Source organism: Meleagris gallopavo, chromosome 3 (genome assembly GCF_905368555.1).
Source record: "Meleagris gallopavo chromosome 3, MGAL_WU_HG_1.1, whole genome shotgun sequence".
Lineage (NCBI taxonomy): Eukaryota > Metazoa > Chordata > Aves > Galliformes > Phasianidae > Meleagris > Meleagris gallopavo.
This window is the reverse complement of record NC_139406.1, coordinates 31645558-32222273: the sequence shown is the minus strand read 5'-3', so window position 1 is coordinate 32222273 and position 576716 is coordinate 31645558. Positions and strand designations below refer to the sequence as shown.

General features: G+C 38.6%; 14 protein-coding genes and 2 long non-coding RNA genes across 26 annotated transcripts; 10 read left to right on the top strand and 6 right to left on the bottom strand.

The window, feature by feature from the left end:
- The first annotated feature begins 155552 nt into the window (after nt 1–155552).
- IRX4 (iroquois homeobox 4) lies at nt 155553–162902 on the top strand. 4 transcript variants are annotated; one of them, XM_085220582.1, is made up of 6 exons: nt 155553–155713; nt 159750–159815; nt 160638–160889; nt 160986–161092; nt 161536–161858; nt 162038–162902. In XM_085220582.1, the coding sequence occupies exons 2-6, from the start codon at nt 159771–159773 to the stop codon at nt 162775–162777; spliced, it is 1467 nt and encodes a 488-aa protein (XP_085076708.1). In that variant the 5' UTR covers nt 155553–155713; nt 159750–159770; the 3' UTR covers nt 162778–162902. The 4 variants fall into 4 exon arrangements, with proteins under 4 accessions (XP_085076708.1, XP_085076707.1, XP_085076711.1 ...); XM_085220581.1 differs by having other exon boundaries at nt 155554–155713; nt 159657–159815; XM_085220585.1 differs by lacking the exon at nt 155553–155713 and adding an exon at nt 155852–155992.
- A 14509-nt stretch (nt 162903–177411) lies between these two features.
- On the bottom strand, nt 177412–189080 carry LOC104910190 (uncharacterized). The gene is made up of 3 exons (XR_004159205.2): nt 186704–189080; nt 183473–183671; nt 177412–178494 (listed from the first exon to the last, which is right to left on the bottom strand). It is a non-coding gene; the product is annotated as an uncharacterized LOC104910190 (long non-coding RNA).
- Nucleotides 189081–218120: 29040 nt separating this feature from the next.
- NDUFS6 (NADH:ubiquinone oxidoreductase subunit S6) lies at nt 218121–224555 on the bottom strand. The gene is made up of 4 exons (XM_010708612.4): nt 224346–224555; nt 222222–222275; nt 219326–219448; nt 218121–218270 (listed from the first exon to the last, which is right to left on the bottom strand). Exons 1-4 carry the CDS (start codon nt 224487–224489, stop codon nt 218205–218207), a joined length of 387 nt encoding a protein of 128 aa, XP_010706914.1. The 5' UTR covers nt 224490–224555; the 3' UTR covers nt 218121–218204.
- MRPL36 (mitochondrial ribosomal protein L36) lies at nt 224517–225138 on the top strand. Of its 2 annotated transcripts, none has more exons than XM_085220579.1 (2): nt 224517–224641; nt 224742–225138. In XM_085220579.1, the coding sequence occupies exon 2, from the start codon at nt 224752–224754 to the stop codon at nt 225055–225057; it is 306 nt and encodes a 101-aa protein (XP_085076705.1). In that variant the 5' UTR covers nt 224517–224641; nt 224742–224751; the 3' UTR covers nt 225058–225138. The 2 variants fall into 2 exon arrangements, with proteins under 2 accessions (XP_085076705.1, XP_085076706.1); XM_085220580.1 differs by having other exon boundaries at nt 224530–224647.
- A 95782-nt stretch (nt 225139–320920) lies between these two features.
- Nucleotides 320921–381255, top strand: LPCAT1 (lysophosphatidylcholine acyltransferase 1). 2 transcript variants are annotated; one of them, XM_085220578.1, is made up of 15 exons: nt 320921–321215; nt 327783–327925; nt 329272–329486; nt 336175–336284; nt 337687–337747; nt 340190–340248; nt 346405–346439; nt 349009–349063; nt 352804–352886; nt 357652–357777; nt 364847–365000; nt 366199–366297; nt 368854–368992; nt 372288–372499; nt 381012–381255. In XM_085220578.1, exons 1-14 carry the CDS (start codon nt 321099–321101, stop codon nt 372470–372472), a joined length of 1581 nt encoding a protein of 526 aa, XP_085076704.1. In that variant the 5' UTR covers nt 320921–321098; the 3' UTR covers nt 372473–372499; nt 381012–381255. The 2 variants fall into 2 exon arrangements, with proteins under 2 accessions (XP_085076704.1, XP_085076703.1); XM_085220577.1 differs by having other exon boundaries at nt 372288–381255.
- A 1937-nt stretch (nt 381256–383192) lies between these two features.
- Nucleotides 383193–410240, top strand: CLPTM1L (CLPTM1 like). The gene is made up of 17 exons (XM_085220576.1): nt 383193–383449; nt 383651–383751; nt 385984–386173; nt 387379–387521; nt 389398–389476; nt 392023–392140; nt 393744–393838; nt 395342–395426; nt 397828–397931; nt 399000–399065; nt 400604–400654; nt 401568–401650; nt 403177–403211; nt 403468–403523; nt 403609–403653; nt 407244–407359; nt 408163–410240. The coding sequence occupies exons 1-17, from the start codon at nt 383285–383287 to the stop codon at nt 408245–408247; spliced, it is 1617 nt and encodes a 538-aa protein (XP_085076702.1). The 5' UTR covers nt 383193–383284; the 3' UTR covers nt 408248–410240.
- Nucleotides 410241–414639: 4399 nt separating this feature from the next.
- LOC104910189 (uncharacterized) lies at nt 414640–422116 on the bottom strand. The gene is made up of 3 exons (XR_014882376.1): nt 421943–422116; nt 420523–420727; nt 414640–417119 (listed from the first exon to the last, which is right to left on the bottom strand). It is a non-coding gene; the product is annotated as an uncharacterized LOC104910189 (long non-coding RNA).
- On the top strand, nt 422111–484304 carry TERT (telomerase reverse transcriptase). 2 transcript variants are annotated; one of them, XM_085220555.1, is made up of 24 exons: nt 422111–422471; nt 423285–425199; nt 427202–427397; nt 431089–431278; nt 432599–432679; nt 434637–434819; nt 436164–436325; nt 436668–436763; nt 438517–438602; nt 440374–440487; nt 442213–442284; nt 443696–443881; nt 445148–445274; nt 445635–445696; nt 447287–447411; nt 447578–447715; nt 450398–453434; nt 454102–455745; nt 456187–456254; nt 459956–460019; nt 468553–468718; nt 469808–470043; nt 470638–470822; nt 478020–484304. In XM_085220555.1, the coding sequence occupies exons 1-17, from the start codon at nt 422196–422198 to the stop codon at nt 450499–450501; spliced, it is 4113 nt and encodes a 1370-aa protein (XP_085076681.1). In that variant the 5' UTR covers nt 422111–422195; the 3' UTR covers nt 450502–453434; nt 454102–455745; nt 456187–456254; nt 459956–460019; nt 468553–468718; nt 469808–470043; nt 470638–470822; nt 478020–484304. The 2 variants fall into 2 exon arrangements, with proteins under 2 accessions (XP_085076681.1, XP_085076680.1); XM_085220554.1 differs by lacking the exons at nt 432599–432679; nt 468553–468718.
- Nucleotides 456524–478161, bottom strand: LOC100546642 (sodium-dependent neutral amino acid transporter B(0)AT3). Its single transcript, XM_010708608.4, has 12 exons — nt 477538–478161; nt 470031–470171; nt 468308–468445; nt 467393–467574; nt 466878–466988; nt 463383–463495; nt 462947–463075; nt 461972–462128; nt 460578–460782; nt 459115–459274; nt 457983–458145; nt 456524–456739 (listed from the first exon to the last, which is right to left on the bottom strand). Exons 1-12 carry the CDS (start codon nt 477680–477682, stop codon nt 456524–456526), a joined length of 1860 nt encoding a protein of 619 aa, XP_010706910.2. The 5' UTR covers nt 477683–478161.
- LOC100546492 (sodium-dependent neutral amino acid transporter B(0)AT1) lies at nt 480214–499434 on the bottom strand. Its single transcript, XM_085220558.1, has 12 exons — nt 499212–499434; nt 492562–492702; nt 491801–491938; nt 489890–490071; nt 489310–489420; nt 488462–488574; nt 486587–486715; nt 485276–485432; nt 484159–484363; nt 483360–483519; nt 481241–481403; nt 480214–480438 (listed from the first exon to the last, which is right to left on the bottom strand). The coding sequence occupies exons 1-12, from the start codon at nt 499411–499413 to the stop codon at nt 480229–480231; spliced, it is 1911 nt and encodes a 636-aa protein (XP_085076684.1). The 5' UTR covers nt 499414–499434; the 3' UTR covers nt 480214–480228.
- Nucleotides 499435–505481: 6047 nt separating this feature from the next.
- CCDC127 (coiled-coil domain containing 127) lies at nt 505482–510788 on the bottom strand. 3 transcript variants are annotated; one of them, XM_085220572.1, is made up of 3 exons: nt 510651–510788; nt 510147–510276; nt 505482–508871 (listed from the first exon to the last, which is right to left on the bottom strand). In XM_085220572.1, the coding sequence occupies exons 2-3, from the start codon at nt 510265–510267 to the stop codon at nt 508198–508200; spliced, it is 795 nt and encodes a 264-aa protein (XP_085076698.1). In that variant the 5' UTR covers nt 510268–510276; nt 510651–510788; the 3' UTR covers nt 505482–508197. The 3 variants fall into 3 exon arrangements, with proteins under 3 accessions (XP_085076698.1, XP_019469429.1, XP_003204916.1); XM_019613884.2 differs by having other exon boundaries at nt 510621–510759; XM_003204868.5 differs by lacking the exon at nt 510651–510788 and adding an exon at nt 510430–510613.
- On the top strand, nt 510758–525981 carry SDHA (succinate dehydrogenase complex flavoprotein subunit A). The gene is made up of 15 exons (XM_085220556.1): nt 510758–510917; nt 514692–514778; nt 515003–515164; nt 515654–515797; nt 515928–516092; nt 517253–517401; nt 518551–518675; nt 519896–520064; nt 520568–520763; nt 521477–521648; nt 522996–523114; nt 523469–523580; nt 524631–524761; nt 525083–525196; nt 525552–525981. Exons 1-15 carry the CDS (start codon nt 510852–510854, stop codon nt 525636–525638), a joined length of 1998 nt encoding a protein of 665 aa, XP_085076682.1. The 5' UTR covers nt 510758–510851; the 3' UTR covers nt 525639–525981.
- Nucleotides 525982–526593: 612 nt separating this feature from the next.
- Nucleotides 526594–541403, top strand: FH (fumarate hydratase). Its single transcript, XM_085220571.1, has 10 exons — nt 526594–526769; nt 531865–531999; nt 532750–532860; nt 534102–534278; nt 535249–535431; nt 536214–536379; nt 538166–538369; nt 539105–539232; nt 540481–540634; nt 541169–541403. The coding sequence occupies exons 1-10, from the start codon at nt 526647–526649 to the stop codon at nt 541309–541311; spliced, it is 1524 nt and encodes a 507-aa protein (XP_085076697.1). The 5' UTR covers nt 526594–526646; the 3' UTR covers nt 541312–541403.
- Nucleotides 541404–542417: 1014 nt separating this feature from the next.
- CHMP5 (charged multivesicular body protein 5) lies at nt 542418–551226 on the top strand. Its single transcript, XM_003204867.5, has 8 exons — nt 542418–542600; nt 546433–546537; nt 547348–547394; nt 548356–548449; nt 548530–548601; nt 549655–549763; nt 550090–550202; nt 550642–551226. The coding sequence occupies exons 1-8, from the start codon at nt 542532–542534 to the stop codon at nt 550690–550692; spliced, it is 660 nt and encodes a 219-aa protein (XP_003204915.1). The 5' UTR covers nt 542418–542531; the 3' UTR covers nt 550693–551226.
- Nucleotides 551227–551896: 670 nt separating this feature from the next.
- BAG1 (BAG cochaperone 1) lies at nt 551897–562412 on the top strand. Of its 3 annotated transcripts, none has more exons than XM_003204866.5 (7): nt 551897–552040; nt 554401–554529; nt 554705–554787; nt 555494–555607; nt 556157–556264; nt 561094–561156; nt 561664–562412. In XM_003204866.5, exons 1-7 carry the CDS (start codon nt 551998–552000, stop codon nt 561751–561753), a joined length of 630 nt encoding a protein of 209 aa, XP_003204914.1. In that variant the 5' UTR covers nt 551897–551997; the 3' UTR covers nt 561754–562412. The 3 variants fall into 3 exon arrangements, with proteins under 3 accessions (XP_003204914.1, XP_085076700.1, XP_085076699.1); XM_085220573.1 differs by having other exon boundaries at nt 551934–552058; XM_085220574.1 differs by lacking the exon at nt 555494–555607 and having other exon boundaries at nt 551925–552058.
- A 2179-nt stretch (nt 562413–564591) lies between these two features.
- On the top strand, nt 564592–575697 carry ZNF830 (zinc finger protein 830). The gene is made up of 10 exons (XM_010708593.4): nt 564592–564796; nt 564928–565027; nt 565356–565476; nt 566517–566550; nt 567877–568091; nt 569191–569281; nt 569925–569988; nt 572414–572494; nt 573837–573913; nt 575028–575697. The coding sequence occupies exons 1-10, from the start codon at nt 564675–564677 to the stop codon at nt 575209–575211; spliced, it is 1089 nt and encodes a 362-aa protein (XP_010706895.1). The 5' UTR covers nt 564592–564674; the 3' UTR covers nt 575212–575697.
- The last annotated feature ends 1019 nt before the right edge of the window (nt 575698–576716 follow it).

The following is a 576716-nucleotide window of genomic DNA, read 5'->3' as shown; positions in this document are numbered from 1 at the left end:
TTCAGAAGACCAAAATGCCAGATGTTATAATTCATTTCTCTTGGAGTTCCATTTTACAATAGTGCATGTATTGTCTTGTTAATCTTTAACATTTCAATCCTGAAAACATAATATTCAAAAAATATTAATGCACTGATGCAGCTTCCAGAACTCTAGTAACGTGCACACTAATATATTTTACTGTTAGCAAAAGCTTGGACGAAAGAATCAGAATAAAATGTTCATAAATGCTATGTATTAGACTGCCTGGTTTGTTATAAGGTAATAAACAGAAAAGCATGCATCTAGTCATTCGTGGTTGTTAAATAAGATTCTTTGTGACTTGGAAAAAAACTAGAACACAATGAAGAATTATCAGTGCATTCTCCACAGAAGTCATCTACATGTGTTTATTTAATAAACAGAAGATGGCTTTATTATACACATTTGATTTCCATATGCAATCGTCTCCTTATCTGTCACTTGTATCTAAGCAGGGTGCTTTATACAAATCTGGAAATGAAAAATTCAGAGCAGGACACAGGAAACTCATTTAATGTCGAGTGCAGTCAAAATCAAGATTTCTTTATTTGTAGTAACAACGCTGTTAAATCAGAAAATTACTCTCCTTTTCTGCATGTCCTTCTTCTTTTACAATTCAGTTGTTTGATCATAAATTGTCGAGTGCAATGACTTGTCTCCTCCACTTTCCACACTGGTCGAGACAGATTAAAAACTCCGGCATACCACCAACCAGTCTCAGCATACCATTAGCATATATATGAGATTTGAGACATTTTCTAATATTCTCCAGCAGAACTCATCTGTCAGCCAGGTGATGAATTATAAAAACTCTTAGCTTGTTTAGAAAAGAGGGGGAGAGTAAAAGAGAGAGAGAGAGAAGGGGAGACAGAAGAGGAAAACACGATCCCACCTTTCTTTTCCCTTTTACCCATCCACCTTTGCAGTTAGCCATATGAATAAACACTAGTCTCAAAAAAAACAGACATAATGTGAAAGACTTGAATACACAAGCAGCAGGATACAATTAGAAGCTGATGGATCAAAGCGGACAGAATTATGGAGTGGTCATTGATTTACATAATTTTTAAAAATATATATTTTTATTCACCTGCTTTTAATAGAGATTCGTAAGGTGCATTATCACACCTCCTTAATTATCATGAATTGTTAACCACGTAGAATCTTTATCTGGAATAATGTAAAACAACAGATTCATAGAATTGACAAAGGTGTTTTGGTGTGTTTTTCCTTGTAATCATCTATGATTTCAACAAGTTCTCATGCACATACAGAAAATTTCATAGATTAAGAAAATATATATTCCTTAATTGCACTTCTTTAGCCTGTGATTAGTCTTTTTTCCCTGACAAGAAAGTGGAAAATGAACAGCTATGCCTTCTGACTTAAATGAACAAAAATAAGTACATTATCAGCTGGAAATAACAAATACATTATGTCACCAATAACAGTTATATTCTCATATATATCAGCAGGTAATAAGAGATTACAAGTATATTTGAAAACTATGAAGTGTTTAATGAATGCTACAGAATAAAGAAAATTTTGTATTTATCATAAAAATTTACAGTATCATCAGCTTTCTATAACTTTTGGAGCATTTGATACTAATTAAATATGTCCCGTGGACTCTTGGAATTTAAGATGAAAAATTATTAAAAAGTACACGTAAGTTTTCCAAGGGAAAAAAGTCTCAACAAAGTTATTCATAAGTCTTAGGAAAATTTGGCCAATAGCCGCAGATTAAAAAGGGAGAAAGTAAAATTTTTTATTTAATGCCAACATTTTTAAAAATGTTAATTTCTGAATATGCCAAAAGTATTTGTTCCTATACTTTCAAATAAAAATTCTATTCAAATTTGTTTTCCAGTGAACATTTTTGTTTAAAAATTAGGAAAAGAAAACATTTAAAAGAAATGAAAGCAACTGAAAATGAAATAATTATTTTAGATGTGAATTGTACTAAAAATAGATGCATAAATCAAACTACGATCAATACACATAACAGTGCAAGTAAGACAAATGCTACTTAAAAATCTAGTTAAAAGTTTACTTAACAAATATTCAGGTAAAACAATGGATATACTAACTTGCTTTTTGACTATAGGGACCTGAGCATTATCCACAAAGCTAGTAGCAACTAAGACATAATTAATTTTCAGTATGGACTGTATATAGAAAAAGTGATCGATTTATTTTGATAGACAATTTTATAGAAGGATGAAATATAGTAATATTAAGCCAAGAAGCTTCTGAAAACATAAGACAGCAGTTAGTTCTGCTACTGAAATATTTGCTTTCATTTTTGTGATAACCAGACTAAATTCATATCTGTTTTGTTTTTCATTGAACAGATGTACACAATGCCATTATTAATACTTGCACTTAAAAAGATGAAGTGACTTAAAGAACAGATGTCTAACTAGTCCTTTCTTTACCTGATAGTCACCATCTGGTTGCAATACATCATGTTTGTTCAGGTATTTCATTCTGAAATTGATAATCTGCGGAGAAAAAAAAAAAAAGAAAAAAAAACTAGATCAGCTCAATACATTTCCTCCCTAACGCTCAATACATGCTTCAGTTTATTATCGAAGAAAAGCAAGAGGATGTTACTACACTACTAGACACAATAATAGTGTTCAGTATTTTGCAACTTACAAGCACACCCCTATACACAGGTAACACCCAAATAACAGCACAATGAGAAGTGTAATGCACAAAATTACTACATTGTCAGGTTTCACTGAGGTAATACGAAAGTAACAGTGACATCGACATCCAACTGTTGGTCTGTCAATTTACAAAGAATACATTCACTGAAAATACTAGCACAAAAGATATGACACTGGGATACGTCCTCCTGATCTCCATTTAGTTTTGGAGTTAAAACTAAGGCCCTTTTAGATTCTGAAAAATCTCCTGAACCACTAGTGTTTTAGGACCAGAAGAGATAACATTAAAAGTAAAAACAGATGTTCTTGCAAGACTGCAAAGCCAGCTCTGTAGATTTAAGTGATCCAGCTAAGTTGCAAGCTGAAACTTTCAGAGATTTGCCAGCAAAACTTAGCAGTAAAAATCTGGTTAATATTAAAAGCAGAGATGTTTTTTAACGTAATCCTAAGTGGATTTGTTGTATCTCTTTTCACAAGCAGCTTCAGTGGAGAAGTGGAATGAAAAAAAAAGCAATATGCCTTTACTGTCTTCACTAAAATGCAGTGGGGAAAAAATGTCTAAATTGAGTACTGATTTTTTAACACTAGATTATAATTTGAAATGGAATATTGACTATAGTGAAATCAAACTAGAAAATGGAATCTAAATTGCCTTTTTTAAACTCTAGCTCATCAGCTGATCAAAACTTACATTTATTTTTCGAGGAAGTTTGCAACAAGCTGTATATCAGGAGTTACAGCTGACAAGTTTCTTCTATTAAGACATCAAATAACAGTCATTACAAGAAGCAAACTGCATTTTCCTTCAAAAGGAATAGTATATACTTAGTAGCTTATCCTTTAACAAACAAGTTTAACTCAGAAAATGGTTAATTCTTCAATGATGTCTTGTAGCATTCCCAGCTCTACAATGCTCAGTAAAAAGGAGTTTTATTCCATGATATAATTTTAAGCAAGATTATTGGCTGAAGAATTATTTTCTCAAAGAAAAATTCTGGGAGGGAAAATATCATAGAATCAATTTTATTGGCACATTAACAAATGATATGCCTTCTTAACTGGGATAACTGCCAAGGGACAGATCCAGTTTTATGCAGGGTTTCAGTTCCTCTTAACAGCACCAGCAGATAAAGTGGCAAGCAGTTTATTTTGTGCTGCTTGAAGATTTCTCCTCATGTGGAATGATAGGATAAATGTCTGTCTTTAGGCATGCCATTATTGATCATTCTGGCATTAGTCTTACCAGTTGAATTCATCTTATTATAGGTTTTATGCATGTTGAAATGGTTTTAAGATTTTGTGTATTTACCTGTTTAAAATCACTTAAAAAGTCTCAATGTGATCAAGATTAATGCCATAATCAAGGTATTTATTAAATGAGAATATTTACATTTCAAATGTGTGTATAGCAATGCAAAGACAGCAATACCATACACTTCTATTTCAACCACAACCCTTTTATCCCATGAGACCATCACTGACAGACACAGTGATATTTCAACTGAGCTTTCCACTAAATCCCTGAATCCAAGAGGAGACTTTTTAACCACCCACATGAAACCCTCCAAAAAGTTTGGCTTTCCCCCACATCGCCACAATGTCCCTTCAGGTCACTGTGGAGAGCAATAAGTTCTCTTCCAAGCCTCCTCTTTTCCAGACTGAAAAATCCCAGCTCCCTCAGCTGCTCCCCATAAGATGTGGCCTCACCAGGGCTGACTGGTGAGGGATAATCACTTCTCTGATCCTGCTGGCAACGCTATCTCTGATACAAGCCAGGATGCAATTCACTTTTCTGGCCACCTGCTTTCCTGGGCACACTGCTTGCTTGTGTTCTGCTGAGCATCAACAACTACCTCAAGGTCTGTTTCTTCCACAGTGCTGTCTCTCAGGCAGCTCAGAGCTGAATCAGGCTTACCAATATTGCAAAAAAAAAAAAAGAATTTTGCCTGCCATGGGAGCAGGTAAGGGCAGTGGAGCATCTGAGCCAATAATGGGTTGTTCATGTTTCCTCTCTCATTTGCACTTATGAAAGACATAACAGCAGTGCCTGAGTACGGATCCCTTCCTGAAGCAGCATTTCTCACACTCACTCTTAGCCTCCCTATAGGAGCAGTGACAGCAGCCAAACTAGCTACATCCATGTTCACAGAATCACAGAATCACAGAAACACCAAGGTAACACGAATGTGCAGTAGAGAATGACTGAGGTTAAGATCACATCGAAATGGAGGGTTAGCAACTTCAACTACATGTACTTTGTGGGTTATAAACTTCCCGAACTTACATGCAGATTAAGCGAGCAGTGTGAAACTTTAAAAAAAAAAATAATCCTGTTCTTGTTTGCTCCCTGCATGCATAAGACTGAAACTTTGTGAATCTACTTTAAAAAGTCAAAAATTTTGATGAGGCTGATGCACTTTATACATTCTATTTCACCCTAAACACTGCACATCATCTTTCACTGAAAGACACTGTTGCCAGCAGAAGCAGGGAAGTGCTCCTCCGTCTGTCCTTAGCAATGGTGAAACTGCACCCCAAGTACTTTGTTCAGTTTTGGGCCCCTCACTGCAAGAAAGACATTGAGGCCGTGGAGTGTGTCCAACAAAGCTGTGAGGGATCTGGAGCACAAGTCGTATGAGCACTAACTTAGGGGTCAGGGATTAAGTCTGAAGAAAAGGAGATTCAACTGATCTTATTGCTCTCTACAACTACCTGAAAGGACATTGCAGCGATGTGGGGATCGGCCTCTTCTCCACTGTAACTAGTGACAAGACTAGAAGGACTGGCTCAAGTTGCACAAGGAGTGATTCAGGTTGGAGATCAAGAAAAATTTCTTCTCCAAAAGAGTGGTGGAGTCACCATCCCTGGAGATATTCAAGAAATATTTAGATGTACTAAGGGACGTGGTTTAGTGGTGAAATATTAGTGGTAGGTGGACAGTTAGACTAGATGATCTTGGAGATTTTTTCCAACCATGGAGACTTTATGATTCTGTGATACAGGAGTATCAAGATTTCTGACAGGTGACTAGATTTAATGCTCAGCTGGTCTTAACAGTCAGGATTTTGCTATTTTTGCTACTGAAGCACACTTTCATGCTATAATAATTAAAAAAAAAAAAAAGACAAGGCTAACCATTAATATAACCATAACTGCTGGAGGGGGAGTGGTGCTCAATTAGATACATTAAAATACAATCATAAAAAGTGTCAGATGTATTAATATCCACAATAAAAAATAAATTTTTCATTAAAAGAAAAAACTTTTTGCTTACAGTATGTTTAGCCTCTTAAATTTATATCAACTACTTCAAGCTCTTTCAAAGTATACTAATAACTAGTCATGGAAAAGTAAAAAATATTAAAAACACTGTTTTGATTTCTGGATAGACCTTGAAATAGTCTCCAGGTAGGACACAACCTTCAGATTTAGAAATAGTGTGTCTGTTCTTCCCATGGAACAGAGCTTGGGGGAATCAAGAAATTGCAGGAGAACAAAAACATCAGGCTGAAATCAGTAAATCAAGATCTGGCCCCAGAGAGGAAGGGAGAAACTAAGTGAGATTGAAAACAAGGCAAAAATTCTTGGAATTGGGCAGAGACATATACAGTTTAAAGTACACTGACAGAGTAGAACAGAGGAGCAACTTGAAGAAAAGCTGACTTCTGTATTCCTTGCTTCTGTTAGAGTTTCTTGAGAATCAGGACCACCAAATCCTCTGATTTCTTTTTTTTTTTTTCTTTTTTCTTTCTTTATTTAAACTCATGTGCCTAATGAATTTTATTTTGTTTTGTTGGTGGTGGTGGAGTGGTTTTTCTTCGAAGTTATAGGAAAAGAATGTTTCACTATGAACTGAATAGTTATGGATGATGACTAAAAACAAAAGTCCAAGAAGTCTACATTGCTTATCTCCAATTTAATGACACATTAGAAATTGTACTTTCAAAGGCCAGTTCTGGATTTCCATTTTTAGATTCTTCCATTTGCTATCCTTCCTGGCATCTTTTCCTGTGAAGAAACATGACTGGAAAAGGGCTTAACTATGTAAGTTTAAATTATATATTTGGACAAGTTAAGTATGGAATTCTTACACAGCATTTTTACGGTAACTTAGGGTCAAAAATCAATTTGTGTTTGATCATGGTTGATACTCTAGAAAAAGATCTACTTCTATCTGACTCATAGAATTTGAGACATGCAAATTTTAGGTTAAAACTTGTCTTTTGAAATACAGAATGAATCTGAATTCTACCCAAATTGAGATGAAGGCCCAATGAATCTGACAATAACTGAAACTGCTCTCCAGTGTTATGTCCAAGAGAGCCTATATCTATATTTTTGGATGACAGAGCTTCCTAAATAGTGAAACAGTATTGAACAGTAGTGAACAGTAGTGAAACGCACGTGCCTTTTCTTAGCCAATATATATCTTAGTTTGCAATGGGACTGAGAGATGGTCAAAGGCATATGCAACTTTTTCTGTTCTCATATGCACAAAGATCTCCTAATACACTTGAACAGTGATTAATTCAAACTGGTCCAGTGCTCAAAAGCATGTCTTAGACATGGTAAAATACCATTCTTTTCCAGTAACAGACTGCTAGATATTCCCTCAACCTGCTGTAGTTGAAATCCATAGCATTCACTTTCCTGAAATAGGAAAGATAAGCTGGGCTGAGTAATTCAATATGCAACTTCAGCTCAAGCACCCAAATTATAGAGGCCTTAATATTCCATGTTCCATTCTTCCATATAGCCCAATATTTAACACCCTTCTCTCTTTGGTCTCTTACCCCTTCATCAGCTTGATGAGATGAAGTTTAGATGACTAATTTATATGTTTTTAGATACATTTGTCTAAGCCAGTAGTCTATATTTGCTTAGATGTTGTGTGTTTAACAGAGGTGGTCAAATTCTGACCACTATTCCTAACTACTGGAACAGCACATGAATGCTGGCAAACATCATGAAATCCTACAAAATATGAATTTAAAAAATTAAAAAATATACTTTATGGTTGGGAAAGTGGGAATTAGAATAACTCAGTGATTACATTAGTTGTTAGTTCTTCATTTCATTTCACTTGTATCCTTTTCAGATATCAGAACAAGGTTACCACATACTTGGAGTAATAATGTCATTCTGAATGGCAGAAATCTCTTTCTTGGTAGAAGAGGATGCAAAGCTAACATCTCTTTAAAGACTGTTAAGGCTTTGAAAAACATATGGACTATTTGCTCCCAGCAAATTTAAAAAAAAAAAAAAAAAAAAAAAAACGAGTAGAAGAAGAAATAAATTACATTAGTGAAACAAATGGTGATAAAATCCATTTAAGGAGTTTCATCTCTTTGGTCAACATCTGAAGTTAGCCACTTGACACGATTGTTCACCATCCAATATGGATGGAAGTTATAATTGAATAAAGTATTAAGATACTTATAAGCTTGAATTATATATGTAATTAATCATTAAAATCAATGAAATATTTCTGAGGATACGTTAGTGCTCTACTCTTTATATCTGCTTTCTAATATACCTAAGAATATAAAGTCAATTTAACTATATGTCATTGAAATCAAGTGTACTAGTTCTACTCTGGTAAAATTTAAAAGAATTGTGAGGGACAACCAATTTGGTGATATTTAAAAGTCCTGTTCTAGGTTGTCACAGACAGTCTCACAGGATCAAGGGTATCGCTCAAAGGAAGAATATATTTCTTTGTGCTGTGCAGCTATCAAATCAATATGTATCAATATATCTTTTCTCTGTGATAATAAATTAAGTAAAACCAAATTTCAGCTGGTAAGTGAAACAGTTGGAAGATTGTCACTAAACTATACGTGGTTACAATCTGACTCTCCCTCAAATGCAAAACTTTCTTATAAAAAAGGTTCAGTGACTATGGAAATGTATCTGCATTCTACCCTCTCCTAGCCCATTAAGGTGAATGATAGGCTTTAGATTACAGTGACTTGAAAAAAAAATTACTTTTTTAGTGTATAAAAAAAGACATTCAGAGAAAAGGGAAAAAAAAAAAAAAAAACACCTTTTCAGTAAAAATAGAAGACAACAGCAGCTTTGGAATGAGTGCTTGCCAATAGAAGGATTTCATGCTTTTGTTAATTAAAGGAACAAAGAAAAAACAGTGCAGTAGGCTGTATCCTACATAACAGCTTCTACTAATAAAAAGTAATAGACAATTTCCTGCATTCAATTCTTTTGAATACTATTATACAAGGTAATAGAGTTTTGGAAATGGAAGTCCTAGCAGCCTGTCAGAAAGAGCTTTCTTCCACTTTTTTTATTAAATGACTAAGTGCAGCAGTCTGTGTCCTATCTCTCCCTCTTGCATCTATTGGATTGTATTATTTTACATTTTGATTGAAATGATGTCACCAGCAGATAAAAGCCTGGCCCAGGCATTGTAATTGAATCAGCCTGAGTTGTTTATTCTAGTGATCTACAGTGATGCTTTCCTTGTCCTAACACAGAATACATAAAAGATCCCCTCTTGTTTAACATGCTACTGATTAGATCTATTTTTTTAAAAGAAGGAAGAATCAAACTGGGGGGTTGAAAGAATAAGAACTGGAGTTTGGGGGGGGAACTGAAAAAAATAGATGAGAAGAGACACCATCTGCAAAACTTTCCATGTGTGACCGAAAGTTTAAATAAATAAATTTCACATGGCATCGGTAACAGATGCAAACAGATTTGATTGACAACATCTAAATGATAGTTAATGAGAACATGTATGTTTTTTGAAAGTTTTTTTCGTGTTCATTTCCTAAATCCAAGGCTTATTCAGGTTTTCATTTAAAAATAAATCTTGTACTTGAAGAAGAAATATTTCAAATCATTTTTTACTGCCATTAAAAATATAAAGTGCTGGATAATTAAATTACTTACTGACCCTTCATTTTCACTTATAACAATAGATTTAATAGAATAGAACAAAAGAATATTCAAATTACACATGAAAAGCATAACCTGTATATGGCATTACTGGGAATCATATTTTACAGAACATATAATGACAGAGGCAAAAAAAGAAATATAATAAACTTTCACATGGCATGTTCTAAACAAAAATATATGCCTCCTTTAGTAATTATTTTTTTTAAGTATGTATTTTATTCAAAGTGCTATTTCTTATAAATCCACAGAGAAGCCTTGCTGAAATAAAGAGAAATAGTGCACTAGTTAATGTTATGTGCACATCCAAATGCAAAACTTCTTCAACAGTATTTGGGAAGCAGAAGGTGTTTTTGTTTGATGTTTTTCTGTATGTTTTTTAACATCTGGATCTTTTCTCAAAATAAAACAAAATTATATGAGGATTAGTAGGAGTACTAGTACCAACATGAAATTTGCTGATTGCCTTTTTACTTGAAACCTGTACTTTGCTTTTGCCTCGAATCTAAAGCTTATGTAGTTATTTGACTGAGAAGGGAACACAAGTCTAGTTTGACAAAATATTGAGTGCAAAAATAAATTATGTGAGAAAAAAAAAGAGAGTTATTTAACAAATTGCTATAATTGATACAATATTGTTGAGAAAACTATTAAATACAGTAATGAAAAAAATAGTTTGGGATCTTTTTGACCTAATTTATATTAAATGTATACAATACCTGCAGAAGAATATTTTCCACAAGTGAAACTTAATATTAGCAAACATATTTTTTTAGTACAATAGAAATATATCTACGATCTCTCAATATATACTTTATTTACTTTTATATCCTGATCATTTGCTGAAATGTATGAATAAAAATACATGTCCTTTATAATTTGCAGTCTGTTTAACTCTCCTAATAGCTCAATTACAAAAATCAGTCAGAATAATTGCTGATACCTAACAAATACACCTTCGAGACCTGCAGATTTCTGTAGTTCATGTATTGACCTGAAGGTATCATTATTCAAAATCATATGCAAAACATACTTTTTAATACTTCGAATCAGTGATGAACTCAGAGGTGGGAAGCTAGCACATATACTAACAATATTTACAGATTTGTCTGTCTGAAGTGTATTTTGATTAATATACTTTGAGTTAACACTTCAATATGCAATATTCAAATTAGAATGAGTTGGGTAATGCACATTTCTGTTATTTTATTTTCAGTACTTCTACTGCTATCCACTTTGAAAGTAATAATTTCAGGGGAAAAAAAATGAAGTAAAGAACAAATTGATTCAGATCTGTCATTAAGAATTATAAAGAAAACTCAGTGCTTTATCTGTAAACAATCATGCGTATTACAGTTGGCCACAGTTCTGTGGCCATGTAAAGATAGCCAGGCTTACCAAAGCACCAATCCATATTCAGTCCCCAGAGCTGCTTAAATGTAATTTGCATCATAGAGGTTATGCATTTGGTCTCTGGAAAAGGGAAGAAAAAAAGAAAAAGAAAAAAAAAAAAGGAGGCAATGTTGATTTAGCCTCTCTTCAATACCCTCCAGCAGCTGCCTCAGGGAATAGCACTCAGAGGAACAGCCCAATATGCCATGCTTTTTCTCACCACCACATTAGTTTCTTGTTAAAATGTAAGTGGTAAGTATAGGCAAATTGATTTCAACAAAGGAAAACCATTGTGAACATGAACTCCAATATCCAAGCCCCTTAAACATGAACAGAGATTTATTTATAATTCAAAGAAACCAAATGATTTTTTTTCATAGCAATTTTCATGATTTTGGAGTTTCTACTGTGAATTCCTATGATTCTTGGATGTCTGACATACATCCTAATACCTTCAATGGGATTCTTGATTTTAATGGATTTTAATTTGGCTCCAATGCTCCAATCAGCAAGGTATGAATAAAAAGAAAGAAAAGGCCACATCTCCATTTGGTATTTCTACACAGCCTTTCATGAGAGTATGCTCCTGTGAGATTTGCATCCATAAGTATGTTTGACACACCAAATTTGGACTTTAGTGATCTTGTCAAAAACAAACTAAGCTTTCAAATCTATTAAAGTATGCAAAAAGAAATTTAAGTTAGCAAAATAGAATGCCAACAAGTAAAAGCAATGATTGGAAAGCAGGCTGATGGAAATGGGTAACAATCACCAAATAGAAGCACAGGAAAACAAAGCATTTAAGCATGAAAGGGATGATGCATATATGTTTACTTGATTTAAATGACATTTTAGAAGATATTCAGGTGCCAGTACTAATGATGTTTAAATTGGAAAGGGCACTTTAGACTCTACAACTCGTCTTCCTCCAGTGTTTCAAGAAAGTTATGTAAATGACAAGAAGACAATATAATAGAAAAATTTGTTGGGCTTTTGTGGGTGGGAGTGACAAAACTGGGGCTCTAAAAAACAAAATTTTCAGATTAACTGATGTGCTTGAAAATCCTGAAAGTGTTTTAATTACTTTCTTAAACTAACCCATCCAGGAAACCAAAATGATACGGACATATTATGTATACTTCAGGTTTTTTCTTTCATTACAGCACCAGGCTTAAACACAAACATTAAAAAAGCAGCAAGACGTTAACATTTCAAGCATATTGTATCTAATCAAGGTATGGAAAACAGAAATAAATGGGATTTTGATGAGAAGAAATGGAAATTTCCTCATTCAGTGTTCAAATTTGTTGTATCCTACAACCAATAACTCAAAACTGAAATACAACTCTTTCCAGAGCAACTCAAATAAACACTAGATTTTCAAAAATATTGTGCCCCAGCATACTCCTCTGAAAGGCAATTCTTTAGAAAAAAAATATATAATTGAGGAAACTCTTGAACCATTCCGATTTTGAATACTCCAATCCAGAGAATTTAAATAACCAGCAAGATAGCTAAATACAGATTCTCATGCTTTTCCTCAGAACTGATGCTTCATCTATGTTTTGTCTTTTAAAAATAGTTAGTCCTAGAAACTATGCAGCTATATCAAAAAATCAAAACAAAATGACAACTACAACAAAAACAATCAAAAACAAAAACAAATGAAACTGTTCTACAATAAAGGAATGATAAAAAAAAATAAGTAAATATACAAATGTTTGCATCAGAATTTAGGGAGTTACTACAGATTAAAACAAATGTAAATATATGAATAATTCCTTCTCTATATACGTACATATATCCACCTACATGTACATGTACATCAAAAAAAGCATAGAGTGCAATTTCCTTCTATAATATTTACAAAATGAGCTGGGTATTTATTAATTGTGTAGTATAAAATCTGATTGTTTAATAAAATATATTACAACTGAGAGAAAAGATGTTTTTGTAGCATAATTTTTCATCCAAGGAAGTGTGAATATTAAAAAAAAGTTTACATGTCATCCTGTTCCATCTTTGCATGTACTTGCTCTTTATCTCTAAAGCAGCATACGTTCCATATGAGAGAGGGGGTTGCCATGGTATCTGCACTTTAAAAAATTGAATAGCAGATCTAAAAGAAGCATAAAATCGATTTAACAAGTTGTCATGTAAGTTACCCTGGCCTATAAGGATAAAGTCTATGCACCTTTTTCCATACAGAAATGTTTATTTTGAAGAAAAAAAAAAAGGAATTTTTAAGTCACAGACCTAAACATACTGCTTGTATGTATGAATGGTTTGTTTCCTAATCAACTTACTAAGATTTGGATGTGGACCTAAAAAAATACACATTTTTGAGCAATCTTTTTTATTATTATTTTCTTTAAAAAAAAAAAACTCTGAAAACTCTAAGTAGTGATCCTAATTCAAAAGATAAAACGCTCTCAAAACTAATCTTTACTTAAGAATTGATTGATTTATGAAGTTCTTACTCATCAGAAATGGATGAGGTTACAGGAGTCACCTTGAAAATGGTCTCCTTCTATTTTTGATTGTTCTGAAGAATTTACAGCTATAATCCAGAACTTCCTAGAGTCTCAAGCACAAAACAGGAGTTCACATTGTAAGTACCCAGTCTCCAGGGAAGGTCATAGCATTCTTGCAACTATAGAAATATAGTTTCACAGGCAAATTAAGAGAAACTGTGGCTTTCCTCCCCCCTTTTGTTTCTTCTTAGAAGAAGAAAGAGAAATATGGACGAAAGAGTAGGACAGGTGGAAGATAACAGTTTGTTCCAAAACTATGTCCTCTCAACTTCCCAGTAGGATAGGTTACCACAAACTCATAGAGTAAATCACAGACAGAATCATTACCTCTGCTGAAACATCCTCATTGGCTGAACATAGCCTTTGGGAAAAGGTCAATGTTACCTAGCAACTACTAAGAGCTAGTGCCTTTTTTATAAATTAACCCCTTCATATGAGGCTTCAATGGCAATCTTGCATTCTGAAATTCTTTTTTCTGTTTGGTGTGGAGCATACTAGGAATCAATGGGTTCATCTGTGAAAAGTTGCTCAATGAAATCAAGGTTGAGCCTGAGAATCCTTGCAATGATTTCATTTCATTGGAACATATAATTCTAACTATGCTCAAGCAGAGTTATGCTGATCTCTTGTAAAGTCATGCAAAAAACAAAGACTGTTTCACAGAGAATTTTCAGAATTTGTATGCTAAATTTGCATCTCTGTCACTTGGCCATAGTTAGGCCCAAGACATACAACAGAGACAAGGTGGATGTGCAAAGCAAAATCTTGTCACAGGGAAGCCACAAAACACTAGCCCCTCATCAAGGCAGGGGAATCAGTCTATCAGCTTCTCTTTGCTAATCTGAAGGTACATCTTATATTGAGGATGTCAACATGGCTGGATGTAAATAAAGGTATTTCTTTGACACAAGGATCCCAAACAATCAATGTTCACAGAATAACAGTGCTCAGGGGAAAGAGCACAGCCGTCAAGTAAGTGAAAAGTCTGTCCATGTTGGAGAATGCAAGCAAATACTGTGCTCAGAGCAAGAAGGGAACAACCTCTCTATCTTATATTTTATCACATGCAAGGACTCGGTCATGGCCCATTTTTTGGTCTAAGTTTGCTTTGGCTTAACAAACAATCTCTATTTTAACAAACTAGCAGCCTTAAATATAGACAATTCAGTTGCCAGTTTGAAGTCTTCCAGATATGTCTCTCTATGCCATGATACACTAGAAGGAACATCACAAAGCTCTAGGAGATCTAATATTTGGACCATAGGCATAAAAAAGCATAGATGCAATGATTTTTAGACATAGCCAATATTTGCATGAGTCCTCCGCTATTTTCAAAGAGATTAAGATGAGATAAAAATAGTTTGCTGAAGTTGAGTGAGAAGCTGAGTTAATATTTTTGCTTCTCACAATTCACTGAATAGCAAAGTGCTATTTAGTCATAGTTCTGTAAGACAAGTTTAAGTCTTGAATACTTTGTGTTGAAAATGAACAACAATTAACAACAACCATCTAGAAAATCACGATGTTTATGCAACATCTAAAATATTCTCTTGAATTCAAATCTGATGTTTTAACCCAGACCCTCGCAGGTCTCTGCCTGCAGTCTATAACTTAATTTATGGTGCATAAATACAGTCTTGTACAATTGTTCCCTAGACAGCAGTAAAATTCACTTGACTTTTAATCCTAGTTCTATCTAATTGAAAAAAATGTGGCCTAGCTGATTAAATAGAGTTAAGATCTTTACTAGAGATTTAACTCTACATCTCACAGTGTTTTGCACAAGTATATAAGTAAAAGAACATCTCCAAAAGAAAAGACAGTTACATCAATTTTATACAGCCATTTTGTACTCAATGCCTTTTCCCAGGAAAAGTCAGGTAAACAGCAGAGTCCATATCTATTCTGCAAGACTGCAAATAGCTGATTTGATGCATACTTGCCATCCAGTCAGCAAATGCTTTACTACAGACTAGTCATCAAGCATTCTGTTACTTGCCCCCCCAAACTGGTGTGTCGAGCAGATGAAGGCATATGCAGACAAGGAAGGTTAAAATTTGGAAAGAAATAAAAGCACAGGACTAATCTTTAGGAAGCCACATTCTACCGGAGTTACTGTTCATTGAAAACACTGATAGTATTATATCTGTTGTATTTTTTTTTAATGAAATCTAGAAACATTACAAAAAAGCATAACTTAAGAGTATATATAAGAACAACAACAAAAAAAAAACCCCAAAACCAATCAATCAAACAAAATAGAGTACAGCAAACTTGATGAATTCTGTAAAAGATGTCAATCCTGACTTATATGGCATGAGAGGAACACAATACTTCAGGAGAAGAAATGCCTTTGATTTGAATGAGATTTCATATTTTACTGTCCATATCATCCCTAGCCTAATCTTTTGCTTGTACTTTTGCTTACTTTGTATCTAGCTGTCTATAAAATGCTAATCTTTCCAACTAATTATTTTGCATCCAATAAAGCATTAAGTATTACAAACTACTTCATCCAACATACATTACAAAGAATACTTCTGTCAGCAAATGATTGTCCATTTGACTACTGCATTACATACCTCTTCAAGTCCCTTAGTCATTGCTGTTTCTTAATAACTAATTAATTTTAGGTCATCTGCATTCCTCATCATCATCCTCCTTCTTTTTCAGAGAGAAAATGTATGGAGTACCAGAGGAACCACCATAACTAATATCAGGATTTTCTTCTTAAGAGGTTTGATAAATTGTCTAAATATATATGTGCTTTGAGTTACAGGGCTCATTAAAAAAATAATCCTTTTTTAAGGCTGAAAACCATAGTTAGATCAGGATTCATATCTGTCAAGTTGACTTTTTTTTAAATCACAAGATTAGGAATTTAATATATTATACATGATGGACTCCAAACCTTCTCCAGAGACACTCTGGGTTTGATTCTTGAAGGAGGTAAGGGCAGAATTTATTTCAACTAATGTTTTAGGCTTACAGGGTAGTCATCGGTACCTGAAATGCTACTTCTGAAATGTTACTTTTGTTGGCAGTGGACAAAAATACACTTCTGAGATACAACTCACCTTATCCAAAGGTAGATGTCTCAGGCAGGGTATCTGAACTTGGACGGCAGTCCAGGTGAGCTCACTGGCACTAGGTGACCCATCTAGGTAAAGACAGACAAATCTGAGTTTAGTTGAACAAATCACATCCCAAAGGCTCAGAAGCTGTACTTACATGTTCACTCCCTTGATATTATCCATAATTGCTTTTATCTTGAGACAAAAGCTCAATTCTACATTATATTTAAATCTAGCAGGAATCAAATACGAGGTAAGCATTTCTACGCATCACATACTAGTCAGGTTCAGGTTTGATCAGTCTCCAGAAATAGCAGGTCAAGAGTAAGTGAAACTTATCGGCTGAAGCACAGTGCAAGTCCTAATCCTGCTGCTTTTTCAAAAGGAACAGTGAAAGTATTTCCAGCAGATAACATTCAGTTATCATTTTGAAAATGTTTATCTTAGATAAAGAGTACATATATACAGACATGTATTTTATTATAAATACACAAACATGTATATATTCATACACGTACATACATGCATATACTCTAAGAACGAAGTTAACAAATCTTAGTAACTTTGCAAGTGTTTGATTTGGAAAAATATCCTCTGATCTTCAGTTGAAATCTCTCCGTGACATATTTTATGATAATTTCACTAACTTTAACAAATCCTTAACTTCTCTCCTAAAATAGAGGAACAGAGGCAAAGAGAAAGATTGATCATAGTTTTTGTCTTGGCTCGACCTGGAATCTTTGAGGAAATTTATTTTTATATATCATATTTGCTACCAGCTTGCTATATGTGATGCCTTTTGCCCTGTCCACTCACTTCTCTGCGTGTTGCATTGTGCTACTGTTTATTTTTTCATAGTTTTGGATGAAATATGATTAAATTTCTTCATAAAGGCTAGTATGATGCTGTGTTTTCTATTTTTGATTAAAATAACAGTAATAACACAACAACATTTTTAGTTTGTACAGAGCAGTGTTTACACAGAGCCAAGGATTTTTCTAATTCTCAAATTCTCATGCTGCTCCGCCAGCAAGGAACTGAAGGTGCACAAGAAGTTGGGAGGAAGCACAGACAGAATACCTGACTAAGACTGACCAAAGAGACTTATCATACTGTACAGAGTCATGCTGAACAATAAAAACTGGGAGAAAAAAGGAGGAAGGGGGAAATGTTCAAAGTGATGATGTTTGTCAGCTCAAGGAACCATTATGTGTGATGAGTGTGATGAGCCCTGTTCTTGGAACATCTGCCTGCTGATGGGAAGCACTGAATGAATTCATTGTTTTGCTTTGCTTGTGCACACAGCCTTTGCTTTACCTAGTGAAATGTTTTTATCCCAACTCATGAGATTCACACTTTTACCTTCCTGATTCTCGCCCTTATCCCACCTGGGGAGCATAAGCAAGTGGCTGTGTGGTGCTGAGCCACTTCTGGGGTCAAATCTCCCATCTCAGTGTTGTGACTTTCCCCCTACTCTGCATTATTCCCTTAGGCAAGCTAGACAAACAGAAATAACAAGAAAACTTGAGAACAGAAAGAACAATTAAAATATATATGTACGGAAGTGATTCCTCTAAACTATTTCTTGAGAAAAATGCTGTAATCAGCATTTTGTGCAGAGGTATAACGTCTTATAAATGTCTCTTACACTGGAAAGGAACAAAAGATTACTGAGCTGCTAAAATACTATTGTGAACATTGTGAACCTGCTGTTTTGTTCTGAGGGCTTACATCCTAATTATAGCATTTTTCTTTTTTCTTTCTCTAAGAGCCTTTTTTTATCGCAGTACAGCCTGGACATAAACATTTCCTTGGATCCTATGTGTAAATAATGAAAACATAAAAACTATTGATTTTTCCCCTATCAAGCAGGTTAATAGTTTAATTGTATACGGTTATTCTTACATTAAAAGCTGCATACCTGGCAAGCTTTATCGGGTAACAGGGACTTTTAAATGTGCCAATGTTTCTACAGAAGTAGCGCAGGTCAATTGCAAAAGGGATAACCATAATGATTAAATCATTAAAATTTTGTCTATGCTTCACAGAGCATAGAGAAAATTAACTTCCCACCAACCTCATTTTTCTGCTGAACATGAAATAATGATTTTCTGCCAGTATAATTACAAAGCTAACATCTGATAGAGTCAGCATCCAGGGGGGATTATCACATGCATGAGTATTAGACCTCATTACCAGCTTGACTGCAAAATTATTACATCTTGTAATTGGATGGTGAGATTTATATACAGATTGGCTGGGTTCTCTGTAAGATTGTAATTACAAGCTTCGTTGGTTCGCTACTTATCACACGGTGCAGGAGGAGGCAAAAACAAGCAGAGGAAAGACCATTTCATTAAGCCATAACCCTATCAAGGGAGGAGCACTGTAACATCCCTGTATTTATTAGGCCAAACAGAGCTGTTTGCAGAAGGGGAGGCCATTTATTACCGGCTGACAAATGGGATTTCATTTATTTAACCTCGGTGATCTATTTCAGTAAAATGTACAAACGAGCCATCCATTTTATGATTCCGGAGTCAACGCCTCAATTATCTAAAGGCTAACTGACTGTTAAAGCACCCATCTGCTAGGATGAATTCATTGATTTAATTTGCTTCATGTTACTGAATGATTCTTCCTATCCAGGGAGGGAAGGGAAGGGGGGGCTGCTGGTTTAGGAGAATGCATCAGAGTGATTCAGCACACTGGTGTCTGTCTGCATGCGTGCGCAAGCGTTCGTGTTTTTTTTAATCCTTGAACACAATAGAAGAAGGCGATCAATAGCAGCTTAAATTTTATGAGACAAGGAGTTAAGTTGTTCAGCCCGAGCCAAAACACCTTTGTTCTACCATAACAAGTAATCTCTGTGGCGGAATTAATATTGACAAGCTGGCTTCTTTGTAGCTAATTTTGTGGGTGCCTGAGCCAATCAGAAGCCTTGCAGTAATAGAGTTGTTATTAGAGTTCATTATAAAAGCTGTGGATCAATGGCTACACTGGGAGGGAGAGGACATGCTGCAGTAGAATGCATATGTATGCTCAAGGAAATGAAATCCTTTTAATGTCCTTGTAATAATTTATTCTATAGTTCTCTTTGACTTGAAGAAAAAAATCTTTCAAAAAAACGAAATTAAAAACATTCCCTTGTGAGGCTTTTAATTTTATCACAACACTGAAACCAATAGCAAGAAAAGCAGAATTTCAGGGGTGGGGAAACTCAGGGGGACCTCGTTACCCAGCTCTGAGATTTATCACAACTGGATTTCATTTGGAAAATGCCACCACTCCCATCCTTTCCAAAACATGGGGGCTGGTTTGCTAAAAGCTTAAGCTATGGTGAATGTAGCTTTGATGTCTTTTAAGCCACCCCTTTTCTCTTGCCTCCCTAAACTGTCTTTCTCATTAAATCTGATTTTTAGTTTTTCTTTGACAGGGTGTCATTTTGTAGAAAACATCTTTACATTCAAGGAGAAGAAGTCACAAATAGCATGCTAAAGATTTTCTCCTGTTTCTAGGGAGGAATGACCTGTATACTGTAAGTGAGTTAGCACTTTCAGCAAGCTGACAAGGAGTTCACAGAACACAGCTCTTTGTAAAAGGTTGCCTCTTTCAGCTGTAAAAGGGCCCTCCTTGATGTAAGTGTTCCCAGAGTAATAATCCATTTCTCTTGTGGCAGACTCCAGCTCACGCTATAATCTTTTCCACAAGCTCCGAATCAGTACAAGAAAGCTGTTTACTGGACAATTTTCCCTGCATCTCAATGTCAAATGATACTGCATTAAAATGTGAGAACATCACACTCTAAGAAAGGCAGGAGGATCAAAGAGAACCCTCACAGTGAGTGAGTTGAGACAAATTAGCATGTTTTGGTCATGGTTTCCTAGATATAATAATATGGTATTTCAGGGCCATAAGTTGGTTGTTTGTCTTGCTTCCTCCCCTTTATTTTACTATTTAAAAAATGATAATAATTTATTTTTCCATCTTCCCTTGTTCATCTCTGCCCAAAAAAATTGAATCACTTTCAATTGATGCAATTAATGGACATCATTAAGTCAATATAAGAGACTGTTCTGAAAAAAATAAAACCATCAAATATGAGCACTGTTCTAATTTTTTGTCAATTATCACATTTTTCCAAAGATTGACTAAAATAATCATTTCTGTTTTCTCATTCTGTCATAATACTTAGATTCTTCTTATTTAATACAGTAACAAGAATTATTCTGGTGCAGAAAAGCTGGAAATAAAAAATTAAAAATTGCCATCACTTTTTCATACACTTTTTCTTCCATTGTTCCCCTTCAGATGAAAGATAGTAGCTGTATAATATCTGAAGCCAGAATATCTGAAGCCAGGAGTAGAAAGTGAGGAAAAAAGTATAAATGCAGAAAATGTAGGAACCCAAAAAATTAGAATAATTTTGTATCAGGAAGTTCTGAATTCAACAATTTATTTATTTCTTTGACATAATAAGCATGAATTTCAGAATTTTGATTAAATATCTCTTTTTTTTTTTTAATGTATATATAAAAGACTGAAAGGAGAATTGTAGAATATTCAAATAAATATTTTTTTCCAGACACCCCTTCCTCATTTCCTTTCATAATGATTTATTACTAATACTGAAAGAATTTCAACAGAAAATTATGTTTTTTATGTCTCCTTATACTGTTCTCTGACATTCATGTTCCTCCCAGTATTTTCCAGGATGTACTGAGGTATGAGGTATGATTATGTCATTATTCTTAGGGATTTGTTATTTGTCCATTAGGGAAAACCTGTAATGAACAGGAAAAAAATGGTCAGTGAAAAATGCTGTCAAAATGAGGTCAAAATGGTTTTCCCTACAATGAAATTTACCATCAAAATGATCAAGATCCTGCAAAATTGATGAAAGCAAATAGAAAAATACTTCTTTGCCCACGTAAAGGAAAATAAGATCACAGTTGGGTTGATGATACATAGATTAAGTGCAACCTAAATATATCTCTAAAATTAAATGAATACTACCATCCTTATTGAAAATGGAGATTAAATGCTTACCCAAAATGTTAGGACAAGATAGCTACTGGGAATTGGCACAGCTCGGTGGAAACATAACTGAGCAGCTCCAGCAATACGCATCAGAACCAGTGTTTCTCTGAATCAGATTTGACCAGACAATCTGATCTGAATCTGATAATAAAGATCATGATACGGACTTTTGGAATTACCAATTTAAACTGATGTTTAAATAACTATACAACCTAAAGCCTGTAGGTAAGGATTTGGACTTGGTAACATAGGAAGGATTCTCTAGTCTCAAATGTCTGTATTTTCTTAAGAAATGTTAGCTTTTCTCATCTGCAGCAACAATGAGGAATATCTCACCAAATTATTTCTTATTCAATATATATTATTTCTAGCAAACCACCCTGCAGTTTTTTTCAGGATTCTACCATGAGATTTGAAATATGGAAGACCTAAAGGGCAATTACAAATTTAACATTATGGTTTCTTCCATGTTTCTGCCCTTATCAGCTTATCTATTGGGCCCCTAGCCAGACTTTTTCTTACTGTTTGCTTGAAGTTCTTCAAGACACTAAATTCCTTCTTGCAACACGTTTTGGCCTATTCTATGCCATTGCGATACAAACACTGAAATAATAACAGATCTTCAGTTTTACATTTCCTAGTACCAGATTTCACTTCTTTGAACTGCTATTAGTCACTTCATTTACTTCTACTTCCAGTTTTAAAGTTCTGAAATCATTGTTTCTTTTTGTAAGTACTGAAGCATGCAAGATGACCTTTGATCATTGACTTTTAAAGTTGTCTCTAGACCTCATCACAATCCATTATCAATTCCAATACCTTCAGCACTAAGATTGGTTTCAAATTTCCTTTGATTTTATGGAAAACGTAGTGACATTGCAGATGTGATTCTCCATCATAGTACTTCATTTCACTGACATTACTCCAAGAATTTCACTGAGCCATTCCAGATCTACAGTATCATGGAATCATAAAATGGCCTGGGTTGAAAAGGACCTCAAAGATCATCTAGTTTCAAACCCCCTGCTATGTGCAGGGTCACCAACCACCAGACCAGGCTGCCCAAAGCCACATCCAGCCTGGCCTTGAATGCCTCCAGGAATGGGGCATCCACCACCTCTTTGGGCAACCTGTTCCAGTGCATCACCACGCTCTGTGTGAAAAATTTCCTCCTAATATCTAACCTAAACCTCCCCTGTCTCAGTTTAAAACCATTCCCCTTGTCCTACCACTATCCACCCTTGTAAACAGCTGTTGTCCCTCCTGTTTATATGCTCCCTTCAAGTATTGGAAGGCTGCAATGAGGTCTTCCCAGAGTCCTCTTTTCTCTAAGCTAAACAAGTCCAGTTCCCTCAACCTTTCTTCATAGGAGAGGTGCTCCAGCCCTCTGATCATCTTAGTGGTCCTCCTCTGGAGTCATTCCAAGAGCTCTGCATCTTTCTTGTACTTTGGGCTCCAGGCCTGGACACAGTGCTCCAGATGGGGCCTCACAAGAGCCAAGTAGAGACGGACAATCACCTCCCTCTCCCTGCCGGCCAGACCTCTTTTAATGCAGCCCAAGGTATAGCTGACCTTCTGGGCTGCAAGTACGCACTGCTGGCTCATGTCCAGCTTCTTGTCTACCAGGACCCTCAAGTCTTTCTGTACAGGGCTGCTCTCAAGGTGTTCTTCGCCCAGTCTGTATAAATACCAGGGATTATCCCAGCCCAAATGCGACACCTTGCACTTGGTCTTGTTGAACCTCATTAGGTTCACATGGGCCCACTTGTAATAGAAAAAAACCCAGAACACTGTGTTAAACTGCCCACTCCAAGAAGAGGAGCATCCTTTGTTATACATTTATCTGTAATGGAGATAAAATAGATTGGACAGTTTTATCTGACAGTGAAGAAAAAAAAAACTATTCATAAGGATAAAATTTTTTCAACCCTATTGTTTACAATTAGCACATTCAATAAGCCATTAAATATAGCTGAATGTTATATACACAGCTAGAGTAAAAAGTATCTACTTTCAAAATTTTACAGCTACTTGTCCTTTGGCCTTATAACCCGTAATATGCCTGAGGCAAGAATATATTGCAGTATATGTACATGCCTTAGAGTATGCTATTCTTCAGTAAAATGTGTGTGGTAATGAGATAACACTGTGCCTCTAGTAGTTTACCATATCCTGAAGGTCTACAGTTATCTCATTACAAAGTTCAGTCATGTCTTATTGACTAATTCAGTTATTTTTTTATTTACAAATTTGCAGTATGACTCAACTGCCTATAGAAAAAAAAAAAAAAGAAAGAAAAAAAAAACAGAAGAGATATTCAGTGCCAGTGGGTTGGTGTCAAAAATGCTAGTGTCAACCTTTCCACATTTTTCACGGGAATAGGATATACACCAACATATATTTGAAAGCATTATTTTTGTCTTTCAAAACCTTAAATCCTATCTAATCTACATGTATTAAGAACTGCAATATTTTACAAATTAAATATGTCCACAACTCAGAAATTTGTCAGAAGAAAAAAAGTAGCCATGGTAGACTGTAATTAAAATTAACCCATAATTCAGGAACCTTCTGCTTTTGCCAACATCTACACTTGTGTACATCTATATATATATATATAAATATTTATATATATAATGTTTTCTCCAAATAACAGGGATCTGAAGAGACATTTCCCACTATTTCTCCATTTATTTTCTGTGTACTGCCCCTGACAACTGTGGCCATAAAGAAACCACTGGTCTTCATGACTAGTCAAGAACATTTTGGACTAATAATAATAATAAAAAAAAGATAAAATTAGAGACTGAATGCCAAAAATATAATTTGGAAGTCTTGCATCAGAATCAGTGTTTGGGAAACACCTCCCTCCTCTCACTTTGGAAGTCATAATGAGGTGTCAAAATTCAGTGTATCTACCTGTTTACGTTCTTTGATCTAGCATTCACCAAGTGACAGAATAATTTAAGTAGTTTGTTCCTCTGCTACATGGGATTTCTTAGGTCTCTCATTCAAGTACTGGCCATGAATGGAGCTTATAATCCAAAAGTCAGACAAAACAAGTGCACTCTGATCATCTGGACAGTGTGGTACACCATATCACAGATGAATATCAAGTTGAATTTTCCATCACACTAATACCAAGGCATAAGAAAGCCAAAACATCCAAGTATTAAGTAGGTCATGCTGAAAATAATGCCTCCTATTTATTTCCACGGAAACTACAACAGATACAAAGAGCACAATAACATTACTTGACAGAGCAAACTCTCAGCTAAATTTTTTCAACACAGTCACCATGGTTAGCCTTGCATTTTCACCAGAAATGAACAAGAGCCTTCATGTTGTGCTTGTAAAAATCTGCATCAGCAGATGTGATCCACCATTTCTCAGCTGCTATGACAGTGTCAGTGCTAAGAAAACATTGCCCACACAATCCAGCATTAATTTCTGTATCAATGGAAGTCAGAAGATATCAAATCCAGTCTATGTGGTGGATTTGGTAGAAAATTAAGCCAAGATTGTCAATGTGCTCCATGTTCTTCAAAATAGTATGGGGCCTAGGGTTATCATGTTGCAAGAGTTGTCTTCTTTTCTGGCCTGAATCTGGTAGTTTGAGCCTTCAGCTTAGTCATCATTGCAGTGTAGAAGTCAGAATCTGTTTGTCTGGATTCCAGGAAATCTGGAAGTATCACCCTTTTCCTATCTCAAAAGACAGCACACATCACCTTGCCCACTGACGGCTGCATCTTGAACTTTTTCTTTGATGGGGAATTCACATCACAACTCCATGAACTAACACTTTGACTCCAGCTCATAGTGATGATTCCAGATCTCATCACCAGTAATGATGCATTCCAGGAAACTGTCATCTTCAGCCTTGTATTGTTTTTTTTTAGATCCTGACAAACTTGCAAACTGTGTTCTTTCTGTGTGAGCATTCATGGAATCTACTTGGCACAAACTCTGTGATATTCCAACATTGCCATCAATTTTTCCAATGCATCAGAGCTGATATTCAGTTCTGTACACATTCCTCTGGTCACAATCTGACAATTTGCACAGATGAACTGATCAAGACACTTCATCTCGTGGTTGTGACAGTTGTGCACAGGTATCCAGAACATGCCTTGTATTCCACATCACTGTTGCCACTGCTGAAACACAGCACCCACTGTGCTCACATCCACTGTTTGATTTCCATAAATGTTCAGCAAACATCAATGAATGCCAATGAAGCCATTTTTTCTGCAAGGAGGAATTCAGTGACACACCTTTACTTCATGTGCACTTCCATGTCCATCATTTTGTCAGACTGCCCTTCTGTTGCCATCTGTTGCACAGCAACAAAATATAGCAGAATACTCGTGGGAAGGTGCAATGTCTACTGCCATACCACCAACATCTGCCTCTGACATAATGGTGCAATATAGTAAAAAAAGAAAGCACTGCTTTTGGAGCAGCCCTAATATTTTTATCCCATTTACAAAACCACCAATTTCAACTAAACAGAACAAAATTACAATGTTGGATAAAAACTAGTATTTTTGGATGAATAATACTCTGTAATGATTTTATTATTTTATTATAGTAGTTACCTCGCTGGAAAGGGCATGAGAACTTACTGCTTCTAGCTCTCAGATAAACACTTAATTCAGCATCCTACAATGCTGTGATCCCCCTGTAGGCATAACAGTGTTGAAATCTATTGTGCAGAGCAGCTTCAACTAGAGACCAGGGAGCACTGATGTTGAAATATTCTACACCTCACCTGTGAAGGTGCTTTCCTAGTACATGTACTTTACACCTGTTTTCCTCTTTTTTCCAAATTCCTGTGTAGAAATGGTATACGAATTCAGCTTTGAAGGATCCTTAACACACAGTTTGCAAAGTAAGAAGTTTTTTGCTGCCACTGTCTTGGAAAAAGAATTCTCATTAAAAATATTCGCCAATTATTTTACTTCAGAATTGTTTCTGTCTGTTAAAGCTGTGAGGTATTTCTGTGGTGAATCAAATATTTATGTGCAAAAATTAATAAAGAACAATAAAATAATAAACCTAACAGTCGCTCCCACAGCTACAGTGAATGAGCCAGTCATTTAGTGACAGTAGCTTTGCTTGTTGAAGACTGAGTAGTCCTCCACCAATCCCATGCTAAGGACAATCTTCTCATTCTTATGCTAAGGTTTTGCTTCTTGAGAAAATAATTCTCTATCATGCTAATCTGCTTCATTTTGTGGGAAACTTATACTGAAAAGGGAAGTAACACAGCATGCCAAGTGGATGGCTTGGAAGAAGGGCACTTATAACTCTGAATTTCTGTGAGGCCAAGACAGAGGCCAGCTGAACTTGAGGAATTTCATGATGCTTTTTCCCAATCCTTGGGATGTAAAGTGAGCATCAGCTCCAGCAAAAATCAACTGACAGGTCTGGGGGGGGGGAAGAGGGGGAAGGAAGAAATGCTCATCTGTTCCACCACCCTTTTTGCTTCAGAAGAAGGCTCCCTGTTTTCACTACACTGCATACACTCAGCTTCCCGTGGGGCCAACCAGTGCCTGAAGAGAAAGCATCTCCCCAGAGAGGTTCCACATGGCACTGCTCCTGATGCTGTCCCAGATGCTGCCTAGCTAGGAAGGAGCAGTCCTACCCTACCCCAGGCATCAAAATGTCTCACTACAGCTCAGAAAATAACACTAGATAAATAACACAGATATGGCACGACTGTCCTACTTGTGCTGCAAGAATTCAATCGAATTGTTAGTGGAATTACAGTGGTGTAAAGCCTGCAGAAGTAAGGTAAGAATAAGACCCTTTTCTCTCCTCTACAGACTGATCGTATGAGCATCTGAGCATTTCCCACTAAGTGCTTACTGCCCTCTTCTCGCATCTATTCAATTTCAGTGAAAATTCAGCTATCAGAGTTAATCGCTTACAATCTATGATTCTGATGCAATATGTTGCTCTCATTCAGGAAATCTGAACCGAGTATACAAACTCCCAGGTCCCTTTGGCAGTCAATAACTTGCTATTTTAGTGCAATGAGCACATTAGCCCTGAACAGCTTGAGACTGCATTCTCCACTGATCAGATAAACAATTTGTGAGATATTTTATTACAAAATGATGCACCAACTTAGCCATCTTTTCATCAATGATGTGCTTAAATTGGATGTGAAATGCCAAGAAAGTTCCCTCCCCAGGGTGCCATCAATGAGAAATGTAAAGCAGAGGCTTTCAGTTAATGTGGTTCATGTAGTGGAGTTTTATCTTTCAGTCAAATCAAATTTAAGTCAGCTGGTAATACATGTTTGACCTCCCATTATCTAAAGCTATAGATTGCATTGTAGTGGTTTGTTAATCTGGCCTTAAATCATCCAGAAACATCCATACCTCTTTTATGAATTGTGGGACTTCTTCATTTTCTTATGAGTCCAGACTACAGCTGACTGCATCTCTAGCTTCTTGTCCCCATTCAAAAACTTTTATTTGTCAGATATAAAATGCAGTTTTGTTTCTAAATTCAATTTTATCACAATTTTATCTTCTTTACTCCAGAGGATAGCAAAGATATTCTCAAGAATTCCTCTTAAGCTCTCTAACTCACAAGAGAAGAATTGGAAAATGAACTGCATAGCCTTTGAGATCTTTTATTTAAAAATAAAAATATAATCCCATGCCAGCACATTTAGTGAGACAAATGTAATTAAGAGAGCAGAGGTCCCATTTACTGTCACAGCCACTTTGTGTTGCACTTCCGCAATAGTTTGGCCACAAAATTTTGCATGATATGAACTATCATTAATTGTATATAATGATATATGGCATAAGTAATTTTTTTTCAGTTTTCCTCACCATCACTTCTGGAAAAGAAAGAATGACAGTACAAAAAAAGGGAAAGAAAATTTCTTAGTACTTTATTAAGAAAAAGTTCTGGAGCCGCAAAACATGAGACTATGAGAAATATCTCAAAGCAAAAACATGAAAAGATAACTCAGTTATTTGCAGTCCTCAGCACTTTTAAAAATTTCTTCTGTGATAATGACATTTGATACCTTTTAAAAACCTTTTACAAGTACTTTTGCTTGTAGCCTACAGCAGACAAGTTCCAGGCAGAGGACCCAGAAAAGATGTGATCTGGTGCATTAGTCATTCATAATGGGCCTAAGGAAAGATGCACCACAATATTATAGGACTAAGGGTTCAGCTTCATCCAAAGGCTGAAACAGGACACAAACTACTCGTGTTTTAAAAGTTATGACATGTGAATTTCTGTGAATGTCCTTTCTGACGTCAGTTAACATACTGCCAAGCCCTATTTCAGGACAATCTAATATGCCACTTTCATGCACCCATAAACACCAATATGACACTATTTCTCATTGTATAGATTCCTTACCTTTTGGTAAGGAATACTTGAAAGGTATGGTCCTGGAGAGCTATCCATAACACTATCATTTATTTAAACACTAAAAGCACATTTCTGATAAGTATATAAATAGAATGACTACTTTAATTTTGGCTACTCAGGTAAACCTGTTTTAAAGCATAAGCTTTCTTTTTGGCAATCACAAAAGAAAAAGGAAAGAAGTCAATTGACATATATACCAAAAAGATCCAGTAGCACAAAATGCAGGAGAAAAACAAAAAACAAAAAACAAAAAAAAAATACAGAAACCGTAGCCACTATCATGACTTTGTTTTCATGAATAAGAAAAATAAGAATTTTTCCTCAAAATGACATCTTGTTCTCTTGTTTTTCTTGTAAAATGAACTATGGTCTACATTTCAAAACATGGTATCTATTGCAAATTTATTATGGGTCAGTATTCAAACATTACACGAAGCATTACAATGGTTACAAAGCTATTTCATCTAGGATATTCTCAAAAATCAGAACAGCTGACTTATGGAAATCTTGCAGGGTTTTTCCCCCATTATTAATCTTTGTATTTATTATAATTGAAAGCGATCTTACTTTTACCTAGATACTTTGTTTTTGCTATGTAGTTTCAAATTTCACATTACTGTCCTTCAATTAACTGTTCAAAATCTCTATACACTCAAGACCACAATCACCAGAGCTATTTGAAAAATTATATTACAGGCAAGAACAGACAAGAATTCATTATTTTGTAGGTTATGAGAGAGTCAGACACTTACTGTCGTTCCTGCAGGTGAGGGAGTTTGTGATAATAAAAGGCAAATAATACTCATCGATATCAGTTATGCTGTCAAAACCTGAGGTTGGTTGGTTTTGTTGTTTGTTTTTTTTAATAAAAATGTGAAAATTGACATGCACAAATTTTTACTGCTTTGCAATTGTCACTTACATTTACAGATTCAGTCTGATTTGGAGTTCTTTTATTTGGTCCCAAATTAAATTAGAAATACTGTTATTTACTTGTGAACAAAATAAAGCAAAAATAAAGCAATAAAGCAAAAATACCAATGATCAAATTTACAAATGAAAGAATAAAAATTTACAGAAAAAAAAAACTGCACTTTTCAACAACTTTATTCTAAGTCTATTCTGAATGTTTTCAGTTTATCAAAATAATTTATTAGCTAACTGAAAACACTACCTTCTCTTGAACCATCAGTAACAGTAAATCCTAATTATGAAGACTTTGCATTCCTACTCAAAGATTATAAATGATAAATCAAGTTAATATTTTTAATTTTTTTTTTCATTTCAAGAAGTGCTCAGATATTTTTCTTCTGAAAGTTTGATTGTTTTTATTTTCTCAGATTATTTTCTTTGTGCATTCCAGTTTCAAACTTGTCAAGACTTTTCAGTGTTTTGACACTATGGTACAGAGAATAATGTGTGACTGGAAGCACAACTACGCTGAAGTCAGTCCACAGTTTAAGATAAATAATGTCTTTGAATAATATGGCATAGCATGTGATAAGACTGCCGCACATTACCTACTACAACAAGTAGCCACTTCTTTGGGACTCATAGTGATAAAGCTCATTCCAACCACACATCCATTTGCTCAGAAGCGACCTGTGGTTTGGTTTGCTGTTAGTTCACAAAACCCAGTCCAGACTGCACATCCTGACCTATTCTTAGCCTGACTTGCTCTTCTCCTTTTTTGTAAGCAGATTAGTTTCTTAGCCTCTCACTAAGGGAAGGGAGCTGTAATTTTCCCTTCATAAACTCACTCGGTTGCAGACATCAGACCCTTGCTCAATATTACTGTGTTCTAAACTCTCCTAATATTATTGTGACCTTATATCAGCTGAACAGCTCAGCTACTGCACTAACATGTGACCAAATCCAATGGGAAAATCATTTAAACAGAAATATCAAATAACAACTAGAAACTGTGAGAAAACATTTTACTACCATCCTGGTCCTGGTCCTTGGCAACCCGGCTCAAGGTATCTCTGCTTCATCATGGGCCTGGACCAGATGACCTCCATATGACTCTTCCAAACTCAACCATTCTGTGATTCTGTGAAAAATGTTACCTGAAGTAACCAAAAGATGCATTTAGTGGATAAAAATACAGCAGCAGGTATGATGGTACCTATGGAAGCACTGCTGACAATTAAAGAAATAAAAAGCTGATCAGTAAATACAAATCAGAGTGTAGGAACTGTTGAAAACTGATAAGAGAAGGGAAGCAAAACAGCTCTATCACTGTGCCAGAGCAGAGGACCCATTAAAGGGATATTTTTCCAAAACTAAGATTCTCACAACATTGCAAGCCTCTAGAAAATTATAGCTCAGTATCTGGAGAAAAAATGGATGAAAACATTGTACAGTGGTGAATAAATAGTCTGCATACCAGCATACATGAGCAATATGTTAAAAAAGAGCTGCTAAAACTACACATCTCATTTCAACAAGTCTGTAAATAATTGATCTCAGATGTGTAAAAGAGCTGATTAAGGATCTAAGGATCTATCTAGATCATTGTGTGCATTGAGTTGTATTCATGTTCTAAAGAATAGAGGAAAAGCAAATTAAAAAAAACAGTATAAATTCTGATGGTATCTTCACAGAGTTCACAGAGAGTAGAAAAAGTAAATCTACCCATGGCTTGATTCTTAAGAAAAGAGTTTTATTGTGATAATAAAATTTTGTTGATGAGTATAAATCTTTTGAAAGTAAAATATGTTAATGATTTGACACTTCTCTTTACAAAAATGCATCAATTAATAAAGGTAATAAGATCAATGAAATATACATATGCAAGAGAATGTACTTTGACACTAATGTGATTATATCTGGATTGCTAGGAACTAGCTGTATGTCCAACTGAATAAACTGGTTCTTCTGAGAAGTACCACCAAAATATATGAATTCCAAAAAAACACATCTGGCAAATAAATAAATCCAGTCTCACTGTAGTTCCACAGCAATGTTTAGCTTTGCTTTGAAGTTATGTATGAAACCCTAAGCTCCAGAGGAGCTTGTTCTTTCACCTCCAGATCTAATCCTATTCCAACTTCAAACTCTCTGCAAACCTACTGCTTTCCAAGAACAGCAGAAGATGAGGGAGTTGTTTTTTCTCTGTGTCAAATGGATGAAAACAGGAAAAAAAGATAAAGCCATGAAGTTCTCCCTTCTTTCTCTTGTCCCACCACTGGTCCAAGTGGGGGGGGGGGGGGGGGAGGGGAGGGAAAGCAAAGCTAAAAATGACCTACAGGACTTTTTCCATCCAGAGCTGAAGGAAGCTTGAGTCTTCTGACATTCTTAAGAAAATCTGAATTAGAGCAGCAGCATCAGGGAATAACACTGCTCCTGCATCTCTACTTTCTTCTTCTATTGCAACCTCTATTGTCCCACTGCCAAACTTTTCTGAGTCCCTGCAGGAAAGACAAGAGTAGTGCAAGGTCAGGGTATGGTTTCCAACGCAATATTTCTCACATTTTTAACTTGAAACATTTCCTTTTATGTAGTCTACCCAGAGGCAGGCCTCCAAACCGCACTATCTACTAACTGCTAAAAGAGTCTCCTCCTTCATTTCTCTAATTATACCATCACATTTATTCATATTTTCCACTATCTGAGTTAACAAATTATTTTGTCTTTCTTATTAGATTTCATTCTATTATCCTGTTCTACCTATTAGATAGTAGATTTTACTTCACTGTCAAATTCCATGTTTGGTCTTTCAAACCCTGCAGCCACACGCATACACATTCACATTTCTCTATCAAGCACTTGTCATTTCCTCATTGCTGCTTCTCACCAGTAATAAAACCTTCACAAAATCCTCCTTTGCAATTTTCCTTCAAATATATTTCACTCATGATGTCTATAGATAATGGCAGTTCCCAGTGGCAAAAGGAGGAGTAATCTGAAATTGCTGAGGTGGTTTGCAGGGAAAGAAAGTCAACAAGCAGAAGTCATAACATGAGAATGTTCTTCTCCAAGAATAATGCGGTTCAAATATGCTGTAGCCACATAAGACACAGGTTTAATAAACTTATTCAACTTATTTTCCTTTAGTGCCCCTGTGTAAAATTGGCTTCTGTTTGCATTACTGAGTTCACACTTGTTAACAGACTCAGCACACTTATTGCAACCTTTAGTTGCATCTGTTCTGAAATACTGTCTCCGAACTTTACCTTTTCTTACATGTTCACACAGTGTTTAGGACAACATCGAGCTGATCTTTTACTGCAGTTCTTAAATACAATCTTGATATAATTTGTTAAGAGAAACAATAGTAACGAAGCTGCATTTTTAATGAGCAACAAGCTCACATTTATGCTTGGTTTAAATCCTATGATGATTATTGACCATGTGATTCTTCCAGTATACAGTACATTGCAGGTGAATTAAGTCCATGGAGATTTACTCTCTGTCACTGAGATACTGGACAAGTACAGTTTAAATGTAAATCTAAATTTGGTTCATTGGTTCTAGTTTGTTTTTATTTCAAACATAATAGAGCATAAATCTGATCATACGACTCAGATAATATCACTGCTCACTTTATAGCCATGGCTCACCGTCACACTGGACAAGATCACATAGGGGATAAGGTCACAGAAACTCTCTGTGTGTCTTCTACCCTCTGATGTTATCAGGTACTCAACCCTAAAGCAAGAGAAACACATTGATAAAAAGAGGAGAAAGGGAACTGTGATAATAAATCAACTCAACTGCGAGAAAGTGCCAGGGAAAACAATATTGATTTTTTTTTTTTTTAACAAGTCAGTGGACAGATATGTCAGACAAAAGAATAGAGATGTCAAAACCCACAGAATCAAACAACTCTAATATTAAGAGAAAAACAACTTTACTACCTACAAAATGCTAGAATGTGTACATAGTGGTGTTTATCAGAAAGAAGAATGGTATTTTATCATACTCAGAATATTTAAAAGAAATATACACTCTATATTTAACAGCCACTGTTTGCCCCCCACTCTGTTTTTACAGTAAAACCTCTTAGCAGGGTCAGGCAGAAACACAGTCAGAGTCCACTGCAAAAGGAAGGCACCTCTAGCCCAGTGAACAAAAGATGCTTCACTCCTCACCTAAGGGAGGTGACTCAATGGTCATCACCAGTGACCATGTAGTTACCTCCCCAGGTGGTAGCAAAGTATCTTGTTTCTTTTCTGTGGCTTAGAGCTTTCTTTCCAAATTGGCCATGCTATGCTCCAGTTCAGGGACTGGTCAGCAAAAGTGAAGCAGACAAGACTACACTGAAGAGAAAAGACATTTAAATTCTATTAAACTAAGGAAATGAAGTGTTAAAATCATATAGCCAATTATTATAAAAATGCTAGATGATATCATAAGGTTTAATATGCTCACTGAGGATCATAAGAAAACAATAGTTGTACAAAATGTCAGATATAAGAATAGAAATACCTAGTAGTTCAGAAAAATGCTTTGTCTGCTCTCTAGCACTTGCCTTTAATAAATTAAGATAAACTAAGGTCAGGAAGAACATTACTTCATTTATTGTGTTCTGTGTAACAGAAGCCTTTAGATTTCATTCAGTTCCCTTTACTTGTAGTTCCAAAACCTGTTCGCTAAATCAATCATTTCAGAAAGACATCAGTATTGATTTGAAGACCTCATAAGGTGCAGAAATCATCTATTCCACTGCTAATCTATGTAAATCTTTCAGCACCCTCAATGTTAAAAATCAGGCTTAATTTCTTATTCAAATTCATATGCCTTTAACTTTCTGCCATTAATCTTTTCTCTCTTAAATTACAGAGCACATAATTTTTTCATCTTGAAGGTATTTGGGCATTATAATTGTGTCACGTTTGAGTCTTCTTAGAAAAATTAATAGACTGAGTTCCTTAGAACTCCCGTCATAACTCACTTTTCTTAGCACACAAGCTGTTTTTGTGGCTTCTTACTTCAACGCTTCCAATTCTTTCTAACTTCACAACTGCTGGTACTGTTTCTTATGTGACCTAGGCTGCACCTGAGACTGTCCCCAGTTCATGAGACTTAACTCATTTTGTCTTACTGCCAGCAGGACTAGGATATACCAATTGTTAGAAATCACAGTACACGTGCCAAATCAAGACACTTGAAAAATATTATCCTTCAATAACTGTTGACATACTTCGATATGCCATTTTCATTTTCTTTCTGTTACCTAACAGTTCCCCTACAAGCTTTGAGTGAAGTGAAGCAACTCCCTGTATAGTTTGTTGCTTTTTTTCCACAGAGTTGTGAATTGTTGGTCCTAACACTGAATCAGAACTTTTTTGTGCTGTCCCTACAGAGCAGAGCTCAGCGCTGCCCCTCTGCTCCCTGTGAAGAGTTGCAGACATCATGAGGCCTCCCCTCAGCTCCTCTGCTCTGCACTGAACAAACCAAGGGACCTCAGCTCACCAATCCTTTCTCTGTCTTTTGTTGGTTTTTTTTTTTGTTTGTTTGTTTGTTTTTTGCCATCCTTTGGGCGTACTAATATTTTTTTAAATTCTCATACCACGGGGTCCAAAACTGCACAGAGTACTAGAGGTGAGGTTGCGCTGGTGCTGAGTACAGCAGGACAATCACTTCTTTCACCCAGTTAACTATTCTGTGCTTAGTGTACTCCAGGATATGACTGACCCGTCCAGTCACTAGTTCACACTGACTGCTCACACTGAACTTATCATCAGCCAAAATCCCCAGATCCCTCTCTGCAGGGCTGCGCACAAGTCACTTGTCCCCCATCCTAGGACTACACAGTTACATGTGCAGAATCCAGCATCAGTTCTTGTTGAATTTCATATAGTTGGTAATTGCCCAACAGCCTAACCTATAGAAATCCCTCTGTAAAGCCACTCTGCTCTCAAGGTAGAGGTATCTTCTTCTAACTTAGTATTGTCTGCAAACTCATGTGTTCACTGGTTTGTTTTGCTCATAAGACCTGACAAATACAAAATAAAATGTTTCTATGTATGTATGAGCTGTACAATACACAGAATTTTGAATTTAAACCCATCAGTGTAAGCCTAGGGAATCTTGGACAAATATCACCAAGAGCTCTAGCATTGTATTAATTTTATTTATCTATCTGCTTTTATGAAAACAACCAGGTTTAAAGACATTCCCTTGGAACTATACCCCTTAGCCCAAATAAAAATCCTACCTACTATGTTAGCAAGAGATTGTCTTCCCTATTACTCTTTCCTTAGAAATCTCTTTTCCATCCTGCCATCTGATGATGAAAGTGAGTTCTTTCTTCTACTTTCCCATAAAACATTAGTAGAATTTTTTTTTTGAACAACAACAAAACAAATCCCTGATGATTCTTTAAGAAAAAGAAAAGCCTTAACTGGGTAGGTTTGATGCAAGTCTTTTATCTGACGAGTTCATAATGCTTGTCTTGTTAGAAACAAGTTCAAATTAATTACATATTCAAATTACTTGAAAAAAAAATCACAGTATACTTAATTATTTCAATGCTTTATTTTCCATATTAAATATGTGATTAACAACATGAGCAGCCATACAGAATACCTTGCTACAGACTGAATTTTTATTTTTCTCCTGAACCAGGCTACTCTGTATTCCCTGAACTCAGATTCAGACAGGAATACTGAATGCTTGTTCCTTTACATCTCTACTCCTTCCTTCTGAGTCTCTTACCTTGCCCACTTTTCCCATTGGCTGATATGACATCAATATTCAACACTGCATGGCAGAAGACCAAAATATATATCACAAATTTCTTTTGCTCAGTCCATGCAGCTATTTGTTTAAAGCTAAGTTATTCTTTTGAAAATGTGAGTCAAATACAGCATGCCTGTTGGCATTTTTTCTTCACATCAGCACATCTTACAAGCCTTACAAGGCTCATCCATCATTCTCATTAACCATGAACTGAGGTGAAAAGTCAGGAGTCAGGGTTTGGAGAAAGCCAACTGTAAGGGGACAGAAGGCATGCTGAGAGGGCAAAGACTCTATCTGTCATCTAACGGTAACAGTGACTGACAGTGTTTTTTGATAATATATGACAATTATCCATATATTTAATATTTTCCTTTTGTTCTCCACAGTTGTATGATAAAATAGTTACTACAGAAAGTCTCTGCCATGTGTACAGTGTGTAGCATCTGCTTTTTCTTTGGATCCTGTAGTGAGGAAGGCTCACAATTTTAAATTTCAAGTTCAGCCATTTTGCACTACTGAGATGTTTTTCTCCTCCAGAGAATTCAAAATATGGGTGGAAGAAAGCAGATGGCCTTGACACTGTTAGATATTCCTTAAAACACCACCCTGTAGGAACCTTATAACAAAAACCATCACCACATTAGACAAAGCTTTAAAAAGTAAGGCTCCCTAATCAGAGTTTCTCTTTCATTCCCACCTATCCAAGCTAAAATATTGGCCACAGTATTTCCAATTTCCATGATATTATTCTAAATCTCTTATCTTAAGCTATGGCTCCCTAGCCAATACATCATTCCAGTTTTTCAAGTTGAACTTGAGATTTAAAAAAAAAAAAAAAATTAAGAGCAAAAAAAGCTGTACATATAGGATTACTATAGAAAGAGGAAGATGTCTCAGTAGGGCTGCTAAACAAAAGCAGGTCCTTTTACCTGAAATGCACTGTGTTTTGAAAGCACAACACAGTAATATGAAAAGTCTCTGAAGTGAGATCACATTTCTCCCACTATACAAAGTGCAAGTTAAAGGGACGCTAGTCTCAGACGGCATTTCTAAGGCAAACCTACCAATAAAATATACATAGCATAACCTGGATTCAAAGGTAGCAGTCTCCAATTCTTAAACCTTACCTTGTGACCTAAGGTAAAGGCAGAAATATGGTCTGTGGCTGTCTTTTGGGGATGCAAAGGTGAAGTCTAAAATTTAAAATGGAGAGAGAAAGCATTCTTTACAGGAAAGTAGCCAGGGAGTTTAATGTCTGAAGGGATCTTTCAATCACTCATTTTGACTTAATATAACAAGCATTATGGATTTTTCAACTATCTATGATGCACTGCAAATCCTCCACTTGGCCCAACAATTTTAGAAACATTTGCCCTAGATCTTAAGATCCATCGGGTGCCGTTGAAGCATATTTCAGTGCTTGATCACTCTCCTTGTGTGTCATCATCTCCTAAGGATGTCACTCATTATGCCTATCCAGATCTCTCCAAGAGCCAGTATTTTTTCACCTTAAACATGCTTACATGTAGTAATCAAGTTGCCATAATCTAATGTTTTCCCTTCTTTCATATCATCAGCTGGAGTTTTCTAAGCCTGCCCTTGGAAAGACTTTACATCATTTTTGCAGCTCATTTACACCAATTGATTTACACCATGACCCTGTCTTTAAAGTATGATCATAACTAAACTGTGAGGAATAGAATTCCATTCTGCTTTTCAACATCTGTCTCACTGACTTGGTCTGAAGAAGTAAAAATCACCCTTCTTCCCCTACTCATTGATTCTCTCTGTTCATACCGAAGCATAACATTTTGTCAGCGAATCAGTATTTATGAATGAAAAAATTGCTGTTTTTATTCTGCTGAGCCACAGCATACAGCTAAAAATTGTCACTTATACTGTGAACATCAAAAATTTTACACTTCCTTTGTTATATCCTCGTCCACAATTAATTGGAGTTACAGAGCCCTGGAAGTATAAATGTCTAGAGCAAAAAGTGCCAGTATTTCTTTGAGTGCTTCACTCAGCATTTATATACTTGCCTTTATTTCCATGAGAAGATAAGTATCTAATCTTTCATAATGTTATATCCTGTTTTATTCTATTATTGTTTCAAGTGGGATTTATTATAGTAGCACCAGTAAGTCATTCATCTTGGATACGCACAGTGGGAAAAGAGTATACAAAAAACAAAGAGTAACTTAAGGATTTTAGCCTTTAATGGGATATTCTTCTTCTGTGCCCAGTTCCAGAAGACTTAAACTAATCATCCAGCACATTTAACTCCCAGAAGGCACCAAAAGAAAGGCCCATATGAAAAAGTACTTGACTGCTGAAGGAGCCACTTCGTATAACTATTAATCCCTAAGAAGGATGGCAGAGCTTACACTAAGAGTGAAATATGTGCAATTGAGAGTGCTACCCATTTCATTATTGACTGCTGAATGACCCAACACTGCAACCTGCTGCAAGGAAGCAATGATTCTTTTTTTCTCCTTTGCCTGTTTCTTTACATTGATACTCTGGGTCTTTGATGTTAGCACTGTAGCCAGACTGCCCTTTTATAAGAGTTTCCACTTCCTGTTTTGGAACGCAAGTTAGGTCAAGGCTATTTTAGACTATTTATTTTCGGAACAGGGAACTGGAGTTAAAAAATAAAAATATTCATCTTCTATTTAGAATTTTTTTATTTGCAATTTTATAATACATATGAATATTTTGTATCATCAAAATCAATATCAGTCTCACCTGTCAATTCAAACTCTCCCAGACTGAGAATTACTGAGAATACAGACTTTCTTCTTCTGAGAAAGGCTATTTATTAGGCAGGCATAGCAAAGTTCATGCCTGTTTTTCTAGTGTTAGTCAAGAGAGTGTTGGTTTATTTTTTCCCCTTGTTCTTAAAGTCATTTTAGTTACAGAAGCTGATCAGGCATGCTTAGGGGACATCTGGTCATTTCTGACTCTTCAGGGAGCTTAAAGCTGCCCAGAGAGTAAAACCCTGCACTGACGAGACAAAATGTCTAAAATAAAAGCAGAAATATTAACATAGGAAATAGTTCAAAGCTTCTTCCTTCTTTTATCTGAAAAAGTTGCCATTTTCTTTTGATCATCAAACAGAAATCCTATGTTCATCCGTATCATTTAATGCTAATTCCTTCAAATGAATGGATTTTTTTCAGCTTTCGCATTACGTAAGTACAGTATTCTGTTGAAATATGCTCAGAGTCTTCAGTTTCTCCCTACTCTCAATTACTTATTCACCTCTGTTTATAATATAAAGCTGTTCAGATGAAACAATATGCTTCTAGTACACTCTGTTTTAGCGCTTTTGAAAAAATTACCAGGTACTTATCTATCTAACATGTTCATTGGTATGTTTTTTTAAAGAAGAGTGCAGGTAACAGGTTAATTATGTGCATAGTGAATATAGGTATTTGTGAGGAAAGAATAACTTGAAACAATCTGTTTGGCATTTGAGTTAATAAAATCCATATATAAAAGTGAGTTTATGATGTAATTTTTTCACATAAATAATATAAAGATGCTCTCTTCAACTCAGTTTTAGATTTAAAACATCTTGTTTGGGTAACAGAGATATCATATTTTCCACTTAAGGTACTATCGCAGCTGTACTTCTGTTTCTCTTATTGGACATCACTATGACTCTAGTCAGAGTGTTTACTTCCCAGCAAACACAGAACACATATTTCAGCTCCATAGATTTGCTTAAAGAATTATTGCTCTTCTAAGCCCAGATCACTGACTAGTCTTGTGTTATGCTGGGTTCTGTTAACTCGCTTCAAGCAGAGCCTAAAGAAGTTGGCCCTTCTCTCCCAGAGGCTATGGACTAAGACTCAGCAGTATAAAGCAGAAAGATAGGATATACAGAGGAGGCAGAGACTATATCACACTCAGATATATCAAAGTTAAACCAGTTTCTGGTGGACTGTAGAGTTTAACCATTCTTTCTGATAAGGTATATGGGATTCAAGTAAAAGAAGCACATACTTCTGTAAAAGATCTTCAGTGTCAAATCCACATACAAATGACATACTCTCCACCATTTCAAAGGAGACAGTGAGGTTCCTGGTTTGTCACAAATTTGCTTTTGCTTGATTACAATTTGTTTTTGCATGATTGCTTTTGATTCCTTCTCCAAGAACTTAAAAGTTCACAGATCTTTAGGGGCAAAGATCCAGTGTCAAATGTGTATTACATGACATTATGTCGGAGTTCTTAAAATGCACTGAAATAGCATTTCATGGCTAAATTCTATTTAGCAGCCCGATGCTGAAAAAACTTTCTTTTCCCGTGATGTGTTCCTGTGGCTACTTCACATATCTCCAAGTCCTTTTCCAAGATGCATTCTCTCTTAACAGTTTTCAGTACCACTAAATATCCTTTTTGATTTGGCAAATAATGTCTATGTACCACTCCTGTGCATTCTGTGACATTTCATTACTGCTTTTAGTTGGTAGTTAGCAGTTATGTTTTGCAGTGACAAGTAAAGTCAGCAATGTCCAACTGAATATATCAGTTAAATGAAATTATATAACAACTAAATACACTTTTTATCTCAGCATTTGAACACCCTCTTCAGCTGACAGATACGGTTAGTGGGATCACTTCATATGTGAAGCTGTCTCTATACAGCTGTCAATCATACACTTCATCAGGTTTCAGAGACTGTTCTCTTAACTTTTTGATAAAGCTCAGCCTAGATTTTTTTAATGCTACATTCCATTTATTACATGTAATCCAATGCATCACCTTTTTAACAAAGAAAAAAAGAGAGAGAGAGAGATGGAGACAATTCTGTTAATGATGGTTCTGTTAAAAATTTTGGTTTTATTTACACATTATTTTTTGCCAAGGAAGTTCTTGAAGTTCTGGATCTATTACAGAATGCATTAAATAATAAAATTAAGTATCTTATAGTACCCTAAACATTTTTAGATACTCGTATCTGATAATAAAATCATACATAATAAAACGGTATCAAACTTTACTTTGGTCTACTCTGTATCTCTTTATTATAGAGGATTAAATATTGAACATTTTAAATAAAAGAAAGATGAGAAAGAAGTATTCTTCTTATCATAATTTAACATTAATATTTCATTAAAGTCCAGATGTGACATATTATTAAATAGTGACATTTTTTTCAGAAGCATTACTTCCTATCACTTCATTTTCAAATGACAAAACTAAAAATATTCTTTTTTTGTGTATGAAAAAATTACATTTAGAAACAACAACAACAACAAAAAAATTAAAGGATTCTATATTTCCACGGATTTTTATAAGCTGTATAAAGCTGAAACATGGTCAAATCATATTGTTGACATTTCTGGATTATTCACAGTTTCCAAACTTTTTAGCTATTATCAGACTCATATCAGGCATTGTCAACATCAATTCATTAAAAAAATAAATAAATAAGGGACTGCATTAGTAATTTGATCTCCTTTTATGACAAGATGGATAGAGGGGAGGCAGTAGACATAATCTTTCTGGATATTAGTAAGGCCTTTGATACTGACCCACATAACATCCTTCTGGAAAAATTGTCCAATTTTGAGATTAATAGGTTCATGCTATGCTGGGAGATAAACTGGCTCAAAAATAGAATTCAAAGGGCTGTAATACATGTTTGTCACTGTAGTGTGCTCCCTACACGTCTCGCCTTCAGCACTAGAGTAAGGCTTTCAGTTTGGGCATTTTATTTATTAGCTTCAATTCCGATTTTATTGTATCATACTGTGTTATCTCGCATTCTGCTATCGTATTTTGTAAATTAGTTTTCTCCCTTAGCTCGTTGCTGCTGTTTTGTTTTATGCCCATCTCCCTACCTTTTACCTTTTCTCCTTTCCCCCTCTCCCAGGTGAGGATATACATAAATCCTCTTGTCTCATTAGTCATGGAATCAGGCCAAACCGGCCCATAAACCTTTGACATTTTCTACATCTGGCTGGTGACTGGTCCCTAGTGGTGTTTCCCAGGGCTAGCGTCTAGAGTCAGTTCTGCTCCACATTTTTATGAAAGATCTGGATACAGGAGTGGAATACATCCTCAACAAGTTTTTTTTAAGACAATAAACTGGTAGGCCTTGAAAATAGATGTGGATAAACTGGAGCATTTTGCCATCAACAACAGCATGAAATTCAACAGATATAAATTCTGTGTGCTGCACTTAGGACAGAGTAATGCTGGACACAGACACGGACTAGAAAATGAGTGGCTGGAGAGCAGCTCAGCAGAGAGGAAGCTGGGGTTGCTGGTGCCAGTAATCTCAGCATTAACTAGCAGTGTGTCCTGGCTGGCAAAAGGAAAAAATGTTTTTAGGGTGCATCAAACAGAATAAGTGGGGGATCAAAAGGCAATTCTCCCCCTATATTTAGTTTTGATTCAGCCTCACCTTGAGTACTGTGTGCAATTCTGGGCTTCACAGCATAAAAAGGATGCTAAGATGCGTGAAATTGTCCAGAGGAGAGCAACAAAGCTTGTAAAAGGGCTGGAAGGCATGTCCTATGAGGAGAGGATGAGGCCTCTTTGGTTTTACATTTTGGAGAAGAGGAGGCTGAGAGTCAGCCTCATCGCTCTCTACAACTCCTTGAGGTGGGAAAGTGCAGAGGGAGTTGCCATACTCTTCTCCCTGGTCTCTGATGTCAGAATGCCTAAGAATGGCCAAAAGCTGTGCCAGAAGAAATTCAGATTGATCAAACACAGGAACAAGCTACCTACTGAGGTGGTTGATACCTCATATTCATCAATATTCAAGAGGCATTTGGACAATATTCTTAATAATATATTTAAGTTTTGGTTAGCCCTGCAGTGTCAGGCTGTTGGACTAGATGACCTCCGAAGGTCCCTTCCAAATGAATTATTCTCTCCTCTCCTCTCCTCTCCTCTCCTTTCCTCTCCTCTCCTCTCCTCTCCTCTCCTCTCCTCTCCTCTCCTCTCCTCTCCTCTCCTCTCCTCTCCTCTCCTCTCCTCTCCTCTTCTCTCCTCTCCTCTCCTCTCCTCTTTATTATTTATTTACTTACTGAATGAGAAAAACACAGGAAGTCAATCATTCATTCAACTGTTTGGGTTTGGTTTTGGTTTTTTTTTTTCAAATACATAAAAATTTAAAAGAAAATAATCTATCATGCTTTTATTTCTCTCCGGATTGCTGAACAATTTGCCTCCCATAGTTAGAGACATTGCAACTGTCTTTTCCACAGACTTTTGGGGAGTGTAAGCAGCATCTGTACTGATGGCTCAGCATTTCAATGGCAGAGCTTTCTAGTTTAAAGTTTGTATTAATGTTCTGTTGAAATGCTCTTTGTCTAGTGAGTTGCATATGTTACAGCCATCATGACTCCAGCACTTAATTGTTGTGTTATGTTCTAAGATCAGGGACTATTCCAAACATTAGAATTGTATTAAGTTGTATCTGCACTTTCTTTTATTTGAAATACTTTATAGTTTTTAAGTGCTTTCCTCATCCTAAGACTTTTTCTTAATAACTTAAGTTTGACAGTTAATAATGCAGCAATCGCTTGCATTACTTTTACGGTATGGTATAGGAAAAACAAGTGACCTCTAGAGTCTGTAGTATTTTGCTGAAGTATCTGCACACAGAGAAAGAGAAATAGCTCATTCACTCATGCACACACACATACACAGAAAAGAATCAGCAAGACAGGTACTGTCATATAGACACAGTGCAGACAAGAACGAGATTAGTGATGATATGTTTATCACCCCTGGACACAAGGGATGTTAAGTTCACATCTTAACAGTTATACCTCTGACCAATAGCTTTTGCAAAGAACATGATGACTTATTTGTCTTGCTTAGCGGAAACAAATGCCATTCAGGGATTTTTAGAACATCTCCTGAAACCAGAAAATGAATTCCTGAATATCTATACAAAAGACAGTGAAAAATATTTCAGGCTCTGGGACAGACAATTTTTTTCCTTTAGGATAAAACATTTACTTGTTTCTCCTGTCACTCGACCACAAAGCCAAAAACTCTCAACTCACTCTATCAGGCACTATTCACGCACTTGCCTATATTCTTGGCACATAAAAGCTCATAGGCTATAAGCATATGCAGTGGTGTGCTAAAGAAAAAAGAAAAATTGGCAAAGAGAAAATGGAAAGAAAGTACAATTACTTAGTGTTATTTTCAAACAGAGGTCTTATAGGAAGATAGAAAGCATTTATTAGTAGACAAACAAACTGAAGAGAATAGGGAGAATGTTTTTCATCCTGTTACATTTGCTTATTCAAGTGAAAAAAAAGAAATATTCATGTAGATAAAAGCACAAGTATAATCACAGTAATCACTGTAATCACGTGCCCTTCACTTTCCATATTAAACACAAAGTGGAAAATTAAGTTTAGCTACTTTTGCTCGCTATAACTATATTAAACAAAGCCACGTAAATAGTTGCAAACTAAGTAGTTCACAAAACAGCAGACACTGATCAGCCTAACTTCAAGTGCATATTCACACATCATTGCTGAAGTTATTTAGTTATTTAGTTATTTACCTTTGCTATTCACCTTTCCCATTAACTTATTAAGTCAAATATTTTCTTGAAAATATTTATAAGACTTAAATAGAATTACAACATTTAGACAGTTGCTTGTCATTTCCTATGCAGTCATTTTCTAAAAAAAAAAAAAAAGTAATTTATTATCATCTCCATAAAACTAAAAATGTACTAGAAACATTAAGAAACATGCCTCACAATGTGGACTTGTGATGGTGATGGAGCACACTTTATATTGTTTGAGAAACATTTTTTTATATAAACAGAGGAGAATTTATCACTATCTTAATTCATCATCATATCACTATTTTGTTACGCTCTATTTCCATTAAAAAATTGAGCTTACTCAATCTCCCAAGGACAGTATTTCATTTCTTCAGTCTAATCCTCTTTCGATGCAAGTTGGAACAGAGTTGACAGCAGCTTAATTGCTGCCATTGTTTTTTATTCAGCTATGGACACAAGTTCACAGGTACACTTCAGAAAGCGTGTCAGTTGGATTTTCTCTCTGTTTTGTTGGAGCAGTATATCCCAGTAGTTAACTTAAACACATAAATATCCTGAAGCTCCAGTGAATAATAAAACAAACAATCACCTTGAGCCAATAGGTGAGAGATGCAGACATGATCATGAGCTATGCCATGATCGAATCTTCTACCCAATGCAGTGTTCTAGCACTGTTCTTGCACCTTCCTGAACTCAAAAATGCCTTGTAAAATCAGAATGCTCTTTCGATGGTATACAGTAAAATCCCAATCTGTTCAGCTACAAAGCAGCCCTCTCATAAGTTGACTATGTAGTTTACTATGAAAAAAGAAAGAAATAACAATGTCAAATAGTAAACCAGAGCAGCCTGTAGACTGAGATTGCAGACCTGCTAAACATCTGCAGGGAGCTAAGATGAAGTTTGCTACCAAGAAGATAACAATGGTAGCAATACAGAGGAATGATCTGGGAACTCGCAGCTGCCAGCTATTAAAGAAGCATTAAGAAATGTAACTTCAAAGTAAAAAATATGAAAACTCTGCAGAAGTGGTCATAAGATGCCATTGAGCATTCTGAAGTACCTAAACACATGTGCCTGCAATATCTCGAGCTGCACACTATCACTAGCCAGGAAGCAGAAAAAGAGACCTTTCTGTTCCCCAACCCCAGCAAATACACGTTTTGGTGTTTCACACTGGAGATACATTTCCCACTGTAAATGCTACTTCATGGTTCCCAGAATCCTTGAAGTCCAAGATAGAAGACGCATTCGATTTCTCCAGACTATCTCTCTGCCAGTGCAGGTTTTTAAACTTATGAAAGACAAGTGAAAGACAGAAAGTGCTGTTTCAAACATTTTAGGTATCCGAGATACCAGCATGGCAGATACAGACCAGAGACTGGAGAAGCTTTGCACCTCTCTGAAGACAAGCTGCCCAAGGCATCAGAACTGGTACTAAAAGCTCATGTTTGGGCAACTATCCTACACTCTATGGTTCTTCTAATTAAATATTATTTGTTAGGAGCCTAAAATTCTTATTTTGTGTGGAACAATGGAATACACAGCGATACTCTGGATTTTCAAATGCATAGTTTAAGTGTCTAAGGGAAGATTGTATGAAGCACCCCGAGGGATTTTAAAAAGCTGTGATACTGTATCTTCGAATGGGATCTTTGTAATTCTGAATATTCACTAATGTAAGAACAGAATGCCTAAGTCATAATGTGGACAAAAATGACCACACCAGTCTCATTCCAAATAGGAATTAATTGTATAACTTCAAAGTTGTCTGTGCAGTTCCATAGCTCCTCCTCTGCTGGGTAGTCAGGTGCTAAAAGAACGCTTAAAAGAGAGATCCATGTAAACCGGATGACTGTAGCTGTATACACTTACTAATACATGTTGTCTCTGAGCTGGACAGAAGATAAATACAGCTGGACATAAACACATTGTCATGTCTACAGGAGTTGAGACGCAAGTTGCCTACTAGAAACACAAGCATAGACACCGGTGACATCTTACTATGCAGTCATGCTCAGAGATCACTGCGTTCTCTGATCTGCCATGTAAAATATTTGTGTGAGCTACTGGAAGAATCAAAGTCGCTCAGTAGTGAAAACCTATAGTCTCAAGGCTACAGTTTAGCTCAGCCCATATAATTTTAATTAAAGAACAAGTCAGTGAGTAGGTACACACAGTTCATCCAGAGAATCACAGCAGATGGTGAGTCCCAGCAGAAGCCAGTGACAGAGCACTGGGGTAATTTCTCAGGCCAGCACAACCGCAGTCAAAAAGGAACCAGTGGAAAGGTCCTAATATGTTATCCAGGCTCTTTCAAAACTCTAAATATACTTTTTCTTCTGTCCTTTGTCTATTTCAAACTCGAACTAGAAAAGAGATGGAATTGGAAATGCTTTGACAGCTCGAAAACACTGGAGAAATCCACCACTAAGAGAAGATTGTACACCTGGCCACCAGGCCTTGTTACCAAATACACAGCTGCTTCATTCCCAGGAGCAACCTAAAGCTGCTAGATCACATCTGTTAATTATGTCACATCCACACTTACTTTTAGGGATAAAAATAGAGCAGGCAAGACCTAATCCCTCTCATCTCTACCTTCTCCTCAAAAAGTTCAGAACCGATAGATCATCAGTCCTTCTTAAGAATTACGAAAGCAATGTAAAAGGCCAAGACTAACGTTTTTCTTTTTCTGTCAACTTAATGTTGAAATTTTGATACAGTATTTATTTTTTCCTTATCTAATTTCCTGCAAGTGCCTGTGTTAGGGAGAGAAAGATTTGGAACTTATACTCAACAAAAAAATTAATTCCTCCGGAAAATGGCTTACAACAGATGTCTGTGAGCTGTTAGCCACATGCTGCTGATTCAGTCTTTTGTTGTCATAAGCTAAGCACAGTTCCTCCAAGTAACATTAGTTCCCTCTAGTATCACCAAATAATCTGATTGAAAGACCAGACAGTAGGCTCCAAATTCCCAGATGCGGACTGCCTGTAGCTGCTAATAATTTTCACATCAGGGAAACATAAAAAGCTCTTCTGTTAAGAGTGTTTTATTTTATTTTTTAAAAGGTACCTTAGATCCACATCTTTCCACATACTCATTCAAACCATTTGCAAACATTCTTGCACATTTTCACAGTCTGTTGCCAAAATATATAAGACCAACAGCATCAAATTACTTCTCCATCTTTTCCTGACTTTCAGACTCACACTTTTTTGGTTACTCTGATGGCTGAGGAAATTGCAAGGTGCTAAAACAATAAGATAAGACAAAACAGACCATTACCTCCTCTTACTGGCATATCCTTTACTCCTTTATGCAACTTTCACTTTGAATAATGATAGAAATGGCTGCCTCATGGCCATCATTACTATCAAGCTTACAAGAATGGAATTTAATGGAAAATATAAGTATGAAAAATCTTTAACAAGCATAAGCCTTCAACCAAAGAATGAGTTTGAACTGAAACAGCATACCAAAAATGAACTTTCTCCTGTGTTCAGTTCCCTAAACTCCTAACATTTTCACTGAAGCATATTATGAACAGTATTATATCTATTTTCAACTTTCTTTTCTGAATCCATTTATCTATTAAAATTGCAATCCTAACATAAAAAGCAAATATTTTTTCTTCAGAAAGTCCTCTTGTTTTTTCTTTGACATATTTGATACTTCTTATCTCTCTTTATTGGAGTGATGTCAAAGCACAGTGTAGTCAAATTAAAAAAAAAAAAAAAAAGAAAAAACCTTCCTTTCCAAACTTCAGCAGCTGAACACCAAAGATCAGCATAAGACAAAGTGTTAGAGGTTATTCTTTCCTTGCTATCTCTTAAAATGCCACAACATATGTAAAATATTTTATCTTCCCTATTAATGAAAAGTGAAATACAGTTTTGCATGCTGTCTTAATAGATCTGCAGAAGAGGCAATGATTGTTCTCTAGAAGAAAATGGCAATCAGAAGTTTTAATTATATTGTTACATAACACTGAAGTTATCTTGCATCTTAGAAAGCTGCACTTGTTTAGATTGAAGGCACAGGCATTTACCTGGAGACCATTCTGTAAATACATCATACCAGAAAAACGCAGTCAGATCACGATGATTTTCTAGAGTGCATTTAAATTTCCAACAACCCTACACTTGCATGCTTTTTGTCCGGAGCCAAGGCATCACAGATAAGTTTCAGTTAACATTTTTCCACACACCAATATATTTCTGTGTGCAGAAAGAAATGAAAGCAAAAAAAATTAATCCTGTATTATTTCCATTCAACCCAGGAACTATGTCTAACCTTAAAACAGTTCTATTCCTGCACTATTTACTGTTCCAGGACTCTCCCTTGCTCTTTCCAATCAAACTTACAAATGCTTTCAGAATGATCCTTCTTCAAGAATCCCATCCTCCAAGCTCAACAGTGGTGCATTCCCACATGCAGAAAGTCAGATAATGATGGTAGGCTTGCATGAATAAACAAGGAGCTCCTGACTAAACCCAAACAGAAATAACGCTTAACTAATGTAGTAGTCTTCTATGACAGAATGGTTGGTCAAGTAGATGAGGGGAAAGCAGTGGATATCATTATCATGGTCTTCAGCAAGACTTTTGACATTGTATCCCATAACATCCTCATAGGTAAACTCAGAAAATATGGATTAGACGAGTGGACAGCAAGGTGGATTGAGAACTGGCTAACTGGAAGAGCTCAGAATGTCGTGATCAGTGGCACTGAGTCTGGTTGGAGTACTGTAGCTAGCAGTGCTACCCAGGGATCTGTATTCGATCCAGTCATGTTCAGATTATTAATCAATTGTATGGATGAAGGGATAGAGTGCACCCTCATTGATTTTCCTGATGATACCAAATTGAGTGTAGTGATTGAACGCACCACTGTTCAGAGAGACCTCAACAGACTAGACAGATGGCCAGAGAAGAACATCATGAAGTTCCTGCCCAGAGGCAAGAATAACCCTCAGGTTATTTCTGAAAATAATCATTGGAAAATATGGATTAAAGAAGATCTATCCTTGGTGGGAGAGGATCAAGTTAGTGAAATCAGACATACAGAGGTCCATGGCTTCTGATGGGATGCACCGATGAGTGCTGAGGGAGCTGGCTGACACTACTGTGAAGTCTCAGAGAAGAGGTTCAGTGAAATTCAGAAGAAAGCAATTGTCGCTCCTAAGTACAGACTAGTTAGTCTCACTCCAGACTCTGGAAAGGTGATAGAATGACAAATTCTGGAAGACATTTCCCAGCATATAAATGATCAGAAAGCAAAAAGCCTGGATTTATGAAGAAAAAATTATGCCTGATCAACGTGATAGCCTTCCATAATGAAAGTACCATCTCAGTGTATGAAGGGAAGCAGTTGATACTGAAATAAAAACTGACCTGCTGGGCTCAAGTAGTGGTGGTCAGACACATAAGGTCAGCTGTAAATGAGTCACTAGTGGTAATGAGTGTATGTCAGGAGTCAGTACTGAGCCCTGTACTATCTAACATCTTCAACAATGATGTAGATGATAGCACAGAGTGTAATCTTAGCATAGTTGCTGATGATAAAATCTGGGAAGTGTGAGTCATAAACCAGATGGATCTTCTGCCATTCAGAGGGTCCTGGAGAAGCTTGAGAAATGTACAGAGAGGAACCTCATGAAGTTCAACAGAGAAAAAGATATAGTCCTGCCCCTGGGGATGATTAACACCATACACTAGCATGTTCTGGAGGTCAACCAGCTGGAAAGATGTTCTGCGGAACAGGAACTAGAAGCCCTGGCAGACAACAAGACGACTGTGAGTCTTCAGAGTGAAGGTGTTCAGCAGCACCTAGGCTGAGAGCATTAGGGAGAACACTGCCTGCAAGCTGAGGAAGGTGATCTTTTGCCTCTATTAAACAGCAGTGATAGCTCATGTGGAATCTTGTGTTTAGGTCTCCTTGGATAAAGGGAGATGTGGACATACTAATCAAGTGCAATAATGTAGATGGCTTAATCAGCTGACTGTAGCTTAAATGAGTTTCTACATCACCCAACATTTGTTTCCAAAAATCCCTCACAAAGTCAGTTGAAGCTATTGTTGCTTATATCTTTCTTTCTTGAGAAAAAAAAAAAATATATATATATATATATATATATATATATATATTCTTGTATATATACATATATAAAACCCACTACAGAATGTTTGGAGGTTTCCTTTGATACAATCATGCAGGGATAAGTCATCACTATACAAAATGTGTGTACACATACACTACAAAATAGCTGTAGAGGCCATGGGATTTGTCTCTAATCAGTAGGTCCCTCAACACACTTAAGTCATTTTCTATCCTGAGCAAAAGGCTGGTTATTTAATACAGAGAAGAAAATGTCTACTTCTCTTCGGTACACTTTGATATATTAGGAAGGCGATCTTTTTCAACAGAGTATTTTGAAATACCTCTGTTTCCTCACAGCAGAATCATTCAACACCATAACATCATAACACAGCATTGATTTTTATGAATTATATGTCCCTCCTGAACACCAAAATGCTGAGATTTTCATTTTTCTCTGTTTCTATACACCTGCTTGGCATTCTGACTGTGGAAACATGCAAAAATAATAATAATACATATATAAATAAGTGGAAGCAAGTGGAAATCAAGTTCCAAGATTTGCTTTGTCCAGCTGTAGCACAAGTACACTTGGATGGAATCTGTGTTCCTCTCCAGGAGGATCTTTACTTTCTTCACAATCCTGTATATATCTGTGCTCTCATGCCTCTACAAACAGACTAATTTCCCAGCAGGAGTTATTACTAAAGCAGATGATGCTTAGGCCATATGGATTTGATTTTACAGTGACGTTTTTAGTTATTCCGAGGACTGAATGAACAGATGGGCAGCCAGGACTAGCAACTCTGTTCTCTTTACTGTATAGGGTCTTTCTTCTCCTTTATTCCCCACACAGGCTTTCCCACTTCATTTTTGCCTGTATTTTAGTGCATTTCTAAGGCTTTAGTTATGTATTCTTATGACATAAGCCCTAATAGCATCAGCATTACTATTCATCTGAGGTCCATTTAAACCACATTTGGCTCTTCCAAGGAATGATGTTTTATGTAAGACAGCTTACACTTTTTGATGGTTCACTTCATCTTAGAGCTCAGGATCTTTTCAAAGACTGCTTTGTAACTTGTAATAGTGGATTTCAAGAGTGTTGCCTTAAAACAAGGTTATGTATACAGATCTCAGTGCTTACTTCAAGATCAACTTTCTGTCATTTTTATTAGTGAAATAACTTGGGTGCCAATGATAATTCATGCAGCAGTCTGAGAAAACAATGTTTCCCAGATGGATTACAGTAAACATACAGATGTTTGTACACATTCTCTTTTCCCAGGACACTTCCCAGACCTCTACCACTGAATCAAGTCATTGATTCATCAAGTCATAAAGCATTTCTTAATGGATATCTGCAAATGAAGTACTGAAAATATTCCCTTTCTTATTTAGAATGCATGAATTTGAAAAACATTTTATTATGTTTGTCCACCATCCCACACCCACACTTTACAGAGAACAGCAATTATATCAGCTCCTTGGATTACTTGCCCTAGTCACTACCTCAATAACAAGCATCACCTGCACTCTGCATATATATGTCTGAACTTTCTGCCTTCATAATAAAACGTCGCTTTTCTAAAGAATTAATCCTGGATTACATAAATATCCTATTTTTTGATACTTCATTCCACATGATGAAGTGAAGGAGACGGAGAAGGTCTCTTCAGTTGGTTGGGCTAGATGATCTTGGAGGTCTTTTCCAACCTTGCTGGTTCTAAGACTCTATGACTACACATGAAAGTGATTCTGTTTATTATTATTGTTATTATTATTATTATTATGGTTATTATTATGGTTATTGTTATTTTCTTGTATTTCCTGCTTAAAAGAAAATGTCAGATATTTCATTTTTACAACATTCTCATCTTCTTTTTTTTTTTCCAAATGCGTTTTCTCATTTGTTAATATTCTTTTTAATTTGGGTAACTTGCATTCCACGCTCTATTCACAATGAATGTATTTGATGGATTTGCAAAGTGGTATAATGAGCTTCTGATTTGTTCTCCGTTCCTTTCACAAAAGTTCATAATATTCCATACTGAGCATTGCACTCCTGTTTTCATAAGGCTATCTATTACCACTCAGAATGAGATTTAGAGTTGTAATAGTCAACTCAAAACCAGTCAAAGAATATGTAAAAATGTAAAATTAGAACCATTCTTTTTTCTCCTCCCCCCTATCCCCTTAAAGGTATCATTATCTATTAATCTACATTGAAGTTAATCAGCTGTTTTATCAGAGCATTCTGAAATTGCTCTGCAGCTCCTCATCATTAGTATGCATTCTTTCTCAGTTCATTTGTGAATATGCTAAAAAGCATATCCATTACAGCACAGACTGATAGACTTCATCAGCAAATTCTTTCCAGCAGGCAAACTACATTTTATCCATGCCCTCCATTTACCTAGCTTACAATTCACTATTAAGCTATATGAGAACTTTCCACGTTACTCCACAGTTCCTTAGTTCTTAGAAGATTTTGGTGAGAAAACTGGAAGTCTAAAATGACTACTAGCGAAATCACTCTTGCCCATATGTTTACTGAAATCAGAGAATACTAATTCATTGAAATCTTTTTTTTTTTTCTCCACAAAATAAAGAGTTTAATCCCAACAATATCTTTTCCTTCCATCTACCTAATAATATTTTTCAGAATAGTTTATCAGTAAATGTGGTGTCAGATATAAGCTTGTAATTGTAGTTCACTGGATGTTCCTTCGAGATACTGTTTAAAAAACTGGCATCATATTAGACAACTGTATTAGCAAGACATTTAGATGACTGGTCATATATGTCAGTAACTCAGATGTTACATCTCTGAATTTCTTTAGCTCTCTTGAATAAAAGTCATCTGTGTCTGGATTTCTTATCCTTTTTGTCCGTTTGCTCAAAAACCTCATCCATCAATAATTTGATTTCATACTGATCCTCCAATGTTTACTCCACTGTTGCAGTTTAACCCAGCAAGTGGATAAGCACCACACAGTCATTTGCTCACTCCCTCCCTTTCCCAGTGGGATAGGGGAGAGAATCAGAAAAAAAAAGAAAGTAGAATTTGTGGGTGAAGATAAAACTATTTACTAAGAGAGAAAAGGAAAAGGATAATAGTTAAGACTATGCACACATATATACATATATGAATGTATATAACAAGTGAAGTACAAACAATTGCTCACCACACACCCAACCGATGCTCAGCTAGCCCCCCAAGCAACATCAGAGAGAAAGACGAAATTCCATCCTCTTCAAAGCTCCTTCTGCATGATATCATATGGTATGGAATACCCCTTTCGCCTGTTTAAGTCAGCTGTCCTAATTCTGTTCCCTCCCAGCTCCTTGGGCCCTTTGCTAAGAATGGCCTTAGATCTGTACAACACTGCTTAGCAGCAACTGTAAACATCAGTGCTTTATCAACATTGTTTTTCTCGTAGAACCAAAAGTATAGCATCATGCCAGACACTCTGAAGAAAAAAATTCCATTCCAGCTTAAACAAAGGCATCTAACAAAAAGGATTATCATGTGGAAAGCCTCACTGTGTTCTTCTTGAGAGTACTCAGATATAAATAAAGAATTTAGCTTTTAAGATATAATATCTCATCTGTAAGTCTTAGTGGGTTCACAGATTTCTAGGAGACTTATTTTTTGAACATATCAGGAAAAGTAATTTATTATTCATTTCTAGGTCACTTGCAAATTATTATCTCAATCCTTTTCTGAACACCTTTATCAAATGATCTTTTTTTTTTTTTTTTTCCCAGAATTTATACAGCCAGAGTTGATGATCCTGTCTGTTCTCATATAGCTATAATCTCAATATTTTTAAGGTACTCTTTGATTTTTCAGAAACCTTTACTAATGGCATGTTTATTCAGGTATTTGAAGACTTTTGTATACCACAGGCAATATGCATTTCCTCCAAGTTGTGAGTAAATTTTGTCATTTGCTTTTTTTTAAGTGTAATTATTCCAACAGCAGAAGTTTTACTTCTACCTACACAATAAGTATATTTTTAATAAAATACCTCACATTCATAGAGTTTGTTATTTTAACTTAATAAACAAAATTTTCATAAACACATTGAATCTATGCATACTGCTATTATTCTTATACACTGGCACTTCTTTACTAATACTAAAGTTCTGTTAGGCACGCAGCTCAGTGCAAGTCACAAGTTCCTCCTTCTCGTATAAAACCCCTATGAAGCATTCACTGATGGTTTCTTCACAGTCAAGCCTAACAAGCCTAACATTCATTTGGTTTACTTGAAGTTGATATTATCTGTTGCTGGTATATTTCCTACCATTACAATCACTTGGGTTTCCTTTACCATAATTAGATACTCGACAATATATCTAATTTACACTTGTTCTGTTGGACTTAAAATTCCAATCTATCTGGATTCTTTCCCACTTCTGGACACATTTAGCATGTTAATTTGCCTTAAGTCTAAGCTTTGTTTATCAGCTTGAGTCTTATTTCAAAATAACAATATTTAGCACCATAAACTAGCTATTTTTTCCATTTTCCTGTTGTACTCTTCATTTTTTTCTGTACTAGCAGCCACAAATTGAACCACTGTTTATGCTTTCTTTCATGTATTGCACTTACTTTAGTTCTAACGAGACTCTCTGTTACTCCAGTCTTCCCATGAAGAAGTGCATTCTTTGTACATTTTACTTTTAGTATCAGGTCCTATTTAGAAATTAGGGTAAAAAAATGCAAAAGAGATTTTCTTCTTTCAATCTCTGTTTAGCACCATGTACCCTGTATTAGTACATGTTACAGCTGGTTCTTGTAAGAGTTTCCTCCAACAGCTGGTTCTTGTAAGAGTTTCCTCCAGTGTTCCAGTTCTCTACAATGGCAGTTGAGCCACATAGATGTTCAGAGAGCATCTACCAGAGGTTATCAAGTAAGAGAACTACAACTTACCTTTTTTTAACATCTAAAGTTTTTTTCCAGTCTTATATTTATTCTTTCTTGTTCAACTCGTGAACTATTGTTATCTCTGTCAGCTGTACTTACCTTTTGTACTTACTTATCTCTTACTTTCTTGCAGCCTCTGCAAATCTTTGCATCTAGCAACCCATTAATAATTATTATTCTAAAGTATTTTGTGATGGTCTTGACAACAAAGATCAGAAGATGTAAAAAAAAAAAAAAAAAAAGGGATGAAAAAGTACAAGTGGCCAAAAGCAGCAGTTCCACAGCTGACTGTGAAATAATTATGCTGAGAGCCTCAGTTATGTATGCTCTCTCCAGACCAATGTGTGAAAATGAAACAGAACTGAAACGGAGCGGAGGCTTGATGCCCTGGAAAAAAAATAGATAAATAAGGACAATGGGAAGGAAGAAATTGGATGCCAGCTCTGAAGTGTGACACTGAGAATAGCAGTTATTGGAAACTGAAGGAGAACCAAGTCAGTGAAGAGAAACACTGAAAGAAAACAGAAGGGACATTCAAAGACTCAAACAGTATTAAAAATGGAACACAGAGGGATGTAGATTTCCCACAATACATGGAAAGGTAAGCCCATCTACCTGTTGCCTCCTTGCTATTGATTCTCAGTCTGGTCACCAAAGGGAATCAGAAATGCAAAGTAGTGTATCTGTCAGATGCACATGCAACTGAAAAGCATTGTAAGAAATCTTCCTTCAGATCCCCAAAAACAATACTGCCTAATTCCCACTAGGAAAAATACAAGAAAAAAATCCTATTAAGGATTAAGTGCTTCAGGGAAGACTTGCAAACAAGTAGATATTAGTATGAACTTCAGGAATACCAAGCCTCTAGAGAAGGAATTAAATGCCTAATAATAGAATAAACTGACCAACAACTAATGGATGAGAGGTATAAGGAAACCTCCATAATGTTTGATTGTTGGGATGCACTTATTGAAGAAATTCATTTTTCAAAAGCTAAATTTGACTTGAATGCCCAAGGGAATACCTAACTGCAATCACAGCTGGCACAACTGATAATAACAGCTTTAAAAAGAGAAATGATAGATCTCCAAACACTAGTTGAAAATCAAAATATAGGGTAAATGAGAATTCAGAAATGAATTAAAAACTGTGGTAACAGGAAAACATAGTAAATAAAATAAAAAGAATTAAGACTGTGGATGGCAATCAGACAACAGGACAGAGTCTACTCCGTACAGGCAACAGAGTAAGAAAAAACTGTGATGTGTAAACTGTTCTCAGGAGCTTTCTCAACACAGTGGAAGATCTTGAAATACATTTATAGAATGTGAAATTTAAAGTCAAGGAGAAAGCTGAATCTTGATAATACAGAAGTCAGAGCTGAACTACAGATACAGGAAGTCAGATGCCATTCAAGAAAGATAACAAAGATAAGAGATGTGGGATATATAACAAGGTATAAGTCATGACAGACATCAGCACTTATGGCATCCAGCAGTGCACTCAAAGACATAATTAATTAGAGGTTTAATTAAGTAATAAGCATATACATTACCTCAGTAATGAAAGCATCTTCCAGAACAAAAGAAAGGAAAAAAGAGAGAGAGAGAGACAAGAAAAACATCTTCTTTCTACTTCATCAGGCCAAACAGACATACCCAATACCCAATCTCAGGAAGTTTGTAAACTCAGATCATTTAGGTTTCTACCTTTTACATATGTAAGTACGTCTGGAATGAGTGCAGTGTCAAACAAAGCCAAATTTAAAATAACATTGATATTTTTATCTAAATGACAATTGCATATGCATGTTGTAAAGCTAATATTGGCATACACTGCAGTATACACAGCGTATGCCAATACAGATGGTGCCACAGTAGGGTCCTCATTTCAGACAAGGTGTACTTCTAAGTACTCTCTGCATACATAGACTGTAAAATTTATGCAATTTTGAGTATTTCTAAGACAAAAGTAAGATCTTTCTCTTTTGCTGAAGAACTCTGACCAGAACTGTCACTCCTTTGCAAGCCTGGGAATCTTTAAAGGACTGATGAAGTAGCTATCTTGATGAAGGATCCTGGTTCATAAAAGAGATATTAGTTAGTGACATAAACTAGCCTAGTAAACAAAATTTCAACTGCTTGTGTATACAGACAATGTACTGAGCCCAGATTTAATACGCTATTGCAAAAAGAATGCTTTTATTCAATACTGCAATACAGCAGTATAATAATACTACATTTAAAAAATAATCCTATTATAATAAGGACTTCGTTTTTGCATCATGGAAGACAGCAAAGCAACTGAAGTTACAGGCTAACAAGCACCTGAATTAATGTTTTGCAAATATCACCAGTAGTATGTTCCAAATGTCATCACTTTTCCTGATTTAGAAAATGATCCTACCAAATTCATGCATCAGCTCTTTCCATTTTAATCACACGTTCAAAGATCTATGAGCAGAAGTTGTCGATATTCAAACTACTTGTAAATTTTTTTCAAGTAAACAATGTAAAAAATATAAATCTATTTATCTTACGTTGTATACAGGTTATATAATTCTGTTTCGGCCTCATTTTCTTAACATGTTTTAATAGTTTTACAGTGGAGAAGCAATCCATAAGAACTTGGTATTGCACTGTTTCTCTTGACTACATAACCAATGTAATCAACAGGGATTTTAGATGAAGTAAGGTGCTAGTTATAAAAGCATAGCATGAAACATCACTGAAGCTAAAATGCTTGCATCTTCATTCTCTGGAACTGAGTTTTTTAATTTCATTTTGCAATATGATCTTTGCTAAACTATTCCTGGTATCCCATCACTTTTCATTTTTGTGCTATAATAATTTTATATTAGAGTTTGAACTATTACAAAATCTGTTCATTAAGTACTGCTAATAGTTATGAAATGTTTCATTAACTAATATTTATTCTACAAAGTAATTCACTGGAGTCTTTAAATTTCAACACATGGAATCCATAGCAAAGAAAGAATGTCACACAGATTTTTTTTAAACAAGAGATGTTACAACTGACTTAGAATAAATTTTGCTTTTAAATCTTGAAACTGCCAAGAAGACGCAAGTAAGCAAAATAGGCACCCAGGTAATAAATATTTATTCAAGCTATACTTTAGCTGCAAGACAGAATGTCCATTTTGCAGTCCTCTTTCACAGTGACTTTTAGATCTGTGTCATCAGTTAGAATGACAACAAGAATATACTTGCTGATTTCACTTCAAGAGAGATTGCTCCAGCCCTGCGTCCAGAAAATAAGGTGACTTGCTGCTAAGTGGAAAGCCCTGCATACCTGCCTTGTCGTTAGCCAACATGTACCTCAGTCAGCTAAGAGAGATTATAGAGACTTCTCACCCTAAAATATTCCATAACACTTTTCACAAACACATCATATTTCCATCTCAGTAATTACTGTATTAACAGTTATTTAGTCTTTAGTTCACATGACGAAACAAGTGATGATATTCACTCACAAAGCAGTTTTGTACTACGAAAGACAAAAAAGCAATTTCAGCACTTCTCTCAAGGCACAGGAAGATGCTCGGTGACTGCAGACTGTCACGGGACGTATGAAGTCACACACGCTATTTCTTCACAGTTCCACAAGAGACAGAATCATATCTCAGAGATTTTTCCAACTTTTCAATATAACTACAGCCTGCTAACTCATTCCAGATGCTAAATCTACTACACACCAGCATCGGGGCTGAGACATAAAAGAGGCTTTTCGAGTATTTTTGTCCAAAATGTTACGCAAATATCCCATAATCTAGCAGAGAAGGAAAGTCTTACCCAAAGTTTTAAGACTTCCAGTGCAGTACTTTGGGGAGGGGGGGGCGGGGTTGAAATAGCTCTGCAGTGTAGATTTGTAGTATCATCAAAATAAGAATTTTATTTTACTTTCTACAGAGCATAACTTCAATATTTCATGTTTTTTTAACTGAACAGATCACTGCTTTCAGACTAGAATTAGAATTACTCTATTATTTGCCTGAAGCCTAATTAGCACAAGAGGAACTTCACACAGATGCTAATATTTTGTCCAGCTTTCAAGGACAAGTTAAACCAATAGCCAAAGTAAGCCCTGAAATTCATTAGCTGTCTTTAGACAAGCAACTAACATGAGCAAATCCTGCCAAGAGACACACGATTTAAATCCACGCACATGTAAGCTCAGAAAAACAACTTGCTACAGGTGGAAACGGTCTGCATAAAATCACTTGAGAATTTATTAATTCTGCTTCTCTCACACGGTTCAAATGAATACTTGAACACCCTCATCCTGAGAAAACCATTTTATTGAGCTTCCTCAGGTGGAAACAACTAAACCCAGTGTAAAAACTTGCTGTCCCTGCCGCTTCTCCATGACACACATACGCACACACACCAGTCTAAAACCTCTTGGTGTGGCAGCTGTATGTCTTAAGATCCAGCAGAGCAGAAGGCACAGAATTTAATTACAGGTGGGAAACTGAAAGAAATTTGCAGGACAGGAAACAATGTCACTCCCCATCGGCAGAACAGTAGAAAAGAAAATGACTTTAAATACCAACACGAATTTCATTTCAGTTGCTATCAGAGAGTTCACGCACTACCAAACCACAAGAAACCACCCCTTACTTGGCTTGGTTTTGGAATCTGTTGATTATGGCCAGTAATTCTGCAGTTACTCTGGGAGGAAACACCTCAGGCTCAGCCAATTTGGCAATATCTGATTTATCTTAGTCTCTAAACTGCACGTTTGTCATTCAAGGCTGAGACCTTATCTCTTTCTCACTGGAATGCACTGGAATTAGCTACCTCTTGCAGCTGATAATTTTAGTCAAGACTGATAACAAAAAATACATTAATGACATCTGCCTCCTACATGTTATTTGTGCAACATAGCCCCCCTCCACAGAATGCCAATTTTCCAGAGTTTCCCATTGATGTTAGAGCATGTAGCCAATTATTTCTTGTTCCTCCTGAAAGTCGTTTCCTCTTTTGTGCCAATATATTCCTGGTTTTTCTGTGCTTCTCAGAGTGCAACCCAATCTTTTATCTTCCTCTCTGTGTCCTTCTTTCACTTGAGATAAAAGAACTCATAATTCTTAAAAGCTGCTATTTTAGTATATTTCTTAACATTTATCCAAAAAGGAAAATTATTTATGTCTGTAATACTCACATATTTAAGGAATCTCTACTGCTTCCCTTTAGCTCCCTTATCTCTCTGATGAGTTTCTTGGAATACTATATCTTCCAGCTGTTTGAGTTTACTGAAGTCTACTTGCGTAATATCTTTTATTCTAGTAGTCATCCTAGGCTATCATTTTTTGGACGTTAGCTAAATTACTTTCTGCCTGAACATTCTCAGTGTACTCCCAAAAAAAAAAAAACAAAACAAAAACAAACAAACAAGCAAACACAAAATGAAAACAAAACAAAACAAAATTTAAAAAAAACAAACATCTAGAACTCTTTCACCTCTAGTTGTATTTTTTTTTCCACAACTTGCCTAAAAAAACAGTGCCTTCCAAGGAGCTGTTAAATAATCTGTCTTGCTATACTCTTTTCTCAACAGAAATCCAGACAGTTAAAATTCTCTGAGAACAGAATAGCTTAGCATAGCATAGCATAGCATAGCATGGAATAGCATAGCATAGCATAGCATAGCATAGCATAGCATGGAATAGCATAGCATAGCATAGCATAGCATAGCATGGAATAGCATAACATAGCATAGCATAGCGTAGCACAGCATAGCATAGCACAGCACAGCACAGCATAGCATAGCATAGCATAGAATAGAATAGAATAGAATAGAATAGAATAGAATAGAATAGAATAGAATAGAATAGAATAGAATAGAACAGAACAGAACAGAACAGAACAGGAGTTGAATCAATGGTTTATTTTAGTTGGAGGGAACCCTCAGAGGTCATCTAGTCCCTTGACTGCTTCTGGGCTAGTCAAAACTCAAAGCATATTACTGAGGTCATTGCCCAAATGTCTCTTGAACGCTGTCAGACATGGAGCATCAGCCACTTTGCGAGGAAGCCTGTTCTAGTGTCTGACCACCCTCAACAGTAAAGAACATCTTGCTAATGTCCAATCTGAAATTCTTCTGACGTAGTTTTGTGCCATTCTCATATGTTATTCATCAATGAGAAGAGACCAGCATCTTCCTTTACACTTCTCTTCCTCAGGAAGCTGTAGAGAGTCATTCTTTTTTCTTCTTTTTTACAGGATTTTTTTTTCTTGCTCCTAGGATTTATCACTAAAATTCTGCACTCTGGATAATTCCAAAAAACCTCATCCAGCTGATCATCTTGGCTTGTAATGAACTCCCATGATCAGTGTTCAAGGCATTGTTTGTTTTTCTGCTCACCACTAACTCAGCTCTGCATTTTGAATCTCAGAGAATGAGAACGCATCTTTTTGATATTTGCACTCCTTCTTCCTCAAACAAAACTCTGTCATGTCACATCATCTTTATTCTATTCCAACCAAATTGTAACTTTCTTACTATTAAGACTCCACATTTCTGTACTTGTTTCTGATCTCAGCTTCTCCATTTAGCATGGTTTTGAATATATTTTCATCACTGAAGATTTCAAACAGCCATCTCAGGTATCCTAGCATTACATATCTTAGATCAGCTTGGGCAGATTCATGGATACTTTCATCTGACTTTTATAAATTGAATTGAATTCCATGCTGCCACAGCCACACTCATCAGTTATTTAATGTAAAGGGATTGCATTTATATGTACTTAACCTGCAATCATATAGCCTTCCAGGGACTGTGTACACTTGCTGCAAACCATGAAAAGCAAATTTATCTCCCTCCAATGCTATCAGCTTTTCCCTACAGTCTATTGCAGCTCAGACTTCAAGCAGTTCCATGTCTCTGACTGATCACAATGTTAGCAACTTTTCCAGACAGAGAGGACTCTAGTTACCATGCTTCTCGACTCTGAAGAGACAAACAGAGACTGAAATCTACTCACAGAAACTTTTCATGCTCGTAAAAAGTAAAAAATATCCTCTAAACTTACCCAACTCATAATGAGCCATTTACTCCTATTTTTATAAAGCTCAATAATGCTACAAGCCATTGGTCTTGTTAGCCTTATTTGTTTGTTTCAAGACCATCCAAACAAATGAATGCAAGGATCTGTTCTAAAATCCAAGGAAACCAGCTCAGCTGTTTTTAACCATATCAGTGCCAAGTCACACTCAAATGGATTTCTCTCCTCATGCACAGAAGTAGCTATTTTTAAATTTTGTGAAACTCCACACATCTGGGAGTGCTTACCATACTAGTAATCTCTGATAGTATATTTTGTCGTCACTGTTAGAAATTGCCCCTCCTTGATCATAGCCCCAAAGAACCCATCTTTTTGAAGCAGCTATGATTTATCTGGGTTTCACTTCAGATTGTTAGTCATACTCTTATCACAAATTACTAGTGATATTTCATTTCCAGAATTTTCTACCAAGCACCATGAAGTAAATCACAGAATGCTGTAAGTCGTTAGTTATGTATGCCATACTGTTTTCCTGCCCCTCTTAGCTCATGCAGTTTGCAATTCAACATCCTGAAGAAACAAATTACAAGTAGGAAGAAGGAATAGTAAACAGCCATTCTTCTTGATAGATTTTTTAAAATAATCTCCAATAATTCTTTTCTGATAACGGTTCTTGGTCAGAAGGATACTGAATGGTTCAAAAATTCTTCAGAAAGCACCTTCTGATACCTCCATCCACCACATAAATCTTGTTTTCTTTCTTGTTTTAAGAAAGTACTAATAGTGTCCTGGAGGAAATGTTTCTCCTTTCTTTTTATGCTTTTTTTTTTTCCTAGTCCCACTTTTATCAAATCCACAGCTTCGTTCTATTCAACAGCCCTTCCATTTGTTGAGTATTTGCCGTTTGTGTTATTTGGCAAAACCATTAGGGAGCCGTTTCTATTTCAAGGAATTCTACTAATTTAATGCCATTAAGAAAATTTTAAGACAAGAATCAACAACTCCCTTCTCTTCACTGAGCTCCCATTCATTACATCTTGCTGTCATTACAGTTTCTATCCCTAAAGCCAGGAAACTTTCTTCTTCTGAAAAAACAACTGTGAACACATGCTTTTTTTCATGCAATTTCTCTCATCTAACCCATATCTGTATGAGGAACTTCCATTGATTAAGTTTTAGGATGTTATTCCTATCAGTTATTTATCTATATAGTAACTAATATCTAAGCAGTTATTTGTATTTTTTAGTTCAAGTCAATTATTCCCTAATCCAATATTTTTGTTTTCTTCAAAACTTTTGTTTCTTCCTCCAATTTCAGAGGTCAAAGCTCAGTTCTCTCAGTTTAGGATAAACACCTATTTATCAATCATAACCTAATTTCAACCTGACAGAAGGATTCACACTGTCAGGGAGCAGCAAGGGACAATTGTTTCTTAAAGCAATACAAGCCTCAAACCTACTGCAGGCAGTGCTTTCACTGGCCAGGGCACAGTCCCACAGCATTTGAAGACAGCACACAGAGCAGAGTGCTTACTGGCAGTAGGGCCAAGACAGTTTCTGACACAGAAAAGGGATGAACTATAGCCATAGTCCATCCTGGGAGTCCAGTAAAAAGCAAAAGATGGGACCAGATGTTACAACAGCGGTCCAAAAGCTATCCAGAAGACAAAGACAAGACTGAAAACAAGCAGTAAAGTACATTCAAGGGCATCTATCTAAGAAATAAGCTACCCAAAACACATCTGAAGTCCATCCAGGAGTCAGAAGTACATCTACAGTATAACTCTAGCCAGATCTGAAGTCCTGAGCCTAAGATGAATAGGGCTTTCGGGCCCACAACAGGGATGTGCATGAAGGCCTTATTGAGGCTGGTCAGGGCCACGTGTCCTGTTGATGATCTCAGGGTCCTGACATGTCGTTGTCCTTATTTGCATATTTACTATCTGTATTTAATTTGTATCAGATCTACCTACAGCAGTATATATCTAAACATTTTGCCCAAATAGCCACCATTCTGGTGCATTTCACATAGAGTTTTAGGATTTACAGCCAAACCTGTGTTATTGCCCTTCAGATGCCTAGACCAGAACTAAAGTTTTAGGGGAACCTTTATATTTTATTTGCTGCTTCAATTTTATACCGTTCCATTCCTCCAGCAGCCGAGTGACTTTCATATTGCCCAGTTGTGACTATCAGATTTACCCAAATTTATATGTGTGCTATTTGCGTCCAGGTCATTTTTTTGTTGTTTTGTCTTGTCTATTTTCCATAGGAAAACCAAATATCTGAACTTTTTTTTCTTTTTTCTTAATTTTTCATTACTGATAAAACACTGGAAATACTTTATTGGCCTGTTTTTCTTGGGCCTGTTTCAGAAGAACATTTCACTGACTTCTACTAGATCTGGGTAGCACAGTGTCTTTCAAGAATTCTGAAATGGAGAGCTTGGCCAGGCAAACTGACTGCCAGAACACTCCATTCCTCTGGCTCACTTAATCTGACTATTATTTAAAAAAAGATACTGAATTGAGACAAATGAACTTCGGTGTTTTTTCTCAACTCGTTAACAGTCTTACCTTCTTCTGAACTTTCCATGGTCTGCAAATACACTTACAAGTGGTGTTAGTATCCGCAGATGATGGAGGTCCCACCCTTGGATACATTCAAGGTCAGTCTAAAAGGGACTCTATGCACCCTGATTTGCTGTAGGTGTCTCTGTTCATTGCAGGGGAGTTGGGCTAGATTACCTTTGAGGATCTCTTCTAATTCAAAGGATTATATGATTCTATGATTTACTGCCATGATTTTCTCCAGCTTAGTCTCAGAGGAACAGAGAACACCAGTTTGCTCCATGAAAACTGAACCCTGTCCAGGCATGCAGGCTCTTTTCACTAAGAGGTTTGTTGAAATATATATGTCTTTAAGTTGGCTTTATTACAAGTCACATGTGATGGACTCACATACCTCTGTTTAATTAAGAAACGCATAAAGTACAACGGCATAAATTAGTTTCTCTTTTCATACGCCCAAGTCCCATACAAACATTACCTATTAACATTTATGTGTTAGTCCATGCTTGCTTGTGCCAAACTCAAACTTCTAATCTACAACTCTTCAACTTCTCCCCCAGATATAGTATTCAGAACATTTTACTTATCTTGATCACCTTTGACTTATACTAATATCACAGTTTTAGGTGTCACATAAGGTCTTCAGCCATTCTTTATACATCTCCTTCATTTGTGTTTGCAAACAAAAGCATCAGCAAAGTTTCACTCAGCTCACTGAAATAATTTAATAATAAATAAGACAGTAATCACTTAATTCACATTACATACTCACTGTGAATCTGTTTATAAGGCCTAGACTAACATTTTAATATTCATTTTGATTGCTGATGCTCATGCTTCACTTGACAGCAAGAAGCAGAGTCTTGCTTGCACTTCTTGCTTGTCAATATCACAGGCAATTCCTCTTTATAAGTCTATTTCCCACAGGTGTCTGGAATCTCCATGCCTCTTTCCTCCCACACAAAACTCCAGTGCATTAAGTTCATTAAAAAATGAAATCTCAGTTACCTTCTGGTTGCCATAAAACCACCTTCAGTGCTGCTTATCAAAATTTAAGGCCGAAGACCTTACTCTAGTCATGGATGTGGAAGACATGTGACAGCACAGAGCAGAGGAGGCTGAAGGGAGGCCTCATGGCATCCTACAGCACTGAGTTCTGCTCTCTGTGACAGTGACAGGGCCCGAGGGAACGGCATGGAGCTGTGTCAGGGGAGGGGCAGCTGGGTGTTAAGGAAAGGGTCTGCACCAGAGGGTGGTGGGCATGGAACAGGCTGCCCAGGGCAGTGGGCACGGCCCCAAGCTGCTGGAGCTCAAGGAGCATTTGGGCAACACTCTCAGTTATGGGTTTTGGATTTTGGGTGGTGCCATGTGGATCCAGAAGCTGGACTCTAAGATCTTTACAGGTCTCTTCCAACTCGGGATATTCTATGATTCTATGATTTCTTTAGTTCTCTCTTACAGAGATGGTAACAACCTCTTATGTCAGCAAAATCAGGAGATTTCTATCCAGGGAGACAACCTCCAGGAACACATGGAAAAATAAGCGGTCAACAATAAGCAGTCAACAGATACACACAAGGCTGGTGTCGGCGCTACAACCGTGAGGCCAGGGGATGTCCTGGGACCTTAACCTCTTTCCCCCACCCGCACAACCGCAGCCTGGGGAGGAGTAACAAACACCGCAGCACAGCGCGGCACGGCACGGCCCGCCCACGTGTCTATCCCGCCGGCCCGCTCCCCGGCAGCCAGGCGCAGCTTACCCCGTGCATAGCTGCCGCCAGGCGGCGCCACGGCCCGGCCCCGGCCCCGCTAGGAGCCGCTCCTCAGTCTGCCGAAGTCCCCGCGGCCGCCAGCCGAGGGCGCCGGCTCCGCTTCCCCGCCTGGCTTCTCCGCGTCTCCGCCCGCCCCGGCGAAGCGCTGCGCAGCTCCGCGATGTCGCGGCGGGAGAAGGAAGAGAAGGTGGGCGCGTTCTGAACACCTCGGGGCACGGGGGAGATGGACCGAGAGAGTGTTCGGTGCGGGCTCCCTGTGGAAAGCCGGGCTTTGCGACGGGCAGGGAGCCGATGGACTCCGCTCGGCAATGAGCGGGGGCAGAGAGACGTTCACAGCGACGGGATAACGCGTTTTTCTTTATTTTTTTCTCTTTTAAAACAAAAAATAGCCCTGCATCTCTTTGGTAATTTAACGACGCATGATTTAAATCAATATAAAATTCAAATACTTTTGTGCCACCTGTTGGATTTTGCTACTAATTACATGTAACTGGAAGTACGCTTCTGTATGCATTGTGGGAACTACTTCCCACAAATGCTTGTAGGTTCCCTTACAGAAATGCTACTTTATTTGCTCCTTAGATATATTTTCTCTCTGGCAGACAGATAGATCTGTTTTTCCTCATAGAAGTCAAATCCATAAATTATAACCTGCCTTCAATGAAGGTGCAGTGTGTATGAGGCTGGAGTTAGAGTCTGGAGGTAATGCCGAATTATTTGGATGTGTTATTAAAGGAGAAGCTCCACTCTGTAGAAGTAAGTGGTTCTCAGGGCACAAAGCCATACAGGCATCCATGGGCTAAGTTCAAACTATCAGTCATGGGTGATCGTGCAACACAGAGTATGACAAATGCAGTTGCTCTATCAAAATATAATTTTGTTTGACCTTCCTCCAGTTGCTGTCAAGCGGTAGTGTCAGTATATATCTTACTGTTTATGAATACCTTGATTTTCTTCCACATTACAATGGTCAGATTTATTTATTTTTATATTATTTCAGGATGCCCACATATAAAGGAACTGCAAATAAAAAATATTCCTATAAGAATCTGAAAATTAACCAGTGATTTTTATCTGGATTTCACTGGAATAGATAATGAGCTGTGAGTTACCAGGTGTCCTATTTGTTATTCCTTCTCAGTGTATGATCTCGTTTCAGATACATTGCCGTTCTTTGAGATCACAGAATCATAGAATCATTAGAGTTGGAAAAGACCACTAAACTGATCTCATCTAACAGTCAACCTATCCCTACCCTGCCCACTAACCACCTCCCTCAGTACCACATCCACACAGTTCCTGAACACTTCCAGGGATGGTGACTCCACCACCTCCCTGGGCAGCCTGTGCCAGTACCTCATCACAATTTCTGAGAAGAAATTTTCCTTAATGTCCAACTTGAATCTCCCCTGCCACAACTTGAGGCCATTCCCTTTCGTCCTATCACTGTTACCTGGGAGCAGAAGCCTACCTTCACCTCATCATCACCTTCCTTCAGGTCATTGTAGAGAGCAATAAGGTCACCTCTGAGCCTTCGCCAAACTGAACAATCCCAACTCCCTCAGAAGGTTTTGAAGCATGTACAGGAATGCATTTGCATGGGGAAAGATTAACGTGCTCTTTCTCTATCCCAGTGACTGATGAACTAAACGCAGGAGATCCCCATGATTCTACTTTGGTACAGAGAAAAATGAAAGGCTTTTCCTGCAGTAAAGGGTGACTGCCAGCACTGCAGAGGATGGAAAAGAATACTGGATCCCAGAAGAATTCTTCTGTGGGGACACCATGAATACCTAAAGCTCCAAAACTGATTGAATTTTCCTCCATTTACATCTTTTTTCATTATTTTCCCATTTTTAAAGAGAAAGTACACAGAACTGTTAATTTATAAATTTTGGGATTTTAGTTGTTTTTTGTTTTTCTTACACCCATCATTGTGATGCATTTCACAGTGTATTCTACTTTTCTGTTTCAGTGCAAAGTATATTTTAAAAAAAGTACTTTTAATACAAATATTCAGGTTGATTTCTGAACTGTTCAAGTTTATTGACCCAGGACTGGCAAAAAGATGAAATACAAAACTAAACTACAAAATTAATAAACTGTATATGTAGGTAAATGATATCTATAATGCAGTATTTCAGTCCTCACATCTGTCTCTCCAAGTCTCAGAAGACTCTACTGGTAAATTTGAGTCTTCTCTTCACAAACAGTATTTTTAAGCTCTTTTGCCCCCTATTTTATTTATGTTGGATTTTATAATAACTCCGATTCAAAATCTTCCTTGGTTTTACGAGGAAAATTTTCCAGTATTTGAGCAGTCATAAATTGCCACAAAATGTACAGGGTGACTGAAAAATACACCAAGTAAAATTAAAATGTTTACACACCAGTATTTTGCTCTTGGCAAGTGCATAAGTGACTTCATAAGATGCAAGTCAGTGCACATTACATATTACACATTGTCTATTTAAACCAGTCTGTAGGCAACATGAGCACATCCTGGGGCCCCAACACAATGGCTGTGTTTTTGCTCAGTTTATAAAGACTCATAAATAGCATCTCAGGGTTTAGTTCCTAATGTGGTAAAGAAATATGATGGCTTGGACTAAGTGAAACTCAATTATTTAAAAAATGCACAACTGACTTCTCTGCTTTCATTCCCATCAACCTCTCTCTCATGCGGGTTACATTAATTATTTGTTGTAAATTTATTGCTACATATTAGAATCAGCCAAGAAGTAGGGAAAACAGTCTTTAAAAAAGTGAGATATTTCTTGTTGGCAAAAAAAAAAAACAGAGAGAGAGAGAGGGAGAGAAAGAGAGAGAGAGAGAGAGAGAGAGAAAGAGAGAGGAAGGAAGGAAGGAAGGAAGGAAGGAAGGAAGGAAGGAAGGAAGGAAGGAAGGAAGGAAGGAAGGAAGGAAGGAAAGAAAGAGGGAGGGAGGGAGGAAGGAAGGAAGGAAGGAAGGAAGGAAGGAAGGAAGGAAAAAAAGAGGGAGGGAGGGAGGGAGGGAGGGAGAATTCCCATTAATTAGATCTTTTAAAAATAATTGTAACTAAACTGATGAAATTTCTCATGCAGTGGAATTTAAAATTTAAGGAGCCTTTCTTAGAGGGGAGGAGTCAGTATAAATTTAGTCAGTGTAAGCCAAAATCCAAAGAGAACTAGAGAACCTCAATTAAGGAAGAAACTGATTTTTCTAATTCTCCTTGCAAATCTGGATAGACTTCTTCAATGTAGACAAGGCTAGGGGGACTGAGAAAGAATCAGTGCTAAAAAGAGTAATTGTGAAAGCTCTGAAAGAGATGCAGAAGTCATGAGGATATGTGCATGAGGTCACGAGAAGCACAAATACAGAGATTTGCTGTAGAGGATCCCTGTCTGGGAGGGAAAGAAGACCTTAACTCGTTTGCTGAGTTCTTTGCGATTTGAACTCCAGAATGAGGTAGCCCTTTCCAATGACAGATGTGCCTGGAGGCAAGCCCAGAGAAGGAAACATTGCAGAGAAAGAGGAAGAACAGAGAAAAGATGAACCCCTTCTCTTTCTATCTGGTATAATCATCTATCTTAATCTAGGAAAACATTTTAGTCTCTCTCAAGTTAAAAAACAATGCCCTTAACCCTTTGCTCCTAACAAGAAACTTAATGATACCCAGTTTGTAACTTTCATCAAATGGCACCTTTCTTAATTCTTGCTCTGCTATGATCCCTCATCTCATAAAATAATTCTAGTCTTGATGCCTTTATTTTACCTGCCTCTCAGGAAGGAGTCAAATTCCTGTTTTTCTATTGCTTTGCATTGCAAAGCCATGTGTCTTTTTTCTGTCGTGTTCCATACTTCCTTCAGTTTACTCATGGAGCAGCATTTTTAACTGATATATGGAACAGCTTGCTTAATCTGTGTTCTTCCTTAGTTCTAAAGTAGACATACTTGTAGATATACATAAGTTAAGTATGGTGGTAGAGGTGTTGAAAACATTTCTCTCTTGAAATAAAAAGAGGCGCGTCTACAATCCTGGCTCCACTTCTTATTTTTTTGCTTTCGTGATAGAGATTCTGCATGAACTCCAAACAAGTTATAAAATATGTTCCATAGGTGTGATCATGTAGAAATATATGGGATATAGTTTTCCTAGTCCATAACATTTACGTTTTAGTTGATGATCTCTGTGTTTCAGTAACTGTGGGAGGAAACCTGACTTTACAAAGTGCATTCATCTTCCTAGACAAAGAAAAGATCGACTTCACGGAAACTTTTGTCATGGAGTCAATTCTTGCACAATGACATGTAGTGCTAAATAAATCATTTTTTTTGAATTACAAATTGAGAATCCATCATCCTGGACAAATGTTATTCATTTGAGGGTGGGGGGAAGGGGTGACCTGGGAAAAATTGTTTTACAAGTATTCAGAAGAGAATCTGATTTGTCACTCCCATTTTTCAGTGCCAGTGGATCATGCTGAAGTTGTTGCCAGCTTTTAAAATCTCCCCTTTTAGTTTCAAGTAATGTGTCTGCAGTTAAAAGCCAATTAGGGAACAGTAGTGTGATTTGGTAATGCAAAGCTAGTGGCGCAGTTTAAAGTGTCATTAAAAATCTACTCTCTTTACAGCTTTAGATAAGGTCTGTCTTTCCTTTAGTCATGCTTGGATGTTCTATTCAGTGTAGTTACCAGACTGGTGTTAACAAGAATTAATGTGTAAAACTAACGCCTTCACTTTGCATTTTCTAGCACAGTCTCTTCAAGGTAAGTATTTTTTTCAGCCATTTAGAAAGTGCAGAGACCAACTGTACGTTCAAGAAAAAGGAACTGTTCACTCTGACTGAACAACGTGACCCTGTCCTCCAACACTGGCCTTGCTAGCTGTAAGCAGAAGATCATATTCTTCCCTGCCCTTCACACTAGCAGAATTTAGCCATATGTATCAGCCTGAAGCAGTCAATTTGCCTGACAAATCATAAAACAGTTTCTTTGTGATGTAAAGAAGCTTTGGATTCTGCCAGTGTGCCTGCCTATTTCTAAGTGCAAAGAATCATCAAAAAAAAAATTTGAAGGCATGGAAAAAAAAATAATAATCTAGAACCTTCATGCCAATCTACCAGAGATTGCCTGAAGAATCACAAAACACATTCAGAGACAAATAAAAAAAGTTCTGGGCTCTGCCAGGATGCTGGCCAATCAATCACAGTGTGGCTGATGAATCACGAAACGCATTCTGCAGCATGTCAGCACACATACACAGTTGGCACTGTTCTCATCACCCTGAGTTTGTCTTGCAGTTAAATTGACTGAAGGTAAGCCGTAGGACTGTTGTTTCTCCCATGTAGTGACCTCCATAACTAGCCACTCTTAAATCCTCTCTCCCTGCCCTTTGTTCAAAGTGGAGTTCTAGCACACAAGTTCAACATGAGAGCAAACAAGGTTTTGATGTCAATAACATGTCGCTGAAAGCTGTTGAACACAGATTTTGACAACAGGACAGACACCTACAGTAGTAGTGTTCTCTTCAAAGTTTTCCACATTATTTACAAGGCTATTTAGGAGAAAAAGCAAATACTGAATTTAGGCCACTATCCAGTCAGTATTTTTTTAACTGAAGCAGTTCCTGGCTGCATTGTGATTCATTATACCAGGGTAAGGTGTGGGGGCACCATGGCACTATTATTATTTTTATTCTCCTATCTCAAACAATATCATTCAGTATGAAATATTTCTCTTCTGAAGCAATTCAACTTTTTACAATTTAAACCAAAATCACCAGAATAAAATTAAAACATTGTCTGCAAGTCAAGTTCCTAGTTTTATGATCAGCTGCCACTACAAATACTCAAATTAAATTGCCTAGATGGCAGTGGCAGTCAGTTAAAAAAATATATATGAGCCTGTCCTCATGCAACACTTTTCCACTACCTCAGAAGACGCTATAGTTAGAGACCAAATGATGAACTAGTTAACTGGTAGACTTACAGCTACTTCTGTAGTATTATTCCAATTCATATGAAATAGTTTACTGGAAGAGTAACCTGGGTCTTGGCTTCATGGGATTATGTGTGCTGTTGTTGCGGATTCTTTAACTTAGTCTTCATTTCATTAAACAGATTGCTCAGATTTCAACATTCGTGCAGCATGATAGAAAGAATAATTCTGTACAGATTTATTAATACAGAGTTCAGAAATATCATAAGCTGTGGGAAATTTTACTAAATCATGTTGTTTGGCTATAATTAACATGATAATTAATTTGATAGAAGGAAATTTGGTGACTTATGCCATAGGTCGGGAAATCCATTTTCAATTTCATAGGGGTATGTAAAGAAAAAAAGTTCTTTGGGGGAAAGAAAGAGGAAGAACAATTGTTATTCAGGAATGAAAATAAATAAATAAATAAATAAATAAACCCACCGGATTTCTTGATGTTTTCAATATCTTTTATAACTGCTTGTACCTATCAATAACTTACTATCTTTTTCTGATTGTTATTAGTATCATTATGCAGAAACTGTAATCCATGATGGCAACAGAAAAATAAATAAAGAAATAAATAAGCAAGGCTTATTGTGTACAGATGCGGCTTTATTCCAACTAATGTATGCCAGGTATGCACAGCTGTCTTTCCGTCACTTCTGATCCATCCCAGTTTGTCTCCTTTGCTCGTTGTATCTGTGTATTGTTGAATGTGTCAAAAGAGAAAAAGTTCATTTCTCATTTTGAAACTTTCCGTTCTTTAATATCTCTCTACCTCATGCTTCTGTGGGACTTTTATATCTCTGTGATGTGGAAGCCATGCAAAAGAGGAAGGCGTTCAAACACCAATCGGATATAAAAGAGCTCCCAATGGGAACAAATAAAATCCTAAAACAATAATAAGATGGAGATCTGTCTCCTCTAAAAAAAACTTAGCACATACTTTTCACTTAACTGCCTGAAGCTTGTGATTTAAAGGCTTGTTTTCTCAGCTGATAGCCCCAAGCTGTACCCAGTTTCTCTGCAGACAAAAGGATAAGAGAGATGGTGACAAACACACACCCCTTTCATGAATCAGAGGAACAGTACTCTTCTTGTTCCCTAGGCACGAGTCAGTTGAAATCTGAGCCTCGGTTTTACAGTTTAGCACCTACCAGCTGGCTTTCACGTGAAAGGCTTTTTAAAATAGATACATCTGCAAAAGCTCTCATTCACACACACATACACACACAGTGTAAGACATTTTTTATTCCAATGACAGTTACAGAAATACAGGGGAAGAAAAAAGAGCTCTAAAAAAAGAGCTCCTTGTTACAACTGAAGCTCTTTTTATTTTCTCCTGTGCACCTTGGATGGGAGAACAGATTGTGCCTCTCTTGTTTTCATCAATCTTTTATGCATTTGAAGGCTAATGTCATATCCTCCTCCAGACATTTCATCTTTAGGATAAATGACCCCTGGATGTTCAACTTCTCTTTATCGCTGATGTTTCCAAGTAGCCCTGACTGGGCAATTTGTTGTTACTGATACTTTGAGTGTGTCAATATAACAGAAGAAATGCTTACGTGTTTTGGCATGATATTTACAGATTTTATCATCCTAGTGAGAAATTTTCCTTTCTTTGCAACAGCCAGCCATCACTACATGAGCAGGTCATCCAATTTGCTGCTTTGAACCAGTCCAGCACTTGGTCAAGTGAATGAACTCCTTGGGTATTTCCACTTTCAGCCCAGTGTGAAATAGAACAGCCTGATATATAGTTTTCTCCACTTACTTGATTTATTTGGGCAAAAGAATGCAATATAGTTCATCAAACTTTGGAGATATTTATATCTATACAAGTCATCCAGTATCTCTTTGTAGTTAATGGCAACAAAAAGAAAGAGGCAGTTCTGTGGTATAATTCATCTAACTGATATACACATCTCAAGTAGGGCAGATGAATCACCCCATATCTGATTCAAAATCAGAAATGTGAACAAGGAATACTGGTAAACAGAGGAAAACAGGTTTATCAGGGCAGATGCAGAGAATATCGAGTATGAGATTTTAGGCAAAATATGAGACGCAAGAATGTGGATACAAGTTACTTAATTGATCTTTTAGAAATAGTTGTTACGATCTAGCAAACAAAAGACGTATACTGAATGGAGAAAATCTGTTGAGAGAAAATAAGCAAAAAAATGTACTAGTACATTCTGTAAGTATTGAGAAGATATCAACTAAGGAACTGAACTACTCATGTGGAGAACTTCCCAACTGTTTCTACTGAGTAGTACCCTTCATTAAGGAATACAGCATTTCTGCTGGAGAAGAAAATTATTTTGTCTTAGAAGATACAAAAAAAAAAATGAGAAGTGGATGCATGTGATAAGAAAAATTGGAGAGATTATGGGCTAGATGTTGAAGCTTAAGAAGAGACAAAAGGAGAGAATGGAGTACACAGTGGAATAATTCAAATGAAAAGGCTATGAAAGAAGTAAAGGGAAAAGAACACCGAAGAGGAAGAGAAAGAGGAAGAGGAAGAGGAAGAGGAAGAGGAAGAGGAAGAGGAAGAGGAAGAGGAAAAAAAGCCATGGACTGAACTGTACTTCAAAGAAAAGCCAGTCAAGTAATGTTGAATTTGTTTTATGTGCTTTGAGAAGAGGACATCCTTGAGAATTATTACTTGTAATTAAAGTGAAAATATGCTTTTACCACTTTCATTTTTTATGTAGAAAAACCAATTGTATTGCAGGAACACATTTATACATGTTCATCATAAAATATCACTGAATAACATTTGCATTGTGATGTACCTTATGCAAGATATGTAAAGTAAGTATTAAGAATTCATTACTCAAACTAGTGCTTAAGTAGGTTAAAACTGCAGAAAAACATGTGCAGCAATTGTAAAAAAATTGTTTTGAGTTCTACGGTTTCATTGCTTTAAGCACCTTACCTGGAGGTTTTTCTGTATTCATCTCATGCAGAGAGAAATTGGCTCAAGAAAAGAAACATTCCTGAATAATGGGAAGCAATGTGTGTATTTCTGAAAACAAAGAAGTTCTTTGAACATCTTCCAAAAAATCCAAGTATATGCACATATTCCTCCAGCTAAGAGGAGAGCTATATATTGCTTTATATTATTTATTTATGTAGGCCACTCTGACAGTATTTCTCTTATTTATTTCCATGGAAACTACAGCAGATACAAAGAGAACAACAACACTATTTGATAGAGCAAACTCTCAGCTACAAAACAGTACTTTTCAACATAGTCACCACCAGTAGCCGATTTGTGTGGAGGAGCTGCTAGAGACACTCTTCATTTCATGGTGTGAAAGCTGTGCATGGCTTTCTGGAATGTGGCTTGTCTTTAACATTGCTGTCACCACTGCTGAAACACACCACCAACCAGTTCACTGTGCTCACATCCACTGTCTGTTGAACAAGCATCAGAGAACTGCCATTTTGTTCCATATGGAAGAATTCAGTTACACACCTTTGCTTCATGTGCACTTCCATGTCAGGCACCATTTTGTCAGACTGCCCCTCTACTGCAACAAAATTTAATGGAATATAGGCAGTAAGATTCACCACTGCCATCCGCCTCTGATGTCAGAAGCCAACAGAATAAAATCAGAGGCATTACTTTTGGAACAGCTGTTGCATTTATTTGTGTAACTCCAGCTTTGTGTGTGCTGAGCTGATCTGTTAAGCACAGTTTTCCTTCAACGCTCTTCTTACCTGCCCTCATCCTTGGTAGACCTCAGAGAGGAATTATGCCTTAAGAATTAGGGCAGAATTTTTTTCAGGAAGTCATGTGAGGTGGGAAATGGACACCCCTCCTTATGAATTATCTTAATCCTATCCATACGCCTCCTCCCCATCCTGTGATTCAGCTCATAAAAGTAGAAAGGAACAATGATGACACCACTACTTTCTGCCCTGTTCCCTCTCAGTCTTTGTCATATTTCAAGAAGTCATAAGGAGTCAATTAAAGGATGAGGAAACTGCAGCCATAAAGAAAGACTGAGAATGTGAATACTGATGTACTTTCTTCTTTGCTCCTGCAACCATTTCACATTCCCAATGCCACAGTCAGTGGAAATGAATGACTTAGAAACAGAATTAATGCTACGTGTTACCTTGAGACATTATATTTTAAGTCCTTTCCCATATTGAATTATATCAAATGATTAAACTTATTGTTATATTTACCAGTGAAGTATAACATAGAGCCACATTTTAATAAAAGAACTTTTGTGACATCTAAAGTACTAGTTTCTTAGAAATGTCCAAAGGAAGCACTCTCAAGCTAAGTAATATATTTGTCTTCCACAGAAGGCAAATTCAGCAGTTCTACTAAGAATGCACAGTAAGGGATCAGAGAATAGCAGATGTACTCACATGACTGTATAATTTCATGGCCATAGTTGTTTCCCACCAAGAATTATAATCCAAAATGATGGTTAAAATACTTTTTAAAGGAAAAAATTATTTAAAAAAAAGTCATGGGAAAGAGAGCTTTAGAAACACTTTTAGAGTCTACTTTCCATGTTATTTACTATTACAGCCAGAGAATTTTTGCAAATGAAAAGGGCAACCAAAGGCAAAGGCACGGGATTATCTCATTTCTACTTCCTCATTTTGCCTACTTATAACTTCAAGAACTGGCAATGCAGCAAAAGTGATGCTAATAGAAAGGAACAAGGGAGGTATCAAGTATATTGGTAATCACAGTTGGAAATTGGAGGGATACTGAGGAAAGGTGAGATGGAGTTTGAAGTGTGAATAAGAAGCATTTCACAGGCAAATGAAGTCAGTAATGTCAAAGAGGTCAATCATTTGTGTTTTTATAGATTGTAGGACATAAATCTTAAATCTTTGTTTAAAAAGCACAGGTACAGGAAATGCCAGAGTGAACATATAAGTATCTGGTACCATATGTAAAACCATTCTTTCAATGAAAACTGCAATACATTGTCAAGGTGTATAGAATAATGTTTTTTTTTTTAATTATTTTTTTCTTCCACAGTAGGCTCAACTGGAACATAACCTTGTGTTCAGAAACAGACCTGAGCTTATAAAGGCATCTGTCTTCCTAACTGAGTACTGCCTGGCAAGTTGCTCTGCATTTTGATTTTCAGGAATGTCCACATATCCATTTCTCCTCTAAATAATGGGTAGAAGAGCACATGGGCCATGACTCACTGGAGGGGTTAACATAATTTTGTTCTCAAGTCCTGAAATAAATCACATTGTAAAGCTATGACTCTCACAGAGATCTTTCTGCCTCCCTCTTTTCTGATTAAAAGAAAGACTAACAGATAGTGTAGGCTTTTTGATAGCTTCACTCACAACCTAATTTACTATTTTGTTTGCTAATTACAAATTTTTATGTTATTTTACTTTAATTTACTGAGATGAATCCTATAATTTAGTTCAAGGCAATATGATTTGATATATTTTCTCTGAGTGTGAATGACATCCAATCTATTAATTAAAAAAAATCCTATATAAAAGTCTGTATGAATGATTACATAATTTATGTATAAATTATGTTCAGGAGATAGACCCTTTAGAAGCCTATTTTCCTAACACCAGTAGACTACACACACAGTTCCTAGAATTTCAGTCATAGCCTAAAATACAAATATCTATCACTAATGTCAGTAAGTGAATTGACTAACAGGTGGAGTTGCTAAACCTGAGGGGAAAAAAAAAGCAATCTGGTACACTGGAGAGAACAATACAAAAAGCACACTTCTATATGCTCTCTTTGGCTTTGATGCGTAGTCATAACAGTCACTTTAAACTGTCTTCAGAACTAAGTTTTAAATGGTTACAGAAGCAGGTTTTACACAGCCTTTACTATAAGAACTAAAAAGTAGGTCAGTTCACTCCTTCTGTAGTTTATGGGAGAGCTGAGCTCAAGCTAGTCCAGATAAATGGAGTTTGATTGGTTTGCATGTAACAGACATATGTTGTGAATGAAGACCAATACCTTGTGTTTTGATTGATTTGTGGATTTGGCTTATTGTTTCTTTATGATTCTGACAGGGTAGCTGAGGAAGGTGAATTTGTTATGCCTTTGTAGAAGCAACAAATTAATAACTAGAATTTTTAACTTACACAAGACAGAATCACGCATGCTCATAGAATCACAGAATCAAAGAATAGAAGGAGCTGGAAGGGACCTTTAGAGATCAAGTCCAACCACACTGCTAAAGCAGGTACCCTGCAGCAGGTTGCACAGGAAAGCATCCAGGCAGGTCTTGAATATCTTCAGATAAGGAGACTCCACAACCTCTCTGAGCAGTTCCATCACTGTCACAGTGAAGTTCTTCCTTGTGTCAGTATGGAACTTCCTGTGTTTCATTTTCTGCTCATTGCCCCTTGTTCTGTTGCTGCACACTCCCAAAAAGAGTCCACCCTCATCAACTTGACTCCTGCACTTCAGATATTTATAAACAGTGATGAGATTCCCTGTCAGCCTTCTCTTCTCCAGACTGATGGGTCTCAGCCTTCCTCATACAGGGGGTGCTCCAGGCCAGTATTGTCCATTTCATCTCATCAGAACAGATACAATAAGGATGTTTGAGAAGGCAAACATTTCACACTGCAATTATGCAGTTATATATCACGGTATCCATGTTTTTGACTCAAAGCAAAGCACTGAAACATCTGCTCACTGATTTCCCCATCATTCTTATATACTTGGATAATAACGGATTTTTCTTGCTAGTAGATAGTTACAGTTTCAGAAGTGATTATTTTCTGGGTTAGGTCTTAATATTCTTCTTTATTAACTTTTTCTGGTTTCACTTTATTTTTTAATTGCAAGTACTATGTAACAGCACCTAAGTATTCCATGTCCTTGTTTCTGCTGCATTTCACCTTTCACAAGGCTCTTTAATAGATTCCAGTCATCCAGTAAAGTGAAGGCATGAGCTTGTCATTTCTGCCCATTAAATCTCTGCTCAACTACTTCTACCATTTGGTCAAACATGCTATATAGCCCCTGTAATATAATTTGTTTAAGGTCAATCTATAACACGGAGTATTGCCTCTGACTGGGAGTGGTGCTCATCTTGGAAGAGCACAAGGCCATATTTTCCTCATTCTCATTTCCCCCTGCCCACCATTGCAGCAAGCTAGCAGCAGATCTTTCATAGACTTTCCTCAGTACCAGGATAGCTGGTGCAGGAAAATAATTCTGAACAGGAGTGTGAGTTACAAAGTCTTTATACCCTGCTATCAAGTTGCCCAGTTTGAAGTGCAGAAGGTAGCATTCTAGAAATAGTCTAGCAGTCTAGACTACTGAACAGACACAAGCTGAATTCCAGTTTTGACAAGTTTTCTGCTTTCTGCTGTTCACTGGTTACTTAAATAACATTCTGTAAGCATTAGTGTTAGCTAAAAACAAAAATCACAGTCCTTGCTCCCTTGGAATGAGACTAATTTCTATACTGAGATGATATTTGTCATGTAAATAACAGTTCTGTCAAGTCAGACCAATTTTCAGTTCAGTATTCATAGCTAACAGTGCAAGGACAGGACAAGCAAACTGGGAAATAACAGCCTCTTCCATAAAATTGTCCAAACACCACTCAATCCATGTGAACTTTTAGCACCCATAATGTTCTATACCAGGGAATTCCTCACTTTAGCTCTCTGTTACAAGGATAACAACCACTTGTTATCTGTTTTGCACTTACTGTTTTGTAGTTTTTACTCCTAGGTCTTGTTGAGAGGAAAAACAGAGAACAAACATTTTCTCTCCTATTCTCTTTAATGGCACTCATGATTTAATAGACTTCTGTTGTATACCCTCTAAGCTGTCTCTGTAATCTGCTCAGTGTTCCTGCATGGCTCAGAAGCCATTCCAGAAGTTCACTTGTCCTTTGTCGCCCTTGTCTGAGACTTTTGCAGCTCTATTATGTTTTTTAGGTGAAATGGCCGTAAGTGCACTGGATGGTCAAGGCATACATGCCTCAGGGATTCATCACCATCAAGTGGTGACAAAATGATGTTAGTTTTCTCCTTGTTTTCTACTGCTTTCTTCAGAATCCCCAATATTCCTTTTTTTTTTTTTTTTAATTTCTTCTACAGAATTCATATGTTAAGTCCACATTTTCATAGAACCATTCATCAAAATCCCAAATCCCAAGATCCCAAAACCATCAATTCATTATACAAGCTAAGTTAGGATTTTTGTCCCATGCATATTATTTTACATACAACTATTAATTTATGTAGTATTTCAGTAGTATGAGATAGTTCTGCATCTCTTTACAGCTCACTTGGTTTAATTAACATAAATAATGTCACAGTAAGAACTTTATTTTAGATCATTTATAAATAAATTGAATAGCACAAGCCGTAACTTACTTGCAACAATGACCATTCCTAAATCATCAAACAGTTTTCAGAAAGCACAAAATTATGTAAAATCTTTGGCTGTTTATTCTTATTCTCTTGCAGTATATGCATTGATTCCAGCTTCAAGGAGGAGGGTGGTCAGCTGGTGTGAAAGTAAACATCAAGAAACCCTGTCTTCATCCTACTATGACTCCTTCTTCAGGTCTGTGAAATCAAATAAAAACAACAACAAAAGAGAGAAGATTTATGCAGGGAAGCAAGGAAAAAAGTGCAGAAACCAGGGTGGCAGAGAGAGAGCATGGGACAATGATTGAAGGACTGGAAGAGTGATGTAGAACCTGGAACTGTTGGGTTGAACAGAGAGAAGGAGTTTCAGTACTAGAAAATGGCTCAGGGAAGGCAGGTAACTAAAAGGAACTTGAAAGGAAATAAAAAGGCAGAGTCATTCTTCAGAAAGATACTAGGTACCAAGGGACAGAAAGGAAAATGGCCCTCTAGAAAATGAAGAAAACAAAGAGTAGGAAAGGAATTCATTTAAAGGACGGTTTCCTCCAAACTTTGCATTTAAAACTGTAAAGAGAGAAAAATAAAACTGTAAAGAATGTCATAAGATAACTTGAGAGGAAAGTAAAGTCATACAGGGAATAGTATCACCAGTTCTTCCATTTGCTGTTACAGATTGAGACAGAAATGCCACATATGCTGACACTGGCTTCAGTAGAAATTATAGAACAAATGTATGTGTAGTTTAGCAATGCTTTAAAAGTTGAGAAAATAATCTGCAAGTAAACAGGCTGTGAAAGAAAATGGTTACAATCTTTCCTAAATGGCCTCTAAAGGGTATTGCCCATGTTGCAAGCTGTACATGCAGTGCTTGTTAGACAAGGACTTTCTCAGCAAGACCCAATGGATAGAAGATCTAATTGATACTGTCAAAAAAATCTGTTGCCACATTTCTGGCTGTTCACAAAGCACTGAAATCTGTGCATCTGGCAAAACCTCCCCCTGACCCGTAAAATTGCCAGTTCAAACATTGAGCTGGTGAGAATCAGCTGCGGGCTCTCACCAAACCAGGGATATGAAAGTTACTCAGGAAATAGTAAACTCCAAGTCAGTACGTGCTTCACATTTATTTTTGTGTGATTGTTTCTTTCTCGCTAGCTGCATTGATGTTTCTTGGCTAGTATTTTTATCTGTATAATTTTTAAGGAGTACTAGAGTGATAATTCTGAAGCCTTTGCATCATTCACTGTATAGAGTATTGCCAGCAAAAAACAAGATTTTCAATTATGAGCTGCCAAACTCCTTTAGCCTTGTTACAGAAGATCCACTCAGAATGACAAATTAATTCATTTTCCTTGCCAATCTAGTCATTGTCCTCTCCACTGAGACTGTCAATAAATGCCAATTGTGGTGTTTAAAATTGTGATGCTTTGGGAAGCATTTGGCTTGCTTCCTGGTGGCAAGAAGTGAGAAATAGGTTTGACAAAATCACCTGGAATTTGTACTCTGCAGAAGTGGTGAAATCTTATACCTAGAGAAGTCATCCATGTCTATCTGGTAAATAATGACTCTCCCAAAAATAAATCTTAAGAACTGAAAAAAAAAAATCAATTAAGAAAAAAAATATAGATATAGTTCAGAAAAATAACAGTAAAATGACCAGTAACAAAAATTCTTTGTTAAATTTTGCAAAGAATATTAAAAACATAAACCACACAGTCCTCTTTAATCAGAGAAATCATCCTTTAAAAAAAGAAAATGTCAATGAAATACAGCACGGTGACTCAGATTGCTAGAAAGTGTTTGGAACAACTCAGTATGGGACATTATTAACTAAACAGGAAGAGATACCGATGAGTAGAAATACTGCAAACAGATTAAAGTAATAGATGAAAGGAAGAGAGCAAAGAGAACAACTGAAAGAGGGTGCATATGGGAAGAGTGAAAATTAGTATAGAGGTTTTTTATGGTTTGGTTCTAGGACATGCTTTTCTATCAGTTCATCATTTTCATTAATTGTCTTGACACGAGAAGTAGAATTGAGTAATTAGATTTACTGATGACAGAATGCAGGGTAGAACTGTCAATAGAGAGGAGAATCAGGACTCTGCAAGACGTATCACTTTAATAAAATCAGATGAAATTCAATAATGGAGTCATTTGATAACTAAGGAAAATAATTTCTGGTAGGACCTTATCATCCAGAAAGGAATGAGAAGGAATACTTGGGTTCATGAGGCAATCTCACCCAGTACCTATGATAGGAATATGTGGTGGCAATATAAAAGAGAAATGCAAGCATGGGATGTTGAGGTTCCAATGCTATTTCTAAAGACAATGGTAAGGAAATCTTTGTGAAAGCAGAGATGTTTCAAGCAGAAGCTACTGTCATTTTTCAAGGAAATGAGGTCCTGCTAGTGAATTTCCACCTCTCTTCAGCAGTGCCATAGTTCTGGGGTGTCAACAGCAAAGTCTCTTGGGTAATCTCTTAAACTCTTCTTGATATTTTTTAACAGTTTGAGATAGATGGCACATCCAAGCTGAACCCAATGGTGATTGGGTTCCACTTTGCAGAGCATTGTTCCACTTTGCAGAGCAAAGTAGCCCAATTTTGTTTGTGTTTGCTCCTATAGTTGTTTAGGGTCATTTTTGCAAGCACAATCTGCAAGCTCTGCATCAAGGCTATTCCTACATTTCGTTGATATCATTCTTTTGCAGACTTTTTACCACTGTTTTATAGAGTTGGGGACATTTGCAAGAAGAACAGAATCTAAGTATTCCTTTGCTTTACCACAAGTCTGTAATTTAATATCATTGTGGGTTAACGGGAATTCCGGCATAAAATCTCAAAATTGTAACTCAGCTTAATAAATCCATGAGCTTCCTTTGCACCTCCTGGTGTGGACACCTCACTAATGGCTCTTAGATTTTGCCTGCACCAGTCTCTCAATGAAAACAGGTGCTTGATGGAGGCAGTAGCAGTTCATGCTAACTAAATTTTTCTTGCCTTTAGCATAACGTTCGTTTCTTGCTATTATATGCTCAAAGATAAGCAGAAAATTGTCATTGAATACTTCCTTATAGTAGAACCAATCAAAACTCAGGACTTCACTTCCTCAAAAAAAAGTTCCCCCACCAAAATGCTTTATACTAAAATAAAAATATGTTCCAATTCAGGACTCAAATGGCAAAATACATCACAGGAGGATGTGCAGAGGTTTGTTTCTTAAGGGAAAACTAAAATATTTCTCTCATTTTTTCTAAATGTTGTGGAGCACTCAGTTGCCACTGAGTCCTGGAAAGTCTTTCTGCTTACCTAGCTCCTGAGAGCAGGTCCCCAGGCAATTCCCAATGCTGCAGAGCCTGAGAGATTTCTTGGAAGCAGAGGGATCACACAGCTGATCTAAATCCCTTGGCTGAGTTCCCAAGAGATGTAGTAGCATCTGTACTGACAGGGCAGGCATCTCTTGGTCACATTAGACTGTGAAGTTCTCTATCTTCCCTCTAATGTGTTGTCCAAAAGCAGTGGGTAATCTGATCTCGGGGGGGTTGTGCCTTGGGCACACATGGTGTTTGCTAGATCTGCAGCTGAGAAGCCAGACAGTAGTTCAATAGATGTCTATTTTTATTCTCACAAATATTTTTCCCAAATGATGTTTTTCCAAAGTCTGGTTTGATTTAACTGAATTGGTTATGAATACTTTATCCAAAAATGTCTAGGCTGCTGTAGCCAGTAGTTCTTCCCCAAAGCCTAGGTAATATGGTAATAGCTATTCAGATGAACTGCTATTCACAGGAATGACTCCATAACAGAAGCTGCTAAAGGATGTGGCATAAGTTGTGAGAGTTGGTCTGCATAGCTTACGTGCAAAAAACTCCTTTTAACAAAAGCAGTAAACATTTTTTTTAGCATTGAATAACTCAGGTGGGCAGCCTGCAGTCATTTTTAATGTTTTATAACTTATTGTCAATACAGTGCTTTGTGGTTTGGGTTCAGTGCAGATCCCTGAGCTTATCTCTAACCTCTATTTATCTCTCATCTGCTAACTTGAAGATAGGTTTCTATGAACACTGAGATGCATCATGTCTGCAGACTGATAGTTTCTTGTCACCAATTCCTTACTTCAGAAGGGCAGAATTTTGGAAATTTCCTTGGACTTTTCCCACCTTAATCTCCCTCATTCACAGTTCATCTCCCTAAAAGACATTTCTTTCAGATTGCTGGACAACAGATCTGATATTCTCTCACACTGAAGAGGATCTGGCAGCATACCACAACCAAATCTGTTGGCTGGCATTGCACACCACGTTGGAGTGGGAGATGATATTGTGTGCTTCATATACAGTAATATCTTTTATAAACAAATGTCCATAGTTCCAAAGCTAAATGTGGGTGCTGAGAATCTCACCTCTGTGATGTTACTTTATGTGCCATCTTCAACACCTTGATTCTGGACTTAAGGAAATTGTTTTTCTCAGTGGAGTTTCAATGCTTGTCGAACAAGAGGAGTTTTTTGTTTTGTTTTGTTTTGTTTTGTTTTGTTTTGTTTTGTTTTGTTTTGTTTTATCAGCTGTCATAGTGTTTCAAACAAAAAAATTCTCTCTCTCTTCTTAGTAAGAGAAGAAAAAGCTTTACCTTTCTGATCACATTTGTATTTGCCAATATAAAGATTATTGTATATACAAAATACAAAAAAGTTCTTTTTTTTCCTCATAATTTTACCTGGAAATCAAGTATATTTTGTGGCTGGACTCCCTGCATATTAATACTATCTATTTATTCAATTTGTAAGGGCTATTTTCTGTTAAATACTCTATTTATTTTTTTATTTCTGTCCTAAGTTCTGATAGACCAACCATTTATACCTTACTTTGTATGACAGCAAACTCCGTGTTTCAGTGAACTGAAACAATCTGTGGACCTGTTCAAGTTAGAAGAGAATGTAACTTTACAGGTTTTTGTGCATATCATCATGTAATTTGCAACAAAAGGCTCTAGCTAAGCACATTCACGCATCATCAAGTGATGGACGAGTGTGTCAAGACAATCATAGAGAATGGACTCTTGTACCAGTTAGGTGAGTGCTACCATTTATTTAGCAATGAGGTATATTTTCCCATTGTTTTATTATGGAAGAAGTGGCATCACTTGTGAATCTATCCTTTTTCTTCATTTGGAAATCCTCACTGGTTCCTTGACCTACTGATCTTCTTGATTCTCTTCTTTTTTAGTGCCCCTTTGGCTGTAACTTCAGATAGCATCCTCCTTCTTTTCTGCCTACTCCATTGCTGATGTAGGGTAGTCAGAGAAAGATCAAAGTCTTCTACCACAGGTGCCTTTTGGACCCTGTCCTGGGCATCTGTTTACCTCTCTGACTAAGGTTAAGCATAGAAATGTGTGTAACTGAACTGTGGACATATTTTCCATCCTTTTGTACCTCTTAAATAACAAAGACAGTGGGCAGAATGGACAGCTGTAATCAGCAACTTAAATGCCACACATTAAATATTTCTTTTTATACATCGTTAGTACCCAAAATTGTTAGAAAATCTATAGCATAGCTTTTTATGGTTTGGAAAATTAAAGCTGAGCCACAGCATCATACAGTGGGCAACAATTAAAATAACTACTTATATTAGAGGAAAGAAACACATAGGTAAAGAAATTCATAATATTCCTTTGAAGAGACTACATATGCTTCAAATATCAAGCTACCTTCAGTCTAAAACAAAGTTTGTTCTCAGTGTTAACCAACAATCCACTTTTAATACAGACTTTTATTTTAGGGAACATGTTAAAAAATGTCCAGGTGAAGAAGTAAAAAAAACATGGTACTTTAAAAAGCCAACAATTATAGTAGCTAACAAATAATTTTTAATTTATTTCTTAATTTAACAATTAATTTTTAATGTTGATTTTTTCTCTGAGGTAAATTGAATGCTGAGCAAAGATTCTGCAAGTTTATCTGCACAAGCAATATCAACAAATATTTCTACTTTTTCATTTCATTTCTACTTTTTTCATTCAGCAGTACAAAGTTCATCAAAACCAAATGCTTTCATTTCAACATTCCCTAGGATTTAGGATTAAATTTCTGATATAAATGAGAGAGAAAAGCAGAAGCAAGTCTCCAAGTGACTGTTGAACTGGGACTGGAAGCCACAGGTGTAAGTTCCTGTCTATATCAGACAGTAAGAATTTCACTGCAGAGCAAGGATTTAATTTCACACGAATGCCTCCAGTATTGCTATTCCGAGGATAGCTCTTGTTTTAGCTTTTATAACAAGGAAAAATATTATGCAGCATTTTGATTGTTTTTTCCAATACAGAATGAAACAAATTTTCAAATTTTTTTCTCCTGAACTTGAATTCCCATTTTCCAGCTAGCTAAATGATCACATGGTCTATCTGATATTTTAGTGCCAATCTTACACATGTCACAATCAGAGTCTCCAGCTACAAAATGAATAATTTATATGAAGGGAGTGAATCCCAGAACGTCGCAAGTTTCCTGCATGAATACTTTTGTGCCTCTCGTTTGTCACACACTTCACTCCTTATTTGGTTCTTGTCAGATTAAGAACTAAGGCCCGGAGCATCTACCCCAGTAGGAGCTCTTCCTCTTTTTTTTTTTTTTCACAGAGCCTACAGGAGATAAAAATACAACACTGCTATGCTGCAAATTTTTTATTACCGATTTTTATCTGCTCTGTCCCTCAGTTTGTAGTCAAGTAGGAAGATGGAAATGTTCCTTCATTCTTCATGGCTTTGCTCTGACTTCTGACACACACTGGTCCCATCTACCTGAATTCCATGCTACCGTTCGTACAAGTTCTATGTACAGAGGAAGTAAATAAAATCATTTTTATATTTCCAAGAATAATTAACTAGAAAGGAGGTTTTTTAAAATGTTGTTATCAATTTATTATGTGTTAAAAAGTTGTGTTGTTTTTTTTTTTTTTCCTATGATGATTGAATTATCTGATCTAGTTCTCAGAGTACTAGTGGGATGAATGATCACCAGCACACCGGAGGTGTCAGTTCTTCCTGTTGTGTTGTGACCATTTATCTGAACTGCTCTCTTATGCTCTCTTTGTAGGCCTTGCTGAAATGAAGCAGACCTACAAAGAAGAATGATCTTCAGGGCTGGGTTCAAATTATGGAGGGTAACTTTCAGCAACAACAGAACATAGCAATATAAATTACAAGCAGAAGAGAAATAAATCTAACTGTAATTAGGTCAGGAGTGCATCTGTCTGTAATAATGAGTTTCTTAGATGCTGTTGCATATTAAACATATTAAGTACCAAGAACCATTCCTGCTTCTCCATTTCAATCCTCCTGCCCAGCTCCAACTTGTGACTCCAGGTTTTTGATGTGTTTCACCAAGAATTCCACAACCTGTTGCCAGCAATGGCCCCAGTGCATCTCCAGAAGGCTTTGAGTGCTTTTTCTGCCTTAACTGACAGAAGCAAAGCCTTCTGGGATAATTAGTGCTGCTTCAATTGGACAGGTAGCGGATGGGAAATAAACAGGTTCAAGAGCTCAGGGGACATCCGTGTTGCTGTAGGCAGGGAGGCAGTGAAAAATAAATATAGCTAAGCAGTTGGAGAAATATTTATTTATTTATGCTCCTTTCCTTTTGAGATGAGAGATGAGAGCCGGCTCCAATCTGAACTCATTTTTTTCCTAAGTAGTTGTTGATTCTCTACAGCCCTTGAAAATGATGTCCCACATAAGTGCAAGGACAGCTACGGTGATGACTCATTTGGAAATGCTTTTCTTTATTGTTAACTGTAAAAGAAGAGAATTTGTTACATAAATAATGAATTAGATATGTATTAATTTAGAACTGCTTGTCTGAATGGTTTGCAAAGCAGCTGTGTGATTCTAGGCAGTCATATGCTGCCAATTAACAACATATACTAAGCCAAATCTGATTAAGCCTATTATGTGTATCACACAGTACAGAATTTCTTCATAGGTCTTACTAATTCTAGCTGTATACTATTGGCTGCTTGGTAGTTTGTAACTACAAAAAATTAGTAAAAATTCCAGTTAAATTACTGATGGACAGAGCAAACTTTCAGCTGCATTCCAGCTATTAATCTCATAGTGATAATTCTCCCATTGTTGAAAGATTAGGAAACCTCATAATACTGCCTAGTTTTTTTCCAGAGAAAATTTAATACAAAGCCAGGAAGATAATGTCTAAGTTGAATATTCATAATAAATTGTCAATATATTATTCAATTAAGGGATGGAGCTTTTCAGTTCACAGTTAAAATAAGAAGTATGGTTTATACACATGACTTTGATTGCTCATTGTCTTTCTAAAAGTAATATGCCCCCAAAACTTCGAATGACTGATCTTGTGCAGTTACAGAACTTGGGAATATCTGAGACAACTCATTTTAAAAATGTTTCTTTAGAATAGATTAATTTATACCTTTGACAGATTCCTTGTATTTTTTTAAAATATTTATTCTGTGTATCAGAACAGGAATTTCACATTTTGAATTTCTTGATCTTCTTGAAAGCTAACAGAGGGATGCACTGAGCTCTCTCAAAGCCTCCCTTAACAAAGCAAAGCAAATAATCCAGCAGAAAAACTACAGAAATAGGTTTCTGTGCTCAAAGTGTCTTTGGGATACAACCTCTCCACCTGCAGAAACACCATTTCACTAGTCTTTCTCAGTGAATAATGAACTTTATTATCATCATTTTCTGAATCCTCAGTAGTGTAATTCAGTTATAGTTACATGGGTAAATTTGCTGTTAACATGTTATAAGAGTAAATGGAACTGCCGTAAAACGGGAAGGTAACAATTTTAAACTTGATAAAAGGAAATATTTTCCTATGCAGAAAATATTTCATGCACAGTTCTCCTTGGAACAGGATAGCATTGACACCAAGAGCTTAGAGCTATACAGAGAAATTTCTGCAGAGACTGTGGATATCCAATTACATTAGACAGATTTCAGTTCAAGGCTTAAACTCCTGTTATCTAATCTACCAGTGTCAGACCAGGATGAAACTTTCTTAACAAGAGATTACTTCATAATTATCTGTGATATAAGTTTCTGAACCTTCTTCTGAATCATTTGGCAATTCTGACAGGGGCAGAGAAAAGGTTATACACCAAATTAATAGCTTGAGTCTCTCTCATCAAATTGTAAACAGAACAAGTAGCATCATATTTGATCATCCAACTTTAATTTTTCAGATCAAAATTCTTCTTTCTATCTAAAAAAAAAGTTGCTATTATGTTGCATTCTTCCTTTCTGCTTCTCTCTTTTTTCCAATTTGTCCTTTCCTCCTCTCCACACCTCTACCTTCACAGGACAATTCCTTCCTTCCTTGCTTCCTTCCTTCCTTCCTTCCTTCCTTCCTTCCTTCCTTCCTTCCTTCCTTCCTTCCTTCCTTCACACAAACTGACAGATTTTGACTCCTCAGCTAGCTAAGTTTCTATGGTGAGCCAAGCAGACAGAGAAATTAATAAGATTTTCATAGCATTTATTTTTAATTCACTCTATTGCTCAATTTGCTCCTATGATTGTGCTGCTGAAGAAAAAGGATAAAAAGTCAGAGTATTGTAAAGATCCGAACTAGCCCCTTTGAACTCTGATTTTACAGCAGAAGCATCAAAGAATTGCCACTCCGAGGCTTTTTATCAACAGAAACTATAAAAAAAAAGGATAAAAGAGCATATTCACATTCTTACCTCAATTTCCTATTCCAACTTCAGGAAGCTTCAACTGACTTTGATGGTGTAAGATTAAGCCTTTGGGCCCAGATCCTCAAAGGTACTTAAATGTTGCAAAGCTAACTTTTTTTCTGCCTATATGTTCATGGATTTCTCAGCCCAAAGACAGCTTCCCAGACAAAAAATAGTGAGAGTGAAGGGCTGACAAAAAAAAAAAAAAAAAAAAGTACAAATCAACTGAGCATGTATCTGCCGAATTGAGCTGAAAGAGCAGAGAAATGGGACTAGGCATGGTCATCTGTTCTGCATAGGCTCCAAGGGTCTTAAATGCCATTTCTCCCCACCTACATTTTGGTTATTTTGCTGTGCAGGAGTTGGTTGATAGCTGTATCTGAGTTACAATGGCTTAAATAATGCCGAACCCTACTCCAGATAAGCCGGTAATTTAAAAAGTAGATGGGTTCCGAACCCTAGGCTGCCATCTCAGTAAACAGGGATAATTCATAGAATCACCAAGGTTGGAAAAGACCTCCAAGATCATCTAGTCCTACTGTCCACCTACCACCAATACTTCCCCACTAAATCATGTCCCTTTATGCAACATCTAAGCATTCATAGAACACCTCCAGGGACTGTGACTCCACCACCTCCCTGTGCAGCCTGTTCCAGCACCTGACCACTCTCTTGGAGACAAAATTTTTCCTAATATCCAACCTGAACCTACCCCGGCGCAATTTGAGGTCCTCTTGTCCTACTACTTGTTACATGGAAGAAAAGGCAGAACCTCACTTCACCCCAATATCCTTTCGGGTAATAGTAGAGAGCTATAAGGTCTTCCCTGAGCCTCTTTCTCCAAACAATTTCTTGCAAGTGGAAAGCAAGCATATATATGCCATGCTTTTAATAATGCTGCACATTGTATCCTGAGTACCTCAGTTCTAGGAATAATCCTCCTCGTATTTCAGAAAGGTACAGCTTCTCAACACAGGACCTAATCCTAATTTAGTTAAATTAATTTCTGGAAGTAATAAGATAACTTGAGTGACTTCAGCAGTCAGGCTGAAGTCAGTCAGGCTGTGTGTCGTCACTGGACTAACAATAGGATTTGTACACCCATCCAGTCAAAGAGTAGTTTGGCAGAGATTTTGAGTACTTCAATGCTGTATAATGGAATGGTGAAGAAATATCTTTGGAGATGTGGGCCTCAGTTTTGCTAACCTGAAGAACCTATATTTTCCATTTTCAGTGTATTGTGATACTTCAAGGAGAGGAGGTTTGCCTTGACCTAGAGCAGGGCAGCTCTGTGTTGGGGCACAGCCTCTTCCATCCCACCACTACACTCTGCCCTTGCAGAGCACCCGTTCCTCCCATTTCCTGGCACATGAGGACAAAATAGCTGAGCCAAAGAGTACTGCAGCTGCAGGAGGATAAGAGATTTCCTGCTCTCTCTATCCGGCTGCTGCCTTTGACTCCCTCCCCAGCTGTATTTGTCAGGCCCACTGTCTTTCACTGTGCTCCATCACTTCTCACCCTTCTCTGCTGCTCTTTTTTTATGGTAACTCATTTATAAAATGAAGACAGTTATATTTATAATGTAGAGCATGCTGGAATACTTAATCTTTCATTCCATTTTTTTCAAGCGTGCCTTCCTCAGACGTGGACTGATAAGATGACAAGTGCTAAAACAATCTCTGAAATGATGCATGGACTTTTAAGCAAATTAATAAGTGCCTTGGAGCAAAGATATATATAATCACAGAAAAGCCTTACTCTTTTCATAGGAGATATATCCTTGAAATACTGTTTTATCTGGTTAATTAAAGTTAAGGGGTGGAAATGCTGGCTTTCCCAAGATTAAAGGGAAAACTTAAAATATTCAGATGGGAATTTGTTTTATATAATATACTACATACACACTTAAATATTAAAGTTTGATCCTTTAATATTTAACCAATGGACAGTCCACCGAGACATCTCTTTCATTTCCACTGGGGTGCTGGTACAAGCACCAGCTAGTTTTAATAGACATCACACATTTAAAAAAAAATAGGCACAGTTAAGTCACAGTTCAGCTAAGAGCCATGGGGCACAATATGTTGCATGGGTCAAAAGCGCACGTCCTAAAGGAACTAGTGAACTAGAACAGCGTCTTTGTTATTAATCCGGAAATTGCATTTTTAGAACATATATTGCTGACTATATAAGTCTCCTTTTTTTTCTTCTTCCAGTATTTTTTTTTTTTCCACATGAACACAGCAAACATCTCTCTTTGTTCTTTATAAAGATCTTTTAACCGTGCTCCTGTTTCGACTAGGCAGTAGCAATCCCTCATGCATCTTAACATTTATGTTTATGCAGGCTAGAAATGTTCATGCTTATACTCATGCCAGACATCTTTAATCCACACTTCCATCTGCCAGTGACCTGCATCTGACCTTCTTCAGAAATGCAAGGTAACTTGGCTAGCTCTATTTCTGGTCTTTCTGAAAAAGGATTGTCAGGTCAAATTGTGACAGTTTAAGTGTGATGTCTGATATTGACTGCTGTCCAGCAGGGACTCTAAGCACTGCGTCTCCCACTTCATTCAGGACCTTACTATTGACTTGCACTACAATCTTAAGGTTAGTCTTTTATCTCCTGTGCTTCCAGGCAAAGAAATAAGTGGCAATGGAGTAAACTGCTGTAGTGCAGCCCAGGGACACTCCTCTCACAAGGTTTGAGGCTGTGTGACTTCAATAACCAATAATCAGTTGACCACTGCACAGCATGTCAAGAAATGCAATTATTACTAAGGTATGTTTCTGTAATTTACTTTTACGCAAAACTTTTTCAAGATATATGTGTGTGTGTGCACTTTGGACAATGCAGGACATACAAAAAAAAATATTTCTAAAATGACAAAGAAAGGTAAGGAAGATATCAAAACCCACTATCTCTTAAAAAAAAAAAATGCCCTCTTTATTATTGTATTATTTTTTTCACACTTTTCTTCTACTTCCACACTTCCAACTCTAGATTTTTGAGGAAGTCCTTCTAATAGAGTAGGAACCTGTGTAGCTTTCCTGCTTCAGACAATTCCAAACCCTCCTGGCTACACAGTGGAATCTTGCAGTCAGCAACTGGTTGGAAAGTTAGAAGAAAGTCTCTAGTCTGCTCACCCTCTTTTAATCAATTACAAACAGCCTTAGGAGCTGGTTAGTGGCCAGAGTCTCTAGCAAAAGGGTAGAGGATGGAAACATTAAATGCATATATTTCTCTTTGTCAATTTAGTGGAAATGCTACATAAATAAATCAGACTTGAAAATCGAGGCCTTGAATAATTAGATCAGTTTGGTTTTATCTTTGACAAATTTAACAATGAAATAAAATGGATTCTTCAAAATATGAAATTTATAATTATTAAATGACTTAAAAATAGACCTCGTTCAAAAAATAGTTTGTAACTCAGGTGTGCTATTATCAAATTGGAATGTTTGATCTTTAAATTTCAGAAAAGCTTACATCAATGGATTATGTATATATATTTCTGCTTCATGCAACAATTGTATTGAACACGTTACCCAAGGCTGTTGGTAAGGCTGATGTGTTGCGATTCCTCAAAATTAGACTATTTTTGCCTAAGTATTGCTCCTTTTTAAACATTATTTGGTAATTTGAGTAGTAGTGCTTCATGTGTAAAAGCGTAGAAACTTAGAGATATTTATTTAGGTTCTTGCCTAATTTTTCAGGGGAAAAAAAAGAGAAAGTAAAGCAATTTATCTATTAATCGGAAAATATAGATTTCCTTCCCTAGAATATGCAGGAGAAGACACAGTTTAAGTCTAAGCAAATGGAATTACATCATATCTTAAATTTTATCCCATAATATAATCATAGCATTTTATTCTTCTTGACTGCTTTCCAGATGCAGTTCCGTACCTGGATTATTACAGGATTTGACTTTATTTGCCTCCTTTACTAGACAAGAAACTACCAAAGCCCTGAAGAAAACTTTACTGAAACAAACATTTCACCAGTATTCTTTATTACTATTATTTGTATTTTACAAAAAGAGAAGTTGAAAACGCCTCATTTCACACATGATAGTGTTGTACAGTGTTGTCTTCAATAGTTCAGTTTACTACTAAGAGATTAGCAGCAGCAGGTATTCGATTTTTACAATATTAATCCATTATTAATTCAAGCATATTTTAATGCTCCTTGAAGCATGATTATTATTTTCCTAATCTCAAGTTTGCTTCATTGATCCTATCATTGTTGTGTCTTTTTCCCACATTAAAAAAAAACCCTATTCATGACAGTATCTCAAGTCTTTCTAGTTAAATGTGACCAGTACATTATTATTCTATTGATAAGGTAGAAGGACAGGCCTTTTACTATTTCTTGCCCTTCAAACATGATCATAATCCAGAAAAAGTACTGAAAGGTTAACTATTGCTTTGATAATTTTTCTTCCGACATGATCTTCATCGATATTTACAGATACTGTACGTCTGCCATTTTGTATTAGCAATAAGAACATCAGTTGACAAGATGCCATAGAATTATGGCAGTTAAACATTTTGCTAATCAATATGATGTATTTTAAAAAAACAAAAACAACATCATTCAAAATGTTTCAAAATGATAAGAACCTTTTATTGGATTTTGAATTACATCAGGATATTTCAGTATAGAGTATTTTTTCATATTTTCTGTTTCTGTTGAGTCCTATTTGCTATTCCTGAGAGACCTTGATTTCTGAAAGAGTAACGGACAATTAAAAGTGAGGTGATAGTTGCAAAATATGCCTCCAGGATGACATAATATCTCCAGAAATAAAATCATTTCCAACAATTATTTAAACAATTAATATCTTGAAAAAATAAAAAAGGTAGGTAAACGCTTGGATGGGGCCCTGGGCAGCCTGATCTAGTACCAGATCTGGAGATTGATGGCCCTGCCTATGGCAGGGATTTGGAACTTGATGATCCTTGCAGTCCCTCCCAACCCAAGTCTATGATTCTATGATTCTAAATGGTGATTAATGGCTTCCGTACTTCAAAACTGAAAATGTCAAATGGACTTTTAAGTATCTGCCATCATCAATGCCTTGGAACATCAGCAAAACTCATGAAAAACACTGCGAAGGCCAGAATATAGACATTATTTAGCCTTTCTTTTTAATGTGCAGGTTCTGAGCAGTGTTAAATCATGAAAATAACTGAAAGTTTTAGAGGATTCACTTGGCATTAATGTTTTAATGGCCACTTCTTTTTGTACTACACAGTAAAAACTAATCATGTCCTTAGCTGTTCATTTTTCTACTTCTGGACTACACTCCTTTGTCATAACTAATCTTTATTACTAGTAAATGATTTATGATCCCTGAGAGTATTCAGGAAACCCAAAACAGTTGCTTGTTTGTTTTTTTTTTTACTTTTCAGATTGCAAGCAGGCAGCAACAGTGAGGAAGGAGCATCTGGATTTGGATTGACAGTGTGTAGGCAGCTACCCAGGCTGCCCATCCCTTACCTACAGTGTAGTGTCCACACATATCAGCATGTCACAAAAATACCTCCTGTCAGGGTCTGGCATCCACATGACTGAGGTTCTCCTTTTCCCAGGGAGGATGTCAGCATTGTCACATCATGCAGTAATACCCATTGCCACTTAGGTAGTGTGTTGCCCTTCTGTAGGATGAGAGTCCACCAGGCCAGCTGTTAGGCAAAAATAAACACCATCTAAAAGGAGAAATATCCTACTGCTGGGGGTGATTGGCTTTCCTACTGACTTGATGCAGTGAAGTGAACAGGGACACCTCTGCAGCTGACCATTGCTGGGGGTGCAAGGTTGTGGCCCCATCCCTATTTACTTATAGCAGCATCAGCTGACATCCAGGAGAGGTGCAGCTCTCAGGGAGCTGTGATACTCTCCTAATGCAAGCAGGATTTGTGGGGAATTTATTTAACTCATGTTCTATGAGTGGATAATCAAATGATTTTGATTTCTTTATTATTTTTTTTTTTGCTTGTTTAATGAGATTGATGAAAAATATCTTATTAAGTTCATGTCCAAATGAGTTTTCTGGTTGTTTTCTTTTTTTTTACAGCTCAGAAATATGCCAAAATAAAAATGTATACGTATTTTTTTTCCATCTCTCAACACTATATTTTTAAAACTCAAGTGTGTCTATACAAATTACATTTTAATTTGCATTTAAGATTTGTCCATTACATCCAAAGTTTACATATAGGCCTTGAGAATGTAAAATCTGTATCACTTTTACCAGCTCTAAGTCCAAGAAGAGGAATTACCAGTGTTGTGAATTTCAGAGACATTTTAATAGATAGCTGAATGAACAAATCTCTCTCAACACAAAATGCTACTACTAATAATAAAGTAGCAACAACTCCACGTATCAGCAGAAATATGTAGGAGATTATAAATCACAGAAGTGCAGAAGGGAAATTCTATAACTTACACATGGTGCAAAGGAAGAAAAGTTAAGATACAGGTGTCCTCTTCCCTTAAAGCTTTTGTGCAGAAGACAACCATAATAAGCCTCTGACAACCAATGCCATGACTGGCAGAAGGATGAAGTCCGCCATCTTCACCCATAGTTTGCAGAACACCAGCATCTGCAGAGTGCAGACCAGTAATTCCTGCCAGTAAGAGTAGAGAGTATCCCTAGGACCTACACACAGCATCAGAGAGGTGCCCTATTTGGAATCTGTTCTTCTAAACACTTTGAAGAGTCCCTGTAGATCTACTTTTCCCAGGTAAATTTATCTGTATGTTTTCTACAGACAAAAATGGCATTTATGAATCCGAGTTGTATTTTCTGTAATTCCTCTATACTTTGCGTTTCTACTACTCAACCTCAGTGTTATAATATTTAAAAAGTACAAATACATAGAGACTAGTTGTATTAAAGCCAGAAATATTTCACATCAAGAAATGCAGCTGCATTTTTTCCTGGATCTGTATACTGCAGTGTCTTTTATTTCCTTGCTTTCATGTTTACTTCCCACATTATTTTCTTATTTTCTAATTTGGTCGGTTGTGTTCAGCACTTTCACTTTTCATCTTGCTTCCTTTTTGCTTTAACGTCTGAAATATTTGTATCCGCAGTCTCTTTGGAACACCTTTTCTTCTGAGACATGATGCAGCACGTCCAGCCAACTGGAACTAAATTTTATGAAATATGTTACAGATGTAACATAGAAATATGGTCTCTTTACTGTTGCAATATCTAACTCTAAATGTTGGACTTCTGTAAGAATCATTTTATAAAGGAAGAGGGGAACATGGAAATTTGTTCTCAAAACTTCTTTCTTAATATGGGATATCTGACAAGTAGTAATCTCTCTGTAAAAAGAATTATCTTGTTCTGGTTAATCAGTTTTGATCACCTATAAAACCAGTCTTTAATGTCAGGAAGACCTCCATTGCCCCTTACTGAGTCTTTCAGAGAAGGAAGAGCTTTCCCACACTCGGACAGTGACTGAGTTCCTGTAACTTAGTGTTTATTCTCATCTAATGGTCTTCCTACAATTAAAAATTGACATTATTTTGCACCTTACATACTTCCGAAGAAACCCAGACATGTGAACATACTGGACTATTGTATGGTCTGAGCCTTATCACACTTTCTGGTGGAAGAGGCTGAGGTGAATGACATAATCAAGGCTGATATATTATGTTCTTTATCACAAGGTACATTTTGAAACTTTGATGTATGTTAGAATAGAAAAGATAGCTGTTGCTAAGTATCATTTACATTGTCATAGCACTTACATTTTCTAGTTTATCCATCTGCATAAAACCTTTATTTGTTATTTGTACCTGAATCCAGATTACAGAGTTACTTGCTTCAGACCATGCTGTTTTATAACTTACAGAGTTATTTTTTGTCCACAAAGCACACTGTTATTAAATAAACTTTATTTTCTATTTAACGGTTTCTAAATGATTGTTTGTTAAAAGATCTGGACATTCTTTATTGCTACTGTAACTGGACAATTTTGGTTTTGGATCAAACTAACTCATATCTAAATCACTTTTAATACAGGAGCTAGTGCATCAACATCTACTTTAGTTTTATCCAACATCTTTGTATGTAAGACAATTTCAGAAAACTTTTCTCAAGTCTGTCAAGAAAGAAATAACGTGCCACTATTTGCTAGTGCATGCTATTTCTAATATAGGCTGTTCAGCACAGAGACTGTATATAATGGGTGATTGAACGTCATTTGTTTCTGCATTTCTGAGGTTTTTCAACTGCAAGTTGAGTCTTTTGTCCTTTCTGACTGCTGGCATAAAGAAGATATGTACAATTTCCTGTATTTTTTTCATAAAACATGTCAGAACAAGGGATAATCAGATAAAGTTACCCAGAAAATTTCAGCACACTTTGGCAAAAGATTTTTCAGGTTCTGCACTAAATTAAGCGATGTTTAGAGCTGCTATTGTTTGCCATTATGTACACGTGGGTGTACACAAGTTTATTTGTTTGTTTTCATGAACATTTATGGTTACCAATAGTTATTTGTTCCTCTGCTATTACAAGATGCTTTTACACAATATTTCCCGTAAACTGTATGAGTCAATGCAGGGCAAATCAGAGCCAAAAAGCATATTCTTTTCTGAAACATGCCTCTGTCTGGATCATTATTTTTGCTGTTTTCAGTTAATGGAATGAGATTTCCTCAGATCTTTTTCTGTTCTTCAGAACTGTCTTTCCGCCAAATATATATTTCTTGTGCCTGTAGTTGATGATGCATTAGAAGCAGTAGCAAAAATAATGTCAATTCTTATCGTTTTCATTGAGTCACTTCTTTAACAAACACCAGTTTAACTGTTATCAGTATACTTCAAGAAAATATGTTTATAATAGTCAAGCATAATTGCTTATATGACACTTTAAAACATGCATGCTTCTGGTTTTCCAAAGAAATCATAGGAACATTACAAACTCAACTAAAATACTTTTCTGTAGACGTACATACAACTTTGTTCACTCCTGAACATGCCGAGGACTGTTTTCAGTAATAATTACTAAACTGTTGGTTTTCCATTGAAATCATTTGTATCTATATACGACTAGCTTTCTTAAAAGCGCTGATAATCATCTCTGTAGCATAATACACATATCAAGTGATGTCCAGACATACATATATTTATTCACAATCAACAGGTTTGTAATTTAACTATTGTGTCCCATCAGAGAAAGGTAAGCACTGTAGAGAGAAATTTCATTCAACCAACTTATCAACTAGAGGACATTATCTCATTCTACCCCGCATTTACTGTATTTGCTGCAAGTGCTTCTGAAGTCAGTGAAAATCACGCCTATAAGCCAGGGGACAGACCAGTCCCATAGTATTTTTAAATTATGATGGAAGCAAATGAGCGATGTTCACTGCAATTGTACCTAGACAAGATCTAAGGCCTGATCACTGAGAAGAGCAGCTGCTGTGGCAATAAAATGGATGATGCATGAAACTACAGGGCAATGCAGTATTTTGCAGTCTGTAAGTAATTAAAAAGAATCTTGAACACCATCCACAAGAGATAAATATCTAAAAAACAGAAGATTCAGAAAATTCTTCACCAAGAATTCCTTAAGAATTAGATGGAAAGCCTTGCTTGCTGATACTCATCTGCCATACATCACACAATAGCAGAAAGACTCAGATGCCTAGAGAGCATTAATCTTGTGAAAGCTCTCAATAGAAGTGCAAGTAGATGACCTCTGTAACTACAGGGCCATGAATCCTGGTATTAATCCAGGGGAGATTAATGAAAAATTCATGTAGAATTTACATCACAAAGAACTAAAGGATAAGAATCCTTTAATGGAAGGACTGGAAATGGAAGACTGGACCATCTGACAGACAAAGAATTGGTAGACTAGTCGTAGCTGGAGAGTTGTTATCAATGGCTCTATGTCCAAGTGGAGGCTGGTCACAAGTTGTATCCCCTGGGGTTCTGTCCTGGGACCAGTGCTCTCCAATATCTTTATCAATGACATAGTCAGTAGGATTGAGTATACCTTCAGTAAGTTTGAGGATGACTCCAAGCTGAGTGATGCAGTTGACACAACAGAAGGAAGGGACGCCATCCAGAGGGACCTGGACATGCTTGAAAAGTGGGCATATGAGAATCTAATGAGTTTAACAAGGCCAAGTGCAAGGTGTTTAGCTTGGATCAAGACAATCCCAGATATGAGTACAGGCTGGGAAAAGAACTCATTAAGAGCAGCCCTGAAAAGAAGGACTTGCGGGTCCTGGTGGAAGAAGAGCTGGACATGAGCCAACAGTTTGCACTCGCAGCCAAGAAGGCCAACTGTATCCTGGGCTGCATTGAAAGAGAGGTGGTCAGCAAGGAGAGGGAGGTGACTGTCCCCTTCGACGCTGCCGTTGTGAGGCTGTGCCTCACAAAGTACCCACCTGGGGTACTGTGTCCTGACCTGGGCCACCCAGCACAAGAAAGATACTGGAGCTGTTGGAGCAGCGGAGGGCCATGAATGTGACCAAAGGGCTGGAACACCTCTCCTATGAAGAAAGGCTGAGGGAGTTGGACTTGTTTAGCTTGGAGAAGAGAAGGCTTTGGGGATACCTCATTGTGGTCTTCCAATGCTTGAAGGGAGCTTACAGGCAGGAGGGGGACTGACTTTTTACATGGTCTGATAGGACAAGGGGGAATGGCTTTAAGCTAAAAACGGGTAGATTTAGTTTAGATGTTAGGAAGAAATTTTTCACCCAAAAGGTTGTGAGGCAATGGCACATGATGCCCAGAGAAGCTGTAGGTGCCCCATCCCTGGAGGTGTTCAAGACCAAGTTAGATGAGGTCTTGGGCAGCCTGATCTGGTGGGCAGCAATCCTGACCAAGGCCTCTTGGAACTAAATGATCTTTAAGGTCCCCCTCCAACCTAAGCCATGCTATGATTCTATGATTCTATGAAGAATATGCACACTACCACTAGACATCAAGGTGTATTTAAAAGTATATCCTGACAAAAAAAAAAAAAAAAAAAAAAAAAAAACTTTGATTCTTTTAGGAGAGTGGCTCATAGTTGAGTTTTAAAAAGCTGTGAATAACCTTCTGCAGATGGTTTGCTGTGATACATATTTGGCTTTATTAGTCAAAGATTTAATCAAACTTAAAGCTGTCACATGTCCTGGCAGAATGACAAATGAAGTTGAGAAGAGAGAAGCACGGATATGCTATCAAACTGCAATCAATAATGCAATCATCTGCAAAGTTATACAGAAAAAAAAAAATTGTTGACCATAGCCACAGTCTAAGCCATGGGAAGGGTGGGGGAAAACCTAAAGTCATCTGTGTACACATGTGAAGGTAAGCTTCCATTACAGTGATTTAGCAAATTCTGTCATCCTCAGAAATACACAAAGCAATAAATAGGAAGAAGACAAGATGATTTTAGACACCACTTATAGCACTAGTGGGACTAATACTGGAATGTGTCCTTCATTTTCAGCGTACCTTTTTGAGAAAGACATTGAATGTGCATGGAATGTGGCATCAATCACTTGAGAACAAATCAATTCCTATGTGGATGGAATAAGGCCTGGCAGGAGGTAGGAAGGCCCTACAGAGGGATCTGGATAGTCTGGATAGCTGAGCTGAGGCCAGTGGGATGAAGTTCAACAAGATCAAGTGTCAGGTCCTGCACTTTGGCTACAGAAACCTCAGGCAATGTTACAGACTGTCGGAAAGACTATCTGGAAAAAATGGATCTGGGGACTTTGGTCAACAATCAGCTGAAAATGAGCCAGCAGTGTGCCCAGGTAGCCAAGAAATCCAGTGGCATCCTGCCTTGTATCAGAAATAGTGCAGCCAGCAGGAGCAGAGAGAAGATCATCCCCTTTTACTTATTACTGATAAGGTTGCACCTTGAGTAGTATGCTCAGTTTTGGGCCCTTCACTACATGAAAGACATTGAGGCCCTGAAGCACGTTCAGAGAAGGGCAATGAAGCTGGTGAGGTATCTGGAGCACAAACCTTATGAGAAGTGGCTGAAGGAGCTGGGATTGTTCAGACTGGAGAAGAGGAGGCTCAGGATTGACCTTATAGATCTCTACAGCTATCTGAAGATAGGTTGTGGTGAGCTGGGAGTCAGCCTTTTCTCCCTTGGAATGGCCCCAAGTTGGGTCAGGGGGGATTTGGGTTCAGTGTAAGAAAATACTTCTCTGAGAGAGTGATCAGGCACTGGAACGGGAAGCCCAGGAAGGTGGTGGAGTCACCATCCCAATAGGTGTTCAAGAAATGTTTAGATGTTATACTGAGGGATGTGATTTAGTGGGAAATACTGGTGATGGGTGGACAGTTGGACTGGATGATCTTAGAGGTTTTTTCCAACCTTGGTGGTTCTATGATTATAAGGAATTTTTCCAACTTTTCAAAAACAATAGTGAGAGGTGGTTTGCTTACAATGTACAAAATATCTACATGATAACAAAATAGTTGCCATAAAAGGAATTTTAATAAATCATGAAAGGCAAAGCAAGTCACCAGGTAAGGCTAAGCACAAGTTAGTTAAGATGGGGAAATTATCTGTTTATTGACTGCAAGAATGATTACTTTCTGGAGCAATGACCAATGCACATGTAGTTTCCTCACATCTTAGTGCCTTCATATGAAGATTGGAAAATTTTCTGTAAGAGCTACCTAAGTGAAATGCAACATATGTATTAATTACAAGCAAATGATTAAGCTTATTACAGAAATTACTGCTCATATTATACAAGAGATCAGACTAGATTACCTGCTGATTGCTTTTATCTTTCAACTCCACTTTCATATGAAGAGGTGAACTCCCTATTTCCAACCCAACTTTTATTCACCGAAGACGCAAGTGTTTTATGCCTCCTTGTTTCCCAAAGAAACCCACTGCTGTGACCTGCATGAATTACATACAAATTCTGTTTCAAGATTGACTCCCCCTAAGGAAAACCATGATAGACCTTATGTAAAGTAACGTCAAAATAACTATCTTGATGATCGTTAGGAATTTAATATTAAAAAAATTAATTGCAAGTAACTTCCTGCATTAGAGTTGCTTAAATAATCTGTTCAGCAGCTGTCACTTCTGTAGTTCAGAAGATCCAGAACTGTATTTTTTTTTCTTTTGTATGCAAAACAGTTGTAGTGAACCCCATTATATAACCTGCTGGTGAAACAAATATGATTTTGGAGAAGATACTGTAGAATTTGGGACAGGGTGAAGGGGTAGACATGAAGAATCTCTTTAATTCATATTTAAAATGAATGATGACAGACTGTCAGGAAAGAAAAATGAAGGTATATAATTACTGGTTGGCATGCCTCAGGCATCACCCAGGTGTTAACAATACATAAAGGCTGGGCATGCAAAGACGTACCACCTCAAAAGGTCCTTTGGTATCTATCCTCCAAAAGTTTTAATAGTACATTTGTTTTACAGAATTGTTGGACTAGAAATAATTGGTTGTAACAGAATAGTAACAGAAAGTGCACACATATACAGTTCTTTTTTTTTTCTTCAGATTCTGAATCCTATGCAAGATAAGTTATTAAATAAATTATCATAGAATTACTAAATATAACTATAAATACTAATATCAAGTTATTAAATAAAAAAGTAGTAAAAAAAAAAAAAAAGACTTACTAACACTGTGCTAAACTGATGGTGAGCAGTTCCTAGGAGTCAATCTTTTGATTCAGCATCATAATTGGAATGAGCAGAAGTTCAGTCAAATTCACAGAAGACATGCAGCACTCACTCCCCATTGAGTGAAGACTGAAAAAAAGGAATTAAGTCAGATCCTTTAGCTGTTACATTCTGAATGATTTAATTTTATATTCGTTGTTCAGACTTCTTACAAGTTTTAATTCTCCAAAAGGGAAGCTGAAAGCTTACACTGTAATATAGTTAATCAGTCACCTCACTTGAACAGTCAGAAGTGACGCACTTCACAATTGGTTTATGGATATTCTGAAATTTAATCGTCCAAATTATTGAGTTTATGCTTACAAATAGCAAAGCAATAGCAGAAACTGGGATCAATTTATGAGTGATTCACAAGCATGCACGGAAAATATAATCCCAATAACTATGTGACAAGCTCTGACACAGAAACACCCACAAACTGGCATCCACTGCAAAAAGAGTGGTTGCAAAAGAGTTTCCAGTCATTCCCTGCTTTCCAAGCTTAAAACTTTAAGACATTTTAAGTCAATACTTTCTGATGCTTTCTCTTCCATCTGTTTAGGGTACTTTTTTGTTGTTGGGGTGAGTTAGTTAGAAGAGTCTGAAAAAAGATGCATAGTCACTTTAAAATAAAAAGAAGCTTAAACTTATTTTTTGCATCATTAAAAAATAAGCGAAGAAAACTTGTCCCATTTCATTTAAAGCCTGGAGTCAAAAGAATGTTTAATTTTAAGATGTCAGCTTAGCAAGAAAATACTTCTCTATATGCACAGTGGGCCTTCCGGAAGTATTTGTTCAAGGGCATGATCCACCTCGCATTCTCTTCAGACTGATACTGACTTCAAAGCCTTTAGCTGAGGCCCTACAGGTACATTTGGACAGTGGTGAGCTTATGGTAATGCATAAATCAGTAGTTAAGTACACTCAGAAATATCAAGTCCCATTAATTTTTCCAGTATGGTCAAGGCAACTGTTCAAATGCATCATGAAATTCAGAACACAACCAGGGCCTCCTTCTGCCCCAGGTCCACTGCCTTCTACACACAGGATTGTCTTGCAGGCTACAGGGCTTAGCTTTTGAAGGCCACATACTCTTTATTTTTCCTTTTCCTCTAGAGCTGACTGAATGCAATGTTTCTTTGCTTTCTCTACGCATTCTTAATTCTTAATTAGCGGAAGTAGCTATGCTGAACCAAAAGTGTGATTGCGGATGTAGCTAAACACCATAGAATCGTAAGATTGCAGAGTCACCAAGGTTGTAAAAGACCTCCAAGATCATTTAATCCCATCACGCATCTACCACCAATATTTCTCCACTAAATCATATCCCTCAGTGCACCTAAACATTTCTTGAACACCTCCAGGGACAATGACTCAACCAACTCCCTGGGTAGCCCGTTCCAGCACCTAACTACTCTTTTGGAGACAAAATTTTTCCAAATATCCAACCTGAACCTCCCACGGCACAACTTGAGGGCATTCCCTCTCATCTTATCCCTGTTATCTGAGAGAAAAGGCAGCTCACCGCAGCCTCTGCTCAGGTCGCTGTAGAGATCTATAAGGTCTCCCCTGAGCCTCCTCTTCTCCAGACTAAATAATCCCAGTTCCCTCAGTAACTCCCCATAAGACTGGTGCTCCATTCTCCTCACAGATTCATTCTCTTTCTCTGGACACAGAGAAATGTCTTCCTTGTAGTTACGGGCCCAAAACTGAACTCAAGGTGCAATCTTATCAGTAATAAGTAAGAGGGGACAATCACCTCCCTGTTCCTGCTGACTGCACTATTTCTGATACAAGACAAGATGCCTTTGGCTTTCTTGGCTACCTGGACATACTGCTGGCTTATGTTCAGCCAAGCGTTGACCAAAGTCCCCAGGTCCATTTCTTCCTCACAGTCTTCCTGACAGTCTGCCCCGAGTCTGTAGTGTTGCTTGGGGTTGTTGTGGCCAAAGTACAGGCCCTGACACTTGATCATGTTGAATTTCATCCCAGTGTCTCATCCCTGTCCATTCTATCCAGATCCCTCTGTAGAGCCTTCCTACCCTCAGGTAGATGGCCGCTTACTCCCAACTTGCTGTCATCTGCTAACTTACGGAGAGTGCACTCAATCTTCTTATCCAGATCATCAGTAAAGATACTGAGAAGGACAGAGCTCCAATACTGACCCCTGGGAAACACCACTTATGGCCAGTTGCCAGCTGGATTTAACTGCATTCAACACCATTCTCTGGGCCTGGCCCTCCAACCACTTCTTTACCCAGCAAAGTGTGTACCTGTCCAAGCCCTGGGCTGCCAACTTCTCCAGGAGAATACTGTGGAAGACAGTGTCAAGACTTTGCTGAATTCTCGGTAGACTACGTTGACAGTCTTTCCTTCATCCACCAGGCAGGTCACTTGGTCATAGAAGGAGATGAGGCTGGTTAAACAAGACCGGCCTTTCATGAACCTGATTTTTTTTCTAAATTTTAATGGACAAAATAGCCAAGTTTTGTTCTACAAATTAATTCTTTAGCTACTGGTTTAAGCCTGAAGTCACAGCTCTTACATAAAGCTTAATTCACCTCCTTTTGTTCCCCTTCCTTCCCTTTCTTAGACCTGTTTATGCCACCTTAAGGCACAAGCGGCACTTCAATTGCCATCACTCCCTTGCCTATTACCTCATTCTCTTTTCTACCTTTGCACTTCAGACAAGGTGTGGTGTTCTGTAGTAAACACCTCCAAAAATAGTGCATCTTAATTTCTAAAATGAGTTACAAATCTGCAGTGTCAGACTTCATTCCCCTAGAGCCCATACCAACTCCCCTACCATACCTCAAACTTTTGGCTCTCTACCTCATCACCTCAGGGACCACAAATGTATAACAGCTACCACTGAAAATGTGTCCTCTAGCAGTCATATAGGCACGGAGAGGCAGTTATGTTCTCCCAGAGTGTGAGTTGCTCATCCTGCAGATGTTCAGTGTTATAACTGGGGAGAGCTTCCCAGCTGGCTTTCAATATTTTCCATACAAATATATACACTGTAATTCAAGATACCACAAGTATGCAGTCAACTGTGGTGGTCAAATTGAGAAACTCACAGCTTCGCATGCTTGTAAGGGGTGAGACAGCAGTACACCAAATCTCTGCAGGTGCTTTCTCTGGGGGCCAGTTAAATAGAACTATTAAGCAGCTGCCACAGGCAAAGAACAGAAAATTGGGCAGTTACCACAGTTCAGATGACACGTGTTAACTTGCTAAACTGTAAGTGTCAGATCAAAAGTTTCCTTTATCTTATGGTACACATCAGATTAACAACACATAAAAAATTACCATGCATCATTTAAACAATCAAACTTAAAATCAAAAAAAGAATGAACCCAAAATACTTTCCATACAAATTTCCTTTCTGATTATTTGTACAAAACAAGACAATGGTAAGCATCATGGAATATGCTTAGGATCATGATCTCTGCTGCCTGTGGTGTGGTGTGGACAAACCAAATTTTAAGAAGTTTATCACAGAATAAGAAAGAGACCTCAGAAGAACAGCATCTTGGCAGTTGTAGCAGGCCAGCACCACACACTGATGCAAAGTGATGGGCATCTTTTGTGCTGTGGTTTGATCCTGGCAAATCCTCTGCAGCTCAACAAAAACACCTAGATCTTGTGAGGTCTTTCCCAGAAAGGAGCACTTTTAGTCACTGTCTATAAATGCAGCACACTACCACTTACCAAGGGATGACACGTATGAAAAATGTGTCATTCTCCACCACAGATTTTGAGAGACTCTCCACTAAGTCATTCCACACCTGAGAACCCTCCAGCAATAGTCCACTGAAACTTACAGTACCAAATCAGTAAAGTATGGAGGAGCCAGAAGCACTGCTGCCATGATAGAGTGGACCGTCATTCAAGGTAATTTACCCTACTTCTCAGATGTTTGCTCCTGGATGATCATCTCTTTTGTCCCTGTTTATCAGAGGTTGTTTCAAAGATGTTTCAAGAATGCTATCAGCACATTACCAGTCCTTTGACGATTTATGGAATAAGGGTCATGATTTCAGTGTCTATTAAAAACAAAATGAGCAAAATGGCATAAGACAAAAGCTACTGATTCAAAATTATGTTCATTAATCCTTCTGTATTAATCACCCTGCTGCATGTTGCACCTTGTAAAGCTTATATATCTCTTCTTAACTGGCCTCTGATCACCTTGTAGTAATCCAGACTGGATGAGAGAAAGGCATAAATGACTGTGTAAATGCTTTCTGATCCATTTATTTCATTTGTTAATTTGTCATCATGCTAACTACCTGCAAAACAATGTTTGTCAAATGCCACTAGTGCAATGCATCAATCATGACAAGATGCAGGACAAAATATGCTTTAGGATGCTGACTGCAGCCTTCTGCTGTTTTGTCCCTGCTTTGTTTGGTTGGTTGGTTAATGAGTGTTGACTACAAGGTCATTTTTTTTTTTATTCAGAGTGTGGTTGTTCACTTGTTTTATGTTGGAACAGCTGGAAATCTCTGTGAGCATTCTGCACTTCCAAAATTTCAGGGAAAAAAAATCATACACACACAAAAATGGTCACATGGATTTTCACACAAAATAGTGACAATAATAATCTAATTGTTTGCCTTCACTTCAGCGCAACACCAAAACTAAAACTGGTTAGGAAAGTGCATTTTCTGAAGTCTCCTTGCTATTAAAGCCATTTATAGTATCAACGTGAAATTAAAAATAATAGCTGTAAATAATAGTACTGCAAGGAATGCAATTTTAATACTAATTTTCCATGAGTTTAATTAATTAGATAGTTTAAATTTCTTTATTTGTTCATTACAGTTTCATACCTTAAGGTTTGAGGTGAGAGACATTTAAAAGTCTTAGGGAACAAGTTTCAACACAATCCTATTCAAACCACATAGACCAAGTTTCCTAACACACATTGATTGTCTAGCCCTTACTTAAATTTGTAATTACCACTAGAATAAACAGGAGTTAAATAAAGTTACTGTGGGTCTAAGATTTGTTCATTATAAAATGGAAGAAGAATATGCCCATACCTAAGCTGCAACTATTGCTGCTCCTTTCCTTCACAATCCTTTGTGATCTGCTGAAATTCCCAAAGTTAGCAGGCACTTAATGGATAGAAAATGTGCCATTCTTGTACCCCCTTCTACAGAAGAAAGTTTCAGATTACTGTTGCTATGGATTTTTCATTGCATTTCGTAACTGATAATGTATGTACCGCCATCTAACATTGGCATGACAGAAAAAAAAAAAAAAAAGATATTGAGATCCTAAAAGAGATCCTAAAAGAGATTTCAAGTTGAAAAATGCCTGTGTTCTATTCTCCAGCAAGGACTGAAGGCAGTGCAGGAGAAGCTTGTGATGCTTGCACACAGAAGGAGCAGCCCACCAACCCCAGTCAGTCTCACTGCTTAGCCCACATAACGAGCCAGATGCTTTTGCATGGCAGCATACACAATTGCAAAGGTTAAATTTCACAATTTCTATTGCTGTCTGGAATGCTTTTTAATAATGACATTAATGTGCATCACAGCACCTGTTAATTCTTTATCTGAAGAAAACTTGAGGGTATGGTGATTCTTCATCTTGTCCAGTTTTATCATTAAACATCCTTATAAATCTTCAAAGAAGGAAGATCCTTCTAGCTCTGCCTACCTTTTTGTGTCCACTGCAGGGCTGCATACCTGTAATTTGGGTTGTTTGGGGCTTTTCTTTCAGTGCTTGTGCCCCCTCCCTGGAAGCGTTGAAGGTCAAGCTGGATGGGGCTTTGAGCAACTTGGTCTAGAGGGAGGTATCCCTGCCTATAGCAGGGGCATTGGTGCTAGCTGATCTTAAAGGTCCCTTCCAACCCAAACCATTCTATGACTCTACAATTCCATGATCCTGATTAGATTATTCTTTGGACTCTGGAAAGTTGCAATTTGGGAAGTTACATGGAGATGCATAGGGAACTTCTGAGGAATTGTGAAAACCCTTGAAAAAGTAGTTAGCAAATTCAAAGATTAAATTAATACTCCATTCCAAAATAAAGTGTTTAACTGGGACACATCACATAGCATCTCAACAGAAGAGACACGTCAACTCACATTGCAGACAGAAGCCCTGAGGAAGGAATTGTTCTCCAAAATGATTAAGGACCAAAACATTTTTTTGCAGAAGGCTCACTGCAAACCCTAAGCTTGCCAAGAGCACTAGCCAACAGCTTGTTTTTAGTAGACTGAAGTCATTGCAGGAATTTGCACACCTTGCCAAAAGCCTCATAACTTAAGACTGATAATCAGATATACCCACAGGTGAGAAAGCATTCTCACAGCGGTTTGTGAGGTTCTGGAGGCTTTCTTGTTTAATTTGCCCTTGACACACAACAGCTATATTTTTACAATTAGAAAGGGTGTTTTCCCAGCTTGTAACTAATACTCTTAATTTCTATACAGATCACTCAACTGTTCGGGCCCATTTGAACAGCCTCTTTTGAGCAATGTCTGGGTAATTTTGCTTGTGCTGAAAATGCTTCTTAGGAAGTGTCTGCTTTACTGCCTGCTTCACCAAGCTTCAACAACGTGTATTATGAATCATAAAATATTAATCTTCAGTCTTTAACAGCATAAATAAGAATCTTGTTTAAACAAGAACAAACAATCACTGAAGGGGTTGTGCTACTGTGAATGAAACTCCCATTACTTCAATAGTGCCAAGCTTTCAGTCTGAATGCTTTCTTGCTAGCATTTCTTGAACCTTCAGAAATAAATACTACAGAAAATGAGCACAAGAGCATAATTTTGTTTTTGCTTTCATGGTACAGGTACAGGTTATAACCAAATACATACATTTCAAGTTTACTTCAGGGTCTATTCCTGAAAACTAAATAACTGCATGCTTTAAATTAATTGTTCTATTTATTTAACTATTAACTTGAAATAATTTCAATATTACTCTAACTTAAGAAAGATTTTCCCAAAATACCAATAGCAAAGGAAATTTGAAGTGTCTCTTTTAGCAAGCAAAACATATTAAAAAGGGAAATGAATTACATTTAAAAGGCATTAGACCTTTAGCACCTCTGCTAAGCATCAAACCCAGAGAAATAATAAATAATGCACTATAGCTCATGTTAATTCTAACATTATTCATTCATGAATGGACAGGAATAGGTAGCTAACTCAATAATGGCACTTCTCTAGTATATCTATGTTAATGTAAAAACTGTGTTGTTCCTCCCCCTCTTCCAGTAAAATGCAGATGTCATAAAACACTGTGCATGGACACGCCAGCATTCTGGATACCTAAAGTAGCATGATGCTTTTTCTTTTAAGTGAAAGCAACAAGGTAAACGAAAGTATTTTTCATAAAGTTTGAATTCTGGAAATTGTGACAGTATTTTTATATCATCTCATATTAAGAAACAGTCAATTTACAAGCAAGTAATATAGATGTAGCATAAGACACATTCAAGCATTTAATGAAGTGGATGCTGGTATCATAATTTTTAAGCAGAAAAGTAGCTTTTGCTTTTGTGTCAACAGAATTGCTATCCATTTTCAGAAGGGCTTGTGATGCTGACATTATAAATCCCCAGGACTCTAAAATGTTTCATCAGTTGACTCCTTCTCCAAAGTAAGTCACATTTCACTGAGTGGTTCGTGAGTGATGTTGTGCAATGCAAATAATGCATGGGATCTGGAGCATTTAAAAATATTTTTCCTGTTTCTCTTCTTTACAACTATTTTTTTTTATAGCATGTCATTTTTTAATTAAATTAATGGCAAATCTATGAGGTTAGGAGTCTTTATTTTTATCCTTTACTTATTTCAAAATAATTATTTGAATAAGAGTAAAATTTCCCTTCTTTGTAAGATATTCATCATCAAATTGCTGCTATGAATGGCAGAGAGCTTGTGCATACACATGAACATACAGAACATACTATGCTATCATTGATTTTTTAGATCCTAGCCCTGCATTTGGCAGATATTTCAAAATACCATTACATTTCCAGGGATTTAGAAGTGTTCAGAATTTGTATTCAGCATCAGTTTAAAATACAAATAAGATGGACAATGAAAAGAAAAACCTTTGTGCTTTAAGCACTTCTATGGTTTAACTCAATTTTATTTGAAAGCCTTAATGAATAGGCTTTCCATTAAATGACATGCAAAACAGATACACATGTTTTTCCAGTGTGATATTTGCATACACATTGTTCCTATTTCCAATATCAAATCTTGGTCTGTAGCTATTTTAAATTCCAGCTCAAGACACTCTAAATTACGTTATATATCCATGTTGGTGTTACACAAATGACAGATAAAAATGTGCACACTGAAAAGCTAAAGTGATTATTTCTTTGAGCAAAAACTGAATTCTCACTTTTGTTGTAGAAAATGCTATTACTGGAAAATGTCACACTAAGTGCAGAAAAATAAGCCTGTTTTATGGCAACTTAGTTTGCGTCTGAGACTCATTATTGTACTTTTGAAATACTGTAAGATGCTCTATCATTTACAAAGGACCGTTTCATTTCATACTCTAAAAGCTATGAAGTGTCTGATTCAGGTAGAAAGATCAGATAGATTTTATAGGAACTGGTATTCCAGTAGGAGTAGATATTAAGTAGAAATGCAACTTGTGCATAACATAAAGTCGATTTTCAGTATAAAAATCCCTTTATGTAGCTATAATTTAACTTTGCAGAAAATCAACAATATAAAAATGTATTCAAACAGGAAAAGTCTTATATTTTATGTTCCAGTGCATTATTTTGCAGGTCCTCAAGTACCCTTTTTGATTCCAGATAGTTTTTAGTTTTCTTATTTCTCTGAATCTGGCTCGCAGTAAGGTTCCACACTCTGTCTGCAGGAAGGGAGAAAGACGTTTTAGTGTGACTAATGAGTCTGGAGAATACTTTTGTGAAATAATACAAATAAATATGTCAGCTTGTCATTTAAAGAAATAGGTTGTCAATCTTTTCATATTAGCCCTCCCTGCAACCCAGGGTTTCCTACTGCGTATAAATAGCTTTGCTAGATATCTTGATATCCTGTGCATAAAAAAAAAAAAGAAGAACAATTGGATTATATATAACACTTGTTAGGTTGGAAAACAAACAAACAAACAAACAAACAAACAAACAAATAACCCACACATATTAACAAACCCATAACCAGAAAGAGCCTAAATGAGCACATAAAAAAAAAAAAAAAAAAAAAAAAAGACACCACATTGACAAAAGCAGAGAAGGGGAAGGACTGGTTGTCACAAGAGCCACAGAATTGCTGGATATACTGCAGGTTTCCATTGAAGCCTAATACAAATGTGTCTATTATAACATACACCTTACAGTGACACTAGTCCCTTTGTTCCTAAATACAGCCTCTTGTAAAGATGGAACACTATAATTAAAGGAAATAACGCAAGTAAATTACTATTTACAGCAAATTGAAGTAATACAGCGCTTATTTTTCAAAATGTGCCTGGCTTGGGTGGTTTCATTTAATCACGTTTTCAAATATTTCTGTCACAGGCACCTATAGGGTATATCTGCTAGTAAGAGACGTTTTGAGAGCTCACTCCCTGTTTTTGCTCGTGGAAGCCAGGGAAAGTTAATAAACATAGGGCCTAAGTTAAAATTATCATTTTCTCCTGAACATTGTGAGATACTTTGCCCAATTTCCAGAGTCAAGACAAAAGGAGGAAAGACAACGAGCCCCCACAATGAAAGCACTGAAAGGTGTTTATTTTTGGATACTGTGTTTCAACCCTGGGAATCTTTCCCTGATGAAATCACTGTGTGAAAAGGCGCAGAGCAGCTTTCAGGCCACATCTCTACCTTCTGGTGTGTGAGAAGAAGGTACATTTTGATGCCTCAGTGACCAGATCCCCGTCCAAGTAGTTTGCTAAATTCCCACTGGCTAGGAACAGCAAAGCTGGAAGTGCACTAGATGGAAACTAGGGGCTATGATAATTGTACCAAGGCCTGCTGAGATTTTCCTAACTGCTTCCAGTAAAATAAAAGAGTCCCCTAGTAACAGTGGTAAGTCCCACAAGAAGGAACAGTACACTATGTTCACTCATATATGAATAACACTTATTTTATCGCATGAAGTTATAGATCCAGGTGCCCTAATGGAAAGAGGGGTTCAACAAATACATCACTAGGTTAAAAAAAAAGTCATTTTTTTCTCAGATATGATTTAAATCGCAGTACTCTCATGTTTTTAACAGCAGACAAGTTTTGCAAATGATTAGTAACAGGAAGTTTATTTTTGATTTGATGTTATGGCACATGTAAAGCAGATTCTATGAATTACATCTTTTTCGATTACATCACGTAAGGAAAAAAGGAAATCAGCTTAAAGAGAAGTGTGATTGACTGGCGAAGGTAGGATATTATATTGCATTGACAGAACATTGTGAGAGGAAAACCTGATCCTGACCTTCCTTACGCTTTTCTATGCTTGTTTAATTATCCCACGCTCAGTCATAATGCTAAATATAAGGCGGTTAATCCTGCCAATTATAAGGAGGTTTAAGCTTTGTGATCTTTTTTACAGCTTTTATTTTAAAGGCTGTGGAATATTATATTACTATGAAATAAAATGAAATCCTATAAAGTAGTACCTGATTTCATACACATTTCTACTGCAGAGGGGAATTATCTGAAAGCCCAGGAGCATGGAGATAAAGTGCAACTTGAAGGGAAGAGAAACACTCAGAAACATCACTGTGGGGACTCAGTACAGCACTGGTTAACCAGGAAGTGCCACAAGCACAAATCATCTCAACGTTTGCAAAATGCCAGATTTTGAGACCTCTGAGTGTTAGACAAAGCAGAGCTGCAGCTACCAAGCCAGCCTCAATTATTTACAGCATCACTCTAAGATAAAGGCTTAAAAAAGTATCTTCAAAATGCCTTGTGAGTTCTCAGACATTATATACATGCAGTGGGAAAAAAAAGTGGAGAAGAAGAAAATGCACCCTTTGGCATTGTGGCAATAGTTCAAGCATCCCTGTGCCATTGGAAGAAAACAAAAACAGTCATGACATAGTTTCTGAGACAAGAAGCCTGCACCTGGATCAGAATGAAGAATCATTTTCTCCAGCATCTCATTTCCAACAGCAGCTGCCTGTGAAAGGCCATGTGCACAGGGTACAAAGCAGGAACATAAAGAGTGGCCATCTGAAGCCAGACTGCAGGTCCCACCAGCACCTGGCCTCCAGCAGTGGTCATTTGCCCTCAGGCACACAGTGAGAATTCCCCTGCACACCTTTTAAGTATAGGTCACTCTGCTTCTACCAAAAGCATCATCTTATTCAACAGATGTCAGCCTGGTTGTGTTTTGATTACTCTTAATATTTCTGACCATTTTCTGAGCCCATCTGAAATGATCCTTTCTTCTAGAACGTCCCTTCTTTGAATTTTTTAAGTCAGCATTTTTAATCTGCATTTTTCAATGACTTATCTTCTGCAGATTTTTTTTCTTTTTTTTTTCTTTTTTTTTTCTTTTTTGCCGACTGTTGCAAAAACTCTACTCCACAGGCACTCATTTGCTCTTCTCTCTACAGAGATACAAACTGTTGTCCTAAAATACATTAGCATTCCGTAAGAAATTGCTCCTCCTTTTGAAAGAGTGTGAGCAAAATGAAAAGTACAAAGTGAAACTTAAATTGTGCAGTTTTGCCTTCCCTCAGACATGGAAAAGCCCTGCAGTTAGGAGTAGGCACACATTACTCTCAGCTGGAAAGAAAGGTGCCATGAAGCACAGTTGGCTCATAGTGTGACTAGAGTAGATCAGTGGTCACACCATGGGGGTAAGCATAAGTGTAGAGAGACAATCCCACTGAGATTGTAAACCTTTTGAGAGGAGCATGTGTCTTCAGAGTAATACATAAATTGAAAATTTGAGGTATTATCAGAGTTAGATGAGTGACTGGAAGAGATTATCAGCAATCTTGGCTGACAGCAAGCTGCTATTTCATCCCTGAAAAGCACCAGGTCAAGAGGAATAAAGTGGTGCTGGTAAGTGAATGGTTGAAGGGGAATGCCAACAGGCCCAGGAATATAACATCTTGTTAGCCGTGCAAAGAACAAATGTGACACCCAAAACTTTATCGAGCTGTAGTTGCTCTCTGAATGTGAAACAACTTATTTTGACCTCTCTTATCTACTTGAATAGAGATGTTTACTTTGAATCAAGTAGACGTCTTGGAGGGAATGGTCAATTTAAAAACAAGGGAAAACAATTTTCTAATGCCTTTTCTGTCTGCATGCTACTTGGAAGAAATTAGAGATGCTAAAAAAATCTAGCTAAAAAAAGGTTTTGCCTAATCATATATTTTTGGAATAATGTTCCTGGCACAAGGAAAGTCATTTCACACAAGGCCTCCAGGATCCAAGATCATTAATTACTGTCACAGTTCTCCAGTGTCTGTTAGCATTCTCTTCTCAAAGTCACTTAAAATACTGCATACGAAATACAATACTAGAGGAGAGAAAAATCTGTAAAGTATAATTATTTTAAGCATAATTGATTTTTACTTTACTTCATCACCCTAACCTTTCATTGATCTGGATCCTCTGCTCTTAAATAAATTTGTATTTATATATCTACACCTTTTTATTATTCAAAGGAATATGAACCATGAAAGCAACTTGAAAGAATAAAAAAAAAAATTAAAAAAAGAACAACAGAAATTATATCCTCTGGCTACTAAGACAAAATCGAATCATTATAAAAAATATTTTTAGTGCTCAGTTACAAAACCAGTGAAAGCTAATTTTAAACTTATGAGGTATTGCTCGTTAATGTAGCATATTCAGGTTTGTGTAATAAGAAGCAGTAGCAGCAATCAGCCTTTAAAATTACTTGTTCAGAAGAATTTTCATTTACAATATTTTTATCTCTGTTTAAGAACTGTAGAATGACTGTAACTGATAAGACCTGTCCTTTGTACTAAGATTTTAGTGATTTGAAAGTAGATGGAAATAATTTCCTTTCTGAGGGAGCTCAGTGCACAGAAGTAGAAGTTTGGCAAAAGCTTTTGGAATATTTCCTAAAAAACATTTCATGATGAATTATCTATGCAAAAATATAAGTTCTTCTGGAACACTGCAGTTCCTATATGAAGTATTCTGAAAAGATTCACGATGTTTTTGTTTTCCACAGTAATAAGGACAATGACATTTCTTTTCAAACAATTGAATATACTCAGATTCAGCATGCTAACAGGACAAAAACATTCTGCAAGATGGGGTTGGAGTACTTTACTATAGAAGAGATGAATGTTACATTTTCCCAGAGATTCTTCTCTAGTTCTTTTAGAAAACTTGAACCAGGAACAGGAAATGAGAGCAGAGAAATGCAGCTTAATATGGAACGAGCTGAAATGAATTATTACAGATCAGTCCATTAATATTAAAAAATACTCCAAATTAACAGCTTGCTGGTTTTTTATTATTTTTATTTTATAGTTTTATTTTACTTCCATAGAAACTTATTTGTTTATTTCATTACAGAATTAGAAGTTTCAGTATAGACTATTTTGCTTTCTGCCAGAAAAGCAGAAAGGGAGAAATTCCTTTTTAGCACTATCCATTTTGCAGTAGCAAAAACAAAACTCAGAAGAAAGCGAGCTGAAAAAACTCCAATATCTAATCTGCTGTGGGGCACAATACTAACTGGTTACTGCCCTGTACTGAAAGCATTTTTTTAAATTGCCTTATGATAAACAGCAATATCTGCCTATGAGCTTTTGCTACTTTTGGAGGGAAAACATGCTTTTATTTGCAATTTTAAATAAAAGCCGTTCAGACTGAAAGTGTATTTTGGTATTTCATTACTGGAAGTATGTGTAGTGTAAAACAGTGTTTGAAATGCTGTGAATAGCACAAGTATTAATGTCATTTTTTACTTTACAGGGTAGAAGAAGCACACAGACTACAGCAATGAGTCTCTATAAGAAAAGTCAGAGGAAAAGAAGGAATAGTATGAATTGATTGCTAACAGCTGGGGTTGTAGTGAGTAGCCTTCAGCAGAATTGCTCTATTATGGGCAGGATGATTGAGAGGGGTGTCCAAAAGGCAGCAAAATCCAGGTAGGAGCAGAGGTGAGAAGCATTAATGTAGTATTGGTGGGACAAAAAAGAAAGCGGTGGCTATGTGAGAGCTGAGGAGATGACAATGAGCAGAGATTGTACAAGAAGGTGTATGGATGGGGAGAAATGAAACAAAAAAATCAAGTGCATGGGATAGAAGGACACAAGAAAATTAATAAACTGCATTGAAAAAGTCTAAAACTGATAGTCCAGAAGAATGGAAACCAAACATGTAGCTACAAGAGGTGCCTGATCAAGGAGAAGAGTGACCACTTGTGTGCTGAGCAGCTGGGAAAGGAGGAATGTTATACAGAGCCCTTCGTGCCCCTGCCTGCCGCTGGCCTCCCACCATCCCCTGTGCCAGGACGGGATCTTGTGTTACCCAGGGGTGTATGAGCCAACAAGAGTGGGAAGGAGAAGGAGCAGTGAGAAGTGACACCACACTTCACCCAGCTGTCACAAAAGAGATGCTAGCTCATCCCTTCCAGAGTGATTTCTTCCTGAGAAGAAGCCAAGGAGCACATTGAGGATCTCAGGGCAACAGTGGCTGGCATTTCTCTTAGGGCTGAAACCTCAGCTATGGCTGATCCTGGGAAGAGGAAAATGAAAGAACAGCAAGATAATGAATTATTAATATTTCTAAATTACTGAACTTGGAAGACAGGAGCCAGGGAGATGAATGAAAGAGAAAGGCCTTACTATGGGAAACTGAGGGGCTACTGCAACCTTCAGAGGGGTGGGCTGTGCAGGTGGCATTTGGTTATTAATCTTACATCTCTTAAAAAAAAAAACAATAACCACTCAATATGAAATTAAAAACAAACAAACAGTATAAATGTAAAAATAAAGCACTCCAGAACTGGAGGCTACTAATTAAGATTGCATCAGAAACAAAATATAGATTTCTTGTGTTTCTAACGTCTTGATCTGTGATAACTTCTGTAAGAAAAGAACTAGTACTCTGGCCAACCTTCTGACACTTACCAATTGTGAATTTAATTTTCTACGTGTTCACTTTTAGTTTAAAAGCCCAGCTCTATTCCTTGCCATGCTCTCAACTAAGCATAACTAGTGATTCTGAACAACTATTCTGAAACTTTTGCAATTCTATTTGCCTCCTTTCCTCCTATATATCATCTATTTACTAAGATAGTTATTGAATATCACGCTCCCTCAGCTGGTCTAAGACTTGCCGACTGTATAGGAAGCAGGCCTTCATATTCAAACAGGAATTCTTGAAAAAGCAGACATCTGACAAGCCAGCTTGCCTTCCTGCCCATCATTTGGCAGATTAAACATAGGCTGTGGAGAGGAAATGTGCCCTCCTGTTTCTCCAGAGAATTTCTGTGGCAGTAGCTTCCTGTGCAGCAAGTTTTTCATATCAGGGGAAAAAAAATAAAAGGAATGCAATTTATAATATATGTTTTTCACAATAACTAGCAATACAATCAATAACTAGCACTAGAAATGTTCCGCTTGTGGCAAGGAACATTATATGGTCTCAGCTCCATCAGCTGACGCTACTAAGAAATACATGCCATGGTTTCCTTCACATGACAAACAATATTGTGGCTACAAATTCTCTGTGTTTCTTACAGGCTTGTTGTAATCTTTATTTTCTTTCACATTTTATTTCCCAAGTTATAAACATATGCTTTATCCCATCCTGTGGCGTATCTTCGAAATTTAACATTTTAATTCATATCTGCTGAACCATCCCAAGCTCACTAATGAAGCTTCTGAATTACCTTAACTAGAAGATAATAAAACCATTTATGAACATTCTGTAAATCCAAATCCTCTCTATAAGGTTGTAGCATTAAAACCTTCAAGTAAGAGCTTTTAGCTCTCATGGTTAAAATCAGAGCCCTCTTCCCTCAGCCACACTACAGCTGATGCCAAGTGTCCCTGCACAAAAATGGGTTGATCTCAGGCAATCAGTGTCCAGATAAAATGGAATCTTATCCAGATGAGACCACAATTGGTATAGGAAATGAACAACAGGACGTGTGATCCCTAGATAAACTGGGTGATGGTTTTATTTTAAAACATTCAGCCAGTACTTTCCATGTCAGTTCAAATACAGTTTATAGAGGCAAAGGTCTGGAAGGTACCTCAAGAGATCATCTTGTCCAGCTTCATTTCCCAAAGCAAAATCAACTAAATTTATGTCCTATGTCACAGATGTTGCCTAAGCTTTGGTATTTTCATCATTGGAGATCTTTACATACTACATCATTAACCAATTATTCATCTGTCTTTACCATAAGGAAGGTCACTCCTTTATGAATTTTAAACCTGTTGCTTCCTGAACCACCCACTACGAATAATAATCAATTTTAAAACAATAAAAATAATGTTTCCTTTGTCTCTGCAGAAGCCTTTCAGATATTTAAAGCCTGTTATCTGGAACCCACCTCTAGTCTTCTCATGAGAGACTGTCATTCCTAGGATGGTACATGCTGTAAACAGTGCTTTTGCTCTTTAACTCTACCTATCCATATTGTAGAACTGGACGAAACATCAAGGACTCCAGCATCTCCTAACACACAATTCTGCCTATTAAATGATCCTTTTCAAACCAGGAGCTTCTTGCTGGTTGCTGCCAGTCAAAATCCTCAGTGCACAGGAGTCTTTTTGTCAAACTGAACCTGGAGTCACAATAGCTTTTGATTTTGAGCACAACTGGCCTCAAGTCAGTGTAACTGCACTCCCTCCCAGTTAGCTTTCAAACTCGTATTCTCTCTATCCATTTAATCTCCTGTTCATTAAGCACTGGGAGCTTTTTGGTATGTTTCATATGTGCCACCGATTTGGAGAGTAACATTCTGCTGATAAGTGAAGAGGAAATTCAGATTTGAAATACATTTTAAAAATATTTTTGCTGATTATCTGGTGGAACTAAGACCAAATCCATAGTAACAAATTAAAATAATACCTGAGTAACAAATCATGTTGAGATCACTCAATATAGTTGCAGCCATCTTTTAGTGTTGTGAGAGGAACATATGAATATATTTCCCAGGAGGATGAGCATGATGGAAAAATGAATGAAATGACAGGAAATCAGAGTTCTGACATCTTTTCCAGGGTGCTTTTGATTCTGAATCAAGAATATAAATAGAAGTATATAGATTTGAAAGCTAGATGCAAAGGACAGACATTTTGTCAGCATTTATTGCCATTGTTGTTATTGTAACACAGGGTTTTTTTTTCCAAAGCAACCATGTGCAACTGATAGAAATTAGATATGATTCAATTTCTGTTTCTGTGGTTTATTCTTTTTCATTTTATGAATGTCCAAATGTGTGTAGAAATTAGTTTCTTTAATAAATTCCATATTCAAGCTAAAAAAGAAGTAAAATGAAATGTAAAATAAAACAAAATATTTACAGCTACTTTTTTATATGCCTGGGATTTTTGAGAAACGACAGAGTTCATACATGGAACAAGTCTCTGGGGGCATTCAAATGCACCCATTAGTCATTAATTAAATGCATGATGCTGTTGTTATAATACAAGGTAAGAATTAGCAAAGATATAAGTCAGGAAAAAAATCACTGAACACTAGGCATTAATAGGCATGAGAAAACATGCATCCAAAAAAAAGGCTGAGAATCCCTTAATATTGCCTGCATATATACACATAGCATTTCTACAACAAGCAGTCATTCCCAATGTAAAGAAAATTCCAAAATATTTGCGAAGAGTCTAGTTTGATCCATAAGCTTTTTGAAAGTATATTGACTTCAGCTTGTTCATATGTATTAGAAGGTGAAGGACATAATGCTTAGTACTGAGAATCAGTGGAAATTTTTGCTCTTGAGCGACAATATACTTAACAGACTCTTTTTTAGCACTTAGATTTTTTAAGTTTCTAATAAACCAACATGGTAAGACACATCTGTTTTATTTGCTGAACTTCTTCATGGCTCTTATTAGTTTTGTTTCAAGAAAAGAATGTGATAAAGGATGGTTTCTATCAATAGATGGGAGAAATAGAGTAAGGAAATAAACATAAATCTGAAATATTGATGTAGGTTAATATACTGGAGGAAAAGAATATCTTTCTTAAACTTCTAAGACATTTGCCATTATTTAAAACACAATAGGAAACCCTGCCAGAGACAAGACAAAATACTGTCCTCCCTTCCAGTCATGGGAATGGTTTCAGAAAAAATAAATAATAAAAAAAAAATCTTCAAAGCTCTCAAATTATCAAAGAAAAATTCTCTCAAAAAGGTTTCTCAGTACCTGCTCAGAAATCGGTTTGGTTTGGTTTTTCCAAAAGTGATTTTAAAACTGCTATTAAGTTCTGAAAATAACTCAAGGTTAAATTTCTCTTGACACCTGATGCAAGGTCAATTTTGGCTCTCCCAAATCCCTTATGGGCATATGTTTCCTCCTTCTGGGAATTCATGCTTATGATGTTCTTGTGCTTTTAATTCATTAAAACCTCCATTTAAAATACCTGTCTTACTCTATTTCTTTGTAAATTAATATGACTCATGACTTATACTACTACTGCAGAAAACTAAAAGCCGTACTGCAAAAGGGTGTTCTATTTGATGTTGCCAATATAAGAAAATTACCATCAACACAACTCTCTACCATGACATACCCTAATCTTGGCCCCACACAGTCCCAAGAAATAAATAGTTGAAAGGAAGCTCAGTAAAAGGAGTAATGTCTGATATTATTCCTTAAAATGCTGTTTACTCAAGAGCGTCGTCAAATACTGAAAAGTTAAAACCACTATCACAAAGAACTATAAATGGCAGTTGATTTGTCTCCGAATGTATTTCTTGTCACTGTACTATGCAGTACTGCAGTGCCCCAGCAAGAGCTACAGATCTGGCTCTTTCATCTCAGAGGTAAACTGGCTGATGAACAAAAAAGTCTGTTATGCGTGTTCACACATGACCTGCCTGTCTTAACCCCAAGACCAGGAACACAGAGCTCACTACACTAGCTGAATAAAAGTCACCTCCAGTTCCAGCATTATACAACAACAATATATCCTCCCAAAAACGAGACTGACTACTTTGAGGCAAGTGAAGGTGATATACTGGATGAATACAGCTAAGGTGCACCTACTCCACACCAAGGGTCTCCAAAAAGTGTTGTTGCCTATGTATCATAATCATCATAAAGTCTCAGGCCATCTCTATATTACATTTCCTTGATTATACAGACAGTTCTTCCATTGCCTACTTTCCTCTTGACAAATATTGACTCAATCAAATATAAAGCCCACCAACTGCTCATATCCATGCTGAACACGAACAGATTCCCACGATTCACGTTCCACCATAAATCCTCCCACCAAGCCATTAACCTTGTTTCATTCTGTGTTCTAACATAGAGACACCGCCGCTTCATATAGTCATAGTTTAAAGCCAGAGCTCTTCAGTGAACTACTTTGATCTCCTGTGACAATGAATGCCTATCACAAAGCACTACAGTTCCAGTAGGTAGCTCCCCATAGAGAAAAAAAGAAATCAAGATAAACTGGTTGGCAAGCAGCGAAGTCTGTAAACAAAACTACAGTGTCCTCATTATTATTTACCATTGTTAACTGATCAGAAGCAACCTCGCTTTAACTTTGTAAACAAAAAGGAAAGTATTTGTACTGTGCTGAGCATGATATGTGTCCCTGCAGAACCTCATGAGAAACATCTACGCTCACTGATGTCTCTCCATTGACAACTACCTGTGTTACCTGTCAGCTAGCCAGATTTTAATCTATTTAACATGTGTTTTATTGATATGCTATAGCAATAGGTTTGTTTGTGTTTTTTTAAATCAAAACAGCATGTTGTATAATGTCAGTAACTTTTAAATGCCTAAGTGCATCTATTAATTTACCATATCAACCAGATTTATCATCACCGAAAAGTAAAAGTAAGTTTGTTTAACTGGGATCTATTTTCCATGAAGCTATGCTGGTCAGTATCAATTTTAGCCTAATCTTTTTGATTCTCTATGAACTGGACCCTCCAACAGATGTTCTTTTAATGTACCATGGCATGACACAGAGCCTACTATTTCTCAGTCCTCATCAGAAGCCCTCTTAGAGATCCAGTATAACACTGGCAGCACAACTTTGTCTTGGATTTTCCCTTAGTTATCTAAAATTTATTGAAAGCCAACAAGACTGAGGACATAGGATTCCTTTGTTCATTCTTCTTGCATGCAGATTTGGAGAATCTGATGCTGTGGGGTTTTATTTTATGTTTTGAATTTTTGTACCTGGCAGAGAAATTTTAACCTTCTTGTTTGCAGATTGTAGAATGCACCACAGCTCTGGCCCATTTAAGCATTTAAGCTAGTTCTCTTAGAGAGATCGCTTTCTTCTAGCAAAATATGAATGATAATTAAAAAAAAGAAGGAAAATAAAAGCCTGAAGTATTTCTGTATGTGAGGTAATCTCCCATCGAATCTGGTGAAGGAAAAAAAAATCCAGCTCCCTCAGTACATGCTCCATATATTTAATAAACCAAGGAACAAAGCCAAACAGATGATGGCTTCTCTCTCACTCTGGGAAAAGGGAGCAGTGGAACATCAATCATTCTGTTCTTATGACAAACTAAGTTTTTTTAAACATATAGGAAAAAAATAAAACTGAACAAAAAATACTGATCTACTTACAGATTGTTTCTCTACCCTGTATTCTACATCAGTTTTACATAGTTCCAGACTTAAAATGTCTCTAGTCACATAAGTTCAAATTTAACATCAAGACCAACTGAAACAGAGGAATTTTTAGAATGAAGAGAGTTAAATGTTTGCAGAATCAGCATGAATGTTGAGAGTCACAGAAGCATAGAATGGTTTGGATTGGAGGGGACCTTAAAGACCATCTAGTTCCAACAGCCTGGCCATGGGCAGGGCTACCTCCCACCCGCTCAGCTGCCCAGGGCCCTGTTCAACCTGGCCTTTAGCGCCTCCAGGGATGGGGTACCACAGCTTCTCTGGGCAGCCTGTGCAAGGGTCTCACTGTTCTCTGAGCAAAAATTTCTTCCTAACATCAAACTTAAATCTACTCTTTTTTTTGTTTAAAGCCACTCCCCTTTGTCATTTCACTGTCAAACCATGTAAAAAGTTGGTCCCTCTCCTGCTTGTAAGCTCCTTACAAGTACTGGAAGGCCACAATGAGATCTCCAAGAGAAGTAACTGACTTCATCTTCCTTCAGGAAAAAAAAAAGGAAAAAAATATATTTACTTTATAACACTAATTAATTATTGAAGAGTGTTTAGACTCTAAATGAATAAGTTTTTACTGTTTTTCCACTTTTATTGACCTGCATCTCTCTTATCTCTCTTTTATTTAGTTTTGAATATTTTCAAAATTAAAACAATTTCAACAAAGATTATCTAAAAACACTTTGATTTAAAATAAATAATTTTTGTGAATGAAAAATATTATTTGCACTAGACTTGAAACTTATAGTATCTTTGATTTCTTCAAAAGGGCTATAGTTAGGAAATCATTGTCTATCTGTTTTTACAGTACTCAACTCTTTATAGCAACAGTCAGGATGACAGCACTGAAATCCAACAATGATATATTTGGTGTATGAGTAATAAGTTATTATTAATGAGCCTTTGCAGGAGCAGATACTTTCCACCTAAAATTCTTGCAATACATGATGCATTTGTGTTTTTTCACATTCTAAAACCAAATTCATAGTTAGTCTTTTAGTTACTAAAAAAAGAAGAGCTCTCAAAGATTATATTTGGCAATCGACTGCATAATAAATACCTGCCTGATTCGTTAAGATTTCAAAATAAATCTTTTCAGGAGAAAGTACTGCTTTCAGAAAGGTTTGTGTTTCAGTCAGTGCAATTTTGAACACCAAGTGAGCATCAAAGTTCAATATACAAAATGAACTACCAATTGTTTTCAGTGTTTCATTATTTGTAGGGGAAGGATATTAGTAACATAAAAAGAAAGATGAATACCAATGCACATTTTCAGGAAATAGAACAAGTTTTATTTTGTGATACTTCTTTCAATGAAGTACATCATTCAAATATACTTCTATAAAGACATGTGCTTCTAAAGAGACATATGAACAAAAAAAACTCAAAATAAATCTGTCTAGATACTTTTTTAGTCATAAGAGTGTCTTTATTATTGAGTTTGCAGAGCTGCTTGTATGAAATGCTGAAAGTCCAGAGAAAAAACTACACACCTTTTGACAGAGAACTACTCCACTCCTTTTGTTATTACCTTTGAGGTTGCAAAATCACTTACTTTTGAGAATTTCCTATAAATATAATAAGTGTTATTATCATGAAAATTACTTATGCTCTGATATTACATTTTAAAATGTGGATGTCTTAAAAGCAAATAATGCTCCTTTCTATTTCTCCTAAGGAAAAAAAGCTAGAAAAACTGTAAACCTTATTTCGTTTCCTGAGATTTAATTTTTTCTGATTTCATGGAGGGAGGGAGGGGAGAATCCCACTAGCACTGGTAATTGCATAAATGCTACAGAAAAAAAAAAAGAAAAAAAAAAAGTAATGGATAGATAAAATAATTCAAACAGTGACGTTTACTACCTGGGCCAGATTAGCATGCTGCAAATCTAATTTGCATTAGATAACATTAAACATAAGGGAAAATGTAACTAATGCCCAGAACAGCTTATAGATATATTGCTCAACTACCAGTAAAAGAGTGTGAATAAGTGAAAATGATGAAATTATTATTTAAGGGCTTTATAATAATAATAAAATAAAATAAAAGTCATTTTGAAGATGTTACTTTTCATCTTCACTTAATTTCCTTTCCTCCTGTCTTTTGTAGTGTGGAAGTTTGCCTCTTCCAGCAGATGATCTAAGCAGCTTGTGGACACATATTTTGATATATTATGAAGTTCTATGCACTTTATTAGAAATTAAAGCAACAATATGAATAATCTCAATAGCAGTGAAATCTCAACACCTGTAAGAGATCAGCCAAGGTGTATTTCCAATGCACTTATGAGATTACTTATTCATTATTCCTCTATTGAATACAATAAAAAATAAGGTACATTATGTTAGAAAGCGTTTTATTGTCTTCTTCTGTATCTCATTTTATGCCTAAACTAGTAAATGGACTTCTTTCTAATGACATAGCCATGTTATTATCAAAGTGCATATTGTACTGCCCAAGATGAAAGCAGCATGTTTGGAAATCCAATTACAAATTCTTTCAATCAAAAATACTGTGAATGCATTTGAATATTTTTTGACCTAAAAGAATTAAAACTACGGGTATGCTGTGTATTTAACATGTAGCAGCTTTTTTCAGTTTTCCATTTCTAGGCTCTCCTACAAAAAAAAAAAACACCTAAGTCAAATTCAAGTAACTTTGGCAGTTCTGAACATAACATTACTTTCCCAGAATAGGAGAAACTACTCACATTTTGCATATCGTGCCCATGAATAAAACACTTGAGACAATAACTGTTCAACCCAGAATTTGAAATTTATCTGTCATTGTCAGGAATGGTGATTCTGCATTGCACAAATCAAAGGAGAAAAGAAGGAAGGAAGGAAGGAAGGAAGGAAGGAAGGAAGGAAGGAAGGAAGGAAGGAAGGAAGGAAGGAAGGAAGGAAGGAAGGAAGGAAGGAAGGAAGGAAGGAAGGAAGGAAGGAAGGAAGGAAGGAAGGAAACTTGTTTTTCTTCAAATACCAACATACAAAATTAAAGCTGAAAAGAACAACAATTTTAAGAAGCACATATGTAAAAATAAAAGTTGAACATCTGAAGTTTCAGCTTCAAGTGACAGCCATGTCAACGTATTCCATTTTAGAGAAAAACTATGGCCTTCTACCTTCCAGTCCTCCCAAAATCAAACTTGGTGGATGGACAGGCCACTTTTTCTTTTTCACTGGTAATAATGTTCCTGGAAGTCAGCTTAGCTCCACCTTTACATTTCTTCATCTCTCCACGCTGCTTTTTATTTAGATTCCTGGTAACAACTTTGAGTCAATTGCTTCCCAGAATAGATTGCCCTGTCACCTACAACAAGAAAGAGAACTTTTGCCTTGGTCCTCAAGATAGCAGAAGATTGGGTGCAACATAAGTTGCACGAGAGGTGCACGAGGCCACCAGAAGCCCTCAGTCCTCTGCATTTTCTGCTTTCAACATCAGCCACCTTAGACATTTCCTTTTCACTTCAGAGGACTTGTTTTTAATTGTTCCCACTTTGATTCACTCCTCTTTTAGGATCCAGATCTACATTTCTTTGCCTAATCTGAGAGGAAACTAATGGATTAACCAGTATCTAAGAGTGCTTTGATTTCATCCAATGTGGTTAACCTCAATTTCCTGATTTGCTCTACACCTCATTGCCTGAATCGTTTTTCATAATCATTCTTGATGGTAACTAATCCAAATTACTATCTACTATATATATATATATATTTTTTTTTTTTCAGCCCACTACACACCAGCCTCTCCAGCATACTAACAAATTTGTTTAAACAACACTGACCATTGCATTCAACCCTGAGCATTTCCCTTCATGGAAATGTGCTATTTTTACTAGACAGTTTAACAGATTTCAAACCCGAGCAATATAATTTGTATAGTAGAACTAATTTGTTTCTTTAGCAACATGTAAAGAGCTTCTCAAAGTTTTAAGGTAAAAATAGCTGCAGCTGTTAAAGACAAACACGTAAGGATCTGAATTTAAAAAAAAAAAAGCGGGAAAAGACCATGCAGTGTAAATTAATGTTTGCTGTCTCCAAGGATACTATCTTGAATCTTTGCTCCTCCTTATTCACTCTTAATAGGTGCAAAGTAACCAGGAAATCAGCATAACCTATGTTTGTTGTGAAAAGATCTGCTGTGTCGTACACGTCACTGAGAGTTTTCTCTCAGTGTCTGTTTTCTTCCAGATGCAAAAGCCAGCTACGTGCTTAAGGGAAAAGGCAGTATGGTTGAATCACTTGTATTCTGAGCTTCTCTACTTAGATGTTTTCTTGAAAACTCTTGCATGTGGCACAACTGTGGGGCTTGGGCTGTTCAGTATGGATTAGGTTGAAAGACACATACATAACATAATATCAAGGTTCTCCATTGGACCAGACACAGCACGAATACATTCTGCACTACATTCAGTTCTAACAACCACATCTCAGAAAAGAAAGTCAAATAAAAGACTTGACAAATATAGTTGGATGCTCAGAAGCAATCTTATATTCTTCTTGAACAGTCCATGAGGACCTTCCAAAAAATCCAAGCTCTGCTGAGGTTACTGAAATGAGTGAGTTACGAAGATTTCACTCCAGCACCCTTTGTGATTTTTTTAAAATACTGCACACACACACATTGAAAAAAGGAAATATTCCTCATGTGCTCTTTGATTGTAATGCCATTCTGACCGTAGCTATAGTTGGCAGACAACAGGATTAAGTATTTCTACTATTTTTCAGTATCCAAGCAACACAAACAGTAAAGCATCATTGACTCCACTAGAGAGAGCTCTTGTGCTAACATAATTATATTAATAAACATAATTACTTATTTGAAATCAGTGGAATTGTCTATGGAGGAAGATGTGCTACATGCATACAAGAAGAGTTAGCAGAATCTGGAGTTGGATGACCTGTGTTTCTATGATTTAACATTTTAACAAATGCATGTTACAAGATGTACCTTCGTGCTCACCTTTGGAAAGCATTTAGATAGAATGTTTTCTGTTTGAATGAAGATATTTTCAAATCACTCTGGCTGTGGAAAAAAAAAACCAAAAACATTAAAACTACAGACTGCAGCCTGAAACCACATTATGTTCTACTAATGAAACTTACAGCTTTCTAGACTCGAGGGCCAGCGCTCAGCATAAATTCAGCTATTTCAAAATTGTCATAGTGACTGTAATTCTACTGTAATTCCAGTGAGAATATGCAATTAAACAAGGAATAGATTAGGAAAATTTTAACCTAATCCTAGTGGAGTTTAGATTTTAGCTCTAATAATTCATCTGTCCTAATCCTACAAAGTGGATTAATAAAGGAGAATGGAAGAACAACCGAAGCATGCACAAAAGGTACAGGGAGGACTATTGATTGAAGGAACTCAGATTATTTTTCTACTCTGTTTCCCACTACAGTTGCTACACCTGGCTTTATGCATTCTAATTTCAGTTTCTTTGTTCAAAATGTGAAGATTGGTTTTGTTATTTTTATGGACATTTTGGGAAGAAGAAATTAACCACATTCTTACTTACCTGAAAGATCTTGAGTTCAGAAATACCTTGATAGAGTACCAGATCTAAGATCAAAGACTGAAAACACATGGTCTAAAAATGAAAAAAAATTGTATGCCTTCTTGCTATAATGTACATCAAAATTCCATCTGAGTGTCTCCAATAAATCTGTAACTTTGTGATCAATAACAGAGCAGTGTTCTATTAACAGAAGCATTAAATTTCCAGTGCACTTTATTCCCCCCTCTCCACTGCCTTCATCATCTCCTCCCTTGCTCTTCCTTGCTGAATACCTTTGAGTTAAAAGGCAGCTTAACCCATCGCATCCTGCTCGACCTGTTATCTGTTCAGTTCCTGCTCACCTAAATGAAGACTTTAGGGAGTCGTCATATCACAAGCCTGTTCAAACTTAAATTCACAAGTGCTTTGGGTATCTTATTTCCAATCGAATCTACTATGTTTCTCTAATAGGTACAATCATTGTAAAACAAGCTCTGTTACTTTTTTTTTTTAACTGAGTCATTAGAGATTTCTTTAGTACATTGGCACAAAATACAAATTTATTTGGCTGATTGCATCTGTTCATGTTTTCTCTTTTGAGAAATATTAGCAACCTGAATCACATATATCAGTCCAGTACCTTTCATTTTATTTTTTACAATCTCATATGCAAAATCATAGCATTCTCCCTGGCTCTGCATAAGAACATAAAAGAACGCGACAGTCAATTACATACATCAAATTATTCAATAATTCATCAGTCACATTTTAGTTTGCTTTGTAAAGACTTTTCCTGAAGTATCTGCTGAGATTCAACATGTATTTATATTCCTGAAATATATATTATAGGGTGTTTCATTTAGGCATCTGTTATTCTGATGAGTTCTAATCTACAGATGAGAAAAGAAAATCCATACTTCTCTCTGTTTCCACTGTGAACTAAAGTGTATAATCCCGTTACATGAAATTAGCAGTAAAGAACCTTGTGCAAAACATACCCTCACACATACTGTACGTGAATTACATTAAGAAAGCCACCTAATCATAGAAAACCAGGTCGTATATCCCTGACTGCTATACATAACTAAGATGTATGGATAATTCTTCTTTCACAGGTTTTCTTTGTTGATGGTTGCTATGTAGATGAAATTTGCAACTTCATTATGTAATATTGGACTTTTTCACCTTAATATCTTTAAGTACTAAGCAAGCTACATTAAGTACTATCAAATATAACCTAAGGAGAGCTTCAGACAGAAGATTATCCACGAGAGCCAAATGTGTGAAGGATAGGTTTATTATTCATCCTTCATTTTCCAGTCCTAAGGAATTGCTTTAAGTGACTGTAGGGTTAAAGGATTTTAACCTGTGCAGTGATTCAGTGTTTTATAATGAGATATACTGACAAAGAAGGCAACCCATGAACAAAACACACTCAAAAGCTTTATTTTATTCAGACCAAAATCCTTATCTTGTGTGTGTTAACTAGTTTCCTCTGTGTTCCCTCAAAATTCACCACAAGAATCAAAATGCTGGTACAGAGCGAGCAGTCAACTCTTTCAAAGAGACTGCTCTTTTAAAACCATTAAAGAAGAATGCTGATACCATATTTGATAAAAGTGACAGTGCTCGACCTCTTCCAGAAGTTTGTAACACTGTCATCCTTTATTGAACATAAAGGCAGGAGTAAGGCACAATACAGAATATTAACAATATGTCAATTCTCCCTGTTTCAGACAAGAATACATTGTTTTCATGCTTGAGCTTTTTGTTTTGTTTTTACATTGTGAATTATAGTTTTTCTTGGCTTTGTCATCTTTTTAAACTGTGATTTTATGAAGAGCTGATAAGGCTGAGAAGCAAGCCAGGCTTTTTTTCTGAAAACATGCTGTTTTATAGCAGTTGATTGTGAGGTAGAGAAAAAGACTTAGCCCAAACAGAAAATAGTTCATAGAATCATAGAATCATAGAATCATAGAATCACAGAATGGCCTGGGTTGAAAAGGATCAAATGATCATCTAGTTTCAACCCCCCTGCTATATGCAGGGTTGCCAACCACCAGACCAAGCTGCCCAGAGCCACATCCAACCTGGCCTTGAATGCCGGATGGGGCATCCCACAGCCTCTCTGGGCAATTGTTAATAATAATCTCTAGTTAATTGATTTCATTGTGTGTCAGGTAGATTGTAAAATAAATCAAATCTTATTTCAGTGAAATGTATTTGGATGCTCAAAACAAAATGAGGTGTGGTTTAGCTGTGTGGCTTTTTTTCCCCAGCACACTCCAAATTCTTAGCAAAATTTCACTTTTTTCATGAAAAGTTCTAATGGTTAAAGGTCATTTGACATAAGCACAGCGTCTAATGAATTCTGAGACCTACACATTTTGATTCTTAAAATATCAGACTATTTTTAAAGTAAAAAATGTGTTCTATCCATTTATAATGTGATCTACATAGAAAAGGAAAAAATGTATTGGAAAGATTTGCTGAACCATTTCTGTATTTAAATGTTCATCAAACTGTTAAAAATAAATCTTCATTTCTTTTGAGTGTGAGTACTCTGAGCATACCGTGTCATCTCTAATGGAAAAGTCAGGTCATTTACTCAGGTATGATGCACTTGCTACTGAAAAAAACATGATGATTTGTCTCTTTTTATTACACATTATTCAGATAATGCTAAATAATTAAGTTATTTAGAATCTAGGAACTTGTGACATTATCAAAGTAAACAGAGAGAGTAATAGGAAAGGATTTGGAATATTTTTGCTTAGATTTTTACTGTCGCTGAAGATTTCAGAAAAGTAGTTATAAAGAATCCAGTAATTTTCAAAACTGTGAAGACTTCATTTAATTGAACACTAGAATTTTAACATATTATATCATGTTATTCTGAGACCATTATAAAAGAAAAGACAGCCAATGATTTAATTACAGAGTCATAATTCCTTTCCATGTCCTTTATTGCTGAGGTTATTTCATTCTGTTATTTGTAATCTGTAGATAACTTTAACATTTAACTACAGACATTATCTTGTAGAAATAATAAATGAAAAAAAAAAAAAAACACACAGTAAGGGCAGGGTTCAACTCTGGATCCTGTAGCACCATCACTTCAGATGTTTACAGTAAGTGTCTACAGGAATCTGGAGGATGCTCAGGTCCCTCTGGAGTCACTAGAGATTCAATCCACACGGACAAACACAACTGCAGCCCAAAGGCAGATTCCTACCACAGCATTCCAGCTGCTGCTCCTGAGGGGCGTATGTCCTACCTAGAACCTTTGCTAGATCTGCCAGATCTCTTGGATAAAGTCAGTGCCCACAGCAACTCAGATAATGCCATATGGCTACATCTGGGCAACTAATCCTAGTCCCAGAGCCATGTTGACTTTGATACAAGTTTAGATTTAGTACATGTGAGCACCTCTTAAACTAATTCTCAAGGACTCTCCGAACTCAAATGTTTAATTGCAACTGGTCCAGCAGAAACTATTTACTAAACTGTTTCACAACCAAAAGTATTGGCACTGCAATATTTTTTACACCCAAATTTTCTTTTCACTTTCTTTCTATTAATCAAAATTGTACTTTTGTAAACCAATGTGAATTTCCTGAAATCAAAAAATCTTCAGTCACTGCATATGGCTAGCACGTTTTTTTTCTTTCTTATCACCTTTCCTCTGCAGTTACTTCTTGACAAAGCTATGCATGCCTTGCTTTTGTGCTCCTTTGCCATAAACTTGTTTTGTCTCCCATTGTTTCCACCCAGATTATTTTTGCTGTTCTCTAAATTTCTCTCGGGGTATTTTAGTGATGTGAAATTCAGAACTGAAACAATATCAGCTGCCACCAACAAAACTGTGTAAAGTGTTGTTTCTTCCTGGGAACTCTTCCAGCGCAGAAAACAAAATGCAGGAATTAGAAGTGACAAAAAGCTGGTAGTAACTGATGTGCCAACTGTATAACAACCATCTGTGCTCTGAATCATTGTCTTTCCAAACTGTTAGGATCTATAAGAAAGTGATTTTAATTCCTAAGAAAATATATTGCCATAAAAGTAACTCATATATACTGGCTGTTGGAAATCCACTACTTTTTACTGAGAGAGATTTTTCCCAGTTTCCCTCAGTTTCATTTACTCTCATAAATCAAAATTATCTGGTCTGACAAAAGGACTATGTTCAAACACTGCCCAGTGATCTACCATAGCATCAAAGGTAAAATTTTTAAAGCTTGTAAATAATCCAGAAATCAAGGCCTCTTCTTCAAAAATGAATATGACATGATCAATACGTAGACACAGAAACAACCAAACATGCTTAGTAAGTTTTTATAATGCCCAGTCTTCTTGGGAACCCAAAAGCCTCAAGCTTCTGAAAATCCCAGCAGCCACAAATAGCTCCATAAGGTAATGCACTGCACCACCTTTTGAATCAAAATATTGCTACTTCCAAAACAGAGATTCTCTGCTATTTCATAGAATCATAGAATCATTTGAGTTGGAAAGGACCTTTGCAGGTCATGTAGTTCAACTCCCCTGCAATGAACAGGGACACCTACAGCAGATCAGGGTGCTCAGAGCCTCATCCAGCCTGACTTGGAGTGTCTCCAGGGATGAGGCATCCACCATTCTCTGCATAACCTGTTCCAGTGCCTCACTACCCTTGTGGTAGTGTAAAAGAAGATGCAGTAACTTCTTCTAGCTCTAATTGTTTAAGATGTAATGACAGTGCCTCTAAAGCTAAGATCACAATGCCTTCTTTATATCTCTAAATCAGAATACTGCAGTGAAAACTCAAATCTACATCTTAAAATTTATTCTGAGTCTGGAAACTAATGCACAGATTCAATTTTTTATTTATTTTTTTGAATGCTCTCCCTGCTCCTGTCCGTATGCTGTAGTATCTACTTCTAGATGTATTTTAAGACACTGATTTCATCTGCACAGTCCTAATTCATCTTTTCTGCCTGAGATACACAGATACATGAGACATACATGCCTACATTTGGAACCCGTGGACATACTTGTTTTCAATCAGAAGACCTACAATCAGCACTTTCTAATCAAAGACAAGTTCTTTTTGTACTTACAATCATTGGCCCAGATTAACCAGAGGCTGTGACTTCTTTGTCTTCAAAGTGGGCCTAGGGAGAAGAATTAAAAATACCAAATGATGGCAATTTTTATAGGCAATGACACAGGAAACAGTTTGCTACTTTGGCTTTGTGACTAATTCAGCACTACTTTCCTCATGTAAACAACAGAGTTAATATTGGAACTCTTTAAAAATGCAGGAAAGTGATGAATTAATGTATCTATTAATTATTAGAGAAAAAAGGTAAGACCAATATTCATAGATGTCAAAACAATTTAGGTTACTGAAAACCAGGTGGAATTGCATGGAATTCCAGGGGCGCTTAAAAAGATAGACAACTGTGCAGCCTGGCTGCAGTTAGAACTCTGTGTTAATAAAGGCATGCTAATGTACAGCAGAAGGTAAAACATTCAGCATGATCTGGGCTGCTGGTAGACCTTCACAAGCTCTAAGTGAACTGTAATCTTTTGGGAGTCAGGCAGAAGAGACAATGAGTTTTTGTCAGCAGCTCCATTAACATATTTATTAATTATTAGTGGATCCAGGAAACTAGGTTTTAAAATATATTTTCAAATGGACTAAAATAATACCTTAAAAATGATACGGTGAGATAATCAGATCAGTTGGGTTTTTGCTAACTGCTCATAAACCTTTTTGTTTCCTGGCACACTTTTCCTCTTTCAATTCTATAATTTATACACCTTTTTAATGTCTGTTTTCAAATTTGTTTGGAAAATATTCCAGGCAAGAGCTCTGTGTTTGTGCAGCATGAGCCCAAAGGAACTTTATGCAGCCTGGAGGCTCGTGGACATCAAAACACTACAAATTAACACATGCTACCACAGACAAGTTGTATGCTTTTATTTTGAAAGTTGTGCTTAATTCTAGTCACTTCATTTAAAATAAATAATAGAGTGCAAATGGAAGGTGTTCACAGAGCATAAATGCAAATATAATAGCAGCAAACTTTTATGAAAAGTCCTTAAAGATTATTTCCTCTGAAAAGGAAATATATAAGCAATAAATAAAACAGCACATGCTAAGTGAGAACAAATAGTGAACTCCATTTCCTAATTGAAGGAAAAAAAGATAAAGAAATAAACAATAGAATTAAAAGAAAATTAATGACCTAGAAAAAGAATTTCATCCTTTTCCTGTGTGAAGGGAAGCAGAAGAACTCACTGTGATTGCATGCAATTGAGCTCAACAGCTCAAAAACGAACAAGATGGAAGGGTGGCATTCAGTTGCCTGAACATGGCACATGGAGACATTTAACATGCTCTAAAATATCCTAAGAGATCTGTGTGGCATATATGATGCAAAACCTACAGGAGATTTGCACTGTTCTGAAAGCTGATGGAGACCAGTTGGGATGCTTAGGACATCTCCATTGAATAAAAATCCTTAAGGATAGAAACCTTTATTCTTTAGTGTACAAATCAAGAAGTTCTGATAAATCTTAAGATAGAAAATTACCTTCAAATATTTTTAGAGATATACAAGTGATTACTAAGAAATGACGAGCCATAAATATATTGCTTTCGTAATAGCACAGTAATCTTGTATATGAGTTCTTGGGTTTATCCCTAGAATCCTGTGTGGACTGCTCTAAACTTAACTGACTTTTATCACTTACATACTGCATTGTTTGACGATGCTCTATTTTTTTGTCTGAAAATCTGCCAATTTTTTTTTTTCCAGTTATTAAAAAAGGAAAGTTAATGTTGACATCAAGGATTTGAGTTCTTTTCAGTGAATAGAGCTGAATGAAACTGATTATTCTACATCCCTATCAGGAAAATAGCTAAGTTCAGGCTGCATCAGATAGAAAAGTAACTCACATGGTCTTTTTTGCTGCTGTTGTTATTTTTAATATAAAATTATGGATATATTTAATGTCATAGATAGTACGCTTATACTTCTGTTTCTTGGAGAATGGTATCTCCAGTTTTTAGTCCACAGCCCTCTGATAGATTGAACATCAGAAGTACATCTGTTTCCCTGTAGACTTTACTAAGTCAGAATCCTAGTCAGATTTTATCATGACTATCAGTGTACCCATAATAGCAAGAAGGTGACAGTAAATATACCTTCTTCTCTGGTTGCTTTATCAGCCAGGAAAATAGTAGGTAATTTTATCCCTGAGGATTCTTCCCCTCAACTATCCATTCCAAGTGGCAAGAAGATAGAAGGAAATTTTATTTTCAACCAACCTATGCCTGTGAACTTAAAGCCTCTTCTCCTTTTATACCCTAGGTTTATCTTTAACCCAAATTTGACACTGGCTTCAAAGGAGCTGGAAAATCCTTTCAGAAACAGATCTAGGGGAGGTCACTGGGGAATACTCTGACAGAAAGAGGAATTACATTTTCTGTCTTTTGGGTAGTGTGGCAGCTTCAGGCCTTTCTTTTAACATGACCTCAATCTGGCCTATCTTATATTGATGGAAAATATATTACCATCCTGATTTGTCCTGTTACAGTAGCCTCAATTCTTATGTTATTAGACATCGAGTGTACTTTTCTGATGAATGCCAGCAGGCAAGAATCATAGCATGAAAATAGCATGTGGCAAGCTCAGAACAAACAAAAGATAATACTTCATACAGTGAAATCTCAAGAGTTGGAACTCCTCACAAGATGCTGCAAATGCTAAAATGCAAAGCAATTAAAAAAGAAATCAGAAAAAAAAAAAAAAAACTATGCAGGAAAGAAAAAAATCATTAGTCACTAAACTCAAAGATTTGACCTTTATCACAAGTCCTGACCTGAGATTGGCTGGAGTCGGGGAGAACATCACTATATTCCTGCCTTAGCACAATATTTTAGTATAAGTATCTAATCCTTAGAGTTGGAAGGGACCTCTGAAGGCCATCTAGTCTAACTCCCCTGCAATGAACAGGGACATCACAGGTAGATGAGGTTGCCCAGGGCCTGATCCAGCCTCACCTTGAAAGCCTCCAGGGATGGAGTATCCAGTGCCTCACCATCCTTTCTGTAAAAGATTTCTTCCTTATATCTAAACTAAAACTACCCTCTTTGAGCTTGAAACCATTTCTCCCTGTTCTATCACCACAGACCCCGCTAAAGTGTCTGTTGCCTCTTTTCCTGTAGCTCCCCGTCAGATACTGAAAGGCCGCTCTCAGGTCACTTCACAGCCTTCTCTTCTCCAGACTGAACAGCCCCAGCTCCCTCAGCCTGTCCTCACAGGAGAGATTCTCCATTCCACGGATCGTTTTTGTGGCCCATCTCCAGATGTGCTCCAACATTCCACAAGCCTCTCAGAAACAAGCTGCGGATGGACCTTTGAACACTTGTTAAAGATTTTATATTTATTTAAAAAATAAATAATTTTCAAAGCTGTTTAGAATTTAGAAAATAAACACAAGTTTCAGGCAAAAGAACTTAATGTATATTGTTTCAAACTGAAGTGTTTCTTAATGTCACTTTACCAGATGTGTTTGCTATATCCTTTATTTTCCTTTTGTGATCAACGTTTGCCTTTTTTTTCTATTTCTACCCATATGTTTTTATACTTTTTGATTTGTAATTGTCTCTTCTTGAAAATGTTTATTACTGACATTGTAAATCTTTAATTGTTTGTACAAGCCACGTGTGCTAGCAGGCCTTGAACTCTCTGAAGTCCTGTAGGTATTTCAATTTGTATAGCAAATGATTGATGGTGGCAAAATGTGATATCATATTGGCTTTCTTTTTCAAACTGTGAAGTGCTCATGCAAGAGCTTTGAGGAAAAATGTTTCAGTTGAAAAGAAAGAAGAAAAATAGTTTTTTAATAACTATCTCAAAGAAAAAGTGCTTCAGCGCTGCTCTTGCTGTTCGGTAACAGAATTCTGAAATTTAGGGAGAAGTGATAAGCTTTGCTTACAAAAAGAAAGCACAGTGAATTTTACCTCACAAGGTCTTGTGACAGGAGAATTCATCTTGATATATTTATAGGAAGGGTAGTTAAGGTCTTAGAGATACCAATACTTACTCTGAGAAGACTTCAAAAACTGGAAACAACCTCTCAAGTTTTCATTATATATTGCAGCAATTTCTTTCAATGGCCTGTAGATGATCATGGAATCATAGAATGGCTTAGGTTAGAGGAGACCTTAAAGCTCCTTCAGTTCCAACCACTTGCCATGGGCAGGGTCTCCATCCACCAGGCTAGAACACTGTACTCCAGTTGGGGCTCACAAGGGCAGAGTAGAAGGGGATGATCACCTCCCTTCCCTGCTGGCCACCTCTTTTTGATGCAGCCCAAGATAGTTGCCCTTCTGGGCTGCAAAAGCACATTGCTGGCTCATGTCCAGTTTTTCATCCATAAAAACCCCCACGTACTTCTCCACAGAACTGCTCTCAGCGAGTTCTTCACCCAGTTTGTACTCTCATATGCCCACTTTTCCAGCATGTCCAGATCCCTTGATGGCATCCCTCCCTTCTATTATGTCATTTGCACAGTTCAGCTTGGTGCCATCAGCAAACTTGCTGAGGGTACACTCAAAGCTACTGTCTGTGTTACTGATTAAGACGTTGAAGAGCACCAATCCCAAGATGAACCCCTGGAGGACACCACCTCTATTTAAACATAGAGCCATTGACAACCACCTCTAGCTATGACTAATTGACTAATTCTTTATCAACCTAATAGTCCAGACTTCAAATCTATTTCTCTTCAACATACAGATAAGGATGTGGTGCAGAACCAAGTCAAAGGCCTTGCACAAACCCAGGTAGATAACATAAGTTGCCCTTCCTTTGTGCACTGATGCCATCACTCCATCATAGAAGTCCACCAATTTTGCCAGGCATGATGTGCCCCTGGTGAAGTCGTGCTAGCTCTCTTGGATCACCTCTACATCTCACATGTGCCTTCACATTTCTTCCAAGACATGAAGCTCACAAACCTGTGGTTCCCCTGTTCTTGCTTTCTCATTTTCTTTAAATATGGGTGCGATGTTTCCCTTTTTTCAGCCACTGTGGACCTTGCGTGACAGCCACAGTTTTTCAAATATGATGAAGAGCGTCTTGGCAACTACATCAACCAATTCCTTCAGAACTTTGAGATGCATGTCCCATAGATGTGTACACATTCAGCCTCATGATGTGGTCTCAGACTTGATCTGCTCTTACACTGGGAGGGATTTTGCTCCTCCAAACCGCCACTTAGAAGTTCAAGGATACGAGAGGCATGGGAAGCCTGACCAGCCCTGAAGATCAAGGCAAAGAACTCGTGAAGTTCTTCAGCTTTCTACATGTCTGAGGAGCCTAGCTCTCCCTTTTCATTTATGAGAGGGTGCACGCTCTTTTGCATGTTTTTTCTGCCCAACATATCTAAAGAACCCCTTTTTGTTGTTTTATACATCCCTCATCAAGTTCAATTCCATCTGCACCTTGGCTTTCCTGACTTCATCCCTGCATGATCCCTCCAATCCCTACGATTTAGGCCCGAGGGTGAAAACAATTGAAAACAATACTCACTCAGTATTTTGAAACTAATATTTTGACAAATCATGATTATGAAAAGGTTTTAAGATATAAAAACTAAACAGAAATATTGTTATGTTACTGTAAAAAACTCAAGTGAACCAATATGCTCAATACAGGGTACGTCTGATTCTGCAGTCCATGTCACAAAGATGGAAAATGTATTTAGAGAGGTGAAAGAATCATTGACATAGTTTCACATTAGATACAATGGAGAAGGAAGAATTGAAAGAGAGTTTGATGAGTATGCACTAAATGGCTGGGTGGCACAGAGAAAGTAAATGGGGAAACCTTTCAGTGTCTCTCTGTAGAAAAGCTGGGAGATGCTAGATGAAGAGGGAAGTTCCTAGATTTGAAATTCTCTAAAGTAAATGATGAATCACGGCTCACAGCTGATCTCTGGAGCTCCCTGCCCTGGCTGCTTTGAAAGAGAGGGGACTACTCCAGGAAATGAACAACTTTCCACAGATAAAATTAATCCCAACCAACAACAGATGTTAAGGAACAGGAAGGGCTGGGGAACCCTGTCCCATGATCCCTAGCCAGGAGCAGAGCAGCAGGGGACAGTCACAGCTGCAGACATCCATCATTGCCCTAAAGACAGGCTAGGCTGGAACATCAGCTCAAGGGTGAGGCTCAGGATCAGTCCCAGCAAAAAAAAAAAAAATAACCAGGACTCCAAAAGTCCTTGAACCACACACTGTGGGAGGCTGAAAGATTATTCTGGTGAAAAGTCTCTGCATCTTCATCTGGTTCATATACTCTCAGCAGCCAATATTTGTCACTGTCATAGGCAAGGACATCCCAGGACAGCATCTCTGCATTGTATTCTTATCATGAAAAAAGTTGGAGATGGGACAGAAGTTGAGAGCATGAGTCCTTTCATTCAGAATGGAATCAACAGGACCACATATCTGAGGGAGCAGACAGAATTGTTTAAACAAGACTATCTGTTCTCCAGATGGAAAAGACTCCTTTATCTGGCACTGGTGCAGTGAAATGTTAATTTTGCATACTTTTAATGCTGAAGTAGTTCAGTTGGCTTTACCAGGGTGAGGTGATTAACTAGAGTGTGAAAAGGTACAAGAAAGGGAAGAAGAGCTTCTTAAGTTGTGTAATGAAGTTATCCATCACATTGCCACATAGGACAGTTCTTTTACACTTCAGTATAAAAATTGGCTGGCTGTAGAGATATGATTTTACCTGAAGGTAAACAAATTAGTAACTCACTGAGATGACTGTAAGTGGAAAGAATTATTTACTGCTAATTCAGTCTGTCATGATCTCCTCCTCCTCCTTTCCGAAGTCCACCTGTAAAAAGCCACCGCTTACTCCTCACATCAACTAAATAACAGTGCCTTGGCCATGGTCTGTAGGCAGGGAGTACAAATGACTTTCAGGTACACAGGTCTATGCAGAACAAGTCTACAATAACCTTCTTCAGACAAGAATGTCCAAACTCAAAAGGAGGCAGACAGGGATTTAGGGTAGAAAACAACAGGTAATTACAGCGAGAAGATGATTAACAAGATGCTTCATTTTCACTAATTTCTCTAGCTTTTTTATCTCAGATATATTATTAAAAAAAAAAAAGAAAAAGAAAAAAGATAAAGTTGTCTCTCTCCTAATCCATAGTATTAAAATAAATAAATATTCATTCACATTGAGCTAATATAGCTGTAAGTAGCAAGGCAGGCATATCTAAAGCCACTGTATTCATTATGTAAATAGAAAATGAAATTATCTATACTATTTGAATATTTTCTTGAGTATAAATCCCCAAATAGAATGTGTATGCTTATAGTAGCCACTTCTTAAAAGGCTTCAGTTCAGAAAAGTTGTTCTTGGGAGAGAGAAGAAATTCCCTAAAGATATTCTAGAACTGTTCCTTGGGAAAATATATTAAGGGCAATTTCTATGTATATTTCTCCCAGCTCTTCCCTTACTTCCTTAAAGGAAGAATCATTCACTGAAAAGGAGAATGGTGTGCTCTGAATCCAACCTAGAGCTGACAGATAGCCCTGGAAGTCAGATTTTCTGAATTTAGAGAAACTAAAATTTGGAGAATAGTATTAATGTTTTCAGAGAAATGAGATCTAACAGTCTATAGACTACATAATCAAATGACTCATATCAATGTTTGTGTCATCTTGTGAATGCTAGCCGCTGTCCACTCTCTTTATCTAAATCCCTGTTTAAACAATACTATTGGAAGTGAAAGTAGTCAGAAATCTCTATTACCTGGTCTCTTTGCTAGGGTGGTATCATTATATTCTATGCTGCTGTGGCTTATAAAAGCAAACTAAATTGCAGTAAGCATTCAAGTGATTTGCTTAACGTCCCTTCTAGGAGTTCTCCATTATCTGTAAAGTGGGCAAATAGATCTCCCTCTAAAGTATTGGATTCAGGTTAACAATAAAGATTTAGAGGATTTAAGTGTAAAAACATCAAGTGTTAAAAAAGACAAGAATGCAACTTCTGCTTTTTGATCTTCTAGTAAAGTGCATATCACAAAACTAATCTCCTTTACTCCCAGAAGCTAGTAGCTAAAAGTACCAGTAGTTAGCAGTACTAGTACCAGAACCAGTACCATACATTAGGCACTTAAGGGATTAAAAGGGGCTTTGATTTTACTTTTTTTCTTCTAGCTACTTACTAGATATTTCTAAGAAGCATTTTCAGCAGAACATCAGGCTTGGTGAGCGAAAACCAGGTTTACTTGTTCTGTTCTGTTTTGTTTTGCTTTGTTTTATTTTGCTTTGTTTTCTTTTGTTTTGCTTTTCCCATTCTCAAGCAGATTATTTATTCAAGTAGAGATTAAAATGTTTTGAGAATGTCGATAGAGTGCTGATCCATTTAGACTGGTTTTGAATCAGTTATATTCCAAAACTTGTAGTTCAATACTTTTTAAGAGAGGGAGCATAAATAATCTTTATTTTTTATATACAAAGGTTGTTCCAAAACTAATGCTGCCTGTGTTGACCCACAATGTCAGAGACGGATGTTGGTGATACAGCAGTAGAGGTGGAACCTTCCCACAAACATTCTGTTACATTTTGTTGCTGTGTGACAAATGGCAGCAGAGGGGCAGTCCGACAACATGGTGTCTGATATGGAAGAGCTTATGAAGGAAAAACATGTCACTGAATTCTTCCATACAGAAAAAAATGACACCAGTTGACACTGAGCAAGGCAGTGGATGGTGCATTTCAGCAGTGGCAACAATGTGTCATCTCCACTGGTGCAGATTTTTACAGGAGCAGCATGCAGGCTCTTGTTCATTGCTGGTGAAAATAGCTAATAGAGGTGATTATGCTGAAAAACAGCCTTTTGTAACTGAGAATTCTCTCTATCAAAGAGACATGTAAACAACATTGTAACAACTGCTTAATCTCTAAATGAAATTCCCTTCCTAAACATGACTTCATGCATCCCTTTCTACAAACGCTGGCATGAGTAAATGAGTTCCATCCCTTGGCATATCAAAGAGTTAAGAGCTTTCACCAGAAAGTGGCCGAATCAAAGAGATGCTGAGCATCAGCTGCTACCAGGGCAGAAACCGGTGATGCTCAGAAACTGACAAACTTATTTAGATTCCTAAATAAGTATTTTGACTCCTGGTTTGTCTCAATAGCTGAAGAAAGAATTAACATTGACAGTTTCCCAAGGAGATATTGCTGCCAGAAGGACAATTTCCTCTAAACTGGCTAACAGAAGTCCAGATAAATCTGTCTTCAATGAATGTTTTAAAAACAAGATCACGAGCAGTGCATTGGGGTAAATAGCCTTGAGAATCTTGGCAATCAAAAAAGGAGAAAGAAAAGCCAAATCTGGAAAAAATCTGGGATGGCTATTCTGAAAGAGAACTACAGCCTATCTATCAAGCATCCCATTTCCAAGGTCGACCAGTACCATCTGCTGTGGAGAAAGACTAAAAAACTCTGTCTAAAGCAGCTCAATTTTCAGTAGTTGGTTTATGCTCTAAAACATGATGGTTTTCAGTTTTACCAATCTGAGGGGCAGATAAAGAGAGAGGAAAGACTCTGAGCATTTTACCAATAAAAACGCTACCTTACTCTGAAATCTCACTAAATTAAGTTCTTAAGTACTCTAGGCATCAAAACTACACTGTTATTTCCCTGTTTAAAAGTGATATGGTACAGGCAGCTCTACCACATCATTTGGGCTATAGTAAACATTGTTTATGAAGTTACAACCTAGTAGAGGAAACAAAATCAAATAGGTTTGTTTATGAAGTTACAACCTAGTAGAGGAAACAAAATCAAATAGGTTATATACATAGCACCTGTACAATTTCCACAGGTCTACATAGTACTAGCACAAACATTTTGTCCCAAAGGAAAGAAAAATACCAGGCTTACATAGGGCTACTGATGGGATTCAGCTGCACTAGGGCATGCTTCTGCAATGCACATGCTTCTGCAATACACATGTTGGACTGGAAGAAGAAAGTGTTTGTAGTGATAGTCCTAGGCTTTCATCACTTCTGCTGTTTTTCACCATAACTTTTTTTTTTTTTTTTTTTTTTTTTAAGCAACCATCCCTTGGGAAACTCCATCCAACTTTTATTTCAACCAAGCTACTTTGTAGGATGCTTTCGGATCTGTTCCCCTTAGTACTTATCCCACAGTGTAATAGCTACTTGGGACTGTTGTATGTTGCTTGAAGGTAGGTTCTTTAAATTTGGTTTTGAAGACAATATTCTTCTCATTCAGCTTTCCAGGGCATTTCAAATTACCTTGCAGACTTGAAGTAATGAATAATGACTATCTTTAGTGAAATTCACTAATTGCGTGATTCATTCGTAACACGACAACTCATTCCTCATTTGTCTTGTTACAACTATTTCTCCTAGTTCTACTTATAATTTTTTTCCATTGTATATTGCACTGTTGAAAAAATTTACCTTTGTATGTGCACTTCCAAGGAATGAGAAAACTTAAAAAAGTAAAGATGGCATTAGAAATAGTGAAAAATCTCTTTCTCGGTATCTCATTTCTCAGTTGGAACTTCATGTGTTTTTCTTCTATGTAACTGAGGCAAGACATGAGCAAACTCATTTGATTCAGGGAAAGAGAGAAATAAAGTGAAAAGAGAATTGAGACTGGACTCACAATCTATGGTTTTATTTACTGCATTTCTACAAATTTATGAAGGCATCTCCTGACTGTCATCTTTAGGTGATTCCAAAGTGCCTTCACAAAGCTGGTTTCAATGCTTTTAGGTACTCTAACTGCAAGAGGGCAATGCTGGATATTGTTTAGCAACCAATCCACAGCATTTTGTAATTTCAGGAAAGAAAAGACAGGTTAGAGAACCTTAGAAAATTATCTGTGATTACTGAAGCTAGAATTCTTGAAAGTAAACGTTGTATTAAGCAGGAAAAAAAAGCTTTTGTTTTTCTCTTCCACAAAAGTCAACCATTAGAGTCACATGACTCACAATTTGCCCTCAAAAACAGACATTTAAGATCATGTATCACAAAGAAGATTGGTATATCATAGACCACATGAGCAAGCTGCCCTCCCAGTCTTGCCGTGACCCTCTACTTTCAAGAGGGATGATGGTACACACATCTGGCTTTTTCTCATACAAAGTATTTTAATTAGAAAAATACCAGATTTGTAAGTTTTACTTACGCTTACGGAGTCTTTCAGTCTTTCACAGATGCCTATTTCTTTTGCTTTTTTCATATAATCTCAGGTTTTCTGCTTCAAGTCTTTAAATGTCATGAAGAAGTGGAAAGATGGCATCACTGCCTCCAATAAGTCCTCCTCCCAAATCGTCAGAGAGATGAGAAAGTGCTGCCTGTTGCCCAGGAGCAGACAGAGCAAGGAGACTTTTCATATTAAAACTTGATGCAAAACAGCAGGCCACAGTGTCACAAAACAGATTCTACAGCTCAAGGTTTTAATGACTGGTTAAAGCTAGAGAGTAGACAAAGCAAGCAGGCCTCCAGCTGAGCTCCTGCTACAGCATCCAGACAGCTCCAGGAGTTGCTTGCATTTTATTCATGCTAGAGAGGAAAAGATTTTCTCACAATCATCCCACTCAGACTTCTTCATTTTGCTTACCGTGTGTCCATGATCACCTAGCCAAAATTGCAACAAGCATACCTCTGCAGTTTGAGGGAGAGACGGAGTATTCTAGAAATGGCTGTGGTGCCAATGCTTGCCATTAACCATTAACCAAAATCACGTCATTTCTGCTGAAAGTTCCTCTAAGATGTGCACAGCTGGCCTCAGCCATCAGCTTCATCAATGAAGCTCCGCTGAATCCTGGACCACTCTGGAGTAGAGTTTAGAGCTGACGTTTCCCTGGTTCCTGGCTCTGGTACTGTTCTGCTCCACTCCCAGCTGAAACACAGGCTGGTCTGGGATCCTCACGCAAGGCTTGAAATGTCAGACAGGACATGCTCTTTGTGGGCATGTGTGGCTGCAGGTTTTAGCACAGTTGTCTCTGGATATGAGCAAAGACAAGAAATGGGGCTGTCTTCCCAAGCAAGTCTCTTCCTTCAAGATTAATGAGGATTTTGCAGAAATCCCTCAGCTCCCACCACCTGTGTCCTTAGGACTGATAGCTCTCCCTGCTATGAAATCAGGCGCTGGAGAGAGAAGGAGCGTTAACTGGAAAATGCAGATGAAGCACAGCACCTGATGACAAACGGCTACATTTCATATCTTGGCTGCACTGACTTTTTGCAAACATAAGGATTACATAAGGGCTTACTTTTTCCTTTGTTAATGATATTTAGCTTTGCCTGACATGTATATTCAATGAAATGATTTAACTTTCCAGACAAGTTATCCCAGGTCTATGCAGCTTTAATCTGAAGCCAATATTCTGAGTTGTGTTTTTTAACTTCTGTTCTTCTATATTACTGCAGTTCAACTATTCCACCACAGGGAAAGATACTTAAAAAAATAATAATAAGTAGATAAATAAATAAATAAATAAATAAATAAAATTTTATTAAATAGAGAGAGATTCAAAGGTTTTTTATTTTTCTAAAAAAAAAAAAAAGAAGAGGGAGAAGTACAGGAATGTCCTACAGTTTCTCAGAATTTATGGATATACAGTGTAATCATAAATCTATGCCTTCCTTTATTACACAAACAGTCCTGAGATAAACAACCTAACTACTCTGGAAAAAATAAAATAAAATAAAATAAAAAATTAAGGTCTTTTGACTGCAAAATTCTGGGAAGAGAAGAGGTTTTAAATGCTTGTGAACAGTAGCTTGGAGTAATTGGTGGAACAAATATTTAATAAAAAGTTCTGGCGTTATTATACCAAACTGATTTGAATCTGGCTGCAGGTCACAGGTGATGATTTGGTAGACGTGAGTCTGTTCTGAACACTATGGGCATTTCCCCACTGAAATAAACCCATCAAACTGTCTTCTACAGTCCACAGTCTCGGTTTAAAAGTGTCATCTTTAGACTGTTGACCTTCTCCAACACAGTTCTTTGACATATCCTGAGTCTCTGGCCTTGTAATAGATTTTATTCTATTCATTTTTTAAATAGCTATCATATAATACACATATTCTCTGTGAGTGCATTTTTACATCTGTAGTCTACTTCCACTGCACAGTGACCCTCTCAGCTCTCACCTTCAGGGTGCAGAATTATTGCATGGGGACAAAAAAAATGTTATCTCTCAATATTAAATGCTCAAAGTTTCTTATGACGTTTATGATTTTGAAAGATTGAGGAAAAAAAAGGATAAAATTGCATTTGTCTATGTAGTATTATTGTCATTTCTTAGCCTCTCAGTTTAAGATGTTTTAAACAGAGAGAAACTTGCTACTGATTAAATTGAGAAAATTATCAGTGAGTACTCAAATGAGGTAGCTGTTGGAAAATAGAGAAATTATTTTTCAATAGGGAATTGTTAGTTTTCTCTTCAGATACCACCTCTTCATACAGAACAAACACTTCTCTGCATCCTTTCCCTGCATATGAGTGTGCACAGATAGGGACGTGCACAAATGCACGTGTGCATAATTCCATTTCAAATGTTTCTAAGCTTCCTGAAGAATAGTATATACACAGTTTAACTGTTTCCCATTACTGAGTGTTTCTGATAGCCAGACTTCATGCAAAGTTTAGAAATTAACCCTTATCTCCATTGTGTGATGAATATGTCCTATGGTCTGCTTTCATGGCCCAGGTGCAACCGGGAGCATGGCTGTAGGCTGAGACTACAGAGAGAAGAGCTTCTCAGAACGGTGCAGCTGTGCTAGAAAAACTTGGCTGTTAGTGACATTTCAGTCTTTCCATATTTCTTCACATGTTCCTGCTGTTGAATCATGCTGCTTTATAAAATCACCTAGCAAACCAGAAACTGTGATGATTTAAACACTTTTTTTAAAGCAACCTTTGCTTCTCATAAGCTGCAGGTCAAATGCCAAGACAGCATGGGATCTCACTAAGCATTTTCCTGAGTACTACCTCAGAGCACTGCCCAGAAACGCTGAAGGCGTGGTGTGGGTGTCTGAGCTGCTCAGAACCTTGCAAAGACACACATTAAAGTTAGCATGATTAGTCCAAAGATATGAGAAAAAAGCAGCAGCAACAACAGATTTGGCTGAGAACCTGACAGTTGTTCTGGTACACATCCCAGGGTGAAATGCTGGTTTCATTAAATTCAATAAAAAATGCTTACTGGATTTAACAAGGACAGATTTAATCCCAGAACACGAAATGCTTGCGCAACCCAGTTAAATTTCAGTATAAAATGTCTAAACGCATGTTTTATCGAGCCACTTTTATGTTTTGCTGGCCCCTTTATCTTGTGTCAACCAAAAATTCATAATACCGATTTTGACTGAAGGCTGGCTTTAATTACAATTTCTTTTACAGGTCTCAACTGCTTTTTGTATCCTGGGAAATGAGAGCAATTCTTTCTATCATATTCAGAAAGAAAATGAAAAGGTTGGTAAACGTATAAGTAATTTTAACTGATTCATTGATCTGAATACTTTTAAAGTAATACAGTAAGTATTTCTGTCACACTTTGAAGTTAAGCTTGGAGCTGAGTTACATCCCTTAGGGTTATTTTATAGCCATTAAGAATGTGTACCTTTTATCTGGTGCCTTCAATTAATTGAATTTCAAAAATATTCTCAAATGTTTTTAGAAAATCATTTAGTTCCTGGAGGACATTCCTGTGTGATTTATTGTTACAGTAATTAAAAGCAGTGAGTATTACACTGGTCACTGTTGGAACTCCTGTCTGCCTTCGGCTATATTTTGGTTTAAGTTAAAATATATAACGCACTTGAGAGACTTGTGAAGGAAGGCAAGAGAAAAATTAATTCTTTTCAGATTGCTTCAGAATTTTGGCACACTTAGAAATAACCTCTTAAAGTGATCACAGTGATATTTACATGATAATTATATGCAAGCACAATTAAACCTCTATATTAAACAATTAAATAATGCTTTTCCCGCTATGGTAAATTATTCCTGAGTGCCCATATTAGTATTCTGTAGTTCTAATCGGTGCCATAAATAATTTTCAGTTTTACACATTCTGCTCTGAAGCAGTTATTAAGAGCTCTCAGGAAGAGTTAAAACAGCTAATGAAAATAATTAGCGGGGGAAAAAAAATGATGGCTCATCCCACCTGGAAAGATAACCCTAAGTGCACGCTACAAACGCCGCTTTAATTGCATCATTGTTTTCCGAGGTGCGCGCGGTTCTTGTCTCCAATCTCTTCCGTGCACAGAGTGATCGCCCACAAGTAACGTCGTATGGCACTTCCCACACACAAGGAGCTCTCTGGGACCAGATCCAAAGCCCACTTCTCTTTGGTTCTCTTTAGCGTGGAGAAGGAGTTCACTCCTGTCCTACTTCCCCCGGGGCTCAGCACTGCCCACCCAAGGCTGGAAGGAGAACTTGGTCATACAGAAATCCCTCGGCACCTTCTGCCTTCTACAGGTCTTCAGTGTCTGCTAAGATATTCAGCAGTGGAAATGATGCTGATGCTCCTCTCCTGCCAAAAGATAATCCTCTCCACGTTCACATTAGAGTACACTGAGGCAGCTTTGGCGCTCTCTAACCACACCAACATTTTTTTCATGGCACAGAATAAATGCCTTCTCAAAACCACGGGTTTGCAAGCAGAACTATGGCAACACTTGCTTAGAAAATGGTTGAAAACATATTTATAAGCGTATACATTTAAAAGATCCACAGATGACCAGATCGAGTCTGGTGAAAGATGCCTTTTATTGTCTTGACCATATATTTATGTATAAAAGTGTAGTCCTGTCCAATAAAGGTAAACATTTCACATGCCAACATACGCACTGAAGTCATTGTTCACAATAATAACCTCTCCTTTTAATAAACCATCTCCTTTACGCTGAAATGCCTAAAGGTTTTCTAATGTATATCAGTCTTTTGAACATCACATAATCAATTTAACACGAGAAAGGGAAAAGAAATGTACGTGCACGGATCCCTGCATATTCAGATAAACCTTGCTGCTATGAGGTTAGCATAAGACTGCACCAAAACCAGAGGAGGACAAACACAGTTTCAGTGAAAATCCATGTATTTTCACTGTATTTCTGTCCATGTATTTATTGCATTCTGAATTCTATTCACTTCCTTTTTTTTTTCTTTTTTTTCTTTTTTTTTTTTTTTTTTTTTTTGTATGTGTGTGTGAAATTATTTCAGTTATACAGATTATCTTGGAGTTTTCACGATGAAGCTAATGTGTTTCTAAGACTTTCATAGCGTGCGTGAGCTAGAGGAAAAGGAATAGTATAACATCCTTTCACTGGCTGTGATTTAATAATCTCAACAGTAAAATAAAGGAAAAAAAAAAAAAAAGAGATCAATCTGGTGTTCTTTCCTATCTGATCTCTTAGAAAGTAGGTCTTCAAAGAACAGCCACTGTGCTGCAGAAATCGACGCTGGCAATTAAATGATATTCCCTTTCTGAATGGAAGTACATGGTGCTATCACCAGTGCTGTTTGTCTAATGACATGGAAAATTAAGGTTTTTAACCACGTGCTATCATTTAGCGAAGGCCTTTTCAGAATCGAGGTGGCATGGATCTAGCTACAGAAATGGGAAAGAATGCTAAAGAATGTCAGGGTAGACAAGATCAACATTATTTCTACTGTAGAGAAAAAAAAAAAAAGCACTTTTTAATAGTTTAAACATTACAAATAGTTGAAACCTTTGCATTATGGGTCATTAAAAAAGGGAGGGAATCTGTAACAACACAACACCACAAGCAACATCAGGCAAAACCTACAAATGGCCCTCAAGTCCTGAACCCTGGACTTTTGAATGCTCCCCACAAGCTTTTGCTCAGGTTGCAGGCACCTGCTGGGATTTCCTGGTGGCCTGTGCTCCCTCAGCAGATGTGTTCTTAAGGTCACCATTGGTGAGTTGCATATTCATCCACTGGGAGCTCTTCTCCACTCTGCTCAGCCACCCTCCTGCTCTGACAGGCAGAAAGCCACCCTGCCTCCTGCTGTGTGGGTCAATGGGTGGCAACTCCGAGGTGTGCAGGTCAGCGTGAGCAAACTGAAAAAGGTAGTGTCTGCTCGTTTCTTCCTCCAACCAACGCTGCCATAATGTCGATCTCATGCAACTGAGGCTGTTATATTGGGTAAGATACGTTTATTCACTGTTACAGCTGGTAGGTGTTAATAGGAGAAAATATATTTTTTTTTAATGATGCCTTCTCCCCTTGAACACAGAAGGGATGTCTCAGGGAAGGCAGTGCCCACAGGGCAGCCCTAGCCCCATGGCATCTCCCAGGCCTGCACAAGGTCGGGAACCACCAGGATGGTCACACGAAGGCTTGCAGTGTGACTGGCTTTCTGTTTGTGTGTGCAGATGGGGAGAAGGGGTACATTCTGCCTTTCCGTGTGGTTTCCCTGTCTTGGAAGTTGCAAACGCAACCCGAGCAGGGAGAAAGGAGAAAGAAAAGTGGACTTCCCACTCTGAGAGTTCATCAGATGTACCCTGTCATCGCACTACAAGGTGCAACGTGTGTCGAACATTATGAGCACGGGCCTATGCAAATGACACGGGCATGAAAGAGCCCTGGCAAGAATAAATCTGTCGATGTACAGATGTTCCCCATTAATGTTATTGTTCAGCTTTGGTGGTTACGGTGAGAAGACAGCGACTAGAACTCCCCACCGCCACCCCACCTCTCGCAGCTTTTCTCCCCACACCTCTTTGTCTTCGCTTAATTGGGTGCGATGGAATATTCTTCTCTCCTCCTCTGTCTTTTTTGAGACGTCCACCAGCCTTATGCCTTTAAACACAAATGATATCGATCCCTCCTCCCCCTTCTGCCAATCCCCGTTTGTCCCTACGATCCCTACGATTCTGTACTATTCTTTTCGCTCGGCACAAACAATTAAGGCGAGAAAGTAGCGGCCGCTCTGCCAAACTTCCTGCAGCCGGGACAGGAGCCGCGGGGCGCGCAGAACTTTTGCGGGTCGGAAGCAGAGACCGGAGGGGTGGGCGGGGGGGGCTGAGCGGGAGAGAGTGCTCCGGCCCTGGAGCTATCGCCCCCCCCCCGGAGGCAGCCCCGGGGCGGGAGGGGACGGCCCCGGGGCTGCGGGGCGCTGCGGGGCGCTGCGGGAGGGGGGAACGCAGCCCCGGCGCGAGTGCTCCGAGTGGAAGTGCGGGCAGGGGGTGGGCAGGTGCGGGCACAGCCCGGCTGGCGCCTGCGTCCGAGCCCACCTCCGCCGACGGGAGGGAAACAAAGGCGGCAGGCGAGGCAGAGTTGCCCGTAAGTTGCGCGCCTCGCAGCCCTGAGTCGCGGAGATAAATGGCAGCGCGGGGGCGCGCACTTAATCAGCGCTCCTGCTGCCTTCCGGCGGGTACACCCCGCGGATCATTAGGTTAAATGGAGGACATTCGTGTCCTTCCCGAATCGATGCAATTATTGTTGGCGACGAGGACAACGATTGGAGTGGCAGCGCTAATTTTACCAACCCGCTATTAATTATGGTGTCCCCCACGCCCCAACCGGCGTTTATAACGCGAGGAGGCGAGAGGCTCCGGCTGCCGCTGTTTTAAAAGGAAAAGTTGGGAGCCGAGCGCCTGGAAAGTGTTAATCGGCAGCGGAGCAGCGGAGCCGCGCTGGGACGTCACTAGGAAAGGGGTGAGGGACGTGGTGGCGGCGCCGGGGGAGCGGAGGCACTGCGCGCTGCCGTCAGGTGCCGCACGCTGAGAAATGCTCGCGGCGGCTCCGCGCAGCGATCCGCGCAGAGAGCGGGAGGAGAGGAGCGCTGCCATGGCACTGCGAGGTGCTAGCCGGAGCCGGGCGTGATCGCAGGTAAAAACGTTCTCTCCTTGTTTTGGTGGTGATGCTGCTGTGTATGTGCTGTGTGTACGTGTGTGTGCGGCGGCAGGAAGGAGGGGGTGGCAGTGTTATTTTCCCCCTTCGGAGCTGCGGCAGCAGCGAGGAGGCTGGGAAAGAAGTGCTGGAGGGAAGGGGAACTCCATGTGATGGATCACTTGGCTCCGTGCGATCTTCAATTAGGAAAAGGGGCAAATGTAATCTAACATATTTCTTGGGAAGGGGGTGCGCATATGACACTCCGCGACCGCTAAGGTAAGGCACCGAGTCAAACTTTCTGGCTTTTAAGACAAACTTTAAAAGGAATAGGATGTGACCTATATGAGTAGGAAAGTTTTCCCTCCGCGCAGGAGTGCGCGGGGCTGCGCGCTGTCATGCAGCACAGAGTGGCTGTGAGCGGGGTCCGAGCGGAACCTCCTCGGACAGCCTCTGCCCGGCCCGCGGAGCTCTGTGCGGAGGAAGACAGCAGCGCTCGGGACGCGGCTTTTGCTTTTCTTCCCGAAAAGTTTGGGGTGAGCCGTGGGTGCGGGCTGGTCGCAGCCTTTCCGAGCAGAAAGTTGCTGAATGCGAAGAGCCCATGAGGCCTTAATCGAGATGGTTCGTCAAGAGATTGAAGCTACCGAATGAAAGCACTCCGAGCGCTATTTTACGCGTAGTTGTAATTGCGTAAATGAATTAGCGGCACATGCTTAAGCAACTGCCGTTTGTCACCGCGGCTCCCGACCCCTCGCACGGGGCCGTGCAGGTGGGCACCGGCAGCCTCGATTCCGGCCCGCAGCACCCGGGTCATTCCGCCCCGGGGGGCTCTGCGCGCAACCTGCGCTCCATGCGGTGCCGCCTTGCCGGGGGCTCCGGGTCAGCGATGTGTGGAGCTCCGAGGCGTTTGGCAGCCGGTGTCAGAGCTGCGTGAAATCCCGAACGGGAAAACAAAGCAAACTCGGCTGAAGGAGCTTTGCGAAAGTCTCTTTCTTTAGCCCATAAGAGAATTCCGTCGGGGAGATGTTTGCGGGAGTGGCAGAAGCCGTCGGAACGGGGAAGCGATGGGAGCGCAGATAGCAGAGCGGTGGCCGCAGTGCTGCCTCAGCGCGCGTCCCTGCGGACGTCCATCACCGCGCTGCCTCGGCCTGCTCCGCTGCCGCAGCGCTTCCACCTCGTTCCATGTTTGTACGATGCAACTAACGTGAGCGCTGGCTCCGGGTTCCCGAGGAGGAGGCACAGAGCCCGAAAGATGCGTTCAGTTCGGTTCTGTTTCCCAAATTTCCGTTCTGCTTCTTGCAGGAGGGAAAACCGCCAGCCTGAGCGCTGATTGCGATGGATTCGCTCTCCCAAACTTTGCGCTGTGCTCTGAACTCTCGTGCACGGGAAAGGAGCTCTGACAGGGAACCATTTGCATTGCACGGCACAGACGTGCGTTTCCCAAATGCTTACGGAGAGAGCCCACCGCACTCGGTGCCTTTCCTTGGGGCGGAACAGCGTTGCGCTGTTTATGCGCACGGACCGCAGGGGTTACTTTAAATCATTGCGGGACTCTGGCACCAAAAATTCCGGATGAAACATAACTGCCTTTCCCGTCAACAAAAGGCCATTATTTGTAGGCTGAGACTGAAGCAAGAGGTGAGCCGTAGGAAGGTGTAATGTCCGCTTTCAGTGTTTAAATACGAAGGCGTTTTGTCGGTGAAGCTCTGGTTTGGGGTTTTGCTTTTTAATGAGTGTTTTTTAGGGAATACAGCCTGGAAGTGGCCCTGCAGCGGTGACAAATGACAAATAATCATGGTGATTAATACGGGAAAGTTGGGTGCAAAATGGGCGCTGAGTGTTCGCGTGGCGCGGGGCACTGAAAGACAACCGCGATATATAAATAGACGAGGGCTATAAATATTGAATTTCACCTCGCGTTTTAAAGTTTAATAGACTCATTTACATATCAAACCTATAGTGCCGTGCGGGCCGCTGCGCAGTTAACATCTGCGGTAGTATCAAAAAAGGGGAGGAAAAAAGAACATAAAGCAACCAACAACAGGACGTCTCCCAAACTTCCAGCCTGGAGGACTGCGAGCACTTCTGCAGGCGGTTCCCCGGCTCTCGGCTAATTATAGTGCTTCACCCTCAGCCACTCTTGAGATAAGTGCCAACTGTTCTCGTCCCCAGCACCGCGTGGTCCGACTGAGGGGTTGTAGCGAAGAGCCCCGGCGCCATCCGCCCGGGGGCACCGAGCGGTGCTGAGCGCTGCGGGCAGAGCGCTGAGTTCGGCCAGAGCGATGCGCGCCGCGTGGACGGGGGCTGCTTGTAAATAGTAACTGCAAGTGCCATTAGGTCCTGGGGCCGAGGGAGGAATAAAGGAGCGGTTCTGTCACAGAACCCCAATGGCTAAGTTATTGCTGTTCCCAGGGAGAAAGAGAAATTGGCAGCTCAGGTGAGGAAAGCATTGGCGTTTTCTCCCCGCTCCCCAAAATCAATACGGAATTCAGACCCGGTTATGAATGCCGTTTGGTTGCCGCTCTCCACTCGTCTCTCCCGAGCTGTCAGCGCAATTTGCATGTGCTGCATCTGATTGCCTTTATTTGCAAACACTCCAAAGCGCCATAAAGAGCCGATAGCTGTAGTCTAACTCCGTGCGAGAAGTACTATTTTCATCTGTAAATTAAAGCAATTACGCAGCAGATATTATATTATGTGTACTGTGGTCTCCAGATAGTCATCAATCACCCTCAATCGAGTTGTCAGTGTGGGCAGATTCGTTTCTGGGAGGCAGTCTTCCAGCTGGGGAGAAGAAGAGAACATCATCATTAATTAGAGTGTGACCCTGGGGCTATTCACATGTCTGAACCCGGGAATCTCTCTGAGCAAGTCTGCACACCGCGCTGCAGCTCTCAGCGCTCCGACAGCCGCCGCTCGGCCCGGCCCAGCAGCCACAGCTGGGAGCCGCCGTCGGGGCCGCTCCGCGGGGCGGCAGCACGGAGCCGGCCCCGGGGGCTGCGGGGCACGGCGAGTGGAGCAGGGGGCTCCGAGCCTCGGCTGTTCCCATCGCTAGGGTGAGAGGTGTTTTTTCTGCCGTGGGGAACGGCGCTTGGCCCCTGGGGCTGCACCCCACTCCCTGCACCCCTGCTCTGCACCCTCCCCCCCTTCTCCAAATGCTTTTCCGACGGCTTCCGAGGGGTTCTAAGGCAAGAATTCCCTCCATCAGTCGCTGCCCGGAACGCGCTGGCGGGGTTTTCTACCTGTAATCACACGCCGGGAAGAGAGGCTGGAAAAAGAACGCAGGGCCGTATGTCACGGGCTTTATTGGCAGCGTTAGCGCTAATTTTAACTGTTGATTAAATCTTAAATGAAGACTCAGTCGTGTGTCCCTTCATATGTCTTGTTTGTAATTGAGACTAATTATTACTGTGGGGTGGGAAGAAGCAGCTGCTCATTAATTAATTTCTAATTAAAAGTGCATCCCAGCCCTTCGGTGACGAAGGAGGGCGGGGGCCAACCTTAGCTGATGCAACATTTATCCTTCCTATTAAACCCATTCTCCCCACCGACCACTAGAGCTGCCCCAACTTCGGCCCCCTCTGGGCTGAGAGGTGCGGGTGGTTCTGTCCGAAGATTTTGGGCCGGTTGATATGATGGTGTTTACATGACGTCAGAGGCTCGGCTCCTTCCCAGCAGCGCGCTGCTGACGCGGTGTGTTTGCTCTGCTCTCCCCCTATTGCCCCCCTTTCTTTTCCCTTGGGTGCAAAATGTGTATCACTGCCGTTTGCCAGCCCCCACGTAACAAGTCTTCGTGCTGTAGATGCGGAGGGAAACATACTACAGTTTTGACACGTCCTATTTTCTTTCTTTCTTTCTTTTCCTCACTTCGGTAAAAAGAAAAGAAAAAGTTTACATTTTCATGTAAATAAATAAACTGTGGTTTTCTGCTTCGTCCTCTAAGCATCTAGGGAGCTGCGGTTCCCAATCAATCGGTACAATAGAGCAGAGCACGGCTGCCCTAGCGTGCAGATCAGACGTCTCGCCTTGTTTCTAGATCACCGGGAGCCTCTGGACCATGTCCTACCCGCAGTTCGGCTACCCCTACTCCTCCGCGCCCCAGGTAAGGCTGCTGCCTCCCAGCGCTCCTTTGAGCCCCGCTCATTATCGATCGCTTCTGCTCGGGGCCAGGAGCTGCAGCGATCCCTCCCTAACACGGGGGGAGCGTGAAACTCAGTTTCACTGGGAGCGGTTTGCTCCCAGCGCCTGCCAGACCCCTCAACTTACATCTGGCGTTAAAACGGGGTTTGGGTGCTTTGGGGTGATGGCGATGCGTGAGGCAGAAACACAGAGCAGAGGGCGGGGAGAAGGGAGAGGGAGAGACCCCCACCCGCTCTCCCACCGGAGCGCTTTTTCCATTCCCGAGGGAATTTACCAATTTAAACGCGAACGTAGCAAAGGCCGAGGTGGGGGAATATAATGGGATACCCGAACCCAGCAGGTTAATGACAGATGCGTGCGTGGCCGCTGCAAATCTGCAGTCTAAATAAATATGCATGAGTAATCTGCTGGGAGGGGGGGAGAGAAGCTGGAGTAACGCAGATGGGCAGCATCGTGCTGCAGGAGGAGAAAGCGGTGTAAAGCCGGCACCACAAAGTTGGGTTGAAGGAGCGGTGCTTTACGGAGATTCCATGCACACAGTCACGGGGCGTTTGTTTACGGTTTGTGGATGATGTATCACTCTATATAGACATGTTAAACTTAGGCGCGCAGAACGTTCTCAAGTAAAACGGTGGTGAATAGGGTTGGGATGAGGGTTGGGAGGGGGAGGGAACACCCCAACGCTGAGACCTCGAAACCCCAAAGCTTACACCCCAAAGCTTATACCTTATACCCTAAAGCCGAACACCGGGAGCTGACACGCCCCGGCCCGCTGTTCCCGCAGTTCCTGATGAGCACCAACTCCCTGACGCCTTGCTGCGAGTCCGGCAGCCGCACGCTGCCCGAGTCGGGCCCGGCCGCCCCAGCACAGACGCCGGTCTATTGTCCCGTCTACGAGAGCCGTCTGCTCGCCACCGCCCGCCACGAGCTCAACTCCGCCGCCGCTCTGGGGGTCTACGGCAGCCCCTACGGCGGCCCCCAGGGCTACGGGAACTACGTGACCTACGGCACCGAGGCACCCGCCTTCTACTCGCTGGTAAGCGGGGCGGGGGGCAGGCAGAGCACGGCCGCCGCTCCCTCCTCGGTTCTGCCCGAGAGCGGGGGGCTGAGAGCGGCGGGGTGTCTCTTGCAGAACACTTTGGAGGCGAAGGACGGCGGCGGCTCTGCGCATGCGGGCATCTCTCCGGCGGCTGCTTACTACCCTTACGAGCACAGCCTCAGCCAGTACCAGTACGACAGGTAAGCGGGCCCCCCCGCCGTGGGCCCTCGGTGACCTCTTTGCCGAGTGTCGGCGGCCGTCTGTCCGTCCCAACGCTTCCATCGCCGCGGCCCTCGGGGCCCATCGGGCGGCAGTGACCTTTCCTGGAGGGTGTGCGTTAAATATTGAGCTGAGATGTCGCCCGCGTCAGGGTTTTTACAGTGTCAGGAACAAAAAGGTGGTGGTGGTTGGGGGGGGTGTTAATAAAAGGGATAAAGGGAAATAAATAGATTTCTATTCCCAGTTACACCCTGGGTCACCCAGACGTGTGCTGACTTCACGGCCATTAAAGGCGGGCGTTGCCCCCACCTCCCCCATAAGCTCCGCAGGCACTGAGCCGGCTCCGTCCTCGCCTTTCCTCGGCCGCTGGGACGGAGCCGTGCACGCCGGGTGCCCACTCGCCAACGTGATGCTGTGCTCGCAGATACGGGGCGATGGACGGCGGCACGAGGCGGAAGAACGCCACCAGGGAGACCACCAGCACGCTGAAGGCCTGGCTGCAGGAGCACCGCAAGAACCCCTACCCCACCAAGGGCGAGAAGATCATGCTGGCCATCATCACCAAGATGACCCTCACCCAGGTCTCCACCTGGTTCGCCAACGCCCGCCGCCGTCTCAAGAAGGAGAACAAGATGACGTGGCCGCCTCGGAACAAGTGCTCGGACGAGAAGCGGCCCTACGAAGAAGAGGAAGAGGAGGAGGAGGAATGCTCGCAGGAAGACCCCATGAAAAGAGAGAAGGCCGAGGGTACCCTGCTAGGAGCGGGCACTTAGCGGCTCGGCCGCGGGGGCTCGGCCGCCGGCTTTCCCCTGGGGGGCCGCGCCCCCGCGGCCTCGGGCCTCGCTGTCGGGGCTCTCGGGGGAAGCGGGGCCGTCCGTGACCGCGTGTCTTGTTTTTGCCGTCCCCTCCCCCGCCCCCACCCGCAGAGCCCACGGGCAAAGAGGAGAAGGAGCTGGAGCTCAGCGACCTGGAGGATTTGGACGCCGCCGAGTCGGAGAGCTCCGAGTGCGAGATGAGGCGGCCCTTCCCGCACCCGCATCCTCACCCGCAGCCGCTGCCGGGCGGCGGCCCCCCGCCCCGCGCCGCCGAGCCCCCCGCCGCCGCCGCCGATGAGGAGGAGGAGGAGGTGGCAGAGCGGGCCCGCGGCTGCCTGAAGCCGGCGGCGGAAGAGTGCGAGGCGGCCCTGCTCGGAGCTCGGCCGCGCGGCTGCGAGGCCAAGCTGTGCTTCCCGCAGGGCCAGCCGCTGCTGGAGGCCAAGCCCCGCATCTGGTCCCTGGCGCACACCGCCACCTCCCTCAACCAGGCCGAATACCCCTCCTGCATGCTGAAGCGGTCGGGGGGATCGGCCACCGCCGCCGCCGTCTCCGCCCCGGTCAACGTCATGGACCGGCACCAGGATTCGCCGGTCACCAACCTCAGGAACTGGGTGGACGGGGTGTTTCACGACCCGCTGTTCAGGCACAGTACTTTGAACCAAGCCTTGAGCAACACCACGGTGTCCTGGGCCACCACCAAAGGAGCCATTGTGGAAACGGGCGCCTTGGGACGCTCGGTGGGCAATGGTGCCAACGTGCTCAAGGGGCAGCTGGCCAACCTGGCCCACCAGGACTCGAGCAAGGAGTTTCTCGCCTTTCCCAAAGCAGGGAGCAAAATGTTTTGCTCCTAACGGCCCCCCGAGGGGCAAAGAACTTCCCCGCGCTGGAAGAGTCATGTACACTGAAAAGGAACTCGCGAGAGTTGAAATATAAAACTTTTTCCTTTATCATTATTATTTTTTTTAACAACCAAAACGAGGATTTAACGTTCAGTTCTCTCAGCTCAACAGACAGACACTGCTGTTCTGAAGAATTAATTTCTCCTGGCTGCGACTTTAAAGGGATCAGTGTCGTGAGAGTTATTTAATTCCATGTCCCAAAGCACGTACTATAGCGTAGACCTACTTAACAAAGTTTACATCCGAAAGTTTACAGATGAGAAATTTTAATTCAAATTTAATTTAAGGCATGCCGACATTAGTTATAAAGACTTTTCGAGAGTTTTTCCTCCTGATTTCCTTGTTAGCATATAATTCACGAACAGCACTTCCACTAAGTTTACACTTCCTGCACAAATTTATCTTGACAAAAAAAAAAATGTTAAAGGGTATGTTCACTCCAATAAATTGTCTGTTTCAGAGGTACCACGCGTGGTGGCGTTTTGCATCGTGTAAACGCGTTTCAGGTTTCCAAACTACCCGCTCGCTCAGAAGACTGGCAGGACGCTGCCCTCGGCGCCAGACGACGGAGCCCCTTCCCCGCTGCCCAGGAGGTGCGGGCCGGGTTGGTCACCCGGGCTCAGTAGCGGGAAAACGTCGCCCGCGCCGCCGAAGGGGCGAGAGGCGTCGCCTGGTCCGCCGGTGTCGCGGGGCTACCGGCCGGGGCGCCTCAGCCCGAGCCCATCGGCCGCTCCAGCTGCGGGGAGGGGTTTCCCCGAAACGGCCCGGCTCTGCCGCGGCGTCTCCTCCTCCTCCACGGTGCACGGAGCGATTGATTCACGTGGAAAATTTGATCTTTTAAACAACCGTTTTAGCTTTCCAGCTCTTCTGCCAGTATGGAGAATCGCTGATCCTCCATGAATATTTCAGCACTTCAGGACAGATGCTTTACCGTTTTGACATTAAATAGAGTGCAGCCAACAAAAAGAGGGAGAGAGAGAGAGAAAGCGCTCTCGACGTGTGATTCAGGAGCACTCGCAGCCAATTTACCATTTAGATAACAGCCGTTTAAAAGATTTCCCTTACTCTTCCCCGAATTTGGAGCAAACTTTTCCCGATCCTCGTGCCGGGAGAGAGGGAGAAATGTCGGAAAAGAAGCTACCAGCCGGTCACAGACCCCGAATTTCCCACACAGGGGCCCAGTCCCCCGGGCTGCCGCGCTCGGCTCTACGAGGGGAAAGTGAAAGAGCCCGAAGGAGGTGACACCGAACAAGCTGAAGAGCCCTTCTGTCCTCGCCCATCCCCTCCCGCCCGAAATAAATAGCTAAATGAGAATGCAGCCCGGGGGATATACACGTATATATTAAAGGCGACGATAAATAAGGCCGAGGCAGCACCCAGCCGAAATAGAACATCCTCCAGCCCGCAAAGTTTCTAGCGAGACCTGTTAGTGCAAGGACTGAATAAAGGAATCCGGGTGCGGAGATCAGATCAAGCCCTTCCCCTCTCTGCGAGCAGCCGTAATTGGATTGTATCCAGTCATATTCCCTGTCATTGTATTGACTTTCGCTCTCTTGGATGATATTATCGAGATCACTGAACCCCTCTGCTGATCTGGCTGTCAAAAGGCTCAGACAGGAGCCCCCGGCCTAGAAAACGTGCATCAGCCAAGATAATTTGAAGTGAAATTTTCATTTTGACAGTAAACCCCTCAATTTCTAAAGGCTCTGCACCCGGAGAGCTCGGTGGCAGGGGGAGGCTTTACAGAAAGCCACGTCTTAAACTGAAAAGGGCAAAAGAACTCGAATTAGTTGTAATAGATAAAAGGGCAAAAATAAAGAGTCAAGGGTACTTGACAGTAATAGCGAAAGTGGAGTCTCCGGGGAGCTGCGATCTCAGCTCAAGGCTGGGCCGGCAGGAATTTTAATGCAGCCGGGGCGGCCGGCGAGCTTTGCCTCTGAAACCCTTTAGACAAAGCAAATTATTTTCAGCCCAACTAAAGAGGTGGGGATGAAGGAGGGAAGGCAGGAAAGGCGAGCGGTCAGGCTGCCCTCGAGCCATTGGTGGCGGCCGGCGGGACGGGGTGAGAAAGGTTAGGTGCCGCGAGGGTGGGGGGGAGCGGGAGGGTGGGATGTTATAGCGGTGAAAAGCAGGGAGGTTTGCGTGCATGCAAACGGCGGACGGGGTGGCACTAGCTTTCCCGGTGGGTTTCAGCAAGATCCGAAAGACTGCCGGGCTGCGCGTTGTAATTCGCCGTTGTAATTCGCTGCGGAGCGGCGTCGGCGCGGTCAACGGGGCGGTTTGGTCAGGCCGTGATCTGAGGGGCAGCCATCCCTTAAAATGAAAGTGACGAAACCGTAGGCAACGCACAAGCAAGCGGAAATATCTGAAGCAGAGTGAGAAGATCGGACCAGAACTTTATCTCTTCATTTCCTTATCTTTGTCGTTACAGAGCAAGTTTGAGTAAGTTTACGCTTGTTACGTAACGTGTCCGGATCCCTCTGACCAACGGGACCGGCCGCCTATTGAGTCCTGTAGGTGGGCGTGTGCTTGGGTGCGTGCACTCACCCGCACCACAACGTTACCTGCGTGAGAGGAGACCGAGGGAACTATAGGGGAGGGAACGCAGTTTCTCACTTCGGCACACGAAGCTTATCTATAGATCAACCGTCAAATGCAATGATCTTTCAGGAAGGCTTTTAAAAGTCTCAACAAAAGAGTGTGAGAAATTAATTTTGCCCTTTCACTCAATGGCACAAGTCAAAGATCAGGGCTTTAGACGAGGCTGCGGGGCTGAAAGGGAAATACACGCAGCTCATGCGGTTGTACAAAGCAGGAATAAAAAGGCAGGCTGAGCGAGAGAGAGAAGAGAAAAAAAAATTGTAGAGAAACGGCTTGAAACTGAGAGACTCTAAATCATTCAGCCATGGCAAATTCAAACACACAAAGGAGGGGATGCTAAATTAACAGTGCTTTTTACATAGAGCCCAAATAAAACTGTAATCAGCGACGCGTTACTTTTCATTAAGCGAGTTTGACAGCAGCATATTCAGCCTCGACAAGGGAACAGGAGCGAAGAAATATACGGCTCTCCCAGCCCGAGTCATAAGATAATTCCTTAAGCTCCATTAACAACTCTTAGCCGCAGGAAATGGGCTCCCTGAAAACATCTCCAAATCTAAAAGCTTTATCGACCTCTCAAACCTCTGCTGATGGTTCTATTTTTTTTTTTAAAAACTTAGAGGCGAGACGTCCAGCAAGGTAATAGACTTTGACACAACACCTTCTTAACTAGAGTGAGAGAGGCAGGAAAAACGAGACCTTAAATGATATTTAAAAGGCAGCCAATTAAGATTTAAAATGATTGTCTCCTGAGATTATGCATGCGATTTATGTCATCTATTTTTTTTTTCCCCAGGCGTGCATGCAAAATTGCAATGGGGCATGCTGCCTTTTCCTTAAATAATAATAACAACAACAACAAAGGAGTAGCAATTAACAATCTGAAACTAAGTCATATAATTGTAAGTATTAATTTAGGGAAAGGTTGGTGCTTAGTTAATCTGATTATAGAGCACCTTGCAATGGCCAGCTTGTTTTATAGATGTCTAATTAAAAGACAACTAAAGCAATACATCCTTCATTTTGCACGATTAAAATAGTGTGATCAGGTCATCCTCACAGAACCCACTGTAACAGATCCTTCCCATCAGCCACACAAAGAGAAGCCTCCAAGAAGATTTGGCCTTGGTAAGAGCTCGTACATTATGTATTTTAACAATATAATGGGTCGGAAGGAAACTCTGACTTACTACAGTCTTTTTGATATACATTTACCTTTTCCATTTAAATCTGACCTTCAAATAATATGTGTGAGAAAGTGTATTCAGTTAAATGCCAAGTGAAGAGCTAATGCTCACTCTGTAGCATTTCATGCAGAAAAACTGAAAAATGCAAGAAAGTACTATAAGCCATAGATTTTGTAAAGGATCAGAAACTGTTTCCACGAGTTTGATTTGTAGCTGAATGGGGAGAAAAAGAATCAAATACCACTCAGTTTGGGCCAGCCTGTTCAGGCCCTCCCTTAGATGGAGTTTAAATTGGCTCTAGTGAGCTTGAATCTGGGTCCTCCATCTCTGGAGATTTGTGCATGTACCTTTGGATATGAAAAAGTGAATGGCAAAGGAATGTTAATGACAAAATTACGTTTTAATTTGCTTGATAAGAAGTGTAATACTTGTGCTTCATCTTCAGGAGGAAGCTGTTTTCCATGGACAAGCTAATGGCAAAAACACAGATCCTAGAAGTGTAACATATAGTATTAATTCCTTCTAAGTGTGAGGATGTTTTAACTCATATTTAATGTCAAAGAGGCTGTGAAGTGCTTAGGACTTGTGAAAAGGGTTCCAGTCATACTCCTTGCCAAGTTGCATCACTGCAGAAAATAATTCCAGGCCTCCAAGAAGCAGTTTTAACACACACACACACACACACACCACAGGTCAGAGAGTGTTTTAATACCCAAACACCCAGGAAGTCAGTCTCCCATACTATGTAACTATCCAGCCAAGTCTTCACTTGGTCGAGAACCTGAAGACACATTCAACATACCCTGAAAAAGTGAGAGAAGAGGAAACACTTGGGAGCATTTCAAAAGCAAAAGATGAAAATCAGTTCCCTGTGTCCCCCCATCATATTGAGAAATGGGCATGGAGGAAAGGAGAAAGACTCCATGCAGCCTGGAGAGAGTGTACGTATGATAGCAAGTCCCACTGGTATTCTTTCCACAGTGTGGAACAGAGTCTGGGCATAAGTACTGCACCTGGCCTACTTAAAAGGCTCAAGAGCCTTTCTTTTCTGTCCATTCTAGTTTAAGGAGAGCATGAAAAAGAAACAAATATCTTGAAGGAAGTCATTCTCTTAATGTTTTCCCTTTTTCCCCTAACATAAATATGTGAAAAATATTTTTTCTTATTGATTTGTCGGAACACAAATTTGAGTGTAAAAGCCCTTTCTCAGTCTTATCTTTATTTCCTTTCTCCATATAAGCATGTGATTGTTTACATTTTGAATTGGAGATATTTTAATTGCAGTTGGCATTTTGTTACTTGTTTCCATGGGATCAAAATCAGGTCTCTTCTCAAAGAACACCTCAGAATTCCTTTCTGAAATACTGCCAAGGAAGACAATGGTGATCAAATGAAACTGAGAAAACACTTATCTTCGACATTGTTTCTTTCATTCATATGATGTCTATGAAATGTTAAGAGCCAAAAAGTAATTTAAAACAATTTTCTATATGTATTCTATTGTGAAACAGCATTAATACATGTTAACTCAAAACACTTGCTGGAAAATAAAGGTGAATAATCAAATCAATGCTCAAGCTCTGTTCTTATGGCTTCAGATCTGCTGTGTCAAAAGCAAGCTTTGTCCTATGTCATGGCATGTCCTGACACTGAAATTCAGAGACTTGTAATATTCTGCCAAGTTATTCAGAGTAAGTTCCATTGCCCTCAGTATGAAGGTGCTCAACTAATCAACAAAGTTGGTCGTATTACTGCTTCCAGAAGGGAAAAATATATGGTGAAAAAAGTGAAAAAAGAGAGGATTTATGGGGAGTGCTTTATTACTAGGATTCTTTTTCCTTCCTGGAAATGAGAAAGATGACCAAGCAGGCCCTTGCATAGGATATACAAGCCACGGCGTAATGTTTTTCCTTCTGTATTGGTTTGGTCACAGCACACAAACAAAAATACTGTATGTGACAGTGAATGTAATCTAAGCCAGCCCTGATGACATTAGTAGTTGGCAGCAATGTGAACACAACATTTTAATTCTGAGGTTTCATGCCTTTGGTTGCCCTCATTCGGAACGTACCATCTTCTTCTTACTGACCTTGTGTGACCTTATCAGACAGCAGGAAAGATCCCTGTGCATCAAGCTGACTGGAGTAAAACCCCTGTTGACACATTTCTTGCATGTAAAACCTGGGGCTTTGCAGCAATCACAAAGCACTTGAAGGAATCTCATGCTGTGTAACTGTTTTCAATTAAAGATTTTAGGCCCACAAATGGAGTGCCTCACTGACGTAGGCCGGTTCAAGTTATGTTACTTCTGTATTAAATTGAAGTAAGTGGAATCAACTAATGTAGAGATCAGAAGCTGGATTCCCAGACTTACTGCTGAGTTTATTTTCACACATTTCCACTAAGTCTCTCTTCTCTCATACTAGCACAGGAGAGATAAACATCAAGAGCCGCTTTGCTTTTTTTTTTTTTTTTTTTTTTTTTCTTTTTCATGTGGAGGAATGCAAGACATCTGTTGGTTGGGAGATCTGTGAAGGAAAGGACATTTTCTATTTTCCTGTCTCCTGCCATACAGCCTAGTCAGTATTAAGCCTCCAGATACAGCTGCTCCCTTGCTATGCACGAATCTTTGCTCTTCCTTGGTCTGAATTCTTTATTTTCCAAAGAAAATGATGAAAGAGAAAGAAAAGTCATATAAAAGAAAAATCCTTCACTAAAACCAAGAGCCACAGACACAAGCTCACACCTACTGCTGCAGACTGGTGGCATTGTCAGTACTAAGCTGAAATTGGCAATTGTAGCAACTGTGTAATAGAAAGGTGGCCTGGGAATAGCCACAACACCTCCGTTCTACTCATTTCACAACATAAAGCATTGCCATAAGTCATTCAAATAAAATGAAGGACTGCTACAAAGATAGCTGCCTAGATGCCTCTTTTTGGCACACCTCATTTCAGCTGGTATGGCCCATGGGTTGCTACTTTGAAGCAGCTGGGACTTTAGATGGCCTGGAGAATGTGTTGGGAAGTATTGTTACAAGACCCTGATGACTACTGCCACAGACATAGCTGACTGGTAGAAAAATAACTACAAACAGGACAACGTCAAGAAGAGGATGTAATAAAGCATTTCATTTTCATTTTCATTTTGTTGCTTTTAACTACTATAAATTCTTCAGGCACCAAGATGTAAGGAGACAGGGTTCTCAGCCTTCGTTGTGGCTTATCCTGATTCACGCATTGCCAGAGGAAGTCATATATTAATTGTTTGTGATCTGGAAAAGGATAAGTCCCTGACTTTGCATATGTTACCAAACTCAGTTGGTTTATGTCGTGTCAAAGGCAGGTTTTGGCACGGCTCTCACCAGTGCGATTTCCTGAACCTAAGAAGGATGTGTGGCCACAATTACTGCATTCAGCTTCAAACAAAGGAAGGATATCTCCTTCTTCAAAGCTGGAGCAGAGTGAATCCACTTTCAAGAGTGGGATAAAAATGGAATATTCTTGAGTCTAGCATCACCAAATCTTTCTTTGGAAACAGTAACCTACTACAGCAATAATTTAAGAAACAGAATTGTTTAGTGACTGAACTCTGCCAGAAACAATATATACTCTTAATCAGTAACACATTTTCTAACAGCTTCAGAAATGACAAGCTTCCATATGTTTTTGGGGTTTGAATTAAAGCCTAGGCAGTTCTCTGAGAATTGGCCCATTTTGCTGCCATCACTTTAAAGCTATACCTGCTGCACATTTTACTATCTGCTACTGCTACATTCTTATGTGATTAAGTAGGACTTTCACACTTCCAGATACAGTTCTTAGCACTTAAATATAGAGTATTTTGGAATTTTCAGATTGGAGTAGGGCTTCCCTTCCCTTCTTTGTTCCTCTGTGATGTCCTTTCAAGGATATGTCATCCGTCATATTAAAAAATAATAACCCAGTTTGGTTACAGCACTAAATTCAAAGTCAGGTTTGGGGTTTTTTGTTGTTGCTGTTGTTTTCTTTTGTTTCTAATTAAAAACCTGAAGTTTCTCATTAAAGCAATTGGCAATTATGCAAATTGCCTCTCTGTGAAATTTGCTTAAAAATTCCATGAGTTCAGTATTTTGTTCCTTTTAAATGCTGATTTTCCCTCTGCGTTGCTCCTGGCCGTTAGACCTTGGTCCTGTTCTTTTGCAGAGGAAGAAGTGAAGATCACAGAAGTTGCCTTCTCTTAAACCAAGGATGTCTGACCTTTTGGCTTGCCTGATGTGCACTGAGTGAAAAGGAATTGTCCAAATTCCAAAATATATAATGTAGTTAAACTGTGTAAGTAACAAAAACTTTTTCTTATTAATATTTTCTTATTAAAACATAAACAAAATTGAGCAACAAAAAAGATGGATCTAGTGGGATATTTGGCCCTAGTTTTGTGAGACAAATACACAGATAAATTAAAACATAGAAAAAATTAGTTGATTTTCACTTTGAAGATGTGTGTCTAACTCATCTAAATGAGCAGTGAAATCCACCAAAAATGCAAAATCTGTAAGCCAATTTTCATCTTCAAGTTCTGGCACAAGTTTTCCTTTTGATTCCATAAATGGTTTCATTTCATTTCACAAAACATCAAATCTCTTCAGCATTTTACCCTGCTGCAGCCTCCTTACTTTAGGAAAGTAAACGATGTCCCCATAATCAAATTTTAAGGAACTCCTGGAACTGACAGAAGCACTGATCAAATACATACCACAAAACTTGACCAAGCATGTGGCAGAAGTGAGAGGCAGAGTTAGCACACTGGGAAAGCTGCATGATTAATTACTCACAGTACTTTCTAGAACCTGATCTAGTATTAGTAATATCAATCTCTTTGTTACCACAATTATTTATATTGACTAAATGAGAGAAAACAAAACAAACAAAGGGAAAAAAAACCAAAAAACAAAACCATTAGCATCATCTCTGCTATATATATGTACTTATCTCTATAAATAGAAGTAAAAGTGTATCTGTTGGATGTACTAAAGTGTCAGAATTTTTTTTCTCATTCTTTTAATGTAAATGTATGAGCTTGTGCCCTCACAGATACACATCATCAAAAACTAAGCGAATAACAACTAGTTAAGTTGCACATTTCAGCTGTGATAAATTCAATGCCTTTCATTTATTTTTAATAAATCTAAGTGTGACGTAGGATAAAAACTATCTGTATACTTTAATACATATGGACAGACACATACATTTACAAAACTTGCTTAAGTAGTCTTCTCATCTTCTTTTGAAGTCCCGAAAGAATTCAAATGACATATGGCAAGAATTCTCTTAAGGTAGTCGTATAAGGAAAACTCAGCAGAAGGAAATACACAGTTATTGACTGTAGGAACAAAGGTCCCCAGTGAATCTGTTAGGAATACTCAGTTTATGCTGAAATGGGTTTTTATTCCTTCTAATCTTTTTTCCCCATTTTGCACAAGTTGTGTGTTTTTTATATTAAAATAAATATGAAGTATGTGCACACTGAGTTTTTGCATGTTGGTTTTGAAAACAGAATTAGAGTGAAAATTCCTACTTCAATACTTAGTATTGGGTATTAAAAAAAAATAATAATAATTACTTTTCAATCAGCAGCTCCCAAAACTGTAACTGGAATAGAAATTCAATTCAGTCACCAATAGGCAATTTGCTACCTAAGGCAAATACACTGGGTCCTTCAGCTGAAAGTTGGAGCTATAATATTTTAAAGCTGGTGGATCTGCTTCTTTTTTCTGGTTTTACTCAGGATACAAAACAATAAAAGAGCAAATGGGCTTTTATGCTGCCATTTCTGGTAATTTTTCATTCTTTACTGCTTATATTCTTATAATTAGCATGATTCAGATGTTTTTAATGCCTCTAGGAGAATGTATTTACACTAAAGAAGTTTCAGAAATTTTAATTATAATGTAATTAAGAAACTATTAAAACTCATATCATTTTCACAGAAAAGCAATAATTAGATTTTTACAGTGGGTTTTCCATAATACTGGTAGTACTTATGGGACTGGTAATGCAAAGCTGCGACCAAAATTCTTAAAGATGATTTACTCTTTAGGCATTTTCATGCAAGTGATTCACAGTTAGTCTATTTGTCAATGGTTTGATTTTCAAAACTGTGCACTCAGGAATTGCCCATGGGTTTCCTAGTAGTTTTGCTGAGCCCAACAAGAACAAACGCCCACAGTGGTGCTGTCATGTGTCTACTTTTTCAATTCTAGAGAACAGTAATCCTCATCAACAAATTTTCTTTGAATCCAAGCCCACAAGTTCGTAGGTACAGCTTGACGAGCTGGATTAGAGCAGCTTGTGAACTCAAGGAAGATGGGTATTCAAAGAAATTCAGACTTCACAGAGATTAGTGAGATACTTACATATTGTTGACTTTCCATTACATATGTTGTTGGTATTTGACAGTTACACACTGTACATAATTAATTTAGTTCTTTCCTCCATAATGTACATGACCTGATTGTAATTCTCTCAAATTAGATCATTTTTCATAATTACTCATCATATCACTTATGTGAACAAATGTCAGTCTATGGTTTGTCTCTGAATGCAGAGCTGCATCTTCTGTTATGTGTGGCTGACCACATAAATCAGCTTCTCTCTACCCCTTTGTCTGGGTGCCCTTTGTGAACATGAGCAAAGCCAAAAAACATTTCTAAAGCTTTGGAATTTTAAGAGAAAATAGAGAGCACTTTAATCAGAAAAAGGTAGCAGGCGCAGGAAATTTAGTACAGCTCATATTTTCCTGTCATTATTTGCAAAATGAAACGGATTGTTTGATTATAGTCATAGACAACAGATTAACAAATATTATAATTTCTTCGTGACCCATTGAAGTCAATGGTAGTATCTGATTTTAATCATTTTGAAAAACTCAGGCTGCTTTGAAATGATGATGTATCTCATCCTAATCCAAAGTATGTGGCTTATTGACTGAATTTATACTCTTATGTTTAAAACTTCATCTTTTTCATTGTGCAGCACAAATAATTTTTCCCTACACAGTGAGAAGAAGAGTGAGAAACCCATCTGTCCATTAATAAAAATCCAAAGTGTATCACGTACTGTAATCTATCTGTAGCCAGTGGAAATGTGTCCTTCCTATGGCAGTTTTTCTGGCCTCTCGTATTCATTACAGGTTGGATGGATCCTAATCAGGATCTTACTATGAATTTAGGCAAGTAATTTTGGGGGCTTTTCTCTTCACCAGATATTTGCTGGCTGTTGGCTTTTGGTTCATTCTAAGATATTCATCATGGTTTCAGACACAACAGAAGGCAGGTCTGATAGTTTGACTCGTTTTAATAATGTCCTGAGGGAAACTACAGGAGCTCATCTGCACAGAAGCATGGGACCCCAACAAGACTTTTGGCACTGAAGCTTTCTCAGAACTAAAGAACAGGTTTGTACCATCACTCTCACATACCAAGTCCCTTGACTACCTACAATAGAGTTGCTGCAACAGGTCATGCCTCCCTCCTTTGCTTGTTCAGGTTTCCTTCAAGTGTAGAATAAGGTACACAGAAGAGAGAGTAAAGAGTGGCTGATGCAGTACCCTAGCTTGTGGGCTGGGATGCACCATCCATGTGTAACTCAGCCTGGCTGGAATTTTTCCTTAGCAGTTCCAGCAGCACCGTCAGACTTCATCAGACATCATCAAGATCCTTAGGATATCTTTTCCACTGTCATTCAGTCTGGGTCTAGTTTTTTCAGTTTGATTGTCTGCCCATGTTTCACTGCTTTGTGAAGGTCTCCATGGTATAAGCCTGAAAAGCAGAGAAGCATCAGAAACACGTGTCCTGCTCTTGCAAGATGCAGTTCATGGCTGCATGCTTGTTTCTGGTACCGGGCCAGACTCCCTGATGCTGTCAAGTTCCCAGAGCAGTCAGGGAGTTGGTTATATTTTCCTGGTTATCTGAGTCAGCTGCTGCAATGTATATATACCAGATGACAATCATCCCACAGGGACTGTTCTTCCAGCTAAGAATAGCCAGAGCAGTGAAAAGAGGGGACTATAAGGGACGAAATCTGTCCCAGAGTCTGTGCTGAATGGGCCAGGTTGCAGCTTGTACAGCTTTATCATAATTAATAAGAAAAGTGATAGGGCCGACAGGCCTGTAATCTTGGCAGCCCTTCAGCATCTGATCAGCCTCATTCGGTATCTTTAAGTAACTCAGATCTAAGGCACTAGAACAATCAGGCTCCTGTCAGAGGTAAAAGAGGGTGTTTTTGAGCCTGATCAGATTAAAAATCCTGGCTGCCTGGAGTAATGTCAGTATGACCACCAACTTTCCAGTAGGACAAGCTCACCACACACTCAAAACAGGCTCAGTCTATACTGTCAAGACCCTAGGAAGAAACATCCCTTTCCTGAAACACAGAGGACAGAGTTTAGGGACTTCAGCCCTTACAGACAGCTTTGCTGTTCTCAGCTCTATCAGCATTTGCAAAGTTTCTCCCTTCCCAGCCAAGAACCATGGTGCTCAGCCAGCCCTCAACAGCCCATGGTGCTTGGAGTTGACTACTCCTGCTACCACTCAATTGACCTCCTTTGTTTTTTCTCAGCTTCTCTGTAAGGAGTAGCTGTTAAAATTTTGAACATTGCTACACTGAGACACCTGAAGCCAATGAACATTTACATTCAAGAAGCTTCTTGATAAGGATCTTATATTTCTTCTTTATCTCTTTTCCTGTGTAATTTAGCTCATTAGAACAAGATACACCATAATAAACTCTTTGAGTCATACAAGTAAATACATCTATACCCTCTACACTTTTGATAATACACAATGGTGCTGCTTCATCTCCAGCAGCAAATTGCTATTTGGGATTCTAAGCAAGGAAAACAACCAAACTGCTGTAAGGCCACTGCTAGTTAGAAATGGCACATTTGCACCTTCTAATTTTGCAATCACTAACACAGGTTTGTGCAGACACCACCTACTCTTGAATGCTAATTTTGATATGCAATTGCTGTGTGACATTTAATAACTTTGAATGTTCTTTACCGTTCCCAAGTTATTGGATGACATACAAATACTTCACAAATGTATGGCAAGAACATCCCTCCTGCTCTTCTTTTTTTCTAGGTGGCAAAGCCGTTAAATTTTATACTGAGATGCAGTTGAAGCGCAACTGTGACAGAATTTCTAATCTGCACTGACTTTTAACTTTTTTTTTTTTTAATTTAAACCAGTATTATTTAGCTATAATTTCACATACAACTACACATATTCTATGCTGTCCAAAGATATAGTTGGTGTTCTGAAAGAATTTATGCCTTTGTATAGTGTATTCTTACAGAATTACTTGTGAAAAATGTAGGGTAATCCTTAATACTTTGGGAACAAAATAAGGATTTCATAACAGTTTCTCAGTGAAGAGGAGATGTACAAATGCACAAGAGAAAAGCTTAAATAAGCTAAGTAAAAGCTTAAACAAGGTGAATGAGGAAAATGTGGTGAATGAGAAAAACAGGTGTGATCTCTGAAAGACAGAAACCGTTAGTTTCAGGTGCGGATTCAAGCCTCTGGTCATTTGTAAGCCATTGCCAGATTTGAGGCAGAAATTTGTCTGGTTTAAGAAGCCAGGCCAGAAAGCTGGAAGTATCTTTGGGTGTTAAAGCCTTAAAAATTAAAGACAAAACGTATCACTGTATATCTGTTTTTCTTCATATATCCTGAAGTGACTGATTTATATCCAAAAGCGGTAGTAGTAGATAATCCAGGTTTCAACTTCATGCCAGTGTGACTTATTACTTTGTAAATGTATGCTATATGCATGCGATCTTAAGTATCTTCAGAAATTTAGGCATGAAATACCATATATTCTGTTTCTTTGAAAGAGCAGATTCTGAGTTTTTATCCAATTCTGTTCTGATTTGAAAGGAAAAGAGTCTTGTTTTCCTTGTTTTAGAAATCAGATGATAGGCTACTTTGTTTGTATCCATTTATGAAAGTTAATATCTGTGCCCTACATGATCATTGGACTGTCATAGGCATGGACTATGATGACCAGAAAAGCACAAAGACTGTGGGGAGCATCTGTCAACCTACTGCTCCTCCTGAAAGTGAAATTCTTGATTATCTGGGGGAGTTTTCAGAAGAGATCACCAATACATATGCCTTAAAATTCCTGGCACATGCGTTTAATGTCATTTTTACTTGACTTCACTCACAATTCAGACTACCATATTCTTTTCCATAGTTCATTCTATTTCCTTTTCCTTTCCTTTTCTTGCTTCGGCCTGCTTTTCACAGATTTCCAATTTTATCATATTCTAAGTGTAAAGTAGATATAAGGACATCTTTACCCTGCCTTGGGTTTGCTCAAATCACTCATTAAGATGAGAGAAGTCTCATTTTCCTAGAGCAGAGAAGACTATATTTTAGTTTTGATGTTTCCAGTGTAAAAAATCTCAATGTCATTAATGGTTCTTCCAAGCTCACGAGCAAGAACTACTAATAAAATCTTGACATTTTTGCATTTTCTTTTGACAATTTCTCAGTTAATTGATCATTAAGGCAGAGATCACACTTGTGCTCTGTCCCTGTCCCTCACAGAAGCAGATCTCCCTCCGGCACCAGCCCCCCACCAGCCCTGGGGCAGAGAAGCTGCCATGCTGCCAGCTGGAAGCTGTTGCACTCCAAGGGGAGGCCCAGCCCCAGCAAGATCCACTTGGGTGCTCCAGCTGTGTACAATGTGAGCTGGATGCTACATTCCATGGCATCAACAGAAAAAGAACCTAAATAAGTACTGGAGGAAGAGCTCAAGTCCCAGCTTGTTACAGAGCACATCCCTTTGTGTACTTGGGCTATAGCTTTTAGTATATCATTCTTGAAAACAGACAAAAGCATTACTGTGCCTTTGCCCATTTCAAAGAAGAGCTCAGTGATCAACAGCACAAAATGAGCTTTCCAGCATTTTCCATTTGCATTACTGCATATTCACTCTTTAAAGTTCACAGCCCTATAAGGAACGGTGACAACTGTCATGTCTGAATGTGGCTGGATGCCATCGTCAGCCAAGCTAGTTTGCAGTGGTTAGGAGATGGCCCTGTATTTTGAATGCATTTGTGTTATTTTTTCACATGAATGCTTCCTTTTATACTATCAGCAAAATGCACACACACATACCTACATACACACAAATCAGTATGCACGCATGTATGTAAAACCTGAAAATATGTTTATTGTAAACAAACTATTATCATTATGCAGGAACAGTGTTTTCTTCACAGTCAGTGAAAATAAAATATCATTTTAATGTGATGTGTGCTTTATCCATTACTGTGGATTTGACAAATAGCTTATTGCTTCCTGGTTTTGTTATAACAATACAAACCTAATTTCTTCAAAGTCTGTATTTTTCATGGTTAGAAGTGAGTATCTATTAAAAACAATCACCTCTTGCAATAATCACATTTCAGATCTTCTTACTACTCAGTGAGATGAATCACTCATGCAGTAGGCAGCACTTAGCTTTATGTTTGCATACCCGGTGATGTGGCCAGGTTTCATAATGCTGTGAATACCAAAGCATAACACCGCTTCTCAAAAGCAAATTCATAAATGCACTCATGCATACCTTTTTGAGTTATGAGGTGGCTGCAGATTTGGCAGTGCTGACTTGATGCGGTTTTGACAGGTTAGGTTAAAGGATTAAGTCTAGTCTGTCTTCACTTTGCCCTGGCTTTGACACACTCTAAAAAAAGTTGTAGGCTGGCTCGGTGCCTAGTATGACCTCCACATCTCCTCCGAGTGACAACACTTCCCTTTAAGGCTCTCCAAAGGTCAAGGCAGATAACTTGTTGAGTCTTCCAGATACTTTCTTATCTGCGGCTCTTCCTCCTAACCTCACACGGTGGAAGAAATATGCAAAACCGTGAAGGAGAATAAGTCAGGCTTTATAAGGAATAACTTGCATTAGATCTATTGTATCTATCAAGTTTTTCTTTACTATATGATACTTACAACATACATCCAAGACCACAGGTCACGAAAATCAGATACGTATTCTATACAAGAAGATTTCATGGCCCCTCTTCATCTCGCCCTGGTTAATTTGCAATTGAAAGCAACTTTCAAGCACTTAAAATGAGAGAGCTGGGGAATTAACGATATGGTGATAAAGGAGTTCAGTGTTATAAAAAGACCTGTAATATTTGTTTAACAACTGTTCACCTTTGAGAAAAAATGTGAAAAAAAAATAATAATGATAGGCACAGCCTTTTATCCTGGTATTAGGCCAAAGATTTTTACAAAGAAATGTTGACATATGCAAGATTCACAGAGGTTAATAGATTTTTAAGACCAGAATATCATCTGGTTTTCTGTACATTTTAGCTGTTTAACTTCATCTGTGATTGTGCTTAAGAATGTGTGACTGACTGCAAATTATCCTTTGGGAAAGAAAGAAGAAAATCTGTTTTGGAAAAAAAAGAAAGAAAGAAAGAAAGAAAGAAAAACAAAAAAACCCACAATTTTGATGTAAAAAGTTCAAATAATAAAAAAAATCTCATATCTTTCTATACACATCATTAAAATTTTATATTCTGACTCCTGGAGCTGGTGACTTGGTCAGTCTTGTGTCTTGGCAGTCAGGTGTCACATTAAAAAGAAACATATTCTGTAGTTAGAGAGCTATATGCAGGGCTCATACACCCCTTGGGCTATGATTATCTAAGATACACTAAAAACTTGAAGCTTCCTGTAGGCTTCTTTGTAAGGTGGAATTTCCTGTCTGTAAAATCATTCCTGTAGCTCTTCTCTGAACACTCTCCAATCTTTTACCCTGTGTTCTGAGGAATAGATATCAGACGGCATTTTGTTGGTGGTGTCAGTAACTTTGTGGACAGAGATAATGCAGCTCTCTTCCTCTATTTGATGACTTCTTGTTTATAAATCCAGGGACTCACACTAATTCTTTTGCCTGGACCATCAGATGAGAAAATATTTCCATTAAAAAAGTATTACCACCTTTTCAGGCTCAATGCTTCTTAAATTATTGTCTCTCTAATGTTAAGTCCTTTCTACCTCTAGGTGTTTGGGCTTGTGCTTAGTTATATTAAAATGCATGCTTTTTCTTCCCACTTAACTAAATGCTACAGAGAATCCCATACAAATGACTCGTTGTCAGGATGTTTTTACCATTCCATCTGTTTTTATGGCACCTGAAAACCTTATCAACAATTATTTTATATTTTCTTATGTGCTTTTGTCAATGATTTATGGCCGCACTGGAGCAAGAACTGGTCTGTGTGAGACCTCGGTGGAAACATACTGGATTATGATTCTCTAGTAATTACTTTGTTGGATATTTATCATTAGTATATCACATATCATATCATCTTATGATACTGAGAAATTTGCATGGTAATACGTGGAAAATTGTACAGACATTCAGTCTGATCAAGCCAATAAAGGTACTTTTAATCAGCCGGTCATCTCTTAAGAAAGGAAATGAGGCCAGCAAAAACTATTTTATGTAAATAAAATATTAAAAAAACGTCAAGTGAAATTAATTATATCCTCATCTTTTATTTTTCATATCACTTATCCCATTATTTTGGCAGACACATTGTCATCTTTACAGGTCTATTCTCATTATTGCTTTTAACTATAAATTTACTTGCAATCCTTTAGAACAGCCCTACTGTTATGAAATTTTAAAATGTTACCAGGAACGGCCCTCACAATTATGTTATAAATCTTGGATTCAAGTGATCAGGACTCTACTGTTTTGTTTACAAGAAAAAAAAAAAAAAAAAAAAGCCTTATTACAGTTATCTGACTTGTTTCTGAATCCTATTTTATTCTAGGACTGCAAATTACATTGTTTCTTTCCTTCTGCTAAACAGAACTGCATCTGAGGTGAACCTACCAGAGCCTTTTCCATTTAAACCAAGTGAAATAACAAATTGCAAAACCAGTTACAACTCAGAATGTAGCTGTGAGTTACATTATTAACGCAGTGAATTCAGTAATTACTTCTCTGAAGCCACAAATGAGTGACCTGAGTCTCCAGAAGTTTGGGTCTGGATTCTGCCCTTTTGTAGAAGAAGAAATGCAAGCAGGAGTGGGATTCAGCCAAACATCCAACAGCCACAAATTCTACTTCTTGCCTTTTCTATATGTATTTATCTTTGTGTACTATATTGAAATATTTTCTTCTACCTTGAAGAATAATATATAGAATTATAGAATCATAGAATCACAAGGTTGGAAAGCATCTACAAGATCATCTAGTCCAACCGTCCTCCCATTACCCTTGCTACCTATACATATATAATATAAGACACTCTATATATACATACATATATATATATGCCTCATTATTGCCGAAACATATGTTTTACTTTCTTTGTCAGAGAAGATTTGGGGCCAGAAGGTAAACTAAGTCACACTAGTGATTTTACCAGGACTCCCAGCCCTGTTTCAGTCTTATTCCTATCCCTGTCCTGTAAACATACATATTAAGTACTTTATGCACCAAGTATCATAGGCAGATGGCCCTTAGGGCACAGAGGGCTCCTCCACTAAGTACATTTTGTAGCCACTAACTTAGCAGGTATATATGTATTTAGTGAAGTATTGACTTGCGGTGCCACATTTTCTGCTCTACAGTCAATACACAGAAAGGTTAAAAGCCTGTGGGTTTATATCAAAATTAAAATTTGCATTTTAAAGAGCTTCCACATACTTAAAGCTAATTTTCCTAGGGGACCTGTAAAACAATTTGGTGAAGTTAAGTACCCATTGATTTCGATTCTGGAACAGTTCTAAGCAGGCCAGTTCCTACACAGAGTCATTACCCAATGTGCATTTCTGAGTGTAAAGAGGACAATGGTTCAACAAGGAATGAAACCGAATTTCATGTTTTAACATTAGAGGGAGTAAAGAAGATCATGTATTAATTAAATAAAAGACTAAACAGGACAAACCTTTGGAACAACAGACATAACATTTAAGAATAAAATCAACATGGCAGGGTAAAGGTCGGAGAAGATCAAGTAAGACGCTAATAGTTGTGCTTTTTCCATTTTCTTATCGATCAATATTATGTTTTTCCCAGTGAAAATGCAACAGCAGAGTTATTGCTGACCTTTTCCTCACCCTTCCATTCCATATAAAATCACAGCAAAATAACAACAACTTCATAAGCTACAGAGTTTTTTTGAGACAAAAAATATGTGTCCAGAAAATCATTGTTTAAAACATGCAGAGAAAAATGTTCTTATGGTAAAAAGCAATCCACTTCTCTTCTAATTGTGTGTGAAAAACTTTGTGCCAGCTAACACATCTTCCTTGGAAAATTCAGGAACAAACTTTGCTAATATTTTAAGCAAGGGGGGGAGAAATGGCCTCTCACTAACAAGAAGAGAAAGACATGGAACACATATCTCAATTAGGAAGAAAACTGGACATTGGCATTGCTGTTATAATGTTTTTTTTTCCTGATTTTTAACATAATTATTGCCTATATTGCCTTTAAAAAATCTAGGAAAAATCTTTTGTAGAACTTCATGAAATTATGTACTAATAGAGACATGGATGGCCACAGTGAGCAAATCAATAAGAAAATTGTGTTTTGCGTTCCAGTGAAATGACACTTGCTTTCTATTCCTTGTTCCTGCCATCAGGAAGAATGACATAGAAAGCGAGGCAAAGAATAACAGAAAATTAAAATTAGGAAGCAATTTATTTATGGTGATTTCATTTACTCCAGAACAAGGGGAGTATTTTATCTCTTTTTATATTCTTTTGTTCTAGTTAAAATAAGATTAGGAAAAGAATGAAAGTTTAAATATGGAAAGCCCAAATGATTTATCATTATACGTGTCAGCATAAAACACTGAGACACTATATCATAAGTTAAAGAAACACTACTTTCAAGTGAAGAAAGAGGTATTCATATTATCTACTATAAACTATTTCCAGATCCACATAGTAGAAATAATAATTTAAAAAACTAGCTAATTTGTTGAATAACACTCACAGTTGTCCTTTCAAACATAAATACCAAAAACACGATCCAAACTTAATAGCTGCCTAGTAACATGGTATTTCCATTTCAAATGTGCATGGAGAGAAGATATAACTGCTTCATATACAAATTAGATAATCGCAGGACTACCTGCAATGAAGTTTAGCTTGATGAACGTATGGTCTGGTGCTCAATAATGCAGTAAGGATATGTTTTGTTGCAGAATGCGATATGCTCACTAGATGTCCCTTTATGTGACATATGGGGTGTGGCGACTTGTAGACAAAGGAAGCCTCTATGTCTGCTTAAAAAATACAGCTATTTCCCTTATTAAAAACCTCCAAAGAAAGGAAACACATAAGGTAACTTAAGCATCCATGAAAATCTCAGTAATATATCTTAGTTTTCAAACCATAGTCATTGGCTAGTAAATTTAAGATGTGTACAGATAACAAATGCTTTGCAGGAGTTTAGAAACATCATCAGTTCTCACAGCTTTCTTTGAAGCACTGATACATGTGAAATCAGTTCTTAAGCCATGACTTAAAAAGATATGTGATTGCTGGGGAAACTTGTTTAGAAACGCAGGGTGCAGCCAAGCTGGTTGCATGACAAAGCTTGAAAATGTGAATTATTTGTATTCAAGGATCTCAGTGCAGATGACAAACGCAGGGTCCCTACATATATTACTTATTATTAAATCTCATTTGCTTTGCAATAATTTAATTGTTTTACAGGTCAAAACTGTTTTACAATTTCTATATATGTTTGCAGATATGTAGAAACTAACCTAATAAAATGATAAAATGCCCCCATCACACCTTACTGGGCAAGACCAATTACCGTAGGCAGTCTGCAGCTGTCACTTGCTCTCCTTCTGTTCGCTATCTTCACCTCTACACCAAGCTGAAACCGAAGCCACTTCAACTTCCAGAAAATCACACCCAAGGAGATGTTTTCTGTTAGCCCAGCAGTTTGACATTCACTTGAAACACTGGAAACTCACAGAAACTCGGAAACTTGAGACCACTTACATTAAGATCTGTACAAACAAGAAAACATCCAAATACATAAAACATTGTGATGGACAAACGGAAAAATGCAGAACCTTTTGTCCTCCTTTCATGCTATTTCTTGCTATTGAGTCACTGTTTAAACCCAATTTTTTCCCATATTTTTAGCCATCTCCAGAATTCCACTATAATTGCAAGGTGAAACGAAAGCAAGTTACAACACCTTTATCTGGTGAAACAGTGGCTTTGTGGAAGATATTATTTGGAGTATCAAATTGTAAATGTAAATTTTTCTGGTCAGTAGGCTTCATACTGGTTCCAAAGTGTTTTCTTTCCTTCACAAAGTTACTGTGCAGGGACACACCTCCTGGGATGTTATAGTCTAGGAAGAAGCACACTACTCTTTCTACTGAGTAAGGTGCACAAAAAGCCATTTCCACAGACAGGAAGAGCAATATTTCTACTGCAGTGAGGGACTTCTGGTTGCCATAACACTACCAGGGTTACTGCTCTCTCTGTACTGCTTCTTTCCCCCTGCATTTTCTTAACTATTTTGGATATTTTAATTTCACTCCCTTTCCTCTTCTTTCCTCATGAGGGTCCCCTTCTCTATTCCTACACTCTTTCTGCTTGACTGCCTTTCAACTTTTCATTTTTTTCATCTGTCCTCAGTAAGAATGGAAAAATTAGGAAAAATATGTATTTTTCAAAGCTATCAGCTAGGTTGGATATTCAGAAGCCCTCACAGGACACGCACAATAACCATGGAACTGATTGTTGGTGATAGGTTCAGGCAAGGCAGAGCATCACTTGATCTTGTGAAGCTGGCTCAGGTGTCCACTGATCAGACTGGACTCAGCTGGAAGATCAGCTAAATTCCAATATTCATTGTTTCCCCTGCAGTTTAATTGGATTTGCAAAGAGACTAGAAAAGGATATGAGGACTGTGTTGTTCAGCATTGATTCAAATTACGAAGTAGATAAGTGGCCCTGCAATAGCTTCCCACAATTATTTTTTTGCAATTTTCTTTGTTATTTTTGTGTAATTTGATAGTTATGCTTTTTTTATTTTGTTTTCGCTCACCTTCCCAAGAGAAGATATATATGTGCATTTACTTTCTCACAGAATTCCCATCACATGTCAGAGAAATTCCTGATAGTGAAGACCACTGAGGTCTTCAAAATCCTGAAGTGGATAGGGTTTTCCTGGGATACTAAACAAAGCATTTCATTTTGAAAATGATCTCTTGAAATAATTGACAACTTTAACTCTTATTACTGTTGGTGGTATATGGGCTAATGAAGGCTAAGAAGGGGTAATGAATGGAAGAGGAAAGTATATTTTGTACACTTAACATTTAACACAAGAATAAAGGATAAAACCTCAAATCCTGCCTCCCTCTCCCCCTCCCCCACAAAAAACAGCAAAAAAGAAAAGCATTTTCCAAGAACAGAAAATGCAATGCAGCTGTTTGCAAGTGAGAAATCTAGTACAGTTGCTGTGTGCCCATCAATCAGTGGCTGAGATGAATCCATTTGTAAAAGTTAATAGAGCAAAGTATAATGAAAGACAAATTGGTGTCATTAGTCTAAACTTTATGGTTCAATTAAGCTAATAATATGCAGTAAAGCAAAAAGAATAATTAGAAATTATGATAAATATACATGGGTTTGTAAAAATATGACAAAACTTTACATATTTTGTTCTTCTTTTTGAATATACTATCTCTTTCATTCTTTTTCTCTTTTTGATAGCTCTATACACAGTTGCCTTGGGGCATACACGAAAACTGTAAGATTTAAAACAGATAATTACTTGAAACCAAATAGTATTAAATATGTAACATAAAATTTACAGTGAGAATTATCCTGAGAGCAGAACTAATTTGAGATTTTAGAAAATAAAAGGACATTTTAAACTGGTTTTGTGAAATTACTTGTTTATCAGCTTTATGAACAGATATACTGTAAATATTTTATAAATAAGGATTATTATTCCACTCCCCAGACCTTCTAATATTTACAAAACACACATGATAAGCTAATCTATCTACAGTGAACCAAACCTTTGATGCCTTCAATACATCTCTTTTTGGGAATGCATAAAGGAAAGAGAGCCTTTGCTATTTGACTAGCAGTGAGCACTGCCTCTCACAGCCTTGTAAGGAGAAATAAGAAGGCCAAATAAACTTCTGTTCTCCTCTACCCAGAAAACCAGGCAGAGAGGCAGGAGGTCAGGTCAGGAGATTTGCTTACTGTTTAAACTGATTTTTCTCCCTAACCTCTGTCAAAGGTGTTCACAGAACTGATCTGATCCTGTGAAGATTTTTGGCTCTATTGGGACTTTCCAACGAGGTACACCTGTCATCAAGTACCCTATTAGCAAAGGTTGGTCCTGCAAAACAACAGCTTCCTCAATTCAGAAAAAACACTTATTACTTAAACATTCCTGTCTTCAATAAGAGTTAGATGGGTAGATAGGTAGGTAGGTAGGTAGATAGGTAGACAAATGGATAGAGGGATAGATGGATAGATGGATAGATGGATAAAGAAGTTATTAGGATGCCAGCAATGGTGTTTGGGGTTTTAAAAGATGGATGGGGACTTTCCATGAGCAGAATCAAACACAAATTCTATAGAAATAACTCAAATTTAACATGTATATTTAATGTGTATCTGACTCATTCTGCAGTTATTGGAACAGGAGGCTTTGTTCCATCTAAATAAGGAAATTTTCACACTGGAAATGTGCAGCAGAAAGTTTATAGGAGAGAGGTCACTTCTGAAATGTGTTGTGAATGCTCCAGTGGGATTTTGTTAGGAGAGACATAGAGAAATTAACAACAGAAAAATAATTAAATCAAGTCTCTGAGGACCAAACTATTAATTTAAATGTTTTCTTCAAAATTTTCTGGGAGGGAAAAAAAAACAACAACAACAACAAAAAAAAAAACAAATAACCAAGTAAGCTGAAGCCCATTCATCAGGATGTTCTGATACATTTGATGAAGAAAGAAGGAATGATTAGATCATCATCTTGGAGAAATTAAATATCACCCACCGTTAACTAATCAAACACCTTCCTTCAAGCACCAGAGTTGTATGTTTCAGTCAGCAGAAGTCTGAGAACAGGAGAAACCAAGATGCTATCAGGATAGGAAACTGATTAGATGTACACGCAACAAATGCTCAGTTATACTCACAGTAAATACACAGATTGCTCCAAAAGTAATGCCTCCTATTTGCTTCCTTGGTAATGACAGTGGAAATGATGAGCACAATAACACTGTTTGACAAGGAAAATTCTGATCTATGAAGCACTATTTTTCGATATAGCCACCACCATTAGCTACGTATTTTTTGCCAGAATTGAACAAGATCCTGCATCCGTGTTCATAAAACTGCACCAGTGGAGGTAACCCACTGTGGCAGCCACCACTGCTGAAACCACCCACAGTTTCACTGTGCTCACACCAGCTGTTTGGTCTCCATCAATGTTCAGAAAGCATCGATTAATGTCAGTGGGTGCCATTTTTTCCCTACATGGAGGAATTCAATGACACATCATTGCTTCATGCCTAATCCCAAGTCAGAAGCTCCTCTGCTGCCATCTGTCACATGGTGACAAAATGTACTGGAATCTTGGTGGGAAGGTTCATCCTTTACTGCCATACCACCAACATCTGCCTCTGAGGTCGTGGGCCAACGTAATAAAATAGGAGGCATTACTTTCAGAGCAGCCCTCATAAATAGTATTCTATTCCAAGAAATGATGTCTGCTTCAGTAGACTCTCAGGGTGCTTTTGTCAACAAGACTGTAAGCCCCCACTGTCAGAGCTCTTTTTCACAATGAAATTCCTGTTGCCAGTGATAAAGTCACATCTAAAGCTTCTCTTCAAACAATCTGAGCGAGGTGAGCTCTGAAAGCTTCAGATTACAGGACTTGAATTTTTTTTTACTCACATGGCCAACTATTTTGACAGACAATATCCTGAAAAAGTTTCATGCGTTCCTCCCAAAATATCTAAGTATAAAAATCATCAGCTTCCATGAAAATTTTAGACTAGATATAATGTTAACCACAATTTAGATTAGAAAGAAGTAAGACGTTGAGAGAGTCTTACTTATTTTATTCAGCATTTCCATTGTTTCACCTTCTCAATGGGTAAATTAATTGCAACAACTCAATCTCTCTCATACTCAAAAACTCTGCCATCATTTCTTTTTGTATGTTTGTCATTTGAAATTGTATAGCAGATTGTTTAGGCAAAGTTATATGAACCTATGAAGTAACTCTTACCTACTGCAATCAGTAATCCAAATATTTTCTCACTCAAACTTCTAATTTCCATCTGTGATTGATTACTTAAGTATCAGAAGATGTTTGGGTACATTTCCCCTTCCTATTAGTTGAAAGACTGTCAAATTTACAAAGAGCTTCCTGCAACAGTTTCAATTAGAACTGAACAAATATTCTCCATATAACAATTCAGGAAATGCATTTTTATCATCCTTCTTGCTGACTCTGGGGAAAGATCTTCAAATAGAGCTGGCGTATTGCTAGACAGAGGTGTTCTTCCCTTTCTTCCCACATACAGTTCACAGAAAATATACAGTTATCTGAAATATTTGATATTAAAAATTCAAAGTTTTTGAATGTTTTTCACAAATTTTTCTCACCTGGGCCGGACAGGAACATCTCTGGGGAGAAATACTAACTACAATACAGAGGTAAGGATGACATGAACAATAGACACGTGGGAAGGCAAGCATTGAGCCTGGAGGCTGTCCCTGAAACAATTCAAAGAACAGAATCTCTTCCTGCAAGAAGCATTGGATGTGGCCTCCTTATGGATTTTCAATTACTAGAAGTGAGGTTTTAATTCTTAGAATTAGAGAAAAAACAGAAAAGTTTGAAATTGACCCCGTTCTTCCACCTTACGTTGTAGAGTCTTGAAAGGATTCCTCTGAGAGCTATGAAATGCATCATTCCTCTTAAGGAGATTTTCAATTTGCCTTGGAACCGCTCTTCCATTTCCCAATTTTTTTGCTAGAGAATATCAATGCCATCCCAAGATATGGTCTGGGACATTTTTTTTTTAGAATGATTTAGCCAGTAGAATATTTAATGGAAAGGATAAATGTTTTCCTGTTGTAAATTAGTAATGAATTTTCCAAACCATTTTCAGAGTACTTCCAGACGTAAGAAGAAGATCTCCATGAGCTTTTATCTTCAATTAAGGGAGCTGAAATTACAATCCCCTTGTTCATCAGATACAGCACAGGCCCACCTGCCTCAGCTTGAGGACACCTAGAAGCCCACTAGCTTCTTCTATGACTCTACATCAAATACCAGTCATACCTAAGAAAGATCCCAGGTTTGCTTTGAGTATCTTTAAGAGACATAAAGCTCCTTCAAGGTATATGGAGAAGTTCCTCTATCTAATCTGTTTGTGTAGCAGGAAGGACACTCAGTGGTGATGGGAGCAGCAAGAGCTCAGCAACAGCATCCCCTAAGCTACCAGGAAGTTCCATAAGTGCTATTTCTGGGATTGTTCAGTCTAGAGAAGAGGAGGCCTGGGGAAGACCTTACACTCTCTAAAAGGAGGTTGTAGCAAGGTGGGGATCAGCCTCTTCTCCCCTTCTGACTAGAAATAGGACTAGAGTGAATGGTCTCAAGTTGTACTAGGGGAGGCTCATGTTGCATATTAGGAAAATTTTTTTTTCCAGAAGAGTGGTGAGGTCCTGGAACAGGCTGCCCAGGGGGTAGTGCAGTCATCGTCCCTGGAGGTGTTCAAAAAACATTCAGACATTGTACTAAGGGACACAGTTTAGTGGGGAAATACTGGTGGTAGGTGGATGGTTGAACTTGACAATCTTGGTGGTCTTTTCCAATCTTGGTGATTCTATGATTCTATTCTGGAGCAAAACTGGTGAGTAGAAAGGGTCAAAATGTTAATGGTAGCATGAGAAATGAATTGTCACAGAGAAGTCAGTATGATGTTTGACTGCCTAGACGAGTAGACAGAGCACTTGGTGGACAGAAAGTAAGGCCTGGAGTACATTTAATGGCTGTTGGATTACTATTCAAGCAGAAGTTTTAACCATGCCTTCCTCCTCCTTGCTAAATGCCTAAGCTCACAGACTCAGACATAGTTTCACATACCTCTTTTGTATCCAGAAGGCTCTCTGTTTGTACAATTCAAAGCACAAACAGGAAGGTGTGTGCTATGTCACTTTCTGCTCAAGGGATCCCACAACAATCTGCTGAGGACTATTGGGTGCCATTTTTGATTTTCAATGGATAAAAGAAGTGCTACACACTTGAAACCTCAAAAACTGGTCCCCAGTCATAGTGGAAACTGTGAGAAATTCCTAGATAGAACTAGAGGAAAAAAAGAGCGTCTGACAAAGCACATTTCCTCAGCACATTTCCATGGCTTTTTCCTGTGAACGTTCTGTAAGGTCTCAGCTCCATGCTCTGGCTGCTATTTGCAGCACGTACCTTTTCCCTTGGTTGTGTAGATACTACTCAAAGAATCAGAATTTCAGCCAAAGTGCATCCTCAAAAAGTCACTCATTGCTACTGAGGCAGACAGGTGTCCTTACATCCCTGGAAGGCCCCTCAAACACTGCAATCTGATGTTAATGAAGGGGCCACAGACCTAAGCCAGACAAGGCATACTGTAGGTGTGTATTTAATACTGGGTGTAAATATATGCTTTTGTAAGGGCTAATCTTCGTGTTGTTCCCTATTTCATTTCTGCATTTCAGCCAGGTCTGTAGGTCTTTTCAAACAAATTACGAAAAATTTTCCCTCTGTTTGCCATTGTAGCGACACTATTTCACAGAGCACGAAGAATTTCCTTGGCTTTTAATACTATAACAATACCTCAGTTTTAATTACTTGAACAAAAGGGTTTCAAGTCCATCAGAGTACCTTTCAAGGCCCGCAAAGATATTAACTGATTCCATAACCAATTACCTACATTTTCCTTTACTTATTGCAAATGTGACCTTTTGTTAGAATTTGATTGCAAGTTTCCTGCTGTGAGTATATAACTATCTGTGTGTCTGAAAACGGCTACCCTCCACTCATGTGATGACTGCTGTTAATTTTAATACACTTTGATGGCTGGAGAACAAATAAGTGTCTGTGACACAGAGCAGAGACATTTGAAGGTGGATAAACTACCACTCTAATGAGTAGAAATCAGCAAGTAAAGGGGCCTTCCAGTGACAAACCAGAAGACCTTCAACCTAAGCAGAAAAAAGTATTTTTCAGTCTGGAAAGATTAAAAAAAATCCTACTTTCTGTGTAGTGGTAGAATAACGGGATGGTTCATAAAAATGACACAAATTAGAAAGGAGTACATAAATAAATACTCTCAAAAGATAACCTATTTCTTTTATAAATTAAACTGTACAGGAGAAATATTTCAGATAAACTATTGCAGCTATATCTTTGTATTACCTGTTGACAGTAATTCTCTGAGATAGAAACAAAATTGGGTTGTAGAGCTGTGGGTGTTGTTTTTCCCCCATACTGCTACTGCATTATTGTTGCCTTTTTGTGTGTTAGTTTTTTCTTCCTTAACTCCAAAAGCGATCCTCGGGCTAGACTCCCACCTCGGAAGAAACATGTACTCTCAGATTTGCTGGAGCCCAGAGGAGAGCAAAAATGAAAATGAAGAAGCTAAAGGATTTGCTTGCGAGACAAGATTAAAAAAACGTTACATAACCTGATTAAGTAATGATCAAGGTGGCACACATTAATTCTTTATAAATATTTAAATAGAATGAATTCTTCAGAGTGAGAGGAATTAATAATCAATATTTGAGGGAGAAATGGGATATTGGAAAGTTGTAAATTATCAAAAAACAAGTAGAGAGGGTTATTTATTATATGGAAATTTTTAAACATTTTCCAAAGAAAATGAAGAAGAAACACTATCTGCTTATATAGAATATCATTAAATTTAACTCCGGCTTTAGAACCTATATTCTTTTTTTTAATCATTATTCCCTCTGAAAATGCATAATTGCACACAGGGATTGCTTGCTCTATTGTGCAACACCAGGAGATATATGAAAAAAGCTTATACCAATGCTTTTTTACTCTTCATTTTCTACATTTCCTCCACAGCTTGTGAGAATATGCTGAACCCTCAATATAGGCTTTTACCATTATTGTAACAGTTTGCAGATCATAGAAACAGCTCTTCTAAATATATGTTTAAAAAATTAAAAAAAAAAAAAAGGAGTAGCAAACAAAAACATTCTCTGAATTTATCCTTTCTTACTCAGTCACTATTGACTGGTTCCCCAAACTGATGAAACAATCAATTATTACCTTATAGAATCACCTCTCCCTATATTCTCAATCACCGATTAGAGAGTTTTGAATATCTGCAGGAAAAAATAAACTAACAAAAATAGTCTTCATCATGTTGCTCCTCAAAAGAAATCCCATCTTTATCCTGGCTCCAGAATTTACCACTTGCCTTGACCATCACTCCTTCTCTTGTAGCTAACTTTTTCTGCTGCCACCATTAGCTAAATGAGGAGAGCACAGGCATTGCCTCTGTTTAAAATTCAAAGTGCTTCCCATTATAAGGGTTTCTTTCCGTAACAGTAGTTTTAGCTAAGCTCTTGACAATTCAGTTTGAAATTGTCCATGCCTGGTCAGGTAATTTTATCCTCTTTGCTGGAAGAGAGAATTTCAACGAAGATAACACAGTTGAATAGAAGAGCCAGATGAACAAAACTACCATGATGCTGATCCCAGCTCTTCCATCCAGTGACAGTGCCAAGTGATGCCCTGTAGTAGCTGACATTCTTCTCTGAAGGCAGGAAAAAGGTCTCAGACTTGCACTGTTGGCACACATTTGCAGAGCCATCCAAAACTGATGCTGTTTAGCTTCAGTCCTGGTCCCTGGAAGAAGGCTGTCTTTGGCCCATTACCTGAGTAGCTCCCAAGCTGGTAGGAAGTGGCATCCCTCAAAATTGCATTTCTGCTGTTCTAGTGTTAAAAACCTGCCATGATAACAGCTCCCATGTAGCTCTTCCATTCAACTGATCCTAGGAGTGCTATTGCTTTGACAAATCATCACAGAGCTTTCTAAGCCCCCTGTCTCGTGCAGTGAAATTCAGTCTCAGGAAAAAACCTTAAGTTTTTTCTAGGCGTGAATATTCTCCCTTCCCCTTAATGCACAGGACCGGAGCCCTCTAGATACCCAGTGCAGCTGAGCACTCAGAGATTTTGGGAACAGAAAGCCATCTTCCAAAGCAGTACTACAATAGTAGGGATAACCTGATGGGAGAATGGCACTTGGGTGTAAGCTCACTGCCAGCTTGTATGCAGACTTGGCCTTCCTTTGCAGTGCAGTCAGCTGACACAGTACACACATAGCATTTTGGAATACAAATTGACACAATTGTAATTGATCCAGGAGAGGAGGAAGAGCAAGATTTGTGCTCAGTGACTAACTCTGACTGCAGCTAGCTCATCAGACAACAGACACAGGCAGAAGAGATCCAGCAGACAGACCCAAAGGCCTGGGCAATGTTTCCAAGAAGAATGACTGGTAACTGGTAGTTCCAGTCTGTGTCTTTCACCATTAAATCCTGCCCGCCTGTTTCTTTCTGTTCCAGTCTTATACTTTTCAAAGGGAAATTTCTTATACATTTCACCCTATCTGACTTCTTAAAACTGAATTTATCATCATTTTGTTTTGTTTTAGTTTTGCTACATCACAACCTTCTAAAATTAATTACAAAAATATCAATACATCCAGTAAGGAAAGCATTAAGAACAAAGAAAAAGATGTATTTCCAACACACACCTATCAAAATGTAGTCTTTCTATACTGAATCTTCAAAGCTGGACTGTGGATCGTGAGGTTTCTTATTGCACAAGGGAAAGCCTGATTTTTTTTGTATCAGTGGAAAAACGTCACTGGATTAGCTACTAGATGACAAGTGTTTTCAAATTAATTTACTTTTTACTCCTTTCTCTGCAACAAGAAACAATTTTAACCATCCTAAAAACTGAGAGAGCTCATCACATGAGTAGCCACTGGTCCTGCTGCTGAAGCAGAATGACAGAGGAATCACATTGCTTTCAGAGGCCAGAAGTATCTCTGAAGACAGACGGGATGGGTGGGATTCAGTTGCCTAAACAGTCACCTCGTGCTACTTGAGTTGCCCTGGGGCGGTCACAATAAACTCCACTGGGCTGGCAGCTCTGCAGCAGGACTTCAGGGAGAGCCAGAGCTGCTCCCCTACAAAACTGCAGGTGAGGTTCAAGCAGGCTTAAAATGTCAGGGCAGTACCAAAGTGATACCTGATACTTGTGTTTAGGCAACTGAATCTTCCCCTCCTCCCTGAGTATTCATTATTCTGAACTGCTTGGAGTGCCTGGGGGCTGCAGCTCACCTTTCACTCCATTCATACCCGAAATTTGACTTTTTTTTCCAGAGATTTCAGTGAAAACAAATCAAGCTCAAGCACTGAGAGAATTTGTTTCCCCAGTTACACAGCTGGGAAAGGATTAAAAAGACTTTTTGATTTTCTCTTTTTTTTTTTAATTCTTTCCATGTTTCACAGAAATGATGGGATGCGCTAGCTGGCTTCTCACACCTCACTGGCCACATTGGCAGAGTGCAGTGGAATCCCTCCTGCAACTTTTAGGGTGTGCTAACAGTTTTGAATCTCTTTAGAAGTGAAATGCTTAAGACATGTAACTTTTCACAGAAAAAATAAAAGCTATGGAAATCTTTGCCATCTTATAATATTTGTTCAGTTGTGAGTGCTCTCATTTGAGAGGTGAAAGGCTTGCTCTGAAATACCTATTAATTTTGAAGCAAGGACTTCAGCTCAGTTCTCCTACTGTCCAGAAGACCACCCGCAGCAGAAAACCATTGCAGAACTGCAGGTGCACCCTTCCCAGGCTTGACAGAGCTGTTCCATCTCATGTTAATAATTAAATATTCATTGGAGCATGGACCAGAACCTGACTCTCCCACTTCCCAGGTGATAGCCCTAATTACATGCCTGTGTCATCAATCTCTGTCTCCGCTGTAATGAATTGTCATTATTTGTGTATACTGAAAGAGTTTTAACAGGGGAAATGGAGTATAGCTCTCCTTACTCCTCCCCTGTCCTCTGAATATCCAGCAGTCAAGAGATTACAGCACTCCTGGCACAGATGAGGAGCTAGGTTTAAGTCTTTCCTCTGAATTACACAAAGTAAAGAATCTGAGAGATGCATGGAGAATAGCACTAATCGCTGCAAGAGAGCCCTTGAACACTCTTCCTTTCATTAAGCAGAGAGAGACTGAATCTAGTAATAGTATGATTGAGGTCGTTATGAAGAAGGTTCCCAACCAGGTTAGCTGTGGGTGAGCTTCTGTGCATTCCCACTGGCCCTGAAATTGGGCTTAACAATTCTGTTAGTTCCTTATAAATAGAATTATGCACTAAAAGGCACCCATGGATGCCTAAGTCTCTTTGCACATCTAGCCCGTTATCTACAGGGTTATCCAGAGGTATATAATTTCTAATAATTTGCTAGTGGAAAGCAATATCAATAATTGATATTGCTCCTCTCTGCTCCTCACTACCCAGGTGCCATTATATAGCCCTTGACACTGACTTGAACAACAAAAAGATTTCACATTAAGACTCACACAAAAGACCCTTCAGACTCTGCAATCACATATTGCCTCCCCAGAACATTTTCTAGGACGGAATACCAAATTTTCATATCCATTACTCACATTCTCTGTTGTATTTTCATGGAATAATAAGAGTCATAACATACTTTGGGTTGGAAGGGATCTTTAAGATCATCTAGTTCCAATGCCCCTGCTATAGGTAGGGACACCTCCAGTAGATCAGATGGCTCAAAGACCCATCCAGCCTTTCTCTGAATGCCTACAAGAGGGAAAGAGGGGGATCCACAGCCCCTCAGTGTCTCACCACCTTCACAGTAAAGAATTTTTTTTCCTAATATCTGGTCTAAATCTTCCCTCTTCCAGTTTAAAGCCATTTCCCTTCATCCTACATGCCATTATAAAAGGTCCCTCCCCAGTTTTCCCGTAGGCCCCCTTCAGGTATGGGAGGGCCTCTATAAGGTCCCCCCCAGAGCCTTCCCTTCTCCAAGGAAAGGCTGAAGAGCACTAGCAGTACTGAAATTGTTTGCACAGGCTTTAAATAGCCTGTTTTTACTACGCTCAGTAGGTGTTTCTCAAGAGTTTTCCATAGCCAGATGCCTCTTGAAATGCTGTGCAAGGGAATTAATCCATCACAAGTTAAGAGTCTATTAGTGCTTACCTTTTCTTCAAGAAAACAAATGAGATTAGAAAGGATACGCTTGCACTATTTATAATAGACACACTAGTTCTGTGCATCCTCTGTACATGCAGAATTACCAACTCTACAGTGCAAAAAAGCATTTTCTATTACACTGCAGTCAAAGGAGAACACAGATATTTTAACACGAACATTAGCCTATTTAATACTGCAGCCTCTCCCTTTAATGCCTGAATGCTTTGGCAATTCAAGTTGCAGCAGGGGACAGTGCAGTCCCCGTGTGGCTAGGAGAGGCAAGGGACAGATGATGAGCTTTACGCCTTGCACACCTGATCATGTGCTGGAGCATGATCCTTCTTGCACGACCATGCACTAGCCAGAACAAGGTTTTCACTTGCCATCTGCTACATGGTCCTAGGGATTCCCTTCAGCAATCCGTGTCTGCACCCTGCAACCAAGATACCAAGGACAAAATGCAGTGCTGTGCTGTGAATACTTACCTCCTACCGCAGCAAGGAGCTGGAGATGGGGACTACTGCTCCCTTATCCCTGCCTGTAAATCTGCACCTGCAAATATTGACTGAATTCTATTACAGATAACATGTCCATGGCTAGTTTTATCTTCACACTTTGGTCCTTCTCTGTTGCATATATTATGTTTGCCTTAAAAGTAATTACTATGTAGGCCAGCAGTAATTAAAACAGTACTTTAAAGAACCCATTCAGAGCTGTAATTTCTGAAAATGCTTCCATGTAAATCTTTTACACTCCAATTGTGCTCTTGCTAACAGCATTTACAACAGCGTCACCCCAGTGAGTTATTTGGAATTACTCTTAATTTCACACTAAAAACATGACGGGAGAGTCAGGCTTTCTGAGCCAGGCTATAGCACACTCAGGGAGAAAAACACTGAAGGCAAAACTGAATTTTTTTTGTTAATGTCAGCATTCAAATGTCACACCATCATCCCAGCATAATCTTTGTGAAGCTGAGATGTGCAGCAAAACAGGGTACAGAGATTTTCAAGGTTTTATGATACTAAGGAGTAAGTTTCACCTGCAGCTGGGTATGAGGGAGGTTATCACAAGTGATAGAGCTTGGTTCATGCATTTCTACAGCACTGAAGGCTAGGGAAGAGCCATGAGAATATCTGTTAGGGCTTAAGTGTACTTTCTGAAGTACAGCTATGAGCAAGAGATTTCATCTCCGTTTGTATAGGAGGAAGACAAACTACCTCTGATTATCACTGTTTCATAATTAAGAAACTAAAAGCGCAGCTATGATATCCCACGCATAAATAAGAAAACATGATGGAAAAAAATGAATAAAAAAGGGAAGGAGTAATGCTGGCTGAGCAGTTGACTAGGCATTTGTTCAGGTTACATTCTGGTACAATTCTGGTACATCTGCTTTAACACATCATTATTATTGTGGTGGCTTGCTCTGCCATCTAGCAGGGATTTTAGGAACTACCAGCTCTTGGGAAGAACTGAAAAGGCAACACGTCAGGACAAAAAGTTCTAGACTTTATAAAAAGCAAATACAAGCTTTTTTTTTTTTTTTTTCCCCTAATATAACAACTTTTGAATGAAGAGTAGCTTCATTTTCTAATGATCATCTACCTTTAGTTCTGTAATAAAGACTGTGTTATATTGTGGAGCACTTTCACAAGTTAATCATGCATTGAGCATGAAAATATTTTTCTTCTAGTAGTCTCAAGTTTGATCATTTTGGTAGTATTTAAGAGAATCTACAGCTAGGTTTGCATGTATCATGCACTAACATTACTGTACCTGCACCTTTACTATGTTTATCTTGTTAATCCCTTCTCTGAACATTTTTCTGATGCTTCTTTGAGTTGAATCCTTCATGCTCTTATGCTCTTTTCTTTCCTCTCATCCCATTCCCTTTTTTCCTTTGTGTTTTTGCATTAAAGTTATTTCCTATCCAAGCAGTGAGCATGACAACATATGGTATGGGATGTCCCTTTGTTCAGTTGAGGTCAGCTGTCCTGATTCTATCCCCTTTCAACCTCTTGTATATTCCCAACCTCCCTCTGTCTGGGCAGCATAAGGAGCAGAAAAAGCCTTGCTTTTTTGTAAGCAGCGTTCAGCATCAACTGAACTAACTCTGTTTCCATCACAAATCTAAAATATAGCACTATACAAGCTAATTATGAAGGAAATCAATTCTACCCCAGCCAAAAAATAATGAAGTTGCATTTTTCCCATTGCAGCCATCAGGATCACCACTACCACCACAGACAGTTCAGAGAAGAAAATGCAGACATGCCATTTGTTACTGACTCCACCACTGTTTCCTCCATTCTTCTTGTTCAGAACGGTCTCATGAGAAATCAAGGGCACAAGCTCCATCTAAAAGACCCAGTTGCTGACCACAGACATTTTCTCCTTGGTCCCCCTGTGAAGATAAAATTAAACCCTAGAGTGCGTATCAGCTGTGTCATGGTGCTACTTGGTAGAGCCCATATCTGCAGCCACATCTCATGCAATACTATCTAGAAATGCCAGGATCTATCCCTGCCCTGCATCTATGATTTCTGGATTGTCAATTCACCAATCAAAAATATACACACGGGAATTAAATGTAGGCCTCTTGGCCACAGCAACACTCTCCAAGAGACAAAGAAGAAGAGTTTTCTCACTGATTTTGAAGAAATACTCTACCAGACCTGAGGAAGAAGGGGAATCCAGTTGCTGGAATATCTTTGTCCCTTTCAGTATATGGGGAATCTTTAAATCCTACTCTGTGACTGGCCTGAGCTGCTCGTTTCCCAGTCCAACCCTTTCCCTGGGCTAGACCAAACTCACTACCTGATACTTGCTCTCTTGCCTGTACAAGTTACAGACAAAACAATTGTTGCTAAATTTTGAATCTTAGAAAGTCTTCACTGATAATACCAGGACTTCCTCTTCTAGATGCATTATTCCACTTAGAAAATGCTGTGACTTTCTTTGAAATTCCAAGGCCAAGAGGGAGAAACTGGCTTGTAGCCTAAGGGAGAGATCAGAATCACAAAGGACTGCACCACCCTGTCATCATGCTGTCATCCGATGAATCTGGGTAGGTACTGTCTCATATTTCCTGGCAAAGCACCATGGAAAAACACCTGTTGCCACCTTGGATGATTGGAGATTGCCAGGCACATCGTGGAAGACTTCACTGATATCCAACTTTTATTTGCTTTGAACTTTTTAGCCTCGTTCCTACCCCTACTTTTTCAGTTGACTGGCCACACAAGTTTGTTGCCCTGTTCTGGATCTCTCTATCATGCAGTCATTCATATTTCTTCCAACCTGAATAATCGTAATCTAGTTCAATTTTGCTTCATGCAGAACTTCTTCATTTCTGTCCAATACTACTGTGAGACACCTTGCTACAGGATTATGCAGGTGTTGTAAATTTACACTGGTTCAAAAAAGGATTGAGCAAAGTGAAAAAAAAATAATATATCTCCAGTGCTACTAGTTACAAATATATATGACACCAGGACGTCCCTGAGCTACAAATAACAGTGACCCATTGCTAAACCTGGCCTAGACTCTGCATCTTGACATATTTTTACAACTCTTAAGTTTTTCAGCCTTCAATAGCTTTGTACCATCGGGGAACATTTATAAACCACTTTTCATCCTCTTCGCCAGACAGTGCATGTATACACTGCATGCTACTCCAGTTTTATGCTGGACCAACTGAAAAATTTGATCTTCTAGAAAAGTAAGTTTTCCTCTTTCTTCTGGATGTTTTCAATATACAAGAAAATCACCTTGCAGTGATTGACATAATTCAAAGGACTGCAGGTCCTACTATGAAAGATGTGTGGTGAAATACTTACCTTCCATGTCTTAGCCACTAAGGCTGGATAAGATGACACAGAAATTAGATTTATTATTTCAGATTTTTTTTTTCATGTGAGTTGTTTATAAGCAAGATGGGCAACAAACACCTCCCACAGAGATGACCTGGCACTAATTCAGCATCTCTGCACTCTCTGCTATGAGATCACAGCAGTGAAGCTGCAGAGAGCCAGGCAAGTTCCCTACCTAAACCACAGAACCTACACCCACCATTAACTCAGGCATAACAAACACTATTGATATCCCGCAGGCTCCCAGCAACATTCTGAAAGAGGGAAGAACAAGACCCTTCTTCTTTTGGACTGCTGCTCTACAGGGCTCAGGAGGAATGCCCCAGAGGGCCCTCACAGGCCTGAGATGGAGAGTGTCTCAGCCCAAGGATAAGAAGGCAACCAAATGGGTGCTTAAAGATGAATCAGATACTCTGTGAAGGTGCACAAAGCATAACAGGAGGTCAGTCAAAGAAGCAAGAGGAACAGCTGTTCCTCTGAAGAAGTAAGACTTCAGTTCTGTCAGAAAGAAGTACTGGAGTTCACCATTAAGGACCCTTTGAGATGCTTCATGAGTTTTTCCCAAGACTGGGCAACAACAGTACAACAACAATGAATGGGTAAAAATGCTCTCCTCTCCTGTTTGGCACTTTGGGAACAGCATGCCGGCTTCTTTGATCCTCTCTGGTTGCCCCAGTACAGGAAAGATACTGATGTATGTGGTGTGGTCTCAGCCCTGAATTTTTAGGATGCTATGGAGTTCAGGCACTGAGGCACCATGAATAATTAATTGATCTGAAGGAGACCAATCTGAGCTGGGTTTTACTGGAAAATTTCATCTGTCCTTCCTCTCTCTTTCCCTCCTCTCCCCCCTCCACCCCCCCATTACCTAAGATCTAGTTTTTTTAGACAGTAATAAGAATAATTGGTTTTTTCTTTTTTTTAACTGGAGGAAAATCATCACAACGAAAGCCATGGTACTGCAAAAATTTCTTCTGGCCAAAGATATTGTAGATTTAAGAGATCTGATTTTTTTTTTAAAAAAAGGTCATGTCCATAGAAATGTTAGGTAAAAACAAAGTATTTGCCTGCCCAGAATTTAACGTATACAGTTTTAGACTAATTCCATCCTTTAAATTACTGTTACTTCTTATGCTCATTTTCTGCTTTCAGCATATAGCTGACACTATTCTATTATCCTTCATCTCTGATTTTCAACATTTATTACAGTTCCCAAAGGAAGAAGGTATATGCTCTGATATAACCTTATTATGCTTTAATATGAGCATAGTATGGAAAGAAAAGTCTAGTGCCTGTGGTACTGTTTTAAGTTAAATCATTTTTCCTGATAATATTGGCTTTGTGCACAACTGAAGTTTTGATATTCTCATGCATACTGGGGGACAAGATGATATAAAAAACTGACATGAAAAACTGATCATTAATATAGAGATTAAGTTGTTATAACAGATCCAAAGACTATTCCTAAATATTTTATGAGATTTTTATGCATTTGTAGAGTGATTGCTAAAATTTAATTTGTTTGGACTTTATCATTTTAAATTTTAAATAACTGCACAAAAATAAAAATTTAAATTTATCCTTGTCTAATAAATTAGTACAGTAATACTGATACTACCTCTCAGGATTCAAAATTCAGTTTAGCGTGACTAAAGAGGTCTTGTCAAATACGAATGGTCTGGCCATCTGTCTTTGCTAGAGACCATAACATGCTTGACATGGCTGAATTAAAGTTCTGTGCATAGGTTTCCACAATGTAATTTAAGTTGCATTTTCAGTTTGAGACAGGTTTATCAGATTTTAAACACACATGATATAAAAGCTTTTACTTTAATTGTAGTAGAGGTATGCAGAGACACTTTACATCTTAGTTGCATCCAATGAGTAAATTTAGAGTGATATTTTCATGAATTCAGCGCTGAACACTCAACACTGCCATAGCTTTTGTGTCTCTGGGTAGGAACTCAACTTTCAAGGAAGGACTGCATAAAGAAAGCATCAAAGAACTTCACTTTAAAAACCTTATCTTACCTTCTTTTAACAAACTGCATGCAAATAAAGCTGAGAGGTTCTTTGGGTATCTAAAAGCAATTGCAGTCAATAGAACTTACATGAGTAATCACCTTAAAAATTTGATATACGAGTGGTGGTGAAAGCTGATGACTTGTCCTTGGCACTTTCGAGTCTTCTCAGGCTTTCCTACTTACAAATTAAAATATTTATAAGTGCCTAGGTAATCAGATGAATTCAGTGAGAAATGGATAACAAGTCTTTTGTGAAGTAGGGTCTGTATTTCAATGGTCTAGATCTCACTACAGCACTTTGTATTTTCCTCTGCAGAGACAGGATTGCTTCTGAAACACCCATCTTATAAAATAGCCCCTGCAGCTGCTGGTTTTGTTTTTTTTTCCCCCTACTGAAGGACTCACACAATGTAGCTTTTTTTTCATAAGGTTATTTTTTTCTCAATGCCATTTAAAACTAAAGAGTCAGGACCCAAATGGTATGTAAATGTCCTAGGTGAGATGCGGAATTGTAATATGCTTAAATTTAAAAATATAATCCCAAAATAACTTGCTCATCCATTACCTAGCTCCGGAATCATACATATTTTGCAGAAAACTTTTCTTACTTTAGCAGTCCCCAGGCACCTGGAACTATGTCTCTGTAGTAGCCTAAGCCCAGCTGTCTGGAATAAGCAAGCACTATTTCCTCCCTAGAGAGTTCATTATGAACATATTTACCCATACAAGAAATACTCAATAAAAGATCAAGATCCACACAAAAATATTGTTGTAGAGGTCACTTTTCTTCTGCCACACTTTGAGGGCTTTCCACATTCCTGTGACACAGAAAATATATCACAGAATGCCTTGGGTTGGAAGAGACCTTAAAGCCCCATCCATTTCTGATGCCACGGGCATGGCTGCTCCCCACAAGCTCATGCTGCCCAGTGCCTCATTCAACCTGGCCTTGAGCGCTTCCAGAGATGGGGCAGCCACAGCTTCTCTAGGCAATATGTGCCAAAGCCTCACCAGTTTCCACACTCCACACCCTCCAGAGCCTCATTTTCTCAGGCTGAACAAGCCCAGCCCAACAGATCCACATCCTTCCTGTGCTGGGGGCCCCGGGCCTGGACACAGTACTCCTGATGGGACCTCAAGAGGGCAGAGCAGAGAAGAGCAATCACCTCCCTGTCCCTGCTGGCCACCCCTCTTCTGGTCCAGCCCAGAATACAGTCAGCCTTCTCGGCTGTAATAGACACTGCTGGCTCACACTACTTTTCACTCACCAGGATTCCCAAGTCCTTCTCCACAGTGCTGCTCTTGGTCCCTTGCAAATTGTTGCTGATCCAGTCAAGCCTGAGACTTTCTAGTTTCAACGCAGCTTCACAAGATCCACGAAGTTCCACTTTCAGGGCTCCCTAAGCTAATGTCTTCTGCTGGAACTCTGGCTGTTGTCTTCAACTTTCTTTCTAGATCCACTTAGAACTGACAGCAGCAAATTAAAACATAATCTCCAAGATGCTGTAGTGCTTGTGCATCTGATCTGATCCCACATGTGAAGAAAAACAAAAATAAACAACAAAAAAAAAACACACAATGTGCTCATAGAAACTTCACCTCAAGTTATTACAATTTGTTGAAACTACAAGTAACTAATAGCAGGAATCTATGAAGGAGATTCATTTTATTACTTCAAAGATGTGACACCCAGATTGATATTGCAGGCTTGGGGCAGAGTGGCTGGAAGCCTGTGTGGAGAGAAAAGATATGGGAATGTTAGCTGACAGGCAGCTGAAAGAGAGCCAGCAATATGCCCAGGTAAAGAAGAAGGCCAACAGCATCCTGGCATCGTCCCCTCTGTACTTGTCACTGGTGAGACCACACCTCAAGTACTATGTCCACTTCTGGGCCTTACTCTAGAAGAAAGACATTGAGGCCCTGAAGCACATCCAAAGGAGGGCAACAAAGCTGTGAGGGGTATGGAACACAAGTCTTATGATTTGAGATTGTTTAGTTTGAAGGAGACTTAGGGGAGACCTTATATCTCTCTACAACTGCCTGAAAGGAGGTTGCAAAGAGATGGGAATCAGCCTCTTCCCCCAGGTAATCAGCAATGCAACAAGAAGTAATGGCCTTAATTTATACCCCAGAAGATTCAGACTGAATATTAGGAAGAAAAAAATTTCTTTGAGAGTGGTAAAGTATTGGAACAGGCTGCCCAGGGAAGTGGTGGAGTCACTATCCCCTGTGTTCAAGAAACAGATGTGGCACTGAGGGACACTGTTAGTAGGCAGGATGGGGGTAGGGTGATGGTTGTACCAGATGATACTAGACATCTCTTTCCATCTTAATGGTTCTATGATTCTATTAACCAGAGATTGTTTTATCTGTGACTTCTGGAGTCCGAAGAGGGGAATGAAACACAAAGACAACACAGATCCTTTTTTGAAGGTCACAAGAGTTTATGAGATATATCTCTGCTAGTTTTAGTGGGAGAACTGTACTGAGACTGCCAACTTAGCTGCAAAGCAGCTGACTCCAAGGCAAAAGGCAGACTGGCAGCATCAGTGTGGCACTTCACCTGCTAATTAGCCTTACTGCCTATGTTCGGATGTACAGGAGCAGAGTGGAGACTAAGACAGGGAACATTTTGTAAATCAGTGGTATGCTCTCATCTGGAAATTTATGTAAAGCACAATTCAACTCATTAAACATTTCTGGTAGTGTTGCAGGATGAAGGGTAACAATGAAAGGCAATGAGAATGATTAGTGCAAGAAAGTTCTTCAATGAAAAAAGGCTGAAAAGACTGGAATCACTAAGCCCAGCAAAGAGAGAATGAAGAACAGACACATGACAAACTACACCAAATTCATTGCAAGGGACTACATCAGGAGATTGATACTGAAATGTGAAGTATTTAAAAAGCAATTTCACTGTTGCTCTCACAACCAGCTTTTCAACTCTTGTGTTTCCACCCTAGACTGTAAATGAAGCAAGATTTATGTGGAAGTAAAATATCACGTGACTATGAAAATCAAAATCAGAATTCAGATGCAGAAATGAGCCAAAGGAAACACAAATATAATTGAAAGCTCTGTCCTAAGTCCTAAGTGCCATAACCTATAAGTTAAAAAAAAAAAAAAACAAAAACAAAAAAAAAAAAAAACCCCACACATTTAGCAGCATGTCTCTAAGATATTTAGATTTTTTTTTTTTTCTTTTTTGCTTGAAGCTTTAAGAAAGCCACCAAAACCCAACAGTACTACATGTAAATATAGTAGTGACATTTCTGCATTTTCAGCCCAGAAGGAGCAGTTCTGGCTTCTGCAACAGCATCTGTTACTGCCTTGGCATTAGCACAACCTAGAGTCTTCATTTGGTCATCTCTTTTTGACAGACCTGATGCCCCTAAGAGGAAATGAGAGTAGCAATTTTACCACTATAAAGGAATTAAGTTTTCCAGGGAAATTTTAAAAGGCACTTCTAGAACCTAAAGGCATTTCCACTTGAAAAGAAAAAATACAGTCAATGCATACAATAGCAGCATGATATTTTTTTTTTCTCTCAGATAAATACTTAAAAGCATCCTCTAAGAGATCAAGAAATAATATCTTAAAATACAGGGGATTAGAACAAAGAATGCAGTAAAAGAGGGGAGAATGTTTCTAAAGTTGATGGTAAGTGGTGTTGGTAGAATGAAATAAAAAGAAATGAAGCAGTCAGCAGGTATGAAACATGGCTTCTTGATAAAGAATGCAGGAGCACAAATAGCCCACATAGACCAGGCCTCTGTCCAAAGCAGCAGAGTAGTATGCAAGTACTTCAGTACTACTCACCTGCTGTTAGACAGCCAAGGCTTCTCACTCCACCAACTAGGCTGCTTTGTGAACTGCTTTGCACTAGATAGTGAAAAAATAAAACAAAATAAAACAAACAAACAAAAAAACAAACTATGCTGATGCACAGTAATTTTTTTTAGTTGTTGCTGCACGGAGTTTGCACAGCATGAAGGTCTTCTGCTTCTTGAATTATCCCCCCAAGCGAATAGTCTGGGAGTACACAAGAGTTTGGGAGTGGATACAACCAAGCAGATGACCCAGAATGACCAGAGGGATCCTCTCTTTTTTGTAGGAGCAAGGGGGTCCTCTGAACAGAGCCCAGAAGTTATCTCATGTTGGATGAGGGCAGTTGTTCCAGAAGGCTCTAAAGGGACTCACCGCTGCAAAAGCCAAGAAAGTGAACAATACTGGCTGCAGCTCTGTGAAATCAGATTTAAGGAAAGGAAAACTGCTGCACAACAGCAGGTTGGGGAGTGGAGTGCCAAAAATGAGAGCAGAAGCCCTGCAGGCACCATGGTGAGTGCACAAGGACAGGAAATACTCCAGGCATGCAGCAGCAGCTCCCTGCAGCCCAAGGGAGACCCATCGAGGAGCAGGTCATCCTCCTGTAGCCCACTGACACTGCATGGAGCAGATCTCCCCATGCAGCCAGGGAGGAGCCCTCTGGGCAGCAGTGGACAGCCCATGGATACCACCTCCAAGAGCACATCTGTAAGAGGCCATGCTAATATACACTGTTTTATTTCACCTAAATCAGGTAAACTTACATGTAGGCAGGTTAGAATACAAGGTTGGAACAAATCCTCGTCTCAAAATGTTTTAAAAATCAGAAAGTGTTTGAAGAACACTACAAGAGATTTTATGCCTGAGCAAACATGGCTACATTGCATGAAGATCTCAGTAAGAGCTTTTGGTACAGATACAGCAATTAGAGAAATAAGTCAGACCTGTAAAAGGTTTTTTTGCAGGACGTGTTACTACAGCCACATAATGAAAAATTAGTATAAAACAAAAGAATAAGATATCAGAAAGATAAGTTACAAAGCAAGATTTTGTTAACAGTGAACATTAACAGCAACAATTAGTTTATAGTTGTACTGAAAGAAACGAGAACATAGACTCATTAACTAGTAGGAGAAGTAGCATCACAAGTCTGAAGGAACTACTCATTTTCTTTTTGTAAAGATTAAAGCAAAGAAACGATGACCACATTCAACAAGACCAGCCTTAAGGAGACAGAAGCAAGTCAGAATATCAAAAGATCAGATTGTAAGTTCTTTGTGAAGAAAATAGATAGGGTGAACATCTTTAGGCAATGCTCACTTGACCCTAGGAACCCACCAATACAATCTCCTAAGCATTAGCAATAATCCAAGGAACTGAAGGGACAGGAAAGGTCCTACAGAACCATTGTTCAAGCTTTCATTGAAGGCTACAACATGTGGGCTCCAAGAGCTCCCACTTCAAACACTGTGGATTTATTTTTTATTTTTAGTCTAAGATGTGCCTCTAGTACCATGTGAAGATATTTTGTGTTTTAAGGAGAGAGTTACAAGAGGGAAACAGCAGTCTGAGAGGCTCTGGATCAGATTTGAGAAGCATCCTATAATCTCCTGCTCTGCTTGCAGCTGCTGCCTCTCCCATTTACTACTCTCAACAGGAAGACCACAAAATGCTGTAAGATGTTTTATTTTATTTAGAGAATTAAAAAAAAACATATGGCAGAATATAGCAACTTAATACATTTGCTGTTTTCATCTTATGCTTGTTTTTCCTGATTTCACTTCCTTCTGTCAAACTTTATTTAGGGTGGTTTTGTGTGTCATGCCAAAGACTTACAGAGGGAGACTACTAAATCTGATTGCCTTGATCAGAATCCAAGACACAACAACCCTTGAACTTGCAACATTCTCTATATTTGCACATAACCACAATTTACTTAAGACAGGATATTTTTTCCAGGTAACTGTTATTTACATAAAATACACATTTTGACTGTTATATTTATATTTCCTGGTAACGTAATTTAAAAGACATATAAAGAATGAATACAATTTTCTTTCTGAGGTAGCTGAGACAGTTTATTTTTAAATGGAATTTGCAAGTTCCTCTATTTGTACCTGGCACTGAATGATTTCCAAAAATTCCTTCATGGAACACCTACAAATATTTACTGTATGATGAACAAATTCAAACAAACAGAAGCTTTCAGTAAAAGCTTGCTACCTTCTAAATCCTCCTCTTTTCCTTAAATACTCACTAGCTATCACTGTCTTTCATTCACTGCTGCTTTCCCTAACCCAGTGAATGCCACTGTCTCCAGGTCTCCTTTGCTTCTGCTTTTATGTCACTTATCAGTGGCTTATGTCAGGATTTAAAGCGCTGTTAAGATGGAGCAGATGAGGTACAGATTTTATGATTTAAAATACTTTTGTCTTTGTTGCCATTGCAAAAAGCTAGACTGGTTATATGAAAGGCTTACAGATATATGCATCTTTTAGGATCAAAGACGCACACACACATTTTTCTTGGCATTTTGTATTCAAAAGTAATGAAGTTGGACAGAAAATATTTCACAGGTGACCTACTGCCAAGAAGAATTTGAATTTTTTTTTTTGTCATTTTAATTTTACTAGGTCTCAGGATAAAAGAAAAGAACATTAAGAATAAGCCATTAAGTCACTTATCCAAACAGTCCTAAAGGAGCTTACTGCTAAAGTGAACTAAGTGAACTGCATTTCAGCATTTCTCTATCTGCTATAATGAATGATACATGAAACACTTTAGTTAGCACCAGAATGATGAGCTGACACTGGGACTTTTCTTGGCTTCACTGGCAAATGACCAAAGGAAAAAGAAATATTAGGAGTTTTGTTTCCCCAGACTTCACCATAATTGCTAATAATCACATACATACTTTTACTTGGGTGAATCAAGGTTCTTTCCCCATTTCTTAACAATGAAGGAAGTACTGCATTGTGTTCACCTTGTAACCAACGTGAGACTTACAAACACGAAATTAAACTCCATATAACAAACATGAAATCTCCATACAACAAAATCCCCACTTTGTGAATATTACTAACAGAGACTATTGTATATAAAAGTAGAGAGGAATTTTTAGGAAAAAGTTTAGATTAAACTCTCATAATAGTTTTGTTGCATGCACTCTTGATCCACCTCATAACTGATAATTTCTCAAAAAGGAAAGAAAAAAGTATTGGAATAATAAAACCTTATTGGAAAATTAAGCCGAGATCCAAAGGAGTATGGCAGTTACAAAATTACAACACAAAGATCACATGCTCCAAGATCAGAAGTCAGCCCTAGTGCACACCTCATGACCACAAATTATATGGTAATTGATAATATTGACCTTGGATGAAGCACAAGTAATTCAGGACAGAATGTTTGACTTGTTCTTCCTCTTAGATTTGAATGGGTACAGTACAGCAGACCAGATGCCCTGATTCACGTTTTATTTCCTTTTCCCCCTCCCATCATTTTTGTTCCAATAACGATATAGTAAGTTAAAGTTCATAAGAACAACTGCAAAAGTGTAATTGATTAACCAAGGATGCGAACAACTATGGTGACTTTGAGAAATGAACTTTTTAAAATTCGTTAGATAATAAACAAATGCTACTAGAAGTGCTAAAAAAAAACCTTTGTAAATTGTTAGGGAGAGTTTCACTTGTTGGGAACTTAATGAAATTCTAGCTCAGGAATTGTTCCCACCCCAAACACATATCCCAGTATTTTAAAAGAAAACCATCAAAGGAGGGAAAAAAAAAAAAAAAAAAAAAAAAAACAACTATTTTTCATCTGAAGTTTTCAGCACTTTTCAGTCAACCAAGAACTCTGGGTAAAATCTTGCTTTAAGAAGGAGTAACAGATTACAGACACAAATAGAACAACAGTTTGTGTAGTTATAATAACTGAAATTAAAGAGTAAAAAACAGAATGCAGAAGATGTTCTGCATAAATTAGTCACACCTTAAAGAATAAAGGACATAACGAAAAAAATTCATACCTTAAGAGATGTAAGGCCATTAAATGTTTTGGATGTATCTGTACCAAAGTTCTACACTGAAGTTATACTTCTGTCACTAGACAAAATTATAAAAAGCTAACCATATTTCAGTAAAGTTATCACAAATGAGAAAATCTCTGCCAAACAAGGATGTTTCTCATAAGGTGAGACCTAACACCAAAGAAAATTATCCGGAATTGGAAGCAAATAAACACAAGTCTTATTATGCAAATATTTTTACAGGAGTAAAAATGACAGAGCCAGAACTGTTCTAGTTTAGAACTGCTCTAGTTTGAGGACTATGAAGCACATTGCCAATCTTGGCTGGACTGTCCTACCACACCCACCATATAGTCCAGTTTTGGCTCCTTCCGACTTCCATCTGTTCGGGCTGATGAAAGATGGACCATATTTTCCTAGCAACGATGCTGTCACAGCAGCTGTGAAACAGTGGGTCACCTCCACTGGTGCAGATCTTCATTAGAGTGGCATGCAGGCTCTTGTTCATTGCTGGCAAAAATGCATAATTGTGGTGGCTATGTTGGAAAAGAGTGTTTTGTAGCTGAGAATTAGTTCTGTCAAGTACTGTTGTTTTGCTCTTTGTACTTGCTGTAGTTGTCATGGCAACAAGTAGGAGGCATTATTTTCAGAGTGACCTATATACTTAAAGAAACCTTTCCAATTACTCTGAACATTAATAAGGACAGATGTTTCATCAACATTTTTCCCTACTATTGTCTTAGGTTACCTTAAAGTGTCCTAATCTAATGACTTCTAACCTATACTGATTGGAATAAATATCAATCATTCCATGACTGTCCTTGAAGATGCTACTAGCCAACACATAAGGAGATGCTGAATACTAGCTACTTCATCAAAACCATAGAATATCTGAGAAAACACTGTAATCCAGAGAGCCACTTAAGATGGTAAGCAAAGCTTAGAAAAAGTACAAGTCCATTTATTCTAGAATCTAGTATAATGTCAAGAACACCACAGAAGAAATATTGCCAAAAACAAAATTAGAGTGAATGGGGACTTAATTTTAAACAGAAAGCAATCCTTTTTTTTCACCCCAAACTGTAATGCAGGTTTCACTATGTTGTTTTAACTGGGAAGGTAAGAGCAGGTAGGAGGAAATCCTTTAACTGCCTACCTCTTAATGCTCTGTTTTTTTGAATTTCAGTTTGTCCAGCTTTTTATTAAGCACTAACCAGACAATGACAATTCTTTGTCAGTGATAAACATCAGCATTAGATATTTGCCTTTCTTCAGCAAAAGTAGGGTTCAAATCACCATCAGTCAGATAACTAGAATATTTTTTTGCAGGAAAAAAAAGTTGAAGTCCTTCCTGTACCTTATCCAGAAGGTCTGGTATGTATTTCATTATGTTCAAAAGAACCAGCATCTCTTTGGTGTAATATATGTTACTACAGATTGAGCATGGATACTGCAATCATCCAATCACCTTTATAAAAGTTCATAGTGGTTTATAGGCACCATCATTGTTTCAATTAAAACACATTTTAGAAAATGCCAATTCTAAAAGTAGAATCAACAATGCTGTACAATCTACTGCAGTCCCTGGTAAATGAGGCTCATGACTGAATCTGTCTTCATCTTCCAGCCACTACATCTTACTTTTTTTTCAGCCAGACTAAAGAGCCCATTATCAAAGCTTTGTTCTCTACACGTGTACTGGTAGACCCTGATCAACTCAGCCCTTAACCTCACTTATGAGGAAGTGCAAAGATGAAGCTTGTTAAATTTTTCAATATACAACATATTTTCTACTCTTGTAATTAGTGCCATTGCTTTCTCTGAACTTTCTCTAATTTACCCATATTAATTAATGAACTATAGACCTCAAAACGGACACAGTATTCAACTACAGATAAATGCATGCCAAATTAAGAAAGATATGCCTACTCAAAAAAGTTCTATTTATTCCACTAAACTTCACAAAAGCTGAGACAGAACTCACTTGTGAAGTCATATCTGTTGATCACCATATCCCCAGAGAAATATAGCAGTCAGTATTTCCTATTACCTGAGGTCATATTAAAGCTGATACTTATCTAGAATAAAAATATAACTCAGATTGTTACAAGAATCCCTTCACAGAAATGCAACTTTTTCCACAAATATGTACTACTACTTATTTTTTCCTTTACATTTCATCCCACCGAAATATACAGCTTTGCTCCAGCCTCTGCCTTGCTTAACAATCCTTCAACCATTCAATTCTCAAACCACCAGTAGCTATTACATGCATAGTGTCAAAGGGCTGAGAAAGGATGCCATCAAGAGTCCAAGAAATATACCTTCCCTTCTTTCTCACCTAGAAATTTGCACTCTTTAATAAGAGTACAGTTGGTTGATCACACAAGATTTCCACTTCTAAACCAAAATACCATGGAGTACTACCGAGTATAATCTCCAAGGAATCAGAGTATTTCATTAACACTTTCAGCTTTATCAACCACTATTACTAATTTCATCAAAAATACATCAAGCTAGTTTGAAGTGGCCTGGTTTTTCTGTAACTTGTATTGATTGGCACTAATTACATAAAATTTCTTTAATTCATTATTAATTAGGCCCCCTATTATTTTGCCCAGAAGTAATGTCAAACTGACAGACATGTAATTATCCAGGTCATGCCTTTTACTCTCTATGAATGCTGGCACATTAGCCATCTTTCATTCTCTTCCTCCAGTGTTACAAAGCTTACAAAATACAATTTTAATGATCTAGGAAGTTCACTGGACAGCTCCATGAAAACTAACTATCTGGGCACACCAATTTAAAAACATCTAAATTTAGCAGCTATTTATTACCTATTGTGATGTAATCGTTATGTTGACTTCCTGTTACATAGTTACATAATAAACAGATATATCTTTTAATTTTTATATCTTTTAACATCACTCAATTTTATCGTATCCTTCTCACGTTAGATCAACACATCTGTTAAGATGTTGTTTCTAAAATATTTATGTGCTTATTAGCCTTGATATACTCACTATTGGTCTTGTTTCACCTTTGTTTTCTTCATTTTCTTTCAGCTTTTCACGATATACATGCTTAGATTTATAGTTATCCTCTGAATATGGGATTAGTTCCTAACAGTAGAACTCCCTCAGTGTGACTCCAGGCCAACAAGTTTCCTTAGAGAACTCCCAATATATTTTTTTTAAATCAACTTTTTTTTTTTCTTTTTTAAATCTGACCAAGAACTCTCAGAATCAGTTCATCATTTGTACAAACATCTGTGGTATAACTTTTAAAATATCTGATCTACTTTTGCCAACCATTCAGGATTTTGTAGATCTCTATCATAACCCTAAACATGCTAAAAAGCGTTCCAGGCTATTTACTCCATCCTTCCTCCTATGCAAACTTTTCGTGTCTTTGTCTCATTTGCCCTTCGCTAAAATTTCTCCTATTATAATACTTTAAAAAAATATATTATTTTTAATAGGAGGATCACAACTATATAGAAAAATACAAAGCATAGGAAAAATTTTAGTTTAGAACCATCTTGAACTCCCATCCTTGAGTCTCAGAATCCTTTACTGAATCTGAAAATACCAGATTTCATCACGCTCAAGTCATAGGTACCAATTTGAAGTATTCTGTACCTTCAGAGACACACCTGTGTCTCTATGTAGAAGAAACAAGAATTTTAATAAGCTCAAGGAAGTTTATAAATCAATCAATATATCAATATTATAGGTAAAAATATTCTAAGTGTAGACAGGCAATAGCATCTTTCCTGATCCTCAAGCTAGTGCTTCCAGCTTGCCTTGATTACACAGAGAGAATGGCATTCAATTATCTTGAAAATTAAAATTCAAAGCAACTCCCTTATATGAGGTTCTGCTAATCTTTGATACTCCAACTTGTTTACAAATGCATTTTTAGCATCCAAAACATTTCAGATTTCCTTTCAGCAGCTGATGCATGAGAACCAGGTTTCATAATGTCTAAAGCTGAAAAACTTCAAAGAGGGCTGCACAGTCTAAAGACTGAGGTACTTCCCAAAGTCTAAGTAGGTACTACATCACAGTTCCACCTAGAGCAGCAGGAGAAGATGCATCTTGCTGAAGGTTAGAAAAAAAGATTACAAGTCCTTCCTGGAAGGAAAAAAATGCTTTACTTCCAAGTTTTCTTTGAAAGAGACTCTTTCCTACAAATCAAAGTTTAGAAGAATATGTATGATCATTAAAATTACGTAAATTTTATTCTTATATTCTTAGCTACATCTTCTGAAAGAAACTCTTCTGTCTCAAGCAAACATACTTACACGGCCTCTAAGTTATTTTCTCCCCCTTCTCCAATAGAGAAAATAAATTTCAAAAGACAGTGACTAATGCTTAGATAAAGTTAGCACAAATGGAAATTACTTGATGTTAAGATAAAACCAGTATGTTTTTATTCTTTATTAACCAGAAGGTTAATAAAGATTATGCAATATTTTGCCAAGTTGCTATGCCATGAGGTCTCAAATTTCCCATTAGATTTTTCATCTAAATGTGTAATTATTACAAGAATACAGAAATTTCATTCTGATCATTAACTGCTGTAGTGTACAAAGTTTTAGATTTCTTGATCTGGACAAGCTTAAAAGAAAATCTAGACAAATCACTGCTTTCTTAGATAATTTCAATGTATGCTTTAGACCTACTGATAGTTTCAAAAAGAACAGGCATTTATACTAGTATCCAGTTGCCAGTGGCAATAAAAACGGCACAGCAAGATGACAGGAGGATTTCCTAAAGCAAGGTATAGTATCAGCAGGATAAGTGCAGTTATACATATTCTCAAAGCATTCACATGAAGCTAAGGCATTGGGGAAAGTTTATAAGTAATGTTCCCAGCGTTCCATCAGTTTCCATTCTGCAGAAATTGCATTTTTGGTTCCTCTTACATAATTTGTTCTTCCATATGACAGTGTTTGGTTTGTCATCTCAATTTTTGACACCGGAATGCTAAGTATTTCAGATGGCAAAATGAGTATCAAGTCATTGGATGGAATGCAGACCTGGAGTAATCAAGAACGACTGCAGAACTTTTAGATGCAGAAAAATAAAGTTCCTGTTACTGTCAGTTAAGTGTACCATATCTGAGTGCCGTGAGCTGTTCTCAGCATGGCAAAAAAAGTCAGTCAGCACATTCAACTTGCAACTTCACATTGCAATCACTCAATAGAAAATTTGGAGATTTGTGATCTAGGAAGTCTGGAACAAAAGTTGTCACTACCTGGATGTGCATGTTCTTCCATGCATCTTGTTGCACCAGCTGCTAAATGCTGAACAACGCTTGACAAAAAGAAAAGTATGTGAAAGTATCATCATCCAAATCAATGAAATTTACAGCAAGGATACATATTATGTTTTTGATTATACTTTTCTTGTTGTGATACATTGCTTCTGATGAAACTGCTATTCTTCCCTAATTACACAAGTCCTGATGGGTGTCTGATGAGGCATGATAATTTACACCATAATATTCATGACAAGTTGAATACAAGGTCATTTCTACCCCAATCAATCCATTCCACTAGCAAGGCTGAATTGACAGATGCAATTTCCAACAATCCTTGGCTTCAGGTTTAGAGAACATACTCAGAGGCCACCACAAAAATTTAATTACTCTTAAAGCCTTTGCAGATCAATAGCAGAGAACATACCAAAGAATGCCAACAATGCAGCTATTACAGAACTAAACATTTCTATTGCTATTACTTTATGCTTTATTTTATTTAAAATTTGCACAGGAGGTATAGGGATGCTGTCTGCTAATTTGGAGAAGCATGTTACAAGAGCAAACTCCAGAGTACAGTCAGATGCTCTATGATTCAAAGAAACTTTAAAAAGATGCACTTGCACATTGAAGTCAGTCAGATAAAATAGTGCTTTATACTTTTTACAAACTAACCAGACTCAGTCTGTAAACCAATTTTTAGTTGCTTTTTTAATTAGAGGATGGAGAATACTCCCTATTTTCATAGTATCTGAGCATATGTTATGGTTCGTACTATGGTAACTGGAACAAGAGTCTATAATTCCAACCTTGGAAGAAGTTATCTATGAAAACAGAACAGTGACTGATAGAATTCAGGTCTGTATGTTTTACTCCATATTGCTTTCTAATCAGAATTTTTGTCTAAGAAACAATGCTGCTTTTATACTTCAGTGTTTTATTTTACAGTCATAAATCCATTTCCACACACATCCACTTATGGCAACAATAATTTCTGCTTTTTCTCACTTTTTTTCACGCTGATTAAAGTTGGTCTTTTCACAGATAAGTGGATGGTAGGACCTGAAGTGCAAGAGACTTCATATAAACAGTCACACACAACTAGATATGTAAACCTAGCTGCCAGGAAATATGTAGTGAAGTCTGGAGTTTTCCTATGACAATTGTCAGTGCAAAGTACAAAACTTCTCTGCTTCACCAGTAGAAATCAATAGCTCTACATGAAACAAGTACTTTAGGGAGAACAAGAACAGAATTCCATAGCTGAGACCAGTGGGAAGGGATTTGTCAGAGTCCTCCTCAGCAGATGCTGTGCCAACTTAAACATTGTTAATTTATTATGAACAACAGCGACCCAAGTAGATAAATTATTCATAAGAAAAATCAAAGGTGCAAGGAAGATGACCACATACAACAATGTATCTTTTTGCAGAGATGATAGCACATAAGTGAATTTCATCAGTCCTGTACAGCAATATATACTTACAAATTATTACCTCTTTAGCCTACATCATTACAAAGAATGAAGGCCAGTCTGATGATCACTGAAATGAGTAGCAATGGAAGTGACAAAGAAGAAACGGAAAGAAATAGACAGGAAGATTAAGCTCTATCAGGTGGAATATGTATTAAAAAAAGGTGCATATGCATATAAGCAACTGCAGTGATAGCCTCTAAATATAACTTCTACAGACAGAATAGTTTACACCTACCCTTAAGACTGATTGCAGTAGTTCAACTTCATCTACAAATTGACACAAGTGAGTTTAGTAGCAACAGATGCGTATGATTTGATTCAACTTGACACCATTACCTCAATTTAATTAAAGTAATATAAGGAGCAACTTTAGTAGAATCTGTGCCACTGAACTTCAACCAAGCAGCAACAACTGCCTGGGACCACTTCTCATTACTAGAGTTAAAAAAAAAAAAAGTCACCTAACAGCAAGAGATTAAAGCTCTCTCTGAAGCAGAGGCCAAAGTTCCCATCCTTCTCTGGGCATATATCTTGACTGAAAGTCAGTCTGGAATGCCATAGAAATGAAATCAAGCAAGAAGCAGCAGTGCAGGGCAATGAAGTTAGTGAAGGATCTGGAGCACAAGCCTTGTGAGGAGTGACCGAGGAGCTGGGATTCTTTGGTCTGGAGGAGGCTCAGGGTTGACCTTATTGCTCTGTACAACTACCTGAAGGGAGGTTGTGGTGAGGTGGGAGTCAGCTTCTTCTCCTGCACAACTAGAGATAATACTAGATGGAATGGCCTCAAGTTGCACCAGGGGAGATTCAGGTTGGATGTTAGGAAATTATTCTTCTCTGAGAAGAAGTGAAGTCACCGTGGTGAAATCACCATCCTGGAGGTGTTCAAGTAATGTTTAGATGTTCTACAGAGTGACATGGTTTAGTGGATTATATTCCATGGTTCTAAGATGATGTCCTTCAATCAGCCTAATATAGCCTCAGTGGCATTACACAACCTGACAACTAAGAGCCTCCACCTAACAAAATAATGGAGCAAAAGATGCTATCTGAAATGGAGCAATAACTCTACTTTCTTGAATCAGACAAGACCAATTCCTGAAGTAGCTTCAAACGTGTGAAATCCAAGCAAAATCAGTTATTTATATTCTAATCTTCTCATATGGAAGAGAATTGCTTATGTCCTCACCCTTCAGCTCATGCTGATCACCATTTTAATGTCCTTCCAATAAAGGAAGGACAGCTGCTTAATTCAAAGACCACAGTCTTGCTTCTGAGATACACATCTGTAAATGCTACAGTGCTGAATGTTCTATTTTTCTATCGCTTTTATTTTTGAACCTAGCTAGATTCAAAGCCATGAGCAAATTAACAGTATCAACACCAAAAAACAATATTCCAGGGTAATCTACTGCCCAGTCATTTAAATTCAATTCAGTGTTCAAAAGAATACAAGTCCACTTGTCACAAACCATCTTTACTGTAGTCTAATGCCACCATGCCACCTTCAAGTCCACAAGAAGTCTGCCAAACAAGACACTTGTGCCAAAAAACAAAAGTAAGTACTATATAGATAATATACCAATACTTGTAAAGGTAGGTTTTAAAGATGTGCAGACTGGACTTTCCATAGTTAAGATAAACACAAATGCTTGTCTTGAGCTTTTAAATATATTGTTTATTTATAGTTAAGCGTTAACATCTTAACAGATATGTGCAAGCATGCAGGTAATCATTCAGTGATGTTTCTGTTTAAACTGAAGTCCACAGTAGCCACATGTTCCAGTCTTTGTGTCTTTGTCCTGCAAAAATATAAAGACACAGAAGCTGCTAGTTTCACTTCACAGAACTTTCTGCAGATATCAGCATTCAAGATTTAAACTACAGATGTTGCAGAATTTGTCTGTTAACACAAAGATCTCAAAAGTAACAAAAGCTAAAGAATTCCTCAAGAAGAGTGTAATGCAGGTCAAAAGGAGTAAGTCAACAGATCAGCAGTGTGCTACAGACATTAACTTCCTAAGACTAATAAAAACAAGCTTTCAAGTTTGAATTAGGATATTAGAACATCTGCTTTGAAGAATGTAAAATGGATCATTATAAAATGCTGTTTGTTCAAAATATAAATGTCTGTGTTTGTAGTTGAGAGTTGCAACAGCACTGCTGCTAAAGGACACTAGCATCTCTCACTAACTTCTTGAGTATTAAAGTAAACACCAAAGTTTAGATGAGCAAGCAAAGACAGTCATCCACTGCAACAGTTTGCCTGAGAACAAAACCTAATCAGCTAGAACTCGACTGAGTTCTCAGTAGTCTTCAATGTTATTACTCTCCAGAAAGACACTTGTATCACTACTGTCAAGGAAAATAGAAAGATATAAGTCTTATTTCTTCACTGATTCTCTATGATGGAATCTTTCAATCTTCAGAACTACCAGGATTCCCATGAACTGAAAATACATTTCATTTAGTCCTTGAACTTGCAAGATTCAATATAAATGGCATGATCCAAAATATACAGCATTTAAACACCTAGACTAAGCGCCTCAAAACAGAGCAAGTGTTTCTGATTACAAGGCACTGCTTGTTCATAGTACTTTGTAGTTAACTTCTTTTTTCAGAAAAGAAAACAAAACAAACTTTCTAACAAATCAACATCACAAGAAAAATTTCTAGTAACTTCAAGTGGAAACTCTCTAACTTTTCTGGGTAGAAACCTTAATTTTACATCAGGCACTAAATAAAATGAGCTGCTCAGTAGTTATTCTTTTACTTTGTTCAATTAATATGCTAAAAGATCATCTTACAGATAAGAATTCACAAGTAAAGCAGGCTATATGAAGAATAGCAGTATTACCAAGTTGATGTACACTTTAGGATGTCCCAAAGCTCCACCACCACCATCACACGATATAATTCTGCTTTCAACCTCACTCACAGGCTGCTCTGCTATTAAATCAATTGCAAAGTTCTTATTCACCTGCAAGAGGGGAAGGAGAAAAAAAAAAAAAAAAGCTTTTGAGTGGTAAAGGCAACCAAACAGAAAACAAGTGCTGTTTACTGTTTCCCCAAATAGTTCCACTGCAGCCATCTAGAGAAGCTCCAAAATGTTTCCCTCCATCTTGCCCACAGCTGCAGCAACTTACGTTGTGCTGTAAAATAGATCAGCAAATTGAAGACGTTAAATTCAGCAAAAATCATCCCTTTCCCTGACACAGTGCTCAGGCTTACAACATGACCTAGCCAGATTCAGCAAAGAGGTGAGCAGGAACAAGCTGAAAATAGAAAATATTTAACTGACGCTGCCTCTGTACTGTACTTTAGCCACTAGATGATAAAACTGCAAGAACACTGTGCTGATAAACTCAAAAATAACAGTGGGACAAGTAAGGTCAGAAAGAAACAACTGCCAATAGCTTAGAGCCTCCCATCATACAAGTTATTCCACCACTGCACATGAAGCTGAAGAAAACATTACCATAGTGGCTAACAGTTAGAAAAGCAAATTGTTCCAAATCAGAAACAAAAAAAAAAAAACCATCTGAACATGATGCTGCTCTGTGGATTTACCTTATACACAATTCCTGAATTGGATGTAACTGGCTGCATGACTTCTGCTAGAGCATGTCTACACAACTTCAAAACATAACCATTCCCTGAGTGGGTCAGAGGCATGCGACTGAGTGACTTGCACCTAGGTAGAATCTATAGCATTTTTTTTCCACCCATCTAAGCTATCTTTGTCTAACTAGGTCACAAAACTATTTCTATCAAAGATAACATTACACATGCAAGTTTATTAAAAAAAATACATGAAAACCCAAATAAGGCATTATCTATTATACTGCATGTAAAATTCACTAACATGCAGGAATCTGAGTTTTAGGAAATATTTTTTGTTAGTTAATCTCACAGCTTCAGCTGCTGCACTGGCACAATAGGAAAGGTAGAGCTGAAGTGGAAGGTGTGCGTGGTATTAGATTCTATGGTATCTTTGGGATTACACAAGAACAAGATTACTCTGTCCTGGCTGCAGCCTGACTGGCAGTTTAATATCTGCCATTCTCAGTCTTCTCACAGCTGACTGTTTTAGATCCTTACCAGAGATCATTAATCCCCTGATTCTCTACAGTTAAACATTCAAGACCCAGCATAGAGAACAATGATTTCAACAAAAACACATGGATTCCATTAGCCAAACAATTAGACTGGCAGAAATATATACATATATACAAATAACCTGGACCTTGTCTCCCAGAGGCTGGCATGAGCTCAGAGAAACCATGTGCCAAACCAAGGCATGTGGTCAAACTTCATTGAAGACACAGCAAGCTAGCTTCAGAAACAAGACAGCATTAAGATTGTAGATACTTCTGCAAAGTTGCAACACCACCAGTCAAAATGCATTTGGGAAACTTCTAACAGTAAAGCCACGCAAATTTGGTTCAGACATTACAATTAAAATCAAGCATTTGATGGTGCTTAATAGACTTGCAGTTTGCCATTTGCTGGGAAAAGTGGAGCAAGGGATGAACTACAGAATTCCTTCATAAAAAAAAAAATGATCCAGAAATAAATTGTTCACAAAAGCACATCAGGGGACCCACAATCTCTAGAGAATTAAAGCCAAAGTGCATCTCCTAGTAACACAGAAACAAGCGTTGCATTTGGGAAAGACTTGATCAGGATCCTCCCAGGAGTAAACTGCTTAATACATGTTCAGTGACACTCTCCTTTAACTATTTCCCCATGTAGAATTCCTACTTTTGCTACGCAGTAGGAGTTAAATAGCTCATATTTTATGAAACTCCTGATTCAATGGAGGAAAACTCAACATAAAAACTCAAAAATATAGTTAAAATAATTAGGTTAATTAGAATGGTAATAGTTACATGTGAACACATTAAAAATCTACCACATCTTAATGTCTTTTATATGCATATATATTTACAGCGTTAACACTAACACAATAGTGAGATACTCAGGCACTAGTGAACACAGAACAGTTAAAACAATATTTGATTCTCTTCTAAAGGCCAGCATGTCAACAAGACCAGATAAAACATCTGAGGAAGTCTTTATTCAGCTTATTCCAGTTTTGAAACTTAACTGGTAGTTTGGAAAAGAAGAAATATTAAAAACATGTTTGAAGGGCCTAACTTCAGTCAATAACCAAGCAATGTCACATGTCATGCAACACAATCCCTACAGAAAAACAGGGCCAGGTATTTCTTACGAATAATACAGCACTATTGCATGTTGAGAACTTTCTGAATTTAGTTACTCTTAAAGGACATCTTTCTTAAACAGAGAGAATAATTAAGAGTTTTGGATTTCTTTCCTCTTCTTAAATGTAGTATGTCACAGAATTCATGTTACCATAATTTTGCATAGAAACATAACCATACTAGCATTGTGATTTAACTAGAATCTGAGTTTCTAGGGTAAGTCACAGGTAACATATAACTTGAAGTATTAAAATACACATAAAAAAAATTACTGGTATCCTCAGTGTATAACTTACCAATAAGATAATTTGAGTATTCAAAAATATAAGTCTGGTATGTGTTTTCTGGGTAACTGTTATTGATTATCATTTATAATATGTAATGTTTTCCTGCCTAAAGATATTGTAAGCGCATAAAAGATTGTCTAAAACTAAAACATGCTACAAATCCAAGTAACCGACAGATAGTACACATTAATAAATAAAATTACTCCCACTCCCCAGAGAGAAAGTAGCAATAGGTTACCTCCTTTTGTCGTCCAACAAATCTAACTCTCCTGTAATCCTTTTCATCATACACCTGAAATACATAACTTCACGTTATTTAAAAAAATCTTGACCACAAACAAAGATTACAAAAGCTAAGGACATTATCAAGACTAAATTATTTAAAGCGCTTCTCAAGTTTCAATTGTCACCATCCTGCCAGTGTGCACTGCACAGGAAAAAAAAATTCCCCTTTCTCTTCAAGTAAACGTAGGTTGGAAAAAAGAAGATAAGGGGCAGGAAGCAGCAAGGCAGAGGTGGTTAAAACCGGTAAATAGAAGCCTTAGAGATGACCAGAAACACCAATAGATTTATTGTTCCTTGAGCCCACAGTGCCATCTGGAAGGTAAACTGAACTATGAAAGGTTATATAAAATTTTATTCATATAAATATATATATATATGAATAAAATAAAACTTTCTAATATATATGAAAAACAGTCAAGTAGCCATATATATGGCCTTCTAACATCAACTGCACCAGCCACATCTCTTTCAGAACTCCACAAAACATTACATGGCTCTCTCTAGTTGCCATACTCAGGAGGTAGTTACACAAGATTACCTCCTATCTATCAACATCTCAACTGCATCAATTGTTGCATTCAGATCACAGTGTTTGTTAACTACAATACTTATGATTAAAAACATGCACACAAGTTTTGACTACATAGCATCCAACAACAATGAATTCTATAGCATGCATTCAATAAGGAAGTGCTCAACTCTACTGTAAGCCAGTTATCTGACAGAAATTGCATGCTGTCTAGATACTCTGGTTCATAAAATTGCAAACATTTAATTTCCAAAGAACTTTCTCTGCATTTTTCATGGATCAACTTAAAGATTCAACCATCACCTACCAGCAGTAGACTGTCAAGAACTAAACATGTTACAAGAACGTTCTAATCAGAACTAATGGACTACAGAGTTGCAATAACTCAGAATTATTATGCAGGGTTTCTCTAAACGTAATGCCTCCTGTTTAATTACACTGGCTCACATCTGAGGCAGATGTTGGTGGTATGGCAGTAGAAATTCACAGAATCACAGAATGGCCAGGGTTGGAAGGGACCTCAAGGATCATGAATCTCCAACCCCCCCTGCCACATGCAGGACCACCAACCTCCCCATTTAATACTAGACCAGGCTGCCCATGGCCTCATCCAATCTGGCCTTGAACACCTCCAGGGATGGGGCATTCACAACCTCTCTGGGCAGCCTGTTCCAGCACCTCACCACTCTCTCTATAAAGAGCTTCTCCCTGGTATCCAAACTAAATCTTCCCTCCCTCAACTTAAAACCATTTCCCCTTGTCCTGCTATTATCCACCCTTTCAAAGAGTTGACTCCCTCTTGCATTGAACCTTCCTGACAACATTCCATTACATTTTGTCACCATGTGACAGATGACAGCAGTGAGGCAGTCTGACAACATGGCATCTGACAAGGAAATGCAGATGAAGCAAGGATATGCCAGCAAATTGCTCTATGAAGAAAAAGTGTCACCCACTGGCACTCATGGATGCATGCTCACCGTTGATGGAGACCAAACAGTGCATAAGAGCACAGTGAGGCAGTGGGTGCTGTGTTTCAACACCGGTAACAGCAAATCATCTTGGCTGATGCAGAGTTTTATGAGTGCAGCATACAAACTTTTGTTCATCGCTGGCCAAAATGCACAGCTAGTGGTGGTGACTATATTCCTAAGTAGCTCTTTGTAGCTTAGAATTTGCTCTACCAAACAGTATTATCACACTCATTGGATCTGCTGTGGGTTCTATAGATATAAATAGAAGACACTCATTATGGAGCGACATACATATACTCAAAATGAAGGGAAACAAGTTGAAAATGCTTGCCTATGGAGCAGTACTTTGTTCAGGCCACAAAGAAGGGAATTTGCAAGATGGGTACATCAGCACGGGGGGAAAAAAAACAACAACAACACAGGATCACGGATAGGTTCAGCCTATCCAGGGCTCCGGAGGGCAGAAAATGCAAACACTGTAGCTTCACAATGGCATAAGATAAAAACGTTCCTTCAGCTACTACCTGCCGGCTCACGCCCGAGAAAGCCCAGACCCTCCGCCACAGCCCCTCACCTGCCCCGTATGCGTCACCAGCTCGCCCGTGGCGGCAACCCGCACACCATAGAACCGAATGGAGACAGCAGCAGCCTGACGGAACGGCACCGATCGCCCCCAAGGCCTCAGCAAGCAGCGGAAGGTCGCGTAGGGCGCCGCCATCTTGAGCCCGCTTCAGCGGGCGTGCGCATGCGCGTCCTCCGCCCTTTCCTCCGCCTGGTCTCGGCACTGCGCATGCGCGCGGCTCACGCGGGAGGGCGCCCTCGGCCCGACGAGTAGAGGAGTGGTCTTCATCTGTCGGGGCGGCGGGGCCGGTAACGGTCGGGCCGCGCGCGCGTTGCGCCCCAGTGAAGGGAGGGAGAGGAGGGGCGGGGAGGGGGCGGTAACTGTGCTCATAGCTCGCTATCCTTGCAGGGCGCGGATCATGCTGTCCTTCCTGGCCAGGGTCGCCGGCGGGCCGCTCCGCTCGCTGGGCCGCTCGCCCTTGTGTTCGCTGGCGCCGCGGTGGCGGATGGCGGTCGTCCCCGTGCCGCTGTGCAGTGCGGAGACCGCCCGCAGCCGGGTACTGCTGGCCGGCCCGCCGCTGCCTGGGCTGCTGCAGCTCTGCGCGGGGCTGAAGACTAAAACGTCGATAAAAAGGCGCTGCAAGGACTGCTACATTGTTCGCCGCCGGGGCCGGCTGTACGTCTGCTGCAAGACCAATCCCCGGCACAAGCAACGGAAGCTGTAGCCCCGTATGTGCGGCGCTCGTGAATGGCTGGGAACGTATCCCAGAAGAGAGGAAAGCAATAAACGTGGTGCTTGTGTGTAAGGCCTTGAATTGTATGTACATCCGTGTCACCGGGATCGCTCCTTCTTCCCTGGTTGTCCCAGCTGGCTGCTCGGGACCCAAATCAGAAAGTGACAGTGTTGGATCTTGGCTCTAAAAGCGGAGTAACTGAAGTTTGTAGTGTAGCAGTCACTGCATTGACCCTGCTTCAAACCACGGATGCTGAGAAATAATGTGGAAAGATACAACTCTGGACCTCTTAATCTCTTAGCCTCAAAGACTCTCTTACTATCAGCTTACTTTTAAGTTAGTAAGAGTGAAGTGAAATCCCTCTGACTCAGAGATATATTTGTGCTTCATACCAAGCAAAACGAAAATAAATATGGTTGGATAGTGCCTTATTACAACATATTATAATTCTTTCATTAAGAAAACCTTGATGTTGAAAACTGGTTACAGAACCAACAGTATAAAATGTAGTTGGGCTCTATAGTGGAAAGAAATACGTTATACTGAAAGATGATGTTCCAACTTTTGATTCATATGGGGGCTGCTCTTCCTGCTTCATTATATTGGCCCACAGTGTCAGAGGTGGATGTTAGTGGTATGGCAGTAGAGATGGAATCTTCCCACCAGTATTCCACAACATTGAAAAAGTGTTTTCATGTTTTTCATTTCACTGTTGACACTGCTGAAACCCTCATGCATATTTCTACATCATACACCATTTTGTCATACTGTTCCTCGTCTGTCTGTCTCACAGCATCAAAATGTAACTGAATATTTTTGAGAAGGTTCAGCCTCTACTGCCATACCATGCCAACATCTACCTCTAACATTGTATTCCAACATAGTAAAATAGGAGGCATTACTTTTGTAGTAATACTTTCTAAATGCTTGTGCACTTAAATGTAAGCAGAAGAATTTCCTGAAAAATTTTACTCCTGCTTTAATGCACATTACCAATTAAGCAATCTAACGGGAGTCTTTAAAAGCTGTAATTTTCCAATTCAAGTTAACAATACCCTTTTATTTTAGGTGTCTGCTGTATATTTTCCTTTGGCAGAAAAGTCCCGTATGTTGTAAACCGCTATGGTAGTTGATGAGATTAAGACCCCTTTAAGGTAAACAGTGTAAATAAGTATAGAAAACCCAGTGATTTTCTCAACCCTTTTTCTAGATGATCATGGGGAATATGCAGGGACTGAGCCATGGGTTAAATGAGTTGCCCCTCTGATGAAGAGAGAGTCTGTGGGATTTTTTGGGTTGCCTCCCAAACAGTTCATCCAGCTCTGTGATTCTGTCAGAAATAAAAGGCCAGTGCCCTGTTAAAAGACAAATGTATGGGAATTGCTGAATCATGGCCTGAAACTCTGATTGACCACCTGAGGTGAGCAGTGAGTCAGCCCTGGGAGCACAGGTGAAGGCAATCCACCTGTGCTGCCAGAAGGGGTGGAGCCTGGCTCCACCTCTCCTAGACCCATTTAAGAGCTGACTGCCAGTGGGAAGGATCTGTTCTGGACATCACTCCTCTTGGAGTCTTGGTGAGCCTAGGATAAGGGTAAGCTTTCCATCCGTTCTTTAGTACGATAATCTGTTTAGCCTAACTTTCTTGTATCTTTCTTGTATATTTCTTAATTATAACATCTGTATCTTCATTGATCATATAACAAATTGTGTTGGGTTTCAGACTGAGCAGCATCAAATGTTGAAGAGGGAGATCTGCAAGTTTGAACTGTCAGGGATAGGAACAGCAATTGATCACGAGTTTGAATCACAATGTAGTTGCATGTGGAAATCAGGGGCAGGGTTTACTCATATCAGCTTGATAGCTGTTAAATCCAGTCATAATTCCTCTCTGCAACAGGGAATGAAATTTATAAATACAATTACTGTACTGGAGAGAGGTGCACAAAACACTATGCTTACTTTTTCTCTTTTAGCCCAAAGCTTTAGCTCAGGTTATTGTAGAATACAGACTCAGCAGTCCATTTCAACAACTTATAATTAAGAAAAAATGTTTTTTCAATGAAAGTCATTGAATTTACTGCTGGTCAGAAACTTAAAATTTGAAGTAATATAAATTGTTTTATATGGCTGTAGATTATTCATGTGTCATCATCTGAATGGTCAGTTTGCAATACCTGGGAGGAGGGTTCAAAAGAATGAAGTGTTTATGGCCATCATTTAGACAGCTTAGTTGGTACCACATATAGACTTTTGGAAATTACAGGATTATGAACTAGAAGTCTTGGAATTGTGATTATACTCTGCTATTTACTTGCTGGATAATCTTGAAAAAGTGATTTTGTCTTTGTCTCTGTTTTTCTATCTGTTAAGTGGGAGTACTGACTTTCATGCTTCTGAGTAGGCTTTTGTTGTTGATGCCCACAAATTATTACAGAGGTAGGAAAAAAAAAAATTCATATCTTTTTGTAATCTGGGTGGCGTTGTGAAAGTGAGTAGAGCTGGAGGAGCTGCATGTTCACTTTTGCTTCATCCAACTGCTACAAAGTCAGATGTCAGTTATGTCAGTCAACCCTGTTGTTGGTAGGTAAGGGTTTACATCTTCCATTGCAGACTTTCCAGGTGCTATGTTACTTAATAGCTTTTTACAAAAATTAGGGCATTCAGTTGCTACTTAAGCTATCCAGGCCAAAAATGTAGTCCTGGAATGCTAAAAACACCTATTGATATTAGTTCCATAATTGTATGGTTTTTCTTTTCTATTTCATTGGGTTTTTTTGCACAATGTTGTAAAAGCAGGTGAAAAGTAGGCAGTGATGAGAATGCAGTTAAACTGTAACGTGGTTCTGGGGGGAAGATAGGACTCAATACCATAGGAAGATGAATCCTTACACTAGATAATGAATAAGACTCAGGCTCCAATTACAGTTTCAGCCTCTAGTTTTTTGCTGATGTTGTGTTAGGATACCCCTTCCAGTAATTCCTCATTCTTTAAATCCCCACGGTAGAGTAGAAGTGTGACAACTGATGTCTCCTGTGACTGTCTCCATTGTACAGTTATGAAAATAATTTGCAGTTGTGAGTGACTGAACTTGCTTAATTCCTCAAAACTGTCCTAGGGAATGAGACTGTCACATTCTCGATATGTAACAGGTGGATATGTATTTAGGTCAACTGGAGGATAAATTGTAGCACTCATGTATATTAATAACTGCCAGACTTTATGTGTATGGGAATTGCTGCATTGGTTGCTGAATTCAGAACAATGGCTTGTCAGTAATGACAGGTGGGAGAGAAATCTTTAGGAAGTGTAGTACTGGGAGAGCTGTTTCTGCTTGGATCAAGGAGGTACATACAGAGATGAGCTGATTGACAGGTGACTTCTTGAGACTCTGACACCTCCAAAGTCTATTTCTCAGACTCAATTAAAATAGTAGCTGTTTTTTGGTTTGGTATGCACCTTGTAGCTATTCCAAATATTATATCTCATAGATTGGGAAAATAAAAATAAGCACAAATGAAGGGCTAACTTTAAACGTAGTTGCTAATGCTTTTATGAAGTATTAGCATTTGAAAGCTTTCGTTTGTAGGGAAATGAAATGTGTGATTGAAAAATCTGTAACATCTGTGAATCGAACTATGCAAAGAAAATGAAAAGCTGGAATTACAGCTTTACAGCAAGAAATATGAAAAACAAGTGCTCTTACATAAGGCATAAGAAGGTGAGTAGCAGGCTGCTGTCTAGTAGGAAGCAATGTGAATGGATGCAACAGCGCCACGGGAGGCACTGTTCAGAATGTGTTCAGAGTAATGCCAAAGTCTTCCTGAAATCTCAGTGAGCTCCATGCGTCTGATATGAGATATACGTCACCAAGCTTTTGGTAATGAAGTCTATTTGTAGCATAAGTATTTTCTAAAACTCTGAATCAGCAAGGCTGGACCTACTTTGTATGCACTGATGAAAACTATCAAATTACTTTTAAGGTACAAAATAAGAATGCATTTGTCCCATTCAGTTTAATAAGGCTGATCATCCATTCAGATACTGATATTCATTCCATCACAGCCTATCAGATTATTCATTTAGACCTTAGAATCTGTACCAGTAGCTTAAATGTAGTTAACGTGATAGTCCTAGAGAGTGAAAATGGGCTGGCTTCCTTCTGTCTTGAAAGAATGATTTACATCACTACCCATGAGTGATTGTGCCCTCATCTGTCCAATCTCTCCTGCTGTCCAGGACAGGATTTTTCTTCTTGCAGGAATAGCTGAACTGCAGAAGAAGCTGCTATTGAACTGTCACAGTTTCTGCCCGGTTTGTTTAGGTATGTGGTATTCTTTTATACCTCTGGGAGATAAACTGCAGCAGTTTAGTTATTGTTCCATATCCTACTCGTAGTGGAGGCAGCAATCTTTATAAGAGATTCATCACAGTGAAGACATTGAACCTGATCTAAAAATGATGAAAATGGGTATGGAGAGATATTGGTACCCTAGATTAAGCTGTCACTTACTGGAGTTATCCACTATCCTTCAGAAATGGAAAACTCACATTTCACTGAAAAGCCTGAGTGTCAAACTTTGAGCTCTGTTTTCAAGAAAGCACCTTTTTTATGTGCCACGCAAGGGGAAGAAGATGAACTGCATGCTTGGTGGAGCTGTTTGGTCTAAAAATGCACAAGTTCCATTTGATGGTTGAAAGTGAGCAAAGAAGCAGGCAGGAAATAATATAAGCCTCTCTCTGAGGTTAAAGATTGGTAATGGACAATGTCCAAATGAGGAAAAGGCCAGGAACAAGTAGTCTCAAGTTTTAAAAGGGGGTTTATCATGAGGAAAATAACTTGGGAAACTTTTTCTTTATAAAAGCAATGTCTGCAGTGTCTAAAATAGGTCACTTTCCTACGAAATTCAGGCTTTAGATAAGAACCAGTGTAGTTAGATTGTGTGTCAAGTATTTTACTTTTGCTTTGAATGCTCATCCTGCTATTAAATGACATGTTGGTTTCAGGAGAATTGCCTGGTCATTCATCCCAACCTCCAATTGCACCCTCACAAAGAGGGAACTTACATGATGTGTTTAAGTGAACTGCAACTACAGTAAATACAAAACAGTAATCCAGGGCTCAGTCTGAAGGCTGAAGAATTCCATGAGTCAAAAGAGCTGCAGCAAGCGAATACAGAGTGGGTTGACCAGGCAGCTGGTCATGCAAACGTGAGTCTGCTCTGAAACTCTATCACTTCCCTGTTAAAAATGTAACTGCTTTGCTTTGATATGCAGTTACTGAATTTTCTGTCTTCCACTGTTAGAGTCTATTTTTTCTTCACAAGGTACAGAGACTAAATTCAAGTCAGCCTTGTATTTTGATAAGGTTGTAAATTAGTCATTTCAAATTCTTCAGTGTAAAATATTTTTTTCTAGCCTCTGAATAATTATATTTCCTATATCTTTCCCCCCACCGTTCCCCGTTTCTTATTTTTTCCTTTAAGTATGCAGGTATGGGACCTGTATGCAGAATCAGCCTTAATATCGCTGAGGTTAAAATGCTCCTGAATCTTGTGCTTGCCAGTCTTCTGGTCATCTGAAGATCAAATTAACACTACAACTTCCTGTTTAGAGTTCAGGTTTGTTGTCAGTTTTCTATGTCCAGTTGAGACTTCACACTGCTTCTCAAGCAACTCTGTTTTGCACTTATAGCTGTAATGTCCACTTGCCACCTACACATTTGAATGTAACTAAATAAAGTTATGATTACACTGTGTATTGAGCAGCATAAAATCTTCCCTGTGACTTCCCCATAATTGTTACTTTTTGCTGATTATTACCCTGCATTTATCTGTCCTTGATCTATATTACTCCTAGATCAATGATGTAGTATATCACTTGTCCTTACACTTCTGAAAGCAAATTCAGATGTCATGATGGTTCACCGTTTGTACTTTTTGACATCTCCTCCTGGAGCAGTAGTTAATTCATACACATGGTAGGTTTTCTTTGGATTTTTGAAACACAGGACACTTCCTGAGTCGGTTTGAAACATTCTGTTATGCTCCTGTGATTTGTTTGCTTGAACATCCACACTGTGTGCATAATGGACAGCTGCCAGGATGCTTTCATAGCTCAGATGACACTCAGAAACAGTTCAGTGTCTAGACTGGTCTAACTTAAATGTGCAGCCTGGTTCTTACTGCCCATCCTGTACTATTCCAGTCTGCCTTCATGTCTCCCAGGACTTTATACCATGTCCTTATACTCAGTGTCATCTGATCAAAACACAGACATGGAAGACTATTTCATCACCTATCTCATTGTCTTGATCACACAACAAAGAGGTTTTATTTTTTAAGAAACTTGAGATCTATGGCGTGCATGATGTTCAAATGCGTCAGGAGGGAAAACAAGTCCAGTTGGCAGCACAGTCAGCTATGAGCAGCCAAGAAGACAAGCTGATTGTGATGTATGAATGCTTCTGGCCTTTGGGTGTGTGGCAGAGCCCCTCTGAGTTTTGGCTGCATCCCTTGATACTGCTTGAAAAATTCAAGAGCAGAACTAAAAGCAGCCCATGTTAAGGCTTGTAGTGATGGCTTAGTTGGGTCCTTAACATCTGTTAAAGAGGGGTAGGTCCGAGAACTGTAGTGGCAGGGGCCAAAATGGGAATCATTAAGGGCCGTCAAGTTCAACATTTGGAGTCTCTGTAAGCAGTACGTGTTTGTACTATCTCCAGTTCCTCCAAGAGATGCTGCCTGTGAGTAGCATGGTAACAAGCAGCTCTAGGCAACTAAGTGAGAGAATGGGGACCTCTGAAAAAAGTTGTAAAGGCAATTCCACCACCCTGCTATCCTGGCAGCTGCTTAAATAATTACTTAAGAAAATCCATTAAGTTTTGCTTTGAAAACTATGTGTCTTCTGCCAGAACCATTCCTTGAAAGATATGCTAGAGGTGCCCTCCTCTTCCTAATCTTCTAACTCCACCTCTAAATTTTTTCATAACTTGTTTATACTTATGCCAGCATTATCTTTTATGTTCAACACTACTGTTCCTGTGGATTTTACCCTCTTGATATTTATTTCTAGGTAGCAACCGTGTCCTTTTTCAATATTTGTTTCCCTTAGCTAAACAAGTTATTTTGGTCTTTTCTCATGAAACAGAGTTTCAGCTCCTCTCTTCACCTTGATAGACCTTTTGTATAACTTCTGAATTTGGGAGATAAGATTTGTAAGGAGAAGTAATATATTTTATTAGATCACTGTTATAGTTAGAAAAAATAGAAAAAGCTTTTGGGTATACAAGTTATTCTCACATACGCCCAAAGCTTACCAGATTTTTTTTCCAACTGTTTCAATTGTCTAATAAAAGATATTGTCTCTGCCTACAAGCATTTCCTCTCAGATGTTCTTTGACATTATTGACTACACCATACATCTTTTGAGTTAATCTTTTCTGAAATATTTTATAGAATTCTATCCTCCCAAATATTTCAAGTTTTGCCACTATGACAGATGAATAGCTGCCTCTTTTTCTTGGAAACACCCAGTACATTTTAGGATTACCTTTCAACTTATAGGCCAGCTTACGTTGGCACCTCAACATCTGTACGTGAGACATTATTATGCACAGGTTTTGTCCTACGAGTAGCCAGCAGCCCGCTTTCCTTCAGTTCGTGAGTGATGTTTTTTCTTCCTATACCGTATTCCCATTTTCCTCCACTTTGGTTTCCTATTGCTACCTCACCTATGCAAACATCCTGCTTTTTGTGCTAGAGACACCACTAGCTTCTCCTTTCAACAGAAGTTTCCTTTTTTGGCACACCTAGGCTTTTCTTAGCTTCCCAAAATATAAAACCATAGAAACCTCTGTGCTCACGCAGGAGCTTTGATATCCTCCAAGTAGTATGTATGAGACAGTGAAAAGAACCCTTCATTACCTTTCAAAAATGTATGTGAATTTTGAATACTGAAATCCATTTGAAAATAAATACTATTTGTTATGTTAAAAAATATTTTTAAATCTCAGTAATACAGTAAAGGCCTAAACTATTGAAGTAACTGAGAAGAAGCTGAGCGACTTGAACAGCAAAAGTGAGATGTCAAGCATGTGTTCCCAGAGAACACACCTTGCCTGAAGGCTTTCCCCGGAGGAGTGGATGTGGTAAGAGCTGGGATGCATGAAGCCCCTCCAGTGGTTCATGCCCATGCTGAACAGCTCATCTAAGGGGGTGGAGGGTCCCTCACTGAACAAAAGGTGCATTTCTGCTACAATTTTGAGGGGTGTTTTTTTTTTCTTTCCAAAAGTCTTCCTAGTCTCTGCTCCAAGTAATAGATAATCTGAACAGCATTATATAATGAAGAGGTGTCCCATATATAGGAATGATATACTATGTAAGTATTGTGCATGCTCCTCTGGAACAGTCTATTTTAAGTGATTTTTTTAGGAAATTTTATGTGTGTTTGTATATGCAAAGATTTGGCTGGACTCACCAATCTTTTTTTCCTTTTTTTTTTTTTTTTTTTTTCTTTTTTAATAAACCAGCATAAAGTAGAATTTATTTACATAATGCAATGATCCATGAAGGTTACCATAACATCAAGGGACCATATTAACCGCTTGAATGGAATTCATTAGAAATTAACTACCACTTAAATTAATTTTCCCACATTCACAAGGCTGTAATGGTAGAAAAAGGAACCGTCCATCAGCATGTACTGACAGGAGAGCTGTCACTGCTTTTATTTATAGGTGAATACATTAACCCATGAAGCAGCCTTTTTCAGACCAAATCTTTAGCTTCTGTACAAATAAGCTTCTTCAGAAGACTTTTCTTTTAGTAAGAAATCCAACCTCAGTTTAACAGGAACATATTCTGCCTAATGCTTTTGCTGCTGGCTATGTATTATAGCCTTTTCATAAGAACAGTAGAAAAATCTGCTTCCAGAATGCCCAAACCTCACACTGGTTTATTTTCAAGAGTTCATATTTTTAATGAGATTCCAGTTATCTTGTGTTATTACTGTTGGGGAAACCATCTGAACAAAAGATTATGGTCCTCTGAATTTTTTTAGCACTTACATGTGCAAAAGTGTTCGTACAATGGGATGAAAGGTAATGAAATTGCACCAACGTCTGACCAAGTACTATGAACAAATTTACTGCAGTACATTGCCGTAATTGATCTGAATCTAAGCTACAATAAGAAGGAACTTTGTGGCACCTGCTAGGTGACCACAGTCACTACAAACAAATAAGGCATTAGGGGGTGGTGTCATTACCAATACGTAAAGCTCATACCTGAAATGAGTTTTTAGTTTCCTGAACAACTTTTTCATGTGTAATTATATTGTATATATATATATACATATATATATATTATTTTTTTTGACAGAGGAACCTCAGTAAGGAAATGATAGGACTGTCAGTTTTTAAGAAACATCCTCCATCTTTATCTTTTAATATTAAAATAACTGAAGGTCAATTTTACAAGCTTTTTAATTAGATGCTCTCGTATCACACAACAGTGATGGCGTGTCACAGATGTGCCTGTATGCTAGCAATATTGCTCACTGAAGTGTTTCACTCTTGCTACTGTCAAGAAAGAGAAAATATGAAAGTTACAGAGAATCGAATGGTATTGTGAGCACTTTCTTTCAGTTCTCCTCTACAGTTTCCATACCAGTGTGAAGGAAGCTTCCCCAACCCCGTATATTGTATGAGGACTTTCTCAGGTTACTGCTGGCTTTTCTGTGATTTTATTGTTGTACTCAGACACTTGGAAAGCATAAGAAATATATGAGCTTTTTCTGGGTTACTGACAAGTCTCTATATTCCAGGGAACTAAAGGCTGTCCTGTTATTCCAGCAATAAAATTGCATGTTGTTATCTTTTATGTTGTCCCCTCTCAACATATTCTTTTTAACAGCCTCTCAGAGATACAGAGATGTTACATGCTCAGGGCTAAAAATATAAGCTCAGTAAATGAGGAGAAGATCTTTTATAGACTTTGTCCCACAGTATATATGTGTTGTTTTCCATTTCATTTATTTAAGTATTGCTATACTATGCTGTCCAACTATGCCAATTTCAAATCTCAGTGCCAATATTACCTAAAATTATTATTTTTGCAGCTATGTCTCAACCTGACACCACAAAGCCTTTTTCATGTTCATTTTTCTTATTTGTGTATAGTTATACCCTGATCAGTTAAATCAAACATTTGTAAGTACTTCTACCAATGGTTTGGGGTGCTGTTGGTTTACAAACTGTGCACATGAATCTCTCATATTCTTCTGGCAGCCTCTGGAATGCTTGGAGCTGGGAGCAGACTAACCCCTGTCCTTCCAAAGTAGTAACTCTCACCAGTCACAACCTCTGATTATGTTAATATTTAATGGATTTATTACATTTAAAATTTTTGCAATCACTGTTTTTCTAGTTCTACATTTTCTACATCTTCTACATCTAGAATGTATTCTGCATTTTCTACATACAGAACAGGCCCTGCCTAATCCATGATGAGATGGTTTTGGATCTGCTCCAAAAACTGGACAATCACAAGTCCATGGAGACAGATAGACTGCACCGTAGAGTGCTGAGGGAGTTGGCAGATGTGGTTGCCAAGACACTCTCCATTGTTCTTCAACAGTCCTGGCTAAGCAGGATTGTCCCGGTGGACTGGAGATTGGCAAATGTGACACCTATCTTCAAAAAGGGCTGGAAAGATCATCCTGGTAGCTACAGACCTATTAGTCTCACCTCGGTGCCGGGGAAGGTTATGGAAAGGATAATCTCGGGGCCATCATGGACCAATTAAAGGTCAACCAGAGATCAGGCTCAGACAGCATGGGTTTACGAATGGTAGATCCTGTCTGGCAAACCTGATTTCATTCTATGGCAAGGTGACCCACTTAGTGGATGAAGGTAAGGCTGTCGATGTAGTCTGCCTGGACTTCAGTAAAGCCTTTGACACTGTCCCTCAGAGCATCCTCATGGAGATGCTGGCTGATATGGTTTTTGGAGGGGCAAACACTCTGCTTGGTGAAACACTGGTTTGATGGCCAGGCCCAAAGTGTTTTGGTCAATGGAGTTAAATTCACTTGGCAGCCAGTCCTGAGTGGTGTCCCCCAGGGTTTGGTACTGGGGCCACTCCTATTCAACATCTTTATTAATGATTTTGACGAGGGGATTGAGTGTATCTTCAGTAAGATGCAGATGACACCAAGTTGGGAGGGAATGTTGATCTGACAGAGGGGAGAAAGGCGCTGCAGAGGGACCTCGATAGACTGAATAGATGGGCCAAGGTAAACTGTATGAGTTTCAATAGGGCCAAGTGTCGTGTCCTGCTATTTGATCACAACAACCCCAGGCAACTCTACAAGCTTGGGGAGGAGTGGCTGGAAACCTGCCTGAAGGAAAAGGACCTTGGTGTACTAATGGATAGTCAGCTGAATATGAGCCAGCAGTGAGCCCAGATGGCCAAGAAGGCCAATGCATCTTGGCTTATATTAGGAATGGTGCGTTGAGCAGGACTAGGGAAGTAATCCTGTACTCAGCACTGGTGAGGCCTCACCTCGAGCACTTTGTTCAGTTTTGGGCACCTCAGTACAGAAATGACATTGAGATGCTGGAGCAGGTCCAAAGAAGGGCAACAAGAATGGTGAAGGACTTGTAGAATATGCCCTCCGAGGAGCGACTGAAGGAACTGGGGCTGCTTAACCTGGGGAAGAGGAGGCTGAGAAGAGACCTTATTGCTCTGTTCAAATACCTGAAAGGTGCTTACAGTGAAAGCAGGGCTGGTCTTTTCTCACTGGTGACAGGTGAAAGGACGAGGGGAAATGGCCTCAAGTTGCACCAGGGTAGGTTTAGGTTGGATATCAGAACTTCTTTACAGAAAGGGTTGTTAAGCATTGGAATAGGCTCCCCAGGAAGGTGGTTGAGTCACCATCCCTGGATGTGTTTAAAAACCGTTTGGATGTGGTGCTCAGGGACATGATTTAGTAGTTGTTAGAATTAGGGTAATATGGTTAGGTTGTGGTTGGACTCCATGATCTATAAGGTCTTTTCCAACCTGAGCAATTCTATGATTCTATGATTTTATGTGGCGCTGCTTCTTAGTTTGTCTGATTTGTATACACTAATGTAGATATACATTACATACAATATGAATGACTCAGACAAATTAGAAAATTGTGCCATTCTACGTAGTTCTCAACAGGGACTATGGTTAATTTGGTTAATTGATACAATATTGACTAAATAATGACTCTCACTCCTGTCAACATCTTTACATTTGTTAAATTCCCCTGCCTGATTCTGCTTTTCTACTTTATTTCCTTTTAAAATTTAAACATGTAAAAAGAAAAATCTCCTTGCAATTAATGCATTTCATCATTGAGGAACACTGAAATTAACTTTTATCCAATTAAATTTTTACGAGTATTTGCTATTGTCGACAGTAGTAAAAACTTCTGTTCCAGCCACATCAATAATAAATTCGGGAGCACATGCCTGAAATACTTCTGCGCAATGCAAAGGAGTTGCTGTTATCCCATTGCTTCCCTCACTGCCATCTCGGTGACTCCCTTGGCGCTGGTACGCCATTATTTTGTTGGCAGCATTTTGATTTCTGCATGGTTATGATTAACCTGTACAATGTGTTCCTCTTAATGCAAAGCTGTTTTCTTATCCCTTCAATTCTACAAACTGGAAAAAGCATATAGCCGGAGGCCACACAGAATAATACCAGTGTCAAGCTTTAAAAAACATATTTGTTTTGTGTCCTCTAAGGACAAATGACAGACATGTAAAAATGTTTTCTCTGTTTCTCTTTCAGGGAATACTTACTTTAGAATTAACTTCTGTCACAGAAAACATAATTTGAAGCATCTACTATATATTACTTCTGAGCATTTCTGCTATAAAGAGGGAAAATAGTACATTGTGTATGACAAGTGTGATTACAAGGTTATAGAACCTCCTTATGTTTCTCTTGCTGTTATGGTTTCTCCTTAAGAAAAGCTTGTCACTGAAAACAGAAATGAATTCTTCTTTTAAAAGATGCAAGTATATCACACTATCAAGTAGTACAGTGTAATGAATGTAATTTTTAATTGATTTATAATACTTTCAATTCCCACATCTCAAAACCCTCAATACTCTACATGCAATCCAGTTATGTATCACTTTTGGAATATTTCAGAGGAGGAAAGAGATTTTTATGATAAATCGCTAGGTGCTCTGATCATCAAGCAGGATGTAACCAATTTCTTCATTCTGCATTCCATCTTTAATTTTGTCCTCCTCAAGATACAATCATCATGGCATACTTTTATTCATAAATATTGTTCTTTTACATACTTCCTCTGTCTTACCTATTTGTTAATTCTGTTTCCCTGTGATATCAAGCATACTTCATTTCATGCTTCATTGTCCAAGTTTTAGTTTCAGCTCCAGTATATTAAATGTTCCCACCCTTTTGATCCATATTTTATTGTTGACAGTACAGAAGCGTTAAAAGCCTTTCTCAGGCAAGAAGAAAAATGAATGTTCTTAATGCAGAATTCTCTTCCTTCGGAAACTTGACTGACCCCAAATTTTATGCCACAGTCAAAGAAAATAAAACTCATTGAAGACAAAAAGCATCTGAGCAACACTTCTCTGAAGTGAAGACATTATAAGCTATGTAGGTCACTTCAAAAGTAATGCCTCCTATTCATGGGAACTACTGCAGATACAAAGAGTACAATAACGCTGTATAATAAGCAAATCTCAGCTACAAAACAATGCTTTTAAACATAGCCACCACCAACAGCTAAGCATTTTTGCCTGTGATGAACAAGAGCCTGCATGCCACACTTGTAAGAATCTGCACCAGCAGAGGTGAACCACTGTCACTGTCATCACTGCTGAAACACAGCACCCATCACTTCACTATGTTCACATCCACTATTTGGTCTCCATCAACATTCAGCAAACATTTATGAATGTCAGTGGGTGCCATTTTTTCCATGCAGTGGAATTCAGTGACACACCTTTACTTCATCCACACTTCCATGTCAGACACCATTGTGTCAGACTGCTTCTCTGATGCCATCTGTCACATGGCAACATGTAGTGAATTATTGTCAGGAAGGTTCAACTTCTACTGCCATACCACCACCATCTTCCTCTGAAGTTGCAGGCCAACAAATTAAAACAGAAGCCATTACTTTCAGAGCAGCCCTTGTATCTCTTTTTTCCCTATTTTACATAACTATTGAAATACCGTCTTGGGTTCAACCAAGTTTTGCAGGGAAAAACAGTGAAAAAAAACTGTTAAACAAGAAAAGAAACGCCAAGAATACCATCATGCAACAGCTTAGAAATGAGGAAAAATTGAAATAAATAAATGATGAATAACAAAAGTGAATCCGAAGATAACAGCAGGCTTAAAATAATTTTAATATACTGGAATAAAAATGTAAAATAACCAATTGCATAGATCTTAGTAATCAGTAGAGAAATGTTTTAAGCTATAATGTGGAAAATGTAGATGTTATCTTTATTGTGCCTTATTGTGATTCCTTCAGAATTAGAAGATGTGATCTCACTGGTGGTACTGGGATAGAGGAGAAGGATGTTCTCCCTGGTCACTGTCCCAGGGCAGTAATTAGAAACCAAGAGGAAAGGAAAATTTTTTCTGTCTATAATGGTTGGCCTCATTAATGTATCAGCTACTCCTACTTTGATTTAAGAGAATATCAAACAGGTTGTACTCTCTCTTACAGTCATTAGGCTTGGAGTGCTGCTTGCTGTGCATCCCAGGCCTCCAGCTTCTCAGTTGCACTGTCACAAGGGTAGCCATAGATGTTTTGTGTATTGTTCAACCATCCCTTTTAAATGTGCATAAAAATCAGATTTGTCAGTGAACAAAGCTGATTTTTGGGCAGGTTCAAAATAAATTTCTACGGGTATTAATACTGTTAAAAATTCCTAGATCAGATCTCCTCCATGTGATGTACTAATGGTTTCCCAATATTTTGAGCCAGCAAAATTTATTTATTGAAATAAATGTTTTATTGAAATAAATGTTTATATATAATTATGGCATTTCTTGCAAGACTAGAATATACAACTGGATGTTTTGGTTCACTTTTACAGGGAATATTTGACCCGCTTTAATGTTAAAATAAGAATTACTTCCCACAAATAAAAAGACTGTAAAATGGATTAAATGGTGTGCTTGACTGTGCTCAGGCCATCGCACTTAGGTTTGCATAGAATTTGAAGCAATGTCAAAGATAAATGCCATCTGTTTGTTGCTGTAGAAATGCCTCTTCCTTTGGAGGTTCAACACTTTCCACTGATGAATCATAGAACTTGTAGGGAGCAGAGTTCACAACTCTACTTTATCTTGAACTCATGCATCCGTCGAATACACCAGAAAAGAAAATTGTAGAAGTGCTTGGGTGGTCTTTCCATTTTGCTTTTATATGACTGCATTTTGGTAATTAGTAATTTCGGAGAATAAACAAGATGACAAGTGCTTAACATCAGAAGGTATAAAGAAGGAATTCATCAGGACTGGCAGCCTCCCACTGCCGTATCCCATTCACATTATCTCAGTCACACCATAATTGGAAGTTTAGGCAGTAGCTCTTTTATTTTTTACACAGCATAAAGTTATACAAATAACAAGCATTAAATAAGAAACATTGCACCACATTGAGATTAACAAAAGTAATAATGCTGACCTTGCTAGCACTCAAGTCTTTTCAACCGCGAATAATCTTCCACCCTGACAAGGAGGAGCAAGTCACCTAATCCTCTAGCATGTTCATGATAGAAGAATTACCACTCCTTCCCAATTAATCATTCTCTGAGACAGTTTTCTTACACTTGAAAAGAGTACTCCTTAGCCTTTTGCCAGCCAGTGTTGCCCTTGTACAGAGAAGAGCCAGCTAGAGGTCTCCTGAATTTGTTCCAGTGATAACCCTTGTGTTTCAGGTCTAGCATGTTGTATTTGCCCAGGCCCGAAAGCCCCTTAAATGGCTTGCCCCAGCCTATCTAAAGAGAAAGCATATTTAAATCTTCGTGAGGTTTTACACTGTTCAAAACTAACGTCTCTTTGTAGTTTTTCTCAGTGTGTTGGAGAGAGCTTGCCGTTTTACTATGGTATGAAGATTAATGACCCCTAAGAGGAGTCCTGTGGATTTCATTTGTATTCTCAATGCTGTGTTTTCACACTTTCAGAGAGCGGAGCTGAACTTCTGAACCACTTCTTCAACCTTGTTAATTTGACAGTGATTTACCTCTCTCTTAATTCACATTGGAATATCATCAGCTGTGGCTATTTGTTCGTTACTCTGCTTATAAGGGGAAATCCTTGGTTCATTGCCACAGCACAAGGTCTCAGCACACCCAAATCTGTGAATAACTTTGACTGTGAAATCGGCAAATTTTTTGAGCTCATGTTAATACCTGAATATACCTATAACAGATGTCAGGTGCTTCATATATTCTGTTTCCATTTCTCACTGAGGACCTAGGTCTCTGAATTCTTTCTCTTTCTCCCTGGAAGTATTCCATTTCCTGGAGAAGAAACTATGTTCAAGAGGAAGCTGTCATCCATGTGTATATTTATACTCATGTGAATTTTGAATATTAGAAAAGATGGAGTTCAAAGTTATGCCCAATGAAAACCTTGTAAAGGCCAATGCAATTACACCCGTAGCTAAGAATTTTTGGTGTACTTCAAGAGTGTACATAGACATCATGCCTCACTTCTGCCAAGTTGTACTCATCCTTGCCTGAAGATACTGACAGTGCTCCTGGAAACACTGGTTTCCAAACCAACAAGCTGCAGCAACATCTGCAACTACAGCAAGCACTAAACTTTGCAGGATGGCATTTCATACTGGAGAACAAGTTAAAGTGGGGTCTGACTCCTCATTGGGTGTTACAAGGGGGTGTTTGAGGAAATTTCTACCCTTAGGCTTCTTGATACACTGTTTGCGCTCGTGAAACACCAAAATGCAGCTGTCAGCTGGAGGATGGTCTCAGTGCCAGTAAGGGTAACAGTAACAACGCATGTTGGAAAACAGATCAATTTGATTACACATTGTCATTTACAATCACCACTTGAGATCGATACACCGTGATTAATTCTTTCAGCAAGACTGGAAAAGAAAGGCAACGTGTCTCAACAGAGCAGCATTAACAGCTGAAGGCAACTGACATCTACTGCAAACCCAATGGAGAAGAACCAAAGTTCCAACAAACTCCAGGCCAGGCACAATTGCTCTTCTACTGCAGTGCCACCAAAGGAAATGTCCAGGTGCAGTACAGGCTCCTGGGTCTCCCCTTCTTGGGGAAAATTGAGGAATCTTGCACATAAGAAGCTTACTTGCGTTATTTTTAAATGATTATATTTTAAAAGCACTATGTCTTTAGTAAACACTGCTCCCTTTAAAATAACAAAATCAATGGAAACATTAGTTAGCTGCTTCACATGATATATGCCTTTCAAAAATATAAGCTTAGCATTTATGCTTGATGCTTTAGTAATCTTGGCAGGAAATTGAGAACAGAAAATCTGAAAGTGTGGTTTTCTTTTAAACATTGTGCTCTTTTTTATTAATCTTAATTAGGCATTACACAAAATCAATGGCAACTTGAATTAAGAAATAGGATGCCAGAAAAAGATCTCTGGAAGAGCCCTTTGTATCAGTGGGATTCTGAAGGTATATCCCAGTAGGCAAACAATGGCATGGGAGGCAGGGGATGTTTTGTTTGTTTGTTTGTTTGTTTATGTTTAATTTATGAGATTACAGATCATAGATTCAGAGGGACTGTGTAACAGTATAAGCACAGATCATGAGGAAATCTGGATCCAGTTTTGAAATCTGGATCCAAACCAAAAATATCCCAAACTTGATAAAGTTTCTCTGTGTACTTTCAGTGAGCAATGGAAGTCATAGAAGACAAATCCACTAGCAGAAAATAAAATAAGATTTCCAATATACTGAATCATTATTGTTTATTTAATGCATTGTACCAGCACAGATTAGGAATAGATTTACAGTGTTAAAAATAGTAATAATTCCACAGTAAAGGCAAAATTACTCTGCAAATACTTCTTGTCTAGTCTAATAGGTAGAGAGCTGCAGCCTGCTTATAGTTAGCACAGGAATCCTTACATGTCCTGTTTTCCTTGTCACTGCCCTCTCTAGCCCTACAAATCTGTTTTCATTCTCCCTTCCTCTTCAAGTAGTTTGCCATCTCACTTAAATTGGAAGAGTAAACTTGTGCAAGATGTTGGTTTAAAATCTTCTGGCCAAGGAAAGAGTAGATTCCAACTCTCATGCTGTGGGTGAATGCTTTTCTTACCAGATAAAAAGAGGTCTGTACCTAGCTTGGATTTTTTCTTACATGTGACCTCCTTTTGACAGAACGTGTTTTAAGTGAATATAGCTATATTTTTGGCTACCAATCCCAGCCTGCAGGGAGGCTCTGAGTCCGCTTGTGGTTCACCTCCCAAGGGCAGGCAGGCAGCTAGTTTCAGCATTCTGCCCAAACAAGGGAACAAACAAGCAGAACTGACACAGGGAAGTACTCTATGGCTGAAGCAAAAGCCACAGGAGGAAAGATCTTCACCCCTCAAAATGTACAAGGGCAAAGGCAGAGACATCTAAGAAGTTTAATTATGTCAAGAATAAAGAAGGCCAAGTGTAGGGGATGGCAGCCAGCTTGCATTCTGCACAACTTTGCTTCAAACCTTCTGTCCTCTTTATGTGGGGGCCCAAAATGGCCAAGGTCAGATTGTGAAACTTGCCATCAGTTGCACAGACCAGTTTGTAACATCGGCTGTAAGCAACAGAGAAAGCAACACCCCTCCATAAAATGAGAATGATGATGCTCTTTCCCTTCAAAATGTTTTGAAACACATGGATGAAAGTCTTAAACAGGAACTAAGCTCCCATTTTGAAACAAGCCTGCAATATTGTTTGCCTTCAAAGAAACAAAGGTTACATGTTCCAAAAGTTTGCACAGTAAGTACTTACAAGCTTCACATTGTTTTTCATTACCAATGATTTGTTTTCTTGCAGAACAGCTTCTTCTAAAATATTAAACATAGTCAAAGTGACTAATGCATTTTTTTAATCTAAGAACTGCTCAATTAAAAATTTAGAAGGCACGCAATTTTGATTTCTGCCGACAATAGTCAAAACTTGTGTATAAAGATTAATTACTTATAAAGTAAAACACATCTTTTAAAAAGTGACATTAAATTTGCATCTGCACTGTATATTGGATTTTAGTTGACGGTCTACGCAAAGGACTTCTGGTGGACTTTGGGTGGAGTTTTAAACTGCTCTGGCAAATGCATGATGTGGACTTGCTTGGAACAGGTAGAACTGAGAAACAAAATATTTTGTGCTTTTTGATCTTTGTGTTGCACTCATGGATATCTTACTCAACAATGTGGGAAGATACACCAAATTTTGAGTTTGCATTATGTTATTGGGAGTTGTTATCTTACAGGAAAAAGGTATTCATATTTCATATACATTTAAGCAACTGTTGTAACATTTCATACTGATTGTACATAGTTGAGATGTCTAAGTCAGAAAAATATACATCTCTTTTACTATACCAAGAGTGCCCTCTAGAGTCTTATTGGACCAAATTAGTCTCTAGTGCAACTCCTCTCTTCAGATCAGCTCAGAAATGTGCACGTCTCTGTGGGTCACATTATGCAGCGACCCAATCTGAAAGCTACAGTGCTTGCTTGAAGAAGTGAATAATACAGTTCCAAGACAAAGATGGATTTTTTTCACTTACTATGAGCTCTGATAACTCATTACAAATAATTGCTTGTGGCCTCTTTACTTCAGATATTTAGCATTCCAATCGAGTCATAAAATATTAGGAAAATGGTGAAAAAGAGAACAGTTTTAATCTCTTCCTAAAACCATATGAGAGTTGTATATGTCTATGAAAGATGACAGAGAGAGCACACGCAAGATAAATGAACTAGGCTTGTGCTTGTTCTGTCTTTACAAGTGTTAAAAAGCAGCACTTCTCCCCTCTGAGGGTTGGATTAAGCTTCCACTGAAGCCAATGGCAAACTTAAGTAATCAAGGAAACAGAATTATTGCACTGATTGCCAGAAGGGTTTGTATTCAGTTGTTAAATTAATAATGGGGATCTGGTTCAATAAGCAGTTGTGTTTCCCATTAACTTGTAGCTGCAGTGCTGCTTCTTATTACTTACCAATATATTATGCAAAAAAGGCAGGGAGAAAAGGACGACTGTGAAGTAAACAGGCTGAAACAAAATGGTTTTAAAATCTATGATTCAAGGAAACAAACTCAGCACACATTTTAAACTGTGTACCATTTATGTTGTTCAAAAAGAGAGACTTGTTTTCAGATCAGAAGAATGTAATTCTTTACAATTCTTTAACTCAAAGCATGTAATAAAAATATTAAGTATTCCTTTTCTTCCTTCAAAGAACTGAATCTTCCCTTTTTGCCTGGGCTTCCAGTTGGAATGGCTGATTCAAACCAGGTTACATTTTGCCTCTATAAAACATTCTGAGGCAAACTGGGGATAAATAGCCTCAACAAGCCAACTGAAATAGTCTTCACTTAGATGAAGTCAAGAAGGTTTGGCCCTGTATTGATGTTTACAGCAGATGGACATGAGGCTGAGACATAGTTTGTTGAATTATTAACTAGAATATACGCATATTCAATAAAGTGTTCTTTTATTCTGATCTTCCTAAAGGAAGAAGAAAATAATCAATTTGAATGATGGCACAGAAATTATAACTGATTCTTTTTCCGCTATAATATTGTTGAGTATAACCCCCACCCTTAATTCATATTCTGTTTTACATAGTCTCAAGTCCTAATAATGGAAGTGCACCACCACTTCTCACACCAGGGAGTTCTGAGGCCTTTCCCTTGTGAAGAGAAGCTGGCAGTTATTCTTAGTCACCATGACTGCCACCTGCAAAGCTACAGGCAGTCACTTGGGTCAGTAGAGCTGATTTCGTGCACTGAGGCAAGGCACAAAGAGAAAAAAATATACACACAATATGCAAAGGTGTTTATTTTGCTTTGGAAGGTTGCACATAACATGGGCGATATTTCATTTGTATAGCAAAAATTGACAAATTATAAACCCGTTGAGATACATAGTAGACCTAAAACTGCAAAAGCAGCCACCAAATAAACTAATTCTTTCACCTACAGGAAATGTTTGGAGCTCAATCTGAAGGCCACTGCAGTCAGTGGAAATTTCTCCATTGATATGAGTTGACATCTTACCTGTTCCCTCCTTATTCTGTTAATAATTTCTCCTTATTCCACATCTCCACTATCTGATCATCACAGAACACAGAATGAAAGATCTGAAAGCATAAGATTCCTGTTATTCCAGGAAATCAGTTTTCATATCATTTTCTTCTGTACTTCCATTACAGTAACAGGGAAATATTCCAAATTTCTCACTGTCTCTTTTAAATTAGAGTAAGTCTCCTATTACACTTGATAGTTGGGACCTTCATTCTCTGCCTATGCCTTGGACCTGCAATCATTGCCAAAATAAAGATGTACATTCATCTTTTACGGAGCATTGCTTTTTTAATCTTCTCATTTTGTTGCCTTTAAGCTGATCATTCTTTGAGGCCTCTCAAATGAGGCATTTTAAGCAAAAATCTCACCACTTTTGTTGAAAGTCACTTCAAATATTCTTTCCTCTCCTTACCACATTACAACCATAACTTCACAAATAACTGGTAGTTCACTGGGTTTGGGCACTAAACAAAGTGGCTGCTATATTTGGAATGTTCAGGAAGATAGGAAACATTTTATTCAATCACCTGCATGAAAGATTTGAGCTAGTTCTGTATTTCATTGGAGAACTTCCTAACCATTAGCCTGTATTATATGAGGAAAAACTTTCCTATTTCTCCAATTAAAAAAACCAGCCTCACGTGGTTGGAAAGCAGTGTGATAACAAATGAGATTATGAGAGTGTCTCCACTGCTTGATATCAAGGCAGCTTAGTTGGGCTGTGCTGTGGTCATAGTGGTCATGGTGGTATGTTACCTGATTTTGAAAAGTTTGGTTATTATAGAAATGAGATGCTATAAGAAGGAAAATAGCTAATAATTTGTCCTTTCTCCTTTACACAAAAGTTCTTAGTGAATAAGACAGCATTTAAGTGTAAGATTTATAATTTCTCCCCATGGTCAGAAAAAGGAGTTGTATGATCATGACCAGTTGCCAAAATAAATGGATGAAATACTGCAGAAGAGGGTCCCTAGGCATTTCAGTTCCTCTGATCTGGAGATGTAGAACTCAGAGCACGTTTCTGCTCTGTGCTTTGTATTGGCATTAATGAGTTCCCATCCCTAGAGGCATTTAAGAGGCATGGATATGGCAGAAAGTGAGGTGGCTTAGTGATGGGACTCAATAAGGCAGGTTACTGGTTGGACTTGATGTTCCTAAAGGTCTTTTTCAACCTAAATGATTTTAGGATTCTATGAGTTTAGTGCAAACAGGTGAACAGCTAGGTCAGGGACCTGGTCCAGTTGAAACCTTACAAAAAGAGTGATGAAATTCTGGGAAGATCTGCTTGCAGGAAAGGTACATTTTAACCAGAAACTTTAGCTAGAAGTTAAACTACACACATGATATCTGTGAAGAAACATCACCAGAAGAGTTTTCAAATGGGAAAATCACACGTTCCCCCAGATTGCAACTGCTTTCCCATATTCTTTTCAATACTAACATTTTTAGATTAACTATGGTTGCTTCAAAAAGGGGAGGAAAATAACTTGAATATAGGAAGTAAGACCTTTTTCATTCTTCTATTTATTTTTCCTTCCAGAGTACTTTCTGTTTAAGCAAGCATTTTTCTTTTTACATCTTAGCATTACCAAATTCACATTCTAACATCCATTACATGTACAACAATTATACTGTCTCTTCTGAAAAAAAAATATTCCACTCAGTGTTGTGTAATTGACTGTCAAATACTACCCCATCTCTGATTACTGTTTTAACTTTTTAAAAATCTTAATGCCAGTCCTAGGTTCCCACAGTGTAAGAGAGGAAGTATATCCTTTCCCAGTATGAGATGTCTATACATACAACTATCATAATCTTTAAGCAGGCAGATGAGAGCACTAGAACTGTGCATGTCTGTGTGTCCATGCCTGGGTGTATTCATACTGACAGACATTATGTATGTAAATTAAGTAAGAAAAGGGAATACATATATGCATATATTTTTTCCTAGACTTAATTTCTTGCTCTTGCTACAAAATGTTGATGTCAGGTAAGGAGTAATACATACAAAATTCCTTCTATATAGCAAAACAACAGTGCTACAGTGAGTCTAAAATAAATACTGAATTTGGGATGAATTCTCCACACGCAGTGCCCTAAAGGCATAACACCATCCTCAATGCTGTCCCAAATTGAAAACGAAAATACAAAGTAAAATTCTTCCCAGCACTGTCAATGAGTCTTGTTCGTTCTCACAACACACAAGATGTTGTATGTAGTTATGTAGAAGGCATATCATTGGAGACAATAATGTGTACTGCATTACTCTGACCTCCTCATAAGTCTGCATCAGTGGAACAGGAATTAAACCAGGTCTTGGAATGATTAAAACATATATATCTGAAATTCATCTTATAAAGATAACTCAAAGTGACCACTTATAAACTCTTTGAGTTCTGAGATATTCTGTCACAATGTCCTGATCTCACTGACTTTGACTCCACTTGCAGTGAAGAAGCTCTTTCTGAATTCATACGAACTCCTCAGTAAATTTTGAAATCTCTTCAGAATTTCCTTCAAGTTTTCCTTCAAGATTTTTCTGAATAATTCCCTGTACAGAGTGTCATCCAGATAACAAATGCAATGTATACCTTGTGTTACTTCTTCTACTGTTCTTCATGTCCAAGGGGATGCTCTGGTTAACCTCTAGACTATCCTTCACAGCTGCTAATGTCATTATAGTCCTCACGGGTTCTCACAATACCTTCACTGCATGAAAGGTAATCACACTGAGTCCTACAAACAATTCTGAGTTTGCAGTTCCTCCTGGTGCTTTCCTACATACTGCCATGGGTCTACCTATTAAAAACAATACAGGAACAGAAATATCAGTGAAAACTGGTCTCAAAGTTACTGCCTTCTACCAAATGTACATCTTTGCCTGACATTACCCCTATGCTTCTCATTCCAGTTTTGTAGCCAATTTTTAACTAGTGCAGAGCAAATTCTCCGCTACAAATAACTCCCTGCAGGAATTTTGTGTCTTTGATAATAAATGCCTTTTCCAACCTTATTTCAACCCTATGAAAAAAAAAAAACACCTTTTTTCCCTCAAAAATGTGCAGTGCCTTTATTCCTAGAAACACAGAGGAAGGTGCATTCTGTAGTCATAATTCTATTCCTATAAATAGAAATGTTCTTAAGTATGATTCTCTGAGACAGAGGACCTTGACTCTTTGCCCTCAATAAAACAATCGCACCTTAAAACCAGTTTAATAAATGCATGGGATTTCATGTTAAAAGTTAGTTCTTTTTAACTGCAGCCCTTTCAGTGACAGACTTCTCTGGAAGAACCTTTTTCTAATTTCAGGTCTGAATGCCCTTATGGTCTTTTTATTTCTTTTTATGCTAACGTTGCCTTTTAATTTAAATAGATATTTCCCTTCACTATATTTACGCCCTTAATATATTTATAGATTGCAATCACAACCTCCTCTGCACTGCAATCTACTTAGATAAACAAGTCAGCTTTCTGTAACGTCTTTTCCATAAGGATGGGTTCTCTGTATTTCTGTCCTCTTAGCCTCTCTCTGAACCTGATCCTGTTAATTCGGTAGTCCTTTCACTTGATTTTTGTCCTTTTTTTTTTTTTGACACAAATTCAGATCATAATAGCTATAAGTGTGTTGATTTGTGATCACTAAGCTGCATTTTTGTTCTGTTTTGCCTAACTGTCCTTAACACTAATCAAAAGAAAGACGAAAGTCATATCATCCATTTTAGCAGTGAAACTTTGGTGGAAGAGGTTGTTTGCTACCAGACTAACATAAAATATCTGTATCATACTATATTTTTTATTGTTCATTTAGCTATTTCTATATTTTTGTAAAAGCTGTCCAAACCTCTGTTTCTTCTCAAGTCTACATCACATTTCTGTTCCTGACAGACATCACCATTGGTATGCTGCAGTAGGATTTGCACTGTAACAGATCATAGAGTCATAGAATCATAAAGTATCCGTAGTTGAAAGGAACCCTTAAAAGTCATCAAGCCCAAATCTTAGCCCTACACAGAATCACCTAACAATTAGACAGTACGTCTAAGAGCATTGTTCAAACACTTCTTGAACTCTGACCAGCTCAGTGCCATGACAACAGAACTGGGCAGACTGTTCCAGTGCCTAACCACTTTCTGATGAAGAATATTTTTCTAACACCCAACCTGACCCACTCATGTCACAGCTCCATGCATGTGAATACTGCCATTCAGTAAGACGATCTTAAAATGTAAGCACCATTTTTTCAACTTTCTCAACTCTATCAGTCTCAGAGATGTTAAAGCTACAGGTAACAACATTATGATCCCGATGTTCATCTTTCACCTGCAACATAAGATGCTGCAATTTGATCCACTTAACTCTCTCCCAAGATGGTTCCTGTATGACAGAAGAATATTTTTCAGGAATCCATAAATTTTGGATGTGAAGCTGGAGAATCTGTTTCTTCCAATGGTAATTTGAATCTCCTTATTTTTAACTTCAGTGTTTGATTCTGTCATTCTTTAATGGATTTTTAAAAGTTGTTTTTTACCTGGTATTTTCTCACTTTAATAACACTCCATTCACAACCCTCCTCAGCCTTCTTTTCGATAGACTAACTGACTTATTTAAGTTTCTTATTTTACAGTATTTCTTCCATCTCTTAAGTTTGTGACTCTTTCCTCCATTTTTTGCACATCCTTACAAAACTAGGAACTGCATGAATCCAGACTGCTTTTACTGTAACTTGCTCTTCTCCTATTCATTTATACAGAAAACAGCCTTGTTAGATATTCTCTTGGGAAGTGCGTAGGAAATTAGCAAATTGTTACTACTATCAGCTTGTGAACACGGAGGGAGCATGCCCAGGTAAAATAAAAACAAACTAAAAAATAAGAAAGTTCAAAATCTTACATTCTGGCCAGCATCACAGGATCTTGGGCCTTTCTCCCCACTCAAAAAAAAGCAAAACTTGTATCACAAATTGTGTTGATTGTCTGTGTTGCCATGCTGCTGCAGTCTCGCTGAGATTTATTTTCACAGCTGTGTAAACACACATAGAGTTTCACACAGGTCCACATGCAGAAGTACTGCTACTGCCTCAGGGTATGAAGGAGCCTTGTGGAAATGGAAGGTAAAACGTAAGGGGTTTTCTCTCTCTCTGTTGTATAATCTGAGAGGAAAGTTAGCAACTAGATTTAGAAGCTAGACAATGTACCAGTCTGCTGCTTGGCTGCACTGTTAACTATCCCAGCCCTGGAAGAGAAATATTAATGTGGTCCCTCATAGGTGACTCACCTGAATGAAGGAAAAATACTATGACAGTAACAGCTAGTGAGTGTAAGTCAAAATTAATATTGCAGGATGAGATGTCTACTTTCTTGAATTTATAATTGCTCAGCAAGGAAAATATGAGATTATAGTTGTCAGATAGATAGTCCACTTTTCCTGACTTAGTCTTGCTATCACTTTTGATACCCAGATTTTATTTGAAATTGAAATTCAAGAATTGCAAAATTCAATAGAGTTTTAAACTGTAATATTACTAAAATTAGTATAAACTAAGGTTAAAACATACAAAATACAATTAAAGAGTATGTCAGAATAATCCTGAAACAAAACCATTTGTCTGATGAATCTGTCTAATTGAATACTATATGTGGATCCACCAGTTTCTACCAAAGATAAGCTCTCAAAACTACAGGTTTACAGGAAGTAAGCACTCTGGGTATCTCTCTTAGATTGAACAGGATAAAGAAATTGATATACACAATAATATTTAAACCCTTCAGCAAGAAAAGTTGGCCACATGGATATCTTATTACTCTTGACCGTGTTTTTATCTTAAAAAGAAAAATGTTACTCTTTTTATTACTTAGAACATTGTGTTTCTGTGTTCAGGTGCTTCAGAAACCTGCTCCCACTCTGAAAACGCTTCATTGCAAACAAAATCCTAAAGATGCCAAACCACTTCTAGTGGAAGTGTGGGCTGCTAGCAAAGGTCTCCAATAGAGCCAAGAGCTTCTTCTTCTTCTTCCATACAAGTACCAACGTAGGGATTCAGTGCAGGGCACAAGGGCATCCAGCTTTGTGATTTTTACCAGCCCTCTCTAAGAGTTTTGTTTGAGTCTCTAAAGGCACCTGTGCATCCTCAAGTGTATCAGGGTGAAAGAAGGGAAGGTCTATGAAGAGTCTGTTGAAGTTTGAGGAGAATATCATCGTTTTAGTGGTTATACACAATACATTCTTCATTCTGCAGCTGTTGAAAAATCTCAGGAACAATAATGTTTTTGTCTGCTGCACTTTTCTATGTTTTCAAAGAAGCAACATGACTTACTTTATGTTTAACTGCAAAGTATAAGTGCGCTCTGTAACAAATAAATGTAAGCGGTGTAGGCTGGAGCCCTGGGACACGTATTATTTATACATATCTTGTTGGTAACAGAACATAAATACTTCACTAAAGTCTCCATTTGTAATTTGTGCTGAACGTTTCTGAACATATGAAATATGAATTACATTTTGTAATGGCCCTTTGTGTTGAGGTCTAGCGGGAAAATATTGTTCTCCATGAGACAAAGTAAATTGCAATGATTCCTGAAGGGACTTGACTTTTGTACAAGAAAATACATTTAATCTGACATAGTTACTCTAATGATCTCTCATGTTATCTTTTATTGAACACAAAATGAGGTACAGCCATCAAAGTTTAGCATGCTACTGAGTGCACTATCATTAGATTACCAATATGGAGCTGAAGAGAATTGACTTAGCTCTGCATACTTTTAGGGACTCACAAGGTTAGGAGAATGGTCTGCACCACCTGATATTTAAGAGAAGAAGGCTTTAAAAATGCTGTTTTAGAGATGTTTACTCCAAAAAAAGTTAGAAATGGTATTCTTTCTTTACAAATGTGAGGAATTAAAGGGTCTCATCAGAAGAGAGGGCTAAGTGGGGATCTACAGCCTACTGGGATGGTATGGAGGAGGCCAAGCCAGACTCTTCTCAGGGGGTGGATAGCAAAAGGACAAGGAGCAACAGGCTTAAGTTGGAAGAAGAAAAATTCCAATTTAATATTAGGAAAGCAATTTCACAGTGAAGTGATTCAACATCAGAGTGAGCTGCCCAGGGAGGCTGTGGAATTTCTCTGGGAAGATTCAAAACAACAAGAAAGGGCCAAGCCCAACTCAATGAAACTTCGGACCCAGATCTTGTTTCAAAGTCAGCCTTACTCTGAACAGGGTCCTGGACCAGATAACACCCAAGATGTCTGTTGTTATGTGATTCCATGTGATTTTCTTATTTTAAGTTTTATCATAATTATAGTGTATCTCTTATTTCCTCTGTAAAATCGAGCATATTTATCTGTGACAGACATCCTGAAGAATACAAATGCAGTACAACTCCAAATGAAGAATACAAAATAGCTATTGTCTTTTATTATAAATATTACTCACAGCAATTCTTTATGGCTAAAATATGCTTCCAGTTAGTTCTGTCATAATAAATCTGCTTCAGTGGAGGGTTTTATTAGCTTTTAAGAGAATAACTGACAGCATAATCAGACTTTTTATTATTCTGATATTCTTAATATACAAAAGATTGTTCTACATGAACATCATAACTGTTTTGCTATGTCCATGATATCTCTTTATTCATCTGATTACTGTTGCTTATCTCAGCAGAGGATGAGAAAGCACTCTGGAGAAATGAAGAGGGTGGAGGGTGGAGAGGAGAATTGTAATGTATGTAAATGAAGCCTGCTGAAGCTACATTTTAGAGTCTTTTGTTTATTTTGCTTAGTTTGGTTTGGTTTATCTTTCTCCTTAAAGAGTGATCAGATATTCTTCCTCTTAATATTCTCATTTGCAAAGCTTTTACAAACAGTTTTTTTTTTTTTTTTAACCCAGAAATATCAGCTTCAACATCAAAGCAAGCTCAGAGGAATCAGCTATGCACTGTACATTGATTTTAGTTAAATTAGCACAGAGAAAAACTGTTCCTGATACTTGCAAAGGCCCTTTGCAAAACCTAACATCGTCTTTGACAGCGTACAACTTCTTTCCAGATTTTCGATGCTTTGAAAAATAATTTGTGAAACTATATAGCCTGTAGTGATGTTTGTAACATTAAAGATTAATCTCAGCTCAATCATGGTACCGTAATACAGAGCCTGGCAAAGGTTTGTGGCTTTGGAGTACATTACCATGCCTTCACATATTTGACTTTATTTCATGTATGACAGTGGTAATGAATAATTTTAAGTTTATAAGGCTGGTTTTTCATCATTATATCCTTTAAGCAACAATACTTTCTGCTTTAATTTTTGTGAATGCAGTTTTGAAGTGGAAATGGTTTGAGGTCTTTTCTATTTCATTACAGAGGATAAAGAAATCAATAAAGTATAAAAAAGTTTTCAAGAACAGTAAGCCTGTTACTCCTGCAGGGCTTCAGCTTACACAGTCCAGACCCTCTGAGATGGTAGGAATAGTGAACACTTAGTCCATAGTATCTTGACACAGCTTTCTGTAGTAGCTGGTGTTCATTAGTTACTTTTCAACATGTTAAGGAATGTCCAGGGCTGGGATGAACATTGAAAGAAACTGGGGAGGGGTAGGAAGCAGATGTATTGGTTAAAAAGGTAAATTGGGAAATACACAGCTGTTGCTTAATTCTCTTTGCTTTGTTTTAATAACTATAATACATCATTGAGGAGATTAAGGAAAAATGGAAACCTCTCTATTTACATTGCAGTCTGTTTCCATTGCAAAGTTGTATATTTTCTACACTGTAATATTTTTACTGACTACAGATTTTAATTCAGTGTTGCTACATCTTAATCTGAAGGCAAAAGTGAGGTGTTTTGCATACGTTTTATGTTAAAAAGAACATAAAACATGGTGTACCAGTAATTCTAAAACAAACCTCATTTTTAAGCTAGAATCATCTTGGAGGAGTTTTAATCATAAAACTACTCATTAATTTTTTCTGAACTTTGAATATAAATTACAGAACAACTATATTTTGTATTTCCTCCAAATTTCACTCACCAATGGCATGCAGAAGGGGTTCTAGTTAAAGCACTTAACATCAGTTATAGATAATGCCAAGCCCCACTTTCTGTTCAAACTGTACTTGCAGTTTTAAATCAAGTGATCCTTGCCTCATAGGCCAGGCAACAAGGTATAACCTGTGTCTACCTGCAGACCATTCCTCTCCATGTGCTGAAGAAGTCGTATCTGCCTTGGTACATGCCCATGGTCCTTTCTCTTGCTCACCAGCACACTTGAACATATCGTTGCCAAGGCTCATATACTCTGTACCTTGCACAAGACTGTTGCACCAAACTCTGGAAGGTAGTACATGGTTCTCTCTCCTTAGCACTCTTGTCTATACACTGCCCACAGCTGCTGCACCTGCGTTTGCTGCTTGTGGTCATGCCTGACATCTTACACTGTCTCCATCCCATCAGCGGCCAGCTTCTTCCTCCAGAACAGAGTATAGCTCAATGAAAGCATGTGTCTATGGGGTAGAGCCATTGGCCAAGACATGTGGGACACAGAATACTCCTATCAGAGACTTGGAGGTGCTGCAGACCTCTGATTTCTGCGTGCCCACCAGCACTGTCATCAGGGGCAGATCAGAAATGTAAGATGTCCAGCTTACATGTGAGTCCAGTTAGCACTGAAAGAGCATCAGAGAGGAATTTCAGCAAACTTACACCTTTATATAAGTCAAAGAACATCTAACTTGTATCTGGTTTTCTCCTCTTTCTTTCTGTCTGTACTGACCTCACACAGGTAATGTCAGTTCCTTTTCCTTCCCTTGCACATTATCCAGACACACAGTTCTTTTTCATGGGGAAAAAAAAAAAAAAAAGCTACATGCAAGCTGCCCTGAATCAGGAGGTGGATCCCATTCCCAGAGCAGGTTTGAGAGCACTGATCCTGAATTTCCAGCAGTCAATACCTGTTTTTTTTTCTTCACCCCCACCCACCTCCCACTCTAAATCCCAGAACTTCCCAACACAGACGCTTTCTGCTTTTGTTTTTCTTGTCAATGAATCCATGACTCCTTGAGAGCACCACTACCTTGAGGGTGACAGAATGGATGCAGGCAGTGCTTACGCTGAGCCCTGGAACTTTGGGTTACATTACCATGGCATGTGACTTGTGACTGGCCATTTAGTGATGCTTCCCCTGAATATTTTCCCGGCTTCTTAAAATCTGTAGCACAGAAACATCACAGGCTACAGAAGATAGTAATTTTTTACCTTACATCCCCTGAGGAATTATTATTTCACAGCTTTGTCTTAAAAAGATTTGTCATTTACGCCATCCTGAGGCAAGTTCCAAAGTTTTAATGAACACCTCAGCACATGCCCTGCACTTGGTTGCAGTACTAATTTGGAAACCAAACACTTTATCTTCCTGTCTTGTGACAATGACCCATTTAATTCTACAACAATCAAAAAAAAAAAAAAAAAAGTTCTTTTTTAAATTTAACTAAATAAAAGATTTAATATAGTCAGAACTTAATAGCTATTTTATGTTATTTGACATCCAGGAATAGTATTTAAAGCCACGTTGTATTTTTCTGCAACAGTAACAATCGAACAACACAAGCAGGACGAGGATTTTAGGAATTAATATTTTTTAACAGGACAGATAGTGCACAAATACTGTTCTAGTAAAAGATATTATAAATGATAATACTTAGAAATCTTCTTGTTCCAACTGAACTGAGTATAACTTAAAATGCTATAACCAGGGTCACTTTTAGGAATGCATTTGTAGCATTGGGTTTTTATTTTAAAATGGGACAGAATTTTCTGTCAATAAAGTGTAGCAGAGGGCAATATCTACAAAAATCCCTTTTATCGTGAGTAAAACTAAGCTTAACTTTCCAACAACGCAAAAGAGAATCCAGAAGGTTTCCTATCACTTTCTATAGCCATTCTGAGATGGAAATAACAAGGAACAGAAAGCTTGCAATTCATCACATACCGTACAGCAAAAAATCTTGGATCTTGAAGCACCAACTTGCCACCAGATTCTAACTATCCAGTAAAGCATTCACCAGACTAACTCACATTTCCCAGCTTTGCCCAGTTCAGAATTCTTCCTTCTTGTCTACAGAGCACATCTACACACAGATTCACTGGCACGTCATATTGTGCAACTCAAATTAAGCAGCTGTCTAAGACATTTGGAGCTGTAAATAGACAACTAGAACAAATGATTAGCATCCTAATGTTGGGATATTTTATTGGAAGTTCATATTCCAGCAAGGAAATATTAATGAAATTTATCAGTTTTCTTACAGTTAGGCCCAAGCTGCCGTCAAAAAGCCAAAATTTAGCAGTAGTAAAGCAGTTCTTCTATTTAAAATGATGACAAAATCAGCAATGCCATTAGAAGTAATAAAAAATTAATACTAAAGAGCTATTTAATTAATAATGTAGATTCTATATTAATAACATTATCTACCAAGAAACACAGATATAGCACAAAGGTATCAATGTAGTTTTTATCATAATCTTATTTCAGGATAAAGACATATGATTTTAACTATCCAGCAGCAGCAAAAGATAGCCCAATGGCTATTACAAATCCATTTCTTCCAGTTAACAGAATTTGTAAATGTTGACAAATAGACAGAAGTGTAGCATCTGGGGGCTTTGGTTGAATGGCAAAAGAGTAACATTTACTGAAATTTTCAGTTGATGTCCTTGCTTTTAAGAGTATCTGGATTTTCTAAGCACTGCAAAGAAAGCAATAGCTGACACCATTTTCAGTAACTACTAGAATTGGAATGAAAATCCTGGGGTTAGGAAGAAAATCACTGATGTACGGATATTTTCAAAGGGAAAGTGGATTGATCTGAATAATACAGCCTGTTGAGTCTGATGTTGATATTAAGCACAATAATGTAGCTATTGATATGAAAATATTATAAGGAAATGGTTCTCTGATGTAGAACCAGTCTACGTAACTTTAGTCAGCAATACTTACTGGCTGTCAAAATAAGCTCAGCTTACTTGACTTTGGAAAGGTTTTCCATCACAGAAGACCAACAGTGATCAAAAACTGATCTTGAAATAAAGTGTCATAGAAAGAGCTAGTGCTACCATGGTTTTGGAAAATTGATCTGACCTGACACTGCATAATAATTGCTGGTGGTTGGTCCTCTGAAGAGTTGTGATGATATTAAAAAAAAAAAAAAAAAAAAAAAAATCAAGCAACAAACTGAGCAGAGTTTTTACATTCAAGTTAATTAAATCATTCTTCTTAGCATACAATAAAGTACTAGGAATTAATGCCTCTGATCTAAAATATCAGTGCAGGGAACTTTGGTACCAACCATAGTTTGGTCCTTTGCTATTTGATAGTATCTAATACTTCAAACAAGATTGTACATTTTTCCCTTCTGAATGCTTATAACTGATCTTACAGTGCCTGTTCCTACAAATCATGGAATCATAGAATTGTGCAGGTTGGAAAAGACCTTAAAGGTCATCGAGTTCAACCACAACCTAACCATACTACACTAACTCTAACAACCCTCCACTAAATCATGTCCCTGAGCACCACATCCAAAAGGATTTTAAACACATCCAGGAATGGTGACTCAATCAAGCTCCCTGGAGAGCTTATTCCAATGCTTAACAACCCTTTCTGTAAAGAAGTTTTTCCTAATATCCAACCCAAACTTACCCTGGAGCAACTTGAGGCCATTTCCCCTTGTCCTGTCACCTGTCACCAGTGAGAAGAGACCAGCCCTGCTCTCACTGTAAGCACCTTTTAGATACTGGAAGAGACCAATAAGGTCTTCCCTCAGCCTTCTTTCCCCCAGACTAAACAGCCCCAAATGGAAGGATCTGAGCCATAAACGCTTCCAAAGATGCTCATCATTCAAACAGACCAGAGGGATGCACTGCAGTGCCATATCTAAATGTTAGCTGTTTCTGCTGCTCTGATGTTTAAGCATAAAATATGCTTTCAAAAATAACAAGCTGAGTGGTGTTCTGTTGGAACACTTCCCTGTGTACTTGTTTTATTTTTTGTTTTGTTTTATTATTATTATTATTATTTTAGCTAACAGAAATGTTAGGCTGGCTTAAAAATATAATCAAATTACAGGTAGTGGAAATTGCTTTCCTTAGTAATGGAAAACTGAATATTTTACAGAATTAGAGAATTAGAATTACAGGATTAGAGAAATAGCAGGAAGAAGGACAACAACTATAAGAATTTCATCTAAGTGCTGCCAACTGGTACAAGGCAGGAGCTTTTTGTGTACTCTGCCTAATAAATCATGACTTTTGAATCCAAAAATTTCAGTCACCATTCTCTCTTGGTACTAACAGAAACTTTAAAACAATATTACAAAGATTTCAGAAATAGAATTTGCCTCAAGAAAACAGTCTTATTTGTCCAGTAGGATATTCTCAGTGTCTATCTGTGCTGCAATTAAATTAGGCAAATGACTCACAGGGTTCAGTTCAACTACAGAAGTGCTCGGCAGAGTAAGAATTTGCTTATCCTGAGTGATAAATATGTATTCTGACCCTCTGCTGTCTAGTAAAACACACAGAGGATGGATAACTTTGCATGTAAATGCCTAATGACAAGTGCCAGGATTAATGTTACTAAGCCTTGCAGTGAGATAGACCTACTTGCTGCATATTCTGCTAATGGATCAAAAGAGGAATTGTACTTGCACAACGAGTTGTAGCAGAGGTTAATGCATCTTGTAGAGAAAGCGAAGATCCCAATCTCCTAACAACAGTTCATAGGAAAATCTCCCTCTTTGACTCTTCCTAGGACAATTACATCTAAAATCTAATTGTTGGGTTTTGCTTTAGTTCAAAATCTAACATGACTGTCTACAACATGTGCAAGCAGTTCACTGTTCAACAGAAATATCATTTGTTTTATTAATGGTATCTCATAAAAATTGATAAAATATACATACGTATGTAAAGATACCACAAAGTCTCACTTACAAATTGCCTATTTATAAGCAGCCTTAAAATGCTCTGTGCAAAAGAGGCAGGCTTATACATACCTTGCTGTAAAAGTCATGCTTACTATTTATTATAAAGGAAACTACAAGAGATACAAAGAGCACAATAACACTATCTGATAGAGCAAACTCTCAGCTACAGAACAAAATTTTATAATGTAATTACTACCACTACCTATGCATTTTGCCAGTGATGAATAAGAGTCTACCGCTGACCTTATAAAAACTTACCACAGCAGAGTGCCTCCTTACTTCAGATTTCATTTATGTCACTCTTCTCTGCACAACTTCTAGTTTTATTATATCCTTTTTTTTGTGGTAGGGAGAGCCAGAACTGCTCACAGCATCCCAGGACACACCCAGGACACAGGTGTTTTATATTATGACATGATAATGCTTTCTATTTTGTTTTCTGTTTCTGTCCCAATAGTTTGTACTTTTCTACTTATTATTTTGATAATAACTAAATACTGAGCAAATGTTTCCAGAAATCTGTCCACAAAATTCATTTCTGACTAATATATATTTAAAATAAATAAATAAATAAACAACAAGCCCAGAAAATGGAACCAAAACATAACAAAACAAAACCAGAAAAACTAATCAAATCTGATTATCTACATATACATGTAAAATTTCTCTTTGTCCAAAGAAGAAAAGGAGAACCTTGTACAATGCAGTCCTTAAACTATGAATGACTTAATATTACTACTATAATAGCTTTTCTGGCCATTCACTAATACTGAATAAATTCATTATATCCATCTATCAACCTCTTAGTCTTGAGTATCAAAGCTGCCATTCTAGATGTTTCATATGTACTGTTATCTGTTCTTTCTGCTCACACTATGAACCAAAGTGAAACCATCCAATTAATCAAGAAAATCTCTTAGATTTCCTTAAGTATGTTGATTTTAACTTCATGCTTATGAATTTCCATTAAAGAAATACAGTCTTTTCTTGAGGACTCCAACAATTCTGATGTTTGCAAAAGACCTTCTTTGCAGTTGAGTCATTGAGGATGGGCAGATGCCTCTGAAATAATTTAATATAATTAAACTCAGATTAGACTTGTTATGAAATATTACCAGTATCTGGCTTTGCACAGCTTGATAATGTCAGTAAGGTAGATCTCACTATAAAATATTATATATATATATATAATCTCATTACTGCACTGGGAGAACAGGTAGCGGAGGTTCAACCTTGTAAATCTGGGTGACTTCAGAGTATTCTTTGTCTCCACACCTGCATTTTCTTGATGTTATGGGATGTGGGTTGAAGAGTGGTCTTGAACTTCAAATGAAGACGATAGCTTTCATCAAGATTCCTAGAGTTAGTCTGACAAAATGCTATGCAAAATCATGTAGCATCTGCAGGGTTCTCTGAGAGCAGAGGAATATACCAAAACAGCTGCAGAAAACAGCTGAAATGTTCCTTATCATATGTTTTTCTGGCAAGTGAGGAGAAGGGGAAGTAACTGCTCAACTCTGTAAACTAGATACGTATAAGGACCCACGTTGTTGCAAGATTTCAACTGTCTCTAATTATATGTGTTTATGTATGTGATGGCGCTTATTCGTTCTAATTATATTGTGCTAAGCTTTGTACACATTCATAATAAATAACAGCCCCTTCCTCATGTCTTCTCACAAGAACCTTTGGTGCCCACTCCACTGATGATCATCCCTGTGAAGAACACAGCAAGACAACCTACCAAGGCCATTTAGCACTGCCAGCCAGTGAGACTGGATGATGCAAGAAATATCCAAGCTAATCCCTACCATTAAGCTTCCACCAAGCAAAGAGATCTTAGAAACCTCAAAAGAAGGGAAGAAAAATATACCCAGGGGAAAGTTGGTCACAAGAATTTCAAGGGATTTTTCTGAAATAAAGAATGTGATCATAAAACATACAATGTGCGTGGCCAACTTGGCTCTTTGGAAGAGGTTAAAAACTCATGTGAACTTAAACTAGACTATCAGAAAGAATTGATAAGAAAACCATGCCGCGATAATCACAGTCATTGTACAGAGGGCTGGACAGAGAACATAAGATCAAGTTGAAATTAAGGTTCAAAGACACACTAGACCTTGCGGATGCCAGACATTAATCTGTATCAAAACCAGTGGCCCTCTGTTAAACTGGTGAAGGTACAGCCAAGCTTAATGACAATGTTGGAATTACTGCTGCTGAACATGACAACAAGGCCTAGAACCTTTGTCCTTTATTGATGGTTTTCTCCATCTTGACATCTGCAAATCAGAAGAGAATGTGGTTACGCTGGCAGCGCCTAGGTCAGGGAAACAAACAAAACTTGTGGACAAAAAAACCTGGAGGTTTCCATCATAGAAGGAGGGGTGTTATCTCAAAGAAAAGCAGCCCTCAGCTACTGTAAAGACTGCATTTGGATTCTCGATGAAACAATCTGCATTTGTAGAAAAAATTAGGAAGCAGAAGTGAGGGAAAAATTATGTAATACTTCCATTGACAATCTTCATATACTTTCATTCCGGGACATTAAACCAAGCAGCATGTTCTAGCCTGTAGTGTTATGAATAAAAAGATGATTTTTGAAGAACTGAGCAATGTCTTTATAAGATAGAAAAGACTGAAGGAAAATCATCCCATCTGCAGGAAATGCTAGAATTAGGGAAATTTGATCTGAATTTTAGGAGCTTTCAGAATTCTGAGAGGCCTTTCAGAGGTTAAAACAAATTGTTTTGGCATACAATACACACTTTATTAAATTCATATGACTAGAGGGAGAAAATCTGCTTTTTGATACCTGCATTTGTCCTAAGAAATGCCTTCAAAAAGGGATTACAGAAAGATTTAAAGGAAACAAAGTAAAAACAGCCATCCTATATATGTAAAATCTCATGAGCCTGCCAAAAGAGAAAAAAAAAAAAGATGCATTTTTCCTTGCATTTGTTTAGTTGAAAGCAAATTCCCTAAGCGTAGCTTGAAAATGTGAAATGGTTAAGAACTCCATTATCATTCATGCTTCAACAACTTCATTATGTACACAGGCCCAGTCTTTTACAGGCTAAAAGAGCAATCCTGATCCATGCTGCATGCCATCTATAACGTAGCCTTGCTGAAATACCCATACCACTAACATCTGTCTTGTGCAATGCTAAAAGCAAAAAAAAAAAAAAAAAAAAAAAAAAAGAGGGAAAGATTCTTTAGATAAAATGCACATAAGGATGACAGAAAAAGGAAAATACAAAAACCTATGACAGACAAATTTTATTAATGGCTCAACCATATGCGTTCAGGGCATAATTAACTATTCACAGGTGAAATTAGCAGATAGGAGTGTCTGTCGTGAGCAAATTGAATAGACCATGATTATATCAATAGTTTTCAACCAGTGTCCCCTGGTTATCAAACTATCAAATAAATTTGTCCACTCTCTCTCTTTCTGGGAGGAGTGGGTTAGAAGGGAGGGAGAACTTTAATTATCCGGCCACGGTATATGGCAGGTCATTAATAAAACCTAGTTATCTAGCTGCAGGTTTTATAGTTTTACTGTTATCTATCTTTTATCTAAATAAACATTTGGAAAATGTCCTTAAAATTACTGGAGATACTTTGTCCCTTCTCCAATAGATATTTGAAAATGAAACTTTACTGGATTTTACTATACAATACATAGCATCACCTCAAAGACTCCCACCTTTTTCCTCCTACCACTATAATGGAATTACAGAGTTTGGCGGTACATACATTGATGGATCTAACCAACCTGCAAATGCAGATAAGGGTAAAATCACTTGATGGGTTAGTTCTCCTTAATGTATATTTACTCAGCCTTTATGTTATGTATGCATTTTTTACTTTCATGCCACATATATCAATGACAAATGTAAGAATTGAAAAGCCAATAATAATATAAAAGAACTATTTTTTTTCCTATGGTGCAATTGCCAGAGACTGTATCTTTTCATTTGAATAAAGAATAGTAGGAAATTAATATTTTGGGGGCCCTGGTCCTGATTCTGCTCCAAGTAAATTCAATTTCTAAACCAAAGAATGACTTCTATGATACGATTGGTTTCCAATAATAAAATTCTTACATCTTTTATAATCTATTTCTCAACAATGATGGTGCTTATAAAAGTACATAAATGTTTATTATCTGTCTTTTTATACAAGATCATTATGTTATTGGCCCATGTAAAAATATTTCTTTGGAGGATAACCAATTTATAGACGCATCTTACCATCTGACAATTTTCAGTATTTTCTGTCTACAGGACATAACTTACATTTTATGACTTTTAATATTACCCTTTTTCTTTTTATTATAGAACTTCAGAAATGTCAGTATCGTGGCATTCTATTAATTAAAAAAACCTCTTTGTTATCCAATAATTTGAGAGAATTTTATATTCTAGTATAATATTTCATCATATACAATATTTCATAAGTTTTTACTTTTCTACAGTTTCTAGGTTAAAAAAAAAAAAAAAAAAAAAAAAAAAGAGGAGCAGAAAAGGGGTGAAAAAAGGTTTGTGAAAGCAGCTTTATTCCTGCTTTCAAAAACTGCCTCAAGCAGCTATATTTGACGTTTTATTGGTAGAATTACCGATTCTGATGAACGTGACTAGGAGCACACTGATAGAGGACCAGCTGTTGGGATGGGAAATGAAAGATGAAACAGAGAAATGCCTTTAGAAGTAAATTGGGATTACAAAGAACCCATTGCATTTGTCCACTGTTAGACAGAAGAAGGAAAATCTAGTGATACCTCTTTATATTCTTTCTTACTTACACTTGCAGCACAATTCCTTTTAAAGCAATACAATTACTCATGATTTAAAGAGAAAAGGCATGGATGAAACAGTAAAGACTCTCCCATCTTGTTAAAAGTCAGTAGAAGTGAAAAATTGTGTTTGCAGAGTCCAGAGGACCACTGGGGAGAGTAAAAAAGAGAGTGGACTTTGGGATGTTACACTTCTTTTTGAAGCATTTATATTCTTTTTCCAGATTGCAAATGGCAGTTCATACTTAAAATCTAAAGCTCAGATAAACAAAAGTAGTAAATTAATTAGAACTCACTTGATTACACTAAACTCAAATGAACTGTCAACTTGTTGAAGACTTAGCCCTCTGGGAGGGTTTTCTTACATATACAGCATCAGAAATTTGGAAAAGTGCACGACAGTAACAAAAGAAAAGCAAAAAATATCCATTAGTGAGATAATAATAAAATAATAAGTTTCTGGTAAGAATCTTGTAATTCTTTGTTGCCTAAGTTATTCATATTCATATTCCTTTATTTCTAGAAATACATCAATCTGAAACATATTTTTAAATGATGAATGTATTAAGCGATCCATTCTCATATCTTTTTCACTAATTGTATTTCTGTATTATTTTTATATTTTCTGTATTAACTGTACATTTTAAGCAAAGATTTTCTTCCTTTGCAATTAAAGTTGCTCTGTTTTCCGTACACTGGGCTTTAGTGGTGACATAATTAAAAAGTGGTGCTTTGCACAGACAGTATTGCACATAGTGAAAAATGGTAGCTATTTCCACACTTCACAGATCCAGCTGCTATGAGCATTAAAAATTACTTAAAACAAAAATTTATCGCATTGTGATTACAATGGATTGTGTTGTTATATATTAATTGAATTGTAAATTGCTGTTTTAAATTAAAACACAGCTTATTAGGAATGGCAAGAGAATAATAAGGGATGAAGTAATGTTTCACGTAATTGCCAAAATAAAATAAAAAATCTGAAGAGTGAGAGGAGAAAGTGTGTTCCAGACAAATACCTCTAATGAAAAATTGCCCTGGAGATGTTGATGGACTGTATGTTTTAGCTTCTTCTGTGAATAACAATCTTTAGTCTCAGGACTCAATGAAATGTCTGTAGCAAAAAAACAATAGGAATAATAATAATAATAATAATAATAATAATAATCACAATAATAATAACAATAATAATAATAATAAAATACTTATTCTGGAGATGAACTATTTGCAGGAAAAAAAAAACAACAAAAACAACCCACAATATTTTTACTAATATGGTATTTTTCCATGAGGATTTCACCATTACAGGAGAACAGAACCACTGCCTGTTACATTTATGGTGGAAGTTATGATGATTATAGGAAAATGGGGAGAATCACAGAACTGAAAGAGTTGGAAGGGATCTCTGGAGATCATCTGGTCCAACCCCCTGCTAAAGCAGGTTCCCTACAGTAGATTACACAGGAAAACATCCAGATGAGTCTTGAATATCTCCAGAGAGCGAGACTCCACAAGGTCTCTGGGCAGCCATTTCCTGTGCTCTGTCACTCTCATAGTAAAGTTTTTCCTCACGTTCATATGGAATTTCCTGTGTTCCAGTTTGTACCCATGGCCCTTGTACTGTTGCTTGGCACTGCTGAAAGATTCTAAGCCCATCCACTTGACATCCACTTTTTAGATATTTAGAAACAGTGATAAACTGTAAACCCCTCTCAGCCTTCTGTTCTCCAGACTGAACAGTCACAGCCTTTCCTCATATGAGAAATACTCCAGGCCCATTATCATCTTTGTGGCCCTCTTTTCGACTCTCTCTAGGAGATCCCTATCTTTCTTGAGTTGAGGAGCCCAGAACTGGACACAGTACTCCAGATGTGGCTTCATCAGGCAGAATAGAGGGGAAGGATCCCTTCCCTCAACCTTCTTTAAGGGTTCTAGAAGATTCACTCAGAGCTCAGCCATCCTCAGAGTGATTACTAAGAACATCTCCGCACCAGATACCTCTAAGTAGGTATTTGCAAAACTGGTCAGTCATACATGTTGCAAGCATTGAACTTTCACAAGAGGGCCTAGGTTTGACGTCACATTTGATTGGTCAGGCTTTAGTTCACCTGAAGCCTTTAAAATCCAATTGCAGGTAAAGGAAGTGCTACTTGGTTTCTCTATAGTGTGGAAAAATATATATATCAAAATTAAAAATGTATTGAAAAGAATATTGTGTCATTTGATATGTGGTTGTCCTAATGTATATTCATCAATTTCTCCCCTCTTTTTCATTATATGCTCTTTATATAGCATATAATAGAATATCCCAAGTTGGAAGACATCCATAAGGATCACTGAGTCTAACTCCTGGCTCCCAACAATCAGACCATATATCAGGTAGAATTTGAAGATTGGTCCCTTACATTTCAAGCGCATAAAGATATTTAAAATCTAAAAGTAAAGGTGAGAAGCTCCCTCCTTACAGCACAAGGCAGATGGAAACATAGATAACGAGTTTGTTGGCACCTACTGTGACAGAAGGTAGATAAATGGAAGGGGCAAAAGTGCACATTTATTTTCAATTGCTTTTCAAATTCTACTATATTTGAAGGGGGGTATCCACTTGCATTGATATATTTCATAAAGTTGAGAAAATTATGGTAATGGCAGTAATATGTGAGAAGCACAGGCAATAAAACAATACTTGGACTTGCCCTTGATGAGTAATCACTCTAACTTCATGCAAGGCTTCACCCCCAGGATGCAGAACTCCTACACAGAAGAAGAATTGGTTACTCCAGGGAAGGTGATTTTTCTACTTTAACAAGATCTGAATGTAGATATGCAGTGCTGCAGTATTCCTGTTAGGAGCTGAGCATGATGAAGAGCAGAAAGTTTCTGCAGTGTGGCAGCAGGAATCACTACCCAGAACTGCAAGCCAGGCCTCCTAACACAAAGTGGTTAATGTTTTTTTGTCAGGATATATATCTAGCCCTGTAACCACAGGAAAGTACAGAATGATGGCCATGCAGGAGATTTTTAGAACAGAGTTAATTTTAAGGATAGTACTTGTACTGTCAGAACACACTTTCATAATCTTAGAGGAATTAAATCTGGTTCTCAAATTTATTCAAAACCAGAGTGTCACATCATTATGTTGGTATTGGTAAAAGAAAAAATGTGAAATTAGTCTAACAAAATATTTTCAATACAGACTGAAATATGAATGCTTTATATAAGACCCAGTAAAATGCCCCTGCAGAAGTTACTACATACATTTCCAGCCACTCACTGTAAAATAACAAATAAATAAAATTATTTCAATAGGAGTAGGTACAAAAATGGTCAAAAATGTTGGTTGAGTGAGAAGGCAGTTGAGAGTACAAGAAGAAATATAAAAGGATTGCCTTTTTTAGCCTAGAAAAATGAAAAGAAAGAGGAGTTAAAACTGCATAAACTGAGCAGACAGCTATAGGCCTCAGAAGGAAGTGAGCTACTAAAGCAGAAGACAGTACTAGTGTAAGAACAAATTAATATAAACCAGTCATGAATAAAATTAGACCGGAAACTAGAAAATGTTTTGTAAGTATCAGAGGAGAAAAATTCTGGAACAGCTTTCTAATAGGTGTTGTGGGGGGAAAAACACATATATAATGTTAAAACAGTCTCACATATGTGCTAATAAGGGTTTCTGGTGTGGTTGCCTATAGCATAAAGGAATCTCTCAGTGTCCTTTCAGTTTGCTACCAGTCTCTCATCCTATGTGGTTAAAATATTTGCTGAAAGATCAAAGAGAAAGTAGTTCTTGGTTCTTCTAGATCAAAAGTCAACATTACAGTGTGATTTTCCTTTCTATTCCTTTATGGTTTTAATTTGAAAGATTCATCTTACGGAGACTGAAAATACAAAAGTCTTTCTTTCTATCACTACGTACACCCTCTTGGTTCTTTTGCAGTTTAAAACAAAGGAACTTTATGACTTTAAAGCTGGTTTGGAGGAAATTTTGTTAATTTTTTGTTAATTCCCTGTTTCCTGTTTCTCGATAGGGAAGGATATGAGACTACTTCATTACCACCTATCTGTCCTCACCATCTCTTGTCTCTGTGCCCAATAATGCAAGCAGTCTCTTCTGGATGTTCCTGTTCATCATAATTGTCACTGTATGTGACACTATACATCAGGTATTGCCTTCATCAATAGCAGAATCCAATCATGTGTCTTCTTTGTCTGGACACAGTGATCACTCTTTACTATATTATTTTACACCACACTTGATACAGTCCTCAGCTGTTTATATATACTAGCCAATGGTGAAGCTACGCTGTCTTACAGTAACACTGAAATGAGATATGACTGTATGTTATAAATGACTTACAGTTCCATGATAAAATCTTCAACAGAGTCACTCCTGGCACTCTGAGAAAATCTGTATTTTACAGAAATATTGTTCAGGAGATCAAACATTAAAGATATTTTTATCAATTTTTATCAGTTTGTGGTTTTGTTTCTTTAGCCACTTGGTTTGAAGTGTGATCTACTCTCTCAAGTACAGGAAAAGTGTCAAAATGTTCCTCTGACATTGTGCTTAGACATCAAGCCTGAAATATTAAGTCGTGGATATTCTTGGATAACTTTACAGTTCAGTCAGAAATCTTTCCAGCTATTCTCTGTGATCCCCATGCAATGTCATTATTCTTTTAAAAACACTTAAATAAGTTTATCTGCACAGCTGTATCTGTTACGGTAGCACTCATTCACCTCTAAGCCACAGGGAGAAAATGATTTAAAAAAAAAATTAATGGAAGAGGAATAAGTAAAAATAGAAAATACACCATTGTTAACCATATATTGTTGAAGAAAGGTTTTTCTCACTCTAGAATGTGGAAAAGCCTGAGGCACCCTGTATTTACCATTAAAACTCAAGTACCCATTGCAAGTTTAGCAGTATCTCCAGTGACCTAAGACTGCCCATGTGGATTTTAGCTAAGTTTCTCATGAAAATCAAGCTTTTGTGATCTGCCCATCCATCAGGCTGTCCCTCACTCCACAGAGCACAGCACTCCCTGATAGCTTACATTCTGTCAACCCATTAGATCCAAAACTGACACTTGAGAAAGCAGCCAATATGGAGTGTGCATCACTGCATTACACCTATTCTCTGCTCCTCCAGCTTCCATTCTCAAGAATTGCAGTACTTATAAGATCCACTGGAGTCCAGTGGGAGACCTCTAACACGCACATAGAAAAAGAAGCTCTGGACCTAAACCTTTACTACTGAAGAACCACACTGCAATGGTGTGACAACATATTTCAAATTCAGCTTTCCTCACAGAGCATAAAACCCAAAATATGTGCTAGATTACATTTTAAATTTAAGTGGAGAATTGTATAAGAATGGGAAGTGAAAAATAAATTAAAAACAACAACAAAGTAAAATTATTGTCATAATATTTATCTTTTCAATATACATCTTATAGTATAGGCGCTATATTAGAAAATCAGTGTGTAGTTAGAACTATCAGAAAATGCTCCCACACCTAAATAGAGTGGAATAATAATACTCATACTGAAATTCACATTCAAACAATCAAATTAAAATGAAGCTTGAACTCACTGGTGACCAAAATACAACAACTTAGTAATGCAAAATAGATTGGAGAATAATACTGACAATAAATAGAATTAATTAATAATATGCTAACAACAGAAAATCTATATAAATTAAAATACTACAATTTGAAAACATTTCCAAAACTCATCCACAGCAGGGAACTTAGCAGAGGATCTGCATGCCCTGTAACTAGTTAACTTTCAATAAGAATGTTCAGAAAATGAGATCATAACAGGAAAAGTTCTTTGCTTCAGTGTTCACTGAAAACAAAGAAAGGAAGGAAGGTCACACTGTGAAAACCTTTATTTCCAGGCAATATGCAAGAGAAGTTCTCTTAAATTGAAACTTCAGTAGGAAGTATTTTCAGCAAATCAATAAGATAACAAATAAAAGTTATCGGCAGTAGACTGCTCACTGCTGAGTACTAAGAAAATATAAACGTGAAATTGCTAAACCATAACTATGACATGATGAACTGTTTAAACTGAGCTCAATAACAGGGAAACAAAAGGTGACAAATCTGGTAACAAGTATTTAAAAAGAATGATCCAATAAACAAGAAGTTGACAGCTGTAGAAGCAAAAATGATAGGAATTGCAATAAGTAACAATATTGGCAAGAACATGGATAAATGTAGTGCAATGGAAACATGGATAAATGTAGTGCAGTGGAAAGACAGACCTTTGCAAATCAAGCTATGGATACTTCATTTGGTGGAGTTCTTTTAAGGAGCAAAAAGTTGTGCCTAGGGCTCTCCTGAGTGACAAGTTGTTAAGATTTCCAAAAAGCTTTTGACAAAGTTCTCCACCAAACACTTGTAAAGAATGCAACTGATAGGATTTGGTGGACTGGATGAGAGGTCGCTCAAGGCCCTCAGCCCCTCAGGCAGGTGTGAATTTTATAAGCCCAAGTAACTGTCTGGCTAAGGTGACATTTTGCCCCAAGAACCAAGTAGAGATCTACTTTCTCTGAATGATGGTCTCAACAGTCCTTTGGAAAGCATAAAAGGACACTGGTGCCAGAAAGGTGAAAAAATAACCATCTTTCCACTGCCTCCCATCTCTGGCTTTGACAAAAGGAATTTAGCAGTATTGGTTCCCTCGTTTTCCCCAAACCAGTGAGGAAAATTGTCAAGATCATCAAGATTGAGAGCTGGGCAGAGCCTGGATGGGTTCTGTGAGGTCCTCACAAGTCTGCAGCCAAAACACTGCTGCTACTGCTGAGGATTAAACCAAGCTTGACCTGAGCAGCTCTAATGATGTCAAGTCATGGGCCTCACTGTGTGCAGTTAAGTAATTTCTCTTACTTTCAGCTGGGATGGAGTTATTTACCTCAGATTTTCTGGTATGATGCTGTATTTTGGTTCTAGGAGAAAGACAAAGTTCTCATGGAACTAGTATTATATTGTGTAGCACCTTGTTTGCTGCTTATTTTCCCTGCTGCATTGTTTGTCCTCTCTGGGACTTGGATTAAGGTTTTTATTTTGCTACGCTGTGTGGCCTGCACTGCCAAATACACACAGAATAGCAGTTTCTTGGCTGCCAATTTTATGGTAATATAAACCAAGACCACAGCAGCAGGGAAAATAAGCAGCAAACAAGGTGCTACACAATATAATACTAGTTCCATGAGAACTTTGTCTTTCTCCTAGATCTGCACTGGTACAGGGGGAAGCTTCTGAACATCTGCAATACATTGACAACATAATTGCATGGAGCAACACAGCGGAAGTTTTTGAGAAAGGGAAGAAAACAATTTAAATTTTTCTGTAATCCAGTTTTGCCATGAAGCATAGGTCAAGAGACCTGCACAGGAAATCCAGTTCTTAGGAATAAAATGGCATGATGGGTGTCGTCAGATCCCCATGGATGTAATCAATAAAATAACTGCTGACAGGTGGTAGTTCATGCAGTAGAACTTGGGCCTGTCCAGACCAGACAAGATGTAAAATCTTGCTCTACACTGCAGCAGGGGAGAATGGCCCCACTTGGAGCTGCTAGCAGAAAGGCCAGGGGAGACTCAATGTTGACTCTAGAGGCTTTGCTCTTCTCATCAGAGACTACCCTGGTGACAAGTATTTCACCAAAGCATCAGGCGTTGTAGAAGGAAGCTGTGGATAGGGAGATGTCTTTCTTCCTCATCCCTCTTCCTTTTCTTATCCTTTTTTTGCATGTCACTCACAGTTTTCTCTAGACAGATGGTGTTTAAGCTGATGAGCTTCACACTGAGGCTGTGATGAAGAACCAGACTGCTGTTACCTTTGTTTTTCTGTTTATGTTTTCGTAAGAGTACTTTCTAGCTGGTGAGGTGATTTCTATTCCAGTGTAGAGAGTACTCCCCTATTTACTTTCAACAACACTCAATTTTCTGAATCGACTTGTATCTGAACAGATAAAAACATTAAATGACATCAATTCATTTCAAGAGAAGGCATCTTCTTGACTTTCACATGACGCAGATCACTGTTTTTAGAGCTTAATGTGTTAGCATTATAATTCTGCACGAGAAATTATGTTAAAAGAAATAAAGAGACCTAATGATTTGATGAAGGAAAAGATGTCTTTCTTGCACATTGTGTAACAGTAACCTAAATACTTTTGCAGTATCGTCTCTACCTGACCCAACTCACTGATTAAATTATTGTTCACAAATCAGTTCACAAACCTCTCTAGTATGTTTCTGAATTCAAGTTTTCACTTCTATAATTCCCTATGGCAGTGCATTCTAAAATTTAAACACTTTGCTTAAAACTATTCCTGATAACTTCCCTAGGTTGTCACTGTGTTCTCTGGACATGATAATCATAGCATCACATAATGGTTTGGGTTGGAAGGGCCCTTTAAGATCACCTAGTTCTAACCCCCTGCTATAGGCAGGGACACCTTCCTCTAGACCAGGTTGCTCAAAGTCCCATCCATCCTGGCCATGAATACTTCCAGGGAGGGGGCACTCACAACCTCAGTGGGCAACCTGTTCCAGCGTCTCACCATCCTCACAGTAAAGAATTTCTTCCTCATATAACTTGTCTAAATCTACCCTCTGCCAGTTAAAAGCCATTTCCCTTCATTCTGTCACTACATGCTCTTAGAAAAAGTCCCTCCCCAGCTTTCCTGTAGGCCCCCTTCAGGCACTGAAAGTCTACTATAGGGTCCCTTCGGAGCCTTCTCTTCTCCAGAGAGCCCCACCTCTCTCAGCCTATCCTCGTAGGAGAGGTTCTCCAGCCCTCTGATCATCTTAATGGCCCTTCTCTGGACCCTCTCCAACAGCTCCATGTTGTTCTTGTGTTGTAGGCCCCAGAAGTAGACACAGCACTCCAGGTGGGCTCTCACAAGAGCAAAGTAGAGGGGCATAAGCCCCTAACTTTTCCCTACTACACTGCGTTAAATCTTCTGCTATCCAAGTTGAGGATTCCCTTTTTATTTTTTGTCTCCTCTCACCTGAAAGACAATCCAACACACTGATTCCCTCTGTCATGTTTCTCTAAAGTATTTCTGGGTCTCCTGGATCAGTCTCAGAGCATGTCTGCTCCCACTTCCCTGTGCTCTGGAACCCAGCTCTCCTTGGTGGAAAAGGCAGATGATATAACCATCTCACATAATGATGATGAAAAATTTTCTTTATCCATAATTCTGGGGAATTTTAATGGCAACCTTTAAAAATGCATAAAGATTCAGCAGGTCTGGAGCATGTGGCTTCCAAGAGTTTGGCAGTGCAAAGCTAAGGAATCCCCAAGGTCAATTCCAGAAGGGACAGGAAAGCAGCTGCCTTTTAATCCTCCAGTATCCTGAGATCTGTACAACTGGTTCCAGACAGGAATTGAGATAGCTCAGGTAAAGGACCTGTTAGTCAGAAAATAAAGGAGTGATGGTTAAGGGCCTTTAAAAAAGATTTTTATAAGCATGTTGCCCTTGTTAAATTTGCTTCAGCTACTGGTGTCTTTCTTTATCTTCTGGTTAGATGCTATCTATACTTTTTAAACCTTAATTGTTGCTTTGTGCTATCTTTCCCACCGAATTAGATTATCACACAATTACATGCATCATTTCAAACAGCATTGCTTGATGAAGTTATGTCGTGTCCCATTCTACATATGTTTTTGGATCAGAGCTCAGGTAGCTCAAGAATGAGGGGTCAGAAGTAAGATTTGATGGCATACCCACATATTCAACCCTGCCTGGGACACAGCCTTGGTTTGAACTCCTCTCTAATGTGAAAAATTGCCAGGGGATCCTGGTCCATGTAAAACTATGTTCAGTAGGTGGATGTGAGGAGCTGCCAGCCCTCAGAGCCCCTGCAAAGACCTCACCCCACAGTTTGAGACCTATGGATCTCCAGCTGAGTGTGCGCAAGGCATCTCCCCACCACTGTGGCTTTAGCAGCTGCAGTATTCACATGAGGCCACTCACAAGCCAGTGGTAAAGCCCAGTGGCAGATACTAATAGCAGCAGCCTCTTTCCATTTCTCAAGTCCATTTTAAATTAATAAGAATGTTCTCCTTCTGTTTTTCATCCACAAAGAGACCCCCTTCGCATATTAATTTAATGTTAAATTGATGGATTAAATTATACCAAGCTCAAAATCAATTCTGCACATATTCATTAGAACGAACTAAATCCCTTAGTAAGGATAAAGCACAGAAAATGCATTTAGAGACACTGATAAGTCCAGGTCCATTATATGTCATTTTAAACAAAGAGCAAAAAAAAGCCCCTTTGGAGACGCTCTATCAGCTATTAAACAGAGACATCGCATGCACAGGGAGATTGATGATTAGCATTTCCATTCTCACAACGGCTCTCCCTGGGCTGATGATAACAAGTAAATGCCTCTTCATGTCTTTGTCACAGTTCACAGAGAAGCAGATGCCTAGACTAAGCTTTCCTCCTTTGTCCTTCCTTGTGCAATCAGTTAACAAGTGCAAAAGCACAAGTCTTTCCAATATTTGCTGGAATTCTTTCATCTCTGGAAGTATCAGGTGGTGATTTTACCTCTTTTTCCTGTACTGGTTATTGCACTTCTGTAGGCCCTCCCTGTTCTAAGCTTATTGCGTCACTCACTAGCATGGCAGGTCTCCCATTTGGTAGCATGGGACAGGCCATGGCTGCTGGCCAGGAGAACCTTTTCAGTCTACAGAAAGCCAAGCCCAAACCACATGTGCCTCTCGAGGTTTTGGCATTCCAACACACAGCTTTGAATCTGAGTCCAGATTTTATAGATAGCTCCTGTCCCTAAAACTGAATTTTCTGCATATGAGAATTTCAGAAACTTGTACACATTTGCATCTAAGATTAGCTACCCACTTCAGTTTTACAAAGTATGAGGTGTTGTTTTGTTCTGTTTTTTAAGATTTTGGTTTATTCTGCTATCAGTGTCTGCCAGGAAAGAAATACCATACGTTCAATGAACATTATACATTCTTGAGGAAAACTACTTCATATGAAGTGAACCTTCAAGTAAGCAGGACAGCCCAACTTTTCTTCTGCTTGACAACTAGAAGTGTTCTCAAACAGCCAACGAAAGAAAGAGAGAAAACAGAGTGCTTGGAGTCATGCATTTTCCAGATCTAGTCCCCACAGACTGCCTTGCCTTGATTTGAGCTCTAGGGAGTAGTTTAACCTCTTTTGTTTTAAGCACAGATTCACAATATTTGATCTCACAAAACTAGTAGTACTTTACCTCTCTCCTGTCTTATTATTTTAGTCCCTACAGCCTCTCCACTGTAAAAGGTTGTGGATCATTATTAAAATTTATTGTGTTTTTCCTATTCATGTTTATTTTTTAAATCTAAAGTGCAATGATTTCTAGCATAAAGGGGAAGAAAGAAGTTTGCAACTTTGTGCGAGTTAGCATAACCAAATGATGAAAACATTACTAATTTTACTAATTTTTTTTTTCCAGAATATAAGTAAATTCAATGGATCTGATCTCATTTTACCTGTCCAGAAATTCATAGTGATCAGTCACACAGGTCATTATGCAGGAAGATAGACTTGATAGGAAACGAGAGAGAGTTTTGCATGCCTTAGAACAAATCACAGAGTGGTTATAAAGATCTTACTTCAATATATGAGAACTTAAATTTTGGAAAGGAAAGGCAAAACAACTTTTTGATTAGGTGGACACTTTTAGAAAACTGTATTATGTATCCACTGTTGGGCAGCATGTGAAATGAAATATTGAAATTCTCAACCCAGTTTTCTCTGTAATCCCTGCTGTAAGAAGTGAAATTGTGACAGATGGTTGCTGTACTCATTACTCCTTTATTCACAATGAGTAATGATTTACCATTAAATCACACTAAAAAGAATGTATCTGTCCATGTAACAAGGCTTACTCAGTGTAACTATAGGATGTGGTCTTTATTTTGTCAGAGTCTTATATTTTGAATCCATAAATTTGGGCTAATAGTGTTCATTTACCTATATGACCAAAAACTACAGGCAACTTGAATTTAATACATTTACCTTTGGATACTGGAAAAAAAATATATATATATATTATATATATATATATATATATAAAGAACAATATTAGGGAACAAAGATCTCTACTGTACTTTTGGCTTAAATATTATTTGTCTGAGACAGGATGGAAGTCTCTACGTTTGACATTAGTGCAAGAAAAAAGTGAACTTCTGCCTTACCATAAATATGCCTGTGAAATTCCAGTTCAAAATAATATTTACAACTAAGGTGAGAACATGAACAAGCAATGTGACCTCATAGCTCAGAAAGCCAACTGTATCCTGAGCTGCCTGAAGCATGGCCAGTAAGGTGAGGGAGGTGATCTTGCCTCTCTCCTCTGTGCTGATGAGATTTCACCTGAAGTACTGTGTCCAGATGTGGAGTTCTCAGTACAGGAGAGATGTGGACCATCCTATGGTCAGATCATCTTCCATGATCAGCATGATCCAGATTCAAGCCTCCCTGCACAGATATATGTTTGGGCTCAGATTTCTTGCCTTATATGGGTCAGGTTAGCACACGATATAACAAGTGATGTCTTGCTTGTAAATCTTGACAGGACCCTGACCTATCCACTAAGAAATTTGGCAGTCTCAGGGCTTTGCTAAATCATTTTATAACTATCAGAGTCTGCTATTCCAGAAGAGATTGGGTTGACAAATCCCAGCTTCTGGTACACAAATATCATTACATTTGTTTGAGGCACTTTGAGAAACTCTTGGGCATCTCAGAGCTTGGAAAGACCACCAAATTACAAAGTGCTTGGCAAATTTCCATATGCCAGATGAGCCATGGTGGCTGATATGTGTACATCCAACCTGAGCAAATGATGTGATTTAACTCACCTGTTTTTGGCTGTGAGCTTGGTTAATTCCCATTAGCTCTTCATAAATCTGAAATTAGACATGAACAATTACATATATTTGGATAATGCGATAATGCGAACATGTTCTAAAGCAGGAAGTCTCAAGTCACTTGGTAGGGAAAGCAGTGTTTTTTCTTATTTTCATATTGTAGATTGGGACGTGGTTAGATTCTGATATTTATTGGTCAAATATCATATCTGTATAATCTTAACTCATTCTTATATGTGTCTTGTACAACACCAAGTAATACATTCATATACTTAAGAAACTTTTATAGAAGGAATATCACGGATACTACCAAAGTGATGGTTTTGTATCCTCTGTGTTGCAAAGATAATGGATACTTCTCCTTTTAATACTCAATAAAAAGAGAATACCTGTATCTTTCAGTTATTTTTGAACAATTTTGCACAGAAATAAATAAGCAATTCTCTTGTAAATACACTCCATTTTAGACTTCAGTTTTCCTACAGGTTTGTCATATAATGCTAGTTGTTTTTAAAGACAATTTATAGAGTCTTGTGCGCACAGTGTCTTTGGGACCCAGTTAGGAATTCAACTGAAGGCAGCAAGACTGCTTGCAGTGAATATAGCTTTTTGCAAATTGGTGCCCTCAGTGTGGTTTGCAAATCCCATGTCTTCCTTTTACTTCGATCTTAATTTTTTTCCTTCTACCATTTATCCAATAACATCACATAAAAATCCAATTTCAGGAGTTACTTCCAACCAGTCATTGCAGACTGCTATGAGTTGCATTCAGAACAGCTACGAGTATTTATAAATAAGGTTTGAAAAATTTGGCACAGCTCATAGGACTTCTACAGTAACAGCAACCGAGCTTCTTAGGAATGAGTAAGTCTGAATATCAGACTGCATTGCAGGAAGTGTGAATGAAGATTTGGGAACCCAGCAGCAGGCTGCTCCCTTTGGAAAACTTAGCCTAACTAAAAGTCCTCCAATCTCATGTAAAATAAATTGGTAGAATACATGAAAACTTAGAGGGAGGGCCTGATACGCTCTAATAAAATTAGGACAAAGATCTGTTGCAAGGATCCATGAATCCTACTGCAATGTTAGCTCATTCTATCTTTCAAAATGCCCATTTCTGCTTTTCTCCCCTACCTAAACATACAAATCATGGTTCAAACCTGGGAAAGTCTCTGGTAATAAATATTTTCACCAACTGATTTTTGTTTTTTTTTTTTAAACATTCTTTTTTTTTCCCACATCTTTTGGTTCTGCAAGGAATAGTAGAGGTAATACTCTTCTTGTGCTGAACTGCTCAATGATGAGTGAAGAAATAAGTTCTTTCCTGCCTTTCCAGCTTCACATCTGCCTCTAAGATGAACGCTGGACCCACACAGCTCTTCACTATGCAACAGGGGGAACGCTCCTGTTTTGAATCCAGAGAGATAGGGGGGATTCCATTGTGATTTGTTGCTCATGGGTTGTGTGGCCACATTTGAGGAAGAATAGACTCCAGGTCCTGCTGCAGAGATTATTCATGTCATTTATTCATTGCACATGCAAGTTAGAAAGTGAATTTAGTCAATGTGGCACAAATTGACTCTTACTTTCTACATGAATACCATTATCATTCATCCACAGAGCCATGTCTTTCCTTCTGGCCCAGTTAAATCCTAAATAGTCAAGTCACTTCAACAGGAACAGTTAACAATACAAAGCTGATGGGAGGAGAGCAAGAGTGAAATACATGGGCGAAGGAGAGAGAGAGTGAGGTGTCCCTTGAGCTTCTGGATGGAAGGCAGGCAGCAGTATCTCACTTGCTTCAGGTTTCTTACAGTTCAGAAAGCCACCAGTCTGACTGAAACAAAGCTGGAATTAGACACTCCTAGTGCACAGAGATTGTGGAAGGGCTTTCTTATGCTTGTATTTTTGCTCTGGTGTTGTAGGGAAGGAGAGGAGCTTCCCAGACTGCCGGTGTCTAAATTTGATTTTCTTCCTTTTCTAACAATTCCAGAATACCTTCAGTAGTTGAGCTTTTTAACATTTGCTGGAAAATTTCTAATTCTTTGATTGTTGCACAGACCTTTGATGAGTGCCTGCAGATGTATGTAGGTGCATCACACTGAAGCAATACATAACCTCTCATGGATATTAATACATTAACCTCTCCTGATAAGCTTAAACTAAAGCTAACATGTATGCTTATTACATATAAAAGAGGAAAAAAACTGATTAAATCCCTACAATTTGGAAATGTTAATGATCAGATGTTGCATTGCCTCCATCCCTCTACTGCTCCAACCGCCACATTCTTTCTAAAATCACATTTTCAGTTTTAAGCATCATAATGCTTGCAAATATGCTATGGAGCGCATGACTTGAAGCAGTTTGAACTAAAACCATAAAATCTGGGAGGTGTAATGAACAGAGCAGTGAATCAACAGCAGAGATTTTGTTTCAACTTAATTTGTAACGAGGGTAAAGTATGTGATTAAACTCGGGTCTTCATAACATTTTTAGGATATCGTGATAAGATTTTCTATCTCATTATACCTCTGAAATGAAATTTCCACTCTGAGTTTATTGGGAAGTCTTGAGCTTTCATCTTGTCTCTAAACGAGAATTCTTAGGCAGTAACAGTGATAGTCTTTGCAGTGATTAGACAAAGCGCTGGGAAGAAGCATAAAATTCATCTCCATTTTTGCTGATGTCAGAATCATAATCTATAATTTTCTGCTGTAGTCTTTTTCCCATTTCTATGCCTGTGATGTATATGATGGATGTAGAAATCTTAAAAACAGGTTAAAAAACAGCTTATATTAAAATAAATAATACACTATTTCTGAGATTGTGTTTGTTTTCAGGTCTGTGATTTTTTATCTTTAGGAGCTCATATGCATTTATTGGTCCACTCTCTCAAGTACATTTCTGAGTGATACAGCTACTAATTTTCAAAAGCAGGGTAACCGTCGATTGATTCTGACAGTTAATTTCCTGATTCAATCCTGACTGTAATCACAGTGATTTGATGCATCACTTGTTGGCAGGAACATGATTCAGTATTCAATTGTAATGCAATGTTTTGATGAAAAGTTCTCCATACAGTAAAATATAATTGCAGTACAATGTATTTAACTGCCCACTGCTATTGCAAGCATATGTTGTTTTAGGATTTCTCCTAGGAAAGGTACTTAGTCAAACATACTGAATGATAATAACTGCTCCTACATCAGGACAGAGCTAACATAGTAGTCACTTAATGTAGATTAATTTAACTAGTGCTAACGCATGTAAAAAATAATTAACCAGAGGTTCAATATGTATAAACCGTATGCTTTAGCCTTTAGAACAGAAGTAGTTAATAAAAATAAATCCTGTAAAGTTCACTCACTGTTCAGTAGACCTTAGTAAAAAGTAAAGGATTTCTGAGGATCGTTACTCAAGGACAACTTTAGCATCAGTCAGCATTTTTTGTTCATCACTGGAATGGCAACATTCATGCAGCTTTGGAACATTTTTGTTTGCAGTAACAAAATCTTTGCTTTATACTCTTCTTATCTATGAATTGTTTCCAAGAAACCTTCTGATAAACTATAATGAAAAAAAATAAACTGCTCTGGGATGTTGATACTGAGTACCTGAGAGTGTGAAAATAGCAAGTATTATATACAATATCACAAATTTGCAATCAGTCTGTTTCTCCAGTATAGTCCATCCAATACTAGATACATCCAACAGTGTAGTGTCAATGTTCATCCAGTCCCAGACACACATTTTTATATTTTCTAAATATTTTATATTTTCTAAACTTGAAGGATAATTCTCTTTCAGAATACTAAAAAGAAAAAAAAAAGAGTAAATATAGGTGCAAATCTGTCTTCAGTATTCATATTGTGCATTGATGCCTTTGCAGACTAACCTTAACTTCAGCAGTTATGGGGCTACATCTTTTGCTGAAGCATGCAAGTCACTTTGCATTGGGTGTAAGATCAGGGCCTATATATTTTATTTAGGAAAAAAAATTATGAAGTGAATTATCTTAATAAATGCTGAAGAGTCTAGAGAAAGATGTATTGCGGGTTGAAGAGGCAAAGCTAATGAGGTTTGACAGCTCAACTTTCCCGGAATATGCCTAGGGTATCCCCTCAAGAAGTAGATGATTTCAAAATCAACATCCTTGAGTGAGCTTTTGCATAAGCTTTACCTTTCTCCTCCTAAGTGTTACAGGGGGAAAAAGTTAAGTGTCTGTAAAAGCAAATAAAGAGAAATTTTAAGGGCAGATGAAGAGATCCAACAGTGTGTTCCCAGAGGAAATGTGAAAGGAGAGCACAAATGAATCTTTCTGTAGGCAAATGGAAATGAAATTTTGTCTGGTTTAACTAGCACTGGGTATAGCTAGTACTCATAAGAATAGCCTGGTGCCAGCTTGTCTATAGCTATCAGTACTTATACACTGCAGTTAGTGTGGATGTGACAGGCAAAGAGTGCTGTGTAGTAGAAAAAATGTTAGCTAGCTTCTGTCTGGTACCTTTTGTGGCAGAACAAACAGCTATAGGGCTGCAGAAATAGTGTAGTAGAAAGAGAAAATCAGCCTGAAATCAGAAATAACCATCCAAAATGAAGTATAATAGAAAATTAGAAGGAAGTATTCTGTGCTGTGCAGGAAAATTGAACAATTCTGGTTGGCCACCAGTCTCAAACTTCTACAGACCCTGATAACTGATAAATGGCTCAGTCCTGGCCATCAGCCACCAGCAGATCCATCTTGTTGAGAATTCTTGCATGAGAAATACGTGAAGATATTTGTAGAGATGTTGATTTGGCAAAAAATGAAAAGTTTTCACATATACCTGCTCAGTTTTGTAGAACTGCAGCACCAGAAGTTAACCAGCCACTGCCCATTTCGCAATCATTTACATCTGCTGTAAGAAGAGTTAATATGCAGAATACTATTAGAATAATTCATTAACCTGAAACCCATGACTCAAGCATAGCCTCAGAAATAATAAGATATACTTCAGTTTAATATAAATTACAGTTAGCTGCATTGAAAACTTCATAATCATCTAATTTAAAGCACAGCACCACAGGGGAAAAATCTTTCCAGACAGCTATTTAGAGTAGTTTTCTCTGACATTAGCAGAGATGGAAACTGATGGAATGGATCTAAATGCCTCCTTCCAAGCCACTGACTCTAATGAAGATCCCAAATCCACTTCCAACTAAGGACCTTCCAGTTATAATGTCGAATTGCATTTCAGTCATTTTTTATAAAATATGAGACATTTAATTGAGGCATTTCATCACTAGACTATAGTAACATATCAAAAGGAGCTATTAAAACCATTGCACAATCTGCTCCAGAAGAAGATTTTGAGAAATTAGAAATTTCTGAGCAGCTGAAACACTGTGACTGCTGGTGAGCAAGCCCTGAGCTCAACATTTGTCACACCAGGCTGTAAGGCCTACCTGAGAACTCTACTGTAGCATTAGAATTGCAGCATGGGTTTCTTTGATAAACAAACAAACAAAATGATAAATGCTTTCAGAACTGTTTCTTTATGAGATACTACTGAAAACAGTATGTTATGAAAGTAGAATGTTTTCAATATAATGGTTTCTATCAGCATACAGAGATAGGGCCTGAGAAAACCTCAGCACTGAGCAGCAGGGCTCAGTGCTAAAAGCCATCCCTTCACTCGATGAAGACCGTTGGAGGCAGCTGTTATTTGACAACAAGCAGTGACTGACCTCTGAAGAAAAAAGGATGACTGAGGGGGAAGCAGAAAGGGAAGGCTTTGCTGGCAGGCACCTTCTACATGGCCATGCAAAAACACATTGCTCTGAAATATTTCATGTTGCTTGAATATAGATACAAGTCTTCTTACAAGATGGAAAACTAAGATTTCTATTTTTCTTTTCTTCGATGTGGAGCAAGCAACTTACAATTTACTGAGCACAGTGCTCAATGGAAAGTCCAGGGCATATTAACGAATCTGCCAGTGTCTTATTATAAAATAGTAGTTGTATATTCCAACTGCAACTTGGAGGTGTGTGAAGGATAACACAGATGGCTTGATCCCAAATGTGTATGGCTTTCAGGAGCTGGAGTGGAACTAGTTGGCACTTTGGCTGTGCCACTGGTGTTAAGGCACAGAGTTATGTATGTGTATGGGGAGAATGGCCAGCCTGTGTTTCTCCCTCATGTAGGAGACATAGCTGGGTAAATGTGTAAGCATACAGAAAAATATATATTTCCTGTACACATATGAATATATAGCATCATTAACTTTAAGGATCTGAAAAACATAAATTTACCAGTCGCATAGAGTTTTATTTCACATGAGATTACTTTCACTCTTTCAACCCTGACATTTGTGTCTTAATTGAAATGAAAATGATGTAGACATTTATTAGGAAAATATCTCTGCAATGTGTTCAGATAAAAGTTTGCACAAAAGCAATTATAGGTAATGCAACACTAAAATTTTGTCTTGAATGCTGGAATAGTCTTACTTTAAAAATCTGTTTTAACGCTAGTTTATACCAGTTTCGGAAAACTAGGGTTGTGGACACATACCCCAGGAGCGTGCTTTGGCTACGGTAGTACCCTTCTCCATTAAGGGAAATAAAAAAAGAAGCGAATCTCTCTGGCTGCAGGGCTCTGCCGACGCCATTCCCCGGCCCAAGAGCTCCACCATTTGGCGGCCGGGGACACTGCGGGCCTGAGCTTCTGAGGCTGCGGCGGGTCGGGGAGGAATTGCAGGCGGGGAGAGCGGCGGAAGGACGGCTGGGACTTCTGGGCTCGGTCCAGAGGGCCGTTGGGATTTCAACTAGGTGCGCACTGAAGGGATTGAGGTTTTCCTTCTGTTTCCTATAGAGCATGTGCCTATGCAGGTAACGTCCTTGTGAGGAGGTCAAGACTGACCTCAAGTGTGAGCTTCTCCAGGCTGTGGGTTGAGGGAACAGGGAGAGTCAAGAGCTAAGGAGGGGACAGGCACATCCCTGCCTCTGCAGGAGGGACCCATACAGCCTTCTGGACTCTCTACATGGTATTCTGATTAATGCTGCATCATAGAATCGATTGAGTCAGAAGGCACCCTTAAAGGCCATCTAGTCCAACTCCCCTGCAATAAACAGGGATGCCTACAGCAGGTCAGGGTGCTCAGAGCCCCATCCAGGCTTTGGGTATCTCCAGGGATAGGGCATCCACCACCTCTCTGCGCAACCTGTGCCAGTGTCTCACCGTTCTTACCATAAAAGGCTTCTTCCTTATATCCAGTCTGAATCTCCTCTTTTAGTTCTTGAAGCATTACTGTTGTATGTTTGTGTATTCATGTATATGTGTGGACATGCACGTGTGCAACAGAGACGTGTGTGTGCTTAAAGCTCTGTGTATATCATTAGGTAAGCATGGATATTATCATCTTCCTACGGAGCGTGCCCTATATTATCTATCACATATTATATACGACAGAGCATGTTATATGAGCCAGTTTCCATTCAAAGTCTACAGTTGCTTTGAGCAGTGCTCATTCTTAAATACTTAGATGCTGGTGCAGCTGAGGTCATGCTGCCAAAGGACTCCCTGCCATGGCCATGGCCCTCTTCCAGATGATGGCATCTCAGTGGCACGCAAGCATATAATGCATTCATTCTTTTTAGGGCATAACTGAAAGTATTCCTGAAATACACATCAGTGATTCCCAAAAGGGTACTTTTGTGATAAGAATGGATCACAAAACTGTGATTTGGAATAGATTCAAAAAGTTGCCATGCATTTGGAAACCTTTTGCTACAGTAAGGAGCTGAAGAAATTCTGAAGAATTGCAAAAGCTTTTACAAGGAAAATGAGAATATTCCTGATACTGAATTATCTGCTGCATAATTAAAGACATGATAAATGTTTTCTTTGGGCACTGACTAATGAAACACATTTAAAAATCTGTAAAATCACAAAAGAATTGTAATACAAATATATTAATAATTAAGAAACCTTAATACTCTGGTAAGGAAACAAATGTGATCAGTTTGAGAATATTCAAAGGTCTTGAAATGCTTAAAATAATAGCAATGGCTATAATAGGAATTTAAAAAAAAAAAATTTAAAAATGCCTTTTTATAGACAAGCTGTGAACTTCTGGTATCCTGGAAAGAAAGTTTCCAGTGATTTCTAGGGAATATTGAATCTTTGTGAGGACACCTCAATTGCTTTGTCATTCTAGTGCAGGAAACAGCAACAGCATCTCATACTTTTTATTTGCATTTCCATGCCGGAACATGCTGATATTTTTTTATATATACAGCATGGATTTAGAGTTTTTCTCACAAGACTGGCATGTCAATTCAACTTTCAGAGCATAATATCAGAATAATGCATTTGTTACCGTAACTTACTAACAAATAAATCAGAATATTTCTAGAGTCATATTCCATTGTGATTTTTTTTCACTCTGGGGAGGAGAAGAAGGGTGGAATGTCACACTGTTGTGACAAATGAAGATGACCTGAGCCCTTGTGCTTTTATGATCTGTCAATATCTTTCTGGTAATAATATGCCCATAACTGAACACAGCATTGCAAGAGCATGTTGTGCATCCTAAAACCATATAAAGGAAGATTATTAGCTTCTTGCTCCAATATATGATGATAGGGTGTCTGGTGAATGCAACCCAAAATCACATTGACCTTTTTTCACACGCACAACATATTGGAAGCTCATGTCTCATTTGTTACTTAATATCCCTTGGGATTTTTAAAAATTGGACTGGAAAAATTACAAGGAAAACTACTGCAATGAATCTTACCAGCAAATGGATGGGATTTTGATTTTAAAGGATCCTTCCCATCCCGAGTATTGTTGTTATCTTTTATTGCTGTTTCAGGACAATCAAAATATACTGAATGCCATTTATTTTATTTCCAGTTGATTACTTCATATGACCCAAATCCTCACTGCATTTGTAATTATAGGTCAGACGTAAAATCAAGGATACTTTTTAGTGCATTAAGTAAGCAGGAGCTGGTTGTAGATTTGCAAAGAATGCAGAGGGAAGATATAAGCAGCAAGTAAACCATTTTTCAAAAATTACAACAGTTAGATATGTAAACAAAAGAAGCTGCAAATTAATTGAAGAGCCAGGCAACATAATTAAAGGGAAGGGACTGTATGCTTTCTAAATTTAGTGAAGTGAGTGCTCATCACAATTAGCTGCTGTTGCTGAACTTGGAGCATTAAACACAGGACTGTTGCCTTGTTGAATGTTACAAGATACTGCTGCCCTAACTTTGTTTCACTAAAGGGAGTATGTAATGCAGCTGGAATGCTAATGGATGACATGTTGCATGGAAGAGGAAGCAGGTTATCATATTCACAGCACTGACAACTCAAAGTGTTGTGTGATACTAAACAACAATACCTACTTGACTAGCACGATAGCATTAGAAAAGCCAAGCCCTGAAGTGTAACTAAGATATGTCATGCAGAGAAAGTGGATTAAGTTCAAAAAGAAATGTCCTGAATACAAAAAGAAAGCCTTCTGAACGACAAGATTCAGTGTAGGTATTATAAATGTGGAATAACAAAAAACAGTAGATGCATCTTATCTCTGCAGTTACAACTGCAATGTTCAGTCCATCTACTTTCGTATTGATATCTTTGCAAATACTATCCTCTCGGGGAACAGAAAATAAGAGACACAGGTCCATAAAGCAGACAAAATGGTGAGATTCTCATTGCACTGCATCACTTAATGTTTTGTGAAAGCTAAAAATATACATACAGTCTTTACTATTGCTCTAAACTAATGTTCTTCATATGTATAGTATAGATACAGTGGTTCCTTTTTCCTGAGACGGCAGGCAGGTTTTTATGTTGTTCTACAATAAAAGCTTGTAGTTCAACAGGGAACACACCCTCCTTTGTGCTTTACATGCTTACATGAATCCAGACTTCAGTAATTCGCACCTACTCACATCTTCTTCTCACAGAGATGAAATGCTCAGCAAAACCCTGTTTGAATGATGACTAATTATCATTAGAGTGCAGTAGTCACTAGTGGGAAAGTATTATAACATACACTGTTTTCTCAGTGCTGTGAAAGAAGGATCAGGGTCTCCTCCCTGCTCTAACGCTAAGATTAAGGATGCCTGCACCATCCTCACAGAAATTTGTATGATCTGAATATAAATACTCCCAAAGAGGGAGGCTTTCTGGTGTCCAGGCGGGTTTCAGTAGTGTTAGTGGACAGAAGTTTTTCCTGTTCTAAGTTGTGGCTGCGATGTGCAATTTGAACTGCTTATTCTCATGCAGCTCCCCATGCTTCTCCTGTTTTCTCTGTAGTCCCTTCTGCTCATTTAAAGGCTGTCAGCAAAATTTAGAGCTGCCTTCTTGTATCTAGGCTGTCCTTGTTTCTTCGGACTTCCTTCATAGGTTATATTTTACAGCCCTCTGATTTTTCCATTTCTTTCTGCAGTTTGACAGGGCACGCATCATTCCAGATTATGTCTCTTCTCCTTTTATCCACTGCAAGCTTCATAGCCATGTTCTTTATCCCATTTTCTAGGTCATCCTCTGTGAAAATATCAAGCAACTGTGGGTGCAAAGTGGGTCTTGTCCCTTCAGCAGTTAAATCAGTGATAAACAGTATCTGAGCATAGGTCTGCAAACATTTTCTACTCCTTTATTGTAGTTTGTCCAGAGTGTAACTGAATCATGGGAAACAGTGACAGAAGACATCAACTACTTTTCATCCAACTTGGAGATTTGTCATCTTCCTGGAGAAGTTTAACAAATTGACACAATCTTTCTGACAAATCTGCACTGTTTGAAATTTTATTGTTTTTATAGAGATGCTTACATGTATTGGTTGCAACATTTTTTTTTCAGTAATTCAATTTAAGCTGACTTTTCTGACATAGCCCCACTTCTCTTTTTTTCCCTCACATCTTTTCTTCTTCATCACATTGTGACTTATGAAATTGTTCTCACTTTGCTGTACTGTTTCCCTGTACAGGACTGTTTCTGTTTGATGCTGTTAATATTGGTCCTCATAGAGCAGCTGCTGTCTCTGCTATTGCCACTAGCCTTCCTGAAACCCACTGCCTTCATGTTGTGGTTCTTTCTCCATCCTTTTGAAGGAATTATGGACTCTTTTCACTGAGTCATCTTTCACCGTCAGCTCTGCAGCCAGCTCCTTCCTGCTTGTGAGGATCTTCCCTTGGAGACCCCTCTGCTATTTGTCTTTTCTGTCATCCAAAATAAGATATCTGGCTCATGTTCTCAGGGAGAGCTAGGCAGTCTAAGTTCTCTTCCAGCTGTAGCTGTCTCTCTTGTTGAAAAACCTGGTTATCTTCAGATTGCTGTTTTGAATGATTTTGCCCATTGCTCATCCAGGTCTTGCTATACCTGGCTTTGAAGCTTGTAGCAGAGTTCCCCTATGAAAGTACATGTATGCTTGTCCCTTCTGCCACCAAACAAGGATTACTTGCAGCAGGTCAGCCAGGCTCCCAGGGCAAGGGCTTCAGCATGTTTTGCTGAAGTCTTTCTCTTATCTGTTCTTACAGGACAAGCCTTTTGTACTAGTAGGCTAATTGATGCCACTGTAAGACGGAGACAACAACATGAGATGATCTAATACATTCACCACCCTTTTCTCTCAAAACAGCTGCTTTCAGGACTCAGGATGTCATTTGGACCAACTCCTGTCTGATGCCTGGCAGTGCTATCATTCTGAGCCAGGGGCCTTCCCCACCTTTCTCTCCACAGCCACAGCATGTCCCCCTCAGCCATCCCCATTTCCTAATTCCCCCTCACACTGCTCCTCCAGCAGCTGCTCTGAGTTCCTCTTCCACCAGCTTCCACAGAGCCCTCTGCTTGTCAACACTAGAAAAGCTATTGCCTTGTTCTGATTTTGCAAACAGCAAAATAAGGCTTGGCCTGTACTACTGGGGATACAGAGGGATCAAGTTCTGACTGTGTGAATTATTCCACAACTCTGTCACATTAAGTAAATAATCATTTTGGACTTTTATTAAAATTACACAATTTTTTGTTTGTCTGATATCTTGCATTAGTTAACAAGCATCTTAATTTGACCTGTCCTCTTCCTTATTGTTTCCAGTGTAATAATGAAATAAATATACACCTTAGCATTTGCATGTACTTACCTGGTTCACTTTGAATCATACTAGTAGGCTTAATGCACCTATTCTGTGTCTTTTAAAATGCTTTTCTCCCTAGATTAGCAACCTGATATGTAAAATTGCCTACTTCTTTTATTTGTGAAGTAAACTTTGCTCATTGGCTTTTGGAACAACAGCTCATCTCCAGAAAAACCAAAAACCTGTAGCCGACACTAGAATTAAAACTAGAATTGTCTACGTGGTGCCTTCAACCCTGCCAGTGCCTTGACTGCAGAGAGCAGTGAGAACAACATTTTGTTCCCACGTCTGTGCCCTGCTAGAGCATCAGAATCATTTTGGCTCAGCTTTAGGCCTTTCCCAACCAACACCACCATGAGTGTTCACAAGGACGTGCAACATGAAGTACTGATAGGGTAGACAGCTGAGCTTTGGTAACTGCTCAGCATCGTCTCCCCTTCTCTTCGCAGTCAGTAGCCTACAGCTGCTGATCCTTATACCCATTCCTTTGGGAACCCATCTACCACTAGATGGTGGTAGAGCCCATCAACCACCATTGCCTTTATGTATCTCCTGGAAATGCTAATAATCATACAGCCCCCAGTGCATGTGTTTTCTTGCTTTATATGTGGGTACGGATGCTCACTGCCGCACTCACAGTATTGCATAGATGTGCTTGGTTTCAGCTGGATGTAATTGTCATAGAATCATAGAATCATTAAGGTTGGAAAAGACCACCTCTAGTCCAACCTCCAACCCATCCCTCAACCTTGCCCACTAACCCACACCCCACATTGCCACATCCACAAGTTTCTTGAACACCTCTAGGAACAGTGACTCGACCACCATCCTGGACAGTCTATTCCAATACTTGACCACTCTTTCAGAGAATACATTTTTGATAATAGCCAACCTGAGCCTGGTGCAACTTAAAGCCATTACATCTCATCATGAAAGACATTGAGGCCCTGGAGTGTGTTCAAAGGAGGGCAGCAAAGCTGGTGAGGAGTCTGGAACGCAGGCCATATGAGGAGAGGCTGAAGGAGCTGGGAATGTTCAGCCTGGAGAAGAGGAGGCTCAGAGGAGACCTCACTGCTCTCTATAACTTCCTGAAGGGAGGTTGTAGTGAGCTGGGGATCAGCCTCTTCTCTCATGTCATTAGTGATAGAACCAGAGGAAATGGTTTCAAGCTACGGCAGGGGAGATTCAAGCTGGACATTAGGAAGTATTACTTTTCAGAAAGGGTGGTCAGGCACTGGGATGGACTGCCCAGGGAGGTGGTGGAGTCGCCGACCCTGGGGGTGTTCAAGGAAAGACTGGATGTTGTGTTGAGGGACATGGTTTAGTGGGAGCTATTGGTAATAGGTGCACGGTTGGACTGGATGATCTTTTAGGTCTTTTCCAACCTTGCTGATTCTATGATTCTATGATTCTTTGATTCTATCCTATTGCTGTTACCTGGCAGAAGAGGCCAACCACCACCTCACTACAACCTCCTTTCAGGGAGTTGCACAGAGCAGTCTCCCCTGAGCCTCCTCCTCTCCAGACTCAACAACCCTAGTTCTCTCAGCTGCTCCCTTAACACTTGTGCTCCAGACCCTTAGGTTTTGTTACCCTTCTCTGCAGGCCAATGTGGCCGTCACTTGACCTCCTCTACTGAAATGGTGAATGACAAATAGCCACCACTTCCTAAAAAACTTCTGCTTTTCTAAAGAAGCTCTGTGGTTTGTTTTTTTTTCCTGGACAAATTTCACATGGCTCCATATGACTTGTCAGCTTCATACACTCCAAAAATAGAATCATAAATGTAGTAAAATTTATCTCATTCAGATTTCAAAAGTAAAATATCTGCAAGAAGCAGAAGAGATACAGAGGCTCAGATAAATCTCATTTATCTTTCTAAAAAGGAAGTATAAAAGTCAATGAAACAAATAAAAAAAATAAAGTATGGAAAATAAAAAGAGGTAACAATAACTTTTGGATTTTCATTTTTGCATTTTTATGTATGCTGCTGCATACAATATAAATATATTGAACAGTTGCCGTTTTTTGACAGGGCTTATATTTCAGGTCCTTTTGTAACACAGCAAGTCACTCCAGAGCAGGTAAGCGTGGTGGTGAAAAATTGTTTCTCGGGTGACTGCAGCCAACAGCCATATGCCTCATAAATCTGAGGTTAAATAAAACTCTTGGTGCTCTGCTGCAGCAAGGGACTAACCCCACCTTTCAGAAGCACCACATACTGCTACACCACACACAGTCAAGCCCAGCTCCACATCTGGCAGCTGTGAGGTGCTCTGTTATTCAGTCGTGATTAATTTACCCAGGATGTTAAATTGGCCCAGTGTTTTCAGAAGAGCTTGTTGTGGGTATGTAGCTGGTAGAGGACGCGTGTAGCCAGTGTAATACAGTGCAGCTCCAGACTCTAGTCTCGCCCACGTGGAGCCAGCACACCTATATGGAAAAGGGAAGTACACCGCCACCATACAGACCCCAAGTCCCCTTCACGGTACAGCCACACTTGAGCATGTATGAGGATTAGTTCAGCTCAGCATTGTACATATATAGTTTCTTTCCCTTGGAGTGCAAGAGTCACAAAGATCTTCACAGTGCTGTGTAAGGCAGCTCCCCACAAAGCTGGATATGCTGCCTTCTCACAGTGACAAAATGACCTCTTCTCTCAGCTTTTTTGTGTAGCAAATGCAGGAGTAGCATCTGCTTTTTACCATCGTTACTGAGCACCAGTTATAACCAAGGCGACCCCTGTCAAAATGTACTTAGGATAGAATTTATGCCTCAGATTGTTGACATACCTTGTCAAATAATGGATTTATATCCCACTGATTTGATGTATGAAGTCAACCTGATTTATAAGTCATGCCACTTTGTATGCTATTGCATTCATTTAAGAGTCATCAAACTGATTTATGCCTTGAGCTTTTGAATTATAAATCACACCTGTATTCTGCATTTCCTGTAACTTATTTGTAATCCAGCACTTTTTACATTGGTTGTAATCTTTGATTTACTAACTTGTCTATGAAAATGGGGGGAAAAAAACAATGACATGCATGATGAGCCCATGCCCTAGTCTATGCTTGCAATGCGCATTGCACCTTCAGAACCAGCCTGTCAGAACTGGCTGAGGCAAAACTACTTTAGTCCTGTCTTTTGCATATCAACATCACACACAATCCCACAAGGCCTTCTGCAGTCCTGCTAAGGTCATTGCCTAATTTAAGCCAGTACTTCTGAGGCTGGACTTGTGTGGCCCACTGCTCCCCTAGTGTCTGATTGAACCTGATAGCCCCTGAGGAAAAACAGCCAGCAGTCTTTCACACAGGCTCAGGATGCACGAGCTGAGCCCAGGATGTCGTCTTCTGGGATGAGCTATATGTCCTTCTGAAACCCAGACACTGTTGATTAGGTTTCAGTGACTATTTTTCAAGTTTATTTTTAATCTGATACTTCTTACTTGAGGCACAGGGGTTTCTCCACCATATCAAGAGCGCAGCTTTGCTATGCTGGGGAAATCAATGTCTTAAGTATCCTCATATAAAATCTGAATTTGCTCATCCCCCAAGCATGATGTGGCCATCAGTTTTTATCTCACAGAACCATGTGCTGTGGCCACTGGAATTATTGTGCTGCTCTACAACCTTACACAGAGGCATTTAAACACACAAAGAATGCCCTCACAAGGGATTAACCCTTCTTGTAGGGCAAAGGCAGCTCAGCATCATTTTCTTCTGCTCATCATGGGAGCTGAGGCCACTCACAGCTCCATGGTTATACAACTCTGTATAAATGTATAAAACTAGAGAAGCAAAGGCTAATAGGTCTCACAGGGAAAGGGCTATCAAGCCCAACTGGGCACAGAGAAAGAGTGCTAACACAATGCCTGAAGCCCAGAAAAATGGCAAGCCATGAAAACCAGAGGTTTTTACTGGGGACAGTGATCAACTAGAATTGCACAGTTCAGATGTTGTGTGAGTTACTGTCTGAGTATTTTGGTTGTGACTTCTGCTTGTGAAAACTCCATGCATTTAAAAGAGGTGATAGGCAACGATGTAAAGGATAAAATAAAAGGAATGCTTGCATCAAATTCAGGTACAATTATCTTTCCTGAGTTTTCTATTTAACATAAATGTAAAGTTCAGCAGGTTGCTGGAGGTGAAGATCTCTCTTCCTCATAATACTTCTTGGGAGCTAGGATGTGAAACAGGCATGCCTTTGTGTAACATATATTAATCTATATATTAACTGAGATTTCTTCTGCTGTTGTACCCTGAGTCTCTATATTGGTCAGGTATCTACTCGCAGGGAAATGAGTTGTGTCACTCATTTTAGCTTTATCCATTATATTTTAGAATGAGTTGGGATATTTTAATGCCAACAGGTTACAGAAGCATGCTCAGCTATAACAACTAGTGTTCAAAGCAATGAAAAGGAAACCTCTCTCATCAATAACAGCTGGGTATTTCTTTATAGCAAAATAACAAAATCGTTCATATGAGTAAGAAATGCCAAAGCCCTGAGGCAAGCACCCACTGCCCTTGTCCCACTGTTCACAGTGTGGGATGTGGCTCTCAGCCCTCTTAGAGCAGCCACATTTTTTGACCACGCATGAGGGTAAGTACTGTTGGCAAAGCTACAGAAACGTCTTTACAGAGGAACACATGTTTAGTTCTGTATTTGAATCATGTAATTAACCATGCATGGGAGCACTGACCAAAAAATAAGTGCCAAAATTTCTCTTCCAAAGAATGAAATTGCTGTTGAGGTATCATTATTGCTACTGCCATATTCACTTCTACAGGCTGCTTCTGTGAATGCTTAAGAGTGTCAGGAGTTTAGAAGTAGAGAGACTGTGAGTGACACACACCACCCCTCTACATATTCCTGTGAAACCAGGTACACCTAAGAAAAATACACAGCAGTAATGGCCTTGTGTACATATCATCCCTGTTGGTGCTGAGCATCCTGTGATGCTTTCCATGGGAGAGAGACACACACCACATCTGCACAATGACCTCCAACTGTTTGCTGATGTTTCAGTATGATAGAATTATAGAATATCCTGAATTGGAAGGGACCCATAACGATCATTGAGTCCAACTCCTTATCGTAATCATAGAACCATAGAATAACAGAATAGCTTAGATTGGAGGGGATCTTAAAGCTCACCCAGCCCGACCCCATGCCGTGGGCAGGGCTGCCCCTCACTAGCTCAGGTTGCCCAGGGTCCCATCCAACCTAGCTTTGAGTTCCTCCAAGTACAGGGCCACAACAGCTTCTCCGGCAGCGCCTCACCACCCTCTGAGGAAAAAATTTCTTCCTAACATCTAATCTAAATCTCTCCTCTTTTAGTTTAAGGCCATTCCCCTTTGTCCTGTGTCTCTCAGTCCATCTGCCAATGCAGGGCCGTGCTGAAGCTTTTGAGTGGGAACCAACTGATGAACTCAGAACTTCACTGAGGATGCCAGGAACTTCAATATGCACTGGGGAAAAAAAAAAAAAAAAAAGATTTTCAAAGGGAAGCCATACATACAAGCAATTACCAAGGAGGGGATTTCCAGAACAGATAAAACAGAATCAGCACTGACCCAGGTGGTTCCCCAGACACAGTATTTTACTCTTCCTTTTTCTGCAGAAGTGTTTTGGGGTGGCTGTTGCTTCCAGGAGTTTTTTGGTTGGTGTTGCCTAAAGGTTTCGATGAGAAAAGACTAAGTCACCATTTATTACTTTAGGATATAAGAAGAAAATCTCTTCCTATTTCTGTCTCCGTCAGCTGGTGTTTTGGGCTCCTTTTGGTTAGCTGCCAATGACAGCATTTGTAGGAACAGCAATGACATAAGAATAACTGCTCTGAAAGGTAAGCTTCCTGCTGGAGCAGATGTCCAAACACTTTCAAGATAAATTATTCAGCCAGAAGAAACATATCTGTCAGTGACTACACTGATAATTTTCATTCTCCACTCTTTGTTGAAACACTGGTCTAGAAATCACAGCTTGAGAAGCTCTGAGTAGAATTGCAAATTGTTACATACTCACAGTTGTCAGTGTTTCTCTTCTGTACAGGTATCTTGCTCTTCCCCTACGTAGTAGTGAATTCGATTTGGACTTTGCTGAGATCAAGGGAATATGACTAGATGGTGTTTTACAGAGTCTTCTAATTTTTTCTTAAACCAATAACTAGTTCAGTCTTGGTATAATGGCCAGCTTTGAAAGCACAAAGTCCTTAAGGAGCTAGAAACATGATTATTACCCTACCTCGACCCTGCATATACTCACCTCTTGATGTGGAGTCATTCCCTGGGAGCCATGTATTGACATAGACCTAAGATTTCCAAAAGAATGCATTATTCAACACACTATTTCACCACTACCAATGCTGAGCTGGTGTTTATGGTTAAATAAATCAAGCTGGAAGCAGCTCTGCACACTCTTTTCTCTACCTTGGGCAGCTGCCTGCAGGTGTCCTTGTTGTTCAGCTTTCTCATATCTGTGCCCATGACAATGAGCACAAGAGAATTGGGTCATTCCCATGTTTTGACACATTTTTTTTCCCTAAAGTATACCCACATCCCTAAAATAAAATTGCTGTAGGTATTCTGCTGAAGATGTTTGATTCTCAGTATCCAAGAATGATGACCACTTACATCACTGAACATCACTGCATGGAGAAAAAGTCAGTCACTAGAACAGATGCGCACACATGCTGATAGCAGCTACAGCTCATTTCCTTTGGTAAGATATCTTAGCATCCTCGTTTGGTGCAAGCATTGAGCAGCATTCAACAAGTAAAACCAGAACCCATCCATTGACTAATTTTCTTGGGGAAAAAAACAAAGTGTAATCGTAAACTTTGTCATAAATCATTGCTTTAGGTTCTCAAATTCAGCTTGTTTTTAAATCTAAATAAATAGATCTGCCAGCCTTAGATACATCATTTACTAACATACGTAAGACGAATCTTTTTCTGTTTTTCCATTATAAAGATTTTGCAGCATCTGCAGCAGAGTTTATGTTCATGTGAGAGCTATTAGGCAGGACTGCCTTTCCATTGCCTCATAACATTTCCTTTACCTTTAATGAAATGCAGTGTTAAAAGCCACCGTACTTTCCAGTCACATTTTTGTTGCTCTGATAGTTTTGGCATTATCAGGCAATGGTGACTGAACACCACGCATTTCCAAGGGAGGATCTATGTCAGTATGTGCATCATGGAGCAATCTGTAATTACAGTTACAGATGCACCACTACAAATGGATTGGGAAATTTGGCTATCTCTCTATGAGTGACTAGTTTTCAGATGATATCAATTTTCATCATTCTGTAGGGGATGCTTTTTGAAATTCAGAGTCCAAAAATACCATTAACAAAATTCCAGGAGCAAATTTTACAGAGTAAACACTTAATGCATAATATATTACAACAAATAATCTGCATTCTTGCACAAGTCCATCACCATAATACAAGACAATAGAGTAAAATGAAATATTTTACAGGCTGTGCCTTGCCAGGCCAAGAAAAACTGAAATGTGTCCAACGCTTGCAAGCATCAATCAGTTTGCTCAGCTGTCACAGCCACCGTCATTGTGTTTTATAGGACTGTAGCAAACATATTCCTATCAGTGGTGCTACTTCAGTAAACAAACAAAAAAAGTGCTTATTGACATAAAAACCTGATTGAAGAATTGATACTGAATTCTCAAAGCTGTCTGTAAAACCTGCGTGCAATAGGTTCGTGATGATGCTTTACCCTCCCGGCTGGATCCAGCAGGATGCCAACAGTTGGTAGCTATGCTTCAGCCAGGTTCCAAGCTCATTTTTGAGCTTGTTGCCTGCCAGAGCTGGAACATCTCACTCAAAACATGCCATGTCACCATGACAAGATGTTCCTTCCTACCTAGAAATAGTCATCCTTTCCTGCTGGCTGATCTACAAGGTAATGAGAAAACAAGTTCAGTCACTAATATTTGCCACTGTGGTTGTATCATTGACCTCAATGACACCTTTATTCCCTGAGTGGGCACCTGAGCATCGAAACCTAAAACACCCTGAAGACAGCACTGCCAGCCTAGGTCTTTTTTAAGGCTACAATGATGGTGAAAGGCTTAACGGGGAAGATGTATGATGAGTAGCTGAGGTCCCCTGGGCTGCTCAGCACAGAGCAGAAGAGCTGAGGGAAGGTCTCGTGGGGGCTGCAGCTCCTCACAGGGAGAGGAGGGCAGCGCTGAGCTCTGCTCTCTGTGACAGCGACAGGGCCCGACGGAACGGCATCGAGCTGCGTCAGGGGAGGGGCAGCTGGGGGTGAGGGAGAGGGTGTGCACCAGAGGGTGTTCAGGAGGCACTGAGCCAGCCCTGGGGAGCTACTCCACATTTCAGTGAGACCAGCCAGCCAAAAGGTACCATCTCACTCCAGCTTTTAAAGCAGGATTTATTGGAATTTGGCACAAAATGTTGGTGCAAGGTAACTTGTCAGATATGTAAGTCTTATTAAGTGAATGACACAAATTGTCAGTACAAGTATTTAAACAGTCTTCTGTAGGGCAGGTCCCTCCTTCAGTCAGCTGCACCTTGCCCCTCTCTCCCCCTGACCAGGCTCACTGCCCTTAGGCAGCAGCAGCCTCCCTGCACAGGATTCCTGTCCAACAGCACCTGCAGATCACACACAACCTGCATTTTTTCTCCAACCAGCCCAAAACGTCTCTTGCTTTTGCAACAAGTACTGTATCACAATGCTCTCTGGCCACTGAAAGCCATGCCCAGCATGCTGGATTCTTTCATATATCAGATCACTTATCTGTAGGTAACTCCTGCTCAGCTTCCCATTTCTTGCTCAGTGTAATACTTAGATAAGCTGTTCCACTCATCATTATTGCTGTTTAAAGGTTGAGTCTTTAGCTCCTATCAGCCCCTCTGACTGCTTGCCATCTGATTTAACAAGCCTACTGACATGGGGGATTTAAATCCTCGTTGTGTCTTCAGCCTATAACACTGTCTTCAAGCTGACACAATCATCTTTTAACAGCCAAGAATTCACTGGGAGGAAAGCCCAGTATATGTCCACACTTGGTAATGACAAATTTTTACTTTAGCCATTAACAAATAATCAAAAGTCTCTTATATACAAATGATAATGGTCATGGCAGAGACTCCTGTACCCAGAATAAAGAAATAGTGGTGAATTATCCCAAAGACTAATAAAATGGATTTACTGTATTTAAGTACGTGCAACTTCTCCTGGATGACTCCAGTGTCATGTATTGTACAAGTCAGAAGGGCGAGTGAGCTGAAACAAAAGATAAACAGCAACTGTAAATGGGGCATTTCCAGACTTGTGCTTACCGAGCCAAAACTATTCTTTTTACCACATTGGTATGCAAATGTATTGAGTTAGCCCGACATTCTGCCTCCAGCACAAGAAAGATGTGGAGCTGTTGGAGTGGGTGCAGAGAAGGGCCACAAAGGTAATCACAGGGCTGGAGCATCTCTCCTATGAAAAAGGTCGAGGGTTTTGAGTTTGTTCAGCTTGGAGAAGAGAAGGCTCTGGGGAGACATCATTGCATCCTTTCAGTACTTGAAGAGGACTTACAAGTGGGAGGGGTGCCAAATTTGAAGCAGTCTGATAGTGATAGGATAAGGGGGAATGGCTTTAAACTAAAAGAAGGGAAATCCATAGTAGGTGTTAGGAAAGAAATTCTTCTCTCAGAAGGAGGCGAGGCGCTGGAACATGTTGCCCAGAGAACTTGTGGATATCCCATCCCTGGAGGCATTCAAGGCCAGATTGGATAGGGCCCTGGGCAGCCTGATCTAAAGCCAGATTTAGTGGTCCAACCCCATGGCAGAGGGGTTGGAACTGGATGGGCTTTAAGGTTTTTCTTCCAACCTAAGCCATTCTATGGTTCTATGACTTTCCTGGGGAAAAATCAGCTGGTAAAACTTCTTTTTGCACCATTCAGCCTAGTTTCACACATCTCTGCTAAGTCTGAGCAGAATTTGGTGTGACAAAAAGAAGCTGCCAAATTTCATGAGGTGAACAATGCAAAATTGCTCAGTATATATCTATACTCTATCTGCGTGAGTTTGTAGCCTTACAGCTACTGGAATGAATGCAGCACTCTGTCATTTGGTGTATGCTGGCAGATTGAGGTGTGTTTATGTGCAGTGGCACTTGCCTGCCCAGCTATGGCTGTCTAGCAAGGGAATAGCTCACACTCCCTGGTCTTGGCAAGTAAAAACTCCAGTGATGACATAGCTAGCTGCTACATGGAGATGTTCTTCGAATAGTTCAGTGTTGTCAGAATACAGGAAAGAGCATCAAAGATTTCTTCATTGTCTGATGTGAGTAGCCTGGATGAATGAAAAGAAAAGTTCTTCTCATGTAAACATGAATTAAGTATGGACAGAGGAGAGCATGCACCAGCACTAGATCTCAGTCTTGTGCAAGAGGCACTACTCATTCCAAGTGTCCCCCCAATCCCTCCAGAAATGACACTGGGAAAGGGAGGTCTGTAAGGCAAGCCAGAAGGCAGCTCCTCCTTTCCATTCTTGTCTCTTCCTTCAGGGAATATACATCATTCTTCTCCGAGGTTTAATTAAAATAACAATGGCCCCAAGCCTGTGTGATCAGGGGTCATGAAATACTCCTTCTTGTATTTGACCCAGTCACTTAAGCAGATGACAGTGATAGTTCTGATTTCTTCAGGTAACTCTATGACTCCATATAGTTTTTTGTGAGTTTAACACAAAGGCAGAAACTGAATTTGAGCCAGGTACCTGAAGTCATGAGAAGATGCTGACATGCTGTCTTGGTAGAATTCTTGTAGCAAGTGGCACCAAGTATGTCTGAAATGTTGGGCATGTTTATGAGGATATATGGTGTCTGTCAAAGTGAGAAGCAAGTGGTTAAAGTGAGGTAGTGTGCTGGAAGACCATTCCTAAAAATTTCCTACAGCTGTGTCTATGCTTTCTGTAAGGTTCAATGCCTTCAGTGACCTATTCTTATACAAAGCATGGCTAGTAGGATCACAGTTTCACGGATGAGACTACTTTGTGGATCAGGATCATAAAGAATCCCTAATGAGTAAAACAGATGTAAAAACCAACCCTGCCTTCATGAATAGATTTTGGTTCCATTACTCACCCACAAGGCTGCAGAGTCTGTATTATTTGAATACACAAGGCAGTTTAAGAGTAAGGTTCTACCTGAAACACCTTTCCTTCTCTTTAAGGGTATGAAGGATCATGTGTAGCCACTTACTCAGTGGCTGACAGTCCATCAAACAGAACAGAAAACCGACGCTGAAATTTTGTAATAACTTTTTCCAGAAATTTCTAAATAAATGTGCTTGGTAAGGCTCTGGGTATGTTTAAGAGTGCATTTTCAAACAGTTGTTCCCAGAAAGAGGTTGGAGATCTGGGAAGCTTGGTTACAGACACACAACAGCTATTTGTGTTGTTATTCCTCATGAATATCACAGATTCATGAGGAAACCCTGGAGCAAAACAGTTAATAATATCATGTAAACATTTTTCATACAGAGGTCACATATGACTGACACACAGTACTACCGATTTGATAAAACACTTTTGTAGACTAAAACAACATAAGCCAGGCTGTCACTCATTTGAGCCTTAGCCTCAAGGCTTATTTAAGATATAGAAATGGAAACGAAGTGTATTTTAGTGATACTCTTTCATGTTTTTCTTCCCCTGGTGCTGGAAGGACTGGTAGGAGTTCAGTACATGCTGCAGGAAATTGTGGTACCTATTGGTGAATGACACTGCTATTTGTATTCTGTGCCCTACATGACCCAATCAATTCTCTGTTGTAATAAACACCACTGCCTGACTAAAGAATTTAACCTGAGAAATACTGAACCTGAAACAAATGTCATTTGACCTAGATTGGATTTTTTGTTTGTTTGTTCATTAAAATTGTTCGTAAGGTTCCATTTCCCGAGGCAAATCAAGAGTGAGAGAAAGCAAATATACGTATCTAAATGTAATCCTTGATGATCTTATATTGAAATGTCTGTGCCATATATCTTAATTATCATGTTGTACTCAAACATTCAAATTAACAATTCCAACAAGGTATATTCAGAAATATCAAATCTTATTTAAAAAGACATTCTACGTATATTTCTACTGTATAAAGTACATATATATTATATCAAGCAGTCTGCACCTACCCAGGAATTAAAAATGATGTGTTTCCTCCTAAACTAAGAGCTTAGATCTTTCTGACAGCAGACTATTTTTTTTTTGTCTTTTTTTATCCTTTTTGTAAAAAAAGCTTTAACTTTTTTGACTTCAACTGAGTGGTGTTATTGCAGTTAGCAATCTGGATCAAGAGTTTACTTTCTATTTCTGTTACTATCAGTTTCTCTGGATGTTTTTGCTCATTCAACATTTTGTCTAAGATAAGAACAAAATATTACTGAAACTGAGCTAGCTAGAGACTAAAACAAATGTATTTGTTTCAGTCCTTTCTAATGCCAGTCTCTAGAAAGGTTCAGGAACACTCCCATTTATATCAACTACCAGACTGATTGGCTAACCTACCTTAGTGAAGGAAGTCTCATGACTGGCTGACTGGTATGTGAGCAAAATAAATATCTGCCACCTACTCCAGCATTCTAAGGAACTGTAAGTTGAAAAAACAAGCCCAGATGCATTCTAGAAGGCCAAAAATATACCAAGACCTTCCCAGTGATGATGAAGTATATAATTAAAACTATCAGAAAATTACATTTGTAACTGGAAGTGTATGGGACTATACTTCCCTAAGCCTAATTTTCAAATAACATCAGTACTTTCAAGTACCAAAGATGTATGGACAAGTTGTTTCCACACTGACACCACTAAGAGAGCAATGCTTACACCAGAAAAAGAGCCTAGGCTTTATAAGAATATTGAGATAACTCCCTCTCTGGATGAACTCTCATTGATATTCTTGTCATCCCCTATCTAGACTCAGATCTCAAAGACAGATGTTTGGATGAAGAAGATGGAAATTGTTTCAGGCTTCTAGTAGGAAATCAGGAAGTGTGATAAACAGAGGAGAGCTATCAACATTAACAGAGTGGGGAAAAGAAAACTCACATATACAGAGATCTGCTTTTCAGAAGAATAATAAGCCTTTTCAATTCTTAGCTTGTAATGTTATAGTACATAGTGGTTCTATCACAAAGACTAAAAATGTAAAAAATATATAAACGTAATTATACTATTCAAAGTTGTATTAATATATATTCTTTTAAAAGTTAATAAAATACAGATATATATAACAATTATTTTAGGGTTGATTAATAGGCATTTTTAATACAAATTTCATGTGGTTTTGGAAAAAAGAGTTGGCTTTCACTCATAAGAACAATGGTATCCTACAACAATTCTCCAGACAAAATAAAGCTGTGAAATGAATAGCTGTCCTTATTTAAAAGGACCAACTGACAGTCTAGAGCAGTAATAAAAGTACATACCATTTGATGATTGTTACTCATCAGAAAAGATCTCTGGTTCACACGGAGTCATTTGGAATCAGACAGGACTCTAAAGATCAGTCAAAGCCTAGTATGCTTCATTAGTAGAGTTTTGGAAGCAGTAATTAAAAGCATGCAAGTTGTAATACACTGCTGCAGGATTAAGCAGAATGAAGGAAGTCATTATGTTACTTTCAGAAAAATTCCACTTTCTTTCAATACTGATATAAATCTGCAGTAAGTCTGATTGCTTGAATATAGCAGCTCAATTTAGATGACAGTAGAGAACAAAATTTAGGCCATTGTCTTTTATCATTATTCACATCTCCTGGCCATCAATCCCAGTGCTTTTTTTCAAAACTAGTAACATCGAAAGAAGTGATCATTGCCCATATATAATGCTGCTAAATCAAGAATTTTTTCATGTATGTGATTATGCAGTATCAGTCTTTGTAATGTATAAATGAAAGCTACAAACCACAGAAAGAAGACTTCTTCTAAGTATCTGTTCATATTTGTTATTAAAATTCCTCCGGTGTTAGACAACCATTTATTTCTGAGAAAATACAAGGTCCATATCCACTGGAAATATGTTTGCTAACAGACCAGATGGAACAGGATAAACATTAATTATGTCATTGTTAAACTCCACGAGGATCAGTTAAGCTGCAATTTGTCATATTATTCTGGTTTTGAATAGTTCATGGTAATGTCTCTGATTACATAAATTGATGTTGGCTCTCACATTAATGGCATTTTTACTTTGGAGCAATAAAGGACAAGAAAGGATTTTCTCTCTAGAATCTTTTAGGGACAGGTTTTCTACTGAAACACTGCTGCTACCCCAGAATCATCCGTTTACGAAACACTTCAGGGGTTCTTTGCAGAAAGGGTAAGGTATTTCCATGTGCTTTTAGACATCCAAAAGGCATTTGGAAGTTTTCCTAGAAAAATTTTTACAGGAGATTTAAACTGAAATGAGATATATATATATATATTTTGCAGAGAATACATAGCCTATAATTGATTTTACTACTCTTAGTTTGAACAATTCTTTCCTTTATTTAAAATGCATGAACACGTTTACATCTACGGTTGACTTAGGCACAAAACTACACTGAGGTTTCTCTCCAAAACGGAGCTGCTTTCTGCCCACATTACTTACTATCTTCCCATCCCTCTTAAAAGATTTACTCAGTACCACGATCAATTGCTAACCATTAAGTTACTAACGTTACTATTCGTGGTAGATCGTTATGTTGTCCTGCTCAAAAGTGCCGCACAGAAATAAAAAATACACATTACGAGAAAACATGTTACTCTGTATATATATGCTGGTGGAAAATGTGTTGTTATCCACAGCCATGAGGCCTTTTGAAGTCTGTAATCATGGCTGACAAAGTCAAAGGAGGCTGTATAGAAGACTGTAATTTGTTTTAAATATACTAGTTTTCTGAAATCGCTGTAATGTTGTTACAATAACTACTGATCTAACCGATTTTTAAAGCTGTCCAATCAGTACTTGCAAGTCTTGACTTCATTCTAATGCAGAACTAATATTTTACAGTAGGAAATCTCCTTGCTATTTTGGGTTCTCCCCTGCCTGCACTCGATCCGAAAACAAAGATGCATGAAGATTATCTGTGAGAAGAAGAACAACGTTACTGTGTTTTGGGTTACACTATCAAAAGAATGAAAAATTAATGTAATAAAAAATCAACTCTTTCCTGAAGTTTTTAAGTTCCAGAGCTCCATAACCTGGAGGAGCAGATCTCAAACTGCAGTGAGAGTAGAATGCACTTCAGTAATAAGTCTATCAATGAATAAGTCTATGAGATGAAGAGTAAAAAAATCACAAAGACCCTTTTTAATAAAGAAACACAGTGACACTGTGCTGTCGTTTGCAGTGCATAATTTGGAGATGGCTCAAAGCTTCAAAAGCTTACTCAGAAGCTCCAGAAAATGCCTCGGAGAGAGAAAGAGTAAGACTCTCAGTCTCTTTAACCTATCAAAGAAGACTGAAGAGAAATAATTACAGAGTGCAATTATCTCCATGAGGGAAACCACTAACACAGGGATTAAGCAGCTTTTAAACTGGCAGTGAAAAGTGAAATGAGAACTAAAGGCTGAAATCGAAACCCTGACAAATCTGTTTTACTAAATAGGCAGAATATTTTAATGGGTATAGTAGTTTACCTCTGAAACACAGTAATAGAGGAAGTAGCAGGTTATCCATCTCTCCTGGTCTTCAAATTAGCTATCCTGAACTAAAACACGAAGGAACTATGGTTTCTTAATGAAGCAATTATAAAGGAAATGTTAGCAGGTACAAAGCAGGCTTCTTGTAATCTCTCTCTGTGAAATGACCAGACTCCTTCAAAGGAAAGTCAAACATACACAAACACAAAACCAGCTTGGAAGAGGCTCCTTAAAAGAGAGATTTCACAAGGCTGTGGACAAATCAAATCACACCTTAAATATAAGCAGTGGTACAAGTTCATTTTTTACAAATAACTTTCAGGTTTTACTGTTCTTCTGCACAGAAGGTCAGGCAAAAAGGATTTCCACAGCCCAGAGCATTCAGCAAAAACTAATGACAGCATCTGGTCATTGCTGAGGTGATTGTTTTCAAATATGTACAAAATGTCTGCAGCTTCATATCCATATTCCTACGTTAGTCGAACGGTCTTGATTAAAATTTCAAAAGAAAATAAGATTTTAGATTCAAAAAAGAAATGTTAATCTTCATGGACACATTAATCTTTTTTGAACATTAAGACAATTACCTACTATATTGATTGAAATAGAAACAATCTGAAACAATCTGAAATAGAAAGCAATTATAGGGATTGAGAAGATATTTTTAAATAGTAGAAATACATCAGATTTTGAAAACTCATACATTTTTGAAAACTTTTCTTTCCTGATTTTTTTTCACGTAGCTTCAAAATACAAAAATCAGAGACAGGTCTGATCCAGAGTCAGACACAGCCACTTACAGATAGTAATGTGCACTCGTACACATGGGTCAGATGCAAGTAACAGAGTTTGGCTTCATGTTTGCAAATTGCATTTTTTTCTTTTTTTGTTTCCCTAAAATTCAACTGATATAATGTAAACCTTATTAGATTTTCTCCTTATTATTAACCTGGAGGTCCTCCAGCCTCCTCCCTGCTCCCTTTCTTATTCGTTTTTATACTTCTAACCTGATGCAATCTGCCTACAGGGGCAAATACAGTTATCTCCTTCTAAATTAAAATTGTAACTCATTTGGTACAGTTTACACAAGGCCTCAGCTTTGACACATGCAATTACTATGAACATAAGAGGAACATGATTGCTGAGAGCCACCAGAAATAGAGTTTAATCAGAAAACATGGACTTGTTCCAACAAATTTATAATTTCACCACTTGCTATTCTTTTATGTTCCTGGGTGTTCAGATAATTAGAAACACTGGTTTTTTTGCTTCCCGAGAGGCCAAGGAAAGCAAAATTCCTTCTTTTACATTAACAAGATAAAATTATAATACAAACAATCCATAACTTTGTTGTTGAAATGACAAATACATAAAGCATTAATTTTAGTACTTACAGAATGTTGCAAATAATTTGGTCTGTAGTATTTGTATGTATCTCACAACATAGACTTATGTGAATTAATTACCCATTCAGACGGACAGCTCAGTCTGCCAGCTCTTAGTCATGTAAGAATGCTTACATATCTCCTATAACCTGCCTGAAAAGGCAAGTTTTAAGATAGGTCTTCAAAATGCAATGTTCACTTCTTGTGCTATTGTTGTGAAATGCTTCTTCAGCAGAGAGAATCAGATTGCAGGTCTGGAAAAAAATTGAGATGTTAAGGAGGCAGATCCAGTTCTGCTTCTCATGCTTTGAGATTTGCTCTGAAAAGGACTTCACATTTATTTGTCAAGTTGAGTGAAATGTAAAGCTGCACGAACAGAGACACTTCTTGCAGTCATTTGGAAAAAAAAGATGCAGACTTCGGTCAAAGGATGCCCTGAGTGATAGCACTGTATTCTGCTGAGGATAGAGTAGAATCATAGAATCACAGAATGGTTTGAGATGGAAGGGACCCTTAAAGATGTTCTAGTGCAACTCTCCTGCAATGAACAGGGACACCTACAGCAGATCCGGGTGCTCAGAACCCTATCCAGCCTGACTGTGATTGTCTCCAGGGATGGGGCATCCACCAAATTTTCAGGCATCTCTGACTGCTTATGACTTGATTTCTGCTACACATATAAACCATAAAACATAAATTAATAGACATGTGCAACATTTCAGGATTTTGCAATCTGTTTATTGCGGTCTGAATACATTCTTTTAAATTATATTCTAATGTCAAGTTTTCCTGGGTTATTAACAGGTCTCTGAGAGGTCTATGGATCAAGTAAGGAGTGAGGTTACAGAAAATACAGAAAATACAGTGAAGAAAATGTATGGCTTACAATGTGCTCTGCGATACAGACACAGTCCGGGAGATCTGGCTTCCTTTAAAAGATGCCACCTGTTTTCTATCTCTCCTGTTATGTTAGCCATTAACTTTGCTGCCACGGGCACAATTCAGACTTACAAGGTCAGGGCTCGGACAGCAGCAGCTGGTGTTTCAAACAGCTCTCCTTTTTTCCCAAGGCAGTCAGCCTAGATGTGACAACATATGTGACCAGGATATACCAAATTCACCAAAAGATAGACTTTCCTGTCCCTGACACACTTTCGCTGTATAGATAACAGTGCTGCAAAATGATAAAGATGGAAGTGAATTGCAAGGCAGTTATTGAAAGAAAGAAAAGCATCTGGAAGAGCAACAAACAGAAGGAAAAAAAAAGGGAAAATGGATTATACAAATATTGTTGCTGAGGTTGCACATCTTCAGCAAACTGCTTAACCAAGAAGTGTGTTATTAAAAACGTAACTTAGGCAACAGTTGCAGTTACCAAATTTATAAAGAGATGGCAAAGTAGTGGCTAACAAGTTGGTATCATCACGTTTGTATAAGTCTGCAATGGCTGAGTCCATCTCCGAGGCATTTCTTTTATTTGGCCCCAGGAATGATTGGAGCCTTGGTGAGTGCTCCTCTGCTTTTTTCTCTCAAGCCTCTTTGGTTTCATCTCAGCCTGTTCTGGGAAGATTCAGCCTAGGATCCCCAAACCACATCTCCAGGACTGGAACTGTAGCACAAAGCACTGTAGTGTTTGCTATTACAGGAGCTGCTCTCAGATGTGTCATTGTTGGTGCAAGGGAGCAGGAACCTGCGGCCAGAAACAAGATCAAGGAAGAGGAAGAGGAAAGAGAGAACCGTGACAGCCCTGATGGGTCTGCCTTGCATTGCAGTGCAAATAGCCGCAAATCAGCCAAAGTTTCACCGCAGTCTTGTGCCCCAGGGAAGTTTAGAACTGGAGAGCAGTATTCTGATAACATGCAAAGGCAGCAAGAGCTGACCGTGTGCAATTATGCAACATCCTGGATGGAGAAAGGACAGTCTGTTCTCTGTCTCTTCCACCATATGAAGCAAAAGCCATCAAATACATTTAGCAGGAGCCAAGTTCAAAACAAACAAAAGGGAGTGGCTCCTCACATAGCTCATAGTAGAGCCAGGAAACTCCTCACCCAGGAGTCTGCAGATGCAAGTACTGCATGTCCATTGAGACTCAAGTGCAAGCTGCAGAAGTACTTAAAACTTCCCCTGGATGTTATAAAAGAGACTACAGCAGTCCTAAGAAGTATTCTTGACTGGGGAAGTTCCAAAAGAGGACTATTTTATATATTTGCTTTTGTTGCTCCAAAGCCACCTGCTTCTGGACACTGTTGAAGATGGCTTAGTGGGTTTGATGGGTACGATCTGTGCCAGCCCAGCCACTCCACCAATCTTAACCCTGATCAGTCCCACTAGCCTCCAGTCTCTGGCAGATGGAATGCTTCCAAGCCCAAGACTACAGCTGAATTGCTGTCTACAGCAGCCATTGCTAGACCTACCCTCCAAAAATAGTCCTAATTCATTTTTTTGACACGGTCTTTGTGACATTTTGCAACAGTAGAGTAATGAATTCTAAAATTAGTGTATAAGCTGTGTATAGAGGCACTTTGTCTTTCTTACTTTAAACTTGCCACCTGGTACCCTCACTGAAAGCTGTCTACTTGGCACATTATACGAAGACAGTACAAACATGGAGGAGATACTATATTCTCTCTCATACGTCCATACAACTCTTTTCCAGCTTGGAGCAGTTCATTTATTTATATTTATCTACAACTCAGTGCAAAATTTTACTCATAAAGTGTTAAAAAATACGTATCTTATGAGGTATCTTTGACAGTTTAATGTGGAATTCTTCTACAGCTAGCATGTAAGCATAGGAATTTAAAGGATAAACATTTATCTCTATAGATGATTTGCATTTCCTATTATGGTCTTCTCTTGTGCCGAGTTTTCACCAAATATAGACTCTTTACTTTTATACTAGATTGTTCTGCACCCTTCTGTCCTAGTTCAGACATTCTCAGGCACATAAATTGTATGTAAGGGAGTAGTTTAGGGCACTGAGTACTGTAATGTGAAGGCGAAAACACCAAACTTTAAGTGTAGCAGTGGAGAAAGCACTTAAAAAGAAAGGACTATAAAGAAGGATATACTGTACTTTTTGTTGGTCAAAAAAAAAAAAAAAAAGAAAAAAAGAAAATAGTGGTTAGATAAGAATGGGGATGGACTAAAAACACTTTTAAAATTTCTTTTATTTATGTGCTCACACTGAAACTATTATCTTGCGTTTGTAAATAGAGAAGTCTGCATTTACACTTCTGTGAAAATCTACCTTCCTTTGGAAGCAGGGTTTGAATTCTTTTCTGGGCCAGCACAGGTTGCCACTAGATGGTGTGCTAGACTTAAAAAAGACATAAATGGATGAATGTATGTAATGCAAGGGAAGGATCGAATTGTCTCACGGCCATGAGAACCCCCACATGTGAAGCAGCTTCTTGCAGATCACAACCCACCTCCCACAGCCGTCGGCTGTACTAATTTTCTCTTTCCTCATGTTTCCTAAGAATTCATGAATGATTTTTTTTCCATTTTATTCTCTGCTTCCTACAACATCTCTTCCCTATCTGTAAGCACTCTGCCTGGAAATCACATAGAAGCAAGGAGATAGCAAGAAATATCGAGAATTATGAAACTCATTGAATTTGGTGGGGAAAAAAAAAAAAACAAAACAAATTCTGTCCATCCAATCATTGGATTTTTGTGTGTAAAAATAAATAAATAAATAAATCAGCCTCTGAAGAAAAAAGTTTGAAACAAAAAGTCATTCATTTTGTGGTTTAAAATTAAAAGTTGCTGTATATAAAGACTGGCTAACAAAACATACTGGAAAAAAAAAACAAACAAATGTCTGTTGTAAAATTTTTCATTGTGTTTTAATTGCAAAATACAATGCAGTTGATACTCTTCTCTCAGGAAATAATACTAATAGCAGTACTGAGTGAAGAGCACCTTGTCTGTGTAAGATATATTTGGATGTGCATAGAAGAACACAAGATACCACAGATCACTTCGCCTGAAGCTTTCACAAGAGAAAATAAAACTGCAGGTTTTGTCTGTGGTCTCCGGTATATTTAGCCAGTTCCTGTACAGTAATTGACGTGAGACCAAGAACTGAAAATATGGTGTATGCATGTGTTTGCATGAATGTATTTGAAACACCTTTTCTTGACACTCAGAGGAGGATCAGGTTGGATATCAGGAGAGGTTTCTTCACCAGAAAGTATTGGGGCACAGGAACAGGCTCTCCAGAGCAGTGGTTACAGCCCCAAGCTTTCTGGAGTTGAAGAAGCGTTTGGACAAAGCTCTCAGCCATATGGCCTGATTTTTGAGTTGTCCTGTGTGGAGCCAGTTGGACTCAATGATCCTCATGGGTCTCTTCCAACTCAGGATGTTCTGTGATTCTATGATTCTATGAATTATAACTATATATTATACTTTTATATATATGATGAAGTTGTAAAGCTTCTGCTTAAGTGGGATGCTACTGAGTCATAATTTTTCCATCCTGAAAAACAAATCAATGGTTAGGAATTTAGCATTCACCACTAAGGCAAGTTAAACCAGCGGTGTTCCCCCCATGCATTCTGTGGCTTCTGTCATGGCTTGCTTTGGCAAAAGCAGTATGGAAGATTCTCTTCATTATATCAGATGGCAGAAGACAGAAAACTGATGGCAGAAAAGAGGGAAAGTTACAGAAACAAAATTTTCTTCTATTTTCTGAAGAATCCTGACAAGCAGTTAAAAATAAGGGGGAAATAATTTACAGTGAAGGTGGAATTTATCCAAACAAATAGCTGTTTTCAGAGAAATCTCCATTTAAGTTATTGTAATTTGCTGACTTAACAAATGCTTCATATTGAAACAGGCTCACTGATACTACTGGGCACCTACTACTAGGCTCACCTACTTTTAGGGCAGTTGAGCCCTGAGTTACATCTCTGCTAAGCTCCTGTCATGTTTTGCTTCTTCTCTCTGATGCTGACTGTGACCATTTCCAGAATCTCCAGACACTGGCATGCCTCCTCTGCAGTTCATTATTTTAACTTCTTAGCCAAAGAGGTGAAGTCCACCACTTCTGGAGCATTGGCCATTCAAGCAAAACACTACATGACTGTCTGGGCTGATTTCTAGCTTATGCCCCAAATCTCAGACAGTGACTTTGGCATTAATTTCAATTTCTTTCTAGAAAGATGCCTATTTTTGCTAAAAACTTCTAGTGAGAGACATAGATCACCTGAAAGGAAGTCTCTGAACATTCAATTATTTCTTTTTCTCTACTCACTCCCAAATCTCCAAAACTCTGGGAAAACAGCCTGAGCAAACCAGTATCAGCAAACTACAAGGTAGGAACTGATAATAGAGAACTCCTGCTAACAGGTAAGTGGGTACCTGGTGCCAGCTTTTTATACCTTACATAACTGACATAAAAAATCAGTTATCTTCTGGCAAAACCCAATAAGAATGTGTTAAAATCTGAGTACAAGAATAGTATAGAAAAAGGCATTCAAAATAATTACTAGATTTTTAATTTTCACATTAAATTAATACATTCTGTTTTTCTGTTCTTTATTGTTTTTCATCATGGCTTACTGGTGCAAAACATTTGCATTTAAATGTTACCCTAGCAAAAAATGTTCTGTTCAAAGAATTGTCTTTTTGTTGGTGAATTTAAGGAAAGCTGTAGAAAAGTTAAGTACAATCAACCATATTAATTAACCACTCAATTCTCCAATGTCTAGCAATCATCCAGAGCATGAGTAAGAACAGTTAAATCATACTCAGCTCATCCAAAAGCCTATCTAAATTTAACTACTGTATCATGTTAATGAGAGATATAATGCCCTGTGTCCACAAACAGATGGTGTTAGCCCACATTAATAAACTCAGTGGAGAACTTAATATGCTTAGATTTAGATGGGTTATTCCACAGGATGACATAGCTGATGACGCATCCTGAAGCAACATATCTGTATTTGGCAGTTCTTTATCTCTGTGCTTCTGGCTATGCCGTCTGCTCTCCCTGCACCCTGCCCGGCCCCTGGGTTATCCTGACCAGCACATAAACATGTGCAGCCCTTTGTTGGTCTTATTTGTGTAAGCCAAATTGTTGCACAGCCATATGTAATATTTTTACTTGTATGATCCCTGGATTTCACTGACCCCAGGAAACACCTTTGCATTCATTTGTATTTGGAGAGAGGTCAGTGTATCCCTATTCTGTATACATGTATACCTCCCCATTCTCTTCATACATATATACACATACCATATATTCTCCTTTTTCTCTCACTCCAACGTAAGCTCTTGCTTTGCCTCCCTCTTCTCCCAGCAGAGCGGGGCTAGGTCCACGAGTGAGAAAGATGTGGCTGCCTGATTCTGCCTTGCCCTGCCTCATTTGAGGGCTGCAGCTGCCAGGGCAGGGCATGAACTGGGCATAAAGCCACTGGCGCTACTATGAGTCCCATATGGTCTCATTTTCACTACACGCTGTGCTTTTGCCTCCCCTAATACTCTGCTTCTGAAGGCAACAGATTGGGTCTGGACGTTCTTGCCCAGGGATCTCTTGGCAGATCATCCTGTTTGCATTTCCAAGACTATAAAATGTTTGTATGCTATGTTTTGCGTATTTAACCACTGGCTAATGTCTTGCAGTAAATAAATATTTAAAACATATTAAATAATAGACCTTACTACCTCAGAAAAATTAAATGAAGCATTTCATGTGATTGTAAAGTGGTACTTGATGTGATTGGATCACGGTAATAATTTTACCAAGGCCGCTTCTAGTGAATTCATTTATACGAATTTGATGCACCTTACCAGAAACATCCAAAATTATTTTTCCTACTATTTCATTATACAAATAATGCACAGAGCTTCCTAACATAAATCTTTTCTATACCGCTTCACTTATCTCCTGAATAATGCTAACCTAGTGCTTTTTAAATAAAGGTTGCCTAATATAAAGCCTCTGTAAATACATACTCTCACTTAGAAATGAGAAATCAGAGGAAGTATGTGGAAAAAAAAAACAAACTCGTGTAAACTAAAAGTTCAAACGTGCTGGAATTCAAAACGTATTTTCATAAGATATTTTCATATTTGCACAATGGCATAAGTGTAAAGTCTGCAGAAAGCTTAAGATGTTCTTATGTAGTTTATATAATATGATCTGGAATATGGAAAATGTTGACTTGGTACTTAGTATTTGGACTTGCAGAAATTACCATAACAATATTACGGAGGTTTTGCTGCTGTATAGTTGGGCATAGGTTTTTGGTACAAACTAAGGAAAATTGCTTCTTTCAAGAATAGAATTTGATGAGCACGCATATTCTACTTGCTAACAACACACATACCAGAAAAGATACAGAAAATAATTTCAGGATTTCATTCCCTACATTGCAAGATTATCTTCTGTTAGTGACAGAGACTGATATTCAGAGAAAGAAGAGGAAGAAGTATGAACGTGAAAAAGTAATTAACATAGATGTGGAAGTCTACAAGCACAGTTCAGCACTGAAAATATTTGCTGCTTTCATTTGTACCAAGTACACATTATTTGCACTATATTTTCATCTTCATATACCATGTGTGTGTGGCCATCTACATACATTGCTCCAAAAGTAATGCTTTCTATATATTTCTATGGACTCTACAATTGATACGAAGAGCACAATAACACTATTATATGACAAAGCAAATTCTCAGCTGCAAAACATGATTTTTCAACATAGTCAACACCATTAAATATGTATTTTCACCAGTGATGCACAAAAGCCTCCACGCTGCACTCAAAAAAATCTGCACCAGTAGAGGTGACCCACTGCTTCACAGCTACTATAATGGCATTATTGTTAGGAAAATGTTGCCCACACAGTTCATTTTTCATCAGCTCAAACAAATGGAAGTCAGAAGGTGCCAAATCCAGACTATACAAAGGGTGTGGAAGGAGGACCAGCCAAGACTGGCAATGTACTACATGATCTTCAAACTGGTATGGGGCCTGAGCTAATTGTGTTGCAAGAGAAAGGCAGTATTCTTCTTCAAACTGACTGGAAGTTTAAACCTTCGGCTTAATCAGTGTTGCAATGTAGTGATCAGAGTCGATGGTTTGTCTGGGTTCCAGAAAATACAGAAGGATCACTAGTTTTTTTATCCCAACAGACAGTGCACATCATTTTATCCACCAAAGGCTGCATCTTGAACTTTTTCTGCAATGGGGAATTCATAAGTTGTCACTTCATGGACTGCTGTTTTGAGGTGAGACACCACATCTCATCACTGGTAATGATGCGATCCAGGAAACTGTCGTCTTTAGCCTCGTATCAGTTCAATGGGTCCTGAGGAACTTGTATACTGTTTCCTTCTTTTTCTCTGTATTTGTGAAACCCACCTAGCACAAACTCTCTGATATTCCACCATTGCTACCATTGTTTCCAATGCATTGAAGCCATTATTCCCTGGTCACAATTCACTGATTCTCACAGATGAGCTGACTGAGACACTCCTCATTTCACGGTGTGACAGCTGTGCACGGCTGTCCAGAACATTGTTACTTTCACATCACTGCTGTCACTACTGAAACGTAGCACTCACCACCTCACTGTGTTCACATCCACTGTTTGATCTCCACTGACGTTCAACAAGCATTAATGAATGCCAATGGGTGCCATTTTTTCCACACGGAGGAATTCAGTTACGCACCTTTGCTTCATACACACTTCCATGTCATTTGGTCAGATTGCCCCTCTGCTGCCATCTGTCGCACAGCAACAAAATTTTGTTGAATATTGGTGGGAAGGTTCAACCTCTACTGCCATGCCACCATCTGCTTCTAACTTTCTGGGCCACAACAATAAAAATAGGAAGCATTACTTTTGGAGCAGTCCTCAAATAAGGATGATTTTTTTCATGTAAGAACTGAGAATCTAATCTGCATCTGAACCATGTCTAAAAATCAATATATCTAAATGTACTACTATTAGAGCCTCTGTGGCTTCTTCCTTCTCAGTTTTAGTCTATGAACAACAGGGAGGAATAAAATAAGATATGGATGCTCTTGAGTAATTATGGCATCATCTCTCACAGACTTCATCCCTGGATGGCCTAATCACCATCCAGTTGCATTTGTCACACGCTGTTCTTTCAGTCTTCTTTTCATTCCTAAATGAAACTCATGAAGTTTTATTGACTGAACCGTTTACTGAACACCAATGTTTTTTCCTCTGTACGAACAGTGTATCGAAGACCAGGCTAAAAACATGCTGTGAACACACAATGGAAAGTAATCAAGTGAGATGCAGATCTCAGACTCCAGAGCAATCTGCATTACAGTCCTGGACTTTTGAAAATGCTGAACAAGGCTTCAGTTGCCCCAACTTTCTTTCCATTAACTGGTGAAGGATGGAATCAGCAGAAAGTGTTCCTTGGGCTCAGTCACCTTCTTAACACTGTCTCCTGTGGAATACAGGAGCAGGATTTATCATAGTATCATGGAACCATAGAATATCTTGAGTTGGAAGAGACACACAAGGATTGCTGAGTCCAGCTCCGGTCTGCATATAGGACTTGCCAAAATTCAAATCCTATGTCCGAGAGTGTTCTTCAAACATCTCTTGAGCTCAGTAGGCTTGGTGCACTGGGGAGCCTATTCCAGTGCCCAACCACTTTCTCAGTGAAGAACCTTTTCCTAACATGCAATCTGACTGTCCCCTGACACAGACCCATGACATTCCCTTGGTTCTGTTGCTGTCACCAAAGAGATCAGCACCTGCCTCTCTGCCTCTGTCTCCTACTTTCTGGGCTGAACCTACCAAGTGACTTCAACCACTCCTAATACCTCTTGTCCTCTGGACCCTTCACCATCTTTGTAGCCCTTCTTTGAAGACTCTCTAATAGTTTTAAATCCTTCTTATATCACAGTGCCCAAAACTGCACACAGTGCTCAAAGTTGAGGTTACACCAGCAAAGCAGAGAGGGACAGTCCCTTCCCTCACCCTGCTGGCAGTGCCAGGCCTGATGCACCCCAGGGTACCATTGGCCCTTTTTGCTGCCAGGGCACGCTTCTGATTCAGATTCAACTTCCTTCAGCCCCCAGATTCCTTCCTGAAGACTGCTCTCCAGCCTCTCATTCACCAGTTTGTATATACACCCAGGGTTGCCCCATTCCAGGTACAGAATCTAGCACTTATTCTTGTTAAACTTCATATGGTTGGTAGTTGTCCAGCCCTCTAATTTTTCAAGATCTCAAGATGTATGCACTGAGTGTGTACAGCTTAGTGCCTAAAAAAGGCTCTGTGGCACCTAGTATCTCTGCCTCTGCTTAGCTCTAAGGAGACATCATCTCATGGGAGCCAATGAGTTTGTTCTCAATCTCTGAAACCAACACTGGGAATCTTGAGTTGGAAAACACATGTCAAAGTAAGTGAACAATCATTTCTTAAATTACATTTCCTAATAATTCTAGAATTAGATCTAATCTTTTGGGTTAGTTTTTTGGTTTTGGTTTTCTGGGGGAGACATGGGGTAGGGAAAGGGTTGGAGGTTTTTTTTGGTCACAAATTCTTCCAATTTCTTCAGGCTGACAAATCTAAGACTCTACAGCACTATCAAAACAAGAAATCACTGTTCTTCACACAGATCTGCCAGTAGGTCCTGCATTCTTTATTGATTCAAGAAAGTCAGGTGGATTCTACAGTGCCTCACAGCTCAGAAGAAAAACACAAGCATATTATTATTACAAAACTACTTCCAGTAATTAAAAATAAATATATTTGATTTTTATTTTCAAGGAATACATCAGTTTTCAAATGTATTTTGAATCTGTCTTTAAACGTTGAATATATTTGCATGAGGAATCATGAGGTAAAAATAATAAAAAATACTGTAAAGAAAAGCAAATAGAATATGTGAAATCAACTGTAAAAATGTTGTTTCGAGGGCAGAGGTGTGATAGAAATGTGCTTGAATATTTATCAGCTGATTTTATCAAACGGCCGTTAAGGTCAAGGACCATCTTAAAAATCAAAGCAAGGACTTTTTCTAGGAGTGAAATTATATTATTATTTTTAAATAAAGGTAAGTGCTGTGGTCAACATATTTGCTCTTTTATGAACATTTATTTAATATATTTTAGAGAAAACCACTTCAGTTCAGCAGTTAAATATTGAATATTCCTTTTCCAACTTCAGGGTTCACAGAGGCATATTTCATAATGAATATTTGTGTGCTTTTTATATGTGAGTCATCTTATTTGTACAGTTCCCTATAAATCATCTGAATGAGTGACAGAAAGGACCAATTAGAGCTTTTGTGCACTGTGGTAGAATGGCACTTAGATGTTTGTGCAATCTCATTTCAATAGTTTCAGGTTCCACAGTTTCCCTGAGGAGATTATTTGAAAGCTTACCGCAATTTATTCTCATGATAGTCAGCTTCAACATTTCCTTTTCCAATTGTATCATAATACACTTACATCCAACATTATGTATTACACATTTTCTCCTCCTGTGAAGCAAGGTAGGTTCCATAAATCCTGCAATAAATTGGTCACCTCTTCCTATACCCTTGTATGTCCTTATTAGATGAGCTATATAACACGAGTGCCTTGACAACAACATCATGGTTAGGGCTCCTTTGTGATTTGCACAAAAAGTAGCAGTCAGACCTCGATGTTATAGCCATACTTCATTCAATCATCTAATTAATTCACAAGAAAAAAAGATATTTATTGACTAAGTATTTGGGCTATGGAACAACTAACCGCCTAAATCCAACTTCAGCAAACCAATATATACACTAATAAAATACTGCTCATTTTTATGCACACTTGCACAGTCTTAGCCCTGTTTTCTCAGGGTCATATAATAACCATCCAGGAGCAAGTTTCATCATGCATCTCTGAAAGGATCCAGGCAAGCTTTCCAGTTCACTGCACAGAAAGGAGTATTGTCAGATAAGCATGCTTTTTTCTGTCCTGCCAGTCCACCCCCCACCCTCCTGTTTACTATATGCCAAATTGGTGTGCTTGCAGACCCCAAGCCTGCCTTCTCTATTCAAGCCCTACCATGAGATTGCCTCTGCGCTAAGGTTCATGCTCAGCTCCTTCCATTCCTGGGGGAATTTTTTTACACAAGACCTTTAATGTCTTTAGTGTCAAAGCTACATATGTTCCTCTAGTATTACTCATTCATACACATGTAAATTGATTTACTGTACACAAATCCCATTAGTACATCCAACAATCATATTAGACATCCTGCGCTGGGACCTTATCTTAAGTTTGAAGCTTTTAGACAATCTTTTCCAAGACCGAGGCTCCCATTCCAGAAGCATGCCTTGTACTGCTTGGAAATCACATGTATTTGATTGTATGATCTGCATGAAAGTGTTAATTTTACTAGGCAGTCCAGATGATGCTGCAATTGCTCTCACAGCAGTTCACCAGGTAACAGTTTAGCACCTCCACAGATCTCATTAACAGCAAGGGTTTTTTTGATCTTTGGTACAAATCTTTGAAAGGCACCAGGAAACTCCCAAACCACGATGGCTAGACTTTCAACTTTCCTTGTCTTTCAAAAGTAAATAACTGTCTGTGTAACACGTTTAAATGATACTGCAGATACAGCATTAACCATCAGAAGTGCACATAGAATATCCCTAGTTGAAAACAGCCCGTAAGGATCACCAAGTCAGGCTTCTGGAGTCGACAAGACATTGATCATAGGACTTAGAGACAGTTCTGCACTTAAGACTAATGATTACAAACAGCAAAGGCGTTACAGATTTGTAGTTACTTTTACGATTTTATGTGCAAATGTTTTATGTGTAAGGCTATCATTGTTCTGTAACACCTGTGAGATGGTCAACACCAGCAGCATCGATAAATATTTATTTATCAGATGTCTTTCATATCTTTGGTACTGTTTGATTTGTGTTTGGAGTCAACAGCGAAGGGCTGTGTCAGACACCCAGCTGGATTTCTTGAAATCTGGCACAATACCAGCGCTTTACGAAATACAAAGGAAGTTCTTGAGAACTGAAGATTTATTAAGATCCAACCTTAGCTATTTCCTTGTCCGACTCTTTCAAGATCCGAGGGTATAAATGAGAGGGGAGGAAAAGAAAAAGAAAAAACAGCCTAGTCTTGTTTGGAGCAAAAGGTCCACAGCAGATCTGGAAGCACCTCCTGATGCCTTGTGCTGCTTGTTGGCAGGGAGCCCGGCCCCACGGTACCTCTCTACCGTCCCGTTACTGCCAGCGTGAAAGAACCGTCTTCACCTCAGAGGGATTGCTCTTATCCCCTTTTTCCCGTTTTCCGACACACTGTCTCGCTGTGCCCAGCAGAGAGCTTTCCTACAGCCCGTAGCACCACACACACGAGGCGGGAGGGCGGCGGGAGGGCGGCGGGTCCGCCCGAGGTGCAGCCCCTCGGCCTGGGCCCCACGCGAGGACCCCAGCCATTGCCCCCCAGTGCCGCCTAGGGGTTGGGGCGGCCTTAGCTCCGTTCCCGGGGGCGGGAGGGCCCTGTGAGGAGCATAACCGTCGCTGCGGGCGGCAGCACGAGCGAAGAGAAGGCGCGCACCCCCGCCTCACCCCCCCACCCCTCCGCATCCTTCCAACCGACGCGGAAACCGGCGCCGGCCGAGCAGCTGTAGCCGGCGCGCAAGGCGCATGCGCGGCCCTCAGGAGGGCGGGGGCCGGCGCCTAGCGGGGAGCGAGCCGCCGCCGCTGCCCGCCGCCACCGCCGCCGCCGCCTGCGGAGCAGCGGTCTCCGCGCAGCGCCCTCGCTCTCTCCCTTCCCTCTTCCTCTCTCCTCGCGGCCCTTCCCTGCCATGAAGCTGAGCAGCCGCGGTCGGGGATGCTGCGTGGCCGGCAGCCGGGAGCGCGGGCCGCCGCCGCGGAGCCCCTTCGTGCACCAGCTGCGCTTCAGCCCCCTGGAGAAAACCAAGGTAGGGGCGCGCGGGCTCGGCCCCGCCGCGACGTGAGGCGGGCGGCGGGCGGGGGCGGCTCTGCGAGGGGGCGGCGGGGTGCGCGGACCCGGGCGGGGGCGAGGCCGTGAGGAGAGGGCGCGGGGTGCGCCTTCCTTCACTTCGCTGCCGCTTCTTCTCTCCACTCCTCTTTTTTTTTTTTTTTTTTTTTTTTTTTTTTCCTATCGTTATTACGTGGGGGGTGTGGGGGAGCGCTCCTGTGGACGCTCTCTCTTCCATTGTCAAGCTGAGGGATGCGCACCGAAGGATCCCGCCGCTCTGAAGTTTGGCCCCGCGTAAATAACGCCGGTGGCGCGGTTTGCGCGCTGTGCGGGAGGCGGTGGGAAGCGGTGTGGAAGTGGCGGCGCGGATGGGAACCCCCACCCTCCTTTGCCGCCGCCCCGCAGGGTTAGCGGGGGGTGGGTGGCCCTGGTGGGGGCTTTGGGGAGGATCTGGGTCACTGCCTGGGTGGAGGAACGCCACGAAGGGCTCCTCGGGTAGGGTCTGGCCGTCCGTGTTACTTCCATCGCGGTAGTACTTGAGAAACGTTCGTTCAAAGCTGTTGTTTTGGGAGCCTGAAGCCTACGGTGCCCATCAACGCGGAAATTAAGGTCTGCTACTATTGAACCTGTCACATCAAGGCTCTTTGGAGCCAACCTTAATTTAATTTCTCTTTGGATTGGAGTTCATTGTTGCTTTGCCTGATTGTTGTCTGGGCTCTGAAGACAAGACGCATATGGCCTGATTTACAAAAGGTTGGAATGTGCCCCGCGTTAAGTACCTGACAGCCAAGGAATTCATAGCAGGCTCCAGCGGAAAGGATTCTTGTTTTTTCATCGAGTTTCCCAATATAAGATGGACCAAGGTTACTGATAAATTGTTTCAACAGGAACAGGGAGAAGAGGTTTATGTCATTTGTCTCATTCAATTTATACCCGGAGCTTCTTCAATAAATCACAAGGTTGTAATGATTTCAGCGTAACGCTGTCTCATCCCTTATGCCATGGTTTCTGTGTAATTAATGAGTTAGAAGTCTTTAAGGGAGCAGAGGAAAGCGAAGGTAGCATGTGGTCGTGTTCGTTGTGATTGTATCTCCTTATAACAAAAACAATGTTTTACTTTGCGTTGTCAATGTATCTTTCTAATGCTACTATCTGTTTGTTTACTTACAAGGAATTTTAGATGGACAATCAGGAGAGCAGAGCAGCAGTTTCATAGTATTTCCAGTCTCCTATGAGCTACTGGCACTATTTATCTGTTTGTCATAACAGATCTTAGCCACTTCAATTCAGTGACCACTTGTAGAGCATACCTCCCTGCTTTTGTAGGCTGCTCTGGACATGTGTATCATATGTGAGCTTTGCCACTAGGTTTATTTCCAATGAAAGCTGTAACCTGTGTTTAAAGCTCTGTAGTCTTTTGCAGTGTGCAGACCAAAGGAACAGCATCATCGAAGCATAGCTCAGTTTTGCTTTTAAAGTGAACGTTATGGGTGCACAGTGGTACAAAGTTATTTAACCTGGACTTTCTGGTAATCTTATTTCTGCATTTCTATGAGGAAGAAACATGCAAGCTGACATACAGAACTGTGACAGTTTTTTATTTGCTGTAATGATTCTCTCCTAAACTCTTTTCTTAATTAAGAAAATGTTTATGCTTGAATTAGAAGGTGCTAAAGGAGAGCTGTGAAACTATTTCACTTGTGTGAAATGCTGCTCTCCCAGAAAAAGAGGCTTCTTGAACAGGGAGGCTCCTTCACAGTCAATTACAGCAGTGTACATTCTCCTTCATGCAGTCCTGGCCTGTCACTAAGAGTTCAGCATGAAGTATTACAGCTGAACTCACTTCCTGTTCAGCTGGAGGCGCAGACTGTGCCACAGGTTTCTCTGTCAGCTCTGTGAATCTAACAGGGCTCAGTTCTGGATCTGCGCAGCCTAATCAGGGAAGGCCAGGAATGTGTGGGGACTGGAGGTTTCATGGAGGTGGTGGGGAAAGAGGACTGGGAGACAAGACTGCTTTGTCTGAGGGACTGTTGCCTGTTGCTGATGGTCTATCCGATAGATCCATTATCTTCACTGCCACCTCATCCTGTGCTCTGCAAGAGGTTGGATTAACTTTTTTGCTTTTAAATGCAAATCAAAGTAAATGCATCTTGAAACATTTCAGCCTGAGACTGGGCGTGAAGAAGTGGAAAATAAATGGACCAAACAACCACAAAGAAGGAAAACAATGGCAAAAATAATCCAGTTGAGAACTAAGGAATTGTTCAGATCTCTTTATTGGTTTCATAAAAGCTGGGGGGTAACAACTGAAAAACATTGCATGTCATTCTTCCTGTAGAAATTATGGTTATTTGGCCCTAATCTGTGAATAAGAGTGGAATAATTTCTGAAGCTACATATTTTATTTTCAATACTATAAGGAAAAGATTCTTTCTGGAAGAAAGGTAGATAGACATGGCTTCACAAACCACAAATGTCATTCATCTGAATATGCTCTGGACAGGTATCTTGTAAGTCAGAACTTCTGTTCCTAGTTAGCTGTACAGAACAGGCAGAAGCATACTGAAGCTCTCACAGAGCATTTGTAGCTTTCTTTTCCTGCTGCTTTAAAACTCAATATGGTGCCATCTTTCTTGCTTCCAGTATTTCTGGCCTTTATTGCGCCAGTGCTGGTGTTCCTCTGGTGTCTCGGTGAGCCAATTTGCCTCATTAAAACAGCAGACTGTTGTGTTTTTCTGTGGTCTGATTGTTTCTCTTTTCTTTTGCTGGGATACTTTTCTTCAGTTTAATGAGCTGCATTGGCTCACTGCAAGCTCAGATAAGTGCTAGAACTGACCCAACGGGAGTGTGAACAGGACCACCCTCTTCAGCAACGATGATCGGTTAGGTTGGCTTAGTCCCACATGACAATATCTATTCCTGTTATTATCTCCATAAATGTATCAGTCAGGGAACTTGCGGAGTGGGAAAGCAGGTGGTAAGAGAACTGTTGAAGGATAAATTTCTCACTCTTTCAGTGCCATCCTTGTTGAGATGGATTTTAGAGAGTTAGTGAAGAAGTGAAAGCATGGGGCAAGATGTAGTCTCTGACATATTTAAAAAGAAAAAAAATCAGAGCCTCTTTATGTTAAAAGTGCAGTTCACTGATCTGTTTTCCTTTGGCTGTTACTTTGTAGCAAGTCATGGAAATTTTTTTGTGAATAAGCTACTTAATGATTCTCACTGTATTGTTAATTTCAAAGATGCATCTCTTTCAACTTTTTAATGAGAGGTATGATGTTGACATTCAAGAGACGGGAAACCGAGACAATCATAAAAAGGAAGTTTACTCTAATTCTCACGCTCGGTGCTTAGATACATAAGACCTGAAGGTTTAGAGAACTTAAAAGGATCTAAGTTTGTATTTGATACCTTCATTTTAAGTTCATACTCAAATCAGAAAGTGGGGCTTCTGAACAAGGAACACATATGATACCTTTTCAGTTTAAGAGACTTACTTTGCATCAAACTGGAGCTTTGTGACTGAAGGGCAGAATCCACTTTCTCAGGCAACCTTCTACCAGTTTTAAGGCCATCCTCTTTCTTTCTGCTGCCCATGGAACTCCCACAGCATATCTCTCAACTTGTTAAAAACTAACTAGAATCCTTCAGAATAAAAGACATTAATTGAGCTGTAGTCAAAAAAGAAATTTGGCCATGAGCTGCACCTCCTAATGTAAAGATCCAGATGGATCTTGAGTTTTCTTTAAAATGTAAATATCTGTGTTTTTTAGATACATATGATATTTACAAGAATTCATAATATTAATAACAAGTATGTCTGTGTGGGTGAGTGTACTGAATATGTAGAAGTAATGATCACTGTGTAAGACCAGACACTCTGAAACTAAGACACCTATACAAGGCCAGACCAGGAGTGCAGCATGTCTCCTTCATTCTGATCTCTGATAACAACCAGCAGGGATGGATCTTCCCAGGTTTTAGGGGACTGAAGTTTTCTTACCCAAGAGGATATCTGAACGCACACTGAACTATTTTGCAAATGCTTGTGACCTTCCTGATGCCAAACCTTCTTCAGGGGCTGAATGTAGTACTTCTCTCTCCTAGCAAACTTCTTAAGCTGACAGGTATTTCACTGCCACCTGCTTTAAAAAAAAAAAAAAAAAGAAAAGAAAAGAGCAGCGGTCACAGTGGGTACATGGAACTGCTGCTTGTTTGCTTGCTCTTTCCAGCACTGCTCTCTCCAAACACAGACGACCATGAGACCTTTTCTACACATTTATGACGTCGTTCAAGATCTTGTGGATGCAACAGCTGCTTCTCTTCTGCTGCGTGGCTCTGAAGTGAATAAAAGATGCCGTGCACATACAAATGACTCTATAGGTCACTCCAAGTCTGTCAACTGCCCTGTTGTAACTAACTAGAGAAGGAGACTTGGAGGAATGGGAGGGAGAGGGTATAAATCTCAAGGAACCGTGTCCTCACCTGCATTTTCCTCTTTTTTTTTTTTTTTTTTTTTTTCCTCCATCGCTGGTTCCTCCCTTCTGAGGAACCTGGGAGGCCGCTGCTCTCTTTTCTCCAGTTCGCAGATAAATACGCCCCTATTTTCTGAGTTTTCTTGAATCTCCTGAAATGTTTGAACCCTTGGTTGTCTCTAGTTTTTATTTTTTCTTATTGCTTCAGATCAATACTTGTGTCTGTGTTTCTCATTCTCCTCATCCAACCTCATTTGCAAATTCAGATCTTGCTTGTCATTTTTTTTCTTCTGATGCAGCTGCTAGAACTCCTATGTTTCTTTGTGCTCATCTATTTCTTCCCTCTTTTCCCACAGTCTGAGTAAAGCTTTATTAAACATCTGAGGTGACTTAATTGCTCACTGCTACCAGAAGTGGTGGTCTTGTCTGTAGGCTGTTCTGACTACTGCTACTTAAGGAAGTTGAACTGTTTTATTTGGGGAAAATATTGTATCCAAGGAGAAAAAAAATGTTCTTCTGATGTGGCAAGCTAAAGTCATCCACCTTGAAACTGGAATCTTGTTTTGAGTTATGAGATGATGGTGCCAGTCTGAACCATTATTGTAAAATCTAGCTAAAATGAGTGGGCTACCTAAGAAACTGGGAGGCTCAGGGTTGTTTTTTTTTTTTTTTTTTTTCTGCTGTGTGTTCCCTATATCTACCCTAGATCTAAAGTTTTGTGCAGCTACAGAGTTTAGTGAGCTGTTTTGGGAAGTGAGAGGAAGTGTGAACTGGTCAATGGAAAACTGAGCTCCATAGTGACTGGATCTGCATCATGGAAGAGGAGGAGAATATGAATGATGCTTTCCATGACAGCCTGGACATGCATCAGATTAAACACGATATGAGACAGTACCTTATGCCTCATTTCTCATCCTTGCCGAGCTATTATGATATTGAGAAGTACTTTTCTATGACATCTGAGTCACCTGCGAATGTATAGCATATTTCCTTTGGATTTCTTTCTTCACTTGTTGCCTGTATCATTTCACAGCATCTTATCCATCTTCTGCTAGCTTCCACAGTATAGCCAGAGGGGAGCATTTGTGCTACCCCAGTCAGCCATCAAACAGTTTATGATTTCCACTCTTTCTCCTAGCCAGTCATTTGCAGCCATAACCTCCACTTGCTTTTATTCTGTCCTATGAGAAGGGTGGGATTTTTGCACCTGCAACTGTTTCTTCTAAGAGGTCAATCATTACGCAAATGGTTGCTGAGCTGTGCTTTTTGTAAGGTGGTTCCAGACAACTTAAGAAAGGCCAGGCCCTACATTTGGGAGAATTCTACAAAAGAATATGGGAGAAGTTCCAACACAGTGTGTTTTGCAACGAAGTTGAAGGCAGAGGACTAGCTGGTTGGGATTGGACTCTCTGATAACTACAGTGGTGGGAGGAGGTGTAGAAGCAACTGGGTTCATTGTGGCTTCTGGAAAAAGACAACTTGTTTGAAATCTCTGCTTTCCAAGGGGGTTATGCCTATTAACACTAATCTGGAGCAGACATTTGTATGTGTGTTTGGATGTTTACCTAGGGGCATTTCTGTACAGCATTCCCCACAGTTTCTGGTTACAAGAATATCCTACAGAGGAGCTGGTATCTGCCCCATCCTGGAAAAGCTTTCCAGGTTGGACTATATTGCCACGTGAATGCACCTTGCTGAAGAAGTGCACATCGCTGCTCTGATGGGCTGACTCCACAACAATTCACTAAGGTTTACAATGCACCCATGCTAAATATTTACTTAATATGATGCTGCAGAGAGGAAAAAGGATGCGGATGTAGAGCTAACAAACATTGGCTCTGAAGAAGTGCAGAAAGCTGACTGGTAGTTTTTAAGAGAGTGACTGTATTTCAACTAATTCAGATCTGTGAATACAAAATCTTTGCACGTATACATTACAATTGTTTGATTGGGTTTGAAGCACATTCTGTTGTTTTTTAATGTTAGGTATTTGTTATTTAAGTTTATAGGAATTACTGTTTCTTGCAGTCTAAAATTGTGTTAGATTAACTCATTTCTTCTGGTTTTTCCAGATTGCCTTCATGACCTTGACTCTATTTCCTATCCGACTCTTCTTTGCTGCTTTCATGATGTTGCTGGCCTGGCCTTTTGCATTCATTGCTTCAATGGGATGTGATGAGCAAGAGCTTGAAAAGCCCCTCTCCTGGTGGCGAAAGTGAGTAATTGATGTAGTACAATACTGATGTAGTGCAGGTCCCACAGACCTGCTTTCCTTTTCAAGGTAAAAATATAAACAGTATTTACATATTTTCTTAAGTTAGGAGACAAAAAATACCTAACAGAATACCCCAAAAATGTTTGATTTACCAGATAGCTCAAGAATTACAGGAGGAAAATAGCTAATTGCTAGCCTCTTACTGTTACAGAGGATATAGAATGAAACTTCATTGTGGTATCCTTCAGTTTCAATTACTTCCATAATGTTAAGAAGATTGACACTATGAAATGTGCCCAGATTTCATATTCTGTTATTTTAAACTGTTTCACTCCGTTGTTTCCTTCTCTGTCATGAATTGACAGAACTTCTGTTGATTCTCTGAGGGCTTAGCCCATGCTTTGGTGCTCATTAATAAGGCTGTGCTTGTGTTGGTATTGGAATGCTAATTAAGGTACAATGTAAGGTGGTGTTCACCCATCCATGAAAACTGCAGCTTAAAAAGCAAGGGAGGAGTGGTGTACCACTTCTTCTGTAAAAACATTAAATGTATGAGCTGGCACTAGAGTGAGGGAAGTTGATTGCATTTTGTATCACAGGAGGTAAGGAGGCTGAGAACTGCAGAGGCATGTCACTTTACATTTAATTTGGAATGAATTTGGCATATGACTGAAGGAATAATGGACTGCCTTCAGTCTTGCATACAGTTATTTTCAACCTTTATCCATGTGGGGATAATAATCTGTGGGGACTAGGCTTTACACCCTGTTGGTTCAAAGTGAATGTTTCTCTTTTCATGACTGTCTAGCAGTCACTTTAAAAGATAATGGGGAAAGAGGGAAGAAAGTGAAATATTTTTTAGAGCTCCCAGGTATGTTCTGTGTGCATCCCCCTGTTTGAAAATCTCTGCCCTTTGCTGCTGCAGTGGCTTTTGGGTAAACTTGGACCCAGGAATCAGGGTTGATGCATTCTAGCAGTCTTTTAATAGTATTTTTTGTGTGTGTGTGTGGGATCAGCTTATAGGGACTTTTTGGTATTACTGGAAAGCATTATTAGATATTGTATATAAGCAATTCAACAGGCTCAGTCTAAATAAAAATTAATTTAATGATAAAATAAATGTCAATGTTATTATGATTTGAAAGTATTAATATTCAGGAATGAAATGAAATTGAATGGTAGCTTACCTTGAAAGTGCTATTAAGCTTACAGAGAAAATCAAAGTGTTCATATGTAAGCACTGTGTATCCTGTCTATTTTGTCATGCTAATAGCTTTTATATAATGTTTTTTCATTATTTTAGGGTATCCCTGTAGAATTGTAACTGTTATTGTAACTCTTTTCAGGATAGTGGACGTTTTGCTGAAAGCTATCATGAGAATGATGTGGCTTGCTGGTGGATTCCACTGGATAAACGTAAAAGGCAGACGAGCATTGCCAGCAGAAGCAGCAATATTAACTGTGGCTCCCCATTCTTCTTACTTTGATGCCATTCCAGTAACCATGACCTTTGCCTCCATTGTGATGAAAGCAGAAAGCAAAGATATTCCTGTTTGGGGAAGTAAGTTGGTAGACAATCATTTTTAATTTTTAAAGAAAAAATAATTATTTAGTGACTTCACTAGTTTGGGATGAGAGAGCTTGAAACACAAAGAAAAAAAACTGCAATATTTTTTAAACACAACTTACAGAAAAGCAAATTAAGATGGGGCAAAGGGCCCATAGAGAAAGTCTACCAAAGCTTCTTTCTTTATTTTTTTTTAAATTTGGAGCACAATCCCAGAAATGTATCAGGACTGGTGTCCGCCTGGAAGGTGTGCTGCTAATCTTTCATGCATCAGTAAGTTTGTTTCAGGCGGTCTGTAGAAGAGCAGTAAAGCAGATTGTTGCAGATAACCAAGTCAGTAGTGTTTAAACAATCAGTGTAGATGCTCATGGTATTTTGAGATAGATTTGTGATTTTTATTTATTGTCGCAATTGTGCCAAGGATATTTGAGAGCTCTTAGAGTTATGTGCTTCTGACTGAATTGTGTGGAAACATCTTAAAGAAATTCATCCTACTATGTTTAGGGTCCAGCAAAGTTTAGAAAATGTTTCTGTGTCTCACTGGGTAGATTTTAAGGATAATCTAAAAGGGAGAGAAAATTTTACTTTGGCCTTTGACTAGAGATGTGTAAACACAAATGCCTAAACAAAAGTTTTGAGTTCCGTTGCAACTAAATGGAATCGGGCTGTTTGGGTTGACTCCTCAAATGTCATTGGACAATGTGGTTTTAAGAATGTGTTTTACATCAGCATCTGTCAGTCATGTTTCTGAGCCGTTACATCTGGAAGCTTCATACAGGGAGCTTCTTGGTAATGTGCCTCTGCGTCAAGTAAAACAGCCCAGAATGGTAGCTGTACCTCAATTTCCTGGAGTATCCTAGTAGAGAGGGTAGTGAAAGATCTGTGTAAAAGTTAAAAGAAACTTTGAACAAAAATAATGTAAGTATGTGTTTTTGAAAATGAATGTATAGAAACAAGCATAGTGTGAAATAATATTAAAAAAAATTAACTCCAATGTCCAGTATTGAAAGAAAATGTTGTGAGATGGTATGTTGACACTACTGTACAGTATATAGGTGTCCAGGGTGAACTGGGCTTAACGAGCAAGGATAGGTTTATCTTTTTTCTCAGCTGTTTCAGTTGACTGTTTAATAATTGCCTCCTCAGCAAAATAGATTGGCCCATATGGAGTTCTTTGCTTTTAACTGGACTCTTTGGAGAACTTAGACTAAATGATGTAACTGCAGGTCATGTTCTGATATTGACATACAACAAAGTGAAAGAACTTCAGCAGAATGCCATAATTGCTGCTTGACATTAGATTCAGAGAAGACTAGTGAAAAAGTCTGAGGAACAGCTAGAGGGATAAAGAGATTGCAGTTGCTTTGGATGTAGCATGAATAATGCACGCTGAGAAGTTTCAATTGCTTCTTATATATTCAATCTAATTTTAAGATAAAGCTTCAGTTAGAAGTGTAAGACTTACTGCAATCAATTTTAAAAACTATTCACTTGATTTTTTTCATGTGTGAGCAAAAACAGCTGCAAAAGAAAGCTTTCTCGTTTTTGTTTTCTTTTTTATACAGAGAGTTGATGGAATATTACTAGAATATATAGCACTATTAAATATATTAGTATTTTTTTCCTGTATATCTGCATTTATTTTATGTTGTGCAGCCACAAAATTCATGTAATCCATTATGAAGTGTTCAGAAATATGCCATGGAAACTAAGCATGGCATTTAGGATTCGGAGTTCAAAAAACCCTTTCCTTTATAAAACAAAAAAAACCAACAACAACAAAACATTTTTGTATGAGCAATATTAATTACAATAACTGGGATTCAGAGTTCAAAAAACCCTTTCCTTTAAAAAAAAAAAACACAAAACAAACACTTTTGTATGAGCAATATTAATTACTTTAATTTATGGTGTTAAAGGAAATGGACCTTAAGAGAGCAGTAAGGACTCGCAAATATTTGGCTTAAATTTTAGTGAAAATTTCTTAGAGTGAGGTGGTTGTTTTTTATATATATATATAATATATAGCTTGAAAGACGTTTTCTGTGGAGCAGATGCTACTGAGCATCCTTTCCTTCTTTCATCTTTAATTCTAATGTTATTTATACCTCTCTAGAAAAATAAGTTACAAAAAAAAAAGAAAAAGCCCCATACTGTTGGGCCTCTTACACTCCAAAAATGTGGCCATTTTTTCTGTATTTCTCAATAAACTGTCAGCTCTTCAGACACACCTTGAATTCTTTAGTGAAGAATCGGTTTTTATGTTCTTCAGTTCTATAAATCTTGTGAACTTCCTATACCAGATCCAGTGGAGTTGTGGAGTCAGCCATTGATAATGCTAATCTTGCTGTCTCTTAATTGAGGATTGTTAACAGTCACTTGGAATTTTCTGAGAAGTTCTGAATAAAGTACATCCATTTAATTATGAGTTGACTTCTCAGAACGTGACAAATGAAGCAACAGAGGAAACTTAAGGTAATCTCAGTAAGGACTTTGGGTGAAGAGATGATCTGCATTGAAACATGTATGGATGTCTGCTGAATACATGTAGTAGATAATGTAATGACACTGTTATCAGGACATTATACATTGTTTACTAGAAGGATCAGGTGGTGTAGCAGGCAAGAAAAGATCGGGATGCTAATAGGTTACTAAGATTGTTTCCAGAAGTACTTGAATGGGCAAGCTGCCTATATTCTACCCTTTCTTTGCCAGTCATAAAATATTAATCTTTTGATCCACTGACAATTTTAGTCCAGATGATTAAAGGCTTTTTTTTTTTTTAACAGGATTGAAAGTATGCAACAAGTGTTTGTGTGTGACTGTTTTACTGCTTTCTAACTTGAAGGCAGTTCTCCTGAGCCATGTAACGCAGCTTAAGAATCAGACTTAAGTCATGATTTCTTCAGACAACTTTCTTCTTTTTAGGAAAAGAAAACAAACAAAAGTCTTCTCTCACTCTAAGAGAGTTACGAAGAACTCTTCAGTTAGTGATTAGTACAAGTGAAGAAAATCACCCACTTGATACGCATGCAGTGGGTTAAGCTCTCTGGAGAGGATTTGCTTGACAAGAGTCCCCACTTGAAGTCTTGTATCCAGCTCTGGCACCCACAGTACAGGAAAGATATTGACCTGTTAGAGCAGGTCTGGAGAAAGGCCATGAAAATTATCAGATGCCTGAGAAAGCAATCCTTTGAAAAAAGGCAGAGAGATCTGGGGTTATTCAGCCTGGAGAAGAAAAGGCTCTGAGGAGACCTCATTGTGGCCTTTCAGTACTTTAAGGAGGCTTATAAGAAAGATGGAGAAAGGCTATTTATTGTGACCTGTAATGGAAGGACAGGGAGTAATTATTTCAAATTGAAAGAGGGTAGATCTGGATTGGATATAGGGAAGAACGTTTTCATGATGGTGTACTGGAACCAGTTGCCTAGAAAAGTTGTGGTTGCCCCATCGTTGGAAGTGTTCCAAATCAGACTGGATGGGGCTTTGGATGACCCCATGTAGTGGAAAAATATCCCTGCCCATGAGAGAGGATTGGACAGGATGGTCTTGAAAGTGCCCTTCCAAGCTATTCTATGAAACATACTTTAGATTTCAGTGATTCTAATTTTCAATTAAAAAAAAAAAAAGGAAGGAAATCAGCATGTAATAAGCTGAAAATGCCTAAATAGTCTGTGCTCATCACTGTCATACTGAAGTTTGGCTTTTTAGAGTTTTGATAGATTGGAATGGGAAGTTCAGTACACCAGTACTGTGTAAGCTGTGTAGCCCAAGGAAGAAAACATCTGTAAATCTGTGACATCTGACATTGGCTGAGGAAGTTGAATCCATTCATTCATCAGCACAGGTCCTTATATTTTACTGTTTGTTATAGTGGCCCTTACTTCAAGTCAGAACAAGATCTTTCTGTGAATTTTGGATGATTACACTTAGCTGTCTTATTTTTGACCGATAAAGCAGCCAGGACAAAAATTATTTTTCATAGCTTGAAGTGCTCATTGCTGGTGTGGAAAATACTTCAAAGGGAAGTGAAGGGGATTTATCAGCAAACACAGTTTGGCACTGTTTGCTTGTTGGACAACTTTTGTAATTCAGTAATCTTCAGTGATCTCAACTTGTAAAAACTAAACTAAATTGATAAGCTAATATAAGCTTTAAACAATTGCTTCACATCTGTAACTTCATTCCAATACAGGAATTTGGTTACCTGTGAAATGAATAGAAAAATATGCCAGTCAACAGAAATTTGTAAAGGAAAAGGAGGTAATTTATACGTGGCAGAATACAGAAGAACTGTAGAGGAAGGGAAAATCATACAATGCTATAATAACTATCTATTGTTTTGTTTTTTTTTTTTCCCACATCCTGTAGACTTAAGAATGTTGGCTTAAGTTCACCTTTTGAAGGTACTTTATAGTCCTTTATTGAGCATCATGTCTAAGGATAAGTAATTCTATGGGAAGTACTTACATGTTTTCATCTTTGAACTTAAAAGATACCAAATTACTTCCCCATTATTTCTGTGAAAGATTCTGCAATCCAGTATTTGAGTTCCCCACTCCAGTTGTTCTTTTTCCTCATCCACAATGCTTTTAAGAGCACCATGGTACAGCTATAGTCTTCAGTGAGAATCTCACACTTAAATACTGCAGAGATTCATCAGAACAGTCCTATTATGTGTTATAAATCTGCAGCTTATAACACTGTTAAGGTCACCAGCTTGAATGCCAGCATCCAGTGTTGGCATGGTAGCCTGCCTGGAGGACACAAATGAGCTCCAAGGAGTATTTTGAATGTATTGCTAAGCTTATTCATCTCATAAAGGCCAATCTGTGTTCTGATTATCTTTATAATAGTTCCCTAAGTAAAATCTGCTTACTTAATTTCTTCTACTATTACCAAAAAAAAAAAAAAAAGTCCTGTTATAACAAGTTGTCTTTGGAGCTCTAAAATTTCTTGTTCATTCCATAGCCTGAATTCCATTATTTGGGCCTCATGCAAAAGAAATGCTGGGAGAAGGCTGAGGATGGTGAGGGTTGGTTTGTTTTAGTTGCTGTAGCTTTGTTTTATATTGCAGTAATAAGGGAAATTCAGGACTAACATCAATTAGAAACAAAGCAAAGTTGTGAAACTATTTAAGTGTGGTTTTACTTCCATTTTTTTGTTTGTTCCTTTTTTTTCCTTTGTGGGGTTTTTTTGTTTTTTTTTTTTAACCTTCTCAGAGCAGTAGCCCCAGCTGGCCCATGATGACCTTTGATGCTCCCCTAGCTAACACTGTTCTATGGATACCGGCCAAGGACAAGCACGTAGAAAAAAGTACAAGAGTGTTGTATGGTAACTTCTCTCTGATTAGCTGTCTTCTAGGCTTCAGCAACTTGTGGGATAAAGGTAATTATCCAGCAGGTGGTCAGATGTCTGGCATTTTCCTTTAAGGTGTGATGGATTAGTTTCACAGAACCATAGAACAATTTTGGTGAGTGCTGGTGCAAGTGCCAGCGAGGTGCCAACAGAACTAGAAGCTTCTGCTGAGTATACCAGTGTCGTTCTTCACACTTGTTTGTTGTTTTTTTTTCCCCTCACACATTAAGTACTGGCTGATCCATTAATGCAGCAAGTTTATCCTTGGTAAAAGAAGATTATACTGCTAGTGTCAGTGAATTCATCTCGGAGCAGTTGTAAATATGCAAACTGTCTTTTTATACTTGTGTTTTAGGCAAAGAGATTAGCTAATGATATAGTAACTTAAACCTCTGAGTAAGGCTACAAGATATGAAAATGATTTAAAAAAAAATGCATTTAAATACAGTTTGCTGCACTTAAAGCATGAAATAGTAGAGTATACTTGCAGATGCTTTACCTGTAGCACTCCTTGATATTGCAGAAGTTGTAAATACTGGGTTTTTTTTCTTTTGCTTTTAGGAAGTTTCAGTATCCTTGTGATAAACGTGCATGGATTGATTTCTGACTCTTGTTCACTCTCAGTTCCTGTGTATAAAATTTCCTGTATATAAAAAATTTTCCTGTATATAACCAGTGAGCCACAAAAGAAATGCCTGAGATCTGATTAATCTAAGGAACAGGCAAATAGGTGACAGCTCAGAACATAAGCATGTTTTTTCTCTTTTGACTTCTGTGATTCCCCCAGAAAAGATCACATAAGCAATATATGCAGTATATTTTTGGTAGAGTACCTTCAGTTGAACCTGAGCTGTCATAGGAAACAAAAAGTCTAAAAGTAGCATTTCAGGCCACAAGATTTGTTTCTGGTAACACTTGCACAGGCGGGCTCCTGCTGCTTTGCTGGGAAAGGGGAGGGATAGGTTTTGCAGGAGGAAGAAACTAGCTATAGTCAACCACACCTGCTTTGCTACAGAGAGCTGTGATACGTACAAACCTTTTAAATTGTGATGTGTGTCCATCTATTGAAGATTAAACAAATAAAGTGCCAAAATTGTGAAAAAGGTTTTCCTTATAGGAATTCATGAAAATAATTCAATATAACTCCACTATTTCAGCTGGGAATTGAAGTTTGTAATATATATAATAAAGTAGTTATGTTCTTGTGTCAGAAATTGTCTAGAGGACTGTTGGTGTGTGTGTGTGTGTGTGTGTGAATCTTTTTCGAAGGAAGTTGGGGGAAAAAAAAGCTATTTTGCTTGTTTTTGTTTTTCTTTCTTTTTAGCTCTAATCAAATATATCCGACCAGTATTTGTATCTCGGTCAGACCAGGATTCTCGCAGGAAAACTGTTGAAGAGATAAAGAGACGTGCTCAGTCTGGTAAATGGCCTCAGGTACTGTACAATACTACTGTGTGGCAGGTGACATTTGGCATTGTCATGCTTTGGATATGCAGTTCACTTTTGTTTCCTTTTAGGATGCTTTAGGTGTTTTCTTGGGGGTGGACTTCCCCCTTCTGTGGAATATCAAAGATAACTTTCTAATCTATACAAAACAACTGTTACAGTAACTTTTCATTGTAGTATGTTTCAAAGGGAGTCTGGGTAAGTTCCTGGGAAGAGAGTTTTATCAGGTGCTGCCAAGTGGACAAACCATGTCAGGTTTCGGAAGTTCTCTAAAGAAAAATAATCAGATGCTTGGTAAAATACCAAGTATACCAAGAGTATCATGCATTCTGCTTTTCATATTGTGACATGGCATATTGTCATTATTGGAGATAGAATATTGGCCAAGATAGTCCAAGCATTTCAAATGTTCCAATAGCTAGAATATGCCTCTGTTGAGCCACATCGTGAGAATGCTTCTAAAATTGTCTTTTTTTTTTTTTTTTCATTGTGAATGTGACTGCTTATAATGTGCTTTGGAAGACAGTAATGAGAAAGAAGGCATAACTACCTAAGGTCTACGTTTTATAGAAGCATGTGATTACTTTGAAAATGTGAAGCATTCTTCTTGTGGATTTTTTTAGATTAAGATATCAAGAAATGCTTTCTTTAATGGCATGGTTAATTCCACAATGGTTAGGTACACATATTGGACTATGAAGACATAAACAATGACAGAAAGGTGATGCATAGCTTTTAGTGCATGACTTTCATCAATATGTTTGAAATATGAAGAAACTGAACTGCAAAGCTGAAGTGATTTCTAGACTATCTAGAAAACTAGTACAAGGGTAGGCAGTAAAACCAGTAATGATAGTTCCCGTCCGTTGGTTTGTCCCTTTATGATGTGTATTTATTTCCTTTAAGTGTCACAGCAAAGTTTCAGCATTTCATGGCTTTCTGCCAAGGTATTTTTAAAACAAGTTTCATTGTTTCACAATTTAATATCTTCCTCTGAATTTGTTTCAACTTGAACGTTTTTCTTCTTGTTAGAATTCTGTTCAGATATTTTAAGCTTCTATCATTCTGATATCTGTATGCAAGACAAATAATAAATGTATTAAATAGACGCCAATCTTCCTTTTCCTAGCGTGTAAGAAGACTGGGTGCAGGAATTTTGTTTTGTTGTAGGACAGAGTATATTTTACAAACACAAAATGTTTATGAAAATTCTATCAAATCCATGAGTTTTCCTAGTCCCTGTTAATATTCTGATAGAATCAAAGGCAAAACTTTGAATGAAGGCAAACTTTTCTATTGTAATCAGTTAACATGTCTTTCAAAAAGATGTGTTTATAAATGAATCCACATTCAAATATTTCTTAAGTCAACTTTTTTCTTTTACTTCAAGATAATGATATTCCCAGAGGGCACATGCACAAACCGATCCTGTCTAATTACATTCAAGCCTGGTAGGTATGATGCTCATTTCTCTGTTCTCTACAGAATGTTCTTGTATCTTCAGTTTCTGAAATGCCACTTGCATTGTAATTTGTTTGCTGTTGCAGAAATTGAGTTTTGAATCTTGTAGTAGGGTGGGCTTGGAGCAGAAATTTCCGATAGTGTGGAAGAACTATGCTTCTGCTGTTATGTAAAACATTTATTTTTGGATAATTCAGATTTTTTTTCTTGCCTTCTGAGATTCCTGAGAGCTGGAGGTTTCTTACTTAGTGTTTGTGCTTGAATTTATTCCCCTTGAATCTCACTGAATTTAGATATAATGTAATGGTATCAGCTGGTATCCATTTCAGACTGCTATGGCATTTGCTGCTGTGTAGTGTTTTTTTCCTGTCTTCTTGCACTTTATTGTTGAGTTGTGTTCTGGTGAAGACAGCACAAGAATCTTACCAGTATAGCACTGTTGCAGAGACTGCCTTTTTAATGCTAGATTTTGTATTAAATATGTGCATTCCAGGCAGTTTACAATTAGTAGAACCCTGTTATCTTACCAAATACGTAACACTGACCACTACCACAGGTGTAAACTGCAGTTTGATAGGATTTTTAACATTGCAGTGAACTACCAATGTTTATTAGAAACTTGCCTTTGTGGTGTAGGTAGGAAGATAAAAATGAAGAAGCTGTAGTGAGCAAATCAGCTGTGAATGTGTTTGTCTCTTCCTAGTTTTCTGCCTAATTCATTGTGTTCCATTCTTACTGTGTCTTATTTTATGTTGCTTGCAACTTGGGTATCTGTATTGGAATACAATGAGTCAGCATTGTGATTCTGTGCTCTGATTAATTTGGCTGAAGGAAACTCGCTATTATATCCTAACAAAACTTTTACAACACTTTTCCTTATCCCCTCTTAACTTTTACCTTTTAGATGAATGAGTGATGGTTAGAAGAACATCTACTTCTACTTCTTTTGCTCTTTCTTCCACTCCTCTCAATCTTTTCCTCTTTCCTAAATCCCAACCATGCTTTGAAAGTCTATCTAAATTCTTCATTAAAGCCTTGATTCCTTTCTTCCCTTCTGTTCCACAGACATTCCAGCTACCGGGTACCATACCACTTTTTGCCTCAAATCCACTATCTTCTTCTTCTCTGGTCTGGTACATGCTGCTCTGTCTGCCTCTTGACTGTTTCACTTTTCCTGCTGCAACTTCCATCCTCCACCAAATCTTAAGACATCTCACTTATATCAAGTAACTTCAGGCCTCCATTTGAATAACTGCTTTGAGGATGCCTTTGCCTATTCTGCTCTCATGCCCTACATTCATTATACTCATTATACAGTTTTCTGTTTGTGTTTATGCAAGATAGTTTTAGAGGGAAAGCTATCTAACTTTGTATAAATGGGAGTGTTGTCATATACCTCTTAGATTTTGTCATCTTCTGGTTCTTTCTAAAGTTACTTTAGCTGTTGTTCTTGGAGACAGAGAGAATAGAAAGAATAAGTGGGCCAAGTACTGTATCTCTGCAGGATACCATTCAAGTAGCCTTTGTTAAAGATGTTTATATTCCATCAACCATTTTTTTTTTTTACACCTATATAATTATTCATTTTGTAAAATAAATGAAATGTGAAGCATACAGTATGCAACTGTCATTCTGTTCTCAATTTTAATTGGAATATTAGACAGCATTTAGTAAACTGCATGCAAAACTTTATTTGAATCATGGAATGGCCCGGGTTGGAGGGGACCTTAAGGATCATGAATCTCCACCCCCCTGCCACAGGCAGGGCTACCAACCTCCACGTGTAATACTAGACCAGGACTAGAGATATCTCTTAAAATCAAACTGTTTTCACAAGAAAAAGAACCATATTGCTAACATGAAGCTGCACTTCAGTACAGTGCTCTAGTACTCTAATTCAGTATGTTCTATTACATTGTCCAAGAAACAAATAGGCCTCTCTGAGGTGAACTAAGGTGGGGAAAAAATAAACTTATCCTGTTATTTCATAAATGATGCACTTCCTATAAATGGGTGTTGCTCAGCTAAGTGTAGATAGCTTTTTACATTAGAAAGCTCAGATTCTTCACCAGAAGATGCTGTTGATCATGGGAACTATTCTGACTTAACTATTTCTTCTGTACCCATATTTATTTCATTTATCAAGTTTGGTACCAGGCTTTGAATTGTGCGTGTGACAATTTATGTAAATGGAGGATAATGTAGAAAATACAAGCAAACATTCTAACTACTATCTTTTGAAAACATGGATATCACTCTTCAGTGATTTTTAAAAATTACTTTGAGCCTACTTTAAACCTTAGTTTTTCTCTATCAGCTAATTCCTATGCATATCTATCTGACCATTAATCATGTAATCCTTTCTTTACTGCAAAAAAGTCTACTGTACCAAAATCTGCTATAAATTAATTGTTGTCATATGTACCTTCTAGGAGCATTTATTCCTGGAGTTCCTGTACAGCCAGTGGTTTTACGTTACCCAAACAAACTGGTAAGTTCAGCTTGCAGTGTAACTGGAAATCTAGTGGTGCTTCTTCTAAATTCACTGATGCATCTGTAACTTTTTAGGTCAGACAACTAGGTTTATAAATTTGGAAAATATTTATAGATGCTTATTTGCTAAGTATACATTCTGTAAGCCCTCTAGCAGTGTAAATAACTGAAAATTTACATGCTTTTGCTTTAATTAGTTTAGGTTGCTCCATTAAAGTAGTGCTTTAAGTGTTACTCAGGTTGTTGCAAAAAGTATTGTATGTTTGACAAGACATAAGTCATTTTTTTACTAGGATCTTTGTGTTTTCTGTTATTGCTCTGTATGCTAGAGAGTTTTCTTCATTGATTGCTGGAAGATGTTTTTGCACCTTCTGCCTGTAGAGATGTTAGATAAAAATTAACACAACTAGCTACATGATAATAGAAAAAATAAGTTGGGAATCTTGGCATTTTTATAAGGTGTCTCCTTGTCTATGCTTCACGTTTACTTTGCATTTGATTGAAGAGTGCTAGATGCTAGAGTGTTTGAAATAGTCTTTCAGTATAAAATCAGGTTAAGGTAAAATGTGAAGTGTTAATTACAATATCTAAATTTAACAGTTGTTATAAATGTTTGTGAAGGTAAAGACAAACAAAGGTAAAGCTCTTATGGTCAGTTCACCATTCTTGTTGTGGATACTTTCTTTTCCTACTGCAGGAATCCCATCGTTCTTCATAACTCAGTTAATTAGGTTATGCTTCCAAGTGAACTTTGTTAGGGTGCTGTGACAAATATAGTAGCCCATTATGCTCAGGTAGGGTAAAGTGCATTGTAGCAAGCTGTCCATGACATTTCAGTACATAATTATTTCCAGGAAAAAGATTTTCTCCGTAGTTTTAAAATTTTCTATCAGTTTCAAATGTAAGGTATATGCCTTACATCATACTTAATATACCTTTTAGTCCTAGTTTATATTGGTTATAAAAATATCAAACCATACAAGGCTATCAGGTGTTAATTAGCAAGCATCTTCAAAAATATATTATTGTACTAAAATGTTCTTATTGTCTGTAGTACATAATATGCAGTGTTTGTAAATGAATATTAAATATTCCTAATGTTCTATTAGCTGTAACTGTAAACTTCTTATAATAAAGTAAATCGGTGTGAATTTCCTGAGCTCATTCCTAATCTTTAATGTTGTTGCAAAATGTCTTAAACCTATAAATATTCATATAAATAGCCAACAGAGGTGGCCTGTATGTCTGTGCAGCTTTACTTTTTCCTTCTACTTTTAATTACTGTAAAGCATTGCTGAGTTTTTGGAGCCTTGCTGAGTAATTTAACCTCCTAAGATCTCTTCCATTGAGAATTGAGGGAAGAGGATAATTACTGTCACTATTTAAATTCAGATTTGCTTGGGATCTGCAGAAGAGTTGTAACAAAGTTTGAATGAGGAAGGGAAAGGAGGAGGATGATTTCATGGTATATGAAGATTAGATTTCTGACTAGGATGCAGTTAAGAGTTGAGTAGCAAGAAAGAAGAATGGAGTAGGGAGAGAATGTTTTGTTTTGTGGGCTAGCGCTGTATTTCTAGCAAATTTTCATTGTCTCTGGCTTCTTCTGTCATCTTGTTTGACAACTGCATATTGTAATTATATGTTTACAAAGGAATTTATCGTTAATATCTTTTCTTAGCCAGTGAACTGTAGTTAGGCATTGCATGCAGTTTCTCTGCTGCTTTTAGCTTGAACTAGCCGTTCCATTCTGCCTTCAGAGCTCAGACTTCTCAAAGTAGGGATGAGAACAGTCTTGGAATTGAGTGCACCTGACAGACTGGGGAGGCTTTTGTAGATCAGAGCCGTGTGTGGGTGAATGTAGCAGGTTTGTGTACTCTTACTTGCTTATTTCCTTGTACTCTGTGCATTCAAGAATTAGGTAAAGTGTACTGGAAGGGACTGAAATGTGGGGGGGGGGAGGGGGGAGAAATCAGTTCTCTTATAGCAAAAGAATTATGGGGGGTTGGTCTTGATGATCTCTAGAGGTCCCTTCCAACCCCTACAATTCAGTGATTCTGTGAATTCATGCCAACTAGAAATAGATTATTTTCTGTCAAGGTTGCCCTTCAATCTTTGTAAGGCCTTGTGACTGTTTGCAACAGATGATGTCTCTGGTTCTTTGCCATTGTTTATTTAGGAATAATAGTATGTTAGTCTGTTGCTCCTCTTGATGCAAGATCAGAAAGAAATTAAGGCTTAAAATTAAGGCTCAAAACTTCTGTTTTCCTAGCCCATTAGTTAATAGTTCGTGTACACTATTAACTATATTTTAAGTAAAGGAAATACTGTGATATTCTCATCCTTATCAACTCAGTCCTTTTGCAATTCATTTTTACACTAATTCCCTTCATTGTGAATGTAGCTCTTCCTTTTTTGAATTTTCTGTCAGTGCTGGTAATTATGGAGGGCTATCTGCTTTTCTAAATATCAGAGCCATTTTTAATATTTTTTGATGTCCAAGCTTCTTCTGAAGTTAATTGTGCTATTTGATGTGAGGTTTGACTTCATCTCTGCAGCATCACTGTACCAGGGCTGTGTGGGTGTATTTTAACATGCTCATTCTCATTCTGCTACAATGCTGAATTTTATGGTTGCTGCCTGATATAATTCTCAGTACTTTCTTATATCAAATACAAATAATGTGAAGGATATTTTTCCACTTAATTCAAAGGATTACTTATATAAATAGAAAAGTTTCAAAATGTACTTTCAATGTTATCGAAGTGCGTACTGTATCAGCGAAGTGCATGAGTGAGTACTAGAATAAAGTGGTAGCTGTGCTAAATAAATATGAAAAGTATGTAAGCCAGGTATGGAAAATACCACTTCCAGTGTTTGGCTTACTCTTTCGATCATAAAAATATTGTAAACACTAGCAGGAGCCTACTGTAAAACAGTTCTCTTTCCTGAAGAACATGATTCACTTTTCCAGTACTGAGCATTTACTTCTTATTCCTGCTTCATCTTAATACTGTCAGTGAGAAAAAGCATGCATGTCTACTGTGGCATACACATTGGTAATTTCTCACAACATTGTTGATTAAATATGGGACTTCGAATTTGTCAGTGGCTGGATTCTGAAAAAAATTCTAGTGATCTTTTTGCCTGAACAAACTCCCAGGGGCTTGCGTTTTTATCTTCTTTTATATTCCTCTGCATTGTTGTAGTTTAGGGAGCTGACTTAAAATCATCATAAAATCATAGAATGGTTTGGGTTGGAAGGGATCTTTAAGATCATGTAGTTCCAGCCTGCCTATATGCAGGGACACCTCCCTCTAGACTAGGTTGCTCGAAGTCCTATCCAGCCTGGCTTTGATTGCTTCCAGGGAGGGGGCGTCCCTGGGCAACCTGTTCCAGTGTCTCACCACTCACAGTAAAGGATTTCTTATACATGTGTAGTAGTGTGGTGTTCTATGTGGCAGATCTAGTATTTGATGAGAAGAACATCAACTGTCTACATTCCAATGGTCTGAATTTACAAATGGAAACTTGGTGGGGGGAAAAAAACGAGTCCCTAATGTGCTTGCTTGTAGTAATATCAGAAATATCAAAAATGCCAGAAGGATTTTGTGGAGTTTCTATGTCCATAGTTTTGCTGTTAAACAAGATCACTGCATGGAGAAGTCTGCTTTCATGCACCTGAGCTGATTGTTGAAGATGGAATACTTTATCATATCTTATTTGATTTTTATAATTATTGAAGGACTACCAAGAATTTGTCTTTTCTTTCTTGAAAAATTGATGTTATTCCAGGCTGTTGCATTTTTCAGTGCTGCTTTCACTTGAGATGTATTTTTTGCTTAAAATTGTGATTAAGAAGGGCTTAACTTTTCTTTTTCAAGATCGTGGCACATACGATCACCTAAACTCTTTGAAATATGTTTGTGTGGTAGTACAGAACTAAACTAGAACGTTTTTTCTTAGGTTGATAAAAATATTTTTTCCTTGTCTTTTGTAAAACTGAATTTCCTGAGTCCTCTTAACTTTTTTTTAGTGACTTGTACTTTTTTCCCCCAGTTAATCAGAACTTGAAACTCATTTTCAGGCTTTTGCCTGAAAATCATGTCTCCAGGCATTGCAGTTTTTGTCATATGATACTTCTTCATCTTAGTTAATATTACTGTGATCTTTACTGTAATCTACTTACTTGTCAATTGTTATATACTCCTTTCCAGCTCTCAGTTTTCTTTTTGTTACTTGCATCTTGTTAATTTCCTTCACTGCTCTTTGCCGTGTTAGGGTTTTACACCCAGGTTTTGTTTTGACAGTTCATGAAGGTATAATCTTTATTTCTTTCAAGACCTCCTTAGTGCAGTAAAAAGGCTAGATGTCAGTGGTAGTTGGGAGTAATTTCTGAGTAGCAGAAAAGTTGGAGCTCATGTTAGACATCACCCCGTACTTGTTCATTTCTTTTCTGAGCATGGTTATAGTTCTGCATTCCAAAAAACATTCCTATTTGGAATTTGGATTTGGAGTTGTGAACTTGTTTGTCTCAGCCATCTAAAAATGCTTCTGGTCTTGCTTGACAGCAGATTGACAAGTTTAGATGTCTTGTAGCTTTTGCTTCTTGGATCAGACAGATATATTCCCAGTGGACATCAGGATGACTGTGAGCCAGCACTGTGCCCTTGTGGCCAAGAAGGCTGATGGCATCCTGGGGTGTATTAGAAGGGGTGTGGTTAGTAGGTTAAAAGAGGTTCTCCTCTACTTTGCCCTGGTGAGACTGCATCTGGAATAATGTGTCCAGTTCTGGGCCCCTCAGTTCAAGAAGGACAGAGAACTGCTTGAGAGAGTCCAGCGTGGAGCCGCAAAGACAGTTAAGGGAGTGGAGCATCTCCTTTAAGAGGAAAGACTGAGGGAGCTGGGTCTCTTTAGCTTGGAGGAGACTGAGGGGTGACCTCATTAATGTTTATAAATATGTAAAGGGTGAGTGTGAAGAGGATGGAGCCAGGCTCTTTTCAGTGACATCCAATGATAGGACAAGGGGCAATGGGTGCTTCAAGCTGGAACGTAGGAGGTTCCACATAAATACTAGGAAAAAATTTCTTCATGGTGAGGGTAACAAACTGGAACAGGCCGCTCAGAGAGGTTGTGGGATCTCATTCACTTGAGACATTCAAAACCTGCTTGGGTGTGTTCCATAATGTGTACCTAATCTAGGTGTTCCTGCTCTGGCAGGGAAATTGGATTAAATGATCTTTTGAGGTCCCTTCTGATATCTGACATTCTGTGATGCATGCCCTTACTGAGAAAAGTGGGAAAAATGCTCTTTTGAGGTAAGACATAAGGTCTTACTTGTCCTAGTAATTCTCCTTAGTTGAGAAGACTTTCCTTCAGTCATCTCTGCAGGTCCCAAACATTTCAGAAGCGTATGGGAACTGATGAATCACAGCCTGAATCTCTGATTGACCACCTGAGGTGAGCAGTGAGTCAGCCCTGGGAGCACAGGTGAAGGCAATTCACCTGTGCTGCCGGAAGAGGTGGAGCCTGGCTCCACCTCTCCTAGATCCAGTTAAGAGCTGACTATCAATGGGAAAGGATCTCTTCTGGAGATCCTTTCTCTGGAGTTTTGCAGCAAGCCCAGGACGTGGGTAGGCATTCTATCTCTTCTCTTTTTGTTACTATAATCTGCTTTGACAAACTCTCTTGTTTATTTCATAATTATAACATCTTTATATTCATTGATTATACAGGAAGTATCATAGAGTTCATACCTGTTGCTGGGAGATCCAGCTACTATGTTGGGACACTTGAGGAACACCCTCAAGTCCAGCTTGATTGCGCAGGAAAAACCACGTGGAGTATCTCAAGTAAAATCAGCTTATGTTACCATAACTTTATTTTCCAATATTAGCAGCTTTTGATGAATCACTGGATCTTTAGATGTTTTATAAATATGGATTTTTATGTGTTTAAGACTTGAGTTACTGAGCATTTGCTAGCTTCATAAGAGCGGTTGATTCTTGGTATTGCTGGCTTACTCTTATTGGGACTAAGAACTATTAGAGAGTATTGAATTTTCTGTGAAAATCTTAGTCATATGTCATCAGTTATACTATCCATAATGTAACAGGTTTAAAGTGCAATAATTAACTGTTATGCTTCCTTTTCTTAGGACACGATCACATGGACATGGCAAGGTCCAGGAGCGTAAGTGGTTATATTTTACTGCTTGAATCATTATTGCTTTCCTTAATTAGTTTTTATTGACATGATTTGTAGGAATATATAGTCAAGTAGTAATTGCTGGATGCTGCATTGTGGTGTGGGATTTTGTCTTTTATATAATATTCTGTAAGTATGGTAATATTCAGTTAGAAGAATCCAGTTATAAATGACGTACATCTGATGCTAAGTTTCTGATAGTTTGCAGGATAGATTTTTAGGGGATTTATTTCTTTTTCTTTTTCTTTTTTTTTTTTTTTTGTTCTGCATTGCATATTTTATTGTCTGGAAATCAGTTTGAATTGTCTTTATGGCTTTTGTTTGAAATTGGTCTAGTCCTGTGAAGGCAGTCATCCCATTTATGGAATTTGGAAATACCGTTTCTGTTGTCTTGACTGATTGTAACTTTAACATATTTAAAACAAAATGTTATTCTAGAAGTTCCTTAGCAAATTAATGTAATGTAAAATATAAAAGGGAGGAGTTTGTCTTCTTTTAAAAACATGTATGCATACATACGCTCTTTCCACACTGGAGTTCATTAAATAAAAGTTGGAATCAAAACCAGAAATTTTCAACCTTAAATTAAGGAGAATTTGATTTTATGATTAATAGTTTGCCGTTAATCATCTTCTTTGGAACTATTGTTTTGAATGTCTCATTTGAGATCCTACAATTTTAATAATAATGAGGAAGACATTGGGACTAGACAAGACTCAATTTGGTATTTTTTTCAATAAATTTTGCACCTTTAAATGGGTTAGGAACCAAGTCTAATTAAAGACACACAGATTTGGAGACCTTGAGGAAATTATCTATCGCTTCAAAGGTTTAACGTTCAGTTGAATCTTTACATTGAAAGTAAATGAATCTACAGTAGTGTCTAAAGTAGGCAAGTATGGCAGCATTTACTGCATGCAGACATTTCTTGTCTTTGCTTGTGAATTCCTACATCTTCCCTCCCATTTGCAGTGTAGGCCATCTAGCAAATTAGCTCAATCAGAGCGGAGAAACATAAATAACCTTTCAGCTTAGTGTCTTATCTAAGGAGTCGGGAACATATAGGAAGAGGAGGAAGAAGAGAAGGAAGGAGCTTGTAAATGTGTTGCCCCAAATCACTGCAGTGTGTACAGTACCTTCATTCTAAAATGTTGAACTCTACTAACAAAGTTGAATTAAATGAATCTGAAATAAAATTCTAAAGCAGCTTGTAAAGTTATGCAAGTTCATTCAGTCAATTTCAAACTACAGCTTTACTTAATTAGGATTAATTCTCTTGAGTGACTTAAACTGTATTTCTGATGTCCTAGCAAAAAATACTGTGAAGGCTGCTATGTTCTTCACTTTCTCAAGCAAATGTCTGCTGTCCTATGTTGCAGTATTAGCCAAAACTTAATTCTGGAAATATTGCTTTATTCAGGAGTGTCCAGTTTGAATATCCTGCCAATCTTTTCTAAAGTTGATGTAGTCCATAAAAAAGACTGAAAATGTTTCCTGGAAATTGTACTTTTTGGAAAGTCATGTTTTCAGTAGTTTGATTTTATTCAAAGCAGATTAACTTGATTCCTCCATGAAAACAAAGGCAGTTTGGCAGTGGCACGCAACTTAAATTTTCTCTCAGTCTGGAGTTAGATATGGCTTATATCAACTTTTAAACCCATGTTTATAATTTAAGATTAGAATCACAGAATGATAAAGTAGGTTGGAAGGGACCTTAGAGATCATCTAGTCCAACCCCCCTGCCACGGGCAACTTTCACTAGATTAGGTTGCTGAAAGCCTTAAAACCTGCCCTGCATATTGAGTGGCCACAAGGAGGTCTCCCCAGAGCCCTTTCTTGTCCAGGCTAAACAACCCTAACACTAAGGCAAAAACATGTTATAATCTTGAATGAGCGTATAGCAAAATGAGTAGTACTGCTTTTAGTAATACATAAAGTGCACTTTGTCTGCCAAAGAGGATTTTGATCAGTCCTCCCAGCTTAATGATTGACTACTGTCAGCTACTCAGATACTGTATAAAATGTGCCAAGTGATGCTGCCCCTTAACTTAGGTTCACTAAATCCTTTCCTGTATTTGAATCCTACTGGAATCAACTCGACCTTAGAGAGCAATATCTTGTCTTAGGCTATTGAAACACATCTTCTGCATTTCATTAACAAATTGAGGCATAATTTGATTATAGACAAAGATGAAGATAAAAATATAGTGATAGTAATAAAGCCTGCTGACTCAGTGCTGAATGCAACATCTTTCTGAAAAAGCCTAGCTCCTTCTTTTTTTACTATGCATACATAATCTATATTATTGTGTAGATTGGTACTTAATACATTGTTTCTGTGCTTTTAAGTGTTTCATAAGATGTAATTTCAATATAAAATGCTTTTGTTCCACCTTACAGAAGGTAATGTCTTGAAATACTCTAAGAACTTATCTGTTAATTTTATATCTGAACATAAAGAAGCAAGAATGTTAAATGAAGGCTCTGGAGCATAATGTACTACACTTTCACTATGTTTAAACTTTTTCTTTTTCCTTTTTTTTTTCCCTTTTAGGTTAGAAATTCTTTGGCTTACTTTGTGTCAGTTTCACAATTCTGTGGAAATTGAGGTCAGTATAAAAACAAAACAAAAAAAAACCATCAACTTGTTATTCATCATCATATTGTACTTAAATCTGCAGTAAAAGTTTGCATTCAAACTTTGCTAACATGGTTGGTTTAGAGTAAAAAAAAAAAAGTTAAAATACCACTTTTATAATGGTATCTGTATCTGAAAATGTAACCTAAAATCGAATAATGCAATATAGTTTTCCCTTTAGCTTAGGCCATTACTTCTTCCTTTTATTTAAATTGAGTAGATATGTTTCTGATTATGCTGAGAGTCTTTTGTAAATAACATTTTTTCTCTTGTAATGGCCTGATTGCTGTTCCAGCCAATGAATGAGCTGTGCATATTAGATACCTAAATATGTGTACACTGGTATACAAACTAAGGACTATCTTTTAGAGAAAAGAAAATCATTGTAAGTGGTTTCTTATGGGTCAGATAAGTTATTTTAATGTCTGACTAATAGCTTTTTTCCTTAGGCTGTTTCTTACACTGTTCCAAATGTGAAATCAGGGAATACGAAACTTAAGTTTATGTGTATTTGTAATGTTGTTTTGAGGAAAACTCTAATCCCAAGGGCGAAACTATTGTAGTAGAAATGTGAAAACCATTAAAAGGTATTCATCTTTGGTAGATCTGATAGCAGGGTAAATAAGCAGGAAGAACTATTGCTGTGGTAATATGCAACATATTCTACTGATTGTATTTAATCATTGAAATTTTGTTTGTTTGAGTTTTTTTTTTTTAAACAATGATCAAACAATAATAGCCACTGAATCACTATATCTGTTGGAGAGACTTGTGATTTGCATTATCATTTTAATTGAGTTTTTTAGCTGTTAACAGCTTAAAAAAATCGTACTCACAAAATACTGGTCCGTTATGTCAAAAAGAAGGAAGTGGTTTGTTTTGGTTTGTTTTGATTTAAAAAAAAGAATTCAAATTGTATTTAAGATGATAGGAACTGCTGACATACAAAATGTTTAATAGTTATCTGAAACTGTTTTAACAGCAAAACTACTCAGCCTTCTTTATTGTATTTTGATAATCCATAGCAGATCATATTCGTAGGGGAGATTTTTTTGTTTTTAAGGTACTCTGCTTCCCTTTAACAATGTGACAACTGGATTCTCTTTCCCATTGTGATAGATCATAACACTTTTTACCCTGTTTGATTTATATCATATTTTTCAAGTAATCTTAGTATTTGAGAAATTCCATTGCTAAGATCACTTACTCTCTGTAAAAAAAAATTATATTATACTACGTTCAGATATAGCTTAAAAATAATATTTTGCCTTTTAGGAAGTTATAATATGTATGAGGTAGAAAGGCTAGGAAGCTACTGTCTTAATGCGAATGTAGGACAAGCCAGCTGATCAGCAAGCTTTTACTTTATCTCAGGAGCATGATTTTCTGCCCTAGGCAAGAAAATTGAGTCCTTTCACACAAGTGAGCACTGCAGAGCTTTCTTGATTTTTTTTTTTTTTTTTGAGACAGCATGTGCCAGCAGTCCCTGAGTTCTGTAACTCTCAGAACTTGCACAAGGACAAGTTCTGATCTTTAGTAGCAAAATATACTGTACTAGAGTAGCAACTGGCAGAGGGTGGAGGAACAGATTTTTTGGAAGGCTCTTTGCAAGTGTGAGGCAGAGTACTTCATGAGCTACATGTTGAATCTGGTTTTGTAAAGGAAGTGCTGCAAATTGAGGAATGTAGTGGAACAATGGGTTGTTCTGTGACCACAGTCATGGTTTTTCCTTGTCTCCAAAGTTATTTGGCTTTTATTCCTACTTTGTTTCATCAACACAGGAGAATACAAGCCAACCTTGATACCAGAATTACTGCTGAATCTCCAGTAATTGAGGGAGGTGTACACCAATATGATTTTAGTGCTTTTATTATTAGATAATAGCTAGTAAGGCCTTGCTGCCAAGCAACCAAGTACTGAGGTTTCTTGATCTGCACTTCTCTGTATAAATTGGATGTTGTGGTATGTCAGGTTAAATGTTAAAATACATCCAGCATGCTTATTTGGAAGCAAACATCTATATAGGTTATATTAGAAGCTAGGCATATTTTGCATCCCAGCACAATCACATACTTTTTTTTTCTTCAAGAGATTGTGATCATCAGCACATATAGTTTACTTTGGCTTGTGTTAGTTTGTTTTCCTGGCCTCTTGGCTCCAATATTTGCGTATCCATCCCAATCTGCAGCAGCTGAGAATTCTTCTGTTAGTTTTGTTATTGATGCCGAAATGTTTATGCTGTTTCTGTCTGGGCACAGGCATGCAGAACATCTCTGAAATTACTTCATATTCAAACTTGTTCTGTGTTTGGATGAATTACTCAGTAGCAATTTGCAACTCCAAGTAAAATGAATAGAGTTGGACTTAGCATTTAAAGGAACAGTCTTTCTGTCTTTGTTAGCTTTGCATGCTTTGTCTTTCTGTGTATCATATTGCATCAGACTCATGTATCTGTAAATTTAGATGATAGAAGTAGTATGTTTTCATTTGCAGTGGTACATACAGAGAAAACTGTAGGAGAATCCCAAATAAATTCAGGATGTGTTAATCTTTGAACATGTCTAAGAAACAGATAAGCATCTAAAGGCAGCATTTTGGGTACTGCTGACCATAACTAACTTTAGCTATTGAGAGTGATTTACTTAAATGACAAAATTCATATTTATTCCAATACTTATATTTTTTTAAAGACCAATATGCAATTCCAGGATCGTAACTCCAGTTGTGTACTACTCATAGATCAGTATATCAAATATAGCTACACTTATTGCAGTTGTTTTTTGTTTCAGAAGCTTTCCACATAACTATGAACACTTTGTTCATAGTATAAATTCTCTCACAGGACTGCGCTACCAAAGAAATTGCGCTGATGCGGGGTATGGAGGAATCGGAGTGATCCCTTCTTGTTCCTCATATCTTGAGAAACTAATTGCTCCATGGAACTGGAATATTCTGAGGGTTTTTTATAGGTGAGATAGGCAGTGATATTGGGGTTTATGTCATAATTAATAAACACTTAGATTCATAGACACATGCTGGAGCTACTTTTAACACAGATCATCCCATTCTGAAAACTTCCTCTTACATCACTGGTGTCAAGCAGCTTCACTCTGATTTTCTTTGGCCATCTTCATTTACTTACAGTTTTTCTATTAGTTGAGTACTAATATATCCAGTGTCCAGTTTGGAGGAGAAACTTTCAAAACCTCTGACAGCAGAAGATGAAAACATTTCTGAGTTGTACATTGAACAGTGATATATGATTACGAAATATGCAATGGGAACAGTAAATAGCTGATGTCCTGAGAATTTGGGTTCTTGATATTTAAGCTATAGAACGAAGTTCACATAGCAGATGTGTTTCTTGGTTATCTGCAAAGAGCTGAACAGAAAAGGAATATTAATTTGAATGTAAGAGGCTAACGTGAGAAAATGCAAATACCTTCTAATGATTTAAAACTTCCTGTTCCCACTTAATGAAAGGAAGATAGAACCCTATTTGAGTTCCATGAAGTAAGAAAGAAATGAATCTCTGGAAGTATGATGCAACTCTAAGCATTTAAATTTTCCTTTTTTTACTCTTTTATAGTTATTTTACTAATATGATTGTGTAAATAGAAACAAAATGTATACATTTTTCACCACAGTGCTGTAATACAGATTATTTAAAACCTTAAGCATTCTTGGTATAATTCAGTTTTCTGTATGCAGTTTCTTCCTGTGTATATTCCTTCAGAAGAAGAAAGAAAAAATCCAGTGTTATATGCCAATAACGTCAGACGTGTAATGGCAGAGTAAGTATCTTTTAATATGTAATCAATTAAATCATGTTAGTGTATTTATCTACTTGCAAAGCAGCTTGTACTCCACAGTAGTGTATACAAACTATGTAGCAGTTATTTAATTTTCCTGTATGGGGAGGGCAGGGAGTCACAAATACAGCAGGAACTATAGTAATTGTTTTATTTTTTAACATGGTTTCATATAACAAGCCTATTATTTTGCTGCTGTGGGTCTTTAAGTCCTTTGTGGTGGAAGGTACAGTTGAATTGTATGAAAGTTAATGTAACTGAATCTTCTGCTATTGAGGTTCAGTTTTCAGCTCTGGCTTTTTTTATTGAAGTTAAGAATAGTTTGATGTACTCGTTGTTATCCTAGGGGTTATTTCAAATAGTAACACATAGGAAAACTGCTTCTATTTTAGAAATAGAACATTCAAGTTCAATTAGTTGCTTGCATTGTATCGATGGGAGGACACTGAGAACACTTAACTAACATTGAACGCACTGACCTTAGTTCTCTTCTGTTTTTCATTACCCTCACATTTAACAGTTCAAAAAATGTTACATTCATTTTGTGTCCTTGCAGTAAATCTTCCACTAGTTAGCAGGTGTTCTCTTTAGTGTTTGCAGAGAACCCTTATGGTTATTAATAACTCTTGAAGGATTTAAGAAGTTTTGTACTACTTTTGAAAGAACTTGTAAAATCTTAATCTCTTCTGGAACTCAAAAGAGAAGTTCCAGTTTTCAACCGAAAGCCAATCTGTGGACAGTAGTTCTCTGGTTTATAAGCAGAACACAACTTTGTGAGTTTTTTTAAGGATGCTGAGCCTATACTATAATGGAACAATTCCCTATCTGGTGTATACAAAGAACCTTTCTCATAAAAGAAAAATAAAAGGATCGGCGTGAATCAAACTATCTTTGAGTTGCAGTGGCCTCAAACTTCTGTAGTTTATATTAAGATCAGCTGGCCCAACATAAAGTACACACCTATTTGAGTATGATCTCATGGGTTTCTTTTTCATGGACCATGATCATCTCATTGATGTGCATATTATGACCAGAAGTTAACCAATCTAGGTTGTTATTCTGAAAGCACTTTTTCCTGCTGTTTTTCAGGAACTAATTTCACAAACTTTTTAATTGAATATAAATATGAATGCATATGTCTGCATTTTCTACCTTTTAGGCCTCAGCTTGTACAGGTAATGTCTCTGACTGTGTTTTTCTTTGGTTTCAAAAGTAGCTTTAGCTTCTTCAATACTGAGTTGAAATCAAAATCCTTTTGTATTAAACTCTTAGCCCTACACAGCTTATGACTTAGCTTCTGAACTCAAGAGCCCCTTGAGCTCCAACTTATCTGGTTTTGGTTGATCTTACAACAGAATTTACTGTGAACAAAAGTTGTCTCTTTCTCTACTTTGCTTTTGATATTTGTAATGCTGAAAGTCTGAATGTACACATACATATTGTTATAGTTCATTTTGCATTTTCTGGAAGTCCAAAGGCTTTTCTACACTGCCAGCAGATGAACAAGAGAAGATGCAATCAAACTTGAGAAGAACAAAGCATGTTTGACAGTGGGAACCCATGCAGGGATTAACTGTAGTAGCAATTTTTTGTACTAATAGCATTGAGTCTGGTCAAAATACTGCCCAGCCTGTAAGGAGGTGCACTCAGCTATAACTTATTCTTCTTCCTTCCAGTTTGGCTGAGCCTGAGATGATCTCTGCTTTTGTTTGGGATTTGTTCTGTCACAAGCTTGTTCTTCCTCTTTGGAAAGGCTCCTTCAATAATTTTGGGGACCATTATTTAGGGGATGGTATTTAAATCTGGTGTTGGTTCTGGGATGCCAGTCAGGCCTTTCTTTACCTACTGTGGAGTCCGAGTAGCCTGATCTTACTTAATCATCTTCCTTTTGAGGTTGCTCTGAAATGTTGCCTCCTATTTATTTCTATGGAAACTAAAACAGATTCACAGAACACAATTGACACTATTTGATAGAGCGAATTCTCAGTTTCTTCAACATAGTCACCATCGTTTTGCTGTGCATTTTCACCAGTGATGAATAAGAGCCTGCCAGTGGAAGTGACCTGCCATCTCCTCAGCAGAAATCACAGAATCGCAGAACTGTAAGGGTTGGAAGAGACCTCTAGAGATTGAGTCCAACCCTCCTGCCAAAGCAGGCTCCCTACAGCTGGCCACACAGGTAGACGTCCAGATGGGTCTTGAATATCTCCAGAGAAGGAGACTCCACAGCCTCCCTCAGCAGCCTGTTCCAGTGCTCCATCAAGCTCTGTGAAGAGTTCCGTCACATATTTGTGTGGAACTTCCTATGCTCCAGTTTATGGCTGTTTCCCCTTGCCTTGTCCTCACAGATCACTGAAAAGAGATTGGCCATGTCCCTTTGTCTCCCACACTTATCTATAAGCATTAATAAGATCCCCTCTGGGTCGTTGTTTCTCAAGGCTAAACAGATCTAGTTTGCTCAGCCTTTCCTCACAGGGGAGGTGTTCCAGGCCCTTTACCATCTTTGTGGCCCTCTGCTGTACTGTCTCCTAGGAGATCCTTGTCTTCTTTGTACCGGGAAGCCCTGAACTGGATACAATATTCCTGGTGAGGCCTGACCAGGAGAAGAGTAGAGGGGGAGGATGTACCATTCACTGTGCTCTCATCCACTGTTTGGTCTTCATAAGCGTTCTGCAAGCATTGATGAATGTCAGTGGGTGCCTTTTTTTCCCTCACAGTGGAATTCATTCACACACTTGCTTCATCTACACTTCCATGTCAGATGCCATTTGGTCAGACTGCCCCTCTGCTACCATCTGTCACACAGCAACAAAATGTAATGGGATATTGGCAGGAAGATTAATTTCTACTGCCATACCAACATCTGCCTCTGACATCATGAGTCAATAAAATAAAATAGGAGGCGTTACTTTCAGAGCATCCTCAGATTTGAAAATTTCCCAGCATTTGTTTTTAACAAGTTACAGCTTCTTGCTTTGGTTGCAACTTATGCCTATGTTTTAACATGTCTGCCATCTTCTGTTTTTTCATAAATCCTTTTTTAAACAAAAGTAAAGTTCCTTCTAATTGCTACCTTTCATCTGAGTCACACTGCTTTTTTTTCTTTTTGTTCAAACAATTTTTTTTATGATTGTCTTTGCTGGTTCCCTAATGTGGTGTCTCACAAGCACAGATCTTTTCTTATTTGTAGTTAGCTTCCCCTTTTCTATGCATTTGCCCTATAATTCTACTGATTGCCTGTAAGTTTCTATGTCTCTGTTGCATGCTGTACCCATTGTTGCCTTAAGATCTGATGAAATTTGGTGTAATGTGCCTAGCTGGACAAGACCTTTATTGTTACCACATTCCTTTCCGTAAGCATATCTTGCCAGTACTGCTTGTGAGTTTTATTGTATCCGTTTGGCCCAAGGAGTTCAGCTTTCTACCTGACAGTTGACAGAGGAGCTTTTGAGAAAAGGTGATCTAGTACACACACAGCGAGGGAACAGCAAGTAATCTAAGCCAGCAAAATAAGTTCGTCTTTGATTACTCCAGTTTTCTTCTTCCATATAAACTTTATTTCATATTGTATAATACTAGTGACTTCATATTGTCTAATACCATGCTGTATTGAATACCATATAATAGTAGCTATTGACAAGACCTGCAGTACTTGATTTCTAATTCAGTTTGGAAATTGACTCCCACAGTATGAGGGAGTTATTCTGGATTTTACGTGACATTCACTTCTATGCTGACTACAGGGTTATGCATAGCAAGAAATACAGTATCATAAAAATCTCTCAGTAAATTGCCATAATGGAATGACCAGTTTGCACGTATCACTAGCACACTGATCAAAGAAGCAATAGAATGATGAAACAAGAACAAATAAATGAAAAATTTGAATGAACAAAATTTCATTATTTAGGATCATCCACTTGAAACATTCTAGCCTTTAACAGTCTGCAGTATTTAACGTGCCTTTCCCGTATATCTCTGTCTTCTCAGTTTAGTTGGCTTTTCCCTTTTGTTCCCTTCCTATTGATTTTTCTTGCAAGGGAATGGCTGTTAATCCGAAATCACTACAGTGTATGTCTTCAATTTATTCACAAGTAACTTATTAAAAAAACTTATTTTTTTAACATACTACTTCTGAGTTTGGATATCAGTGAGGTTCTCTTGCTTCGGTAAAAAGAGAAACAATGATCAATAACTTTAATATTAAGTGTATGTTTTGCTACTGTATTAGAATGCCTAAATTTTGGAAGTTAATCAGTGGATAAAATATCTACCTTGTATAATAATTACACTGGCATTCCAAGAGCTTTTTTGAGATTCTGAAGAAGTTTCTATTTAACAGAAAGTAATTGGCTGTTGCATGAGAAGCAACTACTACTACAGATCAAATTGTTATAATAAAGTGCAGAATGAAATGTAGGATTTTCATGACAGAGAAAATGACTATGGCATGTTTTGGACTTTTGTAACAGTCTTGCCGTTAATGTATATTAAGTTCACAAATGAACTTACGTGGTTAGTGATGAGGTAGAAAAAACTGAAGTTGAAAAAAATGAAAATAGTCAAGAAATGTGTAGAGTACAATATTTCATTCTTTGTATATGAGCTTTTCTTGTATGGTATTTCCCTTATTTCTTCAGAATAAAGAGGAGAATTGTTGCAGAACGTCTTGTCATACAAAACAAAATAATATTCTGCTCAGTTTTCATAGGCTAACTTGCTTACTGTTTCTTTGGTTTAATTTAAGAGCGTTGGGAGTTCCAGTGACAGACTATACATTTGAAGACTGTCAGCTAGCTTTGGCTGAAGGACAACTTCGTCTGCCTTCAGACACGTGTCTTCTAGAATTTGCAAAGCTTGTGAGAAGCCTTGGGTGAGTATAGACAATATTTGTATATAAGGTGCATTTTTGTTATATGTTTATGTATGATTTTCCTCATATAACAATAAGTTCTCTTCTATGCATTTGACTACATTTGGAATGCTGTCATATTACAATCAGGGGAAACTGATACAAAGATTAAACCAATACTGTATTAGAAGTAAATGTAAACATCCCAGAGAGAATCAGAAATACTGTAATATCTGATACAGTTAAGAGTCAATTGCCCTTTCCCATGATATCTATAAATGAGAATGGTGCTGCCATAATACAATCTTGTGACTGGGGTTAATGTTGTAATAGAGATGGCAGAAGATTTACTCTTTCCCAAGAACCACAAGAAAGCATTGGTCTATTGAGTGTGTTATGCTAAATGTACTTTACAATGAAATACCTTATTTTAAGCAGTTTAGCTCATCTCTTCTTTTATACATCAGTTCTCTCTGGCTTTACCTTTCTGAAAAGCTTCAGCGAACAGTGGAAAAAAAAATCACATAAACCAAATATTAGAACTTGCTGCTGTTTTTCGAGTTTTTCTGCTTTGTTTCTCCTCTCCTCCTATTAAGCAAGGAGCATCCAAACTTGCATTTTCAGCCTATGAACAATTGTAACATGTAAACACCTTTTTCCTTTTTTGTCTCTGTAAGTTAAGTGTATGTAAGTTATGTTTCCATTCCATACTTTATTTCATTTCACTGTTTTTCCTTCATCTTCCAGCTTGTTCATAAACAGGATTAAAAAAAAAAGGAGGCAAAGATCTATTGTAGACAAAGGAATGCGGGACAGCGTACATCATCCATACAGGTTACAGACATATTTCTCCATCTGAAAAGAATTCCAGTAGGACAGTAGATATTTCTAAATAGAACCAGAGAGATTCTTGCTTCAGTCCAAAAACTTTGAATTTTCAGTTAAAAAACAAACAAACAAAAAAGCTCCTCACTTATGATGCAGTTGATAATCCCAGGATTCACTTTAATCTTCTTGTAACATTGTCCAGCTTCTGTCTGCTCAGTTTAAAACAGTTTCCTCAAATTAAACTTTTTAGAGTATTTATTTGGCTTCTAGAATGATTATGCATATTTGAGAGTGGAGTTCCTCACAATCTAAAAGTTCTCTGACAGAATTGAGCAATTATGCATTGGTGAGCTATCATTCTGCCTTCATTTGGGTGTGTGCCAGTAAATAAGGCTATTACTGGATGAAGCTGGATGAAGCTTGTAATATGATTTCAGTTCTAATGCATGATTGATGAAAATGCACTCATTTGCTGCTTATTCAAAGGCTTTGAGGCCAGCAAGCCATTAAGATCATCTAGTCACATCCCTTAATAACTCCAGCAGTAAATTTTATCCAGTGGATTTTGCATCCAGTCTCATTACTTGCTTTTGAACAAGAGCATCTCTTCTAGGTAACGCTTAGTTTTAAATGCAAGACTTTAAAGGTGAACTCAGACTTTTGTTTTTATTACTTTGAAATCATGTTACATCTGAGTTTGCTGTACTGGAGAACTGTTTGTTCATATGATATACCTATAGGATTCATTATCATTTGCATGTCTGTAAGATTTGCTCAGTTTGTGCTCCAGGTAGGGATCCAATTGCGATCCAGAAGACATGTAGCCAGAGCAATGAAGCCCCACACTTCATTTAATGAAGAGCTTGAGCAACTTTAACATAGCTATACAGTTGCTAGGTCACAGCTGGCTGAAACTCAGCAGCTTCATTTTGAACTCTGTGCTAAAATGACTGTTTTATCAAGGAGATCAATTAATCAGTATTGTCTTCTCAAATTCTAAGCTCGTTTCTCTTCAAGCAATTATGCTTCTGTTGAACCTGATGACTGACTGGTGTTTGACCAGTGAACAGATTCCTAAGAGATATATATATATGTATATGTGTGTGTGTGTGTGTGTGTATATATATATATATATATATATATATGTATACAGTCTTTTACTATAGGTTTCAGACATTGTAAATGCTCGACATCATTTCATGATTTCAATTAATTTCATTTGATGATTCATAATTAATTGCTTTATTTTAAAAAACAATTTCCTGTTTATGCTTTGACTGGATCTATTAACATGTTCTAGACATGGAATTTTGTTCGACTTCTGTGCCTTACAGACCTCTTCATACATTTTCTTCTGCAAAAGATACTAATTTATTAATTTTAATTATAATCTCCGTTTTTTTTTTAAACAAGATAATTTGTTTTGAGCTGCTTTAATGCCAGCAGAGAGATCCTTAAGTTCTTCATAATGTCTCAAATTTCTGCTTATTCTAATTTCTATGTTCACTTTGCCTGTGAACTAGAAGGACATTCTAGCTTTAGTTGTTCTGATTTCTAACCTTGATTTGTTGGCCATCAGTAGCTCCTTAATGAATTTTCCATTTTGGGTCAGATAAGTTTCTTATTTTTTCTGCTGCAATTATTTTCTTAAAATATTAGAAAGATCTATCCTATCTTCAAAGTGGCTGGATGTAGTACACATTGCAATACAAGGTAGAAATTTCTTGTTGTCACTGTTCTGTTTGTTGTTAGGCTTACGAAGTCAGGTCTTGGTGTAATCTGACAGTTTGTTCAACTGATTCTAGTGGTTCAGGCTGTTTGTGTCTTCAAAAAACTATACAGAGATAAATTATCCTTTATCTGGATAGGTGTTTTATGACACTATCTGTGGTGGTTTTTTTTTTTTGCACTGATTTCTGCTAATACCTCTTCTCTCTTTTATCTCATCTGCTCTTCAATTTGTTAAAATTCATTACTCTACTACATTATTCATAATTGCTTTTTGGTTGTTGAATTTTGTGTTTGTTTTCACCAGTCTTTCACTTACAATCCCAGCTATGAATTAGAATGTGTTGCAAGGTTGGAGGTGTCTTGCATCTTTCTGCTTTAGTCCACGTTTTCTATTCCCTGATTTTTTTCTTATCCACTTGCTGCCATTTTGGCAAATATTCTTTAGAAACTAAGATTTTCATCTACTTTTTTTTTTGCACACTAAGCAGCTCTAATACTTGTACGTCACAACACATTTTCTTTCCAGTTTGACAGTTGACTTGTACTTCATACATCAAGAAGAAGTATATCAAATACAACAAAAACAAAATATGGTATCAAAATATGGTAAATGTGTATCTTATGTTGCTGGTATATGTATAGCAAAAATGCCCTTTGGGCAGATTGTTGACTTGGTGTATACATTCAGTACTCAGACGCAGAGGTTCTTGGTGGTTTTCACTAAGACTGAATGGCTGATTGTCATTTATTTTAAAAGGTATAGTTGCACCAGATCTTGTTTTTTCATGTCAGAATGCAAATCCCATTGGATTTCTGAGTTTTCTTGGTGGGATTATTCTTAGTCTAGGAAGTCTTATCTTTAACAATGGATAGTAATTTATTTAGTTTCTTAATTCTTTTTTGGTTCCTTAACAATCTGCTCAGCTTTTCTGGGGCTGATCATTGTTGCTGTCTTAAATCCTTGTAATGAGCATTAGAGATGTCTGTTGCATATAACTATTGCCTACCCCAGAAGAATGTTCTACATTAGCAAGCCTGAAGTTTACCTCCTTACACTGGGACTTCCAGGCCCAAGTAAGTTTTGTGATAGTCAACCTTATTTTAGAACCTGAATTATTTTGCTGTGACTTCAAAACCGCAGTATTTCAATAAGAATGAAATGAATTAAACAGTAGTTTCATTTTGAACCTCAGTATTATACTGTCCAGTCAGCCACAAGGATCCTAAATAGACAGTGCTCATGTAGCCTTGTAAGAGCTGCAAGGAGAGATTATAATTATCTCTTAGATCTGGTACCCATCTACTCTCGTTCAGCAGCCCATGATGCAGTCTTCTGCTGGTCCATGCGTACATGAAACTGTAGTCCAGACTATAGGTAGTGCTTTGTAATTCAAGAAGTAGTAATACCTTATAGCTAACACTGTCATGCCTTAGGGCTGCTACGGAGGTCATATTTAGTAAGAAAAAATCTCTGGAGAATGTTCTTCATCTGCATTCATGGTAAAAACAGAGCTGTCCATTACAGGAGGTGATCAGAGATTAGGCTTAATGTAGTGAATACCAACTGCAGTACACCCTGCCTCATGAGATCAATTCAGGACAGTTTTGCAGCTGTTGAGTATTCTTTTACTATAACAAGAAGCTGCATGGAAGTTCATCAGCAGATAGAAAACTGAATGTGCTGCTTATTTGGCTTAGGGCATATTTCTCTGAACTTGCAGTTTACAGTAGTTAGCTACAACATCCGGCTGTTCTTATGAGGCTTCCAGATCTATGAGACACTTAGAAGCTTTTTGGCAGGTTTCCAGCATTTTAGGAAAGAGTGTTTTCAGATGATCAAATGCAACTAAAACTGACTTTAAAGAGATGAGACATTTCACTTAGTAAGAACGGTGGTAATTGTGCTGAAAGTATCCTACCTTCAGGGATCTGGTTTTCCTTGTCAGCTCTGCTGTGGAGGATTAAATGTTCAGAGCTGTTCATCCTGAAGCAGTTCTTTCCATCTTTAGAGGTTGGCTTACAAAATGAAGCAAAATACCACACTAGCAGGTAATGTTATGTCCCATAAAGCCTAGGTCCTGTAAACACATGGTTACATGAGCAGAGACATTCACTGTTGGCCTTCTAGGTTTTATAGCCTCCACTAGGGTAAAAGGCTCTTTACTGAGAGGGTGGTTGGGCACTGGAACAGGCTCTCCAGGGCAGTGGTCACAACACCAAGCTGCTGGAGTTTAAGAGACATCTAGACAATGGGCTCAGATGTATGGTTTTATATTTGGGTGGTCCAACGTAGAGCCAGGAGTTTGACTCAATGATCTGTATGGGTTCCTTCTAACTCAAGATATTCTATCTTTCTATAAAAAGTAAAAATTTTAAAGGAATTGAGACATCCAAAACAATTTCAGTTTGAAACTACAGTCTGTAGGATTTGGAACACTTGGCTTTCAAAGAATTCAGCATTATTTGTCATGGTCATCCAATACGCCAGTTACGTTCTGATTCTGAAAGGGATAGAGGGAATGCACCTACCTTGGATTCCAGGAAATACAATGTATTCATACTCAAGTTGAAGCAAAAGTTTTGCTTCTCTGATCCACATACAGTTTTTGAGATTGGCTCACAAGTTTTTTGTATTTATAATCTCAAACCACAAAACATCTAATAGATTAGTGGCAAATTGCAACTATTTTCAATATAAGATTTTACTCTTGTAACTTCAGCTTTTCAGGCTGCTGAAAGGTTGACTGGTGAACAGTAAATCCCAATGAGTCTCTAATACTCGTCACCAAACAAGTGTTTACTCATTTCCAGAAGGTGAATTTTGTGTTACTTTATTCCAAATCAAATCTCTCTGGTTTAGAGACAGATGTTAGATTGCATATTCTGTGTCAGAGATGGATTATCTCAAGGGAGTATTCAGATGCCAGCTGCCCTTGTTCTGCAGTTAAAATCCATTTCGGCTACTACAGTGAGGATGTATTATCTATGGACTGGTTTTACATGTAATGCTGCATGTTAGAAGCTGAGATCTGTATGTATCTATAGCCCTTCATGGATTCCTTTGATATTTGTACCTGCTCCTTTTTTAGGTAATGGAAAATGAATGTTTGCTCTTTTTATACTGCCTAGGAGCAAAACTTATGAGAGGTGTTTTCCTTCAATTGTGGAGGGAGCATGTGAATGTTTTGTAGGGGCTGTGGGCTTTGAAAGAATTGGTACATAGCTAAATCTTATAATTCAGAAATACAGTGCTTGGAGTTGTTACTACAGTTCTTGCAAGTTAGGCTAGGTAATGGCAGATAGCATAGTATAGTAGTTCTGTTTTTGTTTAAAAGTATAGGCTCTGGGAAGAGTTGTTCAGTCATTTCAGTAGGCCTTCAAGGTGTGGAGCTTTGTATATCAGATATTCTTCCTACTCAGAGTGCCATTAGCTATTTTTCCAAAGCTTAGGTATTTTGGTACTATTTAAATAATTGATCCAAGTCTCATCACTGACAGGAGGCTGCTGAGAAGGTCCAGCTGCAGTATGGAGACAACTGTGATCTTGCATAAATAATTGCCTCCATGTGTCTGCAGGAGCAAGCAGCAGAACAGTTCACTGCAGAAAAGTATTGTTATTGGCTTTTTTGTCTTCAGATTGAGTATTTTCAGTGCCTGTGTTACCCTACACCAGTTCAAGTAAACTCACTGGTGACAATTTGGTTGATGTTTTATTAGGCAGGGAATTTATTTTCTCCACATATATGCAGCAACTCTAATATTTATTATTTTCATAGTAAAATTTATTTTTAACAAAGCAAAACCAAGAAGTTTGATTTAGCAAAACAAACAAACAAAAAATGACAGAAAACAAGCCAACAAATCCATGCAGTGGATATCTGCTTTAGTAGAAACCTGTGCTGTCGGTCAAAATCTGGTTCTGAAATCAGAAGGAATGAGGTAATTTCTGTAGTAGTATTAACTGCTATAGCCTTGTTATGGGTAGCCTCATAATGGTGTTGAACTGCAGACTGAATGAGGACTGACAAACAGGATTAACAGTATAAACAGTATAATCACCATTATGTAATCCCAGCTTCCTTTTAGAAAAGATGCACCAAGTCTTTCCTGTTCAGTGACATTAGTAAATTTGGAATCGTAATTGGTTTATGTTACTGTCAATGTGGCCATGCTCAGGTGACCTAAATCCTACCTACTTCTTCATGCTTAGTATTTGATACTAGCTAGTTCTAGACTCTTGTTTTGCTTGCACGTGTTGGGCTGCTTGGACATATGGCTGATAATCAAGGAAGAAGACACAAGTTTATAATCAGAATTCCTGAAACGTTCCAGTAATTTCTAACGTAGTTCAAGAACTAATGGCAGCTTCAAGGCATTAGGAATCCATTATTACAGAATAAAGCTGCTTGGAATCCTGCTTCTGGATTTTGTAGTGCTTTATACCATTATCATTGCTTCATTCCGTATATTGATATCTGCATTCTGAAGTTAGGTTTACTTTTAAAATGTACAAAAATAATGTGCTTTCCAGGCTGAAACCAGAAACACTTGAGGATGATCTTAATAAATATGCTACGCGTGCTATGAAAATGAAAAAAGACAAGGCTGATCTTAAAGAATTTTCAGCATATTTGGAATTTCCAGTTTCGCACACATTAGAAAGCATGTTTGCCCTTTTTGATGAGGTAAGAAACAATAAGTATATTTTAAAATTGTGTTACTTATAATAAACTCTGTTCTAGCATAATTTTCTTGTTGAATTCACTGAAGTCTAATTCAGGGCAGTGCTATGCACTTTACAATCATAGCATCACCAAAGTTGGAAGAAACCTTTAGGATAATCTAGTCCAGCTGTACACCTTCCACCAATATTTCCCCACTAAACCATGTCCCTTAATACAACATCTAAACATTTCTTGAACATCTCCAGGGATGATGAGTCAACCACCTCCCTGGGTAGCCCATTCCAGCATCTGACCACTCATTCAGAGAAAAACTTTTCCTAATATCCAACCTGAACCTTTCCTGGTGCAACTTGAAGCCATTCCCTCTAGTCCTATTACTGGAGATATGGGATAAGAGACTGACCCTCACCTCACCACAACCTTCTTTCAGATAGCTGTAGAGAGCTATAAGCTATAGACATTTCACTGCAGTATTTGCCTATTGCATTTCTCTTTCTGCAAGATAGTAACATCCATCATCAAATAAATTTAGCTGTCATTCAAGTAGAAAGTAAAAAGAGTGTCTGTTGGACAAAAATGATTTTGTTTCTAGATTTAGGAAAAAAAAGTTCAGGCCAAACCATTAGTACTGCTTGTTGCAACTATATGTGACGGATATTGGTTGTATTAGAGAAAAAAAAAAGTCACTCCTTTTTTCCAAGATACCTGAAAGCTTGAAGGACTGAGAAACTGGTGAATGAGCCAGTTTTTTTTTTTTTTTTTCTCTAGCAATCAGTTGGGATTGAGAAAAATGATCATTATCTTTTAAATCATGAGATGCTATTTGCACCAGGAGATGGATGGATGTGTCCACAGTGGCATCCTAGACCAAAGAGCAGATACAGTGTATTCAGGGCTTAAATCAGACTAGTTTGGCCTATGGTTCTCTAATTTTAGTTTTAACCCAAATAAGTAAATGTAAAAATGTTAGATAGGCAAGTAAAGTCTAATAATAGTGGCCCTGTCTTTCATGAATATTTGAATATAACTTCCAAGAGGAACTTTGAAAAGCACCTTTGAAGCTCATACAACCCCAGTTTTTGCAATGAATTACATATAACAATGTATCTTGCTGAATATTCTGCATATTAATTGTTGTTACCTGATATTTTTGGAAGTTCTGAGACAAGTTGTCATATCTAGAGAATTTCTTTCACAGAATGAAGATGGCATAATTGATGTTCGAGAATTTGTCATTGCTCTGTCAGTTGTCTGTAAGCCATCCAAAACTCTGGAAACAATCCAACTGGCATTTCAGGTAAGTGGTGTTTTCTTCCTATATATAGTTTACTTAAAATTTGTTTTTAGAAATGATTATTACTTCCATTAAATTTTTAACAGAAACTTTTTTCCAAAAATACATTAATATATTAATAAAATATATTAAATACTTGATTTAAAATGCAATTAGAATTAACAGAAATGAAGATAAGGAGAATATATTCAGAGGGAGTGAACTGCAATTTTGTTAGTAAAATGATGGGAGTTTGTAGAGTGCTGTTGTTATATGGAGCTCGTAAAGTCTTCCAATACACTGAGTCTAGAGCCAAAGTCTTTTGTTTTGATAACTCATTAGCCATTAGTTTAGAGTAATGCTTACTGCTTGTAAAATCTTTCAATCAAATTCTTTTTGTCAAATTAAGAAAAAAAAAATCAAAACTTGCAGTTCTATGTGTTAATAGAGATTCCCCCCCCCCCCCTTTAGCTTCTTGCTAAGATTCATTTTTCCCTCTTAATCTTTGGATCTCTGCAATGTTTCTTTTTCAGTCCTTCAGTTCTTCATGTCCTGAATTATTTGCCTAGCTTTTAGACTTCCCAGAAGTCTTCCTGATCTTGTTCTAGCCTCAGTGGTTTCTTTTAGCATCAGCAGTTATTGTTAATGCAAGCTTTTAGGGAAACCAACAGAAGCAGTGCTTAATGTTTGCCATCCCAGTGGGTTTGTCTGACACTGAGATTTCTTACTTTTTAACTGATTTCTTTAATATTACTATTTCAAGCTTTGCTGCACTAAGATTACCTTTTCTGATTGCCTTGCATTTAAGGGGGCTTGTGTCTTCAGTGCTACCAAAACAGGAACAAGTTAACACTTGATCACTGGTGAATGCATGGACTTCAGAACTTACAATTGTATCAGTATTACACAGTGGTCTTATTTTCTGAGTGTAACTGTTCTCAGGTTCTTCAGCAATTTTTTTCTATACTTAACTGTGTTTTGCTAAAGAAATGAGAGGCTCCTATGAATGCTTAGTGTCTATCTATCACCCTTTTGCCAGTGTTGAACAAATATCACAAAGGATGAAGTTGCAACAATATTTATTTTCTTAAATCAACAGCTGCCAGAGGGGATAACTTAATGCTACTTGTGAGGCAAAAGCAGATCTCTGCCTTTGCTTATTGTATTTTATTTATGTAGTGGCATTACTTGATGTTTGGTGATCTGTGACCTCTTACTAAAATGAACAAGCTTGAATACTGTGTGTTTACTTGTGTAAACTTGAATGTGGCTTTTGGACATTATTTCAGTCATGTTTGGTTGTCATTTATTTCTAGGGATAAAGTGAAGCATTTTACATAGCTGAGCAAATATTTGGAGTGGGACTGTTTTAGTGTATGACGGAAGAAGCTGAAAAATAGGGGTTACTGAGTCACCAGAGGTCTAAAGTGGTAGGCAATTAAAAGCAGAATTAGGGATTATGGCAACCAATTCCAAGAGCACTGATCCAGTGTAAGTGCTGTGCATCCTCCATTTCAAATTGTTAAGAAAGTGAAAAAGTGGTGTAAATCTTGCCAATGTGGCACTTATGGGCTTTGTCAAATATCACCTTCTGATTAATTGATCTAGGAAAATACAGCTATTAAACAACTTTTGTCTTGTCCTTACTAGTTGTGAAAACAGCATGCGAATTGAATGGTAGGGAGGAAAAGGCAAGAGTCTTGACTTGAGTATGAATGTTGTTTGCCACATAACTTCAATGCTTTTTATTCATTGTGGTGTGCTGTCTTGATGAAGATTCCACGTTCCTAATGACTGTAAAGAAAGTAAAAGTTTCTAAAGCATTCTTTTTTTAACATAGCTCAGTATTTGCAGCCATGTCATACTTCAAAATTAGACAAGGATGTCTTAAGCTTTTGTTTGTACTGAACAAGCAAAATGAGATATTTCTAAAAATGTAATAAAGTTTGGTACAGATGCTATGAAATACTCAGGTTATTTTTTTCAGGGTAGAGCACTGTACATGTAAAAGATAAAAATTAATGTTCCTATCCTCATTCTAATTACCATTTGTCTGTAGTAAAATTTTTATCTGTGAGCAAACTGCTTCAGGACTTGAAAAGAAACGTTATTCTTCTCTAAATAATTCAGGGAGTATTTTCAAAAAAGTATAGGTTCATCACTGGAGTGACATTGTTCTGATTAATACAGCTCCATTAGATGTAGCAGTCTATAGCCAAGGTGGATATCTAATCATTTGAACATTAATAAAGGGATCTTTAGTTTTATATTTGAGCAAGTGGGAAATAGTTTAATCTTAGGCCAGCTAAGTATATCTTCTGCTTCCACAGGCTGGCTCGGAGTTTGGAAGCCTAACTCAATGAACTGATCCTTATCATAGTTGTGTATCTGCAAAACATTTTAGTGTTAAACTGTCTTATCTCTAAAATATCACTGAAATTCCAGTGTTCAGCCATGTAAACATATTCTTTTCCTGGATATAATAAACTTTACTTTGAAAATGTACACGTGTGAACTACAGTGTTCATATGAGGCAGTATTCAGCTTTGGAATGACTTAGCTTGCTGTTTTGTTTTACAGCTATACCAGTCAGAAAATGGTACTATAACAGAAGAAGATTTAGCTCATATTCTGAAGACTGCCATGGGTGTGTCGCAGATTAATGTTACACATCTTTTTAGGGCTGTAGATGAAGAAGAAAAAGGAAAGATTACATATGGTAAGTATGTGAAGTGGCTCTGAACTGTGATAATATTAAAGTTGTCTGAATTTGTGTTGATATACAAACCTGTTACATTTTAATTTGACTCCTTCTTTTTAGTGGAGTTTTATAATCCTAAAAGCATTCCAGACAAAGTAAACTTAGATTTAAAAAAATAAAATGAAAAAATTTGAGTTTCACCTTTTTATCAAGTGTTATGTTTACATTTTCAGAGTTTTTTTCCTTCTCCATTGTCAGGTAATGCCTATACTAGCTCTTTTAGCATTTTCTGTGACTTCAATGCATGTAAATATGTAGGTTTAAGGAAATAATCTTAGCTCTGTCCTGTTGTGTTGTCTTGTAAATGTTCCTCGTTATTTCTGTCCTCCTAGTATATAGGAAAACTTAAGATTTTCTTCTCCAATCATTTTTCAGCCTGTTTGAAAGTCACTCATGCATGCGGAGGAAGTGAGGAGGTATTGAACAGGCTGCTGAATGTATGATATGTAATGCAGGTGATATGGAGGCGAGAAAGTTGCTTTTTTTTTTTTTCAAATTGAGAGATCTAGGTGAATAGATTATGCTGAGAGTCTCAAAGAACTTGTGTATTACTTCAGATTCTTCATCTCTTACACAGCAAAGTTCTAAATTTAGTTGCATCATTCAAATATAAGTTGTTGATAGCAGGTGTAGCACATATCTCAAATAGAAGTGCTTATGATATGGCCCTGTTCTAATGGTTTTCCATCAAGATGATTCATGTGGATTTGATTTGTAAAAATGTTAATTAAAACATCAATATTAGTAAATCAGTTTCTACATTAGTATTTCCTATGTTTGAAATGAGATGTATGCAATACTTTGACTACAGCACTATTTAGACTCACTGAAATGACTATCATTGCTTTATCTCCCTTTTTTTCTCTTCTCTTGCCTCCTTGATTCCCACTGTACTACACCTTTTCTCCCTATACTTCTCATGTCATCTCCCCAGCATTTGCACACACATCCTATGCTATTGCCCTTTTGCTGCCTGTCACTCCTTGTTGTCTCCCAGCTCATTGAAATGGTGACTCAATTTTTTTCCTCCCACTATCACCAAAAATAACAGCAGAGAATCTAACCATCTTATCTCAGCAGAACTCTAATTTTGGAATATCTAATTATCTGAGGAAAACCTGACTTTGAAACAAGTGTACTTAAACCAGTTTGTGTGAGTTATCAAGGAATTTATATTTAATGTCATTCTTTGACAGTACCCAGTTGCTCTTAAATCTGCAGTGCCTCTGAGAGATCACAGTATGTTTACATCACAAGAAAATCTAGACGTTTGAGCCACAACAGTGACCACTGGAGCATTTAGTGAGAGTCGGAGCTTTTTTTTTTTTCTTGCATTCAAGAGTAGTCCACTGTGAGGCTACACAGAGTAGGATGGTGTGTATATCGCTCAAAATTTTGCTTGGGTCTTTTTCTGAGAAAAATGCTGGGAAACATTGCACAGAGTTTCTAACTTATCTGAAAGCTTATTAGTAAGAATAAACGTCCTATTGTGGTAAAGAATTGAAAGATGAAGGTAAACTTTTGGTATTGTATTTCTGTCTTGAAAGTTCTTTTCTATAAATAGTTGATGTCTTGCCTTGCCTGAGAATACTCATATTTACATGTGATCTGTTGCACATGAATAGCAAAGAAGAAGAGGGAGAAAACTTGGAAGTTATACTCCTTCTGAAGGCATTGTCCAGACAATTTACAAGAAAGAAAATGTTTGTATTCTCTGCAAGAGTGTAAGGAGTCGGTGAAGGGAGTGGAACTAAAGGAATTTTGTGAACGTGCAACTTGCATCAGGAATATTAAGTAGTGGGGTTTGTATGGGGCTGCTGAATCATGGCCTGAACCTTTGATTGATCACCTGAGGTGAGCAATGAGTCAGCCACGGGAGCACAGGTGAAGGCAATTCACCTGTGCTGCAGGAAGGGGTGGAGCCTGGCTCCACTTCTCCTAGACCCATTTAAGAGCTGACTGCCAGTGGGGAAGGATCTCTCTGGAGATCTGCTCCATCAGGAGTTCATCTCATGAGCCCAGGACAGGGTGAGTGACTTTCTCTCATTTCGCCAATATAAATTATATTAGCCAAACTCCTGGATATATATCTATACCATCTGTATATCTATTGACTATATATCATCTGTATATCCATTGATTAAACAGGTTGTATCATAAAGGCAGGAGAAAAAACTTTGATTTGAAGTTTGTGCAGTGTGAACTTAATGCAGAAGTATAGATAGTTACTCCACTCAGAAGGTTGGTGGAGAGGGAAAGCTATAAGATTCTTTCTTCCACAGCAGCCCTGTAGCACCAGGAGAAACTGGGCTTTGCTCCTCCTAAAGGTGACTTCGGTTGCCATCTCACTGCACTGGAAGCAGCTCACAGTGTTGTGTGGTCACGAGCTCTTCCAGTAATAACAGTGAACTTGAGTGGGCTGCCTGCCACATGCTGTAGGTGACAGGGTGACTTAGTGACAGTGTTCATATCCGGCTTCCTCTAGTGTCAGTTTACATTATAAAATAGCTTCTTGTGACTTGGCTCCTCTATGGTATCTTTTGTTTAAATGATGTCTGAACAAACGGTCATGAAGGCACCCTGACAAGGCTTCAATGCTGGACTTTTAATGCTAAAATTCTTGGCAGTAAGAAGTCACTTCTACTTCCAGAGGGACTGAGTCTTGCTCTTTCTATTGTTTTATAAATATACAAACCCTGAAATTATGGAATTACAGATATTTTAATTGAGAACTGAATAAATCATCATCTCACGACATCGTTCTCTAAAATATTAAGAGCTTTGGAATGCTAAGATCTTGGAAGTGGGAGGCAGCAATTATAGCTGCATTTAGGTTCAAGAGAATTAACAAGGCAAAGTATTTTGAAGGGCAAGCTTGCAAGAGACTTTCCAGATTTCAAGAAGTGACTGCTCATGCTGTTCTTTGTTCCTCAGCTGGAGGGCTTCCTCCCTTCCCCCAGTGAACAGTGAGATGCTATGTCAGGGCATGTCCTCGTACATTTTAATGCAAATCCGAGCCTGTTTTTTCCCTTCACCATGCAAGCTAAGTTCAGCTTTGAAATGTTTTAAGATAACCCTTTGTGGCATCTTAGTTCTGGGGATGTCGTAAACTGCTGAGAACCTCAAACAAGCCATGGAAATAGTGTTAACTGCTGCTATTTTCTCCAAAGACATCATGTGATTTTATCCTGTAAGTACTCAAATTTAGTATCCTATTTCAGAGAACTGATTCTGTGTAACATTTTTTTTCTAGATGACTTCTATAGATTTGCTGAATTGCAGCCACACTTTGCAGAAGACTATCTCTATCCTGATCAGATGGTAGCTGAGAGTGGATTGGAGACCTCATCTCTTTCTGCTCCAAATGGTATCTGTACTGACTTCAGCCCTGAAAATGCTGAAGATAAAAACAAGCCCCTGCAGAAGAAATGGAACTAACACTACAACTGTTACCTTCCTCTCCTGGTGAGAGGATTATCTTTTCTTGGAATTTTCATAAGTCACTCCAATTATATAGCAAATACCAATTTTGTGTGTGGAAGTTCTTCTACCTTAATACTGTTCTTTGATTCATGTGTGCTATATTTAACGATATGTTTCAGGTTACTTGGGGAAGGTATTTTTATTTTTTTTCCAAAAGGACTTTGAAAGGCAAAAATGTGAATGTGCTTCATTATTAATGTTCATATTTAAAAGGAAGCAGCACTCTTATTTATATTCCACTGGCTAGTTTCATGTACAAAGTGTTGCACAAATTGTGCATGTATAAAGAAACTGTAGTTACTATGGTGTTAAGTGCACTTTGGTGATTAGTGTTTTCCCTAGTTATGGGGATGTTTATTTGGGGCCAAATTTTGCTGTTCATATTTGCATAGTCAGTCTAGTTTTCAGTGGGATTATGCCATTGAGCAAGGCAAGCACATTTTGGCCCCTTTTGTTTTAGTTCCAGTGAACAGTTCAGAAACAGTCATGCAAAAAGTCAATGAGGATTACTTCTGTTTTTTTATCGTTGAATGACAAAATTTCTTTTCTTTCAGTCTATTCCATGGTAGAATGAAAAGGAAAGACTCCTTCCAGATGCAATTAAACATCATTTTTTTTCCCAAAATGACATGCCATATGCTGTTTGCAAACAGATGACAAAACTATGCTTTTGTCTTACAGTCAACTCATATCCACCCAATATTTACATGGCAGATGTTTACACAATCATATTTATCAGGAATCAGGGTTTTTTTTTTTTGTGGCAAGTCTTTTCTTATATGCACACAGATACTACATCTTACATACAGATGACTGACTTATCATGGAACATACTATAAAAAATTATATGAACACAAATTTGAAAAGGTTGCAGTTACTCCAGAAGCTAGCAACAAGACACAGAACAAGGAATGACAGTTAAATATCTATAGCAACATTAGATATACCGTGTATAATATACATGAAGTCTAAAATTTAGAATTAGAAGTTTAGAATTGGTGGAAGAAAAAACCCACAACATTTAGTACTAACATTTCTTATATTTCCTTTTGTAAAGCCAGATGCCTTAATTATCAATGAAGATCTCAGAAATTAAAATTAGTGTAAAACCACATAGCTCCACTGATGAGGAAATGAGCCAAAGACCTCAAGGACTAGGAAGGAGAACTGTGTCACAAAAGAATTGTGATGGCAGCTCTCCTTCCAAATAAAAACTGTCTATTTTCAAATCATTTATGTGACTAATTCTGCAGGCTGCACTAGAATATGAGGATTTCATAACTGGAAAATTGTCACTGAGAGTTGATTTCCCCACATTAATGCAAAACTAGGCTTGAAGGGTGGAATTTCAGCTAAAGGAAATCTCTTTATGCCTAATGATTTTATTTTTTTTTTAATAGGGGTTTTTGTTGTTGTTGTTTTTTTTTAAGTGCATTTTAGAGTATTGGAATGTGTCCTTAGGTATCCTTAACTGTCTGTGAGAAGTCTCCAAATTGAAACTGGCTTTAATAGAATACGTATAGGGAAACATAATGTAAGAAATAATGCTTTTTTGGGGGTATGCAGAGCTACATCTTCATTTGAGGTAGTAGTTAAATTTTTTTATTTACCTAGATAATACATGCCAGGCTGGCAGGGGTGCCACTGATTGGCAGGCAAGATTTAGACTGAAACCAATCGTGAGAAATCATAGGCACAACTTCAAATTAAGACATGACAACTCCCATTTAAGTGCAGTTTCTCAGCTACACAGAGGGAGTTAGGGATAACTGTGTTAAAGACCTGGAGACAGGGATGGTATTGGGCATTGCTAACTGAACACGGTTAACCGATTGCTGCAGAAAAGATGTTCATCATAGTGAGATGCATAAACACTTGAAGCCTGTGAGAAGGGTGGTGGTATTTGTTACCAAGAATTGATGAGGCCTTACATAAAGCACCTGTTTGTTTTGGGGCACTGGAGAAAGATGAGGATGGCTGGATGGAGACTGAAGGAAAGAAAATTTTCAATGATTATTTCAACATCTTTATTTAATCCAGGGAGGGAGACTGGAGGAAGATATGAAACTAGTCCTCAAATACGGAAAAAGCTGCAAAAAGGAAGATAAGAAGAATCTTTACTCCACGTTCATGGTAGAAATGGGGCCTATTCATGTAAAAGACAGGATAAACGTTAGGAAAACTGTCTTACAGTACTTCTAGTTAAGATGTGGAGTGGGTATTCTAGGTGGGATGAGGAGCCTTCTTTCACTGGAAGCTTTGAAAACAGGATAGAAAGCAAAGACAGTATTGATTTTGTTGATTATAACCCCAAGGTTGTAAGGATAGATCTCCTGAGAACTATTTTCTGTGATTATATGTTGTGTATTTTCATCAGTATTTAAGGCAAGGTAGATGAGCTGTAGAGTCTGAGCATATCACATCCTCTTTGTAAGACTTTCAACAGTGCTTGACTCAAGCTGGCTCTCTCTAAGACAGTTATCTTCCACTTTGTTATGTGAGCTTGGGAACTGGAGAATTTCAAAGTGCAGGGATGAGACAGGGTACCTTGACACACTTTTCTGAAAAGAAGAAAAGCTTAGTATCCCATGGACAACTTTAGTGAGAGAAGCCCCGGGGGGGAGAGGGGGGAATACTCGTTCTACATCTGCGAAAAAAAGACAAAGCAAGCTGGCTGAAGCGTAAATATGAGCGCGTCTGCTTTCTATGTATGGTGTTTGGGGTTCTAAAAGGCAAAGAGTTAATTTTATCTCTCCTCTCTGGTGAGGGAGATATTTACCAGTTGTGGTGAAGGCAATAACTGCATATGAGTAGAGCTAAGCTGCTGCAGAGTGTCTAGGTTTAAAGGGTGCTGCAGCTTGTGATAGATGGCCCTTCAACAAATACAGCACTGGTTGGTGAAGATGTGCTGAGAACTGCGTGCATCAATGAGTTCTATCCAGAGCTGCTGTTGAAAAAACCTGGTGAGGAGCATCTTGGTGAGCAAGCAACCAGCTTCTATAATGACTTGCATTTGTTCCTGCTTTTGTGAGATTGATCTAGGTAGAGAAATAAGATGAATAAGACATGAAGTTCTGATCAGTCTGCATGAAAAAATCATTAAGACTTCAGATAATGTCAATAAAAATATGAGTATCCAGGGTATTTCAGCGTCTGGAGTATTCAAGGTATAATACTAGACTGCCTTGTAGTGACAGAAAATCCACATTAGTAGGGGACAAACTCAGACTTTGTGGGTTGAGACCTGAAGTGCATTGCATTACTGCAACACTGTTCACTACAATTTGTCCATCAAATTCACCAATTAAATGTTTTATTAGTTCCACATAAAAGGTGCCCAACTGTGGAGCCAGCTGGGTCATGACAAGTCTCAGTAGCTTGCTGAAAGCTTCCTTTTCCCATTCACCAGACAATAACATGTAAGTGCTTTCAACTAAAGTGTTACAGATTTTACAAACCTTAAATTTTCAGGGAAACATACATCAGTGTATTTTACAACAATTTGATAAGCGGTCCTTCACAAAAAAAAAAAAAACAGAGGTGTGAAGACATGGCACTTTCTGATGTACATTTTGCTGTTTTTGGGAAATACTGCCATCCCTTGCCAGCAGAGCCTTTGCATCAGACTAAATTTCTATGCGTGGTATGAGAGATGCTCTGTCAAGGTTTTGTTATTGTGATATGGTTGAGCAAATATACTATGTGCTTTCAATGTACTTAGCACAGAAAAAAAATGAAATCCACGATATCTAAGAAGTGTTTTGGTTTTTGTTGCTTCATTTGTTGTTTCGATTATAATTTAAAAAGAAAAGAAAAAACACAACTATAAATAGAAACAAAAGTTCAGAAGGTACAAAGCCTCTGTTTCTACCAGAGAAAGGTGGAGTTCTATTATAGATTTTTCATGAGTGCGGTGCAGTAAGTAGATACAGTAAAAGGTATTATAGGCAAATCATGATCCTAAAGGAGAAATTAGTTGTAGACCTAATTTTGCACCCATTATTTTACACTATGTATGTTTCAATGTAGCTAGAATCCCCTTACTATGATAAAAAAGTAACCAGACCACTGTTTGCTAATCCTGATTTGAAGGTCATGAAGCTTACTTGAAAAGGAGACGTGTACATTAAGAAGTGATGCAATCTCTTTAGAGAGAAAGCCACAGGAAGTAAATACTTGTTTTGTACATAGCTGTTTATTAATATTTTCAAGCAAACTGCATAGACCCGTTAGCTAGTTAAAACATTGGGATGCTTGGAAAATGTTTATGAATAAAGTTTTTTTCTGGAAAGGGGATTATTGCACTTGAACACTTACATAATTTGATAAATTTTCTGAAGATATTTTTATTTAATTTATGCTTCCTCTGTCAGGCTGTGTTTTGTCACTAAACAAAATTTCCTATATTATTTTATCATGTGGTAAGTATGGCTTTTCATGTTAATAATTCTGCTCACCAGTCCTCCAAAACCAGTATTTTGATTGAAAAATAAAAATAAAAATAAAGGACTTAAAGAACAAAAGCTGCAGACCTGAGTAGCATCTGCTATACAACTTATGACGTCAGAAACTGTACAAGCACAGCTTTGCATATATTTGGCTCTTGAACTAGGAAGAGAACATATTTTGGATTTAAAAACAAACAAACAAAAAAACGGATCAAGTCAGATTAATTTTCCTTTACATTCAATTACTGCATTCTGCTTGATCTGAAACCTCTATTTTTTTTTCTAACAGCACTTTCAGGAGAGTTCTGTAATTAAGGCCAGATGTTACAAATATGTTGGCTATGTTCACATTAGCAAAATTTAACTTTGGCTCCTAGACTCAGTGAAACACAAGTTCTCTGTGAACAAAGCTCTGCAGGTAATTTTTTCTAATTTTCAGGTATCTGAACTTCAGCTAATATGACTAGTTCTCTTTCATAAAATAAAAATAGGAAGAGTAGGTCCAACAATCCGTGCCTTTGTTCAATCAGGCAGTCAAGTGAAGCCTCGAGCTGGCTCATGATGAGCAGAAGACTGAAATAGGCATTTGGGTAATTTTGCTTTTCAGGACATGTTCATACAGCTGGCAATTAAATCAGCCATTCTTCAGTCAAAGCATGATGTCCTGAAGGTACTGCAGCCTCTTCTAAGTAATGTCCAAGTCACTAGCAGCACAGCCTGCAATATTTAAGTGATTCTCCCTCTCTTTTTTTTTTTCTATGAAGACCAGAAAAAAGTACTCTGTGATGGGAACCTTGAAAGACATCCTGAAAGGTAAAATCCTCCAGCACCTCCTCAAAGGAACAAGATCAGTCATTCTGTGCGATATCTAATGCAGTGAACTGGGTATACAAGTTAGTCACTAACACTCTGATCCAAATGGGCATAAATGATTTAATGCTGAGGTATAACTGCAGAGAATACAGCAGCAAAGAGAGCATGCCTGGATTTGCATCTGTAAGTATTTCATCTCATATTGGTCAAGTTAAGACAGCTCCTTTCTCTAGGAAACCACTCAGGTTTATTTCAAAATATTATTATGTTTTATAAGTGGAGGAGTGTGCTATTTTGTAGAAAGTAGCTTATTTTTCCCTCAGATGTTATGATGTGCTTCATTATATGCAATGGGACTAAATAAAAGTGGGTGATATTGAGAAAACAGGTTTAAAAGACTTTTTTCAATGGAGGGTTCACCATTCCTGTGAAAAACAGTGAGACCTTTTGCAAGAGCTGACTGTCTAGATTGCCTTGCAGGCTCTTTAGGCAAAATAATTTTGCTATTTACATAATGGCAGAGGCTGCTCATTCTGTGTTCTTTTGCAAAGTGGCATAGTATAGTTTTCCTGTGCAAGCTAACTGGCGTAACTGGTGAAGAGGTCTCTAGCAGTGGAGATAAAACAGCAGAATCACTTCAGGACAGCTTGCATGAAAGTTATTCCTTTCAATTAATTTGGGGGCAGGGAGGGTGTTGGTTCTATTAATTTGGAGAGGGTAAGTGCTTTTTTTTTTTTTTTTAACAATATATTTGTTATGCTTCTTGATTGTGAGCAGATGTTTGCATGGGACTGTGTGAACAGCCCAGCTTACTTGAGGTTAGCTTGGAGATCTTGAGAAGGGTGTTGTACAGTACTCTGTGGATATAGCATTAAGCTTCAGTTTTTTCATTCTGACTAAAAAAGATGCAAGTCATAATGACTTCTGTAATATTCTATTTTGATATTATGAGTAAGTGTTACTTGAGAGTGCCATTCCAGAGCCAAAGAATACATTCTAGGAAAATCAGGCTGAACTTCTGCTCCTGAAACAGAAAGTAGTAAAGTCATTATGTCTGGCGTAGCAGGAAAGCTCTCACTGTACAGTTGGCCTTTCCCACAGTAAAGAAGGATATTTTCCATCTCTTGGGCTGGTGAACTTATGTCTCTGTATCTCTAGCTGTCAATTGTGCTGCCTCGTTCTTTGTAAGTTGGCTGCAGTCTGAGGGAGACCTCACTGCTCTTAATCTTAAAAGACATTCATAGACTGCTTTTACTGGCCAGTAAGGCACAGGTGAACACTGAAGTTGTATTCTTGTAACACTACCCAAAACTAAGGCCCCTTGTACTGCGTTAGCTTCTGTCTGCCTTCTCTTTTCTCACACTTAAACCATTGCAGGTGTGTCCAGGTGAAAGCAAGTTTGTGTTTGAGATGCTTAAGTGTTTCTATGAACATTCTGAAATTAGATTCAGAAATAAAATACAGTGACATCTTCACTTGGATTGACTTCTGACTTTGTCGCTCTTAGTGTATGCCTGTTTAATTCCAAGTTCAGAATGCAGTACGTATAGATACGTCAGTAAACCAGTTCTCCTCATGGATACTGGAGAAAACTGAAACTCAGACACTTTTCATCCTACCATGGTACTGAAAATGAAATTCATCCAATAGTTTATTTCTATGAACGCATATGGGGAAAATCCAAATACATGTCTTTTATTCACTACCCAGCATGAAGACAATTTTGTAGTTGAAATGCTCAAGAAATAAACTTGTAAAATCTTGTATGCCCTAAGTATATATTTTTGTCCTATGTTTTCTTTTATAGTAAAGTTTAAGCTAAATATTTCTTATATTTCTGAAAGGAAATTTAGTTTAGCCACTATTGTACTTCCCAGACTACAAAGCAGTTTTTTTAAGTAAACATCTAATAGTGAAACTGTATTTTTAAGAAGGTGGATTATGATCCCTTAAAATAAACATCTCTCCTTAGCAGTTGTATATACTTAGACAAAAAGTAAATCAATTGCAGCTGCTTGTCTATATAGTTTGTGTTAGTGATTTGTTTATATTGTTTTCTGTAATTGCTCTACGGGTATTAAGAGCTCTGCGTAAACCACTAATGTTAGAAATAGAAGTCTGAAGTAAATCTCTTTAGAAGTGATAGATTTTGTATCCTGAAGGAGGACCAAGACTAAGCATCTGCTAACTTTTTATTCTGTGCTATATAATTTCAATGTCCCAGCATTGTATTGAAAATATCTGGCATCTGTTCAGTGGGACCACTTTCTAAGCCCTTTTGTAATTCCCAACATCTATCCCAACACAGGTGTGCAAGATGTTTCTAATTTGATCGTAGGTACAAGTTCATCGTTTTTTTTTTTTTGTTGTCGTTGTTTGGAAGAATAAAATTCAGTAGCAACAAGCTGAGAAATAATTTAGGAAATAAAATTCTTCATCTCTTGAATTATTGTTGGACTTGCATTGAGGACATTTTTTAAAGTATTGCTATGTTTCTGAACACATTTGAGGATTTAAATGCAAAAGTTAAAAAAAAAAAAAAAAAAGTTTTTAAATGATCCCATTTTCTCTTACTGTTACTGAATTCAAGTTAGACACTGCCATGAAGAGGATGCCTTTAGTTGAAAACCTGTGCTGATAGAGCTGGAAGTTTTGTTTTGTAGGAACTTGCTTGCAAGGTAGAAGGTGCTTGTTCCATCAGTGGTACAACTTCTGCTGACTTCAAGGCTGCTCCAGCAGACTTGCTCTGTTTCAATGTGCATATTGGCTGCAAGCTTTTTCTTATAGGCCTTGGATATGCAGTGTAAATCTGTAACGATATAAAGTGCTACTCAATAACAATAATAACCTGACTGCGTTTTTGTGCTGTATATTTCCCTCCTATGGCTCCGAAGGTTTGTGTATATAGATTGTCTTTGCACTGAACTGACTATACTTTGTAGCTGAGAAGCAAAAGCAAGTAGTGTACTAAATATGATTGTAGTTTGTGAGTTCAGAAATGCAGATACTTTTTGCAGGATGTAAAGTATAGCTTCAGTGCAACAAATTTGATTTTTATATTTTTTATTAATATGCATGGAAGACTAGGGATGATATTTTCTAAAAATGAACTTGGTTTTGTACATTTTTCAATGTTTAAAACTATATGGTTTAACATTACCTCTGAAATACCGCTATCAGTAAATTCCTAAAGGAAATACCTCAACTTGAGCGTTCTTTTTTTTTCTTGCTAGTTGTCTGGTAGGTTGAAACGGACTGTGGTGTGTGATGAACTAACTGAGCGAAACAGCAATGACGTAGAAGCTTCACCTATGCTGTAAGTCATGTGATTTACTGGAAGGGAACCAAATGATACACTCCAAGTGTTGATGTGCAATGTACAATCATGGCTCGTTCTGCCCGACTGGACCTTTTCCTTATTACTGGCTTGTAAATGGAATTTTCATCATGAAGCCAAATTAAAAATGAAGGAGAAAATGTTCTGTTTCCTTTGCATTATTTTTTCTTATGCATGCTTGTGATATACAGCAAGGCTTATAATAAAGGACACAGTCATAAGTGTGAATAAAACCAAGTTCATACATGTTCAGATGCACATTATTGATGTATGCAGTGATTGATGTGGCTGTGTGTGTGTGCAGGAGACTGGTGTTTACCTGACACCTGGGAGTACGAAATACAGGGGCTTAAGGTTTTTTGGTGTGGTGGGTGGGTTGGTTGCTCATTCTGTGGAGTTGGATGTGTGTTATTTGGTTTCACTGGTGGGTTTTTTGTGTTTGTCTTTGGTTGGTTGGTTGTTTTCCCCTCTAACCCCACCCCATAGATGACAGGTACGTTGAATCCAATTCTATCATATGTCCTTAAATAAGAACACTGAAAGATGGAAAAAAAGGGCTCTATAGGTCTGGAGAGCAAGTATATCTTAGTTAGACAAAAGTAGTATTTTGAATTACCCAGGAAATAGTCAAGGTGTGATGTGACACTTCATTTATTACACACGTGAGAAGTGCCTAGCAAAAGGGAAAAGTTACAGAGATATCCAGCAGATAGAAGGTGAATTAATATGAACATTTTTTAAGAATGAGTAAAACAGTGGTGAAGTTTAATGGTAATGACATTCTTCATAAGGTGAAGATTTCAGGTGGAGACTTGTTGATAGTTCTTCTTAAAATTAGTTACTAATTTCATTTTATATTGTATATGTAGGTTTTGAGTAATGACTGTTTTGAGTCAGCTTAGTAATGCAGTGGTTTGCATGAAAGAGTAAACTTCTGTGGATGACAGCAAATGCTTAACTAAGAAAAAGGATCAAATATTTTAACTTTGTATAGAAAATCTAATTTATTTTTTTCTTTCGGTGAAGTCCTGCCAGTCATGCAGCAGTGGTGCATGTGTACTTAAACAAAATCTTCATCACCTGAGCCATTTCTAAACTTACTATATTCTCCTTTTTCATCTGCCCTAAAACACAAATGATGTATTGATTCTAATCATCTGTAAGTAATTAAATAATAATTTTTAAAATTAATTCCAGAGCATGCTACAGGAATTGGAAACACTAATTACAGAATGGAAGGGATTGTCATTCTTCTTAAAATGACAGATCTGTAAATGCACAAGATGCATGCAAGGCTTCTTTAGGGTGAAAGCTCCCTGCCACCTCTGATTCCCTTGCCCTGCTGCACCAGACAACACCTGATTTTAGTGCTGCTTTTACTTGGTTCTTGCTCTTGTGCATAGAATCATAGAAACGACCTACAAGGTCATCTAGTCCAACTGTCCTCCCACTATCGTTGTTACCACAAGCTACTAAACCATATCTCGTAGCTCCTCATCCAGGTGCCTCTTGAACACTGCCAGGGACTCCCCCACCTCCCTGGGCAGCCATTCCAGTGCCTGGCTACTCTCTGAGAGAAGTAGTTCTTCCTTATGTCTAACCTAAACCTCCTCTGGTACAACTTACGGCCATTTCCTCGGGTCCTGTTTGTTGCCTGGGAGAAGAGGCTGTCCTGCTGCTCGACCTCTTGGTTCAGGGGTGAGCTGCAACCAGCCCTTGTAGCTGTTTTTGAGGCAATGCAAAGCGCTGCTGAAGGAACGTGAGCTGTGGGCACTTTTCTTCTCACCTACATCTTCCCATCCTTCTCCTGTTACTCTCTCCCATGTAAACAGCGATAGGACTAGAGGGAACGGCCTCAAGTTGTGCCAGGGTTCTTTTGTGCTCTTCCATATTAACTTCCAACGCGGCCTGCTGTCACCGCACACCTCCCCAGGTGAGCGCACAGCGCCACGGCGGCCATTCCTCCTCCCCTGCTTGAGACCGCCCCTCACGGCTCCTACATTCACAACGCTTCCAGCCCCACCCCAATTCAGTTGCTAGGCGACGGGGCGCGACCGGAAGTGCGACGGCCGCTTCCGCCGGAAGTGACGGCGAGCCGGGGGTGGAGGATCTGAGCGGGGAGCGGGGGATGCGCGGGCGGCGGCGGCGGCGGCCGTGGGGGTGGCCGTCATGCTGAGCCGCAGCTCGTTCACCAGTCTGGCGGTGGGGGTGTTCGCCGTGTACGTGGCGCACACGTGCTGGGTCATGTACGGCATCGTCTACACGCGGCCTTGCCCGGCGGGCGGCGCGGCCGCCTGCGTCTGGCCCTACCTGGCGCGGCGGCCCAAGCTGCAGGTGAGCGGCGGGACCGGGCCTGGCCCCAACCCGAGCGATGCGGTGTCAGGGGCGAGCGGGAGGTGAGGAACGCTCCGGCGGTGCTCGGATGCTCGGAGAAGTAGTGGGGTTGCGTTACTACGGATCCCCGCCCTGAGAGTGCCGGTGGGTGGGCTGATGCTTCTGTGCCGTGATTCCCCTCTGCTGTCTTTGCCGTTTCAGCTGAGTGTTTATACTACCACGCGGTCAAACATCGGTGCTGAGAGTAACATAGATCTGGTTTTGAACGTGGAGGATTTTGATATTGAGTCAAAATTTGAAAGGTAAGTCTTAGAAGTGTGACCTGTTTTTTGCAGTTTGTAGCCTGAATAACACGTGTGTGGGAATTCACATGAAATAAGTGTGTTGACTATTCATGATGGTAATCTTGGAAGAATAGAGTTGTTCTTGTATTCTTTGGTTTTGGATTGAAGTTCTTCTTGCTTACTTTGTGGTCTGTTTGGTCTGCACTTATGTTCATAAAGTGTGAACTATAGAGGCAGTGCTGAGGCAGGGAAGATGTGAATTGGATATCAGCTTTGGAGCTGAGGACAAGGTACTGCTATAGGTTTAAAAAAAAAAAAAAGGTATTTAAAAGTATGTTTTTGTCCTTAATTAGAAGTTCCTAAAGTGTTTCATGAATGACAGCACAGTCCTGCCTTGCAAGACTTGGTACACTGAGTTCACGTAGTGTCAATAAGAGGGCTGTTAGCCTTATTACATTCATCATACAATGGCTTGGGTTGAAAGAGACCTCAAAGATCATCCAGTTCCAACTCTGTGCTGTGGGCAGGGCTTCCCCCCCACCAGCTCAGGCTGCCCATAGTCCCATCCAACCTGACCTTTAGCAGCTACAGGGATGGGGCACCACAGCTTCTCTGGGCAACATGTTCCTGTACTTCAGCACCCCCTCAGTAAAAAATTTCCCCCTGAAGATCTAATCTAAATCTTCCCTCTTTCAGTTTAAAACCATTCTTCCTTTATGTAAGCTTCCTTTAAGTATTGGAAGGTCAGTAGCAGGTCTCTGCTTCTCTGGGCTAAACAGCCTCAGCTCTCAGTCTGTCTTCATAGTAGAGGTGCTGCAGCCCTTTGATCATCTTAGTGGCCCTCCTCTGGATCTGCTCCAGAAGCTCCATGTTGAACATCTCACGTTTGCAAGAAAGAAATCCTCTCTAAACAAAGCTTTGCTAGCAAATACAGAAGTGCTTGTTTCTCTCATATAGATTTTACAGACCTCAGATGCTGTACTGATTTGACTGCAGTAATTTTCAAATCCCATTCTAAATACCTTACTAGTTGTGCTGTATTATTTCAACATTGGTTAATTTACATCAATGTACTGTTTTTAGCTACGTAAACAAATGTTTTGCAATAGCAAACTGATAGTACTGATAGTAAAAATGGCTTTTCATTGTGAAAATCCTGTGTCAGTGTGCCTGGAAATGCTTGATACTTTTCTCTAATAACATATACGTAGTCTATCAGGTACATGATTTTTTTTCTTAACAGCTGTGACTTCAGACCTTGAATAGAACCTGGAAGTCAAACAGTGTTATCTTTCGTTGTGCTATAAAAACAAGTTTGTGTATAACTGTTTCAGTGCTAGTAATCATAGAAGTAAAACTTTTCTGGTGTTTTAGGGTTTCAAGATCTTCTGAAGGGATGTTACTACTAAGATCTTGTCATAAGATAAATTTTTGAGTGCATTCTTGAATTGTAAAGAGATGTATATAATGATTAGAAGTGTTTTTTGCTTTATATTTGCTGCCTCAATTTTGTTATTTAGAGCAGCGGTTTTGTTTTTCACTCTCTTGACAAAGATTCGTTTCAGCTCTTTCTTGTTCTGCCTTTTTTGTAATAAAAAAACGTGAACTTCTGTGATTTAGGTCATGTTAATCTGTGGCAGATTTTAAAATAGAACTGTTTTACTAACGCAGTCTTGCTATACCAGTGAAAGTATCCAGAGGGAAAAAAAGCAAAGTGGTAAGGATGCTTTCTTGGCAAACGCAAGGAGAGTGAACTCATGGTGCTTGAGGCTCTACATAGTTCTGTGTTCAACACGCTATAGCTGAGAAGGTAAAGTGCTTGACTTTGGTTTTTTCCTGATTTTTTTTTTTTTTTTTTTTTTTTAAATGATGCATACAATCTCTGAACAGACTCAGCACCTGGAGGGGTATTCTCTACAAATCCTAGCATAATTTTGACAATACAACATAGTGGCAGGGGAAAAACATCAATACTGATAATGTGGTCCTGTTGTCTAGAGTAAGGAAGGGTATGCTGGACAAAGATTAACGTATCTTGAGATAATAGTAAAACACAGTAAAGCAGACACTGTGGTAACATACTGGAGTATATGAACTGATCCCATCCAGCTATGGCTCTTTAGGGCATGTTAATGAGGTGTGCGTTTTCTTGCTTGCTTTCAGAACATCGTAACATTTTCAGTGATCCCTATCTGTAACAACTTAATATTTCAACGTCTCATCTCATAATGTCCTTATTTTGTATTTTAGGACAGTGAATGTCTCTGTACCAAAGAAAACTCGAAATAATGGCACATTATATGCATATATCTTTCTTCATCATGCGGGCGTTTTGCCTTGGCATGATGGTAAGCAGGTGCATATAGTAAGCCCTCTGACCACGTACATGGTCCCTAAACCAGAAGAGATTAATTTGCTCACTGGAGAGTCAACCACACAGGTAGGTGGGTTTTCCACCTGTAGGAGGACAAGTGGGGAAAGAAAATGCGTTTCTTTTGTAGGCACTTGTAGTGTTAGCATCTGCTATGCTACAGAGTGGTGGGGATGTTTAAAAAAAAAAAAAAAAGGGCCAAACAACCTCCCCCCATTCTTCTCAACCGTCCTCTCATACACTAAAAGAAGGCCATTTAGCCCAGCAAATGTAGAGCCCACTGTTAAACTTGCTGCTATTAAAATATTTCCCTAGTTAATATTAATTTTCTAAGGGTTCACTGCTTTTCGTAGAAATAGTGTATTCTTCTGTAACAAAATTCTGCTGCTTTGGATAGTGAATCAGATTCCTGTGAAGTAATTTGCTTTTGCAAAATAGTGATACGTACTTAACTCTGACACTGCTGAGTGACCAAAATGTACTGCTTCTTTTCCTATGGGATATTCTTATAGGACGTTCTTTCATTTCAAGAGAATAAGATAGTATTTGCTAAGGGCTACTACTATAATTATTCATCAGAGGGAAAAAAAATGGTGTTATGTAATGAAATATTTACAGTGTTGTGCCTCGTATTTAAGGAGAGTTAGAGAATCTTTTGGAATCTGAAATACAGATGTAGCTATTAGTCCTGTTCCTAAACCCTGTTAGAATAAAATTGAAAAGGAATTGAAGCTAGAGTCCAGCATTAAAAAGTGACAGTAGATGGTGTCTATCCCAGGAAAAGCAAGTAAAATGCCCTGGAGAGCTGAAAGCTCAAGTCTTAGTCTGCTTTGGCACAGCTTTATACAGTATTTGGAGGCTCAGAAGTTCAAACCAAGTGATCTGATCTCTTTACTCCCCAAGATGAGTGTAGCTGATCATCCTTTTGTCTGTTTGGAAGTAACATCTGAATACTGTACTATCTTCACATTTGAGTTGATGTTTTCAATACATGCAGATGCCTAAGGCATTAAAATAAATTGGAGGGATATTCACTCTCAGTGAACTGGGTTGTGAAAGAGCACTGATGTTTTTCAGTGTCAAATTATGGTGGGTCTTTACAATCATTCTATCGTAGTTAAGCAAAATACTTGGTGTGGTTAAAATCAAGTTTCTTAACATTTATTTTGTGATACAGCTTACGACTCCATAGTTGTCTGTGATTTAGACTATTATCCTGTTCAGAATTCTGCATGGTTAAGCAGTAAGTATGTATGTTTATTGTATTTTTAAAGCAAATTGAAGCAGAAAGACAGACCAGTGCTCTAGATGAGCCTGTCTCTCACTGGAGATCAAGGTTAACCTTGAATGTCATGGTGGAAGATTTTGTGTTTGATGGATCATCCCTCCCTGCTGATGTTCACCGTTACATGAAAATGTAAGTTAATGACTTAATTTTGCTAGGATTGCTAATATAAATTTAATTCACATTTCTGTGAAAATGATCTTTTAGTATTTTTTGCTTAAATTTGAGCTTAAGAGACAAGAATAGGCACTCTTTAATGCCTGCATTTCAGTAGTGACAATAATGAGGTACTATGTACTTGAAAACCTTATTGGTAATATCTTGATCCTAAGCAGTTAAGAGTTTAAAATATCTTTTTGTATGGGAGTTACCATGGTAACACAAAACAGAACTACAGAGATAAAAGTAAAATGCTATAGCAGGCTTCGTACCCTCTTGTTCTCAAATCATACTTCTGGTCACTAAAGCATTTGTCTCTTGACCTTTACAGTTATCCTTCACATGCAGATTAGCTGTGTAGACAGTAAGTGCTTAAGTAGCACAGCTGATCTCCTGTATCCCATCTTTTTTTCTCTCTCTCTGGCTTATTCTGCTTTATGCTATTTTGTCAATGTTTTTTCATGCATTATGTCACTTTTTTCAAGAAAATACTAAAAAGTGAGCTTTTAGAAGGGCAGTAGCTTCTGTTCGCAGCTCGCTTAAATTGCTTCCAGTGTTAACCATATCAGTAGTGCTCTGTGTTGGCTGGTGCTGCCGTATGTTGATGCCTTTCTCCACAAGTATCCTCTTAAAATCAGAAGGAGTTGCTTAGTCAGCAGACACTGGGATTCTGAAATAGCTTCCCAACCAGAATAGATAAACCAAGCAAGTCATTAGACAGACCCAAAACAGGAAGGAGTTGATGAATCTTTTCTGGTCGTGTCTAGATATAAGTCAGTGTTGATTTATTGTTGTATTATACAGGAAATAGTTTGGAAATGAAATGGCCTGCTTCAATTCTACTAGCAGTAGCTTTAATTGTAGTTATTTTGTAGAAATTGAACTCTCTTCATTTAAAGAATCAAACTGTTTCTGATGCTGAAGTTAATACCTCGTATTATTGTTACTCCTTGAGTATTTAGAATGCAGTCTTTATCAACATGGATAGAGACTTCTTTGTGAACTACTAAAATTCTATTTTCAGACTTTAAAAAGCTCAGTTATGTGACTTCCACTCTGAGTACATTATAGTGTATATAACTGCCTCCCTAATGAAGGACTTCAGGAATTTGTCCCTTTTGGGGCACTAGGCCAAACAGTTCTCTAAGTTACTGACAAAGCAGTTTTCTAGTGGTAAATTTTATAGAGACCTCAAAGGATGTTAAACTACTACTGGCTTTGTGCAGATTTGAGAGATGATAGAGCAACCCCAGCAAGTGCTTCTGTTCAGGAAGAGAGAGATTTATGTCCTTGTGCAATCCTGCTGATAGTATGTAGCTTTTTAAGGTGCATACCAGCCAGCCATTACTCTACTTAGTCCCATGCTGAGTGGAGCATCTGCTCTTGCTGATCTGGTAGATGTCACCGAGGGTGTAGAGGAGCTGGGGAGGTGGTGGAGAGTTGTTGCAGTAGGAGAGGAATACTTGAGACAAAGGATGCAAATATACGGTCAGCAAGTTTCTCTTTTGACAGACTTTTAAAGTTCCTTTATCCTTGTTCATGCGACAGCTTCAGCGTCATCACAGCTGATTTAATTTCTCTTTCATTCTTTTTTGCTTATTCTTTCTACAAAAAAAAAGTAAAAATAAACTGAAAAGAATAAAATGGAATGCATACTATTTTACGGACATCTCTCAATGGGAGACCAGGCTAGCAGTTGCTTCTTGGTGTGTGCTAGAGTGTAATGTGCTTGGAAAGATGGTGGGAAATACCTGTATGGGTAGATCTGAAAGTGCTGATTGAGTGCTAACTTGAATAGAAGAGTTTTTTAGGTCACCACAGTCATAAAATCCGTGTTTAAACATCCTAGGGTTCAGTTGGGGAAGACAGTGCATTACCTTCCAATATTATTTATTGATCAGCTAAGCAACAGAGTGAAAGATTTGATGGTGAGTAATAGAATGCCTTTAATTACATTTAATAGTAATCTTAAATATTGCTGTAATTAAAATTTTCTTCATAAGTTGTTTACTGTAATGAAAATCCATTACAAAGTGACTAAAGGATTCTACCAATGAGTGTCGTTTGACTTAATGGTCAGCTGCAGTCTGCATTTGGGTTTTGAAACTCCCCATCCTTGCAGAAATATTTGCCAAACACTTTCTTCTATTCTGCCAAAAGATGGTTGGGTTCCATTGTTCCTGCCTTTTGGATGGATGAGGAGAAAACTGCAGCATCAGCTGTGGTGAGAGCAATCACATGACTCCCTGAGCTGGTTGATGAAGTTGTGTTTGTGTCCCAGAGCTGCTTCTTTTTTCTTCTAGGAAAATGAGCATACTGAATGTTGATGGTACTAGAGTAACGTGGAGATAAGAGCTACTGCTTGTTAAATGATAATGTAATATTCAGCATCTTCTAGGTAGGAGTCTTGGTAGATGAAAGCTTTCCGTACGCCCTCTAGGTTGTCATTCCAAATCATAAAGTTTAGCTTAGACAAAGAATTTTTCTGCTGAATGTTGGGAGAATATTATTTAAGGATGCCTGTTGCAAGCTTATTTGAGAAAATAAACCCCTGAGCGTTTCAGTTACAAATCTTGGTAGCAGGTAGTTCTGTCCAGCATTTCTTTAGGTACACTTGTAATGTCTTTATCAGCAGTCACTGTCCTTTGTTTTGCGTTTCTTAACACAGCTCATTGTTAAGTTTGTATGTTCATATGAGCTTCTAACTGGTTGTGTACCTGATTTACAAATAACCTCAGCATTCTCGTGTTAATAGCATTCCCACAGTTGTCACCTATATCACAGGAGGTGCAATTGGAATGTGCTGCCTTAAAGTGATTGAGATCACTAAACTGAGCTAGTACTTGTAGACTTCTAGTTGCTCATTAAGAAAGAGTTCATCCTACTGATCTTCTGTTTAATTTGATTTTAGTGTTCAGAAAATTCTGTCTCTATCTTGTATGGCAGTCTGATTTTCTCTCTGCGTCATTCCTTACTCTTTAGTAGTGTTTTGTCTGTTACTCCAGGTGGTGCTTGCTGCATGTTACTTGCCCATATATTTGCAAAATTTTTGTTTCCTGTCTGCCTTGAGCAGGTAAAAATTCTTTTCCTTTTCTCCCTGAAATGTTGATGAAAACTTTAATAAGAAGCTAGAATGAGAATGGAGAGATTATAGACATCCTTTTAAAAGGAGAAGCCTGGAAGATCAACATACAGCATTCAGCAGACTCTTTCTAGCATCCTCAGCCTTCAGCTTTAACCCATTGATTTTCATCCTGTTTGGATATCCCTTGCAAATCTCTGCTGGATTTGTCAAACCTCTCCCAGCTTCCCTTTCTCTCCCTTGCGTATATGTCTTCTATTGCTCTCTCTGAAAAATGTTGAGAGAGCAGTGAGATTACTGGAGGAAAGGGAGAGCCAACATAATTCTCAGTCCACATCTGACCTTGGTATCTGGGGACCCTAAAAGCATTTTCTGCAACATTAGGACCAGAAGAAACCTATTCACCTCTGTTAACTGAGAGCTAAGTAATTACTGTAGAAAGTGTAGAGTAACAGTTCTGAGATGGGGATTCTGACTGAGGAGTAAGAAGAAGCTGAGATCAATAGGTCTTAAACCATTGGCATCCAGAGGGCCTGCCTGGCTGTAGCTGTAAGCTCTCCTTGAAAATTTAAAACATGTTGCCTGAACTTGTGCCTAAATAGCTGTGGAGAATTCTACTATTTCTAAGGACAATTTTATTTTGTTTTAAACCTATTTGAGAGACGGTCAGTTGTCATGGAGAAAGAGCTATGTCAATTTAAGTCTTTTTTCGACCTACGGAGGCCCTAGATATCTCTCATAATTGAAATGCAGATGAGACCGGAGAATGAAACTGAACTTATTTGCAGCACCTCATATGCTGTGCTTTACAGGTAGAATATCTTACTTAGCTTTAGCTGTGTTGTTTTCACCTTTCTGAACAGGCAGCAGCATCTTGCTTTGCCACCATTGCCTTCATTTATTTCAGAAACATCCTCAATTTAGTAAAGGTCTGGCTATGTCCTTCAGAATATGGTTTTTGTATGTGTGTGTGTCTTGTAGCTTAGCATAACCTTCTTGTACGCTTTCACAGAAGAAGTGTCAGAATGGAAAATTTCTTTAAACACATTGTTTTCACTTCAACTGAGACCAGCAGAGGGAACTTCATGTAAACTTCTCAAGGGCTTTTGTTTACAGTAACAATGAGGTTTCTCTAAGAACTTGAACAAAACGAACTGATCATTTAGCATTTCTGGGGGGAAAAAACAAACAAACAAACAAGGACACACACACACACACACACACACAAAAAGCCACTCACAAAGATTTCAAGCCTTTAAGACATCAGATTTAAAATTATGTGATTAAGTCATAATGTGATATAATGTTTCTTTAGTTTCAAAAGTGTGAGTGAATGTGATTGTTGCAATTCTCCTTTGTTAAAAAAGAAGCTATTTCTGTTTTGAAATACAGGTCATAAATCGTTCAACGACAGAGCTACCTCTTACAGTGTCATATGACAAAATATCTCTTGGAAAACTTCGGTTTTGGATCCACATGCAGGATGCTGTGTACTCCCTCCAGCAGTTTGGTATGTTTTTCTTTTTAATGACTCTCGGTGAAAACTAAATAAACAAACCAGAAAAAAACAACAGTCTTCTTTCCTTCAAGTACAAAGGAGGAACTGTTTTCTGGATAGCTCGTAAAAAGATTTATTGTTATAAATCTTAACATTGCTTTACTTTAATAAGGCAGGGTAGAAACAAAATGTTGACACGTGATAGGAATGGAGGACAGAAGTGAAATAACTTTCAATTTTGTTTGGATAGTCCTATTGAGAAAGTGTAAGTGGCCACAATTGAGAACATTCTGATCACAGTTTTTCTCTGTCATCCATGGAGTGGAAAAGATAGATCAGTTCTTATATAAGCTATATGTAGCTGGTCACTCTAACCATATACCCATGGCAAAACACAGGCAAGCATAGCAAAAAGACATTGGGTTTGAGCTGAGAATCAGGAAAAAATCCTGGTTCTGATTAAACTACTACTGCTACTTCAGAACTGACTTGCCTCTCACTTTGACTCAGGTCAAGTACTTCAGTTATGAATTTATAAGGTAATACAGAGAAACTGAGAAGTGAAAGCCAAATATGATTTAGAAGCTTGTACATTAGCATGCTCTGTGTGTCTAATTCCTGCTTTTTCTGGACTGTATGAAAGTCTAAATTTATAGACAAGCTCTGTAGCTTGTGAGGATCTAACTTTGTTACAACTTTGAGTAGCCGGTTTCCAGATCATGTTAGCCATCAGACTTTGTGAAATGAGGCAGAATGGCACTTATTTGCCAAAGAATTTGATGATCCATATTATGAGAACTGCTGACAGTGCTCAGTTTTTCTGAGAAGTTTAGACTTTAATCATGGGGCCTGAGACTGCTTCATGAAGAAAGTGTCTTCACGCTGAGTGAAGAAGTTCAGAGGTTTGCTGTAGCTGTCATTTGCCAAATGCAGTCCTTCATTCTGGCAACCGTATTTATCACAGCTCTCTTTGAAATAATGATTGTCCAGTATATAAAAAAAGTAGAAAGCATTCTTCCTTTTTTGATTTCAGAAGTCAGTGGTGAATATGTTCTTGGCTTACAGCTTGTGATTTTTGGAGGATGCTTTTCCTTTCTCCTTTTCAAGGAGAAGCTTCCAAATTAATTCTACAAGGGCCATCAAAAGATTTGATGCTACACGTATTGTTAAGTTTCTCACTGACTTTTGTTGTCTTCCTCAGTGTACTCCTTTTCTTGTTGGTTTTTTTTTTTTTGTTTTTTGTTTTTACTGTGAAGCTTGCTTTTCTTGTTTAGAATATAAGAGTTCAGAGGCAGAGTTGAATAATCCTTATTCTTCCTACTTGCACTGGAATGACCTCCTGCATCTTGCCATTCGTGTCTCAGTTCAGCGTATGCTCTGTAGTTGTACAATATGTTAAAGGCACATCTGTCTGCTTGTAACTGATGGGCTTTGTTTAAGGCTAGCCTAATAACTAGCCAAAAAATATGTAGATTTAGGTTTTACCAATAAAGCTACCATCTTGTTTTGGGTTTATATTTCCTTACCTAAATATATGATGGTGAAATAAGAGGATTCCTTTCAAAGGAGACTCTAGCATAACAGCAGTTAACTGTCTACTACTTCTTTCTCTTAGGATTTTCAGAAAAGGATGCAGATGAAGTGAAAGGAATTTTTGTTGACACTAACCTGTACTTTCTGGCTTTGACCTTCTTTGTAGCAGCATTTCATGTAAGTGGAATAACTTTGGATTTCAGGTATTATAGAATATAATGAAAAAAGGGGGGGAGGTGTTTGCACTTCAGCTCTTTCATTTACAGAGAACTGTTCTTGGAAACAGTAACTAGGTCTTAAGTAATAATCTTGACTGAAATATAAAACCTTTAAGTTCACTTTTACTTTTTTTAAGTTGGAGTTCAAGTAGAGATCCAAGAATTAATTACCTGTCAACAGTGGCTCAAGCTTTCTGCTAAGTTGAGTTATCGCAAGGTTATCACTGCAGTGGCATAGCTACAGCAGTAGTAGTACCAGTAGGGTATTATGTAGACTCAAACTGATAGAGTTTGAGTCTCTGGCTACTAACCCCTGCAGAAATCTAGATCGACTTGAAAGATGTGTGTAAATTGCAGAGCTTGTAGTTCTAGGCATAGTTATTTCTTGTTCTGTTTCTCTCCATCAGTACGGGGTGTGACATGGTATAAACATAAATCTTTGTTTCGATGGACAGTGTTTTTAAGTCTCATTGTTCTACTTTGAACATCTTTGATGTCTACAGTTACATGCAATGCAATTCCTGTCTTCTGGGAGAGAGAACTTGTTGAGCATGTTACGTTTCTTTTATACCTGCATTACATAAAATTAATTGGGTTTGAAAGTCATAGACTTCCCAACCATATCTCTCTCTAATTTTTCATTCTGTTTATCAGACAGTAAGATGTCAGTAGTCTGATATTTTTTTCTTCTGTGTGCTATAAGAATTTCTTGAATGCATGCTTCTTATTTTTTAAGGCAGTGAATGTGTGAGGAAAAGTCTGAAAAATGTACTGAATAAAGGTACTAAAACCACTGAAGAAAATATTTGTTATTCATAAATTTAATGCTAAAAAATCCCTAAAGTTTAGGCCAAATCATAGAATCATTATAGAATGGCTTGGGTTGGAAGGGACCTCAAGGATCATCAAGCTCCAACCCTCCTGCCGCATGCAAGCTACTGACCTCCATATTTGATACTAGATCAGGCTGCCCAGAGCTCCATCAAACCTGGCCTGACTGTTAACTGTAAAATCCTTACTGCTGAAATAGAGAGAGACCCTAATTTGCAGCATTGTAGGGTTTTGTTGAAACTTCGTTGCTATCCAAGCCTCAACTATCAGTCTGGTACAAAGAGCTTAGTGAATTTAGTGTGATTTTTCCCTGGTCTGTCAAAGAGCTGAGCAGTTCCTGCAGGTATTCAGCTCTCTGTCCTCTGCCATGCGTTATCCTGTACTGGGCCACTAACTTTCTTTATGGGAAGCAGCATTGTGCAGTGTTAGAGTAGAAACACTACCTACTGTTCCTCCTGTTATTTCACACTGCATTTGGAGCCCGGGCTTTTAAAACAGTTTTTTCTCTTTAGCTTTTATTTGTTCTAATTTTTAGTTCACAGACGATCTTAATGCATTTTTAACTGTTCAACTGGCAGTCTTTAATTAGTGCCTGTGTTAAGAAAATGAGTGTTCTTTTTGCTATTTGCAGCTTCTCTTTGATTTCCTTGCATTTAAAAATGATATCAGTTTTTGGAAGAAGAAGAGAAGCATGATTGGAATGTCTACAAAAGCAGGTATGGCCCAGCATGCAAAATTATGTGTGTGCTGTATAATATATACTGTGTGCTTTTATTCTTACTCTAAATTGAAACTGTAGTTTATCCATGATGGCAAAACTAGTTGGTTTTTTTTGCATAACAAAATAGCTAGCAGGCTGGTTATAACTTTGTTAGTATGATGGGGGTTGAACTGAGTAGGATATAGGAAGGGTGAGAGAAACAGTGGTCTGACATCACGTCAAGCCTTCCCAGAGGCAGATGAAGGTAGCATGCAGCCACAGACACTTGAGTTTAACGTTCCTCAGCCTTGCTTATGGCATTAATACTTACTGACTGCTTTTCTAATAGATTATCCATTGTGATTATAAACAGAACTGGAAAACCTGAAACTACCTGGCCTCTGAGATTATCCCTAATGGTGTCATATTTGCAGACTGATGAAAACATGTGAGCAGTATCAATACAAAGAAAATATTAGGCATTCAAAATCAGGATAAACAGCAGCATGGTTTTTATGTGCAGAATCTGCTTATTGTCTTCTAGAGTACTTTTTATAAGGCAAAACTTATACTACATTTGGTATTTGCAAACAAAAATGTCAATAAAAATCCAAAGTGGCACAGAGAATTTTCAATTTAAGTTTTAATTGCCAGTTAAGTAGTTAAGTCAAACTGGAAAGACTGAGTTACAAAGGATTTTCTAATCTTACTATTGAAATACCAATTTTCATTCTCCAGTAACTAACTCATGGTTCTATTGTCCCTTTATTAAACCTTCGTTACCTTTCTGTTTGTATCTCTTTCTTTTCCTAAGGGAGAAGTGTGACAGGCAATTACTCTGAAAAGGCACAGCGTGATTGTTGGTGTCTGAGTGTGTTGTAACTCTTCCCCTTTTCTGTCCCTGCTTAATCTAATTAGAGACTTGCTTGATAGACGTTTAGATGCCTTCAGGATTTTGCAAAACCCGAGGAATAAACCTAAAATGTAGTTCTTACGATTTGCAAGCATGAAATCAGTTGTATGAGGTTCAAGAACTGTCATTGCCTCACAGCCTTTCAGATTTCAGGAACTTAGTTCATAATAGTACTAGGATAGTGTTGGTTTTCCTTCCATCTCATGTGATAAAGATTTCATTTAAAAGGTTTTTTCCTTAGTTGTCTTTTTATTCTGACTGTCTGTGTCATAGAATTGCTCAGGTTGGAAAAGACCTTAAAGATCACCAAGTCCAACCACAACCTAACCTTACTACCTTAACTCTAACAACCCTCCACTAAATCATGTCCCTGAGCACCACATCCAAAAGGATTTTTAACACATCCAGGAATGGTGACTCAACCACCTCCCTATGACCTCACCTTGAGGCCATTTCCCATCATCCTGTCACCAGTGAGAAGAGACCAACCCCACTCTCACTGTAAGCACCTTTCAGATACTGAAAGAGAGCAGTAAGGTCTCCCCTCAGCCTCCTCTTCCCCAGACTAAGCAGCCCTAGTTCCTTTAGTCTCTCCTCATAGGGCATATTCTCCAAGCCCTTCACCAGCCTTGTTGCCCTTCTTTGGACCTGCTCCAGCATCTCAATGTCATTTCTGTACTGAGGTGCCCAAAACTGAACACAGTGCTCGAGGTGAGGCCTCACCAGTGGTGAGTACAGGGGTAGGATGACTTCCCTAGTCCAGCTCACCACTGATAGAAGCCAAGATGCCATTGGCCTTCTTTGCCACGTGTGCACACTGCTGGCTCATATTCAGCCAACTGTCCATCAGTACACCAAGGTCCCTTTCCATCAGGCAGCTTTCCAACCACTCCTCCCCAAGCCTGTAGGGTTGCCTGGGATTCTTGTGACCAAAACACAGGACCCGATACTTAGCCCTATTGAAACTCATGCCGTTAACTTTGGCCCATCTATCCAATCTATCCAGGTCCCTCTGCAGTGCCCTTTTCCCGTCTGTCAGATCAACACTCCCTCCCAACTTGGTGTCATCTGCAAACTTATTGAGGGTGCACTCAATCCCCTCATCAAGATCGTTAAGAAAGATGTTAAATAGAAGCAGCCCCAGTACTGAGCCCTGAGGGGCACCGCTCGTGACTGGCTGCCAAATGGATTTAACTCCATTGTTAAATCCATTTGGCCCAAAGAGTTGACCACAACTCTTTGGGCCCGGCCATCCAGCTGGTGTTTCACCCAGCAGAGCGTACACCCATCCAAACTGTGGGCAGACAGCTTCTCCACGAGAAGGGTGGAGTCTATAGATTTGTGGGGGTCTATAGATTTTCTAGGACTGTTTGATCTATCAAGATGTATATAGTTCATACTTAAACAGCTTAGGATAGAATTAAATTAAATAGGCCAACAGTCTTCCGTCATCTCAACTGTTTATGTAAATATTGATAAACTTGTTTTTTTTTTTCCCATCTAGTGCTTTGGCGGTGCTTTAGTACTGTAGTAATATTTCTTTTCCTTTTGGATGAGCAAACGAGTTTACTGGTACTGATCCCTGCGGGCATTGGTGCTGTGATTGAGGTGAGTTGGTAAAGCTCTAGAACAAAGTAGCAGTATTCTCAGAAACATCCATCATCTGTGTCTGGAGTTTTCCAGTATTGCTTAGCAGAGTATTTTGTAGCTTAATGTAGAAGAGGGTTGCTAAAGTCGTTACTGGAAAAACACTGCTGTCCCTTTATCAAATAACAAAACTGGGAGTATAGGTGTTTTCTGGGATGTGTCAGCTGATATTGTGGAAGCCAAGCACAGAGCTATGCTGAGGCTCCTTCCTGTCACATCACTGATATGCATCACTAGTGAGCAGGCATGTGTGACCATGTCAGCGAACTTTCACAGACACATTTGGCAAAGAGCTGGCTGTGGGCCATCAGACACTGCCCTCAGGTCTGCAGTTTTCTCTTTGGCTGTGACTGAGGTGCTTGGGGAAGGAGGGAGGGACTGATGGCTGCTCACCAGGCCAATGGGCTGCAGGTACTCCTTAGGAGCCCACGTAGGTACAGTGAAGCACAAAATCAGCCCTAATAGGAAGGAAGAATCTCTCTACCTAGTGTTGTTTGCAGATCTAACGATTTCTCAGTATATAAAAATAAATTTGGGAATTCTCGTGTGGAATTTTTGACCACATCTGTTGTAGTTGCAGATATGAATGCGAAGTCACAATATGATCCTTAAGACTTTACCTTCATGTATAAAACTACTTAAGCTTTTGTGAAAACTTTGAACAGCGGTGCTATGGAAAAACTTGCTTAACAGGTGGCTGCTGGAGCCCTGAGGTTCACAGTGGTTCACTATGGAGCAGCTGACTCCATAGAGGCACTGCAGTCCAGATATCCTGAAAGTACTCTGTTACTTCACTTACAGTACCTCAGCTGATATGGGGACTTAGTAGCCCAGTTTCTCAGTGTTGTACTTGTCAAGGAACACACCATTGTATTAACATTCAGACAGTGTGCTGAAATCAGACTATTACAGCTTTACGCAGTGAGTGCTTAAAATATTCTAGGATCTTGGTTCTGATTATCTGAACCTTGCATAAGAAATTCCTGTGGGTAATTCTTTATATACAAATTTTGTTTTTGTTAATAACAGCTCTGGAAAGTGAAGAAGGCTTTGAAAATGACAATCAAGTGGCAAGGCATACAACCCAAAATTCAGGTACAGTAGACATCAACACTTCAGTGGTTTGCACTCTTCGGTTTTTTACCTTCTTAACAGTAACTGCAGGATTCTATGACTTGTGATTTTCTGTGATGTGAAGATCTCTTACGGATAACTGAAATGAAATAGCAGAATAAATAGGTTCAAATGTAAGAGTTTCTTTGATCAATTCTGTAGAAGCAGCAGCAATTTGTATGTATTTATGATGTGAGAAGCCTCAGAATTCCCCATACGTTCTGAATCTTAGCAGATGGACTGTGCTCTTGCCTACTGTGTTGGAAAGCCACTTAACTGGCATTTTGATTTAAACTAAGGAACTGAATTTTTCATGAAGCCGTAGGTATAAATTCTCTATGGTAGAACTAAAGGAGGTTGTGTCATACTCTGGGAACAAGACAAGTGTTTTACAGGTCCTCTGGGTAAGAACTGTAAGTCCAAAAACTGTTTGCAGGACTTGCAGCGTCAGCAGGGGTTAAAATAAATTTAGGCAATATTTCCATTTTTTTGACATGAATGTAGTCTCTTTCAAATCTTTCATTGTCTGGTGAAATTTGGGGAAAAGACACCTTTGATTAAAGGGCAGCCTACATTTAAATAGTTCCTTTTGTTGGTGAGAAACAGTTATCTAATCTTAAGAGTTTACTTCATAAGAAGAACTGGATGGACTTTTGTTCCGTTGGAAGTCTTTACTTAAGAAGACTGTAGCTTTGCTCCTTTAACAACGTTGAAGAAATGTGTTTCTTTTAATGAGACTTTGACATTTTTGTAAGACTACAGGAACACAGCTGGTCTGTCTTGTTAAGAGTAATATTATTTTGGTCTGGAAGCAGAAATTGATTAGTACTCATACTGACATTTCAAAGTATCCACATGCTCAAAACAACAACTTGCAGAAAAGAAAATCCAGTTCATCATATATTTTTATTTTAAAGTGGCAGTATTTGCAAAGTAGTTGCACTTTGCAAGTTGTCACTTGCCAAATGTTGATCTTTTGCCTAGAGGCTGCTGACCAGTATTTTCAATAGTAGTACTGTTGGACCATTTGTAATTCTTATGAAAATGCTGCTTTAAAAATAATACTACCACTAATTATAGAAGAATTTAGCCTTTAATCTTGAGAAAATTTTTAGTGAACCAATTGACAAACATGGAATTGAGTGTGATCCATAAATGATGTCTTCATACATGAAATGGTCATCGTTTTTAATAATTGCTTCCTCTAACTGCCAGATGCTTTGTCATGTGACTCTGCTTTTGCTCCGTGAACTGTTTCAGCTGTATTTCCTAAGCAGAAAAGTCCTGGATGTTCAGTGTAAAATATGAAGGAAAACATTAAATCTTTTGGTTACCCTGCTGCTATGCAGCAGACTGAGCAGGACATCTGTATGACTGTTGTACGGAAGAACTGATCAGGTTTTTGAACTGTTACCTTTCTGACTGTATACGCAAGTTAGTTTGCAGTTTCAGTCTCTATTTAGGGAGTCAGCCCTTTTCTTCCAGTTCTGTCTTGATTATATATTTTATATGTATTGCAGTTTGGTGCATCCAATGATTCTGAAAAGAAAACTGAGGAATATGATACCCAGGTAAGAAGGAATCCCTGACTTCTGAAATATGAAGTCTATGTATGTGGTCTGCTCTTGTGCTCGTTTTATTCCTACAAGTGTATTTTTCATCTTCTCATACTTGTTAAGGGGATCATCATCATGCAGATGATCAGATAGTGAAGATTCATTCTAATGATTTATGAAAAGAAATAGCAAAAGAGTTCTTTGTTAGCTGAATTACAGTGTTTGAAGAAAATGTCATCTGTACTAAGGATGTCAAACTAGATGAAACAACAAATTACGAAATTTTGTCTAGCAATTAATATATCTGCACCAATAAGTCATGAGTGATTGAAAGTAGCTTTCCAGAAACTTGTCCTCTTGTAAAGCTCATCAGGTCTCAGATAAATCTCATCAGACTTAAGGAATACCATCTGCTTTCTTTAATGGAAAAATTTAGAAGTTATGACATTAATCTGTGGGTCACATGCAGATATCAGTACATCTGTAACAGGCAGAAATCTTGAATTACTTCTGTGTTTGAAGCTGAAATCTTGTTGAAACATCTTTTGAGAAGCAGAATGGCAAGCAACGTATCTGAAGAAAAGTTACTCTTCGTGTGTATTCCTTACAGATTTGAAAATCAGTATTTGTTCTTGTTACTTATGCCAGTGGAATGATTGATCATAGGTAGCAACAGTGGTATTAAGTGAGAGCTGTTTTCAAATTGGACCACACTGCTTATGTACTGAGGTTTTTGGTGGTCTCAACTGAGCACTGGAATTTTCAGGATCTCTTGAACTGAAGCATTCTGGAAATAATAGTAGACATTTAAAAATAGGAAAAGATGTTGAGGGAAAAAAAAAATGATGTGGCTGTCTTCAAGATGATGCCATGAAAAGTCTGCTGTATATAAAATGCGAACTTATAAACTATTTTGCTTGTCCTTTAGGCTATGAAATACTTGTCATATTTACTCTATCCACTGTGTATTGGAGGTGCAGCTTACTCCTTGCTGAATGTCAAATACAAAAGGTACTGTAAATCTATAAAGGATCTTATAAAAGTTTGAAACATCCCCCATTTTTTCTGTATTAATTAATTGGAGATGATGGGATATAGAAATCAGTTCTATTTGTGTGACTTACAAGCTAGGAAGTGTAGACTTGTATGGAATTTAAGGCTGGAAATTGTAGCCATTTTTTAACACCCTGTAAACTACCGCTTATTTCAAGCTGTGTTTTTTCACAAGTAATCTGATATTACTTTAATATTCAATAATTTGCATAGAAGATTAAGCTGTCAATCACAAGAGGAAGAAGAAAGCTTCTCTTTGATGTTCAGAGACCAGATAAGATGACAGGGAGAGATAAGAGGTTACTGTGGTTGAGTTCAGCAATCAAGAGAAGCAAAAACTGTCCTCAGATTATTTGCTCTGACCAAGGGATTTCTCCCTTGAGAAATATGGCAGGTAGGATGACAAACAAGCAGAAGTGTTTTTAAGAAAGGAGCCTGTACTCCCTCAAACCACAGACTTACTGCGAGACTTCAGCGAGAGCTGAAGGGTCTGTATTTCAGGAGAAGGTGAAACTCCTGTCCGCTTTCCCTGAAAACAATACAGCTAGTTCACTTTTGACTGCGAAAAGCAGACAAGTAGATAGCTGTGAGACTTTGCTCTAGGAAAAAAATCTGCAAACACATGCTTGGTGATGGCTGTGTAGGCTGTTTTCATAGTTTCTAGGCCCAGAAGGGATGTGGAGGAGAGCAAGCATCGCCTTAAAATAACATGAGGAGAATCTTCTGTTGCTGTCTACGTGTTCTATAACTCTTGTACCAAAACTTGGGGCCATTTCTGCTATTAGAAAAATAGCTTGTTCAGAAGGTTCTTGTCTCATGAGTTAACAAATATATGGCATCTAAAAATTCTGGCACTCACTCTCTACCTGCAGCAGATAGAACAGCTCTCTGCTATCAACTGTTACAAGCAGAAGTATGGAATTTGTACCATCTAAGCCATCTGTAGCGTTACTAATGCTGGAGCTAAGGGTTTGCTCCATTGAACATCTGTAGGGAGGGATTGTTAGATTTAAGGAGAGAAAAATGTAGATTTCTTGTGTTTTCTCATTATCTTTTATAAGTGCTTACTTCTAGGGGTTTGCATTGAACAGTATTTGTGGTCTGTAATCTGTGAAATTCTTAGGGTGCCTTGTCAAGTGCCTCCTTAACATTGAGAATACAGTGTTAGAAATACTGACAGAGGTCAGTGTGCAGTATTGCCAGGTGGGGTGCAGAAATCTTAGAACATTCTCCAAAGGTATACAAGTACAAAATAAAGCTCTCCAGAATTGTTGGATGTGAAGCATCAGCTGCGAACTGGTCAGCAGCATTTCTGGAGCCCTTCTACTCAAAGGGAGGTGTAAAGTGTTCAGTTTGTGTATAAAGCAGTTCTCAACAGATCCACTTCTCGGAGTTGTCAGAGTACTGCTGTGTAGATGTTATATGACAGGTACATGGTTTTGGTTGAGGTGAGAAAGTAACTGGATTGTCTTGTTTGTTTGTAGCTGGTACTCCTGGCTGATTAACAGCTTTGTCAATGGTGAGTCCCTTCTTATTTTTTTATTATTCATGCTTCTTCCAGTGGAGACAAAGACTCAAAAAATCACTGATATCACCTGCATCAGCGTGGAACAATAACTTAGGTTCCAGAATTATTGCAGTAAGAAAGGGAGAAAAATCAACTAAAATTGGAACAGACGGGTTAATTCTCATTAGGAAAATCTGTAATTCTCTAATTGTGAAACAATACTTCTATTCTGCCTTTGTCTGTTAAGTTTTCTGTATTTTATCTTCAGGAGTGTATGCTTTTGGTTTCCTGTTTATGCTGCCCCAGCTGTTTGTAAATTACAAGGTGAGAACTGAAAAGCAATAAAAAGCAACTGCTGTAGTGTCTTCTTTCAGGCTTTAATACAAACAATACATTCTTTTCATCCTAGATGAAATCTGTTGCACACTTACCCTGGAAGGCTTTTACATACAAAGTAAGTAAAGCTCTAATTTAAAGACTGGTTCTGTCATTTTGAAAACAATTTTCTGAGAAAAACAACTAAGTATTATGTAGCTTAAGGCTGTGAGTGCTTTTCTTTTTGTTTCAAGAACTAAACTGCCTGTAAGAACAAATTTGTTTGCAACTGTTCTTTAAGGAAAAATAAATCTGATTCTCATAATGACTTTCCTATAAAGAGAATCTCCAAATTAGGACGTGGGTAATGTTGTTTTTTCTACTGTCACCTGTCTTAGGTGTGTATAAATGTTGGCCTTGCAAATGATTTAATGTTCAATTTAATACTTTAATAAAGCAAAAAAGAGATTACGTTAACAAAATATAATTCTCAGTATATAAGAGCACTGAGAGGCCACATTTTAGCAAGTTGTGGGAGATACCAGAGACAGAAGTAAAGTACAGATTGTTTTCTGCTTGTGTGGTAATTCCCAGCTTCTGGGAAGTGTAGTGACAAATGTGTGGTAGGCTGTCATGTGGTGTCCCCACTACTCAGTCTGTAGGAAATGATGCAGTGCTGTAGCAAGGCTTAACGTGAGGCCTTGGGGCAGGGGAAGTGAGTTTATTAAAAATAAATAAGTCAGCTTACTGACACTTTGATACCTACACACCCATAAGCACCTCCATGTGTGTCTGAGTGGTTTATATTGTATTCATCCATCCAGATATCTATGCCCAGGCATATTCCTTGCATTGATAGGGAGGACAAGCAACACCCAATATTGAGTTTCCAAGTTTCCTTTATTTGCCCTTTGGGCCAATATTTCAATTCTCCTGAACGTAAGTGCTTCAAAAGGAAGTATTAGAAGCTGCTCAAGATACTCTGTTCAGTTCTGAAAAGATAATGTGTGATAAAAGAAATGAAGTCTTAAAACAGAGTGCCTGTTACAACTTTTCCATTTCTGTGAGCCCACAGCAACAGCCCAGATTTCTGATATTTTATATTTTGAAGGAGTATTGAGCCATCTGGGAGAAACAGATTGGAGTATAGATAATAACAGCATAGTAACTAAATAGTTTTCAATACAGTAATCAGTCCAAAAATAAAAATATAGTCCTAATTTTTCAAACCCATAGTAGATAAATTAGAATGTTTTTAATACAGAGGAACAAAAGGCGCAGGGAAGGAATTCCACAATTTTGGGCAGAATTTATAATTGCAAAGAGATATCAGCAGTTAAAGGACAGTAGGATGCAAGGGCAGTATTGAAAAGGTGGGTAACCTTCATAGCAGAATTTTGATGCTGAAATGTCTTTTCTTAAAGAGCATTTATGTGGCTGCTGTTAAGAGATGCCAGAAACTACCACCGTGAAGCGTGGATATACATAGAAAAGAGTGTTTTCAGCTATGTTCAACTTCTTGGGCTATTTCCTAATGGGTATTTAAAGTTACTTGCTCTCTTCTGTGCTCCTGCAAAAAAAAAAATAGTCTGAGGTCTCTTCTGTTATTGTTTTGTTTTGTTTTGGAAATAAGAGAGCATTTTTTTTCCTTTAAAATTTCAACTTTTTTTTTTTTTTTTTTCCTAAGGGTGACTTTGGCAAAAATGAAAACCTTTCTAAGTTTTTGCTGCTATTATAAATAGTTAAATACTGTTATATGAGTTGCCTTGATGTATTCAATTTCCATTATTTTTGAGGACTGCCTAAATGCTCATGGGAGGATGAAACTTTTAGCTTTTTTTTCCTTTCATCATCATAGGATCACTCACTTGGGAGTTAACTTAGAAAGGCCTCATTTTCTAACTAGCCAAGTTGTGTTTTTTTTTTTTCCATGACTGATCTTTGCACAGGCTTGAGAAGTGCCATACATATTCTCTGAACACTTTGGATTGATGGATTAGTTTAGACTTGCCAGAAGGAGCTTTCCTGTTGGAACTAATAAGAACTTCTTCCTGCCCAACACCTCAGTGTTCTTCTCGTGCTTCGTTTCATAATACAAACAGCAATTGAATGTTCAAGAGCAAGTCTTTTTTTCCCTTCTTATGACATGGATTTATGCACTTTGAAGTCAGAATAACAGCTTTCTGATAATGAAAGGAGAAGCCATTGTAAGGAGATTGTTTGCTAGCCCAGTAGTGAATATTCTTTGCTGAACTGGTTTTCCGGATGTTTTTAGTGAGCTTATTGCACCATCTGATGAGTACTAAAGCTGGTATACTGTGAAGAACTAACTAGTCTTCTCTATAGATCAGAAACAGATCCAGAGGAGTTGCCCTGATCTTCAATTCCTTTATCTTCTCTGTTGAAATAATGTCATCTTTGTGTGTTCAGAGCCTCTCTGCATTGCTTTCCCAGCAAATGTCTGTGAATTTAAATTTTGTCACTGATGAAAGTGATAAATATTTCATAATTGCTTCAGAAACTGAGCCTAGAATATGTCTAGCTGAACAGAAATGGTGTAGAAAATTGCATCTCGGATAAAGGATGGATGTTTGCTTCCAGGAAAGCACTGAAAATGTTTTAAAATCTCCCCAGGGCTGCCAAGTTAATGTTCTTAAGAGCAATAAATGAGTAAGTTCTTACAAAAGTTTCAATTTACCCACAGAAAATGAAAGTGAACTATGACATTTTGTAAATCTTAAATCATTTGAGTAAAGAGTTTGAATACATTTTTTTGTCAGTTTCTTTTAAAAATTTTGCTGAAGTTGAATACATGTTTTTCCTCTCATACAGTAGTACTCTCACTTACCTCAAACAGTATCATAGCATGGTTTGGGTTGCAAGGGACCTTAAAGATCATCTAGTTCCAATCCTGCTGCTATAGACAGGGACTCCTCCCTCTAGGCCAGGTTGCTCCAAACCTCGTCCATCCTGGCGTTCGATGATTCCAGGGAGGGGGCATCCACAACCTCACTGGGCAACCTGTTCAAGTGTCTCCCCACCCTCTCAGTAAAGAATTTCTTCCTAATACCTAGTCTGCCAGTTTAAAGCCACATCCCTTGTCCTCTCATTACATGCCTTCATAAAATGTTCCACCCCAGCTTTCCTCTAGGTGCTGTTCAGGTACTGGAATGTTGTTGTGAGGTCCCCATGGAGCCTTCTCCAGGCTGAACAGCTCCAACTCTTTCAGTCTTTAATCGTAGGGAAGGTGCTCCAGCCCCCTGATCATCTTCATGGCCCTCCTCTGGACCCAGTCCAATAGCTCCATGTCCTTCTTGTGTTGGAGACCCCAGAACTGGACACAGTACTCCAGGTGGGGTCTCATGGGAGCAGATCAGAGGGGCAGAATCACTTCCCTTGACCTGCTGGTCACACTTCTCTTAATGCATCCTAGAATACGGTTGGCCTTCTGAGCTGCAAGAGCACATTGCCGGCTTGTGTTGAGACCTATATCCTTTTTAATTTAACTATAGTTCAGTAAACAGTATGATCTTCATTTAAAAAAAAGCACTACAAAGTTTGCAGTAGTTTTTCAGCATTAAATGTTGTTATAAATAAGAAATAGTCTGTGTATCTGCTGAATAACACTAGTAAGCCTGTTTCCTATAGCTTTGTATTAATTCCTTGCTTCATTTTGTATGATTTTGTTTCTTGACAGCTAACTGAAGTGTTCTGTTCTTTTATTTGTAGGCATTCAACACCTTTATTGATGATATATTTGCTTTTATTATCACTATGCCAACATCTCATAGGCTGGCATGCTTTCGAGATGATGTTGTGTTCCTGGTCTATCTCTACCAAAGATGGTATGCCTTTCTTCAATATTCCTAAGAGTTTTTACAACACTTCAGATTGGTATAAGAACTACAAAGCAATCTGGAAAGGCTATATGCTGTAGTCATTAAATCATAGAATCACAGAATGGTTTGGGTTTGAAGGGACATTTAAGATCATCCAGTTCCAAACATGCTGCTATAGGCAGGGACCAGGTTGCTTAAAGCCTTATCCAGCCTGGCCCTAATTGATTCCAAGGAAGAGGCATCCACAAACCTCTCTGGGCAACCTGCTCCATCACAGTAAAGATTTTTTTTTCCAACTATCTGGTTCAAGATAAAGTTCCCAAGGACAAATACTTCTCTAAAGAAACAATAATTTTAAGCCAAGTTTATGCTATACCAGAATGGTAAATGCAAATTTCAGTTTTAGGTTTATATGTTCACACATAAGAGTAGTAAAGTAGGTCTCCTTGCAAGGTGAGGTTTTTTTTCTTTCTAGAAATTAAAAACAGGTTCTGAGAGGGGCTGCGCCCTGGTTTTGAACTGGAGAAGTGTCTTGGATTGCTTTAGAAATGCTCCAGTCAAGCTTTAGGGAAACTGTCATGTCTCTTAAGAGGCCCTGTTACAAGACTACTTGTTAAGTCTTAGTATCTGGTGTTTCTGTAGCTAATTTTTAGGTCTGTCATATTTTTAGGCCACAAATGGAAACTGAAAATATGGTAAGAAAAGAATTCTGTTTTAAAATTGAATAGTAGAAAACTGATTAAATGTCCTTCAGGCAGCAGACTGGTAACTTTTGGGTAACAAGTTTTATTTTATTTTTTCCCTGCCAGGCTTTATCCTGTGGATAAGAGCAGAGTGAATGAATATGGAGAATCCTATGAAGAAAAGCCAAAAAAAAAAGCTCATAGAGAATAATTAATAATTAAAGATTCTGACCCTGGACTTCTACGGATTACGTCTATTATCTGGTCTTAAGGAAGAAAAACTTATTTAATAAGAGTATTTTTAGAGCTTATGACAGAACTACATGGACTATACATCTTCTATATTGCCAAAAATCTAGTTTTGATATCCTTCTATTTCAAGATCCTCCAGTGTCCTCACAAGGTCCACAGTCTGACAGATGTCATTAAATAATCTTCCTGCATTTAAGCTCCTCTTCAGTGAAAACCTTAAGTGTCCAGAGCATTGTAATTAATATCCAAATCTGTGTTTTTAAGGCAACTCAGTAAGTGGAAGTGTGATGCCATGCCACTGTGAGAATGAAAAAACAAACCAGTGTGTTACAGCAGAGTCAAGCATTACTGCCAAACTGGAGGCTGTCAAAAAGAAAATGTGTAATTATTGAACTGTTTGCTAATTACAAATCACCCTACTCTGATAACAGAAATAATGGAAATTTTAGAAGTTATTATTAAATTTATATGTGGACATAGAAAGTTCGGAGCTTCAAATCTGTTGGAAATAAAAGAGACAGATGGTGGTGTTAAAATTCAAATTCTAGCCATTTTCTTAGCCAACAACATGACAGAGGGTCAGTTGTCTTAAATGGAATGAAGATGTGAAACAACTGTAACATGATTTCTTTTAGTATGTATCCGAGTTCGTATAAATCTTTCTGCATCGGTGACAAACTTTTTTTCTTGCCATAGTAGGTATTCATGTAATGCAAATCATTGTTATGTGCCAGGAAGGTCTCTTAAAACATCTTAATTCTTCATAATGTGTTATCTGAGTGACATAAAGGGCCAATTCCCTGGTGTTTCAAATTGAATAATTCCTTGATCCTTCTCCTGTTTCTCCTACCCCCATTGTATTTATATGATTAAACACATCATTCAGGTGGAATGGCTTTGCTCACTTACTATACCGCACGCTTCCTGGAAAAAGGGAAAAAAAAACCAGCCTGGTGAAGAATAAGCATCTTACTTTGAAATAATTTAAACAGAAATATCCAGAAGGCAGAATTCTAGTTTGTAGTTCTGCTTCTCCTTTGGCCAATAACTACAGAGTAACCCTAATCATTCTTCAGCTGCTGTGTTAAATAGTACCCTGTTTCTACAAGGCTATTTAATTGCTGTTCGCCACTGACTGAAAATATTAATTGAATAACTTCAAAGAACGCAGAGAGATTGCAGTAGTCTTTAACTGCTCTATGAAGTAGATTTTATCTAGTTCTGATACTGCAGAAGTGTTATACATACTTGAGTCTCAGAAAGATATGGAAACGCACGTAAATTCTTCTGTCACAAACTGCAATCTTTCTTATCCTGAAATTCTTATGCGCTACTGGCAATGGAAAGGAGTCTTGAAGTGAATATTTACCTCATGTTTATGTTAAGACCTCTTTACATTGTTAACTGTAAATGAGGAGGACTGTAGACCTGTTGATGTTGGCATTAAATATCCATAAGTCTATGCAAATCTGAGGCTGTGGCTGTTCTGTCTTGTACGTTTTGGATTTGTTTGGAACAAGCTCTTTGTTGTTAAGCAAATTCATTTGGGACTCTTATTTCATAACAGTAGTAAAAAACGCAGGGGCGTGAATAATTTTCCTGATATAAATAATGCAAACGATACGTCGCTTTTTTGGTGCCATTTCAGAACAGTCAATAATTGATTCTTCTAAAGTGGTTTCTGAAAGTCCAGAATACGATATTTGGGTATTTCTCATGTTTCAGCATTTATTTTTTGCATGCAGCTGTTGAAAAGTCACTCTTGCACCTTTACATACTGTGAGTTTTTGGGCCTTTGTCTTGCATTTCTGGTGCCGGTAACCTCATAATATTCCACACAGTAGTCATCAAGAATATAAAATTATAACATTTTCATTTTAAAATGATTGAGGCTTTCCTGTTCAAGTCATTGTTTTATGCATTCCATTTCCGAATAAAAAAACCTCACCGTACGGAATACAGAGTTTTCTTTTGTTGCTGGAACGTCAGTGAAAGCTTTCAGTGGTGGAACTTTGGAGATTTTAAATGTTTAAACTTTTTTGTTGTTGGCTTAGAACAAAAATGGATTTCCTTATGTTGTTAAGGCAGAAGAAAAACTACTTACATAAAATGTCATTAAATGCATGGCAGCTCATGCTGAATTACTGCCTATTTCAGAGTTGGAGTGTAACTGAATAACTTCCTCACTTAGAGGATTTACTGTGGTAAGCAATTAGCTCACCATCTCACAATCCTCATTAAGTTAGCAGTAGGTTAGGAAATTGAAAGATTAGCGGTTTAGTTTTTTTTGTTTGTTTGTTTTTGATTAGGAGTTAATTGGGAAAGTCATGCGTCTGGAGATGCTCTTGCACAGTAGTACTTAGTGCAAAATAATGCACTGATGTAAATGGTTCTCTAAGGCACTGTCAGTTCTAGCATCTATCATCAGTGTCAAAAGAATTAAGACATAATTCTGTCATTTATTGGATTTTAGATATTGTATCTTCCAGTTCTTCCATCAGATGATAGATCTCATTATGTTGAATAAGTGAAACAAAACACTGACCGTTGACCATTTAGATGACAGCTTACAGTTTTTCAGTCTCACAAGACCTAGAATAATCCAGGCAGGAAGGGACCCTGGGAGGATACTGTATAGCACAGCATCTTCCCCCCTCAGAATCATCAGCCTTCCCTGATGGTCCTGCATAAGATCATCTGAGAGAACAGACCTAGGAGGTGAGAAATAAAACCAGAAAGAGCCTGACTTTCCCAGATGCACAGTGAGTTTCTGACTACTTACCTGTTTACACCAGGGAGAATTTTGGTCATGTGTCTGTGAGGATCAAGGCCAGTTTCCAGAGGTTATGGACCCATTTAAGACTCACTGTACAGAGGGGGAGCTGTTTGATAGCTCCAACTTTTCATTTACTTGTGTTACAGACCACTGATACTTCTGGAAGAGGTCCTGGAGCTAATTACTTTGCTCCAGCTTTTCTTGATCTAACTTCCATATTTCTTACTGCTCTTTTTAATGCTGGATCCACCAGTAACCTGTATTGTCTTTTTTTTTAATCCTAATTCTTCATCCTGATAAATACTCCTGTACCATCAAAGGGTAATAAATACTTTAGGTTAAAAAGACAAATATTCCGAAATGGGAATTCTCGCTTACATTGTCTGCCTAAGCGCAATTAGAAAAACCTTTTAAATAGGATTGCTTCTCTCTCTGCTACTTTCTCTTGGTGGAACACTGCCCTTTTAGGCCTTGCCATAGGGTACCCATAAAACTTCTTGCAAGGTCCTTTGGGTGTTGTGTGTGCCAGCTTCTCATTTTATGGCCTCTGATGTTTTTATTAGGCATCAGTTGCGTCCAGAAATCTCAGGTTAGTCTGTGCTGAGCAGCATAAAGCTGGCCTGACATTCCATCGCCATAGAATCATAGAATCTTTTGAGTTGGAAGGGATCTTTTAAAAGATCATCTAGTCCAGCTCCTCTGCAATGAACAGGAGCTCCTACAGAAGATCAGAGTTCTCACATCCCCATCCAGCCTGATCTTGAAGGTCTCCAGGGATGGGGCATCCCCCACCTCTTTGGGCAACATTTCAGTGCTTCACTACCCATATCATAAAAAAACTTCTTATATCCAGTCTAAATCTTCCCTGCTTTAGTTTGAATACAATTTCCCTTATCCTTCCACAGCAGACCTTTCTAAAGATTCTGTCCTTCCTTACTGACTCCCCTTTAAATATTGAAAGGCTGTTCTCAGATCTTCCCAGTGCCTTCTCTTCTCCAGGCTGAACAGCCCCAGCTCTCTCAGTTTGTCCTTGTAGGGACAGGCTTGAGTACATTCTTTGGAATCGCAGCTATGTTCTTCTGTCTGTTCAGAACATTGGGCCTGATACTGCTCCAGCTCAGTGCTCAGTTACATTAAAAGCTGGGATAATGGCCAATTAACAGCTTATACAGGAAGCATTGCCTCCTTGCTGCTCTGCAACTCCCCATCTGCATTGCCTGAAAGCTTAAAGACGTAGATACCTAGCTTAGGCTGACTTCCATAGGATCTTTCGCTACATATGCTATTTAGTCTCCATCATGTACAAGTGTTTCTATTGAGTAGTGCTGACTGTAGGAACAGAAAAGAATTAAGAGTGTTTCCACGTGGTAAAGTCAACAAACTCTTCAACAAATTGCTTAAGAACTGTTCATCTTCACCAGCTCTGCCATCCTACAAGTTGTCACAATCATATGTAGAAGAAAAAACTTGAATCAGGAATTGGTTTCTGACTTAAATTTATGGATCTCAGAACAGTAGTGCCGGAGAAGCATGTGATCTGAATAACAGTCCTGTTCACTGAACTTGACCCCATTACCCTTGGAATGCAGTGAACGTTGCACTGCAGCCTCATATAAGCTACATATAATCCTCTTAAGCTACCCGAATGTGCAAGCGTCAGCAACCCATTATGGATGTCTTTGCTTACTACCAAGCTCCTCCACTGAACAGCACCTTGAAAAGTAACTTGAAGATACAAGACACTGCAAGTGTCTGTATTTTTCACTGCTGTTCTCTTTAATCTCCAGTTTCGCGGGTTTCTAATTTCAAGAAGCATCTGTCATTTGCAACTACGGAATAGAAGCACATTCATCCCTCTGAGGGATGGAAGAGGAGAAAAGAAGAAAGTGTTCTTTGGTTACCCTGTATATTTAAATGGCTGATTCTAAGTACCTCTAGTGAGAGCGCCAGGCAAATCTCTCTCTCAGACTTTCTGGTCTTCTATCTCAAGAATTCTGATTGGGGTCTTCTGTTAATCATCTATGGCTACTCTCAGTTTGCAACAATATATTTGATAAGCCACTCTTTTTTGCTGACCTCTGCATTTCTAAAAAGAGCACAGCCTTTGGTTAAAAGTATCTGAGTGTGGAAGGCTAATTTAGCTGATACACAAAACAGGTACTTCATCCTGCTGAAAATTTCACCAACTTTCATGTTCTTACACTCAGCCACCAGCAGAATCTTTTGTCTCGTTCAGATTTTTTCCTAAGTGAAAGATAGCTTGGTATTCTTTCTTGAGACTGTGTCCTGGCATCACAGTAGCAGGGCTGAGCTGTGAAAGGCTCAGCACAGAAGTGAAAGGATACTGCCTTCTCTACTGAAGCTGCCAACTACCAACTCTTTTTTAGAGTCAAATTGAAAATTTCAGTCAGATTCTATGATACTAAAATGACACACAGCATTTGAAAAACATCCCATATATGGGTTGTTGCAAGGAAAAAAGGTGCTCAAAAAGTCCCCTACAAGAACAGAAAAAAAAAAAAAAGTTATAAAAGGGATAGAATGCTCCAACATTAACTCTGGGTAAGGACACAGTGATCAAGCTCATCTCTTAAATATTAGCAAACAGCAGGGCTGCAGAGATCTTTGCCAGAGGGGATGAGTTTGTGTGAAGGTTTCAGCACTTAGGAATTTCATCTGCATGAGCAGAAGCATGTCAACACAGCGTGAGCTTTCGGAAGGCAGTAAATGAGTAGGAAATGAACCCATGGAAAGTGAATTTCCCCCTGAAACTCTGAGGTAGTTCCTCAGTGACAGCTAGCTAACCTCCCCCATGCTACTCTCTCACTCCCCCTCCTCAAAAGAACAGGGAAAGAAAATACAACGAAAAAAGGCTCCTTTGTTGAGATAAGGACAGGGAGATCATGCACCGATTACTGTCATGAGCAAAACAGACAACATAAAGGAGATGAATATCATTTATTACTTACTGCTAACAGACGGGAGCAGCGAGAACTAAAAGTAAACTAAAAATGCCTTCTACACACGCTCCTCCTACTTCCTCCCCCTCAGGCGTGCAGGGGAATGAGGAATGGGGGCTGCAGTCAGTCCATAAGATTTCATCTCTGCCACTCCTTCATGGCTGCTCTGCCCTTGCTGCAGCATAGTGTCCATCCCACAGATGCTTATGTTTGCAAATGTATCTTTCTACTGAGAGAAGTGTTCTTTTCCCTGCCTTCTTCACTGAATGATGGGAAATCGCCAGGTTCAAAGACTCACAGAACAGCCAGAGTTGGAAACAATCCACAAGGATTACTGAATCCAATTCCTGGTCCCACACAGGATCGCCCAATATTTAAACCCTATGTCTGAGAGCATTGTCCAAACTCTGAGAGCATTCTCGAACTCTGGCAGGCTTAGTGCCTTGACCATTTCCTTGGAACGCCTGTTCCATTGCCCAACCACCTCCTCAGGGAAGAATCTCTTCCCAGTACCCAACCTGAACCTCCCCCCTCCTTGGGGCTCCGTGAGGAAGAGATGCCACTTCATCACGAGGGCTGAGGGATCGAAAAGAAGGGCTTACAAAACCATCAACAATCACCAAAAGAATGGTTTATTGCTGGGTGATCTGACACATCAGCCTTCAAGATGTCCATATTGTTTGTCATGTCCAAGTTAATGGGGGGAGCAGAGACTGATGCAGACAGCAAGCTGACCTGGAACTCCTGCAGTTCTATTGCCCTGATTTTGTAGTAGAGAGCTGAGGCACTCTGGGGATGGCCATGCACTCTGGGTCCACTTCAATCAGTTCTCCATCTTGTAGTGGATCTACCTCCATAGATTCCTCATCCTCTAGTGGACAGACGTACCTGGGCCCCTTGCAACTCACTGGATCATTGGTGTGCCTTAGCCACGCACCTTTCTTTCTCCAAGCAACTGACATGCCTGAGCCTAACGCCGTTCTCTGTCAGATCCACATTCATGACCCACACACCACTGGTCACATGAACACCAGCCACCATATCTGTCGCTTCTTGTTCCCTTGTTTGGAGGAAGAGCTCTCTAGTCTGGTTGTAAGAATCGTTAGCAGCACCAGAATGGGAGCCTGCAGGTGGATTTCCAAGGAACAGCTCTTGGCCTTAGGCCAAGACATCTGCCAGAAGATGGCCCTGAGGGACACAAAGGAGACAGTGATGTCTGGGAACATCCAGTTTTGTTCTTTTAGGTTCAGATGCCTCCAAGGTCAGAATGTGAAACCCCTTTGGACACCTTTTCTGTCTGGGCACCCTTATGGGGACAGTGTTTTCATTAGCTTCAAAGGAACAGCCCTCTTTTTTTTCATTGATCTGCTGCTGTTCTTTGTGCACCACCACGGAAGGTCTGGTTTCACCTTTCAGCACTTGTTGGGTAGCATTCATATCTTCAGGCTGAGACACCCCACCTCTAGGGCTCAAGGTCCACAGCAGTTCTCTGGGGGGCACCTCCTACAGACACAGTGAAGCAGGCAAAAACAAGCCGAGGCCACGTTTGCCTGCTTCCTTGGGAATCCATGCAGAAGAGATGCTGTCTCTTTATAAAGGGCAAGGACAATGGGATGGGAAAGGAGCTATCCTGCACACAAGCCCACAGGATGTTAATGGTCTCCCAGTTAATTCTGGGTGCAGATGCTGCAGAGCAGATAGAGGGCTGGGCACCTGGACCTTCAATGCTGCTGCTGTAACCTCACTCTGGTATAATGATATGCCAAGACAGCTGTAGAGGAAGTCAATCCACTTCCATTGGTTCTTCATCTGGAGTGCATCCACCTCCATGGGCTGCAGAACAGTAGTCCCAGGCCAGGCCATTGCTCTGTGGGCACAGGTATTCTTCCTCCTGCATTTGTTCTGCTTCACGAGTCTCCACCTCTTCGGTTCTGGGAACCCAAACTCTTTCTTCCCATGTAAAACTGGGCAATCAGCGCTCCTGGTTCTCTTGGTATCAGCCAACCTGTTTACCACCAGAGGTCTTGGAGCTGAGTGTGTGGGATGGGGCAGCAGTGACTACTGTGACACCAGTAAGATTCTGTGATGGCCACTGTGATGGTGGGAGTGGTATTCAGCATGGTGTAAAAAGGGGGCTGAAGGATAGGGCACAGGATGGGAGCTAGAAGGCAGCCCCTGTGCCCAATGGGCAACCTTTCTCTCCGGCAAGCAAAAAGGCATGGAGGAGCCATCCCCAGGAAAAGGGTCTTCTGCCTCCTTGATTCTCTTCTTTCTGCCACAAGGGAATCATTCAAGGCTGCGACACACTGCAAATAATGGCAGGCTCAGAGAACTCCTTTGGCCAGCACAAAGCAGCTCAGGAGTAGAGCTGATTGGCAGACCAAAGCCATGGCTTCCATGTTAGTATCTAGTGTCTCTTCTTCTGTGTTACGTTTTGGTTTGTTGTTTTTTTTTTTGTGTGCATTTCTTTCCTGTTAACTGTTGAATATATGTTTTTTAAAATAGATAAGGCGGAGAATAAGACATAATAACATAAGATGGGGAGTAAGATTTAAAAATCCCCCATATACTGAAAGTGAGAAAGATATTCTAACAACCAAATTCCCTTTCTTCCCTTTCTGGTAACATTTCTTCAACACCACTGAGAAAACTGTATTTCTTTGCCTCTTCAACAGACAAGGTTAGAACCTTTGGCTGTGCCTAAAGGTCTTAACTTTGATTTCCACATGCATATTTTTGATGGGATGAACTGACAATCTGGAGGCCACAGATGCAGGATGGGGATAGATCCTGGCATTTCTAAATAGAATGACATGACACGTGGCTGCAGATATGGACTCTGCCAAGTAGCATCATGACACACTCAAGGGTTGATGCCACTGTCTTCAAAGGGGGTCCAAGAAGAAAATGTCTGTGGTCAACAATATGGCTGGGTGAGGCTGCAGCCACATGCTGAGTCTTTTAGGTGGAGCTTGTGCACTCCCTTTCTCATCAGACCATTCTGCTGAATGAGAAGACTGGTGGAGTCAGTAGCAAATGGCTTGTCTGCATCTTCTTCTCGGAACTTTCTGTGGTGGTAGTGGTGATCCTGATGGCTGCAATGGGAAGAATACAGCTGCATTATTTTTTGACTGGGGTAGAATTGATTTTCTTCATAATTACCTTGTATGGTGCTATGTTTTAAATTTGTGGTGGAAACAGAGTTGGTAACGAATATTTCAGTTGATGCTGAACAGTGCTTACAAAAAAGCAAGACCTTTTCTGCTCCTTATGCTGCCCAGACAGAGGAAGGCTGGGTATGCACAAGAATTCGGGAAGGGATGGAATCAGGACAGCTGACCTCAGCTGACCAAAGGGATATCCCGTATGATGCCATACCCACTAGTAAAGTTGTAGGGGACTTTGCCAGGATTGATGTGGCATCAGTGAGTGGGTTGTGAGAACTACCTTTCACATAACTCGGTTTTATAGGTTTTGTTGTTGTTTCCATTTTTAATTATTGAATTGCCTTTATTTCATCCTATGAATTTTCTGACTTTTGCTCCTTCATTCTCATTCTCGTAACACAGAAGGAAGGGGGAGTGAGTAAGCAGCTCTGTAGTTCTTAATTGCCCACCAGACTTAAATCACAACAAAGTGCTTCAATTTTCACGAGGGATCATAACTACTTTTGGGTAGGGTTTTTGTGTGTTGTTGGAGAGAAAGGAAAGCTCTTAGAGGGAGATGAAAAGGCCTATGAGATAAAGGTGGTGAGTTAAAAGCATTCATATTTAAGAGGAGATTGTTGCAGTAGGAACCAAAGAAAATGGAGGGAAAAGAAAGGGGAAATGTCAAAAGTTTTCAGTGTCCATAGGATGCAGAGGAACAGCAGAAAGGATATTTTTGTGTCCTTTTAAAAAAGGAGTTGCTAGGGAGAAATGCAGCACTAGCATGCATATGTACAGGATGGCTTTGCCTGTGTGGTTGAGTGATAATATGGCTAAAACTCTATTAAGAATAAATGAAATGCTCTTCATTGAACTTCTGTGCTTCATCTAATGCTTGAGAAATATGATTTTGTCAACACAACATAAAATCTTCAAGAAAAAGTGATGAAGTTTGCCTTAAGGTATTGTTTTGATTTGGTTTGTCTTTGGTGGGGATTAGTAATTGCTTGGATAGGAAATGATTTTAATTCTGTTGCCTTTTCTCTTCTTCCCAAGAACTGGTAGAGTCCCTGCTAGATGTCAGAGCAAGCCACCACATTAATAATGATGTGTTAAAGCAGATGTACCAGAATGTAATCTGCACAAATGCCTAGTCAACTGCTCAGCCAACATTACTTCTCTTTCTTCTCATTTTTTTCATCACTTTTTCTTTCATTTATATGTGGGATACTATAGCTGTGCTTTTAGTTTCTTAATTATGAAAGCAATGATAATCAAAGGTAAAGTTTGTCTTCCTCCTGTACGAAAGGACATGAAATCTCCTGCTCATAGCTGTACTTCAAAAAGCACACTGAAGTCCTAATAGATGTTCTCATGGCTTTTCCCCAACCTTCAGTGCTGTAGAAATGCATGAACCAAGCTCTAGCACTGTGATAACCTCCCTCACACCCAGCTGCAAGGTTGACCTTTCTTCTTAGTCTCATAAAACCTTGTAAATCTCTGTACCCTGTTCTGCTGCACATCTCAGCTTCACAGAGATTATGCTGGGATGAGGGTGTGACATTTGAATGTTCACATTAACAAAGGCAAAATCAAGTTTTGCCTTTGAGTTTTTTTCTCCCTCTGAGTGTGCTATAGCCTGGTTCAGAAAGTCTGACTCTCCGTCATGTTTTTAGTGTGAAATTAAAGAGTAATTCCAAATAACTCACTGGGGTGATGCTGTTGTAAATGCTGCTAGCAAAAGCAAAACTGGAGCGCAAAACATTTACATAGGAGCATTTTCAGAAATTACTCTGAATGGGTTCTTTAAAGTACTATTTTAATTACTGCTGGCCTATATAGTAATTACTTTTAAGGCAAACATAACAGATGTAAAAGGGAACAACCAAAATGGGAAGATAAAACTGGCTATGGACATGTTATCTGTAATAGAATTCAGTCAATATTTGCATAGTGTCTTGAAGGATAAATGTTGTTAAGGAGAACTTGACTTCATCATTCATTCAGATCTGGGTTCTCCAGAACAATGCTGATGGATATACAGAATTGAGCCTAGTGAACCTGACACTAAGGGCCCTAAGATGATTAAGGAAGTGGAGCATCTGACACATAAGGAGGTGTTGAGGTAACTGGGTAGCCTCAAGATGGAAAGGCTCAGCAGGGATCTTATTAAAGTACACAAGTAGCTAATGTTAATGAGATGGACACAAACTCTTCTCAGTGGTAGCCAGGGACAGAACAAGATGTGGTGTACACAAACTAAAATACAGGAAATTCTACTTAAACATCTTTTTACTCTTAGTGTGGTAAAACACCAGCAAAATGTTGTGGTGTCCCCGTCCTTGAAGATACTTAAAATCTTGTTACCCACGACACTGAGCAACCTGCTCTAGGTGGCCCTGCTTTAGGCAGCAGAGGTGCAAAAGACATCATACTTCTCTTATAACCTTGGCTGTTCTATGACTCTGTGTTCCCATTATTTTCCTTATTTGTCTTCCTAAAAAATAACTTTTTTCCCATATCGCTTCATTCCCCCTCTCCTTGCTGAGTTCTTTCCTCAGCCCAATGGTAGAAACACAGAAAAGCAGGGTGATATCTATGAAAAGAAATAGGAGAAAAGAGATCTTGTTAGCCTGACCACAGCAGTTATCCTCTGCCCATGCAATCACTGCTGTAATCACTGTCACCAAGAATGTATCAGCAAGAAGCATCACCTACTTAGGGACTCACCAACAATTGGTGGAAGGAATCAAGGTAAGTTAAAAGGTCTTCTCAGAAATTCAGTCTACAGAAACATCTACAATCATCTGCCATGAGCAAATCAATCAGCTTTGACAGCGTGGGTTCACTGCTGCCAGAGTTTATGGACAAGTAGTTGTAAATTCACCTGAAAGCAGCATATTCTCAACTGTGGGAGTATCTTCCACTACCACCACAGTCCTATTGCTTCCTTGTGCACTGCTACTGGGGCTGCAACTAAGAAGGACCCGCTGAAAGGCACAGACCAGTATTCACTTCTTCAAGGATCCTAGCCACAAAGACCTCATAGATGGTCCTTCTCACCTTCATGTCCTTGCTTTCTCCTGTGTCAACCCACTGCCTGCTGAAGGGGATTCCAGAGGTCAAGCTGCCATTTTCAAGCTTGGTTAAACCCTTGCCATCATAGCTTGATCCAGAGTTAAGACAAGCTCAACACCACTTCCTCCTCTTCCTCTTTTCCTGAACGTTTCTCAAGTGAGCCTTGTGTTGGTAGTACACCTAGCTGCGTTAGACAACACTGAGTTACACCTTGAAGATGCCATCACCTTCAGACCTATGGGTGAAGGGAGAAATATGTGTGAAACAGACTCACCAGAGGTCAGATAAATGGCATCAACCAGCAACATTCAGTGATGAAGGGTCTGGAGGGCAAGTGGTATGAAGAGCTGCTGAGGTTGCTTGGTTTGTTCAGTCAAGAGAAGAGGATACTGAGGGGAGACCTCGTGAGGGAAGCAGAAGGGCCGTGCTGAGCTCTTCCCTCTGGTGACAGCAATGGGACCAAAGGAACAGCATGAGCTCTGTCAGAGGAGGGTCAGTGTGAGCGTTAGGAAAAGGTTCACAATCACACCTTATTCATGTCATTGCTTTTTGGCAGTACATACATTTGTGAACAACCATTTTTAAGGATGAAGCACAGGAAGAGTAAAATGTCATAAAAACCTCTGATGAACTCCTTGAGAGCTAACTAAGAATTGCAACCACCATCTCTGAACCAGATTGATGCATTAGTTTCACATAAACAAGGTCACATATCCCAGTAGTTTTATGGTTTTGTTACTCTCTTTTTTTTACATTTTACTAAAGAAGACCAAAAAAAAAAAAAGTTTTGCTACTTACATACATTAACTATATTATTTCAGGACTGCTTCAAAAGCAATGCTTCCTATTTTATTATGTTGGCTCGCAACATTAGAGGTGGATCTTGGCAGTACGGCATTAAAGGCTGAACCTTACTGCCAATATTGTTACATTTTGTCGCCACGTGACAGATGGCAGCTGAGAGGCAGCCTGACAAAATGGTGTCTGGCATGGAAATGCATATGAAACAAAGGTATGGAACTGAATTCCTCCATGTGGAAAAAATGGCGCCCACTGACATTCACTGATGAATGTTTATGGAGACCACACAGTGAATGTGACCACGGTGAGGCAGCAGGTGGTGCATTTCAGCTATGGTGACAGTGGGTCACCTCCGCCGGTGCAAGTTTTTATGAGCGCAGCATGCAGGCTCTTGTTCACTGCAGGTGGAAATGAATAGCTAATGGTGGTGACTATGTCAAAAAATAATGTTTGATAGCTGAGAGTTTTCTCTATCAAACTGTGTTATTGCGCTCTTCTTCGCGGCTGTAGTTTTCACGGGAATAAATGGGAGGCATTACTTTCGGAGCGATGTATATGTATTTTATACGCAGCCCAGGACAAATCCTCTTCAGTCGGTGTGGCCCAGGCAAGCCATAAGGGGTGCATACAGATGCTTTAACCGTAGCCCACTGCCTCCCCACCGCCCCATGCAAGGCCCCACACCACACAACTCTCACATTTCTGCGCCCATCTCTGACGCTCAGACAGCTGCACCCATCTGTGTGGAGTCTTGTTTCCCACCGGGTTCCACAGGGACAAATCAAGAGCGGTTACGCAAACTTACCATAGAATCACAGAATTGTTACGTTTGGAAAAGCCCGCTAAGATTACCTACTCCAGCTGTCCATCCATTCCCCACCATGCCCACTAACCTCACTGCCACATCCACACGCTTCTTGAACGCGCCCAGTGATGGTGACTCCCCAGGCAGCCTGTGTCAGTGCCTCACCGCTCTTTCGGAGAAGAAATTGTTCCTAAATCCAACCTGAGCCTCCCCTGGCGCAATGTGAGGCAGCGCAGCTGGACAGCGGCCTGCCCTCCCTGCCCCGCCCCGCCCCGCCCCGCCCCGCCTCACCTCACCTCCGCCGCGTGGAGCCCCGCTGCACGGCGGCGCTGCGTGCGGGGATGGAGCGCGTGGCCGATCCTGGGGTCGGCGTGCGACGGCTCCGCAACGTGGCGCGGCCGGAGCCCTTCGCCGCGGTGCTGGGCGCGCTGCGGGGCTGCTACGCCGAGGCCACGCCGCTGGAGGCCTTCGTCCGGCGGCTGCAGGAGGCTGGCACCGGGGAGGTCGAGGTGCTGCGGGGCGACGACGCGCAGTGCTACCGGACCTTCGTGTCGCAGTGCGTGGTGTGCGTCCCCCGCGGGGCTCGCGCCATCCCCCGGCCCATCTGCTTCCAGCAGGTAGGCAGGAGGGAGAGCGGCCGGGCGGTGCCCCGCGCACGGGGTCGGACCCGGAGGCAGCGCGGGGGCTGCGGGGTTCTTCCTGCCCTGCGTGCGTGCTTGCGTGCGCCGCTCCCCTCGTGGCCGCCCCTCCGCCCGCCGCCCCGTCCGGACCACCCCGGTTCCGTCCCTAGAGAGGGCCGGCGAAGCGCTGAAGGCGGGCGGGCGGCGGTGGGGTCAAAGATTTGCATGTCTGGGGCTCGGGGGCTCGTCTGGTGCGACGAGCGAGCGTGGCTGGTTAGAGCGAGTGGGAGGGAAGTACCACCTTCCCCTGTGAGAGGGGTGGGGGAAAGCAGAGCTACGCCGCGCGAAACGAGCTGTGCGAGCTTACTGAGCGGCTTTTAAGTTTGTTAAAACTCCTTTATTTTACGCAAAAGGAAATGGAGGCCTCGAGAAACATTGAGTTCTCCGGTGGCGCAGCCTGCGCCAGCGCCTTCTGGGGCACGGTGACCTGGAGGCCCGGAGTTGGAAGTCGGGGTGGGGAGGAGAGGCATAGGGTGCTTCCTGGGCATGAGGAGCAGGATCAAAAGGGCAGCACCGAACAGGCTTCCGTAAGGCAGGCGGCTCAGGTTGCTGAGTGTAAACATCTTGCAGTGCGCACGCAAGTCTGGCGTAGCACTTGTGAATGGTTATACAGCTTTGTAAAGGCGTAATGTAAGGCTGAAGTCTAGGCCTGGGTGTCTAGCTGCCGTGTCTGCTTCCTTAGGCCATGTGTTATTTGTGGAAAAGCTGTTGATTAAAAAATCTGTTCTCCCTTTTTCTGTCTTTGTTCAGTTATCCAGTCAGAGCGAAGTCATCACAAGAATCGTTCAGAGACTATGTGAAAAGAAAAAGAAGAACATCCTTGCGTATGGATACTCCTTGCTGGATGAAAACAGTTGTCACTTCAGGATTTTGCCATCTTCGTGCATATACAGCTATCTGCCCAATACTGTAACAGAAACGATTCGCATCAGTGGCCTCTGGGAGATACTGCTGAGCAGGATAGGGGACGATGTGATGATGTACCTGCTGGAGCACTGTGCACTCTTCATGCTGGTTCCCCCAAGTAACTGTTACCAGGTCTGCGGGCAACCAATTTATGAACTTATTTCGCGTAACATAGGGCCGTCCCCAGGGTTCGTTAGACGACGATATTCAAGGTTTAAACATAATAACTTGCTTAACTATGTGCGAAAAAGACTTGTGTTTCATAGGCACTATCTTTCCAAGTCACAGTGGTGGAAGTGCGGGCCGAGACGTCAAGGTCGTGTCTCCAGCAGAAGAAAAAGAAGGACCAATAGGATACAAAGCCCAAGGTCTGGTTACCAGTCTTCTGCAAAAGTGAACTTTCAAGCAGGCATGCGGATCAGCACAGTTACTGCACATCTGGAAAAACAGAACTGCTCCAGTTTATGTTTGCCAGCTAGAACACCATCTTTAAAAAGGAAGCGTGATGGAGAACAGGTTGAAACCACAGCTAAGAGAGTGAAAGTAATGGAGAGAGAGGAACAGGCTTGTAGTATCGTTCCTGATGTAAATCGAAGTAGCTCCCGGAGGCATGGAGTTTGGCATGTAGCACCACGTGCTGTAGGTCTTATTAAAGAACGTTACGTTTCTGAAAGAAGTTACAGTGAGATGTCTGGTCCTTCTGTAGTTCACAGATCTCACCCTGGGAAGAGGCCTGTAGCAGACAAAAGCTCTTTTCCAAGAGGAGTTCAGGGTAACAAACACATAAAGACCGGTGCAGAAAAACGAGCAGAATCCAATAAAAGGGGCATAGAGATGTATATAAACCCAATCTGTAAACCCAATAGAAGGGGTATAGAGAGGCATATAAATCCAACCCATAAACCTGGGTTGAATTCTGTACAAACTGAACCAATGGAAAGTGCTTCTTCGGGGGACAGAAAGCAGGAAAATCCCCCAGCTCATTTGGCAAAGCAGTTACCAAATACATTCTTGCGCTCTGCAGTGTACTTTGAGAAGAAATTTCTTCTGTATTCCCGTAGTTACCAAGAATATTTTCCTAAATCGTTCATACTGAGCCGCCTGCAGGGTTGTCAGGCAGGTGGAAGGCGGCTTATAGAAACTATATTTTTAAGCCAAAACCCATTAAAGGAAAAGCAGAACCAAAGCCTAAAACAGCAAAAGTGGAGAAAGAAGAGGTTGCCCAAACGCTACTGGCAAATGAGAGAGATATTTCAGAAGCTGTTAAAAAACCACGAGAAGTGCCCTTATTTAGTTTTCTTGAGAAAAAATTGCCCTGTTTTGCTTTCTGAAGCATGTTTGAAAAAAACGGAGCTGACCTTGCAGGCAGCTCTGCCTGGGGAAGCAAAGGTTCACAAGCACACAGAACATGGGGAAGAGACCACTGAGGGTACTGCACCGAACAGCTTCTACACTCCTCCCTCAATGCCATTGTGTGGGCAGACAGAGAGAGAGGAGCAGCACCTTGCAGAGGGGAGTGATCCGCTCCTCAGGGAGCTGCTCAGGCAGCACAGCAGCCACTGGCAGGTGTATGGCTTTGTGAGGGAGTGCCTGGAGCGGGTGATTCCTGCCGAGCTGTGGGGTTCAAGCCATAACAAATGCCGGTTCTTTAAAAACGTGAAAGCATTCATTTCCATGGGGAAGTATGCTAAGCTTTCATTGCAGCAGCTGATGTGGAAGATGAGAGTGAATGACTGCGTATGGCTTCGTCTGGCCAAAGGTACTTGTATTGCAAAACCAAGGGCGTCAGATGGGTGGTGGTCAGGCTTAAGGAGGGGAGGAAGGGGCACTCAGTATGGGCTTGGAGTTGGTGGTTTGTTGGTAACAACAGGAGTTGAGAGAGGAAACATGGTAGTGATTGTAGTCGATGTTGGGGAGAGTTCTTAGATCTCTCTTCCTCTGTGCATCTTTATTGACACTTTTTGTGTTTAATGGGATTAAGGTTTTATGCAGAAACTTGAATTCAGGACCCAGGCCTTCCAACAAAACACATTGCCTTCTGCTCTTGCTCCCCCAGATTGCCAACATCTGTGACCAAAGCACGTAAGGAGTAAGTGTAGTCTTTTGGGTTGCCGTAAACCATCAGAAAGAACTAAAGCCAAATCAGGACATGTGTATGCAGTCATTCCATGGGATTTTTCCCCCTCACATCTACCCTGTGAAAAAGACATCAGTAAGGGATCTGTGCAATGCAGGAGCTGCCCTCCATCCATTACCTTTCTAGAGCTCTTCTTTGGGAATGCGAGATCCTTACTGAGCAGGATTTGGGGCTGGGTGATTGGCAGTGCAGAGGTCATCCCAGTGGTATGGGCAGGGCAGCCAGCTGATTGCTTTGAATTCTCTGGGAATCCCTCTTCTCAATGATCTTCTCAGGTGAAGAGAGGCAAATCTTACTTCTCTGAAGTAGCCTCTCTAAAGGCATTACCCTTGGGCATTGTTCTTGGCTGAACCTGTGGTTCTGTGGTTAACTGCCGTAGAATCTCACATGTTGTAATTGTTCTGTGATTCCATTCTCCACCTACAGAATGTGGAATATACTATAACCAGTATGCTTGCAGCATTCTTACCTAGTACTATACTGGGATCCTACAGTAACGTGAGTTGAAAATGGCATTCCTTTTTAAAAAGTGCAGTAGGGTTCTGAAATTTCTACAGGTTCCCTGAAGTGTAGGAGGAAAGTAGGTGCTCTGATATTTGAGATCTGATGTCAAAAATAGGGGAGGTACACTTCCATAAGAAGCTGTTAATTCTAGCAAATGTATTGATTAATCATTTTAAAACTTTGGCTCAAAACCGTGGTTTTAAAAATATTGAAGAATTAAATATTTCAAAGGGTTTTTATTGTAAAAACACATTTGGTTCCTAATCACTTGTAATGTCTTACTTCTGAAAAGAATAATAGCCTGAATCCAGGAAAAGCAACACGTCAACTTAATTTCATTTTCTCTGAAACGAATCCCTTGTGCCTGAAGTTTAAACTTGCATTTAATTGCTTTGCTACACTGTAGGTGTTTTTCTCCCCAAAAGAAGTAGCAGTGGTTTCTTGTAAATCATGACTACAATTCAGAAAATTGACATATGATGTCAAAATGTCAAAAACTAATCATCTTGTTCCAGGACAGCTACTTAATGTGCTGATTTAATCTGTGTATCTGGTGGCCTGTGTATTACGATTTTTCATTTAAAGAATCTTCTCACAGCTGCTGCATTTTTCAGTAATGTTCTCTAGCTTCTATTCAAGTGAATCCTTTCATCTCTTTATGGCAGTATTTTTTTTAGACATGAAAGTGTCTCTGCCCCAAAGAGCACACAACCCAAGCAGGGCAGAGAACTAGCAACTGATTTCCATTTTATAAGTTTCAGTTTAAAACTTCATCTCTCGTGTCAAAGTTTGTGCAACAACTGTGATTTGTGCTGAGCAGCTAATAAACGTTTTTGTGGAGTCTCTTTAAATAATCCAGCTGCATTTTGCTAAATTCTACTTTAATTAGAAACATGTTATTGGAAAGTTGCAACGATTTATAATTACTTAATACCAATGAAAATTTTGAGCTGCATCTGTGGAATTGTTTGTTTTTTTTCCCTTTTCACTGACCTCATGCTAAGAAGAGATTGTATGTATGGGTTGTTCTGTTTATTTTGTTTGTTTCTGGTTTTTTACTAATATGGAAAGTTGATCTTTACTATGACTACATTAACTACATTTGAATTATTTATTGAAGGTAATCATTCTGTTCCTGCCTATGAACATTGTTACCGTGAAGAAATTTTGGCAAAATTCCTATACTGGCTGATGGATTCCTATGTTATCGAGTTGCTCAAATCATTTTTCTATATCACCGAGACCATGTTCCAGAAAAACATGCTTTTCTACTACCGAAAGTTTATCTGGGGCAAGTTACAGAACATTGGAATTAGGTAACATAACTAATCAAACATGACTGAAATATGTGGAAATCTCACGTTTTGTAATGTGAAGTTATAATTCTGCTTTCATCTATTGCCCCTTTATCTTCCTTTTGTGTGCTTAATTTTCCAAGAGGAAGTCAACCTGTAGTAGTGGTGCGTGTGGCTTGTAAGTTCATATATATTTGATGTGGGAGAACCTATTCAAATTTTTATTTCTTTGGTAGGAGAACAGAAACCTTTGCAGTAATACCCATTATGAGGATTTTGGTTTGATAGGTCACATTTTAAACCTTTTAATGATCAGTGATTCACAGTGGCAGAATTTTCTTTAACTGCTTCAATTCAAAAATTTTTTTATGAATTTCTGGATGTCTGTTGATCTCCAATTTTCTATGTGATTTCTTCTTTTTTTTTTTTTTTTTTTTTTTTTTTTTTTTTTCCTTAATTCTCTTATGCCCTCTGTGCTCCCTGATGGTACCAGTGGTGTTTCTCCTGAGCAGCTCTCTTCTATGTGTGTTAGCACTTAATGGTGCCCTGGTCCTGTTTGCAGCTGCAGCCCAGAATAAGAATTTTAAACAGTAGTAGCAGAATAGTTTTCAACGTGGTATACTTTGTCTTGTCGTCAAGCTGTGTCAGTGTTTGATGAGTGTTTTGTGTAGTTTTAATGTACTTCAAAGGCTAACATATTTTTAGAGTGTATGCATAAAGTATCAAGTCTGAATTTTACATAATAGATATAATGCTGTTTTTTAATGTGGTGTGTGATTAAAAGAAAGCAAGTGGCTTTGGTTTTAGCCATTTCTTCCCTGCCACTAATTTCTCTCATAAAGCTCTGAGCACAAAGGACTCTAATCTGTGCTGATCCCATTTCTTCCTATCTCTTCTCTAAGTGTTTCCACCTTTGGCTTCAGGATGGCCCTGAAATGCAGATTGCTGTCAGCTGGAGCAGCACTTCAGGAAAGTACTGTTGCGTACTTTACAGCCAACTGCATGCTGTAAGGACAGGATGTTTGCTGTTGGCTATGGAACATTATAGAACATGTATGGGGCTATGTGGACCTTTAGTACACTGTTTCACTTACAAGGGTATTCCGCACTCTGCTTTTTGGAGTGTGCTGTGTAACGTGAGGTCTCTTCCTAATCCAGTTTACTGCATTCATGCGGGTGGCAAGATGCCCATTTCATGTGGGAAGAGAGAAATGGGGATTTAGAGATGCTGAGAAACAGCTGTTTAGGGTTGGCATTCCTAGGCTTTCAGGGCATCATCCCCTCTTTCTCAGGCAGCTTATTCAGTATATTGAGTTGCCTCTGCCTTCCCTAGATGAACAGTATCAGGTGGCCTCTGTTGCTGCCCTGATGGTTGTTTTGTGGCTGCCCTGGTTCTTCCTCCTCTTCAGACAAAGCTGCTCTTGTTGATTGCTATTAGCTGGCTCACAAGAAAGTGTTTACTGCCAGTATAGTACCTGATGTAGACTTTGGGGAAGAGAAGATGGATGAAACTGTCTGAGCTGAGCAGAGCAGGGCTTTATTCATTAGTTTGCCATGAATTGTCCTTAGGGAAAAAATCGCTATCTTGTACTGCTATACATGTGAGTAAATCTTCCTCTGCAGAATCCAACTCAAGGATACAGGCACGAGATCTGACAGGGAACTTAAATTTATTTCCTCAGTATTCTTGATCAAGTTTGGTAGACATTTTGCATGCAAGCAAATTTCAGTAAATTTTTGAAGTTAAACCAAACTTCATACCCCAACTGAAAAACAGTTTTTTTGTTTTTTTTTTGTTTTGGTTTGTGTTTTTTTGTTTTGAAGGAAAGAAATCAGTTTTTCATGATACTGTTGCTTCAAGTTTCCTGGCCTATGTAATGCAGAGCCTTTTTTTTTTTTTTTTTTTTTTTTTTTAATGATGTATACCTTGTCACAGTGACAGCATCTGTTTTCATGGGGACTGATTGGTGGACCTTATACTCAGATTCCTACCAGGTCCACTGTGTGACAGCACTATGAGCATGAATGAGGGTAGGATGGTTCAAAGGCCACTGGATTAGTGCATGTTCAAAATCAGCAGCACTGTTACAAATGCCATGAAATAAGCAGCGAGTGTTGCTTCAGGCAAAATGACATCGAATTCCACAACTGGGCAGGGAGTAATGATGAAGATATGCTGACAAGGTGCATTTATCTCTGGTTTTAGAAGTCATGTTTTAAAATCGGTGTGTTGGTAGTTTTTGTTGTTGTGTCTTGTTGATTTTTTTTTTCTCCCATCCAGCGCCGGAAATGTGAACTTCAGAGCAATGGAGATTTGATTACTTAGTTGTTTCTGATGAACTAGAATTCTTCATTTTATCTTGGTATTCTAGCTAATGCATACAGTACCTATGTGATGTTCTGTAGGCTTAGGAAAAAAGTCATAATAAATAGCAGTGATCTCTAGCTATGAAAACATGATCTGCTCCGTCAGCTGAACTTTGGAAATTTAATTCCAATCTTGAATATAAATCCTCAAAACACTGAACTTGCTGGTCCAGACATGCATTGTATCACTTGGGCTCTCACAGTTGGAACAGCTGAATCACTCACTTATTTCTCTTGTGTATACGAGCACAATTCAATATTTTTGAGTCTTGTCTGCTTGCTTGACTTTTCAGAGATCTCCTAGAGCATGCTGATCTGGTCTTCCATCCATCCACTGCCTTATGTTATACCATGGTTTCCTTTTGCTAAAGCTAAACCAGCTTGATGGCTTGTTTGGGACATCAGAATCTGAATGCCAATTTAGATTTGCAGCCCCGTTCTTCAGGGGTTTGAAATGTCTCGTTTTACTTCCCAGGGAAGAATGAACAACAGTCTTTTTTTTTTTTCCTTCTAAACAATATAAACAATGTAGGACAGTGACCCAGCTCCTTTATTTTGCAGGTAGCACGCCTTCAGGATGCCGCTTCCTTTTCCTACATTATTGCATGGATTAGTATTAATTTGGGCTGAGCTATTGTAAATTGTAAATCCTGAAGAGGTGTCTGTGTGAGGGAAGCACATTTCCCAGACTGTCATTTAAGAGCCATTCTTTATTATTTTCTATTTACTTTAGCTGACTGCTGTTCATTAACCTGATTATTTTGAATTATGCTACTGGATGCTTAATTGTCCTTTTGTTTTCTGTGTTATGACTTTTAATATGTGGTAGCTGCCACCTATTAAGATTTAAGATTCTTGAGGTCCCTTCCAACCCGGACCATTCTATGATTGTGTGATTCTGCTCTAAATGTTGGAAGTACAATAGCCTGTTACACTGTGTATGTCCTTCCTTGGGCCTGTCTTCATACAGTTTTCAGAATATCCTATCCTTTGTTTATATCTTCCAAGATTCTGAAACCATGAAAAATGTTGATTTTTTTTTTTTTAAATCATAATGTTCAAATATTCTTGACTAGTCTTTGATTAAATTTTTGTATTAATTTAGATCTTTTTCATTACATTAGTTTACATCATATATGCTCTTTTATTAATGTATTATGTTGTCATTGGTATACATTGATATATGGAATTATTCTGAAATTCAGATTTCATACCAAGTTCTGTAGAGATTAGTATTTGTAGTTATCTCTTTAGTAAAATATCTGGGTTCAGTTACATTAAGAGTGAAATATTTTAACTTACTGCATTTCCTGTTGCTTACGTTCGATATGTATTTATATTTTAGAAACCATTTTGCCAAAGTACATCTACGTGCTTTATCTTCAGAGGAGATGGAAGTGATCCATCAAAAAAAGTATTTTCCTATTGCATCAAGGCTCCGGTTCATTCCTAAAATCAATGGTTTAAGACCCGTAGTAAGACTAAGCCGTGTTGTTGAAGGACAGAAACTCAGCAAGGAAAGCAGAGAAAAGAAGGTTTTTATTTTCCTTATTGTTTTATGTCGGTCTGATGGAGGCAGCTGTTTTATGTTAACCAAAAAACCTCGCTCACTTAACTAGTTTTAAAGTGGTGAACTGAAACATTAAAATCAAAAGGACTGAATGCACCTACTCTTGCAACTTAGCTCAACTTCTCCCTTCCCAGTGCTGGTCATTAGCCTGCAGTTCCAGAACTACATACTTACACTTGTAAGCCTGTCTTAATGATATTAGTCTAACAAAATAGCACAGGCTGTCGGGTAAGCATGTTTGCTTTCTCTCCTCTTTCTGTCTGTTTCCTTCAGGCTTGCTTACTGAGTCTGACTGTGATGGACACAGCTGTCCATCGGGGTAGGAACAGAAGAGTCAAAGACACTAAGTACTCAGTGTTCAGAACTAATGTTATATTTGTTTGGCATACCAGAGAATTAGGGACAGATGAGTCTCTCCTGCTGGGATTTACCTGAATACTGATTGAGTGCATTGTTGGACTAGTTGGCTGCTGTGCCAGGTCAGCCCAGGGGATCTTGCCAAGTTAGCAGGCCAAACAATGGTGAACCATATCTGTTGGAGTGGAAGGGCTAAAAAGGATGAGGAAGCTGGATCAAGCATAGTAAGGAAATAGAAAGTAAGATGGGAATTACTGCTGTGTGGGAACAAAGGCTTAACACAGAGTGCATACAATAATCCATTTAACAAGCCAGTTAATTGCAAAGTTTAGTGGAAGCACAGTTTCACTGTCTCCCATGACTAAATTGATTCTTTTTCCTTAAGGCTGAGTCCCATTTAGAGCACAAGATGAAACACTCTCCAAATGGGTGAGAGTTCAACAGCTTCTTAATGCTGATGGTTCAGTGAGTAATCCCATTCTGCATTTAAAGGACATGAAGGAAAAGCTGTTCTGAAGTGTTACTTTCATCTAGTCTTTCTGTGACTATCATACTGTCAGAGTATGCTCACAGTTAATCCAAAAATAGCTGCAGTGCTTTAAAAGGTTCTGTTGCTCCTGTAACAAATTGGGATAAAGGATGACCCCAGACCTGAATGCCCAGAAGGTGAAGATTAAAAATCAGCTATGGTTGCTGGCCAAGTGGCTTCAGCTCACTGTGCAGCCCTGGAGCTGAGAGGGAAGGTATATGCCTGCTAGAAAGTGGGTGCTGTAGACTCCTGTTCACGAGTGCTGACAAGCAGTCAAGAACAGCAGCTGTTTATGAAAAGACCTCATCTGTCAAAAAACGGGAGAGCATCATAAAGCAATGCTAATGATTTCATAAATCCATGAAAGGTAATGATAATGTTACCTCTGTTCTGTGATAGCAGACAGACGCAGAAAACGTCATCCAAAACAATTATCTTGTTCAAGAATTCGGGGCTTACAACCTAATGGAAGGAATGTTTGTTTTTTTCTTTTCCCTCCCTTTTTTCCTTCCCCAACTTGTGAGGCCCAGTTTATTTCTCCCATTGCCTGCTATCCTGTGGTCTGTTCCAGTTTTTCAACCTGTCTCATATTCCAGCATGTCTCTGCTCTGCAGTTTCCTCCAGGCATTTCAGTTGTAGGAAGAAGACCATCTTCAGATTCTTTCTGTGTCTGACAGTGTTCCAGGGTTTGGAATTTTAAAGCTAGTCTGAAACTGCAGTGGTAGACTTTGTCAGTTCTTGCAGCTCAGCAGTGGAATGCATCCAGATGAATTGCCAGAAAAAATCTCTCAAGTACCTAGCAAATTAACTTCTGGCTCTTGGGCAGTTCTTAACTTTTGCTGCCAGAACTGCGGTGAATTGGGTCCAGTTCTGTGAGTTTGTCCTCAAACAGTGCAGATCGTGCTCTTTTTTTTTTTTTTTTTTTTAAAAATGGAGGTTTTATGTATTTGCTTTTCAACCTTCTTTTTGTTTGAACTTAAACATATCTGTGTGTAAATACATAGATACATGCACAGATACACAAACATAATGGGAAGCCCGAAGAGGATTTCTTAATTAACTGTTTTGTTTGAGAGTGTCTAATCTTTTTTTGCATTCTGCAGAGATTCCAGCAAACCCTTAGGATTTGCAAAAATATTGATAGCACTGTAGATTAGGCTTGTTCTGGAAAACTGAGGGACTGGAGAGAATTCCTGCCAGCATTACAAGCATTACAAGTTACTGCTGTGAATACTGCTGCTGGAGGTCTCACAGGCCTAGTTCAAACTGAGTTTTGAATGCTAAAGCTTCAACTGTCTCTTATTGACCCGTGTGCTAACACCCAGATGGCCATCAGCTTTGTGAGAAGGTATTAAGGCAGCCATCCGGGGACACAATCATTAAGAAGGAAAGGAGGAACTTCTCTACTGAGAATTACTTTGATCTGCTGCTTCTGTTTATCTTTGAGCTACATCTCTATTCTTTTGACTGCTTTTCATAGGAACTTGACGTATACCAGAAAAGAAACCACTGCACTAATTCAGGAATGTGTCTTAATTTTCAGCAGTCAATTCAGCAGTTAATTTTTTGTAACCAAAAGTATTTTGCAGGATCAGCCAGTGAATTAACAAACTATTTACCTAATGAAAAACAGTAAAGTTGGATCATGTTGTTTGCAGTCAGTGACAGCAGCACAAGTGGTTTTGGTGTACTTTAGTTTTGTCAGTTTTTCAGTGGAACCTGGAATTGATTTTTTTTCAGTGCAAAAATAACATCCTCAGATGAATTTGGTATGCTTCATACTTGGCAATTTTTCTGCATGCATGCCTTGATCACAATGCTACCATTTAGAGTAAGAAATCTTTTAGAATTTATGTATGCATTTTTTGAAGAATTCTCCAGAGTTCTAAACTGATTCATTAGTGTGCCACATGTGCAGTTTGTTTACTTCCTTTAATACTATGGCTTGCCTTTTCCAAACTCTTGTAGCCAGATCTATGTTGACAGAGCTCATTGACCTGCAGGAATTCACTGCCACACTGCTGTACTCCACTATTCCCGTAACTAAGAGAGTTAAATCTTTGCTGAAGTAGAGTAAATCTTTGCATAAATTATCTGTAGAGGCTCATGAGGTGATGCAGCTGGGTTTAACTTAAAGTCTCAAGCACGTGTTGTTATTCCTTCTTACCTTATAGCTGGTGGTGATTTTATTTATCCAAGTCTATTTATTTATGTCCGTGGCTGTGACACCATACTGGTGTCTTTGAGACTGTTTTGTCACTTCCAGGAAGTCACTGCTGCTGTATTTGTTCTTTCTGAAAACTGTGTTTGATCAAAGTAGTACAGCAAATTTCAGTAGTACAACAGATTTCCTCTCATAGCTCATCTAAATGAGAAACTTATGTATTGCGTTTATTATGTTTCAGCATCTTAGGATGTTTCTCTTTGGTCTCTATAGATACAGCGCTATAACACTCAGCTAAAAAATCTATTTAGTGTGTTAAATTATGAACGAACTGTAAACACCAGTATCATTGGCTCTTCAGTATTCGGGAGAGATGATATCTACAGGAAGTGGAAGGAGTTTGTTACAAAGGTTTTTGAATCAGGTGGTGAAATGCCTCATTTCTACTTCGTGAAGGTATGCCTATTCTAATCCTGCTTTCAGACTAGCTCTTCAAAGATGGTTACTGCAGACTTTTTTTTATAGCTGTGATCTATGTGCATAACTACTTCTTTGCCATAGTTGGTTTTTGTGCATACCTAATATGCACTGGTTTGTTTGCTTTTCCTGACGTGTTGCTTCCTTGACTTTGATATTGTTATTAATTTCTCTGTCATGCAACAGCTCTTGTTTCTAGACATGTGCTGTGCTTGTGCAGTTACATTTTACCCATTTTACTTGGGTATAATGATGGGACAAACATATAAACTTGAATAGGCTTTTAGGGTCATTTTCCTAAATTAAAAACGGGAAAAAAATCCTATGTGCATCTAGATAAATTCAGTGTCCTTTCAGTAAATAAGTCTCTTCTATCTCCATAACGTGGATATCGCTTGAGAATAGATACCTGAAGTATAAAGCATGTCCAACAAATCTATTCTGCCACTTTAAATAATTGAGTTATTGTAAAATCTTTTTTTTTTTTTTTTTGAAGGAGCATTTTCTTAACTCTTGTGTTAAGTAATAGCTAGCAGGCTGTTGCTGTTGAGTTGAAGTGATTCATATAAAATTATACAGCTTATGTATAATATAGCGGGGCTCCTACCTCATGTTCTTGTACGTCAGTTGTCGTGTCCCAAAATTATTTTCAGTTATTGTCTTATCTTTAAAGACAAAGGATCATGTCATTGACACAGTTCTTTACAAGTTTTTGCTTCTTCAGTAGGCTTGAATTGTAACTATGACAAATAAAAGCAGAGTTAAGATCATAGTATAAGAGTTATAAAAAGCAAAACATCTATGTTTACATTTTTCCAAAAGTCTAAGATGTCATGATCATAATTATATAGAGAGGAGAAAGTTTCTTAAAATAATAATCATATAAAAATTTCAGCAATAAACTTCAGTGCAATGTAATATTTAAGGCTGTGAATGCAACTTCCAGTATGCTACCTTTTGTGTCCATTGGTATCTAATCATGAAAATAAGTGCTACACAGTACAGATGAATGTAGGGACTGCTGTACCATTTTCTGCTAGTAACAGACATTTGTACTAAAACTGAGTCTGGTTGTACCCTGCAAGGGAAAACTCACTGATGACTGAGGAAAGAGTCTTCAGATGAGAAAGGAGTTTGCTTGTCACAATTTTGAGTAAATAATGTTGTAATTTCATTCCTATGTGATGCTTCAATTGTGGTTATATACTACAATAGTTATTTTTTTCCCCATATTGTCACAGTATTTATGGTGATATTGATGAATATGAAAGATATTTACACATAACATATAGAACATAATGAAGGATATTTTTTCTATTTCAGGGTGATGTGTCCAGAGCTTTTGATACTATTCCTCACAAGAAACTTGTGGAAGTGATCTCACAGGTCTTGAAACCTGAGAGCCAAACTGTATATGGAATAAGGTGGTATGCTGTGATTATGATTACCCCAACTGGAAAAGCCAGGAAGCTCTATAAGAGACACGTATGACTTGCTTATTTCTTTTAATTACTACTGTTACTATATTTCTGTCCAAGGAATATATTTGTAGCTTTTTTTGTCTGAATGTGACTTAGGTAATACTTCAGAAAACCTTTATTTTGATAGTGTTGGGAATTTCCTGGGGGGAACAAAGCTGTTTCTTACTCTTCAGTGTTAGTAAAGGTAAAGATAAATAGAGATAGGTGAGGGTGAAGTTTCATTTTAACAGTACCAGACTTATTTGGTTTAATACAGGCCCCTTCACTGAATAAATTTCATCTACTACTGAGTATTCTATTGCTGTTGTCTTTTTTTTTTTCGTTTTTTTAAATATTAAATATACAGGTTTCTACTTTTGAGGATTTTATTCCAGACATGAAGCAGTTTGTGTCCAAGCTTCAAGAGAGAACTTCATTACGAAATGCAATAGTAGTTGAACAGGTAAATATTACCTTAGAATCGTTTGAGTTGGAAGAGATACTTAACAAGAACAGGAACACCAACAGCAGACCAGGGTGCTCAGAGCTCTGTCCAGCCTGACCTTGAGTGTCTCCAGGGATGGGGAGTCCACTACGTCTTTGGGCAACCTGCTCCAGTGCCTCATCACGCTTATTGTAAAAGACTTCTTCCTTATATCCAGTCTAAATCTCCCCTCTTTTAGTTTAATTCCTCCCCAGATTAGGAGGGTTCTCCTCAAGTGAAAGAGAAAGCTACATTAAGTAGATGAAGATTCCTGGGTTTTATGTGTTGTTTTTGTTTATTTTTAGATGAATGTATGTATTATATGGTGATACTGCTTGTGTTCTAGTTACTCAGCACCTTCTTTAGATAGATTTTTTGATATCTCTTAGCTGGTGTTTCTAGCAGGCTTTCAGGGGATTTAGTGCCTCAGGCAGGAACTCTGGCAATATGTAATTCTAGGCTTCTCCTAGATTTTCTCGTGGGTGTCTTAATTTGAACCACGATGTTCTTTTTTTTTTTTTTTTTTTCTTTCCTAATGAATTCCATTTCTATTGTAAGAGCTTTTCAGTGAAGTAAATAAGTATTTTGACATGCTCTAAGTCCAAAATGCACACAACTACGAATGTGAAAAGTGTGTTCTAAGCTAAGTAGCTTGGAAAATAGGGACAGCATTTTGAATAGCAAACTTCACTTCATAGAGAAATGACTTGGAAAAAAATCAGCTTATTTCAGTGATCTCCTGCCAATGTGCTAAGAATAAACTTTTCTTTGCAGGAGTTAGTGCATTACAAAACAGGATCAACTTCGTTGTTGTTACTGTTTGCTTGAAGAGATACCTCGCTTTCTAAGTTAGAGAATGGATGAAAATTACATGAATTTTATATTTGCTCCAGCTAGTGCTATTACAAGAAGCAGGCTCCTTTCTGTTGCTTAACTCGCATACTTCAGAGAACTGTATTAATTCTAAATAATGTTTGTTCTTAAGACTTACTCAGTAAAAGGAGCGTGACAAAGTGTAGAGGTAGGTGATGCACCCAGTTTCCAAATACATTCTGTGGCTTGGCGTCACGGTGTTCCATGATAACAACATACAAAATCATGAGCCACAGATGACCAGACAGATATCTTCCACTGCTCTAAATGAAACTTCTATTACACGTTTTTAACACAAAAGACTTAATATAATTGCGTAGGCTCTTGTGCACGGAGTCGTTGGTAACATGGGGAGAGAAATGCAGTCTGTAGCAGAACTGGTAAGAGAGTGTTATCTGTACTTGTGGAATAGTAAAGAACATAAGAGTTAAAAAGGATAGAACGTGACCAAAAGAGGGGAAGTATCATAAATGGTGGTAAGCCAGTATAATATTTAACCGCTTTTAAAAGCATTTTGTATTTGTTAATATAATATACAATTTTCCAAACGTAACACTAATCAAAACGACTTTTTTTCCTGAAGTAAAACTTAAAAAAAAAAAACAAAACAACAACAACAACAACAACAAAAACAACCAACTCTGTTGCTCGTTTGTTGGCTGACAGTTGCTTTTTAGAGTGTATATTCAGATTTTAATTTCAGATGTTTGCTTTGTTTCTTACCTTAGAGATTTTTACTAAACTGTTACATTCTAATTCTTCAGGTAAGCTAATACGTATATTTTCAACTTATACTTTATCTTTTAGTTTCAGCACATTTCTAAAGTACAATTTTGGTTTTGTTTTGTCCCATTTCTAGTGCTTAACTTTTAATGAGAACAGTTCCACCCTGTTTACTTTCTTTCTTCAAATGTTACATAATAACATCCTGGAGATTGGGCACAGGTAAAAATTAAAATCAAATAAATTTGTGAAGTGTGGATTTTTTTGCTGTTTATTTGGTTGGTTTATGTTTGTTTTTCTCTGCCTTTATTGGCACAGAGAATTTCTGTTAGATATCTTTTAAAGAATTGTATTTCATGTTAATTTGAAATCTGTTTTGAAATTTAATTTACGCCTTATAAAAAAGCTGAACTGTTTGGATCATTTACATTTAAATAATTGAGTTTTAGAAGTTTCTTTCCCATGCGGATGATGCTAATTATGCACAGACTGCATCATTCTGTAGATACATAACCTTCATTTAGAGCTTCAGATGTTGTTTGAAAGAATGTTGAAATCCTTGGAGATGACCACAGAAGCAAGGGGATGTCCAAGCAATAATGCTTAAGCCTTGTCAGTCTGTAGTACAAAATGAAACTTTTTCTGCATGACCTTGCTCTTCGGCAAGTTGCAATAAAAGTATAAAGTAGGAGCATTAAGAATTAAAGTGACTGGCAACCCCAAAATTAGGAATCTGCTATTACAAAGGAGGATGAAATCAAAATTTCTTGCGTTGCTAGAAATGCCGATCTGCTATTTAGCTTTTGCCTCTAGGTGGCATACGTGTACCAAGTGTAGAAACCACTTACAAATAGGATCTTTATTTCTGAATTCAAGAGTGAAGTCTGGTAGGGTGACTGGGTTCTTGCTGTTGAGAGACTAACTTTATTTTACGGTAGTTAAACTCATTGTACAGAGAGAGGGGAAAATGGAGGCAAATGGAAGAGCGTTTGTAGGCTTTTCTAGCATTTAGAACAGTTAAGTGAAGAAATAACTGCAGTTTATAGTAGAGGCCATATTAAAAAAAAAAAAAAAAAAAAAAAAGGCCAGATTATAGAAAACAATATTGTATTCCTTAACAGGCATTCATCAAGAATTTCCCTGGAAGTAAAGAGTAGTATTTATTTGTTTAAAAAACAAACAACAGCAACAACAAAACAAACAAGGAAATATATGGCTTAACCATATCGTGCTGTAACATCATAAATAAAGAAATATCATAGCTATTCTATAATACGCACATTAAATGGCCTGATTTAAACTACTTCACATAGTTAAACACTTTTACTCTAGCTTGTCTGAAACGAATGCTTTAAGAAAACAGGATTTGATAGTGGTGAATTTTGTATTTGGATTTAATGTGGATGTTTGGTGCCTATAGGAAAAGATAGAAATTCTCAATTTCAGAATCTGCCTGAATTCAATTCCTGTTGTAGATGAACATTATGAGCTTCAATGTATGAATTTTTAGTGAGTACTTGCTGGAAATTGTTTGGATGATAATTAAAATATAAATGTATAGTCTGAAAGATGAGTCGTGAATTTTACATTTCTTGTAGAAGAGCACTTGTAAAGCAACACAAGACTGACAAATACAACGCTTAGATGAAATGTGACTCTGAAGGTTCTTTTGTAAAGGGAAAAGCATTGTGGATTGATTTCAACTATAAATTCATTTAATGGCAGTTGTCTACTAGAGTTTCTTAATATGAAAGGAGGATGTGTTTTAATGCATTCTGTTTTAAATTCAGTAGTGGGGGGAAAAAGTTTTTTTTTTTGGAGTCATATCTAGACTCTTAGAGGAAAGAAAAACTGAGGTAAGGTTAACAAGCAGGCTTTCAGCTGTTCATTACTGAAATTTACACGTTATACTTGATGTTCTTAAGTATATGTTTAATGACTACTGGAGTCTTGTTGCATGTTTTGATGTTTCTTTTCTTTTATTCTTTTCTAGGTACTATATACAGTGCTCTGGAATCCCACAGGGCTCCATTTTGTCAACCTTACTTTGCAGCTTATGCTATGGAGACATGGAAAACAAATTACTTTGTGGAATCCAGAAGGATGGGTAGGAAGATTTGGGTGCTCTTTGTTGTGTACTCTGTTATGGTATTGTATAGTGTGTATATGTTTTCTTTTAAGTTTAATTTTGAATTTCAAGAGTTTTCAGTTCTCCAGCAGAAGCATGGTAAACTCAGACTTAGTGTCACTGTAACTGTTTTAGAGGGAATTGCCTTATTTTTCATATGATTGGGAAGAAAAGAGATGAAGAGTTGTCCTAGATGTGAGTGTGGATGATTCTTACAAAGAGCGCAGTATTTAGGGATGCTTTAAAAGCATGTTGGTCCACATTGGTCTTCTAACATCTTCCATGCTGTTCGTGTGCTTGGTTCTTAGGAGCTTTGCTGAAAGTTTGTATGGTAAAACTGCTTTTTCATTAACAATAAGAAATACAGCATCCTTTTTACGTCCCTGTGAATTGATAGCCAGGTGAATCTCAGGTTTTCAGGCATGAGCTAGGTATTGGTGAGTCTCCTGAAGCTTGTTCCTGTTCACATCTCTCTCTGTTCCTGTGAATTCTGTCCAAAATAAGATAAAGGAAGTGTGTAAAAGTGCACCAGTCTGATGCCTCTTCTTGGGAGGCTCTCTGGATGATGGAAAGCCTCAGAATGTTAAATGTCTTCCTACATAAGTAATAGTTCTTTTTAATAAGCATTAGTGTGCTGTGATGGTGGGATTCTGAAAAGCTACTTTTTTGCTTCTAAAGGACCCTGTTTACACATGCTGAACTTAAGAAACCAAGATTCAGAAGAGTGCACATAAAGAGTTTTATGTAGCAGCTGTATATGTTGTAGTTTTTAGAATATTACATAGGTGTCCACTGAATGATTTTGATAGTTTCATTTGGCCTTTAAACATAACATCTCCCACTCCCAACAAACAAACAGCAACAGTGAAAAAAATGCAAAAAAAAAAACCCAACCAATTGGCTATTGTATAGATGAAGATATATCTGTTCTGATCATTGTGATGGCTTTTAAAAGGAAACTGGAAAAGATCATCTTCAAAGCTTCCTTTCTATGATCTGTCTCTTAACAGGATTTATTGGAAAAATATGAGCAAGTTTGGGACATGCATTCTATTTAAAAGAAAATTTCAGCCTTTATAATGGTAGACTTTTCATAGAATCATAGAATTGCTCAGGTTGGAAAAGGCCTTAAAGATCATTGTGTCCAATCACAACCTAACCACTTAACCTAAACACTAACAACCCTTCTCTAAATCATGTCCCTGAGCACCACATCCAAATGGTTTTTAAACACATCCAGGGATGGTTACTCCCTGGGGAGCCTAATCCAGAGCTTAACAACTCTTTCTGTAAAGGAGGTTTTCCTGATATCCAACCTAAACCTCCCATGGCACAACTTGAAGCCATTTCTGCTCATCCTGTCACCAGTGAGAAGAGATCAACCCTGCTCTCGCTGTAAGCATCTTTCAGGTATTGGAAGAGAGCAATAAGGTCTCACCTCAGCCTCCCGTTCCCCAGTATAAACAGTCCCAGTTCCTTCAGTCTCTCTTTGTAGGGCATATTCTCCAAGCCCTTCACCATTCTTGTTGCCCTTCTTTGGACCTGCTCCAGCACCTCAGTGTCCTTTTTGTATTGAGGTGTCCAAAACTGAACACAGTGTCTGACTGTTTTGTATCCAAGTTGCAGCTTCACAAATTACTACGTATTAAATGAAGACAGAGTTATAGAACATAAAGCATCTCATATTTTTATTCTTGATTACAGAATCCTAATACGTCTTATTGATGACTTTTTGCTGGTTACACCACATTTAATGCAGGCAAAAACTTTTCTAAGGTATGATATTAAAAGTATTCTTTGTAGTAATAAGCATTAGCACCTTTTAGGTCATTTACTTTGATCTCCTTTATACTTCTGTGTACATGTAGATGCATTTGATTTTGTGGACTAATAATCAAGGCATACTTTGGAGGCCTTGCTGGTAGTCTGTACCTAGGAAGATCTTAACAGCTACATTCTTGACTATAAACTAAAAAGCTCAAATGATCAGAGATTCCTCCTTTGGTTTAAATTCTGGACCTACCTCCTGAACTTGACGCTTCTGGCAGGAACGAGTAATGTAGACCAAGCCAAAGAACCTAACAGTTTACTTTTATGACTGTTTTCTCTCAAATTTTCAAAAGGTGTTCTAGTTACATCCTTGAAATGGTTTTTATTGAGCAGTTTGAAACACTAATTGTCCTAAGTAGTAAAATGGTATACTTCAATGATTTCATTAGTCCTCAGTTCTGTTTCAGAACAAAAGGGAACCTCTGGGTATGTGTGAATCTATGTTTCTGGAAATAAGTCAAACCCATAGGCTGGGGATGCCTCCAAGCCATTAATCCCTGTAATAGTTTTCCAATATGATGTCACTCACATTAGCATTGCAGATATTCTCCTACTTGCATGTTATGTATTAGCTTCTTCATAAGCTATGTTGGTTTTCTGAACATAGGTAGCCTCTTCTGTGGAAGATCCTCTTTCTGCATCTACTTAGAGGTCTTGTGAGCTCTCTGCAACAAAGGAAGCAGTGGCAGTTTTCCTAACGTAGTGTTAGAAGTGAGGGACTCGAGAAATTCATTCTGAGGAGATGATGTTTTTACTCTTACTTCCCAAAAATAAGAGTCTATCTCTTCCTCTCCCCTTTTAAAAGCGTGAAGCCTGCACTTGAATTAATCACCAAATAAGACAAACTGCTGTTTGTCCATGAGATGATACTGCTGACCCAATATGTAGTAATTCTGTGGTAGGTAATCAGCAGGCCTACTGCAATAAAGAGATACTTGGGGAAAACCTTGTTGAAGAAATTTCAAGATGTTTTCATCAGATAAATGAATTTCCTGTTATCTAGATTATCCTTGTTTTCATGAACTTTCAGAAATGATAATTCTTCATCTTTTTCTAGTGATTTCTGTGAGTTTGGTTTGTGCAGCTGGTCTCAAGTATTTAAAATACTAATACCTGTTTTGGCACTGACCTGTAAAAGCTTTTCTTCTCCACTAAGCTTTTTATTTATTTCCCTGTTTTGACTTCAGTTTTCTGTATTTCTAGTTGTGTTCGTTAACCTTAAGAGCTGTTTCTCTTCATTATTGGGTTTGCTCTTTTATGCAAACCTGTATGCATCATGCAGCATGGTGTTGTTTTTTGTGGTTTTTTTTCTGCTTTTTTTGTGGGTGCTTAAGATAACTATTTTTATCTGTTTTAGGACTATAGCAGCAGGTATTCCTGAGTATGGCTTTTTAATAAATGCCAAGAAGACAGTGGTGAATTTTCCTGTTGATGATATTCCGGGATGTTCTAAGTTCAAACAGCTGCCAGATTGTCGTTTGATCTCATGGTGCGGTTTATTACTGGATATGCAGACACTTGAGGTTTATTGTGATTACTCCAGGTAAATGGTTGTATATTCCAGCATCAGCTTTACAGTATGCAATACACAGTGTGAAAAACAAAAGAGTATCTTGTAAATAATATAGCTGAATTAACTACAGAATACACGTTATAATTCTGTTTCTTATACAGCTATTTATACTTTCTTTTTCTCATGCTTTCTTCATTATATCCTGGTGGAATGCACGTACATTTTATTGCACATACCACATGGTGAATACATGCTTTTTCAGAAACTATTTGAACACCTTGGTTTAACTTCTTTCACAGTTAGAATAATAAACGTATTTATACTGGATTCATATTTGATGCAGCTTTTAACAAGTAATATTGCAAGAATACAGGTTGGAATTCACTTTCTGTACACTAGAGGGATTAGTAGTTCTTTAAGTTCCAGAGGTTCCACATGTACTTCAGGTGTTAGCATAGGGTAGAAGTAACCTGCCTTTAAACATCATGGGTGTACACGTGGAGCAGTCTGACTAAAGCGGCATAAAACTCAGAATGTATCCTGCTGAAAAGCTTTATAGGCACTTTGAAAGGACTCCTAGAGACAGCATTAGACATTTCTCAAAGATTAACAGAAAATAACTTTAAGCTGAAGGCCAATATTGTAGTTTTGTTTATAAACAGCCCATGAATACATTCAAGTGAGAAATTAGAAGGAGGTTTTGCACTGCCAGAATGGTTCTTCAACTGTCTTCCAAAAGAGAAAAGTTTGGTCAATTAGTATGAGATAAGGAGAAGGAATGCGTGACTTTTGGGGTTTTTTTTGTTTGTTTGTTTAACAACAAAAGAAACAGTTTATGTTGTTGATGATATTAGTGCTCATGGTTTGGGAGGCACTAAACAGAGAATCTGTTATGGGGTGATCTCCTTGCTTTAGATAAGATTGACTTCAGTAATTGCAATGCTAAGGTTATTGGGCCAAGGTAAACTTAGCTCCTGCTTGCTTGGATCACAGAATATAACTTGGCTATTGCTGAAGTCAGTTTAAAGCTTGTTGGTGGCAGTGATGGTAGCATTTTAAATAACTGGAAATGATTCTGTTCTAAGGTTCTGAAGTAATTCCCTAGGTGGCAGCCTTAATGCCATATGTCCTTTTTGTTTCTAGTTTTGAGTTTTGTTATAGTCGTATTTTTGTACTTGGCTTATTGATTTGGAGGAGTTTCTCTAAGATGAGAAGTTAAATGAGCTTTATTTCACAGAATTTAATTCAGTCTGTTAGCCCATGGAGTCTGATTATTATTATTATTTTTCATTCTAGTTATGCCTTTACTTCTATCAGATCAAGTCTTTCCTTCAATTCAAGTAGAATAGCTGGAAAAAACATGAAATGCAAATTGACTGCAGTCCTCAAACTGAAATGCCATCCTTTATTTCTTGACTTAAAGGTGAGATTATGGAAACGGATGTTTGTAAAAAAAAAAAAAAAAAAAAAAAAAAAAAATTCGTTAGTGCTAAACAGCATTAAACAGCATTGAGGACTAACAAAAGAGGTGATTTGGAAAGGCTATACACTTAACTTTGAAATCTTGGCATCGACTAAATGTGGGTGGGGTCACAGCAGCTTCCAGAGCTGAGCCTTCCGTTCTGAGCCCATTGTTGCTTATATAATAGAAAATAATGGAAGTATAGCATAAGTGTTTTGTTTTTTTTTCTCTACGTCTCTAAATCATCTTTTCTGCTGAACTCATACAAATGATATAGTAAGACAAAAATATTCTTGTGGTTCTGTTTCTATTCTGTTCCAGATCAACAGCCTTAAAACAGTTTTAATTAACATCTACAAGATATTTTTACTTCAGGCTTACAGGTAGGTCACTGCCTCTTGCAGTAATTGTGAATTTTCCGTGACACTGTCTTGACACACAGCAGCTATTGCTTAGCAAAATACATACCATAAACTGTTACATACATACCGTACACTGTTAAATGTCAGTAGAAAGTCACATAATTGTGTCTGAAGACTGTTCTTGCTTACTATTAGATTCAGGGTAGAGATGATCATAGAATCATAGAATCATAGAATCACCAAGGTTGGAAAAGACCTGAAAGATCATCCAGTCCAACCGTTCACCTATTACCAATAGCTCCCACTAAACCATGTCCCTCAACACAACATCCAGTCTGATGTTAGTATGTGTGTTTAAATGACACTTTGACAAATTAATTTTCAATATCTCTGGGTGTTTACAGCTGACTTCAAGAAGAACGGTTTCTTTCTTCTAGGAGCAATGAGAAGCAGGTTATATTGAGATTATATTTAGAACTTTGTGTCCATTAAAATCATATGGAACTTTGACCTGTATGGCTTTGCATTAAGTGGGGTTTCGTTCTTCCAAGTTAACTCTGACTTCTTAGCTGCTAATAATGTCTTAATTGCTTCTTCACTGGTAAAAATGTTATTGACTTGTGACCTTTTCTTGACCAGCAGAGAAAGTAAGCACTTTAAACAAGGATGAAGGGAAAGAAATCAGAGTTGATAAGGAGGTTGGGAGAAAAAAGTAAACTCTGCACCAAAAACTTTGCGTGATTGAATGTGCTGAGTAAAACAGGAAGATCCTGGGTCTAAAGAATAGCATAAAGATTGAGTAGTATTCTGCTTCACAGCTGTAAAATCCTTTTTATTAATAATTTTTGATAGCTCCTTATGTTACTACCAGAGAATTGTCATGCACTGAAAGTATTCCTCTGTTCAACACAACTCTAGCAATGACGAAAGAATATGTTTGTATTGATATTGTTTTCTGGTTGAGTTTATTAAGCCTGTTTATCAGCTTCTGAATGACAAACAAGGAAAAGATCGATTTCTTATTTGTTCTGATTTGAATAAAGAGATAATCCATTAAGAGTTTTTATTGTTTATTGTTTTAGCACTGAAAGAGCACAAGAGCTGTTTGTAAATAGGGAAATATCAGATGTTACTATTTTGCTGGAGTTCTGCTTAGGAAGTGACACTTGAGCTTTTTTCTTAAATTCATCATTTGGAGGTCTGCTTTCCCGAAGAACCAGATTTGTTGTTGAGTTTGTTTTTGTTTCTTTTTCCCTCACCTTCCTCTCTCCCTCTTGCATGTGTTCTCTATCCCAGTGGTTTGTGATGTGAGATTGATGAGGATGTGAGTTTAACTTTCCCTCATCACAAGATATTCGCTGTACTCAGAAGAGAATTCTCTTACTGAAGGAGTTGACCTCAATCTCTTACATCACAGAAGTTATGAAGAAACATCTTAAGCCTGACACTGGAGGAATTTGTATATAGGAGAGGTTTCTCATGCTAACAGTGTTTATTTGGCTAAAGGTGCTTTTAAGTGTGGTGTAGTGCCTAAGGTACATAATCATAATTTCACTTGAAATAGCAAATGACTTGTGATTAAAAAGGGTCTTGTTTGTTTTTTACTAACAGATTCCATGCCTGTGTTCTTCAGCTTCCATTCAACCAGAAAGTTAGGAATAATCCTTATTTCTTTGTAAGGATCATCTCTGATACTGCTTCATGCTGCTATTTTATCCTGAAAGCTAAAAATCCAGGTATAGTGTGTTAGTGGCAGTGAAGAAGCATTTTTTTAATTTACTTTTTAAGATAAATAAATAGTCCTGAATGTGTAGCCCTTTTGGTTTTACAGAAAGAAGTGGGAAGGGTCTGTTGTACTTCTGAATGTATGTTATTTTCAGTGTCTTCTTGTTCTGTCTCTAGGGGTTTGTTTAGGTTGCAAAGATGCATCTGGCATGTTCCCTTTTGAGGCAGCAGAATGGCTCTGCTACCATGCTTTCATTGTCAAACTGTCCAACCACAAAGTTATTTACAAATGCTTACTTAAGCCCCTTAAAGTCTGTAAGTATTCAATTACTTTTACAGTTTAAATATGGTTTTCATAAAATCTTCTAATCTAACGTTTTTTTAAGTTTTTTATCATAGCGTTGTTCTAAAATGTACAGTAACAAGTTTTCTGTTCTTAATGAAATCAATTAACTTTAAGTAGACAAATTAAAGTGGTATGTTTTTCAGCGTTTCATTTTCTAGAACCTTGTTCTTAAAGCACATCCCTGGTTATTTGACACTCATCGTGTTTGTACAGTTCAAAAACCCTGGTACGATTGTGTTGATCATATTGATCAAATAAAATACAAAGGCTCAGATTTCTATTTTTAAACAATGTAGATGAACTCCAACAAAATAATTTCCTCCCACAGCGTAAACTCTTACCCCCAAAGGAGTCACTGGGGACATTTTGAAACAGAAGCACTTGCTGTGCTGTTTGTCTCATTGTTACAGAGTGGTGCTGGCAAGTCTCTGTGACTCTTCCACTCTGTTAAAGAAGATGACTATGGGTTCTGAGCAGCTCCCTCTCCTTGACCAGTTGTGTATTCTGTAGCTGGAACAGCCATAGAAATAACAGAGCTTTCAATTGTAAGTTATTAAAAACTAGTAGCTTTTCCTGAAGCACTTAGTAGAGCTGCTGAATTCAACCTTAGTGGAAGCTAGGTGTAGCCTCTGCTTCACAGTCTCCCAGCACTGACCACATAATTGCACTCTGAATGAAATGTTACTTGGGTTCTTTTATTCTAGTTCAAGAATAACCAATACTTCATCTGTAAATGTATCACAGGCTTCCTCTGGTACCTGTGCTGAGGCATAGTGCCATGGAAAAGGAGCAGTTCTGCTTTTGAAAGTAGGCATTTCCTTCCTGTATCAAAGGCCAGTGGCAAAGCCTGTATGCACAATCTTATTTTTGTCAGTACAGTGTGACAAAGAAGACACTTGAACATTTATAGGAAACAAATGGAGGGATGAGTAGTCATGTCCGTAGCCCTTAGTAACATGTCCTCTGCACTTTCTGTTGGGAGCAGAACTGAAGTTTCTGCAGGAATTCACTGAAAATCCATTTGAAGAGACGTTGGTACATAGCTTTCCAGCCACTTCTATTTTTGTTTCATCTGCATCAGATGTATTCCAGAGTAATGTTGTTATTGTAATCAGTACATCATATTGTAGAGACAATCCAAGCACAGTGTTAAAATACTAGAGCTAATTTTGAATGCTGTATTTTATGTTCTGTCGTGTTTCTGGAAATCAGATAGCATGTGTGGATGTCAGAGAAGCTGTGACATCACAGCTGTTGCTACTCAGGTGTGTTCCTCTAAAGCAAAGCTAGCTTTGTATATCTGTACGGCACAGTGATGTGTAGCATAGAGATAACTAAGACTGGTAATAGCACCTGTGTTGACTTAACAACTATATTTTTTGTTGTAATTTCGGAGTTTGTATCAGCTATATAAAAACTGTTGCCCCTGTGAGATCGTGTTGTCTGACAGAAATTGATATAAACTTCATTTTTCACTTGTGTCCCTGCACATGCCTTTCCGTTACTCTCCTTCGAAATCAATATTGAGCTCATGGGCTTTGGGGAGGAGGTCTTCCCCAGTGTTCCAAAACCTGTTAAATATCAACATCAATGGCTTTGTCAGTACAAGTTAAAATCATTCTTCAGAGTTAAGTATTTAAAGCATAGTTACTGTTTAACATTCCTCCTATTATTACCAGTTGGGAAGGGAGCAAGAGTCTTTCCTTATCGTGATAAAATATAAATACACCATCTATCTCCTTTCCAAATACAGAACAAATGTTTATCGAGCACTTCTGCCTTTCTGCACCACTGACAATTTTACCAACCCTGTTTAGGTAACAGACTTAAACTGTTGCTAGGATTTTACATGTTCTTTCTAATCTTTGAAAAGTCCTTTTTATTGTCTTTAATTCTGTTGGCCATAGACTTCAGTGACGTTCTGTGTTTTAAACTGATATGTCATGTTAAAAATAAATAGATAATTAAACAAGGCTCTTAAATCTTAAGTCTTCAGAATTTTTCTCCTGAAGGGTATCTTTCCAAGTAGCCTTACAAGGAGACACAGTGGGGAGAACTACTGTAGCCACAATTAGAGAGAAAGGTGTTTTCTCTGTGAAATTTTTTTTCTTCTTTTTGCTGATGTCAGTTCCAATTATAGACTTCTTTAATGCCATATCTGAAAGTAGAGGAGGAAAAAAATAGTTTGGGAATACCATCCTCCTACAGATAAATATAATCAGCTAGGTAAGGACGTGTCCAATGTCCTGGGAGTTGTTTAAATTAGGGTCTTTCAGAGTAACGCTGCTTTGACAGAACTTTTTTGGTGGATACAGTTACTGAGTAATTGGTCTTGTAGTTTTTAGAAAACTTTTAGAAGTGTTAGATACAAGCAGTATTGCAAGGACATACTGGGAGGAATGTACTCCTTGGTTTTCATAGCTTGTTAATGTTTTAACATATGATTTTTTAACTGGCAATTGTCTGCTGTGTTTAAGGGCAGGAGAAGAGCAGCATGTTTTCCTATAGCCTTTTTACCCTCGTGTTCCGGGTGTTCTAGCTTTTTTATTGGATTAAGTTACTATTGATTTCATGACTTACTAGCATTTTCCCTGAGAATGAATTATTAGTTACCTGCAGTAGTAATATGTTGTTTTTGATACTTTTTGTAGATAAGATGCATCTGTTTGGGAAGATACCAAGGGATACTATGGTACTGCTGAAGACAGTGACGGAACCATCTCTTTGTCAAGATTTCAAAACTATACTGGACTAAGCGATGAAGGTTTATTTCATAATCCTTCCAGGCTTAAAAATAAATGTTAAGTTTTTAGATTAATTTTCTCTGTAGTTGATTTTGGTAGAGTGAACTGAAAGCATTTTACTTGAAAATTTTCTCTGGTTTTTTTTTTTTTTTTTTTTTTTTGGTACCACACAATAACTTTAAAAGAGCAGGCTGTTTTGTTAACATCTTCCTGTTTGTGTTTTTCTGTAAGTTCGAAGGCTGTTTGAAGTACAACTCGTGAACTTGGCTTGATTTCCTTCAGTAATTCCTTTCTTCTTGATGAAGACATATTTAAATTATCTGTTTAAACAGATCAACGTTTTTGCCATGTATTGTTTCTGAAGAACTGTTCTTTGATTTTTCTATTGCAGACAATTTTATAATAAATTGTCCACACAGTTGCAGTAATGCATACTTGTCTCCAATACCTTTATTTTATAGTAAACTTCAACCCAATCCCACTCAACTTGGGAGTGTCTCGAAAGGCACTTATTGGTACAGGGAAAGTGCATTTCATGGCTGCGTCTAGCAAGATATATGGGATAAAGATTTTTTTGCTTTGGAGAACACAGTCAAAATTTGTATGCTAAATCTGGGTATGTTCAACATGTTTAATATATTCTGAGAGTTTATAGAGATGTTTTATACCACCTGCAACTACACAAAATGAGAACAATGGTGATGTATTTATAACTACAAAAACAAGGGGAACCAGGGTTATTGTTTAGATAATAGAAAAGCTACCTGCTTGGTATATTTGCATTTCCTGTTCTTTATTTAATCTTATCTTTTGCTCCTTAATAGTACTGAACTACTATCTAGCCCTTTTGTTGGCATGTTGTACAGGACTGAATTTTGCTCTGTGACTGCTCTGGTAAGCCTGCCCACTTGTCTTTTTTTCTCTAGGCTTACATGTTGAATTTGCAATGCTATACTGTAGAGGTATTTCATTAGGATAAATAAAATCTCTTGTCAGGGATGAAACTTAAGCACTTCAAGAACTTCCTGCACTTCTGAGGGAACTGTTACTTCCTGTGGCTATTTACTCCTCACTCAGTCTTTCTTCAGCTATGCATTCCTTCCTGTCTGCTGCTCTTTTCATCTTCTGCTATACTAATAAGATTTTGTGTAGTTGCAGGTGGTATAAATTTTGATTCTTTGCTACTTACTGCAAACTGGCTCAATGCATTCTGTGCGTCATGTTGAAGAAGGCCTTGCTAGTGGGCAGCAGTAAGAATGAATGCATGTTTATTTTGTCCTGATTCTGGATAAACCTCCTGAGAAGGATGAACCTCATCATTTCCTGACAGTTGATAAGCATACCTGCTATGAAAGAACTGTGCAGGATAGGGGATGGAGAATTCTGGAAAATATCTCAGAAGCCAGAATCCTATGATGTGAATCCATGCGGAGAGAATGGGATCTGTTCTGTGCTTAACAGCCACCTGAAGGCAAGCTTTTGGGGTGATCTAGAGTGTGTCCTGGAAAACTGTGGTAGAAAACTGGAGCAGCAGCTGTGCTGAATTATTCACTGTTTCTAAAAAGCATTGGAAAGAGGTGGGTTTGTGAGGACTAGAAGAAAACCTCTCTGCTTTCATCCAAGAACATGGTGGTTATGGGTAGGTTTGCTTCTAAAGCCTTTAAGTGCAGACTTTTCCGTGTATGCTGAGAAAGAAACATACTTTTTTGTAACTTTTTTTTGTGTTTAATAGACTGAAGGTTTGTAATGTCTTTCAGCATGCTCCCTTCTAGAAGAGGCTGGGGCGTTTTTGCCCCTTAAAGCTCAGAACAACTGGAGTCCCGTCTCTAGCTTCATTGCTTTATTCCTCTTCCACAGGATGCTTTGACTTGCAGATGTATTGCCAGGACAAGCCCATTTTTACTCTGTACCACAAGAGACTAAGTGGCATATAAACTAACAAGGAAGTATCTCAATTAAAGGTGTATTTTTGGAAAAAAATATGAAGTGTGATGCAATTTTCTGAACTGATGTTTGCCTTTACGTGTAACTACTTGCTAAATCATCAGTTTAAAGCAGTAGTTGCCGTTTCTGAAGGCTATTTGTAAACAGATGCAAATATTTCTCAGAATTCATTTTCTTCTTAAAATAGCCTATTTAAGAAGGCCATTGAAAGCAGTGCTGAAACTAGTACGTGTTTTGCAAATAGAAAATGGGAAATTGTAGAAAATATGGCACTCTGTACTGTACTGGAAACTTGCTGCTACAGCTCAGGACTGATGGAGAAAATGCTTGGAACACATGTTTAAGGAATAAATTTAACAGTAGCATAGGTTTACTGCACTAAAATGATTGGTCCAAACCATTGAAGATAAGGTAGAAATATTCCTTAAAGCTACTTCTGTAATGAACTGTTTTAAAATAAATAGTGCAATGTATACTATTTATATATTATATAGATATATAATACTATATATATTTACAGTGGTAAAATATTTTCTACTTAACTAGTAGAAAGTATGTTAAACAACAGCTGGTGATAGGAAATGTGGTGGATTGAGTAACTTTGGTCTGGAAATACTAAAATAATTTGCTTAAGAACATTCTGAACCTATGCTGTGAGTTTTCAACAATCACTGGAAAACTGGGAAAAATTCAGGAGACTCTATGGATGAGGGGAAATGTTGCAATTGTTTCAGTGTTTAGGAGAAGGTAAGTAGAAAGATTAAGAGCAAGGCCACTGTAACTGTATTGTGCAATCTACGATCTGAGTCAACTTGTCAGAAACTATTTGGGCCACTTTGGGGAGGAAGTGTGGTTGGGATAAAAGTTGTTTTTTACTATCTCTATGCAGAGCAGGAAGGGAGGAACTTGATACAAACTCTTCTAGAGGAAGTAGAAGCATCAACATGCTTCAGAGGTATCCTCGCTGCTTCCTGTTGGAAAGGGATTTCAGACTGAAGAGGTAGGTATGAAATCTTGCATTGTAGGGAAATGCTTGTATTCCAGAAGGAGTATGGTCCTCTCTCTACAGGTTTTCTGTCTGTTTTAGGATAATTTAGAAGGTTCCTCATTTCTGGTGCTGTTGCAGTGCTCTTGCTGTGTTTTTGTTTTAGGTTTTCGTTTGTTTTATATTAATAGATACTTGAGTTTGTTACACAAATTCGTATCTTAGGGCTAGAAATTCTGTTATGGCTGAAAATCACAATGCCTGTAGCTCTGTGTCATACTGATTTACTCTCAAGCTCTACTTGCAGCCCAGCCCAGCCCAAAGAATTTTATCCTCTTCTATTCTGTCCTAGGAAAAGACTTCTTCAGTTATGCTACTCAAGAGGATGTCAGTCATGCTATTTAAGGGAACAAGTCCTCATAAGATACCATGCTTTCTGTGAATAGGAGAGGGCGGGTTGTAGCACTAAAATTTACTGAAATGAGGCTACAGTTCTAGCACAGGAATTCCAGTCACATCCAAAATGCACCAAGAACAGCAAGGCAGTGTTTCTGAAGGAGCTGTTTAGCAGATTTTCTACGTGCCTACTTCAGCTAAACAGTAACTTAACCTTGTGCATTTCCCTGTTGTGAACTTTAGTTACTGAGACTGAAAAGTCTCTCTCCTTTGCTTCCTTTCGCAGACTGAAGCAAATGTCCAGTGGTCCATGCAGTCTGTCATCAGGGGAACAATAATGAAGAGCTCAGAAGTCAAGGAGTTCAAAATTTGCACTGTGTCATGACAGTGACTCGAGATACATCCACAAGATTCAAGTCTATAAATCTATACATAGCTTCATTATTTTCTCAGCATATGTCTATATTATTTAGCTGCAGTTTTTATTATGGGCATACCTCTGACCAAAATGTTAAGCCTGATGACATACCCTTACACATATGATTTTAATGAACATCTATCTGTAATCAAACATGTGAATGTATAGGGTACACTTTAATTAAAATTTCTGTTTACATAGTTTTTATATGAATGTATGCTCAAAATATAAACGGATTTTATTGAAACTATTCTTTATGGAAATCTTAATTTAGCTCATAACCTTTCAAATATAATTTGCGTTGTGTAGTTAGTTATCTGTTATGTGCCTAATTTCTCCTATTTTTTCTATAATTTCATTATCTGATGCCCCTAAGCTCACTTTTTAGCAATTAACCCTTCTAGAAGCAGTCAGCAGTTTGCAGAAGTGTTATAAAAAATAGATATTCTGGCATTTCTGTTTCTATTTTAGTATTACAACAGGAGGAATGTCTTGAGCAGCCAAAGGCAGCAATGCTGTTATTGATGTAACTAGGACTACAAGAGGGGCACATCCAGGGATAAGTTATAGAGCCAGGAGCAGGAAGGAGTCAGAGCCATGCACATGAGGGTTGTCAGATCTCTCCAACTCTTCTGTTAGAACAAGTCATTATGTCCCGTTCCTGCACGCCGTGTCTCACTAACAGGGAGATAGCCCTTGTAGTATTCCTTTGAGCTTTTAGTAGTAATCTTAGGGAGTGAGTAGGTTGAACTAGCTATTATCAAGCTTCTGACACATCTAGTGAGAGTTGGTGTGGTTGGGAAAGGCATTTGGATTTGAAATGGCTTGCCTGGAGAGTCTAGCTCCACTGACAGTGGATTAATATTAATGTCTGAGCAAAAGCTGTTCTATGAGCTTCTGGATCCTTTCAGCATGGCTCTCTCCATTAGGCTTTGTGGTTTGCTGTTGACTTTTTCACAGAAATAGCATTGGAAGTCAGGACCCATGCCAGCAAGTGCTGTGAAAGGGCATTTGCAGCTCTCCCTCACCATTGTTTTCATCCGTCAAGTGGACCTGTCTCTTTCCTTCGTGTCTCTTAGTCACCATCTTGTCAAGGCCTCCGTGAAACCTCCATTGGTGTGACCCTTCAGGCTGTTGCAAAGGAATCAGAGACTACTCTGTTTCCACGCTGCTAGAGAATCGGCCACAAATTGGTGTGTTTTTATGGAGAGAAGCAACATGTCAGTGAGGGATTTGAGTTGGTTTCGTTCTTTTTCAGCTTCTGTTCAAATCCGTTTTATCCCTCATAAAGCTCTGCTAATACATAGCCTATCTCAAGGCTAAATACTAAAACTGTGTCTGTTATTCTTAAACTTCCTGTATCTTTCTTCGCTCTATTAATTATTTCACCTAAGGCTTTGTCATGCCTTATCCTCCCAGGCTTTTCCAGTCTTTTTTCAGAGGCTACTGGTTGCTCAAAAGATGTCTGCAAAGGGAACCCTTATCTCCCATCAGAGTGACCAGGATCTGCAGGTGAGTAGAAGGTAAAGTGTTTTTAAATAAAGATGTATTTCATGGTCATATAATGTTGCAGCACACTAGGATGCTTCCAGACAGTAGTCATTTATCATGTTTAATATGAGAGAATAAGGATTAGTCTTTGGGAATGTTTGTTCTCACAGTATTTTCCACTACAGTAAACCCTGGAATGTACTAGCTAAGATGTTTGTGCAAAATTAATTACTCAGCTTTCTTAGTGCATGTTCTTTTAACTGCTGATGCTTTATTTGTAATGCTTGAGATTATAGAATAATCATAAAATAACGACTGTTTAAATGCATAAAGGAATTTACAAAAAGTAGACTAAGCAAGGAGTCCCTTCCATGAACTTTCATTCCAGCTCTCTTAAGTGGGGGGATTGGTGGAAGAAAATGTTGCTTCTTGGGTTTTAATTTTTATGTTGTTTATCCTTAGGAACTGCATTTATTTGGAATAAGTGAAAGAAGACAGAGGACACTTGAAATAATTGGTGGACTTTCAAGGTTTGTACAATCTGTCTGCTGGGAGACATGAACTTGGTAATGTATAAATAGAATTAAGGCAGTGGAACTGGTGCTTGTTGGTAGGTAGGATTCAGGACAGGATGCAGGTGCAACAAATGTGAAATTGATTGGAAAAAAAAAGGGAACATAGCAGCACTGTTATAGAGTGCTAATGATGGCTGTAAGCAGAACTGCATTAACCATGCTAGCTGAGGAACACATCATGTCTAACAAAAGTTGTCATCTTTACTTACAGACAGATAGAACATTTATTTTTGGGGGGGATGAGGAAAATTGCTGTTAACCTCTTGACATGAAAACATTTCTGGTGGTACAAGGCTTGGGTCCTTCCTTTTGCACATTCGTTTGATCAGATGGATGAGTGCTACCAGAGGTATAAATATACAAGGAAGAGCAGCCAAAAGCACACAGATGGCCTGTACCCAAGGTGGATAGGCTTTCTGTTCCTTCACAGGGAAGTGTTCCTATGGAGATTTAAAACAAACAAACAAAACAAAACAAAACAAAAAACAACAAAACACAGAAGTGAAAATAAATAAAGTGGTTAGGGCACTTACACTTCTATGATTTCCATATATGTTTAAAGATAGCAGAAGTTTTATTTTTCTTCTTTGATAGCATTCAGTGGCCATATCCTCTGGATACCCTTCTTGTGAGTCTAAATATAACTGTAATTTTTTTTTATAGTTTTTCTTTTGTAGATCTTATTCCAGTCTCTGTCTGTATAAATACTACAGAGGCTCATGACGATCTTTGAGGATTACTGCAATCTGTGCGCAGTGTAAGGCTGGAATCGATCTTCTGACCCCCTCCACAGGCTCTATTTGAGAGAGACACAAGAAGCTGCAACTGACATGAGTCAGCCCCACTCAGATTGAGTGTTTTCAAGATCAACAAGACTTTGGCACAGAATTAACCAGCACTGTTCTTGGACCACTGCCTCCTTGCCTCCTTGTCATACATGTTGCACAGTCATACATTCATCAGTGTCCCAGTGGTATTGGTAGTTCTCAAGGAAAATCATAGAATCATTCAAGTTAGAAGAGATCATTAAGATCATCTAGTCCAGCCATCAACCTGTTCTCCATCAAGCTCACTACCAATGTCATAAAATACCATATCTACGTGTTTCTTGAACACCTCCACCTGGGCAGCCTGTTCCAGTGCCTCACCCCTCTTTGTGAGGGGAAATTGTTGCTGATACATTACCTGCATCTCCCTTGGCACAGTGTAAAGCTTTTGTCCTACTGCTGTTATGTGGGAGAAGAGGCTGACCCCTACCTTGCTACAACCTCATTCCAGGTCACTGTCAAGAGCAATAAGGTCTCCCCTGAGCCTCTGAAAATGTTTCCATCCCTGGTATTTCTTATGCAGCTCTGAAGCTCTACTTATACATATGCACCACTTATGAAACTATGGAGTCTCTGTGAGACATTCCACTTTAGCAGTTGTCTGTATCACGTGTATCTCTAAGAAATATGGAGTGTGGTGGCACAAGACATCTCAGAAAGAAGCCTTTGATAACAGGAAAGCCATTTTACTATTTGTAACCTTGTAATGTCTGTGCATACTGGAGCCTTCCTGATCTGAGCATTTTATCACTGCAGACTGCACTGTGTGAACAGCAGTGATTTTAAAGGGCCTGGTGGGAGAGAAAAACATACAACCCTCAATTCCGTTAAGTATTGCAAATATTGGAGAACATACGTATTTGGGGTTCCAGGCTGCATAGGTTGGCGTCTTCTGTATCTGGAGAGTAACAAAGGCCACAAAGACAATTAGCAGGAGCAGAGGGCTTATAAACCTCCATGTGATTTGCCAGTAGAGATTTAGTTTTCGTCCAGTCATCCATTTCACGTCTTTACTGAACCTTGTAAGAGGAGGCATGTATATAAAGATGTCAGAGCTTAGTGGTAACAATTTTGTTCTCTCTCTTTCTGTAGTCTTTCTGTAAGTTTTAAATGTGATACAGCTCCTTGAATCTTTTCTACTCCATACCCTTCCTTAATAACTTGCTGTAGATGTCAATATTTAAGAAAGTAGAGCTTTTTTTTCCCCCGAAGGTGAATGTGGGTATGTCAGTTTATATAACCTGAGCGCGTTATGCTAGTGTAAGTTTTCTAACTACAGGTGAGTAATAAACATGTTACAGCAATTCTGTAGCATCTAATCCAGACGATGTCAGGACTCAAGTACCAGAGTGAAAATTAGGTAAAGTTTAAGTCACAACAAGCACCAGAGAAAACAAAATGATGAAAACTAACATTTGTTGAGGACTGGGACAACTTCTGGACTAGAAGGATCCCAATTAGGGAAGACAAGCTTAATTTCAATCAAAATGACATGGAATTCCTGGTATTTACAATTAAAAGAATGTAGGAAAGCTTTTATAGTAAAGCATGATTTTTAATCTGTCTGTGACCGAGGAGATTCTCAACATGTTGTCTGAGCCTTTTAATGAGGGAAAGCTACTGCGTGCCGCTTATCATAAATTTTGATGTGAAACAAACAAAAGCTAAACAAAAAATGCAAGAATAGAGGGAACAAAATGGCAATAACAGAAGGCTATTTCAAAGACGGTGCAACTCTGCTTGGCCAAGGAACTACAACAGGTGTTGATTTTTCAGCACCAAGGCTAGAATTTCCCATTCTGTAAGTGATAAGCAGGGAGCATCCCTCTTGGTTTATATATATAGGAAACTTGAAGCAAAAAATGATAGCAGCATTCACTGAACTGGAAAGCATTACTGAAATGTTAGTGTTTTGTGTCTGTATATAACGCACATGGATTGAGAGGAAGATGCATTTACCTCTTAAGAGAAAAAAGTTTCCAGCTTACCTTTTAATTTTGTAGACATACGCAATCCCAATCACCTCAAAGAAAGCGATAACTAGAAGAGGCAGTGAGCCTGCGTAGCTGTCAAAAATGTCAATCCAGTAACTCCCTGAACCCAGTGTAAAACAGAGAGCAAAAAGGAAGGAAGCTAGACATATTATACCTGAAGAAAAAAAGATATATTTGTTACTGGAGGACAGAATTTGAGATCATTTTTGTTCTAAATTGTTTTTACTTGTGTTTGAGTGACTTTTATTCTCTCTCCCTGTATTGGATCTACTTGATACCATTTCCCAAACTCAGTTTTCTCCTCTGTGGTGACCAAAGACATCATTCTTTTGCATGAGGAAAGCATTCCTGTGACAAGTATCCTTCAGTTACTAGAGTTCCAAGCAAGTACTCTGCACTGTGCCTTGCCTTGTGGTAGTTTTTGGATGTTGCCTATTGACTGATGCAGAGAGCTTTAGCTGTTCTCATGTTCATGCAGTCATTGGGCTACATGAACAGCTGGGACCTGTGGTGGGTAAGGACCCAGAGCTGAGAAGGATACCTCCTTATGTCCCAAGATGTAAGTACATACATACGGATGGTTACCTCATCAAGTTGCAAATAGATTTGTTTTTACATAAAAAGCTGTGGAATGAGAAGAATCTAATTTAGGTGCCACAGCAAGACTTTAGAAAAGGCATGGTAGCAATATTCCACGTATTAATTTAAAATGATACAGTAGACAGATGTTAATCCATTACTTGAAACTACCGAATTTTTTCTAGACCAATCCAGTAGGATCTCTCCTATTATTCTCTTCTATTTCTTTTTGCTAATGCAGGCTTTTATGTTTCAGCAAAGAAAGCCAAAATGAACAAATTCAACTCAGAGCCCAGTTCCTGAAGAGAAGGCTGGATTTGGTGAGTGTCTCACTTGGAAGAGATTCTAGCTTTGAACATTAAGCAGTCATTCCTCATTATCTGCTCAGTAAATGCGAAATAGTTGGTAGTACTATAGTTCTGAATGAAATAGGGGTGAGTGATCTGTCTTACAGTCATGCTAATGTTGTGATACAGTAAGTTCTTGCACAGATAGGGCAGACTGGCTGATGTCACTTGTTACCTTAATATTGTGTTATTATCAGAAGGCCTCAGTGGAGACGAGGCTCTTCCTGATGTTTGCAACAGCTTAGAGCAAGCTTGGCTCCAGTCCCGGTAATTAAATGAGCATTCACGGACTGAAACAGCTCTTGCAAGCTAAGGACAATGGCAAGGGCAATGTGATACCATATGCCAAAGTGCTACCTCATCTATATGCTTATCTTCTGCAAATACAATCCACTACCTTGACTAGCACTACACAATAGCTAAGTTAATATTACAAATTCTTAATCCCTTTACAATATTTACTAAGCAGTTGATCATTATGCATGTATACAGAAGTCACCTTCTTTGAACAAAGCAAACCAAATACCTTACCAGACAAAAGCTCTTTAGGTATTGATTTAGATATAACTTGAAGTTCTAGAAGAGGAGTGAAGACTCCTTCAATGTTTCCAAACATGGAAGAGAGGCCCAAGCTGAACAACATTACAAAAAACAGGATGGCCCAGGCCTGTGAGCCCGGCATTAGGATAATGGCTTGAGTGAACACGATGAAAGCCAGGCCAGATCCTGATACGCTCTGCAGAATTCACAAACAAATTAAAATAAATGTTATAAAGGGCTAAATGTAATTTCTCAGGACCAGAGAAGCTGTGAGTCCTCCATCTTTGAAGGTGTTCAAAATCAGATGAAGCCCTGGGCAGCCTGATCTGAGTGGGTGGCAACCCTCCCCATGGCAGGAGCTTGGAGCTGATTAGTACTTAAGGTCCCTTCCAACCTAAACTATTCTATGATTCTGTGATTCTGTAACACACACGTATCTTCACATTCTGAACCTCAAGATCAGAATTTCAGCTTGTATTATTTTCTGAGATACAGTCTAGTTCAAGTTTGACGTAAACTAAGAATAATTGAGAATGCTATTGTTTTTAGGGTTTGCACTAGGCAAGATAATCAAAATGATTGTTTCTGGTCATTGCACCTAAATAAGCTGTACAGTTTGTAAATGTGTTTCTGAAGCTGGCCTCCTAAGGTCAAAAAGGGATACAAATATTTATACCAGAGTATATGAAAACAAGGCACCTGACAATCAAAAAGTTGTGTAAAACCAGTGGAAATAGCGAAGCTTCAACTTTGTCACCTCTTATGCTGTGTCCTTTTCTGGAATCAAGGATGCTGGCTAGCCTAGCAGGCTATGCAGCAGTCAGCACAGGAGGAAATCAGTAGTGGGAAGTGTTCATGGGAGTGGAAATTAAGAGCTCCATTTTAATTTTAAATGGTCTACTAGGTATGAATTGACAGTCACAGATCAGAATTATGTATTTGCACATATATGGGATCAGAGGCAAACAGTATATGTTTTAATATAGTTTTGATACTTCAGTTGCCAAATAGAGATTTAGGAAACTCCCATTCAGCATCTTTTCTCTATAATCGTTCAGCTAGTTGTGTTTTCTCTCTTGGGCTTATTCCTCTAAACTGGAGTAGAACTAAATCCAGCGTCCATCGTGTATGCTCTGTGTAGGAGCCCCTTTGAACACTAATTCTATGATTACTATGTACTATTTTGAATACCGTATGAGGTAGCTTTGAGGGCTGCTCTACAGTAGTGCTGATGTGTGAAATTGTGAAGAAATGTTTTATGATTTTATTAAAAAATATATTAATTACAACTAAATTAGAAGTGAGTTAAACAAAGTGGCTGGTCCTTCTATGTACATATACATATATTTATTTAAGGATTATATTGTTAGAAGCAATTATGGTACCTGATCAAGAAATTCTTGAAGGTCACAGCTTTTCAGTTTCAGACCAGCGAGTTTTTCTGGATTTGATGAATTCAGGAACGTGATCCAGTCTGTGTAGTTCTGTCGTGTAATGCTTTGTTCTGGAAGATCATATTCATTGATGACACTGATAATATTCCTGACAGAGAAGCCAACATATGGAAATGTTATGCATTTGAACATTAATAGAAAATTGTTTACTTCCAGTGTTGTTGTTTATAGCATAAAAGAAAATATTACACAGGGATATACGTATATGTAATTTTTTCCTAAATATTTATATATAGGTATAAAATATTTATGTGAATAAGTATATATATATATATATATATATATATATATATATATATATAAAATTATATGAGGATATATATGTCCTATATTTTTACATATTTTTATAAATAACATATATTCATCTATCTATAAAATATAAAATATATATGAGGGATATATGTCCTCCTATATACAGATTTTTTATATATTTTTGTACATATAATGAATATATATAATTTGCTAAATGATTAGGAAAAAATATTCATTAATACTTATTTGAGATACGAATTCAGAGTACTTTATGCAGATCTCTAAAATATATTTCAATTGTTATTTTGTACGCCTATATCATTTCCACCACTTGTGTTTAATAACAAATCCCGTGGAATAGAAAAATGTTTTATTTTTACTATTTCTAATGCTAGCTTAATGTGTGATCCTTAATTCGTGGGTCTTTATTAGTGTGTATTAATTAATTAGTGTATATTAACTTTATTAGTGTATATTAATTCCAATATATTATTCTATAATGTTTTATTCAATACAAATGCTATTGTGATCATTCATTCCTCAGTGCCATGGTGATATCTCCATATGGATACTTTTGCTTTTCAGTGGAATGCATGCACATTATCTGTTTAGCTGTAGAAACTACAGTATAGCACTGGAATGGAAGTTTCTCACCTGTCCAAGCAGTCCCAATAGCCTGTGATTGCTTTAAATCCCAAAACAGAAAAGACTGGAATGGAAGCATAGAGGGATGTTATGCTGTTCACAACTGCTACTGTCACAGCATCCTTTTCGCAGTCATTTCTAGAAGTAGAATTCAAATAAGCAAATTGGCTAAAAAAAGTATTATCTATCCACACCCCCTCCATGATATAGAAGAGACTTCCACATTAACAATTAGTACTGTAGGCAAAAAATTAATCTATACAAAATATATTTGCTGAGCATAAGAAAAAAAAAAAAGTTAAAATGGTAAAATAGATCACTAAAACCTGGAAGGAAAGCAGCTGCTGAGATCCCCTAGAAGTATGCCAGATTTTGAAAATTTTAGAAAATTGCGTGAAGCGCTGCAAGAATGTATCCAAGTTGTAAAGGTCACAGTTCCACTTACTTTGATGGATTGTAGCTTGAGAATGCAATAAGCCCTCCAAAAGCCAAAGAAAGAGAGAAGAAAATCTGGGTGGCAGCATCAAGCCACACACGGGGATTTTTCAGGATGTTCAGCTGAAATAATTGGAATGAATGCATTATTTAGGAATTAATAAACTTTCTGTTCTCTTGGCTGCTCTATTTCACGTGTGTGAAATTGTGAGTTGTGATGCCAACTATATACACTGAAAAATGGAAATTAGTTCAAAATACTTCATTAGAGCAGATGTTTCTGAAGGCACATTAAAAAATATGTATAAAATCTGTTTCATTTTAAAACTTTCATTAATGCAGTTATGTAGCTCTTCTATCTGATAATAGATAGGTAATACACAGGTAATAGGCACACTGTGGAGACACTACATTACATTTTTCTTCAATGTGTTTCTTCTTGTTATTATACATAGTGAGTAACTTACAGTCTGAGGTTATTATCTTCTTAAAACTGTACAAATACTTAATCTTTGTCACATTTTAAAAAACTAAACAACAAAAAAACTTAAAAGTTCAAGAATGGAATACTCATTAAAAAAATAGAATGTGTATCTCAAATTCAAACTACTATGTAAACAAAAATGCAAAGTAGTGTAGGAAAAAGAAGGAAGAAGGAAAAATTAACAGAGTGAAATTTGGAATTTGATTTAAGAAGGGAAGATTTCATAGAGGAAATTAACTGAAAAAAAATCTGTGGGTTTTTTTTTTTTTTTTGGCTACGAAGAACAGTATGCAATTTTAAGTAAATAACTGGACTAAAGTTTACCATTAAAATTAATCTAAAAGTAAAGCAAGTTGAGTGCATCACTTTGTTTTACATCAGTCTGAGCACAGAAAAATGTGGCATCTCAGTCATTCAGGCTGAACTATGTGTTTTGTGTGTCGTGTCTACATCTCTAGGCTGTTGACCCTGTACACCACTGTCATGTGTTGGACTAAGAGTGTGCCAAAGAAAGGTTGTAGTATTTTGGGTTTCTCTAAAGCTGGTCTGAGCTTGAAGGATTAGAGTAATGCACTCACCTCAGTTTGGATAAACCACATATGCTGTGGCAGTGTGTGTGACAGTGCTTTGACCACAGGAGAACATTTCATACAGCATAGTTTAATGAGCAGGTACATGGAACCACTGCTGGCTGAAATGCTTCAGCTTAGGCTAACAGACCTGTTAGGACATTTACTTTGGAAGATTTTAACCAAATCCTCCAATGCTAGAGTGCTTACTGATAGGAGCTTGTGCACATCCAGAAACAGACTGCTATGCAGAAATGAAGTATTCATGTTGTTGCCTGGCCTATGTGCTGCCAAGCCAATGGTCGGTGCTGACGGATCCAGTTGCTACAAACCTGTCTTGTAGCTTGGTGTTAGATGCAATGCACTTACTAACTCTGGAACATGCTAATCAACCTCAAAGTTTGAAAAAACAATCAGTAGACAGGCAAGTGAAAAGTGATGTGACCAACTCACTGTACTGACGTACATGTGTCCAAACATCACTGGATTTTGTTGGGCCCACCTTTGTTTCGGGGGGCTCTACTGAGACCTCCTAGAAAAGACCCTTGTAAATCCAGCATGTGCAGTAAGTTGAGCAGTATTGCTCAACTTTAGAACATCATGACAAGGTTGTTATCTGATCATAAGCCAATAATTATGAGCCTAAAAGTTATTTTGGATTTTCCGTAATTTGCCATGTAGGTTTCATGAGCATGTTTTTAGAAGACTAAATGTGCTGTAGCTAGAAACAGGTAGATGAAGATATCAAATCAGAATGTGAACAAGTGAACACTGGAGTGATCTGGAAAGTAAGCATTCGCTGTTGTAGAACCCCCCAGATATTTACAATCCTTGAAACTCTTTCAGATGTGAAAGAGGCTGGAGAAAGAGGCATTTGTGCTCCTGAGCAGACGCAGAAAAACATGGAAGCTGACCTCCATAAAGGCTTGATAGAATCCTTTTTCTGCTGCCTGTGAGAGCAGGCCCCTCAACACTTCTGGTAAATATTTTTTAATAAAGTCATTCAGATCAAACAGCCAACATAATGTGAATCCCAAAAAGAGGGGGAGAAAAGAATTGTTAACAAGTGAGAGAGCAGAAGAAAAGAGGCTTTGTAGAGAAATCTAAAGAGGATTTTGGTTAGATACTCTAAGGAACCTGTATGAACATATCCAGCAGCTTATTTATTTTCATAGGCTGGAGGACAGGGACAGGAGAGAGTGAGGAAGGGAGATTAAATTCCCACATTTGAGGAAGAACAGAGCATTGATAACCTGAGGGTTAGGAAAGGAAAATATCCAGTTTCTGAGCTGTGGCTTGGTGGACTGAGTTACAGATGAGACAGACATACCTTGGTCTCATGCTCTTTCAGCATTATTTGCCACCTTGATTACTACTTTGCCATGGGAGAGAGCCCAACAGCTCCTTGCTACAGTTCAGAGCCTGTAATCACCTGGATAGCACTCAGGATGCTGGTGTTGATTTATTCTTACAGCTGAATTGGCCAAATACCCATTCTCCACTGCTTTATCATAGGAGTTTGGCAGTTAGTTGCGTGGTTTTCTATTTTTTCTATTTTTGAAAACCGTGACCAAAGCCATTTGGGCACCTGGAGTACTGCCAGCAGTACAAGCCCATTCCTCTTACACCACTGTGTATCCCTGCTGGGAGGGAAAAAGGTCTGGACTTGCCCAACTTGAGCAGAATGTAATTGTGTAATGTAATGTGTGAGCTTACCTACAGAACATGTGGTTTATCCACATCTAGACTTGACAGCCAACAAATGCCTTCAGAACAGGAGAGTGGTGCTCCTTTCAGTGAAATCAGTATTCCCTTTAGACCTTAACAGATGGGAAAGTGAGGTGACACCAGACACCTGGAGGTCTAAGAACATCTTCAGTGTCAGTCAGTCAGGGCTGTGTAGTCAAGCAACACTGATGGCCTGACACCTTTCCATTGCAGGTAACTCATGAGTGAATTTTTCCACACTAGTTTTGTCAGTTTTTTCCCCAGAAAAGCAGAGGATGGGCATGTTCAGTAAGGCAAAGTCTGTCTGTGGACACTGAGACCACAGAGGAGGGGTATGGTGTTCACAGGGGCAGGTGCTGGGGCCTTGAAGGCCAGCTCTGCAATTGTTTGTCCACTGGTTGTCCCAAGCTCAGAGGTTGCTCTATCAGTGGGTGCTGCCTTTCTTCTTTTCAGCTCTCCGCTTTATGGCAATTTTTAGCACTGAGGCAGAGCTATGAGGATGCCCACAGCTCACAGCAAGCACTTGGCAGTCCAATTTAACTTTGAGTTTGCACAGTGTAAGGAGGTCCATCTGAAATGACCAGCATATAGAGGGATCTAAGGCTCCTATCCTTTTGAGAAGATGAGAAAAAAAAATGAGAGAACCTCAAAATGAATGTATAGCGTGAGATCTGAGGGGTGAAAAAGGAAAAGTAGTGTTTCTGACAATAGTGGTAATACTTACATTAGGGGTGAAAAGGTACACTAGACCTTCGGTGGCTCCTGGTAGAGTGAGTCCATGAATAAGGAATATAGTTAGGACCAGGTAAGGAAATATTGCTGTTACATAAATTGCCTAGTCAGAAAGTGACAAGACAAAATTATTGACAGTAACATTAATGGATCTTTTTTAAAGTTTTTGCCATGTGCCATCCTAATATTTTTAGATATAACAAGTTACAAGTGAGCATGGTTAAAAGTTATAAATTACTTCAATAATATTTAGTAATAATTTATTAAAAATAAAAAATATTCTTAGAACAATAAGGGGGAACTACTAGGGCAAGAAGCATTTGCAAAGGAAAAGGAGAAAAGCATGTTTCTGAGCTATCTGTGCTGCTGTTACCACTTAGTTGGACAAGGAGCACAGTGAAATGGGACTGAAGTGGTACCTGGCAGTGAAATTGATGAACTTTGGAAAATGACATCCAAAGCGCAGGATAAATCCCTGAGCTGTTTACTTCTGTGTCTTTCTCCTACCTTTCCTGTGGTTTCAATCCCTCGAATGGTGCAGAGATACACAATTGCCCAGCAAGCTGCTAAGCACAAAACAAGCCACCACTGTAACATGCCGCTGTCGGTGACGTCAGGTGTTATGTTCAAAGTTTTCCTGTACCAAAAATAATTGACTGCAGTACTTTCATAACATTCTTCGTTGAGCCCTGGAAAAGGATGGCATACATAAGAATAAATGTTCAAATGTGGTAATATTTTTCCACTCACTGTATAGCAAGGAAACAATGCTCTACAGGGGTGGAGAGCAGCAGGGTCGCTGTTTTTACATGCAATCTCATTCAAATTTAGCAGTATATTTTTTTTTGTCATGAAAAAAAAAAGACAATTTTGGTAAAGAAATGTCACTCAAAAAAAGCCAAAAAGTCATTTTAAAGAACAGAGAACAGTCTTTATTCGGTCTTTAGATATGCTTTTTTAGGTCTTACTAGTGTTTTTGTAATGGGTAATGTGTAACTAATTGTCTTCAAATAGTTTCTCTACCATCTCAAAAATTATTGTTTATTTTATTTATTTTTAAACATTTCATTTTTTACTCTGAAATCAAAGGAGTAGTGGACTTTCTGGCTTGTAATAACCAAGGTATCACTACTCAATGAAAACACAAGTCTCCTTTAAACCAGTTTCTGAAAGATGTCTTAAATTTGCTTTGCAGTTATGTCAGCAATCTCACGTGTCTTGATACGTAGTTTATGGTGACAGTCATGAGTGTCTTGATAAAAGACTGTTTCTTCATAGTCAGAAAGCACAGGATGTTCTTTCAAGTGGTCCCTGTACCATCATGTCAGCAAAACAAGTAAACCGATCTTCTCTTTTCCCTCTAGTCCCCAGACTCTAATGTCTGTGATACTCCAATCGCAGTGACACTGAAGCAGCTGTTACCTGTTCTGTTTTCATTTAGAGGGCAGATGCTCCATGGAAGGGGTTCCTGGAAAGAGTTGATGAAGTACCACATCACCCAGGTTAGAATGGTGTTGTAGTATAAGCTCACCAGAATCGACACCATCAATGAAGCAACCCCTGCAGATGACAGATTTCAGCTTAGAAAACCTGGGAAAAGTTACCAGTCATAACACTTGCTCTTAGAATCTCCCATCTCCTAATTTCTTCTTTTTTTTTTTTCCCAGAGATTTTCACAAGGGATGATGTGTATTTGCATCCTCGGCTCTGATGCGCAGCCCCTGGCTCCACCAGCCCTGCTGTAAGAAGGATGGTGCTGCTCTACTTTGTGCCCTGGGCTTAGCCTTTTACCCTTCTGGGAGACTCTGTGCCAGCAGGCAGCCACCTGAGCAAGTAGGTGACAAATGCTAAGAGTAGGGCTCTGGGGCACCAAAAGCAGGAGACATAGGACCCACAACTTTGGGCCTTTAAAACTCAGATCTGTAAGCACTTCAGGGGCAACATCTGAGGTTGTACCAGAGTCACTTTCAGCTGTAGGGACGGAAACAAGTTCTATGACTTCACTGAGGTTGTCTAATATGAAAAACGTGAGAAATAGCTGCCTTCTTTAAGAGTTCTGGCTTGCTGGGCTCAGACATTCAGGGTGCCTCCTCTTCAGATAGAGAGCTGGGAGCATACCCAACTCCTGACTTATTGGCCAGCCCACTTCTGAAAGTGGCTTCACATTTGGATAGAGCCTAGGAAAATTCATACTGGAAGGGATCCCACTAAATCTGTAGTTTGATTTCTTGCTTTGAGGTCAAAGTTAGGCAGGCTTTTTATCCAGTGTGGCTTCCCGATGGAGATGACACTTTGCTCAGAGTAGGTGAAGACTCAGCCACTGGCTCCTGGTTACCAGGAATCTAAACAGCCAGCATAGGAATAGGGCACATAGGACAAGCTTAAGTACAGAATGCTGCTCAGTTCATAAAAATAAAAGTAAAATTGAGACAGACATTAGATCTTCCTGAAGTAGTCTCTCTAAAGCACTGGGTTTTGAGTTGTCCCAGTTCCTACAAACACTTGTGATTTTACCTGGTCCAGGAGAAGTGTGAGGTTTAAACTACTTATTTTGAAGATGAAGGTTGAGTGCTTTGACATAGTATATAATTCAGTATTTATTTATTTATTTTACAACATGACACAACTTTAACAGCAGACCAAAGGAGACTGAAGTTTCACAGCACAATATTGCTGCATAAGGGCACTGTGTTGTCCCATACTGTGCACAGACACACTAAACTACTGTCTTCTGTTCTTACAATAAGTAAGAAAGTGTATCAATACTACAGATTTTGCTTGCTGTTTTTTTGCAAAGGAAAGTTGGACCTGCTTAGTAGTGGGAGAGGAATCTAGCTGGAGGTCCCATCCTGCTGCTTTGTGGTTCTTCCCAGTTGCCCTCTTACTCTTAAATAACTTCTTCCCACTCTTTTCCTTCCACAGGCATAGCTGTCAGCACCAGTCCCATTTTCCTGCATACAGCAAGACACTCTAGCTCTCCTATCTTGCACCCACATCAAAGGCTAAAAGGTTCATATTTTAGGCTCCCATGTGTCTGGAGTGACACTTGATTGGAGTGATATCCTGATGAGCATCACGTGCAGCCCTGTAGGAAATAAGTGCTGAGTGGGAGCCCAGCTGTGGTTCCTTCAGCCCAGATACCTACCGACTCCTCCCAGGTAAGGTGAGATGGTGTGCCAGGCATTGATGCTGCCTTTCCTCAGGCACTGTCCTAGGGCAAGTTCAAGATGCAGCAGCGGGATTCCTTCAAAGATAAGAGCGATGAAGTATGGAATCAGGAATGCCCCTGAAAGCATAATTAAGTGCAATTAAGCTACACAGTTATCTGCACCTCGTTCAAATTGCTGTTATCTCCTCTATTTCATGGCTGTAACAAAGTCCTTGTAGGAAGTGTTGAGAAAGGCAATGTGGATGTGGATGCTTGCCCAGGAACAGCTGCTGATTGTGGGTGGTTTTGTTGGTGGTAATGAAGGAGGAAAGGCCAGGACCACTAATGCTGCAGGGCACATCCCCTCAGCACTCTGACATCTCATGAACATAAGCTGTAAGGATCCACACCCCTTCCACTATTTCCCTTTCTTTTGCTGGGGGGATAGCAGCAGATACATAAGCCAGGAAGTATGCGCTGGAAACTCTAAACATTGAAAAGGTTTTAATGGCTAGCATTTGTAAAGCATTAACAATTACCACAGTTCTTGAAATGCAGGTGTCATTCCATTCTGATGTCTTTCTATGTGATCTCTTTTCTGCAGAATGGTCAGACCAAAGCTGAGAAGCTGCCCTTTCCCACTGGCAAAGCAAGACTTTGCGCTGGAAGCCCCTAGAAGAACACGTTTCTACATGACATTCTACAAGAACCTGTAGGTGCTGCGTAACTGGAAACAAGCTGAAAACTGTTCTGTAAGCTGTGGGAGCAATGACATCTGGTTTCATCCAGGTTTGTATCCTTTGTCATCTACATCTTTCATCTTTCTGTTGAGCGGGAGACAGCGTGTGCTTCTGGCTGTTGCAGGACGATGGTGCGCACTGCCTTGGATCTCTGTTCTTTACACAGACACTGATCTTTATGAGACCAAGTGACATCTCACTGGCATGCTCATCCCTTTTGCCCACCTGTCCACTTGAGTCAAAATGGCCTAAGAAATGGAAGTTTAGTGGTATGACATGGCCATCAGTCACTGTGCCCACAAAACAGTTTTTCTTTGGGGAAACAAAAATAGAAATGCTATGTCCACACCTTCCTATCCACCCACCAGCTTATGCCACCTCTGTGCCCTTTCATCACTCTAATGGCAATTCTACACCTCATTATGCCATCATCGCAGTCCTTGTGCTGAGGGAGCACAGCAGTCCTTGGCAAGGAAAAGGGAGCTACCATGGAGCTCTTCCTGGAGCTGCCTCTGTTTTGTAATCACTGACTGTTTAGAAAGGTGGGGCATATAAATCAAATCACTTCGAGCTAAAAATTGCAATAACTTTGCTACCTATTGCTAGATAATTGCAGTAACTATATGCAACACCCAGACAAGGTGTGTTATTTATTTAATAGTTTTCTACAAAGAAATGGGGGAAAAAACATACATGATGCCCCTTTCAGTGAGAGACTGCTCTTAATTTGCCAAAGGTAGAAACAAACATCTCTGTGGCTTGGTTTCCTAAGATGTTTTAACACTAAGAAGCAGATTTGGAGGAGTCTCACTGCTGACTTCCAGGACATGAGGTACCCACTTGAGATGCTTGAGAGCCCTGCTTGACAGTCCCTCCTACTTGGAGGAGGTTCTTAAGTACCCAGGTACAAAGCGAGAGATTTAGAGGAGTGTGGGAACCCAGCAGCTCATTTATCTGAAGTGTTTTACCAACTGATGAAATCTAGACTGGAGGCAGGCACTGGATATCCTGTGTAAATACTGAGGAACTCTCATGCCCTTCCAGGGGAGCTTCGTAGCCTCTCTCCTTCCTCAGCCCTGTGCTCTTGTTCAAGGCCTGGTAAAATTGTCAGAATATAGCCACTTCTGCAACACACCTGCCTTGCTGACAGTCAGATGGTTGGGCTGTCCCATCTCTGGGTGGTGGCTCCTGAACAAGCAATCTGGGGATGCTGGGTTCTTCCTTGCAGCCATTCCACAAGACACCTGTCTCCTGTATCATACCTCCATGGAAATAATCCTGCAATAATGAGTGCAAACTGCCATGTGTTATCTCTCTTTCCTCTGTTTGTTGGTTCGTAGCAGAGCACATTTGAATATTCTGCAGATAGAAGCACTTTTACTTTGTGTTGGTTTGTATGCATCTCCAGTTGTATTTGCAACATAATGTCATGCTTTGAGGGGAAAAAAAAAAATTGTTTTTCATGAGAACAATGTAAAAAGTGTGATACCTGCAATTGTGAAAAGATGGCAAAAGATTGAGTTAAAAGTAGTTCATGGAACTAATCTTTCTCAAACCAAATTCAAATAAGCAGCTCAGAGTGTAGAGGTTCAGCTCACAGACGTAGTTACTGCTTTTGTTTTTAGGCAAAAAGAAAATAGGAAAAACACAGTCTGCTCAAGCATTTAAAACTTGCACTCCTTCTCAATAAAATCTCTTACACATAGAATGAAAAAGGTAGCAAATACTAATGGTGAATAAGAACCCACTGGTACTGTACAATCGAGGGTCTGTTTAATCCTTAAAGGAGGATGCACCAAAAGGCAGAACTTGTATATCTTTTGAACATTGCTATCAGAGATCTAGGAAGAGGAAAATGCAAGAAGTAGAATGAAGTTTCACATTGGTTCCTACCACAGAGTGTGTATCACAAAACAGAGCTCATCATTCAAACACAGACAGTTAACGTATCAGTGTGTATATGATGTGTAGCACAAGCACAACAGGAGTGCAGTAGAGTTGGCTTATTGGTAAGTTGGTTCTGTTTATGGTAAAGCCCCAAGCAATGTGGAGCACTAGCATGTCATGCTTCGTATTGCTGCTAACTGCAAAGAGCCTTTACAATGAGGAGAGCTTTACAGTCATTGTAGTAGCTGCCCTGATACTGGAAGTGTGTGTATAGCACTCCATCCACAAATCATCTTCTGGTTGGACCAAGTTCAGGCTGAAGCAAGCCTGAAATGAAGATAGTGCCCTCAGTTGTGTACGGCATGGATGCTGGGTCTCAAGGACAGCTGCTTTGCTCCACAGACCTGTTCTTCCAGGGCCGTACTGCTTCTTCATGAGGACACAGCCCAAGGAACCCCTGAGCTTCTTGGGATTTTGTGATTCCTCACAGTGATGATTCCTTCCATTTATTGAGCCCAGAAGCCAACCTAATTTCCTGAACTGTTACTGTGTCTTGCTCAACTCCTCAGTGAAAAGCTGGGGCAGGTGATAATTGAATTAATTGTTCTGTCAAATAGTGAAAAGTTCTGCTCTTTGCAAAATACTTTTTCTTTTTATCTGTTTATTTTTATACAATATCTTTTAGGCTTCTGTGTTGTTTCAGATTTTAGTTTCTTCTGAATGCAGTGAGCCAAGCAACTGCATTTCATAGCAAGTTGTCATTCAAATTTTAGCAAAAGGCCATGGGTTATGAATATCTGGAAAGCATTCCCTCAGAAGCACATGGACATTCTGCCCTTACAGCAGGAGTTTAGGGTGTATTTATTTTCCTAAAAAGAACTGTGATTTATATTAAAGGCATTTTCCAGTTATTCTGTAGGTTCAGGCACTATGCACATAATTTTTATTATCCATTGGTTAGACCAATGCATACCAGCTGTAATCAGGTACAACTTTGCAGTATGTTAGTTGGAGGTATTTTTGAAGTATTTTCAGATGACTATACGTGTACGTATGTATTTAAATATATGCCAGTATGACCTGAGTCTCAGTTCTAGGTGACAAAATATATACCAGACCATTTAGAAATATCTTTTCAATCCCAGTTGCCTGGGAGCCTTTGTATTTGTCCCCACTTACTGTGGCAAACAGCCTTCATATCCATTAGTCATGAAAAGTAAATAGCTAACTTAACTCAGGCAATAAATCCAAATAATCAGTAAACGAAAGCAGGTGATAAATGTCAGCAAAACTGATATTATATTAGATCCGAGTTACTGAGTAACACTAATGTGCGATGAATAAGGTTCAGAGGTCTGAGGAGAACAGCTGACATGGGACAAATATACAGGCACTTATTTTTATCTCTTGTTTTTTAAAAGATCTAGAAATGAGGAAAAGTGCATTGCCTAACTCTTAAACACCTGGGTCATTAGTGAAAATGTGATCTACACCCCAGAAGACGTTCAGCCATAGACTGGGTCTTCTATGACATTTCCATACCAGCTTTTACTGTGCTTATGGCTGGGGCTGAGGTGCTGAGGCACCACCTCTTGGGTCTCATATTTAACTATTATGCTGCTGTTCACATCTTCAGATACACTCCAGTACACCTGAAGATCTACTGGGCTTTTGCATCTGAGTTGTTTGCTTTCAAAAGTGCAGCCCCAAATTGCATCTCTGTCTAAAATTGGCTGAATGAAAATGCAACCAGGTGTGTAAATCTAACAGCTTTGTCTTCTTGGTGGTCTTCATCAATCACTTACATTCTCCCAACACCTGCTGTCCAGGATGAATTATTTATCAGTCCAACATAATTTTTGTCAGCAAATTGTTATAGTCATTAGCTGAGCTCTCTGAGCCCTTTGTTAAAATCCAGTGACCAAATACTGGCTGTATGACCATACACTGAACTTTATTCACCACTGTCTTTGTGCCACTGCTTGTAGTAATGCAGAGTATCTGTATCATAGAACAATTTGAGTTGGAAGGGATCCTTAAAGACCATTCCTACCAATTCCCCTGCAACGAACAGGGACACCTACAGCAGCTCAGGGTGCTCAGAGCCCCCTCCAGCCTGACCTTGAGTACCTCCAAAGATGGGGCATCCACCAGCTCTCTGGGCAACCTGTTCCAGTGCCTCACCACCCTTAAATACTCTGGATGGTGTCACAGACTCTGCTTCCTTGCTCTTTTTTATCATTTTTTTCACTGATAAAATGACTTCTTAAAGTGAAAAAGAATACTCAGCCTTTGTTCCTGCAGCTTTTCCCCATTTTTATTATCTTTAAAACTGTTGTAGGACCTGCCTTTTTTGTCCTACCAGTGCCTGTGAGATATATCAGTGCCCACAGAAGCAAACAGACTTTCTGGTCACAGTGTGATCTCTAAGAAAGGTCTCCTTGCCCTCAGCCTTGTGGCCTACCTGTTACGGGAGCAATGTGTAGGGCAAGGATGCAGGAGAGTGTTGGTGGTGTACATAGCTTTTGTGCCCTTTCATATCTTCCTCATTCATTTCAGTCTCTTTCATTGTGAATGAAATGGTTGCCTTAAGTGTTGGGCATGACCACATGAGAGTGTCAGACTGGGTTTGCCTGAGTACATGGAATACATGGAAAACATTGGACCACAGAAACAGGTGGACTAGAAAAGCCATGCCCAGCACAGTCCCTGCTGAGCTAAGTGTCTGAAACCAAAGGCAGAGAGAAACCTGTGACTGCCTTCCTGCCCAGGCTGTTGTTAGTTACTTGTGCTTGGCAGTAGCCTGACATGCCACTGGCTTACCAGGTGTCATCAGTGTTCTTCTTAGCCCTCTCTATCCTACACATTCTCTTAAGTTTTTAAGTTTCCATAGAGGGGCCCAGACTTATTTCTTGGCTTCCTTTGGTTAAGATGCTTAATTAAAGACGAACTTTATGAAAATATGCTAGCATAGGATTTAGCATGACACCAAGCAACTTTCCTTTCACTTGTCACTAGCACAGGTCATTGATTCACATTTCCTAGAGCTTAGTGAGCTGTAGGATTGTACCTTTTTTCACTCACAGTAGTAGTTTAGAGTGGGATCAAAAAATAACCGAGTCACCTACAGGAGAAAAAAACTGAAATTCAGTTCTGGAAAAATGAAACCCTGAAGAATCTCTGTAAGTGCTGGCTGTTCCCAAGAGATGCGTGTTGCTTTGTCTTTGCTGTTCAGGCTGTCCTAGGACTCAAAAATGCTGCTCTGGATATGCTGAGTGCTGCTCAGTTGCCTGCTCTCAGGCATCCAAGATGCCTGCAGGGTGTTTGTCCAACTCAAGAACATCCTCCCTTCAGCCACATGCTGTTTCTGCATTGTAGATGTTCCTCTAAAGGCGTGTATCCTGCCTCACTGTGTGTGTGTCATTAGCTGCAGTGACAGGCTTTTTCCAGCCATTTCAGTTGATAGAGAAACGGCATGCTAACAGCTATGGCTTTCTAGCCACCTCGTTATGGTAAGCAGCTGAGCATGCAACTTCACTGGGTTTCACATCTTGAATATAAATAATATAAAGTCTCCTGAGAAACACCTACCTACTGCTGCTGCTTTTTTCTTACTTGAATTAGTGCAGCAGTGGCTTCCAGCTGTTAAATCTTCACTGCTAAAGAGCTCCTTGCTGTCAAAATAATTTCCATGTCCTCATTTATAGACTATGGCAAATAGGTTCATTCATTTTCAACTTAGTGAGTTAAACGGGCTGGATGCTCAACTCACTCCATATATCATGCATTTTCCAGATCTCAAATAAGTCTTGAGGATCTTCTGCATTTTTTTTTCATCTTGATTTTGAAAAGCAGGCACAAAGGTCGTGTTAGCATCAGGAGCAATATCTCCGTTTGTTTCCCAGTGCACTGTTTGTGTGTGGCAGGATGCTTTATGCTGAGAAAGACTGCTTGATTTCACTCATTCAGATGCTCACAGAGTTCTTATGTGGCTGCTTGTTTCTAAAATACCTCCTGCTATTAATGGCAGCATCTGTTTGTGGTTCCTTGGGCTTATTCAAATATATGTAGTTCATGAAGCAATGCAGATACCTTGCTAGAATTAGATCGAATCATTTTTTTTCCTGCCATTTGCCTATTTCTCCCAGTTTGAATTTTGTACTTATCCCGTAAATGGAAAGATAACAAATAAAACTGGGCTTGAAGAATTTGCTACATTGCTCTGCTTGAGACAAGTTACCATGGTACCTTTCAAAAGCTGCTGTAAGCAGCGAGCAATCGGTTACTATTTCTGATCGTTCGTATTTACTAAATTGGCCGCTTCTAAAGCAATTCTTCATGGGAATGGTGCCCACAGAAAATCTTGGGCAAGTGTCAGCATCAGCTTGCTTGTGTTAAATCAGCCAAGCATTTCAGGCAGCTTCACAGCCATCAAAAAGTGCCATTTAGCTTCACTCAGCCATGGCTTGTGGGTTGCCTCCTGAAGGTGGCAGAGAAGGGAGAGGAGTGACTCTTGTTTTCCTGGCGAAGCACCACAGCAAACTATTTGGGGAACTGCCTCACTAAAGCCTTATCAGGACTTCTGGCTTCTCCTGAAGGTAGCTGCAAGTGAGCTTCCTCCTCCCATCAGGACTGTGGCAGCAGTGTCAGAGCTAAGCAACAAGCTGGTCTTATTTCCTAAACAAACGCATCCTTTAAAAACGAAATGTATTTCTACAGAGAATCTAAAGAGAAAGCCAAACATTTATGAGAATTTGAGAACTCAATAGCTAAAAAGAAAGTGATGCAAATATATAAAGTTCCATGCCCATCATAAGTTAGCACAAATATATTGGAATCATGGCTTAATATTTTGTCAAAGTCCCATTTCACCTTACCACCTCCGTGTATCTGGCACAAGTATGGAAACCGCCACACGTTCCCCAAGCCGACGGCAAATCCAATACAACTTAAGATATACTGGAACTTGTTATCCCACTTTGGCCTGCCATCTTCTTTAGGGACTTCAGGTGGCATGTCCATTGGTAAATCTTCTAGTCTGAAGTACCCTTGGCTTTCTACTCCCTTTCTCTATAAATGGGAAGATTCTTCAAAATGTGTCTCTGCTGCAGGTTTTATGGGGAATGACAGAAGGGTTTCTCCAAAAAAGGCGGCGCTTTGTTTTTATGTAATGCAAAGGAATGTGTCATTGGAAGTGCCACAGTTTAAATACCAAACCAGGAATTATTATTATATAGACAGAGTGACCACTCTTGATGTTTTGCAGTTCCTTCTATAGTTAGGGAACTTGGGAATATGTTGTTAATGGGTAACTTGAGATCAAACAAATTTTTATTTTCTGTTCTCCTTCTGTTCTCAGATACCATCAAAGAAGTGTGACGCTGAATATAATTAAAAAGAAACCTTTACAGCAATAAGACATTAACATTGTAAGATGTGTAGATCTGTGAATTAAGGAAGCATTGACTTTTTCTCTTTCTTTGTTAGCTGTGTGACCGAAGACATCTTTGGTAAGTACAAAAAGTGATATTTTTTTTACTAGATTAGTATTAATTGGATTTACCTGTTGTTGTTATACCAAAACCTCAAATAGAACCTCATAAAGGTGTGTTTTCATGGCTGTACTTGCAGTAGCTTTTTGCCCATCTCGAGATCTGCCATTGGAACACACGGACCAGCTGCAGCCACACAGCTCCTGCTGCATAGACCGCTGTCCTCCATATTGTTTTTCCCTCTGAACATCCACATACGTACCTGTGACTGCCATAAATTATTTGAAAGGTACAATACACTATGACTGGGACTCTTTGAGGATCCCTCCAACATTTGTTCCTAAGCAAACCCAAGATGACACTGTTCTCTAGACAAGACCACATATGTTCAGACATCAAAATCTTGTCTGTTTTCACCATAACTGCCTGAGGTTAATCACTTCCCACCTGTCAATGAATCCCAAGTGACTATTTTTATTTTTCATTAAATAGTTACTGAGGAATGTAACAGCTGGGTGCTTGCCTTCAATTGAAAGCCTGTGAGAAAAACTTTAATGTTCTCTTTCCAAAATACCAGGGTTTTGCTGTTTTGCACTCCACTCCTTAACGGAACATCGACATCACAGAAATCAGCCACAGCACCCACCACCCTCCCCCCCCCCACCGCTGCTGTGCTCCAGACCAGAGTGCTGTGCTGGGGCTGTCCTAGCAGTACCTCCATCCCTGCCCCCTGCAGCTGCTTCAGACTCAGCTCAGTAGGAAAATCTGACAAAGATTGCCTTTCCTATTACAAAATAGCAACTTCAAAGATTTTAAATAAAATATATTAGTAGAATCATAGAATTGTTCAGGTTGGAAAAGACCTTATAGATCATCAAGTCCAACCACAACCTAACCATACTAGCCTAACTCTAACAACCCTCCACTAAATCATGTCCCTGAGCACCACATCCAAACAGTTTTTAAACACATCCACGGATGGTGACTCAGCCACCTCCTTGGGGAGCCTGTTCCAGTGCTTAACAACTCTTTCTGTAACTTAAACTTACTTGGTGCAACTTGAGGCCATTTCCCCTCATCCTGTCACCAGTGAGAAGAGACCAACCCCACTCTTGCTGTAATTATCTTTCAGATATTATTATTCAGATTATTATTGTTCATAAATATTCATAGTTTTAATGTTCAAAGAATATTTTTTAAAAAGTTGAAATGCAAATAAATATATTGCCTGGTACTTCACTGTCTTATTTGGTGTAGATGGAGTCTAAAAATAACCTTTAGAGTAGTTATCATAGAACCAGAGAATCATACAGTCATCTATGTTGGAAAAGACTTTCAAGATCACCAGATACAACCATAAGCCTGACCTACTGACTCCCGTCACTAAACCATGTCCCTTAGTGTCATGTCCACATGTCTTCTAAATACCCTCAGGAGCAGGGACTTCATCACTTCCTTGGGCAACCCTGTCCAATGACTGATCTCTTTCTCTGTGAAGAGATTCTTCCTAATGTTCAATATTAATCTCCTTTGGTGCAACTTGAGGCTGCTAGGAACTTGGACAGGAGAATAATAAAATACCCAGAATTATACATGAATCAATCTGTCTAGTTCTTAGAAACGTTTTTATTAAATATTTTTAGCTCCTGAATGAGATATAGTATTGGTGGCTTTGTGCAACATAGTGGCATGTAAAGTAAAAACAATTTAACGTGCAATAGAAGTCAGTATAAATTTCCCTCCAGATTGGTCACCCAACCAGAATGTTTGGACAGGGAAGAGTCACTTAAGGCTTGCCAAGCGCAGTGCATCCCCAGACAGAGTCCTCCAAGCCAGTTTCAAACAAACCGGCATCAAAACCATTAGCAGGAGAAATTATTTGGCCTGTTTTGCAAATGTGGTTCCCAGGACCCAAGCTATCACTTCTTCACTGTACCTTGCATTCCTAAGTAAGCAAGTGCCTACTTAGAAACAACACATAGTTATCCTTTTATGGCAATCAATTTGATTCTGAATTCTTTAAAGAAAATCTTTTGGCTTTCTTAGTAAGGCATTCTTCCACATTTTTACATGCTTTTATGCTGAATTCTTTAAGTTGCCATTAACAGACGTCTCAGATATTGAGCTTATAAGGCCTGTACGATCACTTCTCTTCTGACAGCAATTTCTGATGGCTTTGTAGATAGCAAAGACAGGGATGATCAAACTAGGCACACCAGCGATGATTACAATAATAGCATAGACCCAGCCGGGATATCCAATCTTCTGTGGTTTTGGGAATTCTTCCTGAAAGAATAAAATAAATTATATGAAGTGAGAGGAGCAAATACCTGAAAACGTGTGCATTCAGTTTTTTAACAGAAGAGAAACAGAACTGCAGCAGCAGTTAGCCACAAGGGCACAGGGATTTGCTGATTCAAGAGCAGTTTCCAGTTTCGTAAGGCCGGAGAAGAGAAAAACAGATAAGCAAGGAGGAGACGAAGTCCTGTGGAAAATGATGGACCCCTCATCTTTGTTTTTATTCTGTTGTCCTGGTACCACATACAGCTTATTGTTCTTCAAGAGGAAGAAAAGAAGAGTAGGTGATTTAGTGCTATAATTTAAATGATGCAAGTATATTTAGAAGAGGAAAGAAGAAATCTGGTTAGGAGAATATTAATTTCTTCTGTCAGTGATGAGTAACCAGCACCGTTGCTGTTCTGTGCTTTTAGATGCACACAGTAACCAGTACCAAAATGCTTTCATAGACGTGGTCTTTTGTCAACATAGAAAATTCATGATGTTTCCAGCTCTTCTATACTCCATACCACGCAACAGACATCTGTTGAAGTGGTCCTGTTAAGGCCCCACTCAAAATTGGATTAATGGTTGAGGGTTTTGTCCATTTCAGTAAAGCTGAATTTAGGACTTATTTTTTGAAGTGCTACTCTTTTATTATCACTTTTTGTATTTTAACTTTTTTTTTTTTTTTTTTTTTAAATCTGAAACCTATTTGAGATGGAAGTTGAATATAACTGACTATGACTCTTACATTGAAGAAGGAGATATCAAGTAATTCGAAATAAAAATTTTGGTTTTTTATACTTACATAGTTAGGGTTCCAAACACTGTAGAGCAGTTCTTCATTGACTTTCACCACAAAATAAAATAAGAAGATAACTAACATAATGAGCGGACTGATAACTCTCCAGGTTACCTGCCAGAATATATTGGGCTTGTGTCCAATCATGAACTCAATATCCTTGTTAAACCTAGGAGCAAAAACAGAAACTTCAGGACAATAAAAATGGGTAAGGATCAAAAGCAGGCCCAGAAGCAGGAGAGTTCAAGTGACTCAACCGTGCTTCCCTATACTTTGCTGATGGCCGTGTGAGCGGAGGACTGACATTGACACCTGAAGATAGACCCACACAGTCTGAATTTAGGCAGAGATTACTGTAATTATGTTATAAGTTTCTAATTCATACTTCCTGAAAGTAAGGTAGGAAAATTATTTTCGGAAAGGTACTTTCTTCAAGAGTTCTATGAAGCATATATGAAATAGTTTCAGAACAAAAGAGTTAGTGTAGGTGGAGTTTCAAGTAGTTGCTTCAGGGTTGGGTTTTTTTGTAAGCATCTCAGAGCTGCATCAATTAAAAGAAAAGACAGTACACAAAAGAAGCAAGTTGGAATAATTTTTAAAATTACATTCTATGAATAATGCTTGCTTAATTTGGATTTCTATCAGTTTATTTGGTTTGAGTAGTATTTAACTTTATACTTGCTCATTAAGTGCACCTAGAAATATGTAATTCAGGTTAAGCATAGAGCATACAGTAAAAAAATGGAACAAATATGTCCCCACAAGAAGAGTCCATCCCTGTATTGCAGGTGATGTTGTCAGCACAATCCTGAACCCAGTTTATGACTCCCACACATAATTCAGTGCTATGTGCACACACTATTAAATAAAAACTAGTTTGGCAGTTTGAGGCCTTTATTATTCTTTTACCTTCTCTAGCTAGGCACACATGGTCCATTGCAGCCACACATGAAAGCCAAATTAGCCAGCAAAACTAAAGAAGCTTGGTTTGGATCTAATCAGCATTCCTGAATAGAACTTTCAGATCCAGATTTGGATCCATTTCCTTCCTTTCCCTGAATGAATGCCCTCTGTCCCTCTGTGGAAAGTGCTCTGTCTTGCCTGCCAAGCTCTGAGCAGATGGAGCATTCTGCACAGCTCCTGCCAAGGCAGAACCACATCTTGTGGGAGACTCAGGGCTTTGGAGCCAGAGAGCCCACCAGTGTGTGTGGAACATGGTGATGAGGAGCTGAGACATCTAAGCAGACTCTCACCTCCTCATGCAGCATTAAAGTCTCAGTGTGGGAACAGGGGCCAGAGGTCCTTTGCCCGTTGCTAAGAGCAGCACAGCTTGGGCTGATACAGATTTGAGCAAGACCTATGAATGATTGAAGGCCTCACACTTTTTAAAATGTATTTATTTCTTATGTATTAATTATGAATGGGCAGATGGAGAAATTGAACTTTCTAAGACTCTGAAAAGTTGCTAGGATAATTACTTGCTGCTGGAATTGATAAGGTCTTGAGTCTAACAGGAACATATCTCGGTAGCCTTGGATTTGAATCCTCTTGTAAAGCAGTATCTGTGATCTGCATGAGGATGCCTGCTTTGGGCAGTAACATCTGGCATTTGCTTTAAACAATCCTGGAATATACCTGTGTTTTAAGCTTTTAGCTCAGTGCCAGTGTGCTTGTGCTTTGCTTCTGCTAATGAAATATTTTATGCAGTTCTTCTGATGAAGGTTTCCTGTAAATGTTGCCATATTTACAACATTAATGAGTTACAGTGGTATTTATGCACTCTAGGGCACTTGGTAATGCTTGATATTCTCTTCTAGCATTTTAGGAATGTATTTATTTTAGCTGATTGTTACAGAGGAATATCTGTCACAGTGCATTAATGAAAGAGTTTAAATCTTTCATATACAAACAAAAATCCCCACCATATCCCTAACGAAGCATCATTTCTTCTTGTTGAGAATTTTTTTAGAAACCTAAATCATATAAGCCACCCTAAACTACAGTTGCATAATTCCAGTGACTTCTGTAACAGAAATGATGTGCACTGCATTACAGCAGGACTGCAGCTATACAACTACTCAGTATATACACTACTGTTGAGTGATGTTTAACTTGTGTTTCATACCTGTCTATTCCATAAATGTAGACAACTGAAAACATCTCACAGAAGGCAATTATTAGCAAAGGAATGGAGCCAGCAAAACTGTCGAACAGAGCAAGCCAGTAATTGCCAGACCTCAGGACAAAAATGAAAGCTATCAAGTAAGACCCTGCGCAGATGATACCTGTGAAAAACAGAATATAAAACAGCAGTACATTTAGACATAAAATCAAAAGTAACCAAAGAATCAACCAAAAACCAGTGAAACTGGGTGGACTTCTGGGTTCCTTGTGCATGCTGAGGAGTTGCTTGTATCAGAACATTGTGGCCATGTCCAGGTGAGCAGGGTAGCCACTGCTGCTGTGGAACTACATCACCTTCTGGAAGGCTTCCAGAGGAGAAGTGCCTACTAGGCAACTGAGAACAAGTGTGGTAGAGAATTGAGGCATATCCCGTTGAGCAGAAGCAGGGCATTTTCTGAGTATCCAACACAAAGTGCACAAGCTCAGAATATCTTCTATTCCGGAAGATTCCTCACATGGCACTGCTATAGGCTTTATGATTCAAGGACTACAGGGAGGGTCCTTTGTTTCCATTTTTGGGCAGTAGTCGATTCTAGCCTGAATAAAGCTTCACTGAAACTTTTCTGCGTATATATATGTGTATACTTTTATATATATTATATATATATATATACCCCAAATTGTTTTATCAATTTTAGGAGAAACTTGCCCATAATTCTGTTTGGGTAACACTGCATTTTTTAGCATATCAGTTGTTAATTGAGGGGGTGGAAATCACTTGTCTCTGATAAAGCACTTACCTGTAATGAGTTCCTTAGGCCATTTAGGGGGTACGACTTTGAGATCTTGTAAAGGTACGAGCACACCTTCTACATTTCCAAACATAGATGACAAACCCAAGCAGAAGAGCATAATGAAGAAGAGGATGGACCACAGAGGTGAGACAGGCATCTTGGTGATAGCTTCAGTGAAGACAATAAAGGCTAAGCCAGTTCCTTCAACTCCCTGTGTAAGATTTTAGAAGCTCCAAAAATTAGCTTCACTAACATCACAGCCTTTAAATTTACATCTGTATTCAGTGGAGTTGGTGTATGCTACAGCACGAACAATAATTATACTTTCTTTTTTTCACAATGACCTCCAAATGCAGTGATGTATTCACTGTAATTATAATACAAATCCTACTTCATGGAACCAAAAAACAAAAAGCTGTATGATTTCATTTCCAATGCAGAGAAGCTGTAGGTGCCCCATCCCTGGAGGCACTCAAGGCCAGGTTGGATGGGGCCCTGGGCAGCTGAACTGGTGGGGGGCAGGGGTTGAACTGGGTGGGCTTTGAGATCCCTCCCTTTCAGCCCAAACAATTCTATGATTCTATAATTCCAATTTAGCCTTGATTACCTGTTTATCCTAGCATAGTTCTGCTATCCATAAAGCACTACCACTAAGTGAGACTGTGGTGGAAAGTGGTAGCAATGATGAACTGTTCATCAAAGGATGATATAAGCCAAAAGAAGCTTTTATGACCAGTGGGAAAGCTGTTTGTACATTGCATGTGCCAGAAGCTGCCACCATGACTGCAGCCAGGTAGCTGAATAGAAATATCAAAACAGCAGCAGACAGCTACACCAGGCCATATTTGAAAGGACTTTTCAGAGGAGTTGAATTGCTTTTAAAATGCCTTTCTCTTCAAAAGCAAAACAATATTCTTTGGAATAAACAGAAGTAAACTTTTAGCCCAAGAGCATTCCAAGCAAACCACAATCCGTAGAAATATAATTAAAGAAAAAAAAAATACAATGCCAAAAAAACTCACCCGCACTCATATTGAAAAATGCTAATTGATTAAAAGTAAAAATGTCGCTACAGTTCTTGCAATATAAATGGTATCGGTATGAGATATACTGTAAAACTTACCTCACTTAATAAACTTTTCAGATCACAAGTTTCAAAATTAAGGCTTGCAAAAGTGACAGGATCAGTCATGTTGCACAGCTGCTGCATTTGCTCAAAGTTATCTTGGGTTACATTGCCCTCTGGCAAATCAAATGCATTTATCAAGGTAAGAATATTTCTGTAAAAGTGAGATACAGGTATTTTGAAATTGTTTATTTGTAACACCTTCAGAATTCATTTTCATTCTTAAGTTATTAAGAGCACAATGCCTTTCATAAAGAAGGTTCAAAGGAATCAAAGCGTTTGCTGCTCAGGATCAGATTAGGAAATTGGGAAGTCCAATGGTTTCATACAAATGAAATTCTTTCTTTCTTTTTCCCATGTGAGTCCAGTGATGTCTTTCAGGACCCAGATCACAGCTAACGGGATCAGGCACTTTGTGGACCCCTATAACAGCTGGGTACTCCTCTTTGAACTGCAAATGGATGTGCTTAGCCGTTTAGCCTGGGAAGTTCTTGGGGTTGTGTCAGGTGCTTGCAGTTACACATTGTGGACTTTCCCAGCTGGGTATGGCAAAGCTAACTGGAACCTGTGACACCTGGCAGCCCACCTGAGAAAGGAGTCTGAGTTTCTCCATTGAAATTAGGTACTTCTGTGACAAGCAGAGTAAATGTGGCGCTGACTAAGGTTATATTGCATCTATGCCATGCATTGGCTCAGCTGGCAGAGATAATTCTGAATTCTGCAATTTTTAGTAAAGTTGCTACACAATTTTTCTGTGTTTGATAAAGATTAAATGAAGTAAAATGGGAAGATTAGTTACTCTAGCTCTGGGTAAATGTGTAGTATGCAGAGTCACTAGCAGTAATTAAGTGCCTACACTGTAATCCAGATTTGGCCATTTCTCAGCATTATTTCATTTCACTCTAAAACTATAGGTCTTATAGCACGTTCTGATGAAAAAAATGTGTCATGAACTGAATCTGCCTTGATGTTGGCAGATATTCACATTAACTGCAGTTATATCTCAAATGTTTCAGGAAAAAAAGCCACCACCATTCAAATACAGAATGTCCTCCTCTGTTACCTTTGGAAACACCAAGGAATAATGAAAAATGTGGTTGCTTATACAACATCTATGTAGGAAATAAAGCAGCTCATACAATTATCACTCTCTGTGAGGTTCTTTTGTTTTTTTGGAGTAGTGGGTGGTCCAAAAGCATGTGTTTGTGAGCTGTAATTACTCAGAAATGATAAAGGCATTATTGTCAGGCTAAGAGAAGTGCCTCAGCCAAACAAACATTTGGATATTCTGCTTTTTCAATAGCTTACTTGTCGAAACAGTCATCATATCTTTCTGTGGCTCTGAATCCAATGATGGAGTATATGACAGTTGCTGCATAGATGGATGTGAAACCATTGATCACGGAGATAATCACAGCGTCTTTCTCGCAGTTATTGCTGCAATTCAGAGAGAAGAGACAGTGGATTTTAAACGCATCTCCAAAACTGGCTACCAAGACGAACAAAAAAGTAGGTTACAAATGCTTATGCAGATCAGTACAAACTAATATCTATGCTATGCTTTTCTTTTTTCTTTTTTCTTTTTCCCCCTCAAATAACCCTATGCATAAGGAATAATTCCCTCTGTTTTTTCTAAGTTCCATGGCAAGTGGAACAGGAGGAGCAAAAATGTATGTCTCCTCCTCTTTGTGCATCACATGCATGTATGCACATATCATTGTAGGATGCAGGTAGAGTATTCTGCTGCAAGGTGAAAGATTTGGATTTGAAATCAGCCAAGAGGAAAAAGCAAACAAAAGCTTCCACTAAACTGTGGTATGGTGAAGATATAGTAGCCAACAGTATTTCGGAAGAGTTTTGTTTGACCGTTGGATGCAAGATGGCTCAAAATGTCTCCAAACTTTGGAAATACTATGGGAATGGTAGGCTGAGAAAGTGGGAGAGGTAATTTATTCTGCTGAGAAAGCTAAATTGCCTTGTAGAGACTTTTCTGCTGCAGACATTTTTCCTCTTGTCTGCGCTGAGATGGAAAATCTGCATAGCCAGGAAGATACTTTCATCTGAGAGGGTAGGCAAAGAATCAATATGAAATTAGTTAATGGTTTTATTAGAAGGCTGTAAAACTCTAGTTACTGTATTTTTCTTGGACAAGGCAGGGCTATTGGGATTAATCTGATGTTGTCATACTTAATTTTATGATCACATTTGAGAGGCGAGGAAAGCCAGCAAAGACTTGTGATCTTTCCTGATTCATAGCACTGCAAAAAGGTCTGTAAGGGGTTGAGGGCATTGGATTGAAGTTCTTTGCCATTTTTGCTGTTATTTTTTTCACTGTATCATGAGACAGGCTTAAATAACATATTTATTTCTTTCAGAGAAGGTGAGATGCTCAGATTCTTCCTCGACACAAATGTGACCAAACCAGTTGCATATGTGCCTCACATGCATGTATGCATACACATATTATTGTAGGATGCAGGTATTCTGCTGCAAGGTGAAAGATTTGGGTTTGAAATCAGCCAAGAGGAAAAAGCAAACAAAAGCTTCAACTAAGCTGTGGTATGGTGAATATTCAAAACTTAATTTGGAGATATTTGTCAGTAATATTGGGCTCAGAAAATGCCACACAGTTTGCCTTTCAAAAAGACAATGATGAAGGGATGGCAGGCACTAAGAAGCATTGATGGCTGCTCCAATATTTTGGGAGGCAGAATGCAGCACATAATTTGCTGGTTGGGTTAGTCCCTGGGTGAAGAGTGTACTCCATCTCTTTCTTGGCCCCATCTCATGCATAAAGGAAGCAACTGAATCTGAATTTTAAAATTCCTAAATACATCTAATCTCTTATCAAAAGATTACAGCTGTGGTCTGTGAATTGCTTTGAAATGCATGTAACATTAGCTGGCTCCAGCTGTGTGAAGAGGGATAGAAAGCCATCTGGCAGGTAGCCAGTCCCTGCTTTCTAGCATGACCCACACTGTTCTGTAGGAAGTCAGCTAGCCCTTGGACCTGGAATCTTTGGCTCCTGAGAGCAGGATCAGCAAGACAAGTTGTGCCTTACCTGGCAGACAGGATGGTGTCCCAGTCTCATAATTACTGCGTAACAGTAGGGCTGAAGTGGATAGGCTTCTTTTGAAAGAATTAAATATTCATATAAAAAATGGCTTTTACCCGAATACTTACTGAATAGGGTTGTAACTGGAGAATGAAATGAGGCCTCCAAAGGCCAGGGAGAAAGAGTAAAACACCTGTGCACCCGCATCCAGCCATGTCACTGGGTTAGCCAGCTCAGTAACCTGGGGCATCAGACATACAGTCTATGTAACATTTCTAGTTAGGCTAAATATGAGGAATTTAAAACAACAAGAATGTCAGACATGCAGTACTTCCATTTTTGAAGAGTGTAAAAGTTGTCTGTTCTTTTGTCAAACTTTTTTTTTTTTCTCAAATGCAAGCCTATATGCAGATTTTCTACAAGTATTTTAAAAACTGATAAACAATTTACTTTCTAGTAAATAACTGACAGTTGCCATGTCCATTTCCAGAAAAGTCATTATTTTGCACTAGCAGTGACCACTCAGAGGTTGCTCATCCAAAATGAAAATCTTTTCAAATTTTGTTTAAAATCTGTTGCATTGTTAAACCATCCTAGTAGGTCTTTTGTACAGCTATCCCAATTAGATGGTTTTCCTCACAGCTATGTGATTTGTGCTTTCAATCTAGATTCACCCTTAACTAGAATACAAGGCATCCCTGGAAAAGAAAGCAACCTCACTTGAAACAGCTCCCTTGCATATCTTCAATGATCCTTCCACTTTTTTATAACAGGTTTTGGTGGAGGAGATAGGGAGAGAGTATACATGTGTCTGTGTATGTTTTACATCTGATTCACCTGTCAGAATCAAGGCTTTTAAGATGCCTGAGGGTCAGCCAGAAAGGCACGACCAGAGGAGATTCATTTTCACTCAGTTGTTAATTACAGAGAGAACTCCATCGTGTTTTGATAAGGCATGGACTAAACAGTGACTTACGTTTGGAGTGAAGAGAAACACAATTCCATTGACTGATCCTTTCAGTGTCAAGCCACGGATTAGAAAAATAGTAAGCACAAGGTATGGAAGAGTCGATGTTATATACACGGCCTGCACAAGGAGTATGTAAATAAAACACTTAGAATGAAGCACTTATCTGAGGGCGTCTCAGAATAATGTTTACTTGCACAGATGATGTCAAGGTCTGGCACACACCCAAGTAAATTTGTACAGATATGTTTTGAAGAAAATAGTCAGCAAAAGGCAAGTGCCTCAATCCTGCTAACGTTAACGTTAAGGTGGTGATACTTAAAGACTGTTATTTTAGAGTCTCTGTGGACAAGGAAGCTGAGCTGCTGAAGCTGATGTCCACATCAATAAAATCAGGTTAAATCAGATCAATTTCCATCTCATTCAGCTTCCTCCTTCAAAAAACGTACTCTGTGATGACACTTGAAGTTTTAGACATGCATTCATTCAAGAAACAGGCAGTTTCTGCACTGTGTTTAGATCCGTGTGAATAAGGTCTCACAACAGCATAATGAAAGTCATCTGTTTCATATGAAACAAAATAGAGTACCTTTCCTGTGGTTTCAATGCCTCTGATTGTGCACACATACAGTATGCCCCATGCGCATGTTAAGCATAACAGAAGCCACCACTGTATAGTGCCTGAATCTTCAATAGAAGTGGAGGTGTTTAATGTTTCTCTGTACCAGAAATAATCCACGGGAGAGCTCTTGGCACATTCTTCTATGTAATCTGTAACCACAAAGTTACGGTCAGTCTGCAAGTTAAATAATAAACACTGGTGTTCAAAATTATACTATGTAAAGTCAACTAATTTGTTGTTGGAAGATTTCATTGCTGAACAGCATTTTCAAAAAGAGTATTATTTAACAGGGATATAGCTGTCATTGTTATTTCTGTTGAAGTGAGAGGATTGATCCATGGCTAATTCAACCATTCTTTGAAGCTCTTTCAAAGATTCTTCCTTCTATATGCTTTTTCTTTCTTCCAACAAATACAGTTAGAATCCTCTTGTGCCAAGGAAAATATGTAGAGGACTTTTGAGCATACATGCATCTATATTGAATGGATTATTTTTTTATGTAGAAGAAAAGTAGCTAGGAGGACCTTTATAATGGTTGTGCACTTTTCACACTTCATCTCAAAGAACACCAAAACCAACCAAACAAAAACCAAACCAAAGAACTGCTTTGGGCTTTCAGTGTACACCCTGCTGTGTCTTGCCTGGTGAAGACTGGGCACCTGTCTACAGCCTCCTGCAGCCTGAGGGCTCTTCACCTCCCACCAGTCAGCAGTACTTCATCTTTCTTCCTTGTAGGGCATCATTTAAGGACTTGTCAGCTCAAGTTGGAGTCTAGGAGTTGAACTCCATGACCCTTATGCGTCCCTTTCAACTTGGGAATATTCTATGATCCTATGATTCTAAATGGACTTCCAGCTGCCTGCAAGACGCTGAGCCGTGCAGTACTCTGCCTTGCCCTGCCCTTGCATGATGCTGGAGGAGAAGAGTGCAGCCCTAAAGAGCTGCTTACTGATCCATGGGAACAACCTGCTCCATTGCTCCATGCAATCTCGTGCAGGGCTGGTTGTGAACAACAAAGTTGCTCTCATATCAAGAGATAATGATATTTAATGTAGATCATGCATATGTTTTCTTCTTCATTTCTTTTTCTTTTCTATGTGCTATCAAAGGGCTTTTGGTAAAGAAATGGAGGAGCACAAACAGGGACTGATATTGACTTTTGCATTGTGTACGTGAAAGGTGATGTCTAGCATCTCTCACTGGTATAGACAAAACCTTTATATTTCCTCTCATATTTTTATCAGTGATTTACATTTCTGTTCAGGTGAGAAGCTCAAAGCTGGCTACAATATGTAGACACTGTTTCATAACTTCCAGATTGCTTTGAAACTCTCAGCACTATTTTAAATCAGTATGGAAAACAAATTATCCATTTTACTCCTATAATTAGCTTTTTTTTTTTTTTTTTTTTTTTGGTAAATCGAAATTATTAATGAAGTTACTTTGCCATTTCACAGTATTTCTGCTACTTAATATTAGCATTGATAACTGCTGTAAGAAACATGGAAGTGCTATTCAGCAGTGTTTCAATCAGGCTGGCATGTGAGTTACGAAGAACCACATTTAAATCTGGAGAATATTAATGCTTATGCAAACTTGCACTTTGTGAATATTCTGTATGTAAATACATCTGTCAAAATCTTTCCAGTGACTTCAGCTTCAAAGTCTCGTATAAAGCATCCATGCTGGCCTCAAAGATTAAATATTGAACTTTATGTAGTGTGCATTTTTACAGAACACAAATATTAAAATAGCCCAATATTCCTTACAGTATTGGCCTGTCTTACTGTTGTCTTACAGAAAAAGCCCTAATTAGTCTAGTTGCTACAAACAAATAAATGTGCTATGAAACAAAATGCAACATTTCATAGAACATACCTGTTCTGTTATTAGTGAGAGGACAGGTACTCCAAGGCAGGGGCTCTTGGAAGGAGTTGAAGAAATACCACATTACCCAGGCAATGATAGTATTGTAATATAAACTCACCAGGAAAGATACACACATTGCTGCTATGCCTGAAAAATAACAGAAGTTAGGAACCAAGTTTATGGGCAGATGAACTCCCACCGGTGAGGACAGTTCCTATTCAAAGTTTCGCCTTCTGATATCTAGGAAATCTGAGAAGCTAAGTATATGTACAGATCAACTGAATTTTTCCTAAATGTGACCCAGATTGTCTTTCTCCTCCACAAAGGTAGGCAGAAGTGTGTGACTAATCTTATTTTTATGGGATGTTTGGCTGCCAGGAGGCACAGTCTGTGAAAAGCTGTAGGAACCAAGTTAGTATCTTTCCTTCTCCACTTGCTCCCAAGTAACCTGTGTTGACTTCTCTGTGAGAGAGTAAATGCTAATGATTTGGTCCTGAGAGCAATAAGGTTCTGAAGAATTTGGAAAAATTCCACATGCAGTATCTTTTGTAATTGATTAACAGACACAGTTGTTGCATCAGTGATCTTAACTGTCTGTATCCCTTTCAAGTGTGTGACGATCACAGAATCACAGAGTGTCATGGCCCAGGTTGGAAAGTTCCTCTGGAGACCATCTGGTTCAACCAGAATATGGCACACCAAAAGAAAAGCCTGAAGCTTTGTTTTTAGTTATAGTACTTTAGTATGTGGCTTTTTATCCTCAGACTTACCAACACCTTTCAGGGTAGGGTGAATGGAACTCCAGACTCCCACACTGCCTTTCCTCAGCCTTTGACCAATGGCAAACTCAAGATGAAGCAGGGGGATACCCTCCAGAATTAGCAAAATCAGGAAAGGGATCATGAAGGCTCCTGTAATGGACAAGAAAAAAAAAGCTTCCTGTCACTAACATACAACAGTAAAGCACAAACATCAGTTCTTCTGGGTTTTTGAACAGTGAGTTGTGGAAACCTTTATCTGATTTATCTGTCGTGCCTTTGAATAATGTGCAAGCAGGAAACCTCATTACGTGTGTGGTTTCAGGTAGGAATTCTATTCTTCCCAAGTGGCAAACACACACCTAAATTATTCATTCCCAAGGTTAAACTCTGAAGGAGCCACCTTTGGATTGGTAATGGAGGCAAGACTATTACTTTCCTGAAATGACTTTCATTTTTTTTCTGTAAAAGTTATGGTTTTATAACTGTGAATCATCCAAATTATACGTAGTTGTTGAAAGAGCTAAGAATGATTAGGCAGGAGCATGGAGCATGGTGCCAGCCCCAATAAGGTTGTCTCCATAAATTGGCCAATAACTCTTCCTGAAAACTGTATAAAACAACTGTTATGTTTTAGTAAGAAAGATCTGAAGTTCAGGGTTTAATCCTTGTTCATTTTTTTTTCTTAATAAAGTGCACTTCAGACATGGAGATACCATAAAACACCACACTGGAATACCAAAGTGCAGAGGCAAATGCTTGTAAACTGTGTCTTAGTAGAGTTATAGCTAAATGTCATTACAAACTATCATCCGCTTTCTAATCACGGATGGTAAATAATACAGGGACATGAACAAAAAAAATTGCAGAACACCATATAAACTGTTCATGTTTGTGTACCTGTTGACTTTTCCTTATGTATGCAGTGAAAACTGTATAGAAAGTGATGGAGAAATTTTGAAGAATGGGAAGTACAGTTTTTAATACAAGGCAGTTGAATATTTTTGGAAGATCTATAGTATGTGTTCAGTTGCTTCACTGTGTATCTTCATAATGGCATACACACAAGAGTTTTAGAAATAATCTGTATTAAAATTTTCTATGGGCTTAAATGAAGTCTGCTAAAATCAACATTGCTGCTTCAAGTGATCACTTTTACAGTGAAATTAGCCAACTATGCTCTTTTTCTTTCTACTCTTATGGAATTCAAACAATTCTAGTTATTCACCTATCTTTGATTTACATTTTAAAGATTTGGTAATCACTGATACTGACATTTAAATGCATAAAATGCTATTCAGAATGCTGAGCACTTTGAAAATGTACATGCCACGCCTCAGGTTGAATGACTAACCACTGATGCACTAGAAAATATGTTTTTGTTGAATGTAGATTCAAAAAGTAATTGTACAGACACAATTTTCTCAGACAAATTTTACAGACAAATTTTGCAGCTACAAGTTAGATCAAGGTGCCCCAGACTGTTACTCTCTCACTTTAGAGGAATATCAGGATATTTGTAACACCAGAAAGGAATGGAGGATGGTGGTCCAGCCTATCCTTGGGGAAACTGAACTACTGCTACCCAGAGCCACTGCTAACAATGCAAAAGAGTTAATTAGCTGTCCCATTTTGTCTTTATAGACTTGCTTAGCTGTGCTGGAACGTGATCTGATACGCACTTAAGGGCCCCTCTTAATCTGATAAGGCATGCAATGCTTGCAGATTTGGCTCCGGAGAGTTTGTACTGTACTGATACTCCACCCTATTCCTGTAAGTAACTTCTCCCAGCTGTTTCATTCTTGCTTTCACAGATAGTAGGACTTATGCAGTGTATGTGGTAAGTGTTCTCTCACCACTGCGATCCATCTTTGTACATCCTGCTGACTTCTTCTCTGCATGAGAGCGTCAGTGGGACAACCACACCACACACAACCTCTGCCCTTTCATAGAGATCAAGTTATTTATCTATGTATGGAGATAAAAGCTGGTCATGTCATATTCTCCTATCTCACGTCAGGTTGGCTCACACTTGCCCTCGTGTCCCACTCTGTCCCAGAGCTCTCCTGAGGGTAAGATGAGGTAAGGAGATGACTGTGTTTACACCAGCAATTTCAGTTCCAGAGTGTTCTCTCAGTTTTATACCAGAATCCCAAGAAACTTCATAATAATCTACAACCTGACCCTACAGAGTTTGTATGCCTGCTCCATCTTGATCTTGCCTTATTAGTTTCCATTTTGGCTGCTGGATAGGCTTCTACCATACATCAATTTCACTTTTCTCTGCTAAAGACCTTCCTCAGCAGTGGATCACAGTAGCACAGAATACCTTCATCTGGAAGGGATCTAGGACAATCATCAAGACCAACTCCTGGCTCCACACAAAATGGGAGTTAATCCACAAATCTGAAAGTTTTGTCCAAGCACTCCTTGTGTTCCTGTAGTTTGGAGCTATGCCAGCTACCCCGGGCAGCCTGTTCCATGCCCATTGCCCTCAGGTGCAGAACCTTTCTCTAATCCCCACCATGGCCCTCTCCTGACACATCCCTATCCCATTCCCTTGGGCCTTGTTGCTGTCACCAGAGAGCAGAACTCAGTGCTGCCCCTCCATTCCCCTCGCGAGGGGCTGTAGACCACCATGAGTATCTATATAGTTACCTAATCCAAATACTCCTCATTTGCACTCCTTTTCACCTTTTGAGTCTCAACCTGCAAGAATGGACCAGCACATAGTTCTCCTAAGATGAATTTACTAATAATCTTTACTCCTAAGAGAGATACATCTCTGTTCTTAATCAGGCAACAGTGAGATCTTTTAAGGACTTAGAAATTCTCACCCTGGTCAAAGATCTTGTTGTATAAGGAAGTAAATAGCCTTTATACTCATTTTAACCTATGGCCACTTGTTTCTTATCATACTTATCAAGAAAAAGAGTATTTATTTTTGTAATTATCACCTCTGCTAGCAAAAGAGGGAAGATCAGGCCATCCTCTATGAAGAATTAGAAGCATTTTCTTATGAAACATTTCCTTTAGAAATCATTCAAAAGTAATATCAATTTTTCACTTTCAAATAGGAAGCAGGTTGATTTATATTCTGTCTTGGGCTTCATTTTTTCCATGGCTGAGCCATTCTCACAAATCTTAACTGCAAAGTGTACTTCCACTCACTCAGCTCTAGCAGACTGGATAGACACTGAGCCTCACTTTCTGAGGTAATGAGATTCAGGAATAGCACTATCCCTACACAAAGGGCTCTCTCTGTGGACAGTGTGATGTATTGCTCCAAGTTTCTCAAGCCATCTTCTATGGTGAGAGGACATGCCACAAGTGCTCCATCAACTTCTAGTGGATTTCCTGAGGCCTCAGATACATATGAGAGGTACTTTTATTAATGTGTTGTAAAAGAAGTCTTTAAACATGACATACTCTTGAGAGAGCAAAGGGACTCCATGACCTTCTTTGCCCGTACACAGAAAGAAAAAGGATGCCTTTTGTAGAGTTACCCAATAATAGTAATTAATACGCTATAAATGTATATAAATAATGAGCAGTCTTTCCAGTCTGAAGACTTTCCAGCTGAGATATTGCATTCTGATCCTGCTTCAGTACTGTATTACAGAACACATATCAATGCATCTGTAAAACTATTGCATTTTTTTTTTCAGAAGAAGTGCTATCTAAGATTTTCTAATGTAACATTGGAAAAAAAAAAAAGAAAAAGGCTTTAACAGAAAAGGGAACACAGATAAATTTCAGACTGAGATGTTTACATTATCATATCCTGAATGCTCAGCAGTAGTTAGAATACTGGTCCCAGAGGAAGCTACCCTGTATTGACTGCTGGTGTCATTGTCACCACTTCATTCAGGGTGTCACGCATGGAGATGAAAAAGTGGCAACATTTACTAGAGACATACGCAAGCTGTAGACCTAGAGACTTATTTTTATTGATGGATTAAACATTAAATATACATCCTCTTTTTTATAATACTCATCAGGGATGAAACAAAAATGTTTAACAGTTGATTAAATGACATGTTACTCAATAACGATTAAACAAAAGCTATGTGTAATGTCAGAGATAGCAATCAAATGAGAGGAAGTCTCGATCTCATTACACGAGTGAAAGCACAGGCAAACACTGCAGCTTTTACATCGTGTGTATTGAAGTCTAGTTTGCTGGTGGTAATGATGTATTTACAGATTTTAAGACTCAAATTATTTTTAAAAAGATGGAATATGCTCTATTGTACTATTTTTTTTTACAGTAGAATATACTTCATTTTTAAAAATACAATCTTATAATTTACAGCAACAACAGCAAATTATGTAAGCATGTTTCTTTTTCTATGTTTGGATGTAGTTAAAATGCGACCACAGTTTTATGTGCAAGAAGAGGCAGCCCTCAAATAATTCTGTATTTAAACACAAACATTTGAAAATAAGAGTTGTCTATATAACATATACAATATATAATATATAATATATATATAATTGTCTTCCTATGTACCTCCAACAAAGGCAATTTTTCACAACCCCACAAAAAAAAATCCTCCTTCAAAGAAGTTCATTAACTACAAGGGTATATTTTGTAAATTCCTATACGTCATTTACATTTCATGAGGACTATAAAATGTGCAAATGCTGGTTCACAAACTAGATGGACATCCACCTTAATCCTGAAGAATCCTTGCTTAAAATGTACACCTTTACTAGCAGACCTCACTGGTGCTAAATGGTTCCAAACTGTAATCCATGTAACTTGTATTTTAAAAACAAAGAAGCTAAGATTGCAATTCTAGACACTTGGAAAGTATCTTCATGAGGTAACCTACACAACCTTGAATCCACATGTACATTATGGGATAATCTATGGTTCTGTGATGACTTAGGACTTGATCTTATCCTCTGTCTCTTCTCTTCATGACTTCCCTCACAGACTGCCTGTTGCCAGGTCTAAGGCACCAGGGCCTCAGCAGATCTGATCACAAGATGTGTGACAGCCAACAGTCTCTGTTTCAGGTAGCAGGTTCTTGCCCTGCTCTTACTGCATTTGGGAGCTATCCCTGGGAAACAGGAATGGGAGTGCCTGAGGGGACTGTGCTACCATTATTTAAACATTTAACCTCCTAAGGAGAAATCTTGGTACTGATTGAGATGTTCCTTTCTCCTCGTTTTTCATATTCCTCGTATTTCAGCAGTAAAATGCTGAAATATGGTAAAAACCATCTCGGGTGCTGGATTAGCTTGCTTCCTAGTCAACCTGCAAGAACCGTGTGTTTTGTCTGCGTTAACTTGGAAAAAGCTGCAAAATGAGGGCTATGACTCTTCTTGTCCAACGCGTAACCTTTTTGTTACGAGAGCTGGCAATGCTGCAAACGACCTTCACCTCACTCTGCATGCCCTAAACACCAGTCAATGTTTAAAAAAAACTTAGTAATAAAAACATTTATTCTTGCAAGTGAGTCATCTGAATAATATGTAGCCAGATGCCCCTGAGTTTGTATCAGTAACTCTTGACAAAGCCCTCCTTGATCCCTACTCCAACTAAGAAGATCAATTCTTAAACATCTCTCTATGTACGTTTAATGAAAATTACCTGAAAATACGGATCTTTAAGACACACATTTGCTCCTTTTTCCTTCATGATCAAATACTCCAAAAGAGCAAACACTTTACTCATATCCTGGGGTGCAATGCAGATGCCAAGTTGATAGTAGGCAGAATAGACTTTCAGAAAACTGTTGAGAGCATGGCAAGCTGAAGTGCTTGGTGAGAGAGCATGGTGCTGAAGTATAGTAGTATGCATCATTCCCAACTTGGCAGCTTGACTCAGTATGCAAGCTGCTGCTGAGCTGCCCAAAATCTATCATTTGCTAGAGCAGTAGATGAGGGGAACACATGCAAATGAGTTTCTCTGTCAACATATCTACATTCGGCTTTTCATCTGAAATAAGTTACGTATTGTTTCCATAAAGAAAAATCAGGTTTGAGACAAATCTACACATGTAATATTGTTTGAGAGGGAAAGTAGACACAATGTGATATTAATATTGTCGTATAATATTTAAGCAAGGGTCCAGCTTAAGGTTATCTTTAAGAACTAACAGCAAATCAGGGAATTTTACAATATGGTCATTTAGTCTTAACTTGAACCCTAAGAAGTCACAGTAAATTAAATGGTAAACAATATATATTCAGAATTTGAATGACTTAATGACACTAACTAAAAAAAAACTTAAAAAGTCAACTACTTCTGTGCTGTTACTGATGATATCGTAAATCATTTGCACACTGACACTACAACCAATTCACAGATCAGTCAAAAACCAGTGAAGATCCTATTATGAAAAGATCATTTAGGATCATGATTAATTTTAAACTGAGAAAACATACTGCTTATTTGACAGTACAAAGCTGATTGCATCAATCATATCTCAAAATAAAAACAGTCCCTTTTCTCTTGTCACCAACATGACTTAGTGGAAGTTTACAACCTGTGAAATAACTTTCTCTATCAGACAGTCTTCTAGAGAAGACCATCACTGTCTCTATAGGAACTGATCCGTTCTAAAGAAAGTATTCCACTATTTGTTTCCCAAAAGTGAATTTAAACCTAGCTTATACCCAGCATTAGTTAAGATAAATTAAAGACATACCTCCTCCATGGCTCTGGCAGAGATACGGAAACCGCCACACGTTTCCTAAGCCAACACAAAACCCTACACATGTCAGCATGTACTGAGCCTTGTTGTCCCATTTAGGTCTGGAGTCTGCCTCTTCTTTCTCAAGGACCTCAAGTTCTGTGTGGGAAGGTATCCTGTCCTCCAGGCCAGGATTGGGGAGCTGTAACTTCACCATGTTTTAAATTTCCTTCCTGAAAAAGCTCCCACAGCAAGGAGTTTGTGAAACAGGCAGCTAGTTAGAAATCTGCACAAAAAGAGACCATCTATTTGCTGTCTTCAGCTATATGTAGTGAACCTTTGGCACTAAACTTGAAACTGCAGACCTGTGGTAAAAAGAAGCGTCAGCAAATCATCCAATTGACCAAGTCAGCTCCAACACTTATTAATGCTTTATCTTGCAAGGTTTTATGGAACAATCTGTTCATCTAGTATAAGGCATTGATTTCAGTTAATGTAATTCGGGAGATAATTTGGCTATAAACTGTAATCACCTATAAGGTCATTGCCACTCCCCTGTTTAAACTCACTTAAATACATATATAACCCCAACAAATATGAAGTAAAGTGATTCCACTGGCCTTGCAAGTCAGAGGAGGCCTCATACTTTTTCTTTTATTGTGAATATAAACTTGTGAATCATCATTACATTCAGTTTCCCACAGAATATGCTAATGGTAATTACTGAAGCATCTTCTTCCTTCTCTGCAAGAGATATTCTATTAAATGTTTAGACAGAAAGGATGGAGAACGAAAGGGATTATAAAATCTGACCTTTACAATTATAAGCATTATCTACTTACCCTTACAACTAGTTTAGAACATCTTGTAAATAGACAGGAATCAAAGGTCCCTTCACCTTTTCAACGGCCCTATGATGGTCAGAAGGAAAAGAGAAACACTGGCTAATGAATATCGCAGATACCACTTGGGTCCTCTCAGTACAGTCATAACAACACAGCTCTGTTCTTCACTATCATCAGTAGGTAAGTAGTTGCTTCAGAAAACTACATACAATATCTAACCCAGTTTATGTCGTGAGAATTTTGTCAGCTAAGCCGTACAGGGTGATCAATATAAAGAACTAGAAGGGATCTTCTATGTCCAGTCCCTTCCAAAGCAAACAGATACACCCCCTTGCAACATGTCGATTAAAACTGATTTTAATCTCAGTTACCTAAAGAGTGATCTAGAATTTCAGCATTCTTATGCCTGCTTTCTGCTTTAGAGAATTGAGCTTGTTTCTATTTCTTTTTTTATAAAAAATTCATTTCCAATCGTATCACATATGAGTCCAGCTCCTTTTCATTTGTACTTATGACAGCCATAGGTCAGCACACAGCTGATTCCTGCATTTGAACATCCTCAGCTTTACTTTTGCTAGGCTAGATATAGCAAGGTGATTAGTTTCTTCCCTGCAAAAAGGTTCTCCATTGTATCTCAAATAGAGAAATTACAAAAAATCTTCATCCTTGACATGAAAAGCTAAAACCATACACAGCAGCCCAGGATTTTTCCTGTGCCTTGTAATCAGACACAAGTATTTCTTTATCTTTACTTGAAATATCTCTATTAATCTTCCTAGTGATATCATTTGCCTTTTTCATGACTTCGTCAGTTTTGCAGATTATCTGTCTCCTGATTACCACTGGATCAAAGCTTTTCTTCTCCTTATGTGGTTCCTAGCCTGCAGCAGAATATCTTTTTCTAAGTTACCCAAATATATTTTAAATTTATCTCAGTTCATGCAACTCCAGTACACTGAGTTCTGCCTGAATGATACTCTACTTTTTCCAGTATTTTTTGATACTTCCGAGCTTGTGTCATGGACATTTCACTAACATGCTACTACTTTTGTCCTTGGTCATTAGTAGAAGAGTGACAAAAGGTCTGTTTCTCAGCTTGAGCAAATGCACCAGTAACATTCCCCTAGACCATCATTTCTGCTTTTGGCACAGCTTACCATCATCATCAGATATTTACTTCTTTCTTTATTCACTTTGTATCTCCTATTTAGTTCAGCTAATACACAGCTGTGGTGAAGTGGCAAATGCTTCACAGATATCCAAAACAACTATCTTTAATGTGCTTCCCTTGTACAGAAAAATCAATTTTCACTTAAAAGTGACAATAGAGAACTACCAAACTGCAGCACCTCAATTTCCAGACTCAGAGAAAAACACTGACCTTTTGGAAAAGAAGTAAAAAATGCATGTTCCAGGAGCTGCAGGCTCATCCTGGGTTATTATTCTGCTCAAATCAGAAGGAGACAATCCCAGCATTCACACTGTAGGCAATATGAAATAGTAATAAATAATGGACAAAAGGCAGTCAGGAAAAGCAAACATCTTCTCCTGATTTATTTCATATTTCTACTTTCTCTGGCTTGTAGGGTTTAGTTCTAGAGCTTTGTGAAGTCATACATAGTACCTTTTTCAGTATCTGAATCTGGTTATGATTATTGGTGTCCAAACAATTTGTATCATAGCTACATGTTAATGATGCTATATAATCATAAATCCTTGGTAATTGAGATTCTGTATGGAATTTATTAATCCTAAAATACCATGGTTCTCCTTTAGTGCCATGCAAGCTGATATAGGTTATTAAGCACTGGAATAGGCTCCCCAGGGAGATGCTTGAGTCACCATCCCTGGATGTGTTTAAAAACCATTTGGATGTGGTGCTCAGGGACATGATTTAGTGGAGGGTTGTTAGGGTTAGGGTAGTACGTTGTGGTTGGACTCAATGATCTTTAAGGTCTTTTCCAACCTGAATGATTCCATGATTCTATGAATAAATGATAGCAGGAATGATCTTGTCTTCCATTGGGAACCAAATTACTGGAGGGTTAACTGACATGATGTGAAATAAATGACACGGAATGTTTAGATGATATAAAAATTTCTGTTTCAATTTGTATCAGGATCCAAGAATACATTTCAGAGTTTCTCTTACTTTGGTAATGCCAGGCTCCAGTAGCTTTTAAGTTGTTAAACATGTGCAGAAGCAAAGATGCTGGTACACCACCTAGCTCAACTTTCTTTATCGATGCTCAGCTAACGGTGTGTCACGGCAGCACTGTGCTCTGCGCAGGACCTGCAGCAACACTGCCATCAGCTGCAGCTGGCCAAGGGGCTGCCTACATTGCCACCCTGTGGATTGGAGCAAACAACGTACCGTGCATCGAATGCACTTGCAGCAATGGCTTATTCCCCGACGTGTTGTAGGACAAGCTTTTCTCGTCTCACACTGACTGCAGCACAAGGCTGTGCACTGCTGCACAGAGCCAGAGACACAGAGTTATTTGCTTATTCAACAGGGCCTCTTCCTTTGCTCTGCAATTAAGTTCTCCTTAGAGTTATGCAGGACTTTTCTTATAGAAAGTCTCATAGAATTGCAGAATATCCAAAGTTGAAAGGAACCCACAAGGATCACTGAGTCCAACTCTTGGCTCCACACAGCACTACCCAAAAATGAGACATGAATCTATATGTGTCATGGAAAGAATATACAGATCTGTGCATGCCTATGAAGAGGTGAAGAGTCATAGACTGCTGATAGGTTACATGTTACAGATTCAAGTTGCATTACTATGAGGATTGTATTTTAGAGACAATCAAGAATATGGTAGATTCCTCACTTAATACTTCCTTCCATTCTTCCAGTGGTAAATCATGGTATTATTTTCAGAGGTGCTCTAGAGTTCCAGAGCTATCCTGCAGGTATTCACTGTTAGCAATATGTTTTCCTTCTCTCTTTCAAAATGCCTCAATTCATGAACAGATGGCAAACCTCTAGAATACGTCCTTGGCAGGTCTTAGGAAAGAGATAGTCAGTGGTAAAATTTCTCCCACGACCCTACTGATACTCTCTCACCTCCTTTGAACATGCTTGTGGCATGTTCACCATCTTCCCTTCAGAGCAACATGATGCTCCTCCTGCAGAGAAACCTTCAAGGTGGAGAAACATCATCTATGAAGCGCTTCTCTCCACATCTAGATATTCCTGTGGTGGCAAGCATCCAAAATGAGAGCCAAGGCATGGTGGCTTAGCACCTGCTCCTCTTTCTGCTGCCATCACCTGGGGCAAAAATAAAGCCTGACTCAGACATTGAGAGAAATGAAGTGGAAGATTGTGCATAGCAGAGGTTGTGTGGTGAGCCTCAAACAGGAAAAGACAGAAATATAAGGAGAGAGGTAACTGTACTGCAGGATGCCTAGAGCATAGAATTCCTATTTGGAAGAGTGTGATGGGGAAGATAGAAGTGATGAAGAACATTTGGAAGTCAAACAAAATGCTCTGACAGTCTGTACCTGGCAAAATCCAGACCTTCTGTAAAAAATACTCAAAGAAAATAAGGAATAGTTTTGTGAGCTAACAGTGGGCAAAATCCTTGACCAGATGTACATAGAAGGAGCACTGATCCCCAAGTTCAGGATACTCAAAATCCTGAGCATAAGGGACTCTAACGATGCCATCAGAACACAAGATACACAGGCAAAATGTTTCAGTCACTTAGTTTTAGGGGTAATATTAAACAACAGGTGGTTATAGAGTTTGCCACACCAAGAAATATTCTGTAGAACTGTAACTTGGTCTAAGTTTTATGCTCTGTTGTTCTCCAACTCTAGCTGGTAAGCAGACAAAAGGCACAGCTCCTCAGCTGGCAGGGCTGAATTCCTGTGTGTGTGCTCACACATTGCCATCATCAGTACCACAGGAGTTCATGCAGGGATACCTTGAAGGGATAGCCTTCTCATGCATTTGTAAACTTTTCTGGATGGAAGAGAAGTCATTTTGTATAACCACAGAGGAGAAACAACAGATTGCTCACTGAAACTCCGTTTCAGGCTGTTGGGAACATAACAGAGGTAGGGTGTTATGTTAATTATGTTATTTATGTTAATAATGTTTTCCACAGGCAGCCCATTCAGGAAACTTTAATGGTGCTGGTGCTGTGGTATGCAATGAGATACTGGGATGCTGCTGAACTACAGCCATGCATGTCATCTTTACACAAAGGTCTACCATAAAACCTGGTTTGGTGTAGAAAAATTCATTCTGTTTTGGTCAACAAAAACCACATTTCTTCTCATCTTTCTTATTATCATGCTCCAAGTGCACCTGGAGCAGAAAGATCTGCCCACAAAGTGAGCTTAGAAAACAGGAGGTTGCAGCTCAGACTGCTGACAAGAAGTGTGATTAGCCACATGGGGGGGTCAGCACTTAATAACATGAAGCACCAACTGCTTTAGCTGAGGATTTTGTTTGTACTGTGTAAATCCTGTTCAGAAGTCAGGTGTCTAAGAAAGACAAACCTGCAGGAGTGCTTGTAAGAAGGGCAAAGGAGAGGTTTTGCAGCAGTTGGCCAGTTCTGGTGGAATCAGCCCAGAGCACAGGGCTGTTTGGGGTGTGTGACAATGAGTTGCAACCATGGTGCATCTCATTTTCTCTCTGCACTCCTCAGTCTCTTCCTCAGGTTCAGTTTTCAGAGGCTGCATTTACCTTCAGGTATTCCCATTACTAACCACTACAGTAGCTAGCACTTTCAGGGGTACTTATCAGTAATGGTTTTTTTTGCAGAGTAATGCTTGTGAGGGAAATTGGATTTCTAGACCAAGGTTGCTGTGTGGATACTGGTGTTGCAAACATCCCTGCAATGGTGTCTTCAACTAGATGGACTAAGACTCTCCACACTTGTTCTGGTGAATACTTACAATCCAATTGGCATGTGGACCTATGTCATGCTACAGTGTCTGCACATCAGTTATGTTGTTCATCTTAAACTACATAGGCATCACATCTAAAATATTAAACACAACTATGAACAAAAGACAGTCCTGTATCTTTCATAGGCTGGAACAGTTTCTATTGACAATTTAGAATGATGCATGGTTTGCTTGATTCCTTCATCTTCCCCCATGAACTGCTCAAGGAAATCCCTAGTAGTGCACTGGATCCTTCACACCAGGTTGTTAGGCAATATATCTAAACATCTAGACAGCATCTGTTCATTTTCACACAGCGTGGTGGTCATCTGTAATCACTTACCTTCAGTTAATATTGGTGCTCTTGTGTATTTAATGATGCTTTTCCTTTTAAAAAAAACACACTTCTGCGTGCCTGTTTAAAAACTAAACAACTCATACAGCCTTAAGATTGTGAAGTGTGCTTAGAAAGTTGACATAAAATAGCAAATTCCACTCCTCCCACCTACCTCACCCAAGTAATAAAACACTGAAGAAAGATGTAAGGATTTCTTTTATTTGTTATCCTTGTTTGCTTGTTTAACACAAATGGTATTTTCATAAAATAAAAATAAAAAACAACACCCTTCATTAAATATTTGAAAACAAATTGTTCTTTCATTCTGCATATATATATACATGGGCATTTTCAAACAAATAGCTAATCCAGAACAATAGTTGCTGGGCAACAGTTCACAATAGATCTCTCAAAATAACAGTTCACAACAGGGGAATGTTTCAAAAATACACAGCAAACTAAGAAACATGAGTTCTGGTAGAAATTAACAGGACTGATGCTTCTAAACTAGTTACACATGCGGAAAAATCTTCCTGAAATAAACTCCTTGATCTTAATATACTCTTAATACACTGATCTGCAAGTGTCCAGGAACAACATTTCCACACTTAGTTGTAGAAATAGTTGATAACTTATAAAGAAGTGAGGGTGAATATCCAACATCACATTGTATCCAACCACGTAAGATCAAACATATGAAGTTTCAACTCATTCATTTGTACTGAAAAAAAGTATTTTACCCTCTTGATTTCATTTTTTTTTTTTTAATTTTGAATTGATGTCAAGGACATGAACTATAAAAAAAACTGAAAAACCATAGCATTTCAACTTTTAATATTAAAAACTAGTGAAGATGTACAAAGTCAAGATCTGAGGCTTGAATGTATTGGCATCAATTCACTGTCTACTGTTTGCTAGCTGTGTTGCTGTAACTGCTGGGATGTACACATGAAACACGACAGCTGTGTGGTCACACCTTACACATCCTGAAGGAATTATACACAAGATAAGTTGTTTGATCAGATCTGTTCTAATGGGCACTTAGGGCATGTACATGTGGTCAGCTGCAACAGCTACACAAAAGTACTAACTCACATTTTCACGGTGCAACCTGCATAAGCTTGGCATCCAGATAACCTGTGGCCTTTCTAATGACTGTGATTGTATGTCTTTTTTTCTCCATAATTAATCATTTAAACTTTATTTAAAAATAAAATAGAACAGCCCATAAGAAGCTAATAAATTAATACAACAAAATGAGTAACACCACAAAGGTGGGCAAAAAGACAGATGGAAAATAGAGTATTTGGGAAACAAACGTGTTTAAGAATTTTGTTCCGTGTTATTTTTGCTGAGAAACTGAATTAGGTTGTATACATTACTTCAGAAGATTTATCTTCTGTCTGTTGTTCTTGAATAAAATGCAACTGAGAGGCAGTAGTAAGAGAAAACTGCATCTGCTGGAGATCTTTGTCAAACTTGGACAGGCATTCACTGAGTTGGATTGTTTTTGGGCTATGTGACAGCTAATTGCCTAGAGCAAACGTTTGGCAGTTAATAAAGAAATGCTAAAGAACCAACAAATTAAAAACATTAATTGAAGACAAGTAACAGAGAAGATCGGCATTATAAACAAAAAGGTAAACACTTCCTTTTTGGGCTCTAAGGCTGGATTAGAAAGTAGAAAGAAAAAGAGGTACGCTCCAACATACATGGCACTTTTGAAAATGAAGGTGGTTCCTGTTTTTTCTATTGGCTAAAGAACAAAGCTGTAAGGGATTTCAAGCATGGAAATGTAATGTTTTATTAATTTAATCTGGATCTGTATATTGTGGTAATAAAAGTAAAATGCCTTCTTTTTAAATCTTTACGGCCGTGTGGACATGAAGGGGTGGCCTATAAGCTCAAAATTTAAGAGCTGTGGAACAGTGCACTTCAGGTCTGGGAGCACAGACACAGTCAGGAAGGGGAAGGGTGGCTACCAGTGCCCAGCTGCATTTAGGCTCCTAGCTGGGAACACCTGTACAAGCAGTACAACCAGGTGCAATGACTATCGTGGTTCCTGAAAGCTAAAAATGTACCAAGTGCACTGGGATGCAGAGGCAGCAGCACAGTAATGTCTATAATGGAGACACACTGTTGGGTTACAACTAAAACTTTGAGGAAAAGAAAAAACATAGGTATTCTTAATGTGAATAACGTACGGTGAGAATATAACTGCAAGTCTACGTACTATTTAATATTCAAGCATGTCTCCCCAACTTCAATGTGACTTCAATCAATCTGTTTCTTTACATGTTATTTTAATTACCATCTTTTGGACGTTCATGAAGTCCTGTTTTTATTTTAAGTCTGGAAGACAATGCAAGACTGATTAATATGAAACATAATTATACTATTCTTTTCTTACATACATGTACACAAACATACATACATATTTTTATAAATGTATGTATATATGCACACACATTACGTGACAGACACCTTACTCAATTGTGGTTTCTTCCAAAGTTCTGCTGAAAAAAGAAAGACAGTGTTGAGACACCGTGCAGAACATCAGGAATAAGGAGCATGACATTATCATCCACTTAAGGAAGAAAAATTGCACTTCTCTATTGATGGACTATGACCTTCAACTGGGTAAATTACTCTAAATCAAATTGTTTTGCTGCTTCTGATACCTACTGAAGCTTGTACTGCAGACTGCAGTGTAATACAGAGATACACAAACACAGTTTTAGAGCATGCACAGCTCACTGGAGCATCTGTTGTTAAACAACACTGCACGTCCCATGCAGATACAAATGCAACGAAGAGCAGAAACTGAAATCCAGAAAGAATTTATCAGCTTCAGACTACAGCTGTGGTTGTCCCTATTCCTCATAGTAGATTGCATAAATCACCACTACTTCCCCTAACGTTTTCCTAACATTACATTTTCTACCCTCTTGAACTTCTGTAATTCAATAGCTAGTTCCCAGTATCTCAAATACAGCCACATAAGTCTTCCGTTTTGACTTCTGTTTTTGTTCATCAGATTGCCACAATAGTTATCATGTTTGAAAATATCTTTTAAGCCACTTTCCATATGTAAAGCCATAGCAACCGGATCAGTTGCTGCTTTAACTAGCAGATTTTTCTCTATTTCTAGTCTCTGACTTTTAGGTACTACAAAACTGCAGTAGATTTCCTGTCTTTCTTTAAGCCCATCTTCAAATTCTTTTAGTAAAGTGTTGGCTCTCTTCTGCCACTCCTCTTCCTTTGCCAGACAGCTTTGGTACAAGGTTCCTGCTGCTCCTGAGTGCAAAAGAACTTCTTTTTCTCTCTCTAATTTCTCTTGCTCCTGTTCTAGGATCCTTCTCTCTTCTACTAGTTTACGACTCTGGGACACGAGGGCTTCACGGTAACTCAGGGTCCTGTTGCGTTCCTTTTCAAGCTCCAGCTCCAAGTGTGCAACTGCACGACGATTTTCTATGATTATATCCCGGTACTTGGCTTCCAGGTCTTTTTGTAAAGATGACTGCTTTTTATAATATTCTTTTTTTTCTCTTTCTATTTCTTTCTGACATTCTCTGGTCCAGATCCAGCCTAAAATACATAAACGAGACTACAATGAACAGCATTGATGGGTATGGATAATTAATTTTGCCCCTAAAGAGGTTATTCAATGGTGAAAATGTTCCTTCCTCCCCCCACCCACTCCACTTGATGACACTGAGGAGTGTCCAGCAGGGTGACAGAAGTGACTGTTCCTCTCTGCTTTGCCCCTGTCAGAGCCCACTTGGAATACTGCTTTCAGATCTGAGGCTCCCAGCTCAGGAAAGATGTGAAGCTATTGGAGCAGGTCCAGAAGAGGCCACATAGATTATCAGAGGGCTGGAGCACCTCTACTATGAAGACAAGCTGAGGGAGCTGGGCTTGTTCAGCTTGATGAAGGCTCAGGAGAAATGTGACAGTAGCCTTCCAATATGTAAATGGAGTTTACAAGCATGAGGGCAATCAAGTTTTTACATGGGTAGATATTGATAGGACAGGAGGGAATGGGTTTAAAACTAAAAGAGGGGAGATTTAGATTAGATGTCAGGGGGATATTTTTTACAGAGAGAGTGGTGAAGTAAGGAACAGGCTGCTCCAGGAAGCTGTGGATGTCCCATCCCTGCAGGAGTTCAAGGCCAGACTGGATGGGGCCCTGGGCAACCTGATCTAGTGCACAATTCAGTGGTTGTCAACTTTGCCTGCGTCAGGGGTTAGAACTGATTGATCTCCGAGGTCCCTCTTTATTTATTTATTTATTTATTTATTTATTTATTTATTATATAGTTCCATGATATTCACTTCTGTTCACATATCCCACAGGTCCACATCCCACACATTTCTGCAGCTCCACACTTCACAGGTCTCTTTCAAGGATCATGTTTTGTTTGAACATATCCATTAGAATTTTTTTTTTCCTAGTACGTACACTTACTTAAGAAGGAAAAAGGAATTATTGGTAAACCGGATGGAAGTTTTTCATGCATAAACTGTACTGAGAAATTTTCAGGTCCAGTAAGCAGACATACACCACAACCTCTCTGAGGTTGTTACCGTGGGACCCTCTAACATACTAGTTATGAGAGATCTTTCTGGAGTTTATTAAAAGAGATTGAACGCCATGTGTCAAAAACGGCCACTGCCCCAATGTTATAAGCTGCGTTACTGTGAGATTCCCAAACACAGGCAGGTTCCAGGGACAGCGAACAGAGCAGAAGTCCCCAGCTGGGGCATTGCTTTGTTGCTGAGATTTGCTCCTGTTCAGAGCTTTCACTGCGGTCAGACGCCCAAACACAGCAACGCCCAGCAGGGCGGATTTGTGCTACTTACGGAAGGCAGCCAAGCCCAGCATGGGGACCAGCAAGGCGTAATTCCACCTGCTGCCTTCATCCCTGGGCTCTCTGTGATGCGGCAGGATGTTCCAGTTGGGAGGATCATTTAAGTTATTCATGAAGACACCCTGGGCGAACAGGAGAGAAACACCGTTAGCGCTACGCCCAGGGACACCGGCAGCTCCCACAGCCATCGCCAGCGGTGATTCGCGGCCAGCTATTCCGGCCCCACACCCTGAGTCACACCAGACCGCTTCCAGAGGAACAAAACCCTCACGTACGGCGTCCCACACACGGGGAACGACGCTGTCGGCCCCTCAGGCCTCACTGGCCACCTCTGTCCCCGCCTGGCCCTGCCCCGACCGGCTGCGGGAACAGCGCACGCCGCCAGCACCCCTGAGGCCTCCCGCTGCCTGCGGGCACGACCAGGCAGACGGCCGCGGACCCGGAGCCTCACAGGGTCACCACGTACCGGCCCAGGGCCGCCGCCGGTGTCACTTACTGCCCGTCCCGCCCCTGCCGGCCCGGCCCATTAGTGTACAGAAACGGGGGGTGTTGATGTAGAGGGAGGGTCCGAGGGTAAGGCCGCCCAGGCACACCCCGGTCTGCCGGTTGGTCTGTTCCGCCGGGGCCTCCCGAGTAACGGCGCCGGTAGCGGCGGCCTTGCGCATGCGCGCTGCGGGCTCCTCCGGCGCTGCACGAAATGGCGGCGGTGGTGGCGGCGTCGCGCAGCCTGGCTAAATGCTGGCTGCGGCCGGCGGCGCGGGCGGTGAGTGATGTCCTCACTCTGCCGGGCTCGTCTGAGTCCGACCTTCCTTCTCCTTCTTCCCTCTTCCCGCAGGCGGCCCGGCTGAGCGGGAAGCCTCTAGCCTCGGGGCTGGCGTGGATATCCCCCCGGGTGGGGGCCGGGCACTGCAGGCACGGGGCGCTGCGTGTGCTGCCGGAGCAGCGCGCCCGGTCCCGTCCCGCCGCGTGCGGGGCATTCCCTGTGTCGCGTCCCTACGGTGACCTTGGCGAGGGAACCGGCCCCGGGGCGCGGGATGAGGCCGAGAGCCAGGGCCGGAGCCCCGCGGCGGGCTCTTCCCGGGCTATGGACTCTGTCTGCAGTTCTTTATTTTGGAGCGAGGCCCTGGGCGCTCGGGGGCTGCTCGGCGCGGCCCCGTTGCTGCTCCTGGCCGGGAGCCTGTGGGCGCGGCTGCGGTTGAAGGGCGTGCTGCGAAGGTCCGTTCCCTGCAGCGAGCTGGCGGATCTAAGCGCTTTTTGCCCTGGCCTCTGGGTAGAAACCGTGCTGCACACTGCTATGAGGTCTTCGTGGAAAGCTGGACAGCGTCCATGTTACTGGAGCTTGGCTGTGTAGGGAGTGTTTCTCAAACATCTGACAGCTTTACTTCAGCTAATCTGTAGAGGGTCATCAGTGAAGGCTGAGAATAGAACGGTTGGAAGGGACCTATGAAGATCACGCAGTCCAACAGCTTGTTTTTTATCGTGAGAAGTGGGAGCTTTCTGTTGGTTCTTGTTTGTGTGGAGCTTGTGATGATAAAAGAGGTACAGGGAAAGAAAGCTCACAGCACACCTGTAGTTGATCCCGTCTTGTAAGGTGGCAAGTCGGCCTCTTCTCTCAGGTAGCAACAATCAGATGAGAGATAATGGCCTCAAATTGTACCGGGAGAGGTTCAAGTTGGGTGTTAAAAGTCTCTTCTCAGAGTGGTGAGGCAGTGTCACAGGCTGCCCAGGGGAGTGGTGGAGTCACTGTCCTTGGAGATACTCAGAAAATATGTGGGTGTAGCACTAAGGGACATGGTTAGTGGGCATGGTGGGGATGGGTTGACAATCAGACTAGATGAGCTGAGTGGTCTGTCTAACCTTGATGGCTCTATAAAACATGTGCAGGAGAGAGGCTCCTAATTGGAGAAAGAGGCTTAAAGAGTGTATTTACGTTCTGAATGCCAGTGAAATAGCTCCGATCGGACCTTTGATTTTTTTTTATTTTTTTTTTTAAGGCTCACATTGTACCTGGTAGCATAAACAACTCAGGGTTAGTATGATCAATATGTTCTTTAAATTTGATACTTCTTTTTTTTTTTGGTAGAGTTCTGTTCTTCACTTTGAGAAAAGCTTAATAGCAGCATCTGTGTAGATTTAACAAAAAAGTGCGTGTGAATAGCAATAGCAGTTCTGAAAGCTTCTGTTTTAACAGAAGCTAAAATGTGAGAAGGAGTCTGCTAGAGTTGTGTGGTTTTTCTGTTTGCTTTTTTTCATGTGTTTCCAGATGGAAAAAGATATCCCCAAAGTTAACAGCCCCAGGACTGTGGAAGTGTGGTATAGCCACTTCAGAAAAAATATTTTTTGAAAAAGAAATTATTTCTAAGGCATGGCTGAAAGTCTTCAGAAATGACTCCCATTTCTGAGGGAGAAAATACAGGTCAATATCTTTTTATGCTTTAGGGCATAACCACTGTTTATAGCTATTTTTTTTTTTCTTCCCTGTCACTTACGCTTTCTTTAAGCCACAGTAAGTATGTGCAAATCTATTTCTTGTGTGCTATCTTTACATACAGCAAAGATCTTTTTTTGAATTGCTTTGTACAACAAACAGACTTGTAGAATTAAGGTATGAAAAGACCTCTAAAATCATCTTGTCCAACCATCCACCTATCACCAATATTGCCCACTAAATAACATTCCTTAATACCACATCTGTGTGTTTCTTGAACACCTCAGGGGATAGTTACTCAACCAGCTCCCAGGGCAGCCCATTCCAATGCCTATTTGTTTTTTTGGAGTATTCTTCACCTAAAAGAAATCAATTATTGCAGTAATTGGAGCTGTGCTGTTGTCAGAACAACATTTTGGAGACGAGCAATAATGATAGGATATACTAGAGAATGCATGGCTGCCACATTTAAAGCATGCAGCCCATCATGGCAATTACTTCTGCTCATCTTACTTTGGTTGATCTTAGGCCTTTAAGTACTTTCTGTATGGTGAGGGCATCCAGTTTTAACTTGGTGTGACATTGGTGGGTGAACTGTTCTGCAGATAAATAACTTCTGCTACTTCAGTTTCATTTGGTTGCCAGTCAATCGCTTAATCTGTTTCTGTATGTGCAGTGTTAACGAAGATGACTTAATATGGAAAGTAAGGCGGATATGGAATTGTCCCAGAGTGTGGGAACAGAGCAAGGTGGAAGCAGAAGAGTCATTTCTTTAAGAAATGTTAATAGAATTAATTAGTAATAGCTGTTAATACTAATCTTGTTTAATTAGATAAGAACCTAATTCCCTTGGCTATTAGAAACAAAAACAAAAAAAACCAACAACAAAACAGAAGTGTGTCAGCAAGTTTGATGACACATCAGATTCACCGTTACGCAAGATCGTTTGAAGGAACAGTAAAAGAGTTGATAAAGCTGGGTTAACTAAAGGGTAATGTACTTTAAAGTGGTCATTGGGAAGTGATGGAGAAGGAGGACCTGCTTCTTAGGGTTTGCAACTGCTGGGTGATTAGACCATGGCTGTAACAGTTGCTAGGAAAAGCAAATTCAGTCTAAAAATGCTCCAGGGTGATGCCTCAAGTAGAGAAGTGCTAATACTGCATTACCAATCACTGTTATGACTTTGTTGCTGTTCTAATTAAACATACCTGCTCAGTTAGATACATTTTTTTAACAGTGTAGAGTAGGAATAGTAGATGCCAATAAACTGATGATCTATACTGTGAGCACTATAAACTCTGATTCCTTTAACTTACTAAAGCAAAGGTGGATACTGGGTGGGTTGAGGTATTAGGTTTGGTTGTTGTTTTTGTTTTGTTTTGTTGGTTTTGAATGTGGTAGGGAAGAGGGAATAACATTACAGAAAGGGGTACGTGCCCCTGTGCTTCATTCAGATATGAGCAAATTGTTCTAAATCAGTCACTGATTGTAGAGATTGAAAACAAGAAGAACAGACTTGGCTTTTGAAGCAACGATAATCAGGAACAGCCTTCCCCACCACTGTTTTTTTAAACACATTACTTTTAAGCACTGAAATAATTCAAATTTGACCTAAGAAAGTATTTTACAGTAATTCGTGTGGCTGTCATAAAGCTGTCTTCATCCTTGCTTACATAAGAGAAAATTGGAATAATATACCATGTTGACTGCAAACATACTTTTATCACTGCAGCCACAGGTAGGTCTGAGAGACTGGTTAGTGATCTGATAGTCTGTTACATCCTTTTATTTGCAGGTTGGACTTTCATCTGGTCAAAACTTTGAATGCTTTCATAACTGAGTGTAAGAGAGCCCAAACTTCACTGCATTTATTTCTGAAATACATTGATGCAGTGCACAGTGCCTGATCTTGTGGGTGGCAAGGGCCATGGACTTGGACCTGTGTGGGCTTTAAGGTCCCTCCCAACCCAAACTATTCAATGATGGTTCTATGATTCTTGAATCAGTGATGAGTAAATGGTTACTGTAACATAGAATAGTTGAGTGTGCTGAAATTCTTCCTTATGAAAAGATTTGTTTCATAATAGTTGTCTTGATTTCTTTCTACAGTGGCCAGCGGCATGCCAGACTTTTGCACGCAACTTTCACTTTACAGTCGATGGAAAGAGAAGTGCTTCTGCCAAAGTTTCTGATTCGGTATGTTCATACTTTTCTCTATCTCAAGTAACAGATTAGTTAACACCTAATGTATCAGAGTCACAGAAGAAAACAGCTCGCTGTGTTGAACCGCTTGTGTTAGTGGAGTGTTGTGCTCAAGTACATAGTGAGCTTGAGTTGCTAAAATACATTGCATATGTATGAGTAACTTCAAATTAGCTTGAAATACTTGTGATAACAAACACGTTGTTATTTTTTTCCAGATTTCTACACAGTATCCAGTTGTAGACCATGAGTTTGATGCAGTTGTTGTGGGTGCAGGAGGAGCAGGCCTGCGGGCTGCATTTGGTTTGTCTGAAGCTGGGTTTAATACAGCATGTGTTACAAAGCTGTTTCCCACGAGGTCTCATACTGTTGCTGCGCAGGTGAGAAATGAGGTGGAACATATGCTTAGAAATATCTACTGTAAGAAAGGTGATCTGGATATGCACAAGAGCATCGCATATCTGTGTGGCCTCTGTGAATATTATATATCTCTCCAAAATAATTTCAACTAAATTTATACATGTAGCTTCTATTCTCTTTTTTGTTGTGTAGCTTTGCAGCTCTGTTTAGTGGAACAAAACAAACAAAATAAATGTGGCTCTGGACTGCCTGCTCTAGTGGTTGGCAACCCTACCCATGGCAGGGGGGTTGAAACTGAATGATCTTTGAGGTCCTTTTCAGCCCAGGCCATTCTATGATAAAGAGCCATTGCGAAAATGATAAATTGCATGCATTTTTTTCACAGCCTCTGTAAATCTGTACTTGTATGTAGAGGCATAAATGATATGAAATTCGAACAGAAACCAGGGAAATCTAATAAAGCTGTACTTCACAGATTTAATTCCAGGAAAATGTATTTTTACTTTCAGGGAGGGATCAATGCAGCTTTGGGGAACATGGAGGATGACAACTGGAGGTGGCATTTCTATGATACAGTGAAAGGATCTGACTGGCTGGGTGACCAGGATGCCATACACTACATGACTGAGCAAGCCCCAGCTGCAGTGATAGAGGTGAGCTTTGCTGGCATTGATGATAACTATTTACAACGGACTAGCACTCAGAGTAGTCTTCTCACTAGAAACACAGTGAAGTAACTTGCTGCTTATTATGCACAACTGATTCTTGTATTTGATTTAACAGCTGGAAAACTATGGGATGCCATTCAGTAGAACAGAAGAAGGAAAAATCTATCAGCGTGCATTTGGTGGACAGAGTCTTCAGTTTGGAAAAGGAGGACAGGCTCACAGATGCTGTTGTGTTGCAGACAGGACAGGACACTCACTCTTGCATACTCTGTATGGCAGGGTAAGGAGCTGTGAAGTATGGCAGGGTAAGGAGCTGTGAAGTAAAACTTGTTGTTTGTTTTTTGTAAGTTTTGGTGGTATTTTAATTCCTTTTTTTGAATGGTATTTTCTGGTGTTGGATATACACAAAAAAACTTGCATGCCTATCAGTGAGGAATCTGGGAAAATTTCCTTTCTTTGCGAGGCACTATGGAAGTGTATAGGCATATGATGCTTGCTTTTTTTGTCAGGAGTACACAGAAATTAGAACATATTGAAAGATTGTATTTGTAATGGATGTCTGTTGTGAAGACAGTGGGTGTTAAGTAGCTGTTAGTTTTGTGATCTGAAATAGTTCTTCATTGTTACTGCTTCTGTATCTGTTCACTAGATCCAGACAGAATTTATCTGAGTCTTCCTCAAAGTCTCTTTTCCTCTAAAAAAGGTGATGCAGTGGCATTGGGAAACTGATAAAAGATACCAGGCAGCATTTTTTTCCATTATAAAACGGAGCAGGGAGAAATGAAGCATAAATGCATAAGGGGCAACATGGTCTTCTAGAGTTTTCTCTATGAAAATAAATTACTATTGTAGTCGATTTTACAAACTGCAACTGTGAAATAAAATCATTCTTCTTAACTGGTACTAAAGTACTTGAAACCTGAAGTTCATACCTAGTAACTAATTATTATTTACTTAGTGGTTAGCTAATTTCTGTCCTTCAGGTTACATATGCTGCTGCAGTAAAAATGCTTAGCAGTTCTGATCCTTGAGGGCATGAAAGAATGTCTCTAGCTTGGTGATGCCTGCTGGCTGTTTATGGCTTCTGGAGGTGTATTCTGCTTTTCCGAGAGACCTCGTAATACGTGCTTGTACAAGCAACAAGCACTGCAGCTGACTGAAGTGCTGCCAAACACTGAAAATTTATCCTGCTGACTAGCTATGAATTCTCAGAATTGAGTGGTTTGGTAACTATATGCATTTGAGCTAAATTAGACTTGTTAGTAGATTTTTATGAAGATTTCTAGAGGAAACTGGCTTCTCTGACAGTTGGTGGAAAGTTGTCCTTACCATTGTGATACAGTCTGTTTGCAGTTCGACAGTTTTGAGAAGAGGCTACTTAAGTATGTGGGGTTGTTGTTGTTGAAATTCCTTTTTAAATTCTTTTTTATTTTCCTCCAGTCTCTAAGATATGATACCAGCTACTTTGTTGAATATTTTGCCTTGGACCTGCTGATGGAAAATGGAGAATGTCGGGGTGTTATTGCTCTTTGCATAGAAGATGGCACTATACATCGTTTTAGAGCAAAGAACACTGTCATTGCCACTGGGTAATGCAAAATTTATGGTAATCTTGAGAGTGCTGCTATTTAGAGGGCTGCGTGTTTTGTACGTGTGTCTGACTCCACAGTATGGAGATGACATACTGCCTTGAGGGGGGAAAAAAAAGCAGTTATGTTTTTCCCCTTCAATCAAAAGCAGCATTAGTGTGAACTCCATCACTTCTTAGGGGAAAAAAGCATCTATTACATTTGTACTGAGATATAAATTTAGTAAGAGGTCTAACTGTAAAGTCTAGAATAATGACATAAAAGTGAAATGTTTAAGAGCATTATGTATGGTCCAAATGATCTTAAATTTCTAAAAAATGTGCTTTAGAAAGCAGACATTGTGATGTTACAAAAGTATGTATATCTCTATGAGACTCTGAGTTTCCAGTAGTAAACAGCTTTTTCAAGGTTCTTGAGAATCTGTTATATTAAGATGACAAAACTATGGGATGAAACTGTCAGAAGATAAGTGTAACTTTACATCACTGGTTGCAGAAATTTGGGTGTTTGTACTGGAGCACTATTTGGTTTGGAGTTCTGCTGCTTATTGTTTCTTATCTGTTTCAGTATGATAGATGTGTTTATAAATACTTTGCATAGAAAAATGAGCTTGCTGGTTGAAATTTGACTTTATTAATAAATAACAGTGGCTTTAATACTGAAGTAATTTGAGCTACCTAAAATAAGTAGTTTAATATTTCTTGTGAGATTTTATCCTGAAACTAGGGAGTATTGGCAGTGCTCAGAAACACTGGAAGCTAATATCTTTGCTGCATGCATGAGAATTTACTGTTATTGAATTTTAGAGAAGCAACTTTTCAGATCTAAGCACGTCAAATCAGGTGCATGTGTATACACATGTAAGTCATTTTGCTAAAACTACTAGTAATAGTTTTACTTGAGAAAAATTAGTTTCCATTTACTTTGTCATTAGCCATTTTTCAGATGAGGCTGACTATAACAGGACTGCATCAGTTTTTTTTTTTTTTAGTTGAACTTAGGAAAAGCTAGGTATTTTGGTATTACTGTTAGGTAATTATCCCTTAGGTATTTTGCTTATTGCTCTTTTCTAGTTCTATCACTTTGCTGACTTGAGCAGTATGATGGGGTATTTTTTTGGTAATTTTGTTAACTCTTTGTGTTCTGCAGGGGGTATGGCCGTACTTACTTCAGCTGTACATCTGCTCATACTAGTACAGGTGATGGCACTGCTATGGTTACACGAGCTGGCCTTCCTTGCCAGGACTTGGAGTTTGTACAGTTCCACCCTACAGGTATGGAATATAATTACAGACTATAAAGTAATACAGGTAACTTTTTTAGTATAATGAATTTTTTTTTTGTGGTTTTAAAATGAGCTTGAATCAGTTTGCATTTTTCTGCTGCGCTTCATTACTTTGTTAATTGCTCATAGGGGAATGTTCAGACTTGTCTGCAGCTGTTGTAGAAAGTAAATCTGAGAGTAAAACTATTCCCATATGAGAGGTCACAGCTGATGTAATACCAGTCTTAAATACAAAGGGTGCTGCTTTTTCAAGTTGAAACTCCTTTACCTATGAAATGTGTGCTGCTTCCTGTGCTCAAAATAAGAAGTTTAATAATAAATAAAGGAACATGGGATAGATTTGTATACCTAAGGAGTTTCACATAAGAATATGCTGTGAAAATGGGGTAGTTGAAGTAAAGATGTATATTTCTGACCGGGGTTTCATAGCACAGTATCAGTGTCTAAACTGGAGGCAGCAGTGGTCACAGACTAAGAAATAAAGATCTATTATTTTTCGCTTGTTGCTAAATAAATGCTAAGTTTTAACTTCTGGCAAATGATTTTTTTTTTGTATTTTTACTTCTACAATGTTATTAATTAACCCTGTCAAGGATTATGTCAGTGTTCATTTGATGCAACTGAGGCTTTTGTAGTCAGAGAAGCTTTATTATTTGTAATTCCATAGCTTTTCATATAATTATCAGGTGCATGGGATGTCAGCATTTTTATTTTTCTATGATGACCAGTGCTGAAAACTCTTTTATTTCTGATAAGTAAGGTCTTAGTAAGCTTTTACATTTGACACAGTTTGAAGTCTTCTTGTGCTGTCTTAGCACAGGAGAAGAGGCAAGAAAGATGAGCAAGCAGAACTTGAGATGATCAATTTTGGTTTACTTTGAAATCTTGAACCAAGTAATTTATGAAGATCTACAAAATCTCTGTAAAATTCTCCTTACATATTGACAGGTGCAGATCTCTTCTGGTTGTAATGTTTTAGATACCACAAGTCTTCCAAACGAACTTGCTCACTTTCCAGTAAGAATGCTTGATAGAAATAACACTACTTGTTTCTAAGTGGCCACAGGTGACAGTTATTAGCAGGTATACTAAGGTAGAAAAAAGTCTAGCCACGTGACTTGTTTGCATTACCTTGCTCCTGCAATCTTGCTTGTCTTGGTTAGGAAATTCTCAAGTCTTTTATTCGATGGCTATTTTCTTTCTTTGCAGGTATCTATGGGGCTGGTTGCCTCATAACTGAAGGATGTCGTGGAGAGGGAGGTATTCTAATTAACAGTCAAGGTGAAAGGTTTATGGAGAGATATGCACCTGTTGCTAAAGATCTGGCTTCCAGGGATGTTGTGTCTCGCTCTATGACCATAGAGATACGAGAAGGAAGGTTAGTTAAATATTCTAATAAAGCTTCAGAATGAATGTTTCATCATAGTAGGTTATATTGCAGTGCAGTAGTTTATTTGTTAAATACCTGAATACTGCATTTGGCACAAAAAATTTTACTTATTCCTTCTTAATGCGCCCTAGGAGGGGGAAAGGGGGAACATAAGATGTTACGGATTTTGTGATCTAATTCTTTATGTCTAGGGACAGTTGTTTAATTATCATAAACTTTTACATCTATCTGTGAAGATGCAGTTGTTTAAAGTCTTAAATGCTGTGAATTGTTGTGAGAAGAAAGCTGGATGATGAAAAATACACTTCTGCCAAAGTGAATGGCTTTAAAATATGCTAGATATTCTTTTTTTTGTCAGAGATAAATTTTAAAATCTTTTTTTTTTTTTGCAAAGGCTATTCTAATCACAAGTGAAACAAGTTAGCTTAGAAAAATTACTAGCTTTTGCAGAATTTCTGTTGTGTTCCAATGCTGAAACTTTTATTTTATAGGGGTTGTGGCCCTGAAAAAGATCATGTGTATTTGCAGTTGCACCATTTACCACCCCAGCAGCTGGCAACTCGTCTCCCAGGGATTTCAGAAACAGCTATGATATTTGCAGGAGTTGATGTCACTAAAGAGCCTATTCCCGTTCTGCCTACTGTGCATTATAATATGGGAGGTATTCCTACTAATTACAAGGGACAGGTAAGTAATACAGATCATTTTTAGTGGATGAATTTTCATCTGCTGTTAGGAAATGACTATCCAAATGTAAATGTAAGAGTGCTGAATAACATTAATAATAATGTTAGAGCATTTAAAACACACAATAAAGTTTGATTTTGTAAATCATGTTCCAGTTCATCTGGAGATGAAGATCTGGGAAACCTGTAAAATGAAGTTAACAGTTACTGTCGTATCTGTCAAGAATTCTGACTATCAACTTGAGAATAAGATACAGTTGAGGGATCGAACTAGGACTCTGTTACAATTAATTTAATGCATATTAATTCTCTTTACCTCCTGTAATCACAGATTCCTTCAACTTAGATTATTTAGATATCAACTTGATAGTGTCAGCTGATTCATTTATTTTTTTCTAGTACGTTGCATCCTACTTTCTAAATACAGATTTTTTCCCTTGGTAATGCGTACAGGTCAGATTTGTATCCTCCCCTTTTCTAACATTCTGCAGAATTGTGAAGTAGTATATGGTTATGTTAAGTACTGTTGAATAAATTATAGATTTTAGTGCTATCTGTATTTACATAGTGTTATTAAACTAAGATGTTAATAGATTTGGAGAAAACTTTAGATGGTGTTTCATCGTTACTTGCACATGGTGCTTGAAAAATGAGGAGGCTTGCATTCTTAAGCTGTTTGAGAAATGAGTGTTAATTGGCTGTCTGCAATGGTAGGTGATCACTCATGTGAATGGAGAGGATAAGGTGGTACCTGGCTTATACGCTTGTGGGGAAGCAGCATCTGCATCTGTCCATGGTGCTAATCGACTTGGAGCAAACTCCCTTTTGGATCTGGTGGTCTTTGGTCGTGCTTGTGCCCTTACTATTGCAGAGACCTGCAAGCCTGGTAAGTGTTAGTATTTGTCTTACTATTACGGAGGTGTTAATGATTTGCTACTTGCTTTACGAGTTGCTACTTACTTCAAATTCAGAAGACAAGACCTACACTATCATTTGTTAGAAAATGGAAGAATTGGTATTTATACTACTTATATGCAGATTCTTAAGTGTGCTGCTGCTTGTCATTAAGGCTTGCTTTGTAAGCTTATCCACTTAAAACTGGTACTCTCAGTACTACTGGCAAAAAGAGTTGAAATTTTGCACAGTTCAGTAAAATATGATGTTGAACATGAAGATTTGACTTCTCTACATTCTGCACTGCATATTCTGTGTAAGCGTCCTTTGCTTTTACACTTCTTTCATTTGGTGGGATTTGCTGCCACCTTGTTGATATATGAGGTTGGACTACACATGCAAGTGATAGGAAAAAAAATAGTAAAAATTGTAATATGCTCTTCCTCTGTATATGCGTTATCATTGATGTATGTTACTTTTTAAATAATTTGGTTCAGCAGTAGCTACTAAACTTCAAGTTAAAAACAAAAAGCAAAACCAAAAAAACAATGAAACATTCTAAGAGGCAGTTACATTACAAGAGTGGCTAGTAGTTTTTACCTGTTTTCTCATAGTTTAACAGTGCAGAGTGAGACTAATAAAAATAAACAGCAGCAAACTTCTACCTTCCTCCCCTTGCCCCAGCCTGTGTGGAGTGGTCTGTGATATAATCCCCTTGGATCTAGCAGTATTTATTGGTTCTGGGTTGTACAAACATTTTATTTGGATTAGTCCTGTGGCTTCTCTGAGTTTGAAGTTGTGGGAAACTTCTTACTAGTCTGAATGCAGAATTGCACAGATGAAATGTGTTAGTCAGGTATTGCTTGTGTTTAGTTTAATGATGTTTGTCAACCAGCAACAGATAGTTTCTAGTGTTGGAGAGAAGATGCAGAACTCTCATATAGCTGCCAAGCTTATTGGCTGAATCCTGGTCATAAACAGGGACCAAGAGAAGATGGGAGGTCTGAGGATGAGGAGACAAGGCAAGAATAGGAGGAAAATAATGAGCTACATCCAGTGAAAGTTATTGCACAGTTCAGAATTTGTACCAAGTGCAGTTTTTAAGGAGTTAGCAGCAGAACTTAGCCTGACCTAAAATTTCCGTACCAACTATCACAGGAAAATAAAAATAAAATATTCCACTGGGAACTCTGTTTTTTGAAGTGCTATGAATACCATAGGTTTGGGAAAATTGCAGTCAACTTATGTCTCAAAGAAAACAGATCTGAGTTAGTCATTACGACTCTATGAATCTGCCAGAAACATTCACCTACTGAACTCGCTGAAATTTTCTTAACAGGAGAACCAGTTCCCTCCATTAAACCAAATGCTGGTGAAGAATCAGTTGCTAATCTTGACAAATTAAGATTTGCTGATGGAACCATAAGAACTTCAGAAGTGCGACTTAACATGCAGAAGGTAAGCTTCGTTACGTGAAAGGCAGAAAAAAAATTGCAAGCAGAAGAGATGGAATGGTCACATTGCTGAGTGACCACTTTTTTTTAAATTTGCCTTGCAGAAATAAAAAGGAGTATGGGAAGATGTATGTGTACAATAAAGCTGTATCTCTGTTTCCTTAGCTGTTTCTTTCCTTTGTGAATATTCTGTTATCCCACTGATAATAGAGAGGGTTTTCCTCTGTTTGAGGTAAACAGGAAAATGTTTTCTTCAGGAAGTCAGAAAAGCTCTGTATCAAGCTCTGCTAGAATTAAATTATGTGGAATATTATGCACGTACAGCATATGAAATTGATCTTTTTTTACTGTCTTGCAGACAATGCAAAGCCATGCCGCTGTATTTCGTACTGGCTCTATACTACAAGAAGGCTGTGAAATACTTAGCCAAATTTATCGTGATCTGGCTCATCTAAAGACATTTGACAGAGGTAATTTGATAGCAAAGAATTACTGAGAAAGATGACTTTGTTTTCCTTCCATAGACCTTCTGTTTTATTTTGTTTAAAATTGAATCGACTTGATTATTTTGCATCTTTAGATCTCTACTTGCTAAGCATGGAAATCAGCAAAGTAATTGATCTTATTAGGCACTCTCTAATTACGTAGTACTTCAAAGAACGTGATGTGAATTTGTTCAAATACTAAGGGGAACTTCATAAATATGTTTTGAAAAGACCAGTGACTTGCAGAAAGGTGGCAAGACACTTTATTTTTAGATTGAATGCTCAATTTTATTTCTTCATCTGAGCAGATAGCTCTCACACAGATACTGTCATGTCTTTTAGTGTATCTAAAGACTTGATGAATTAAGTGCAACTGGTGGTGTATGTTTTCTCTGCTCAAGCTGCGTGTTTCTTTCCAGCTGCTATGTCCTTCTTTAGACGTGTATTCAAACACTGAAATTATAACAATCTCTCCTGGACAACTCTCATCAAGCATCAAGAAAAGAAGTGTTGTGATATAACATAGGAAATAAAATGAAGTATATTCATGTAAAGAACTTGGGGTGTGCATTGGAGATATTTAAGAGGAATCTTGTATATCTAGCTAGCTGGCTTCTTTTTTCAGTCTGAGGGGGAGCCCCTGGGTTTGTCTGGGTCTTTTAGACAACCACTTTAAAAAAAAAAAAAAAAAAAAAAGCCATCTGGCCTCATCCTGTCAACTGAAATGAGATGTGGGAACTGAATTGTAAATTGTACATAAAGCAGGTGACAATTGGTATTATAACTTGGTCTCAGAAGTGCACACGCACTCAGTAGTGCACCTGGACACTTTTTTGTAATAGTTCTAGATTTTTTTCTAAGGTTGTAGGCATCAGTGTAGAGCCTTCCTTGGAAATACTGAGTAATTCAGTATTGGAGTACTGTGATTGCATTCTGTAGAGCATGGACTGGTTTGTGCGTATCAGCACTAGATCAGAAGTAAATTAAGAAAACTTCTTTGTAGAACACCTTCCACAGTGTTTCAAATTTTACTAGGTATTGTGTGGAACACTGATTTGGTGGAGACCCTCGAACTGCAAAACCTGATGCTTTGTGCCCTGCAGACCATTTATGGTGCTGAGGCTCGCAAAGAGTCCCGAGGTGCTCATGCCAGAGAGGACTATAAGGTATGTATTTTACGTGACCTGGATGTAGGATTGAATTTGCTGTCCTTAATGTTCCAATGCATGCATTGGAATGATTAGGGAGATCTGGAACAGTAATAATAGGGTTGTGAATGTGCGAACAGGGTTGAAGGCAGAATAATTCTGTGTAAGGAACATGATTTTAATACTGAAGCTTAGCAAGGACTTTAAATTTTGGCACGGGTAGTATTAAAACAAAGCTTGCTGGCTGTTAGGAGGTGTATTACAGTTGCAACCAATAATGTGATTCTAAAGTCATTTGCAGATGCCAATTTCTTGTCTATTTTAACATTTTCTCCTTAGCTACGGATAGATGAGTTTGACTATTCTAAGCCACTCCAAGGCCAACAGAAGAGGCCATTTGAAGAGCATTGGAGGAAGCACACCCTTTCATATGTGGATGTCAAGTCGGGGAAGGTATGCTGAGTCTGGTTGAGAGTTTCCCTGTCAGCAGGAAGCAGTCCTGCTGGTCAGCTGTTGATAGCATTTTTTTTAAATATATAATCTTCCTATACCATTTCAGATCAGACTTTTGGTTTTAATAGATTCAGTTGGTTGGTAAATTGGTAGAACTTAAATATTTATTGAGGGTTACCATGTGTTTGTTTTCCATGGAATTAAATGAATAATGGGGAAATGGTTTAACATAAGTCATAGTTGCCCATGTTATTTGATCATTCCTGTTAACTAGCCTGTCTTTGTTAGATATGAGATTCCTTTACCTTGATTTTTTTTTTTTTTTCCCCCCCCCCCCCGTTCTTTTTTATTTTAGGTTACCTTGAAATACAGACCTGTAATTGACAGAACTTTGAATGAAGAAGACTGTTCAACTGTTCCGCCTGCTATTCGCTCCTATTAGTAACTTAGATTCAACTTGCAGTCCTCTGCCAGAGAGGATTGGTGTACATATGCATAGCAGAAGCAAATCAAAATACTGCTCTTAACTATCAGTGAATGGAAAAATGTTGCTTCAAGGTTTTGCTAACTTATGTTCTGTTCTTTGGCTTACTCCGTAACTATGAAAGTGGAACGCAGAACAGCTTGTGTTGTTTCACTCATCTTCCACAACTCAAAGGGAAAACACAAAATGTGTCTAAATAAAGTAATCAGAAGTTGTCCCAGTATTTGTATTTATTCTGAATACGCTGGTATGTATGTAATCATACATGCAAAATAAAGACAGTTATTTTAAAAACAAGAAATGTATTTTGAGTTTTAGACAAGACTGTCTAAAATTGCTGACTTCAACTAATGGGAAAATAATATGGTGCTGAAGTAATTAATGTTAGAAATAAACCAAAAGTTTTAAACTTGTAGAAATTGTCATATTTCTGCTTTGCAGAAGGAAGCAAGATACCCAGCTGGAAGTGTAAGTAGAAATTAATAGTAGTATTCACTATTTTAAGTTGGCTTTGTAAGAAAGATTGGGCCAGGCCCCTGGTGGAGTCATTGTCCCTGGAAGGATGGGCAGAGATGGAACTGAGAGGGATATAGTTGAAGGACGTGGGTCGATTGTTGAACTAGATGGTCTTGGAAATCTTTTTCAATCTTTGTGATTCTGTGGTCTCTGGAAATTACAAAACTTTTGTGGCTTGGTCCTCTCTTTTCTCTCAGAGGAGCCGCTGCCTCCACCGAAGCGTGGAGCGCTGCTGCACTTGTTGCGTAGCTGGCGGCTAGGCGCCTGGTGCTACCTTTAAACTGGAAGGAAGCACCGTTTTCCGGCCGCAGCTCCTCAGCCTGTCGCCTCCCGCAGCATCCTATTGGCCGTCAGCAGCCTGCGTACCGATGGCGGCCCTCCATCCTGACGCCCATCCGGGGCGGTCCGCTCGCTCCTCCGCCCCCGGCGGTCTCTCCCTCCGCCGTCACCATGCACCGCTCACTCCGCGCCTTCCGCCGCCTGGGCCGCTCCGCGGGGCTCCTGGCGTCGCCGCCCTCCCCCGGCACAGCCGCCGCCAAAGCCGCCCGCTGGGCCCCGCTGCGCGCCGCCATGGTGAGCACCGGGCCGGGCCGGGGGCGCCGTGACCTCTACCGGAGCAGCCGTCCTCTCCGCGGCTCCGCCCTTTCGGCTCTCGCGCCCCTCCGCCGCCCGCGCTGCCTGAGGGCGCCGAGCCGGGCGTTCAGCCGCGGCGGTGGGAGGGTGGCACCGGGAGCGGTCCTGGCCTCCTTGCTGTTCCCTGTCTGCAGCGCGCGGCTTGCGGAGGCCCGGTGCCCGCGCTGCGCTGACCGGCTGTTATCTATAGCGCCCATAGGGGACGGGATTTGATGTGAGCGAGGCCCGGAGCTGCCCGAGCTGTGGCATAGCTCTGGCACGCGGAGCTGCTTCTAGAAAAATCCGGAGAGTCTTGCGGGCTGCTCGAGAAGTAGGGAGGTGCTTCGGCTGTACCCGAGACCGATCTGTGATCTCTGCCAGACCTCCTAAATTATTTATTACGGTTTGTCCGTTGGCTGTTGGGCTGAAATACGAGGGTAGCAGGTTTGTTACCTGTGGTTCAGTGTGGGATTTTTTGGCTTGCCTGGGCTGCACTGAGGGAAGAGGAATTGTATTGGGCTACATAAAAGGTGTATAGTATAATTAATATGTATAAGTAACAAAACTTTTTAATTTTCTTAATTGCAACATAAAAGGGGGGTAACAAAAGCATGAAAACTAATTGGGAAGGAACTTTTGATAAAGGCAGCTAGTGACACGATGAGGGGAAATAGCTGTAAGTTGGCAGAGGGTAGATTTAGACTAGATATTAGGAAGACATTCTTTACTGTGGGTGGTGAGACACTGGAGCAGGTTGCCCAGTGAGGTTGTGGATGCCCCTTCCCTGCAAGCATTGGAAGCCAGGCTTGGTGGGACTTTGAGCAGCTTGGTCTAAGGAAGGTGTCCCTGTCTGTAGCAGGGGGTTGGAAGTAGATGATCTTAAAGGTCCCTTTCAACCCATTCTGTGATTCTGTGATATGTACGTTACAGATATACCTACAGAAGGCAGCAGTCTGACAAGAAGTGCAGTATTGTGATCTTTGCAGGTCAGGATATGCCCTGTGCTGCACGTAGGCATTATTAATTGCTTGAATTCAGATAACAAGAGAAGTTAGAGCAAAATGTTCCTCCGAGGATTCAGAGTTCAAACTGCCCTTGAATTTTTATGGGAAATCTATGTGCGTTTTTATTTCCGAGAGCACTACCGAAAATGTACCAACCAATATTTAAATGAGGGTGGAGGGAAATAATGAACCAAAGCTCACACTTTCTGAAGTTTGCAGAGATTTTGTTGGCAGCAAGAGTTATATTTTGGAACAATTTATGTTACATACAACGTAGTGTGCCTCTGGCCCTATTGTATGGCTATTGCATTGCCTCAACTTAAAACTAAATTGCACAAGCTGTTCCTAAGGAGTAAATATCAGAATTTGGGACTCAGTTGATAATATCAAGGAGAGTAGTTAAGCACAAATTCCATTTTCTGCCAGTTTTTAAGGACTGTTTCTGACATGCTAAAAAAAAGTATTCTTTGAACTGAAATACTTACATCCGAAAGTTGTTACATGTCTAATGAGAATATAATTTTCCACAGGAAGCATTACGGCAGCAGTTCTGTTTGAATTCTTCCAGTGCATGATGGTGCAATCAGTCCTAGCTGGTCAATACCCCGCAAAAGGACAGTTATGTTTGCCTAACTGTAAGCTTTGGACTATGGGTGCTTGGGATTTGGCAGAAACAGAGCACACCTTCTCAAGAACCATTCTGGGGAACAGGGTCCCTCAGCTCATGAAGCCAGTCAAGAAGGTGAAGCCCACCTAAGGAGTGGGAAAGCATATTTTTCACAGAAATACAATGCTAACCATTGTTGGTTGTTGAGTACTCAATATAGATGGCTAATAGAGTTTAGTTTAGTTAATATGGTTGAGAAATAAGTTCAGTTCATATGGATGGAAAAAAAAATATTTCCTCTTGGTTACCTTTCATTATTAAGCAGCAAATGATACTGAGCTCCAAGCAGCTCACTGCCCTTTTAGTTTCACTGGAGACTGTGAAGGTGTGTAATGTGGAATTTGCCAGGGAAGTAAATTTTTCAGTAACAGAAGAAGTATTTGTACTGGGGTGTACTGATCTCTCCTGGCTCCTATTTGTCTTTGTTTCACCACTGTTGACACTGTAATAATGTAAGCATGAGGAATCAGTTGTGTAGCTGCTAACTCCTCCTGTCTGAAAGGTTGCAGGCCATTTAACTTCTTTACAGTGTTTAAGCTTGGATAGTCTCGGTGATTGAACTGCTGACCCTATTAAGAGCTGGGCATGGGATTGAACTGATTCTGCTTATCCATCTCTATAGAAAGCCGTATGTTGTCTGCTTATCTGAAGTGTCCAGTTGCCAAAAGCAGGAATTTTAGAGACCACTAAACCAGTACATATCTGTGATGTGTTTTTCTTTAGCATGTATATGAACATTAAGTGGTTAAAATAGAATAGAGAGGCTTAAGAATTGTCAAAAAGGCATATTGATCTGTGCTCTGTGTAGTCTTTCCGTGGGGTCAGAGTCTGTGGGAAGGTTGAAAGCAAGTTATGGGGAGCAGGACAGCAATACAAGAACTAACCCTTGCTGTTTGTGGGCTTGGCTGCAGTTTCTTCTGGGTCACATGCAACATCTGCACTGCAAGACAGCACTGAGCCCTGGGACTGGGGGCTCTGCTATGTGATTGCTGTAGAGGCAGAGCCTCTCCATCTGGCTGGAAGCACTGCCCAGGACAGTAAAATACTGGAATACTCCCACCCACGGTTTGCTACCTGTGATGGTGTAGACATGGACAGACTGTTGGAGGGTTGCTGCTGCTGGAGGAAGTGTTGTGCACAAACTCAGCTGCACTCCTCTCCAAGAAGTCCAAGACCCACAGAGTAAGGAGAAAGCAAAGCTGATCAAAGAGAGAAACTGTATGGCTTCAGCAGTGAACACCTAGGGAAGAGTAAGAACTGTGCAAACGTATACAGTGCTTTCTTCTTTCACTTACACAGACTTCTCATTTTTCAAATCAAGGACTTTTCCCGAGTCTGTGGTTTCTCTGTGTGATAACCCAGTTCAGATGTTTTTTTTTCTGAGTGCTTATCTTGTCTTGAACTCTTGCAAGCTTCTTGCATCCACAACATCAGTTGGCAAGTGGTTTTGTCAGTCTGTACCGTGTGTGAAGAAATGCTTCCTTCTGCTTACCTTGAACGTCCCTCCTGCTACCCTAATATTGTTGCTCATATTTCTTGTACTGGAAGAGGCAGTGAGCAGCTAGTACTTGCTGCCATTCTAGCAATTTTACTGCTCTCGTTTTTTCCTTCGGTCCCCAGGTTGTCTCTTTCTGAATTACACAATCAGGCTTATAAAAGCTGTATCCCCACTTCGATCAGCCTTACTGCCTTTCTTTGAACTGTTTCAAATAATACGCTTTTTGAGATGAGAAAACCAAATCTGCAACTAGCATTCAAAACATGAACCATGATAACATTTTCCTAATAGTTCCTAACATTTGATTTACAGTTGATGGTCATTGTTAGGCCAGAGCCCATCACTGTGTGTGTATTACTATGAAGCTGGGATTGTTTTATTCCATCTATGATTAAGAATTCAGATAGTCTTTTTCCCCTCCCCGAGGACTCTATAAGAAGGTAACCTCCTCCTGTGGGGAAGGATGAGCATCTTTCTCATAGCAGATTGAGGCTTTGCTGACAGAAGTGTGGGGAGAGAAAGACTAAACTGCTTTTACATGCTTCCTCTCCAATCCCATAATCTGTGAAGCGACATACAAATGTGACGATGTTGTCATAAATGAATATGTTGGATTTTTTTGTTGTTACTGTGGGTTTTTTTTGTTTGTTTTTAAAGAAAAAAGGCTTTACTTCTCAGTTGGTGTATATCACCTAAACTTAATTTACTTCTGTGCTAGATAATAATGCATGCTGTGTGTATGTATGGTATGTAAGTATTGTTTTATATAAATATCACACAAAATATGCTTAGATACATTTTCTTCATGTGGCACAGCTATGTTGGTTACAGAATCGCAGAAAACTACAGAGTTGGAAGGGGCATGTAAGGATCATTGAGCCCAGCTCCTGGCTTCATACGGGACCACTCACAATTCACACCCTATGCCTGGGAGCATTGATCAGATGCTCTTTGAACTCCAGCAGCCTGGGGCCATGACCGCAGCCCTGTGTGGCCCGTTCCATGCCCACCGCCCTCTGGTGGGCCATGGGTTCCATTGCCCTAACCGCCAGCTGTCCCTCCCCTGACACAGCTCCATGCGGTTCCCTCGGGCCCTGTCGCTGTCACACAGAGCAGAGCCCAGCGCTGCCCCTCCGCTCCCTGTGAGGAGCTGCAGCTGCCATCAGGCCTCCCCTCAGTTCCTCTGCTCTGCACTAAGCCAGGGACCTCAACTGCATTTCCTATGTCCTTCTCTCTAGACCCTTCACCATCTTGGAAGCCCTTCTTTGGATGGTCACCAATAGTTTTATGTCCTTTTTGTGCTGTGACACCCAAAACTGTGCATACATGGTGGTGTATATAGTGTTCTTGGGCTTAAGGTGAGAATTCACTATCAGCAGCTTAGTAATTAATTACTCAGCTGCTCCTTTCGAGTATTTTAATTCCTATGTGCAGTGTGGGTTTCTGATAGGGTTTCTGTTATGTTGCCTGGATGGATGTTGTGTGAACCATGTTAGTTCTTATGTTTGGCTCTAACAGTGCAGCCATTCTGCAAACTGTAAAATAAGTTTCTGATTCTTCAAAATAACATGAGTCTTTCACCAGGATGATGTGTTTTATGCAGTGAGCAGCCAAAGTCTGAAGTCTCTCAGTGCTGCCTGTCACCAGTGTGTTTGCTAGGCTGTGTAGTATTTGTAGTTGTGACTCTTGCAGCAAGACAGGCAGTCAGACTAGAAACATGTCAAAAGTTTGTAAATGTAATTAGAAAAATACTTGAGACTAGTTGTGTATCTTTGTTACCCTTTTTTCCTTTCTTCTTGCACATTTCTTCTCAGTTGTTTCTCCTTTCAAGAAAAAGATGCTGTTTACCAGTATTTGAAACATACTTTTTATTTTCCTTTCCCACAGTCCACTCAAGAGTCTTTTAGGATAGAATATGATACCTTTGGTGAACTGAAGGTCCCAAGTGACAAATACTATGGTGCTCAGACTGTAAGATCTACGATGAACTTCAAGATCGGAGGTGTTTCAGAAAGGATGCCAGTAAGTAATTCAAGCCTGTGTCCATTTATACTCTTTCAGTATGTTTTTGGATATGAGCGAATTCCTTTTCTTAATCTCTTTCTGGGAATATGGTCACCTTTGAATTTTCATTGAAGTTAGAATTTTTGTGGTGAGGTGTTGCTTTTTATTGTGTTGTTTTATATTTCAAAAAAAAAAAACAAAAAACAAAAAACAGGATGAATAGAAATCTTTCATTTTATTGAAGAGCAAAGGCTATGGAATAATTTGAATTACTTTTACTGTAATGTAATGTAGTTTGTTGTTGAAGATATTTAAGTGTAGGGAGTATCTAAGTGTATTGAAGTTGTTTAGGTTTAGTATGTTGATAAACTGCTTTTTCACTTGTAGATGTGATTAAAGCATGAGTGTATGTGGACATCATCATTCTCTGTTTTTGAATGTACTGAAAGATAAGCCAATCTGCCTTCAAAATTCTATTATAGAAACAAATCCAGTTCTTCTTTTCTGTTCTTTTTAATACATGTAGTTGGTTTTGATACACATAGAAAGAAAGGGTGAGTTATGAATTGCTTTCTGTACTGCTTGGATAAATGTTACCTAGAATGAGACAACACATCACATGCCCTAAATTGCTCTCTGGTTGCTTGGTTGGCTGTTGCTGTGTTTAAGATCAGAAGGGGTTTGATTTAGAAATAGATCTGTGCTGTGGGTTCCTAAGTGTTCTTCATGAAAAAAGATTACATGTTTAAATTTACTCTTGTGTCTCAGGTTCAAGTTATAAGGGCCTTTGGCATCTTGAAGAGAGCAGCAGCTGAAGTAAATCAAGATTATGGTCTTGACCCAAAAATTGCCAATGCTATCGTAAAAGCAGCAGATGAGGTAGGAACGAACTGCTGAAAATTCTAGAACTGTCACTGTATATTTGGTTAGCTTCTCTTGGGAACACTGTTTGAGGGCTTGGTGAAGATGTCTTGCATTTCTATCTTGAATTGTTAGAGCAAAGTCTGCGTCAGGCAAAGCTTCCACTTTTTGAAAGTCTCCAATCTGTTAAGCAGTTGTATCCCTATATTTTAAAGACCATCTGCAGTCTGCATAGTTTCTTTGTTACTCATTTGTTTCCTCTTCAGACTTAGGATTGCTAGTAAATCTGTGCTTTTTCAAGTATCACTTTTATAGCTAAAGAGGATGATGTGAGACAGAAATATCTTCACTTTCTCAGGATAAATACCACCCTAATGCACAGTTGTTAATGAGCAATAACTAAGGCATGGTAATAGTATTTGTACTGCTTTGCATAAACCAACAGATATTTAGCTGGAATAATTGTTTTACAGAGCTTTCTTGTTCCTCAAAAGCTTTGAAATATCTCAGTATGCAGAAGCCATGTCTGCTCTCTACCATCTGTAGCACCGTGAGTCTTGAGCCCCGAGAGCTTTGGAGAACTCAAGAGCCAGTCTTTTCTAGTTAAAAGTGGATTAGAGGTTTTGGTGGCTAAAGGCTCTTTGGCTTAGATTTGTGAGTTCTGAAAGCTGTTTGAGGTTTTTTTATTGCATTTTTTAAAATGCTTCCTCGGTGACCTGAAAGAAAAAAGAGAGATACAACAAAGAACAGAATTGCTTTTCAAAGTGGGAGCTCTGCCCTTGTATAAAGTAGGAAATATCTAATATGCCTCTTCTTGAAAAGCATGATTCCAGGAGGACTATATTGTAAGTTGAAAACTTGGAGATGGAGATCTAACCTCAGTGTTGTGACAACAGATCTCTTGTTTTGCATTCTATGCTTTTCTAAGGTCGATATGCATGAGAGAAATACTTGTGAGCACAGATTTTGAAATTATTACATCCCTAGAAAAATCTCTGTGTGGATGAGGTTCATCAGGATCCAAAAAATTTAGATTGAAGAGGAGAATATTCATATTTATTGCTTTGTCTTGACTTGAGATGGTAGGTGTCACAACCTACCTGCAGAAGATATAAGTTGGTACAGACATCTGTAGCTGATCAGGATCTTGTTTCCATGCAAGGCAATACATATGAATCTTGCAGTATACTCAAGTATAGCTGCTTCTTTCTTTTTCTGTTTTTCTGGTAGAACAGATCTTCTCCGTTTTTCCATTACAGGTAGCTGCAGGAAAATTAAATGATCACTTTCCACTGGTGGTGTGGCAAACTGGGTCTGGAACTCAAACCAATATGAATGTCAATGAAGTCATCAGCAATAGAGCTATTGAAATACTGGGAGGCAAACTGGGCAGCAAAATTCCAGTACATCCAAATGATCACGTTAATAAGAGCCAGGTCATTATACTTGTATTATACTTCTTCTAATTTTTTTTTTTAATTCTGAATTGTCTTACAGCTACTGTTTAGATTATTTTTGTATGTGTTTAAATAAAATATGGGATATAGAAATATAGAAATATATATACATATATAAAATAGTTGCATTTATGGTTTTAGCAACAATTTTCCAAGTTTCAGGTTTTTCAGATTAAAGGAACTTCGAAAATTTGGTCTGTGTCAGTAGGAGCTTTTCAGATTAAAAACTCTCAGCTCATTTATGACAGATGAATTCATATGTGATATGTCAGGCAGAAGTGGCCTGGTGACAAACACTTCTGCAGGCAGTCATAAAAAAGTTAAATTTAAATCCAGTTTCTAGAGGTTGCATCCATGTAGATGTTATCTCCCAAATACACTACATAAAGCATGTAGAAGGAATAATAAGGTGGCTAAGGTCCTGTAATTGACAAGCAGAAGAGCCATTTAGTATTTGTTTACCCATTCTTAAGTAGACATGTTTATTATATTTCACTCTTAAAATTTACTTCAGATTAGCTGAAATTTGAGCCACTGAGTTGATTGTAGCTCTGATCTTTTGTGCTTGCTCAAAATCTCTGGGGACTATGGAATTACCATTACAAAATCAATATTTTCGCCTTTTGAAGTCAGCTATAATTTCTTTAAATCCCCAAATCCATTTGCTATCTATTTTGTATTTTGTAGCAGTTCTCTTGTCCTTTGGTATATTTAGTTTCTGTGGGCATAGTTATAAGGCATAGATTTTATTAATAACATGCTTGATGGGAGTTTAGAAGATTTGATGATTCCTTCAGAGTGGCTTGTGGAACACTGCTAGGTTGCTTACTGTGTTCTGAATTCCTTCTTCATAAAATAGAGAGAATACAGCCATACATGTCAGTCTTAATATTGTAAGGTATTACGGTGAGAAAACCCTGTAAATAAGTTTCTGAAACTTCCTTCACAGAGTTCAAATGACACTTTCCCAACAGCAATGCATATCGCTGCTGCCCAGGAAGTTAATGAGGTGTTGCTGCCTGGACTGAAGAAGCTACAGAATGCACTCGAAGCAAAATCCAAAGAGTTTTCCCAAATCATAAAAATAGGACGCACTCACACACAAGACGCTGTTCCGCTTACGCTTGGACAGGTAAACAGTGAAAATGCACGTTTGTTTGAAGAAAAGTTGTAAATATATTGGAGGAAATAGGGGCAAATTTGAGGAGACTAAAATTAGTTTAAGATAAATTAGGCAACTGGCTGAATCTCTGTGTATTTTCATCTTTTTGTGGAGTTTTGCTGAGCGCTGTTCTCTAATAGCTGCATTGGAAGCGTTCTTAAAATTTTCCATATGTGTTGCTTATGATAGCAAGATATAAATGATTTCAAAGTGATGTTTGATTGGCAAGTAACAAAACTTGTTTCTATTATACTGATAGTAGGAGGAACCTGGTAAATTGTTCCTGTAATCTGTAAGTTTATATAAATGAGGTTTGGACAACATACAGAACTACAAAGTGTTTTGAATAAAAGTCTGTTCATGATTATATATGTATCAGAAATCTTTGTTATTGTATTGTCAGGAATGGCTTAGGTTATTACCTTACTTGATAAGGTATTAATTCTAACTGAACTGATAAAAAATCTGTGTAAAATTTGTGTATCTTTTTCCCAAGAAGGCACAGGTGGATTTCTGATTAACTAAAATTAAGTGAATGAAATCCAGGATCCGTTTGTCTAATTGCACCTTGAGTCTCTGTTAGTGCAAGTCTTCTAATATATGTAAATTTTCCCTCTTAATGAAAAGAGGGAAAATTTTTTTTATCCATCTTGGTGAAGTTCAATGCCTTCAGTAAATGAGTACTGTTAAAAATCCAAATAATTCTATTTTCTTATTGCTGTGTTTTTCTTCTATGCTTCATTCTTTCAAAGGAATTTAGTGGCTATGTGCAACAAATTAAATACGGCGTGGCTAGGATTGAGTCAACCATGCCAAGAGTGTATCAGCTGGCAGCTGGTGGGACTGCAGTTGGTACAGGATTAAACACAAGAATTGGCTTTGCTGAGAAGGTTGCTGCTAAAGTGGCTGAACTGACGGGTGAGAAATGATATTTCAGAGTTATCAATAAAGCAGTATATATTTTGTAAGCCTTATATTTAAAAAATTTTTTCATGCAGAGTATTTTTTCTAATGATACTCAGTGCAGTGAGAGTGGTGCAATGAATTTGGCTTACTGGAGATTTAGTGTTTCAGACTTCTGTTAGTAGCTCAGCTATACTTCTGATCTCCGCTTCTCTGACTCTCTTGATCTTCAATTACTTGCCACAAAAGAAGGGGGGAGGGGAACAAAAAACAACAAACTTCCCCAGAACCACCGATTTATTTCATGTGAAGGAGTGGAGGTTAGCTGTCTGGTTTCTGATGCTGCCTTTATAGATCTTAAGTCTTAACTTAGAGAGCCATTGAGTTTTCTGATCTGTAGACCAGTTTTTCTATGCCAGTTTTAAAAATGCCCCCACAATGAATGCATATGTATTTCACTTAAATATACTGTAACTGCTTATCAGCAATATTTTTGTATTAACAGATCTATTATTCACAATCCAGTAGAAGATTGAGATTTTCCTGTACCTTGGCAGGGAAGAAGTGATATAAACAACAGCTGCTGAGAAGCAGTAAAGGGCTTGTTTTGGTGCTTGGAGAAGCCATCAGTGTTGTAGGAAGCTGTCCCATACAATCATGTAGAATCACAGAATGGCTTGGGTTGGAAGTGATCTCAAAGATCATCTAGTTCCAAACCCCCTGCTGTGGGCAGGGTTGTCCATCTTATGTTCGTTAGGTATACCATATGTGAGGGTTGTACAAGTTTAAAACAAGTAGAGCAGACTACTTAAATTCCTTATGTTCTCTCATGGGAAATTTATTGACAAAGACAAAATGGAAAGTTTGGAATGATCTTGGCATCTGTGAAATGCAGAAGTGCATACAGATAGAATGGGGCCCAGTGTCTAGTAGGGTCTGCAGAACGTGGTAGGAATTTGCACTTCCTCTAGGAACAGAGATTTTGCTACTCTTACTGTTTGTACTGGTAAAATAAGCTCAGGCCACTAATTCTGTGGGGCACAAGTTCAGCTCACAGTCAGCATCCATATTTGATGTCCACAACCACTAATAAAAAAATTTTGCTGAGAATTTACTTGCAGGGCAGAATCCTGAAGAAATTTTTTTAATTATAGAACCTACACTCAGACTGTAGATTTAATTAACATAAGAGCTGTTGCTTCCATTCTCCTGTGTTTTTGCTGTTGCCAGAAGTTTCAGGCATCCTAAGCCTTAATGAGCTTTTGCATGTTCCATCTGGCTGTTGTTCCCTTCCAGTGCTAATGCTTGATACATCTTTTTTCTTTAAGTAGCTAATTCAATTGTGATTACTTCTTATTTGCGCTAATGGCTGTGCTGCAAAAACCCCTATTTCTATAACTGAGAGAAAGCATCCTTGAAATGGAGAGTCTAAACAGGAATTAAGATGGATACATATGTGCTAACCCGCAAGAGATTACTGAAATGTTTTAAGTATTGAGGTGCAAAGCAAATTGCTGCATTGCTTAGTATGCAGTACAGCATGGAAACTTGAAATCCATATCTTTGCTTCTCAAATTTGAGTTGATGCTTAAATTTCACATTCTTGTCTATTTTAGTAACTTTTATTGTGCCTTTTGTATTGCATCAGTTTAAGAAACATATTTTTGAGGAAAGGTAGAAAGAGAGGTGAACCTGGTGTTACTAACATATTTTTATGTTAAGCTAACTGTGTGCTTGGTTATCTGGTTTATGTCTTCGTGTAAGTGCCTAATAGGTTTCATATTCCTCACTGTCCCTGTAGGCTTGCCCTTTGTCACTGCTCCCAATAAATTTGAAGCTCTTGCAGCTCACGATGCTTTAGTTGAACTCAGCGGAGCTATGAACACAGTGGCATGTAGTCTGATGAAAATAGCTAATGATATTCGTTTCCTGGGATCTGGACCACGCTCTGGATTAGGAGAACTCATCCTGCCCGAAAATGAACCAGGAAGCAGTATCATGCCAGGTATGGAGAAAACATGCAGAGAAAAAATTCCTATTTCTTTTGTTTTGGACTACTAACTCTTAGATGTCAGTAAGTCCGTGAACTGATACTTCTGTCAGTTTTTCTTCTGTTACATTTTACCAAAATTTGTGTTCATAAAAATGCTTGCACAGCTGTGTGTTGGCAAGCACATGAAGGAGAGTAATACCTGTACGTACTACTTCTTCATGGCCAAGTAAAGGCAGTGTATTGATTTTGTTACAAAATAATTCTAACAAGCTAGTAATACTTTTCCTAAGTTAACTGAGATTTGGCAATGATTTACCAGACACACCAACCTATTTGAGTAAAGACAGATAACAATCTTGTGATTATTAAGGACTGCAGTAATTAACAGCTGCTTAGTTTATGCCTGTTTGAGCCTACTCTTGAAAGCTCAGCAAGTTGCTAAAGCAGCCAACTGAGGGTGGCCTTCTTTAAATCTTTGCATTCTGCAGATTTTTCTTTCAAGAGAAGACAATATAACTGAAGGTTTTACATTTTGCAGAGAATGGGGAATAAATAAGACTAGAGTAGTACAGTTAATATAATTTATGGAAATAATTTTTTTTTGTGGTGAACAGATAAAAAGGAGTGCAATGTTACCTCCTACAAAGTATCTTCTCTTGAATGGGATTTGGTAAATGAGAAAACAAATGACTGATAGATTGATTTCCTTAGTCTTCATTAATGTTTTTCTCTCCCTTTCACAACCAGGAAAAGTGAATCCTACGCAGTGTGAAGCGGTTACCATGGTGGCAGCCCAGGTTATGGGAAACCACGTTGCTGTTACTGTAGGAGGTAGCAATGGGCACTTTGAGCTGAATGTTTTTAAGCCCATGATGGTAAGTTCTAAAAGTTGTAAAATATTTAGGACTTCTGAAGTTGTCATTTGTACAGTCAGATAAGTAGAGAAAAGCTCAGTGAATATTTGGTCAATACAGGGACTGGAGAATCTGATAAAATGTGAGAAAAAAAGTTATTCTTTTGTATGGTAATTGTTATTCTGACGGGACGGTAGCAGTCTTGTTACATGAAGATATCTTAAAGATGTGTGTACATTCTGCTTTTTCTCTGAATTTAATTGAATTAAAAAATGTCAAATTAATTAATTGAATGTTGCCTATCACCTGGTACTGAAATTTGGAAATTTGGATGTTTTCAAATGAAGTTGTCATTTTTATTTTCTTCCTAGGGTTATTTACTTTTTTTTTTTTTTCAATCAAACCCAAGGAACAAACAAACAGGAGAATTGAGAGAACAAAAAAAAAAAGAGAAGATTGTGGAGATAAAGTAATATTGTAGAGGTTAGGGTAGGGATGATAATTTTAAAAACAATGAAGGTGACTTGTGAAAAAGATACTAATATTATATAGAAATAAAAGGAAAGGTAGAGTTTTTGTCTTTTTGTTAGAGATAAGAGGCACAAGGGAAGCAGGATGCTGTATGTTATTTTTCTACACTGCACATACTTGATGTTGCTTTTTTATTTATGTTAGAAATTATTATAATATTTTTTCTCCCACTTGAACAAACTTCTAAGCATACAGCACCTGGTTTTGAAGCTACCACACCCTGCCCCACAACCTCAAAAAAATTGAACAGCTAAGAGATGTAACTAGCAGAACATAAATTCTCATAGACAAATAAAAGAAAGGAGAAGGGAAAAAAAAAAGTGGGATATTATGGATTGTGAAAGCAGGGGGCTAATGCCAGACAGCGTTGTACTTTATAGTGTTAAATGTTGTTTTACCTAGTGGTGGAGGAATGACCTTGAATGAAATACCTTCATTCATTTTTTACTCAGTATTTGTGAACTGTTGTATTAAGATATCTTTACATACTGGTCTTTAGGCAAGAGTTCATTTCTTAAATGATCCTCAGAAAATTACTTTTAAGTGGGAGTAACTGAGCATAGCCTGGAGCAGGAATAGGGTGCCTTATTTTATGTACCACTTTACTGCAAATCAGAGGTGCGTTTTGGGGGACAGAGGGACGCCACTTAGGAACAACTGTACCTGATTGTGCATCTACTACTATATGAATACAATAATAAGTATTTTTTTCTTTTTTCTTTTTTTCTTTTTTTTTAGATTAAGAATGTTTTAAACTCTGCAAGACTTCTTGGAGATGTTTGTGTTTCTTTCACTGACAACTGTGTTGTTGGAATCCAAGCCAATACAGATAGGATCAACAAACTAATGAGTGAATCCCTGATGTTGGTAACAGCACTTAATCCACATATAGGTAGGTTTAAAGCTCAGAAACTTCTCAAAACATTGCACTTACATGCTTTGCAGAAACATTATTTTGCATACATTGTTTGTATTGTCACAGTTAGGAAACCAAGTTCTGGGCCAGGCCAAAAGTTAGTTTTCTTTAACATCATCAATTGGTGGTGGTGGTGGTGATAAGGATACACCTTGCTTTTGCAGTACCATAACAGTGTGTTGAAGAAATAATTCAGAACAGAAAAGAGATTGAGAGAATTTGTGTACATGTTGTCCTGATTTGGCTTCTAATAATAACAAAAAGTGGAACATGAAAATGGGAGAAAGTTACATAAGCTTTTATGTAGTCTAAAACCTACATCAAGACTACTTCAAGGAAGGAGTTTGTATAATACATTCAGTGCATATTTACTGCAAATTGAGTTAAGTAGTAATAGCAATATCTAGCAAAATTAATTCTCAGAAAACCGAGTGTCTTACTTTTTTCTCATCTCTAAAAAAATCTTCTGAAACTGAACATGGCTAAATGGTTTCTTTTTGTTTCCTACAGGATATGATAAAGCAGCTAAGATTGCCAAGACAGCACACAAAGAAGGGACAACATTAAAAGAAGCTGCAATCAAGTTGGGATTCCTCACATCAGACCAGTTTGACCAGTGGGTGAAGCCTAAAGATATGTTAGGTCCTCAGTAATGTCTTAAAATGAAACACTTGCAAAACAAACAAAAAACAAAGAAGTGTTCTTAACTTAAAATAGAATAAAACAAAACAAGTATAATACACAAGTTTCACTTGTCATGTTTTCATGGTATTATTTTTTAGCATAACCAGTATCTGATGTGTTAAGATCAACTGATCTTATGAGGAAGATTCTACTGCTTTTTTTTTTTAAATATTAGAAAATAACTAAAATTTCAATAATGGTGTAACTTAAAAGGTGTTTTCTAGGAGGGCACAGCAATTTGAAGAAATTAGAATCACTGAATGATTTGGGTTGGAAGGGACCTTTAAGATCACATAGTTCCAACCTCCCTGCTATAGGCAGGGACACCTCCCTCTAGACCAGGTTGCTCACAGCCCCATCCAGCCTGGCCTTCAATGCTTCCAGGGAGGGGAAAAAAGGGAAAAGCTGATGGAAGGCAGACATGATATATTTACAGTTACACAGTATGTGGTGAGGGAGGGAACATGGCTGTAGATGTATCTTTGAATTTGAATACTTAAAACTAGTGGAGCCTGCCTAGTACTGGGTACTGCTGTTAACTGGAATCCTTGTGTGTTAAAAAGAAAACCTTAGAACTAACATATAGATTATCTCATAAGTATTCCAGTTCTCCCAAAAAGTTCACAATTCCTTCCTTTTTATCTTCAGTGCTAAGAAACATCTTTTAAAGTTGCTTTCCAAATATCTTATTTGGTTAATTGACCAAATAGTTAATTGATTTTGATGAAACCACCAATACAGCACATGCTAAATTACAGTGCATCCACTTCTTATGAAAAGAGCACTTATTTTTCACTACAGTCTTAAATCTATCCTGCATCCTTCTGGATGTTTTTTATTGAAGAACAATACCCAGCCCTTCATGCCAAGTCCTGAATAAGATTCGGAACAAGTGCAGGTGGGACATCACCTACAGCTTCGATCCAGCCAACAGCACCAGCCCTGCCAGAGAGACCTCAGTACAGCGTAACTGGCGCCGTGCCCCTTTAAATGAGCTCTGCTTAGCACCGCCCACCCTCCGCACAACTAATGGTGGTTCGCCGCCCTCTTCGCGTGACCGGAAGTGGCAGCGCTCCGCTGTGCAAGCGCTTCCGCCTTTAGCAGCGCGCAGGCGCGAAGCGGGCGCTGTGCTTCCGGGCCGGCGCGATCGTTGTTACCGCCGTCGCCGAGCCGCAGGCCGACCGCCGCCATGAACCGTTTCTTCGGCAAGGCGAAGCCCAAGGCGCCCCCGCCCAGCCTCACCGACTGCATCGGGACGGTGGGTCCGCGGGCGGTTTGCGGGGGGGGGAGGGGATCATTCGATCTGAGATCGGTGGGAAGCGCTAGGGAACGCGGCCAGGCGCTTGGCGGTGTCAGCTGGGATGTGCCGAGCCGGGGCTGCCCCTGCACCGCGCTCAGCTTCCACTGTTCCAGAGCGTGCTGAGGTGGGTGTCCGGAATGCGGCCAGAACCCACCTGACGCGTCGTCATTACCGACTGCGTTTGTCGTCTTGGCGATATGAGCTGAAGGCTGGGAAGTCTGTCTCTCGTAGCGGCCGACTTTGTATTGATCTGCGAATTTTCGGGGCTGATTTTGCCATTTCCAAATTAACGCGCGTTTTGTAACGCTGACAGAACTCATCTAACAAAAGCAGCCCGATTTAGGAATGCCAGCAGGCTGTTTTCCACTCGGAGCTTGTTCAGTCCCAGTGGATTTTTAGATTGCATACAGTCATAGTTGAAGCAGCTTCCTTGATAAACAGTAGCAGGAATTCGTTTTTTTTTCTCCCAGAATGATGGTCAGCACCACGACTTTCTAGGAGCTGCAAGCTGTCGTGACCTTTTTTTTTAGTTGCCTGTACTTATTATGTTTTCTGTAAGTGTAGTTGTAAGAGACACCATCTTAACTGAAGAGCAGAGTTTCAGGTTTGTTGTACATCTGTAGTGACTTGGCCACCAACCACAGAATCATAAAATTGTTTGAGTTGGAGGAGAGTGTTTCTTAAGGTGTGAAATCAAGAGCCTGGGTTGGTCAGCTGCTTAGTGCCTTCTCCAAGCACGGTGTTTGGTATGAGGAAGTCTGTAAGCCATGCCAGAGCTTCATCTTTGCTTTTACCTGTTTTGATGTCAATTTCTGTGGTTGGAACTAAAATTTAGGGCTGGAGGTATTCAAGGCCAGGTTGGATGGAGCTCTGGGCAGCCTGAGCTGGTGGGGCCTGCCCACAACGGGGGGTTGGAACTAGATGACCTTTAAGGTCCCTTCCAACCCAAGCTGTTCTGATTGTTTGGCTGTTTCATGTATTAGTAAGCATGGGCAGAAACGTACTTCCTGTTTCAAGTTTGTGAATGAAATTGTCTTTTTCATTTATATGAAATGAACCATCTATTTGCTAAAACGCTCGCTCTGTTTTCATAATATTTTTTCATAATATTTAAGAATCTAGAAAGTTAAGCATAGCTTCTACTAAAGGATTAGGGAGATCAAATGCGAAAAATAAAAATGAGAAAAAAATTACTTCTGAAAAGTATGGTATGAGATATTTGGGGGAAAAAAACAAACATTTTCTTTAGCATGGCTAAATTCAACAGTTTGGAGATTTGGTGTTGTTTCTGTATTATTGTTGACCTTTGATATGTTTCACTGCATCTTTTGAAAGAGCAGGATTGCCTTGTAAAATCTCTTATCCCATCACTTAATGGTATCCTAATAAAAAAAGGAAAAAGGAAAATAGAGAACTGTTAAGCAGTGATTACCTTGGGAATATTCTTTCCTTTATATACAAAAGTAGTATGACTGACCCCAAGAAAGACAGCATTCAGTACACCTTTTTTTTTTTTTTTTCTTTTTTTTTTTTCCTCTGCAGTGCTATGACAGGCATCACATTAAGGCACCTAACTATTTAAAGGGTTCTGAATACAAGGATCTGATTACGTGGCTACTCTGACTGAAAGCAACTTACTGAAACCCAGGAAGCACTTCTCCCTACTTTTCTGCGCTGTTTGGCTACTGCCAGATTTTTCAGCTGGCTGTGCAGTGCCCTCCTGTCTCCCCTCTTGCTCTCCATGGGTACTTTTCTGCTCTCCCCATTTCTGCTTGCTCTCTTGCTGTGCTTTGAGTGCTTTGCCTCATCACTGCACCCAGCGGCAGCTTTTATTGTCCTTGCTGGCTTAGCAGTCAGATGACTCAAAGCTGTCATGTGGCTGGTAGGAGGGATACAGTTCCTACTGTGGCATTGGTGTTCTTTTTACTTCACTGGAAAAAATAATGGATTAATATTATTATTTTTAAAGAAGTAAACAGGAAACATGACCTAAGCCAAATGGCTCGTAGCTGTGGCAGCAATATTAACGTTCAGACGTGTATGTAACGTATGTATTTCTATGTAGAAAAAAAGCTGTCATTTTGCTTAATAAGTATTTGAGCTATCACATTCACTTTTTTGTTTAAATTGGATGCCCTTCTGTTTTCCTTTTTCTGGACTGAAGCCAAAGAACCAGCATGCTGTACCTAATTTTACACAAGCAGGGGTACTGTGTGTGCACGGTACTCAATTTACTTTTAGAAGCTTACTTCCCATGTAGAGTGTGTAATTTTCATGTAGGTGATGGATCAGAGAGCCTGCCTCCATTTCCTGCTTGCACTGACTCTGAGAATCGCTATAGCCTCTTATCTCTGTAGCTGATTTGCCCCTGTGCAGGAGGCTGGGTGTGCTCCAACACGTGCTTAACTGATTAAGATCTTGAGGAGGTGCTAGACTTTCAATCTACAAGATGTTAATAATCACAGATGGCTTATTTTCTTGCTAATGAGTAAAGTGCTTGGTATAAAAGAATCTTAATGCAAATCTTTCCATGCCAGATGTGCCTGGGTAGTTGAATCTCTCGTGTACAGAATATTCCTATCAAATCTCCTGCACAGAATGCCTCTGGCAAATGTATGCTGCTGCCATAGAACAGAGGCTTAAAAGGATCATCGAGACACCGAAGTGAATATCTGAATAATTGCACATTTAGACAGCAAGACAGAATTGTAAATTTTCACCGATTTCTCTCAGCTTACAATTGGAATGTGATTATATTCAATCTTCTTCGGAGGTTTCTTGGGTGATAGTCCACATTGAGCATTTTTGTGATGCTGTGAATGCTGTTAACGGCATCTGTAACCATGTTCAGTTATGCAGAATCATGTTTAACCCTCTTATGTAGTAGGCTGAAAATATTTCTATAAAGACAGATACGTCACATGCATTGCACCAGGACTTCTAGGCCTGGAGGTCTCTTATGGAGTCATGCAGCTGCACTCAGGATTTGGAGTGAAGTGCAGGAAGAGTTAGGAGTACTGCCATGGACTTGCTGTTCCCTGGCTTCCTTTGTGGGGAGTGATGGGGAAAGTGACTTCGGCACAAAAGTTTCAGAATCACAGAATGGCCCGGGTTGGAAGGGACCTCAAGGATCATGAATCTCCAACCCCCCTGCCACGTGCAGGGCCACCAACCTCCCCATTTAATACTAGACCAGGCTGCCCAGGGCCCTATCCAACCTGGCCTTGAACACTTCTAGGGACAGGGCATCCACAAACTCTCTGGGCAGCCTGCTCCAGCAAGTTCCAGCAAAAGTTTCAGCTTGTTAAATGTAGCCGGTAATCCAAGTATCAAAGAAGAGCTATCTTCTGAAGGGTTCATGTTCTCAGCTCACCAGAGGTAAACTTCTTGCCTTGCTGAACACATCCCTGTCCATTTTGTGTTCCCTTCTTAACTACCAGCATGGTGCACCTATGTTTTTCCATTTCAGTTTAGTCCCTGGCACTGCACATTATCACAAGTGCCTGAACAGAGACTGACTTGATAGGGTATGCAAGGGAGCATCTCAAAATGGTGAGAATGTGTTACAAGGGCAGAGCTTGCTGAAACCTTAGAGTATTTCTTGTCTTCCTTGTGGAAGGTGTTTCTGCTTTCACATTTTCTACAAACTTTAAATTGCTCACAAAATCCTCAGTGAAAAAACAATTTTTTTGGTGGCATATTCAGACTAAGGCTGTTCTTTCCTGTACGGTACCTGAATGAAATACTAATGAGTGTTTTGTGTGCTTGTTTTTTGTGTCATGTATTAAAGGTGGATAGCAGAGCTGAGTCGATTGACAAGAAAATTGCGAGACTTGATGCTGAACTAGTGAAATATAAGGATCAAATGAAGAAGATGAGAGAGGGGCCTGCAAAGGTAACAAGTTTCTGGGATTTAAGCAGCAGAGGATGTGACTCGCACAGCTTGTCATGTAATGGAGTGATTTATCCAGTTGTTCAGGTTTTTAGAAATGCATCTTGTCTTACTGGGATGGGATGTAAGAACTTGCAGGATTATCTTTATTCTGAACGGTCTCTTAGGCACATGTCTTTGAATGGTATTTGAATTGGTTTTTAACTTTTCCAAAGTGTATTGTAATTCATCCATCAGAAGTAACTCCCTTGCCTCCCTTCTTCCTTTTGCTAACTGAATCAAGTTTGGTAGAGGCTGTTCTGTTCATCTGCCAAAAAAAAAAAGATCTGTGCAATTCAGAAAGGGTGTAGGAAAGCCTGGTTTTGAAAGAGAAGAGCAGGTAAACAATATCTAATGATAAACGTATCAAATGTCTATTTAGTAATAAAAATATCCAGTATAAATGGTATTGATAAAGTACTATTCTGCAGTATTATTTGATGTCAACTGTTAAGATATGTTGATAAAGATGGTTCTGTTATTTAAGTCTGACTTTATATTCTACTTCTGAAAAAAAATCAAAAGCCTGACATTAGGAAAGTAGGAAAGCCTGAAAATAGGAAAGATATTAGAAGCATCACATACAAGCCTGCTTTGTTGATCATTGATGCAGGGTTGTGCTCTAAAAGTGACTACTGTTAAACTGTGCATTAGTCACTGGGGACTCTCAGAAAATTTAAATTCAACGTATTAGGCTTAAATATTAGGCTTAAACAGTATAATGCAAAGTAAAGTAAAATGCTTTGCCTAATATATGGATATTCTGTCTTTCAGAATACAGTGAAACAGAAAGCATTGAGAGTGTTAAAGCAGAAGCGAATGTAAGTTTTCATTGGCATCACTAAAGGCTGTTTTGTTGAAGGAGAGTGGCGTATTTCCATTTTTCTTTTCAATACTCTTGCTTCTGAGCATCCTCAAAAGAGAAATGCTGAGTAAGCTAGTCAGCCCTTCAAAACCATATTACAGATTTTCTGTCAGCATAATTGTGCCTAATTTGTATGTTAATATGTAAATTTGGACTGGGATAAGCTGACCTACATCTGCTAATCACTAAAGACGTGCTTGGCTTGTGAACTTCCTAAAAGAGATAAAGCCTATTTTTATGTCACTGATTACTGTAAATCATGTACTTTCTGATCTTGCTTTGGTTAACTGAAAATTTACTTGTTCTGTGTGGACACCCTTTAGGATTTGAGCAAATTTAGCTTATGTAATTGTATCTATGCAAAAAAACCAAACAAACAAGGATGAGTGTAGTAGGCAATCCTATGGTCCAGCCTAGACTAATATATTGTCTTGCAAAGTGTCCAGAAACAGATAAAATGTAAAGAGCGTTGGAACGTGGTCTGTGTTCAGGGGTACTTCTCTGGAATTTATTATTGCCCTGAATAACAAGTCTTTATGTTTAACCTTGTGTGCTTTACATTCTTGACTAGGTAGTCAAGAGAAGAACTATTACTTTCTTAATTTTTATTTTTTTTTTTGGAGGGTTAGATGTAAGTTTCCTTTTTCCACTCTATTCCCACCTCTCCTCTCTGCCCCAGCAAAACTTCAGTGCAGAGCCTTTGTGGATTGGATGACCTGCATCTCTTCCATTAGTAAGCCATGGTGTTCATCTCCATCTCACAGTGATCCAGATTTTCATGATAACCTCACCAATACCATCAGTTAAAACAGAAGCTTAATTCAGAAGCAGCTTTATGAGCTTTTTCAGTATATATTTTTTTTTGGTGGCAATAAATAGTGGTGTTTCAGCACTGTTATTTGCATCATTTTTAACAGGTATGAACAACAGCGGGATAATCTAGCACAGCAGTCCTTTAATATGGAGCAAGCTAATTACACCATTCAGGCACTGAAGGATACAAAAACAACGGTACCAGTATCTTAGTCTAACATTTATTTAATTTTGTGTATTGCTACATCAGATACAAGCATATTATTTGACTATTCTAGGTTGATGCAATGAAACTGGGAGTGAAAGAAATGAAGAAAGCTTACAAGCAAGTCAAAATTGATCAAATTGAGGTAAGCTTACTATATTTAAATTATTAAAGAACAGAAATGGTGCACTGAAATAATGAGTGAATTATATTACTAAAAGGTAAGCTGACAGTTTTGGCTTACATGACTTTGCCTTTTTTTTTTTTTTTTTAATATTTATTTTTCATGGGACTACCATCTTAATTCCTTCCTCATTTCTCTGGTACTGCAGTTGTTGTCCTTCTACTGATTGTTGTTTCCATGCTGGGTTCACCTGTAATCTCCTTTCCTTTCCTTTGCGCTTCAGCATAAATATTGGTGATATTTCCTGCTGTAGCTTCTTTGGCCTCCTTTTTTCTCCTTATGTTGCTCCTCTTACGTGCAGATTAGTCCTTTGCTCCCCCTGCCTCATGCTAGTGCCGGGCTTAAAAAATAAACACTTCAAAATGATCTGTGTGACCTAGCCCTGCCTTCAGAAAATGCAGCTTAAAAAGATAAGAACTTCAAATATAATTTCAAGTATGCTGTACTTAAACTATTATCAAATGTCAGTATTTAATTCCTCTAAGCTCCCTTTCCTATGCTGATTTTATTTATAGCCTACATTGTAAACCTTTAGTGAAGTATTGCTTCCTTACCTTTGCCTAAGTACAATGCCATAGGTGTGCTTATATATTTCCTCAGTTTTGCTGTGGCACAGCTTAGGCCAGTCCTCAGATCTACTGTTTCCTGGTTTTCCAGATAACTCTGGACTCTGGGTAATTTATTAGAGGCTTTCAGTTCACCCTGAAGAATATTAATTGTCATTCTTGGTGTGGATGAATTGCCACCTACACACCCCATTAAAACAGAAAAACAAGGTTTTGTGGAGATGTAGTTGCAGGGTTCCTCTTTCTGCCTGATACATTATTTACTATAATTTTAATAGTAATCAAGTAGTATTGAACATGTGCCGCTTCACTTTGATTAATGCTGCTTCAAAAACTGACTTAAGCAGTAAAAGTAATTGTTTTGTATGCTAGAATTATTAAACAATTGATTAAGCTCCAACTAATTTAACTAAAACATGTGGACTGTTGAAATTATTTGTTGCTCCAGGACATACAAGATCAGTTGGAGGATATGATGGAAGAAGCCAATGAAGTCCAGGAAGCACTGAGTCGTAGCTATGGAACACCAGAGATTGATGAAGATGATTTGGAAGCAGGTGAGGAAGGTGGAGGGGGAAGTGACATTTTAATTTCACCAGCTAAATACTGAAAAGTCTTTAGAAAATAGAACCACAAAAAACTCCAACATAAAAGCTACATTTCCTGTAAGTGCAGTAATACTGATAGGATGCTACAGTGAAAAACAGAATGTTGTCTTTAAGTGTGAGCAAGTCTTTGTGTATTCCTGATTAGCAGCTAAGTAAGGGACATCAGGATGAGTGTAAGCATTCAGTATGAATCGTGTTTCTCTTTAAGAACAATTTTTCCTTTTTTCAAAAAGACTTTCTTGCCTGATTTTTCAACCAAAATAATTAAATTTCAGAACTGGATGCATTAGGTGATGAGCTTTTAGCTGATGAAGACAATTCCTACTTAGATGAAGCTGCTTCTGCCCCAGCAATTCCAGAGGGCACGCCTGTTGACACAAAAAACAAAGTGAGTCCTTTCCTCCTTGGAAACCAATTACTTTTTTGTTGTTGTTGTTCTTAAGGGAATTTATGTGGGTTGCTTGATTTTTGACTCTAATACAAAAACGATACTTAATGTCTTGTGTGCTTTGGATGCTGCATATATATATATTTTTTATACTTCAAAGAACTAAAACATCATTTTGTAAGTGCTATCTGATAACACTGCAGGTAAAACTTAAGTGTACCACTACAGCTCTTAGTGTAATTATTCTTAAAAATAAATAGACAAAATGTTTTCTTCTGTTTTTGGGGCTTTACTGTAGCTTACTATTGAGAATGCTTTTATTTTGATTCCAGTGATGTCACCATGACAACTAGAGATATATTGCTTTATAAAAAATATAAACTTATGCAATATATTATGATGGGTGGAGATCTCATTGAGATTTCTTTCTTTCATACAGGATGGTGTATTGGTGGATGAATTTGGATTGCCAAAGATTCCTGCAACATAAATGTTTCAAAAGCACAATGTATATAATGAACTCCACTTTAGAAATCAAGACTTTTTTTTTTGGTAAATCCTGGAGAACTTGTCCTTCCAGTGCAACCTTAATATCACTACATCCTAGAATGCAATATGGCTGGTGATGGTCTTTCTTTGAAGAAAGTTGTTCTACTACTGACTTTTCTATTAATGGAAAAATGTGGCACAGTTTCCTTCAGTGGAAGCAGTCAGTCTAAAAGTTTTTGATTTCTTGTGTCTTATGGACAAAATAATATGTAAAGAATAGTGGTGGCTGTTTATAGTGGAGGTTTGCTTTGATTTTTGTATTGTTTCTCTTTCTTGAAACTAAGATTGTACGTTGCTGCTTTTTCTCTGTAAAATATCTTCCTTATTACTATACTTATTTGATAAAAAAAGTCAAAAACATTTTTAAACTACTTCAGTTTGGAGACTTTTATGCTATTGTACTTGTAACCTTGAAAGCTGTATCAAATAGGGTTGTCATTATGTACTGAACTTAGACATAAAATCGCTTAGATTAGCTGAGTCTATTGTGTGGTATTTGTGGTAATGGTCTTAGCATGCCCCGTTCTCATTGCTGTATGCTGCTTGAGCTCAGCCCTGCCAGTGGTGGAGGCTGGCTCCAGTCCCAAAAGCACCTAGTGCTTTAGCAAGGCTGCACTCACACCAGGCTTGCTTTTGCCGTGGTTCTCCTCCTGACAGGAGTTACTTGGCAACTAATTATGGTCAGATTTTTGGGTGGTCCTGTGTGGAGCCAGGAGTTGGACTCAATGATCCTAATTGGTCCCTTCCAACTCAGGATATTCTGTCATTCTATGAATTAGTCTCCTAGCAATAGATAATCAAATAAAAACTTCTTTCTCCCATTAGTTCACCAGTTGTAAGCATGAGACTACTGTAACGCTGAAGATGAGTTCTCACACCATGAGCTAAACCTTAATTTGATGGAAAACCTAATTTGTGAAGCCACGCTTGGGTGCACAAGTGATTGTACAGAGCAAGCTCTGGCCAGCAACAGGTGCTTTTTACAAGGCAGCGTGAGCTGCAGTCAGAAGCCGAGAGTGCCGCATTCCCGCGCGCAGGTCACAGCAGGGCGGCTCTCCCACGAAGCACAGCCCCGTACCGCCAGGCAACATGGCGGAGCGAGAGCCGGCCTCTCACTGCGTACTCTCGGAAGTGACGTCACTCGTCAGGTATACTGTGTTGAAAGGGCGGAGCCTCAGGCGGAAGTGACGCAATACTGGTGCGACTGGGCCGGTGCCCGCCGACGGCTACTCTGTGGCGGTGCGAGATGGCGGTTCCTGGAGCCCCCGTTACTGTCACCGTCACGTACAGTGAGTCGCCCGGGGCTGGTGGGTGTGGGGTGTGTGTATCGTACTTCTGTCGTTAGCAGCCGCCCGCCGGGGCGGGATGGGAGCGGCCCCGAGCGGCTGAGGGCTGCGGTGGGGGGCTCCGAGGCCTGCAGGAGGGAGGGAATGGCCGAGTGCTACTGCGGCGTGCTGCAGGTGGCACGGCTGCCCTTGTCAGAGGGCGCTGAGCGAGGATTGCTTCTAGTAGCAGCCTTCCTTTAAATGGTATTTGTCAGAGCTGAAGTTGGTGCTGTATAGCAAATGCAGTGGTACTTGATGGGCTGTCGTAGAATGGCTTGGAAGGATCATTAAGTTCCAACCTGCCTGCCACAGGCAGGGCAGCCAACCTCCACATCTGGTATAGACGAGGCTGCCCAGGGCTCCATCCAACCTGATCTTCCGTACCTCCAGAGTGGGGCATCCACAGCCTCTCTGGGCAGCCTGTTCCAGCACCTCACCACTCCCTCTGTAAAGAATTTCCCCCTGCCAATATAAACCTTCCCATCGTGTTTGCTTAATGAATGTATGGATTTGGAGTTAGGGAGACACGATATTGCAAAGAAAAAGGTGAGAGAATATTTTTATCTTTCCAGTTATTATCTGGTAGTTATTTAGTTATAAATGTTAGCTAATAGAAGGCACCTTTCATCTGCAACTTCAGCTTCTGGCAGTTTTTGTATTAAAGTTGTGAGTGACTATAGGGAGAAGTGGAAATAAGGAGTAAGAAAGAGAACAGCAGCACAATCCTGTGTATCACTTTACCAGTAGAAGATAATGGATTGAAGTGTAAAGATTTTGGAAACGTGCCTTAGTTCTTTTAAATTGGTATCATCAGTTACTGATAAGCTGTGATAACCATTTCTAACCCACGTTGATTTCATTCTTCTGTGCATCAATGGTAGAGTTTTTGTTGTGGTCTGCCCAAAGTAGTTTTCATGATTTGTTGTTCAAAGCGTTTTTGTTGCTAGGTGAACTTCAGCTGTTCTCCTCATTTCTGTTTTTTATTTTCCCTCAAATGCTGATAGTTATAGCCTGTACACAAGGAAGCTGTATGTTTCACAGCAATCTTCTGAAATGCAACAAGATCAGGACTGAAACGTTCTGTTTATTGATGTGTTGTTGGCTTTTTTTGTTCATTTGTTTTTCTTCCAAACAAATGGAGAAGAAGGTCTGTTAATGGACAGTATTTCAGAGAGAGTTTCTCTGCTGTGATTTTTGAGCTTAAAACCATTTTGGAATTTAAAAATACTATTAGAGGCATTTGCAAGTTTTTATTGCCCCAGTGTAGCTTTATACGTGACCCTTGGCAGGCTGGAGCATTTTAAAATTAGTATTTTTAGTGCTCTTCTTTGCAGAAGATTAATGCACTTCAAATTAGTGGCTTAAGAATAGTTTTCTTTCTAGTGTTTGTTCAGGAGCTTTACTTTCCTGTAAACTTAATTTCCGTCTTAATTTCCCTTGCAGCCAATGGTGGGTGATTCCTGTGGGTACTTTCAAATTGACTGACCTTGAATGTGTGGGAGCAGAGGGTTGTGGAAAGTTTCTGTTGTGATGCAGAGATTAATAGACATCTTCCCTTTTTTTTTTTTTTTTTTTCTGAGAACTTCCCGCTGTTTGTGTGCAAGTAATTTAGGGAGTGTGATTAGTGAGAGGTGACATTTAGGATGAGATTTCGCAAGGTGGCTAAGGCTGCATAGCAGTGGTATTAAGAGCAAAAATAATCTCTGGACTGTGGGAATTCTTTCAGGTGGAGAGGAGACAGCGTAGGGATTGCTTGCCTTTTGTAAAGACTAGGGAACAAAGGAAGTGATAAATCATCTCTGGCTTCCTGAGACTTACAACATAAGAAGTTGTCTAGAAGTAGGACGTTACAAGAAGGTGTGGGCTTTTGTGCTTTAACTGGTGGGACGTTTAGACCATGTGCACTGTTTAAAATTAGATGGGAAATGGTATGGAGAAGGACCATTGTGCCAGCAGAATACTTCCAATTCAATTCTTCGGGTTATTGGAAAGTATGAGAAAATTTTCAGCTGAGGTGAGTCACTTTAAGAGGAAGGAGTTGCAGTAGAACAGCAGTAGTTATGGCACTGAGAGACATGGCTTAGGATGGGACTTGGTAGGTCAGATTGATGGTTGGACTTGATGATCTTGAAGATCTTTTCCAACCCAGGTGATTTCTATGATTCTAAGAATACTTTCATTTAAGATTAAAATTATGTGTAGGAACCACTGATTTGAGAACTTTCTACATTAATGGAAATAAATATTAGAAACTGTTTTCCTGTGATATTTTCTAGATAGTAAGTATCACTTATTTTACCTATTTTATTTATTTATTTTATTAGGTAATGAAAAGCACAATATTCAGGTTGCTTCTCAACAGGAAGACAGTGAGCCTACGCTGCAAGACATGGCTGTGCTTATAGAACAAGTCACTGGTGTTCCAGTTTCTTTTCAGAAACTTATATACAAAGGTAATTTATAAATCTGTTGGTTTTTATAAGAGACAACAGGTTTTTATAAGAGGCAAAAGGTTAGTCACTTGCAGGTGTCCGTGTTTTGAATGTCTTTAAAAAGATGTTTGTATGGCACTAACTACAATTAGTAATGTTTTGACTGTTTTTTCCCCCTCCCTTCCTTTCCATTTAGGGAAATCTCTGAAAGAATTGGAACAGCCATTGTCAGCACTTGGTGTTAAAAATGGTTGCAAAGTCATGTTGATTGGGAAAAGGGTCAGTGTTACTTTCAGAATTGCTTTATTTTTTTTTTTCCATACGTTATCCTAATTTCTGTTAATGGTTCAGCTTCTGAACAGATACTGATTACAGCATAAAAGTAATCTTGTTTACCTACTCACAAAGCTGAGTTCAGTCTTGTGTTGTACTGCAAATCATGCTGCAGCTTGTATGTTTCTGAAATTGCATTATTGGCAGACTTCTGCCGAATTTGATCCTTGTCACTGCTCATGAATCTCCCGTGCACTGATGACCTTTTCTGCCCATTTCATTTTTCTGATGGGGAAAAAAAAACCCGAACAACTGTTGGTACTGAATTTGCTGGATTGTTTCCAGCAAAAAGATCTGTGAGTAGCTTTACCAAGTAGAGTATGAGGCAATATCACCTGATCTGTAAGTTACTTCTATTTACAAGATGCTGAAAAATCTACAACAGAAAAATTGCTTGTGCTTTACATCTTCCCTTCAAATTTGTATCATTAAATGTGTTTATATATGTTGCCACATTTACTGTGTTTGTTATTAAGTTGTGGGAGAAGCTTATATGATAGGTGCTAAATTATGGCAAGGATAGCCACTGCACAGTGTGTATTTTAAGTCAACAAAAGCCTTTGTGTCTCTTATCACCGTTGTTGCTGCTCTTTAGCTGCATAGTGATTCTATTTGTTCCATAGTTGTGAATATTATACTTTTGAATACACAGAATAGTCCAGAAGAAGAAGCTGAATTAAAGAAGTTAAAAGATCTGGAGAAATCAGTGGAGCAAATAGCTAATAAGTTAGAGGAAATTAATAAAGAGTTCACAAGTATCCAGAAGGTATGCCAGCTTTGTGTCCTTTTCTGTCTTTGCAAAATTGTTTTACAGGTATATATTTAAAAAAAAAAAAAAAAAAATAACAACAACAAAAAAACCAATAATCTAAAGCTTGCTTAAGTTTTTGAGTAGTCAGTATTAGGCTGCTCCACTTAGCTGTCCTTGGAGAAAATAGATATTAATTTTTTTACTGAAGTTCAAATGTCATTTTTGGGTTTCTGAAATGGAGAGAGATGTAGCAGTGTTTGGAAGAAGGTAAATATTGTATCTTATTGAATAAATGTTATTTGTAGGTCTAGAAAAATGGAACATTTCTTTTATAGTTCGAAGGAAAATGCCAGTTACTTTGAGTTTTGTTTAACCTAAAAGGAAATATTGCAGATCTTACTGGTTGATTTTACACATTGATAGAGTTCAGATTGAGATGGGAGTCCCTTTTGTACTTGAAACTACAATGAAAGATGTTTTTTTCTGTGTTATATCAACAGATTTTTCCAAGCTGAGTGTTCTGTAAGGTGTGGAATGATTTTCTTCCCTCTTTTTCTTTATCAGGGATTTTTAGCAAAGGATCTGCAAACAGAAGCTCTAAAACAGCTGGACAAGAGGATAAAAGGAACTGCAGAGCAGTTCATGAAGATCCTGGAACAGGTTGATGCCATTGTGAGTAAATAACCACAGTTAAGCATCAAAACCAGACAGAATTTTAAGAGTGCATCTTTCTTGTAAATTATTTGATATTTTAAAATATGAACAAATTCATTTTGGCTGTCAAAAATAGTTAATTGGCTTGCAAATTCTTTTCTTTGATAACCAGCTCTTGCTCCTGTATGTGTCCATAAGACTTCTTGGTAGCATCTATTTATAAATTGTGGCCTTAATTCCTATGTATACATCCCCATTCTACAGAAAATCTTCATTTGAGGCAGCAGCCTGTTGAGATGACATTCAATGGGTATCTTTCATGGTATCTTTCACTCAAGTTCTACTCTTTTAGCTTGTCAATGTAATGGAGTCCCTGTGCCTCAGTTTTGTTTCTTGTGGAAGCAGAGCAGCCAGAGAGAAAACTAAACTGCTTGCTTTTCATGTAGCTATTTCTAACTTCTAGTGAAGAATCAATAAGAACCTATGACATTTTTAAGCAAGAAGTAAAGTGAAGGTTTCCACACCTGTGGATGAAGCTGTGTTATGTTTACCAAACTCCATGCTTGTTTAATATACAGAGAAGGCTGTGGGGATTTTTTTGTTTGTTTGTTTATCATGGAAACTTCTGAGAAATTTCTGTGGAATCTTGTAGATATGTGTAGTTGAATGGAATCTTGAGGCCACTCAGTGTACTGATACTAGACCAGGTCAGATGAACAGACCACCAACTTTATGGAAAATTGGAATATGGAAAATTTCTTAGATTTACTGTAGCTATACAACGTACAGAGGTAGCAGCATGGAATGGTAGTGAGGTATGTGTGAGCAATAAATGGGCTCTACTGAGCCTATCTACTGAGCTCTATTTTATAAAAAAAAAAAAAAAAGTGTAAATCTTTGGAAAGTAGTTTGTCTGTATCTTATAGTTGGTTTACACAGTATTTAGTATTTCTTTTGTTAGTCAAGAAAAAAGCAAGTCCTGGCAAATGTCTTGAGTATTACTTGTGATACTGGTGTGATTCAGTTAACAGTGGTTGGTTTTTTAGCAGAGACTGAGCTATTTTCTAATGACACAGAAGCATCAGCGCTTTGTGGAAAGCAAACAAATCAGCAGCTTGCACTGTAAATGTATCAGTTTGTTTATTTGGCAGAATTGTTGTGAAAGCTTTTTAAAGTGTCTGTCATACATCCTTTGAATTGATCAGAAACATAGAGCTCGATACAAAATGAAGTTTGTGTGGTTACAGAGAGCCAAGGATGAGAAAAGCAAGCATTTTATTTTTCTGTTCTGAAGTGTTATCTTACTGTCAGCAGGCAAAGTCATTAATTAGGGGAGCTGAGTTTGGCACCTTTTTACTAGGGTCCATGTCTGTACAAATTGTGAATTTAAAAGATGTGCTCAGTTAAGAAATGTCAGAAGTAGTTGGGTGGTTGTACAGTATTGGAGTGGGACTAACATATGATGTCACTGCCAAAAGTGTGAAAACATAGTCTTGAAGTAGCTCAGTCTTGAAGCTTTTGGGTGCAGTAGGTGTAACTTACACATTTTAACATTTGTTTAAAATAGCTACTGCTTCTACAGTAAGAGGGGTGGAGGGATCCTGTAAATGTCTAACAGATTGGGCCTTTCCATAAGCCACAGATCTTTGAAGGTTTTTATTATTATTCAGGAGGAACACTAGTTTGGTCTTGTTCAGCACTTGATTTTTCTCTTTGCATCACTAGAAATGCATTTATTTTAGCATTTATTTTACTGGAGCATCTGGTCAAGGAGTAAAAGTCACATCAGGCTGCTTATTACAGATCTCAGGGGAACACAGAAAATGCTTGACTTGATCACAGTTTTAAAAAAAACTGAAAAGCTTCTTCATGAATAAAAGCTTTTCTGAGATTAGTAGGAAAATTTGAAATGGCAGACATGACACTACATACTTCTTATGATCCTCCTCTAATTTACATGAAGTCTGACACCAACATTGCAGTCTGAGAGATGAGATTACTTTGTTATCATGATGATGTTTTCATTAATGACAGACGTGGAATCCAGAACACTGCAGAGAAACAGTGCTCAAACAAGTGAAAAAAACCTATTCTGAAATGCAAGACACTCATAATTATATTCTGGTGGCTCATGCTCCTTGAGGATTATTTGAGTTATAATTCTTTTGTAAGCCTTAGTTAAATTACCATTCTGTTCTGAGGAAGCTTTTTGCAGTGTCCTCATCCCTGCTAATACTAAACTGACATTTCAAGGATTGAAAGAAGGAAATACTCCAAAACTAATATAATTGTGCTGTTAACATGCAATTTGCTGGCTTCTGTGAAGTTCTGTCACTTACACTTGGAGTGATGAGAATTTATTACTAAATCTTCGAATATATTTGGATAAATGAATATTGGATAAGCTTTTCATAATAGTAATTCTTAAATGTTGTAGTATGAATCATAAGCCTGAAATCAAAGCTTGGGGGGAATTTTTTCTAAAGCATAAGAAGCATAAAAATATTGTCATCTCATCAGTGAAAGCAGAGCTACCTAGTTGTTACCATTTGTGCATTCACAAATAAAACAAGCTGCTATTTAATGGCTTGTTTTAAAGAAGCTGCTATTTGCTTAGATGAGAAAGCTTCAGAGTTAACATAATGTGCTTACCCAATATACCGATTTATTTAATCTTAAATTTAAAAATGGAAGGACTGGTAATCAATTGAAACAAACAAAGCAACAAGCTATACACTAAAATACTAAAATACAATGTTTCGGAGTTCTGAAAGAAACTAAGAAAAACAACAACAACAAAAATGATGTTACATAGAGTGTTAGCAAAAATCCTTGTTTACAACTGATCAGCATTGGTGATGTGTGGTAGCTATTGTAATATCCTGAAAATAGCCTGTGGGATAGGATCAAGGTAGTATGCATCAGCTATGTTCATTATGCTAAATGTTTCTTGTGATTGTTTTATCATCATAAAAGTGAACTGTGTTGTTGAAAACAAACAGAAAATAGGATTTTTTTGGTGTGGTTACAGGGTGTCATTTCTAAGATCTCTTACGATACCTCATATAACCTTGTAATATTTTTTAATCTTTGTTTTCCTCTGTGAAAGCGCTAAATACTCCAAAGGCCTTCATTATTGTTTATGAACTAGTGTTTGAAGAGTAGTCACACACAGCATTAAACTAACTTTTCAAATGTTTTGAAATGTCTCAGCAGCATTCGGTTTCTGAAAGAAAACATCTTACAGACTCTTTTCCCAATGTCCTGCTTATTGGAGGAGACGCACAGATTTAATGTGCTGCAGTGAGCAAAGTCTTACTGTAGTACACACTGCTAGAAAATACGGTTTGTAAAGAGCAGTTGCTTGTAAAATGAACAGTGTGAAAGCATCGTGCCACAACTGAAAAGGAATTCTCATTTTAGATCGTTGTTACCATTGTTGAAAATGTGATAACAACTTCTGAAACCATTTCATGCTGTAACTCCGAAGGATATAAGATGAGAGAACATATGAAGAAAGGATTGCAGACAGAACAGGCTCCTGTAGGAGAATTTACATTTTGAATGACACATTCCTGGAGTTAACCTGATAACTTACTTTCAAAGGTGCTTCTTGCCCACAGAATAAGAGCATTATATTTCTAAGAATGTTCACACAAGTTTGATAAGAATAATCTGCATGGATGTTCTATCTGTTTGAATAAAAAGCCAACAGCATAAACCTGAGTGCTTTTTGCACCAACACCCCAATTTAACAAAACAGTTTAACAAAACAACCATGCACCTAACGATCACTGAGCTGACGTTACATGAGCATACTGGGTGGAAGGAGTGTGGAAAGTGATGCAGTTTGAATTAAATTAAAAGCTGTCAGCACGTAACACTTCACATCTGCTTCCATGAATAAATTACAGAGAATATCAGACATGCAGTTAAGCAGACTGCCAATGCCTGTGTTACTGATGGACGTGTTCTGATTCTAGCAAATGATTGAGTTAATGTGTGTGTAAGAAATTAATCCATTTTAATAGTCTGTAAACAAATAGAATTTGATGCTCAGCAGGAGTTAACACATGCCAGAGTAGACAGAAGCAGTATATGTACAAGAAAGACAGAGAGCTGTTGGAGAGGGTCCAGAGGAGAGCCACAAAGATGATCAGGGGACTGAAGCACCTCTCCTACAAAGACAGGCTGAGGGAGCTGGGCTTGTTCAGCCTGGAGAAAAGAAGGCTGCGGGGTGACCTCATTGCAGCCTTTCAATACCTAAAGGGAGCCTACAAACAGGAGGGGAATCAATTCTTCCAAAGGGTAGATAACTGCAGGACAAGGGGAAGTGGTTTTAAGTTGAGGGAGAGAAGATTTAGGTTGGATGTCAAGGGGAAGTTCTTTACAGAGAGTGGTGAGGTGCTGGAACAGGCTGCCCAGAGAGGTTGTGGATGCCCTGTCCCTAGAAGTGTTCAAGGCCAGATTGGATGAGGCCCTGGGCAGCCTGGTCTAGTATTAAATGGGGAGGTTGGTGGCCCTGCATGTGGCAGGGGGTTGGAGATTCATGATCCTTGAGGTCCCTTCCAACCCTGGCCATTCTGTGATTCTGTAATCTACTGCTTTATGTTACCTGAAGATGTGGTAGATTTGCTAGCTCAGTGTTTACAGTCAGCGTGCTGTATCCCTAATTTTTTGAATTCATGATTTTTAAGTCCTTGTGTAATTATCTTCACTGTGCAGGCATGATGTTTTCAAGATGCCAGTTGAGAGGATTCAGATCTTTAAACACATACAGTCTTTGCTGTATGTCTAATGTGTTACCTTCAACATTAAGCTACATCAGCTCGTTTATTTTATTGCAGAATCTGCCAGAGAACTTCAATGACTGCAGACTGAAAAAGAAGGGATTGGTGAAAAGGGTACAGGTGAGTTTTCTTTTTTTTTTTTTAATCTCCCCCTTCTTCTTTTTTACTGCTGGACACTTGTGTACCAGTGAAGATGGGGATTCATGTTGACTTGGAGTCTTGAGAAATAGATTCATCTTTGATTTAACGACAACTTATTTTAGCTTTTGACTGAGTGTGACTGTCCCTCCCAACTGTGGCTACAGAACTGTGGCTCTGTGTTTTAGGAAGGATTTTAAAAGGGCAAACCCGTCTGAAGCTTTGTGATTCTTACTGATTATGAACTTTGATTTAACTCAAATAGTTCAGTGGTTGGACCAGTGAGGTTGCTTTATCAAGTCCCGTGTTTCTGTTAGATTCTGAGTAAATTGAATTATTAAAAGTAAAAAATGAAAACTGAACTAGAAGGTGGTCATTGAATTGGCATCTTCATGTTTATGATGGAAACTTTAGTTTCTGTTCTTAAGAAGCAGTCTACCACTGCTGTAATTACATCCTCTGTAACACTTGTTTTTTTGTTATTTTTAGGCTTTTCTTGCCCAGTGTGATACTATTGAAGGAAATATTGGACAAGAAATGGACAAGCTACAGTCAAAGAATTTGGCACTGGCAGAATGAGGCAGTACCCTTCATAATTAGGAAACATAATTGCTCTATGAGCAAGAAAAAAGTTTGCTCTTTGTTTTGGAGCACATATTCAGCTTTTTTGTTTTTTTAAAGCCCAGTCTTTTAGACTGGTAGTAGTCAATTATTTCTTGCTGGTTGTCTTGTTTGACACTTGGTTAGGCCTACTGTTTTGAAAAGAAAATCCTTCCTGAAGAATTGCAGAAATAATCTTTGTGGTGAATTATGTATCTTATGGACAATTGTTTAGTTAACTATGTAACAGAGTTTGCAATGATGGGCAATATTTTCTGATATGTTTTTGAATTTATTTACAACTTAAATGAAAGAAGGTCTATAACCATACAAGTGCCATATGTTGCAATTTTAGGACTTCAACTTGATTGAAAAAACACTGAGACAATATCTGGGGAAGTTCAACATTGTAGTAGACGGTTCAGAGCAATAACAAAAACCCTACACATTTATATTACTTAATGTTTGTATGCATTTATAAATATAAGGAAGCTTGACTATAAGGGAGTCGTACCTATTTTAGCCTTAAATTGTCATAATAAATGGAATGTACTGTAACATGTATGGTACTGAATTCTGAATGGTGCTTTAAGTTGTTAATGAGCTTGATACAAGTGTACATGTTTATTTACATGTAATTCTGATGTACTGTGTCTTTTATAGCTTATTTGGATTGTTTTTTTTCTTGAGTTATGATAGGGATTGAAATGCTGCTCATGCAAAAATGGGGCACTTAAAACAAGGTATAACTAAGGAGCTGTTTCGAAAGGTTCTTTATTTTTTTCTGGTTTCACTGAATTCATCATGCTATATTTATTGGAATGATTGCAGTGATTATTCTGCTAGGTAATTAGTAAATTTTTATAGAATGTTACAAAGTGGCACAAATTTATTTTAACAGTGCTGTGTGAGAATCAGTCATAACCTCAGTCACATTCTGATACGTGCTATGCTCTGCCTTCTCTGTTAGGTTAAAAAAAAACCAAAAACCAAAACCATAAGCTTTTGCTTGAGATAACAGATTTCAGTGGGAGCAGCCAACTTTGCTTGCAGCTGTCAGTCAGAGCCCACAGCTGATGTAACTATAGTAGGAGTTGCTTTTTCACTGATGCTTCTGATAGGTATGGCATTGGCTGGTGAAATATTGACTGCACTGAGCCTGTTTCTGTTAAAAAAACAAAACAATACGCAAAAACAACAAAATACACACACACACACACACACACACACACAAAAAACAACCCACAAACATTAAGCTCATAAGCAAAAAACTAAGCTTTATAACTTATTAGAAGTTGAAGTGTTTCTTTGGTGTTTGTAATTGGAGGAACATTTTACTGTAAAATGCCACTGAATGAATGAAGGAATAGCCACATGTTAAAAAGGTTCACTTGTGTTCTAAATATGTCTTTTGGCCTTACTAAGCTGCATTCTTGCTGTTAACCACTTTCTTCAAGGTTATAGTTTTGCATTTAAAACTCTGTCCTTAGCATTTGTGAAAGACTTTAAGGCCTACATTCTTTGTAAGTTTTACTATCTTGAGTTAGAGAACGATATGTTTGGTGAGTGTGCATTTTTTTCCTAGGCCTGCTATTCTGGTCATGCTGTATTTTCCCAATACTTCAAGATTACAGGGAGGAACAGTTACTTGTAGCCATTTTTGTGAAGCCCTAGCTTGGTTTTTCTGGGTCAGATTCAGCTGACTCTTAAACCACCAGCATCATTGTTGCTTAATTTAGAGGATACAAACTTACCCACTTTGGTGTGATGGAAAGGATCCTCACTTTCTCAAATATTTGTGCTCTAATGCATTGAACTTTTACAGAAAAGCATTCTTGTCTGCCCATGAAGAGAAATGGGAGCTGTGGGCATGGCTAGAAATCTGTCTTCTACTTCTGCTTGATATTTTTCTCTCAGGTAAGAACATAGCATCACCTTTTTGATCTTTCTATCAATGGAAAAGGCTACTGGTTTCAGCTGTTCTCCATCTCTCCTACCCAGAAGTTGCTGTTTCTGGAGATGTGTTTGCATGAGGGTGTCCTTAAGCCAGGTAGGTTAACTGAAAGATTTTACACAGTACTTATATAGTCTGGTACTTGGAGGCAAAAAGAGGGATTAACTTCTCCCACCAGCACCTCTGGATTCAGCAAAGTGTGTGTCCTGAGCTGAAGACCTCAGGCAACTCTTCCTATCAGGGTGTTTGGTTTCTAGGACAAAAGTGTATGTATATGAAGACAAACTCCAGCAGTATAAAGTTGTTTTGACTACCAGGTATAAAAAATTACTTGACTTCTTACGGAAAGTGGATGGTCGCATTTAGTGTTACCTGTGTGAGACCTGTTTTGCTGCTGACTCAGCCCCTAATGTCTTAACCACATCAGAAGACAGCCAAGCTACTCACCTTGGCACTGTTTTCACTTTGCCTATCATCCGTCCCGCTGCCACTCAGGCAGAATATCTTGCCCTAAAGTTTACGAGTGTGGGATTTGGAGTTGAATCACAGAGCTGCTCCCTTCCCCCCTATATCCGTATATAGGCTGCGGTGCCAGGTGCACCAGGACAGCCCTCCTTGCAGGGTCCTGAGCCATTCTGTGGTTTATTCTGACAGAACAGCAGCAAATACGCTGGTTTTGGTGAACTTCTCAGTGAGAAATTCTCGTGACTGCTGTTACTGTGAACCTGGAGTCGTGCTTGCTGCTAGGTTTGGGCTTTCCTTTGACTTCAGTGGCCGCTCGCGCTTCGGAGCGCTATGCCTTACGACGTGATACTTCTACCGTCTTCCCCTTCGGGGCGAGGCCGCGGCGTCCGATCCCGTCGCTTCCCCCAACCCCAGTAAGGGGGCGGCCATCGCCCGCCCACAAAGGGCGGAGCCGCAGCCTCGCTCTGCTCGCCGGGACAAGATGGCGGCGGCCGGGGTAGGTGCGGGGCGGAAGCAGGTGCGGCAGGAGGAGCTGCGGCGTCTCATGCGGGAGAAGAAGCGGCAGAACGCGGACAAGAAGCGGATCGAATCGCCTTTCGCCAAATATCCTCGGCGGGCTGGGCGGGGAGGGCCGTCGGCTCCGATTCACGCTGGGGGGGAGGAAGGGAGGTAGCGTTGAGGGCGGGGGGAGGTTCACCGCAGAGCACCGCGTCTTTCCTTAACGGCGTCGTCACGTACAACAGCCTGGGCCACCTGAGCTGCACGTTGTGCAGCGCGCCCGTGAAGAGCGAGCTGCTGTGGCAGACTCACGTCCTGGGAAAGCAGCACCGCGAGGTGAGCGGGCGTCAGGCCGCACCGGTCGCCTGTGAGTGAGCGGCGAGGCGGTGGGAAAGGCTGCCCGGGGGGCTGCGGGCGTCGCGTCCCTGACGGCGCTGGGAGGCCGCGTTGGGTCGGGCCCCGGGCAACCGGAGCTGCTGAGTGGCAGCCATGCCCACGGCTGAGGTTGGGGCTGGGTGGGCTGTGAGGTTCCGTGTTGCTCTGGTCCCACATCACATCGTGTAACAGGTCACCAGAAGCGTTATGTTCTGGAATGATTGCATTTTAAACTGATAGCTAAACGTTCTTGGTAGGAAAGCCTCTTAAACGTTGTGTTTCTTTGCAGAGGGTTGCAGAATTAAAGGGCGCGAAGCAGGCAGCGAGTGGTTCAGCTGCTGGTGCATCGTCTCAGCCTGTCAAGAGAAAAACTGCCGATGCAGAAAGCACACAATTAAAGAAAACAAAAGGTAAAGAGGGAAAATACTTTTTCAAGCGCTTGCAAGAATCTGGCAGTTTTACTTGTTCGGTGCTAGGTTTTCTTTTGCTGTGCTGTGAGCCAATGACTGTTGAGTTAATGTCAGCCTGTTGCTGCTGGAAGGGGAAGAAGTGTCTTACTCTACAAATTGTCTGATCTGCTCAGTAGCTTATCTCCTTTTCTCTGCACCATTGATTTCAAGTACTCATTGTGGTTCATATTCATGGAGTGTTTTTACTATTCTATGTTACATTAAGTACAATAAGGTAACCTATTACGCTGTCCTTAAGTAAGTACAAGAGCCTAAGTAATCACTAAAACTTAAGGTAAAACCTTACGTGTGTTTCAGTTTTGGGCACCTCAGTACAGAAAGGTGCTGGAGCAGGTCCAAAGAAGGGCAACAAGAATGGTGAAGGGCTTGGAGAATATTCCCTTTGAGGAGTGACTGAAGGAACTGGGGCTGTTTAACCTGGGGAAGAGGAGGCTGAGGGGAGACCTTATGGCTCTCTTCCAGTATCTGAAAGGTGCTTACAGCGAGAGCGGGGTTGGTCTCTTCTCACTGGTGACAGGTGACAGGACGAGGAAAAATGGCCTCAAGTTGCGCCGGGGGAGGTTTAGGTTGGATATCAGGAAAAACTTCTTTACAGAAAGTGTTGTTAAGTATTGGAATAGGCTCCCCAGGGAGGTGGTTGAGTCACCATCCCTGGATGTGTTTAAAAACCGTTTGGATGTGGTGCTCAGAGACATGATTTAGTGGAGTGTTGTTAGAGTTAGTGTAGTATGGATAGGTTGTGGTTGGACTTGATAATCTTTAAGGTCTTTTCCAACCTGAGCAATTCTATGATTCTGTGTGTAGGGTTGGAAGTTCCTGTAGTGTTTGTCATACCTGATAGTAATAAAGGGCATTTAATTTGCAAGTCTTGATAAATGATGATGATAATCTCTACCTTTCTAAATTTGCTGTTGTAGTTAGCAAAATAGGTTTGTTTTAAAAGCATGGGTTCTAAGAAATGGCTCTTGTCTGTTCTACAGGTACAGATGATAAGCCACATACATCTACATCTGGGTAAGTAGACTATACCACGTATTGTTTTGTTTATACCTGTGTTGGTTTTTAACCTTCTCATCCTGTTCTTCCCCATTTCTTCTAGCCAAGGGTAATGATTCAATCAGCAAATTCCTGCTTCTGCTCAGTTTCTAATGCAAGTGTATATTCCCGAATGAGGCAACATCTTCTGTGCAGATGAGAAAACTGTAGTATTAACTATAGTGTCTGCGACAAAACAGAAGTCTCTTTGCTCTCACTATCAGACTTGTAAGCATTAATATGTGTTATTATTACACTGTCTACTGTAATGAAAATAATTTCACTGCAGTATGCACTCCAGTCTTTAATGATGCTGCCAAAGGGATGACTGAAATGAAGGAAAATCTTTTAGTATATCTTTAAATAATATTTAGTATCAAAAACCATTAACAAATGTCATTGACACATCTTCACTAAGACATAATTTTACTTAAAATTCATGCAAACACTTATATTGCAGTTGAACTCTTGCAAAGGAACAGATGTATTTGAATTGAAAGGATTGGATTTATGCATCTTACTCCCGTGTAAGATTTCTAATGGTGTTTGGACATCAGTATGAGATGGGTAAATGCTACGTGAGATCTCCTGTAAAATTTTCTCATGGTAAACTGAGAAACACTGTTATTTAGTGTAGATATTAGGTGGTGTTGTTTTGACTCTAAAATACGCTTACCTTGCTGGAATTGTACATGTATGTGTGTAAAATTGGCAGTTGAGTGGTTTGTTGATTACTGATGATTGATCAGTATGATCATTTTTATTACAACCGAGGAAAGTATTTGACTTGGAGACCTGTTGCTATCCTAAGCAAACTTGATTTTTCTCATTGCTGAGCCTGCACAGATCTTCTAAACTGCACTTCTGAGCTTCAGTAGGAACCCAAAATGAGCAGTTGTGTTACACATGAAGGATACAAGATTTAAGTGACATTTGTATGACTGCTTAGCCATGAATTTTGTATTTAATAGCAGATATACAGATGCAGATAAGTCTACAACTAGAATCACTGAAGCTGTCATTCCTCCAAGCTCACTTTGTTGTAGGATACTTCTATTAATGTTTCTTGTATTGAGTGTTCTAATACAAAAACATAATGGAAATGTCTTTCAGCACTAATCTCAGCATTCCTGGGGAACTTCAGAAGAAAGCAACAGTTGTGTTACCTTCAGACAGTGGTTTCATCTGTAACTGCATGGTTTAGCATATTGTACAGGATGTGAGAACAACTTGGTATTTTAGACTGAATAGATTGCAGATGCTAGAGTCAAACTGATTTTTGTTTCATTGTGTATTCTCTACTAGGCTACCAGCAGATTTTTTCGATGAAGCAGAGCAAAGCAAAGCAAACAAACAGTTTTTGAAAGGTCCTGGTCCCAGTTTATTGTCAGGAAATTATGATGATGATGACGATGAAGAAGAAGAAGAGGAACAAGATCAACCGAACAGATCTTTTGTTATGCACAAAACTGAAATTCCACCTCCAACTCGAGAAGTAATACCTAATTCTCTGCCTGCAGGTAATGATGAATGAAGTGGTACAGTGAGAAGAAGCTGTGTCCATAAGAGTAGAGTAGAATAGTTTATTTGGAAGAGGCCTCCAAAGATCATTGATTCTGATTTACTGGACCATTTCAGGATTAATCAAAAGTTAAAGCATATTCCAAATGCCTCTTGAACAGTGACAAGTGTGGGGCATCAGCCAATGCTCTAGGGAGCCTGCTCCAGTGTTTGACCACCCTCATGGTAAAGATGTTTTTCCTAATGCCCAGCCTGACCCTGCACTGGCAGCTTTATGCCATTCCCATCCTGCCATCAGTGACCAGGTCACAGCCTGGCACCTCCCTCTGCTTCCCATCAGGGTGCTGCAGGGAGTGATGAGGTTGTTCTCAGCCACCTTTCCAGACTGGACACCTCAATCTCCTCAACCTTCCTTCACAGGACACGCCCTCCAGCCCTGTTAGCAGCTTTGTTGTTCTCCTGCAGGTGCTTTCATATTGTATTATGCTTTTTATATTGTGAAACCTGCACACAGTATTCAATGTGAAGCTGCAGCAATGCTAAACACAGTGTGAGAATCACCTCTTTGGTTGGCTGTGCTGCGTTTCACACACCCCATAATGTGGTTTGTTCCTTAGCTGCCAGGACACACTGCTGGCTCATGCTGAGCCTACTGGCATCAGCACTCACACGTTCCCTCCTGCTGAGCTGCTCTGCAGCCACTCATTCCCAGTCTGTGCCTGTGTCTGGCATTACTGCATACCAGGTGCAGCACTTAGTATTTTTCTTTGTTGAACTTCACAATGTTGCTGTTTGCCTGATGATGACTGCTATTGATGGAAAGGATCTTTAATTTTCTGATTATTGCTGTTAGCAATTTCGGGGAGAGAAAGGGGAGAGATTATTTTTTTTGGTGGTTTGTTACTGTGCAGTGTTTTCTCAGCATGTTTATTGCTTCTTGTTGTAATTGCCTGAGGCTTTTAAGTAGAATAATGTGTAATTTACTTTCCTTCCCTTGATTCAGTAAGGTATTAATCTAAATTCCTGTCTACTCAGAGTTTTGTATAGAAGTTTAAACAGTTGTTCTTTCTGCTTATAGGCTTCTATCCTTTCTTTTAGACTTCTTTGACAGCAAAAGTATGGCTGCTCCTGTAGTTTCACATTCAGGATCCATACAGAAACCAGAGACACAAGAGAAGGTAGTAGAACGGTAAGCAGTCAAATGAAATATTGTAAAATTTGGCAGCTGTTAATAAACATTACCCTTCCAGGAAATACAGATTGCAATCATTTTATAATTTGTCATATTGTTAAATTGTATTTGGAATCGTTTCTATATACGTCATAGGAAAGTGTGTTGCACATTAGGGATAGGAGCAGTGTCGTACAGTGTCTGTTAGACATCTTTATTTGCTAGTTTTAATAGACGATGCTTTTGAAGCTTAGTGTCTGATTTTAACTGTTTAAAGAAAACTGTTGACTGGTTTTGTGGCAGGGCTTCAGCTCTCTTCTGCACTTTTTCAGATGTTGGTTTGGCCTTTTCAAAAGTAGAGACTTGTATTAAAATGTCTGGATATGCACTCCCCCCAGCAAATAATTTGGGAATCCTAAGCTACAGCTGCTGTTTTGGCAGTGAGTTTAAAACCTGTTTCTGCAGTCCCCTGCGAGTTAGTTAAGACCAAAGCAAAGAAACAAATCCTGTAGGCAAAACTTAGGCATATAAAAAAGATTTCCTTCACTTCTAGGTCCTTCTGTAAGAATTAAGGATTTTATTCTTGACTATTTTATAACTCCACAATAAAAGAGATTATTATAAAGAGCTAATTTGGAATAATCATAATCAAACATTTTAGGAAAGAGAACACTGCTGAGGCTTTGCCAGAAGGGTTCTTTGATGATCCTGAAGTGGATGCAAAAGTAAGTAAGATCTTTTTCTGCTACTCTATTTATTTCTGTGGGTTGTAGTAATTTTCTGGATGCTGAGGATGCTTTGCCAGTAATTAGTTGTATCAGTATATAAGAAAAGTAGTTTCATTCTTATTAATTAAAAGGCATGAAAAAGTGTGTAAAGGATTTCAAAATATCTTTCAGAATGTATTTTCAATCACATATATTATATCTTCTCCTCTGAGAGACCCTATTGAAAAGCACAGGAGTTACTATGCAATGATATTATTCAACCTCTTGGAATGGGAACAGCTAGATTATGGCGAGAAGCATAGTCTCTAGTACTGGCAGACTACAGCAGTGAATGTGCTTTTCAACTGTCATCTTTTATTGCTGTGGGTTTTTTCGTAACGTGGCCGTTCTCCAAAAAGTCACCGTTTAAAATCTTGGAATTTGGTCACATTCATTCAGGCTTCCTTCAGCTTGCACAGTACTGAACAGTCACTGAAATATACGCTGCTATTTCAAATATAAGCTGGTTTTTTGTTTGGTTTTTTTTTTTTTGGTGGCAATGTTGTTTTGTGTCATTTAACACAGATTCCATGGCTTTCTTGTTGTTTCTATCAAAACAACAGCATTCTTGACACAAAATGTCATTTATTTTCCTTGAGCATATTTCTCTTGTTCACTCTGTGGTTTATCTGTTGCTTTATCTAAGTTGGAATGTGATTCAGTGAATAATGCTTCTCTATGTTCATTTAGTCCCACTGTCAGAATCACAAGCTTAGGTTTCTCTTTACTGTGGCAGGTTTCTTTTAGCACCACTCATGCCCACAGCTCTGTGGTAGAAGTAAATACGTTTGAATAATGACTTTTTGAGTATTGAGATAAAGAGCTACAAAAGATTTGTGGTGTAACACGCGACTGGTGTGTTATATTTTTCAAATAGGAAGTTGCACCATGGTGTGGGAAGCTTGTACAAAGTGGGAATGTCTATCTGGCAGAGGAGGGTGTGCTTACATCTGGGAAGATGTAGTGACAGTTGCTAATGAGCTTTTTCTTAGCCATTTCCTTTACTGATAACATGGATGAGCGGATACACGTTCCTTTAGGCTTTCTTGAAATTGATTTACAGCTGTTCTTCTTAATCAGCCCTTTCTAAGTTTAGCTGACATGAAAGGGAAGGGAAACGTTTGTGACATCACATTGGGGTGACTGCAGTGATTGTGTGTCGAAGTCATCTACAAAATAATTATTTCTGGAATTAAGACAGGCTTTTTGGAGAGGGGATTGTGGACATGGAATGTGCTGGTTCTTTACATCAGGAATTTAGCATATAAATTCTGAGTTTGACAAATAATATCTTTAGCGTTTCAATTTATTGTAAGAAATACAAATAATTATGAATTACAAAGGACAACCACAATGCATAGTAACACAGTACATACACACATGATAGAAATAATCACAAAACAGAAAAAGGAAATGATAACTTCCCAATATGTAGTTTGCCTGGAAGCTTCTAATATATTCTATAAACTTAATTCATGCTACTGGATTTTGTATAAGCACTCAGTACCAAAGATAGCAAACTGTCCTCTTTACTGAGATGATGATTGTTGTGTTACCAAAAAGAGGAATGAAGACAAGAAAAGCTAATGTAAAAAAATGTCGTGTTTCTGTACAAACTGCTTAGTTCTCCTAGCTATATGATTTCCATCTTGTCCAGAGCTAGGCATAATCTCTCTTCTGACACACAATGTATGCCACAGCTTCTAACTTGAGCTGTTCTGGTTATGCAGGTAGATTACCAAATTTACTTCAAAGCACAGTCTGATTTTGATTACCTTGTTTGTAAATCTTAAAGCATTTCCTGCACCTACTTTATCAGTCCCATGCTGTCTACCATGGAACAAAAAGCTTTACAGAATCTTTAAATAAAAGTGCTATGTAGCTATTTTTTCTGTTAGCCTGTAAATTCAGGTGAGATTTGCAATGTGGTCAGACTATCCTAACACTAATGACTTAACATTTTGTGTTATGCTGAAAACAATTAGTTTACTACTTTTTGAGTTGTGTGATAGTTCCACTGTACGACTGAACAGGAGAAGAATTCGTCCTTATCGACTGACATAGCAAAATTACAGATCATTAAATCAATGGGATTAGTCATTCTTGTTAGTCCAGCTATCTCACACCATCCATTCTTAGTCAGTTATTCTTTAATACTGTAGTCAAGCTTCTTGTTTAAATCCAAGAATAGAGTCAGATTTTTTCCTCCAAAACAGCTGTAGTGCTGCAATATCAGTTATTTCATTTACTAATGTATATATTTTCTGACCTGTTTGTCTGAGAGCACAGCCCAATCTATGCTGGTTTTCCAGTTTTTTTTAGAGTGTTTCAGTGGCTCTCTAGGCAGTAATCATTACTAAACCTGTGTTCTCATGTCCTTCAGGTGCGAAAAGTTGATGCTCCAAAGGATCAGATGGACAAGGAATGGGATGAATTTCAAAAGGCAATGCGACAGGTCAACACAGTAAGTAATGGAGTCTATATTTTTATTGACTCTAAATTCTATACACAATAAGGAGAAAAACAGTTTCATGCAGCTCTGTAAAGTGACTGACATGCATTTGTCAGCTGCTTGTCTGCAATGCAGTGTATGATTAAATGCACTTTATAAATGAGCAAATGGTTCTTCCACTTAAGGAACATTAAGTTGAAAAAAATTCTGATGATGAACCAGTCAATCATATATTTAGTTGCATTTATTAAATTGCATTTAAATAAGATATATCTCAAATCAATGTTCTGTATCCAAACAAGGCGTAATTATGGGCCCTTCTTTAGATGAGATGGTTATTTTAACCTCAAAGGAAAAAAAAAAAAAAAGCAAAAACAAAAAATGCCACCACTCATTTGTCTTTTTGGAAAAGGATCTATAAGGTTCTGTGACCTGGGTTTCATGGTTAACTCAAGTGTACTGCAAAGAAATCACGAAACTTGGGAAGGGGACAAAAAAGTCTGTGTGTGTGAGATGGAAGTTGATCACAGTTTTTCTTGACTTCCATTTTTTACTGTATAGCACTGCATGGTAAGTCTTCCTGAACAGTTTTTTCTCTGCTTTTACACCATATAAAATAGTTGTTAAGGATATATCATGTTCTCACCGTTTCCCTTGAATATTTGCCAGTTTTTAAATTTTTATTGCAAATAATCACTCCTATGTCAAGTGCTAAGAAGGTGGTGCAAAAAAATTGTCATTGCTCATTTTAAAGCGCTCAGCACTATAAACAGAGGAAATATTCATACAAAAGCAATATTGGGTACATTTTACTAGCATTAGCCATTCGTATGATTCTTCATCTTAGAAGGAATCTTCTCAGTTATGCGTGGACCACTGACTGCATAGCATCTCCCAGACATTCAGATTTGAGAAAGTAAATGCTGAAAAAAATAACATGTTAGAAATACTTTGGGATCCAGAGGAAAAACTTAACCAATACTTTTAATAAGCTTGCGTAACTAAGACTCAAGTACTGGGATATAGCTTCAATTCCAGCTTCAGACTTTGAATGCACGTGGTTTGTTGTTGCTGTTTCAAATAGTGGAGTATGGAGCAATTCAAAAAGTTAACCCCAGAGCAACCAAACTACTTTTGAATTTTAGTTTTAAGAATAAACATTTCAACTTGTAATGAAACCATATCAGTCTTCTCCTGTATATGCCTTGAATCTTTTGTGAAGGTGTATATGGATAGCAGGTTGACAGTTATGAGGCACTTGATTTGGGTAGAGGGAAGGAAGGGAAGACACAGATGCCAAAAAGGAACAGCAGTGGAATTTAGGATGAATTTTCTTAGAGCTTTACGTGTTTAGATTTCAGAAGCAATAGTGGCAGAAGATGATGAAGAGGGACGACTGGATCGTCAGATTGGTGAAATTGATGAGCAGATGTAAGTAAATCAATTTTTCTATCAAACCGTTCTTCAACAGTAGTGGATCACAATTTGACTACAGTTACAAGCCTTTTTTTAACTTTTAATCTTCTTTTGGTAATTGCTTAAATATTCAAAGGAGAAAGAAGACTCCCTCTAGTCTCAGAATACCTGATAAAAACATGAATTTTGGTGCAAAGGAATTTCAAGTTTGTTACCATAATATTTTTTTCCTGAAATTCTTCAAGGCTGCTTGTGTTCTTACTGCCTTTAACTGCAGACTGTTTCAAGTTAAATTTGAATTCAGAATCAAATCAATATAACACTCATATCTGAAGGCTGAGGAAAGTATTGAGCTCTGGCTGCCTGTAAGTTATCATTTTGTGGATATACAAGGGGAAGAAGGATTCAGACAATAATCTCTCCTTGTTGACTCTTCCAAACAAACAAGAATGCAAACAAAAACAAAGATTGATTTAAATCAGGCTGATACTTTGATTTTCAACAAAATATCTTATTAAAATGGCCAGAATTATGATATAAAAATGCATTTTGAGGATGAGAACTTCTAGGTAAATAGAAAACTGAAACTCAGTAACTTCATTTACTTAATGAATTTCTAGTATAGTCCTCAGTAAGCAGATAAAGTACCTGAATGCTTGTGATGCCTTTTTGTCTTTAGTTCAGAGACCTCTAAAATACCAAAACGAATGACTGTGTGATGTGTGGAAGAAGACTGAGGTTATTCTTAAACCAATTTGTGGTCATATTGCAATTTGATTACCTCTCATTGCTAGAGAATTTACCATACCTCTCCCTTCCTTTGGTCTGTTTCTATTTGATTAATACTCAGAAGATGCACGGTCATTTTTAGTTGCCCACACACAAAATGATTGAGGTTGGAAAGGACCCCTAGAGATCATCTACACCGACCCCTTGTTAAAGCAGGTTCCTTACAGCGTGTTGCACATGGGCTCGTCCAGCTGGGATCTGAATGTCTCCAGTGAAGAGTTGGTGGGAAGCTGCTAAGCTTTTCTATATTCAGAGTTGGAGAAGCAAATCCATCAGAGTTTAAAAAAAAAAATAATGCAAAAAAACCACAGATATTAATAAATGATTTACTTATCAACAGTGAATGTTACCGTCGCGTTGAGCTTCTGCGCAACCGCCAGGATTTGATGAAGGAGAAATGTAAGGAAGCCATGAGATTAAGAGCAACACAAGAGAAAGAGGATGAGGCTATTGGTAGCGAAGATGAAGAAGAACTGCAGGATTTGCTATCTCAAGACTGGCGGGTGAAAGGAGCTTTGTTGTAGCATTTTTGCAGCGTGGCTGATCATCACTGTTATTTCCATTATTAGAAGTGAGACCTTTTTGTTAAATATTTATTTAAAGAGGTTCGAGAGATGGTAAAGAGCCAACTGTGTAATACAAAAGAAACAAAGAAAGAAGCTCCAACCTTTGTAGATCCACAATGGTGTATTACTGTAAAAATTGTATAATGCAAATGTTTTATGATATTCAGTGTACTTTTCTTATTAATAAAACTGATTTCCTACCAGAGCTATTTTAATGGGATTAGTAAGTAAGCGAAGAATCTAGCTTCTGCTAACATTAGATATATGGAGACTTGGGCTATTGTGTATAGAAGTACTGGACTAGCAAAAGTGACGGTTTACAGAGAAGTTTCCCATGTGGGATAGATAGGGAAAAACTCTTAGGCATGTGTCATCTGAAAAGTTCATAAGCTCTCTTCTCTCCATGGACCCACCCCCTTCAATAAAATATTTGTTTTTTCAGGATCTTTTACAATTTTTTCTATGTATGGAAGTGCCAAACTCAGAAATGTTGAACTACAGCTTTTCCACTGTGGTAGTTAGTACTGAAGACTTTTCTTTATAGTATCTTTTGCTTAACGTGGCCATAATATGGCATACCTCACATGCTTTGAACCAGAGGGATGGGAACACAATGCAACTTCTTGCGTAACCAAATATTGAAAGTGTAAGAAAATACCAGAGAGGAAGATACTGCACTGGAAACTGCTAAGGTCAGATCACTTGTTTAGCTTTAAATACTGGATGTTTTACTAAGATAATAAAGGAGAGCATCTAAAATTGATTTATGTTCTGATAAACACAGATGAAGTGAAAATTGAGAACCAGAAGACTATGCTGTGACACGGAGCAGAAACAACTACCTTGAACTTTGGTGAGTGTCTCTTGCATTTGGTTGGTTTTCGTTTTTTTTCTCCTTTTAGCTTTTAAATTAAGTATATTTTTGATTTGAAAATACTAAAGTATGTCAAATTTGCTGAGGGCATCTGGAAAAAATACGAAAAATGAATAATTTAGAGTTTAATTAGGGGATGATGCACTGGCTGCCCAGAGGCTTTGGAGTCCCCTTGGAGATCTTCAACAGCTGCCTGGACATGGGACTGCTCTGGGTGGCCCTGCTGGGACAGAAATTGGGCCAGATGGATTGGGAGGGTCCTGACAAGCTCAGCCATGCTGTGAGCCCATGATTTCTATAAAAAAGTAAGGTTGTGAAGGAACAGCTTAATTTCTCCCTTTTTTTTTTTTCCCCCCCAAATACAATAATCTTAAAATGAGCTGGTAAGGTTTTAAGTAAAGAAAACAAACCTCAAAGATGTTTATTAACCAAGTAATTTGTAATGATTGCTTAGTTGTCCAGTAGTGAAGGCACAGCTCAAATTTAAGAGCTGTTCCCCAGTTCCACAGTGGTTTTGAAATGGCTTCAGAGGGCAAAATGTATGTGCATGTGTTTGCAATGCAATTTCCAATACCACTGTCTGCAGGAG

Coding starts and splice junctions, on each gene's coding strand:
- IRX4 (XM_085220582.1), top strand. CDS start 159,771: ATGTCCTACCCGCAGTTCGGCTACCCCTACTCCTCCGCGCCCCAG. Junction 159,816..160,637: donor CCTACTCCTCCGCGCCCCAG/GTAAGGCTGCTG, acceptor CTGTTCCCGCAG/TTCCTGATGAGCACCAACTC. Junction 160,890..160,985: donor CACCCGCCTTCTACTCGCTG/GTAAGCGGGGCG, acceptor TGTCTCTTGCAG/AACACTTTGGAGGCGAAGGA.
- NDUFS6 (XM_010708612.4), bottom strand. CDS start 224,489: ATGGCGGCGCCCTACGCGACCTTCCGCTGCTTGCTGAGGCCTTGGGGG. Junction 219,449..222,221: donor TTGTTGGACGACAAAAGGAG/GTAACCTATTGC, acceptor CCCCTCTTGCAG/GTGAATAAGAACTTTGCAAT. Junction 218,271..219,325: donor CTAAAGTGTACATCAACTTG/GTAATACTGCTA, acceptor ATATTTTTGCAG/GACAAAGACACAAAGACTGG.
- MRPL36 (XM_085220579.1), top strand. CDS start 224,752: ATGCTGTCCTTCCTGGCCAGGGTCGCCGGCGGGCCGCTCCGCTCGCTG.
- LPCAT1 (XM_085220578.1), top strand. CDS start 321,099: ATGAAGCTGAGCAGCCGCGGTCGGGGATGCTGCGTGGCCGGCAGCCGG. Junction 321,216..327,782: donor GCCCCCTGGAGAAAACCAAG/GTAGGGGCGCGC, acceptor TGGTTTTTCCAG/ATTGCCTTCATGACCTTGAC. Junction 337,748..340,189: donor TCTAATTACATTCAAGCCTG/GTAGGTATGATG, acceptor TGTACCTTCTAG/GAGCATTTATTCCTGGAGTT.
- CLPTM1L (XM_085220576.1), top strand. CDS start 383,285: ATGCTGAGCCGCAGCTCGTTCACCAGTCTGGCGGTGGGGGTGTTCGCC. Junction 397,932..398,999: donor GCATTGGTGCTGTGATTGAG/GTGAGTTGGTAA, acceptor TGTTAATAACAG/CTCTGGAAAGTGAAGAAGGC. Junction 407,360..408,162: donor GTCTATCTCTACCAAAGATG/GTATGCCTTTCT, acceptor TTTCCCTGCCAG/GCTTTATCCTGTGGATAAGA.
- TERT (XM_085220555.1), top strand. CDS start 422,196: ATGGAGCGCGTGGCCGATCCTGGGGTCGGCGTGCGACGGCTCCGCAAC. Junction 436,764..438,516: donor ATGCAATAGTAGTTGAACAG/GTAAATATTACC, acceptor TCCCATTTCTAG/TGCTTAACTTTTAATGAGAA. Junction 443,882..445,147: donor GTTTATTGTGATTACTCCAG/GTAAATGGTTGT, acceptor TTTTCATTCTAG/TTATGCCTTTACTTCTATCA.
- LOC100546642 (XM_010708608.4), bottom strand. CDS start 477,682: ATGGACATGCCACCTGAAGTCCCTAAAGAAGATGGCAGGCCAAAGTGG. Junction 470,172..477,537: donor GTGCCAGATACACGGAGGTG/GTAAGGTGAAAT, acceptor TTATGCTTTCAG/GGGCATTCCTGATTCCATAC. Junction 466,989..467,392: donor GGATTGAAACCACAGGAAAG/GTAGGAGAAAGA, acceptor CTTTCTGACTAG/GCAATTTATGTAACAGCAAT.
- LOC100546492 (XM_085220558.1), bottom strand. CDS start 499,413: ATGGTGAAGTTACAGCTCCCCAATCCTGGCCTGGAGGACAGGATACCT. Junction 489,421..489,889: donor GCATTGAAACCACAGGAAAG/GTACTCTATTTT, acceptor CTCCTTGTGCAG/GCCGTGTATATAACATCGAC. Junction 483,520..484,158: donor GCCTAAGGAACTCATTACAG/GTAAGTGCTTTA, acceptor TGTTTTTCACAG/GTATCATCTGCGCAGGGTCT.
- CCDC127 (XM_085220572.1), bottom strand. CDS start 510,267: ATGAATAACTTAAATGATCCTCCCAACTGGAACATCCTGCCGCATCAC. Junction 508,872..510,146: donor GCTGGGCTTGGCTGCCTTCC/GTAAGTAGCACA, acceptor TATGTATTTTAG/GCTGGATCTGGACCAGAGAA.
- SDHA (XM_085220556.1), top strand. CDS start 510,852: ATGGCGGCGGTGGTGGCGGCGTCGCGCAGCCTGGCTAAATGCTGGCTG. Junction 515,165..515,653: donor CTCATACTGTTGCTGCGCAG/GTGAGAAATGAG, acceptor TTTTACTTTCAG/GGAGGGATCAATGCAGCTTT. Junction 523,115..523,468: donor TGCGACTTAACATGCAGAAG/GTAAGCTTCGTT, acceptor ACTGTCTTGCAG/ACAATGCAAAGCCATGCCGC.
- FH (XM_085220571.1), top strand. CDS start 526,647: ATGCACCGCTCACTCCGCGCCTTCCGCCGCCTGGGCCGCTCCGCGGGG. Junction 526,770..531,864: donor CCCCGCTGCGCGCCGCCATG/GTGAGCACCGGG, acceptor CCTTTCCCACAG/TCCACTCAAGAGTCTTTTAG. Junction 538,370..539,104: donor AGGAAGCAGTATCATGCCAG/GTATGGAGAAAA, acceptor TTTCACAACCAG/GAAAAGTGAATCCTACGCAG.
- CHMP5 (XM_003204867.5), top strand. CDS start 542,532: ATGAACCGTTTCTTCGGCAAGGCGAAGCCCAAGGCGCCCCCGCCCAGC. Junction 548,450..548,529: donor TGAAGGATACAAAAACAACG/GTACCAGTATCT, acceptor TGACTATTCTAG/GTTGATGCAATGAAACTGGG. Junction 549,764..550,089: donor TGAAGATGATTTGGAAGCAG/GTGAGGAAGGTG, acceptor ATTAAATTTCAG/AACTGGATGCATTAGGTGAT.
- BAG1 (XM_085220573.1), top strand. CDS start 551,998: ATGGCGGTTCCTGGAGCCCCCGTTACTGTCACCGTCACGTACAGTGAG. Junction 555,608..556,156: donor AGTTCACAAGTATCCAGAAG/GTATGCCAGCTT, acceptor TTTCTTTATCAG/GGATTTTTAGCAAAGGATCT. Junction 561,157..561,663: donor GATTGGTGAAAAGGGTACAG/GTGAGTTTTCTT, acceptor TGTTATTTTTAG/GCTTTTCTTGCCCAGTGTGA.
- ZNF830 (XM_010708593.4), top strand. CDS start 564,675: ATGGCGGCGGCCGGGGTAGGTGCGGGGCGGAAGCAGGTGCGGCAGGAG. Junction 566,551..567,876: donor CCACATACATCTACATCTGG/GTAAGTAGACTA, acceptor ATTCTCTACTAG/GCTACCAGCAGATTTTTTCG. Junction 573,914..575,027: donor GGTGAAATTGATGAGCAGAT/GTAAGTAAATCA, acceptor ACTTATCAACAG/TGAATGTTACCGTCGCGTTG.